Source organism: Podarcis erhardii (genome assembly GCF_964252035.2).
Source record: "Podarcis erhardii genome assembly, chromosome: 4".
Taxonomy (NCBI): Eukaryota; Metazoa; Chordata; class Lepidosauria; order Squamata; family Lacertidae; genus Podarcis; species Podarcis erhardii.
Window position 1 is genome coordinate 85,401,793 of NC_138508.1, and position 539,036 is coordinate 85,940,828.

At 43.0% G+C, this 539,036-nt stretch overlaps 6 protein-coding genes and 6 long non-coding RNA genes across 29 annotated transcripts in view; 7 read left to right on the forward strand and 5 right to left on the reverse strand.

Moving 5' to 3' along the window:
- Positions 1 to 42,833: 42,833 nt before the first annotated feature.
- Positions 42,834 to 43,872, reverse strand: LOC309339928. Its single transcript, XR_014155667.1, has 2 exons — positions 43,688 to 43,872; positions 42,834 to 43,527 (listed from the first exon to the last, which is right to left on the reverse strand). It is a non-coding gene; the product is annotated as an uncharacterized lncRNA (long non-coding RNA).
- Positions 43,873 to 43,935: 63 nt separating this feature from the next.
- On the forward strand, positions 43,936 to 69,611 carry LOC309339756 (maestro heat-like repeat-containing protein family member 6). Of its 3 annotated transcripts, none has more exons than XM_081858125.1 (16): positions 43,936 to 44,054; positions 46,106 to 46,457; positions 47,881 to 48,033; positions 50,673 to 50,827; positions 52,450 to 52,615; positions 54,201 to 54,370; positions 55,180 to 55,314; positions 55,407 to 55,521; positions 57,879 to 58,022; positions 59,738 to 59,911; positions 60,964 to 61,119; positions 63,052 to 63,144; positions 63,831 to 63,933; positions 65,136 to 65,201; positions 66,738 to 66,849; positions 69,544 to 69,611. In XM_081858125.1, exons 2-16 carry the CDS (start codon positions 46,113 to 46,115, stop codon positions 69,554 to 69,556), a joined length of 2,100 nt encoding a protein of 699 aa, XP_081714251.1. In that variant the 5' UTR covers positions 43,936 to 44,054; positions 46,106 to 46,112; the 3' UTR covers positions 69,557 to 69,611. The 3 variants fall into 3 exon arrangements, with proteins under 3 accessions (XP_081714251.1, XP_081714250.1, XP_081714252.1); XM_081858124.1 differs by having other exon boundaries at positions 43,937 to 44,054; positions 59,735 to 59,911; XM_081858126.1 differs by lacking the exon at positions 63,052 to 63,144 and having other exon boundaries at positions 43,939 to 44,054; positions 59,735 to 59,911.
- A 16,075-nt stretch (positions 69,612 to 85,686) lies between these two features.
- On the forward strand, positions 85,687 to 100,083 carry LOC309339903. The gene is made up of 6 exons (XR_014155637.1): positions 85,687 to 86,483; positions 89,179 to 89,383; positions 93,332 to 93,485; positions 96,726 to 97,157; positions 99,366 to 99,471; positions 100,071 to 100,083. It is a non-coding gene; the product is annotated as an uncharacterized lncRNA (long non-coding RNA).
- A 2-nt stretch (positions 100,084 to 100,085) lies between these two features.
- Positions 100,086 to 156,137, forward strand: TMTC4 (transmembrane O-mannosyltransferase targeting cadherins 4). 2 transcript variants are annotated; one of them, XM_081858102.1, is made up of 18 exons: positions 100,086 to 100,132; positions 106,899 to 107,114; positions 119,678 to 119,793; positions 121,748 to 121,964; positions 124,242 to 124,329; positions 129,002 to 129,099; positions 131,011 to 131,103; positions 135,428 to 135,589; positions 138,425 to 138,627; positions 141,725 to 141,896; positions 141,990 to 142,121; positions 146,222 to 146,301; positions 147,790 to 147,897; positions 147,999 to 148,140; positions 149,149 to 149,263; positions 149,396 to 149,508; positions 151,862 to 151,931; positions 152,446 to 156,137. In XM_081858102.1, exons 1-18 carry the CDS (start codon positions 100,109 to 100,111, stop codon positions 152,595 to 152,597), a joined length of 2,301 nt encoding a protein of 766 aa, XP_081714228.1. In that variant the 5' UTR covers positions 100,086 to 100,108; the 3' UTR covers positions 152,598 to 156,137. The 2 variants fall into 2 exon arrangements, with proteins under 2 accessions (XP_081714228.1, XP_081714229.1); XM_081858103.1 differs by lacking the exon at positions 100,086 to 100,132 and adding an exon at positions 103,937 to 104,085.
- On the forward strand, positions 138,634 to 140,842 carry LOC309339919. Its single transcript, XR_014155658.1, has 2 exons — positions 138,634 to 139,856; positions 140,226 to 140,842. It is a non-coding gene; the product is annotated as an uncharacterized lncRNA (long non-coding RNA).
- On the reverse strand, positions 155,162 to 157,667 carry LOC309339882. Its single transcript, XR_014155609.1, has 2 exons — positions 157,550 to 157,667; positions 155,162 to 157,420 (listed from the first exon to the last, which is right to left on the reverse strand). It is a non-coding gene; the product is annotated as an uncharacterized lncRNA (long non-coding RNA).
- A 534-nt stretch (positions 157,668 to 158,201) lies between these two features.
- On the forward strand, positions 158,202 to 209,612 carry GGACT (gamma-glutamylamine cyclotransferase). Of its 14 annotated transcripts, XR_014155565.1 has the most exons (7): positions 158,202 to 158,332; positions 175,832 to 176,331; positions 177,588 to 177,716; positions 196,447 to 196,572; positions 201,540 to 201,642; positions 202,377 to 202,533; positions 208,720 to 209,612. XR_014155565.1 is itself a non-coding variant. In XM_081858373.1 (3 exons), the coding sequence occupies exon 2, from the start codon at positions 175,849 to 175,851 to the stop codon at positions 176,320 to 176,322; it is 474 nt and encodes a 157-aa protein (XP_081714499.1). In that variant the 5' UTR covers positions 158,202 to 158,332; positions 175,832 to 175,848; the 3' UTR covers positions 176,323 to 176,331; positions 177,588 to 178,074. The 14 variants fall into 14 exon arrangements, 4 of the variants coding, with proteins under 4 accessions (XP_081714499.1, XP_081714501.1, XP_081714500.1 ...); XR_014155567.1 differs by lacking the exon at positions 196,447 to 196,572; XR_014155566.1 differs by lacking the exons at positions 201,540 to 201,642; positions 202,377 to 202,533.
- Positions 161,728 to 165,487, reverse strand: LOC309339929. The gene is made up of 3 exons (XR_014155668.1): positions 165,340 to 165,487; positions 162,562 to 164,717; positions 161,728 to 162,339 (listed from the first exon to the last, which is right to left on the reverse strand). It is a non-coding gene; the product is annotated as an uncharacterized lncRNA (long non-coding RNA).
- Positions 178,627 to 418,804, reverse strand: PCCA (propionyl-CoA carboxylase subunit alpha). Of its 2 annotated transcripts, none has more exons than XM_081858120.1 (24): positions 418,784 to 418,804; positions 392,474 to 392,557; positions 390,939 to 390,986; positions 390,771 to 390,839; positions 371,276 to 371,389; positions 368,940 to 368,993; positions 343,464 to 343,595; positions 338,021 to 338,057; positions 334,437 to 334,515; positions 326,439 to 326,541; positions 324,081 to 324,175; positions 319,305 to 319,455; positions 311,210 to 311,353; positions 309,789 to 309,863; positions 303,346 to 303,414; positions 301,649 to 301,724; positions 291,082 to 291,192; positions 284,794 to 284,896; positions 265,375 to 265,477; positions 245,823 to 245,921; positions 236,243 to 236,296; positions 196,872 to 197,012; positions 181,341 to 181,418; positions 178,627 to 178,987 (listed from the first exon to the last, which is right to left on the reverse strand). In XM_081858120.1, the coding sequence occupies exons 1-24, from the start codon at positions 418,787 to 418,789 to the stop codon at positions 178,919 to 178,921; spliced, it is 2,094 nt and encodes a 697-aa protein (XP_081714246.1). In that variant the 5' UTR covers positions 418,790 to 418,804; the 3' UTR covers positions 178,627 to 178,918. The 2 variants fall into 2 exon arrangements, with proteins under 2 accessions (XP_081714246.1, XP_081714245.1); XM_081858119.1 differs by lacking the exon at positions 418,784 to 418,804 and adding an exon at positions 402,118 to 402,281.
- Positions 418,805 to 453,818: 35,014 nt separating this feature from the next.
- On the reverse strand, positions 453,819 to 458,414 carry ZIC2 (Zic family member 2). The gene is made up of 3 exons (XM_081859952.1): positions 457,283 to 458,414; positions 454,730 to 454,893; positions 453,819 to 454,299 (listed from the first exon to the last, which is right to left on the reverse strand). The coding sequence occupies exons 1-3, from the start codon at positions 458,364 to 458,366 to the stop codon at positions 453,949 to 453,951; spliced, it is 1,599 nt and encodes a 532-aa protein (XP_081716078.1). The 5' UTR covers positions 458,367 to 458,414; the 3' UTR covers positions 453,819 to 453,948.
- Positions 458,415 to 471,763: 13,349 nt separating this feature from the next.
- ZIC5 (Zic family member 5) lies at positions 471,764 to 481,499 on the forward strand (the record flags this gene model as incomplete). Its single annotated transcript, XM_081858137.1, has 2 exons — positions 471,764 to 473,210; positions 478,029 to 481,499. 2 exons carry the CDS (start codon positions 471,764 to 471,766, stop codon positions 478,478 to 478,480), a joined length of 1,899 nt encoding a protein of 632 aa, XP_081714263.1. The 3' UTR covers positions 478,481 to 481,499.
- Positions 481,500 to 536,902: 55,403 nt separating this feature from the next.
- LOC309339889 overlaps positions 536,903 to 539,036 on the forward strand; it is a 33,386-nt gene continuing 31,252 nt past the window's right edge. Inside the window, exon 1 of the long non-coding RNA XR_014155618.1 lies at positions 536,903 to 537,841. This is a non-coding gene — a long non-coding RNA (uncharacterized lncRNA). The remainder of the gene's footprint in view (positions 537,842 to 539,036) is intronic.

Consider the following 539,036-nt stretch of genomic DNA (forward strand, 5'->3'; position numbering starts at 1 on the left):
TCGTTGTTTTCTTTTAAGTTTTTAACATCAAGGTGTAATGTACATAGATGTAAAACAAACAAGACAATTATAATAACAAAAGAAACAAGTGTGGGACAACCAGATTTTAAATCAATGACAAGTAGGTTCTATATCTATGACAGCTATAGTCCATAATGTTCTGAGGGTGAAGAATGCCCTCAGACTTTGCTGTGTGCAGAATCTTGCTTTTATTAATCTAGCTGCCATACGACAAAGAAAAGTATTAACTCTTTAAAAAGAATATTTTGAGAATTATCAAAAATAGACAGCAGTCTTCCGTTATGGCTGACCCAAGCTTTGCACCAGCTCCATCGTAAAATCAACACCTGTTGCTTTGCCGCCTTTTCTCAACTCTTGCGCAAACAAATCACCTCAGAAGGAGCTGTCCTTGGCAGAAATGGCAAGTGTGGAGGCCTGAAACTGCCACCACAGACTGTTTCTGTGAAGCCATCTGAGTTGAGAAAGCTCAATGAAAGTCGTCTTCATTGCTCCTCTTTCCCCACATCTCTTCGAAACCCTTCCCATACAGAGCAGCCCTTTTCTTTATGTTGAGACTGCATTAAAAGTGGCCTAAGCAGATTGCTTTCCCTTGTGAAGAGACCTAGAAGTCTTCAGAGCTGCAGTAAATCTCTTCACAAAAGAAGTCTGCCCCCTCCCTCGCCCCCCAATTTCATTCTAATCTTTTGCGCTTTAACATGCCTTGACAAAATTCGCTATTTCGATAAGTATTTTTTTTAAGATTTAGAGTTACCTATGTTAAACGTGTGAGACAACAGCAGCTAGAATACTATTGGCAGAGAAACGGAAAGAAAAGGAGGTTCCAATGAAGGAGGAATGGCTTTTAAAAGTAATGGACTATGTGGAAATGACAAAGCTGACAGCAAAATTAAGAAACCAAAATGATGAACTTTTTAAATAGAAGAGTGGAGGCCTTTTGTGGACTATTTGAAAAAGTATTATAATCAAAGAAAATTGCTGGCAGAATTCAAGGTAACGAGCAGCGAAATAAAAATGATGAAATAATTGTACAGTGGCACCTCGGGTTAAGACCTTAATTCATTCCGGAGGTCCGTTCTTAACCTGAAACCGTTCTTAACCTGAGGTACTCATGTTCTCATCCTGAAGCAAAGTTCTTAACCTGAGGTACTATTTCTGTTAGCTGTAAACTGTAAACTGTAAACAGTCTGTAAACTGAAGCGTCTGTAACCCGAGGTACCACTGTATTAGAGGGATTTTTGTAATAGGAGTTTGATATATAAGAATTCAAATAAAAACACTGTGGGGAAGTCAGATCTATGAAACAAGTTATGTAATTGTTTGATTTGAAGTTAACTTTTGAAACACACACACACACACACACACACACACACATATATATATAGTTAAGTCAAATAATTACATAACTTCTTTGTTTCATAGATTGGACTTCGTAGATTTGTTTCATCAATTTTGATATATATCTTTATATATATCATCTATATATCATTATATATATATATGAATGATATATATCTATATATCTATATATCATTATATATCATTATATAATGATATATATATCATTATATATATCATCTATATATCTATATATGAAAAGAAAAGCTATTCTGCCATGTTGTGGTGTTGATGTCTCCCCTGGCATTCATGCTGATAGATTGGCTCCCCAAGAAACCAGCATCACCTCTAAGTATATCAGTCATGTCATCAGTATTGACCTGGACTGGTATCTTCCCAAATTGCACAATACACTGAAGCAGATTCTTGCTTCAGATCCACACAGGTGGATTCCTCTCACAGGTATACTTCTAGTTCATTCTCTTTTGCAATATCATGGAGCACTTCCCATATACTTTTTCTTATGTTTGCAGCAACTGTTTCTCCTTTGTGACTTCAGTAACATCACTAGTCTTTCACTTCAAGTCTTGGTAGGTGCACAGTGAGTACTGTTCTGTTGTACTCTGCCGTTTGCTGGTTTTGAACAATCAGCTTCTGAACATTTGCTGTTTTCTTTCGCACTTGGAAAACCTTGCAGCAATAGTAGCACCAAGCCAATATTTCACAACTGATTTTAACAATACCACCTGGCAATGGTTGATTTTGGAATATATTTGCCAAATACAAAGCACCTGCTCTTTTATGAGCAGACACACCCTTCTTCACTATGGCTAATGCTATGTTGTCCAAATTAAACCCATTTGTGCTGTCAACAATCTTGTACTTTTGATTGTTGCAGTACACTATGCAGAATATTTCTAAGACTGAATCAAGGTCACATGTATTTGTTACTATTGTTTATGTCTTGTTTGCTGTTGCCGTTTTTCAGGAGACCAATGGATAGTACAGATTTGGCATGGCTGAGGTCCATGTGCTACCACTGTGACTCTGTCTGTAGCTAAGAAAAGCTTTTGCTTATCTTTTCCTCAACAACTGCTCTCTGGTTCTCATTCTCCTTCATCTCTGTTATGCGGCGTATCCAAGTTTCTTCTGCTGGGATGGTTCCATTAAATTCTTTGGTTATACAAAGACTGACTTTGCCACTTCTGGCATCCACGGGTCACCTCCTCGTCATCATTCCCAGAAATTGGACTTAGTACATTATTTGCATTCCTTACCTGGGTAGTGCTACTGAATTTTCTTTTCACCTACTATTAGATGCAGAAGCTGAACTACTATCTAGCATATTATCATAGCCCATAGTAAAATCTCCTGCTGCAATAATTTCCCCTTTAGTGAAAGAATTAAGTTTTTTTCAAGGTCTTTGCCATAAAGGAATATTGGTTTGATTTGGGACCATAAATAGATGCCAGAGTTAACTGTTTATCATCACATTGGCCTGAAACAAAAATAAACCTGCCTTGTGGATCTTGTTTAACATCTTGGGGGTTTTTTTGAAGAAAGAGGACCTCCAACTCTTTAACTAGTTGGAGACCCTCCACTATTATAACATCCCTCAGACTCCTCACATTTAATGTAAGCAATTTAATATCGCCTGTGGATTAATCGATTCAAAGGGAAATTTTTTGGGATAGCATCTCTGAACCAAGAGGTGTAAAGCATCTATAAGTCTCCAACTAGACTTGCACAGCAGCAAGAAACAGAACAAAAATGAGAACCATAACCCACTAACCTCCCTCCACTAACCCCCTTACCCTTTCCAAGTCCACTGCAGGAGTAACCAGAAATCAGCAGCTCTGTAGAAATACCACAAGGGGATTCCACCATCAATGGACCTGCAAATTGTGAGGAGAACAAATGCCTAGGCATGTCTTTTACAGCCATAACTGTAACATAGGCTCCAAGAGTACCATTTCTGCATCCCAACCCTGCAAGCTATAAACAGTAATACTTTGAAAAGTTAAAGGGATTAAATAAGGTATGCTAAATCTTACTGCGCCAGTAAATCAGGGAATATTGCAATAAGTAAAGAATGAAACGTATCATGCCAATCTTGAACTGTGGTGCAGCAAATGTTTTTCAGCATTTCCTGTAATAGTATGGATGTATGAATCTTGATAATGCAGATGTTTTTAGTTTCGGCGGTTTTGGTCTATTTATCCTGTGTTAGAGATTTTGTGATGGTTGCCGCTTGCCATTCATCCCAGGTACATATGTAAAGGCAGATCTTCTGCATCTTCCTCAATCAATTATTATTCTAAAGGAGAGAGAGATTCAGTAAAGATAATATTATGAAACAGTTCTGTCATGTCAGTGGCTTTATGCAGTAGACTCGTAATCTGGTGAACCGGGTTCGCGTCTCCACCCCTCCACATGCAGCTGCTGGGGGACCATGGGCTAGTCACACTTCTCTGAAGTCTCTCAGCCTCACTCACCTCACAGAGTGTTTGTTGTGGGGGAGGAAGGGAAAGGAGATTGTTAGCCGCTTTGAGACTCCTTAGGGTAGGGATAAAGCAGGATATCAAATCCAAAATCTTCTCTTCTTCTTCTTTGGGAGGAATTAGTAAACGCAATAGCTATATCTCTTGTGAGAGTGTGGAATCAACTCAAGGGCCTCTCCCGCTGTTTTTCTTCTTACTGCTGGTATCTATTAATTTTTATATTTTCAGTTCTAAGGTAGAAAACTCATCTTGCAATTTTTGAATATGCTCTGCATGGAAGCTTTCGATCCATACACTCTAGGGAGAGGGCTGGACATGTTGAGGCTTCTCCTCCACTGGAGTTAGGCTTGGTATTAGGCACCATTACACATTTCCCACTTTCCCCAGGGCCCACAAACTTTGGGGCAAAGTAAGTTTTAATATTGCACAGAGAGCAAAATTTTTAACTTAAAAGTTGTCTCTGAACCATTGCCTTTTGAAGTGCTCTGTTTGGGTGCAGAATTGAGCCATATACAATTGCAGAGGGTGATTTTTTTTTTTTTTTTTAAAAAGGCTTATGGAGATACCAGTCTCAAGCCACCGCCTCCATTGTCATGCACATGTGCCCCCCCTCCAAATTTGCTTTTCTATTGAAGTGCTATGATAACAGGACTTTTTAGTGTCTAGTGAAAGGACCTTCGTCTGCCAACAAAGCTTTTAGGTAGAGACCTTCCCAAGTTTGCATCTGCATTGAAATTGGTTTTTAGATGTTTTAATTGTTTTACCTGTGTTTGTTGTCCTGAGCTCCTTCTTGATGAAGAATGGAATATTATAATATAATATAATATAATATAATATAATATAATATAATATAATATAATTAAGTTAAGTAAAGTAATAATAATAATATTAACACTTACAGAGAGAGTGGTCCTGTATCTTATTATGCAGGGTTGGGAAAGCCTCTGTTTCTGTCATAAATTGAATCATTGTCATCTTTGAGAAATAATATGGTTGGCTGTGATGCTGAAACTAACTATAACCAGGCCTGCCATGACATTAAATTGGATCATACTTTTAAAAAATAAAATAAAATAAAAAGTTACAATCAGTTAATGAACTTCTTCTGAATGAGAAACAAGTACAGACCTTAGTAAAGAAATAGCAGGCAGCTCCTCTCCACCTAAGAAATAGAGAAGTGGAGACATATGCAGTTGGCCCTTGATGTGAAAATGGCACTGCTGTAAGTACACAAGATTATCCCTGTTTCCACCCGTGAACTACTGGAGGATATGATTTGAAAGTACTCAAGCAAAAACAGCTAAGATTAGCCTTGCTGAACCAGAGCCATGATTTCATCTCTTAAAAGAGATGTCTTTTTAGCCATCCTCATGATCCTGGACATCACATATACGAGACACAAAAGACTTAAAGCCTTTGTGCTGGGCCCAGGGGTAACCCCGTGAAACACAGTCCAGGACTGGTCCAGAATCCAAAGGTTCCGCTAGGAGTCAGTCCGACAGGGCCAAGGCAGGACATGAGGCAGGAAACCAGGCAAGGACAGGTACAGGATCTCAGGCAGGATCAAGCATACAGCGATGTTGTTCCTGCAACCTGGGGCGGGGTCCTACAGCCTTTTATCTTTGTTGGGGTAGCGGCCGATCCTGATCCCCCAGTGACTCACCTCCCTGCTTCACCCAAAGGCGAGCACTCCTCCTGTGAGTACTCAGGTCTCTCCTTCTCTCAGACCTTAGTCTCTGCAGCTCGGGAGACGTCGGTGGGTTACTAGACTCAGGGGCCCCCTCAGCCTCCCCTGACCAAACCGGTAGTGGAGCAGCTGTAAGTGATGGCCTAGCTGAAGGCAACGAGGTAATCCCTGCATCTGGAGCCAGGGTAAGCTCAGGCCCCTGACTCAGCCCAACTGGTGTTTGTTGCAGGGGAACCTGTGCAGACTGGGACTCTTCAGGATCCGGCCCCAGACTTGGTTCAGATGATGCCTGAGGCAAAGGATCCAATGCAGGCTGAGTCCCCTCTGGTTCTGGGGCCGGATCCTGAAGAGTCCCAGGCCATCACAGCCTTTTCTTTCCCAAAGTATACTGCTTTATTATTTTTTAATAAAATGCAAACTGCATAGATTTTACCTAGGAGAGTAAACAGTGGAATAGAACCAGTAGGAAGTTTTCAGTTTGGTGACCCAGTACTTGAAAGCTTCCATAAATCATAACTAGTATATTAATAATCCTGCAGCCAGGTGCCAGACACTTTCATTCCATCATATCAACTTTACCCAATTTGAACTGGCTGCAAGTTTGTTTCCAGGCTCTATTCAATTTGCTGATGTTCACCGTGAAAGCATTAGTGCAGCCCTGTGGCCATGCTGGGAAGCAGCGTTTCTTGGTGAGGTCCCTTTTTATGGTGCAGGGTGCCAGCAGATCCCCTGTCTCCAGACTGGCTAAGAAGAATATTACTCTGTGCAAAGTGAGAATTAACTTACATAATGGGTTATATACGATGTGACGCGGCAGCTAAAAAAGCCAATGCAATTCTGGGCTGCATCAATAGGAGTATAGCATCCAGATCAAGGGAAGTAATAGTGCCACTGTATTCCGCTCTGGTCAGACCTCACCTGGAGTACTGTGTCCAGTTCTGGGCACCACAGTTCAAGAAGGACACTGACAAACTGGAACGTGTCCAGAGGAGGGCAACCAAAATGGTCAAAGGCCTGGAAACGATGCCTTATGAGGAACGGCTAAGGGAGCTGGGCATGTTTAGCCTGGAGAAGAGGAGGTTAAGGGGTGATATGATAGCCATGTTCAAATATATAAAAGGATGTCACATAGAGGAGGGAGAAAGGTTGTTTTCTGCTGCTCCAGAGAAGCGGACACGGAGCAATGGATCCAAACTACAAGAAAGAAGATTCCACCTAAACATTAGGAAGAACTTCCTGACAGTAAGAGCTGTTTGACAGTGGAATTTGCTGCCAAGGAGTGTGGTGGAGTCTCCTTCTTTGGAGGTCTTTAAGCAGAGGCTTGACAACCATATGTCAGGAGTGCTCTGATGGTGTTTCCTGCTTGGCAGGGGGTTGGACTCGATGGCCCTTGTGGTCTCTTCCAACTCTATGATTCTATGATTCTATATAAAAGCTGAGTTAACAGAACACACATTGTGAACATCAGGAATTAAATGAGATGCATGCTTTATGCTTCATCAGAAACAAGGGTGTTAAGTACACTGAACGGGAATATCAAAAGGTCTAATAAAACAAAATAGCTTATGGCATAACTAGGAAGTGATAGAACAGTGGGATCTGTTTTCTCAGAAATTCAGTTTTAATCTTGTAAAATGCACAACACCAGTGCAAAACAACAACAGGTAAAGAATAAAAACACATTAAAGGATGCAACCAAAGGTAAGGTTTAAGGGAGAGGTTGTGAGACTAATATACATAACTTTCTTGAAGTCCAAGAGATTAATGTCCTTAATATTGTAAAATATTGACGGTAACACAGGCTACTTTCAACAACATAAAAATGCTTGAGAAACATGCAAATGAACCCTTTCTAGATAATAGGCTCACAATACACTTTTTCAAAAAGGGGGAGGGAGTACATTAATGTAAGTTTGTCAAAATAACAGTTTAGCTGTCCTTTTACAAATGGAAGAAAAACCGTATTTAGGGAAGCTTTTAATGTTTGATGCATTACTGTATTTTAATATTTTGCTGAAAGCCGCCCAGAGTGGCTGGGGAAGCCCAGCCAGATGGGCAGGGTATAAATAATAAATTATTATTATTATTATTTGCTAAACACTAAAAGTCTCTGCAGCTGGTCTAGGTTAAAGGAAATGGTGAGTCACAGATGGTTGTGCTGCAGGCAAAATGCTTTTCAGTAGCCAGAAGTTGATATGTATCTGCAAATGCCACTCTTTGCTTGTAGATTTTTTGAAACATTTGTTTTTATAAGACATTTTTGGCCAGAGAAAACACTTATTTTCTCAGGAGTAGGATTCCTGGGGAACTAAGTGGGTTTGTTTCCTCAAAATCCAAATCATCAACAGATGCCACTGCAATGATTATTTCATCATTTTCAGAAAATCTCCTGTTTATTTCTATAAATACTGTATTAATGACTTCAAAATATATTATTTCCACTTGTTCACTTTGGCTCACTTTTTTCACTAGGGTTTTTGTTAAAACATATTTCTGTAGCATTGCATTTCTGTTGAACTAGGACTTGCACACTCCAGTTTTTGCCACTTGCAACACTGCCTCGTTACATTGGCCTAACAATTTGGATGGGTCCAGAGTGTTCAAATGGTTTCAGTCTCAGCTCTGTAAAGCATGCAGCACCGAAAGTGATACATAACCGTTCTGTGAACCTTTGCATTTTTCACATATCAATATTTCTAAAAGCAACTTAGGATATTTTAGAAGCATATATCACAGGACATCGGAAGCATCCGTTTTGTGCCATGTCCTCCCAGAGACTCCAAAGGCACACTCCATTGCCTCCCGAGACAGACAATATCTCTCAAAGAACTTGTGCCATGAATATCTGCAAGTTCATTCTGAGTTTCCAGAGACTGATCGTTTCTATTTCTATGGGAATGTGCTTACCACATCCCCAATTTCAATCAGTTTTTCAGTTTTTTAGGGTATATACAAATTTGCAAATATACCTTATTTTTCGCTCTATAGGACGCACTTTTCCCCCCTCCAAAAATTAAGGGGAAATGTGTGTGCGTCCTATGGAGCGAATGCAGGCTCCTTGGCTTCAGCGATAGCAACGCAAAGCCTCCGAAGCGCAGAGGGAGCGCTCCCTCCACACTCCGGAGGCTTTGTGGAGCCGCCTGAAGACTTCAGAATGCAGCGCGAGTTCCCGCTGTATTCCGCAGGCTTCGGGTTCCTTTTGCTGAAGCCGGGAGAGCAAGACTCTCCTGGCTTCACCAGAGAGGGAGAGCTGCGCAGCGCCCCTTCAGCCAAGCGGGAGGAGAAATGGAAGGGGCTCCGTTTCTCCTGCCGCTTCACTGAAGGGGCACTGAGCACAGAGGGGGAGAATTTTTTTTTCCTTGTTCTCCCCCTCTAAAACAAGGTGCGTCCTATGGTCGGGTGCGTCCTATAGAGCGAAAAATACGGTAGTTCTGTGTACAAAACACCTGAGCCCTTTACTTAGTTGGCAATATGGATAGTTCTGAGCAGACTGATGCAGTGCCCACTGAAATCTGCAATTGGCAGCTGTATTTCCCACAAAAAAAGTCTGCTGCTCAAGATCAGAGCATGGAGCTGAAAAAGTTGATTCCTCCAGCTGGTTTTGCATGATATGTCTACTATAAGCGATATCGCACCAGGGACAAGAAGCAACTCTTGGCAATGGCATCCAGAACTGTCACCATATCAGAAGTTGCTGCACTGAGCCGACACTGAGACCTGTGCTCTTGACTTCAGGCTCTCAAGTTCATTTTTCATGCAAATCCCCTGGCATTTCATTGAGTGCCATGCATGTAAAACGAGTAAAAGTGTTTCTAGACACTTTGTACATAACTTTTTTTAAAAAAAAAAGCGTACCAAATAATGTAATGATCGGCTCTTCTGTTAGCCCGTTATTTTCTTCTATCCACAGGACAGATATAAGAGGAAAAGAGCTCTACATTTTCGATGCTTTCATTGCTGCTCTGAACTATAAATGGGATGGCATTTTGGAAATGCCACCCTCATCTTAGCTAGTCGAACCAATTACTGATGGAAAAGATTACCTACAAAATAGGACAAGGAGGTAAGATGGCCCAGCCATTAACCATACGTTAACTTTAAAGGCATGTAGCTATTAGGACTCTGTTTTTGTAATGACGTCAGTTCAATTATTTTTGCAGTGTGGGATATAAAAAATAACTATCTTTTACATCTCGTTTCCCCACTTGCTATCTTAAAGGGGACAGACAAGAAATGGGGAACTTCCCCCCCCCCCCATTGGCACATCTTTTCTTTTCTATTTCCCCTCCACTTCTTCTCAGGATCCTAACAAGTGCCTCAGATGTGTTAGGTTGTGAGACTATGATTGCTCCAACTTAATCAGTACCCAGCAGAGATTTGAACATGGGTTTGCCACCTAATATAATCTAATCACTACACCATATTCTTCTCCTTGTATTTTTTCCTGTTTGAGTTCATACCGTTCACATACTATCATGTTGTGGAAGCCATTGTCTCAGTCCAGCTATGCAAACCATTTTGTGCACCTCATCAAAATAATTTGTTTTGTGTCCTGAATAGTGACCACTCATGGTGTACTGCAAGCTGCTTCTGGTTTTATTTGCTTGCTCTATTTAATTTCAAAGACGCGGGTGGTGCAGTGACTTAAACCACAGAGCCTAGGGCTTGCTGATCAGAAAGTCGGCAGTTCGAATCCCCACGACGGGGTGAGCTCCCGTTGCTCGGTCCCTGCTCCTGCCAACCTAGCAGTTCGAAAGCATGAAGTGCAAGTAGATAAATAGGTACCACTCTGGTGGGAAGGTAAATGGTGTTTCTGTGCGCTGCTCTGGTTCACCAGAAGCAGATAAGTCATGCTGGCCACATGACCCAGAAGCTGTACGCCGGCTCCCTTGGCCAGTAAAGCGAGATGAGCGCCGCAAACCCAGAGTCATCCGTGACTGGATCTAACAGTCAGGGGTCCCTTTACCTTTGCCTTTAATTTTAAAGGTGATGAGCTCCAGGCCTCAGACAACTCTAGTGCACCTCCCCAAGGCTCCACACCGGATCAGCTAAATCTCAAAACTGATCTACTGCATAGGAGTCGTCACTTCTTAAATAAAGGACTCCTGGCATTCACTAGCCTAGAGTCAGCCTGGTAATCTACCCCCCAGTGAGTCCGCGGAGGATTTCAGCACATGGCTTGGAAATTTAAGCTGCATTCTCTCAGCCATTATTTCCCCAGTGCCTTCTCTTGGATAGTGTTCTTTAAGAAGCTTTAGTGCGCATCTGCTGCAAACAAGGCTTTGGGTGCCTGCATTTCAAATCTTCCAAACTTCTCACCCACGCGTCCATCTTCATTTGCCAAATTGGCGTTGACGCACTCTTCCCCTCTCACTGTGAGAAGCAGCTTTTCTCTATTGAAGCAGACCGTGACACAGAGGTGATGTCACTTGTGGCCACGGGGTGCCCACTTCTAACAATCCCAGCGATGCTGTCTCGTTGCGGTCATTAGATGTCCTGTCGCAGTTTTCTCCCTCCCCCCCCACCGCCCAATGTTGTGTACCTACTTCGTTGTTCTTGGCAGGCCACGGCACTGATTCATATGCCTCCTACCTCCTTTCCTGTACAAACACCCGGGCAAGTAGGTGCCACGCAACGTGTCAGGCTGACAGTTCTGTGGGAAACAATTATCCAAATGAATCCCAGTGAGGAGGGAAAATGGCACCGTGCCCTGCCTGCATTGCAAATTTTAAATGCACCAGGTCTCCAGTGGCTTGTTCCTTCATTATTCCATACTCGAGAATTGAGCAGCTTTCTAAATAGGAAAAAAAAAGAGACAATGTTCTTGGCCAGTGAAAAGGAAAACACTCCCCAACCCTGACCAGCTTCTAATAAGGGTGCCCAAGCAAGAACTGAACGGATTGCCCACAGAGAAACCTTTAGTTCTCTCTTCTAATATCTTATTCCCTCATTTGTTTCTTATGCTCAGTGCATCTTGGATCATTACCTGGTCCATGCTAGTCTAGCAGTTCATGAATGTGTTACTACAATAAGCTGTGTTGCTCTGCACTCGGGTACCCAGGGCTACTCAAGCAGATGGGCAATTATCAGTGGCAATCTCTATCCCTAGACAGAACATCCCTCTCTGTGCCCAGGGCTGTGTTTCAAAGGAACACTTGCCCTTTTTTTTCCATTATTGCCACAAGCAAACATTTTCTTAAACAAGCTTTTTATGAATCAGCGAACCGTTTAACTGCCAATAGAATTAGCTTGGGATTTTTTGCTATCGCAACAGCGCAGAATGAATATCAAGAACACGCTTGAGAGAAGTACAAGCTTTCTCTTGGCAGTGTTTAACAGTTTAAATAGTTTCAGCCACATGGAAACACTGGAGTAGGATGTCTAATGGAGGCAGGGATAAAGGAAGATCCAAAGAGAGACAGACAGAGGAGGCACCCCCATTCAACGGCCTAGCTTTGCTCCCAGCCTCTAGGGGCAGAGATGGACCAGCACCAAAGCTCTGCGGAACGCCTCCCTCCTCCTGAGTACCACCACCCAGCTTTGCCACTAGGCAGGAGGGGGAGATCTTTCCTCCTACCTGACAGTGTGGTGGGGAGTTTGTCCACCCACGGTAGGGGGTGGCAGCAGGGATTTTTGCCTCAGGTGCAAAAATGCTTCAGTCTGCCTCTGCAAAGAGAGAGAGAGAGTACACACACACATATCATTTCTCACCCAGCTACCAGAAACACCTTCAGTTGAGCACAGGTGAAGACATGGCTTAAACACCCCAACAGCCAGCTAAATTCATTGCCCCACATCTTACCTCCACAGAAGACACCCTGCATTCCTGATGCTGGTAGCTGACAGAGCCCTGTAAACTCACCTTGCTCATTCTCCCTCCCTCTAAAAACAAGGAGGGCCATAGCCTAACCAGCAGGGCTGTAGTTTAATCTATATGAGGTCTTTGGTTCAATCCTTACCATCCCCAGATGGTAGTGGGAAAGACGCATTTGAAACTTTGGAGAGCTGCTGCCTAGAAAAATCTAGATGGACCAGTGGTCTGATTTGGTATAAAGGAACACCTAAAATCTGCAGTCTGTCTCTTTTCACAGATACACAAATCTAGATCACATCCTCTTCAGCTGGAAGGTGGAAAAGGTATACAGCGGTACCTCGGGTTAAGTACTTAATTCGTTCTGGAGGTCCGTTCTTAACCTGAAGCACCACTTTAGCAAATGGGGCCTCCTGCTGCTGCTGCACCGCCGGAGCACGATTTCTGTTCTCATCCAGAAGCAAAGTTCTTAACCCGAGGTACTATTTCTGGGTTAGCGGTGTCTGTAACCTGAAGCATATGTAACCCGAGGTACCACTGTACACATAACAACCTTTCTGTGACCTTCCAGATAATCCCTAGCCATTCAGAAAGCATCCGCTGACTGTTTTGCCAGTGATCTTCTTAACAAAAGAAAATTGTAAGATATGGTCAGCAGAGCTGGCCAAGTTTATGTACTCCTCCTGGCTTCATTAACCTTCTGCTGTCCAAACACCCAATCTTACAACAATACTATGATCAATGATATTGAAAGCCACCAAGAGGTCCAGGAGCATCTGAAGGGTCAGTTCCATTGACCTCAGGGGGTCGATACCAACCACTTTGGAACACCCTGATGCACCGAGTACAAATGCAACATAAAACCTTATGTGAGCAAAGAGTAAGAAGGGTGCAATAAAAATCAGAGTAAGAACAACACAAGTATTTTTGCAGCAAGTTCTGAAAATCATTGAAATGGGAAATACACTTCCAAAAAAACCCAAACTCAGTGAATGGTTTGAGTTTAGCTCTAGTGTGAAGAGAAGCCAGAGCAAGGAGCACTTAACACCATTGTAATTCCATAGAAAGCAACTTAATTATTTCAAACTTAGTTTTGAGTACTTATTTGTTGAGTACTTATTTATATCCTGAAAGGAACCTCATTGTATAGGTGTTTATTTCTTGTTTGGAGAATGAACTTGAAGTTATCCACTTATCCATACACAACCCTTATAAGAAAACGGTATCTACCAGATATGTGTAATTTAAAGAAAATAATCATAAGCACTTCATTTTATATCTTTGCACAATAGCCATTTATAGTAAATTACTGCAGAGCCACAAAAACAGAACTCTTGTGACCTTTTCTTCCAGCAGATAATCTGCACTGGTAAAGCGAGGTTGCTTGTCGCAGGGATAAATAGCATATGTCACTTACCCATTTTAGGAGAACATATGCGGAAAGGGCATTCTGAAATTTCTATCATCTGTGGGGGAAATACTGCACAATTCTGTCATTGCAACACAGCTGATACGTTTGTTTGGGGTTTGTTTATTGTCTCAATTGGCTATCCTCCCATATTTAATATTTCTTCTTTTGAATATCTTGTGGTATATTTGAATTCCATAGACATCAGATTCTAGGCTCAGTGGTTTCCACCTTTCTAAGTGTTGGCAATACAGCCAGGATCCTTCTTGTGTGGTGGAACACTATGCATGCATGCATGCATGCATGCATGGAGCCCATTCTCATGCATGCATGCAAACTATATATACAAATGGTTGTGGACCCTGGACATGCTAGTGGTGAGGAGCTGGTGCCCTTCAGCATCCTTCACACAGACATTGAAAACACCTTATACTGACTCCAAACTTACAGGAACATAGCCAGTGGCCTTAGACTATTGGTCCATCTAGCTCAGAATTATCTACACTGATGGCAATGGCTCTCCAGGGTTTCAGACACGGTTTCAAGGTTTCAGGAGTCTCTTCCCAGCCCTACCTGGAGGTGCCAAGGATTGAGACTCAAACCCTTTGCATGCAAGGCAGATACTCTACCATTGAGCTACAGTTCTTCCCAAAAAGTTATTCTTTAAAAAGTTATATCAGCACGCCATCCAAATGGGCAAGCATTCATGTTACATCGGGATTTTCCGCAGTGCTGTTGTTATGCTCTGGCTGGCTCCTTGCAGATTTTTGGACAAATGTAGGTGCAGGATAAAAGCTGTAGTGACCACAGTTGACCATCCCAATCTTTGTGATGATATCTCAGAGGTGGTTTTTCTGTTCTGATTTGTGAACAGTATGGAACACCTGCAAATTCACAGCAGGTTGTTGCAAAAACAAAAGAAAAACTATAACCAGCTAAAAGGCAATAATACTGCTACTTGCTTTCTTCCATTAGAAGCCCATTCCCAGTTTCCAGATAGCACAACTGCTAATTATGTAATCTGTTTACTGAAGAATAAGAAAGGAAACTGTAAACTAGAAAATCAGATTCTAATTCTTTCCCCATCACCACCCTGAATCTATGATATCAGCAAAACAAACCTGTTGTGAATTTCAGCTCTATGCACAGACTCAGAATTACTTTACCTGTCATCCCAGGAGCATGAAAGCAGAAGACTTCACAAACACACACACACACACACACACAGAGAGAGAGAGAGAGAGAGAGAGAGAGAGCGCAAACACACAGAGCAAACACATATACAGTTGTTTATTCACAACAACAAAAAATCTGGCCGGCAGTTTTGCTATTCCTTTTTTTTTCCATATCACTCATATACATGAGACACATGCAATCATATGTTTTGCTATAATACTCAAACCATAGGCAAATGAGCATTGCCATTAACACACTTGCTGGTCTCGCTCACATTGCTAATTATTACCTGTACTGTGTGATGGTTGGGAGTTCCCTTTTTAGCGTTCTCACTCCTGAAGAGATCAAGGTGGCTTTTTGATGGATTCCCCAATACAAATGCCCCAGTTTATTTGTGTTAAACTGTCTTCCTATAGGTTCTCTCTCTGTATATAGAATCACTTCTATAGAGTCTTAGGACTCTCTCCAGGTCACAAACCCTCCTCTGTCATAGCTGTATACCTCAGACTGCACCTCTAGACCCTCCTTGAGGGTTTTTGCTTGACTGGAATGTATCCTGATAAAGAAACGGGTGTGACTGTGTGCAAAAACTAGTCTACTACACAAAAGTGCACTTTTGCCTCTGACCTACCCAGCACTGGCATATGGCCCCTGGAAAGTTTCCCAGAAGAGAATGTGGCCCTCAAACTTTAAAAGGTCCCCTACCCCTGATCTCCATAAAGATAACTAATTGTCTCTACACCAAACTAAAATTATTTAAGAGAAAGGGAGCCACAGAATTAACATCTAGGCAGGAATAGCTCACATAGTTTAGCTGTCTTTTGCCAAATGGTTATAAAATTGTATGTGAATTAGCCCTAAATGAATTAAGTGAACCAAATGGACTAAATCCTAAATGAGCCAGTCCTAAATGAGCACGTGTAATTACAACATCATCCATTACAATATCGGACTTGGTGGCCCCTTGCCAAACGGCAGAGTAGTCAAAGCAGGAGAACAAGACAAAGAAGGGTTTTCTGCATACCCATGACACTCCCCAGTTATGAAAGGGAACATTAGCTTGTGAAAAGGAAGAAGGACTCCCCAAAAAGGTTTTCTGAAAAACCTATTTGCAGGTGCAAAGACTTGTTTGCTACACAAGCATCTGCAGCGGAATACAGCCACTGCACTGCCCTCTGAACTGAGGTGGTCGTATGGGGTGCTGGGACTAGCAGAGATGAGGGCAGGGGAAGCACCAGGTTTGCAGTGGTGACAGGTACAGGTGTGCATCTACTCAGGCTTACCTCTGCAAGCATGGTACTTCACCCGCCCTTACCACCACTCTGTCCTGTGCCCCCTTAGTCCCAGTGGCCAGCAGCACTGCCACAGGGTGGTGCAGTGGTTGTGTACCACCTCATGTGTGGTGACTGGGGAAAAGGAAGCACCTGGAAGCACCTTAACATTGCAGTCCTAACCATGCCTACTTGTGAATATGTACTGTTTAAGTCAGTGGATAACATTTGCTCTATTGCTCTCCTTGTTTTAAGGGCAGGGTTGCAGTGCCTGCTATCTCATTTGTCAGTCTTGCACTTCCATAGATTGATGAGAAACAAGCTAGCAACTCTTGTCCCACAATGTTACTGCAGCCAAAAACAGAAGCAACACTTATCTAACTAATCCCTATTTCCAAATTATGAATCATTGATTCCATACTTTGTAGGTGGTTGTTGTAGCTTGGGGCTCTGCACATTAGAATTTGCAAATAGTCTTTAAACTGCTTCTTAAAATATAAAACAAGATACCTGCTGTTTGATTGCATCGTTACAGCATTGAGGGGCTCAGATTAGCTGTTAATGCTCACTAGAAAGCATGTATTGCATCTTTGAGGATACAGGGTTTCTGTCCCATTAAATTAAGGAGCGTGTTTCATACAAATTGCCTTCCCTCCTAATTCTGCTTTGGTTTTCTTGTCTATTAAGAACATTCCAAGAAGCAACTGTGTTGTAAAAACAAAAGTAAAGAACTTTAGGTCCCAGGAAGTCTTAGATTTCATGATCATTTTGCCTTAATGCATTTCATAACTGAGGTCATGTAGAAGAGAGAAACTAGAAAATAACCAAGTAGCTTAGGCTACAGTCCTGTACAGCGGTACCTCGGGTTAAGTATTTAATTCGTTCTGGAGGTCCGTTCTTAACCTGAAACTGTTCTTAACGTGAAGCTAATGGGGCCTCCCGCTGCTGCCGCTCCTCTGGAGCACGATTTCTGTTCTCATCCTGAAGCAAACTTCTTAACCCGAGGTACTATTTAACCCGAGGTACCACTTTAGCTAATGGGGCCTCCCACTGCTGCCGCTCCTCTGGAGCACGATTTCTGTTCTCATCCTGAAGCAAACTTCTTAACCCGAGGTACTATTTCTGGGTTGGCGGAGTCTGTAACCTGAAACGTATGGAACCTGAAGCGTATGTAACCCGAGGTACCACTGTACTCATGTGGAAGTAAGTCCCATTAAACTCAGTAGAGGTACCCAGAGAATCAGACTGATCTAGTTTTACTGAGTGACTTTAAGTTGCTGAGGCCTGAGGATATAAACAAGTTGTCTGACCATGTATAGTCAACCACCTGTCTGCTTGACCCTTTGCCTCCACATCCAACAAGAAGAGGAAGTCCAGGAGGTTGTAAATTCCTCCATGGAAAAGGGGGTGGTTATTAGGCCACTCATGAAGAAACTTAACCTGGATCTGAAAGATGTAAACAACTGTAGGCTGGTTGCCAGCAGCCGAGTGTTACAAACTGAGATATGAAAGCTAGGAGCTAAATAGCACCTTAAACCTAGGTTACGGGCACAACAACAGAAAGTCTAGGCACACTTTTTTTATAACAAGAATACAAAGCTGATAATGAATGAACTGCAGCTAAAATATTATGTTCATTTTTCACATGATCTAGTCTTTCCCCTGCCTACCCCCTAATACTCTTAAGAGTGTCTCTTCTCCAGTCTCCAGACTGGCTGGAAGTTGGGGAGGCAGAAAAAGGTCCTCCTTTGCTACCACACTGCAGTTTTAATCTGAAATCTTAGGCGCAGTACTGGGCCCAGAGCTCAGAAACTGCTCGTGCTGATGAAATTCCCTGTCACAAAATGCGCCTAGAACAATGGAAGTTTCAAACACTGCAGCAGTGCCCTCCTGGGCAAGGTGCTCAAGCAAGTGGTTTTGGATTGAACTCTTTTTCTAGATCCACTTCAATTACACTTCAGTCCTGATTTAGTAATGGAAACTTTCATGTTCACCCTGTGGGACCTTTCCCAAGAGACGGATAAGAAAAGTGTGATCCTGTCAGTAGTCAGGTACTTCTCAGCAAATTTCAAAACCGTTTACAGTGGTACCTCAGATTAAGAACTTAATTCGTTCTGGAGGTCCGTTCTTAACCAGAAACTGTTCTTAACCTGAGGTACCACTTTAGCTAATGGGGCCTCCTGCTGCCGCCGCGCCGCCACTGTGCAATTTCTGTTCTCATTCTGAAGTAAAGTTCTTAACCCAAGGTACTATTTCTGGGTTAGCGGAGTCTGTAACCTGAAGCGGTCTTTAACCCGAGGTACCACTGGACTGCGATATCCTTCTGGATAAGCTGTCTGAGTTGGGTGCTGAAGGTACCCATGTTACTAGTACTATTTTTCTAGAAAAAGAAGTGTCGGAACTCACCATGAACACCTCCCTCAATGGTGCCCACCTGAGAGGTGCTGGAACTGAGTTCTGGTGAGTTCCAGATGGAAAAAAGCCCTGCGTGTTACAGCGACTCTGTTCTTTCTTGGACAACCAATGATCCTCCATGCTATTCTAACATCTACATAAAAGGTGTCCTGGGATGTGGTCTGAGGTGTCACCAACATGTGGATGACCCTCAGCTCTGTCATCCCCCCCCCCCCGCTGGTAATATATTTCTTTAGTCTTCAGTGAGTGGCCAGAGATGAAGAAACATAAAAAAGTCCTTCTTTTCCTTTCACTCTGTAAACAAACTAACTCTAGATTCTCCCCAGCACCATTTCCCTCAGATTGCATAAATGAATGCAAACAGCAGCAGCCCACAGCTTTTCTCATTTTCCCAGGTTCTGGAATATCTGTATTCACTTAACAAAAGCTATGGGATGGGTTCTGGTTGAGGACAACATCATATGAATGATGCTCAGAAACCTTGGTCTCAAATAGCCTCAAACCCACAGGGAAAGCTAGCTTAAGGGTCTACCCCAAATATCATGTGCATCCAGTTAGGAAGCCCACTATACTGCATCCTTGGTATGTGACGACCCAGCCTCTGAATGGTGAGGAGTCCTGTGCCTCCTAAACTAACCTGCTGCCTGTAGGTGTAGTAGTGGAAGATGCTAGCCAGTCGTCAATGTGGAAGTAAGATTCAGCTGTCATTTTAGTTCTATATATGGACTGGGATGGTGCCATCTTGTCTTGGCCTCAGGCTGCAAAATGTCTTGGACCACCCCTGCATTGCACTGTACAACTGCAATCCTAAACACGCTAACTGAGCAATCTGAACAACATGCTGTTGCCACTGAGTCTGGCAGAGCTGGGGAGCGACTGCCAAATGTACAGTACCACCCAACCACTCATGGCAGCAGAAGTGACCTAGTAATCAAGACTGGATCGGGATTCCACTCAGTCCAACACACATAGCCAGGTAGAAGAGGGTGGTTGCATGGTGTAAGCCCCTCTTTATATAGTGCATTTAAAAAGGTAAAGGTACCCCTGCCCGTTCTGGCCAGTCTTACCAGACTCTAGGGTTGTGCGCTCATCTCACTCTATAGGCCGGGAGCCAGCGCTGTCCGCAGACACTTCTGGGTCACGTGACCAGCGTGACAAGCTGCATCTGGCAAGCCAGCGCAGCACACGGAACGCCGTTTACCTTCCCGCTGGTAAGCGGTCCCTATTTATCTACTTGCACTTAAGGGTGCTTTCGAACTGCTAGGTTGGCAGGCGCTGGGACCGAACAACGGGAGCACACTCCGCCGTGGGGATTCGAACCGCCGACCATGCGATCGGCAAGTCCTAGGCGCTGAGGTTTTACCCACAGCGCCACCCTATGCACAGGATTCCACTGTAAGGCTTACTTGGGTACCTCTCAAATCCTGGCACGGGCATTGTCTGAAGAGCCATAAACAGTGCCTTTAAGGGGATTAGAACAGGCTGTTCTGCACTGAAGATCATAATACATACACCCCAGCCCCTTTTACCTTCCTCTTTCAATTATTTCTCTCTCCCATCTGGTCTCAATTTCTTTGAGCTTAGGGAGACACACGCTTTCCTGTAATGAAACAGCAATAATTCCACAGTTATCAGTAGGAACCCAATGGACACATGTGCCAGAATAAATCACCCATGTTTGCACTGTGGATGATTTGCAGTGCGATAGTCAATCCGATATCATTTCTGAGGTCAGGGTACAGCAAAATAGCAGTTTATTCCACTTTCCTTCCTAATACTCATGTCTAGTATTGACTCATTTCCTGTAAATGGCTTCGGAGAATGCCTTCAGAAAATGTTCAGGCAGGAATGTCATAAATGAAAGTGCTTTGCTGTTGCTAAGATGTTTCTTAACAGGGTGTCTGGTCTCCTTGGCAATATAGGAATATACCTCTGTAAACAACATTAGTAACTCATCAAGAGACTTTCACCTTTGTGGGTGCCTAATGCCTATGGAGGTGGGGGAGAACAAAACTAAACTAAGCTGTCTCTAGAAAAGAGATCTCAAGATAACAAGATTTGTTTGTTTGTTTGTTTGTTTTAAACAATATACTATTTTCAAAAATGTGCCTCCCCCACCACCAACACCACCAAATTGTTTTGGAGTAGAATTTGCTATTGGAACCTCATTTCTCCCCATTACTCCTGGGATTTTCCTCTCACATTGCTTGGGATAATCTACCATCATGAACTCTGTCTGGCACAATTAGAAGCTTGGAGTTTATGTGCTTTCTATCATCAAACACAACACAGCCGCCTGCAGTTGATACTTTGCAAGATTACCATTTGGCTTAAAAGCAAAAAAGGGAAGATAAGGCATCTTTGGGGAAAGAAAGCTCCAGCGGCCATAAAGGTATTTCTCCCCCCCCCCCCCACTGCTGGTAGTTAGGACTACCTCATTTTGCGCCCTTTTTGCAACTGTCTGTCACTTTCTGTAGTTTTTGCTTACGTTTCTAACTTTCTAACTTTCTAACTTTCAACTTTCTAACTTTCTGTAGTTTTTGCTTACGTTTGCTGCAGATGCATGGTTTTGATGTTCTTGCTGTTCTTTGCCATTGCAACCATTAGATTCGTTTTCCCTATGTTGCCATTTGATCCTTATGGCTGTAATTCTGTTAAAGATGTCAGAATCCTACATCTGAAATGATGTTATGGAATGTAACAAAAAAATCTTATATATCATCTCTGTAGCCAATTGAATTAAGAGGCAATGTGGGAAAGTGAGGCTAAGAAATGAAAAGGCGAAGAAGAAAAATGGACTGAAATCCTGCAGAAGCAGGCCTTATTATTATTATTTATTAAATTTGTTATTTATGGCCTCCATCCCTTCAATCAGTAGGAGCTTATGTATGCGACCTTGAACTCCCCAGAGGAAAAGCAGGACATAACCATCAGTCAATGAATCAATCACTCAAGTAGACTCTTGATGCTTGAGATTTTTTCCCCTCAGAATTTATTCTGGATAGACATGGCTCATGAGATCATCTTCCTATAAATCATGTGGGTTATATATGAATGAAAACTTTTAAAGTATTATCCAGAAAAAAATTTGAAACTCAGGTGATTCCTGTGAGAGGCGACTGCTTACGTTTCTCCAACTGAGATCAAGGACATTTAAAAGTGAATCGCTTTTTGCTGGACCCCACCTTTCGTTTTTAGGTACACCTGAGAGTAACTCAAGAAATAGAGATATTGCACACATTATGTGGTATGAGGCAGTTGGCAGTGGCACGAGAGCTTAGTGTACTCTTTTTTCCTGGTTTACTACATACATGCTATTTTTAACATGGTGGAGATTTTATTTTTGCTCTTTCATTCAAATGCACTTGCCGATGAAAGTTATATAGCCAGTGATTCTACCACCTCAGTCTGCTACCTATGTCATTTGAACTAGGGCAGATACATGGAATATGTGGCATAACAACAAGGACAGTGTTTCTGAACAAAGCACACACTGTCTCCTTTCTTCACTGCTGAGCAACTAGAACAGCATCTTATGTAACTCGGATTGGGAGTAGGGATGTGCAAGAAAAAAAGTCATTTCATAATTGTGTTCATTTTTGCTATTTAAGACCTCGTGTGTTTTGCTCTTCAGTTGCTAAAATCACATTTGCTTCTTTCTTCATTTGTTAAATTCATGTTGGTTTTGTTACATTCATTTCCCATTTTCCCTCCTCCTGTTGTTGTTTTTTTCCTGCATCTTGTGGCACAAGCAGCAGGAGTGCTGATTTGGAGGGCTGCCATTTTATTTCCCCAGAATGCTTTGGACATCGACACTGACACATTCTATGGTGTACTGGGGGACAAATGACAGTCACTACAAAAAATAATAATAATGCTTACCTCAGAGGCTGGATCAGACCAAAGCTCCTTCTAGTCCAGCATCCTGTACTCACAGTGTCCCATCAGATATCTATGACAAGCCCACAAGCAGGACATGAGTGCCATAACATTCTCCCATTTGTGATCCCCTGTCAGGAGTTCTGAATCACATAGAACCACTGTAAAGAAGGGGATTTGCCAGGACACAGGCACCCCATTCTTCCTAGCATTACTGACTTCACATGATGAAATTTAAAACCTGAACAGGGCTTTACTCCCTAAATATTTTATGGAATTGTGCTATTATTGAAGGAGTTAAGACCAGAGAGGTCTGTTCCTAGACTCTGCTAGGTCATGCCCCCTTACCTCCATGAGGGATGACGTGAAGCTGCTTCTTTTTCCTATTCCTCACCTCTCTTCGCACCATGCAACCAACCAGAATGGACATATTTGAACTTGCTCCAATTTCAGACTGTATGTTTGAAACTATATTCTGTATTTTGCACCCAGAAGTATTCCACCTATGTTCTCCTTGCTGCTGGCATGGGACAATGCATGAATCTGGCCTTTGGATTTAGTAAGTGAAGCTTTTAAACTTACTTAACAGTGTTCATTGCTAGAGGTGTGGAGAGAGAGGGCAAGAGCATTAAGGCAGACTAAACAGATATGCAAAATGGGTTTTACAACCTATATTCCACACTATTCTACTGGTAAACTCTGAGGGTGTTTTTAATTCTGCTGGGCAGGCTGTCTCCTGCTGGAGACCCACATTTTGAATCTAGATGTCCATCCGATTCTTTTGTTAATTAGTAAAGGTAAAGTGACCCCTGACCATTAGGTCCAGTCGTGACCGACTCTGGGGTTGCGGCGCTCTGGGGTTGCGGCGCTCATCTCGCTTTGTTGGCCAAGGGAGCCGGCGTACAGCATGTGACCAGCATGACTAAGCCGCTTCTGGCGAACCAGAGCAGCTCACGGAAACGCCGTTTACCTTCCCGCCGGAGCAGTACCTATTTATCTACTTGCACATTGATGTGCTTTCAAACTTCTAGGTTGGCAGGAGCTGGGTCAGAGCAACGGGAGCTCACCCCGTTGCAGGGATTTGAACCGCCAACCTTCTGATCGGCAAGTCCTAGGCTCTGTGGTTTAACCCACAGCGCCACCCACGTCCCCTTTTGTTAATTACCCACAAGTGAATCAAATCTATTTTCCACCCTCAAACCTATGATTCTCTTTTGAGGTGTTTTCCCACTTAGCTTTTTCTCCTCCAATTTTTGTACTCATGCAGAACCACAAGGGTTACCACAAATCTGCCAATGACCCCCCCCCCATTCTCATTCTCTCTTTCTCTCTCTCTCTCTCTCTCTCTCTCTCTCTCTCTCTCTCTTAGTGGGTGGTGCAGTTTTGGATACATATGCTCAAGCGTAGGAAGACTCAAATCATCATCAGTATGTGGGTGTATAGTAATGGTTTTTCAATATATACAAGTTGCTGCTGATGTTATTACAGCTATCACCCAGCTTCTAGAATTCTGCTTTGTTTGTTTACTGCATTGGGGTGGCGGGGTTCTGTCATATATATATATATATATATATATATATATATATATATATATATGCAGGTTTTGGTGTCCTCGGGTGTCTTCCCGTGTAAAAGTTGGGGTGTCTAGGCGACGTTTCGACGAGGTCTCACTCGTCATCTTCAGGCTGGTGCTTTCGGCTTCTTGTTACTGGAACAGAGCAGGATCTCAGTGTTTGAGTTCCTATAAATACTGTAGAGGGGGTGTGGTGTATAGCCTCCAATGTTCTGGGCAGAGAGGAAGTTCCCAGGCTAGTGTGCCTTTTCTTCTTTTGTTCCTTAATTACTTGAGAGATATCTTGAGTGATTTCTTGAGTGATATCCTGAGTACCACTTAGGTGGGTCATTAGGTGTGGATTAGTTGTTAAAGTCTTTGTGTCTTGACCTCTTGAACTTTGTGAAGAGTTTTCCTGAGAAGATGGCTGTACTGTACTTAGTTGTGCTCTGGCTTGGCTTCGTGTATAGGGGCGAGCTGTGGTTTTGTGGCTTGTGTCAGCCAGATCTGTGTAGGGATTGCAGGGGGGTGCAGCATCCGGAGGTGCCACCATGGATTGGCTACTGGATGGTGTCTGTAATTCATCTGTGGAGAGGGTCTGGGTTTGGGTCTGGTGTGGTTGATTGGTGTTGGCGTAATCCTGTTTTGCTGGTATCGTAATCCTGTTTTGCTGGTATCCATTGGCAATTAACACGTTTGAGAGATTCTGTAACTCCAGAACCAAACTGTAACTCCAGAACCAAACGCCTGGCTGACAAAGACCACTTGACAACTGAGTTACAGAATCTCTCAAACGTGTTAATTGCCAATGGATACCAGCAAAACAGGATTACGAAGCTAATCCAAAAGGAAACACCCCCCAAAAACCAAGACACAGAAGAAAACAATGGCATGGCCCTCCTTCCTTATATCAAGGGCACTACAGATAAAATTAGCAAAATCCTCCATAAACACAATATCAAAACAGCCTTTTGCACCAACCAAAAAATAGCCAATATCCTCAGAAACCCCAAGGATAAAATCCAGTTGGAAAACCAAGGGATCTATGAAATACCCTGCAAAGTCTGCCCAGCCACGTACATTGGACAAACAAACAGACGAATAAATGCACGTATCGCAGAACACAAGAATGCCGTCAAAAAAGAAGAAAAAACTTCCTCTCTTTTCCAACACATGAAAGAAACAGGACACGAAATTAATTTTGCAGATTCCAAATTGCTCTTTAACACGGAACATCACCACAAGAGAATAATCATGGAAGCCATCGAGATAGAGAAACACCCTCACAACATGAACAAGCGTGACGACACATCCCGCTTGCCAGACATCTGGAAATTAGCCCTCCCCACAAAAACTGACACCAGATCCAGAGGCACACAGAACGCCAACACCAATCAACCACACCAGACCCAAACCCAGACCCTCTCCACAGATGAATTACAGACACCATCCAGTAGCCAATCCATGGTGGCACCTCCGGATGCTGCACCCCCCTGCAATCCCTACACAGATCTGGCTGACACAAGCCACAAAACCACAGCTCGCCCCTATACACGAAGCCAAGCCAGAGCATAACTAAGTACAGTACAGCCATCTTCTCAGGAAAACTCTTCACAAAGTTCAAGAGGTCAAGACACAAAGACTTTAACAACTAATCCACACCTAATGACCCACCTAAGTGGTACTCAGGATATCACTCAAGAAATCACTCAAGATATCTCTCAAGTAATTAAGGAACAAAAGAAGAAAAGGCACACTAGCCTGGGAACTTCCTCTCTGCCCAGAACATTGGAGGCTATACACCACACCCCCTCTACAGTATTTATAGGAACTCAAACACTGAGATCCTGCTCTGTTCCAGTAACAAGAAGCCGAAAGCACCAGCCTGAAGATGACGAGTGAGACCTCGTCGAAACGTCGCCTAGACACCCCAACTTTTACACGGGAAGACACCCGAGGACACCAAAACCTGCATTCCTGTACCCGTGAAAATCTACGAAAGCAAATATATATATATATATATATATATATATATATATATATATATAATCTCCTGTTAAAAACTAAGCTCCAGGCTTGGATTCCTTGTGCCGTATCACATAAATGCCAAACGCAAACAGCCTGGCTGTTTTATGAACATACTCAGTTGTAGGAGAAATAGCAGATGTTGAATGTGCTCTGCCATGGCATGAATCTCGCTCAACAATGTGCCTTTTCCTGTGAGTGACTGGTCTGGAAAATCTGTATGCTACAATTTGTTTAGTCTTTCGCTCCACGCATAATTTGGTAAGGCTGATGAAGCAGCACCATATGTTACCTGTACTGACACACAAAAAAGGAATTTCTGTAATAGGAGAAACAGGCATTTCTAAAGCATCCATGCAGGGTATCATGCACATAGTCCAGATGTGCATTTCTCAGACCCCAGTTCACACATCACATAAGCGCCTTTGGGTTCAGCAAGTATGGCCTGAGAGGTCATACTTCCCACACCCACTCACCTCATATATGTGCAGTGCAACAGGCAGCTCAGGTGAGCAGTTGGCAGCTCAGACAGACACTCTGCAGCTACGCTAATGCTACAAGTGTATGGACGCCTGCAAGTCGTATGTTTGAATATTGCAGGATGGGAGCACAAGTAAGGTCTTGCCTATTACCTGTGGACCATCTCATGTATAAACTGGGCCTCAGTCTATGCAACAGCAGAGGAAAGCATAAGCTGAATTTTATACCCCATTTAACGAAGACCTTTTTATAGGTTCATCAAAGAACTGAAATAAAGGTTAACTGCTTGTTGTGATAACCATGCCATTAATACAATTTACCTGCTGCCAGTGTCATGCATAAACTGGGACTCTGCCCATACCACTGCACAAGAAAATGTAAGCTGTCCTTTATACACTGTTAAACTAGGGCCTTTGTGTACTCATATCAAAGAAGTGCACAAAGAAGTGAAATAGAGGTTAACTGCTCATTGTGCTAATCACACCAGGGATAGAATTTAAAAAGTCAACAAAAGGGCAGGCTTGTTTGACTGACCAAGAGCTTTTTACAATAATTATTTCTGAGTGACCTTTGGTTTTTCCAATGGAGGTTTTAGAAGAAGCAGTACTCTTGAACTTCCATATTCCAGGTTGCACCAAATTCAGTTTCCATTAGTGGTGCTGACAGCATGGAACTAGCAAATAAATTCTAATACTTAAGAGATGCATATACTGGGTGGTATTCGACTAAGCTTTACTCAGAAAAGATCTATTCAAATTAGGAACCTAACATACTCATGTTCATTAATTTCACTGGGTCTGCTCTAAGTAAAACTTCATTGAATATCACCCATATGAAATATGACAGCAACAGCCGTAGTAATACTGAAAGTACCCAGCATACAACATAATCCTGAAATCACACAATATAAACAATATAACTGAAACTACAACAAATGATTTCTAAAAGCAATAACAAAATGCAACCAACACTCAAAAGTGAAACTCACCAACTTAGCATCTGCAGCTAAAGGCATCATACATTAAAACTAGCAAGTACAGTCATACCTCGGGTTGCGAACGTGATCCATGAGGGAGGCACATTCGCAACCTGCAGCACTGCGTCTGCACACCCGCGTGACGTGCTTCTGCGCATGCGCGTGACATCATTTTGCACTTCTGTGCATGTGTGAGCGCCAAAACCCGGAAGTAACCCATTCCAGTACTTCTGGGTTTGGCGTAGTCTGCAACCCAAAAACGCGCAACCCACAGCGTTCGCAACCCGAGGTATGACTGTATGACTCCGCAGGAGAAAGTGAGAAGCCATGACTTCCGGGATAGCGCGAACGGGTAATGGCGGATTCCCTCCGAGCTCTGGAGGGAATCGGCTCCGCTAAGGACGGGTCTTGCCGTGCCGGCGACACGGGGACCCTTAGAAACCGCAGGCGCTGAAGCCTGCGGACATGGAGACTCGGCGGGCACCTTAAGCGCCCTCCCCGACCCGCGAAGAGCCTTTTTAAAGGCTACGGAGGGGACCGGAGAGTGGCGTGGAGCTGAGAGTCGATCGCTGCCTTGGCGGAGCGAAGCCGCGAGCCATGACCGGAGAGCGCTATCTTTCTTCCCGAAATTTGGACTGAAAAAACAACTCGTGAGTAGAAGGAAATTTTGGCACTAAAAGTTTTATCATTGAATTTGAGTACGAGCGGGGGATGTGTTAAAAAGGAAGTCCACACTCCCCCCCCCCCACCAAAAGACTTAAAGCAAGGAGAGGAGCACTAAGTCGGAAAGACTCTGGTGTTGAAAGGAGAAAGAACACTTTCATAAATTGGTTGAAAAAGTTACTTGTGCTGGAGTGAAGAGAGGGGAACCCCAGAGGTTTTGCTTTTGGCGGACCCCCCCCCCCGAACCCGGGCAGTGCCCTGCTTGGGAACCCGAGAGAAAAAACAAGGTGTTTGACAGCTGTCAAAAGAGCTGTCAAACGGACGTCAGCTTGGAAATTGAGTTAAAACTGTGTTATAACTATATTGTTGGGACTAAAAGTGTTACATTAAATTGACTGGAAACAAACTAATTCTGAATAACAAAGTAACGAACTGTTGGAAAAGAACTATGATGGAAATCCCCCTGGAGGGAACTAAAGACATTGCAATGGCTGCGGAAGGAAAACTACTGGCAGAGATAAAAAAAATGTTTTCCCTGGTGGGAGCTCTGCAAGAGCAGAGCTTAGCCATGAGAGATCAACTGATGACCTTCAATCTTAAACTAAACAAATCTGTTGGTGGAGCTAACCGGATGGAAAAAGAATCTGCAGCTGCAGAAAAAGAGACAACTTCAGAACTGGGGGAAAAAGAAGAAAAAGAAGAAGGAGTTCAGGAGGAAGAGAGCAATCAAATATCTGTAACTTTTGGGAGGAAAAGAAGTGAAAAAGACAACCAATGGATCATAAATCTGCAAAGAGAGAGAAAGATGGAAGTCCCTGGAACAACTGAAACATTAAGCTACGAAAGAACGAATAAGTATGATGGAGACTTCTTCTTTAAGCTGCAACATGGGAGATCTGTTGATCCTGGACAAAGACTGTTTTTGTTTGAAAAATATGAGGAACTGGTGACAGAATTCCTTCGAGAAGAGAAGATCAATAAAAAGGACTATAAACAAAATTGCTGGAGAGTGATTAACGGGGGCCTAAGGGCCTCTGATGTGAGAAATCCGGGTTAAATCTGTTTTTTTTTTCTTTGGGATATTAATGTGGGAAGGGGCAAATACCGGGACAGAGGGGGAGGGGAGTGCAGAGTGGTAAAAGTCTGGGGTTTAGAATAGAAATATTATTGTTTTTTGATTTAATATAAAGAGTAAGGAATTTGTGGGAGAGAAATTAGGCCGACCTTAGAGAAACAACTTAATATGTATAATGGGATTTAAAGTAAAAATGGATAAAGGATAAATTATAAGAAAAGATATGAATAATATTTAAGAGATTTGAACAAATAACTTGCTGAGATATTTAATGAAATGGGAAGGTGGCTGGGGGGGGGTGGGGGGAAGTCACTGAAAGAGGGTAATGATTGTAAGGGTATGAAACTACAGATATTCTGTTTTGTGTTTTGTGTTTATGATATATGTTTGTGTTTGTTTAAAAAAATTTTGAAAATCCAATAAAAATATTTAAAAAAAAAAAAAGAAAGAAAGTGAGAAGCCATGGTGGCTTAAGGGTTTTTGTGACAGTCCCAGCATTTTGTGGACAGTTGGAGACTATGTAGAGTGACCCAGTCACAACTCGTTCAGACCTTTAATGGATGGAAGCATCAAAACAAGCTCGGAAGCAAGTAGGAAGCTAATGGGACAGGCCTAAGATCAGAGTTATATGTTCTGACCTGCAAGAGCCAGACAAGATTTTACAACACATTTAAAACGTTTTATTTGCAGCTGTTTAGCTGAGTCATGAGATTGGCTGAGCTACTCCAAGTACAATTAAGACACAGCGACAACAGGTGTTTCTGTTATTAATGCTCGTGCCTGCCAGAGTCTCTAGGAGTCTATGATTCAGCGGTTTCTAAATGCAAACTGCAAACTCCTGCAGTGCACTGATCTCGGACCTCAACCTACAGATAAATTGCTCATTCGGAGGGGGGGGGACAATTACCTAAGCATTAACTCCCACTGACAAAATATCAGCTAAGCAGCTTTGACTCTTAGCAAGCAATCAGCTAGACAAAGGATAGTCACTCAAAAGCCACAGTAATGTATTCCTTGGGTTTTGGTTGATTGCAATAATCCTTCAAGAGATTAGGCAACAACTATTCAGCATCCAAATATGCAAATCTCTGGTTTGCCTATTGCAGTACATAGACTTGCATTCTGTTGTGGGGCGGGTTGTTGCTCCGGAATAAGGATTATAGCAGACCTTCCAAAAAAAAGGGTTTGGTGAGAGGAAAGGAAATGAAACTTTGTAAAGTAGACCTGAACAGTGAAGTAGCCCAGGTGGGGCTTGGTAGCTTGGGAAGCAGGTGTGTGATGCCTCAGCTGGAGTAGGCTCAGGTGAGGGTGAGATGCTTCGTAAAGCTCGTAAAGCCCACATTGTATAACAGAAAGATGTCCTGGCCAGGCCTACGTCCCAGTTTTCGCCAAGATTCTGATGTCCAATTCACTTGAATACGGTACCAAACACCTGCATATTCCCCCTCATCGTTGGGCAGTGTAAACACCGTGTTTTCAGGTATGCCAAAAAATGAGGTCTCAGTGCCCTGACCCACACGACGGACGACGTTGGGTTTTCAGCGAAATCTTGACCCCGCAGGTTAGGGCGCCAAAGGCTCATTTTGTGGGACTCTGAAACGTAGGGATTTTAGCGCCAAATATCAAAGGAGGTCTTGCCCCACATTTGGAGCCGCTTTGAAGTGAATCGGGCAATGTCAAGTTTTCGGTGAAACCTTGACCCCACGAGTTAGGGCGCCGAGGGAACATTTTGCGGGGCGCTGTGAAATGTGGAGTTTTGACGAACAAACCTTGGAGGGGGCTTGTGCCGGAGTGTGGATCCGCTTTGGTGTGAATCGGATGATGTCTTTTTTGGTTAAATACAACGCGGATTAGGGCACCGAGGTGATCATTTTGTGGGGCGCTGTGAAATGTGTTGTTTTAACCGCCAAATGTTGCAGTGGGACTCATGCTGACGTTTGCAGGCGCTTTGGAGTGTATCAGATGATGTCAGAGTTAAGTGAAAACTCATCAGAGACAGTTACAGTTGCAAATGGCAACAAATATCTGTGCAAGGAAAAGAAGCAGGTTTGCTCAAGTGTGTTGCAAGTAGAAAAACTGTAATAGAGTGAGATACGTAGTTTACTTGCCCGAATTAGCAGTTTGCTGAGTGTGCCAACCCTGACCAAGCATAGTTTTAATGTAAATTTGAATCACAACAAATGTGAGGTTGCCAAAGATGGTGTTTTGTATGCACAAAATCTTGAAAATGATGGATCTGCTACACATCTAGTTCTTTTCCATTTTTTGAACAAGCATATCCAAGGAACCAGCATGCAGGAAAATGCAGTGGAAGAAGACTGTCCTGCTGCTACATATTATCATTTTTGCTTCTGACATCAACATTTGCTAATTAGTCGTATTCAGTACTTGAAAAGTCACATACCACTTTTCAGCCTGCATTAATTAATTTGCCCTGTAATATTGCAAAATCCTAAGCCCCAAACCTCTGACATTACAAAAATTGTACTAAGGAGGACAAGGGCTTATCCCGATGCATTTAGCTTCCTCAAAATCTGACAATTTAAAAATATAATAAAATAGTGTTTTGAACTTAACAAGGGCTCATATTGCCAGAAATTACTAAGGGGATAACAAAGCATTTTGGACATCTATAGAACATAACCATGGGAGGTCACAGCTTAACCCATGTAAAAGAAGAATTTCCGTCAGGGTCATTGCAACATACCACATACCTGTGACACATCCCCATTAAATGAATTTGAGGGTTAATTGCTCAGCTGCTACATTCGACGCCCAAGAGATCAATAAATATTGAGAAAGGATCAAATTTTTGATTTAGATCCATCACTTCAAAACATGTAACAGGGAAAACAATCTTTCATGTCGTGATTCAGGCGAGTTGCAAAATACTATTATTAGTGTTGTAGGGCAAACAAAATGGGTTTGGAATATCTTCCTTACAGGGAAAGTGAGAGTGGCCATAGCTCAGCAGTAGAATACATGCTATGCACACAAAGCGTTTGGGTTCGTTGGTTATTGTTTTTTCCCAGGTGGGTGAAGTGACTGTGGGAGGACATGACAGAGGTTTTACACAATTATTAATGGTATGAAGAAAGTGAATGGATAGGAGCTCTTCTCTGTCTCATCAAACTAGAGTGGAGTTGATTGGCAATATAGTCATAAATGATTTCTTTATACAACATCTAAGTTGCCTCTGAAATGCTACAGATATTTGTTGCTCAAAGCTGTAGGACATTGCAAATATACAAATGATAATGATAAAGGAAACTGCTTGCTGCTAGTGATAACCACTAGCTTAGTGGGCAAATTCATGGAGCATAAAGCTTTCAGTGACTTCTAACCGTGATGGCAATGGTCTGCCTCCACAATTGGAGATAGCAACACTTCTGAATACCAGTTGCCGGAAGGGAAGGTTTCCCACAGGAATCTTATTGATCACTGTGAGAACAATACGTTGGACTTAGATGGACTGGTCCACCAGGGCTCTCCTTGTGTACTTTAAACTCCTGGTAATCAGGCAGAATTGTGGAGGATGAGGAGAATAGCCATGATGGTACTTCCATGCTGAGAAGCAGAATGAAAATCAATTGCTCTGGGACTTTATTTTGGCAAAGCGTAGGGACAGAGTGCCATTCTATTCTGCCTGACAGGGCTAAGGCTGACGATGGTAACACTGCTTTAGTGCACAAAGAAATACTCTGTTTGGCTTTTATATAGTGGGAGGAAAATGGTATTGTTGTCACCATTACCTCTTTCAAGAATAGTCAAGAAAACGATAACGGGCCGGTGGCGCTGTGGGTTAAACCACAGAGCCTAGGACTTGCCGATCAGAAGGTCGGCGGTTCGAATCCCCGCGACGAGGTGAGCTCCCATTGTTCGGTCCCTGCTCCTGCCAACCTAGCAGTTCGAAAGCACGTCAAAGTGCAAGTAGATAAATAGTTACCGCTCTGGCAGGAAGGTAAACGGCATTTCTGTGCGCTGCTCTGGTTCGCCAGAAGTGGCTTAGTCATGCTGGCCACATGACCCGGAAGCTGTACGCCGGCTCTCTCTGCCAATAAAGCAAAATGAGCACAGCAACCCCAGAGTCGGTTATGACTGGACCTAATGGTCATGGGTCCCTTTTTATCCAAAACAGAGACAATTCAAAAAGGCGAAGATTTAGCAAGGATCCAAACAATCCGCAAGCACCTCTCATGTTCCACCTCCAAGGAGCCTCCAGAACATAAGATAAAAATGTTCTCTTTGTGATTACTGCCAGTCAACCTGAGAGTGGGGAAGCTTTCAGTAACAGGATCTTAAGGAAAAGAAAACATCTGGAGACTTCCTGAATGGTACATGGATCCCAGCTAACTGTAAATGACCATGAAGGGAAAATATCTCAGTAGCCAATATTTTTCTCTGCTGGTATCAAATGAAATTCATTTGGTATCAGCTGGAGCTTCTGTAGTGCTAATGGAAGTTATTTTCAGTTATCACATCAGCCCATAAGTATACAAAGGCAGCAATTTTGCTAGTAATCTGGAGATCAGTTGGAATGCAGGGGGTATGCTTTAGACTATTTCAGCAGTGACAAGCCTTTATTTTAAATACATGTTGTACATCATAAATAAAAAAAGAGCACAGCAAAAAGAACATTGAGCTAGGGTAAAGATTAGAGTTGGGAACATATCACAGTGTGAACATCTGAACTCCTAAACACTAGGAATGCCCAGAAAACCCAGTGCTTAATCGAGAAGAACTATGCCTGAAAGCTAATTTTATGCCACAGATGTTCCTTTTAAAACTTCAGATATGATAAATGGCACTGTTGAAATGAATGAGGGAGCAGGGGTGGAATTTTCCAGCAAGTTCTCCTAACACGGATCTGGTTACAAAAGGAATGAAATATTTTTGTTTTTTGAACAGTCCCAATGATAGGCGCAGTTGGATTGAGAAATTTTAGAGAAAAACTAGTGCTCATTTCATACTGGGCAGCAGATCCTTAACATGATTGCCTTAAAATTAAATGTGCTAATGCTTACCTGTAAAGCCCTAAATGGCTTGAGATCAAAGTACCTATAGGAACACCTCTCTCTACACCAACACGCCCATGCCTTCAAAAATATGCAGCTGGTATGTTATCTTAATTCCTATTATTATTATTATTATTATTATTATTATTATTATTATTATGCTTTTTTCTTTAAAAAACGTTTAGGGGTACTCTCATTTTCCTACTCATATTAAAATACTTCCTCTCAATGAGGCCAAACATAGATTCACAAAATGTTTAGGGGTATGCATACCCTTGCATCCCCCCAGAAAAAAGCACTGGTTATGATTATGAGATTATGATTATACCTTTCCTCTCAGGTATGATGTATGACTGGTGCTGCCACCACTGCAGTCTTTTTGGTGCCAACTTAAAGCCTATTTATATGCCAGTGTATTCTGAGCACTTTAATTGTTGGCCTGCCGGATTTGACCAAATCTGTGATGATCCGCTGGGCAAAGGATATAGGGCATAATATACAATTTGAGGATTGGGAAAGATTTTGGAAGGACGGGTTGAATTTTACGGCGTGCATTGCAATAAGGGAGAATGTTATGAAAATATTCTACAGATGGCACTTGACACCCATGAAACTTGCAAAAATGTATAAGGTAAATAACAAATGCTGGAGGTGTAAAGATGTTGAGGGCTCCTTTTACCACATGTGGTGGGAGTGTGGAAGGGTTAAGCAGTTCTGGGAGAAAGTCTATACGGAATTAAAAAAGATACTAAAATACACGTTTTTAAAGAAACCCGAAATCTTTCTATTAGGAATACTACAACAAGAGATTAAGAAAGAAGATAACAAATTGGTATATTATGCGGTAACGGCGGCAAGGGTGTTAATAGCCCAGAGGTGGAAACAGCAAGAAATTCCAACAGTGGAAGAGTGGAGATCCAAATTATCGGAATATGCAGAGCTTGATAAATTAACGGGGAAAATTAGATATAGGAAAGACCAAGTGTTTATCAAAGATTGGGGAAAGTATGTAGATTATCTGGAATGTATTAGTGAAGGTCAAATAACGCTAAAGGGTTTCAAAGATGCACTGTGAAAGAATATGGGTTATTGTTTAAAGTAAATAGAAAACAAAATTAGAAACAATGACAATATAAATGACGGAACGTGTAACCTTCTTTTTATTGCTTCGAATGATTTGCGGCCAAGCTGAAGGAAGTCCTGAAAGAAATAGCTATGTTATAGAAGTATTGTAAGAACAGTGGTTTTGTGTACTTTGTTTTTTGTGTGTTGGCGTTGGGTGTAGGTTTTCTTTGTCTATGTTTTGTTTGTGCTTTTCATCCTTTTTGTGTGTCAATAAAATAAAATAATCGGGGGAAAAAAAAAATAATTGTTGGCCTGCCACCTTTCCTATTGTTTTAGTTATTCTGGGATTTGATTAGGAACCTACTTATTTATTTTGTATTTTATTTTAGAATGACTCAGTGATTATGGCCTTTGCCTGCAACCTGTTAGAATTCCTGCTGCATGATTGCAGTCATGAGATTGTTGTCTATCACATGATGGTATATGTTTTGACTCCACAGAGTGGGAAGTTATAGAGACAGGATGTTTGTTCCGTGAAGTGGGACTGCTGTCCTTTGTTCTTTCTCTTTGCTGTCTGATGCTAGAGAGAGAGGGAGCCATGTTGCAGTGCTCTGTGTGTGTTTATACGTAAATAAAGTAGATTAGCCAAAAGTTGCTGAGGTCTGTTACGCAAGCTGCAAAGACTCTGTGGATCCCTAAGTGTGCCGGTGTCTGTCGGCATCGATCGCTGTGATGTTTGGGCTGAAGAAAGCTAATGAAGCTCCCGAACGATTGACCAGGAGGGAGAGAACATGCCAGTCGAGCATATGTCTCTGCCAGGGTCCTACTCGAGTGTAGGACAAACTCCTAACACAACCCTAGGATCTGTCAGGATTAAAGGTGGTTTTACATTAACAATAAATAAATTATAAAATAGTAAAAGTCATCATCAAGTGTTGAAAAAGTGGTCATAATTAATAGCAATTGATGAACCTAAACGTTCAGAGGGGAATACTTGTGAATAAGAGACTCTAGCCACTCAGTGGGAGGAGGTCTGTTTATGGCTTCCCAAAGGCACCTCTTTAACTACCTTTGAAAACAGGGTGCCGATAGATGAGCACTTAGTGTAGACATTACCATTCACTCTGGCTTCAGTCCCCCCCCCCCCGCAGCAAGGTATTTGAAGCCACATACACATGACATTAGCCCAAATCCATCTGTATCCTGTAGTTCCTTGAGAAATACTGCTGTTTAGTGTGTTTACTCTCAAATTGGCTTCCATCTGGTTTGAAAACATAAACCACATTCACTGTGCAGTGTTGGGTACATTTGAGAAAGTCGTTGTGCATGCACAGTTGATAGCTGTGTTTTAAAGGTGTTGGGATGGTTGCAGATGTGGGACAACAAAACAGGTAATACACATGGGGTCAATACACCCAGGGCTTTTTTTCAGCCGGAACTCAGTTCCGGCGCCTCTCAGGTGGGCGCCATTGCAATTATAAAAGAACAAGGTGAGTTCATGGTGAGTTCCAGTACCTCTTTTTCTGGAGAAATAGCACTAAATACATTAAGGTTGCCATGTGTCCAGAATTTCCCGGACATAGCCAGGACTTGGCAGTGTCTGGGTGGAAATCACTTTAATTTCCAGGAAAGTGTAGATTTTGGCAAGTATCCTTAAAAATAGCTCCAAAACTTCAATTTATTTGGGTTTTTTTGCGATTTTGTGTCCGTATCTACACTTTTTGAAATATGGCAACCCTATAAAAATGTTTAAGTGTCCGCTGTTTCTTTGCAAAAGAGGAGGATAGGGAGAGAACTAGAATAGGTGGTGGAGGCCACACAACATTTCTTCCAGCAGAGAAATAACTGCGACCGCAGGGATCCCTTCTGAACCAAAGTAATACATTTTTCAGTTTAGTTAGGTGTGATCTTTGAGAGCGGGGAGAACGGGGAGAAAACCATAACAACTTGTCTCTGTGACCTCCTCCTTATCAGCCCAACCAGGACCAGTTCACCAATGGCCACTGGTCAGAAAATGGATTGTGCTTTCTTGGTACAGGTTGTTGAGGGTTTCTGATCCAGTTGTTCAACAACAGGAAAAACAAAATGACTTTTCTCCAGCTAGCTGAGACTGCTGAAAGAAGAACGCTGACCAGGGGTGGACCTGCATAACACTCTCAGGCCTTGCAAATGTAGACAGTATTGAGGGACCATTGGTCTGACAGCTTCCAATGTTCCTGTTCCACTCAGTACATTCTCTTGACAGACATTGGTGCCTTAATTCTGTACACAAATGAGGCGAAAACATGCTAAGCAAACAGCATCACTATAGTCTCCTTGCTGTGATGAAAACCCAAACTGAGAATATTATGCATAATAGAGGGTGGTCTTGGGCATTCTAGTCAACATGTGCAGCCTCAGCCTTAAGAAACAATTTGTTGTAACTGTGACAATGCAAACAGGAAGAAGATAATGTGTGCATTCTCTAAACAGTGTTTCTATAATCTCTTTTGGAACATAACAAAGAAATGCAGGGAGTCGCACTGCATGTACTCAGAGGTTCATCTACAGACCTTCCCTCCATGCATACCCTGCCCATCATAATGACAGACATTTTGCTGCTTTAAAATAATTCCCCCATTAAGAAATCCCTGTGCTGCCTCTCTTTCTTGTTTTATTATCCTGGAATGATTCAAAGGAAGCATTAAAGTTATTTGCTGTGCTTTCTTTCCTTGCAGATGATAGCTCTAGATGGAATTATTAATAATAGTGCTTCATTATGACGGGAAAAGGGGAGGAAAGGGCAAATGAGTTGGAGTGAGCTGCTTCAACAGAAGTGATGCATCCAGGCCAAGGTAAGGTAAAAGGTAAAAGACCCCCTGGACGGTTAAGTCCAGTCAAAGTATTGCTTTACTTACCAGCATGTGGGTGCTTACAGTGGCGTATGTCATCATGCCAATGCAATGTTCCAAAACATGGCATTACAAGAGAATTTGGTCAGTGTTATGCAGGAGAACCGCTGGAACAAGATGCAAGGGTTTGTCTACGCTACATTTTTTATGGGGTGAGATGTGTTCTTGAATTCACTGCAGCGTTTCTGCAGAGCTTGCTCTTTCAGTTCAGTGGAAGAAGTTCTAGTCACATTATCTCCCCCTTTCCCACCATTTTATTGCATATTAAAATAAATGCAAAACAACGTCTGGAGTACATTTTGGGTGATGTGTTTGTTTATTCCATTGCAGTGGTCACATGTGCTACTGTGACCACCAGTACCTCCTAGGGTACTCAGTAAATTCTCAGTAAATATATCCTCAAAAATGCACAATGTACAAGAGATTGCTTGCTCTCCCTGCTCTGTTTGTACTGGCTCAGCCTCCCCAAATTGAGAATGGCACCCCTCCTTCTGTTTTGACCAGCTTCTCTCTGTGAATGAGCATGGCAGTGGCTGGTGTTAGTTGCATTTCCCGCCATCAATAGAGAGGCACAACTGCACTATTTTGTGGTCCTATTTCTTTCTTCTCTGTTAGATGTGGCAGCCATTTTTGTGACATGGCACACTCCATTGGCAACCATGTTGTTGTTGATGATGATGATGATACCCTGCCCATCTGGCAGGGTTTCCCCAGCCTTGGCACTTTTTCAAAATTGCAGATATTCCCTCTGACCTTTCACCTACAATATACACCTCATTTCGTTTATCAATTGCTTCCTATGAAACAACCTGTGATTAACAATTTAAAAATCAGTAAAATGGGTATGTGTTGCTGGAGAAACACAAAACCAAAGTCCCTTAGGAATATGGAACTAGTTGCATAGCTTTTTGGATCCTGGCCTACATTTCTTACAACATAATCCTATACTCAGGAGTAAGCCCTACCGAGTTCAATGAAAATTACTCTCTGTTAAGTGTTTATAAGATGGCTGCCAAAATGTGTTTGGGTGTGTGTGTGTGTGTGTGTGTGTGTGTGTGTGTGTGTGTGTGTGTTTGTCCCAGAAAAATTATATAATGTAACCTTTATCATGCATCTTCTAAATTTAAATTGGCTCCATACATGCTTATGAAAGGGAACAGGACTTTTTTATTTAAAAAGAAAATGTGGGGTTGCCTCCCTAGCTAATACTAATTTACTGGATGTTTAATTTTATTGCTGTTTCAATGTTCTATTGCTTCTCTTAATGCTATCAATGTGATTTACGTATTTACCGTAACATCTTTGAAGATGTTTCATTTCCCTCTGCAATTAAGCTTTTTTATTTTTTAGCTTCTACAAGTTTTTTTTTAAAAAAGATGCTAGCAAACAAAAATGTGAATCCACTTACTCATAGGTGATAAAAATTCACAGTAAAGCCATAGATGTAGCAGAGTGAGAATTACCGTAGCAGCAGGAATCAAAGATAAAAGAAGATTACAGATGATGAAATGTAGTAATTGACTAGAAATCGCTGAAAAATACCAGATGGATGTCAGTGTTCCACACAGTTCTAATATGCCTGTGTGGTTTTATTGAGCTTCACTTTTCAAATTTCCTAAGTGTAATTGTGGTTTATTGATATAGTATATGGCCCAGTTAATAGGTGACTGTAAAGAGAGATGCAGCTTAAGCCCGTCTGCGTCCAGGAATAAATACTGCCCTGCACTGCCTGGTTGAAGAGGTTCCTGTTAATGGCTGCCAGAAGATGCATTTGTTTCCTTGTACATGAACAGAAACTGCTCCATGTTGGATTTAAATTGTAGGACAAAGTGCTGCAGCAAAGATCAGGCACACAATTATGGCGCCTGCCAAAAGAGGCTTATGTAGGGTTTTTACACTAGTTTTGAGAAGAAGAGGGAAAACCCCACCAAAAGAAGGAAAACAAATTCCTTTGGAGTAACAGCTTGTCACAGTCAGCTTGGAGTCTTCACTCGCTTCCAAGGGCGGTTTTCTCTCATTTTACTTTTCAGTGGTGAGGAACCAGGCAAATGCAAGCTTATAATATGCCAGATAATATTAACGTTTGCCTGGATTTGCACTTCAGAGTGATTAAATTAAGGAAAAGAGGAGGTGCGGGAAGAGACAGTCTATTCCACAAGACTGGCATTACTATGCCAAATGATGTCTGGGTTTTAAAATGTGAAGCTGCTGTTCTAGTGGTGGTGGTGGGGAACCTCTCTTATACTGTTTTGTGTATTTTTTGTACCTGATCCACCTGCTGTTTCTGTCAAGCCACTGCTGGTGTCTTTTTTTATTACTGGAAGAACATTATTCATATTATCCTTCCTCTTTCACACAAACTCAAGCTCTGTTGTTATGAATTAACATTCACAGACACTTGGAAATCTAAGGGATCCATCTCCTTCAGCATGAACCTACCTGAATACTAGCATAATTAAGGGAGGACCTCATACCTCTCAACATTTCTCCAATGAAAATAGGGACATCCTAAATAATAATAATAATAATAATAATAATAATAATAATAATAATAATAATAATATCCCAGCCATCTGACTGAGCTGCCCCAGCCACTCTGGGCAGCTTCCAACATATACAAAAAACATAATAGAACATTAAACATTAAGAAGCTTCTGTGTACAGGGCTGCCTTCAGATGTCTTCTAAAGGTCTTTATCCACTTGGCTTGGGGGTCACATAACTCCATACCCTCCAACATTTGTTTGATGCAAATAAGGATGTCCTAAGGAAAAGCGAGACACTCCAGGATCAAATCAGAAACTGGGATGCTACTGTTCTGCCTTCACCGATGGAGATGGTATGCCTCTATGTGCCAGCTGCTGAAAACCGCTGGGTAGGGTGAGCATGCTCCTGTGCTCAGGTCCTGCTTGAAGGCTTCCCATGGACATCTGGTTGGCCACTGTAAGAACAGGATGTGGGGCTAGATGGACCACTGGCCTGATCCAGCAGTTCTGCCATTGTCACATGCTGATTTGCTGGGAGTAAATCTGCAGAGTTGTGTTCCACAAATGTTTCAGAAATGAACAAAGCAATGCTAAAACTATGCCGTAAACTGACATGTTGTTTGTGGGGTCCCACAGCGTGGTAAACATATCTCCTTTTGGAATCTCAAGACTGGGACACATCACATGCAGTGTAAATTGGGCGTTTGCTGTTAGTATTAATTACCTCTCGAGTGCACCGAATAGGAGCTCATTTGTATTCAGAACAATCCCCCTAGAATAAGCAAAGAAGAAAGATATTACAACCAGAAACACAAGAAGAAATAAAAGATCAATGAATGGCAAAAAAACTTTTTTCTCCAGCTGCCTTAAAGGATCGGCCTCAAAAATCAGCTATAGATGTGTAGCTGACATGCAACTTCTAACGCTGATAGGTGGCAGCAGGGATTTCTCTAGAGAAAACATAAAGTGCTTGATGATCATGTATTTGTCTTGTTACTTGCCTTGTAAGACAGCTAATTATTGCAGAGGTATCCAGAGTTATGGCAGGTGACAGAAATATTGAGGACACAATATTGTATAAAGAAACAGTGTATATCTAATGAATAGTATTGGGGGGGGGATTTCAGGGAGTGGGGATTTTGCCTCACACCCTGAAAACTACAAGCTATGTTGTTCTAAGTTCCAGTTGGATCATCTGTCTGGCCCATCCATCAACGCCATACTGTCATAGGTAGATATCCTCACAAAGGGTGCAACATACAAGACTGTGTTCTCCAAAGGTCTTCTTCAAGGGATCCAGTTGTGATTAACTAGAGATCAACTAAGGACAGTCATGTCATGTGTGTTCTCTGGACCCCTGCCCCAGCTCAGGTAATTATTTAAAGCAATTTTGCCAAGATACAGAAGTTCCAAACATCTCAATGACTATCTGTCAGTGTTGTTCATGCTTATGGATTCCAACAGCCCAGCCCCCCCCAGTTTTGGTCTATGTCTCTTGCCTAGCAACATGGAACTTCAAATGGTTCCACCATCATCCCAGCACAGGTAATAGGGATGTGGCAGATCAAAATGTTTTCCAGGAAGACTCCCTCTCCTTTGGCTTGACCTCCACAAATGCTAAGGCTGCTCTTGAATGCTGTTGTCTAAGTACAGGCAAATGAAAACTTCATTCCCCAGAACTGACCTTTTATCAGATTGTGAGACGGGGCCATTGTGCCCATTTTACACAGAGTCAAGTGAGGTCTGCTCCTGAACCTACACATAGCAAGAAAGTTCAATGACTCACCACTCCCTGATGGTGTGAACTACGTGTTTATCACATTTATACTTTACATTTGTAGATATTCACATCAACCACTGAGTATGAAGAGTACTGAAAGATGTTTAGAATAAACAGCTATAGCAATATATGTTTATATAAGTGAATATTGGAATAGGAGGTGACAACAACTTGTGACCTGTCAGTGATCCACACCAGTAAAGCAGTAGCACAAAAGCATGCACAATCAGAACCAGGAATTTAAGCAAATAAAAAATGAATGCAATCAATAGTTGTGCAAACTAACTAGAACCAATTCTAGTGAAGGACCGCATAAAACTAATAATCATCAGAATGAACCTGTTTTAATGGTGTTTCTTCTCATTCCCAATGCTGCAGTACCAAGGATAAGTAGATAGGACACTGTAAATAATGAAACAATATAATGTTTTGTACCTAATACAGAGCTTTGTAAGAGAGAGGAATTATACCAGGGCTTATATCACAATTGACATGTTAATAATTCGTTGCTGCCTCGTCTCTTGTTGGAATAACAAGAGTAGGAATGTCCTTTCCAGTATTTATGAAGGCTGACAGGGAAGTGCTGCTCAGAAGCTCTTGATCGGTGTTGGCAGAAATGTGCAATTTCGTTTATTTTATTTTGCTGATGGAAGTTGACAGGAATTCAAGACTGTGGTTAGCCGCACTGTCTCATGCATTGATAATCACATACATTCAAAGGGGTGCCACAAAGTTCAGGTGTCGGCTAGCTCCTTTCCATTTAGCAGCCCTGGAAACCACCTGCAGATCAAAAGGAGGAGATGCATATCTTTCCTCTGTGGCCTCTGTGCAGAGATGAGATGCTTTTTGGGATGTGGTGGCAATCTGATCAAGTGTAGAAAGAAGAGCATTGTGATGGCCAGGACCACACCAAAGGTCGCTGTTATTATGATGTGTCTCTCTATGTGCACACATGTGTGTTTTTGACCCCACCCATCACTGGGTGAACGCTTGCCAAAACCATTCTAGTTTCTTCTCTGCAGTGAAAAAAGGAATTCAGAAGAAGAATTCTAGTCCTGCTAGTATGGCATAGTAGTTAAGAGTGTTGGATTAGGACCTAGGAGACCAGGAGTCAAATTCCCAGTCAGCCATGAAGCTCGCTGGGTGTCCTTAGGTTAGTCTCTCAGCCTAAATTACCTCACAGGGTTGTTGTGGGACTAAATGAGGGAGAGAACTGTATACGCCACTTTGAGCTCTTTGGAGAAAAGGTGGGATAGAAAAGCAATAATAAAAATACTTGGACTTTTGAGTTCCTGCATCTGAAAAAGGAAAACAAAACAAAACTGCCTGAGTTGGTAGCCCTGGTGATACCCTTGACAACCACTGGAACACTGGGCGCCCTTGGTGATGTTGTTACCGTGGTAGCCACAAAAGCTCTGACGCGATAAGATCCATTGTGAGCCGGGCCCTGGTGAGCACTGATCCTTTCATTGCTACATTCCAGTGAGGCAGAAACTGCTGCAGCAGAACGGGAAATATATGACTGGTTCCAACCATGCAGGTTGTAAGTAGATGGTTCCACGTGGTCTGTTGCTTCTCTGTGCCTCCATTAACTCACCAGAGACTTGCTGGTGCCAGACATAGCCACTGGTATTTGTCTTCTGCAACCAGCATTTTTAAAAAATTTGTTCTAACTGGTCTTCAGTCCTTCCAGAGATTTTGGCTGTCAAAACATTCCAGAAGTCTTTCTTGGCTTTTGCCATTGTGAATCTCAGCATGGGTTTTCATTGCGTTTAGTTTGATGGCTAAGTAATAAGAGCGCTTGTATTTTGTGTGTGTTGGAATTTGTTTCTTTGTACGCAGGATAAATCCCAATGGATTCTGTAGGCAACTGAAAATTCATGTCAATTGGAAGTGACCCTTCAGTTATGTCCTGGTGGGAAATGATTCTTTAAAACATACCTGGGTGCAGTTAGAATAAACTTCACCTTGTCTCAATTTGAGGTTTCAAAAGCACTATGAAATAAAACCCAGGAAGAAATGAAATCTGCTTTATATTTTAACTATCTAATCACCACTCCTATAGCGCATATACACCATACAGTGGTGCCCCGCAAGATGAATGCTTCGCAAGACGAAAAACCCGCCAGACGAAAGGGTTTTCCGTTTTGGAGGCGCTTCGCAAAACGAATTTCCTATGGGCTTGCTTCGCAAGACGAAAATGACTTGCGAGTTCCTGCGGGGTTTTCCCCCCCCCTTTTTCTAAGCCGCTAAGCCGCTTATCTGCTTATCCGCTAAGCCGCTAAGCCGCTAATAGCGCTAATCCGCTAAGCCGTCAATGGGCTTGCTTCGCAAGACGAAAAAACCGCTAGACGAAGAGAATCGCGGAACAGATTCTTTTCGTCTTGCGAAGCACCACTGTACATTTAAAGCATGTCCCCCTCCCCACAAATTGTGGGAACTGGAGTTTACCCTACACAGAGAGAGCGCTATAATTCCCAACACCCTTAGCAAACTATAGTTCCCAAGATTATTGGAGGGGGAGGAATGGTTCTTCATGCATGCAGCTCCAGACACTGTAGCAAACTTGTGTCTCTGATACTGAAAACAGCAACAACCCCATAAACCGTGTTTTTCTTTTTCTTTTGGTCTGGGTTTCTTGTGTGATCTTTGATTTTTGGTTGCTCTCTGGTGATATTAACTAGATGTATGTCTTAACAGCTAAAGAATTATATTTGTGATAAATCAAAATACATACAGGGAGCTGACAGAGAGAAGAGGAAGGGGCCTCTATGAGAGGCAGGTCAGAGTGGTTTTTCTCAGGGTGGGAGACAAGGAAAGAGAAGCTCTCCCAGGTGGGAGGATTAAACTCTATGTTTAAGATAAAATGGTGACCGAGGGCTACACAGATATATTTATAATTTTTTTATTTTATGAGGATCATATGAGGATTATTATCAATGTATCTTTCTTTTTCTCTTTGGTTTTTTCTGTTTGATATATTGTTTTTTATTATTATTTTTATTAGTTTGGATTTTATGGTATATTCGGTTGAAGACCTTTAATAAAAAAAAAGAATAAGGCTGCAATCTCATACACGCTTCCCTGGGAGAATTTAAGATATGTATAAAGTTTCACTGTGACAATAGTTTGTGTGTGAAAAATGTTGGAATGAAATTATATGGCCTTAGTAGAAGTGTTATAAGGAGTTAAGCATAAATATGTATTATAGTATTAATGGAAAATAAGGTTAAAATAAGTTAAGATATTTATATGACAGAAAATAGTGAAAGATGGAAAGGAATTGCTGAAACAATTAATAGAAGTGGAATACAAAAAGGGAGGTGAGAGGAAGTCGATGAAACAAGGGAATGAAAGATAAGGCATTGAAAAGGTATGATGTATGTTTTTAAATTGTTTTTGTTCTGTTTTGTTTAGTTTAATGCGTTAATGTTGTGTGGTGTATTGTTTGTATATTGTATTGTATTGTTTTTTCTTTCTTTTGTTTTTTCTTCTTTATTCTCCTTTTCTTTTTCTTCTTGTTTGTAAGGTTTAAAAGCAATAAATATTATTTTTTAAAAAAGTTTGTGTGTGTGTGTGTGTTTTTTCTTCTAGATCAACAATGGTTGTAAAAGAAAAGATTAAAAAGACCTATGGCCCACATGTTGGGATGAGCACGGCATATGCCAGCGAACCAGACTTTACCTGTGAAGATAAGGCTACACAAACCAACTTTGATAGCCCAAGAGATGGTATGACCCAGGAAAAGGCAACAAATCCATATACAGCCCAGATGTTTGTGCCGAGCAAGAAAAAATACTGTGTGCTGAAAACAGAAACACAAATTCAAGAGAAAGTCTCTGCTGCCAAGCCAGTGTCAGAGCCTGGGGACTTTCTCGTGAAGGAAAAAGAGAAGAAAGGTCATCATGTTATCTCGCCGCCGCCGGAAAACGAAAACCTTAATCAGGTACAATCACTCTATACGAATTGGTGGATTTCTCTTTCCAAGCTATCATCTCCTTTTGCACCAAGTCTTCACACATCATTGGCCACAACAATACAACACAGACCCGCTTAAAGCACAAGTCTATGTCTGTTTACTCTGATGTAGGTCCAATGGAGTTCAGTGAGACTTACTCTCAGGTAAGCAGTTATAGGTTTGTAGCCTTTATGGCTATTCTGTCAGACCACCGCTTCTGTGTTCACATTTTTGCATCCTCCTCAGGGGTGAAGAGGCTTCCCTCTTTACACTTCCTCCTGCAGCCTCCAAACTCTCGCTCTTTCCATGCCATAAACTTTTTTATGCATGAGATTAAAACACCCAGGTGCTTTCCTCACACGATATTGATGACACACCCTCTAATGCAGACATTTGTAAAGTGAACGAGCATTGTGCCAGTGTGAGTTTTATACACATTTGTATTACAAACCAGAGCCACTTTACACCACTTTTGTGAAAAGGCTCGCTCATTTGCAAATTTAGAAGTTATATCTTTACATCTCCCTCTTGTTATGGGAGAAGACCTCTGTTTCCACACACTTGCCTTGATGGTCTAGGCCAGTGTTTCCCAACCTTGGGCCTCCAGCTGTTTTTGGACTACAACTCCCATCATCCCTAGCTAGCAAGACCAGTGGTCAGGGATTATGGGAATTGTAGTTCAAAAACAGCTGGAGGCCCAAGGTTGGGAAACACTGGTCTAGGCCAGTGTTTCCCAAACTCCAGCTGTTTTCGGACTACAATTCCCATAATCCCTGACCACTGGTCCTGCTAGCTAGGGATGATGGGAGTTATAGTCCAAAAGCAGCTGGAGACCCAAGTTTGGGAAACACTGGTCTGGGTGATAGATAGCCTGTGGCCCGCCACATGTTACTGGGCACCAAGTACCAGCAGCCTCAGCCAGGGCAGCCAATGGGCAGGGATGATGGGAGCAACATCTGGAAGGCCAGAGGTTCCCTACCCCTGACCTAAGTCTTCTTTCTGCCTGGACATCTCATATAATCTTGGAAACCTTTCAGAGTATTTTTGTCCCTGCTTTACATTTGAATAATTGTGATGTTGGAATGTATGTTAGAAATCAGCTCATTTTGTTTTTTTCTTGCCTCTCCTCCAAGGAGCTCAAGGCAGCATATGTAGCTGTGCCCCTTTTTATCCTCACAAAACCTCTGAAAGATCACTGAGTTAGGCTGAGAGATAGTGACTGGCCCACATTCAACCCAGTGAATTTCATGGCAGAGTGAGGAGTTGGTTCTGGGTCTCCCTAGTCTGACTCGAGCACTCCAACCATTAAATCCAACTTCTCCAGTTCAGCAATACTTTTAGCTTGTCTATTGTGGGTGGATACCTTTGCCGATGTATCCCCCACAACTGCCTCTTCTCTGTTTTGTTTCAGATACCTGAAAGACCTGATGCAGAGTCCACCGTGACGGGTCAGATACTTTTAGCCATTGCTAGCCTGAGGGACACAGAAAAAAATAGCATCCAGGCAGCTTCAGCTATGCTAAATTCAATCTTGAAAAAAGAGAGGAACAAACTGAGGGGAAAGGTAAAAAAAGAGAGAGATGCTTATGGGTTTCAGAAAATTGAGGTGGTTGTGCCTTGTGGGTTCTAGCAATGAATTCTAGAGACAGACAAAAGTACTGAAGCAACTAGTTGTTTGTATGCCAGCTTATTTGGTTGCCTGCTTGCATTCTTCTGATCCATGAAAGGGATCTGCTAGCCCAGTTATAGGTTTAGCCTGTCAGGTAGTTTTTTCCCAAGAGCAGTGTTGTGACAGCCACCTCAGTTCTCTCCCCCTTGCTACCTGCCCTTTAGGTGTTTTGCTGCTCCACACGTGCACTTTCCAGACAAACGAGAGCCACAGCTTCACTCACTCAGCTCCATTTTCTTGGATGTTCATTGGCTCTTTTTGCATCCCCGTTTCCTGACCTGAGAACTGCATCACAGCCAGGAATTTTTGGGGCTCCACAAGAGCAGCAGTACCTCCAGGGATGGTTTAACCATTAGGCAAACTGCACACCTGCTTAAGGCAGTGAAATGTTAGGGGTGGCAAAATTAGAAGGACGTACACGCAAACGCAAGAGGCAAGGAGAACTTCAGCTGGGTATGAGAGGCAGAGAAAATCCAGTTAGTGATCTGCCGGATCATCTCTAGCAATCAGTGGGGTGACAGATGTCACAGGCGGATTGCCCTCGCTCGCATCCACGAGCTAGTCCGGATAACTATTACTAATTGATTAATCCCTTTGGGTTTTGCTCAGTAAACTCCTTCCTCGCCTCGCCAGGGCTTGCAGATGGGTTTCAGACCGGGGAACTCCCAGCCCTCCCTGGAGAAGGCAAAGTTTGAACCTGAGATTGTCTGCAATACTGTACTGAGCTATGGTATAGAGAGGGAATTGAAAATAATAATAATATAATAATAAAATAATTTATTATTTATACCCCGCCCATCCGGCTGAGTCTCCCCAGCCAGTCTGGGCGGCTCCCAATCAGATGTTAAAAACAGTACAGCATTAAATATTAAAAACTTCCCTGAACAGGGCTGCCTTCAGATGTCTTTTAATGATAGGCTAACTGCTTATTTCCTTCACATCTGAAGGGAGGGTGTTCCACAGGGTAGGCGCCACTACCAAGAAGGCCCTCTGTCTGGTTCCCTGTAACCTCACTTCTCTCAATGAGGGAACTGCCAGAAGGCCCTCAGTGCTGGATCTCAGTGTCCGGACTGAACGATGGGGGTGGAGACGCTCCTTCAGGTCTACAGGACCGAGGCTGTTTAGGACTTTAAAGGTCATTTAAAGGTTATTCACGCTGCAAGGTGACCATGCTAAGTGATCAATGACATCAGTATTGCACCTGCTATATCCTGGCATTGCCACACTGATGAGCATAACAGGAATTAACCTTTTGTAACACTATTCAGCCCTGCCTATACCTGTCCAGTGGGCAGAGACTGGAACAGCCCTCAGTGGTCAGTGTAGTTAAAATTGAGCTGTTGGGCCAATGGTTTGATTCAGTATAAGTCAGCTTCCTTTGTTCCTATACCAAAACAAAGACAGGATGAGCTATCTGTAGTTCTCTAGAAGCAAAGCAACTGCGCTGCTGTATCTGATCAGTCTGCTTGTTAGGAACATCCATATGTAGGTCAGATTCCAGCAAATTAAATCAAACTCTGAATTGCTGGCAGGTATCTAGTTGGTTGACACTTGAACAAAATGACTGAATGCAAATACAGTAAAGTGTATACACTGTGCTATTTTTCTAGAAAAGGAGGTGCTGGAGCTCAGCCACCTTTTTCTCCCAAAAATCACCTGACAGGGATGGCACATCATACTGCTTCCATGCATTTTTTAATCAAAAGTTTTCCATGGCTGTGGCAAGCGCTGCACTTTCTAACTGCTCTGAGCAACTAGAAATGTTTTTTAAGAAGGAAAAAAGAGAGAGAAGAGGAGGAGACGTTCAGGGAAGCCCTCAGGCTACCTTGAAAGTTGTTTATCGGTGATAAATGCATTTTTAAAGCATGCAGAATATTTAAAGGATTTTGCCAAACAAATCCGCACAGAATGGAATGGACATGTCAGTCCACTCATATGCAAGGAACATGAACATTAAGAGCATTTTGTCCATCCCTAGTAAAGGATAGTGGGCCTCTCTTATCTCTGTCTAGCAAGCCCTCTCTGCTGTATATGCATGCATATATATACATATATATATCGGTGAAGCTTTCTAAGCTATGAGAGTTCATATTACTGTACGCACTTCCCCAATTCTGAATTCAACCCAATCACTATCTGTAATGCCTGTTTCAAAAACTCTCAGCTGATTCAGTCACTTCAAGTCAGCCTAGAAGCAATCATGTTTAGACATGTTCTAAACATCCAAATTATTCTCAGGTCAGAGCAGTATCTAAACAGCAAGGGTCTACTGGTTGGAGGGGCTGCATATATAACCATTGTAGTGCAGTGATGCAATTTGTTGAGTTCATTCTAACCTCTTTATGACAAGAGCACGGCCGTTTACCCAAGCTGCTATCTTTTCTGTCGCACTGCAAGCCATTTTCACCTGGACACTAAGAAGTGCTACAAACATTCATATATGAGGACCAAAAATGTAAAAGCAAATAAAATGCAAAAGCAACAGAAACTGTGAAAGAATCATCAGTGTAAACCCTTGTTTTGTTTTATCCCAGGTGCCAGAAATCATTGATATTATTTATTTCCACCTGCGAGCTATCCAGGAACCTAGTGCAAGAGAAGTTGCCATAGGGGCTGTGTGCCTCCTGGCTGAAAAACACACAGAAGAAACTGTTTCAAGCCTTCTGAAACTCTCATTGCTTTGTGACAGGTGAGGAACTGAGTTGTCGTCCATGATTCCCTGTGAAGTAAGTTAGGCTTTGACTTGCCCAAGGCCACCAGGTGAGTTTCATGGCTGAGTGGGAATTTGAACCCAAGTCTCCCAGGTTCTGCGCTCCAACTGCCATGCCACACAGGGAAATAACATTGATTCACCTGTGTGAGTTCCTCTGGTTGCCTCTGATGGAAAAATCTGTGGGCTAAACTGGCAACGATATCACTCACTCTACCTACTCAAATATTCAGAACTTATACCAGAATATTGTAGGTGACCTTTGTCACTTCTTGAACCAATGTAAATATTCTTGGTGATTCAATTACACTGAGCTAGCAAAAGGTCTGAACAGCTGTCTTGAGACAGCACCTAAAGTGTGTGACGATAGTCACCAATTATCCCAAGGTGACAGCATTCACTTCATTTTATTCCTGTGAACAATGAGTTAAAATCTAAGGGTAAACCAAGGAATATCATAAGATGCTGCCTTACAGCAAGTCAGAATATTTATCCAACTAGCTCAGTATTGTGTACACTGGGGGCAAGGAACCTTTGTCTCATGAGCAGCCATCTTGCGAGCTGTATTCCAGTGGTGTGTTGGGACAGAGCAGTTCCAGCTGGTGACATTTTGCAGTTTTTAGGCAAGTGTCTAAAAAAACAACATATCAATTATTCTCTGCATATCCATGGACAGGATAAGAAATTCCATGTAACGGACCAAGCATCCTTTTCATTCAAAACTGACTCCATAGCTCTTATTTAGAAATTATACCACACCACATGAAAAATGCATTTTTGAATTTGTTTATTGTTTATACCTGCACATGCATTTCCAAAAAAACCTAATCATACCAAAAAAACCAACCAACATTTAAAATGTGAGGAAAAGATGCTTGCTGGTTTCCCACAAGCATCTGGTGGGCCACTGTGAGAACAGTATGGAGGACTAGATGGGCCATTGGACTGATAGCCAGCAGGGCTCTCTCTTCTTACATTGTCTGTTCTGGGGGTCATTGCTAGACTCAGGTCTTTTTATTTTAGCTGGAGCTCACCAGAACTCAGTTCCGGCACCTCTCAGGTGGGCTCCATTGCCATTCTAAAAGAAGGAGGTGTTCATGGTGAGTTCCGGCACCTCTTTTTCATAACATTGGCTAGACTGATGAAAATATCAAATCCTATAAAATGCTTTTAGCCCTCTTGTAGTAAACAAACAATTATTATTTGCAGCAAACATGCTTTCAGTTCTTTTGGGCTCCTTTATCCATCTTAATTCATGTACAGTGGTACCTCGGGTTACAAACTCTGCTAACCTGGAAGTCGTACCTCAGTTTGAGAACTTTGGCCCAGGATGAGAATGGAAATTGTGCACCAGTGGCAGTGGGAGGCTCCATTAGTGAAAGCACGCCTCAGGTTAAGAATAGTTTCAGGTTAAGAAGGGACCTCTGGAACAAATTAAGTTCGTAACCCGAGGTACCACTCTATATACATATAACTCCACTTTAAACAACACTAGAAATGTAAGAGAGATTGAGATCAGCAGTGGTGTGTGTGTGTGTGTGTAGGTGTAGGTGTAGGTGTAGGTGTAGACACTGACATAAATTTGTTTGTTTTAATTTTAGGCATATCACTCAAATCTGGGAAGCCTTGGGCCAAGCTAAACAACCTGTAAGACTCCAGGTTCTTGCCAAGCTTCTCGAAGTGCTGAAAAGGAAACCTTGCCTTAGTAGCGAACGCCTGGGATCAGATGGAAAGTTCACAGACAACTCCTCCCTTCTACCTCTAGCCGTGAGAAAAATATGCTATTCCTTTACCTCCTATTGTAACAAGCTGTGCTGTGCTAGGGATCTAGAAAGATGCACAACAACTTGGAGGCCACCACCCAATAGAGCAAAGTTTGGGAACTGTTTTTGGACAACAGTACTCATCATCCGTGACCACTGGTCCTGCTAGCTAGGGATGATGGGATTTGTAGTCCAAAAAAACCCTGAAGACCCAAGTTTGGGAAACCCTGAAATAGAGAGTGCAGAAAACATGGCAGGCCCTGTTATTGGGCAGAGTGAGGTGGTTTCCTCAGGCAGCTGATCCTGGGAGTGCAGGTGGAGCAGACCATCCTGGCTATATCTTCTGAGCCCACCTCTCTTCTTTTTAGTCCTCCTGGGGCCCGCACTCTGGTGGTGAGGATGCTTTCTTGTTCTTGGCATAGACTGGTTGCCTTCCCCCCAGCACATCACCAACAGTGCCATTGGGAGAGGCCTCTTCCCTGACTGAGTGAGTGAACAAGCAAACAAGCAAGCAGAGAGGCAACCAGCCCAGGCCATGTACTCTGGAAGGAGTTGGACATGTGCATAAGTTGCTCGGCTCATGCCCTGCTGCAAACAGGTGTTAAGCACAGGAGCAAATGAAGTGTTGGAGGGTAGAACTCTGTATGTCACAAGGCCTGCCCTGTTTCACCTCCCATGCTAGCCGGCTGCCCTTCTGTGCTATGGCAGATTCTCTCTCATTCCCAGTCTTTAAGTAACGTTCAATCGAAGGGTGCCATCTAATCATTCATTTCAAGCAATAGAATGTTCTGGAACCTGAGGAACTAGGCCAAGATATGACCAGGCTCGTGCTTTCACATTTTCTGCAGTGGCTCCCCATTTGTGGAATGCTCTCCCCACGAAAGTTCAGCTGGCGCCTTTAGGCAGCAGGCGAAAATATTGCTCTTCAACCAGGCTGATTAACACCCTATAACATTTTTAATGTGCTTGAGGGAGGGCTGTTATTGGTTTGTGTGTGTGTTTTGGTTCTTGTTTTTATTATGTATTTTGCTTTTTAAGCTTGTATTTTGATGTTGTGAACTACCTACGATCTACAGAAGGGTGATATACAAATTTAATTAATTAATAGTATTCTGATGCCCCAGTGCTGGACCATCTCTATGCTTGGATATGCAATCTGGCAATATTGCTTACCTAGTTCGTAAATGGACCAGTTACAGAAGATGTCGGGCTTTATGGGGAGAGGGGACAAAACTGGGAAGGGAACAAAAAGGACATGAAAAATATTCTACCTTGCTTGTCTGCAGGTTTTGCTAGAATCTCTCATTGTAGCCATACAACAGGGGTGGCCAACGAGTCCTCAGAGGTTGTTAGACTCCAGCTCCCATCAGCCCCAGCCAATGGGGCCAATGGTGTGAGATGATGGGAGTTGTAGTCCTACAACATCTAGAAGGTGCTACCTCTGCCCATAAAGTACCCCTAACTCACAGTCTTAGGGTAAGACTGAGTGATCCGAGAACAAACATAAGGAGTGATATCTGCCTGTGGGAGAACAACCAAACTTCCTAGAATTAAGGTCTGTTGTTGTTGTTTTTTAAATTCTGTTTCAGGCAACAAAGGCCCTATGCATAATATTTAGGGATAAAAAGTGCAAAATCCCTATGAACAGCTATTACGTATCTGTGATCATCTTCCTAGTTATTCAGCTGCACTACTTGATGAACTGTACAGATTCCGAACCTGGACAGGAGGACATAATCAGAACATCAAACTACATAAGGTAACAGGCAGCTAATGGAGTACTACTAACCATGTAAATATCAGTGTCTGATAAGAACATAATTCTCTCTTCTTTGGCTTGTAAGGAAAGGCTCTGGAGGTCTTACTCTTTCCTGCACTGCAGCAGGGGAGCTATTCTCATTAAAATGTCTTAGCAGAAAAAGGCTTTCTAATCTGAAAAAGATTGTCCATTCCAAAATGGCTTTACTGAGAAATTTATTTTGCTTTATCAGTAAAGTCCCATTGGCTTTTATGTGGTTAGGATATTGCCTGCTATGCAGAGGTAAGAGTCAGTTGCTTTGCCCAATTTTGTTTCCGCTCCACCCGCGTTGTCTCTGCCTCTGACCAGTTCACTATTTCATGCCCTCATCAAAGCAAGGGAACAATGAGCAAGATTCCATGAGCATTCATGGGATTACGATGCCCGGGACCATACCTTCCCAAAATGTACACAAATATTTTCATCAAAATAAAAATTCAAAAAGAAATTTCATCATCATCATCATCATCATCATCATATAAATAATAATTAATAATAATAATATGCATGCTATGTTCCTTTCCAAACTCAGCTTGTTCTAATGAACTGAGCTGTCTACACCACTTCCTTCCTTATTGTTTCAGGTTCCAATTACAGTAATAATGCATTTCATAACCTTCAAGATGCAAGCTCATAGTAAACCAAACCACAATCATTTATAAAGGATTTAATAATGTCATCTAACAAAACTCATGAAGGGGTGTGTGTGCCATAGGGCTCTAAGTAAGGTAATTTTCCCTGTCATATGCTTTTTCTTTCCCTGAATTCAGCTGCGCCATGGATGCTTTAAAGGCCTTGGTGAAAAGGCAGAAGGCTCCTCAGGCGTGTTTTACAAGTCTAACAGGAAGCTGGGACCTTTTGGCTTCACCAGAGAACTACCTCGAAGGAGTTCTCCTTCTGGCCAGGCAAGTAGTGGAGGACCTGAATTTGAGGCTATTGTGTTCTTCAGTGTGCCTTCTGCATATTCAAAAATAAAATATTGTTTATATCCTTACAGAGCCCTTGTCAAACATCATCATGGGCTTGACTATGCGGTATTTACCAAGGTGATTCCTCTTCTCCATCATGGGGATGACCAGCAGAAGCTGACGGCAATGGCCTTTTTCACTGCAGTATGTCTATTTTCTTGCTTGAGTAGCATCTTGAGAAATATGACATTACATAGCCATTGAGTATAAGTGTGGTACTAGCAGAACACAAAACTGTAAATGTGTTTGTGTTTGCATCCCTTTTTTTGCCTTCAGACACCATGAGGAACAGGCAATGGTTAAGAGGAAACATTTCATTGCTGTACCAACAGATATAGTACTTTATATCTACTGACAAACCTCCTAGCTCTTAAATTTTTTCACCCCTCCACTACACAGCCTATGTCAACGTTGCTTGGAAGCTTTTGGCAGGCCAAGCACAAAAAGCTGCAGAGAGTATATGTGAATGTATTTCTATATATGCATGTGCTTATATTTGCATAAATGCTTATGAGCTACTTAGAGTAATAGAATTGTAGAGTTGGAAGGGACCACCGAGGGTCATCTAGTCCAACCACCTGCAACACAGGAATCTTTTGCCCAATGTGGGGTTCCAACCCATGACCTTGAGATTAAACGTCTCCATAGTTGTGAGGAATATGACTAAGGCCACTGTTGGCATGCAGCCCTTGGGAGGTTGGAGAGACCCTCAGGACAAAAAAGGCTCCCTGGCATACACTGAGTGGCAGTGGCTTGAGGTTTCAGAGAGGAGATCTCTCACAGCCTTGCCTGGAGATGCCAGGATTGAACCTTGGGCGTTTTGCATGGAAATCAGATGCTTTCTAGTCACTGAGCTAGAAGCCCTTCCCCAGTCACTTAGGAATGGAAAACAAATGTTAGGTTGGGCCCTTGTATATTCACTCAGTTCCAGCCTGTCTTTATGGCAGGGTTTCTGTACACATTCTTCTCCCCCTCTCTCTCTCTGCCACTGTGTGAGTGTCTGGAGGCGGTTGGAGGATGGATGGCGGCTAACAGATTGAGGTTGAATCCTGACAAGACAGAAGTACTGTTTTTGGGGGACAGGGGGCAGACTGGTGTGGAGGATTCCCTGGTCCTGAATGGGGTAACTGTGCCCCTGAAGGACCAGGTGCGCAGCCTGGGAGTCATTCTGGACTCACAGCTGTCCATGGAGGCACAAGTCAATTCTGTGTCCAGCGCAGCTGTTTATCAGCTCCATCTGGTACGCAGGCTGAGACCCTACCTGCCCACAGACTGTCTCACAAAGTGGTGCATGCTCTGGTTATCTCTCACTTGGACTACTGCAATGCACTCTATGTGGGGCTACCTTTGAAGGTGACCCGGAAACTACAACTAATCCAGAATGCGGCAGCTAGACTGGTGACTGGGAGTGGCCACCGAGACCATATAACACCGGTCTTGAAAGACCTACATTGGCTCCCAGTACGTTTCCGAGCACAATTCAAAGTGTTGGTGCTGACCCTTAAAGCCCTAAACGGCCTCGGTCCAGTATACTTGAAGGAGCGTCTCCACCTCCATCGTTCTGCCCAGACACTGAGGTCCAGCGCTGAGGGCCTTCTGGCGTTTCCCTTGCTATGAGAAGCCAAGTTACAGGAAACCAGGCAGAGGGCCTTCTCGGTAGTGGCACCTGCCCTGTGGAACACCCTCCCACCAGATGTCAAAGAAGAAGAAGAAGAAGAAGAAGAAGAAGAAGAAGAAGAAGAAGAAGAAGAGGAGGAGGAGGAGTTTGGATTTGATATCCTGCCTTTCACTCCCCTTCAGGAGTCTCAAAGCGGCTAACATTCTCCTTTCCCTTCCTCCCCCACAACACTCTGTGAGGTGAGTGGGGCTGAGAGACTTCAAAGAAGTGTGACTGGCCCAGGAGCGGAGACGCGAACCCGGTTCCCCAGATTACAAGACTACCGCTCTTAACCACTACACCACACTACCAAACTTTTAGAAGACATCTGAAGGCAGCCCTGTTTAGGGAAGCTTTTAATGTTTAATAGGTTATTGTATTTTAGTGTTCTGTTGAAGCCGCCCAGAGTGGCTGGGGAAACCCAGCCAGATGGGCGGGGTATAAATAATAAATTATTATTATATATTATTATAGTATAATGTAAATAATTTCTGGTGCATTGCATAAGTATGCGGTGAAAAACAACTCAAAAAGTACAGCTAACACATCCTGCCAACAGAATTTGTAGCCAGCAGATGTTAGAGATGTCTGAAACAGACCATGACTGCAACACAAAAAGCAAAGCAATACTATTCCACCCAGATCCTACCACTTTACCAATATCTTTTTCATATAAAAAAATAACAGTCTTTGGGCTTGAGAGGAAATCCTTATCCATTAACTGAAACACCGACAACAGCTGAGAGTGACTCCAGTATTTTATCATTACCTTTCGATAGCTGGCAACGTATAGGGAAAGTTCTCTGAATTTCCTGCCACATATTTACTGCTTTGTGTTGTTCAGCTTCTCTCGTCTGAATCCACCTACACGGTGCTACAAAAACATTACATCCTGGGCCTGTTGAAGAACTGGCAGGCTGATTCATGCCCAACCTACCGCTGGCTCAGTCTCCATGGAATGGGCAATGTGGCGCGTCACCTGCAAAACGTGAGTGATTTCATTTTTGTGGTATCTGAAGAAGTGTGCATGCACACGAAAGCTCATACCTAGAACTAACTTAGTTGGTCTTTAAGGTGCTACTGGAAGGAATTTTTTTATTCATTTTTTGTTGTTGCTGTTGCTTAAAGGAAACTCTAGCTGAGTGGAGTTGTTGAACTGGTGCTCTGTACTGAAGCAAAACATGCTATACTGAAACAAGAAGTTGGGCGGAGTATCTTTAAGGAACTGATCCAGGGGCAGAGCTCCAGAACCTGTGTCAGATGCCAGGGCCCAGGCATGGGAATATGTGAATAATAAGGACATGTGCAGAATACCTTTTCTCACCACTTAATAATCACAGCTAGATGTGAACGTGGCGAGACTATGACAGAAGTGGGATAAATAGATTATAGTTTCAACTGAGTGAGTGCTCAGGGGCAAGAACTATTGGGCAGTATTCAACAAATGTGTCCCATCTATGTGCCCCACTTAGGGTAATGGAGAGTCTTTCCCCCACTCCCAATTCATAACAATATGAAGGGAAAATAGGGGCCTTGAAGTTAACCTAGGACAGCAAACCAACAGATACCCTGGTCACTGGGCACAGACTTACTCCCAATGGTGAGAAGTGTATAGTAATAATTTCTAAATGTGCATCTATAGTTATAAATTAGCATATGTACATTTTATGCAAATCTGTGTCATGGAGCGATACATTTCCTGGTTATGTGGCAGTATGCGACCACCAAAACAATGCTTTGCATTACAGTAAATGAGAAATGGGGGGAGAGGGGGTTGTGAACACGGTACTTGTTCTCAGTCCAATAAATCTGGTTTGCTGGACTGAGATTATTACTTCTTAATTGGGCTTATGTCTGCATCCTTGATATGTTTCAATAGCATCAATGAATGAAACAGCTGTGGTACATAAATGGGCATCTGTTTCCTGAGTTTGGAAATGGTTAAATAATTTGTCACACTGGAGATTCCTGGTGGTAAATGCTGTAGTGGAGGGGCTAGTGAACTTGGGCCAACCATCGTCTGAGCCTAGCTTACCTCACAGGGTCTAGCCTACATCACAGGGCCTCACCCAGAGAGCTTCAGCTCACCCTGAGCTCAAGCTCTCTGGCAGAGGATGTTATCACCCCCTGCTCTGTTAAGTTTCCCTGCTACTCCTCTGCTTCTAAAGCACCAGAGAATGTGTTCAGGTTTTATGTATGAAAGCCCTGCATTGGGGGAACAGTTTCTAGGCTAGTAGGTATGACTGCCAGGTGAGGCTTAAGCCTCACACCTTTCATCTTAGGAATGGAGTGAAGCATATCTGCAGCTAGTGATATTGCTGACCAGGCTCAGATACAGTTTTGTGCAACTCTGAACATTTGGGTTCCTTTCCTTCATGGATGAGACCGAGATCCAGTGGAGGATCCCACTAGTGGAATGGAGGGGAGGCTATTTCTCCTGATTCCTTTCTTCCCGCTTAAATCATCTCTCATATTCTGGTAGGTCCCCCAACCCTCCAGAGCAGATTTTTGGGAGGGCACAAAGTTCTCCAGGGAGGAAGAGTATGGGAAGTGTTCCCCCACTCCTTTCCACTGGTGGGAGTATCATGTGTGCACAACTCTGGTCAGGGGACAACAGCAAGACTAAACTAAGGATCCCAGTCACATAATGTGAAATTGCTACTGTAGTCTAACAGTAAAAGGATTTCGGTGTCCTTTCAGAAGAAAGAGCTCTCCAACCTGCTTCTGGGTATACTTCCAAGTTTTAGCGACACTGATGAGAAGGTGATTTTGACAGCTATGGAGGTCACAAACAAGATCGTAACACTCCACAAAAACAATATAAACATGAACATATTTGTGAAGATCGTCAAACAGCTTCAGCCTTTCTTGGCGGACGTAAGTTTCAGAAGAATTGTTCATCTATGTGAGGCGGGCTTTTCCAGGTGGAAAGGGAGAAAAAGAGGAGCCAGAACTCACCATGAACGCCTCCCTTGTTCTCTTATAATGGCAATGGCGCCCACCTGAGAAGGGCCAGAACTGAGTTTTGACGAGATTAGGCTGAAAAAAAGCCCTGGATATGTCTCCTGTATGCTCTTTTCAAGTGGCAGTGGCTGCAGCCATTGAGGATGTCTTCCCCAAGTGCCCCCTCCAAAAAAACCAAAAACCCTGGAGCCGGCAGTGAACAATTATGTTTAGGATTGCAGTCTTAAACATATTTGGGTCATGGTGCATTTATTTGGGAGGGGGAGGTGCACAGATCTTAGAAAAATACCTGCAGTTCATTCTCCAGACACGGAATCAGCCCATGGTATCTAAGGCTTAAAATGTAAGCCAGGTTGTTCTTTCTCACAACTCGGATTGAAGCTGGTTTGAGGGAAATGCATCAAAAGGCAATGTTTCACAAGAAACAACAGGATAGATAGGTAAAGGTAAAGGGACCCCTGACCATTAGGTCCAGTCGTGACCGACTCTGGGGTTGCGGTGCTCATCTCACTTTATTGGCCGAGGGAGCTGGCATACAGCTTCCGGGTCATGTGGCCAGCATGACTGAGCCGCTTCTGGCGAACCAGAGCAGCACACAGAAACACTGTTTACCTTCCCGCTGGAGGTATCTACTTGTACTTTGACGTGCTTTTGAACTGCTAGGTTGGCAGGAGCAGGGACCGAGCAACGGGAGCTCACCCAGTCGCAGGGATTTGAACAGCCAACCTTCTGATCAGCAAGTCCTAGGCTCTGTGGTTTAACCCAGAGCGCCACCCGCGTCCCGTAGCAGGATAGATACAGGATAGATAACAGGGATTGTGGCTAACATTGTGCAAACACCTCTTCTGAAACCAGTGGTGAGAGTGCCCCAGATGTAGTGTAAACAGGAGTATCTATCTACAGAGCCTCAAAGTCTCTCAGGAAGGTTATCAAGTCAATTTTTTCCCTTTCTCTTTCATTCCCAGGGGAGACCCAAAATAACCTGTGCGGCAAACAGGCTGTTTCAAGACATGATTAAGAACCTGGACGTGAAAGAAAAAGCCGCTTTGCAGGACCAGGTTCTCAACAGTATTGTCACTTTGCTACTGAACCTCCAAGATCCACATCTGACTGCGGCTAAGGTAAATGATATTGTGCCTTTTTGCAAAGCCTGATAAGGATGGCCTGAGGGTGACGTCAACCAAGTTATTTCTGGTTGGCCTCTGGTTGGGATGTTGTGCATTTACTTGGCAGTGCTGGCAAAAGCAAGAGGCACCCATAACAGACCTTTCAATCAGTGCTGGGCAGCTGGAAACAACCAGTTAAATTTCTAGGCTGAGGGAAATTTAAATGGAAGCTCACAGGCCTAGGAAGCATCAGCAGTGCAGCCTGCTAAAGTGCCGGAACCCTAGAAGCTGCCCAAAGATGCCACATGATGGCACCAGTTCTGGTGAGGCCAACGGGGGGCTTCTCAGTGCACCCAGTGTCAATGGCCACAGGTGAACAGTGCAGCTCTGTAGTCCAAGGCTTGAAGGGCCTCTACTGGCAAGATGCATTGCTCATGTTTCCAAAAGCAGAAAGTTGCTTGAACAGCAGAAGAGCAATCCTCTGCTTTGCACCTATTTATCTTTGCATGGATTTGTTCTAATGATTTATTGCACTTGCTCACCGCTTTTATAATTGAAGTATCCAGAATAGTGTGCGACTTTAAAATACAAATACCGACAGTTCAGTTTTTGAGGCTGACCAATAAAATAACAAAGTCCGAATAAATGCAGTGCTAAAAATATAATTACTTTGGATCAGAAGACAAGGCAGCACCTGCATATTTTGTTGCAGTGGCAGAATACTGCTAGGGATAAAGGTGATATTTGAGAACAGGCCAGTTGAGGGCTGGATTGGTATAGTGGCTCCAAGAATGTGGAGTTGCCAGTCCTGAGTTCAAATCTCACCTTAGCCGTGACATTCTTGGGCCGCTTAAGCAAACTACAGTCTCCTAATTTCAGCCCCTATTCCCTGTCTGGAATATAATGTGATATCAATAATGTTGACCAACCTTCCAGGACTCATGATATTACAAGTGAAAGCAATGGTGGCTGGTGCCCATTTCAACCAGTGGGGTAGAAGGCAGGGAGACCAACTATAGTTGGAGCCAGAGCCAGCCCCCGAATTGGTTTTAAGAAAGAAGGTAGGCAGGTGCTGACTCAAAGCAGATTGGGGTTGGTGTTACAGTGGTCCATTCACACTAACGGCCCAGCCTCTACTGAGTGAATCATGCTTTGAAGACATAGCTCAGTCCCCGAGGAAGCAATTCCTAAAAGCTTGGGAAATAGGTGGTGTGAAGAATTCCTATGAGGAAATTATTAACTGGTAGACCTCCAAGGACCAAACTGGAAGCACAGACAGAATAGCTGCTGATATACACCTCATTCTTCTTTTTTCAGTATACTGCGCTTAAATTAATTGGATGCAGATTTTTCAAGAACAACAATTTGAAATCAACAGATATGAATTCATTAATGAATAAGGAGCAGAACATTCCGGAATTGTTAGAACCAAACTGGGGATGGGTGAAAACTTGGGCTTGTTGATGGGTTTTCCAAACTTGGGTTTCCAGCTGCTTTTGGACTACAACTCCCATCATCCCTAGCTAGCAGGAGCAGTGGTCAGGGATGGTGGGAATTGTAGTCCGAAAACAGCAGGAGACCCAAGTTTGGGAAATACTGGTTTAGAAGAAATCATGACATTCAAAAGCCATAATGATATATTAAGGTTTCTTTATACATTGGGTTTCGGTGGCTTTCATCATTATTTCATTTAGCTCTGCACTCAAGAGAGCTAGAAACTTCCTTCTCTAAATAAAAGTTCTGATCCTAATAACAATTCTTAAAAGATTCAGCAAACTACACAAAAGGGCTTAACAGGAAGCAGATTGCACACAATTTCTTTAGATGATTGAGGCAATTGCATTTGGCCCTTCTATAATTTATTTGGCTTTATTCGACTTTTTTTTCCAAATAATCTCTTTTTTTCACTAATTCTGGGGAAGGCTTCTTGTCTCTCTTGTTTTACAGAGTCGTAGAGACAGCTTAAAAGAGTGCAAAGTCTTCTTGGGATGGACTGCAAATGACAACCAGGACTCTTGGAGCATGATTTGCAAGCACCTTGTGAGGCCCTTTGTGCACACTGGGATCTTTTCAATATTATCCGTAGACTTCATATCTGTTGATTTCAAATGAACCAGTGAAAGTGTGTGTGGCAGAGTAACAGGCTTCCTTCAGGCACACTGAAGGAATGTATATGCCCCTACCATATGTATTTTGATAATCCCTGGCCAATCCTGCGGAAATGTTGCATTAGAACAGTTTCCCAAACTTGGGTCTCCGGCTGTTTTTGGACTACAACTCCCATCATCCCTGACCACTGGTCCTGCTAGCTAGGGATGATGGGAGTTGTAGTCCAACGACAGCTAGGGACCCGAGTTTGGGGAACTCTGCATTAAAATACCCCCAAAACAAGAAAACCTGATGCATGTCGTCCAACAATCACATAGCCGTTACTGGATTTTCCCCCCAAGGAAGGTGATTCCATAATTTTGGCCTCCATGCATTGGATTTTACTTGCACAGGGTGTGCTTGAATGTGCCATTCCCACGTGGATGGTCAGGGATGCTAGAGGCAGGGACAGCAGTCCATGTGATAGGCTGGATCCTGGAGGGGGAGCAGTATTGGCCAATCCGGCCACATGCCTCTACAAGTTTCACTTCTGTTTCTAAAAGATCCATTCTTAACTGGCAAATATACCCTGTCTATGCAGCCATTACGGTGTGTTTATCAAAGTGTTCATTTTCTAGGTTAAGGAACATCCAGGGAAACTACGGAACTTTCTGGACCAGGCGCAAGACTATACTCAAAGCCCACAAATGTATACAAGAAATGCAGCCACCATGTTTATAGGTATATAAACAGAATGCTTTCATCTTTATTTGCCATCCCAGTTCTGTCACAGTTCGTAAGACTATTCTGCTTAGGAGGAGAAACTTATTTGAATTCTTATCTACTGAGAAGTAAATCCCCACTCAGTTCAGTGGGGATTTACTCCCAGGAAAATGTGTATAGGATTGCAGGCTCGATTTACAGTTCTGTGCACATTTACCTAGGAAGTCCCACTCAATTTAATGTGCCTTGCTTACTTCCAAGTAAACTCATGCAGAATTTCACTGTTATCTGGGCCTGCATTCATAAGCAACTTAATAAAACACGACAGGCATGTGGTCTGTCTCTGCCTGGTGTTCATTTTTCTCCCTTTAGGTCAGTGGCTTGTCAAATGGTGTTTCCAAGAAGCCATGAAATTCATTGAAAGCTTATCAGGGGCAGAGAAGCTTCTCTGAGGAGGGAGCCTGACCATCATCCCCAATCTTCCCCTGCAATGTATACTTGTAGGGAAAGTGCTAGGAATGCAGGACGTCCTCTCATTTCAGTTGGCCAATAGCAAGCCAGACCAGCCTGGCTGATGCTCTGTGTAAACCGCTGCAAACAAACAGATGTTTTTTGACAGAAAAATCTATGCAGAAAAGGTTTCCTGAGGGTAATTCTGAAAGCTTCTCCTCTAGACTTTCCCACGAGGAAATCTTACTTTCTACCGCTGTGATGCCTAGGAATCTGTTCCTAGCCCCAGATTTTCAGTGGTGAGACCCAAACTCTGAAACTCCATACACCACAGATATGCCTGTCTAGTCTCTACATTGAATGATTATAAAGATGTTCATATTCTGCGAGGCATTCAGTGATGGCAGTTGTCCTGGGGTGTTGTGAGTGGGTGTTTAACCTATGCATGGCTTTTATCATTCTGTTCTTTTCTTAACCAGATTGATTTTTGTGTATGTGCATGTTTATATACTCTTCTGTTTCGTTTTGTTTATATTTCTGCTGTTGATTTTAATGCTATTTTTTGAGAGAGCCACCTTAAGGGATCAACTGACCTGTGTGGCAGATATTTTAAAAACCAATGAAAGCAATATAGTTTGGGCTCTATCTGCAGATAGTAGTCTGTGTTATTGAAGAAGTTGGTGGCAAATGCTACCCTTCGTCTACAGAGATATAACTGAAAGTAAAGTAAATAGCCCTTTTTATTTACACTGAGTATGGCGTATCTCTAGATTCTATCTTGGAGCACTTAGATTCCAGTCCTCTACAAAAGTCAGAAGTGGACTTCCTGAGGCAAGGTAAATATCATAATATCATCCAATAGTAAGATGTCTGCATTTTCTTGTATTGCTACTGGATTCAGCTGCTTATTGCTGTCTGCACTAATAACAGAAATAAAATATGCATACCTGTAGAGGAAACTGTATCTGTACCATTTCTGTACATCTTTCTTGCTGTTTTTGTCATTCATGAATAGAAAAATAGATAGATAGATAGATAGATAGATAGATAGATAGATAGATAGATAGATAGCAAGCACACACCTATTTCCTTGTAGGGACTAGCGAATCTCTCCTTTTTCCCAATCTTAAATTCAGTTCTCCCTATTTCCACATCGCTTTGAAAATTTTCCTTTAAAAGAACATTTTCTTATGAAAATCCATCAGCAAATTTAGTATGAATTTCTCCTAATATTCACTTTTCTGCAAAGCGCATTGTCTCCAGTAGAATGTATATTCGTAATTTCCACTAAAATGTGCATTTTGTGCATACTTCACCTTGGAATATGCATTTTTGCACACCTGGCTAGAGGGGTGCAATGCAAAATTCAGAGACATGCAGATTTCCAATGACAAGCTCTGTTTAGGTTTGCATAGTGTTTTGGAACATGCAAATTAGGTAGGTTTTCCTTTAAAGATGCAAACCTGCCTATAAATGCAAACTGAACTGGATTTTCATATCTTCCCCACCCCTGCCTCCTGGTCAAGGTCATACACTCTCTTTCATATCAGAGAGTTTGCGGGACTTGTTTAGTATATTTAGATCAGGGAGGCATACATACATTCTCCAAGGTTTTATCCTCCAAACAACCCTTTGAGACAGGTTAGATTGAGAAATAGTGATTAGTCGAAAGCTACCAAGGGGGCTTCATGGCTGAGTGGAGATTTGAACACTGCGACTCTTCCAGGGGGCTTGTCTAGCGAGCATTCATCCTGATTTGTTTTCACAGAGTGCGTACAGAGGTTATGCAATGTCTGCTGTTTACTAAGTATTCATTCTGATTTGTTTGCACAAAAGTTGAGCACCACAACAAGCGATTTGGTATCCTACACTTTCTAGCACATATTTTCCTATCACTTCCTTTTCCTGAACAAAGTTTGGCGTTGTGGGGGTGGGTGCAAGAGTGCAAAATCCACTTCAATTGTGCAACCGGAAATGACCGGTATATAATTGTATCCCACCCACAAAACAGTGACAATCTGGAAGCTTCTCCTGGCTCCTAGCCTCTAACCCTCTAATCACTACAACCCACCAGCTCTCTTGTGTCTCTTCATTCATTGCAAAATTAATTTCGCCGCTTTTCATTCCCACCTTTGTCATGAAAAGCTTTCACAGATGCACAAACAAAACAATCCCTCTCACTCGCTCATGTGTATGACATACACTGTTTAGCATTACAGTATCTCTTCTTTCTCTACTCCACGGTATGCTAAGGCATAGAATGCTTCTTTGTTAACCCAGCCATGCCCAAAGCAGCTGGTATATTTGACAGGGAGAAGAACTGGGTCATTCCCATGTCAAGTCGTTGATCTGCCCTTTCCTCTTTGTCTCAGCTTTCAGCTCTTTCCCATCAGAAGCACAGCGCCCTGTCCCGGTTGTTCCAGAACCAGAAAAAGTACGCAGGTACTGCGCAGACCTGTTCAGATGTTCCCGCTATTTCCCAAGGTACGTTTTCTTTCAGGTTGTACGGTGAAAATTAAGCGTTAATAGATTTTTAAAAAGCTACCATGATTACAGGACAAGAATGAAAACAAGAGGGCTAAATATTCCGGAGCAGTGGGGGTGAAAATAAGCTGCAGAGCATTTTTTTGCTACTAAGGATGACTGTTTACATGGTGGCGATGTCTTTTCACACATCCACCCTGTTTATATAGAAGAGCATAACATGCCTTAAGAAGAGCCCTCCTGAATTAGGCCAACATCTCGCCCAGCATCCTATTCTCAAAAGTCACATCCACACCATACATTTAATGAACATGGCGTCCCCCAAAGAATCCTGAGAACTGTCATTTGTTCAAGGTGCTGGGAATCATAGCTTTGTGAGGGGTAAACTACAGTTCCCTGTTGTCTTTGTCCATGGAGTTTTCTTGGCAGGGATACTGGAGTGGCTTGCCGGTTCCTGCTCCAGGTGGATCATGTTTGGTCAAAACTCTCCACTATGACCTGTCCATCTTGGGTGGCCCTGCACAGCAGAGCTCATAACTTCTCTGAGTTATTCAAGCCCCTTCGCCACGGCAAGGCAGTGATCCAAGAAGGGGACCATAAAGAAGGCTGATCGCCAAAGAATTGATGCTTTTGAATTATGGTGCTGGAGGAGACTCTTGAGAGTCCTGTGGACTGCAAGAAGATCAAACCTAGCCATTCTGGAGGAAACCAGCCCTGAGTGCTCACTGGAAGGACAGATCCTGAAGCTGAGGCTTCAATACTTTCGCCACCTCATGAGAAGAGAAGACTCCCTGGAAAAGACCCTGATGTTGAGAAAGATGGAGGGCACAAGGAGAAGGGAACGACAGAGGATGAGATGGTTGGACAGTGTTCTCGAGGCTACCAACATGTGTTTGACCAAGCTATGGGAGGAGGTGGAGGAAAGGGGTGCCTGGCGTGCTCTGGTCCATGGGGTCATGAAGAGTCGGACACGATTAAACGACTAAACAACAACAACAAAACTACAGTTCCCAGTATTATTTCAGGGGAGACTTGTGCTTTAGACGTTCCTCTAATGTTTGGTGTGGGTGTGACCTCAGTGGTCAAACAGATGCCTATAGGAAGTCCACAAGCAGGACCTGGGTGCAACACCACTCTTTGCCACCTGCAATTTCCACCAACTGGTATTCAGTGGCATACAGTCCCCTGGCAGCAGTGGCCTACAGACCCCTAAATGTCCCTCTGGCGCCTCCTTTCCAAAGCCCGGGAAGTTTCTGCCCAGCTTGGGGAGGGAGGCACGATGCTCTCAACAGGGTCCAAGAGTCCTCCCACCACCTTCCTAAAGCCCGCCTGGCTTTGGGAAGGAGGCAGGAGGGCTCCGGCATCCTTTCAGAGGCTTGGTGCCTCTTTCCCAAAGCCCGGGAAGCTTCTGCCCAGCTTAGGGAGGAAGGCGTGGTGCTCACACACGCGATGTCGGGAAATCGTGATGTCAAGTGTGCACCGTCCTGTCCCTCCATCCTCCTTGCAAGCTGGCGGCTCTAGCCCTAACTGTTCCCCTACGAAAAAATTAACTGCACCCTACAGTGTGGCAGTGAAGGAACTAGTAACCCATGGCTAGTAACCCATAATAGTCTCAGCCTCTGTGAATTTCTCTAATCCTCTTTCAAAGCCATTCAAGTTTGTGGCCATCCCTACCTTTGCCTTTGAATCATGGTGGGATTTTGGTTTGTTCCTGTTCTTGTTTTTTATGTCTTTTATATTGCAATTTTATGTTGTGAACCGCCCTGAGATCTACAGATGAAGGGCAGGTATACAAATTTAATAAATAATAATAATGATACCTCTTATGGTAGCAGATTCCACAATTTAACTATGTGCTGTATAAGGAAGTACTCTTCTTGGCTATCCCGAAAGGTGAGGTAGCATCTGTCCTGCAGCCAGGGGGGATGCATAAAAAAGCACACTGATCCCAAAAACCTCCCCGCCCCATGCCTTATTTCCCCCAAGATGAGAAGCAGGAACGTGGAAAAGTGACTGGCAGACCCAATTATTGTATTGCAACATATAGGAGGAGAAGAGTTCTGTGCACTCCTTTTAGTAGGAAAATAAGCAGGACTGGTCCACTAAGGTGAAGTAAGCAGGACTGATCTAAGACAAAGTATGAAAGGCTCTCAATGCCTCATCCCATCATGTTGTACCTAAGGCCATCCATACTATTTTGGTATATGTGGCAAAAAAATTCCACAAATGTCTATCCTTGCCCCCAGCAGTAAAAATATGAGATGATAAATATCTACTCCCATTTAATGACATCCCAAATCAGCACAAACTCCTCACTCTGCCTCATGGTAGACTCTTGTCAGCCCCCATCCCACATTAAATGGGGCAGACACATATAACCTCCCCTGCCCCCGTGTCAAGACTAGTAGTTTTATTTTGTTTTGTCATTATGCACTTTGGTCTCACACAGGCATGGCCAGACTTGGCCCTGCAGCTGTTTTGGGACTACAATTCTCATCATCCCTGACCACTGGTCCTGTTAGCTAGGGATGATGGGAGTTGTAATCCCAAAACAGGTGGAGGGCCAAGTTTGGCCATGCCTATCTCAGAGAATCCCACCTGGACCAATAGTTATGAGATTGAAAGGTGTGTACTGCATCACCTACTGAAATGTTAATGATGATTCCTTTTCTTGCTGACCTTTCTGCTTTACAGATCTTGTATTTGACGCCTGTATCTGAAGTTAATATCCATCTGAATAAAGAGCACTGTATGAAATTTCACAGTGAAGGCTTATTGTGGCGTTCCTCTCTGAGGTTAGGTAGTTTTTGCTGCTAGAATTGGATAGGAAAGTAGCTTTCTTAAGGAGAGGTGGATCATTTGATGTCCTTCCTTTGGCATTATCTTAATGTCAATGCAGAGCGTCTTCTAGGCAGTAATCAAAACCCTCCTTAAGATGGAAGTGTATGAAACCTCCTTCCAGCAGCTTGCTTGCTGCCCACAGCTGCCTGCACTCCCATTGATTCAAGTATCTGCTCATTCAGTTCAAAAATATGAAGCAGCCATTACTAGGAATGTTTAAGGGGCAACATAATAGGCTTAACAAAATGTGGCAGGGAGAGTGAGAGAGAGAGAGAGCTCACAACTGAGTTTTGCATGTTCATGGACCTCTGAAAGAGCTGTTATTCAAAGGGAAAATGTCATATGGTGTGCCAGATGACCATTATGCAGCATTAGCATTTTAAAATGTGACGCAGACTTGGGAGCTTTTAATTTTGAACGGAGGGATGGGTGTGCAAACGTGCCCAGAACCAGCCCTACCATTAGGCAGATGATGAAGGGGCAGGAAACAGCAGTGGGGTCTGATGTTTTATTATGTTTCTGTATATGCTGGAAACCACCCAGAGTGGCTGGGGCAACCCAGGCAAATGGGTGAAGTACAAATTATAAAATTATTGCTACTATTAATATTATAAGTGCACAGACAGAATTGTGTGTGCCATACAGACAGTCCTGCGCCCCTTAAACCAGGTATGGGGAACCTCAGGCCCAGGGCGGCTTGATGTGGCCATCCAGGTCTCTCTCTCAGGCCATTGGGACATTCTCCAGACCACACTCTCTTCCCAGCCATACCCTGCTTCAGACTTTCCTGGAATGTCTTTACCTGCCTTGAAAGTGCCCTTGAATTCTGTTAAGGCCTCTTGCTTGCCTGGATGAGGACTAGAGAGGAATGTGTAAGTGTGTGTATACACCCCATTGCAGGAGTGCCATCTAGGACAGGCCAAAGTTTCAAAAAGGCGGCCAGGCCTTCTCAATAATCTGCGGCCTGCAGCAAGCCTCATGGCCTCATGGCATGATGTCAGACATGCACCCCATGTGTGTGATGGCACATGCGTGTGTCGGGCCCCTCCAAAGTTGGGCAGAACCCAGCACCTGTGCACCACTGTGTGTACAAAAGTAACATTTATCACCATCGCTCCATCTACTTTTGCCTTTGGTCCCACTCACCACTGGCATGTGTGTGTCCCACACCACTACCACCGAAGATGTCCCACAATAAAATGCAGTCCTCATGTTGAAAAAGTTTCCTCTCCTTTGTCCTAAACAAACTGGCTGACTTCTGGTGAGGTGGAAGAAGCTCTTCCTGAAAGTAAGATCAAACAGGCAGTTCAGGTGGCTTCATCTGTGGGGCTGCAGCGCCATGTTAGCCTTCAACTCAGGCAGTAGGATATCTTAGGACTGCAGGGTGTGGGTGGGTGCGTGTGGAACTGAGATGCTTTAGCTTTATTTCCAGTGATATTTTTTTCTGATCAAAATTACAATCCGCTTCTTTCTCCCTCACCTTGCAGATTTCCAAACTCATATTTACAAAGTACTGTATGCATCTGAAATCCTGCAAAGAAGGGGGGGGTAGTAATTGCATGTAAAAACTATTAGGATGGAGCAAATTGAGCACCCCTTCCTATCTCAGCTTTCCAAGGCTTTAATTTATTTATGTATTTATTTATTTATTTTAAGAACATCATTACACATCATTACATTTTAGTATAATATGCAGTTTGCCACTCCTTACTCCATTTGAAAGCACTGGCTCTCTGGAAGAAGAAACAGTTAACTATCAAAAAGATTTCTAGACTGTCCTGGCACCTTGTTAATAAGCAGAATGAACCGCTTGCAGTATCTGTTCGGGAACAAACAAGAAAACTAAGTGAGGCTTTAGGGTCAGAGGCAGATTTGCCATTATACATCACCAAGGACAATGTGTCAAGTGGTATATTTATCTGTGAAGTGGAAAGGAAATTAACAATTGCTGGAACAATTCACCCGGCATGTGTTCTCTGGAGCAACACAAATGACTGATGTCTTGCAATAATTATGGAGCCCGATCTATTCAGAGAGGAAGTTACTAACATATTCACTTTGCTTGTTAACTGATTTGTTAGCTGTCCAGAGTGCACAAGGCAGAACAGAAAGTTTGCACTGCTGCTTCTAACATTTCCTAACAAGCTTTCCATTTGCCTCATAAATACAAAGTTGTCAAGCTGCTGTGTGTCATCTTGCAGGCAATATTATTCACAGTACTTTAATCTCCGAATGATTTTCAAAAGTAATGGTCCAGTATGCTCCACTGATCGCAGTATATATTTACAACCTACATGCAGGGGGGGAGGGGGAAACCTGGCAACCATTTGCCAGAGATGGCAATGGCATGGACGGTTACTTACTTTTCTTGACTTTGTTCCAAGAAATGTCACATTCTGCATGCAAATATTACGTGCCTTATTCTGAAGCATATTTTGCAGAACTTGCCGTTATTTGATAGGATCAGCATGGCGGGAGAAAAAAGACACAGGTAAAAGAGTGACAAGATGGTATTTATTTTGTTTGCTTGAATATCTGTCTTTAACCTACTTTACCATATGCAAAGCAACCAACAGAGTCCAATAAGGGAATGGGTGACTATGTCCATTTCAGCTTCTCTCTGTTTCTTGTTTCCCCCCCCCCCTTACTTGTTTTTGTTTTATTTAAATATTTCTATACTGCTTTTCAAAATAAATGTGTCAAGGTGGTGTACAACAATGTGAAACAATAAGGCTTCATAGAAATGCATACATCATGTAGTAGGCCAAGAATGGACAACAAAAAGTGAACAGTTCAGTTCTTAAGTTCATTTCTCCACATTTCCACATCAGTTTGCCAGTTAAAAAAAAAAGTCATAAAAACTCATCAACTTTCTCCTAATATAAACACTTTATGAGTGGAAGGACAAACTCTACTATCCTGAAACTGGGACTCCCATCTCCAAAGTGTTTCCAAGTAACCATGTTTGCTTTCTGCTACGTACAAGTACAGTGGTACCTCGGGTTAAGAACTTAATTCATTCTGGAGGTCCGTTCTTAACCTGAAACTGTTCTTAACCTGAGGTACCACTTCAGCTAATGGGGCCTCCCGCTGCCGCAGCCGCGTAATTTCTGTTCTCATCCTGAAGCCAATTTCTTAACCCAAGGTACTATTTCTGGGTTAGAGGGGTCTGTAACCTGAAGCGTCTGTAACCCCAGGTACCACTGTATAGCAGTGGATTGGGATTGCCTCTGCCAAGAGAGACCATAAACTGTAAAATAGACATGACCTCTCTATGGTATGCTTTTTGGGCTGTGTCTATCACAAACAAAAATATCATAAACCATGAAATTGTCACACAACACTTTTGAAATTTCATGTTTTAAAAAATGATGGTTTTCGATATTTTTATTTTTTTTAAAGCTTGGGTTGTTTTTGAAAAAGAATTGTCAGGATTTAACCAAAGTACGCTCCATGGAAACATGCATATTTTATGGTGTGATTTTTTAAATAAATAAAATAAATAGATAAATCACCATAGCAACAGTTTATTTAAACGTTAAATGTGAAGCAGTATTCAAAAAGCATGCTTAATGGATATGAAATGGCAAAGTAATAAACAGATTACATTTTTAGCAACCAGGGTGGCAATTTGTAGTATGCACGTGATCTGAATAGCACAGTCTTTTTGCATTAAGGCTTTGCAAATATTTATTTTAGCCACTGACAAAATTAACTTAGTCTTAGTTTCCAATGTCCACTGGCAATGTCAATTATAGCCTCTCTGCCCTCTGGCAGATATCCACTTACATTTCTCAAACATAATAATGGGTGTATGTCAGGCTTCTTTGCCTGCAGAATCTATCCTAACAAACCGCACAGCATAAACAATGTGCGGAGAGACATCAGTTGACCTTATCAAAGCAGAAGTCTGTATATAATTGAGCACATTTAACCTGGTTACCTGTTGCAGACAATGTTCAAAATGTAGCAAAGACTGTCAAATGAGAAACATGGTGTGTCTGAAAAGAAGATACAGGGGTTGTATTCATTGTGCAGCTAAGCTGAACATTATCCTTGAGCAAAAGAACATTCTTCCCCCTCTCCTCTCCACATGCCCCTAAAATCTATTCTATGGGTTTCACCAACCGTCTGAGCATAGCTGTCAAGCGTCCCTTATTTGGCGGGACAGTCCCTTATCCCAGCACCATATCCCGCTGCTGTCCCTTATTGATGAGGCTTCGTTTGGCTGCTGGCTGGGGCTTTCTGCCTTTGGCTCGGAGGGGTTTAGAAGCTAAACATACCTGTGCCCGGAAAATCCCTTATTTTGGCTGCTGATCCCTTATTTTCGAGGCTGCTGGTCCCTTATTTTCAAATCTGTAAGTTGACAGCTATGCCTCTGAGACAGTTTTGGGAAATGTGCAGGGGGAGGAGAAGGGGAAGTTCTCTTGTGCTAACACTAATACTTGCACTAGTGCAAAAAGTTTCGGTTTCCCATTTTTCCAATCACCAGTTCTCCACATTTCCACGTCAGCTTGCTGTTGTCATTTTTAAATTCCTCGTGAAGATTCATTAGCATTTTAGTACAAATTTCTCCTGAATTACACATTTTTGTGGGTAAATTCCTGCCAGTATGCACATTTTTGCAAAGCCATCCCCCCAATACAGTGGTGCCCCGCAAGACAAACGCCTCGCAAGACGGAAAACCCGCTAGACGAAAGGGTTTTCCATTTTGGAGGCACTTCGCAAAATGAATTTCCCTATGGGCTTGCTTCGCAAGACGAAAATGTCTTGCGAGTTCCTGCGGGGTTTTTTTCCCTTTCCCCCCCCCTTTTCCTAAGCCCTAAGCTGCTTATCAGCTGATCCGCTGAAAAGCCGCTTATCAGCTGATCCGCTAAAAGCCGCTAAACCGCTAATAGCGCTAATCCGCTAAGCTGTCAATGGGCTTGCTTCGCAAGACGAAAAAACCGCTATACGAAGAGCCTCACGGAACGGATTAATTTCGTCTTGCGAGGCACCACTGTATAATGCATTTCTGCATCTTATTTTCTCCAATACAGTATATGCATCTTTATGCACACTGCACTAATAGATGCATTTTTATACATATTACTTGGCCGAAGAACTGTATTACCAGAATTTGGAGAAGTGTGAATTTTGAAGAATAGCTATGTTTCGATTCATGGATTGTTTCGAAAGGTGCAAATGCGGTAAATTCTCCTTTAATGCAATCTGGATCAGATTTCTCCGTATAAGCATACATGAGTGGAAGTAAACATGCCTTGTGTTTCTTGTTATAAATACATTTGCTTTTGTCACCAGTGCTTTAAACATGCTAGCACACATTTTCCCCACGTGCAATTTAAAGTGACTGGAGCTGATGAAAGTTATAGTCCAAAACATCTGGAAGACAGCAGGTTGGTGAAACTGCTTTAAAGTATTCTTTTTTCCTTCCTTTTCCTCTTCTGAGCCTCAGCATTCCCCCCCCCCCTTTTCTCCATTGCTCTCTTTTAGTAATTGCTTTCAGGCAGAGTGTGTGCTAGGGAGAGGGAGAGAGAGCGCGCTAGGTAGCAAGGGAATTAATTAACAGGCATCTTGTATGGCTATGCCTCTGTAGCTGCTGAATGATGTGTTCGAGAGATGTTGGACAATCAATTATACTGGGAGGCTTGATGCTGAAATTTTGCCAATGCAAAAAAGATTTCCAGTATGCCTTGTGGTGTTTTGTTTATACATAATGCATTCCTTAAAAAAAAAAAAACCAATAAAACAAATCACCTTCAATATTGCTCCCTTATTTTTTTAAAAAGATAAAATATTACCACCACGACTCAGACAGGAGCACACTCTGAGGTTTGCTGCAGCATTTAGCAGGGCTTGTTTTCAAGACAGCTAATTTCATTGTAACTTAACAACTCGATATGACATAAACCATCGGTCCATTTTCAGGGTGAATGAACAGATCACCCCACTCCTTTATGCTGAATTTCAGGGCAAGTAGTAGCACACAGAACAGTCTTACTACTTTAAGTCTTACTACTACTTTGTCCTGACGTAGTTATCCCTGTTCCAAAACATGCACATGATTTTGAGATACACAGTATTCTTAATACCAGCCTGATAAACCCATCATTGCCCACAGCATAAACTCTTGTTTATTTTGTCTCGCTGTTGCCTTTGGTCAAGAGGTGCGGCAGGTTTGGAAACCCGAGAATGGTGATGGGAGTCAGATGAGTGAACAGCACACGGCTAGTCATGATGCCTTGGTTACAGATACCCCCACCTGTTGTCAATTTCTGTCTTGAGCAGCAGGTAAGACTCAATGGTCTTACAAGCCCCCTTCTAACTGGATTCAGATTTAATCATGCTTACAGTAAACCCACTAAAATTAGTGGAATTTGGAAATTTAGAACTGCAGCGTGCCCCAGAGCACATAAGTAAATTTATTTATGGCTCTTGTGAAAAACTAAGCATGAAAATAAAATGGTAGGCCTTTGTAGGCCTGATCAAGAATATTTCATTACACTCTTTGTGACAGCAGCAAAAGAGGAAAACCCGTCAGAGTCCGCAGGCAGGAACATCTGTTTTCAGTCAATAAATGACACCAAACGGATGCGGGCATGTTACAGAGGTAGAAGCTAGACTACTCTTGCCTTAAAATCAAGGTAATCACAGCATGAACCTTGGTTTCTGGGACAGGTTCTGCCTCCACAGTGCGGCCAACAAACAACTGATGTGGACTCTTAACCTGCTAAATCTCCTTTAACACTTATTAACACACTTGCAGGTGAGATGGTATGGCAGATACCTGTAACATCCCATTACAGCCCAGGCTTTGAAACTAACTACACATTGTGTGTTTTGTTAAAGCAAACTATTTCAGCAACTGTGTGTGTGTGTGTGTGTTTTCTGATGATTTCAAACTTTTGGGTTACATCACCCATTTCTTTCTGAAAAGCTAATCTGCACATTGTGTTAAAATTGCATGGCTTGTAGTTATGCCGGTAGGTTTTTTTTAAGTGTTTATTTTATGTATGTGTGTGTGTGTGGATTCCCATCAGGACCGCAGCACATAGGGAAGGAAGGTTTAACTCAACCCTCCCCAGCTGTGATTCTGACAGATCTCATTCCTCTGAACTTGACATACCAATGGGGAGACTTCCATTGGTGCCAATGGGATATTTTTTCTCTCCCCCAGTCACCGGGGTATGATTTCTATCAGGATTATGGATGGGGAGGGAAGGATTTTTTTGTTTAATAATAATAATAATAATAATAATAATAATAATAATAATAATAAATATTTCTACCCTGCCCATCTGGCTGGGTTTCCCCAGCCACTCTGGGCGGCTCCCAATAGAATTTTAAAAACACAATGAAACATCAAACATTAAAAACTTCCTTAAACAGGGTTGCCTTCAAGTGTCTTCTAAAAGTCAGATAGTTGTTTATTTCCTTGACATCTGATGGGAGGGCGTTCCACAGGGCGGGCGCCACTACCAAGAAGGCCCTCTGCCTGGCTCCCTGCAACCTTACTTCTCGCAGTGAGGGAACTGCAAGAAGGCCCTTGGAGCTGGACCTCAGTGTCTGGGCTGAACAAAGGGGTTGGAGACGCTTCTTCAGGTATACTGGGCCGAAGCTGTTTAAGGCTTTAAAGGTCAGCACCAACACTTTGAATTGTGCTCGGAAACGTACCGGGAGCCAATGTAGGTCTTTCATGACCAGTGTTATATGCATTCCAAAACCACTTAATATTTAAAAATCTCTTAAGTATACAGAAATGCAACATAATAATGCAACAGAAATGCAATGAAGTAGTATCACAAAAATGAAAACACAATGTTAAAACCATTAAAACTGTATTAGATAAACAGATAAAAACAGGAATTCAGGAATAACAGGGTCCAGTCTTACGGGTCAGGGAAAGCTTGCGTTAAATCTCCCTTCTTCATACACCTTGGAAATTGGAGAGCCCTGAATCTAGGAGTAAGTTTTTAAAATCCCCTTCCATGGCTACAATCCATGAAATTAATGTAAGGCACGGTTATGTCCTTATAAAAAATAGTGTTAACTCACAATTGATTTTATAGCCATAATGATTTGTTTTTTTATAAGCAGTCATATATAAGTATTAATTTTAATCCTATTCATTTACAGTGTAATCATGTGCATATCAACTCAGAAGTATGTCCCACTGAGCTTTCTTCTATGTAAATGTGTAAAGGATGTTAGCTTTAATAAGTTATCCATTGAACCATATTTGTCTGAGCTTCTTTTTTAAATAAACCCAAAACGAACCCTTGGTAAGTGCCTGGAACCCCAGTCAGAGATTGGGGTGGCGCACTCCAGTATCCTGAGAGATATTTTTCTTCTCCCTTATTTGATAAACGCTTTTACTGCCTGCAAAGTCACATCATGTGTAGCTGTTTGCAAATATTTTGTACATAGATGCCCAAGTTGACTGTTTATATGAATAAAAAGGGGGGATGGATCAAATAATTGTTATGGAAGTGTTTTCCTTTTAGTCATATGTAATAGAAACAGATGGTGTGGTATGAAACAAAATTTCCTTGTTTTGCTCATAAGGTTATCCTGTACTTTTTGAAATGTTGATTAGGGGGGAGTATGGGACATGGGTGGCGCTGTGGTCTAAACCACTGAGCCTCTTGGGCTTGCCGATTGGAAGGTCGGCAGTTCGAATCCCCTTGATGGAGTGAGCTTCTGTTGCTCTATCCCAGCTCCTGCCAACCTAGCAGTTTGAAAGCACGCCAGTACAAGTAGATAAATAGGTTCCTCTGTGGTGGGAAGGTAAACAGCATTTCCATGTGCTCTGGTTCCGTTGTGCCAGAAGTGGTTTAGTCATGCTGGCCACATGACCCGGAAAGCTGTCTGTGGACAAACGCTGGCTCCCTCAGCCTGAAAGCAAGATGAGCGCCACAACCCCATAGTCGCCTTTGACTGGACTTAACTATCCAGGGGTCCTTTACCTTTTTACCTAGGGGGGAGGAAATAACTGCATTTAAAGTATTTACATGAATAACAATTTAACACATGATTTTATAAAACAGTATTCTAATTTGGTACTATGAAATGCAGTATAAACTAGGTAAGATGGTCCAGTGGAATAGGGAATCACATGGTGGGGGATGAGAACAAAATACAGTTTGGGGAAAAAGCAATTTTGCTTTGCTTAATCACAGTTTTCACACCATTATCCAAAAGATAGGATCCCAAGGATCACACATCTGGTGTTCTGAACTTCAGTAATGTGGTGGTAAGTGCTGTAATCTTCCAAGAATGTGTGAAACCTAGAATTAGCACCACTGAGTTGAATATAATAACAACACTAAAAAAATTTAAAAATGTCAGTCCAGTGCATAAATCAATATCCAATTTTCTCAAACAACTTTGCACAGCTTAGCTTGCCTCTCATCACAGTGAACTTGACCACTCTGTAGAATGTGCTTCCATGTTTGTTGTTGTTTAGTTTGTTGTTGTTTGCAACTCAATATTCCCTTCTAGGAAGAGAGTGCAACAATTTACTGCACCAATATACTGCTGTGCAAGATTCCAGGGGTTCCAGTTGCTTGCCCAGAGTTGGTGTTTCGTTTTGGAATGAGGCACAGTGGAGACTGTGGTTTCTTTAGGATACAGGTGAAACTCAAAAAATTAGAATATTGTGGAAAAGTTCATTTATTTCAGTAATGCAATTTAAAAGGTGAAACTAATATATGAGATAGACTCATGACATGCAAAGCGAGATATGTCAAGCCTTTATTTGTTATAATTGTGATGTTTATGGCGTACAGCTGATGAAAACCCCAAATTAACAATCTCAGAAAATTAGAATATTAAATGAAATCAGTAAAACAAGGACTGCAAATAGAGCAATATTGGACCTCTGAGAAGTAGAAGCATGCACATGTACTCAGTACTTGGTTTGGGCCCCTTTTGCATCAATTACTCCCTCAATGTGGCGTGGCATGAATGCTATCAGCTTATGGCACTGCTGAGGCTTCAATAGCAGCCTTCAGCTCTTCTACATTGCTCAGTCTCATGTCTCTCATCTTTCTCTTGGCAATGCCCCATAGATTCTCTATGGGGTTCAGGTCAGGCGGGTTTGCTGGCCAATCAAGCACAGTAACCCCATGGGCATTGAACCAGGTTTTGGTACTTTTGGCTGTGTAGGCAGGTGACAAAGTCCTGCTGGTCCACTGTGCTTCATTAAGTCCAGGGTCAACGCAGCCATCTACCAAGAGATTTTGGAGCACTTCATGCTTCCTTCCGCAGACAAACTTTATGGGGATGCTGATTTCATTTTCCAGTCCTTGAAATTCTTATTAATCTTAACCTTGTCATACCATAAATATGCATGCCAACCAAACGCATTGTCAAAACCTTCCAAATCTAATACATCAGTGTCTTTGAGAAGCAGCCAATCTTTCAACCAGCAGAAAGCTGCTGATTCATAATACAGCCTTAAGTCTGGCAGGGCAAAGCCCCCTCTTTCTTTCGCGTCAGTTAATATCTTAAACTTAATTCTGGGCTTTTTGCCCTGCCAGACAAATTTGGAAATATCTCTCTGCCACTTCCGGAAACACTCTGTTTTGTCCACAATCTGTAATGTTTGAAATAAAAAAGCAGTCTCTGAGTTCTCACCCAGGGTCCAACAAACTCTCGGCTCATGCACAAAAATCTCACAATGAGAAGAGTTCCTGGGAACAGCAGACATCACCCTAGTCTCTCACTCTAGACTTGGTTATTTGGGGCAGACCCATGGTAGATGGTACTTGCTCATTCTGTCCACAGCTGTGTCCCATTCAGCTGCACCCTCCATACCTAGTTGTTGAGTTTCCCAGGGGGTCCAGAAGATGGGGAAACGGTCCCACCACCATCACTCACAGCTCTTCACTGTCCTTACCTCCTCCTCCAGCTGCTATTCGCTGCTGTTATTGCTTTCAGTCAGCAAACAATATGCAGTTGATTATGTCCCGCCCCCCTCACCTTGCCTTGTGTTACCTGTGCATTGACATGAATGGGATGAAATAACATAATGGCACCATAATTTTGCCATGGTGGACAGCAAGATGAATAATGTAGTTTTTGGCAGAAGATGAACTGCAGCAGAACGGAAACATATGGCAAATACACCGTGGAATGGAAAATGATGCCTTCTTGCATCACTAGTAGGATGACTTTAATTGGATTCTCAAGGTTTATGAGCAACGTTTGCTCAAGTAATACTGTACATATTGCCGATAAGTCATAGCACACTCCAAATTACCTTTTATTAAGACACATCAGGTTCAAAGCATTCTAGCAAAAAAGCTACTGAACAGAGACGAACAACATTTGCTGCTGTTTATGGGATGTTATAATTGGCCTGAGGGTTAGAAAGGAGTACTTAATAATCAAAGAGGGCCCTTATGTTTGAGGTTCAGCTCGTGAGGTTACTGGCAAGCCCATTTATAAAGTACACAAAATTTTGTAAGGAAATGCCACGCTTTGTAGTGGATAGACAGCAGACGCACATATCAACACTTCCAGCTTTAATAGCTGTACTGGAGAGAGTCATGACCTTCTCCACATCTTCTCATTAGGAAAAGGAATACTAATGCTATTGATTCACTTCCTCAACAGTGTTGTGGTTTGGCACACTGCAGCTCTCCTTCACAAAGGAGTGTGAGAAGGGAGAAAGCAATTCTTGTTCCCTGTGCAGATGTGCCTTTTCTGAACTGAGCATGTGTAATTTTCCCAAACAGATTTCGAACAAATTTGGTCTGATGGCTAGATATACCCTGCCCCTTCAAACTGCTGCCAAGTATATCCTAAACAGCCTCATTTTGTGAAGGTTTACAAAGCAAAGGAATCCTGATATGTGTAAATCTGGCAATCTAGTCAGGATTGTAGGGATATGAATACCGTATTTTTCCGGGTATAAGACTAGGGTTTTTTTACCAAAAAAAAATTGGTTTAAAATTGGGGCTCGTCTTATACACAAGTAGTGCTGAGAGGTGTTTTGGGGTCCCCAAAAATAGGGTGCGTCTTATACATGGGGGCCTCTTATGCACGGGAAAATACAGTAGATGCTAGGAGAGGATATATCTGTTAAATATCCTTCTGTATGTTCAGCAGAGTGCATCCCTTTGCAGCTTAAAAGGGAAGCTTAGGCAGGCTAGTTTTAGCTTTTTAGTTTTAAGTAATCCAGGATGCTTTAAGGCAGACTTTTCTCCCTCTTAAAATAATAATCACACAAACAGTCATGTAAGAGGTAAAGGTAACATTTGCTCATTCAGAATACTGGCTGAAGATACAGCCGCTTTGTTCAGGCAGGCTTAAAATAGCAAAGACATGCTTAAGTCTAGCTTAAGATGGTGTCTGAACAGTGGAGCTCAGACTTAGCATATGTTCTCGCATTTCTGGCTTGGTGATGAGCTGAAGAGCAAAGAGGAAGTGCCCGGTCAGGTGAGGAGGTTATAGATAGCTATAGTGGGAGTGGCTCTCAGAGTTCTCTCTAGCAAACTTACAGGAAAACTCCATGAGCTTCAGCTCCTATGGTGTGCCTATTTAGCAAATATGCATCGTTGGTTTGGCTGCATTGTAAATATCTCACAAGGATCACGCCCATAGCTGCCAACTTACAGATTTGAAAATAAGGGACCAGCAGCCTCGAAAATAAGGGACCAGCAGCCAAAATACTGTAAGGGGTTTTAGTCAACCAACTCCTTTCCCCCATAACAGTCAATCAAAGGAGCCTCCAAAACAACTTACAGATTTGCCAACTTACAGATTTGAAAATAAGGGACCAGCAGCCTCGAAAATAAGGGACCAGCAGCCAAAATACTGTAAGGGGTTTTAGTCAACCAACTCCTTTCCCCCATAACAGTCAATCGAAGGAGCCTCCAAAACAAATCCAAAAGCCCCCCCTCCCACGAGATCGCCGCCCGCCATTGTACTCAACCAGCTCCTTTCCTTTTCCCCCACCATGTGCCCCCGCTCCAGACAGACCTTTTCCCCGGCAAGGGTTAGTGGGCCGTCGATAACGTATCCATCTGATTCTGAGCACAGGTATGTTCAACTTCTGAGCCCCTCCGAGCCAAAGGCAGAAAACCCAGCCAGCAGCCAAACAAAGCCCCACAGCGCAGCAACCCAGCAAAGGGGATGCAGCAAGGAAAACCACCATCACCTCTCCGCTGGGAAGCGCTGAGCAAAGTCGAGTCCCCAGGCAATGCAGCCAGGCACAAGGCATGCAAGCTCCACTCCCCAGTCATTCTTAGACTCCTTATTGGGTGAGCAACGCAGCCAAGCAACACAGTTGGAGCCTCCCTCCTTCCTGGCCGGCAGGGAGGGAGGGAGAGGAACTGCTTCCTTTAAAACCCAGGAAATTTAAGGGACATCATCAATAAGGGACAGCAGCGGGACACAGCGCTGGGATAAGGGAGTTTCCCGCCAAATAAGGGACGGTTGACAGCTATGATCACGCCCACTTCCCCTCCCACTTCCCCAAATTGCTGTCCCTGCCAGCTCTGTCATCATCACCTAACCTCTGTGCATCTTCCCAAACTTGTACCCCTTGAAAGGTGAAAGGTGTGCACTGGGATCCACCACCTGTACATGCACACTTCTTCCACACAATTACCTGCTTTTATGTGGATGATGAAAAAGGTGAATTAGGTGTGACTTTGCTCCTTCCATGATTTCCTGATGCTGATAATGAATATTTTAATTTATTATGTACCCTTCACCCTGAGGTTCCACAATGATACGGATTTATGAAGAGAACTTTTAAAATGCACATCAAGCAGGGAGGCAAATCCCCACCCACCCCTTTCTGGCCTGTTGTCTAGACCCTTCACCTGCCACCATCAGGAATGAGTGTTTTCCCTTACATCAGCAAGAGGAATAGATGGAAGTCGCTGCAATTACTTCGTCTCCTGCTTGATGATTGTTGCATTCGAAGGTAAACGCTTATTATCTGGGTTGCTACCTGGCAGGCCCAAAAACATGCAAAGTAGCCATGTAGAACTTTGCTAGCGGATACACACTCAGTGGATTATGCCAATGGCTGTACACTCAATAGGGAACCAAATAACAGCCAATCACTCAGTGGGGAACATAATAGCAGCCACTCACAGTTTCCTAGCAAAATGCACCTGTATGATACATGAACAAACATTTAAGTTACTGAGCATTTGGCACTGTTATGACTTTAAAGCTCAAGCAGATGGCAAAGTTTTGTTCACACCTTTGCTAGAAAAAAATGTAGTCTTCCCTCCCCCCCCCCACTAATGGGGGCCCTGTCATAATATTCAGGGCTTTTGATCAAGACTTTTCAACATTACAGGTTCTGTAGCTCCACATGATCCATTTGTTATTAAATCATTTTTAACGCTTCAGTATCTTCAAATTGCACAGGGATCTCATTAGTATTGTTCTCTTTGCAGCAAAGTCCCAAATTGCCATGCAGTAGAAATCAAAATGGTCTTCTATCCAAGTATTGTCATGCAAATATTTGGTACCTTATAAAATTTTATAGTATCGTTATGCAAGTCCTTATATCTTTTCTTCTGTGACCTTTATACAACATTGGTTTCCCTTTATTAATTTCTTGGATTCAGCTAAGGAACCTGTTAAATACTCCCTCGAATTATGATTTTAAATTTTACATTGTTTGTTGCTGCTATTGCTACTATGGCATGGTTTGAGATAGACAACTAATGAGCATGAAAATTCTTCTGCAAGTAAAAATTTCAGCAGAGCACACCATCATGTATGATTTGGTAGAGTTCTTTGCACTTGAACCTGAGTATTTAAAGCATATATTATTACAGTGGTACCTCGGTTTAAGAACAGATCGGTTTAAGAACGATTTGGTTTACAAACTCCGCAAAACCAGAAATAGTGTCTTGGTTTGAGAACTTTACTTTGGTCTAAGAACGGAATCCGAACAGTGGAAGGTCACTGGCAGTGGGAGGCCTCATTAGGGAAAGCGCGCCTCTATTTAAGAACTGTTTTGGTTTAAGCAGTGGCGTAGCGTGGGGGGTGCAGGGGGGGCCGGCCGCACCGGGCGCAACATCTGGGGGGGCGCGCTTGCACTTGCAGCTCTCTGCCCCTACCTGGCTCACTCTCTCTCTCTCACTGCTGTGCGAATCTGATCCGAGCCGCCGGGTCACCGCCCACTGTGGAGGGGGGTGTGTGCCAGGCGTGTGGGTTAGGGGGCGCAAATTACTTGCCTTGCCCCAGGTGCTGACAACCCACGCTACGCTACTGGGTTTAAGAACAGACTTCCGGAATGTATTAAGTTCGTAAACTGAGGTACCACTGTATCTGCTATGGGCCATTCATATTTTCTAGATGGCCCAATTCCCAGTTCCATCCAGTCTTGCTTCTGCCATATGAATTTCCTTAAGCAAGCCATTCTCTCTTAGCCTCAGCCTTTACCTATTCCACCTGCAATATGGGAATAATTATACAGATCTACTTTGCGGGTTGTTGTAATAATATAATATAATAATATAATATAATATAATATAATATAATATAATATAATATAATATAATATAATATAATAAAATAATGCATGTGCAGCATTTCTTATAGGATATAAATCTTGTGCTATATATTATTGCTCACATGCTGTCAAGTACAGGAGCTCCCCTCTCCCTTCTGGTGGCTCAACAATAAGAATTAATGAGCATTTGGTAGATTTACAGTCCTTTTATTACAGCATTCTCTTACAAGCACGAACAGGCAACATTCCGCAAGGATATCAGTTGCCTACTCTGACTCTACCACACTTCTGCAGCAAGAAGCGCGTGAATGGAAAGTTCCTTCCCCCCTGCGTCTGCATTATTTTCTGATGCACTCGGACCTCTGAGTTCAGGGGGAGGGAGGGGGTTCTGTCCCGCTCTCGATTGATATATCGCCCAGCTGCTCCCTCCATTCTGGTTGCTTAGCTACTATCTTAGAGCTGGGTAGCTCCTCAGCTGTGCAGCTTCTATGCCTTTCACCCTGCTTCTGGAACCGTTGGAAACAGGGAGGGCAAATATTCCCCCTCCTCTTCTGTTAGGAACTGATCTTCCTGCGATTGCATTCCCCAATCTTCCGATCCAGACCAGCCCCTGACACATAATCACCAATCTGTTGATGTCAAGGGGGGGGGGGACAGGTATAAAAGGACAATTCCTGGATGCCAAGATCCAAGTTTGGGGCAAGTAGTCAGTAGTGAAAGAACCGCAGCTGCACTGCAGCTGGCTGTTCATTCCACCATTGTCAAGAAATTTACAGATGATCATACTCTTGCCCAGAGTATAGGACAGTGGAGTCATTCATGTTTTTGTGGCAGAGAGCCTGGAGCAAAGAGCACAGCACTGTCCTGGGCACAGTTACACAAATCACATCTACATTTCAAAGCCTTGTCTCTGGAGTCACCATGCCAAATGCTAACACAAAACAAGGCTATCGAAAACATGGTTTTCATATTACACTTCAGTGCTCCTCAAGGGCTCTAGCTGAGAAGCCTCTTCTATACATAACGGAAAAGGATATTTAACTTATTGGGGCTGAATGATTGTTTGTGACAAGCTCCTAGAAAAAGCAGAGACAGTGAAGTGCCATCTATTTTATGCTTGCTAGGAGTGCCCAAGATGCACAGTTTTGCATCCTATAGTGAGATGAGTGAGGGGCAGGAGTTGGTGCATGCAAAACAGACTCAAGATGTGGGAAGTTTACACTGCATCTTCCTACCAGGTTCGCAGCATCAGAGGTCTAACCAGACGTCAGCATCATGAGCTTGGGTCCATGGCGAAACAGGGGTGAGTTTTGCTTCTTCTCTTTCTCCCGGTAACACTGCAAAATGAGAAATATGCATTATAATGCAATGGTCTGAATAATTCCCCAGGACATTAAAAAAAAAAGTTCACAGAATAATATGAGTGCCACAAGACTCTTTGTTGTATATTCTGCACAGCTACTCCTCTCCAAATTGCTACAATGGTATCATGCACATAAAAGCACTTATTTCAGTGAGGTTGCACTGCTTCTAATTATTTCTTTAGTCATGTTAAAATATATTAATTAACAGCTGCCCTCTATAGCTACGATGCTTTATATAGTACAAAAGAACAGGTCCCTGCCCCCAAGGGATATTATTAGATTAAAATATTCATATGATTCTTATTAAAATGCATACCTTCCAACAATACAGAAATGAAAACGGGACATTCTTAAAACAAGGTCCATTCATTTAATCCACAATAGATGGATGAAGAAGGTTTTATAAGTAAACTGACCATTTCCTTTTCTTAAACTTAAGGAAAATGCAGTAGAATCTTTAATCCCATAAATGACTTAGAGTCAGTTACAGATAGGTAGCCGTGTTGGTCTGCCATAGTCAAAACAAAACAAATTCCTTCCAGTAGCACCTTAAAGACCAACTAAGTCAGTTCTGGGTATGAGCTTTCGTGTGCATGCACACTTCTTCAGATACACTGCAGATACACTTCAGATACACTGTGTATCTGAAGAAGTGTGCATGCACACGAAAGCTCATACCCAGAACTGACTTAGTTGGTCTTTAAGGTGCTACTGGAAGGAATTTGTTTTGTTTTGACTTAGAGTCGGTATACTTGTGCAGATTTTTATAATAGGTGGTTATTGGGATGGGCAGGTAAAGGACAAGCAGTCCACTGGTGTTCCAAAGTAGCCTCACCACATTACCCATGTGAAATGATAGTGCCTTAGAGATCATTCATATGCATATAGATGAGGAGTGAGGAAACTGCAGCTCTCCAGCTATTGCTAAACTATAGCTTCCACTATGCCTGACCATTTGCCATTCTGACTGGAACTGATGGGAATTAAATTCCAGCAACATGTGGAAGGCTACAAACTCTTCACCCTGAGAGATGCATCTGCCTCACATTCAGGGGATTTAGATACTGGCGGGTGTGGGTGGAGCCTGGTTTTTAAAAAGACATATTTCTTCCTATACAATATATGCACTGGTCTTTCGTCATGCTGTGATGGCAGTCTAAGCCATTAGAGGGCACGAGGCGCAATGACTGAGCCAAGATGTGGAAGTCAGCCCTTGCAGGAATCCACATCAGAGCCTGAATGGGTCACCTTGGGAGGAGCAGGATGGGAAGGCAAAGTGTTGCCATGAGCTGCTTACAGTGGGCTCCCCTCCCTCCCTCCCTCCCTCCCTCCCTCCCTCCCTCCCTTTCTTTCCAAATTCTTGCTCTGCCATACTCATCCTTCCACTGCAATATTAGAAGGCAACTCCATGTAGAAGATCCAACTGAATGAAGGTTCCTCCTTTGTTGCTCTCCCTCCTCAAGGAGGTGTCCCGTGGCACACTGGCAAGTCACAAAACTGCAGTGCTGCCTGTGCAGCTTGTTTCCTCGTTCATCAAATTAGTACAGGGTGTTGTGAGGCCTGGGTTGCTTGCAGGTCTTCTGACTCCGAAATCATTGAAGTTTCATTACTAAAACTGGATTTTGTTGGAGGACATTACTTTGTCTTTTATTTGCTATATAAAGAGATGTTGGTGATGGGTTCAGTATGCTCCTCCCTCCTCAGCCCCCCCCCCCCGAAAATTTTGGCATGAATTTTTTAAAATCCAGATGAATGAGACCTCCTGCTCCTACAATAAAAATAAATAAATAAACAGCAGCCAATTTGTTTTTGTTTTTGTTTTTTTAAACAGTGCCCCATGCTTGCCACCTGAAACAGCTACTTCAGTCTCTCTCATAGTAGAACCGGCCCTGCCCTTATCCAGTGTCTTGCTAAAACACTACATCCACATTGTGATGTAGGGCAGCCCCGGCTGCTTAAGTCTGTTTCTTTGATGCCACCAAGACTCACTACCACCCTGATTCCAGATTTTAATGATTCTCTGTGTTTCCTTTTTATCTCTACCTCAGACCTTAATCCACCATCTGTTCTCGTATGACACATCCAGAAAAACATGGATCAGAGCGGCATAAACAAAAGGCACAGAAAATATGCCTCTCCTGGGCAGAAAGAAATAATCTGCATAGAAGCCGTGCTTCACTTTTTTTAGTAAAATGGTGCAGAGAAGTTGTTTCAGCGCTTGAGTTCTGTGATGTGTTCTAATGGGAAAATCAATCATACGCATCTCACATATTTTAAGCGAGGGGAAATGCCAAGAACTGTGAAAGGAGCCCTACGCTTTGTTCTGTGAAAATTTAATAACTTGAGCAGCACTAACAACCTCTTTATGTAGATCACCAGATAAATATGAGCCATAGAAGAACAAGATGGTATGCATTGCCGCCTGTTAATCATTCTTCCCTAGCAATACTGCATTGATATTTAAGGAGACAAAAAGATTAATAGACTCAAACAGGTGTCTGAGGCTGAGACCAACTCTTCAGCGTTGCAGTCAAATTACTAAGGAAGCAAACTACAATTATCTATTTGTGGCAAACCGGGATCTCTATAGCACAATGAGTTCAGCAGAATTAAGTTGCATTGCATTTCTTCCAGAATCTCAGGAGACCAGTTCTAGATCAGCAGGAGCTGATGCGTTGGAAATATTGTAGAGGACTCCGGGATTTACCACCTCACAAGCTATTAAGGCCATCCTTTTCTGCTGCTAACTTGTAGCCCAAATGCATAGAGGCCAAAAGGAGAGGAAAGATGAAAATGGCTCAAGACAGTCAAGCTCAGACTCTAGTCTTCAGTTTGCCAGGTAAGTTGCTGTACAATCAAATAGACTGGAAGCATATCCAGGCCAGGCAGCTGACATATCCAGCTCCAAAGATTTAGAAAGTGAGGCCATCATCAGGTCACTGTAGCCCAGAAACCAGCCCCAAGAGATTATACACTAGTATCACAACACACAACAAGGGGTTGGAAATGCTGATTTGGAGACTGCATGAGCACAGCACTCTCTGTAGGTCCCCTTAACCTGAAAAAGGCAGGTTTATGAAAACTTAGAATTGTCTTTCTCAGACACCAATCTCCTTGTGCATAAGGCTGCATACATGTAGTACTAGTGTAACAGGTTACTTTTTGGGGGGTGGCAAGAGATCACATGAATTCACATGAGAACGGCTGGACAAAAGCCACACACAGAGTCCACGAAAACTGGGTCCAAATCTATTAATATTTATTGACTGAGCAAAGGGACACCCTTGCTTTCACATCCTGTTTGCAAGTTTCCTGGTAACGCTGTATAATTGCTGTAATTCTTGGAAATATTGTGATGCAATTTGGTACACATTTGCAGGGCACGATTCTGTGCGACACCCAACATCCTGTATTTCAGCAAACCCAATTTTAATGGACCATAAAATGCTAATAAAAGGAGAACAATTTTAAAATGGCAGCAGAACATGCAGAATGCACAAAATAAAAAACAGCAAAAAATAGAATCTATTTGCATGCACCCAGCATTAACTAAATGGAATATTGTCAAAGAGGTAGACAGGAAGATCAAACTGGCCTCCGTTTACTACCCTCCCTCTGTTTCTTTCCTTATGATTATTGGAAGCAGGTTGCATAGTACTTGACTACTTCATGCCTATTTAATTTCCCAGGGTGGGGTTGGGGGGATCATGCTAACATGATGTCTCTGTTTTGACTTGCCTACTGGTCTGAAAACAATGTGCGAAGTGCCCTACTGGCCTCAATATGTGTCATGCCCCCAAATATTGTTTATCCTTTGCTGCCTGAAATAATTACATCCTTTCTATATGAGAATAGATTAGTGAAGATACTAGGCTACATTGTCAGGAGCATAATTGGTAGGTTTCTGATACAGCCTTATTTTGACCCACAAACCCCTGCCAAGACATCAGTTGGGTAACCAAAGAAATAACAACCAAAAACCTACCCCAACAACCCTCCCACATGCTAAATTTCCTTAGTGGATCCTCTGTTTAAATGAATCTCATTAATAGAACGGTAAGGTTCTCATCTTTGCCTGTGTTAGTGAAATTCATCTTTTGAGTTCTAGAATGAAATGATGTATGTTTATTTATTGTTTGTTGCTGTTGAATTTGTAGACTTTAAAATTGCTGAAAATTGAGATATTTTTTTAAAAAAATGATTTTTATTAAATATTTGTTAAAAGCTTCCTAATGAGGAGAATGGGGCATATGTATGTGTATGTAAATCTAAGGGTGAGGGAGAAATTTGATTCAGTTTAAAGGTGGACTTACCCAACTTGCTCTTTTCGAAGTGAAAACACAGCCATTCTTCAAAATTTCCAACCTCTCCAAATTTAGAAATTCATTTTGCCATTCAAATGATATATGCAAACATGCATATGTATGGGGAAAGCATGCATTAAACTGAATATATCCATAATATACGCATATATATTGTGTTCTACTGGGTGAAATTGCTTTGCAAAAATGTGTATAATAGGTACATTTGCATACAGAAATGTGTATATCAGGAGAAATTCATGCTAAAATTATGATGAATTTTCATGAGGACTTTTTAAAGAAAATAAAATACAAGCTGATGTGGAAATATGGAGAACTCACCTCACTCTGCCAAATTATAGGTTCAGCCCTGGATGGAATAGCTGCTGCTAGGTGAGAGGTGATAAAAATGAACAGCCAAAGGCAGCTAAGTTCTCAGCAGAGTTTCTTCTGTTTGAATATAATCAGCAGGTTTCTAGTCCTTAAGGCTGCCAGGATAAATACGAGAGTCAGAATGCAATGCCACAAGGCAAAGGGGCACCTGGGTTCTAGCACTTAAGGGGTGTCGTTTCTGTGCCCTAGTTCCTTCTCCTGCCCCCATCTGAAGTAGAATAATTTAAGCAAAGTAGGTTTGATTTGCATAATTTATGATCTTGCATAATTCAGTGCAGAATCGAAGTTTTTCACTTGCAATACGCAGAGCCCTGATGATCAACCACAGTCTCAATGTGAGTTCCCATTAGGAAATGGCAACTCATTGAGGTTTCACATCAAGTTGATGGTGTGAGTTTGCCTTATGGAAATCAGTTGCCAGAATCCGACCCACTCTACCCAGTAAAAGATGGCGTCTGTGTGTCATGAGAATCAGTGCTTCTTTTCTACAAAGGCTTTGTGGTCTGGTCCTGTTTCCAGCACACTAGAAGATGAATATGGCAGGAAATCAATAACGACTGAGAGAAAATAAATTCTAAGTACTGCCAACTAACCCAGTGGAAGGCATTTATCTAGCAGGCACTTCCAAAGCAAGCAGTTTTAATGCCTGAATTTGATCACAAGGAAGCAATCCGAGTGATAATTGCAACGGGATGCATAGGTGTTGCCGCCAGCCCTCAGTGCGTAGGATAATGGGGAGGAAACTATCCCTCTTGCTACATTGCACATCAATGTACACAAAGTGTTTGCAGTACTAAAAACGTAATGGGGGGAAACTAAAGCCATATTCCTCTCCCCGTTGTCTCTGCCAATGAAATGGTTGCTCATTACAGCAGCCCACAAAGATTAAACCATTTTAAGCCATTTTAAATTTAGATCAACTTTTGGTGAGGGCAGCCAAGACTCATAGCAGGGTGTCCCTTGCTGCTCTGCATAGCATCTGGCCTGAGTGTTTCTTCCAACCAACCAGCAGCCGTTTAGAGAGGGGCTTTGTGTGTGGCGGCATTGTTTTCCTGAGACATTTGCTCTACGTCCAAAAGTATGTTTCAGCTGGGCATAGATTTGCCAGGTGTCAGGTGTAAGTCTACTGGAGGGGAACAAGAACAGGAGTGATAGCCGCTGCTTGGAGACACCTTTGGAAAAGCTGAGTAGCAGAACTTGTACTTACTAGCCCCTCTGCCTGAGCTCTTTTGGAAACCACCAGGATGTCCCTATTTTCATTGGAGAACTGCTGGAGGGTAAGGACCCCCAAACCATCTGAAGGCCATAGGGAAGGTTTTTGTTTAGTGTTTTATTATGTTTTTATATACCGTATGTTGGAAGCCGCCCAGAGTGACTGGGGCAACCCATTCAGATGGGTAGGGTATAAATAGTATACAGTGGTACCTCAGGTTAAGTACTTAATTCGTTCCAGAGGTCCGTACTTAACCTGAAACTGTTCTTAACCTGAAGCACCACTTTAGCTAATGGGGCCTCCTGCTGCTGCCGTGCCGCCGGAGCACAATTTCTGTTCTCATCCTGAAGCAAAGTTCTTAACCTGAAGCAATATTTCTGGGTTAGCGGAGTCTGTAACCCGAAGCGTATGTAACCTGAAGCGTATGTAACCCGAGGTACCACTGTATTATTATTATTATTATTATTATTACTACTACTACTACTACTACTATTAAATAGGGCATCCGTATTTTCATTGGAGGAATGTTGGAGGGTATGTAATGACTCAGGATGTCACAACCATTCACTATTGAATGGTACATGACAAGAAGACTGGCTACTTGTGTTTTGAATAAAGTGCACGGTGTTGCTTCTTAAGAACGTTTTTGTTGTGGAGGCGTTTCCATGTGTCTCAGCCAAGTCTGTCATAGTGATATATCTCAGAGGACACTTTCATATCTGCGTTCCCTGTATGGGTCTGGGACGCGCATTCCCATATTTCACTTCACTGTATGTCACTTTGTTAAGTGAGGAAGCGGACAACCTATTGGTTTTCTTTCATTCTCTGATACCCGGTGGCACATGCACACAACATATGTATTATTGTATCCTTTTGGCAGTCTCATCACAAGCATCTGCTGTGCAAGGCCAGAGACAGCGCATACCTGGGCCTCGATGTGATAACAGCATCAGATCGCTCTTGTCTTCACCTTCTGGAAAAGTTCAGCTCTCTACAACAGCTTGAGGTCCAGACATGAGGCTGAGCAGGAGAAGGTAAAGGGCACAGTAAATCTAGTCAGTGTAGCAAAAGTAAAATGAAAAATTGTGTTGGCCTGACCTCCTCCAAACCTCCGTCCATTTTCCTGGAAAGCTTCCAAGACTGCAAAACAGTTACAGGACATATGAGCCCAGTGAAGTATGTGACATGAGTTGTAAAAGCGATATTAAGCTCTTTTTGATGGGTAATTTAGCAGAGGAAAGGGAGAAACAATGGAAAAGGAGATAGAACACATTTCTAGGACTGCAATTCACAATACAGTGGTACCTTGGGTTAAGTACTTAATTCGTTCCGGAGGTCCGTTCTTAACCTGAAACTGTTCTTAACCTGAAGCACCACTTTAGCTAATGGGGCTTCCTGCTGCTGCTGCACTGCCGAAGCACGATTTCTGTTCTCATCCTGAAGCAAAGTTCTTAACCTGAGGTAATATTTCTGGATTAGCAGAGTCTGTAACCTGAAGCGTATGTAACCTGAAGAGTATGTAACCCGAGGTACCACTGCACAGCAAAGAAAGGACAGAAACAAATTGAGAGAGCTGCAGGAGTAAGAGGGGAAGAAGAATCCCAATGCAGTTCAGTATTTCATAAAAGCCACTAGTCTACTGGCAATCAGAAATATAACCCTACCATAGACACAGTGCAGAGAAGTTCCCCGCCCCCACCTGAGGGCCACATTCCCTCATGGGAAACCTTCAAGGAGCCACATGCCAGTAACGGGTGGAACCAGGGCTGTGGTGGCATCTGCACATTGGGACTGGAAGGGCAGAAAGCAGGACATCCAATGGCTGGTGGAGCCAGAGCCAATGACAGGGGGAGGCCATTCATTCTAGTTTTGCCCCATCTTCCTCCCTGCTGTGTTCTACAAGAGCAAAGCTGAGTTTAAGGAGGAGGAATTTGACAGCCGGGGGCACCCACTGGGCTGGTTGCCATTTAGAAGGCAGGCAAGTGGGAGCTGGTTGAGGGCATCATCTCATTTGCCTTTATGGGGTGCTGAATCAGAGACAAAAGCTGAAAGGAGCAATGGAAGTGACTTTTAGCTTTGTACAACAGGTTGCATTCCAGACACACAAAAGCCCAAAGTTTCCATGGACACAGACACATGTGCCACCCTCTGAATCGCAATTCAAGGTTGTGTTGCATAGAGCTGGGCCAGAGAGAACCTGTGGCCTCGGGACAGCCCTGAGGGCCAGGTAGAAGAAGAAGAGGAGTTTGGATTTGATATCCCGCTTTATCACTACCCGAAGGAGTCTCAAAGCGGCTAACATTCTCCTTTCCCTTCCTCCCCCACAACAAACACTCTGTGAGGTGAGTGGGGCTGAGAGACTTCAGAGAAGTGTGACTAGCCCAAGGTCACCCAGCAGCTGCATGTGGAGGAGCGGAGACGCGAACCCGGTTCCCCAGATTATGAGTCCACCGCTCTTAACCACTACACCACACTGGCTCTCCTAGGGGGCCACATTCAGCCCATGGGCCAGAGATTTCCCACCAGCCTCTGAGGAGCACCATGTGGCCATCTGCAATTTGCCAACAAAGGCCCAAACTAGACATGATGTTTGTTACTTTGCCCTTGCGTGGTTGATTTTTCTTTAACAAATAGTGTGTTGGGGGCAAGCTGGGTCAAGATTGTCTCATGCAAGGGAGGAAGCTTCTTCCCTTTCTCCATCTATGGTCCCGGTTGGAATCCCTCCATCACACCTGCTCTTTTATAACGCGAAGAAAGCTTCCATTGCATATTGGTAGGTTGGACCAAAACACATTTATTTGGATGCAAAGCCCAGTCACTTCAACAGAACTTGCAAGTAAGGTCAGATCCACATGCAATGGGGAAAAGGGAAAGGTCAGAATGGTGGACATGTCACATTATAACCCCAACATCCTTGCATCATTTCCTTAAGCTTGATATGAAAATCTGAGCTGCCTATTGGAGTGAAAACATATTGCACATAAAAAGTGCATGTAGGCTGAGTAAAACACAGTGTTCATATCACCTATGGAAAGAGGAGAAAAGGTTGTAAAATTATTTAGAGAAATGTGGTCGCTGAACAGTCTGCAATTTATGCCTTGTGACTTTACTGCTTAATAACACGCAACCTATTTGTCAACAGATGCGGGAGGAAACAATCTCTCTTGCTGCATTAAAATTAATTTTGAATTGTGTATATTACGAGAACATTGTGCCGTTATTAACAACACACATTTTGAATATGTAAACAGCTCTGTGTTACCATAATTATAGGAAATGATGGAACTTCGCCTAGCACTGGAATTCACTAATGGAAGACCCTGCAGAGGGTGGTTTTCTCCCCTCCTCTTTGCCTCCGAGCGTCGCAAATCATGCATAATGTATCAATGCAGGCTGCAGCTGCTAACAGCAACCTGGCTTATGAGATATTTTGAAATTGTTTTTATTACTCACAGAAGTAGCCTTTTATCTGCCCCCCACAGGAAAAAGAGAGAGAGAGAGAGAGAGAGAGAGAGAGAGAGAGAGAGATTGTTTAAAACATAATGGTAAATTAGCAAAATATTTTCTTCCTAGGTTTGACTCCTTGTACAGAAAAACAACACAGAGCCTACTAAATGCAAACAAAGGATTTGCAGTGACTTAAGCGGTCTTTACAGTAAGCATTTGAGCAGAGCATAGTAAAAAGACAAAACTGGAGCCGGAAGTAGACAGGGACGGCCCTACCATTAGGCAAAGTGAGGCAATTCCTCCTGAGCCCCTTGGCCATTCCCATCTGCTGGGAAACAGAACTGTGTGTGCCACATCAGGACTGTATGTGCATCTCATGCACCCAGTAAACCAGTCTTCTGACCTCAGGTGCATCAGAGGTTGCTGTCTCCTTTTTGGTGTTGTAATAAGATTCAACTGACAGCCCAATCAAGTTCTGTACGTGGAATTGAGTGTGTGTGCCTTGTCCTTTGCCTCAGACAGAAAAAGGTATTGGGGTGGCCCTGGAAATATTAGTAACTGTGTGGGGGATGGGAATACCATACTGTGTGTTGGGTATTGCGTGACATTGGAATGCAAAAAGGTATGTTCTGTTTGCATAGAAATTCATTATTTTGAAATTAATGCCAAAGTTCTTTGCAAGGGCCTGTGTCCAAATCCCATGGAAGCTCACTTATGTGCCTCGTTCCCTAATGTGTTCCTAGCTCACTTCTTAGAAAACAGAACACCTGCTTTTCTCAGTGAAATGGGGGAAACTGAGGGATGTTTCTGTTCTATCATTGTTGAAGAATATATCAGTGAAGCAGAACAATGAGGAATCAGAAGGTTTGCAATCTTGGACGAAAATACACTATATATTCAATTCCAGAAACGTTGCTGTATTGCATTGTTGGTGCAGAAACAACAAAAGCATATTATGGCATACCACAGGAAATCAAGAGCCGGGAAGAGAAATTGAGGATGAAAATACATTATGCGGACAGACTTGAAAATTCTTCAGGTAGTCATGGTGGTTTCACTCACAGGCTTTAATTAATGCATCTCTCCCCCTGACACAGCACAATGTATATTTTTACAGGAGTAGACTTAGCGGTGTAGGATTTGTATCATCTAATTACTGCCATTCTCTTCTTCTCAAGTAAGGAAAAGACAGCATCTCTTTGTGTACCTTCTTGCCTCCTGCAGACTGTGTCTACAACTGAGGATTTCTGCACTTACAGGTGAGACGGCTATACATGGATATACATACAAAAGGGGGTGATGCCACCCTAGTCCTGGCTGTCTATAAGCTACTGGCCCCACTTTAAGGTTTTAGTATTGATATCTAAACCCCTTCACAGCCTGAGACTCAGGTATTTATCAACATACCATACACCCCATCTCCTAGGGGCCAAGGCACTTTCGCACCAGCCCCCAATGTTTTTTTCTGAGGGATCCAGGGCCCCTCAACATTCAGAGAAGATGGCGCCTCTGCAACACACCTTGTCAAATATAATTTGTCCCCGATCTTGTGGTTAACCCAGAGGAGGTGGGGACTCTTCTTGTTGTCCCTTCTGGGGATTTGGCCCATGTGAAAGGCTTTTTCTCCTGATTCTGGAGTTCCCTTCCCCAGGAAGTATGGGCAGTGGAACTTGCCAACAAGTAAAAACAATCTTATGCTCCCATGCTTTTGAAGCAAACCAGTAGCTACTAGTGCAGATCTCACCAGCTTGGTATTGCTTGCTCATGGGAGTCATCTACTTTTGCATGTGTGAATACTAGTGAGAGCCAGTTGGTTAAAGGGTTGGACTAGGACCTGGGGGACAAGGGTTCGAACCACCACTCAGCCATGAAGCTCACTCGGTGACCTTGGGCCAGTCACTGCCTTTCCACCTAACCTACCTCACAGAGTTGTTGTGGGGATTAAATGAGAAGGGGGAGAATCATGTATGCCACCTTGAGGTCCTTGGAGAAAAAGGCAGGATAGAAACGCAATATATAAATAAAAGTAGGGCCAATAACAAAGAATTCTCAGCCCTGCCTGTAACTTGAGAGAATCGACACATACATGCTAGCACCTGCCTGGAGATGTCGTTTGTTTCGGTTAAAGCGAACACATTTTTCGCTTGCTGCTAAGGCTGCTCTTGCTACAGCAAAGCTTTGTTGCCCTTCCCTCATGTATTTGTACATGCTACTATTGTCAGGTTACAGTGACAGGGAAAGGAGAAAAAACACAGAGATGTGCACACAATAGGCAAGAATGCATTTCATGGAGAAGCTTTGTTCCACATGTTAGATTTCTGAAAGACACTTTAAAAAATACTAGGTGTGGAGAACAGCAAGCTAGCATGTATGGGGGCTGCTCCCCCCCCACCCTTGCCTTCCCCTACACATCTGCCAATGCAGGTTCAGGGATAAACACTCCTGAAGTGGAAAGGGAAGCAGCACTGTGTTCCTTCCTCCCCTCCGGCGAATGCCTGTACAAGCACCAAATTTATTTTAGTGCCTTTGGGGATGACAATTGATTCTGACAAGAGAGATGGGAGTAGAGCTGATCTTTGTGAAGAAAAGTAGTATTTGCTGCTGCCCAGTTCCTGGATATTCCTCCCTGTGGCAGTGAATCTTTTGTGTTTGTGTGGTGTTTACAGAGGCCTGTGAAGTTGCTGAGAGAAATTACTCCAGGGGGAAACTGAGCACAAGGCCATGTGTGTGGTGCTGAGACGTCTAGTCAAGATAAATTGGTGGCGAGACAGTAGGCCGTGTCTGAAGGAAACAAATATACCGTATTTTTTGCTCTATAAGACGCACCAGACCACAAGACGCACCTAGTTTTTGGAGGAGGAAAACAAGAAAAAAAATATTCTGAATCTCAGAAGCCAGAACAACAAGAGGGATCGCTGCGCAGCGAAAGCAGCAATCCCTCTTGCTGTTCTGGCTTCTGGGATAGCTGCGCAGCCTGCATTCGCTCCATAAGACGCACACACATTTCCCCTTACTTTTTAGGAGGGAAAAGGTGAGTCTTATAGTGCAAAAAATACGGTAACTGCCCCCTACCTGCAATGAAGAAGGATTATTTGAGGGAACGAATGCGCTTTGGATGTGCTTTAAAGGTGGAGTGTGTACAAAGCTTTTAGTTGCATAGCACCCGATGTCTTTCTACTTGAAATTTATTTATTTTTTACTACCCTTTCGTCGTTGTCTAATGCAGTTTCCATATTGGTTGTTGGCTGTTGTTTGGATTCTTCTTCTTTGTGCAATGCCCAGACAAGCGATAACTACGGAGCCTAATTATTCAGTAAATAAGGAACAAGCAAACAAATAAATAAATGTGGGTGGAGGCCACAGATGACAGTTTCCTCAGGTAATTGTCATCACTAAACAGAATCCTTTTATATGGGCCCTGCTTTCCTCTTGATTCTCTTAAGTCACTGTTGTCTCCCTTTTTCAAGAAAATGGCAGAATTGTTGCAGGGCCTGGTCCCTAATCCCAGGTGTGGAGGAGCCACATGGATCTCAGGCCTCAAAAGCCATGGTCTGCCTATAGGACCAAGTAAGGGTAAGTTTCTTGTGGTAGTATCTCCCACTTGCTTCTAGATTGCTTTCCTTGCCCTTCATAAAATATACAGACCATCCACCCAACAGCCATAGCCTCCTGAGCAGGGGGTCAACTTTCTATCTCTTGCTCCATATGCACTAAACACTTGGTGGAATGTCATTTGCTCTGCTCCTCTGAGCTTACATTTCCATCTATCTAAAGTATTACAACAGAGTAGTCTTAAAACCACATCTTCAGAGAGACTAATGGAATAAAAGTAACATACTATGGCAGTTTTATTACCCTTAAATATGCTTTTAGTCTTCATAGGAAACATTTCCAAAATAATGTTTGAGAGATGTAGAATGTGCTGGAATATATTTTATACACTGGGCATCTTGGGACCTCTCCAGCCCCCACTGAAGACGGTAGGAGACTTGTAGCTGTATCTAATGCAGGTTGAATCCATTCTTATTTCTGATAAATATCTTATTTATTGCTGGATGCAAGTTCGGAAGAAAACCTACATTTTTGAAAAATGATTCCAGTGTTCCATATTTCACTAAATCTTCTGATCAGTCTCTCCCCACCCCCCACCCACCCCCCGTTTTGTCTGATAGAATACAATCCCACCTAAGTTTTTTGATGGCATTCATAGATGGTTACAACTACTCAAGTTCAGGTACGTTAACTTATGCTTAAATATGTGATTTACAACAACGATCCATTGTTATACATGAATAAATTTTCTTTCGGGAAAGAGCATTGAGGTTAACTGTGGGGAAGGGAAGAGTTCAGACGGTTTAGTTTGCAGGACTAGAGATTAACCAAACACTACAAGTGGTACTAAATTAGGTTTTACACAGAGTAGACCCACTGCAGTTAATGAACATGCCTAAATTGGGGCTACATTTATTTCAATGAGTCTACTCTGAGTAATAATAATAGTAATTTGTTATTTGTACTCCACCCATCTGACTAGGTTGCCCCAGCCACTCTGGACAGCTACTTAAGAGTAAAACTTAGTTGAATATCACCCTACAAACCCATTATCTCTATTTCCCATGAACTTCTCAGGGTTGCTGTTCTATAGACCAGAGTGCTAATGGCAGAAGAGTTAGGGGAAGCAATAGTTCCACTTCAAATAAAGACATTATACTGCACTGTAGTAACTTTACTGTATTTCATTTTTAACACAGCAATGAAGGCTACTGGTTAATATGTCATGAATACCCTGCTATATCTGGATCATTGGTCTTAATGACAGCAGTGTGGAGACTGCAATGCAAAATGAATGGCCACTGAAAGGATATTTTAACTGAAATCAGCACACAGTTATTGACCCCTATGTTGCAAAGTTAGGAAGATAATTGTATTCTAGGGGCCCAGAAGAAGAAGAAAGCATTACTGCTTTGGGTTGGTTCCCTAGTTACCTTAATCTGTTTGGGTTAGGTTTTTAAAAGTGGGTGTTTTCTTTCTTATTTGACCTGTGATTAAAAGAGCATAGGGAAAGAGCCATGCAGATTAAGATTTAATAATAGAGGATCACACCATCTGAAATTTAATGACTTCCTCCAGTTTTCCAGAATAAATAAATAGATCTTGAATTTTACATTCATTTATTTGCTATGTTGCTTTTGAGCAGTTATGCCATACTCTGAAAATAATCTATGTGCGTACTAAATAAATAACTCATAGCTGAGTTACCCAAGGAAGCAAATGTTTGAGAGCACTCTGTACCAAAATAAAGCTTCAGGCTATAGTCTCCTTGCGGTATGGACTCCAATATGGGGTGGTGACCAAAGCATATTTTGTGGTGCAGAGCTCTTCAAACACTTGTCTGTTATTCAGATTATGTCTTCACCCTTATATTGAACTAGGAACTGGAAATAAGAAATTGCTGCTCCTCTGGAGGAAAAAAAAAACAAATCAGTGAAGCATAACAGAAAGTAACCACAGCTCTTTCATATTATTATTATTATTATTATTTTAGAAAGTGATTTGGGCTCTCCATGTCTCAGCCCATCTTTAAGGTCAGCTGGATTTGAATGACTCTTTAACCACTTTCTTGTCTCAAAGCTGGGTTAAAGAATAGCGATAGCAATAATCTTCCTTTTCTCTCCAACATTTAAAGTGATGGGGAATGCACAGCTTCTAAATTGTGGTAACATAGAGGTAGTGTGGTCTAAACCATAGCTGTGGTCTAAACCACTGAGCCTAGGGCTTGCCAATCAGAAGGTCGACGGTTCGAATCCCCACAATGGGGTGAGCTCCCATTGCTCGGTCCCTGCTCCTGCCAACCTAGCAGTTTGAAAGTAGATAAATAGGTACCACTCCGGCGGGAAGGTAAACAGCGTTTCCGTGCGCTGCTCTGGTTCACCAGAAGTGGCTTAGTCATGCTGGCCACATGACCTGGAAGCTGTACGCCGGCTCCCTCGGTCAGTAAAGCGAGATGAGCGCCGCAACCCCAGAGTTGTCCATGACTGGACCTTGCGGTCAGGGGTCCCTTTACCTTTACCTAGAGGTAATAGGAACAGTCGTCACCTTTTTTTCATGGCAGGCCGCTGTGTCTGCAGCTCTTTCTCAGCATTGGCATGCCATGTTAAGTCAGAAGGGAATTCGGATTTTAGATGTATGGATATATATTTGCATTTCCTTTCCTTCTCATCTTATGGTTTTACATCTCACACCTTCCCCATATATATATCTGTGGACTTAAGATAACAGTTCATGTTACCGGATAAAATGAGGTATAGTCCACTAAAGTTTATACCCTAATAAATGGGTTGTCCTTCAGGGTGCTACAGGACTATTTCTAAGTTCTGATTATGACTTATGCTTGGCATACAGTCACCAGCACTCCCTCAGGGGCCCCTTGCCAGAAGAAAATAGATAGAAATACTACCAGAAATCCTACTGATCCTGGAATCTGAAGCTACAGATTTATGTGGGCCATAAAATATGGCTGTAGGTTTTGTTTTTAAGCGATTACTCTGTTGTTTTATCTTTTTGTAAACCGCGGTGAGGTTTTCTTCTACAATCAAGCACTATATAAATTTTATTAAATAAATACATGTGCCCCTGCCCCTTGTAAATAGGGTTGCAAAGACTGTGCCTTTCTGCAACCCAGAAATATTTTCTAAGAACGTAAGAACCTAAGAGTAGTCTACTGGATCAGGTCAATGGCCTGCTTAGTCCAGCATCATGTTCTTGCAGTGGTCAGCCGCATGCCTGGGGCCGAAACCAGGGTACAAAACATGAGCACAAGAACACTCTCTCCCCTCCTATGGCTCAAGCACCTGCTGTTTGGAAGCACTGCTGCCTCCAGCTGTGGAGGTAGAGCACAGTCGTCATGTCCAGTAGACCCTGTTATCTCTCTCCTCCATTATTTTGTCCAATCATCCTCTAAAGCCATCCAGGCTTGTTGCTATCACCCCCCTCCTGAGGGAGCAAGTTCCCATAGTTTTGACTATGTGCTGCACATTAAATGTGTCCTAAACCTTCCAACATCCAGCTTCGTCCGATTTCCCATGATTTCTATAGTGCTATGGTTTTCCTAGTAGTGATGTATGGAAGTGAGAGCTGGACCATAAAGAAGGCTGATCGCCGAAGAATTGATGCTTTTGGATTATGGTGCTGGAGAAGACTCTTGAGAGTCTCATGGACTGCAAGAAGATCAAACCTATCCATTCTTAAGGAAATCAGCTCTGAGTGCTCACTGGAAGGACAGATCCTGAAGCTGAGGCTCCAATACTTTGGCCACCTCATGAGAAGAGAAGACTCCCTGGAAAAGACCCTGATGTTGGGAAAGATGGAGGGCACAAGGAGAAGGGGACGGCAGAGGACGAGATGGTTGGACGGTGTTCTCGAAGCTACCAGCATGAGTTTGACCAAGCTGCGGGAGGCAGTGGAAGACAGGAGTGCCTGGCGTGCTCTGGTCCATGGGGTCACGAAGAGTCGGACACGACTAAACAACAAATGAGAGAGGAGGAAACACTTTTCTTTAGCTGCTTACTCCATGCAGTGCATAATTTTATAAACTTCTAACATGCCGCCACTTCCTCGCCTCCCCCCCCCAAAAAAACTAAAAAGACCCAAATGCTGCAACCTTTCTTCATCGGGGAGTCGTTCCATCCACCTTGATCGCTTTCTCAACTCTTCAATATCCATTTTGACGCGAGGCGCCCAGAACTCTGTACGCAGCACTCCAAAAACGCACTATAGATTTGTACAGCGCGCGGGTCGGACAGTTCCGTGTTCAGTGCCTGCGTGGACATCTCCATCCGCCGCCTTCACACCTCCAGTTCAGACCCCGGGCAAACGAGATTCCCACGCTCAGGCTCCGCTCCCCTTCGCTTCGCCTCCCCTGCGCCCCACCCGGGTGCTCGCTGCGCTCCGCCTTGCAGACGTCAACCTCGCCTCGCCAATGAGCGAGTGCTGCTACTACAGCGGGGCTGGGAGGAGGAGGAAGTCCGGAGAGCCAATGGGCTCGGAGGGATCTTTCGGGAGCGGAGAGGCACGGCGGCTCCTCCCCCGGCCCGGCCCATCCCGCGGCCCCGCGGCTTCAGCAGGAGAGCGCGGATCAGAGTTGCGCGCTCGGGTGGGAGATGCCGCTCGGGCTCCTTCTAGCTGCAGGTAAAGCCAGGGCGGGGCGGGGAGCATGCGCGCGTGTCTGGGTCTGGAGGGGCCCCGAGGCGGGCGCAAGGGCTGGCGGCAGATGGGAAAGGGGTCCCTCTGCGTGGGAAGCGCCCCTGGGCGCTCTATGCGGCAGGGGAAGCGCCCGGTTCCGCACCCACCTCGAGAGCGCACTCCCAAGACAAAAGGAAGCACACGAGACGCAAACAAAAGGTGGCTCTCTGGCGAGGGACGGATCCCACCAAGGTCACTTTTTCAGGCACTTCCTCATAACAGCCACAACTCCCTCGCTCTTTCCTTGCTCTCTTGCTAGAGTTGTTAGGATCGCCTCCTCGCCAGCACCTCTCCCCCTCCCCCGCCACGACCCCGATCCTCTGGGGTCGTTCCAGCCCCATCTCCGTTCCGAGGAGCGCGTTACCTGCCTTTGCTACACTGTGGGTTTGGGGAAATGCAGTCCTTAAAACATCTTGCGAGGAAAAGCAGCCCTATTAAACTTGGCGGGACTGGCTTCTGAGTAGGCGCGTATCGGATCAGCTGCACGTTTCCTTTCCACAATATTGCTATTAGACAATGATGTTCTTCGCAGCACTGTGCGGAACCACTTTCGATAACAGATCCAGAGGGGGAACTGGGATCTTCACCTCGTCTTTTGTCTGCAGTCACAGTGCTTGGCTCTTTTTTAAACACACGAGTTTGGATTCTTCCTTGGGGAAAGCACAAGTTCCATGGGTTTTTATTTTAAAGAATGGCCTGTGTTTATTACGGTCTGCTGTTCAGCCTAGTTGTGAATTATTATTATTTTGAAACTCTGCCATTTAAGTGGAAACTTCTGATTGGCAGAGTCTTTACTGTGGGTCTTCCATCTTTCTTCCCAAATTGTGGAAGGGGGAGGAAAGAACATTTACATGATCGTTTTAGAGTTTTTGATGACATGCCAGAAAGTGGCACGCATTACCCCATGCCCTGCAAGAGCTACAGAACAAAGACAACAGAAACCAGCAGACAGGCTGAAGCATGCAACCCTGTGTATGCTTACTTGGGAATAAGTCACATAGAATTTGGTAGGACTTGCTTCTGAGGAAACAGCAGCCATAGGATTGCACACCTGTGTTGGGCACAGTGTCATAATTTGTTCCAACAAATTTACCACACTGATGGTGTGTGTGTTCCACTCTGGAGACCTTCAGAACTCAGCAAGGAAAGAGGGCAAGATGCACTATATACTTATGTATAAATAGGTTTCTCACCCTTGTTTTCAGAAGAGATTATACTCATTTAGTGCCGGTGGTGGTGGGGACAGGACACAAAAACAACTTCTGCAACCAGGTCCATTATAGCAATGTTGGAAACTGCTTTCTTTCTTCCTTTAAAAGAACTACAATTCTGTTTTAACAGCCTCCCCTTTCCCACAACACATCTAGCTATTTATTTTTGGGGCCAATAGGTTGGTTTAAAAGCCCAGGGAATTGGAATATTAGCATACTGGGAGGAAGGTTGCTGTTAGCTATTGTATGCCACTTCATGTATTTTTTATAGGTACTTTTGTAGGGGACATTGCTATAGTAACAAGGGCTCACTTCTGGACTGCATTAATAGCTGCGCACAACAAGTAGGTCCAGTTGGTCTTTCCAGCAAGCACTTTGTTTTTAGTGGGCATCGTTTGCAAGTCCAGTAGTGAGCAACATAAAAAAAAATTCCATGCTGGAAAACAAAATACGAAAAACAACACCACATTATGGTGCATAATGACTTCAAAGATAAAAAAGAAGAGGAAAACAAACCACTTATGTAGTATGATAAACAGGGAGGTGAGGATAGAGGGTCTAAATTCTGCACCCTAAAATTTCAAAGTTGGGGGGGGGGGATAGATCTGGTTAAACTTGTTGGTTTTGGAGATGCTAGGCCAGAGGGTAATGGAGATACAGGAAGGAAGGTGAACCTTAGAAAATATTCTTCAGTCAGGCTAAAGGCTCTTCCAGTCTTCCACTTGTCCCGTGTTGAGAAAGCACAAGTCCAAGTGATTTTCTGCTTGTTATCTGTTATAACTGTAAGATGTAGAAATCCTAACGTAACAATAGCTTCTTGCACTGTGGGCTTCCCCACTCTCAACGGCTTTGGCACACCCATTTCTCAATGAACTTGACATTGCAGGAGACTGGACATGATATGCACAGGTATCTTGTGGGTAACAGTTTCTGGATGCTGCCATTGGAAGATGCTGCCTGAGAACCATGTGGAAGTGCTTTGAACATATTTAGTTTTGCTTTGCTCATCATCTTAATTAGGGGTGGGTAGACCCATACTTCCAAATCCACTCCAAATCCACTCTAGAATAAATAGACTAATTTCCAGCATGCCTTTTGGATCCAGATATTCCATAACCTGAGTGGATATGAGCAGTCATTTGCCAAGTGGTAACATAACCACAGAATGCATTTAACGGCATGGTCCTGCCAAGCAATGATATAAAAACCACACATCCGTAGCCAGCAGGGAAGCCTTGGGGTCAGCTTTTCCCAACCTGGTTCCTCCTGGGGATGGGGCTTGAGAGTCCCTGTTCCCATTAACCCTGAGCATTGACAATCCTGGCTGAAAGTTGTAGTTCCAAACATCTGTAAGGCACCAGTTTAGGAATGGCTGCTTTGAATGCTGAAAGAAAGTTTTCTTCTTCTCCCCCTCCTCCCCAGACTACTAGTTCACCATAAATAACACCCACCCCTAGGTGTAGGCAGGCTACAAATGGTGCAGGTTTTTTTTTTTTGTAAAAAGGCTGAGCTAGCTGTTTATAAATATATACATCCTATTTCTTTCAGATTTGCAACCAGCATAATGTTGGCACTCCAAATTTTGGAAAGGTATCGTACAGAATGGCACAGGCAGACAGTAACCTGGACCATGACATACCACTACTGCCCCTTCCAGCACACTGGGCCAAAAGTGTTGTGGGACTCCTTTCCTTCATCTGCTTTGCAAACAGCTACAATGGGGACTTTGTCTTTGATGACTCCGAAGCTATAATCAACAATAAGGTTGGTGTTTTACCAGTTGGGGGCCTTACAAGATCAGGGCTTGTAAATAGCCATTCACCTAGCAATCTGTCTTGAGTAAGAATCTCCTCCAGCAAAGAGGTAGGGAAAGTTTTACTAGGGTTACTAACTGCTGGTGGCAAGCACCAGCCTCAAAAAGCTGACTCCCCTGCTGTGATATGTATACATGCACAGTCCAAAAAAGCCAAGAAGTATGCTTTTTCTTGTGATTTATGCAAATTTGGTCAATTAAAACTCATTTAGTTAATCAGCTTTTTAAAAAATGGTTGGCAGCTCTAACTTCTAGGGATTACAGGAAAGTTTGTTGTTGTTTTGGCCGCAAAACACATGTGGAGGTAGGTTAGTAAAACTCCTTGTGGAATAGTAATCTCTGTGGACCAAATAATATATATTGTGACTGTGTACACAGCAGAGTGTTGAGGCACACATAGGTCACACAGATCTGATTTTTTTCCCCTATCCACTTTTGTAGATGTTTCTTTGCACGCGAGCATTTTCAATTGAACAGTATCTCAGAGTTTCCCATACACACAGGTGGTTGGAGCTTAATGGGAAGCGCTGGGTGTTGTTTGTGCCTTTCGTTCAATTTGCACTTCCCAGCCTTCCCCATGTCCCGGAAATCTGAGGTCCATTTGGGGCATGTGCACAGGTATTTGTTTACTTGTGCACATGTTATCTTTTTTTAAAAAAAAAAAAAAAACTTGAATTATCAGACTTGCACAAAACAGCAAGTTCAAAAACAAAAAAATCCCATCTGTGACACCTCGACCCACCAGCAACCCACTGAGATACGTTCCCCCAATGGCAATAGGATAGATGCGCTCAGAAAAACTTCACCATGCATGTGAAAAAACCTTTCCCACACATTGCACTTCAGTACATCTGCATTATCTGCAGAGTGGGGAAATTCAAATTTAATTGGATGAGGACAACATCGCATGAACGATACATAAATCATGCACATATGGGATGCATCAAATCCACTTCAGACTCCTATGTGTCCGCAACCCATGTTAAAGCTTTACCCTGTGCATGTCTACTCAGAAATAAGGCCCATTGAATTAAACGAGACTTAACACCCAGGTAAGTGGGACGCGGGTGGCGCTGTGGGTTAAACCACAGAGCCTTGGGCTTGCCAATCAGAAGGTCAGCGGTTCGAATCCCCGTGACAGTGTGAGCTCCCGTTGTTTGGTCCCTGCTCCTGCCCACCTAGCAGTTCGAAAGCACGTCAAAGTGCAAGTAGATAAATAGGTACCGCTCTCGTGGGAAGGTAAACGGTGTTTCCGTGCACTGCTCTGGTTTGTCAGAAGCGGCTTAGTCATGCTGGCCACATGACCCAGAAGCTGTACACCGGCTCCCTTGGCCAATAAAGCGAGATGAGCGCCGTGTGCGAGATAACGATCTTGATAGCTTGATCGTTGAGCCGTGTACTCAGACAGCTTTACGATCTCAATCAGTCATTTGCAGCGTCCGGCACGCTTCCTTCTAGCTGCGCACGTAAGTCTGCTGTCTCTTTGGCCACGGCTCAGCAGAGTGGCTTACAGCGGTGTAAAAACAGTCTTTTTCTCCCTTGCTCCATGCAAGCATACACAGACAGATCCGTCTATTTACAGCTTTTATTCAAACATTTGTCCATCACTGCTTGCAGCCATGTTAAAACATGTCCGTCTCTCTCAAGACACACAGAGAGAACAACAAGATACAGTCTCCTCCCAGACTCCTCCCAGCTTCTAAAGCTGACGTCGGAAAGTGACGCACAGTTCAGAACACTTAACCAGTTAAGTTCTGAACTCCCACACACCCCCTTGCGTCGCTTTCTGACAAAACCTGTGTAACATCTTCAGCAACACCCTGTGAGATCAATCCCTTCCCCAATGCCTTGCGCCCTACCTTGGCGTACCTGTTGGGCATCTGTGGAATCACCTCACAACTCTCAGAATCGCACTGTGCGAAACTTACCCACGTACCTGTGGCCTGGTACCTCTCAGGTGGAATACCCTTGGTTGTGCGACTGGATCGCCTAGGCACAAACTCTGGTGTTTCCTCTGGCTCACTGTCACCAGCAGGTGTGTCCTCTGCATCACGGGTTTCCCCCTCTGACTTAAAGCGTCTTCGAATCCTCTCCATTACACTTACAGGAGAACTAGGCTCACTCTTGGGCTGTCCTCTCCTAACAACTTGTGGAGACACCCCACCCTGCTCCTGACCCTGGTCAGTGACCTGGTCGTCATCAGCAGACTCAGCCTCTTCTTCCTCCTCACCAGAACTGTCCTCTGGATCAGAGAGACATTCTGAAAGAATATCACGCCTGACAGGAGTCTTTGACTTTACATCCTCCTGACAAAAATCAGCGTGTTTACTGATCAACACCTTACTCTGATCACCTGACGGATATGCAAATCTCCATGCACGAGCATCTGGCTCATACCCACAGAAGATCATTTTCTGGACTTTGGCTCCATCTGGCCCTTGCAAAGCCTTAGGCACAGGGACAACCGCAGGAGATCCAAACTTGCGCAGAAAGTGAACCTGGGGTTTGCGGCCATTTAACAACGAGTACGGTGTGTCACCTACCAGTGAGTTGTAGACACGATTCCAGGTAAATGACACACATCGGATTCCCTCCAGCCAAAACTTTGGAGGTAACCTGGCTTCTTTCAGCATCACCTGTCCAGCCTTAACCAGAGCTTCACTTCTCAGCTCTGCCACCCCCCTCTTACTGGGTGAAGTAACTGTGTGACGTATCCCTCTTCTGTGAAAGAACTGCTGCAAAGCAGAACCAGTGTACCTAGCATTTCTGTCACTGACGATTGCTTGAACCCTGGTGGAGAATCTCAGTTCCACCCCCTCAACCCAGCTCTTGATCAGCTGTGCTGCATCCTCCCTGGATTTGAGGCCGTGGGTCCAGGTGCTCTGCGAAAAATCATCCAAAAAAGTTAGCAGAAACCTGGCCCCTCCCAGACTTGGTTCCTTGACAGGACTGGCCAAATCTATGTGAACCAGCTCAAAAGGTTTAGTGGTTACCCGTTCCACCTTTGGGTAACTGCACCCTTTCACCTTTGCTTGCTTGCAAGTGTCACAGTTAATGGCACTTCTGCAATCTCGAATCTTACAACCTGTGGAAACCTCGGGTAGAACCTGCAAGTCTTCTACAGAACCATGAATGGTTCTCCCATGCCAAACACAAGCACATGACACATGAGCGGGAATTGTAGCACGCTGGTTGGGAACTGTAGCACGCTGCGCCTGTGCTCTCTCAACCTTCCCCTCACCCCCAAGAGACGTCTTAAGAATGAAAAGATCATTCTGCCCCTTCTTAACCGTGGCAAGTAACCTCCCTCCTCTGGAGATTGTGCAGACATCATTTTCAAAACAAACTTTGAACCCCTTACTTAACAAATAAGGCACAGATAACAAACAATGATGCGCCTCCGGAACAATACAAAACTCCATCCTTTCCTGCAAAACAGAAAGGAAAACGTTAGTGACAGTTTTAATCTGGGTTCTCTGTCCATTTGCGAACATAACAGTTTGTCCGGCCGGAATTGCCGTGCAATTCCCCATCTTGACTGCAGATGTCTCTGGAACCATGTTGCGGTTAGCTGTAGAGTCGATGACAAAGCTAAGCTTGGAATTTTCCACACAACTGTTCTCAAACAAGGCCATGCAGGCAGTTGTTTGAAAAGACTCTTCCTGTTGTTTACCACGACCACCTGGCTCAGTTCCACGCCTGCCTGTCTTCCCAGGCCTGTTGCCATGGAAACCCGCCTGGTTCCCATGAGAAGTGTCCTTGCAAACATCCTGCATCGGCTCTGTGCTCCGGTGGGGGCAGCTGCCATGCAGACGTTGTATTCCAGTGGAAAAACACTGCCCGGGGCTCCTCCCAGCTGGCCTGGCCTTCCTCCTTCTGGAACGGCACCTCCCACCAGCCTGGCCCCTGCTGAAGTTGCTCTCCGCTTCAGCAACAGTGGAAAGTTTCTTAAACTTGCCTTTGGAACTCTTCGCCCCCCCGATCTGCCCAACAGTGCTCCTTGAGACTGAAGTACCGGGAACTGGGGCCGCAGCCATCTTGGGGCTCTCCATTTCTTCTCCAGGGCCCTGGCCTCCTGCTGCAGTTTCACACAAACTTCGCAGCACCTTCCAGGCAGCCCCTGGTGTCTGTACACCTTCCAAATGGGGTCTCAGTGAAGCATCAACGCATGCTCTGAGCATATTCAGCTCTTGTTGCATTCTCTGCTTGCCATCTCCAGGCACCGCAGATTCACAGCCTGCTTCAGCTGGCTCTGACTGGCTTCCTTCCCAAAGCCCAGTGACCAAGAACCAACCCCTGACTCTTCTGCTCCAGGTTGCCCAACTTGTTAAAGTGAGCTTTTCCACCGGCATATCCTGGCTCTCTGCCATTTTCTTCCCGTTCTCCCAAGGGGGCCCAAGCTTACTTACGATCAGGTACAGCTTCTCTGCCTCACCCTTCCGTGGAGAAACGACAGCAGCTGCGTCTCAGCTTTTAGCTCCAGCCAGCTCTCTGTATCTCAGCAGCAATCTTGCCTCTCGGAAGCAGGCAAAAACTCCCTCTGCTTCCCGGCATTAGGCTAGACTCAAGGAATGCAGCTTCCAACCTCCAGCTAGCTTCCGTGCCGACTTCAAAGCGTTCCTGGAGCTCACACCGACTGTTTTACGAGCGTTTACTGACCCCCCATAACCTGTGCGAGATAACGATCTTGATAGCTTGATCGTTGAGCCGTGTACTCAGACAGCTTTACGATCTCAATCAGTCATTTGCAGCGTCCGGCACGCTTCCTTCTAGCTGCGCACGTAAGTCTGCTGTCTCTTTGGCCACGGCTCAGCAGAGTGGCTTACAGCGGTGTAAAAACAGTCTTTTTCTCCCTTGCTCCATGCAAGCATACACAGACAGATCCGTCTATTTACAGCTTTTATTCAAACATTTGTCCATCACTGCTTGCAGCCATGTTAAAACATGTCCGTCTCTCTCAAGACACACAGAGAGAACAACAAGATACAGTCTCCTCCCAGACTCCTCCCAGCTTCTAAAGCTGACGTCGGAAAGTGACGCACAGTTCAGAACACTTAACCAGTTAAGTTCTGAACTCCCACACGCCGCAACCCCAGAGTCGGTCACGACTGGACCTAATGGTCCCTTTACCTTTTTAAGTGTGACAATTGTGTGTTTGTGTATTTCCTACAAAACCCATAGTGAGGTAAATTAATACAACTCTTTGTGTGTTTCTAAGACTTGTGGACTTAGGAAGTTGTACACTGTTTTAAAGCTTTAATTGATTAGCTATAATTTAGTAAAGAAGAAAAAAAAGATTAATTGTTGTTCTCCACCTTATATTTGCAAGGAAAGGACATTCTGTGAACAGTGGTCTTCTATAGGGCAGTCACTGCACTAAAGACCTCTTAGTCACATTTAACTAATCATGTGGATCTTAACCAGTCACTTGATTAATGAATTGCTACAATTGGAACAGAAGGCATATGAATAAAACAATACTTCTGAAGAAAAACAGCATATATTAGCCCAGTTTCACATCACATTAAACTGTATTATAAAACAAACTAGATTTTAATAGGAAGGAGGAGCGTGTTGCTTCACGCTGTTCAGAAGTTCTCGTGGCACTCTTGCCTGAGTCCTTGCTGCTACTGAGCCACAAACAATACAAGCCAGAGTCTGGCTTGTCATGTTGTATGAATCTGAGCTGGTGCGGTTTCTTTCCCCAAAAACAAGTGACAGGTGGTAAGCCAAGAGCAAACCTTGGTCCCTGCTTGTGGTTTGTTTGGGGAAACAAACCGCACACTTGGGTTTCAACAGCATGACAAACCAGAATCTGACTTGCTTCATTCACAATGCAACAGCAGCAGGAGGGCGAGGAGGAAAAGCGCTGCGGGAACTTTTGAGCATCATCCACCAACATTCTGCTTGATCACATTAAACAATAGTTTATTTTAATCTGTGGTTTAATGTGATGTGCAAACCAGGCTGTTAGTTCTCAGCTTATGTATAGGCATTTCCTTCTGTGTGAGGGTGAAGTGGGATGCCTCTTCAAATATGGCACAGCCAAACACAGATTTTTCCACATTCTAGCTATTAAAATAATCTCCTTAAACGAATAAATAAACCAGTGCTGGGTCACCTCTTTAGTTGATCAAAACATTTTTATTCAGTTAATTTAACTCATTAATTAACTGAACACTGTCGCTCTAAAGGGCAAGGAAGAATATTCACATAATGCATTCCCAAAATTAGCATTCTTTTTGAAATACTAGCCATGATGGTAACAGAGTACCAAGCCCTGAAAATATAACTCTGTATTTAGTCCCAATTTATATTTATGAGTAAAATCTGTCCACTAGCAAGGAAAGCATATTGATATGATGGGGGTGTGTGTGTTTTTTGGGGGGGGACTTTTTAACAAAAAAGAAAAACCAAACTTTCTGAACAAAGAGAAAACTCTTTGAAATGAGAGGAATAATTTTGTTCATCACGTTCTTATCTAAAGAAGGGAAAAGAAAGAAAAAGTGATAGCCCTGAGCTGGAGTTGAACCCAACAAATTTGTAGAGGTTTGAATCTCTGCTTGTAGAGTTTCAGAGCTCGCCAGAAAGATATTTCATAGATGTACCGTATTTTTCACTCTATAACACGCACCCGCCCATAACACACACATAGTTTTTAGAGGAGGAAAATCCGTAGGCATGCCACCCGTAGGCATTCCCTCCATAACACGCACAGACATTTCCCCTTACTTTCTAGGAGGAAAAAAGTGAGTGTTATGGTGCAAAAAATACGGTAGCTTATTGGCTAGACATCCTGCTTCATGTACATGCAATGGTAAATGTGCAATTTGGATATAGAGCAGTCTTGAGGTTGACATGCTGCACTGTGATCTCAGACACTTCACTTAATCTTCTTTTAGCAGTTACCTGAGTAACTCAATTATATTCTCGAAGCTGGGGGTGGGACTGAGAGGGAAAATCAGCTAACAAACTTCTTAATGCACTTCTAATTACCCGGAATGCTTTGGGGGGGGGGGGGGAGAACAAGCAATCATTGCCTTTTCAAAAGGAAAGATGACAGAAATCTGCCTTGTACCAGGTCAGACCAGCTGACCTGGTACAAAGCAGTTTGGAGTTGTGCAGGATTGAGCCTAGAACCTTTTGAAAGCAAAGTTTACGCTCTAACACTGAGCCACACCCCTTCCTCAATGTTAAATGTAGTCCATTTGAATAACATTCCATAGCAGCACAGGATACTCGTTTTAGTATTTCATAATATTTTTTGCTTAGCTAATACCACCTCCAAAACACCTTGATGGTTAATAAATTGAAAGCTAAACTATTATAAGGGACATAAGAGAAGCCCTGCTGGATCAGACCAAGGATCTGTCCCATCATCCTGTTTCTGGGAAGACTATAAGCAGAACATGAAGGCAACATGATGACATTCTTACATTTTTATCATATATAGAGAGATGGGCTTTAGCAAATGCTAGCCTTACTCAGAGCACGTCCGTAGAAATTAATGGACATGACTAATTTCAGTGGCTCTACACGGAAGAAGGAGGGACACGGGTGGCGCCGTGGGTTAAACCACAGAGCCTAGGACTTGCTGATCAGAAGGTCGGCGGTTCGAATCCCCGCGGCGGAGTGAGCTCCCGTTGCTCGGTCGCTGCTCCTGCCAACCTAGCAGTTTGAAAGCACGTCAAAGTGCAAGTAGATAAACAGGTACCACTCCGGCGGGAAGGTAAACGGCATTTCTGTGCGCTGCTCTGGTTCGCCAGAAGCAGCTTAGTCATGCTGGCCACATGACCCGGAAGCTGTATGCCGGCTCCCTCGGCCAATAAAGCGAGATGAGTGCCGCAACCCCAGAGTCAGTCATGACTGGACCTAATGGTCAGGGGTCTTTTTACCTTTACCTTTTACACAGAAGAAGACTCTCGGTTGTCACATTCCTCTTTAAACTATACAGCATTTCTCTCACCCATATTATAGCAACTTCTTTTGTGGAAAATGTAGGATTGGTTGGTTGCCAGCTTGCAAGGGAAGGAGCTGAGGTAGAACAAATGTTCACTTTATTCAACATCGTAACATATTTGATTCGCTTTCGCTGGGAGCTCCAACAGCTAAAACCATTTTGTAGATCTATCGATTACGGCTAAGCCAGCATTGGATACCACACTGTGATCCTTTTGTGAACTTCCTGTGCTCTTTTCTCCCCTTTATGGTTCCAATGAAAGATCCTCTTCCAGTTGGCCCCATGCCTACCCTGGCATGGAGCAGTCTGTTATTGGATTTTACTGGTGTTCAAGAATCTTCTCCAGATGCTTTCTTGCCATTGTAAGCAGCTCTGTGCTTTGCAAAAAGAAAAAAGAAATGAAAGAAAACCTGTGTACTGCAGCGATCTGCCTTCTGTGTGTTTAGGAAGGTAAACATTTGAACAAGTAAAGCTTTCGAGGTAGAATGCATCTCCATTACAAGCATTCATTAGAACAATGGTTCTTGCATAAAATGTTACACCCAGCGAAGCAAAGCTATTTAAAATCAAATGTTTTCAGAGCTGCCAGAGGAGAATGCACCTGACTTTTCAAATCAATGTATGCTGCTTAGAGTTGAGAGGGAAGCGGAATCAATATTTTCTCCCCGCCTCCCCCTTTCCTTACTACAGCCCTATAATAAAAGTCTATTTTTCAAAAGAAGCTTCCCTCATATTCCTAGCCTCCTGCGAAGGCCGTTGTGACTTGTTTGCTTTTAGTTAGGGCTGATTCACACAACTGTTCCCAGGGCATATGTTCCAACTGTTGCGATTATATATAAAAAATTGTCAGCCCAGATTGAATGAGGAGGTGATGAAGCTGTCATCTCAGTGGTTCACAGTGGACCATATGCCAATTTACTACATCACTGCAAAGGCTTCTAACAATCTGATCTGTGGCATACCCACCCAGAAGCAAGTACAGTGGCAGCTATAGTCCACGAATGGTGGCTGGGCTTGTTTTCTTGGGTCCCCCCCCCCCCAATGTAAAATCCAATTCCACTGCAACAATAAGAAGAAGGATTCAGCAAATGTATTACAGACACAGCAACTAAGAGATGTAGGCAAGCCCTAGACAACTTTCCCACAGCCTCCCACCCACTTTTGTCCTGTGCCAAACAAGCAAGCTCCATATAGTTCCATGTCGTGGGGTTGGCTTGCGAGGGTGAAAAATGGTCTGGGCTGTCACGTGTGCTGCAAAGTGTTCTACTTTTAAAGCCCTGCTTTCCTACCTCCTCTTCCTTCGGTTAGTGCTTGGGCTAAGCGGCAAAGCATCTCTTCCAGCCTCCCAGTACAGCTGTTGTGGCTCATGCACAGGCTGCAGAGAAGTACACCCCATTTTCATGGCCCTCTCCTGCACCCACCCTCCTGCTGCTCTAGAATGCCTGTTTCTGAGATGTTCTGCCCTGGGGCCGCCTCCTACCACCAGAGCAGGATTTGTCCCCTCAGGCTTACACCACTAGGGTGTAAGTCTCATTGTATACAGTGGGACTTACTTTGGAATAAACACACATAGTATTGTGCTGTCAGGAGTGGGTTCCAGCCCATGAACGCTTACACTACAATTAATGTTGTCAGTCTTTTAAGCTAATACAGGACTTCAGGAGAGTTCGCTCTTATTTAGGTACTGTGTAAAGAGGGTGGATTCAAATAGGCTGATTTGGGGACTGCATTTGCTGACTTAGCTCCATTGACATCTGTGCAGCTCAGTGGAGTGTTATTAGCCTAGGTGGTCATTGGCTCATTTGTCCAGGGCAAATCCTTCCTCCATTTCATAGAATCATAGAATTGCTGAGTTATTTAAACAAATAAAAGATGCAGTGCTAGCTGCCAAGAGGCTAGAATTTAATTTCCAAGTGTTTTTGAACCTTCTGTTTGCTTTGCTTTATTTTTTATTTGCTGAAGTTTTTTTTTTTAAGGCTGTGGATCTAAGCTGTGCAAATTATTTCTCTGTTATAATACTTGAGGCACCGTGTATGAAATTTTTTTATTATTTGCATTCTGTTTTGTGAATGTAATGAGGCTGCCTGCAGTTTTCCATCATGGCTAAAATTTCTATTAGGGAGAACACATATATTGATTTACTCCTACTCTTGCAGAGGAATTTGGTGGGAAGAAAGAACCCTTAAATCTACAATGCTGTGTACATTTACCTCTCAAGAAACCCTGTTGAACAGAGTGGGACATTCTTTTGAGCAAATATGCATAGGGTCAAGCTGTATAACTACTCAGTCCCAGGCTTTGTGAAATATAGGAAGTGTGGCCCCCAATAAATTTATTTCACTGTTTTTCTTTGTAATATTTAAGTCAGGGATGGGGAACTTGTGACCTTCCAGATGGATGTGGTTGGACTCCAGTTCCCATCAGCCCTAGGCAGCATGGCCACTGGCCAAGGATGATGTGAACTGTAGCTCAACAACATCTGAGGGGCCATATGTTCCCCACCTCTGATCTAAGGTATAAGATTTGCAATGGATTTGTGGTGGGGAATTTTTGTGTGTACACTTCCTACTGTAAGGGTGATGCTCGGGCACAACAAATGATGGATACCTAATTACCCCATGGTAGCTACTGACTAGGGACGCAGGTGGCGCTGTGGGTTAAACCACAGAGCCTAGGACTTGCTGATCAGAAGGTCGGCGGTTCGAATCCCCGCGACGGGGTGAGCTCCTGTTGCTCGTTCCCTGCTCCTGCCAACCTAGCAGTTCGAAAGCACGTCAAAGTGGATGAAATCTTGGATTGCCCGGGGTTGCCTGTACAGTGGTACCTCGGGTTAAGTACTTAATTCGTTCTGGAGGTCCGTACTTAACCTGAAACTATTCTTAACCTGAAGCACCACTTTAACTAATAGGGCCTCCTGCTGCTGCCGTGCTGCCGGAGCATGATTTCTGTTTTCATCCTGAAGCAAAGTTCTTAACCTGAAGCGTATGTAACCCAAGGTACCACTGTATTGCTTCTCCCACCAGTGTCTACAGGGGCCATTCTAGCACGGAAAGAAACGAAGTGATCACACTGGCTCTGTATAATGTGTACCACGGGAGCAGTTTTTCAGTGGCCACCATGTTGCTGCGGTGACTGGGTGCATTTACCCAAGGCCACCCAATGAAATTCGTATCCAAAACAGTATGTGGGATACTGAGATCTATATGCCTGACACCATAGTCAGCACACAGCATAGGCTCTTGTCTGCATCTGGTCTACAGATGGCCAGGATATCAGTGCAGGTGGAAGATCCCCAAGCATGTGGGCTGCGGGGTTGTGATCTGCTGAGTTAGCACATCTGAACTCAGAAAGAGCCATGCACAGATGCACTCCTGAAAACATTGTTGTGCACATTCTCAACAGCCATCTCCGTTTCTAATTTTCATCCTCAGTCTTGGCAACAAATGCAAATCATGATGGTGCATAACGATTTTTTCCCTTGTGCCCCATCAATTTTTCTTATTCATGAGTGTGCCACAATTGGGCTGACCTATAAGTTTTGATGTGTCAGAAATAAAATGAAGAATGATAGTTTAGTAGTGTTGTGTGAAAATTAAGAAAGCATCTCAGCAGGGTATTCAAATAGCAGTTGATCACTACTTGCCATCTGTAGTGTTTGCATTGTGCTTTCTGTCGTGGTTTGCTGGTGACGAGAATGGAGGATATGGAGTTGTGCAGCACACAGCCCCCTGATATTCAAGACAGAGCGCAAAGTAAAAATGGCACTGAATCAAGAACTGTAGGCTAACTTCCAGTATATGATGCATTGTAATGCTCAAGACAGCTATTCGCTCATTAAAGTTGGCTTAATGTTATGAATTCCGTTTAATAGGTTGGCTGGGTTATAATAAACATAATCCAAAACACTGGCCACTTTTTTGAGATGGAAATGGTGTGCTATAACATTTTCTCCATGGTAAGCATGGAGCATAAGAGCTTAAATGCTGCTGTGGTTTACTAGTCAGAATGATGGTTAGAACGATAAAATGGAACAATTTCCATTATCTCTATGCTTTAGAAAAGTGTTTCTCATACTTAGCCTGCCAGCTGTTTTCAGACTACAATTCCCATCATCTCTGACCACTGGCCTTGCTAGCTAGGGATGATGGGATTTGTAGTCCAAAAACAGCGGGAAGACCAAAGTTTGGGAAATGCTGCTTTAAACTGTAATCATTCTTCAAAACGACAAGAACTTCTTTAAAAATAATATCTCTGGCATGATAGAGTGGTTCTAGGAAATCCAGATTCAACCCCCACCCCTCCAGCAATGAATCTCAGTAGATGGCCTTGTGGCAGTCACCATTTCTTAGTCTTTCCTACCTCATTGGGTTGGTTTGAGGGCAAAATGAATGGGTAGGCAAGGAACCTTGTAAGTTGCTTTGAGTTCCTTAAGGGGAAATGTGGCATGCCAATGTAGTAGACAAATCTCTGGGTTTACTCAGTGCAGAACTGTTCTTGGTTTACCTCTGTTAAAGATTAAGATTTTGACAATGCTATAAACTTGTGTCGTTTCAGGACCTCAGGGCAGAAACCCCACTTGGTGAACTGTGGCATCATGACTTTTGGGGGAGCAAACTCAGTAGCAATACCAGCCATAAATCTTATCGACCGCTTACTGTATTAACTTTCAGGTGAGATGCTGTCAGGCTCCACTTAAGACATTTAAATGGGGAGGGGGGCATTAAAAGGAAGTAGAATGTACTGAGATGCTACCTTTAACATGGAGGGAAGTTTCATTTGTGCTCTTATGTGCTGCTACTCTACCCATGAAGCCAGCTTCCTGTAACCAAACTCTTATAACTGTTTAGGATCACAACATGTGTAACAGTCCCAAATCTCTCGCAAAGAAAATATCCTGCCATGCTTTTTCTTCCTGGTAGGGACAGGAGGAGTATCACATAGACGTCAAAGGTCACTTCTTGGTTACAGAGGACCATGGAGGTGCATCAAGCTAGTTCTGAACAACCAAACGTCACACATCTCGACACACCCACACGTCACCATGCATATTTTCCAATATTTTTAATGAAGGGTTTTTTTTAATTGACACAACTTTGTAGGTCCTCTGAAAATGTATAACCACTTAAGTGAAATGGGAAGTCATATGATGAGAGTGTGATGATTGAGGAAAGATACTTGCCATCACACATAATATAATAAATGATACGTTGTGCTGAAGAAGCAAACTCTAGTGAGTGGTTTTCAAACACAACACCCTTACTGCTTTGGCACACGATTTCTACTCTTCTTTCCTTTAGCATATAACTTTCTTTATGAATGAATGGCAGAATGCCCTGGAGGTGGGGAGAGAAAAAGCAGGAATCGTGGCCGGCAGAACTGCATACACTTTTTGCACAGGCCCATCTATTATTCCAGTCTCCTGTGTCAACAGATGGAAGACCAGCACAGAACAACCCAAAGCATGTGTCTCTGACAGGGAGCAGGTGTGTTGCAAAGGTGTATCCAATTCTCCTTCTCTTCCCCGCCTCCTAAAAAAATAAAAAAGCATCACGCAGACACCTTACTTTATCCCTCTCTGACTCAATCTTGCATATGAAACACAGCACTGAGCATCTGGAGTTGCTGATGGGAAAGAGTGGAAAACTGGATTTATAAATGTATTTTCTAAGGGGCACCTTAGCCAGGAAAATCTGTGTGCCATTGAAAGGAGAGTCCCTGTTTGCACTAGTGTATTCAATCTTTTCCTCCTCTCGCCCACAGTCTTCTTATTAAGGAGTACTTAATTGCTGGGAACATTGAAAGCTGCCTTATAGCGAAGACATCTTCCTACTATTCACACATTGCTCTAGCACTGGAATAAGTTCTGGAACTGCAGGTGGTATTCAACTAAGTTTTACTTGGGAGTAGACCTATTGAAATTAACATACCTAACTTCCTCATTAATTTCAGTGGGTCTGCTCTGGAGTAAAACATAGTTGAATACCACCCTGTGACCTTGAAAGCTCTGGCTCAAAACCAGCGCTCCTTTTGAGATATTGCAGAGAAGGGAAAAATGAGTGCATAAAAAAAAGGAGGAGTTGAGCAAGAGGGAAAGAAAATGAACTGAAAAGGAATGACTGAATGGAGAAGAGCACATTTAGGAGGGGAAGGGAGTTGGCTTCCTATCCTCTTCAGCAACATGTTCTTGTTGCTGGGCCCAATGTTAAGGTGCCTACCTGTGTGTGCCCCTCTTCCAGAAGCAGAGCCAAATGATGGCTTCCCAGCAGGTGCTTCACTGCCGCTTACCGGGAGAGGTGGGCAAGGCAACAGGAAAGTCAGTAGAATGCAGGTGCACCAGCAGAACCAATCCAGTGCTCTCACTGGTGTGCCCACTTTTGCCTTCCCCCTCTCTCCCGGTAAGCAGCGATGACTCCCTTGCCTTGTGGCTCCACCCCAATGGAAGAGCTGCTCCTGCTCTCTTCATAACTTGCTTCCACTGTGCATCAATAATAACTAGTTTGACACTGCTGTCTTTATGAATACATCCAGATTTATTCAGAATTTATTTTTTTAAAAGTATTTGTGCATTTTAATCTATTCACTTGTCGTAATTTCTAACATCAGTGTTTTCCCCCCCTTGTGTAGGATTAATTACCTTTTAGCTGGAGGCTTCTACCCATTGGGCTTTCATGTCGTCAATATAATACTCCATTGTGCTATCTCTGTCTTAATTGTTGATGTCTTCTCAATATTATTGGGTGGGCTGCAGTACACCAGTAAAGGAAGACGGCTAAACTTTGTCCCCAAATCATCCCTGCTCGCGGCTTTGCTGTTTGCTGTACATCCAGTTCACACTGAATGTGTAAGTACTTCACGATTTAAGTATTAAAAGCTCAAAAACCCAGAGTCCATTAACAATATTTAATCTTCCTTATCCTTTCAAATAAATGTATTATGCAGTCCATAAGTGTGGGGTGGGTGTGAATGTATACACACACACACACACACACACACAAATTGTGTACATTTGCATGTGCTTTGTATTGATGCAACCGTGCTTTTTTGTTCTTTTGGGGTTTGTTTGTTTTTTGCACATGACTAATCCTAACTTGTGCTAGGAGAAGCCAGTGCTAGGATTTCTGCTAGTGCAGTGGAACTCCCCCCCCCCCCATGTCCCTGTGCACCCTTCCTAGATCTGCTCCAGAGAGCTGGGCGAACCCTCATAGCAGCACGTGGGGGAATGAGAGGGGAGATAGTTCAATGTGGCAACTCTCTTATGTTTTGTGGGTCTGGTTTTTAGTTTTGTTTTTTAGATTCATATTTATATATCTCCTGCTCTTACATGGAGTTCCCAGTAGTCTCCCATCTCCCCCCATGTAAGCACCTGCTTAGTTTCAGTAAGGTTATAGCAGGGATTGCCAATGTGATGTCCTCCAGATTTTGCTGGACTACATCTCCCTACATCTATGACCATTGGTCATGTTGGCTGGAGTGAGAATGAATTGGAGTCCAACAACGTCTCAATTGCATCACATTGACTCCCCCTGGATTTTTGAATCTGGTCTTCAGACTACTCACTGGATACCTGTTCTTTTAATAGCTAACTTTGCTGCTACTTCATAAGTTCATGCACCTCACTTTTCACATTGTAGGTCTTTGCTAAATGAAAGTGAATTTCTGTTGAGAATTCTTAATTTTGCAGAAGCTGATAGGTTGGGTTTTTTTTTTTAACACCTGATGCATTTAATGGCAGCTATCGTGGTACAATAATATCAGAGTGTAAAAACATGCAAAATCTGGAGATGATGAAAAGCAAGTTGCTTTTGAAATAGCAACTGTATTGATTTTCCACATAAATGACATATTTTGACAAATTATTATTAGAATCTGTTTCCAGTGGAGTAGTCTAGTTTCTTTTGTGCTGGTGGATATAAATGGAAGGAATCTTAAGACTTTTCATATATAAAATGGTTGTAGAAAGACTTGTTCTTCATAGTGTTTTCACTTCTCAGCGAGTCATGGGTTTGGTTCCATAGGTGATATATTTGGCTTGGGCTAAGGAGATATCGCTCCAAAATACCCATTCACTAAACAATGGGTTGAAGCTGTAGAAACCATTTTTGTGAGGTTTTATTTTTCTTGCAAAAGCTGTTGCTTTGGAGGGCACAAAAAATTCCACAAGACCCCCTTCTTTCCAGTATTTTGCACATTCCCCTGCATCCTTGTCTACATCCACTGTCTCCTGCCCCCTCCCCTTTGTCAAGCCTCTCTTTGTCCCTATGGTGAGTGTTGGGATATGGATCTTAGTGGTCCTCAAAGGCCACTTAGGAGAGAGGAGAAGGCTCAGCTGTCCAATGGCAGTGTAGAGAGGATTTGGGCTCAGAGAGGGAATGCCGTACAGCCCAAAGGAGAATCCACTTCTTCTTTGAGCCCACTTCTTTCTACCTGCTCCCTGGAGATAAAAGGATGATAGCTATCCTTTTATCCAAAGGTGACTGTTGAAAGAGTTTTGTAGACTCTTGTTTAGACTGAGCACAGTCAGCCAGCACAGTTGACTTCATTGTTCCACCAGCAGTATCTGCAGGGACTAGCATGAAAACATTAGCCTTGAGAAGGGACCTGTGCCATTGATTGATGAAGCCGGTTTTGAACATATTTGAACAAGGATGAGGGGGATTGTTTTGACCTCCCTGGTATTTTCCTGCCAGAGTAGGGGGGTTCCGTAAGTGCCGTCTCCTATCTTACATGCCCCCATTCAAACTCACATATCTAGAATTTGCGTAGTGTTTAAACGTCTTATCCAAGGGCTCTTTATACGTGCAGGAACTCTTTATTTTGACTTCCAGCATGGAAAAGGGCTACCACTTAATGAGGATGGGTTCAACCCAGCTAAAGTTAACTGCTCTTAAAGGCTCATTGATTCCAACAAGAGCTGATGAAGCCTTTGGTTAATTCTCTCATATTGAGATCAAGGGGACTTCAACATGCTTCACTTGGGCTGTATTGTGGCCACTGTTCACAAATCCCTGGTGGCGTTGATGCAACGGTTTTTTAAAAAAGCAATTAGCCTTCCACACTACTTCACTTGAGGGGAAACTTCTATTTTGGTAATTAAATCCCTTTTCTTCTCTTTTTCAAGATCGCTGGGATTGTTGGCAGAGCAGACCTGCTGTGCGCCCTGTTCTTTTTATTGTCTTTCCTTGGCTACTGCAAGGCGTTTAGAGAAAGTAAGTACTTGAACACACACCATCGGTTTCTGAGCAGATCAGTCTGTTAGAGCACCACCAAAACAATGAAAATTAGTATCTAATTAATATATGGTGCTGAGAGATCAAAGTGCTCCCAGTTTGTGTCACCAGTTCCCCATCTCTCTAATGTTGCATGTAGGAAGTAGTGTATGAATTAAGTGCTTGCACGTATATCTGCCCATGACCTTTTCTGTAACTGGAAGAATCATTGGAATTGGAGAGGGAAAGGGTATATAGTGCACATATATGTGAAATTTATGGACTATTCACATGTGTTTTTAATTTCATTTTGTTGCCAGCCTCCTTAGGGACCTCTGTGTGGGTTGAAACACAGGACAGAATTTTAATGAATATTTTTGATGGCCTAAGTGCATGATGGCCAGCATCCTAAAAAGAGCCCTGCTGGATGAGATCAAAGAGCCATCCAGTCCAGCCGACTCTTTCCTACAGGGATGAACCAGATGCCTCAGGGGAAGCCTCCTAGCAGGATATTTTTGTTTTCCAACAGCTGATAATCAGAGTCATGTTGCTGCTGATCCTAGAGGAAGTGTGCAGCCATAATGATTATGGTCACTGTTACCCTTATACTTCATGAATTGGTCAGCTTATAAGTAAGATACATGTGTGTATAGCTCTCTATGCAAGTCCTACTTCACATAAAATACTTCTACATATATGAAGCAGCCTAAAAGAGATGTGATATATGGTTAGAAGAATTATGAATGAGAAGAAACCTTTCCAGATGATACACACTTGACTGAAAAACCACATGGAGGCTAGTAATTCATAGACTGGTACCAGGATGGAATGAGGATTGTGTCAGGATTATGGTCTGTGCTTTTTCTCTGGGGGCACTCAAGGGTATGCAGTACTGGCACCTCCCCGGCAAATGTTAAAGGTGTGGCACTTAATGTAACAACTTCATTGTGAGTACCAGCACCCTTTTTCTTAGAAAAAAGCACTGATTGCGTTCCAGGCATCGTGCCTAAAGCCAAAATCATATATAGTCAAAACAAAGTCATTTTTTCCCAGGATCCCATCCTGCCCCCTTTCCAGCCTATTTTTATTTTTTGCCATGCGTGTAAAGCTGAATGTGCACAAGTTAAATGCACATTAAGTTGTAAAATTTCCTGGTTGAAGACTAGGAGACAGTCTCAAACCTGAGCTCTCTAACACCATACAGCCCCATAGGGAAAGGCCTTTTCCTTTCTACCTGCCTCTCCTCAGTGAATACTTGTGAGGTGAGGAGAATCTCAGGCCCATGGACCTCTCCCCAGGCCAAACCTTTCTCCAGCCCTGCTCCAGGCAACTCCCCTGTGTACTTTAGCCTGAATGGAATGTGTCATTGAACTGTGATAATGCTTCCTGCCTGAATAAAGGATGGAGATATTTGTGTGGTGTATATCTAGAATCCTCTTAACTTTTGTATCGCTGGAATGTAACCTACTGTAACAAAGTCCATTGCTTTGCCTTCTTTCTCCCGTGGTTCGCAACTACCACTGGCATGTGGCCCCCAGATGTTTTCCTATAAGGCAATGTGGCCCTCAGTTTCCCCTCCCAGGGATACACTGCAACATTTTATGTCAAGTCACATTTTTGTTTATGTATGGTCACTGCTTCATCAATTCATATGATTTGTGTCAGATACTGGGTAGTGCTATGGTACAAATCAAGAGCCGTCTCTGCTCTTACACATTAACCTTTGGAATCAAAGCTGCCTATTAATTGCTAGAGGGAGAACCCAGGCTTTAGATGTAAACGTTCAGCCAAGCCTTCGACCCAAATAGACCTCAGTCCCACAATGACTTCATTGGAGCATAAAATGAATGTACAAGTTGCATGGCCTCACAGTATGAATTTAATCTATTTCTGTAAACTAGATTCTCTTATATAAAATGACAGAAACACTTGTGGGCATTTAGCTTTCTGGAACAGGAATCAAATGCTTTCCGCAAATCTTTGGCACGGATTACACTTGTGGCCATCTGGTGAGGGTGGCAGAGTGCCTTCTCACAATATGGTGCACCAGTTTAAACTCGGTTCAGGTGCCAACCAGGAATGAGTTCCATTCTCTGAAAGGAGATCGTGGTGGGAGAAAGCAGCATTGTTGTAGGGAGTGTGCTTTGTTAAGCTGATTAGCACACTTGGCATGTGTGCGACCAGAGTAATAGCTGGCACTTGTTCATTGCTTTACATTTTCGGTGCTATTGATTGAGAATCAAAAGTTAAATTGACTATTTGGATCTGTTGGACTTTATATTCTGGGGGTTTTTATAAGGTTTTTTTTAATAAGTTTGTATGATGCCCACTTTGGGGATGAGAATGAAGAATGTGCATATACAAAAAAATGTATATACAAATGTATACAATTTTCAAACCTTGAACATCAGTGTGCTTTTTTAGCATAGATCTGTATTCCCATTTAGAGCGAAGATTGATGCTGGGCCCAAGAATCTTAGAAATGAAATGTATTTACCGGTACTTTTTGCACATCACTTTCTAAAGGTTTAGGATGAGTTGAAAAGATTCCCATAGTGAACTGGTCTAGATGTTGCTTTTGCCATATGTAGTATAGGGGTCTGCATGCATTTATTATTATTTATTTTATGATTACATTTATATCTCACTTTTCCTTCAAGAAGGTCAGTGTGGCACATACACACAGCTACCCCCTTCCACATGTTATCCTCTCAACATCCCTGTGAAGTAGGTTAGGCTGGGACAGCGTGACTGGCCCAAGGTCATCCATTGAGTTTCATGGCTGAATGGGGTTTGGAAGTTGAGTTGTCCTAGTCCAGTACTTTGACTCTCATACATGTATTGAGCCTTACCACAAATCTTGTTTGGGAGCATTTATTTATACCCCGCCCTCCCCAGCCAAGGCCAGGCTCAGGGCGGCTAACAAGCAATAATAAAAATAAGTTGAATGACTACAACTTAAAAACAAAATTAAAATACAACATTAAAATATTGAAACATTAAAATATTAAAATGTAGCCTCATTGCAGGAGGAGAAAGGAAAAGAAAAAAGAAAGGGGAAGGGAATCAAATTGGCTCCAAGCCACAGGCCCTGCGGAAAGAAATCAGATCCTGCAGGGCCCTGGTCTCATGAGGCAGAGCGTTCCACCAGGCCGGAGCCAGAGTTGAAAAGGCCCTGGCTCTGGTTGAAGCCAATCTAACTTCCTTAGGGCCCGGGACCACTAGGGTGTTGCTATTTATGGACCTTGAGGCTCTCTGTGGGGCATACCGGGAGAGGCGGTCCCGTAGGTACGAGGGTCCTAGGCCGTGAAGGGCTTTAAAGGTCAAAACCAGCACCTATAATGTAAGCACTATTTTCCTTATTCAGGAAAACATACAGGTGTACAAACATACAGGTAAACAGGACAACTAGCAGATTGTGGGGAGTATGTGTTCAGACCAAGTGAATGGTGCAGGGGGAAGGTTTAAATCCCACCATCCAATGCAGTGATCCTCATCCCGTTCAGAACTCCAAGACTGCTTTGAAAATAAATGAAAAAAGAAATGAGGCCCACTCATTGATCTCCATTATTTTGTCTCGTTTGACCCTTATAAGTAACGTTAATTAATTAATTATTAATGTTCCTTTCCGACGAACCAAGAGACATTTATTTTGCACTTTAGGTGGGTATCCATATTGGAGCACAGAATGTGAAGTGAGAACAGGTCCTCTGTTTGTGACTTTGAAATCAGTAGCATTATGGAGTTGGCAAATGGAAGGGTTTTCTGAAGTCACTGTTGTGGGGGGAAGGGTGTTCGAAATAACATTTTGTGGAAAGGCTTCAGAAAATTCCCATTTGGTATTGGGAAAGCAGCCAATTTTAATCACAGTATTTTTGTTCAGAGGGATATTTTTGACTTGCTTGGTAGATCTATGTGCAAATTATTGCTTTTTAAAAAGCTTGTGCTGTACCCTTAATCTGTAGCAGAAGCCTAAAATTTGCTAACAGAATTTATTGTATATTAATGTCAGGCAGTAACTTGCTAATGGAATGAACATGTGTGTCTACATTCTATCTGTCTTACTGAAAATTTCAACCATGAAAAGCAGACCACATTTTCTCTTATCTTAAACGTTTTTAAAGTACCGTATTTTTAGGGTGCACCGGCCTATAGGGCACACCTAGTTTTTTTTGTGGGGGGAATAAAGAAAAAAAAATCCCTCCCCCCCCCCCGAACAGGATGCTATCTGCAAGCCTTGGGAGCCCGGCAGGAAGGCTTGCGGAGAGCTGCCCGAAGCCCAGGGTGCGCCCCGCTGCGCTCCCCGGGTTTCGGGCTTCAGGCTGCTGTCCGCAAGCCTTGGGAGCCCGGCGGGAAGTCGCACCTGGCTGCCAAGGCTTGCGGATAGCTTCCTGAAGCCTGGAGAGCGAGAGGGGTCGGTGCGCACCGACCCCTCTCGCTCCCCAGGCTTCAGCGAAAGCCTGCATTCACCCCATAGGACACACATACATTTCCCCTTTCATTTTTGGAGGGGGGAAAGTGTGTCCTATATGGCGAAAAATACGGTAATTGACAAAGAGCATAACCTTGAATGACAGAATTTATTCCAAAACAGCTTTCCACCTATGGCCAATGTCAATGCTTCTATATGTTATCAGTTTCTTTTCTTTATGCCCTGTTTTTAAACTGATAGGTAAAGAAGGAGCCCCATTTTCTACTGCCTGGGTCTTACTGAGTGTCCTCCTAGGAGCTCTAGCCATGCTGTGTAAAGAACAAGGAATCACAATACTGGTAAGTCTACTCTTAACAGTTAAGCATTGACGTTTCTTATCAGCCAAAAGCAGCTCACTGTTAAATAAACTCTCTTTATATGGCAAACTATGGGTCCCTTATGGTTTGTGCATCGCTTAGGCTTTCTTACAGAAAATATGTGGTAAATTCAGCAACAACAATAGTAACAATCTTTCCTCTTTTCCTGTTTTTGTTCTCTGATTTCTATTGCAAATGCTTTCAGATTTGGTGTTCGCCAAGTCTGAAGGTGTGCTGAGTGCTGATTTCACTACATGAGTTATTGTTGGTGTTACTGAAGAATGTACACCAATGGTTCCATGAATAATCTCCCAAGTCTGTCTGTATTATACTTGGTTAAGGCTTGCAAGAGCGTATTACAGCCTTGTTGCTCCCATTTCTTTCTATGAGATTGATAATTTAGGACTCTTGGTGTGAGACCCAACTCTTCACCACATGCAAGGAAGGCATAGTGTGGAAGACTTTTCATAGCAATGCTATACAACCATTCACGTAATGACAGTAGGAAGATATTGGTTACATAGAAGTCACTCAAGCTTTAGTCCAGCTCCATCAACTCCTAAAAAAACTCCTAATAAATAATAATTAATAATTTATTATTTATACCCCACCCATCTGGCTGGGTTTCCCCAGCCACTCTGGGCGGCTCCCAACAGAATATTTTAAACACAGTAAAATATCAAACATTAAAAACTTCCTTAAACAGGGCTGCCTTCAGATGTCTTCTAAAAGTCAGATAGTTGCTTATTTCCTTGACATCTGATGGGAGGGCGTTCCACAGGGCAGGCGCCACTACCAAGAAGGCCCTCATGAATGAGTTGCAGTGAACTGAAGGCTGAGGCACTGCTCCGTCCTCCTTTTCAGACAAAATAAGGAGAGATAAGTCTTCCCCTTTCATTGTAGAATAAACCACAGTTTCACTTGGGGCCACATTAAAAACTTGGGGACACTGGCTTATTTTAACCAAAGTTAGTTTAAATAAACCGAGATGTCAAAACTCTGGATTAACTTCCTGGTTTGATTCTCCGGTATTTTTGTATATTAACATTGATCTGAGCTTTGTTCCTAAGTTTTTTCCCTGCTTCTCTTGCACATGGAGGAGAAGCACACCGGGCTTGTCGCAGTTCATTCAGGATGACCTATGGTAAACCGCTTAGAGGTTTTCAGAAATTAGGCAGCTGTTTTTATTTATTTCACAAAGTGTATATATTTATTTATTTATTTCATAAAATGTATATACTGATTTTAAAACAAAAAAACTTTCATGTCAGTTATAGAAATTCTGTTTAAACAAATAAATAGTTAAATGAAGTGGATTAGGCCAGCCTTCTCCAATCTGATGCTCTCCACACATTTTGGACTACAACTTCCATCAACCCCAGCCAGCATGGCTGCTGCTGGGTTGTAGTCCAAAACAGGCTGGGAAAGGCTTGTTTTAAGTGATTGAACTGAGGCTTAAGCGATCCAGAGTAATTATTGAACTGCATGGTGTAACTCTTGTTGGTATCCATCTTTCTCAAGAGACAGTGGATTGTGCCTCTGGGGGTGAAAGGAAACTGCTGCATTAGGAAGTGACCTTCGCGGGGCACAATCCTGGGCAGTATGTATGGAGGTCCTGGGCTGCCCAGACGACAAGTCCGTCCTTTCGAGCTCACTGATACGGCCCAAAGGAAAACAGAGTAATACATTTGGCACCAGCTTGGCTGCAGGAGTTGCCAGAAGGAGGCATACAAGGTTCCATCCAACCGTCTTAGGGACTTCTTGCCGATATCCCGCAAGGCAGTGGAGATAGTGTAAATACATACCAAAATTTAAACGAGAGAAATCTCTCCTTTCTCTTTCTTAACCTTCTTTCACCTTCTCCCTGTTTTGTTTTCATCCCTGTCTTCTTAGGGTTTGAATGCTCTTTTTGACGCTGTGATGATTAACAAGCTCAATATTTTGGAAGTTCTTTTGAAGATACTGCGCAAGGACAAGTCGCTGGAGGTGATTCCATTTATATATTTAAAAGAGCTGCCGCTTTAACTTCATACAGTTAGCATTTAAGTGTTAGCGTCAATACATCTACAGCAGCATGAAAGATCAAGCTGTTCTTTGATCTAGTAAGTGAGATTATTTGGAGGTCAAATACTATGACAGAACATTGCCTTCAAAATGTGAGTGTTCATGATCTCAGCCCCAATAAGCCTCAATATTGCAGATCCTTTAACATGACTTACTGCAACTGTTCTGTGGAGCACTGCTCTGAATATCAGAGGGAATGCTACTAAAACTAGTTAATCATGTGGATCAGATGACCTCTTCTTAGAACAACAAAATTACATCCTTTAAAATTTCATTTTCCAACAGGGCAGACATAGCAACTCTTGTCTTCCAATCACAATTCTGTTTTTTGTTTTGGATTATTTTTTTAACAATGAATATACATTGTGCTTTGTGCCACCTTAAGATGAGTAGGTGGAGGAGGTGATTTGTAGATTTGCGTCCCTGTTTTGTGTGTAGGTTTTTTAAAAAAATATAATGCAAATATATATTTTTAAAAAATCGCCTTCCTGAACTTTTAAAGTCCCGGGGCTTGCTCACTTCCTTCCTGCAGCAGTAGCGTACAGAATTTCCCCAGTCCTCACCCTATGTAGTTCAGGCCTTATGGCAGGCAAGGCAGACTCGACCCTCCAGATGTTTTGGGACTACAACTCCCATCATCCCTAGCTAACAGGACCAGTGGTGAGGGATGATGGGAGTTGTAGTCCCAAAACATCTGGAGGGCCGAGTTTGCCTATGCCTGCCTTATGGGAACCTTTGTTCCAGGCTTACTTTCAGGGGTCCAAACTTGAATAAAATATTGGCCGGGGGGGGGGGGGCGCTAAGCTTACCTTAACTCCACCCCCGCATAAGAAACAGTGCATTCACATCATTCGAATGGCAATGCCCATCAATTTGGGGGCCCCCAGTCCCCTCAAATACTTTATTGGGGAAGCTGAGTTGGCTCCTATGGTCTCCTTTGTTTAGCTTCATATCTTTACTGTCTTCTGTTCTTGTAAGTCCATACTTTTCATTCCATTTTATCCTGCTTTTGACTGGCCACAAGTTGACAGACCAACACTTGCTTCTCTCTTCCTAAACCTCTTCCAGGCTACAACACGCATCTCTTTAAACCCCTTAGATTTTTCTTCCTAGTGCCCATTCTCATTAGCATCTCTCCTGTCTTCTCTCCTTTTTTCTTCCCTCCCTCCCTCCTTTTTTTGGGGGGGGGGCGGCTTAGACTTTTGGCCAAGTGACTATTCAAATTTCCTGACCTCAGCCTCCTAATGTAGCTCTTTCTCTCTAATGGCTTCTGTGAGAGCTTTCCCCAACCAAAGTGACCTCTTATTTCCCTCAGAGAAGCTAGAATCTGTTGTTGAGAGCTTTCTTCTTCCTTACATGGTGAGCCTAGAAACATGAGAGCTTTAAGGACATAGTCTACAGCTTAATATTGTCTACAATGACTGCCAGTGGCTCTTCAGGATTTCATACAATCATAGACTCATAGAATCGTAGAGTTGGAAGGGACCCCAAGGGTCATCTAGTCTAACCCCCTGCAATGTAGCCCATTAAGCTAAATGGTTTTTTATATATATATAAAAAACTTTGCTGAAAATTAAAACGTTCATTTGACATTTTACCACAGAATTTGAAACTCTAGTGTTAGCAGTCTCCTTTGATTGTTTTTGGTGTTTAGCAATTGTCAACTGTTGTGAGCTGCTGCCAAATCTCATATTACATTGCGTATCCACTGTACAAAATAAAACAGGGTGTCGGTTATTTATTTGTTAGTCGAATGCTTTAAAGTGTTGCATGTCATCTGTCAAATACAGTGGTTGTTGAGTAAGAAATGCTATGTCATGGTGGCTGTTCCATACTTTAAATAACTATTGCCATCATGATAAATTCTAAATTTTATAAATTCAGGGTGGTTAAAGCAGTGAGAGTACTCTTGTGCCTGATGTAACAAATAAAATATATACAGATTCTTTTTAGAAACTTGCTGTTTCGCATGCCTGATCAAAAGCTTTGATAATACTATGCATCTTCTTTCCCTTTGCAACCAACTCCAAACGTGCCTACTTGGAAGCAAACCCCATTGATTTCAGTGGGGCATATTTCCAAGTCAGTATGCTGAAGATTGGAGCCTATGTTTTATTGTAAATCTTTATGGTGTAGATGAACCAAAGCAAACAGCAAGTTTATTTATTAGACTTTCATGTTCTTGCAGTTCCCTGTTGTGTCTGTAATACTGCAAGGTAGGATACTAATAATATGAGGATATGCTGAAGAATTTCATATCTGTACCCTATACTAGTAACTGGCAGTGTTGCTATAACGACAGTTGCCTCACAAACTTTTATGTCGCTATCATGTGGCTCACAGTTGTTGAACTTAATTTGGGCCAGGATTCAAATGGGACCACCATTGATTCTCATATGCAGGCTTCTTCCTGCAGTTTTCCAAACATGAAAAAAATAAATATGAAGCTGAGGAGAGGCTTTGAGACCTATCAGTTTTCTTCAGAAATCCTGGATTACTTGGGCACGGAATGTTGTTTTTCTTCTTGGTGCATCTATTTCCACTGCTTGCATAAACTAACTGTCTTCTCACAATCCTGGATAGGCGCATCAAAGTCTTACATCTTAGTCCACTGGGTAAGGGCGGCAGAATGGCAACAGGGGAAAGCTGGCTTCTGAGATTGTAGCATTGGTTTTACCCTTCTTTCACAGCAAGAGGGACTCAAGATTTACTTTATCTTTAAAAACCAGGATACTTACTAAAACCCTTTGAACCAGATGGGATGGGGTCGTGGATTGGATGGAGGTACCTCTCCACCCAGCCCTCTAGCCTCTGCATGCCAAGTGACACCAGTGTCTTTTCTGGTGGCACAAAAGTTCCCATGTTCTACTCACTGAATGTGCCAGTAGGCAGAAATGTAACTGGTGGGATCCCCATTAGCAGCAGCCTCATAAAAGAGAATAGAGGGGCGGTGGCGGAATTGGGCTTGATTATTACACCAGCTCCAGGCTACTGCATCAATTTATCTCCTCCTGCTTCTACCCCATTAAGCGCCACCAGGCAGCACCTAAGTCCATGTACTGTATATCCCACCTTTCTTGCAAGGAGCTGCATGTGGTTTTCTCCACACACCCCAAAACCACTTTATGAGGTAAGTTAGACTAAGAGACTGGCCTGAGGTGGTGACCCAGTGAGCTTCAGGGCAGCATAGCTCTTTGAACTTGCGTCCAACACGCTTAACCACTACACCACACTGACTGCTGCGCCTTTTCTGCACTTCTGTGGAAAATGGAATATAAATGCAGCACAGGGCTGCTTGTACAATTTACTCCATGCTTGGCAGAGTCTTCGTTGGCAGCGTTGTATTGTCTGTATTCTGCCTCGCCTGTATAGGGATCTGATGTCTTTAATGATGATGGCTTCACTCACCATTAAATCACCATGGTACAATACAGCAACCAAACTTTTTCTACCATGTGTCTGTTACAAGCGCAGGAGCCCTTATTATTAGAATCATAGAATCATAGAGTTGGAAGAGACCACAAGGGCCATCGAGTCCAACCCCCTGCCAAGCAGGAAACACAATCAGAGCACTCCTGACATATGGTTGTCAAGCCTCTGCTTAAAGACCTCCAAAGAAGGAGACTCCACCACACTCCTTGGCAGCAAATTCCACTGTCGAACAGCTCTTACTGTCAGGAAGTTCTTCCTAATGTTTAGGTGGAATCTTCTTTATTGTAGTTTGGAACCATTGCTCCGTGTCCGCTTCTCTGGAGCAGCAGAAAACAACCTTTCTCCCTCCTCTATGTGACATCCTTTTATATATTTGAACATGACTATCATATCACCCCTTAACCTCCTCTTCTCCAGGCTAAACATGCCCAGCTCCCTTAGCCGTTCCTCATAAGGCATCGTTTCCAGGTCTTTGACCATTTTGGTTGCCCTCCTCTGGACACGTTCCAGTTTGTCAGTGTCCTTCTTGAACTGTGGTGCCCAGAACTGGACACAGTACTCCAGGTGAGGTCTGACCAGAGCAGAATACAGTGGCACTATTACTTCCCTTGATCTAGATGCTATACTCCTATTGATGCAGCCCAGAATTGCATTGAGTCAGTAGAAGGCACAGTTAGAGAAGCATTAGTACTACCTCCCATCTCCCCCACTACACATTTTCTGTTACACCCATCTGTCTAAATTTGCTGTTTTTAAAAGGAAAAAATTGTGATGACCTGAGCTTTTCCTTTTCTTCTGCTCTCTCCCTCTCTAGAGTCTAGTGGTGTTTAGAAAAGGACTTCTGTTCAGGATGACTCTTCTGTTATCTGGAGGAGCCACCATGCTGTATGTGCGCTGGCGGATTATGGGCACAGGACCACCGGCGTTTACTGAAGTGGATAACCCAGCTTCATTTGCAGACAGTATATTTGTGAGGGTAAGTGGCAAAGGCATTGCTTTTCAGTGAGCTAACTAATTAAGAACTATAAAAAAAAAAAAAGCGGAGGGGCCATGTGTCGTTTCCAGAACAAATGCTTTGTACATAGCAAGTTCTCCCATTCAGTTTCTGGCAACTCCCAAGGGTAGGCTTGCAAAAAGGCTTTTGTGGACTGCTGCCAGTCAGAGTAGACAGTACTGGACTAGATGAACCAGCAGTCTGATTGGGCATCAGGCAGCTTTGTGTGTTCATACATAGCTTACAAGAGTTGAACCATCAAAGTGGTAAAAGCGTCGTTCCTTGAGGGTGCTGAATGAATGATGCTTTTAGAATATGAATCTTTTAAATCGGGTGTGGAACCTTATTCAGTCCAATGTCTACATTGCTTATGGGCAACTTCTGACAGCCACACACCAGTTGTGGACAGAGCCGGGGGCAGAAAGGGGTAGAGGAACGAACATGACTCTTGACCTTGTACAGTGGGTTACATTCCAGCTATGCAAAAGCCAGAAGTTTACACACACACACACACCAATAATAATAATAATAATAATAATAATAATAATAATAATAATAATAATAATAATTTATTATTTATACCCCGTCCATCTGGCTGAGTTTCCCCAGCCACTCTGGGTGGCTTCCAATCAAGTGTTAAAAACAATACAGCATTAAATATTAAAAACTTCCCTAAACAGAGCTGCCTTCAGATGTCTTTTAAAGATAAGATAGCTACTTATTTCCTTCATATCTGAAGGGAGGGCGTTCCACAGGGCAGGCGCCACTACCGAGAAGGCCCTCTGCCTGGTTCCCTGTAACCTCACTTCTCGCAATGAGGGAACTGCCAGAAGACCCTTGGCGCTGGATCTCAGTGTCCGGGCTGAACGATGGGGGTGGAGACGCTCCTTCAAGTATACAGGACCGAGGCCGTTTAGGGCTTTAAAGGTCAGCACCAACACTATGAATTGTGCTCGGAAACGTACTGGGAGCCAATGCAGATCTCTCAGGACCGGTGTTATGTGGTCCCGGTGGCCACGTCCCTCTCCCTTCCAAGCACATGAAGCATTACCACAGTTCAAGGTGCTCTCATTCCAGCAAGGCAAAAGCACCCAAGGAGGGTGTCCCTCCCTCTCTGGGGTCAGAGGCAGATTTTGGGTAGTGCAAGTAGTGTGGTCACACTGGGCACACAGGCGAGGAGGGCACCTTCTCAAAACCCAGTGAGTGCTAACCTGGCTTCGGGAAGGTGTGACAGGGTCCTAGATAGTGATGTGCGGTGAAATTTTTCATAGGGGAAAAGTTAGGACCAGAGGACCAGCTTGTGAAGGTGATTGTGTGTGGTATGTCGCGACATCGTGCGTGTGAGCATCGTTCCTCCCTCCCTAAGCCAGGCAGAATCATAGAATCATAGAGTTGGAAGAGACCACAAGGGCCATCGAGTCCAACCCCCTGCCAAGCAGGAAACACCATCAGAGCACCCCTGACATATGGTTGTCAAGCCTCTGCTTAAAGACCTCCAAAGAAGGAGACTCCACCACACTCCTTGGCAGCAAATTCCACTGTCAAACAGCTCTTACTGTCAGGAAGTTCTTCCTAATGTTTAGGCGGAATCTTTTTTCTTGTAGTTTGGAACCATTGCTCCGTGTCCGCTTCTCTGGAGCAGCAGAAAACAACCTTTCTCCCTCCTCTATGTGACATACTTTTATATATTTGAACATGGCTATCATATCACCCCTTAACCTCCTCTTCTCCAGGCTAAACATGCCCAGCTCCCTTAGCCGTTCTTCATAAGGCATCGTTTCCAGGCCTTTGACCATTTTGGTTGCCCTCCTCTGGACACGTTCCAGTTTGTCAGTGTCCTTCTTGAACTGTGGTGCCCAGAACTGGACACAGTACTCCAGGTGAGGTCTGACCAGAGCAGAATACAGTGGCACTATTACTTCCCTTGATCTAGATGCAATACTCCTATTGATGCAGCCCAGAATTGCATTGGCTTTTTTAGCTGCCGCGTCACACTGTTGGCTCATGTCAAGTTTGTGGTTAACCAAGACTCCTAGATCCTTTTCACATGGCTGCACACCACTGGTCCTAGAGTCCTCCTGCCTCCTTCCCAAGCCAGACAAGTGATTACTGGGCTTCGGGAAGGAGGTAGGAGGGCTGTGGAACCCTGTCAGAGCCTCGTGCCTCTTGCCCAAAGCCCAGCTTAAGCCGGCACCACAAGGGGGGCATATTACCAAGGTCTCCCCACACCTTTTTTTTTAAAAAAATTAATGCTCACCTATGGATCAGGGGATTTTTTTTTGTTTTGGAAATGTCTAATTCAAAGTGAATGGCTCTGCTGGATCTACCTCAGTCTGGTTAGATTAATGATACAGAACTGTCTTGATCTGAGTAGCCGTAGTTTTTCAGTCACATATGTTCTCTATGCTTTGACCTCTGGAGCTGCATAAGGCAGAGCTCACTGTTAGGTGCTGAAGCAAAAGAACTTTGAGCAAAAGCCAGAAGTGGGATATTGCCAGTGGCACACACTGGATTGTAACCATACAAGCTTTCCTAGAAAGGAATATTCTTTTGGGTAGCCAAATTTGTATGGTGTGGAGCAGGGGACAGCAGAACATGCAATTACACTGAGATAACGTTAATTAACTTACATTTGATTAGGCTCGAGTCTTGGAGCCAATAAGTGTTTTATCTGATAAACAGTTTTGTTAAAGAGGAGGCTTAAATAAAAACTAGGCGATCTGAAAAAGTAGTAGTGATTTTACCCCCTTCCCCCCTTCCTAACAGCCTCTTAAAGTTCAGTATGAAGTAAATGTTTGTTTTTCCTTTGACTGACAGGCTATAAACTATAATTACTACTATTCGTTGAATGCATGGTTGCTGCTGTGTCCCTGGTGGCTGTGTTTTGATTGGTCAATGGGCTGCGTGCCCCTTATTAAATCAGTCAGTGACTGGAGAATAATTGCACTAGCAGTTCTTTGGTTCTGCCTAATTGCTCTGATGTGCCAAGCCTTGTGCTCAGAAGACAGCCAGAAGAGAAGGTAAACGACATTATTGTATTTTAAATTTCTAATTGGGTTTTCTTATTTCCAGCACTCTTCATCTTCCTCCTCTTCCTTTTTTTAAAAAATAACAACAAATCAGTGGAATCAATATACCTTGGCAAACCCAGTTCAAATAAATATTTATAGCTCCAACTTGCATTCTCTTCCCAATTTGGCTCCATCATTTTTTTACACTGACTATGGGGAGGCAAACTTGTAAAAGGGAGGTACGGATGGCTGCTTTATGTTCTTTCTGAAATGGCATTTTCAGATCCTTAACTCTGTAGGGGGTAAAAAGTAATTTGTGGTCAGAATAAAGTGTAATTGAAGTATGTTGTTTTCCTTCGCCTCTTTCCACAATGTTTCTTTTGTTAATAATAATAATAATAAAACCCTTAAGAAAAAAACTTTTAGAAAAAAAATGGTTCTGGCTGTTGATTAAAAAAATAAAATGCTGTCCCAGAGTGATTACTCTTCATCAGTAAACAGTCAGAGAGAAAATAATATGGGGTGGGCTAGGGGAACCCCTGTCGTTTTACAGAAATGAAAGTTGCTTTAAGAGGATGAAACAATATTTTTTGAGAAGATATTACAGGTGTTGTTCTGGTGTTCTTGAACCAAACATTTAATCCTTTTAATTGGCAAAAGTGCACCTTGTTCAAATTGGCCTTTTATTCCTCCACAAGGATGCTTGCTAATCTTGATCCAGCTTTTCCCTTTAAAAATAAATAAAAACAAAACCTAATAGTGCTTCTGAGTCTTAATAGCAGTTCATGTGCATTATTTCCATATTTTTACAACAGTCCTGCAAGGTAGTATTTATTCCTGCGAAATAGTGGCTTGCCTAAGGTGTGAGCTTTGAACCAGCAGTGTCACAGCTTGCACTCTTAACCCCTGTGCTGGTTGCCATCTTTTTGGTTTGCGTACAACACATAGATGTGATTACATTTTGCATTTTTGCTTCAGGAATTTTTCACTTAAGATACCTTGGATCCCCTGCCCCCTCATTTTCCTTGGCAGATCCTTAAAAGTTTCTTTTTGTTTGTATGCTAATATTTGGATGATAAGCTATCAAAATATTTTCTTCCATACATGTGTTCCTGGATGATATCCAGAATGCACAAACACAACAGTATCCTGGAATCACAGAAAGGAGACCTGACATAAACATGGATTTTTGCAGTTAATCATTTGTGCTTGTGTATAGTGGGGGGAAGGGGACGCGGGTGGCACTGTGGGTTAAACCACAGAGCCTAGGACTTGCCGATCAGAAGGTCGGCGGTTCGAATCCCCGCGATGGGGTGAGCTCCCGTTGCTCGGTCCCTGCTCCTGTCAACCTAGCAGTTTGAAAGCACGTCAAAGTGCAAGTAGATAAATAGGTACCGCTCCGGCGGGAAGGTAAACGGCATTTCCGTGCGCTGCTCTGGGTCGCCAGAAGCGGCTTAGTCATGCTGGCCACATGACCCAGAAGCTGTACGCCAGCTCCCTTGGCCAATAAAGCGAGATGAGCGGCGCAACCCCAGAGTCAGCCACGACTGGACTTTATGGTCAGGGGTCCCTTTACCTTTACCTATAGTGGGGAGAAAGCAAAGCAGATACACATGATCTGTGGTAAACCATAAAGTAGGAAGAACTCTTGTGCCCAGTGATACCAGTGGTAAAACAGTAATTATACTGTAGAGACATTTTGCTAAAAACTAGACCCTGATGCCACAAGGAAATACTTTGTGTCTGTTAGTGTTTCTCATTATACATACTAAATATCAGGAGAATCTAAAAAACAGTTATAACTTGTTGCCCTTATGACAGAAGTGGGGATTAAATCTACAGGCATGGGGGCTTCTCCAGAGTGAATTAAACTTACCAAATCACAGGTGGGCAGTTCCAGGGGGTCTTGTGCAGGACAACTTTTTAAAATGTGACATTTTAAACAAAGAAAAGGTCAATAACACTTTCATTTTCTTCCAGAAATTGACTGAAACCAGCACATCCATATTAGCTTCATAATTTTGAGGAGGGAGTGGGGGGTTGCCTCTCTTGATTACCTTAAAATAACCTTTATTAGCAGCTTCATAGCGGTTGGCTTAACGTTCTTGTGCTTGTGTCCTCCTATAGATAGACATTACAAGGCGCAAGTGTTCAGAATAGTGCCTGTGGAATGCTGAAGCACTCGAGAGGATTCCCACCCCCACCCAAGCAACACAGTGGTCTTTTGTAAAAAAAAAAAAAAAAAAAAAAAAAAAAAGGATAAATGAAGCATCTTACTTAAAAAAAATAAAATCTTCAGCTGATCTGCTTCCAACAACAACAAAATCACCCAGAGCACTTTAGTGCTTCACAGATAGCATTCTGAACAGTCTTGCTTTTTGCAAAGCCCATGGACCTAGGGAAACATATGGGCATGGGGGGAAACATAGAAATATAGTTTACACAAAGTAGAGTACAAAAACTATAGAGCAGCAGAGCAACATGAGGTCTTATGGGGGGAGTGACTGGGTGCTTTGGTGACCCTGTGGTCCAGCTCAGGGAGTGGTGAAATCACCTCAGTTCACCTCATTATTGAGCCCCAGCAAAGAGCTGCTATACACCCCTACTAAATACTCCCCTTCCCATTTAGGTAAACGCTTCAAAACCAGGGCTTCCCATGCATATTTAGAATGTTTAGATTGAGTACATTATGTTAAACTTTGGATCACCAAACTATTACATGGCAAGCACATGGACATCATTAACACAACTCCTGAATTTCTTAGTCTTTTCCAACATGACCTTTAGTGATACGAGATCTTCCACTGAGTAGTTCCTTCTCACCCTGCTTAGTAACATCAGAAATCTACAGGTTTCCCCACAGAGGAGCCCATGCAGCAGTTCCTTCTTGCAACAGCATTACCATTCCTGGGAAGATATTAGTATTTCTGATGTCGCTGAATGGAATTTAGCATGGATTCTAAAGATTCCATGCTAAAAAGACAGAATTCAAACAGATTCTTTGGAACCCCAGCTTTTTACATGCAGATACTAAGTTGTAGCATAAAAATATCATAAGAAGTCATGATTGCGTTGTTCATCCTGTAACTTACTTTCTGCCTTCCAGAATCCTGACATTGGGTTTGGGATTTCTCATCATCCCTTTCCTTCCTGCAAGTAATCTGTTCTTTCGAGTTGGATTTGTTGTTGCAGAAAGAGTAACCTACCTCCCAAGTATTGGCTATTGCATGCTGATTACATACGGATTCAGTCTATTGAGCAGACAAGCTAAAAAAAAGGTACTGACAAAAGGATCCATATAACTGACAACAGGTATACATACACACACAGCTTTAAACTGTGGTTCCTAACATGTGTTTCTTCTCTCCAAGAAATTTCTTGTTGCTGCTCTGCTGGGCCTCTTGTTGGTAAATGTGTGGCGTTGTGTTATCCGCAGTAACCAGTGGAGATCTGAAGAACAACTTTTTAGGAGTGCTTTGTCTGTGTGTCCACTGAATGCAAAAGTAAGTTTTGGAGTAATATGCATTAGCCATATGCATTGCACTCTGTAAAGGCAAATCCCTATTTTGAAGTAAAACTTTGAACAAATGTAAAGGAAATTAAAAATCTGAAAGTGTTTTCTTTTAAGTCATTCCCCACACCACCAAGTAAGTTCAAAAACTATTTTTTGTTCCTTTGTCATTTGGATCTGAAATGCAGCTACATCCCTGTGGTACATTCCTGTGTGCCTTTCCCATCCTTTAGAGCAGTGTTCCCCAACCTTGGGTCTCCAGCTGTTTTCGGACTGCAATTCCCATCATCCCTGACCACTGGTCTTGTTAGCAAGGGATGATGGGAGTTGTAGTCCAAAAACAGCTGGAGACCCAAGGTTGGGGAACACTGCTTTAGAATACTGGTCTTCAACTGGTGTGTTGGGAGCTACTACCAGGTTGCAGCCTGATGCAAGGTTGGTTGCAGCCGCAGCACTACCGCCATACAAACATAAGAAAGAAAGAGAAACAGGTCCCCAAACAATCTTTAGTTAAAGGTGGGTCCTGGGTCCGAAAAGACTGGTGAATACTAATTCAGATCAGGGGAGGAGGAAGGGGGGTGCATTCGGTGCGGGCCGCCCCGGGTGTTACCACTGAGGGAAGTGACAAAATGCCAGGCAGAACTCACCGCGGGGCCTGCAGTATGTCCGAGCCACACAGGCAGGCTGCCTCCCTACCCATAGGGTGGCTGAGTGGGAGGAAGCAGGCAGATTCAGGAGCCCCGCGGTGTGCCCTGCCCTCGCCCTGCCCCTATGGGTGGCTCGCCCCGCCCCTATGGGCGCGCTACCCCAGGTGCCTGAGCGGCTTCCTCCGCCACTGATTCAGATCCCTGATTCAAGTGCCAGGTTACCTGGTCTTAATTTAAGTGGTCATATGCTGGTTTGCAGCCCAGGTTTCCAAGCTGGGCTTATAGGAATGGCAATTGAAGAAATCAGACTGCTTTGCTTAACTCCCGAGCAAAACTATCAGTCCCAGTAAAGATGCAACCTTAAAAGTTATCCCGCGCAGAGGATTTCTTTTACTGTGGCGTTTAATGGCAGGAATGAGCATAAGAGGATCACAGACAATTCAAGATCTGTATTGTTCTTTGCATGCATAATGCTGCTCTGGAAATCAGGTCAATCCCTGCTTTTATGCATTATTAAAAGCAGTTGTGGGATATAAAAAAGTAAGCAACAGTGTATCACATTTGCCTAGCATTAAAGTTGAATTGGTTCATGAATGAGCTTGGCAATCCATATCCTTTTCTCAGTCCGTATCTGTTTCTCAGGGCTTAGCTTATGCAGAAAAGTTAAAACACCTGAACTAGAAATTTTCTAGCCTATGCTTTATTCTAAAAGGTGATGATTCATTGAATTTATGTCTCACATTTCCTACTGAAAGATAGCAAAAGGCCATTTACTGTGTTTGGTAAGCCAAAAAAAGTACACAAAATCTGAAGTTTAAGACCCAAAGCAAACAAAATGTTCAGTATCGCCAGTATTTGCAGCCAATTTTGAAAAACCTGTAGGGCACTTACAAAGAATTGGATGCTACAGATTTCCATCTCTCTTATAAACTGATTTCCCTAGGGTTCCTTAGGGAGACGGAATGGAGGAAATATAATAGTTCAATATATGGCTGTTGTGTATCGCATTTGTTTTTCAGGAGCGGTAATCTTTGTGGATCTAGGGAACACATTGTCCCTGATTGTTTTGGGAGTGGGCAGGAGCTGTTTAGCCCACTTATTCAGGAGGAATAAGGGCATGCAGACAGGAGCACTGTATTGGCTCTGTCACTGCCCATGTAGACAGAACAGCACTGCTGCAGCTCCACCCCATGGTTGAACCGTTCCTTTTTCTCACACAACAAAATGCAGCTATACCTCTTCCACACTCTGTGGTACATAGTGTTTCACACTTCCTTATTGTAGAATGCTTGTAAAAGATGTAGCTAGATCTCTGGCTTCTGTTTCCTCAATTGTGTATATGGCAGTTTCCTTTTTGTTTTAATTCGGAAAACCTAAGGTCTGTTTGGAGTTGGATGTACAGTGGTACCTCAGGTTAAGTACTTAATTTGTTCCGGAGGTCCGTTTTTAACCTAAAACAGTTCTTAACCTGAAGCACCACTTTAGCTAATGGGGCCTCCTGCTGTTGCCGGAACACAATTTCTGTTCTCATCCTCAAGCAAAGTTCTTAACCTGAGGTAATATTTCTGGGTTAGCGGAGTCTGTAACCTGAAGCATATGTAACCTGAAGCGTATATAACCCGAGGTACCACTGTGCTGTATGGTGTGCACGTAGGATTTCCTGTTTGTGGAATGATGTCCCTGGGAGATTTAGCAGGTGCCTTCATTATACACCTTTAGGCACCAAGCAAAAACATTTTTCTTCAACCAGGCCTTCAGCTTGTTACATCTGATACCCTTTCAAACATGTTGTGGGAGGAGATCAGCAGCTTATTTACTTATTGAATTTATTATTGGTTTGTTTTTGTTCTATTATTATGAGTTTTGCTTTTTAATTTTATATTTTTATGTTGTGAACTGCTCTGAGATAAACAGATGGAGGGCGGTATACAAATAAAATAAAAGTATACCCTTCTTTCACATTGTGTTTCAAGGTGCTCTTGGCAGGGAAAAGTGATTCATTAGTTGCCATCGTGTAACCAATTGCTTTGTTACACTTGTTTGGCAGTGGGAATGGTATTTGCTGGTAAGTAAAAATAGAGTGATCGGGCCTTAGCTGGTATACAGTGGTGCCCCGCAAGACGAACGCCTCGCAAGACGGAAAACCCGCTAGACGAAAGGGTTTTCCGTTTTGGAGGCGCTTCGCAAAACGAATTTCCCTATGGGCTTGCTTCACAAGACGAAATGTCTTGCGAGTTCCTGCAAGTTTCCCCCCTTTCTCCCCCCTTTTCCTAAGCTGCTAAGCCGCTTATCAGCTGATCCGCTGATAAGCCGCTTATCAGCTGATCCTCTAAAAGCCGCTAAACCGCTAACAGCGCTAATCCGCTAAGCTGTCAATGGGCTTGCTTTGCAAGACGAAAAAACCGCTATACGAAGAGCCTCACGGAACGGATTAATTTCGTCTTGCGAGGCACCACTGTACAAACATGTTGGGATGCCTGGACTAGTTGGCTCGGGATGCTGCTGCCACAACCAACAATGTATACTCCTTCCCTCTTCTGTGGCCAATATCAGCATGCTAAGCGAAGGCATAGGCACCAACACTGGTTAATACCATTAACCTATGATGCTGAAGTAGGCCTAGGTCCAGTACAAGGAGAGGCAGGTTTCTACGTCCATTTTGGGCCTGCTGTGGACTCAACTGCATGCCCCCCGCATCTAAAAGAGTTCTTCCAGAAACCTGCAGGGCTGAAATTTGCAGAGTCAGCAGAAGATCGAGTAGTTCAAATATTTTGTTCGCTGACCTACAACTTTCTGTAAATATTAGTGTTGGAAATTTAAAAAACTCATTCAACCAAAACGTATCAGAACCAATAGGCATGAATTTTCAGTTGGATAAATGTTTGGTGAACTTCAAAGTTGCTGAAGACTTGCATTTTCACTGGGATGTTTGTTCTCTGATTATTATTTTCTTCTCTCTAATTCTTGTGTCATATTCCCTTCAGCTACATTTTTTATTTTTCCTGGCAGCTGTTGATGCTATTTGAACATACCATGACTGTGTTAAAAGCCTAATGGAGTCCCTGCTATATATCCTACCTCATACTATCACTGTGTAAGGAAAGAGATAACATTGTGGGCCCATACAAACAATGTTGAGCCTAGCCCTGAACTTCAGAGGCTTGACTCAGCATCAGCTTTGGAAAAAGGGGTCAAAGCACAAATGTTGTTTTTATTTCAAGCCATCCCCTTCTTGAAGCTTGACACATCACTGTAAATTATGCATATTATTCAAAGAAGGTTGCACTTACCTTGACCTGTGGTATATATATTTATAAACAAAAGTAAGATGCTTTGTTAAACCATAAATCTATTTTCAAAATTGCAGAGATAAATGCTGCAATATTAGTATCTAAGAGTAATAAAAGTCTGGAACAATTAATACATTTCTGGCCTTTACTTTCAGGTTCATTATAATGTTGGCAAAAACCTGGCTGATAAAGGCAACCAAACAGCTGCAATCAACTATTACAGGGAAGCTGTCAGGTACGTGCTAGTTTACTGTTTAAAAGGGGAACAGGGAAGTGTCCCACAATGAATGCAAACAAACAAACTGTGAAAAAGACTCTATGAACTGAAAGTGGCGACACTATATGCACTTTTCCTTTTTTTTTTCAATTTGTTTGTTACACAAGAAAATCTTTAATAAAAACTGATTTAAAAGAGGAACAGGAAAAAATATTCAGAATATTGCATTTATTGGCCTATAAAAGAGAGCCTGGAAGACATGACATCTCAATGTACTGTTTAAAATAAATTAATTTTATTAGAATTATTCAAAAGATAATTTAATCCATGAGGGGCAGGGAATGAAAGTAGCTTAGAACACTATTGGTTAGGAAAATGTGCACAGTGTGAGTAAAAATGTTGGCGATGAAACACAGGGGGAAATTGTGAGGTGGTCCCATCCCAATCCAGATTTGGGTAGTTGCTGAAAAAGTAGAAAATACGATAATTAAATTTCAATCCAATATTTTTGTTGTTAGGAGATAGATACTAGCGTGTGCACACAGACACACTCATATATCTCGTATCCTAAATACACAGATTAAGGGGTGCAATCCGATCATAGTGGCAAGTATAACTACTGTGTATTGGAAGTCATGTGAAATTCCAGAATTATCAAGCCAAAAGAAAATTAGGTAGTACAAACCTAACAAAATTAAGTATGAGCACATGAATGAAGGCAATAAAAGGGATGACATGTGTTTGTAGAAAAATGAATAAAGGAGACCTGTATTCCTGTTGTTGTTGTTTTTAAATTTAAAGCAAGATAATGCTGCCTGGGTAAAAGCACTATCCTCTGCATGTGCTCAACATGTTCTGCAGGCAAGCACCACTGATAGCAAAGCCATCCTAGCAATGAAGCTACATTATAGTTGTTTCTTTCTGCATCACGTTCTAGAGAGGGCACCATTTCCTGTCTCTATAAGATTGGTGATGATGATTTAATATATGATTAAGGGGTAAATTTCCTATGTTTGGTCAGGTTGAGATTCAAATAATAGGTGGTCTCACAAGTTGGTGGCTATATACAGGGGGGGAGGAGTATTTGCTAAATTTGCGTGTTTGCCCTCTGACGAAGAAATGACCAGTCCATAATTTTAATGGTAGGTTTATTGTAGCTGTGAAAGACAGAATAACAACAGGAAAAGCCCCAGAAACCCAGAAGACAAAAGTCAGAGATTGGTGTGCATTATAATGAGTGAAATAAGTATTTGATCCCCTATCAACCAGCCAGATGTCAGGCTACCTGGTATCTTCACTGTATGTAACAAGCTGAGATTAGAAGAGCCAGCTGTAAGGGAGAGGTCTTACCTGTAATCCCAGCTCGTTACAGTACCTGTACAAAAGACACCTGTCGACAGAAGCAATCAATCCAGCAGATTTCATTTACTGTAGTGTAAATGAAAGAAAACGAGTCAGGCTGCCTTTTTCCAATGAGTAATTATTTCCCCCCTTTTACATGCCCAGATTGAATCCTAAATATGTGCACGCTATGAACAACCTGGGAAATATCTTGAAAGAAAGGAATGAACTCCATGAAGCTGAAGAGCTGCTGTCACTAGCTGTACAAATACAGTACGTTTTTAAATACACAATTCCAGTTGTTGTTGCAGAGCATATAAAAGGAGTGCTGTGTCCTGTCCTATATACTAAATGTATCCAACAATTCTGCCTAGGCCTGATTTTGCAGCGGCATGGATGAATCTGGGAATAGTGCAGAATAGCTTAAGGAGGTATGGAGAAGCAGAGCAAAGCTACTGGACTGCAATTAGACACCGAAAAAAATACCCAGATTGTTACTATAATTTAGGACGTTTGGTAAGTGTATTGCATTACATGTGTGCTAATGACAGCAAGGGACTAAGATAAAATGTCGCCTCGGTGGCGAACTTAAGCATACTTCCTAGATGTTAACAGTGTGGTTAAACAGCAGTACTTTGGCATGTTTCATGTAGCTTCCTAATAATATTCTGAGTGCAGTAGGTGAAGAGCACATCCTCAGCCCAGCACTCCAGCCCATAGCAGACCATCTGCTTTGCATGCAAAAGGTCCCAGGTTCAATCCCCAAGTCGGGGTGGGAGAGACTCCTGCTTGCAACCCTGAAAGCCTCTGCCGGTCAGTGTGTGCAATACTGAGCAAGATGGACCAACTCAGTATAAGGCAGTTTCCTATGTTCCTGTGTGTTGTTCTTACAGTATCAGTGGGCGAGAACTTTCACTGCAGATTGCCTTTCGTGGCTTTGACCATTATAAATTGTTTTCAAGAGCTTGTCCCCAAAATATAGCACTACTCACTATTGTTTTTTTCATATATACATGGTTGGTTTTTTGCATAAAGTAATATAAGCATGAGTGGGACAAAACAAAACAAATTCCTTCCAGTAGCACCTTAAAGACCAACTAAGTCAGTTCTTGGTATGAGCTTTCGTGTGCATGCACACTTCTTCAGATACACTGAAACAGAAGTTTCCAGACCCTTCTATATAGTGAGAAGGTGGGGAGGGGTATTACTCAGAAGGGTGGTGGGAATGGGTGATTGGCAGATAGCTGTGATGAGCCTGTTGACGACTCTTAACGACTGCAATAGGTCTTACAGGAAAAAGCAAGGGGTGAAAAGGTGAAAAATGGCTTTGTCATGTATAATGAGATAAGAATCCAAGGTCTTTGTTCAGACCAGGTTTTTCCATGGTTTTGAGTTTGGTGATAAGTTGTAATTCAGCAGCTTCTCTATGAGTGGGACTAGACAGGAGAGGAACTTGAGCATTGATCTAATTTATTCAGGACTACCGTTACTGTATTTGCTGTCATATTGTCGTCCGTGTTTCAGTATGCTGACCTCAATCGCCACATAGATGCATTGAATGCATGGAGGAATGCCACTGTTCTGAAACCACAACACAGTTTGGCTTGGAACAACATGATTATATTGCTTGATAATACAGGTACAGTAACAATTACCCAGCGACGTTTAAATAAGTGATGCATTTATGCAGTTTTTGCCCTGCTTACGGTTTTGTGGAATAAAAACTAGTGTGCTATTCAGCACCCTTTCCTCTCTTTTCTTACGTTCCTAGGTAACTTAGCACAAGCTGAAGCTGTTGGAAGAGAGGCTTTGGAGTTAATACCCAATGATCATTCTCTTATGTTTTCACTGGCAAATGTATTGGGGAAATCACAGAAATATAAGGTAGTAAAATATTTCCAATCATAACTTTTGAATGAAATAATTATCTTACTTGTTTCTCCATTGTTCATAGACTGAATAGGTTCTCAAAAAATTTACAACTCACATTAGAGACAAGCTGACGTGTTGTTCTGTAGGTACATGTGGCAAAATAGACGTGCACATTTGTAATGTGGTGGCATGTATATGTTGTCATGGCAAACTACTCGTGTATGGGGTTTGCCACCTTTTATTCAAGGTCACCTGTGTTGAATAAAATATACTGCCTTCATCTGTAGAGACACAGTAATGTTGTCAAAGAGCTGGGCATGTGGCTGGGTTTTCTGAACCTGCAGAGTTACCAGCCCTAGATTTCATGAACGTAGGAGAATAATTTCATTGATAATTCAGAGAGAAATAGGTAAAACATCAAAGAAAAGTAGCTATAGAAAAGAAAGGTTCAGTTGAACATGGATTCCCCAGTAATCTGAATTTTTTATAGGCCAAATCCTCCTTTTTCAGATATGTCCTAAGAAGTAAGATAGCCTTTAGGGCCCTGGTCTGATCAACTCCTGGGTGCTAAACTAATTTACTTGATTCATCCCTAGCTGAGGTTCTCAGTGGTCCCCACAATCACATGAGATAGGAACACATACTCTGGGTATTATTCAGCTGACTTTTACTCATTCGTGCCTATACAGAAAACACCAGGTTCCTTACCGTGAACAAGTTCATGAGTTTGGTTTAGGGAGACAGGCAAGCAAGCGTGTTTTGCAGAACAGTTCCGAAACCACATAAAAATATTTTTTATCTTATATGCAGCACATCTAAAAACCATCTCTCAAATTGATAAATATAGAAATAAACCAGGGTTTTTCCTGAAAAAAACATTTAAATTAGAACCAGCATTTGCCCTTGGATTATAAACAGACATAAGTAGCCCTGTAATTACCGTATTTTTCGCTCTATAGGACGCACTTTTTCCCCTTCAAAAATGAAGGGGAAATGTGTGTGCGTCCTGTGGAGCGAAGAAGCCATAGCCCCGTGACCCTCTCCTGGCTGGAGAGGTGACGCGCGGCTATTGCAGGAGCCTCTATAGCCGCGTGTCACTTCTCCAGCCGGGAGAGCGCGCACGGGGCTAAGGCAGCCCCCCCCCCGCGACCCTCTCCTGGCTGGAGAGGTGACGCGCGGCTATGGCAGGAGCCTCTTTAGCCGCGCGCCACCTCTGCAGCCGGGAGAGAGCGCATGGGCTAAAGAAGCCCCGCTTACTCTCTCCCAGCTGGAGAAGTGACGCGCGACTATGGCAGCAGCCTCTCCGCTGCGCTTTTCCGCTGCTCCCTGACCTGCTCTTTGGGGCTGGTGGTGGGCTTCCCCCCGCCAGCCCCAAAGAGCAGGTCGAAAGGAACCTGAAGCCTGGAGAGCGAGAGGGGTCGTTGCGCACCGACCCCTCTCGCTCTCCAGGCTTCCAAGGTAGCCGCCTGAACGCACCTTAAACGGCACCTTGATTTAGAGCGGGAAAACAAGAGGGGGAAAATTCTCCCCCTCTCTGCGCAGCACCTCCTGCCGCTTCGCTGAAGGGGCGCTGGGCAGAGAGGGGGAGAATTTTTTTTTCTTGTTCTCCCCCCTCTAAAACAAGGTGCGTCCTATGGTGCGAAAAATACGGTGCGTCCTATGGTGCGAAAAATACGGTATGTCTGCATCCACTGGATAGGAACATCTTTAAAAGTATTTTTAATCTCTTATCTGTTTAAATAATTGTTTTTCTTGAGTAATTGTAGAAATTTTGTATGCGTTGTTCAGAGTTGAATGATGTCATGCAAGAGGGATGTGTGAGCCTAGCAAAACTGAAAATGAATAATGAAAATATTTAGTGGTCTGAATCTTTGAAGCAAGTCAATTAGAAAAACAAGTGAAAAGTCTTTTGTGGAACATTTTTTCTTTCTAGAAGTATTGTCTCCAAAACAAAGCAGATAAGCCTTTAAAAATTGTTGGCTGTAATAAAAGTAGATTCATCTCATTGATTTTATTGGGATTAACTTCATTTTAACACAAATATGCAGGTTTTAAGTGGTGATTTGTGTGAGCATCCGTTTATAATGCAGTCCGCAAGTGTTTTTGTGTTCTTACTAGCACAGAAGTAATTACTGTTTAATTGACAGCAACTACCAGACAACAGCTGGATCAGGCTGTGAATTATATTGTATGTATATCCATTAGAGAGAAGTAGAAGTGTGAATGCACATGAAAAAAATATGGTGACATAATCACATTAATAGACCACAGAGCATGAGGTAATTGGTAGTGTTTGGTTGTACTTGACATTGTATGCACTACAGAAATAGCTTGTCCTGTTGATCTCTTTTTCTGAATTATTCAGGAATCTGAAGCTTTGTTCCACAAGGCAATTAAAGCCAATCCAACTGCAGCCAGTTACCATGGTAATTTGGGTAAGACATTTTACAGCTCCCCTAGTGCAAACTTTTAAAAAATCAGACACACTGCTTGTACTTCTTTTCATGTTAATTGTCTTAAAAACTACTGTTTTTAAGGCATTATTCTGCTGCCGAGATTTCTATTCTGCCTACTTGCTAAACAAATTGCCAGCTAGAGAAAGGAGTTCCAAAAATGCAAAGCTCAATGCATTGTATAATAGACCAACCAGGCAGCACACTACAGCCAGAGGTGGCTGCATGTCAGTGGTGGCAAATTGGCTCTTTTGTGCCATGCTTGCAAACCGCCATGAGCTCTCCTGATAAAAACAGCAATTTATGGCTCTAGCACAATCCACTCTTGTCATTCCCTGGCCTGCTCAGCTCCCAAACGTGTCCCCTCCAGCTGGCAACAGAGCAGGCTGCCACCATGCCGGCAGCCAACCAAATGTTTTAATGTTTTCTAAGTAATTGGCAAGATTGTCTGTCCTTCAACGATGTTGCTAACAAAAACTCCTCTTTGCTGTTTCAGCTGTGCTGTACCATCGCTGGGGAAATCTTGACTTAGCCAAGAAACACTATGAAATCTCTCTGAAGCTTGACCCCACAGCAGCTGGGACCAGGGAAAACTATAGTCTTTTAAAAAGGAAACTGGACCAACTGGGGAAAAAAGGCGATGTCTGAGGTTTCTTCTCAGGCTTTGAATGCGTACTGCATACCATTTATTGGCAACATGGCTACTAATCACCAGGGAGAGAAGCATTCAGTCATACTGTCATTTAAAAAAACACAACAATAACCCAATAATTATAGCACCAGCAACAAATACTCAAAATGTTTCTTGAAGTCTAGTGGCAGAAGTAAATTTCTTTACAAAAAATAAAAAGCAACGCTGGTTTTGAAATTTTCATTTGGAGAACCGAAAGGTTTGTATTTATGCTTTCAGCTTTTTGACCCAATTTCAAAACCTGTTGAATATTTACATTCTTATACTCTGAGCACTTGTGCTGGTAGGGGCAACTTACTCAAATAAAAAGGAGGACATATTCAAAATGCATGTAGCAGTGGAGTGTGAATGTACCACAGTACAATTATGTGGAAAAGAAATATAATTTATTTTGCCCGTGCATACATCTTACTGATGCAGGAATTCTGATGCAGCGTTGGTATGAAAGTGGCCCAGTGAATTACTGAGAGCACAAATGTTGGTTCATTAATCTTTGGAGAGGCCATGCTTCAGAAACATGGGGGAGGGTGTTTGTTCTTCTGGCAGGATTTGCGCAATACACTGCTAATATACTTGGTAAGAACAGGATAGAATGAACTATTTTCAACAAATTATGGTGAATTGAGGATTGAAGTTTAATTCAAATTGTTTTTAGATTCAGAATCTATCCTTAGTTGCTGTTGTACAGCTTAAAGGTAGTGACTTGAATGGTCAAGCATCCCAAAGTAACCGTCAAGAGTACTTTAAACTGTAAAGCCTTTCGTGTTTGGTAGTTTGCCCAGAATCTTGTAATGCTTCAGCTGGGCAGTGGTTATTACATTTTTAGATGTTTGATTAGGTTTTAATCTGCTGTCTTGTTGGTAGCAGCTTTCATTAGGGTATCAGTAGCTGAAATCCAAGTGGCATATGAAGGGTTCTTCAGTCTTCTCTGGGGATGATAGCAGACTTAATTTTTCTCTGTGGGTTAATAGTTCCTTAAAGAAGTGGCAGCCCAGTTAACATGTTCTAAAATCCTTCACATGGAACATCCCTAAGGGTGCAGCCAAGTGCAGGAAGAAATGTCTGATCTGGGCCATTGTAGCCTAAAGTAGTAAAGAGATGTGGTTGCGACGTCTTTATTGGCAAAGAAAGGATTTATGTCAACATTGCACCCTAGATGCAATGTTGAGATATCCACCTGTGTAATCTTGACAGTCCCAGATAAACTATTGTTTTCCAGCTTTAGGGATTGCCTAAAGACCACTAACAGACAGGTACAGTTCACCTAAAAATCAATGATAGCATATCAGAAAAAGATCTGTTCTTCCATACTTCAATTTATTCTTGCTGCAGATTGAATTTTCCAGGAGCAAAGTCAAAATCAAATGTTGTCCTTTTTTGTCCTGCTACGTACCGGTATATTGTGCAAGACAGATATTGCTGCATTAGAATCCTTCCCATATAGAGCATATTTCTCAGAATGGAAAGATCAGAATTGAGTTTCAAAAAAGAAAACTCTTCATACAATATATGTACCAGTTGGTGCACTTAGCTTTGGCAGCTATCTTGTTATGCATTCAGTACAACCCTTAAAAAACGGATGCTATGGACCCAATCAAGCCCTTAGAGCTGGAGACAAAGATCCAACCACTGGACAGCATGCACATCCTGAATTGATTAGGATTTGCAACTGCTCCCAATATGTTCTAAATGTATCAGTCCCTTGAATAAAATAGTTTTAACTGTTGTAATACACAGGATGCTGACAGTCTTGCTATATGGAATATTATAAAATAATGTGAATGACCCCAATAAGAACATACACAAGAAAAAAGTGTACAAACTATAAATAGAAATCATTTCCACTGGTTGTTTTATGTTTTGTTTTTTAATGATTCAGCCATTTCCTCTAACATACAGTGCTTACAGACCATTTTCTCAGATGGGATAAGATTTTAATAATAGTTCTATGTTTGAATATTGTTGATGTCTGATGTAATTAATTGTCTGATTCATTACTATTGCCTGCAGTTTACATATGATACTTATCCCTGTTGGCCTGCACTATTTGTTTGGTATGAACATAGTGAGTTAATATTTTATGTAGAGCATGAAACATTTCTTTAAATTTACTTTTTTTGTTAACAGCCTGGAAATGTTTGGATCTCCTGATTTGAAAGCATATGTAAAGTAGATCAGCATTTTCTAGACTTTTGTTGGTATAATAATACTTGAAATTAACGTGTCTCCTAGCTGTCAGCTCTGTCATGTGAATGTAACTACAAAACATTGCCTAGGCAAACTTTTTGAATAGTGTCCTAAAGGCTACTTCACATATTATGCAGAGGCAACCTTAGCTATACAACCAAGCCTAAACTTGACATGGAGCTGCAACCAACTCTGCAACCACATTCATATGTGGCATTTTTCCATGTATGCTTATGGCATATTGTGTGTATATGTATTTTTGGGAGGGCAGAATGGTGATGTGTGAAGTGATCCTACTTTTAAAAATGATAATTAAATGTCAGACAGATTGCTATAATTCAGTTTTAGAAATTTATTTTAAATTTAGAAACATTATAAAAAGGCTTTAAAAATATACAGTAATGCGGCTTTAAAAAATATACAGTAGTAAATGGCTAAGTCACACAAAGAGTAAACCCACTGTATTCAAGGTGGTTAGTTAGTTATGACTACAAATCCATTGATTTTAATGGTACTATTCTAACTTAGTCAGATACCACCCATAAGAAGAAGAAAATTTCAGTCTCTTCCTACCACCCCTGCTATACACTTAGCAAAGGCATACATGTCTCTTAACATTCAAAAGCCATGAAGGCAAAAGTGAGCTGTGTGCCGTTTTAGGCTGCTGGCCTGATATATCCAACATAGTTTGATCCTCTGCATCCCAGTTCAATTCAACTCAACTGCATGTCACCACAGTACTTAGGATTACATGTAAGGTGGCAATCCTAGACATACTTGCCTAGGAGTAAGTCCAGTGGAACTTCCTTCTGAATAAACAGATGTAGAATGGGGCTGTTTGTTTGGAAAGCTGGAACCGGATCTTTTGAAATTGTAGTGCAAATTCTGAGGTTAAAACTCTTTTGAAAATAGTGAATAAGCAGTGACTGCTGCCTACTAAATCTACTTACTAAAAAGCGGAGTGTACAGAAGATTGTTTCATTTCTGTGATACAAGGTTTGTCATAAGCATCTACACTTTTGTAAGCACAAACAAGTATGGGCTTTATACTGAAATAATTGTTTTAGCACTCAACAAAAGATTTGTAGCCAATTTGGTGATATGTCCAATGAATGTCAGCCTCTGATGTATTATAAATTTCTTCGTGGCCTATTAAACTGTATGGCTGGATAATAATAAAAAGTGAGGACTTTGAAGACAATGGTTAGCAACTGATGTTTTAGTTCTTGATAATGACATTGAATTTTAATGAATACATTCCAGTTTCTTTTATAAGACAACATTTGTAATAAAACCTCATCTGTTCTTTGGCTGTTGTGGATTTTATAAGAGTAAAAATAAAACCTGCTCAATAACAACGATAAAAGTAATGTTTCAGAAAGGGCAGTGGCAATGCATCAAATGGAAAAGGGGGAAAGCACTTTTTTTCTAAATAGCTGTGGTTGTTTTGTTGTTTAACTTTGAAACAATACAACTGGGAGCACCTGCTTTGAGCAGAGCTGGGGGGGTGGGGGCGTATGCTAAAATCTTTATCCACATGAAGTTTTGGTGCTCAAATTTGGCTTCTCCTCTGCAGCTGCTTTCCTACACCAAGTGGGGGGGGGTAATATATATTGTCCCCTCACTTAGTTTGATCCTCTCTAGCACAATACATGTTTATGGTCTGCTTTTTAGTGTAATAGCAACTCTGTATCTGGCCTGCCCTATGGCTCTTGTGATATCTACACATAAAAAAGATTGGGATAGGCCAGAGCTGACGTTAGGTAGTTCAGGTGATGAATATTTGGATAAAATAAGTTTAGGAGAAAACTTGTCAGATTGCCACTACTCAAACTGAGAGAGAATTTTTTTCACCATCTTGACAAGGATGAAAATCACTTTGGCATGAAGCTTAAATTAGCTTGTACATACAATAGTTTTTGATAAGAGATTTGAGATCTACACTTCATAAAACTTAGCTCTGATTCTCCCCCAATTCATCTTACATTAAGTACATATAGATATGGCCCAAAGGCAGCAAGGAAGGATCAAGGCCCTCTATATGTTACTATAGTTTCTAAGTGTCTGTTGAACATCCTACAGGGAGAGAGAATATCTCGAAATCTGCGGAAAGATACTATTCTCACCCCAATATCTCAAGCGTGCATTTGGTTGGTGAGAATCTTGAAGAACCTGTTGTTCCGGACTGTTGTTCTGTTTTGTTTTAAGATAGGTTGTTTTTTTGTTTTAAGATTTTGATACTGCAAAATTAGTTATAAAGTGGCAATTCCACCCTGCTCAGTCCTAGCCTTCCAACCCTCTCTTCCTAAGGCTAGCACTAACTAGAAAGCTGCGGTTTCCACCTTCTTCTTGTAATGTGAAGAAATTCAACAGGTGTAGTTAGTTGCTCAGCCCTGCATCTCCACGATGGACCGTAGTTTGGAAGTCTCCAATCCTACGAGAATTAAAGCCAGAGGGTCCCTGGTCAGAAGGAAAAGTGGCAAGTCTGTAAGAAAGTGCACAGCAGGCAGAAATCCAACACGCACAGCAGCCTTTCCAACATAGCGATTGTGGAGTTTCTGAGTAAGCATTTCTGGCACCAATGCAATAACTCCTGTGGAAAACCACTTAGAGTGAGTAGCTTAAGAGATTTTTTTTTTTTAAAGCGGTTTATATATTTTTTTTAATTCATAAAAAATCTTAACACGTAACATGCAAGCTTCACAAAAGTCAGTGAACTTACCTCCCAAGTGAGCAGACATAGGTACGGGGTGGCCACATATATTGGGTGAAACGACCGGCTCCTGCCCGCTGCCCTTCACTGAAGAAAGTTATCGAGCCGTTCGGCCTTTCCTTCGCCTGCTTTTCCCGCCGCACTGCGCAGGCGCGCGGTTGCCTAGACAACGGCGGCTTTCCTCGCCGCCTTCTTTCCTCCGGGCGTTCCTCCTTCCGCTAATTCTGTCACGTTGAAGAAACGTGACGTCAATCACCTCTTGGAAAAGGCGGGAGTAAGAGCTCGCCGAAGGCGCCCACAGAGCTGAACAGTTGAAGAGTGACAACCAACTTCCCAGCTTCCGGCTCGATTTAGCCCTAATTTCCAGCAGCCTGGTATACCTGCGCTAGATGGCGCAGTCTCAGCTCCGTTGAGTTCATTGGGACTTGTGGTGACAGCTCCTACTGTCACAAATAGGAGTGTCATAAATCAATCCTCCCTCGGCTTCGGCTCCCTTTCCTCCTCGTGAAATGTTGGGAAGATAGTGGCGTGTTGGCGCTCCAGTTTTCTAAAGGTTTAAAAAGTCAAAAGATCGTTTCCCCCCCCCCCTCACAGAATGAGCATCGACCCCGTCTTCAGCACGTGAAATGGCAACTCTAAACTAACTCTCTGTGGAGAACGCCGAGCAGCCCCGCCCACTCCCTCAGGTTCTAAAGGGCAACGGCGCACTCCGGAAGCGGCCGGAGCAAGTTTGTGCGATTGGCAAGCGCACTCTAGGACCCGGGCTCTAAACACGGCTGTTCAAACTGGCGGGTGAGCTTCTTTCTTCAAACGGCTTGCCGCCTTTTTTAAACATGCGAGCGCGAGGGAAGAAGTGGGAGACCCTTATAGGTTATTGTAAAAGGTTATTGGTTAAAAGCGAGGTCATGTGATGGTGGGCTCGGGATAGGAAAGGAAGGCGCGCGCAGTTTCTCTCTTCTCACTCTCCCCCCCCCCCCCGCCTAACTCATTTAGTCAACCGTTTTCTTTCAGGCGTTGGCTTTTAAATCGGCGCGCGCCAGCTGGGGCGCGCGGGTGGGGGGGGATCACGTGAGAGGAGGAGGAAAGCCCGATTGGTTGGCGCCTCATGGAACCTGTCGTGGGGCGAGCGTCGGATTCTCTCGAGGGTTGTAGAAGATAGAGAGTCGCTTGTTTGCCTCAACCGGCTCGCAGCTGCGCAGAACAGATCCCGTCGTTTTAGACGCGGATACACCCGCATACGTTCCGCTGCATTTAGAAGCGCCCGAGTTACGATATCGACCTGCTTTGCATGCGCAGTTTCCTGTTGAAACTGTGTTATTCGCGATGTAATTGGATGCGTGTCAAGGCCTTCTTTTTGCACGCTCATTCACTGCTGCAAGGGCGTTACGACTGACACACGTGCGTTTTTTTCCTATTCCCTATGATATTATCTTTCTGCTGCTTTAGGTACCTTGGCTTTTGACTATGAATATATAAAACCACTGAATTATTTGCAAGGGTTTTGTTTTTTTAGAGCTTTGTTTGTTTGTTTGTTTTGGGGGGGGGGGTTAAACGCGCTTCATTTTCTCCAGTGAAAGATTAAGGCAGCCTAAAGCCCGGGGGCCGGATGCAGCCCAATTGCCTTCTCAATCCGGCCCACGGACAGTCCGGGAATCAGCGTGTTTTTTACATGAGTAGAATGTGTTCTTTTATTTAAAATGTATCTCTGGGTTATTTGTGGGGCATAGGAATTTGTTCATATTTTTTTTTTCCAAAATATAGTTCGGCCCACCAGTCTGAGGGACAGTGGTGCCCACGGCTGAGAAAGATTGCTGACCCCTGGTTTAATGAGACCATGTAGTGCCTTATAGCTAGATTTTTAGCAGGTAACGTCAACTGAGCGTTGAACAGAATGTCAAACACTCCCCACCCAAAAGGGAAGGTTCCTCTCCAACCTTACACTTTAGTCAGGCCGAAAACGTAAAAGGCAGCAGGACTTGTGCTTGTTGTTGTCATTTAGTCGTGTCCGACTCTTCGTGACCCCATGGACCAGAACACGCCAGGCACTTCTGTCTTCCACTGCCTCCGACAGTTTGGTCAAACTCGTGCTGGTAGCTTCGAGAACACTGTCCAACCATCTCATCCTCTGTTGTCCCCTTCTCCTTGTGCCCTCCATCTTTCCCAACAGCAGGGTCTCTTCCAGGGAGTCTTCTCTTCTCATGAGGTGGCCAAAGTATTGGAGCCTCAGCTTCAGGATCTGTCCTTCCAGTGAGCACTCAGGGCTGATTTCCTTCAGAATGGATAGGTTTGGTCTTCTTGCAGTCCATGGGACTCTCAAGAGTCTCCTCCAGCACCATAATTCAAAAGCATCAATTCTTCAGCGGTCAGCCTTCTTTATGGTCCAGCTCTCACTTCCATACATCACTGATAGTTTGCCATAATTGCCATCGCTACACAACAAAGGGACTTGTAGTGCTACAGTGGTACCTCGGGTTAAGTACTTAATTTGTTCTGGAGGTCCGTTCTTAACCTGAAACTGTTCTTAACCTGAAGCACCACTTTAGCTAATGGGGCCTCCTGCTGCCTTCGCGCCACTGGAGCAAGATTTCTGTTCTCATCCTGAAGCAAAGTTCTTAACCCGAGGTACTATTTCTGGGTTAGTGGAGTCTGTAACCTGAAGCGTCTGTAACCTGAAGTTTCTGTAACCCGAGGTACCACTGTATATATTTTCAGGAGAAAGCTAACATAACATTGTGCAAAGTTTAATTCTAGATGTTGTTTTAAAAAGTTATTAGCCCTTACAGAGACAATGAAAAATATGGCTCAGAATCAAATGGCAAGTTGTGGGTAGGGATGCAGAGTTATTTTCTAAAATATCTTATTTTTATATTTTGACAACAAACAGGGAGAGGGGAATGTTTAGGGAGTTGTAGTGACTGAACATTTGCAGTAAGCACAATATTTATGGCTCCATCTGTCAGCATTAGTCTTGTAATACAAACTTCAAGATCAACTCAGGTAGTTGTAACATAAGCAAGCACTTTCAGCTGTGAACCTGATCGGTTTATTTCACAACAGTAACTGTTTTTTGTGTTTTGTATAACTGCCAGCTACAACTACAGTTGGAACAGAGTTTACTTGAATTTATTGTTTCAAGTTGTCTGAATTTTTTTTTTTTTCATTATTGCAATTCTTTCCCCTGGGAATCACATCCATAGATTTGTGTTTTTGATCCTAGCAGTGTTCTGATGTGCCTCTTGCTAATCCCTTAGCATTCCTTGGGGAACATCAAGGGTGTACTGCACAGAAGCCTATGCAGTACTTCAGACTTCTTGCACCCATTACTCCCTGCACTTTTGAGTTTTTTAAATACAGAATTTCTGTGAATGAATTATGTCCTTGGGATAGCCTTGCAGAGAAGGGCAATTTGTGTGTGTGTATGCTTATATGGAGTCTATATACCTATATGTCACAGGGCAGCTTGAGCATCTGGAAGCAACTTGTCAAGCAGGAATATCTGTTTCGTCCTTGGCAAATGACTGACCTAACTGCAAGATTATCTTAAAGGTGTAGGTGTGTGACATGCATAGCCATGTCGCTAGGAACATGAGAACTTGTATCATGTCCAGTCAGACTGGTCCATCTAGCTCAGTATTGCTATATACTAGTGGCAGCTGCTCTCCAGGGTTTAAGACAGGAGTTTTTCCTAGTCCTACTTTTACTACTACTACTACTACTAATAATAATAATAATAATTTATTATTTATACCCCGCCCATCTGGCTGGGCCTCCCCAGCCACTCTGGGCGGCTTCCAAAAAAATATTAAAATACTGTAATACATCAAACATTAAAAGCTTCCCTAAACAGGGCTGCCTTCAGATGTCTTCTAAAAGTCTGGTAGTTGTTGTTCTCTTTGACATCTGGTGGGCAGGCATTCCACAGGGAGGGTGCCACTACCAAGAAGGCCCTCTGCCTGGTTCCCTGTAACTTGGCTTCTCGCAGTGAGGGAACCACCAGAAGGCCCTCGGTGCTGGACCTCAGTGTCTGGGTAGAACTTGGAGATGCTGGGGATTGAAGCTGTGGCCTTCTGCTTGGCAAGCAGTTACTGTAATACTTCCATATTCTTGGATATTGAAGTATTTTTCTGGCAGCAACCCATCACATTGCTGTTGCAACTGGATATTCATAAGTGCATGTGCTCTGACACGTCTAACAAGATTACATTGGTGACTGAGAGCTTATTCAACTGTTCGGCTATATATCTTGTCCTTATTCTGTAGCTAGTCTGTTTGATTTTTCATACTTCTTTTTATGGTTGCTGGACACTGATATGCTTCACAAAGGCTGTATTTGGATGTAATGCTAACCATTGTTTAGTGTTATGACGGTGAACCACAGGCTTCTACGCACACACATACTTCCTTTTTCTTCGGTATACCCAGGAAGAACATCAGAAGTGTTCTTTTCAGATTAACCACAGCTTAGTATGTAAACTGAATCCTAAATTGTGGTTAATTTTTACATTTGAAACAAGCCTACTTCATAAACCTTGGAACCTAACCCTTGTGTAAGAAGCAATTCCCTTGTACCCCAAAGGGTGAGTGGATTAAAAAGAAAGGCTTTTATTCAGTTTGTTCTACATTTGACACTAACTATATAAAGAAGCATATAAACCTTTAATAATCTTAAATTTCTATCTCCAAGCAAGTATATGCAGTTGCTTAGTGGTATTGTGAATAAAGCTGAAATACTGTACTGCAAGGTAGCTACTGGATTATGGTGCAAAATTCAACTATACAGGAATAGATTACAGTGGTACCTTGGGTTAAGAACTTAATTTGTTCTGGAGGTCTGTTCTTAACCTGAAACTATTCTTAACCTGAAGCACTACTTTGGCTAATGGGGCCTGCCACTGTGCTGCCGCTGCACGATTTCTGTTCTCATCCTGAAGCAAAGTTCTTAACCCGGGGTAATATTTCTGGGTTAGCGGAGTCTGTAACCTGAAGCGTATGTAACCCGAGGTACCACTGTAGTATAAAACATGGTTTTGTAAAGAAATAAACTTGAACATCCACATTTAAACAAAAGTTAGTAATGAATTAATTGTTACTAACCTCTCTGTCGTGATAAGAAGTTGTGATAATAGGGAACAGTAGTTTTATAAGATGGCACTGTACCATCTTAATCCATTTGGTAGGAAAACCATGGGACAGATAATTTATTTTCTTAGGAGTTGTGGCTTGACCTGTCCCCGCATCTCACAGCAAGCAATGGATAAAAATGTGGTGGGGGTGGGAGCAAGCCGGACACATATCCCAAAGACTTGCAGTTGGCCAAACATAATGAGGAAGCCATGGAAGAAGCAGAATGTTAACTGAACATTATATTATTTATGTGAACTATGTTTCAAAGATGAAATTGGGCTAAAAACATCTTGTTAGGTCCAGACATGAAGATAAGGGAAAATATGGGAGATTCAGAATTATTAAGGTGACTAGCTAACAGAGGATGTTGGGAAGTAAAGAAATAGCCTAGAGTTGCAACCGATTTCAGCTGCCACTGGGCAAAGTCCAGTATTTGGGCTTGGTAAACACGATTATTGATGCAGTGAGCTTGTGATAGAAGAGTCCATGAAACAGAATAAGAAGCCTAAAGCATTACCTGAGTTTTGAGGATTTTTCTGTAGTTCTGAGACAGGACATAACATAGTGATGAAGAAAAATACATTATTTGTGGTGATCTTCCAGGGCTATGACTGCTGTGCCCTTTAGCAGTGAATTCATTTTGCCCAGACGAAGACACACTTGAATGAAGACTCTTTTTCCAAACAACACTATACAGTGGTACCTCGGGTTAAGTACTTAATTCGTTCCAAAGGTCCGTTCTTAACCTGAAACTGTTCTTAACCTGAAACACCACTTTAGCTAATGGGGCCTCCTGCTGCTGCCGCACCGCTGGAGCACGATTTCTGTTCTCATCCTGAAGCAAAGTTCTTAACCCGAGGTACTATTTCTGGGTTAGTGGAGTCTGTAACATGAAGCGTATGTAACCCGAGGTGCCACTGTATTTGCTTCCACAGCCATGAGTGCATGGCTTATCTGTTTAAAGCTCTGCTGAGTCCCTCTCCAACTCTTTTATCTCAGCATCTGGATGCAGATGCATCTTTTTTGAAAGAGGGAAAAAACATAGTTGCTTAAAATAAGCTCTCCTCTAGGTTAGCCACCAGCTATCAAATGCTAGTCTCAACAGAAATGTATGTCACGGCATCAGAATACTGCTGAAATGTAGACTCTAGAGAACTACAAGGAAGTTCACAGCTGATAGGTAGCCACTGAAAAGGCCTCTGTACTTGATGTTCAGACACGATGCACTGATAGTATTGAGATAATGTTCTCATTTGTAGAGTGTTTCACATTGATTTGGGAGGAAGTCCTCCAAAAAGCAGGTGCTCTAATCCAAGTTTTTTTATTTAACCCAGATTACATTATTTAAAGACCCTACTAGTGGATATAAAACCAACAGAAATCTTGTGGTGAATTGAACTTCAGAAATACCGTCCTCTTTACAATAGAACCCCTATATTCTAGTTGCATGCTAGGGAGGAACATGTATCTGTTCTAATAGATTTCACTTCTGGTTCTTGGAAGACTGGACATAGCATGGATTTTTTTGTGCAATATGGGGTCTCAGGGATAATGGAGATGTAATGAAGTTGCCTTTAGGATTTTGTACACATTTTAAATGTACCTTACTGTTATTGATATGCATGTCTTCAGAAATGATTTGACACTGTTAGCTCCTTGTGGGTTCCTTGACCTATAAGGCAAGCTAGAAATGAAGTAAATAATGATCCTGTTTCAGATTCAATGCATCAAATAAGCCATCTGATGTTGGACAGTTGCAGGGGTAGGGGTTGTTAACCAGTCTGTTAAGTACAATTTAGGCCAGTCTTATAGGTATTGCCCAGTGTTATCACCCCAGTAGTTGCAATGCTGTTTGTTTTCACAAACCAGAACTTCATCATTTTGGAGTGGACGACTGCTGAGAGGAGACTCTAACCTCTTGATTTCAAAGGGGCCGTGGCTTCCACTGGTGCCTCCCTGGCTAATGTAAGAAAGGTGTTTTGCCATAAACGGTTCTGAGGTATTTGGTGAGGTTGGAGAGAGGTCGGCCCAAGCAGGAAGCCCGTTGTCTGCCCTGTAAAGAAAATAGCAAGTTACAAAATGAAAGCATCAAAGAACCAACAGGATGCAGTCCCAGGAGTCTCTTCTGGCATGTGGGTCCTCCTTGAAAGTTAGTACTGAGTGAAGAGTGACCTTAAAACTCACTTTATTCAAACAGACTAAGCTCAGGTTTAAAGTTCAAGACATTTTGTTTTTTCACCTGTTTCCTACAGTTTTCAGAAACTTCTGAAGAATTAATGTGTAACTATATCTGGTCCCTGAGCCAACAGCCAGGACTCTTTTTTTTCTTTTTTGCCAAGGGAAAATAGGATGCTATATTGTACTGTACGAGCCTTTCAATTCTAACATGTCTGGAACCACCAGAATATTGCACATAGGATCTACATGAATTGGAACACAGTAATCTACCTTAAACCAAGGCAAACCACAGGTCCATCCAGGTCAATATTGTCCACACTGGCTGGCAGTGGTTCTTCAGGGTTTCAGACAGTATATTTCCCGTCCTGCCAGATGCCAGGAATAATACCTGGGACCTTCTGCATGCAGAGCAGATGTTCTGCCACTGAGCTACACTCATATTCAGCTCTGTGGGACAGTATAAATATACTAAACTGGAACAAAGAGAGAGAACCTACTTTTCTGAAGACACAGGGATCTGCCACCAGTGGAGTGTAGCCATTTATTTTCTCCAGTGTATGTGAGTCGCTGCCACATGTACAGGACTGTATATAGACATTCTCTTCCACATATACTGCTGGCCCTCTGCTAACTGAAAAATAAGTAAAGCGCATTCAAATTAGTGTTTTTAAAACAAAATCCTATATATATGTCGACCACAGCAAACTATGACAAGTTCTTAAAGAAATGGGAGTGCCTGATCACCTCATCTGTCTCCTGAGAAATCTCTATGTGGGACAAGAAGCTACAGTTAGAACTGGATATGGAACAACTGATTGGTTCAAAATTGGGAAAGGAGTACGGCAAGGCTGTATATTGTCTCCCTGCTTATTTAACTTATATGCAGAATTCATCATGCGAAAGGCTGGGCTGGATGAATCCCAAGCCGGAATTAAGATTGCCGGAAGAAATATCAACAACCTCAGATATGCAGATGACACAAAATTGATGGCAGAAAGTGAGGAGGAATTAAATAACCTTTTATTGAGGGTGAAAGAGGAGAGCGCAAAATATGGTTTGAAGCTCAACATCAAAAAAACGAAGATCATGGCCACTGGTCCCATCACCTCCTGGCAAATAGAAGGGGAAGAAATGGAGGCAGTGAGAGATTTTACTTTCTTGGGCTCCATGATCACTGCAGATGGTGACAGCAGCCACGAAATTAAAAGACGCCTGCTTCTTGGGAGAAAAGCAATGACAAACCTAGACAGCATCTTAAAAAGTAGAGACATCACCTTGCCAACAAAGGTCCGTATAGTAAAAGCTATGGTTTTCCCGGTAGTGATGTATTGAAGTGAAAGCTGGACCATAAAGAAGGCTGATCGCCGAAGAATTGATGCTTTTGAATTATGGTGCTGGAGGAGACTCTTGAGAGTCCCATGGACTGCAAGAAGATCAAATGTATCCATTCTTAAGGAAATCAGCCCTGAATGCTCACTGGAAGGACAGATCTTGAAGCTGAGGCTCCAATACTTTGGCCACCTCATGAAAAGACTCCCTGGAAAAGACCCTGATGTTGGGAAAGATGGAGGGCACAAGGAGAAGGGGACGACAGGGGATGAGATGGTTGGATAGTGTTCTCGAGGCTACCAGCATGAATTTGACCAAACTGCGGGAGGCAGTGGAAGACAGTAGTGCCTGGCGTGCTCTGGTCCATGGGGTCACGAAGAGTCGGACACGACTAAACGACTAAACAATGTGTGTGTGTGTGTGTGTGTGTGTGTGTGTGTGTAAGTGTAAATCCCACTTTTCATTACATTTACTTGATAATATGTGTTCGTAGGATTACACTCCCACTAGTTCTGTAAATGTAAATTTTAACAACAACCCTGTAAGGTTAGATAAGCTTTTATTATCATCTTATTGTGGCAGGTGGGGTTTCAAGGTAGTGGTTTGTTTAAAGCTGCCTAAGAGGTTGTGACAGTCTTCACACTGCGCAGTTTTGGGTACTATACCACCTCTCATATTTACGTATGTATATATATATATTTAGCCAGCCCCTCCAAAAAGAAATCACTAATAGAAATTAACGATTAAACTAGGTAGTTAAAATAAATGTACAGTCTGAAATGTACAGTTGGCCTGGCTGGGAGATCCTTGTTGTGTTTGCCAAGGGTGTTCTCAAGTCGCACAATATGCCTTTACTTTCTGTCATTTTTTGCATCCCCTTTTTAAAATATAGTCCTAAGCAAATCAGCTGTACCAACAATTGGATAGGCTGTCAGTCGTAGTTAAAAGAAATCGCTTGAAGAGATGACATACAGATTTCACTCATTTTCCCAGGATATTAAACTTTAATGACTGCACTATGAATATTTCATGACAATATCTTTTTGAATAGGTTGTTTTGTCCTGGAGGATATTGTACATTATAAAGCCTGATTTCTCTCTAGGCGAAATTGGTGAAGTGTTGGAACATCAACTTTCGATATTTGATTACAAGGAAAAGCACATTTTATTTCAGCCACTATGAAGCCTGATGTTGGGGGGTGGAGAGTTGTTTTGTTTTTTGACAGCTCATATGAAACTCAGTATTAAATACTATTCTTTATTTTTGCCACAAGGTGGCTAAATAACCTTCGAATGCTGGTGAAAGGGTTGTTTTATACAAATGACTACAGAAAATGAAGGTTTCAAGGTTAGTCTGATTTCTTTTGAAATCAGTCTGTTACTTTTGAATAGCATATGAAATATTTGCATAGCCATTAGCAAAAAAATCCAAAAAGCTGCACTGTTGTTAAGGTAAAGGTAAAGGTACCCATGACCGTTAGGTCCAGTCGTGAACGACTCTGGGGTTGTGGCGCTCATCTTGCTCCATAGGCCGAGGGAGCTGGCCTTTTCCCGTAGACAGCTTCCGGGTCATGTGGCCAGCATGACTAAGCTGCTTCTGGCGAACCAGAGCAGCGCACAGAAACGCCATTTACCTTCCCACCAGAGCGGTACCTATTTATCTACTTGCACTTTGATGTGCTTTCAAACTGCTAGATTGGCAGGAGCAGGGACCAAGCAACAGGAGCTCACCCCGTCGCGGGGATTTGAACCACCGACCTTCTGATCGGCAAGCCCTAGGCTCTGTTGTTAGGGCCACCTAAAATAGCACAAAACAGTTAGCAAGTTTTCATGTTCCCTGCACAGCTTTTCTCGAACTGGGTTGGGGATCACCAGTGGGCCTCTGAACTGCCGTCCATCCCATGGCCATGCAGTAGGTTTTTGGTTGGACGTATGTGCCAGCAGCTCCAAAAGTAATAATGATCAAGGAATAGAGAGGGAAGATGTTCTAGGAGGAAGAAGTGAATGTTAAAAGGAGGTTGGGGTGCGACAAACTGACAATCTGGGTGTGGACACAGGGTACGTGTAAAAGTGGGAAATGGGTGGCGCTGTGGTCTAAACTTGCTAATTGAAAGGTCGGCAGTTCGAATCCATGCAACAGGATGAGCTTCCATTGCTTTGTCCCAGCTGTTGCCAACCTAGCAGTTCGAAAGCATACCTGTGCAAGTAGATAAATAGGTGCTGTGGTGGGAAGATTAACAATGTTTCTATGTGCTCTGGCACTCGTCACAGTGTCCCGTTGTGCCAGAAGCGGGTTAGTCATGCTGACTGCATGAACCTGAAAGCTATCTATGGACATACGCCAGCTTCCTCTACCTGAAGCGAGATGAGTGCCGCATCCCATAGGCACCTTTGACTGGACTTAATTGTACAGGGGTCATTTACCATTTTTCCTTACGTGTAAAAGAGTGTTAGTTTTTATGATGTTATTGCACTTACCAGTTTTTTTGTTAGATCCCTTTGTTGTCTGGTATCAACAACAACAAAAATTAAAACAGATTTCACTGCAAAAAAAATGGTGTCTAGACATTCCATTGTGGCAACCTTAACCTGGGTTTAAGATGCCATTTGATGATAAGTTTCTAACACTGGTTGTAACTGCTGGAGAAAATATGGTCAGAGAGGTTCTCATCTCTATATGTGGTGAGATTGTCTGAAAGTAGTGACCTACTGTGATATGACCTGTAGGGGTGTAATAAATAAATAAACAACAGGAGGTGACATTATGCCCATTAATGATGCTCCTAAATATTTGGGATGGAAAGAACAAAAATACCCTGCATAAGCCCTAGATATGTTTCATGTTAGTTGCAGCATGGATGGAATTGATTAAAAATTGGAAAACGTTTCACATTAGGTGCCTGGTTGTAAAGGCTATGGCAAAGAACCAGGCAATGAAACTGACATTTAACATAAAGTTGGCAAAGGCGATGGGCTACTGTGCAAAGTGGAACTTGTTTGCTGTATATATGAAGGAATGCCAATCCAATTTTGCCATGCTTTTGCAACAGACTTTAACACAAGAGACAAATAAGAATAGAATCCAAGACGTAGAACAAAATAACAAAATAAGAGCACAGAATGTTTAGCAGAACCTTTGCAGATGCGAGGAACTGTTTCTGATTTCAGTCATGAAAACTCTCCCTTTAAGAAACTTATCCCTCCCCCCACAAAAAGTATAGCTTCATATGCACAGTAAAGAAATTGCTTAATGTAAATGAAGCATATCTTTTGTGGGCAGATGCTGTACTTACTATGGAGATTTTAATGTGCATTTTCATTTCCCCTCTTTATATTTTAACTTATTAACTCTGACAAGTAACCTCTTGGTTGTGAACAATTTAATTCACAATTCACTTTTTCTGATTCAAAGTGAACATGAGTGCCCTAATCCCCTAATGGGAATTAATTGCATGTTTCAGTGCTTAACTCTGATCCTCTCTCAATTCCCACTGGGACAAGTTTCTTCCTAAAGGGTCTGTGTTTGTTATTCAAAACACAATCTGAAAGATAATGATTTTTTTTTTCCCCTCCCAAAGAGGAACTGGAGCAACCCAATATTAATGTTCTTTCCTTTGTAGGAGAACAAGCTGTAGCCTCTTAACCCATTTGATGTCATGAAGGGTAAACATACAATGCTGAAAGTGGATGAAATATCAGGGCAAAACAGGGTGGCATTTTGGAAAGACAGCTCCGTGGTTTTGAGAGAAGAGCCTTGTGTTTTCGTAAAATAGTATTCATTTCTACAGCACTGAGGTGTATAAGAACCATGTTAAGTCCTGGTGGTCAAAAGGGATGTATTTTTTTAAAAGGCAGCCCTTTGACCCAGTAAGCTTAATTTTACTCTGGGAATTTTTCAGCAGTGCTTTTTGAGTGTGTAAAGGTTTTCACAGAAACACTGTCAATTTCCATAGTGTATGAGGAGCTGAGTCTGATAAATTTTCCCTGCCAACTTTATTTTACTGTGTTTTATTTCTATCTCTGTTCCTCCAGGAAGCTGAAGGCAGTATATATGGTACTCTTCTTCCCCTTGTTATCCTCCCAACAACCTGTGAAGTGGGCTAGGCTAGAGCCAGCCAGCCGGTGGCATAGCTTCATGCTCCAGCACTGGGGGGGGGCAGAGAGCAGGTGGGGGCAGGGCTGGCACATGTCCTGGGGAGCGGGGCGTGCTGCCTGCGAGGGCAGGGTTCCCAGCACAGGCGGGGGGGGGGGGGGCAGCCGCAATGGCACCCTGCTGGGATCGCGCTGCTGGGAGCGGTGCGCTCCCCCCGCACTCCTCTTCCTCCGCCAGTGGAGCCAGCGACTGGCCCAAAATTCCCTTGGAGAATTTTCTCCCTAATGGAGAATTTGAATATGCCTCCCTAGCTATAGACTAAAACTCTGATCATGAGTCCACACTGACTCTCAACTAGGGAGATGGGAATAGAACCAAGGACTGCTAGGGTCATGTTTGTAGGTGCTTCACTGGTAATTTCCAGATTGTGTGTCAAGAGAGAATGGCTTGTGAAATGCATGTGAAATGAATTGTTAAACGCTTTTGTGAGGCCTACGTACTCCCTGGTAGAGGCAGTTGCTGGGACTCTGCAGGTTCAGACCCTCCAAGTGTCCTTATTTTCCAGGGACAGTCCCAGATTTACAGAAGCCGTCCTGGTTTCAGATTTGATCCTTAGGATGTTCCTCTTTTCATAAGATAAATGTTGGAAGGTATGGAGTTATGTGACCCCAACCCAAGGAGATAAGTAATTATACAACCTTTAGAACAGTGTTTCCCAACCTTTTTTGGGCAAAGGCACACTTGTTTCATGAAAAAAATCTCGAGGCACACCACCATTAGAAAATGTTTAAAAAATTAACTCTGTGCCTATATTGACTATATATAAAGTAACTCTCTTTAATAGGCATCAAATAAACACAAAGAAAGTACCGGTATTTTATAATTACTTTATTATGAAATAGTAAGTACCGTATTTTTAGGACGCTCCGTCCCATAGGACGCACCTACTTTTTTGGGGGGGGGGGAAATAAAGGAAAAAAAAATTTCCTTTATTTCCCCCCCCAAAACCAGGTCGGGGAACAGTGGGATGGCGGTGCTGCGCCTCCCCACTGTCCCCCGAGCTTGTGGGGCTGGCCCATGTCTGCCTGGCGCGAGGGGCGCTCTGCTTCAGGGCGCCCCGCGCATCGGGCGGCAGGCTACAGTCCGCAGCATGGGGAACCCTCTGTTTCAGGGCGCCCCACGCGCCCCCCGTGCGCAAGGCTTGCCAACACAGCGCGGAGCACGGGGCGTCCTCTGAAGGGCGCCCCGTGCTCTGCGCCGCCCGCAAGCCTTGCGCTCCTGGGGGGAGATCCCCCGGGTGCGCAAGGCTGGCCAACACCAGCGCGGAGCACGGGCGTCCTCCGAAGGAACGCCGCCATCCCGCTGTCCCTCGACTTGGTTAGAAGGCTGGGGGGGGGGAGAAGCCTGCTCCTCCCCGTCGCCAGCCCCGCAAACTCGGGAGACAGCGGGAGAGGCGTAGCGCGCCCACCCGCTGTCTCCCGACATGGTTTGGAGGCTGGCGGAGGGCTTCCTCCTCCCCCAGCCCCGCAAGCTCCCAGAGCTCTGGGTCCCGTTCTGGGGGAGGGGGAAGCTCGGGCTTCCCCCGCCCCAGCCCCGCGTCTCCAGCCGGGAGACGGTCGCGCTTTAGCCCCGTGCGTGCTCTCCCAGCTGGAGAGGTGACGCGCGCCTATGGAGGCTCCTGCCATAGGCGCGCGTCACCTCTCCAGCGGGGAGAGTGTCGCGGGGGGCTGCTTTAGCCCCCTGCGTGCTCTCCCAGCTGGAGAGGTGACGCGCGCCTATGGAGGCTCCTGCCATAGGCGCGCGTCACCTCTCCAGCGGGGAGAGGGTCGCGGGGGGCTGCTTTAGCCCCGCGCGACCCTCTCCCCGCTGGAGAGGTGACGCGCGCCTATGGAGGCTCCTGCCATAGGCGCGCGTCACCTCTCCAGCGGGGAGAGGGTCGCGGGGGGCTGCTTTAGCCCCGCGCGACCCTCTCCCCGCTGGAGAGGTGACGCGCGCCTATGGAGGCTCCTGCCATAGGCGCGCGTCACCTTTCCAGCGGGGAGAGGGTCGCGGGGGGCTGCTTTAGCCCCCTGCGTGCTCTCCCAGCTGGAGAGGTGACGCGCGCCTATGGAGGCTCCTGCCATAGGCGCGCGTCACCTCTCCAGCCGGGAGAGGGTCGCGGGGGGCTGCTTTAGCCCCCTGCGTGCTCTCCCAGCTGGAGAGGTGACGCGCGCCTATGGAGGCTCCTGCCATAGGCGCACGTCACCTCTCCAGCCGGGAGAGGGTCGCGGGGGGCTGCTTTAGCCCCCTGCGTGCTCTCCCAGCTGGAGAGGTGACGCGCGCCTATGGAGGCTCCTGCCATAGGCGCGCGTCACCTCTCCAGCCGGGAGAGGGTGGCGGGGGGCTGCTTTAGCCCCGTGCGTGCTCTCCCAGCTGGAGAGGTGACGCGCGCCTATGGCAGGAGCCTCCATAGGCGCGCGTCACCTCTCCAGCTGGGAGAGCACGCACGGGGCTAAAGCAGCCCGACTCGCCCGCCTCCCACCCACGGCACACCCGGCAACCTCTCGCGGCACACTAGTGTGCCGCGGAACACCGGTTGGGAAACACTGCTTTAGAAGACATCTGAAGACAGCCCTATATAGGGATTTTTAATTTTTTTTATATATGTTGGATTATGATTATTATGAAAAAAATAGTACATCTCTATTTTCATTGGAGAAATGTTGGAGGGTATGCAGGTTTCACAAGTATATAATGCCTACTGGATCACCCCTGTCAACATGCTTGTAGACACCATCTGAGAAATCTTAAAAAGGTAAGGAAAACAGGATGTACCTTTGGAGAAGCCATCTTAATTTTTTTAGTCTTAGGTTGCTTCCAGACAGAGCTCCTTGTGCTAGCCAGGTCTTCTGTTTATAATGTTTGAATTGAATTTTAATTGACTTTGCACACTGTTGGGAGTAGTGCACTTTTTTGTTTCTACATCTATGCTGTATCCACACCAGTGCATGTGACATCATTGCTGTGGGTTGGGCCACGTGCTGCTCAGCACGTATTCACTGCTAACTCTTGTGGGAGTTACTGTTTTATGAGCCCATTCTAACTTTTTTAATTGAGCTTTTAATTACAGCTAAAATAATTTCCCAGTTTTTTATTACATAAAAGTGAGATATTTATGATGTTACAACACCATAATCAGAGCATGATAGCATTATGGTGTTATAATCATGCTTTTCCTCAACTGACTGAGGGTTGGGGACCCAAATTGGGTCATTAAGTGACACCCATCACAAATGTTATAATATGTGCTAAGTGGCGATAGGTTCACTTTCCCATAGGTCATGGCTCACATCAAAGCCACACCCTTTTAACAAGAATAGTGCTAAAGACATCTGTACCGGGGGAGGCTGAGCAACCCTTCTGTTCTTCTGAATTTTGAGGGAGTGGGCATGAGAAAAGACTGTCCAAGAAGACAGAAAAATTGCAGGGGAAATACAGGAACACAATAATTGGATGTCTTCTCGGATAGTATTTTGTGAATGCCCTGTAATTAGGGAACGAGTGGAGCATGGCCATTCCACATGAAATGACTAGACTGGAAGCACAGTCTCTTCTCTATTCTATCACCCTGGCTCTCTTAATCTTAACATTCTCTGAAAGTAAACCTCTTGAACCACAATGATGAAATGTTGCTCTGCTTTTTATTCAGAAAAATAGGCACTACATCCTCCCTTAATAAATAAATGAACTGTTATGAAAGAATAGGAAAAAATTGAATATGCCTCATAATGACCCTCTGTGTAAAGTGAGGGCCAGGTGTCCTGCTCACCTTCTGAAGATTTTCTGCATCTGGCAATTAAAGACCAAACTGCTGTGTTGGAGGGGGGGAGAGACTGTCTCTCCTAGCAGTTCATGACTGATAGCAAAATTTGGGGAAGCATCAGATGTTCTGGGCTTTAGTTGGACAGAAACATCATGAAGGGAGGGAGAAAGGTTCATCTGGGAGGCAGAATACTTTGAACAGTAGCCAAGGAATAAAATGGAAACCTTTTCATTACTTTAGTAAATTGGAGGCTCTTTTGCCCTACACTGGGAAAGCTGTTCCCAAAATAGAACATCAAACTAGTCAGCCAGGTGTATTGCAAAACACTAGCGCCACACTCATGCCAAAAGCTAGAGTCACAATCTGTGACAGAAATCTCCTGGTGAGAAACATCAAACATTTTTGGAAATGGTGTAATGCAATGAAGGCTAGGTCTTTGGCAGGATATGAGCAGTGACCATTGTGTAAGCCTTGCAGATTTGACTTTTGAGGAAGCTGAAATTCAACCTGTGCTTTAAAGCTGGAGTAAGAATTAGAGGCTTGTCTGACCAAGAGCCGAGAAAATGGCTGCCCTTGGAATGAGGCTTTTTTCAACCTCTTGCATCAGCTCCTAGCTGGGTTGGGGTAGAAAACCCCAATCCCCCTTACATGGTGAGATTGATGCCACTGACCTGAAGGTTGAAATTGACTAAAGGTTGGCCTTCCCAGAGTGTGTGTGGAGTTCTTGACACTGTCGCCCCCGAGTGTTCTGGTTGGCATTGTGGAGCCTGTTCTACTCTTTGGTATACCTTGGAAGTAAGAGCAATGAAAAATGTTTTGTGTGTTTCTCTGTCTGTCTCTTTCAGACTGTAAGTGGTCTATAAATGGAAATAATAAGAATTAAATGCACTAACCCCAATGGGGGGGAGGGTTTTTTTGGAGTAATATTTAAGTGACTCTGACTTTGTATCCTTTTCTCTACTTTCAAAAGTGGTGGTGTATTTCACACACAATCTTTTGGTGGCTTATGGATTTCCAGAGCTGGTCCAGTATTTTGCTGAATATTCCAAACTTGCACACATCCCTCCTGTGAATTTGTTTTAATATCTGTTGGACCCAAGGAGGTAGCATTGTTAAAATAACCTACCACCTTTGCATTCACAGGGATTGTAATAATTGTGTTTTAGAATTATTGATCATTTATAGACTTTATTTAAAAAATGACTTTTTATTTTTTAAAAAATAGATTGCTTCTGAGACATATTTAATACACAGATTGCAGGGCAGGTACTGTACACAATGGCTACATCATGTACATGAAGGCCTGTCATAACTTTTGATAATGAGTATGTCAACTGGAATTCATATACAGTAACCAAACCAACCACATACATGCTCACTTGCAGAAAGAGTTGGGTTGTACATACATGCTGAAAACAATGGGATCCTGAAAATGGTTGCTTAGATTAGATGGCCCTGTTCATAACGAATCTTGTGACCACATACACTATTACATGAAGGAATTAGACAGTGTGAACTGATAACTGGAGTGCTTGCTGTCGAACAACAAGCAACCGTTTCTTATTTTTGCTATGATCTTTCCTTTCTTCCTTTTGACACTTGTATTGTAAATTATAACTGGAGTTAGAAAAATAGCCAGCTTGTATTCCTTGGATTGTTTTAAAGCAACCGTATTTGCTAAATATTGCTGTAATAACAAGCTTTTAAGGAACAATGTTTACACAAAGTGCGATAATGTATCAAGGCTTATTTTTGTTTATTTCAGTTCCTTTCGTCAGAGGAATGGTTCGTGTCTTTGTCTACGGGACCCTTAAGAAAGGCCAGCCCAACTACCCGTACATGATAAATGGTGCTAATGGGACAGCCAGATTCCAGGGCAGGGGGCTCACAGTGGAGAAATACCCCCTAGTGATTGCCGGGAAATACAACGTTCCTTATTTGCTGAATATCCCCGGAACGGGACACCGTGTCACTGGAGAGATTTATGCTGTCAATGACCAGATGTTGCAATTCCTTGATGAGTTTGAAAGTTGTCCAGACATGTATCAGCGAACCCCAGTGAGAATTGAAGTTGTTGAGCAGGAAGATGAAAGTAGTCCACCTGAAGGGATGCCAGCTGTTAACAGCATCCTGGAATGCTATGTGTATAGCACCACCACTTATCAGCCAGAATGGATACATCTCCCTTACTATGACAACTATGATTCCTTTGGGAAACACGGGCTTCCATATGTACTAAGGGAAAACAGAGATTGAAACTGGAAGGTAAAAGCTGATATGGACATATTATCAAGAGGTTGAGTAAAAAATCTAGCATTTTTACAGAAAGTAAGCACTAATGTTTCAAACCATAATATAGTTGCCTTCGAGCCAATATTTTGGGGTCCAGTCAGCTTTTCAGACTAAACTTGCCTAGTCATGCAAGATGCATGGATGTCTTTAATTCTGTAGTTCTCTGTTTAAAACTTGATCAAGAGGTGGAGGGGGGAATACTGTTTTGCAAAGCAAAGATAAAATACTGCAGTATTTCTAGCAATGAACCTGGGGATAAAGAACCTCCAGCTTACAACAAGCTTTTTGCATTACTGTACAACCTTCACATAAGCAAGGAAATGGCCCTTGTAAGAGATCCATTAATCAAGCACTGTGAGACAAATGAGTTCGCTAAGGGAATTCTCTTTGCTGATGCCCTCAAAGTCCAGTCCTCTGGCTTTCAGGTGCTCTAAGTGGGCATGGAGGGCAAAAATGATGAGAGCATCAGGCTCTCATGATATGTGGCATTGTTCTGGAGTGGCATTGCTCTGGAACAACAAGTTAAAAACTTAAGAACAGCCCTGGTGGATGAGACAAAAGGCCTACTTAGGCCAGCATCCTTTTTCTCACACGGACCAGCCAGATGCCTATGTGAGACCTACAAGCAGATCAGAAAGGCCATGTACCTCTCCTGCTGCTGTTCCCAGCAAGTGATATTAGAGGCATGTTACCTCTGATCCTGCAGGCAGTATATCACTAGCATGACTACGAAATCCGTGAATTGAAATGAGTTGAGATCATAGTGCTGCTAGGAGCCAGATTTGTCAAATGGGCCTTAAGAGCTCCAGAGAAAGTTATGGTTCAGGAATTGGAAGGAACTAAGAATATTGACTCACAAAGTGAAGTCCAAGTGATGTGGAGTCCTCTGCCTCTTCATTTATTTGTCCACCTTTCTGGACATAATAGTTTCTATTCATTAAAAAAGTAAAGGGACCCCTGACCACTAGGTCCAGTCGTGACCGACTCTGGGGTTGCGGCTTTCATCTCGCTTTATTGGCCGAGGGAGCCAGTGTACAGCTTCCGGATCATGTGGCCAGCATGACTAAGCCTCTTCTGGCAAACCAGAGCAGCGCACGGAAACGCCGTTTACCTTCCCGCCGGAAGTTAGTTATCTACTTGCACTTTGACGTGCTTTCAAACTGCTAGGTTGGCAGGAGTTCTATTCATTAGGTTTTAGTATATTTACATTCTCTTCCTGCCTGTTTCAGCTCCATAAATGACCACAGACTACTGAACAGAATCAACAACCTCTTTTCATTTATAGGTCAGAATTTTGAAATATGCCAGCAGGGAAGAAGGCAGATTCTCAAGAAAACTGCAAGAAAGCAGTTTTTAAGGTTGGTTATATTCCTTAAGTACCCAATGTGACCTTGCTGTACAACTGAAGGGCAGAGCAGTTCCTGATATTAATTAGACACACAATGCTACTCCTACTATTGTATTAATTATCCTACTACTTAAGGCTGTACACATACAATTGCTCACTTATGTTCATGTCTTTGTTTCAGCTTTCTCTCTTATACAGTCCAGTCATTCTTTTGCTTTTGTTAGGCTTCCAAGTAAAAATAAGGTGATGGCAGATTGTTTTAATTGTAGAGTGATAGTGGTATAAATTTTGACAAAATTCATTTTATTAATCCTTGACTGTAAATAATGAGAAAATTTGTAATAGATATTTTTAAAATTGTGTACATTTGTATTACTTACAAAACCGCTTAGTATGATTTACTTAAAACATTTGTCATTATTATAGTAAATTAAATCTAGATGTGGGGACTTGCTGTGTAGGACACTACTACAGTCACAAGAGTTATGACAGTGCATGCACCTGGTGTGGGGTGATAAACAGGATCAGGCTAGGGTCTGTTTGTTCTCATGATGAGCTTCCAGCCCTACTTTCAGTAGGGAGCAGCTGCACTCAGGAGTTCCCAGTTGGAGGCTCCTGAGTAAAACCAATCCCCGTGGGGCTTGCATTTCACACCAGATTTAAACGGTACTGAATACAAGTGTCACTTGCCAAGGAAGAACTGGGAACTTCCTTAAGACTCCTGATTGTTGCTTTGCAGTCATATCTTTTCCTGCCCCACGCCTGAGGTCATATATAATGTCAGGATCATTGTCAGGTTTAGTTTAGCCCATGAGCTAGAGGTTCCCCATGCCTACTGGCTAATTAAAACTCACCCTTTACATGTGGAGACCCAGTTTTAGGTTAAGGTACCAAAGTTGTGACGGCTGTAAATGACACAGTTTATATGCAAAAATGCTTTTATTAATTTGTTTGACAGCAGTAGAACTGCAGAAGAGAATTACAAATCCCTTATGTACAGGTATTTATAAAAGGAGTGATATGAGATCCAGAGGCAATTTTAAGTTCAGTCTCAGCAATATGGACCCTTGCCTCTTGTTTAAGATAGTTTTAAAAAATACCATAGCATTGTTTTAGTTTACATAATTTGCTTGCTACCTTAATGTTCATTTGAATTTGTGAAGGAACATAGAAGGTGCTAGTCAATTGTGGCAACATATGAAATAAATAGTTTCATTCCAGTTCCACAAGCTCATCTCCTTCCCCGACAGTTTCACCAGCTTTGCAATGTACAGCTTTCACCTGCAGCGCAAAGGAAGGAAAAATCAATTTGATTCTGAAAACAAGGCCAAGAATCTTTTTTTAATTGCAGTTGGCTGTGCAAAGAAAATAAGTGGTAGATTTCCATTTTAAAGACCTTATACAACATGAAACAGAAATCTAAAAAGCATGTCCTGGAACATAATCAAACACATTGCCCAAGTTTTTAATTGTGCTTCATTTTATCCAAAACACTTAAGAAGTTTGTTTTTCTCTGTGTGTTTTAACATCTGGATTTTTTAAAGGTGATTTTGGTAAATATCAGACAATTTTTACACTATTTTAAAATAGCGCTGTGCTTGATGCTGGTTTTGTTTGTTGCTTTTCATTGCTGCAATTGTTTAGCATTTTTATTGTCAATCACCTTTGGTGCTTGTGCCAAAGTAAATCTACAAACTATGCAAGAGGTTTGGTTGGTCCCCCCACCCCCAACTGTAAATGTCATAACCATTTCTGTAGAAATGGGCTTTAAAATTCAAATACACACTAGGCCTGGGTGATATATTGCCCAGGACCAGTATGAGGAGCAGACTGCCACCGGGTCCGTCTGCTGGAGGGAGTAAAGAGTGCCTTCCTCCAGCGGGTGCTGCTAGAAGAGGGACTCAGGAGCAGAGGTGGTTTCACCAGCGATATACCGCTGAGTGAAGCCACCATCCAAACTCTGCCCTCATACGGCACAGAGGAAGAAACAAGCTGTATCGGTGAGGCGCTGATGCAGTTTCTTGTTCTCTCTGCTTCTTTAAACTGCTGGACTGTGCGGTTGCCCTTGCCTCAGCCAAGCAGTTAAAGGAGCACCCAGCCCCGCACTGGCTCTTGTGAGCTGGTGGCTCCATGAAACTGTGCAGCTGATGGGAGTGCAGGTGCCGTTCCCACAGCAAGCAGTTAAAGGAGCCCCAACGCTCTGCCTGCTCGCACCGGGGATGTCTCGGTTGGGGAGGGGGAACCTTCCTGATCCCCAGCTGAGCTGCGCAAACAAGCTACATTATCCCAGCCCACAAGCGCCTGGGTGAAACCACCTCAGCTCTCATGCAGCTTGTTTTTTCAGCATCACGGTATATCACCAAACCCAGGACTGGTGATATACCACGATGTTGAAAAGCTGGTATCGCCCAGCCCTAATACACACACTAGACAAAAACAAACCCAGGCCTCTTATAAATTGTCTACCAGGAACTGTTTTGTACCAAATAATGTATTTTCACAAATGTTCTGTAAACAAGAACTACTGACATTTATCTATACGTGAGTATCGCCCTGTCTGAGTATTCAGTGTCTATGCGCAATCACAGTCATGTGAGGAACAGCAGGGGCACACTGCCAAGCCCTATTCCTTCTGGCACATCCTCATCTGCCTTTTTTCATTCCTCCATGAGTTGAAGAATCAAATGCTGAAGTGGGCTGCCTCCTGTACTTAGGGAGGCTCCTTGTGTTGTTTAGAATCCTGATTACAAATAGACACTGAATGCCTCAATACGGCTTAAAAATGGGACTTGCACTGTGCCTGGTAATTTAGAAAAAGCAAAAGCAGAGATGACACCTCCTAAGTATTTTGCAATATCCTAACAACCTAAATAACCTTGTGACTACCTCCACATACCCACTGGGATGAAGCACTTTTAAAAGCTTGGCACGTGAAGGGGCAGTGAACTGTTTGTTTTAAAAAGAAGCACTGCTTGTGTGTAAAGTTTTGGCCATATGCTCTGCATTGTGGTCCTAAAGTCTATTTGTGCATGACATGTTTTGGGACTGCCTAGCTCAGGGGTCAGCAACCTTTTTCAGCTGTGGGCTGGTCCACCATCCCTCAGACCATGTGGTGGGCCGGACTATATTTTGGGGGGAAATATGAACGAATTTCTATGCCAGTTCATAACCCAGAGATGCATTTTAAATAAAAGGACACATTCTACTCATGTAAAAACACGCTGATTCCCAGACCGTCCACAGGCCGGATTGAGAAGGCGATTGGGCCACTTCTGGCCCCCGGACCTTAGGTTGCCTACCTCTGGCCTAGCTGAACAATTAGTGAAATTACAAAGGCACAGATTCTGATTTCTAGGGCCACAATCCAGCACAAGCACCCTGGACCCAAAGTGCATCTACTGTAACTCTATTGGATTGTAGCCTAGGCCAAATCGGAACAGAAAGGCTGCAGCCAAGACAAATAATTCTGAACATTTGATAAACATTTGTGAATTCAAAGTGTGTGCGTCACCACACAGTTACAGAACAGTGCAATAAGGTTCAAGATTGATGCCAATAATAAAATCTATTTTCAAAAATAAAGCTTGTGGTCAACTTGACAAGTTACTTAAAACATCTAGTAGTCTGGACATACCTTGCCAGTTTTAGCAGCAACCAAACTGTTCTGCATTTTCATAGCTTCAATCACACAGACCTCCTGACCTTCTGCAACCTGGTAAAAGCAAAAAAAGATGACATTAAAATGCTAATGTTATTATAACCTTAAAGTCAACAGGAAAATTAACACAGAAACATCTTTAAACAAAGAAAAAAAGACAATTCTTATCCCATGTGTAGATCCTTTCTTAAGTCACCTTCAGACTCTAATGCTGATATGCACCATATGATGTACTCTGGTCTGATAGAAACTTGAGTTCAGATCCTACAGATACTCAATTCTTGAAGAGGCTTTAACCATCATTTAATTCCCACTGTATAAAGAATATGGATTCTGACTCAACAAGGCTATGCATGCAGTACAGAAAACTGCAAACACAGGAAAAATGTGCATTTTTTGAGGCTGGCTAGAGAATTCACCTTCCCAAGAATCTCAGCTTACAAGTCAAAGCAAAGCAAAACAAAATACATGTTTTAGTCCTTGTAAAGAAAGGATCAGCAATTGCATGCACTTTCCAAATTGCAGCAATTTCCAAAGTAAGAGAAGTGTTCACTTGGATTACTAGTCCTCAAAGAGCCCTGTGGAATTCCTTGTCTCTTCATTATTAAGAAAAGCAGACATTTGCAGACCAGATGCAAGTCTTATGGAATCAAAATACCACCACCCAGTCTCATATTCATTCAGAGTGGCACTCTCACTTTCTGTTTCTGCCTAGTTGAACTCTTAACAAACTGTTCACATGCTCAAGGTAACCAGTGGATCCATTGTGTACCTCCATGGATTATTTTTTTAAGCCCAAAAAAGTTGATCATGTGAGATAAGCACATCCTATGCCAATTAGGCAAGCTACCTCTGTCTGATAAATACACAGCTTTACAGGAAGTTGGGAAATTATTATTATTACATTTATTACCGTATTTTGCGCCCCATAGGACGCACCGGCCCATAGGACGCACCTAGTTTTTTTGGGGGGAAATAAAGAAAAAAAAATTATTTCCCCCCAAGGTGCGGGGCTGGAAGAAGCAGGTCGGGGAACAGCGGGAAGGCGCGCTCCACCTCCCCACTGTCCCCCGAGCTGGTGGGGCTGGCAATGGGGAGAAGTGCACTGAGCCCAGGACTGGAGGCAGCTCTGTGCAGCCATCGGGAGCCGGGCGGGACTTCGCGCCCCGCTCCCGATGGCCGCGCAGAGCCGCGCTGAGCCCGGGACTGCAGGCAGCTCTGCGCAGCCATCAGGAGCCGGGCGGGACTTCGCGCCCTGCTCCCGATGACCGCGCAGAGCTGCGCTGAGCCCGAGACTGCAGGCAGCTCTGCGCAACCCTCGAAGCCGGTCTCCCGAGGGTTGCGCAGAGCTTCCTGAAGCCTGGACAGCGAGAGGGCTCGGTGCACACCGACCCCTCTCGCTCTCCAGGCTTCAGCGAAAGCCTGCATTCGCCCCATAGGACGCACACACATTTCCCCTTCATTTTTGGAGGGGAAAATGTGCGTCCTATAGGGCGAAAAATACAGTAGTTTTATCTTGCCCAAGGCAACTCAAGAGCAACTTACAACCAAAAAATCTAGCCAGTTTGCATTGCATGAAGTAGCTCTCTGTCCTTGGGTCATTTTTCCCTCAAACATCACAATTTAAGTGTGACTTTCCTTACTTCATATCTGAAGTAACATGCTTCAGAGCCCACAATGAAAGATCATTTCCACTAGAGACTATACTATTTCCAAACCAGCGATGGGAGCAGTTTGAGATTCTTCCTATACATGGTCTGAAATACTAGTTACATGAACTAATACTTTCAAGATTATACTACCCACATATGCAATTTTGTCACTGGAAACACCATATTAAATAACAAAAGTTGAACAGATCTACTGCATGCATAAGTGTATTTGTCACACAGACTTCATATCTCCCATAAAACATCTGCTAAATGTTCAAGTACTTGTTCTGTGTTGCCCCTCCAAAAGAACCTCATTTCTTTCATCCTGTCTTGACACCTACATACATTACCACCTCCATGTAATAAGCATCAATTACATCAGGAGTCAACAACCTTGTTAGGGCGAGGTCACGATTTCAAAAGAGAGAGACTGTGGTGGGCATCACATGTGTGTGGTAGCTCTCCACTCCCCATGGGGTAACACCCAGGCCCTGATTAGGTTTGAAAAAATGAGCTTCTATAGGCTAAAGAAGGCTTCTTTTAAGCCTAATCTGAGCAAGGGGATGGGACCCTGTGGGCACCAGGGAAGGTCTCTCTGTGGGCAAAGGTGCCACACTGGCAATCCATGCATTGCACTGTGTGTACATGAAATAAACTGTGCAGAGAGGAGCCACAATCCACAGCCTTCCTACGGAAAACACACACTGCAATTTTATTGAAAAGTAAGATGTAAAGTTATATAAAGGAATACAGCTTGTTTCTCAAGGCTGTTGCTCAAAAGTGCTTGTTCCACGTCAGCAAGAGAACAATAGACTGAATCACATTGCTTCTTTGTTGACCTGGAATGAACTATCCACAGCTGTTGGGACTTAACTGGGACACTGTAAGAGAGAAGTGGCCTCTTCACATATAACAGATTTCCACACACACTTCCTATATATTCACGCCTGTGACCCTTGCCACATCCCAATTCCAGCACCCTCAACCACTCAAGTCTCCTATTTTACATCCTCACTTGCTTTCCCTTATGTCTGGGCACCCTCGCAGAATACTGATGGCTGAAACTCATTCCTCAAAGCCCATTTTCTTTGTGCAGCTTTTGGCTGCACATCTTAGCCCACATCTCAAACCCCAAATAAAACTGCAGTTAATCTCATGCTGCCCCTGGCCTCCTCAAGTCAGCTATGCAGTCACGTGTGATTGGTGCACACACACCACTACCAGTTTTTTCATCGCATATACATTAAATAGGAAGCGCTACACACTTTTCGCCTCCTTGTCTTCATAGGAACCTAAGAGGAACTTGCTGGATCAGGCCAAGGACCTATCTAGTTCAGCATCCTGTTCTCACAGGACTAGGTGCCTGTGGGAAGCTGGCAAGATGAACATGAGCACAACAGCAGTCATCGCACACCTGTGATTCCCCACAACTGGTATTCAGAGGCATTATGCCTCTGACTGTGGAGGCAGAACGTAGCCATTGTGGCTAGTGGCTGTCGTCCAATAATCTATAAAAGCCACCCAAGTTGGTGGCCATCACTGTGCTGCATAAAGAAGTTCATGGCATGTTATGAGAGACAGTCCTAAATGGATAGGACAATGTTGAGTACGAAATTTGCCGTGCAAAAAGGAGAGACCATAGAATAGTCTCATTCAACATGTTGACTTAACCCAGGTACAATATGAAAGCACGTCACTGTTCCCATCTCCTATGGTAACATAGGTACTTTTTTCCTTAAGGGGATGCCACACAGCTCAGATGACAAAAACATGTCGGGATCAATCACAGGAAAGTGAATTTCTTCCATTACAAAAGGGAGCTAAGATTTGAGTACAGTGGTACCTTGGGTTAAGAACTTAATTTGTTCTGGAGCTCTGTTCTTAACCTGAAACAGTTCTTAACCTGAGATACCACTTTAGCTAATGGGGCCTCCCGCTGCTGCCGCACTGCCAGAACGCAATTTCTGTTCTCATCCTGAAGCAAAGTTCTTAACCCGAAGTACTATTTCTGGGTTAGCAGAGTCTGTAACCTGAAGCGTCTGTAACTTGAAGCTTCTGTAACCTGAGGTACCACTGTAGTTTATTTCCATCCTGAGCTACAAAACAAGAGATACGTGCAAGTACATTAGAGCGAATGTGTCGTATCAGGCTTAACACTGCACTGATACATGACTTGTGCACATAGCATTAGTGGTACTAGGTTAACTGATGAACAAGAGAAGCATTCCGGCATAAAAATTCCATTAATGTGCAAATACTGCCCTTTCACTATTTGGAGTAGGCCTACTGTTCCCAAACTTTCTCAGAAAACTGTCCGAAAGCTCAGGAGTTCCCCTAAGTTCTCCGAAAGCTTCAAAACACTGGACCAAAGGGATCTCCCTATCCATCTTACATCCTTCCCAGCCTTTGCTGTCAGAGGTCTCCCTTTGCCTCCCACTCTCAGAAATATTCCGTGCTCTAGAAGTGGGCTTTGCAAGATGAGTTTGATTTATCTCGTCATTGTTGAAGGTTTCCTAAATGAGAAAAGCCTCCAGTTGCCAAATTCTAAACCATCTATGTTAAGTGCTTCAAATCTATCAGCATGTTCTAAACTGCAAACTGTGTGCATGCTTGATGCAAACGTAATACATTTTACATATAAAGGGGGCCAACAACATAATTTTCTGGGCCTGTTAAAAAACATATACTCAACCTCCTGCTCCCACCCACAGCAACAATTTCCTAAAGATTCAACAACCCCACATTTTTAAAAAAAATTACACAGAGGGTTGTCTGATGGGTTCCTTCTATGAACCTCTAACTTCGTTCCGTATGTACCCCTTCTCTATCCAAACACGTACTCCCCAAAGGTAACTGGGAATAGTATTCTTTAGCGAAGACTTACGCAACAAACCCTTACAAGAAAACTAACTTATGCTAGTTCTCTGTCTTAGGTGAAAACTTTTATTTCCATAGATACTCGATGTTTAAATACTGTGGCATTATGTCTAATAATAGCCAATTTATTTAAAACGGCTTTAGGAGAAAGTGTCACTTAAGCACCCACATTAATAATTGTTCTTTATGTCAATCCTTAATGTATCCTCCCCCACTGTGTTGCAAAACAGCAAATCCTAAAATTAGTCGCCAATATATCTCCCTTTCCTCTTTCATTCATTCTCTTGGGCTTTGTTCAGTTTCTTTCACTGCATAATTGTGTGTATCTTTTTGCCTGCCTGTATTATTTAAGCCGGAAAATGAATATCTTCGAGATCTCTAAAATATCCTCTTTCCTCATTTAAGGATTAAGTTAGGCTTTTTAAAAAATTTCAATAACTTTTCTACACTTCTAAAGATACTGACCTGGAAAAAAGCAGAAAAATCACACTGTACAGGACAGTTTGCAGTAATCAAAAATAGTTATTATTTAAAATTCTCTTTATACTTTTAATCATGGCTTCAGTGGTGACCTCAAATGGGGGCAGGGGAAAATCAAATAAAATCCACAGAATTCTTACTCATCTGAGGCCATTGTAATTGATTTCATCGTTAAATTCTCTAAAAACACAAAACAAAATGCAGAGGTTCATTAAAACGGCTTTTCAGAAGAAAGAAAATTGAAACTGCTGGGATTAAAATTAATATGAAAATAAATAATATTTAATTTCATTGTTCATTGACTAGGAACGAAACTGCATTTCATTCCAAAAACAAAGTGTAACACACCAAGTACACAATGGCTTCCTGCATCAAAATTCTCAACATTTCCATTTGAAAATAATTTCAAAAAGAAAAACAGAAAAATAGGAAAGAAAAATAGGAATTAGAGAACAAAAATTGGAGTTGGTGGTAACCATCTGTTTAGATAACAAACTTTAGAACTTGTACAGTCTTGAAAGTTATAGGCAATGTAATAATGAATGTCATGTCAGGGCTCCTTGGCAAAATGGAGGAACTTTTAAATCTATTTTCACTATGCACAAGAAAGTAACAGGAATATTAATTGTTCGCCTGTTTATATTGAGAGGTACAATGAAGAGAGCTCCAGTCTGAGGGCAGGGCCTAAGAAGAGATCTTTGTGGGTCCAGTCCACTCCCTTAAGACTTTTGTGAATCAACTGATAAAGACTTAATGATTGTGACAGGATGTCTTCAATGTTAGGCTTACAAAACAGTCACAAGCCCTGCAAGTCTTTCTGATAAACCCAATAGGCACTGATGTATTTCTCCACTCTGTCTAATTGGTGTAAAGTTTGCAGATCTGAGTCTCATATCTTTCACCCAGCTTGCTGCGTCCTCTCCTTTGACACCGGGTCAAGGTTCACATTCGCATCCGATTATCAAAGTGGCAGTCATTAAGCAAGCAGCCTGCCTTGCACCAAAATGAGTTTGCTTGAAGGAAAAGAAAGCTCGGCCCATTTACTCAGCAGATTTTAGCATTTTAAGGAGGCCCAAATGTCACACAGTATTGCTACGTTCTGAAGAGTTTCAGACATCTCCAGCTGATGATTAATTGTGAGTGATGGGAAATAAAATCCAGTAAAGCCAGCTGCTTGCCATGGTCGGCAAAATTACTATAATGGATATAGGCTGCCAATTTTCCAGTTTTACTGGCAAGTCTTCCAAGTGTAATTAAGGGAAGTTATAAATGATATGGAAATCTATCAAGTCCCATTTATTTTCAGAGGACTTTTCCCCCAGGGACTTTTATCTTCAAGCTTATAGTTTGCTTTGTTGTGCTAATGATTTCAACCACTTCTTATTTCTGTTTAAGCCCTCAATATCCCACCATAAGAAGTTAGAACCACTTCTTTCACAAAGATTTAAAGAAACAGAAACCTCTTAAGGCCATTTGCTCCCCCCCCTCCTTTCTTTTTAAGTTGGGACCTTGTTTGCTTTGTGGAAACTCCATTTCCAAATGCTGCATCTTTCCTGCAACAACCTTGAAGAAATGGCCAAGATTTTGAGAGAAGGAGATTGATTCACCCACTCCTTAGAAAAGAAATAAAATGCCGGCCTTGTGAAAAGGGCCCTTTGATGCTAGGCATTTAGCAGAGGGTGGTGTTCCTCACTAATGTCGTTTGATTTGGAATAAAAGCATGAAAATGATGTGCAAGGGCCTAAAATTGGAGAGGTAAAGGATGAGTGCACCGTATTCCATTTCTCAATTTCATCCTTCAGAACCACAAAATGGGGGGTTATACAGTTACTGGATGAGATTTACGGTAACAGCTGTGGTCCTCCCACACAAGGGAAGACCTTCTAATGGGGTAAGGTCTGTTTTGAACAGACGGGGAGTTACAAAACAAGGTTCCCTATTAAGGATGAGCTCTAATATCCCTGGATAAAGAACACAAGAGCAATAGTCAGATTGCCTTTAAGAAACCCTAAACCCTACATTTTGTTCCTTCCAAGACACACACACACAAAAAAAACCTGGAGCTATTTTAGAAAGTGCAAACTGTTCATAAATGACAGGATGCAAATGCAAGAGAAATTTTCCCCCTACTACTCTCTAGCCACTATAAAGAATGCACAGGAAACTGTGCCAGTGGCATATGGCTTTCTACTGTGCTAAACATTCATACAAAAGACAGGTTCATCAGTCATTGGCGTATCTGGGTAAAAAAAAAATAAAAAATTAGCTCCTGATGGATGTTATTTAGAGCTTACCTGCTGCTAATACATTACCAGGGCTGGAAACCCACATGACATTGGAACGGCAGACCATGAAATACAGCACGTGCAAGAACATACCATGTTTGCCAGCTTATCCAAAATAATAAATAAGCTATTTAAACCCCGTGCCTAGCACTGGGCCCGCTGCAAGGAACCCTGGGTCAGTCCTACACAGGCCAATTAATGCACAGCATCTGCTGCACAGAAGCAGCGCACGAAGCACTTCCGAATGATTTCAGCAATTAAAAGAAAACTGTTTCCTGCCTGTTCCGACAGCAACTGTTTCAATGCAAGAGTGAGCATCAAATCATTGTGTGCAGCTGAAAAAATTAAGCCTCTTTTTATGGTGGGGGGAGGAGGAGGAAGGGGGAGCATGGAGATTTCTTACGGTATAGGATCCTTCTTTTGTTGCCCTACATTGTGTTTTTCTGCCAAATTAGACAGAAGGCTCCCAGGACTTGCAAGGCCCTCTACTGTATCACCTTCTGGTGCACTGGGGCTCCCTAAAAAGCTGGATCAATATCAGCCCTGCTGACTTGTCTGCAAAAGTGAAAACCCTTCCATTACATTTTTTTAAAGAGACCTTTATTATTTTCGAACACAGGTGCTTGAAAAGGATATATTTGAAAAACTCACAGAGATGAAGGCGAGGGAGAAGTATCACACACAACTTTATGGGGGGGGGGGAGCCAAAACAATTGGGGCAACAATTGGAAGAGACCTTGCATCGCTGAGCCAGTCAAAAGCACAGTTAGAATCTTATTTTAGCACCACCCTCTTTTTGAACTCAAAGGAAAGTGCACCGAGAGGAAAGTCCCCAATATCTATATACACTTGTACTTGGTTGTGTTGCAAGCGGTGACAATAGACTGTCAATACTCAACTACTGATAAGGCATAATTCTTGCAAAAATTAAGACAGACAAGGTCATTCCAACTGTGTCAAACAGGCCCACACGAGACATCCTGAGCTAGACAAGGAAAAGAGGGTGGGGGTTGAAGATAACACAATTTTAAAAGTCTCAACCCCATGCGTTAAGCATCGTGCATTTTATACATTTATATCCCCATCCTCCCTCCAAGCAGCTCAGCTGTTTTGTCTTACTGGTGCCCTTCAAGGTTCTCCCTATCTCTCTGACTTGTTGGCATCAGACACCTATGTAGAAAACAAAATCAAGAGGATTCAGCCGTGACTGAATTCCTTGACATTGTCCAAATCTGTGTAAAATAATTAGTGCCATTTCCCCCTTCCATCCAAATTAAATTCTGAAACAGGAGCTACAGAGTTGAAAATATAATTAGCAGCAATTAACAGTGCTTGACAGACGATTATTAAACTTTTTACGCCACACTCCTTCAAAGAATGAATTTCGGTAGAGCGCATCCTAGATTTTCTGACCCTTGATTAATCAAAGGTCAGTGACGTTCCCCTGACAGCAATAAGAACCAATCATTGTACCCCCACTTATCCAAAACACAAGTGCTCCCAGAGGTTCTAGAAATGTCTAGATGTCCCTTTACAGTGATGGACTAGCTTGACAGTCCTGTTTTAGGAATATTGCGAGTCATCACTGACTACTGAGGAATGTTGATAAGTTTTGTGGGGGTAGCAAAGACCTACTTGTATCAAACTACGCCCTTATGTATTCAGATATAAGTTATATTAAATGCTGCTACTAATAATAATAATAATAATAATTTATAATAATATTTCTTTCACCACCACACATTTCAGCTGTGGATAAAAATGCATAAATAAATGTTAACTCCAGCAAATGAAGTAGAAAAACTGTCTGAAGTCTCATTCATATATATATATGCAGGTTTTGGTGTCCTCAGGTGTCTTCCCGTGTAAAAGTTGGGGTGTCTAGGCGACGTTTCGACGAGGTCTCACTCGTCATCTTCAGGCTGGTGCTTTCGGCTTCTTGTTACTGGAACAGAGCAGGATCTCAGTGTTTGAGTTCCTATAAATACTGTAGAGGGGGTGTGGTGTATAGCCTCCAATGTTCTGGGCAGAGAGGAAGTTCCCAGGCTAGTGTGCCTTTTCTTCTTTTGTTCCTTAATTACTTAAGTAATTAAGGAACAAAAGAAGAAAAGGCACACTAGCCTGGGAACTTCCTCTCTGCCCAGAACATTGGAGGCTATACACCACACCCCCTCTACAGTATTTATAGGAACTCAAACACTGAGATCCTGCTCTGTTCCAGTAACAAGAAGCCGAAAGCACCAGCCTGAAGATGACGAGTGAGACCTCGTCGAAACGTCGCCTAGACACCCCAACTTTTACACGGGAAGACACCCGAGGACACCAAAACCTGCATTCCTGTACCCGTGAAAATCTACGAAAGCAAATATATATATATATATATATATATATATATATATATATATATATATATAATGACCCCCCCCAAATAGGTATCAAAATAGGCAGTTCCTCATTCCAATTTCTTCACATAAGCATCACTCCCCACCTTTTTTTTTCTTTTTTTTGTTGTTGTTGTTGTTGTTGTTAAGTGTCAGGGTGGCTAGGAGTTTAGGTGGTTTTGGTTTTTTTAGTTCTGCATAAAGTTAACACCAGCTGACTAGAATTTCATTTGAATTGCTAGCTCTTCCAGAGCATAAAACTACATCAGAGTAAAAGAGAAACTTCTGGGTTACTTACATGAAAATGACAAGTGCCTCTAATCAATATTTGGTGTCCATTAAATTATATCATAAAACTATGTATAAGGCTTTTTTTTTTAAGTGCAGCTTAATTAACCGTTCCATTCCTATGCCTTCCCTTGCTTTCATTGTTTTACAAAGCACTGCTAATTACCAAAGGCCACGAGAATTTATTTCAGACTTTTAAGAGCTGAACAGCCAGCAAGGCATTAAAAGAAAAAGGGAAGCGGTTACAAGCAACAAGTAGTATATTAAAAATATAAGCTTACATTTTACAAGAAATCAGTCGCCTGTGGTGTGCTTAGTGAAGTGAGGGAAAAAGAGAGGATTGTAAGGTGTTTTTCGGTTTGCTGCGTCTGAGCATTTTGAAAGACAAAACAATGGCTGGACATTATCTGTAATCTCAGCAAGACATTTTTCCTAGTCTTTTTAAATTGAGTGTTATGGAGCAGAATCTTGTTGGTCTAAAATTAAATATGTCTGAAACCATAAACCTACTATTTGACGAGTAAAGTATTTCATTTCTTCTTTGACGTAACAGAACAAATTTCCATGTCCTATTTTGTATAAGAGGCTGCTACTGCACACTGTTCAAGCTTGCTAAACACTTTATTCAAGCCTTTTCAGAATTAAAATTTATCTCTGAAATAGTGCAATTCTTATTTTGAAACCTCATGTCGTATATCACACCCTCTCGATAATACTGAAGGGTTTTCATACACGTTTAAATAAATAAGTGCACAGAGGCAGACTTTTCAAATGCAAATTAGAATTAAATAAAATAAAAACACTACATTCAAGAGTTCTTTCAAGTTCACATTATAAATTATTTTTCTAGCACATATATAAAAATACATTTGGATAATCGACTCCGTTAAAAAAGTTTTGGATTTCATTTATTTTTACAGTAGTTCTGCAAAATTACTAACACTGTGCAATTATCGATTACAGTTTGCTTACTGAAGAAAAGCAAATTTTGATCCAGAAAAACCTATCTGTATTTCCAGAAAGCCATTGAGATGCTTTATTGAAATATACAAAGAAATAAAGCAGAATTAGGTGGAAAGCAGCTAAAGAGATCCCTTCACACAATCCGCACTTCCGTTTCACTCCTGACATTTCATTCAGTGCTCCCAAGCATTCTATTTGCACATGTGCAAAGGGGCTTTTTGCCTGACCTTTAGCTTTCGCCCCTCCCTGCCGCCATGACATATTACAAAGCAGCTTTTGAAACTCGAGAATATTTTCAAAGCCACCTGCAATGAAGAGGGAAGGCCTCAAGGTTGGGGGAAGTCCAGTGCAGACACACCTTGCCATAAGCTTGGACTGAATATGGCTGTAATATTGTATCCTGCTACTCTGAAATAGTAATGAAGTTTATAAATTTATTCCGACACCACAATAGCCGCAATAGCCAGGATTCAAAGAACTAGGTATCAAGGAAGCTTTTGAATGTTTTTTTGCAAACCATATTGGAAGGGGAGATTCAAAAACTTTGAAATTCAGTGGGGTTGGGGGGGGCAGCATTGAGGTGACGCCAGAAGAGGACATCCTGTGACTCCAGGAATTGGGTCCACGCTGCTTAGCCACCCATCCTTTGCATAACTTCAGTGAAGAAGCCTATTCTCCAGTAGCTGCTCATTCATTCATTCATTTATTAAATCTTATAACGCCCTTCACCCACAGATCTCAGGGCAGTTCACAACATAAAATCACAATGCAAAAACCACAAAAAACATAGTAAAAATAAGAACAACAACAATCCAATAATCCCCCCCCTCCAACAACACATTTAAGAGGGCACTGGATGTCAATCAGCCCAAGGCCTGGTTGAAGAGGAATGTTTTCTCCTGGCACCGCAGGGTGTATAATGAAGGTACCAGCCAACATGTGACCTCTGGGTATTGTTGTACTAGAAATCCCACTAGCCACAGCCAACATAACCAATGGTCAGGGATAATGAAATTTACAATCCAGCAACATCTGGAGGACCACATGTTGCCCATCCCTGCTGTAGATAGTCCATGTGAATGTATGAATATGTTGTGAACTGCCCTAAAAAGTGGCATACAAATTCAATGAAAAAATAAAAATGAAATAAATAGATGTGTGGGTGGCAAGGGGCAGAGTCAGCAATGTTGTCTCACTCTTTGGTAATCACATAATGCCTCCTGATTCATGTGTGAAGGGAGCGAAATTTAAACGTTCTTCTGAGTGCACCCAAAGTAGCTTTATTGATCCCAATCTTTATGTGGCAGTAAATTCCACTTTTTTCAGTAAAATGTATGTAATGTCTACATGCTGTCTGTAAACTGGGTACCTAAGTTGAAATGATCTCAGTAAGACCTACCCATGTGTAATTTTGGGCAGAATTATGGTCCTTCAAATAAACAAATTTATCATGCTAGTGGCCCCCATGTATGGCCCCCAAATTTCTCAGAAATAAACTTGAAGAACCCCCTTCCCAAAAGGGCTGAGCTGTGAAGTTCATCACAATTGACCCATCTTTGGAAGCTTTTTCATTGTTGCTAAGCAAGCAATTTTTTAATGGGACTTGGAAAAATGAAGAATAACAAAAGCATATACACAGAATTTGGCAAAATAGAGAACAATTCTCACACACATTTCAGACAAACACCACAAAAGGCAATAAAAAAATGCAAGCCATCAGAAAGCAAATGCAAGCACACTATACCTCCCAACGGCCTAAAAACCTGGATGGATTCAAACAAAAATGACTACTCAACCTTTGCATCCCTACCCTGGTATCATATTATAATGGCAGTGTTTCATTATTTTACTGCATTTTTGAAAACAGAAGCCTCCTTGTAAGACACTCTATAGTAATGCGCTAACTCCCAAAATATTACCATGAAATAACATTTACCAATGGTCACAAACATAAAATTTATGGAAGAGCTACTCATTAGTTTTAGCATAACATTCAGCTGAAAACTTTTTTTGTCATTTCCCAGTAATATTGTTTCACGCCTCATTATATTATTAGCTGGTAAATACTCTAGAATATAAAAAGGGTACTTAAGTACTCCTTAGTCTGTCTGAAAAGTAGAGGGGGGGGGACACAAATTCAGGACACATTCAAACAGTGGAATAAAAAAGACTAGTATATAAGAGTTCCCATCCGTTGTTCTCCGAGGCTTTGAACAGCTACAATGAATGATCCTTGTCCTGATGGACAGCCAAAACATGTAAGCTGAATCGCGCCATCTCGCCGCTTATTCAGTCTGGATAGCTGATACAACCTCATCTCCTTTCAAAAAAACTTTTTGACACCAGTCCTGGAAAGGAAGGATTTACGCTAAACTCCCTTTCAGCGCCACAAACGTGTTTTTGCAATTAAAGCTGCCCAATTACCATTGACAAGTCCAAGTCGGCAGAACATAAGGCCTGTGCTGTTCAAATGCTCTGCCTCTCGGCGCCTCCAGCAAAAACCCACAGGCAGGGAGAAGGGGCGGCAGGGAAAGGGGAGGGAGAAGCAAGAAAGAAATCTCTCCTCATTATTTAACAACTTGTTTGGTATTGCACCGCACTTCTTTGGGAATGTTTGATTGTATGGGAAGAATGTTTTCCCCATTTCAATTTCCTGGCTGGAGGCCCATCCTCTCATGGTTTTGCTTCTTCATGTACACAAAATATACACAAGACTGATACATAAAAGGATACTTCATAGCATCCTATTTTTCCCCAATTCACTTTAATGTCAGCAGAACAAGGCATTTTGGATAAAAATGGATGGGAGATTTTGTCCTGAAAAATATCCTGCCGCCACACGCAAACACACACACACAGCGTCACTCTTTTCCATTGTACTGCACGGAGGAATGACAGAATTCACACTCCTTGTGACAAGAAGAAAATGGCAGTAAGCAGACAGTTTTCTAACCTGCCACTCAGTCGATCTGAAAATCAGGAATTGTCAGTGACCATACCTGGTCGTTGTATGTGATCGACTATGTCGTTTGATATGACACTTCTTATAAAACTCTTCCACATAGCATGAGAAAGGGCATCTAAAGATTTAAACAGGCAAAATGTTTCACAGATGACTCACTCAGCTAAGCTCATGAGTAAAAAATCCTGTCCTCCCCCCTTTCAGAAGTAGTTTTTCTAACACTTAACAATGTTCTTGGGTTTGCAATTTCAAGGTAAACATCTTCCAGTCTTGAGTGCAATTTATGTTTGCTTGTTTTTAGTAAGCTCAGCTTCGTCTTCTGTTTAAATGTAAAATATGTTTAAAATGGCATCCCAGTGGAACCTTTTCTCTTTTTTAATTTTTTTTTTAAAAAAACTACAGCAGAGAGTACATCTCAAAAAGAGGCCAAGGTAGTTTACTGGCTACATTTTTGGAGAATCGGAATTAGTTCAATGCTAAACAGCATTCATTATCTATTCATAATTTATCCCATTTTTTAATAGCTCAAAAAGAACTGTCCGTGTTTTCTAAATGCATACATAAATATGTACATATGTATGCACACAGACACAAAATAGTTTTTCTTAAAACACAGCAAAAACATGGAATATGGAAATAGAATATTAAATTAGAAAGATAATATTAAGCATGACATGCATGATGCATAGAGCATATAAAATCATCTCAGTTCATAGGTCTCATATTGATCCTTTGGATATGAAGGCATATTAAGAAACAGATCCATCATCTGCCAAGTATTATACAGACCTACCTCAATGCACCTTTCTCCAGTCTTTCTCCAGCAACTTTACTTACTCTTTCTGCCCATAGATGCAAATATTAAGGCTCCAATTTTTACTTCACTGATTACGCAAGCAGGGGTCAACTGTAATCGGTGCAACTGAGAATTAAGCAGCACACCTTCATTTTTATTTCAACTCTTTTGGTTCTGGTGCATTTCTATAAAACTGAATGAATAATTAAAGATGACCTTTCTTGTGCTAACATAAAATTATAGCATAATATTAAAGTTAAAGTCAAGAGGATGCATGTGTTTATATTATGACTAGCAGCAGCTAGCAACTGAAAGGCTTGGAGTCAGGTCAGACAGGGGGGGAAAGTGTTTATCACGATGAATGTACCGGTAATTTTTTTTTCCTTGTCAATATCTAGGACAATATGCCTTTAAAATGAATTGATCATAAAGGTTGCCTTCATCCCTGTAGTGATTTCAGCTGAGTTCCCCCACATCCAAATCAAGTTCCATGCACATTCCCTATATACAGCAGTATCCCTAAAGTAAGTTGACCTGTTTTTTCAAGAGTAACCAGAGCGTGGGAAACTTGATATATTACATTGCAGCAAGCTAAGTTTGCAAACGAGTAGCCACATGACAGGAAACCAAAACCAGCGTGGCTCCCTTACGAGTATAGATGTAGGATACTCATGTTTGTAAACATGTACTTGCCACATTCACAAGTGCACATACCGAAACATCTTCAGGCAAGACCAAAAAAGAAGTGTGCAAATTGTCCCTGATTCTCCAGTGAGGAATATTCTTAACTGGAACAGATACAAAGGGCAAGGAATGATCTTACCATGTCTCCAGGCTTTACAGAAACTGCCACCACTGCTCCAGGCATGGGCGATCTCAGGATGCTGGAGGTATCTTCCACCACTTTCTCTGGCATGTGCTTGCTGAGTTCCGCAGCAAGCTTGGTCAGGATACGTAACTTGTACTTGGGGCAGGAGAGAACAGAATGAAGATAAATGTCACAAAAGCAAATAATTTTTATTTTATTTTATTTATTAGATTTATATACCACCCTTCATCAAAAGATATCAGGGCGGTTCACAAGGTAGTATCAAACAAGTGTCAAACCGTAAATTTATTAACTAATCAAAGAGGTACAAAATATATATAGTCATTTATAGGGACATGTTTCTATCTAGCATATGCTGTATATGTGGTTTGGAAATGGACAGGACTTTCTTTTTCCTACGTATTGAAAACAATATGTGTGGAGGAAATTAACCTATTTTGTAAAAAAAAAAAAATCAGTTAAAAGCACTGATGTGCTATCTGTAAGATGAAAAATAAGGCTTACACTTCTAAAAGGAGAACACTTTGTTTAAATCCTTATGCTTTAATATTTATATTTTATTAAAGATCTTATGAAGTACAATCCAGCATTTGCTTGCAACCTAGCCTTGAATTGGCACATCGCAAACTATATTTTTACAGATGTTCACCAACTGGAAATATTTTGTAATTTCTCTACCTACCCACACCCTCCTCCCTCTACAATGCATAAGTTACTATCTAAAATAGATGTGAGATTTTAATAATACCAGTTATGTGGCTGACTTTTTGAAAGCGGCTTGGAAACAAATCTCTCCACCTGCTGCCTATCATGCTTTGAAACTATAGCGATGTAAAACGTGGGGATAAATTGATGGAATCAATTCCAAATAAATACCGCAGTAAGAGAACAAAACTCAACCAGGTAAATAGCCGCACTTGAATACATTAAACACAATGAATTATGGGTTTGATCTTTCTCTACACATGAGTGGCAACAACAACAGAAGGGCCACACAGTCCCCCTCCCCCACTTTCCAGTCCAGGCTTTTTTCTATGAAGTCCACAGGATTCTGAGAATCCAAGCTTCCATTTTAAAAAGAAGCACCGAAAAATAGCAAAAGTAGACACTATCTTGAATAAGTAACAGTCGGGGGGGGGGGAGAATCCAGTGTAATTTGCAAAGTTGTTTGTTTCTGGGTGTTTTTTGTTTGTTTGTTTGTTTTTTTGCTAATTTACCCCCAAACTACCAGCAAAACACTATTTTAAAAGTGGAGGGGGGTGATTAAAATTATTATTAGCTTTTAGAAGCTATTTTTACTCAGCATATCAACAAAAGCTTTTTCACATCAGGTTTCTTTGGTTTTGTTTTAATCAGAAAATATTGTTCATGCTCTGCAGCCACATCAGTTTTCTTTGGTTTGGCATAAGGCTTACCCAAGAGCAGAGACACTGCACTCGGAAATCCAGCAGATGGCAGCAGGTCTCTGTGAGAAATTTGTTCCTCTTTGACCATCAATGGACAAAAGAGGAACAAACATGCTCCTATCACTAGTTTAACCAGCTGTGTTGATAATAAATGTTACAGTTAGAATTGCACTTATGATAATCTAATTTGCATCCAGATCAGCCAGCAGCAGTATGTCAGCTTTTGGATCTTTTAAAATTGAACTTTCACTATTAAAGCAGAATTCTTAGCACTTTGCAGCTTATCGTGCAAATACTGTCAAATCATGTTACCAGCTTTGGTAACCTATGGCAGTGTAGTTTAAACATAGGAGCTTCAGGGAGTTTTCTACACTGATCCATCTGCTGTGGAATTCCTGCACGCTGGCGATGGTTCTGGGATGGGCTTTAGTGCACATGATCAAAGCAAATCAAACTGACTTTTTGTACATGTGTAAGTATATCAATATGTGTAACTATCATGTGCATTTTTCTGCCTGACTTTAAGATACTGCCTCTTTCAAATACTAAAGCCTAGCAGTATAAACACCTTAGAAGCTGCACAATCATCAAGTACAAGTTGCGGTTCCTGCGCTGCAGGGGGCTGGACTAAATGATCCTTGGGGTACTTTCCAACTCTATAATTCTATGATACAAGAGGGGAAAGGGGCAAACCATCTTTAAGACAACATGTCCATCTTTTCCCCAATTTACTCAATACAGAACACCGGGGTTCTGAAGAGTTTAGTTAAAAAACAACCACCAAGTTATGGTGAACAAGAAGGCAATATAAACGAAGTCAACTTAGACTGCCTTTTGTTCTTCAACTGAATGGACTGAAGTTTCATTCACTTTTTGATTGCCTAAATATTAGAATATCCAGTGTGAAGGTAAATGGGAGTTAATAATGAGAGGTCAAGTATCCTAGCCATTTTGAACACAATCAACCAGGAACTTGCCTGGAATCAGACCTACTTAAATTAAATGGTAGCTGTAGATCCATGCTCCCAATTGGTTCCTGTTCATTTCAGCGAAACTTCTACACATCTTCCTAAATCAGTGATACACTGCTTTTCTAATCTGATCAAGGCTATATATTGCATTCACAAGGAGAGAGAAAAAGTTAACACCCGGGGCTGCAAGGCTCTAGAACCAATCCAGAAAATACAGCTTCTTACAGAGAATGTAGGACAAGATACACCTAACAAACCCCATCAGCGGAAGCCCTGCACAAGGACTTTCACTTGTGCAATGGAGCTTTTCCTCCTCCCCTGCCTTTGTTCTCCCCAAATTTCCTCTGTGGGTCAGGAGACAACCCCCCCCCCAATAGCATGCAGGGGAAGGGAGGAGAGAATATTCAATCTGGCAAGGTAGTGTGGTTGTGCAGATGGAACGTTTGTAACAGTGCAATGTTGATATATACCCCACAGTATAGGCCAGGCGTATCCAAAGTCCGTTTCGGGGGCCTAATCCGGCCCCTGTGGCAGGTTATTTCCTGGGGTAAAATCTAGGGGGGGGGAGCTCAGCAACTTTGATTCCCCCCCAAAAAAGGTCAACAACTTTGGTTGCCCCTCACACATGTTCACTTCATCAAACCTGGCCCTCTTTGAAAAAAGTTTGGACACCCTTAATATAGGCTCTTTGGGGTATAAAGCAAAGCAACAATAGCTTTACACAGAAATAACATGTGAATACACTAAGCTGAGCAACCAGGTGGCTGCAAGCATGTTGGGTCTGATGTTTTATCATGTTTTTAATATTTTGTTGGGAGCTGCCCAGAGTGGCTGGGGAAACCCAGCCAGATGAGCAGAATAAATAATAAATTATGATGATGATGATGATGATCCAAAGAAATGGACAAAGCCTTTCCAACAGAGTTTACTGGTACCACATCATAATTAAGTGTCAATATGTGCTTTCCTCATATACGATTGCTGTCATTTGGAAAAGGAGATGGTCACTGCTCGAGCCTGCAGGAAAATTTATTAACACTGTTTGAACGTTGTAAAATGATCACTGACCTGCAGGGAAAGAAACATTTCGCTCACCCCCTCCACACACCAAACCAAACAACTAGTGGTTGGGCTAGTTTAAAATTAGTGCAGTGATTCCTCCTTTCCTGCCTCAAGGTAGCTTTGAAAAAAAGTTGTACACTAGGATCTCCCAAGGCAGACAGCTAGGGTGCTTCCAGATGGGAGCTTAATGTAAGCAGCAAGTTTTCTTTTCTTTTTTAAAGCTGGTTGGGTTTTCCCTGGAAAGGGTAAATGCAGATAAGGTTGTGATGGGGATATGGGTGGGGATTTTGATAGCTACAATGTTGTGTTGATGCTGCAAAAAAACTTGCATGCATGAGGACCACTGATCCTACAATAAACACCCTAGTCCCAGAAACATATTTGGGGTGTGTCCAGTACTAGTGAAAACCAAAGGGGCCTGAACTACCTAGACTGCTATCAAAATTTGGCTCAAGTAGCCCACCATATTGTTTTCCAATGGTATTTTAACTATTCCCATCTTCAGGCTCACAACAGACATTGTTCTGTAAGCTGTGGTTTATGGGTTTTTTAAAAAGGGTTATTGGGTTCCTATTATAAATGGCCCAAATGGCTACACTCTGGAATCTTTCTTTCAGCCAAAAAAAGACAACAGCCTTGTTATATGTTTGCAACTAAGGATTTTGATGTGTTTTGATGGCAAATGTTACCAGAAGAATTTCTATAACCAGTGACAGGCCAAATAGCAACATCTTTTGCATGTTTCTTTGCTCTTGTCTGTGTGTTCTGCCATCAAGACGTACAAGTGTCTGCTGGTTTTTAAAGGACATGATCCTTCAGTGAAATTACAGGGCAAATAAAAGCTTTTGCTTCTATTAAAATTCATCTGAGTCACATGGCAAGGCAGAAAAAGCTATCTGGGTATACATTCTGCTGTCAATCTAATAAACATTCTGTGCAGAGGGTCTATTTATCAAAAGATAAATTGTAGTTAAAAGTCCTTAATTAAACCTATGGGGGAATATAATTACATCAAATTGCACAGTTTCAGTATTCATAGCAAATAACTTCTACACATACTTTTGAAAATAAAATTAAATAAAAACTTGAATCTTAGGAGGAAATAAATAATGGTCCTTCTCCAGATTGACAATAGATATTCCAATTTTTTTGGCTATGTATTGTGAATGGTACAATCAGCTTCTGCTTAGATTCAGAGAGATTTATGTTTTTACAATGCCCAGGTTCAGAATCAAATTTCATGTCTTTTCAAAACAGTCAAGCTTGTGGCCCTGTGAATAGTTCAAGTTTTCCAAATTACTCTACAATCAAGAGGAGGCTCTACAGGTAGAGGTAGAATTAGCAAGTAAACTGTCCCAATTGTTGTGCAATAAAAGCGTTCTTCTCTTCATCACCCATCACAGGCCGTTCCAAGCATTCCACTTTTACTATTTTAATATTTTCCTATCTTCTAGATTCCTTTCTCTGCAGGACTCCTGCTTTGCTTGGAATGAGATGTGAGAGTCAGTAAGCCAAATGCTTTCAAATGCAGGCCTTTGTTATTGATGAGCTGTTCCCTTTCCTTTTGTATTTGTTTATTGTTCTTTAAGTCTGTTGGGGGGGGGAGAACTGAGCTATTGTAATCAAAAAGTTAAAAAAAAAAAAAAAGCAAACTTCTCCGGAAAGGTCCTTTGGGAGCACAGTTGAGAACAAATGACCCCTGTGAACATAGGATGGCGAAGTAATACAGAAAAGGGATCCCTTTTTATAAGTTCTGATGGAAGCTTCCCCCCTCCAAAAAACATTCCTTTGTAAAATAGTTTCTCAACATTGAGAAACAGCCTGACCAAGGGGTGCCTGCGAGCTGCAGAACACACACCAAGGATGTTATCATGTGGACTGGTTTGATGAGAAGCGTAAAGCACTTTGGAAGAGCAAAACAACTGAACAATGCCTGGCTCAGAAACAAAGATGACTGGAAGCTTACAAATATCACCAAATTGCCATCATTCCGTTTTTACTATAACTGGAAAGTGACAAAGCTTTACATAAATAAAATGGAGGCTTTTTTCTTTGTGAAGGTGAGTGGCTGTGTAAGGAATCACAGAGTTAGAAGGGACCCTGAGGATCATCTAGTCCAACCCCCTTGCAATGCAGGAATATGGGGAGTGAACCTGCAACCTCGCTGTTATCAGCACCACACTCTAACCAACTGAGCTATCAAAGCAATTGCAGAAGGTAAGACCAGTAAGGTCTGCCAAAAGCAGACTACCTCTCTAAACCTTAAATGAAGCACATCCTATAATATTGCAGATGCCAAATTTGCCAATCACAATCCACTTGATAAAAAAAAAATTGTATCTGAGACTCTAAGATCCCCATGGTTTTAAACAAAAATATTTTCCAGCCCAACTTTGGGTGCCAGGGACTGTACCAGAAACCTTTTGTAAGAAAACTATCTGCTCTATATCACAATTATACATTATATGCATAACACCACAGACAGTAGTTTTAGCAGCTTCCTGCTAAAACTATTGCCTATGCTTCTTGGGGTAGTTGTATTAGTCTGTTGCACTAAAAATAAGAATAATTTTAAAAAGTCAACTAGCACATTAAGACTAAGGGTTGGGATTAGGGTTAGCATAAGGCAGGCATAGGCAAACTCAGCCCTCCAGATGTTTTGGGACTACAACTCCCATCATCCCTAGCTAACAGGACCAGTGGTCAGGGATGATGGGAACTGTAGTCCCAAAACAGCTGGAAGGCTGAGTTTGCCTATGCCTGGCATAAGGGCTGAATCCAATGAAGTGATTGTACATGTGGAATGATCTGTGGCTCCCCAGTCTGTTATGGAAGGCTGGGAAAATCTTCAGAACAGATTTGGAGGTGCAAGAGGAAGAGATGAAAGGGGTCATTCTGTTGCATGAGCAGAACTTGTCCCACCTTTGCAATGGCTTTGTTGGATACAGCCCTAACGTATTTCATTGTAGCATAATCTTTCATAGGCAAGAGTCTTCTTCAAGAGATTCATGTTCCTCTTAAAGCTAAAGCAATAGAGTAGAACTTCTTAATTAGTTCCGATGCAACTGCTCCAGGCTTGCGTCTCTTTTTGAAATTCCTTTACCTGCGACCTGAGGATAACAATCAATGTATCTAGTCCATAAAATGTTGTGCACCAATGAATATGTTAGCCCACAATGTTTTTAATGTGTAACAAGATTATTTGTGTTACAACTGTTTAAGCAATGTAAGTCCAGAGATAAACTCCACCTTGATAATTTTTTAATGTTTTAAAAACAAGTTTTTTTGAGTGGTCAGTGTTTAAAGTCCCAAGTTGCATTCATCTTGCAGTATAAAGTGGAATATCTTTTGTGGATCCATAGATTTATTTATTTTTCTATTTCATAAGCTCTTTAAGTAACAACAAATGGATGACAATTGCAAGTACATTAAGGCAAGCATGAGTTTTTTTGTTTTGTTTACTAACAACATGCAAAAGAAGCATTACAAATTAGATCATTCACTTGGGCAGAAGCAAACAACATGGTGCTCTCCTGATGGCTATGCTAGCTGGGGCTGATGGGAGAGGAGTCCAAGAAAACCTGAATAGCACCATGCTAGCTACTCCTGCTCTAGGTGAAAACTGAAATTTATCCCTATGCAAAGGATCCTAATTTGCAAAGGAAAAAATTCCAATTCAAAACTTTCAGGAAAGCCATATCATTCCAAGTGACACCCATTCTTACTGGCTCAAAATACTCATAGGCATCATAAATGTATTGATTCGCTGCCACCTGGGCACTGAAATTAGTGCATTAACTCTGTAATCTTCATCATCCTTACTCAGAAGTTCCTCTAAATTCAGTGCAACTTACTAAGTGCATCTTTAATAAGGGTGCTTGCTTATGTCTAAAGTTTAAATTCTCATAGAGCATGAGATCTCTTTATACATCAAAGTTCTCCTCATATATTGGGTTAAAAACAGTCAATTGTCTCCCATCCCTCAGCATTATGGACTCTGGAAACATTTTTGGGGGGAAATTTCTGTGATCATGGCAGTTTAAGAAATGTACTGCTTAGTCAACAAATTCGAGTTTGACTTTTATAATGGAGTTCCCAGTTCCTACATTATTAGCATGTCTCTGGTAGACAAATGAGTTGTAGTGCAGTTGTGCCACAATAATCCCTGGTTTAAGTGGGAGAAACAAATCCCTTATGTAATAAAAAAAAACACCCCGTGGCAATACAAAAGGGATTCCTAAAAACTGAATATTTAATGGATGAGGGATAGAAAGGAGAATGTCACCACTTCTCTAGTACAGGTCCTAGCAACACAAACTTAATTAAAATAGCAATTAATGTTGCTCACACTTCCCACCTTTAAATCCACCATGTAATATATAACACTCTAGTGGGGAAAAACTCCCCAATAAAGATTAAAGCCTCACAAAACAGATTCCTTCCACTTTAGGTTAAGGTTGAGCAGTCAGAGTCAAAAGCATACAGAAATAAAGCTTGTAGCTGTCCTCCTTGTGTGGAGTTACAACACAGCCGGACAAGGTAAAATGAACAGATAACAGTTAGAAAGCTGACTGAATAGCAGAGCTCTGTACATCTGCAGTCACTGGAGCAGCCTGTTAGCATAATGCTTTGACAACTCCATCAGCGCAGTCTCAAGGTAGCTGTCAATCAGGATGCATCATTTAATACAACCGCACTCGGAGGATTCTCCTCCTATAAACCACATGACAGCGTAACTACAGCTCTATTTACACCGGGCGTCTACTTCTGTTTACAAGGCTCTCGTAATTAGAAAGCATGCAACAGGCAGCAATATTATTTGGATCTCCACTTTGCCAGGCTGCCATGCAAAGTGTGATCTTGCTTCACAGAGTCATGCTAAATGACAAAAGCTCTATTTTTCTTCAGCCTCTGTGCTCAGACAGCACTTCATTTGCAGCTATCTATAATTAGATTAATGGTGTAGTACAGCACAAAGCAGGCCCACTTCACATCAGATAGCATATGAATTAGGACAAACACTTATTTCAATTCCAGGCAGAGAAAGCAGTGACTGGGGTATTTAGCATACCCTTTATGGTGGAATGAGATGTTAATTGTGTACCATTTACCTCTAAACTGCTTGCTTGTTGTATAAATCACTGGGCTAATTGATGCAGAGATAGAAACGTAGCCACAGGCAAGAAATCAAGGGAATGAGAGCTGAAGATGGTGGATAAAGGATTATCCAGCAAAACTACATGGAGATGAGGTTCCTTTGAAACCTGCTCATGAGCTGAAGACTTCTTGAAAAACTACAAAAAAGTGCCACACTGATGTGTTGAGAAAGAGTTTACCGCATGGCTTAGAAGCAATATCTTTAAAGGGAGGGGTGGACTTCCACAGAGAACTAAATTAAGACATGTGTTCAATGATTTCTGGCAGAGTGGACGTGCTAGTCTGTTGTAGCAAAACCAACAAAGAGTTCTATGGCACATTAAAGGCTAATGGTTTTATTGTGGTATAAGCTTTCATGGACTATAGCCCACTTTATCAGGTGCATGAAGAAGGCTGCTGCCTACAAAAAATGGTTTGTTTTTAAGCCACCGCGGGTAGAATATTGTAGGCAAAACTGAGCTTGGCTTAGGAAATTAAAAAATAAAAATAAATGTAATAGCTAAACTTTAAAGCAATGTTCATAAAGTTAAGAAACACAAGTGTTTCCCCAAACAGAAATACAAATTCCTGTGTTAACTAGAATTAAGGATGTCCCAACATCTACAAAACTCTCAACTTGGGCAGAAACAAACCGGACTGTTAAAATACTAACAGCTCAAAGCAAAAATATTCTTTGTAAATAGGATAATGTAGTGTGGGGAGATTAAGGGGAAGCAATATGTGGGTAAAACCTCAGCGCCTAGGACTTGTCGATCGCATGGTCGGCGGTTCGAATCCCCGCGGCGGGGTGCGCTCCCGTCGCTCGGTCCCAGCGCCTGCCAACCTAGCAGTTCGAAAGCACCCCCGGGTGCAAGTAGATAAATAGGGATCGCTTACCAGCGGGAAGGTAAACGGCGTTCCGTGTGCTGCGCTGGCTCGCCAGATGCAGCTTGTCACACTGGCCACGTGACCCGGAAGTGTCTGCGGACAGCGCTGGCTCCCGGCCTATAGCGTGAGATGAGCGCACAACCCTAGAGTCTGGCAAGACTGTCCCGTACGGGCAGGGGTACCTTTACCTTTTAATACACCAGGAACTTTGGTATACCACATCTCAGAAAGGCCTATCACCTACAGATTGACAACAACCTTCCAGCAAAATGTGTTGTTTCACTAACCATTGAAGTTTCACACATTACACTTTGACTTCATGGCAGTAGACTGTCATAATGTCTGATGGGAGGGGTGTTTCCTCATATATTTTGCCTGCCCAATCTTTATGTCTGTAGTAGAACACACATAAGACTTTACAACATTAGCCAAACAAAATTTTCCTACTTCAAGACTGTAGGGGGGGGTACATGTAAAGAGGGGGGAAATACATGGAAAACTAAATGAAATGTTGAGCTTAATTGTGTGATAGCATTTGGACATCTAAAATAAATTCCTTGATTCTTTCTCCAACTTCAAATCCATATTTTGGTCTAAACAAGAGATAGGATTCGATTCATTGTTAAATGCATTATGTTAGCAGAGAAAAAACCCTCAAATAATAAAGTAACAGAAACAGCATATGTGAACCAAGTACATAATGCTATCATAGCTGCAAATGTTAACCCTTGGTCTTCAGCTGGTGCTAGCATGGCGTAGCCAGCCAGGTAAACACCTGACCTAGGTTGGGCCACACAAGTACTGTCAGCACTGCAAAGGGGAGCAGGGAACACACTATTTGTGTAAAGTGATTTAAAACCCCTGTAGCTATCAAGAAATTTCCCAAGAAATTGTCGTTTTCGGCAGGTCTGAGTTTGAAAGAGATTAAGAGTCTTTTCATTCAACTACAGTTCCAAGGATCTTTGGCTGAAACTCAGGCATAGCCATTTAAAAAGTTTGAGGTTGATATACCATGTAGCCTAAGTATGGCTGAAGAAAGAGGATGAGAAGAGCATTCCAGATCAGGCCTGAGAAACTAGTAACCTAGTACAGTGGTACCTCGGGTTAAGTACTTAATTCATTCTGGAGGTCCGTACTTAACCACTTTTGCTAATGGGGCCTCCTGCTGCTGCCGTGCCACCGGAGCACGATTTCTGTTCTCAACCTGAAGCAAAGTTCTTAACCTGAAGCACTATTTCTGGGTTAGCGGAGTATGTAACCTGAAGCATATGTAACCTGAAGCGTATGTAACCTGAAGTACCACTGTAAAGTAAATGGAGTCTGCTAGCTATGTGTCTAGGTTTACTACAACTACTACTAACAACAACAACAATAATAATTTTATTTTTTTATAGCCTGCACATCTGGCTGGGTTGTCCAAGCCACTCTGCAATCTTCTAGTTCTGCTGCCTGTGTGGGGTTGTAAAAATGAAAATGGGGGTGGGTTGTCACACATCTGACATTCAACTTAGAAAAAAAAAGCAACTGAAGATAAGGTATTAAACAAATTAACTGAACCTCATGCTGTAGACTGAGGGTAAAGCAAGGGGCCCACATCTGGAACAATGGAAAGCCACTGTTTTAAATGATGTGCCTAGAGTTGCACAATAATATTTCTGGCCCCCACTACAGGGAAGCACACTGAGCAAACAAGAGCATTGCTGTACAATACTTCAAAAGAGCAAATTCAATACTGTGGTCACAAGAATAGACTACTTCATCTGTCAGGCGTATTTTCTAACCCAAATAGCCTCCAGCATCCGATTTCAGTTAGCTTTAGAAGGGAAAAGTGAATGTGTTTTTTTAGGCAGCAACACCCTTCCTCTCAAAGGTACATTACATGGATTATGACATCATGGCGACACTGTTTTCCTCCCTTATGTCTTATGAACACAGAGATAGTGAAAAACTTGATGAAAATATTGGAAAATTCCTACACAATGTGCCTTTTGTACCACATAAAGTGCCCTGCGACATCAGATCAAGTACCCATCAACCACAGCCTCTTGTTTGCAATAGGGACCAGCCAAATATTTCAGGGAATTCCTAAAGTATGGCACACAAGCAACATCTCTCCTTTGTCTGCTCCCAAGGGATACCATCACATCTTGCAGCAGTGAATTCTACAAATAAATAATACATTCTGTCAAAGGGGTTTATCTGTGGTTGCATTTGGGCTGAATCGACTACCAATTAATTTAATTAGAATACCTTCCCTTGGTACTGAAATTTCTCCCCATCTACTTTTCCCACGCCATTCATCTATTTTTATACCTGTATCATGTTCACTTTCTTTTGTCTAAACTAAAAAGTCACAAATGATTTACTTTATTCAAATAGGATCACAAAGGCCTGAATGAACAGCTATGTCTTGACCTGATGAAGACTGACTGATGCAACTCCGAAGAGGGAGTTCCACAAACAAGATGACACCACAGAGAAGACCCTAACTCAAGTCACTGAAGGAGGGGCCACACCCATTTGCAGAACCATAAGAAGGACTTCCCATACAGATCACAAAGACCTGGTCTTTTACTTATGGAGAGCATGCTCCAACTTCTAGATCGTATTTCTAGTCTTCTCTGCACTTTTCTAGCTCTATTTTGAGTTAGGATGACCATACTGAGTGTTCCAAATATGACCCTGCCACAGATTTATACAATTTATACAAACTTTATGATACTGGTGGTTTCATTTTCTTGCACATCGAGCTAACTTCAGGATTGAAGTTGTAGGATTTTTTTTTAAAAAAAAATGTGAATAATGTAGCACTTAGTTTCACTGAATCTCATTTGCCCATCTGTTGACTATTCATTCAGTTTAGAGAAATCTTTTGGAGAGCTTTGCTCTCTGCTTCAGTTTCCACCACCTTAAATATCATCTGAAAATGTGGCCACCTCTTTGCCTCTAGGTTTCAGTAGCACTGATTCTAAAATACTTAGGAGACCTAATACAGATGCTTTTAGGGAACTGCTGTTGCTCAGCGGTATGGCACACATTTTGTATATACAGTGACCCAAATGTGATTCCCAGTATCTCCAGGTAGGACTGGGACAGACTCATGCCTGAAACTACAGCCACTCTGTATACACAAAACAGACTGGATCAAGGCTCTGATGACTTGGGATGAAGCAGGTTCCTATGTTTTCTCCATTGTGAAAAGTGCATTTGCTCCAGTGCTCTGCTTCTTATTCTGTAACTAGTTACCAAGCCATTAAAGGACTTGATTTTTTTACCCTAGTTAAGTTTCATTGTTTGTCTTTGGTGAAGGATTTAGCTGGAAGCTTTTTTTTTTGGAAACTGTAATTTGTCTGTCAGATCACCACGGTCTACCACGTTATTTGCACCCTCAAATAATTTTAAAAGGTCTAGAAGCAGCCCAATGAAGGATAGAGATATGAAGTTTATTAACAAAAGAGCACCAATGGGCATTGCTGTACATGCTGAACATGCAATTTCTTGATGCGTAGCAATAATTGTTATTGCAAGACAACAGTTTAATACCCAACTAATTTTAGTAGCTCCTCCCAGACGTATTCCACTGTCCCAGAGTCGACATGCAATAAAGAAAGCAGTCCTCCTGTGTCTACCATGACACTCAAGTGCAATGGTTGAGGTTTTGTTCACCATGCTAATAAAGAGTGGTACATAATCCACTTTTATCATTAGCAAAGCTGACGACTCCAAAGAAACATAAGCTATAGCTGCACAACCAAAGGGACTCATGAAATGGAAACAAATAGCAGCAGAAATAAACTATGTTGACTACTTGGAAATAACACCTCCCAAGTGTGCAGCTAGTTGACGCGAATGGAAATGCGTGGAGGAAAAAGAGCTGTGAAGCTGTGTAACAGCCCTGTTCCTAATCATTAATCACTTTTTTTCCCTCATGACCATTTAAACTAGCCCATTACAGCCTGCAGCAATAGGGTAACACTCCCATCACTTGCATGTCAGCGATGCTGGTGTTAACAGGAGAAAATATATGGTTTGTTCACTTAGGCTCAAGTCCCACAGCATTTGCTACCTTTAATTGAAAAAGGCAGTTAAACATGAAGTAAATCATTCCATTAGTTTAAGCTGTTTGATAACATCCAATTGATAGTGTCAATATGTTATGCTGACACAATTCATCACTTTAATCGCTCCTGGGCCTATGTATGGAGGAGAGTGGTTGTGAATGAAACACCTGGGTTTCTCTTTCTAGTTTGATAAAAGAAAATGTCAAGGAGGACAACTTTTTCATGAAATGAGCCTGCCAATGTAATTAGTAATATTAGACATTCCAACTTCTAACAGGTTTTATTCTAAATATATTAGTTAATCGGAGGGCAAATTCGGAAGGACTGACTCACGCAGGACCCTGACACAGGTTACACACACTGTGGGGTACGAGAGGGTGACCTGGAGGCTTGTACATCCTTCACTCCTCCCACACACACCCTGGGCAACGCAACCTTCCAATGCAAATTGTGCATTCCCAGCTTGTGTGAGCCACTCACCCCCTTTTCGTGATGAATTAATTGTTCAAGGAAGGCATATAGTACAGTGCATATACAAATATACCAGGGCTGTACTAAACTAGCTGTCAGATGCCAAGAATCAGAGGCGGATTTAGGGCAGTGCGACTGGTTCCACCACACTGGGCTCCAAGCCTAGGGGGCACCACAGGGCATCGCAACTATGACGTGTGAATTGAGCGGAATGGAAGGCGAGAGGCAGGATGGGCACCAAATTTTGGCCTCGCATAGGGCACCACTGGAATTTGAAACACTAAAGTCTGCCCTTGCAGTAATTCCTGGTTGGGGAAGGGTGGGACACCATACGCCTCTGGAAGAAAGACGAAGACTAGCTGCCATGGCATGCGCAAGTGAACAGATATAATGAATTTGCCTCAGATAACTCATGGCGATATGTTAATGCACCACCTCCAACAAACCTTATGTCCAAGATCATGTGAATTGGCTATGACCAGATAATACAGACTCAATTCTGCAAAAAAAAAAAAAAAAAAAAAAAAAAAAAAAAAAAACACCCCTCCAACAACAACACAAAAAATGTACTGTACAAATCACTTGGCTATGAAATATAAAATGTACTATGAGACACTGGATAAAAGTTGATAAAAGACTGTAAAACACTTTGGCAGATTTGAAATGACATTGCAAAAAATGATGCACGGGGTAGGTCAGATGAGAGTTCAGTGTGCCGAGCCTTTATGTAGCACAGGAAAATAGGCTGCACCCTGCCAATAAAGACAAAATGTACAGGCAAAAGTTGAGTCTCAGCTTGAATCTGGTTAGCACTCTCTTTAGTACTTTAGCAGCAAGATGCTTCCATTTCTAATTATCATCAAAAAAGTGAAAAATTGCTATGTACTTTTCAATATCATTGCTGCACAATGGTTTTACATGAAGCAATAGCAATAACAGCCAATTACACAGGAGTATATTAGAGAATTCAGATGTTTTGCTTGAAATGAACCAGTGAACCTGAACTCTCTTATTAAGAATAGGCAAAGCTTTCATAGTTGGATCATCAAAAATGCATATGCAACATGGGAGAAATTTCTGTTGAACTTTACATAGTTTGGCTACTGCATCTTGTTCCTTGCTTAATCTACCGTATTTTTTGCTCCATAAGATGCACCTGACCATAAGACGCACCTAGTTTTTAGAGGAGGAAAACAAGAAAAAAAAATATTCCGAATCAAATGTTGTACTGAACTATTTAATAAACTACCGGCATATCAGAATAATATTTCAACCATGTAAAGTGAACAGCAGTCAACAGTAGCATTAAGAACCATCATCACTGTCATTAACAAATGAAGAGAGACTTTAAGGTTCGAGTTCTCTTCTAGTCTTCTGTGAACCCCAAGAACTCATCAGTGCTAGAGTCAGAATTTATGAAGCTCAGTTGCTCACAATCACTGACATCACTTTCTTCGCTATCTTCATATAAGATACCATCGTTTTTCCCATCCAAAGCAAAATGCCACAAATCAAATCAAATCAAATCAAAACTTTATTAGCAAAGCCAACAGGCCACAGCTATATAAGAATTAAAAATAGAGATAAGGATAAAAGGGAGAAAAGAACAAGCAAAAGGAGGTCCGTCAGATGAACAAGTCTGTCACTCAGATGGTGGCCCTCAATTTCATAGCTCTCTCGATGTACCTCGCGACCTTCTCTGTTATCTGACTATCCGTATCAGATAAGAGGAAATACAGTGTGATGTCTGGTGAACGGCCGGGGTTGGAGAGAATGAGTGGGCAAAATGCCACATTTTTTGAATGACTGTACAACAATTTCCTCCTTCACCGAGTGCCATGATGTTTTCCCCCATTCACAAACTTGAGTGATAGTGGGCCTCTTCATTCGTCCAGTAGGTGTCAGATCATGATTACCAGCAGCCATCCATTTGTTTTACTCTTCTCGCAAAAAAGACCTTAAATGGCTTGTTGTTGGAAACATCTAGAGGTTGCAACTGACTGGTAAGACCTCCAGGAATTACAGCTAGATGAGTCTTCACTTCTTTAAAGCACTTTTTTGTAGTTTCGTTAATATGTGCTCTAAACTGGTCAAGTACTAATAAGGCATGTTTTTTTCAAAAACCCTTCAGGACCACACATTTTCAACCCATACTCGCATTCCATTTTCTTCCTTCCATCCTTTCTCATGAACATGTACAACTCCTCTTGGAATCACTTCTTTTGGAAATGTTTTCCTTTTGAAAATTAACATGGGTGGCAATTTGGTGCCATCTGCACAGCAAGACAACACAACCGTGTAATGGGTTTTCTCATGTCCGGAGGTTTTCACAGCGATAGTTTTGGCACCTTTCAGATCAACAGTCCTATTAGATGGCACATCAAAGGGACTTCATCCATATTCCCAATCTGGCCAATTTCAAACCCATTTCTCTTCCTAGCATCAATTACAAATTTATGAAAAGACAGAATCTTAGATTCATATTCTTCTGGCATTTTTTTTGTGCAATTCTAGTTTTGGTGCACATAGCAAGGCCACATCGCCTCATAAACCTGTAGCACCATGATGGTGATCCAGTAAAATAATGAATGCCTTTCTCTACAGTAACGCGTTTGGCTTCATATATTATCATTTTAGTAAAGACTGAGAAGCCATTATTCCAGTGGTTTGTGATCCATTCTTTCATGGCCACGTCCAGCTGCGGCCACTTTGCAGCATTTCTACGAAAAGTGTGCTTACTTTTATCTGCTTTTTGCAGCTGATCCTCCTGTTTCCTCCACTCTCACCATTTTTTTCCAGTTGGAGGTGGCCCAAAATGTCTCTCCGCTGCTCTGTTTCCATGCTCCTTAGCATATTTTACTACCTCTAGTTTAAAAGGTCTTTATGCTAGTCTTTTATGCTTTATCATCCTTGTATGTAGAATGTAGAATCCCTTCGCCCACACGAGCCTCGCCCCAAGGGGGCTGTGCAAGCGCCTATCCCAATGGGGCGGCCAAGCGCGGGGGCAGAGGGATTACACAGCTCCTGCTGTGCTTGCTTTACACCCGTGTAAGCGGCTCCTTTCCCGCTTTGCTACTTTAAAGTGAGCCACGGAGGAGGGACGGATGGGAACCATGGCTCCCGTCTGTCCCTCCTCCACGCAGCATTCGCTTCATAAGACGCACAGACATTTCCCCTTACTTTTTTGGAGGAAAAAAGTGCAGCGAAAAATGGAGCGAAAAATACGGTATATGTTCATATATACACAATTATTTATGAACCAAACTCAAACATTTAAATTTTTTACTTTTGGGGGAAGATTACATAAAGTTGCAAATATAAGTGCATTTGTAACAAGAGAGTTTTCAACTCTTTTCTTCCCTGCTGAGCCAGTCTCTAAATTGAAGCTCTTTCTGCCAAGCATTTCACATTAAATTATGGAGTTTTCTCAAGGGCTAAAGAAAACAGTTATTAAGAGTGTGAGCTTTGGCCGTTATTTCACAAGTGAGTTAACCTCCATCCTCAGGGCAATATTTTGCAGCTGTTGTTTGAAGTGAGTCAGATTTTTGTTTTTGTTTTCCAATTAGACTTAATTTTAGTGTATAACACAGCTACAAACACAGTGCACAGAGCGGCAACCTATTTTCAGGGAGTCATCTTCCCCTCCCTGCTCCAGGTAATTAGAAAATTACATCTGATCATCTGATATTGATTTGGTCAACCAAAACTGGAAACGTCTGGGAGGTTGGGCAATAAGGAAAAGGCTGGCATTTCAGTATTTAATTGAATATGAGATATGTTTATGTATTCTGAACCAACAAACAAAAATATAAGGCCAAGAATCAGTTCTGATTTATGCATTAATGCTTTTCTAATGCATTTACTATTTGTTTTACTGTATGGCATTTTAACATGTATTTGTCTGCATATTTTTTAATATTTTACATAAATGAAATGCTATCAATTTTCACATCCTTCACAGTTCAGCTGACTGATAAGTCTAGGAAGCAATAACAATTTGAGACCTGACATCCATCATCTTAGTGTTGAGCAGGCTAGGAGTTATTATTATATGAACACATGCTACTTGCACAGTTTAGGAGAGGATCTTTGAGCAAGTCATGACAACCCGATATATCATTATAGACTATCTGCATGCAAGGAATATTTTGCTTATTTATTTCTTACATTTATATACCACGTAATACCAGAATAATTTTAAGTGATTTACAAAAGATAACCATTCCTGCCATATCCATATAACAACACTAAAACACAATAGTACCATATAGTACACTAAAATCCTAAAAAGACAAAGCAGCACTTTAATTACATCTTAAGAGTCCTCTACTTCAAGAGAGGAGACCCACATAGGAACTGTATCTCTCAGGAGCAGCGCTGGCAATGCCACAAAATCCTATCGGATGTGGCAAATTGCTCTTATCAAGAAAGAGTAAGTTTACTCTGAGTTTTAAAAAGCTAACTTGAAACACTTTGTTTGTGGATTGAACTTGCCTCATGATATCAAATAATTCCTGACGTTTAAATAATCAGTAGCGTATAATTAAATAACTACTCAAACTCAATTAATTTATCCTCTGCTCCACTTAGTTTAAAGATGGGATCAATATTATTTACCCTACCTGACAAACCTGTCTCCAGGCTTCACACAAGATTGATTCAACACCAGCAGGTAGTTATCAATTAATGTATTTTGCAGCAGAAAATGAACACAATCAATATTCAAAAAACACATGCTTTGTAGAATAGGAATGGTTACTGAAGTGAGTACTGAGTTTCACTCAAAAATCTCTTTCTATGAAGTTCATTGACCCTTTGCATTGCAGCATTTCCGCTAGAGAGAATAGGATTACAGCGATACCTTCTGATCTATTTGCCTGCTACACATCGTTCTGGAGTGGGGAACAATCTGGTTCTGCTGGAAGTAGTCTAGTACAGTGGTACCTCGGGTTAAGAACTTAATTCGTTCTGGAGGTCCATTCTTAACCTGAAACTGTTCTTAACCTGAGGTACCACTTTAGCAAATGGGGCCTCCCGCTGATGCCGCACGATTTCTGTTCTCATCCTGAAGCAAAGTTTTTAACCCGAGATACTATTTCTGGGCTAGCGGAGTCTGTAACCTGAAGCGTCTGTAACCCGAGGTACCACTATACAGGCGGTGAAGCACAAGAAAACCCCAACACACTTGCAGCCTTTTGTCCCACCAAACATAATCACAACACAACAGGATCAGAAAGCCTATTAGTGTTTGTTTATATGCTCACAAAGTTGTTCAACTCCAAGTCCCATCAGCCTCAGCAAGAATGGGTAATGGTCAGGGATGATGGGAGTTGTAGTACAGTAACATATGGATGACCATAGATTTTCCAACTCCTAAATTTACACAAAATTTAACAATAGTATATAGAAATGTTTATAGGGTTGTATCCATGTAAAGCCAATGATCAATAGTAGAGAATTAACAAAAATGTTATCGTCAACAGTGTGCAATCCTATGTTACTGATCATTTATTGAATGGACCTGGATACTACTATATAAATGAATATTTTTATCTAGTTATGACCAAGATTTGCATAATCACACTCACTGCGAACCAAACCATAGAAAATAATTCCTCATGCTGAGGGATGGTTTTGGATCGTGTTTCCTCCAGTGTTAGAAACTCAGCTATATAAGCTAATTGCTGAATGGCACCTTAAACCAAGTTGTGGTCGCCACATCAGAAGGTCTAGGCGCTATTTGCCCCCCACTGAATTTTTTTATTAGTATTACTATATTTCATTTCTACACTACTTTATATTTTTTTATTTTTTAATAATATTTATTAATTTTTTAACAGAAAAAAGTTACAAAATAGTAACACACAAGAAAAAAAAATACAAAGATACAAAAACCAAAAATTTAACATAAAAAGAAAAAATATAAAAACTAAAAATCCCTCTTTTATAATATCTTACATTCATTTACTTATTTTCGTGACTTCCTCACACCTCCCTTTTTTGTATTCCATTTAAAAATTTATTCAGCAAATTCATAACCTCATATTTTACCCTTAATTATTTATCTTCACATATTCTAACTTCAAATTTTCATCTGATATCCTACACTACTTTATATTTTAAAGAAAAAATATCAAAGTGGTTTACAAGACATTAAAAAATCAAATAAAACAATCCGGAATAAAACCAAGTTCAAGGAAAATATTTCAAGTGGCCTTCATGTCAATATAAAGGCACTCCTACACAGACACACCAAGCACTCCTGCTTTTTTAAAAATAGGCTCCCCCACATCAGGTAAATATAAATTTGGCTCTATACCTATTCAGAGAATGGTGAGAGCTGGGTTGAGACAGCAGACAGAACCACGGGGCACAAGGCAACAGGAAGAACCTAGAGTTTGGAGGGCTTCTCCAACAAATATCAGTAAGGTAAAGGGTAAAGGGACCCCTGACCACTAGGTCCAGTCGTGGCTGACTCTGGGGTTGTGGCGCTCATCTCGCTTTATTGGCCGAGTGAGCCGGCGTACAGCTTCCGGGTCATGTGGCCAGCATGACTAAGCCGCTTCTGGCAAACCAGAGCAGCACACGGAAACGCCGTTTACCTTCCCGCCAGAGCAGTACCTATTTATCTACTTGCACTTTGAAGTGCTTTCAAACTGCTAGGTTGGCAGGAGCTGGGACCAAGCAACAGGAGCTCACTCCGTCACAGGGATTCGAACCGCCGACCTTCTGATCGGCAAGTCCTAGGCTCTGTGGTTTAACCCACAGCGCCACCCGTGTACCAAATATCAGTACTTTATTTTTATTTTTAACTTCCTATAAATGACCTAGAGTTAGGGTTAAGCAGTGGGGTGATACAATTTACCATTGACACCAAACTGTTCAGAGTGATAAGAAGAGAATGGAATTGTGAGTAGCTCAAGAAGGATCTTGCCAATCTGGGTGAATAGACGGTAAAATGGATAATGTGATTCAACTTATGTGTGAAGTGTTTTCTATGGGACATAAATGTGACTACTCTGTCTGGATCCAACCAACTGGGTTTTTAACTTTCTAAACACGATGCGGTGCCTGAAAGCATACTGAAAACTACTGGCTTACCTTTGTGTCCTCTATTATCACATGCTCACAATCCCTCAGGAAGAGGAACTCATTTATATTACAGGAAAATCAATCATTCGTCCCCCCCCCATTTTTAGATTAGATGAGATGGCCCTATTTGCTGGGCAGATCCTGTTCACCGTTCCTTAAAAAGGTAATGGTACCCCTGCGCGTACGAGCCAGTCTTGACAGACTCTAGGGTTGTGCGCTCATCTCACTCTAGAGGCCGGGAGCCAGCGCTGTCCGCAGACACTTCCGGGTCACATGGCCAGCGTGACAAAGCTGCTCTGGCGAGCCAGCGCAGCACACACGGAAACGCCGTTTACCTTCCCGCTAGTAAGCGGTCCCTATTTATCTACTTGCACTTTGACATGCTTTCGAACTGCTAGGTTGGCAGGCGCTGGGACCGAGCAGCGGGAGCGCACCCCACCGCGGGGATTCGAACCACCGACCATGCGATCGGCAAGTCCTAGGTGCTGAGGTTTTACCCACAGCACCACCCGCATCCCTTCACCGTTCCTTATAATGAGTAAAAATGTCAAGCCTCTATATGAGAAGTTCAATTGATTCTTGAAACACATTGTGAACTTGCTAATAATTTAAAGACATGGAAGGGCTCTTTAAAACAGCAGCTTCAGTTTTACAAACAAAAGCAAGCCACCTGAGACCAGAGAGGACAGGATATGAGCTACTTATAGCAACCAGCGAACAAGAATAGCAGGAAGGCTGCTTATTTTGTTGTAGCAAAGGCCTTTGAAGCAAACAATTTATTAAACATCATAATAGTCGAAACAAAATCTTTGAAGGCAGGTTATCCTTCTCTACACCACGTCCCGTTGCGAGAGAATTGCTTCCTTTTCCTTGTTGGGTTTTTTCATTTGTGACACTGACACCCAAATTATTTTCCTGAGCAACTTGTGTGAGCTGCTCCTTCTGATGTTAACAAGAATAATCGATCCAAACTCTCTCTCTCTCTCTCTCTCTCTCTCTCTGTGTGTGTGTGTGTGACAGGTTTAACTATTTCAGAAGCATAGCGACAATAGCAATTGTGCTGCTTTTCCAGCAACTGGGATATAACTGCGATAAATAAATATTGCCTTCATTGAAAAGGTAGTATCTATAACATAACAGCACAGTGAGATCATTTCAATATGACTTCATTTTTCATATTTTAATTAAAAAGTGACTATTAACACCTTTAATTTACTAGTAGTCACATTTTATTTGTTTATTCTGCTGATTAAAAACATTTCTCTCTTCTTTTCTCTTCCCACACCCCCTTGTCTCTTGCATAAAATCACCCTTCTTCACCCAGCTATCAGTATAACAATCCTCATCAATAAACTCAGAAGGAATTGCCTTGTCTTGCAGAATCCCAGCCTGGCCACATGGAACATCATACAGAATTATACCTGGGGATTGTAAGTATTTACTCATTTGTTGTATGCTTCCCTCCAATAAAGCAAGGGCAGTTGAAGAGTGCCTTGCTAGTAACACCCTCACTCAGTTATTTGCTCTCAAATACCCAAGGTCAGAGATTGTTCTGCTGTTGCCAAATATTACTCATTCCTGTCCCTCTGTTTCTCTTTTCTCTCTATAGGCTGCACTCCAGGTTCAGTGCAATGCACAACATCAATGTAGCCCGCCTGCCTGGATTGGCTCTACCCATGCCAAGGAGTTGGTTATGTTACCTTGGATGCTGGAGGAACAGAAGCTGGGTTGCTATATACAGTCATACCTTGGGATAAATACGCTTCAGGTTGAGTGCTTTCGGGTTGCACTCTGTGGCGACCCGGAAGTAACAGAGCACGTTACTTCCGGGTTTCACCGCTCATGGATGCGCAGACGGTCAAAATGACATCATGCGCATGTGTGGAAACGGCGAAACGCGACCCGTGCTGTCGCGTCTTACGTTCTGTTCAGGATGCGAACAGAGCTCCGGAACGGATCCCGTTCGCATCCCGAGGTACCATTGTATAGTCTTTGGTGTTTGTACTTCTTTCATTTCCTTTTCATGCTCAAGAGCACATACAACCCAAAGATGTGCTGACTTTAAGGCCATGTGAGCTGTCTTCTGATATGGCAGGAATGTAAGACTGTCTTGCCCATTGTATACTACATTAAATTGCAAATCATGTACCACCTCAGTCAGAAACAGCTGAAGATTCCTTGAAGGTTGTCTACTTTCAAACAGGCATTCTCTGCCACTAAGGTGGAACCATTTCCAGATTCACACATATGAAAAACATCCAACAGACCAGGAATGGGGAACCTGTGGCCCTCCAGATGTTGCGGGACTACAACTCCCATCATTCCCGATCATTGGACATGCTGGCAGGGGCTGATGGGTGTCAGAGTTCAACAACAGCTGGAGGGCCAAAATTTCCCCATCCCAGTTATAGACTCAAACAGGTGCTTCAGTTGTTTGAAGAATCTGTTTTTCATGGCTCGGGCTAATACTTCCTGGCTAGTCACCTTCCTTCTACTTGCCATTTATCTTTTAATTGCCAAACGCTGAACTCATTAAGTCCAACACCTTGTCCCTGTGCAGAAACATTCTAGTAAGAATACTTAGGATCCATCAATGTTCAATTAGTTCCACATGTTTACGTTTTGGCAGGTGAAATATCACCCAACAAATGTCTGGAGGCTTGGCTATCACCACCCCACCCCACCCCATAATGAAAATCAGCTCAACCTCCAGTTGTAGAACAGTCACAGGTTCCAACAGGAAATAAGAAAAATTATCAGTACATTGTGCACAGACCGGAGCATTACCTTGCAACACTTTTTACAGAACTAACCTCACAGAGTAGGAATTAGTGGCCTGGAATCTTCCTCTCACCCCCTGTGTTTTTACAGCTGGGCCTTGTTACATGTAATACTACTATATCCCTTAAACTGTATGAAACAAGCCAGTTGAACAAACATAAACAGATGCAATTGTGAAGTAATTTTTCCTTTAAAAAAAAGAGAGAGATCAATATTCTACACCCTTTTGGCAAATATGTATACTAGCCATACTTTCAAAGAGAAATGCCTTTTCATAGTAAAGGAATCTGTGAGGTAGCTGTCCAGCACTTTGCAACAAATTATTTCGAACCCCCATTTGGAATGAATCTCAACACATTCCAGGAACCCCATAAACAAAGACAACATGTGCAATGTTAACTTTCTCTTTTATGCTGACAGCTTTTCTTCTCCTACCCTCGGCATAATGACCTTCCTGCACAGTGTGTGTTGCCATAAAAAGAAACAGAGCCCTGTAAAATTAGAGGAACTGTTTAATATCAAACTGTTTTATCTAAGGAAGACACCAACTCCAAGGTAAACACCAAAGAAAAGGTACATGAATTAGAAGTATTTGTTTTTGCTGCTGATTCTTTGACTTTACATTGTTCAAATAAACCCGGCCAGGCTTTAGTTATACCTTACAGAGAATGTAAGAATGTTAGCCCAGAAAACATTTGACAGTATAAGGTTGGAACTGCAAGACACTTTTTGATCTTCTCCATGTTACAAAAAGGGGGAAAGCACTTCAGTACTTTTGCACAAGAACTGCAATGAGACATTAAGACAAAGCCTGAGCAGCATTGTAAACCAAAACAGAAAATGGTAGAACATAGATTATCACCAGGCAGATGGCAAAATTAATTGTGCCAGAAGAAAGGGCTGCATTTTATTAAAGGGGGGATGTGACTCAGGATTCTAACTTACATTCAGTTGACTATAATAATCTATCAGAATGAGATTGATGACACAACTGAATGTTATTGCTGTTGTCACAGGCTTGTATTAAAATGGAAATCCCCTTAGCTTACTATTTGCATCAAAATGTTTATTGAAAGAAAAGCCTTATTTAAGTTAATGAAAACAGAAACGTTATTAATTCATAGCTTGACTAATGTTGCAATGAAAGGTGGGTTAGAAATCCCATCTTCTGTATCAAATGCAGCAGCTTCCACCATAACAGCAGGTATATAACACTGTTTCAAGAAGTTAACAAACACCCACTAACTAAACACACTACAAAACACAACTGGTACTCACCTGAAGGGTAGATTTCTCTTGCACTTATTGGGTTGGCCTGTATGGTTCCACCTGGTGAATGAAGGCAAAAGTAGGCTTTTGGGACACAGCCGTCTCCCCACTCAGTTTTGTGGACTTGCCAAGCTCAAACAGTCCACAGAGTCTCAACACAATATGTAAGGAAAAAACCAACAATACAACCGACTGAAGCATTGCAGTCCAAATTAGAGTGAGGCCCCAATGACCCTATGATGGCAAGAGAAATCCACCCTGCAGGTGAGTACCATAGGGTCACTGAATTGGGACATCCCAACTGCAACTGTCAGAGGTAACACAGGAGAACCTATTGAATGACCCTCCAGCCAAATGCTGCAACAAAATATGAGAAGGCATATTATAGGAGTTAGGCGATGCTCGTGTGGCCAACAGCTGACCTCTAATATTGTTTTGAGGATCCAGAGGTCTGTCGCCATCCCCTGCCAGGTGCTGAGAAAGGACTGAAGCCCACCCCCACTTTCTGGTGTCATTGGTTCGGCTATGGAGCATTTGTTGCCCTGCTGCTGTTGTGTGTGTTGGGAGAGATAACGAGGTTTGTTCCATATTTGTTTGGGTGGTAGTTGTGGTACCTGCCTTGAGGGCCACAGTTCTGAAATGACTGGTTCTGTTGGTCTAATCTGCAGCAACACTTCTTTTCACAGTGTGTGACTAGGACCTCTTGATTCAAGTAAGAGATTCCCTGGTGTCAGGGAACTGACATCGGAGCGAGAGGTGGAGGCAAGGCTCTCAAGCAATGCAGGAGAGGGGCCCAGCAGAGGGGAAGGAAATCAGCGCAACACCAGTAGAGAAGGGAGGGAGATGGAGGATCCGGAGAGGGGTCTCCAAGACTCTTCGCCCGAAACTAGTGGGGAGAGCACGGGCACACCTCTGCCCACTCCTTCCCTGCGCAGAAGATTTCCGCGCAGGGAGAGTAGGAGGAGACTTGGCGTCAAACAGCTTCTTTGCTGGAAGAGGCTCAAGAAATGCCCACTGACGGATTCTGCCAGCGACTGAACGGCCACGGAGTGAAGGGCTGTCAGCCGAGACAAGGTTAACCAGGCAATCTAGCCAGCAGCAACGGTAACTTACGCACAAGCAACCCCTTATAACCATTACACCTGGTAAAGACAGAAGCTGTTCATGCTGCACAGATGGCAAGGGCAAATGTCTCATGTACTCATCGCACAGTGAAATCCTGGTGCCTTTCTATGGTGTTGTTTAGCTAGCCATCCCCATCCTTAGGCAGGAGAGATCTCAAAACTGGTATAGAAACGGGTGTCCTTCAAAAGATTCAGAAATGCTGCATCCAGGGTGTAGTATTTATTAACCAGGGCTAGCAGTTTCTTATATTGCATAGGGTTGGTTCATTCAGCCTGGAGTTGGTATGAATTTGCTGGAGGTCTGCGGTTCTGGGAGCACCGCTGCCCCCTTAAATGGTGCTGGAGCGGTTTCTGATGGGGCAGTATTCACCGTTAGGGAGACTACAGAGCAAGACAGCAATGGCAAAAAGTGGTCATCCAGGAGGAGTTGATGAGATGGTTGCTGCTCTGCCACAGATCCATGGCTCCATTCCCCTACATCCAGTTCAGGAATGGAAAAGGGGTCAGTCCCTGGTGAAGGTAAGGCCTGAGAGCTGCCCAGGTCCCCAGGATCAATGATAGCCAATATGAAAGGATTAAGAGAGCATAGTTTCTTCTGGCTATGTGAAGTAGGCCTATGTGGCCTACTGCACCTGTTGTATTCCATCCTGCTGGGAATCAGGCTGCTTCTAAGGAAATGGAGCCCAGGAAGGCCTCCTGTCTCAGGATGTCCTCTGTTAGTTGGAAGTCCCCCAGGGCAGGCATCATCGCAAAGGGTATGGAGCACTGGTGGATGAGACAAAGTGGGAGGGGAGCCCCCATAAATTCTTCAGAAGATACTGAAGAATGAAGACTACAGAGATGTGAGAGGCAGGGTCCTCACCCCACTCCCAAATCTGATCAGTTGTGAGGAGAGGTGCACTTGAGTCCCTGGGCTAGGCTTGCTACGCAGGAGAAGGGGCAGTGCAAATGTGGGTATGTGGAGTGACCTGCTTCAGGCGCTTTCTCTTCCACAGGGCCTTTCAAGCTACCAAGGGGCACATGGGAGGACAGGCCTTATCGAAGGCCACAAGCCAGGGGCTCAATTAGTCACAGAAGCGCTCAGACACAGTCCATATGATCACAGGTGGGCTGCGTCAATTCAAGCACCTCCTTCCTGAAGTGTCAATAGGGAGAGGGAAAGGAGAAGGAAAGAGGGAAGACTTTTAAAAGTTTGTATGTTTGAAGGTTTTTTTAAAGACTGAGTTAAGGAAGGGGAATAGAAAAGTCAGAAGGATCTGTGAAGGGTGGGAAAGGGTTAGAGGAAGGCGACCGCTAAAGAGGGAAGTGAGAGAGGGTAAAGAACAGAGTATAAAGGAAATTTTAACAAGCCCCAAACAAAGAAAAGTGGGTGCTTGTGTGACTGCTTCGTGGGAGGCAGAAGCAAAACTGAGTAGAGAGACACCTATGTCCCAAAAGTCTACTTCTGCCCTCATCCACCAGGTGGAACCATAAAACCCAACCTGGTAACCATATGATGGCAATAGGAAATTTCTGGGAAGACTTAAAGGTGTTCAAAACCTTCACTACTTGCTCCACAGAAAACTAATCTATTAAGAACATGGGGAAATCACAGGCCCAGGACAAAGGCATTAAGGGTACTTAATTTCAGCCCCAAAAGATGTGTCTTCATCATTTCTCTAGTTCAGTCACTGGTCATCTTATTTTGTGGCAGAGGATAGTCAGACATGGTGACACTTCTATTATTCGTTCACATGCCAGAAGTTCCAGATATTAATGCTGCAGACTTAGTAATTAATTAAATTATTAATTAGATTTATATCCTGCTCTTCCTCTCAAAGGAGCCAAGGGTAGCTGCATGCATGGGTCATGCATGTGACTCTTAATCTCAGGGTTGTGGCTTTGAGTCCCATGCTGGGTGAAAGATTCCTACATTGCAGGGGTTGGATAACCCCTGTGGTCCCTTCCAACTCTACAAATCTGTGAAGGCCTTTGACTTTCTGAGTGGGCTACAGAGAGGGCGAGGAAGTATTTTTCAAGCAGTCACACAATGCTGTAAAAATCATCTATGTTCTCTGTAACTCTAGCAACAGAGCTTCTAGCTCCAGCATCTATGGGAACTAAACGACAGCTTTGTGATGTCGGTAGGATTGGATTGAATCGCTTAGCTGAGTTTCTCTGAGTTGGCTAGAAACCCGAGAGAAGGGAACAAGCGTGATTATGCACAGCTGAGCAAGCACAGTGCTGAGAGCTCTAACTCTGTGATATGCTGCTCACCGCTGGTGTTCTGCAGTAAAAATGTTTACCATCTGTGTCAGTCCTGAGCTGCTATGCAGCCCTTAACTCACTATAAAATAAGAAGTTGGGGGGGGGTAGGGAAGAGGACCACTTCTAAACCAAAAATTGCTTGAAATTCAGAATTTTATACACATCACAAGAGAAAATCTCCACACCTCGCCAAACAAAACCAGTTCTGAGCTAACCCTTCCAAGTTTAATACTTCATAAATGAGAACAGAGTGTGCATGCACAGATTCACAAATATTTTGCTCCAGAGCCCTTAAAAAAAATCAAGGAGCAATAAGAGCAATTAAAGAAAGGGGGAAATGCCCTTAGCTTACTAATGAGTCCATTCTACTGTATTTAAAGCTACAGAAATTAACATACTGGTTCAATTTCCATACAAGTGTAAAATCAGGTATTTAACACTGCTGATCAACTCCTGCAGTTTTGTTGGAGTTGAAAGGTGTCGTTCTTGCGCAGCGTACAATACATTCTACCCCCCTAGGTAATTGGCTATAGAAAAGCTCTGAAACTGCAACACTAATTGTGTGACATCAGAAAATTAGTCCAGGAACCATGCCATACAGCTTTTCTATGTTTTCCTGGTTTCACGCCAACTCAAAACAAACAATACATTGGCTTTCCCACTACCTGTTTGCTCAGCTAACAAGGCTATGAGATCTGCCAAGCTAAACAGCAGCTCGGTGATCCGGTGTAAAAGTCCATCAAACCAAATTGTAGGAAATGGCACACCATTACATAGTTCAAATCTGCAGTGAGAAGCATGTGTAGCTTTTATTATAGAAGACCCTCCTTAAAAAGCACCTGTACAATTTCTGATACACTGAGTTAAACTATCCATCAACCGTGCATGGCTGCCACCAACCCTGCTAGTTTTGTGGTGCCTATGAGCCTACAATAACTCTGAAGGTGTCCAGCACTGGGCAATCTGCACATTACACAGTGGGTGCTCAGCTTTCCATTCTGTGGGTCTCAACTATGCAGGCCAGCACTACAACCTACGGTCTCCCTCTAACTCCCTCACTTCGCCTACATGCATAGAAAGGAACTTGAGTGTGATCCTTCCCTTTACGGGGTAATTTGGCTGATGAACACAGAGGTTAACAATTACAACTCAGTAGAACACATGAGGGATGCGGGTGGCACTGTGGGTTAAACCACAGAGACTAGGACTTGCCAATCAGAAGGTCGGTGGTTCGAATCCCCGCAATGGGATGAGCTCCCGTTACTCGGTCCCTGATCCTGCCAACCTAGCAGTTCAAAAGCACGTCAAAGTGCAAGTAGATAAATAGGTACTGCTCCGGCGGAAAGGTAAGCGGCGTTTCCGTGCGCTGCTCTGGTTCTGGCCACATGACCCGAAAGCTGTACGCTGGCTCTCTCGGCCAATAAAGCGAGATGAGTGCCGCAACCCCAGAGTCGGTCACGACTGGACCTAATGGTCAGGGGTCCTTTACTTAGAACACATGAGGACAAATACTACAGAGGGGGGTCATGTGTGCTGGCTGCACCCCATTTCCCCACCTGACCTTCACTCTTCTGCTGCTTTCAATTGTACCTGATCCTCCAATCTTCGAAGATTCAATTATTAGAAAACTGCAGTAAGCAAAACAAACAATTCCTGCATTGTTTTGCAGCAGTATCTCAGTGATAAAAGGGTCTTGAAGCAAATGCTGATCACTTAAACTATATTCCATAACAAACTTGCATTGCAAAGGAGGAACATTAAACTTTAGGGGATGCATTCCAGTACCCCATCCTGCTAGTGGAAGCCAACCCGAGGATTCCCTTTGGCACAATGGGAATTCCGTCCACATGTGCTCCTCACAGTTCCCCCTATTCAGTCTGGATGGTTGAGGAAACTCCCAGAAGAGATTTAGGGGGTGTAGAGAAGAGAGGAGATGGTTCCAGCCTGCAACAAAAATCCTTGTGCTGATGGAACTGTAGCCTTAGTGCTATGTTGAATACAAGCCAAGGTCTTTTGTAATCAGTTTGTTATTAGTGTTCCTTAAGAGTAAAAAGCATTTACTCTAGATGCGGATAAATATTATCTAGTCATGTTCCTGTGGAAATCTCAAGTTGCCAATACTAAGTTCCTTTGAATTCTCTCATTACGTTTTCTTCAAGACTTATGACACACTTGCTCTTCTTGTATTACTCAGCACTTGCTGTAGTGAACTAGAATCTAGGTAATGGGTTGGAAATATTAATCCCAAAATAAACTTGGCACTTCGATCCTGTTCACCCACACTGGTGAAAACAGTAGCTTTTGCCACTGAATCTACTGAGGCATTCTAACCTGGCAGGCAAGACACAAATATACACAGTTCCATGCTTCTTGTGACGGTGAAGGACTGCATTAGCTTTATTAGCTCCAAAAGGCACATACTTCTCCTTCCTACACTTCACAGCCGACAACAGGTACACTCATAGACACCCACAGAGCCTCACAATAAGCATCACTGACTGTCGTCTTCCTCCCCATTCCTGGACCCCAGCCAGAAAGGCTGGGTAAATATCTCTGGCAGGATAATGAATAGTGAGGAGAGAGGATGAAAGTTGAAAAAGCAGAGGTTATAGGGAAGACACTATATGACAACTAGTACACTCCCCCCCCCCAACAGTGTGACAATGAAGAAATTGCAGCAACCAATTGCAATGCATATGCAATGGGACACAGGTGTTACTGTGGGTTAAACCACAGAGCCTAGGACTTGCCGATCGGAAGGTTGGCGGTTCGAATCCCCGTGACGGGGTGAGCTCCCGTTGCTCTCTCCTAGCTCCTGCCAACCTAGCAGTTCAAAAGCACGTCAAACTGCAAGTAGATAAATACGTACCGCTCCGGCGGGAAGGTAAACGGTGTTTCCGTGTGCTGCTCTGGTTCGCCAGAAGTGGCTTAGTCAAGCTGTACGCTGGCTCCCTCGGCCAATAAAGCAAGATGAGCGCCCCAACCCCAGAGTCGGTCACAACTGGACCTAATGGTCAGGGGTCCCTTTATAATGCAGTGCATATGTCAAAGTGCATATGCTGTCACTGCAAATGAAACTCACCAGTGGGCACACACTTGCTCTCATAGAGAACGCACTTAGTTTTCTCAAAAGACAGACAGTTGTAGGGATTGAAAGAATACTTATAGTGCGGGTTGTGGATGTTGCCACCAGTCTTGCTTCATTCAGAAGCACAGCTTATGAGGAAGAGTGGTAAGTCCACTCTAGAGAAAACTCCAGAAGTCTTGACTGCCAATTGTACTCAGACTACAAGTACATGGACTGCACCTGAGGGAACAATGTGTGTTGTTGATAAGGTAGGACTCCTCTACCTTATTCCATGGACAAAAGGAAGGAACATACAAAAACATGCTCGGTCAGCATGGAACCTACGTTAAGTGGCACTATGGTAACGTCACAAGGAAAAGCTGGGAGATACCTGAAAAACAACAGTTACACTGAGATCTATGCTGAAGAAGTTGCTGCTGTACTCATTAAGCAAATAGCATCACAATTAGCAGAAAGTGGACATGTGACAATCACTGCTAATGCTACAGGCACACAGACCCTACTTTTACATCATGGAAAAGGGAACCTAGTGAAGCAGTCAGCAGCACAGGATGGAAAAATAAATGACACTAGTGGTATTCAAAATGCAGCAGGGTTGCAAAATTCTCCCCTTTGCTCATGCTTCAAGTGATTGCAATAAAATTAGCCCCACTTTTGGAAAGATTAAAATGTTAATATGCCATCTCCTTCTGAGAAACAATAATAGGTGACTTTGGGAACCGACCTTCTGGTGGTTCCCTCATTACGAGAAGCAAAGCTACAGGGAACCAGGCAGAGGGCCTTCTCGGTAGTGGCACCCGCCTTGTGGAACGCCCTCCCATCAGATGTCAAAGCGATAAATAACTACCTGACATTCAGAAGACATCTTAAGGCAGCCCTGTTCAGGGAAGTTTTTAATCTGTGATATTTTAGTGTATTTCTGGTTTTTATGGAAGCCGCCCAGAGTGGCTGGGGAGGCCCAGCCAGATGGGCGGGGTACAAATAATAAATTATTATTATTTTTATTATTATTGGTAAAAATAACACTTCACTGAAAAGCAACTGACAGAAGTTGGGTGTAAAATACTACCATCCGTAAATAAAGGGAATGAAAACAATCTAGACCTTGATAGTCCAAGATATGAAACGTATGAGAAAAATCTCTGCTGCAAAAAAAGGAGCTTGAGCTTCCATGTCTACCTCTAGAAGTCAAGGCAGCAAATTACTGTTTGTGGGGGACACATTCCCAAGGTGTGAGGTGGAGAACATTTGGAGATAGTAAACTAGGTCCAAAGAGATGATGATGGGCAACTACTGCTCGTAACTACAAAGAAACATCTTGCACCAAAAAAGTTGCCGGAAACAATTTGTTGCCCCTGCAAAATCATAGGTTTTAGTGTGAATGAACCATGTTCTAAATGATGACATAGCGGATTTACAATCTTGCATGCTCAATGGTTTTTGCAAGCACAGCAGTGTAAGTGCATGAACAAATATACCAGCAGTTCTTGGGGGGCGGGGGAGAGAAAAATTAGTAGTACCAGTGTATATGTACATGACTCTACACTGGTTTAATTTCAAATGATTTTTTCTTAGTAAGCTGTTGGGATTTCTATTTAGGGCCATTATGGTTTTCACAAATGCTCAGTATCCGAAAATGCACATGGATGTTGGTAAACTTTGAATAGTCAACACACAAGGAAGTCCAGAGAAAAATAAAATTAGAATAAAACTTCTGCAGTAAGGTAACAGGAAAGGCAATTATAGACTTTTCTCTGTTATACTACTACACTGAACACAGTGGAACCTACTTCTGAGTAAGCATGTATAAGATTGTGTTGTTAGGCTAATGCAAATATTAAAGAGTAGACTTTTTTGTAAGCTAATGACATAGTAAAGTGACAGTAACAATGTTCTTTTTTAATAGTCACACAGAGAACCTGTGTGCACAGAGACTAATTAAAAAAGGGGGGTCACAAAAGGGGGGGGTGGCTCCCCAAAACAACACAGACTGTGGAAACCTCACACTGGACTTCAAGCATCTGGCACTGTGTGGCTCCCCATTCTTCCTCCAGACTCTGGGTTCTTGATTTCCAAATGAGATGTAAAAGCTGCTCTCATCAGAAAAGAGATTTGGGGAGCTATGTCATCAGCTGGTGTTGGTCCACTGTGCTTCATTAAGTCCAGGGTCAACACAGCTGTCTACCAGGAGATTTTGGAGCACTTCATGCTTCCTTCTGCAGATGAGCTTTATGGGGATGTTGACTTCATTTTCCAGCAGGACTTTGGCACCTGCCCACACTGCCAAAAGTACCAAAACCTGGTTCAATGCCCATGGGATTACTGTGCTTGATTGGCCAGCAAACTCGCCTGACCTGAACCCCATTGAGAATCTATGGGGCATTACCAAGAGAAAGATGAAAGACACAAGACCGAGCAATGTAGAAGAGCTGAAGGCTGATATTGAAGCATCCTGGTCTTCCATAACAGCTCAGCAGTGCCAGAGGCTGATAGCATCCATGCCATGCCACATTGAGGCAGTAATTGAAGCAAAAGGGGCCCAAACCAAGCACTGAGTACATATGCATGCTTCTATTTCTCAGAGGTCCAATATTGCTCTATTTGCAGTCCTTGTTGTGCTGATTTCATTTAATATTCTAATTTTCTGATATTGTTAATTTGGGGTTTTCATCAGCTGTACGTCATGATCATCACAATTACAACAAATAAAGGCTTGACATATCTCACTTTACATGTCATGAGTCTCTCTCATTTATTAGTTTCACCTTTTAAGTTGAACTACTGAAATAAATGAACTTTTCCACGATATTCTAATTTTCTGAGTTTCACCTGTATGTGGGAGAGGCTGGGAGCCTGGCAGGCATCTCTTCATTTATTTTCTGAAATTATACTATCACCCAACTGGAAGATCACCTGACCCTAAGGGTCAAGGAGGCCAAGATTCCAAATTGGTGCTTGGGAAAACATGCTTGACATTTGGGATATGGATCCTATTTAATCAGTCCCTTGGCTCTACAGTTCCTTATTTCTTTAGGAAAAGCCGATAAAATACATACACAACAGAATCCACTCATGTCTGATGCTAATCTGTGCTTAACCTTCTCTACAGCTTCCACCCCCTTCCAGCTGGATTTTGACAGGTTAAGAAGTATCAGCCTGTCACAACTCTTCATTCTGAACAGTGTGTGCAGTTTTATTCCATCCCTTCTCAGAGAAGAACCAGTAATTCCATTCCTTCCTTAAATTCAGGATTGACAGTTCGAAGTGCTTAGAAAAAGAATCATCCAATATTCCTGTGCCTCTGTTTAATACTAGTCAAGGCGATCCATATAAATACTTACACCAAAATTCACTTTATATTTTGTCTTGCATTGTCTCCAAATGTGTATGTGCTTAAAAAACACCCAGAGATCACACATTCTGAACAGAGGTGTTTAAAGTATTACTAGCAATTTTTGTCTCCTCGTGTGTATCATAAAGGGACTTACCGCAAGTTATAATATAGGAACAATCACTAGAAGGGGTTAAGAATTTTGCTGAAATTTTCTCCTGCACAATGTCCTTATATACTCCAGTTCTAGGGCACTACTTGTATTCCAACTTTGTTATTACTGAATTTCTTTGTTACATCCCCATTACCGCTTCTTAGCCTTTTTTCCCTCAGATAAGCAAGAGACACAGGAAGGAACCTGTATGAATGTGCTGCTCACATTACAATTTGCTATGCTAATGTTTACTGAGCCTTGGACTGATATTCAGGAGATGGACCACACGTGCATGATATTTCCTATGCTAATCAAGACCTACCACAAAAGCTCTGCTTTGTTACTTCCTTTGGAAAAAAAACACTGGATAGCGCTGCGTGATACTCAATAAATATAACATGGCAAGGATAAACTTGGCCAAGCTGAAGAGATGAATAATCTTATTTTTAATTTACTTAACATATTTTAACTGCCTCTTGGCTCTCTATTAAAACCTCATAAATTGGCCTTTGCTAAATGCTAATGAAAGTTACCCTTTCATTGCTATGGCAAAGGAAATTCAGTATCTGCTGCTCTGTAATATTCCCCACCCTTGCGCCTGCTGCTTCATTTACTTAGAAAATAAGTGGGCAAACGTGACCATTCCTTCCCTTCAACCATAATTATGTATGGTCTGTTTCTTGAAATTTCCTTCACCATAGTACTGAACTGGTAAACTTAACTGGCATTCAGCTAATGGTCTTAGGGCCATTTCAAACACAAACAGAGGGGGAAATATGTATGCACTGCATAGTTCAGAATAATAGTCAAAATACTACTGAAATTACCTTTCCATTACTTCCGGAATGAATTATTACACCCAATTTTACTAATTTCACTGACCAGTATTCAGCAAAGAGATGGGTCTGACCTATCCTCCTTCCTATCATCATCACAGTTCAGGTGAAACGAACCACAGAGATCACATTTTTACAAATGCTAAGTTTCCAGAATAAAAAATATTCCACACTCCAACCATATGTGTAAAAGCATTTCCGAAAAAAATAGAAATAAAATGTCTCCCAAAATAAAATGGCATTTCAGATGCAATAGGAATAATTAGTGGCACTTTGCAAAAATTTAAAAAATAAAAACAGAACCAGGTATAATTTGAGGGTAGTGTGCATTTAGCAACATTGGTCTATCCTAAAAATAAGGGCTTCAATCTTAAACAATAAAAGCGGAGTAATATGAAAGTTGCATATATTTTCTACATGCCAAAATCTACTTCCTTTTACATTTGCAAACATCATATATTACTAAATTCATAAGGAGCCCCTAGGGAAACCCAAGTACAAAAGCAATCTCTGAGTAGGCCCATGCCACACAGTGGACAATGTGGTCAAACGCATTTCATATCCAGAGGGAGGAAAGGAGGGGGGAGAAGGAAGCAATGCGACTAGAACAGAGTCACAAGGCAGATGGCCAGTTTTATTAATCTGACCTTATTTGTCCAAGACCAGATCAAGATAACTGCTAAATGCACTGATGCTTCAAAATAATCCACAAACCCTACAAATCTTAGATTTGCATATTTAAGATAAATACCAGATCCATTTGGAATTTCTATCAAGGATTTTGAAGATGTCTAATAGTCTTAATGACAATTTATCCAGGGTGAACACATTGTACGGTCTTATGCACATCTTAAAGCAACTGCTCTATTGGGCTAGGAACTTTTCATTCACTATACATGGTAAGCGTACAGAACCGTGTGTCAAAAACAGTCTTTGTGTATCATCCCCCATGATCTCAGATGACGATGCAGCACAAGCTTCATCTCTTGCTAATTAAACGAATCAATTAAGAGACTATTGTTGCAACTGTGTAACTGCTGTTCTATAGTGGCAATAACAACCCCACAGGGAGGTCTTTTACTACATTAAAATGCTGTCCTCTACAACTCCATCTGATATTATTAGAAACAGTTATTTGCGTCTTGCTGTCATATTAGTAGCAGCAGCAAATTATGGAAATATGCAGACCAGAATGGTCCCAGTATGAGATCAGGTTTGGTTTTCAGCCTCCAAGGGTACAAATGCTGAAAATTCCAAAGTTCCCCAAAGTTCATTAATGGAACTGATAAATTTACCAGCACAGCAGCCATTTAGATGCTAGGTAAGGGTCACACATTTGCATACTTTCCTGCTAAGCTGATACAATTCAACTAGATAAATTATCATATTAAGTTTACCCTCCTGAGTTAAACTGATGGAGTTCAAAATTGTTTTCGATGGTTGTCATTAATCGCTGTTACATCTTAAATGCTTGCTTTGAAATCTAATTGTGGTGGTGTGCCAAGGGTCATATTAATAGCATTCTTCATGCTAAAGCTTTGTAAAAACATGTTTATTTTACTGATATCACTGAAGCTTAAAAGAATAATGAGAAATGAAGTATATTTATTATCAATAAAAACTTAATTTAAAATGTACTTTGTGAGATTTAAATTAGGTTTATCTATTTCATTTTTATTTTGTTTCATTAAGCTCCCTGGTTAAGTTTCAGAACCATATAAAGGAATATTCTTCTACAAGTCAAGCTGCAGTGGTGACAATCCTGTTTAAAAGAGGCAGGGGTATTCATTTCTCCTCCACTGTCTGGAGAGGTTCAAATTATACCACACGCCTAAGTATGGCAGAGAGCAACAGTTTTAAAACCATACAATATGTTTTTAATTCCTTCCCAACCAATCTGTCTTTGGGCAGAACTATATATGAATGTGTGAATATGTGAGCAATCATCTGATGGCTACAACTAGAGAATAGCTGCAGGGCCAACGAGGATGGGGGGAAGCTAGTACAAATTACCAGGGCCCAGTAGTCCAGAAGAGGACTAAAACTGAACAGATGCAAGTCCAAATCTCCAATCAGGCATAAGGCTCAGGGCTGATGCAAGGATAGGGGTAGAGGGCGACTATGCATGCCCAGCAGTCCAGAAGAGGACCTGACTACTATGTGTTTTACGTGATCCTTAACAAGATAAATATGTCATGATCAATGCACACACAATTCTGAACAACTTGCAAATTTGTGCTGTGAACAGAGCATTTCCAAGTATTCTCGACTCTATATGAATATTTGCTTCTGCACTTTGACAGTATTATAGTGCAAACTCGTTTTATTATGTGCAGCTGCACTTGCATGTTTTTGTAATGTGTATACAACAAAGTTGTGTTGCACATATACACTTACAAGTGTATGGTTAGTTTAGCAACAATCAATCATGTGGGTGAAGAGAAAAAGGAAAGGGGAGATTAAAATTTTCCCTGCATGCTGCTTTCCCTCTGAATCTGCCCTAAAGTTGATTTTCTTCTTGCTTAATTCCAGATGTTCCCCATCAAACAACCTTCCAGATTTCCTTGAGGAGGGCAGCAGGGGGAAAGTAGCAGGCGAGTAAAGCCTAAAGCTTTGATATTAATATTTTATTTGGTTTCAAGATTCAAAATGACATCTTAATACTAAATAATTATAATCCTGTTTAAAATACTAATGTCTTCCCACTCACCCATCCTCGATGTTTATAAATGCAATTACAAACAACTGCATTTTAAAGTTCCCACATATCAAGTTTCATCCTCTTTAACAGGTTTCTTAAGATAATCTAATATTTTCTTTCCTTGAACTTCAAACCCCACTAAAGCTGATCCTCCTCAACTCTGGCTCTGAACTTCCTCTTTCCAAAGTTGCTTTTCCACAGAAGCATCCTTCAGGATTTCGTTACATACAGTTGCATGTAATATGCAACTCTGCAGATATAATGTTTTGAGCATGTTGGTTCCAGTTTCAAAACAAACAAGCTGCATAAACAGTTGGGCTGTGTTAGGGAAGCCCAACACGCAATGAGTTTCTTCTCGTGTGTGTTTGTGTGTGTAGCATTAAATGTATCTATTTTATTCACAGAATGACAAGGTTGAATTTAGGTTGGATTTTTGTTATAATGGATATTGGTTTTATGCTGTACATAGTGTACACTGCTTAAGAGATATTTAAAACATTAATTGGTTTAGAAATGCATTATTATTATTATTATTATTATTATTATTATTATTATTATTATTATTATTATTATACTGCCCTATACCCACAGGTTTCATGGTGGTTCAAAATAACCTAGTGTTGCTATTATTTCTTAATTTATATGCTGCTGAATTGCCAAGTTGGGTTCTAAGCACTTCACAAGCATAAAACTGATTACAAAAAGTCCACATACAAACACACAGAGAGAGCAGGTATTAGTACTCACCACTGTGCCAAGGAACTGAATGCTAAGATTTCCACCTGCATCACGGGAAAGGCACTAGAAGAAACCAATGAACAGCAATTACATTATGTTCTATAAACCGAAGCAATAGTTGCCCCCATTCCAGAGTGCTAGCAAAGTTACATTTTATGAGACAAGGATACATATACACAAAGTTATTTATTTCAGAAATAGTCTGAGTTTGCATGCAATGCTAAGCCTAACCATGGCTTAACATGAACAGGTAAGTGTGACGGTATTCATGCTAAAAACTGCAGCCACTTTGCTCCTCACCTGGTCCTCCTACTGTCGTGCTAACCAGTTAAGCCACAATTTGGCTTAGTGCTGTGTCCACACCCAGGCTTGTGGCTTGCATTTCGCAGACAAACTAGGAGCAGTAAGTCATAGAACAAACCTTGGCTACAGCTCATGATATCTCTGGAGCAAAGCAAACCATAAGCTCAGGTTTGACTATAATGGGTTGCAGGACAGCAGCAAAGAGGGAAGTGGCTCTAGGTTTGGCTTAGCCTTATGTGCAAACTGACCCAGGACTCTACTTGAGCCAATACAGATTAGCGGTTAGAGTATTAAAACTGAAGAGATGCAAATCCAAATCTTCAATCAGGCATAAGGCTCAGGGCTGATGCAAGGATAGGGGCAGGGGGCAACTATGCATGCCACCCTGAACTACTTGGGGGAGGGGCAGGGGGTGCCATCTAAGAGGGGCCGAGGGCCCCCCAATTTTCAAGGACGCACGCACCAGCCCGCTCAATTGGGGGGGGGGGGACAAGCCAGCACACCTGAGCAGGGAGGTGCAGAAGCAGCAGTAATTCTGAAGATCCTCATTTACACTTCCCCTACAAGATTAACATTCTTATTAAAAAGTAGGTTCACCTCCACTTTGAAACAAAGATGAAAAATTGCTCATATTCAAAGCAAGAAGCCTGATCCTTCTGTTTTCACACAACAAACCATTAAGAGGGCAGAGACTAGCATAGAATATATTAACAGTAAATTGGACTGCAAAAGTCATGAACGGCAAATGTTCTTTGAGAAGTTTTGACATATGGTATTTTAATTGTTAGTTCCTTATTTTCCACATGGTATTTTAGTCGCACCATAACCCCGCAAGGTAGATTATGCAGAGAGATGGCAATGAGTTTCACAACTTTCCAAGGATTTGAATCTGAATTCCCCCATGCCAAATTTCAATACTTAAAACTACAGGAACATCACTTTATGCAATTAACCTGAAAAAAGCATAAAGCCTTGTAGGGAAATGTTATATAAATGTCTGCTTATGTTCACGTTTGAAGGAAAAAATTGTATGTGACCTGTGTGTTTGTCCATGTCTGAGGCCTACTATACCACTGGCCATAACTGCTTGGTGAAAAGTTCGGAGTGGAGAAAGAGACCGTCACTTTGGCAATTTATTATCTGGAACAGGCAGATTCAGTCTAATACGTCTGGGTGACAGCAGACTGGCTGGAGGCTCTACTCAGTTGGGAGTTAATTGACGGTGAGGAACACAGTTGACATTGGTCAGCTGAGCAGTTGATGAAAGGTGTGTAGACAACTCCCCAGAGAATATTAATACTCAGTGTCATATTAATACTTGTCTGGTGAAGATCGTAAGATGGAAGCTGGTGTTAGTCTGAGAGGCTGCCTCTGAAAAGTCTTAGCAGAGGAAGGTTAGACAAGTAGGGTTTTTAAGTTAGCCAAATCAAGCAGCCAGAAGTACAATCCGGAGGCAGTTTGTCCCTAGCCGCTGGACTGGGATGTGGGAGAATTTGGCTGGGGTGGAGATTTAAGGAATTTGGCCTCAGGTAAATAAAAGCCACTTAGAAGCTGCTGTCAGTGCCAGTGTCTCTTGAGTCTCCACAAACTGTCAACGAGCACCTTCAAGATCCCAGTGTAAATATCAGTATTCCCTTATAGACATAATAGCGAATCCTGACTCCACTCGGTGTCCATCTCATGCCTAAGCCTACATCACGAGCTACTAGGAGGTCCCAAAAACAATCTGTGAATTGATAGCAGTGAAAAATTTGAAAAGCACAGGTGCTTAAAGCTATTTAGACAAAGTAAGGTGGAGGAACAGGTATCCGTTACATCTGTGAAGTTCTAAACACACAGGCAAATAGAATAATTGCAAAGCTATGTATGTTATCTAAAATATTTTAAAGATCTGCAGCACAGACAATCTGCTCTGTACAAAGCAATGTTTACTGGCAGCAGGTCTTCCTTCTAGACATCCTCTATAGCAGGGGTCAGCAAACTTTTTCAGCAGGGGGCCAGTCCACTGTCCCTCAAACCTTGTGTGGGGCCCGACTATATTTTGAAAAAAGAACGAATTCCTATGCCCCACAAATAACCCAGAGATGCATTTTAAATAAAAACACACATTCTACTCATGTAAAAACACCAGGCAGGCCCCACAAATAACCCAGAGATGTATTTTAAATAAAAGGGCACATTCTGTAAAAACATGCTGATTCCTGGACAGTCTGCGGGCCGGATTTAGAAGGTGATTGGGCCAGATCTGGCCCCTGGGCCTTAGTTTGCCTATCCATGATCTATAGCAACACTTTATGAAGCAACACCTTCTTCGAAATCTCTTTTTCTCAGCTGATGGGTCATTTAGTGGCACTCCAATCTTTACAGCCACAGGAAACATTGGAGAATGTGCCAAGTCTTGACATATTTCAACTAAAATGATTAATGGAGTGGAAAATATGGGAAACAAAATTTCATACAAAAATCCTGACATTTGTGTTTATAAGGGAAACAGGAATATACACTTTTCCCCACAGACTGGGAGAAACACAATCAAGTTTTGGAAACAACAAAGGAGAACAAAGTACCAGCTGCTTACAATGAAGCAACCGTATGCCAAAACAAACAGGTACAGAATACTTGATAAGCTGTCAAAATTGAATCTATTTTTTTTAATGGAATAACCTTCTCCCACATTAAACATCTTGTCATTGATTTCACCACCACCACCCCAGGTTTTGCAAACTAGACTGACTGGGGTTTTTTTTCCTGGTTTTGCGAGCTACTTACTAGTAGGAGGCAATTTCCAGTCAGGGTTGGTTGGGAATAGGAGAAAGAAGAGGGGGGAAAGGAAGAAGATAAGGCAACAGGTCCTTGTTATTTAAAAAATGAATAAATGAGAGGTGGGGAAAAGAGAAATATAAGAAGCTAAGGAAGGAGAGAAAGAAAAACAAAGAGGAAAACGCTATGTGCTTTAGTGGAGGCAGGGACTAAACTGAAGGATGAAGGAGAGAGAAGAGACATGCAAGTCAACCAGCCACATATCCCTGCCCTGGGTGCTCGAAAGGGGTAGAACCCAATAAGCAGATGTCGCCCATGCAAACCTGAGACCCTGCATTGCAAATATGGTCCCCTGATGCACCAGTTCATACAATGCTGGCTCCATCTCCTTGCACTTTTTACTGCTTGCATACTCAGAGAGGGTGAGTGAACAAGAACAGTGTTAGAAACTGAGATATGAAATCTAGGAGCTACATGGCACCTTAAACCTTAGGTTATGGGCGCAACAGCAGAATGTCTAGGCGCACTTTTTTTAATAACAAGAATACAAAGCTGAAAAGGGATGGACTGCAGCTAAATTATTATGTTCATTTTTCACATGGTCTAGTCCTTCCCCCACCCCCCACCCCTAATATTCTTAAGAGGGTCTCTTCACCAGTCTTCCAAGAGTGGCTGGAAGTGGGGGAAGCAGAAAAAGATCCTCCTTTCCTTCCACTCTGCTGTTTTAATCTGAAATCTTAGGCAGAGTACTGCGCCCAGAGCTCGCACTAATGCGATTCCCTTTTGCAAAATGCGCCTAGAACAATGGGAGTTTCGAACACTGAACAGGAGGCAGAAACATCCTCCAAATCACCTGGAAGACCATGTCAGGACTTTAGCGCTTACTACCTGTAACTGAAGATAAATTTCAATGTATTGTGGTAAACAGTGTTTTGTGTTTTTTTGTTTTTTTGTTTGTTTGTTTTTTTAAACTACCTACCACCAACCCACCCCCTGCTTTTATTAGATGTTATTTTGTTGCTGCTGCTGTTAGTGTTGTTTGGACAATTAAAAATATTATTATTAAAAATAGAGCGAGAGAGAAAGTGCACTACTGGTTAGTTCAGTTGGTTAGAGCATGGTGCTAATAACGCCAAGGTTGCATATTTGCATATGGGCCACCTGCATATTCCTGCATTGCAGGGGGCTGAATCAGAAGTTCCTCAAGATCCCTTCCAACTCTATGAATTCCCTTCCAAGATCCCTTCCAACTCTATGATTCTATGAATAGGCAGGGACAATAAGGAGGTGTTGCAGCAGGACCAGAATGCTCTGGAGATTGACAGCAGGGCCCCTGCAGGTTGTGGCCTTTGGCAAGCGCCCAAAGAAGCCTACCCAGGAACAATGCTTTTGATTTCAGGGGCAGTTTCACATTCAGATTGCATACTTTAATTCATTCAAATGTTTTTAAGGCTCTTCTGGAGCTGAGGCCACATTGTGTGGCTTAGAAACCTTGGCATCAGATTCCGCTAATAGATTCTTGTCTGGAAAACACTGCAGTTGTTGAAAAGAATCCAGATATTTGTAACAGCTAGCACAGGCCTATTTCAACGGGATTTATGACTCCTCTAAACTTGTTGAGTGCCCTAATCAACACACATTATCTGAAATACAAAAATCAGAACACTTCAAGGTGTGAATGGAAAAGTATGATGTACTTAATGAGCATACAAGAAATGCTGATTATGGAGCAGCTGCAAAGTGCCAATTATTTGGCAGCTCTTGCTATACAAGCAGTGTTGACCTTTCCATCTTTGCTCTTGGTAAATTTTGTTTAGTATAATTTGCAACACAGCATCCGAATTTGTACAGTAGGACAGGAAGGAAGGAAGGAAGGAAGGAAGGAAGGAAGGAAGGAAGGAAGGAAGGAAGGAAGACCTATGACACTCAGGGTGAGAACCTGAGAGAGGGCAAGTTTGCTTTGGTGGTAACAGGAGGAGGAGTGTTGTAGCAGTATTACTGTCTTCCACAGGACAGCATGGGATGCACCTCTTCTAGGTAAAGGTAAAGGGACCCATGACCATTAGGTCCAGTCGTAGCCAACTCTGGGGTTGCAGCACTCATCTCGCTTTATTGGTCGAGGGAGCCGGCGTACAACTTCCGGATCATGTGGCCAGCCTGACTAAGCCGCTTCTGGCAAACCAGAGCAGCGCACGGAAATGCCGTTTACCTTCCCGCCGGAGCGGTACCTATTTATCTACTTGCACTTTGACGTGCTTTCAAACTGCTAGGTTGGCAGGAGCAGGGACCGAGCAACGGGAGCTCAGCCCGTCGCAGGGATTCAAACCGCCGACCTTCTGATTGGCAAGCCCTAGGCTCTGTGGTTTAACCCACAGCGCCACCCGCATGCCTGCACCTCTTCTACTGGGCCTTAATTTATTATCTTGTGGCCCAGCTGCACACAGTGATTTCAGATGATTCTGCTAGGATATGTCTGGATGGGCAAGTAGATACGAAGATGCTGCCCCAATTTCAAAAGGCACAGAACTGACACTGACAGCCTAAGGAAACTGAAAGCAGAAATATGTTCATTCGTAATTATATTGGAAATTTATGTTGTTTCACAACCAGAAGAGCTGCTGGCACAACTGTTATAGATGAATGATTGACCTTTATGGAGACAGGCATGAAACCATGCAACAATTATGCTAAAGAACACAATGAACATAAAATCTGATTTAGTAAACCTATACCCCAATGCAGGTTTTTCTTTAATTGATATACAAGTGAGGTTAAATGGTTAGATACAAACCCTAGTTGCAGTGCTTATTCTCATAGGTTTTCATCTGAAATTCGAACCAATTTCTTCTAGATTTAGAGAGCCTCAACAAGAAACACTTGAACATGATTCTTGACCTATGCAAGAATGAATTGTCCTAGCATTCTCTGGAGCAGCTATTTCACTAAATAGCTTTCCCCCTAGAAAATAGGTGCTGGGACACACCATGAAGTTGTTACAGTGTCACACGTTTTTACAACAAAAAAGAGGTGCCAGTACTGTATGCCGTTGAGTACCCCCTTGGGAGGGAGCACTGATGTCAATGAAGAAGACAACAGGACTGAAACTTATCTGGCAACTGGAATTATTATTCACCATACATACTGATGATAACGTTCATACCCCTGCTTTCTATTCTTTCACTGTATGTGATTCTGTATCTGCATTCACCAGAAAGGGGAAGATTAAATCCTATATGATAATACCATGGGAAGAAAATTTTCTTTTGGCATTTCTAAACTTATGAGACACCAATACTATTTTCTATACAACATTCATGCATTTGGGAGTCAGTAGGCTACATTATGGAATGCAGGTGGCACTGTAGGTTAAACCACAGAGCCTAGGACTTGCCAATCAGAAGGCCGGCGGTTCGAATCCCCGCGACGGGGTGAGCTCCTGTTGCTCGGTCCCTGCTCCTGCCAACCTAGCAGTTCGAAAGCACGTCAAAGTGCAAGTAGATAAATAGGTACCGCTCCAGCGGGAAGGTAAACGGCATTTCCGTGTGCTGCTCTGGTTCTCCAGAAGTGGCTTAGTCCTGCTGGCCACATGACCCGGAAGCTGTACACCGCTTCCCTCGGCCAATAAAGCGAGATGAGCGCCGCAACCCCAGAGTTGGCCACAACTGGACCTAATGGTCAGGGGTCCCTTTACCTTTACGCTACATCATGGTTAGAGTGCTGAACGGGGACTGATCAGACCCAGGTACAAATCTCACCTCAGTTATGAAAGCTTAGTAGCAGACCTTCAGCCAGTCACTGCCTTTCAACCCAACCTATTTCACAAGGTTTTTGTAAGGCTAAAATTGGGACCGGAGGCATGTGTGCCCCCCTGAGCTCCCTGGGAAAAGGGCGAGAAAAAACTGTAATAAATAATAAATGAAATGTCTGTCCAATGTATGGGGAGGACAAGGAGAAGAATGTTAATTAATTGTGTACACAACATACGCACCCTGGGAAAAACTTCTGGAAAAAACTATTTTCAAATCCCACTCCTCTGAAGAGTGCAGCAGCAAATTACAGAAGCGTCATTTAAAAGAGGAATAACTACATTACAGTGATGTGGGGAAATGACCCAAAGACTCAGTCAATGGGCTTTTCTACATATCATCGGAGCTGGAAAGTAGGCAGTAATAATCAGCCGGGTAATTACCTAGAATGAGGAATGGGAATACCCAGATGACAACGATATGATCATATTTTTACAGCTGAAGAGAACAATGAAAACATTATTTCGGGGCAGTCAGATGAGAGTGACAGTGACTAACAATGTTGCAAATGTTTTTGCTTCAAACAATGAGCACAATTCAGCCAAGGATTTTTTAAGTATTAACTTTGCAGAAGTGATTAACTTTGGCAAGGTTATGCCCAACATTTTTTCCAGTGCCTAAAAAAAAATGTATATTACTAAAACTGATTAGGCCCGACAGGGCAAGAACCAGCACCTGGCATCCTTGGGCAGCTGTCAGGGACCACGTGTCCCAGCAGGGCCCACAGCTGAGGTCTGCCCTGGGCCCCCATTAAAAAAGCCTGAGCAGAATTGGACAGCTGGGTCTAGCTACCATATTCCCACAATGCCCTTGATGCAACATCACTCCACAATATTATGGGAAATTAAATTGCAGCTAGTCTCAGTCACTTGCTGGTTCTTATACATGGAGCTTAGAGTGTTTGGCTTACTTGGTGGTTACAAACAAGGAGAGAGTCCAAAAACAGAAGAGGAGTCTCACCAGAGATCACTTTGTCCAGGACTCTCTCAAACTTTAGCCTGGCCCTTCCCCAAGCAGGCACAGTGCCCACGTGCAAGAACGTCCCTTAAGCTTGAAGAGAGCTCTGTCATATTCCCCGGTGGGCACGAAAGATGCCCACCCTGGCACTCCTCCTATATTCTCTGACAGCTCTTCCTCTCTACTTAGGCAAATCAGGCAAACCGTGGAGCTCATATAGCTTGCCTGGGTAGAGTAGAAGCGACGGATGGGGAATATGGAGATATGCACACAGTCCTCTCATTCTCTCGCATCCAGCTGTACTGCTGGGTGCACACACCACCACACTGAAGAGGGGAGCACAGTTTTGTCAAGTTCTATAGGGATATCTCCATGAGCAGGAAAGATCATAATAATATGCCATAACTAACACAATAAAATAAAAATAAGGGACAGCTAAGAGGTGCTTTGGACGCGGGTGGTGCTGTGGGTTAAACCACAGAGCCTAGAGCTTGCCGATCAGAAGGTCGGCGGTTCAAATCCCCGCGACGGGGTGAGCTCCCGTTGCTCGGTCCCAGCTCCTGCCAACCTAGCAGTTCAAAAGCACGTCAAAGTGCAAGTAGATAAATAGGTACCACTCTGGCGGGAAGGTAAACGGCGTTTCCGTGTGATGCTCTGGTTCGCCAGAAGCGGCTTAGTCATGCTGGCTACATGACCCGGAAGCTGTATGCCTGCTCCCTTGGCCAATAAAGCGAGATGAGCGCCGCAACCCCAGAGCCGGCCACGACTGAACCTAATGGTCAGGGGTCCCTTTACCTTTACCTTTAAGAGGTGCTTTAGCAGGGTTCCATAGCATTTGTTCTCATCAGACTATTGGTTATTTCCAACATATAAATCAGTCCTTGCTCTCCCACTATTAGAACCAGAATATTCACTAACAGGGAAGCATCTTCAGGCCGACAGGGCAATGAGAGGCATCTTAAGCTGCTTACACACTTTACCTATTAGACCAAGTTATTTTAATAAAGTGAATGTGGTAGATTGCTTCTTATGGCAATAACGCTCCTTTGCATATTTAGTGATGACAGACATACATATCAATTACATGAATTCATATAAATATGGACGATCTTAAGCCATACTGCTGCTAATAGTGTAAACTTGTGCCCTGTAACTTGGATTACCCCAACTGCCACTATTTAACATTAGGATATAACAGTGAGTCAGTTTAACATTTTATTCCCAAAGAAGTCCTCCCTCCTCCAGGACAAGGATTCTCCGATGACACCAGTAATTGTAGACCCTATCTGAAAACAAGCTGAGGAGATCTCACCCATCACTATGGTGGGTAGCAAAGGCCTAACAATAACAATCCATCTTTCTTAATTATTGCTTAATGAAGCATTAATTAGGTGGGCAGAACATGTACTGAGTCTGAAGAGAGCGTGGGTGTGAGTCAGTCCTCTGGGGAAATATAGCTGCTTCCTAAAAGGTGAATCATAAGTCTACCATCATAAGAATCTCAGGATTTCAATTTATAAATTACCAGAACTTCAAAAATTATCCAAAAAGATTTAACCATCAGACAAAATGTGACATGGTGCATGGAAATACTCCTCCTACGTGCATATGGATCTCAGCAAATACAAACTAAATAGCAACAGTGCAAGATTCCCCACACTGCCTTCAATGCAAGTTAAGAATGTGCAAATATATTCTGGAATGCAGCCAAATTTCCAGATTTATAAAAGGTATTTTAAAAGCAGTAGCAGAAGAATGTTTACCTGTATAGTCCTCTGAACACCATTTACATTGACAGACAGCAGGGCCGAAGCCAAGTTCCACTCCCCAGTCACACTAAGTTTTATCCCGTCGACGTCCACCTGTTGTGACACCAAAGAAAACTGTTACGATAAAGCCAGACAAGAAACAGATCTCAAGTTCATTACTGCATACAAAGGAGCAACCATATTAAAACAGATGGCTCCCAAGCAACCTGTCATGTTTACTGCTCCTGCCACAAAAGACAAGGTCTAACAACAGAGTCTTCTTGGCATCTCTGGGGAAGAGGTGAAGGACCTGTGAACAGCTGCCTGTGGAGGGCTGTAAGTAATTTTCACGAAGTAGCAAACGCCCATCCAACTTTTAAACCGTATCTGGACATGCTACATTTACAGTAATTAGACAAGCAACGCGTATGAATTCTACTGACACTTGGCAACCCACATGAGAGGCCTTGCATATAATATGCTCTCCAAGGACCAAACAAGAACTTTTTTTCTACATTTTAATGAAGGCCTTTCACATGGTTTTCTTAAAATAAGCCAGTACTTATCTCAGCATCCATTCAAACTTTTATATTTCTGTTGTGTTCCTCCTTTAGTAACTACTTACCTGCAGAATCATATACGTTCCTATGAAAAGACTCACAAAGCTATTTCTTTAATAACATGTAAAGAAATAACTTTTATACATAAAGCAAACTCCCTGCAAAAAAACTGGAAGACTGTCAGTGCCCCATTCTCCCCTCACCCACCCAAGAAACTCATATTTTTAACTACTGGAAATACAAAAAATATAGGATCACAGAATTAAAATATCACAGCAATTGAAATTATGATTTGTGTTTGAACAAGCTGTTATTTTATACAGCACGGGGTACAAGTGTTAAACTTCAGCAATATTTCCTTTCACTATAAATTCAAAGAAAATGGAAAATCCATTTAGCTTTCTAAGATTCAACTCAAAAACTCAAAAAGACTCTTTTTCTTCTTTTTTTACCAGGATCCATCCACTTCATCCCCCAGCCTGTATGATCTGGAAATACTTATTTTAAAAAATTCAGATTAAGAAAAGCACATACTGGACATAACTAACGAAATAAAAATTTGCCAACTTCAATGCTGCAGCTCCATAAGCAGTTCACGGCAGGAACATGGGTGCCAACTGGGAACTATCATTCATGAAGAAAGACAGCATCTCAATTTATCATTAAATACATTGTAAGATATAGTATGGGGTATTACTTAAGGCAGAAATACTTTCAATACTTTCCCCTTGTATACCAACTTTTCCAACTATGGAAATTTAGTAGGCATAGCACCTATCCTTAAATTCAGAATGATAAAAATGAAATCAGTGAAGTTCATCTCCTCCTAATGATAGGGGGGATCCTCCCTAAAAGTTAAGCACCTCCCATCTCTTATCACATACTTGAAAAATGCTATGCTAGGCCTGATCCGCTTTCTACAATCTCCTCCAAATGTGAAATAATCATTAAAAATTGGGGGGGGGTGTTCAACAATGATAAACCCGGATTAAGCACTTTGGACCATTTACTTAATGTTACCAATGAAGCCTCAATAACTGGGTCCAAAGCTTTAGATCTTATCAGATACTTATTAGTGGACCGTCAATGGCCTACTAGAATGTAACCTGCTCATCCACAGTGTTTCCTCTCTTTTTTTTTTATTCATCCAACGAACAATGGTGGTTGTTTTCTGTATAGACTGCATCATAATCAGATAGACAGATATGATTCATAAAACTTAAGAGCTCACCTGAATACGCCAATACCTCTTCCTTCCTTGCAGGCCTATGCGGGACAAAGGGGCATCCAGGTACACTTGCCCTAGGTCCCGGAGGGCTAAGTTGGTGAGGCGGCCCCACCAGCGACAGACTGATTTTTTAATTTTATTTTTCAGTTTATAACTTTATTCTAACAAGACTCCCACCCTGGGCCTCATACAAGATCTGCATGGGCCAGCTTCTTTCTCAGTGTTCCTGATTCTGTTGGCATAGATGCACTGAGTTTGCTACTTGAGAATGTGATCTTAAATACTAAATATAAATACGAAGACACCTGGGTGGCTTTAAAAGAGTATCAGAGAAATTCTTGGAGGAATAGGCTATCAATGGCCACTAGCCACAATGGCTATGTTCTACCTCCACGGTCAGAGGCATCATGCCTCTGAATACCAGTTGTATGTGGTTGTCCTCATGTCCTGCCTTCCCACAGACATCTGGCTGGCCATAGGATGCTGGACTACTAAGCCACTGACCTGCTTCTGCAGGCTCTTCTTATGAAATTTGTTTGATGCAGTAATTGAATTAGGCATTCCAGCCTAATTCATAAAACCAAAATCTTCCTTTTAAGAAAAAGAGTCTGGAAACCAAGCCTTATGAGGAACAGTTGAAGGAGCTGGGTATGTTTAGGCTGGAAAAGAGGAGATATGATAGCCATCTTCAAATATCTCAAGGGCTGTCGCTTGGAAGACGGGACCAGCCTGTTTTCTCCTGCTCTGGAGGGTAGGACACAAACCAATGACTTCAAGTAACAAGAAAGAAGGTTCCGACTAAACATCAGGAAAACTTTCTGACAGCTGTTCGACAGTGGAACAGACTCCCTCAGGAAGTAGTGGACTCTCCTTCCTTGGAGGTTTCTAAGCAGAGGTTGTATGGCTATCTGTCATACATGCTTTAGCTAAGATTCCTTCATTGCAGGGGATTGGACTAGATGACCCTCAAGGTCTCTTCCAACTCTACAATTCTATGATTCTAAAATGGCCCACGGTCCAGCCAGGTGACCCAATCCAGTTCCAGTTCTATGTATGTATGTATGTATGTACGTATGTATGCATGCATGCATGCATTTGGTGTGCCCTTCTCAATGTAACGCTGACTACAGTATGCCTGACATCAATTTGCATTACTGGAGAAGTATAAATGGTGCATTAGAGGTTGGGAAAGAGAAAAAGTCTGAAGCAGTAGCATGCTGGGTTACACTAGAATAGAATGGCAAAGGCAATAAAAAGGAAGAAAGGACTGCAAGTTGAGCCTGCCAAGCTGGAAATGATAAAAGTTTATATGAAGGGAATATTGATATCAAACCTAGCTACAATGGCAAAATGCATTATTTGCTTTCATTTGTTGACAGAAAAATGGTACCACTTTCACGAAAAAAGGTCACGCATTTCTCTCTTGCAGATAAATGTAAGGTCAGTTTTAAATAGCTTGAAAGCGATTATTGGTACAACCTCAAAAGGAAGTTCAAGTACCTGGGGTTTCAGTCTCATTAAAAGATCATTCTTTTTCTCTCTTTTTTTTGAAAACTTTCCTTTTGTTCATATTTGCACTTACTTCTAAAAAAAGACTCCAAGAGTGAGACCCAGTCCATGAATTACATATCCTGAGGTAAGCTCGGTTACCTATTTATAGATCTTGCCCTTTTCTACCAAACTAGATCAAGTGCTTTATTCAGTACATGACTGCAGGAAAGAAACTCATTTGCTCCAAGTGTCATCAAGGCAGCCTTTTACCTGCCATGAATGAAACCAGAAGATGTTTTGAATTGCTAGACTTCTGCTTCAAATGCGCTTTTTTCATATGCATAACACTATACGCCGTACCAGCATCGCTTTCAATTTTTTGAAAGCTTTTTGCAAGTACAGAAAAGGCAGCCAATAACTATGATAGTATACATAAAGCAGACGTTCACATTATCATCACTGCAGTTTCTTTACGTTACAGAGATGCATGCAAAGATCTGCAGTGGTTCTGCACAACTCAAATATTTCCTAATGTTAGAAAGGGGAAATAATATCGTCTGTTCAGCAGAACTGAAATCAAAACATGAATATTTCACCTTCAAACATTCAAAGTGCACATTCAAAGTCAAAAAATGTAGATGGTCTTGTTCATCCATTCGAAGAAGACCCCTGAAGTAGTCAGCTTGCTTACTCTGTGATGGTTTTGTTGGTCCAAATAAAGCTAATACCTACTGTTACTTTTGGATTCAGCTGGATAGTCTCTTATTTAGCTGAATCAAAATTGTAGCTGTTATTTGGATTCCAATCAGCTGCAAATGTATTAGAGATTTAGAACAGCACATCAATGCCAACAAGACTACTTTGTCTGAGAATTAAGTTGGCCATCTTGATTTTAAGACAAGTGATACAATTCTTCCCGTGCTCTTCTTGCTGACTGTTTAAAATGTTCATGTTATGGGGTGGTGTTTCTACCTGCCATTTAAGGCACCATTGCTCACATGGACCCACGGCCTGTTGCACCTCAGCTTCTGAAGATGAGCTCTCCTGCTGCACAGATGATCCCCTGGCCATCTTGTCTGAGGGTCCCAAGAATTCCCAGGTCTAGTTGGGTCCTGGACTCTGCTAAGTAGTGGGGGCTTAGCCACCTACTGATAAGGAATCCTCTGGCTGAGCCATGACAATTACCCTCTCTCCCTGCAGACCCAATGTCCTCCTTTCTGAATGTTTGGGAGCCTTCTGAAACACTATGGGAGGTGGTGAGGGGGGAGTGGAAACTGGCAAATGTTACCTCTCCCCCTTCTTCTGGCAGGAGTGTCCCATCATCTCCATGGAACTCTGCTCCAGCAATTCTCCCACCAACACGAGGGAAGTCTGGATCCAAACTGATGCATGCTATTCTGCAGGGTTTATTAAGGGTGTCAAAGTTCATGATGACTATTGTCTTGTTAGTGAAAGAATTTTGAATATTTTTGGCTGACTATTTTTTAACGTCTTTAAACAGGTGCCAACAGCAATTTCATAGTAAGCAATGTCATCATAGGCATATCATCAACGTGGTCCCAATTAGGAAATTGTATTTGCTTAATGGGAAAGGAAGTAGGTAATCCTACTCTGGTGCCAAACACTTCCAGGGTGTACACACCTTTTCCTCTGCATTTACGTAAGTAGGAAAACTCAATGTTCCAAAGAGCTTATGAAAATATTTCCACATTAGTTCTTTATCTGCTACTAATATAATTAAATCTATTGAAGGTTAAACACATCAAAGTACCTAGCATGAATCAATGTGGGGAAAAATATTTTATAAAAAACTATTCATTGCTGACTGGTTTTATCTGATATGAAAGGGCAAAACATCAATGGCAAATAACTAAAATCTAGTTAATCTTTCATTGTTGAAGACATGAAAGAAGCTGACTAAGGGTCATCTATTCATTACAAAACATTCCACACACAATGTATTACTAAAAAAAAGAGAGAAGAGGGGAGGATAGGCAAGAGGGAGAGAGGGAGACAGAGAAAGAGATATGCTTTACACAGGGAAAGAAGGTTCTGCATCAAGGTGCTAAAACAAAGTGAATGCTACTTTTATGAACTGTGAAATAGTCTTTTTACTGCCAAAGTAAGCATCAAGCTGAACTGGCACAAGGGTATCTCATGTGGCTCAGTCTTTAGTATGTACTAGATGCCAGGGCAAAACGGTTTTTAAGAAGACTCAGGCAAAATGCTTCAAACATGGCACAAGGCTAGCTACAAACCTGATGCGCAGGAGTCTGTCATGGATCTGATGACACAGTCTAGCGCTGTGAAAAGTACTGAACCCACAGGTGGGGAACCTGTGGCTTTCCAGAAGCTGCTGAACTCCAACTCCTATTAGTCCCAGCCGGGATGGTGGGAGTTGTATTCTAACAACATCTGAAGAGCAACAGGTTTCATATTCCTGCTCTCACCCATTAAGATCTAAGGAGAAGTGTGCTGCTTGCTCCCTGCTTCAGTTAGAATTTTCCATTGCAAACAGCAAGTCTTTCCCAGTAGTAGTGCCTGGCTGTGAAATGTTCACTCCAACTATGGCTATAAAGAGCCCAGATCAGACCTTTAGAATAAATAAAACACGCATGTGTACAGATAGATTAAAAAATAGTCATGTGACATATATAAGAGGAATTTCAGGTTTGATCTGTTTCCTGCAATGTAGGTGTTCTGATTGACAAGTCGATTGTATTGTGACTTCTGAACTTTCTTCCTGTATATCCTGTTGTTCCTTCCCGTAAACTATTCTTGGTTACCATTTCATAGGGAGAAGACAGAATAAATAAGGATTCAGCTGACAGCTTGGAAACTCAGCAGTAGCTACTTGTTCCCATGGCGTATGTTTAAGGGATAGCCACTCTGGCATCCAAAAGCAGGTATCACAGTCTGTACCGTCTCTTAGAGAAAGAAAAAGGATCTGAGTTTCTGGAGTGTTTGCAAGAAGGTTTAGGCAAGATGCTGAATCATCCCGTGCTAAGTCATTCCTGTTTCTGCCCATGGCCGTATACAAAGGTGAAGATTTTTACTTAAAAATAAAAGCATGCATAGGACTATAGCCTCAATATAGTTTACGCAAGAAACAACTGGCAGATCAGTCCTTAACTTGGAACTGACAGAACTCCAGAACTCTGAAATTCAGAAAATCATCATGGCATCAACTAGGAATTTCAGGTAATAAATTGCAGATGCTTGATTGCAAATTGGAACTTGTGGTTTGGGACTATTATACGGGTCAAATATTAAAAGTGATAATGAGAAGGTTCACAAAATACACTACTAAAATTAAGTGACAAAGAAATAAGTTAATACTATTGTATTCATGTCTTGTTCATATTCATTTCAAAAAGCTTTGATATAGGAAGTAGGGAGGTGATGGGTCAATTTTTCATGCCTCTACCCAGAGTTTTTGGAACATAATCCCTGAAACAATTGTAGGAAAGATTGTTTGGATAGTGCAGAAAGAAATGATACAGTCTGTTCCACGTATTTAAAATTCTACAAATCCTACAAATTAAATGGGAAAAGTAGACAAGTAACAAAAGTAATTTCTGCTCCCAACACGGGCACTGGCAGTGACTCGTTAAGAGGTCTAAATAATGATTAAAGTTGATGAGTAGCTGAAGAGAAGAGGGGGACAGCCCATGAGTCCAAGGAGGTTTTATTCTGATTTTTCTCAGACAACAGCACCTACCCACTCTCCCTCCCACACTCACTGCCAGAAGTCAAAAACTTCACTAGATTTTAGAAGCCTTTATATATCCCGAGAAGCTCTTTGGATCTCAGTCATATTCATACTTATATACCACTCATTTACCCAAGTAACTGACGGTGGCAAATGTAGCACTTCCAGACAATCCCTATCACAGAGCAATTCTCTGATATAAAGTGTAGCAATCATTTTGTAGGATCCCATTTCCAGAACTTCAAAATAAGCACATCTGATTTATTTCCATGTTTCTAGGCTGGTGCCGTCTCACTTTTGCAAAAATCTCAGTTCCTTTCAGTGCATCACGTGGAAGCACAAAAATAAGACTACTGTTCTGGCAACAGATCCCAGGAATTGCTCACTTGCATTTCTTTGGTTTTGCTACTTTACATTTTCTAAACCATATGTCACAGCTCTAAACTGAATGCTGCTTTTTGCTTTTAGATTAATGTTTCCAGATGTAGCTAGTTACTAAATGAGAAGTGTTCCTCTGCTTTTAATGTACTTTCAGTCTGAATTTTCCCCCCTCCAGCAAGGAGACCTGCAACCAAACAGAGTCAATAGGCACAATGCATTTAATTCCAGTAAGTATACAAAAAGCATTATGCAAACAAAATGAAGAATACGAACACAGGACACTCCAGTTCAAATGTCTGCCATACTCTTGGTGACATTGGTCAACGTGATTCTTAAGCCTCCATTGGTAAAATGGAAATTACAGGAAACTTTACAGGGTTACCACAAGAAAAAGAAGTTGAATCATTCCTAACAAACAGTGCTGAAATATGTTTTAAGAGCCCATTAGGCAAATTTTAGTGCTACTATTTCAGTAGAACTATTAAGAAGGTCTATGGATAATGACAGATAACACAAATCATGCCCATCTCCTGGATTTTGTATGACCCTTAAATAGGTGTCATTTTAATCCTGAAGCTACTCCCTACACCTCGTATAACACTTATTCTCTATTTCTTTTCATCTGACCCAGAAAAAATTACTCCTTATACTTATGCTAATCCTCCACTTACCACCTACTCTATTATTTGTCTCTTTTGCTTTCTTCTTCTCTACATTAATTCCTGACACTTCTTTTGATCTAGCCTATTAGTTACTTTTTTGCTATCAATTCATCCCGATAAAGAATTGCCAGCTATAATGTTATATTTCATGTTTCAGAGCAATATTTTATTGACTCACTACTCTCTCCCTACCTGCTTCTGGATAATGATGAATATTCAGGGTATATCACAGGGTGAAACCATCTACAAACTATATCCTGTTTTTGTTTTGTTTCTACATTGATATAGCTGAAGCTCTCTTAAAATACCTCATTTGGTAGGTAATACTTCTCATTTAATATTTCTCCAAAACAGCAAATGCAATCACACTGGCTGCTGACAACTCATTATTATTTTCTTTGTAATAGTAATGCTCTCTGGTAAGTCAAGGGTATGCTATTTTCACTACATATTTCTTCTTTTTAAATGGAAAACTGTACTGAACTGCTGGTGATTTGTAGAAAAAAGTGAAACATTTATTTTGCTCACGAAGAACTGGTCAAGTTTCTCATTGCCAAATGACATTTGAGACCAATATACATCAAGGGCGGACAACTCTTGTAGTTCTAGAAGTTATTCTATTGTTCTAACAATAGTCTGAGAGCTAAAAGAACATTTCTGCCACACAACCAAATTGCTCATGGATTGTTAGACTCTGTAATAGACATGTTGCCCATCACATTTAAGGACTTTACATACAAAATCCAGAGAGAAATAACATTGAAAGCAATTTATTTGACCACACCTTAAAGAAAACTCTGCCACATATGCTGGGGCCAGATGAAATTGCTTTGAGCGCTAGATCTGATTGGCAATGCTCACTTGCAATTTTCACTAAGGTTGACTAAGATGCAGAAGACAATAGGTGCAGCACAAATTTGGTACAGTATATACTGCTCTTAAAAAGTGAATACATAAAACTTTTACTCAGGTGAGAGTACGTGCTTATATCAGCAATACCAGGTTTCTGGGTTCAGACCCCCTTCTTAAACTCCACAGTTATCACAGACTGACTTTAACATGCATAGTATAGCTAGGCTGCATACATTCACTTGTTTCACAGAAAATCAAGTTTTACTGTGCAATCAGCAGCGAACATACAAAGCTATCATGAAAAAACTCACAACTGCTATTTGCTGAATAACTATATATAAAGGTAAAGGGTCCCCTGACCATTAGGTCCAGTCATGACCGACTCTCGGGTTGCATGCTCATCTCGCTCTATAGGCTGAGGGAGCCAGCGTTTGTCCACAGACAGCTTCCGGGTCGTGTGGCCAGCATGACTAAGCCGCTTCTGGCGAACCAGAGCAACGCACGGAAACACCGTTTACCTTCCCACCAGAGTGGTACCTATTTATCTACTTGCACTCTGATGTGCTTTCGAACTGCTAGGTGGGCAGGAGCAGGGACCGAGCAACGGGAACTCACCCCGTCGCGGGGAATCGAACCGCCGACCTTCTGATCGGCAAGTCCTAGGCTCTGTGGTTTAACCCACAGCGCCACCCGCGTCCCTTAACTATATATAGGGAAGCTGTAATACTGCAATAATTAATTCACATAAATCACTATACAGTTTGCCCCGTTTTCATCAATATGCCTTCTTAAGCTTCTGTACAGCTAAGAAACTTGGCCACTCTGTATGTGACATACAGCTGGGCAGAACATAATAAAAAAATCAAATAAGGATACATCTTTTACATGATTAATCAGAGTAAATAGGTTAGTTTGTAACAAGGCAAAAAGGCATCCCAATTACAGCCTGGAAGAAAGCTCCCTAGCTTTAAAAGAAATATAAATAAAATACAAAAAAAAAACCCAATGGTATAAGTTTGGGGTATCTGACCTGTGGGACATATTTAGCCCTTCAAGACATTTTTGTGACCTATTCAAGACTCCACCCCCTTGGCAATTTGGCAGTGGCAAGTTTAACTTTTTACCAATACTATTCAATGCTGCTTCCTCACTGTGGGGGCACTTTCACAGTGCTTGGCAATAACTTCGGGGGGGGGGGAGGACGGACACATACAGGATTGGGACAGAGACCGCTGCTTGTGCCCACCCACCAGATCATCTTTATCATTGGGGTAGGGCCGCAATGTTGAAGCCTCTCTGCCCACCCCGGCCCCAAGATCAGAGTACAGAGCACTCCCTTGCACCAGGTGATGATTTGTGCGTGGGAAGAGTGAGAAACTGTATCCTAGTACCAGGATAGCTGTCCCTTCCCTTGTTCATTATCTGCAACCCGTGTGTGTGTGTGTGTGTGTGTGTGTGCGCGCGTGCAGGGGGCAGGGGGCAGGCATCTGGGTTTATGTGTGTGTTTCTTCGGGTGTGTAGCTGCTGTCTGTTCTGTGTGTATGTGCTTACATCAGCAATACCAGGTTTCTGGGTTCAGACCCCCTTCCTAAACTCCACAGTGATCACAGACTGACTTTAACATACATAGTATGGCATGAGTAAGATGGAAAGACTTGCCCCACCCAGAATTAAAATACTATGCTAAGTTCAATTTCCTTTCCCCAGTGATTCCAGCCCGGTGTGGTCTTTACTTTTTGGAAAACACATTAACCAAAGGCTGCATTAGAGAAGACAATGGTGCTAATGAATGTATGTGCAGATTTTCAGAGAACTGCTTGTCCTAAAGCTGTGGAAGCAGCAGAACTCCTCGAGGAATGAATTGTAATGTCTTTTGGTGGGAAATGACCCTGGTACTAATAAGCCAAACTAATCCAATCACTCATCCAATTAATCACTGTGGAAGTGGAAACCCTGGAACTCCAAGAAAGCTGGCCATCAGATATGCAATCAGTGGCTATTAGGCATGATGGTTATGTTCTCTCTCCACTGTCAGAAGCACTATGCCTCTAAACGCCGGTTGCTAGGAATCAGAAGCAAAAAGTGTGCTGTTGCACTCAGCTCCTGTTTACAGGCTTCACATGGGCAACCTGTTGGCTATTGTGAGGACAGGACGCTGGTCTAGTTGGGCCGTTGGCATAATCTAGCAGTGCTCTTCTTCTGCTCTTAACAAGATTCAAGTTTGTTTTCTTCTCCAAAACAGAAAACTGACAACTCTTTTAACATCCACAAAGCGCCATTCTTTCTCCTTGGATGAGGCAGAAAGAAGGCAAGACCAACTCTTCAGTCCTAAAGAACCAGTTAACCTTTCAAATTGATGCATCGTTCTTGTTTTATTTAAAACGTTTCTCAGAAGAATCCAGGGCTGTGTACAAAAACATGAATAAAATTATTAGAGAGATGCTTGAAAATTACTGGTTGCTGGGGGGAAACAATGGGGGTGTCTTCATTGTGTTCCTGGAAACATCTGGCTGACAAGGTCATGTTGAAGATTAGATGCGCCATTAATCGGATCCAGTAGAGCTCTTCCAAGGGCTCTCCTTATGCTCCTTTATATTTACCAAGTGAAGGCGGTTGCTGACCATTTCCTGTTCTCTCACATTAGCTATATGTGTTAGCAAGGTTGAAGAATGCTTCTGCTAAAGGAAGGCTTCTTTTAAAACAAAGTGTGGACATGTGACTGTATTTTAGCTTTGCAGTTCTTTGTGTGAACCATAAGGTGTTCTACTCATGAAGCGGATATTATTTTAAGAGAATGAGCTTTGATGTCCCAAAGAAAAGTGATGTTTCTAGTATTGAAAAAGACTAAAAAGAGAATTTCAGAAATGCTCCTGTAAAATCATTTCACTTTATTTTACATTGTGCCTAATGAAAAACAAGGAGGGACAGTGTCATACCAAAAATTAGATTATATTATGGAATACCAGATTTTCTGTAATTTTCAGGATTTTTCTTCTTCTTACGTTTAGTACCCAGAAGCATCAGACTTCAATTACAGTGGTACCATGTGGTACGCTTCAGGTTACATACGCTTCAGGTTACAGACTCCACTAACCCAGAAATAGTACCTCAGGTTAAGAACTTTGCTTCAGGATGAAAACACAAATCGTGCTCCGGCAGCGCAGCGGCAGCAGGAGGCCCCATTAGCTAAAGTGGTGCTTCAGGTTAAGAACAGTTTCAGGTTAAGAACGGACCTCCAGAACGAATTAAGTACTTAAGCCGAGGTACCACTGTAGTGGCAAAACGGGCGAGCTTCTGCTGGGAAACTAAGGGATAAAAATGGACACAAATCTTGATACACATCCTGACATTCAAGCCAAACTATGCTATGGTACTAGACCAGAAAAACTTTAAATGCAAATCTTCTACACTTGCACGGAGCAACTGAGGAACCACAAGGGACAGGGAATCTGACCCTTCCCCCATGTTTGCACCTGCCCAGCTGAGGTCAGAAGACATTGGGAGATAGTCCACGGAAGTTGAGAGGTGGGAAGTTTCAGTACCTCCAGGCCATGGACCCTCTTCTCCTTTCCTTTACATTCCACCCCACCTCACCTTCCTTTGCCCATGAACAAGGTAGATCGATGTTCAACAACATCAGTCTGCCACCATCACATACATTTTGGATCTTAAAAGCTCCACCAACACAAAACTTAGAACTATGAGAAAGGGGGCTATAGATCATAGTGTGAGAGCACATGCTTAGTATTCAGAAGGTCCCAGGAACAATCCTCAGTGACTTCTACGTGACAGGGTGGGAAAGACTTCTGCTAGAAGCTCTAGAGATCTGCAGCTATAGTATTAGATTAGATCGGACTAGGCGCAAGGTAGTTTCAAATGTTCATATTGCCTACTGGGTAGAGATCTCACCTTTAATGAATAGAGATACTAAAATTACATTTAAAAATACTGCTTCTTCAAGTTTTATAAGCCCTAAAATCTGCACTGTTTAATCTTTCTTCTCATCCAGATACTGTAAGAAGACTTGTCTTTCTAGTAAATGAGCTTATTGTATGAGGGACATGTAAGCTTACCCGCACAGTCTAGAGTAGCAAGATCTTCCACTCTTACAAACAGTCAAATACGGATACAAAATGAATTCTTCTGAACAAAGCTATGTTTCCTTAATAACAACAGTTGTATAAACATAAGGTCTTCTCTGTTAAAGGGAAACAGACATCAAAAAGCAGTAAAACATGGAACCCTAAACCCTTCTTTCTTTGAAGAAATGTGTTTGAAGCGAGGTGTTTCTAGTTATGGGTGAGTGAAATGAGAATTCAGCTGCAACAAACGGACATCCAGCCCCTATGAAGGACTAATTAGATCCATCTGAGAAGCTGTGTCTATACTGCTTTACACATTTCAAAAAGGGAAGCTCTGGTCTAGTCTTTTGAAAAGACTACATCAAAACAGTTAGTCACATCTAGCCACTACAGCGGCGTTATTTTCTTTTCTTTTTTCTTATAGAGCATTAAGAGCCATATTAAAGCCATGTTAATAAGCCTGTCTTACCCTGAGAAAGGCAATGAAATTTGGAGCGAAGAAAGCAAGCCTGGGCAGCATTGCTCCTAGAAATCTCCCCACTAAGCCTGAATTTCAGAGGTGCTGATGCAAAAGGAAGTAATCCAGCACATCGCATGTGCTCAAATCAAATAAATCAGCTAAAAATGAAGTAGCAGCAACCAGGAAACACAGAGCTAACTACTATTTCTGTTGATTCATGTCTAGCCTCTCCATACAGCACTCAACATGCTGATAAAGATAACTACTGCTGCTATGCCAGCAAAAGGAGCTCACAGTTATCTTGTCGGTCTTAAAAATAAATGGTCTCAATCCACCTCATACGCCTATGTGCTGCTCCCATTAATTTCAGCAAAGCTTGTGCAGAATGTTTTCTAAATGGATTGTGCCTAGAGCATTCATTTTGTATCCCAGCCTCCACTCACCGCTGCCCCCAGCCACACCCCGGAAACTGCGATTCTTTCTATTCATCAGACAGCGGCCCAGTTCACAAGTCATGGTAAACAATAGTTAGTGGATTTTCGGTAAACCTGTTGATCTTGGCCACTTTGTTCCTCCCTGCTAGTGTGCCAAAGAAACAAACTATGCGCCTAGAGCCAGTGTGGTGTAGTGGTTAAGAGCGGTAGTCTCGTAATCTGGGGAACCGGGTTCGATTCCCTGCTCCTCCACATGCAGCTGCTGGGTGACCTTGGGCCAGTCACACTTCTCTGAAGTCTCTCAGCCTCACTCACCTCACAGAGTGTTTGTTGTGGGGGAGGAAGGGAAAGGAGAATGTTAGCCGCTTTGAGACTCCTTAAAGGGAGTGAAAGGCGGGATATCAAATCCAAACTCTTCTTCTTCTTCTTCTTCTAGTCTGGCATTACATCCAAAGTGGGGACTCTGACTTCTTTTATTCAAACCAACCACGATCATTAAACCAAAAACAAACCTAGGTTACAGAACATAGCTTGTTTGGAGTGGAACAAATCAAATCACAATCCTTGGTTCAAACACAAATGTTTCTCCTTTACATGATGTGCGAACAGGACCTTAATGTCACTTTGCATAATAGGTACCTGCATTATTCCCTGTTCTCCACTGTCAGATGGTGTTCAAGGACTGCACGCAGAAGAGGAAAGAAGAAACCACTGTAGCAGCATGCTATGGGGTTATTATAAATCATATTGTAGTCAGAAGCAAGCACAAAACATTCCTTTTTTGACCAGCAGACATGTTTTGAGAAAGTACTGTGGGCACCAGTCACAAAATGGCTGCTATAGGAGTGTGGAATAACACAAAATTAGAGAAAGCATGGTAGCCATTGCTGCCCTCTGCCATCTCACTTCCAGACAACCAAGGGAAGTCAACTACATATGTCTTGCTGATCCCGATTATGGAGATCACACAATACTGATTTCTCTCTCTCTCTCTCTCTCTCTCTCTCTCACACACACACACACACACACACACTGACGCTGTTGCTGTTCAGTAACTTGAAAGCAGATCCCTGTACCACAAAAAAACACACAATGTGGCCACACATACTCACTCACTTGCACTCACATGTAGTTTCAAAGCTATGAACAGAAGGCCAGCATGAGTGGATCCAGCAAGAAAGAAATGGGTTCATTTGTATAATTGGTCTTTTGACCAAATTCCCAAGTTAGCTGAAACATTGGTATGGCTGAAAATGAAGGGGGGGGGGTGATTTCTAAAACCTGACCCAAACATGTTCCCCATGCAGTCTTGTCCCATTATGATTTATCACTCATTTGTTGCTGAATGTCTAAAGCCTCAACTGAAAAGCACTGAGTTAGGGATAACTTCAGCTCTACATGCAATGTTTGATGTATCAGGTGCGCAATGGCCATTATCTGTCTATGCTGATGTCATCATGCATGATGAAAAGGCATGTTTCATTTGAAAGGTGACTTTAATTTGTGGAAATGTATTTTGAATGTTATTTTATCTGCCATTAATATAAAAGTGTACACATCCAAATTTCAAGCTACGTTAGCGTATCTCTGAGAAACATTGAGCGATTGAAATACGCAGGACCTCTTACAGGGCAGGTAAACAATTTTACAGCCAGAAGGAGCAGGAAAAGACCTCATGTGGAAACAGTTAAAAATATATATTTGAGGTGTGAGGATCCAAAGAAAATAAAGTGGGGTGGTTAATTTATTCAAGGTCTGAATGAATAAGGAAGATTTTGCTTGACACATAAAAGATAACAGCAAAGGTGTCAGGGTTAATCTTCCTTGGGGAGCTCCATAGTTGGGAATGAACCATAGAAGAATGTTCTGCCATCACTATCTGCCTGCTCTGTGCTGGCAATACACCTGGAGAAGGGCTTTCATCTCAGCTACGTTCCTTACATAAGTGGCCAGTCTTTTGGGTATGCTGAAGCTAGACTCTTTGGGGTGGGCAATCACTGCCACTCTCCAGATGTTGCTGGACTACAACTCCTATCAGCAAAAACTCAAGGGCCACAGGTTATCCACTCTTTCTTTAAGGCAATGATCCCATACTATCCCAGGCTTAAAAGGTCTAAGAGAGGGAAGCAAGTCTCTAATTGCTTTATCCAAAACATTCGTAACTATGAAAACCTCTGTCATGCCCCACTAATTTACCTTCCCTCCACCAAACCTTAAAATCCCTAATGCTTCATCCTTTTACTGTAGACATTGTGCCCCGGTCCTTTCATGGTTCTAATTTCCATTTCCTGCATCTTTTCTAGCTCTACAGTATTCTTTTACGAGATGGGGCAACCAGAACTGTATGCCGTATTCCAAATATAGCATTCCTGTGCAATGCCAATCATCTGTTGTATAATATATAGCAGCTTCCTACACCAAATGCCTCTCCTCCACCACATTTTTGTGTGCCTCCATTCAGGTACGCAGGAAAGATTGAGGCGGCGGCAATACTGGCAAGGATTCTCAAGGATAGCGGCTGCTGAAAATACAAAGCTTTGCATACAGACAGGGTTGGCTCCACCTATAGCCTTAGCTTTCTACACAGCTCAGTGGAATCTGCTTCTTGCATCCATGTGTCTCCTTAATGTGAACAGGGAGACCAACATCAAAGAGGTTAGGTTTCCATTCATTTTTAAAAGGACAGCAGGAGAGTAGGGGGAGGGGACCAAGAATATGGCTGGAATGTATACTGGTCAAAAAAGGTCATCACCCCAACACAAGAGGACATAAGATTCCAAAACAAAATGGTAAGCATGAAAGATGAGAAGGGACAGGAAGTTGATTAAATAGAAAATATTCCACAACACTATAAATATTTATGCAAAGCAAATTCTGCAAAGCACTGAGTATTGCTGGAGCCATGAGCACACTTATGTAAATAGGGAAAATACAGGTGCCAAGTAAGGAAGAGGTGTTCAGCTTAATTACAAAACTATTTCAAGACATCATTAACAACTTTTAAGTGTTCTTTAAAATATACAGAGAATTGTTAACATGCATGTCAAGAAAGCCCATGGAATTATTTTCTAATGTTTATTAGTGTTTATTTTTCAAGTTTATTTTGTAAAAGCAAGCTTTTGTGGAAGTGAACTCATTGGAGAACTCGTTCTTAATTCCATTTCAGAACACATCTGGTGTGTTTGCCAGCTTTGAGAAAGACAACGGCTCCAGTTTAAAAGAAGTAGCCTGAGTTAAGAATACTTGACATTCAAGTGGCTGGAAACAGGATGTGTGGAGCTAGCCATCTCTAACCCTTTATCACCAAGACATTAAATATCAGGAGGATACCAAAACAAGCATGCTTTCCAGTTTCCCAATTCAGACATTCACAGCAGAGAGAGAAGTAAACCAAGTAAATACTGAGAAAGAGAAAAGGATGCATCTGTGGAAATATAGCACAATTATCTTTTACTCCTTTATTCCTCGCTGAACATTCCTCCTCTTGGTGGCAGGAAAATTACAGAGTGGTGAATTAGATAGATTCAACATTTTACGATACTGGGCTACTGTATGTAGATTCGCCATGGTTTATACTTCTATATTCTTCTAGCCTCTACCTATTAGCTTTACAATAAATTTAACACTATTTAGCTCCACAAAAGCATTCCACTATGGAGAAATATGGTCACTGCTAAGATCTTTATTGTACTGTTATTCTTTCAAGGTGTCTAGACAACATGAGTTCCATTGTTCTCGGCAAGGTTCTCTCCACAAACATTAGCGTGGGTAAAAAAACCCAACCACTTGCAGCTTAGAAGCAACAAGGTGGAGCACCTCCCCATATGGAACAGTTAAGTGCCCTTCCATGTCAAGAGGAATAATAATAATAATAATAATAATAATAATAATAATAATAATAATTTATTTATTTATTTATTTATTTATTTATTTATTTATTTATACATACATACATACCCCGCCCATCTGTCTGGGTTTCCCCAGCCATTTTGGGCGGCTTCCAACAAAACACTAAAATGCAATAACCTATTAAACATTAAAAGTTTCCCTAAACAGGGCTGCCTTCAGATGTCTTGTAAAAGTTTGGTAGTTATTTTTCTCTTTAACATCTGGTGGGAAGGCGTTCCACAGGGCGGGTGCCACTACCAAGAAGGCCCTCTGCCTGGTTCCCTGTAACTTGGCTTATCGTAGCGAGGGAACTGCCAGAAGGCCCTCGGCACTGGACCTCAGTGTCCAGGCAGAACGATGGAGGTGGAGACGCTCCTTTAGGTATACTGGACTGAGGCCGTTTAGGGCTTTAAAGGTCAGCACCAACACTAGGGGATTTACAGCCAAGTCCTTTTGTAATTTCTCTCTTCTTCTTTTGTATATTGAAACCAGTACAATACTGTACATGGCCAAGAGAAGAAAAGAGAAGGGGAGGGGAGACCAAATGGGACTGCTGCAGACACTACAAGGAAAAGGAGAGAAGGAAGAAGGCAACTTGCCTCGCCCCAAACTTCTTGCTTAAACCTAATCGATTGCATGCTGGGAAGGACTGATCTGAAGGCATGAAGAGTCTAGTGTCTTAAAAAAAAAAATCAGCAAAGATTAGGCCCTGCCTCTTGGACCAGAGGAAGGCCCTCCTGAAACCATGACCTGGTACACACATAATGCGAAAACAATCCATGACTTAGCATGAAGGTGCAAATGTGCAGCTTCCCAGAGAGATCACATTCACTTTCCTCAGCCTCCCATCCTACTGCAATGCTGCAGCAAGCAAAGCCATGGTTTGGTTCAGCATTATGTTCAAACTGGGCTCATGATTTATCTTTCTCCACACAAAACTGGTAGCCAAGGTTTGTTCTATGTCTTGCTGCTCATGGTCTTTCTGGGGGAGATAAGCTATGAGCCTGGGTTCAGATGTAACGATGAGCCAAAATATGGCTTAGCTTACAGCAACGTAGCAGCAGGAAGACTGGCGTAGAAGCAAAGTGATCAAAATCTTGACTCTAGGAACCCACAAATTTGCTTGTTTATGCTAGTTTGGCTTAGTGTTGCATTCAAAATGGGCTTTTATCACAACATACAGTATGAAAGAACAGCATAAAATCTGACCTGCCCTTACATAAAATAGCTAGTTAGAATAGAAAGGTCACCCAAACGGGCTGTGAAAATTCATCAGCAGGAAGTTTCAGTTCTCAGACATTTCCAGGCAAAAAACACAAAAACACACACTTTCTCCATTGTGCCATATTGTAGCCTTAAGCATGTTGAATAATATGCAGTGTTAGCACACAGCTCAGAGACTGACCACTTGTGCATCTTTCTTGGAGTGCATACTTACCTTGTTTTCATGACGTCAGTTTCAAAATCTTCTAAAAAAAAATGCTACTGCAGTGTTACCAAATCTAACACCAGCCTTACATCAGGTATGTGCCTTTAGCCACTGGTCTCCACCAAACACCAAGGATTCCAGTGTTTGAAACAAAATAACTTGGTGTATGGGCTGCTTTTATTATGTAGCAATAATTCAGTAATAATTTTTAGACAGTTCTGATAGTAATTTCCCGTTTTTATTACCATCATATTGCTAAGAATCATCTTATCATCATTATGAAGTGTGTGCAAATAAATAAGGATTTCAGCTTCTAGTTTTGGGGCGAAAGTCAATACCACATAACAATAAAATCTTGACTGCTTGTGAAAAGAGAACAATGGCTTACCAAGAATGTAGACCCTTGACATGAAGCTATAACTGAGTGAGTTGTTTCCCCCAGCTGGATTGATAGCTCCCAGTTGTTAGCATCAGGTGGAACAACAGAAACCCTAAAGAAACAGAAAGATGAATAAGAGTACTTTAAACATCCTCAACCCATGTTTCATCACTGGCTCTCTCCATGGTTTTTATCACAAGATTTAAAAAAATAAATAACTACAACTTGGATCATATACTATATGCATATAATTTTTTCAGATGCCTTAGTTTATTTGTTCCGCCTCTCTCACAAGGCAGCTTACAACACCTAGCAAAACAATATTGTAAAAATATCCCATAGACACAAAACAACCCAAAAATTTTTGCAGCCGACTTCCAAACATGTTATTTTCCTGAGGCAGACGGGTCTCTGCACTCTACGCATGGCTTCCTGGCAATATAGCTTGCATTGAGTAACAGCCTTTTACAAATGTTAGAACCATGACATTTCAGGTGACAACTTTGAAGGGAGTCATGTAGCTGAAGTATGGTGAAAATCTGATTTATAGCCACATGTAACCTTAGCTGCAAGAACATCATAAGGAAAGGCATAAGTGACAGAGCACATGCTTTGCATCCACAATAATACTAGATCACCAGTTTAAAGTATTGCAGGTAGCAAGATCTCTGCTCAGATCTTGAAGATGTTTTAACAGTCAAGGAAGGATATTATTTAAAAAACCAGCCCTTCTTTATTAATCACTGATGCCATCACGAGAAGACTTAACTGACAGCATAAAAAGACAAATGAAGCTCTCAGTGAAAGTTTAAGAATCATCATATGAAAGATGATTTTGTGCTGACCTGCTGTAGATACTTTAGGTATGTTTTAATCTTGTTAGCTGTTGAGCATACCCATGGAAAGGGATCTAATAAATAAACACGCTAAGTAATTACAAAAATATTGAGTATTAGTTCCTACTTGTAGACTTCCCATAGACCTTTGGCTGGCCACTGTGAAAACAGAATGCTGGACTAAATGGGCCTTTGGCCTGATCCAGCAATGCTGATATTTTAGCATTAAGATGTGTTTAAAAAAACAATCTTAAACTGACTGAGGATTTGTATGAAAACACTAGTTTTAAGATAAAGTAGAATTCCAATTTTACCAGGTAAGGAGGTGGGAAATCACTTTCAAAGGCCTTTGTTTCTTGTGTATTTATTTGTTGCAGGTTTGTAACATATCCAGCCCCACTAACTATATCCGATGGAGGAAATAGCTTCGAGAGTAAATGAAACTGCAGACTTCAGGGGACAGAATCGAACTCTGAATAAATTCTTAGAGCACACAACACCAAGTAAGATGAAGCCGACAAGTGAGGTGCAGCCCACAATACAAATCAGGAATATCACAAGCTGTCAAAGAGAAAGTTTTAGACAGTTGCTGGTCTCCCAATGCAACCTTTACACATTTCAAGAACTCCCTGTAGAAATGCACAGACTAAGCAGTTTGTCCTTTCACACTGTCCTTAAGGTGCATTCTGCCGTGATGTTCCAGACATTTGACAACAATAGTTAGGCTGTGCCAGCTGCTTACTGCGCTAATCATAATTTCACATTGTTACCCTGTGCTCTCTCCCATCCTTTTCATTTGGCTACCTGTTCATTACCATAATTGGGCCACTTTTCTCCTTGAGTTCTTCCCCTGTGATTGTATGCCCCTGTTATCACTCAACATATGCTTAGTGATTTGATTATGACAGAAGCCTATTGGTTTCCTGCTCTCGACATATACTTCAAATAATCCTAGAGAGTACACTACTATTCTTAATTACTTTTGTAGAAAAAAGGAAGAAAGTTATTCTCAGGATTCTTAGGTAACAAGCAAAAAATGGTATCAGGATAAACCTGCCCACAACTATCTCACACGAGTTAAATGGCAGGTTGAGCACCTTAAGAGTGATATCTTACCAAGACCAGAATGGACCAGAACGATCCGTTTGTGATCTCCTCTGAAATACCAAATCATATGTACAAAAGGCCATTCTAAAATTAAAGCATGTAGAATCTACCTTTTGGGGAATACAGCAGTTAAGATAGAGCCTATAGCTCAGTGGTACATTTCAAGCTCTGTGTGTAGGCATTTCCAGGTTCAAGTCACGTGATCTCCAGCTTATGTCAGGTGGCAGGAATGAGTCTTTGGAGGGCCGCTACTCGTCAGAGCAGGTAATACTGGGTGAGAAGGGGTCATTTGTGAAGACTCCTGTGTCCTTTTGAAGATTCCCCAATGTTTATCACAGCAAGCTTATGAAAAAAGTGTGTGTATTTGACCAACAGAGAGAGTAGAATGCATTTTAAGAGCCATGGCAGTGTTGCCTAGTCAATAACATATTTATTTACTTTTTGACTGTGTTCTCTTCCGTTGCATGAATTCTGATGCAAATTAATAATACTGAGATGGAGGGAAGGACCAGCAATTGTGAGTTTCTACAATCCATCGATCAAATATTTATTATTATTTCACAAAGACTGGGTTCTTTAGCACTATTAGATTATGAGACAACAAAATAATGCTTTTCTTCACCCTCAACCACCTTTTGTTTAAACAGCGAAAGCTTGAAGGAATGTCTACTCAGACCAAAGTTTATGCAACTTTCTTCACTTCTACTCTTGTTTACTAGCACACTGAAATAGCATCTGCTCAAAGAGTCTTTTGTGCAACTTAGTGCTGACATCAACAGATTAATCTGCATCCTTATTTTTTATGAAGAACAGTTCACTAGGTATACATTTTGTATTGGGTCTGCCACCAACCTCTTGTATTTCCAGTGCTTTGTGTGTTTTTACAATTCTAGCATTAGTTTATGACAGTTGCATTTTTCATTTTCTTATTACCAGAGTTCTGGTTCACTACGCTTACCACAATATGTGCAGTATTAGCAGAACAACCTTTCCACTGTTGGAAAAAGACACATCCCCAGACATAGCTACTACGTCATATGACTGATGTTAAATGATTCATATAACAACTTGCCAAATCATTGTGAACTGTTAATCAGGCAACAGAGCTGAGCAACAAGGAGCAACAACATGGACATACCAAGCAAATGAGTCAGCTGCCCATTCAAAGCATTTGCAACTCTTGCTCACCTAGATAGAGCTACCATGGTAGCATCAGAATCCACGTTTCCCTGATAGCTTCTGGGGTTGGTTTAGTTTGGAGAAGCCATATACATATGATCTCATTTAAAATCATCACTAATTTTCTGATTACTGATTCATTTTCATTGTCAATAGAACTTTCACAAATGATTCCTGAATGATTTTTGGGTAGATGCAGGCCGGTCTTCTCACCTGCTTACCATTTATGCCTATCACTAACAGAACCCCCTAAAAATTTTGATAGCTAGCACAACACTGCTAAAGAAAGAAAATATGCAAAGTCTAATTGTTGGGTGTTGGTTTTTTTTTTTTACTTATTTGCATCCTCTTTTTAAAAATATTTTCTTTCAAAGTGGATTCCGAAATCAGAAGAATAACTACAATTAAAACTAAAATATCATAAATATCACACACAACAACGTAAAAAAAATCCCTGTCAACTACTTACAGGGTTTTAAGCCAGAACCCAGTGCCCTGTGTAACAGGTGACAAGTCAGACTATTATAATAGTGGTGGGGAGGAAGAATTGAGAGTCTTCAATTTTAGGACAAATAGTTTGACAGAATCTGGGCTTAAAGTGGAAAAGTTGGTCTGATGGTGCACTCATTCCCCTTGTGAGACAAAAAGAGACAGCTGCAATTATAGCATGAAATGGAAAATGGTAGAAAGGTGTTAGCTATGAACAAAGGAGTTGTAAAACATTTTCCAATACTACTGCTATTAGAAGAAAAGGTCATCCTGACAGTGAGATAACGCCCATTTTCTGAAACACTAAGTTCATCACTTAAAATCCAGAAGTGGAGCAAACGTCACGTGTAGACACAGCTTTAGGTGCAAACTGAGCAAGACACCACTGGGATTTATCAAAGGCAGGGGAAAACCATGCAAAATATTAGCTGGAATAGGCATAGCTTGGAACTTATATGCACAAAGAACTACAATATGCTGCTACTTCCATTCTTGCTTCCCTGCCAAATGGTTTGGTTGTTTCTGTATAAAGCATCAGCGTTCACAGCTTGTATTTTCCTTGCTGCAATGGATTCTCAGCTAGAGAACCTGCAGAACATCAGAAAAACAGGATGCCTAAAAAAGAGATGGACATCACCCGTAGTTAAACTAAACTATATAAAAACCAAAAGCAGCAATGTAAAGTTTCATTCATATAATCTAGAATAAATAGCTGCTCTACTCAGGCTTAGATTGTCAGCGGCCAATCAGCATGTAGGGGCTCAATATCCAGTTTGCTACAAAGGGGTCTCCCCCCACCTCTATTTGCAACTGCTGCAGATGATGTAATGGGATATGAATTAATGTCACAAAAGGTTATGAAAATAAAAGTATAGATTTATTTAATAAAATTCAAACTATCAGGTGTATGGAGCTTAAGGTGGGGGAATCTACATTAAAGTGCAATTTGTCTTCAGACTCTCAGGTAAGAATCTGAGCAACCCCAACATTGCAAAACTATGTTACATGACACACCGCAAATACATGCGGCTATTTTTTCCTGTTGCACAATTATGTATTTCAGCAGCTAAATAAAAGTGATATATTGACTTAAAACAATATTAATGGTCAAAGAATAATTAAGAAATCCTTCATCATAACTTTCTCAGCGGGAGGCCTATAAACGATCAAGAATAATGTGCTGTATTCTTTAGGCACTGAGGTCAATTCCTGCATACAAATCTTTACAGCAGAAGTGGGGGGAAGAAAAAAACCCTTCAGAAAGTGGGCCATTCATCTGAACCAAGTTCAGAGAATTTCCAGCACTGTGAAAAGATATGTTATGCAAGCACATAGATGTATTCAGTGGGGGTAGGCTGAACCAGCTACATGGAGACTACAAAGAAGCCCTCCCATGGCTCATGAATAAGTCGAGGAAATGATCAGAAAAAAATAGAGAGATGTTTAGACAGATGGCCCACTTAAAATGCCTGGGACAGGGCATAAGCAATTTTAATGAAACTTTAGATCTAGCATAGAAATTGTGGTTTTCTTCCAAAAGGAAGGAGGGGTGGGGTGGGGAGGGGGAGGAAATCAAGAAAGGCAAATAGAAATTTAACAGTTCACACAACAGTCCATTTTATGGCATAAAAAGACAAAGCATTTTCCAGCATTGTTTGTTGAATGAGTTCATATAAAGAAGGATCCTTCATCGTGCCTTCGGTTATCAAGAGGAATATAAAAGCATGCAATAGATAGATTAAAGGAATTTTAAACAGAAGCCGACTGCCAAACAAAACAAAAATCGTAGCTTTTACTACTCCAGTGCTTTCAACATTTTCCAGCATAAAGATTCTCAACAGCACACACAAAAAAAGATAAAAGCAGGGCTTTCATATTTTTGAGAACTAAAATATGGAAAATATTCTACTCACTTATTTATCATATATAAATACATGCAGGCACACCCAATATGCTCCTCACTCTTACAGAAAATACACTAAGTATATCTGTACATTAAAAAAGAAAATTAGATTGCAACGTATTTAATTGACTAAACCATGGGGCACACCACCCAAGGTTTGCTACCTCAGATTACCTTTACAAAGCCACTACTCAACAGTATTTGCAGAATGAGTTTTTAAAGATGCTTTTATATAAAACTATCTAAATTTCTGCCCGTATAAAAGACAGTCTTTGATTTTTTGATGCAGAAGTCAATGGAACAGTAGCTATCCCACACCAACAGCTATTCATGGAGGACAGGGGGCTGATTTCTCACTGTTTTTTCTCTCTCTCTAAACCTAAATGCAAGAAAGCCAAACCCTCCTCAGGATAGTAAGGGACACTAAAACTGGAAGAACATGGCCAAATAACAACTGTCCAGAAATTGACTTAATAATACAGAATGGTGCACACTTTTGTAGGAAATGCAAATTCCTTCACACCGAACATTCACGTGACATAAACGAATCTGCATTTACCACAAGAAGTGTGCACCTTTGGTTCTATTCAGATTTCAAGTCAAAATATTTTTTTTAAAAAGTCCAAATCTGTGTCAGTGCCCATTTGAGGTTGGTTTGCAAGCAACCATTTGTGCTAACCATGGTTTGCAGCAACTAGATTTACAACCACTAATAAACAGTTACGGCCATTGCTCTATGGAGAAATATGCCATTATTTACGTAATGACCATGTCAATACAGTGGTACTTTGGTTGTCGAACTTAATCCATTCCAGGAGTCCTTTCGACTCCTGGAATCATTCGAAAACCAAGGCGCAGCTTCCGATTGGCTGCAGGAGCTTCCTGCACTCAATCGGAAGCCGTGTCAGATGTTCGGCTTCTGAAAAATCTTCACAAAGAGGAACACTCACTTCCGGGTTTGCAGCGTTTGGGAGTCAAGCCGTTCAACAACCAAGGTACCACTGTACATAAATGGTTGTATTCAGACTTATGCTCAGAAGAGCAGGAAAAAACAAAGGGGGTGGATTTTGCCAATTCCTCCTTTTCCCTGTAGCTGCCAGGAAACTCCCTTCGGAGGGATGCAGAGCCATGAGAAGTGGTACAGGGGTCTGCTCCAGAAGGCGGTCTCTGCTGCATCTCAGTTGCTTACATAAACGGAAAGAACTATTCCATTCACAGAAGTGACAGTCAGGGTCCAACCTGTGTACTTCACAAAGGAATTAAGTTTTGGAAAAGACAGTCCTTGTTTCAAGAAGCTTTCAGGCTAGATTTTAAAAAGAAATAGAAGGACAAAAGGAAGGTGGGGTGGGGTGGGGAACAGGAAATTATTGATATTAATGGAGAATATGAACAATGACTTGCTTACTTCAGCCAAGTCTATCTGAATTTACAAAGATGTAAAAAACCTATGCCTTGGGTCATAAGTGAAAGCCTATACAGTCTTAAAAATAAGCATGTTTGAAACCATTTTCCTTTTTTCCCATTTGCACAAAGTTAGGCAAAATATTCTTCTTCTTTTTTCAGGATAAGGTAAGCACTGTAAGGCTTTCTGTTCTACTGGAATAAGTTTCAGTAGTTCATACCAAAGATATACTGAAATCTTTCATATTATACGCTGAATTTCAAAGTGCTTTGGATCAAATCCTCAGCCTACACACAACTGCATCATTAAACTCAACTGGCTGCACCCAGTGATAAAGCTCTGGCGGCACAAGGGTTTTTCCATATGAGCAACAGAACTTCCTGCCCAGTCCCTTCCAGCTTCCTGCACAATCAAGTTTTGGAGGGTTGAGGGACCCTCTGGAACAGATATCTGTACCAAGATTTCTTGGTACAGAGAAGAGGAAACAAAAGTCCCATTTCACCAGCAGAAGCCCACTGGTGTATCATTAGATACAATCAAATTAGTACAGTGGTACCTCGGGTTCCAGACGCTTCAGGTTCCAGATGCTTCAGGTTACAGACTCCGCTAACCCAGAAATAGTACCTCGGGTTAAGAACTTTGTTTCAGGATAAGGACAGAAATCGTGCAGCAGCGGCATGGCAGCAGCAGCAGCGATAGGCCCCATTAGCTAAAGTGCTCTTCAGGTTAAGAACAGTTTCAGGTTAAGAACAGACCTCCAGAACAAATTAAGTTCTTAACCCGAGGTACCACTGTATTATAAATTTATATAAATTATACATTATTAAATCAGGACTATCGTAAATGTAGGCATTTTGTATAACAAAATCTCAGCATCAATTGTATTACAGTGGTACCTCGGGTTAAGAACTTATTTCGTTCCGGGGGTCCGTTCTTAACCTGAAACTGTTCTTAACCTGAAGCACCACTTTAGCTAATGGGGCCTCCCACTGCTGCCACGCCGCCGGAGCACGATTTCTGTTCTCATCCTGAAGCAAAGTTCTTAACCCGAGGTACTATTTCTGGCTTAGCGGAGTCTGTAACCTGAAGCGTATGCAACCCGAGGTACCACTGTATTATATTTAAAACATATATAGTGCCCACAAGTAACACTGGTTGCACACAAGCACGTTTAACTGATATAGAGTGCCACAGGGCTTAAATCAGGCATTCCCTACTCCCTAAACCAGGCAAAATCCATTTCGGGGGCCTAATCCGGCCTGCTGGTTGGTTTTATCCGGCCCCTATTTTTATCCCTTATTACCTGGGATGATGAAGAAGAAGAGTTTGGATTTGATATCCCTAAGGAGTCTCAAAGCGGCTAACAATCTCCTTTCCCTTCCTCCCCCACATCAAACACTCTGTGAGGTGAGTGAGGCTGAGAGACTTCAGAGAAGTGTGACTAGCCCAAGGTCACCCAGCAGCTGCATGTGGAGGCGCAGGGAATCGAACCCGGTTCTCACCAGATTACCAGTCCATTGCTCTTAACCACTACAGCACACTGGCTCTCACACTGGGACACACTGGGATAAAACCCATAAAAACCTCAACAACTTCAATCCTAAAAGCAGCTCAACAACTTTGCTCAGCCCTCACAGCCCTTCAGTTCATCAAATCTGTCCCTCTTTGAAAAAAGTTTGAACACCACTGTCCTAAGCCATATAGGTGAGATGAAGGAAGCACATGCAATTCTCAAGTAGGAAGTTCCAGTTCTGTAGCACTGACTGCTATTTCGCTCCAAGTTCTCCGGCATTGTTTGAAGCTCTATCTACTTCCCTGTACTCTGCCTCGTTTACCTAAAATTTCCTTGGCCACCAATGCTCAGGACTGGACAGAGAAGGGGAAGACTTTTCCCTCAAACTGCTTTCTGAGGGAACCTGAATTTCCTTCAGGAGAAGAGCAGCAACAGCGACAATCTTTTTTCACAAGATGGCATGTTGCCCTGCATTATGCAGTCAGGAGGAGGAATTAAGTGTATTCTAGGGCCAACCCTCAGCTAATGGAGAGTGACGATGGGAGAGTTCTATGGGTGTTCCCTCCACAGGCATGTTGATGGGGAGTGTATGTTACTCCAAGGTAGAAGTTTGGAAATTACTGCTTTAGACAAAAGAGCAATTTTCAAAATCTTCTAATAGAGCAAATATTAATGAACTGCATAAGTGAACATTCATGTGAAATAAAGGCGGGGGGCATTCATCTTTTTTTCAGATAAAGAAAAGCTTTGCACTGGGGTTAATTGTTTGTAACAAATCTACATCCCATCAAGTCACTCTGAGTAATTGGGGAGGCTGCTGGAGCCCTGTCTTCTCTCACAGTAGATTATATTCTCAGAGGGGAAAATTGGTAGTTTTTTGGTTGTTGTGTTTTTTTTTAAAAAAATGAACACCCCAATACAACATTAGCTATACTCAGCATGTGTAATTAGACCCATTTAAGTCCCTCCAAAAGAGCCCAGGCTTGCACTGATGAATGACTTCCTCAATGGCAGTCCGGGATCAAGTTAGTATTTTAAATTAATTGCTAAGGATTTATTAATATTATGAAACTGCTTTAAATTTGATTTTAATTGTTTTGTTATTATTTAATTTCGCGAACCACCCTGAGGGTCCGTTTTGGCTTTGTGCTGGGACAAGAAATATATATATAAAATGGCTGACAGAAATAAACATTACTTTTTATAAAATAGACAAGAAACCAATGAGCAGGAGAAAAAGCAGGATGCCAGAGATTGATTAATAAGAGGCATTGTGGTGCAGAGGACATTTTCAATGCATCTGGATGAGGCTAAAATGTGATTTAAAGACTATGGATCAAAAAGTCAGGACTGCATCCCCTTCAAACACACACAAGCTTAGCTTGGACATACACAACTAAAGAAGACGAAAAGAAACAAGGGCTACCCCTACCATTACCTTAATGAGGGGGGACTGGATCACAAATTAAACCCCATTTTATCACACTTAGCCATGCCATACTATCAGATGCATGCCCAGTAGTATCAGTTCTAGAAAGAGAGCTTCTGAAATGATTTTGAGATGCATTCTCAACAAGGAAAACGAAGGAACACCAACAAGATCAGCACATCCCAAACTGGATGCAAGTTCTTGCTAAAAACTCAGCACTCCATTCTGGCATTCTCAAATTTATCTCCCCCCCTCCACTCCCCTTCCCTTATGTGACTTGTCTTTCTTTTCATTGGTAAGCTTGGGTCTTACTTTCATACGCGGAAAGTACCTGCCACGTACAAAACTGTAACTGAGCTGAACTGCTTCAGGAGACAGTTTCCGTGTGAAAAGCAGTATATGTGACCACAGGCACCTGCAGAAAGTAACTGGCAGAACAACAGCTGACTTGAGATCATCCTTGACAGAAAGAATCTCTGTGTGTAAGCATTTACAGACAAACACACATAAAGATGGGTGCTTGCTTAGTTCTGTATTTAGCTTTATGCTTAAAGCTGAAATTAAGTTTGCAAAGTCTCCAAGCGATAGGTAATAACACCGGGATGATCTGCCTCGGTTTGTTTGTTTTTAAGGGGTATGCATGGATTTAGTCATGTGCCTCTTTAATTAATATGGACGACTGTCCTGAACATGTTTTACCTAAAGGTCTCTTTCTATATTGGCGTATCACCTTTTAGACCAATAGCTTGTTCAGTTAGATAAAAATGTAGTATGCTCTCGGGAGGAGTTCTCAGGAGGATAGGAGGACCAATAAATTAACTGTTACCATATGTTTGACTCTTTTGGGCCAAATTCAGTCATAAACCCTTGCCAAACCACATTTTGGCAGAGAATCGCCTAAAGTAGCTTTCACTCTAACGTAAATAAGGAGCAAATGAAAGAGAGCTTGGAAATTAACAGAAGAAACGGCTTTTAAAGCCTATTATTGACAGAATAGCGTGTAGAAAATTATTTAAACAAAGCCAGTAAATGCATTCGGCTGTATCAATAAAGCAACTGGATCATCGAAAGACAATTATTCTCTTAAATTAATACAGAAAAAGAGCAAGTATTTAAAGCAAACTAGCACTGCAATATCAGATATGTTACAAGTTCAAAATTTGTGAATGACACTATAGTTTTCTTGCATTGTAGCAACATTATTTTACCCCGATTAGCAAAAAAGAAATATTATAGTCTTGCCTGCAAGACATAAAGCAGTAACTTTAACATTTTTACACAAAAAGACCATTTTGAAATATGTATTTTTAAGGGAAACTAGGGGTGATTGTGGTAAAGTGGAAGGAAGAAGTTGAACATCTGTGAATTATAAAACTTATTTTTACAAATATAATAAATGTGAACGGATGACATTTTTACATATAAGGTATCCACTAATGAGCTGATGTATAATATTTTTTGTTTCAGATTTCCAAGCTACATACTCAACAGTAGTCTGCACTGATGGCTATGTGGCTCATCTAAACAAATTTAGGCTACATTTCTATACACATTTACTTGTGAGTAAGTCCACTAGTGGTGCTTGCGTATGAGCAGACATGTATAGGATTGCACTGTTAATTTTAAACACGAAATGTAAAATACACTATCTAGAAATTGTTGTTTATTTTACAGGAAGAATATTATTCATGTCGATGATTTCTGGTTTTGCTGATGAATCTCTTCACCTTCTGACATTTTAAAAGGTAACATTTTTGAAAAGTCGTGGTACTGAAATTACATTAGTTTGCAAAACATACCCACCGTTTAAAGTATTTAAGAGGGTTAAACAAAAATGCAAACGCTTAATGCAACATTAAGCATGTGAAATAAAAACTAGATTGCTTAGGAAGCATGCTATGCTGTTACCCTAGTGACAAGTTAAAAAAATAAAGGAAAGGAAAAAGACTGCAAGCTGAATGGCTGTATGATATGAAATTAAAATGTTTCACATTGAACAATCCAAAATGAATTGGGAAAGGTTAGAGCAGAGGAGGGAGAAATCAATTCTCCAATGGCAATGGTGAATAGAAAAGAAGTATGAATAGGATTTGCCAGTGGGGTGCAACAGCTGCCAAATATCCTGCAGCCAAAGAACTACAATAATACTGATGAAGTGTGCAAGAGCTTTAGGAATCCTTGCAGGGAGCAGAGGAGTACTCTAACAATAATGTCCCATCCAGCTCCTGCAGCAGAATCAAAGGAAAGATTCATCTTCAGAATTGCAAACCCCCCACCTACAAATATGCATATGAAAACTCGTATACAAAACTCACTTCCTTAGCAACCAGGCTCCAAAATGCCACAGAACTAGTTCCATGAGCCAAAGGACTCTTAAGACTTCCCTTTCTGTCAAACCAGATGCCACATTTTTGAAAGCTTCAAAAAATAATAACTGAAAGCTTCAAAAACACTTTACAGTATGACATCACATGGGGTCAACTGTCCAGACCAAACAAAAGGTGTGTTTTTTTAAAAAAAAAATCCTTTACCCATGCTTCAGTCCTCGGGCAAGGAAAGTATCCTGGCCAAATGAAGCAAACATACTAGAGATCTGAAAACAATATGTGCACCTAGAGATTATGAGGAGCCAACTATTTCTCTCAACCCAACACAAAATGGCCTGCTTAGGCGACAGCATGTGATGAGATAACTGGTCCTTATCTCTGATGTGTTTCAAGGTTCAAGAGGCTCTGCAGTAAAAAATGCTCAACCACTGAACATGTGAACAGCTGAGTAAATGCTCAGCTAGTGGCAGTCTGCTGTATTCTCATTATTATATTTTTTTGCTGTAGTTTGGTTGACGTTTTAGTTAATTAACATTTTATTGTATGGTTTTATAGAGTGATAAGATGCAAGCCATCAGTGGAACTGATGAAGAATGGAACATTTAGCCATACTCGTGGCAAAGACTAGAGTTCAATACTCACCTTTCTGTCATCCCTTTCTGTCATATTGTAAACATCGCAGTTAGTGATAGCACCATAGAAGACATTCATTGCATTATACAATTATACAATCAAAGCAATGTGTTTATAGAGTTTTCAGTTTAACAGTGGCAAAAAATTCAGCAAGATAAATCTTAAGCCACAGAGACAAGAGTTGTAGAGGTGCCAGGCCCAAACCCTAGGACCCCTTAAATTAGAGAATGGGAAATTGTGTTCCTTCAGATGTTGTTAGACTACAACTCCTGTCTTCCCTAACTATTTCTCATGATGGCTCCAAATAATGGAAGCAGAAATCCAACATCATAATAGTCACTGGTTGCCCACCCCTGGATTAAACCGTACCTTTGTAACATGCAAAGAAGGGGAACTACCAGGTACAGCTTGAGAGCCTAGTGTCCTGTGCATTTTCTCTAACTTGAATAAAAATTTACAGACCTCTGCTTTGAATACACTAATTATCAAATGCAACACAAAGCTTATTAACTAAAGTAGTGGAAAAGTGTAAGTGGGAAATCTTTGACTAACATCTCACTTCATCCATAAACCAAACAGAATACCATAGGTGAGTCACACTTTTGACCTTCCTGAGAAATATCTGGTTCCTTTGGACAGTCCTACCCCTTCTAGCTTCTAATATTTGATCTGGTTGAGAAATAAAATGGCATATCCTTGTTTAGGAACAGTTCAAAGGGTTAAGGGCAGAACAACTCTAGGTTTGTACTGGCCAATGCACATTTGGTGTCTTGGGTGGAATGAGCAGATCAGAAATGATAGCTGCTTGCAACCATATCCTTAGAGACAGGGGCAGAGGAAAGGGGGTGCGGTGGGTGTGGGTCGCCCTGGGTATCGCCACTGAGGGGGGTGACAAAATGCCGGGCGGCACTCACCACGGGGGCCTGCAGTGCGCCCAAGCCATATGTCTCTCCTGGGAGTGACGCGGTGGCTTGAGTGCGCACATGCTGCGCGCTGCCCCAAATGGTCCACCCACTGCTTCCCCCTCAGCTGTAGGGCAGCTGAGTGGGAGGAGGTAGGCAGACTCCTCGGATGTCCCACAGAGCGTCCTGCCCCGGCTGGCCTCACCCCGTGGGCGGCTGGCCCCACCCCTGGGTGCAGGGCACGTGCGCCGCCCCAGGTGCCCGATCGGCTCGCTCCACCACTGCTTAGAGATGCAGGCAGGTTGGCCAATAGAGATAGAGACTAAGAACAGGCTTGCATGATATTTCAATAAACGTAACAGCCTATACTCTTATGTCTCCACCACAGCCACCCAACCACACAGGAATGTTACGAAAGAATTACTGTGATGGCGTGAAGTCTTTGTACATAAATCCTAATATATTATTATTAAATGACACTTCCTGAATTTTGCATCATTTGTTCTGTTAGCCTGTTTTTATTCTATTAAAATTACATTCCAAAAATTTGTGTCCCTTCCCATTCTCTTTGCCTCAATAAATATATATTATAATCACCATTCACTTAAAGTTAATTTGAAACCGTATCACAACTGTTCACATAATGGTAATGATGAATCTAAAAATATTCAGATAAACTATTGTGAAAGTGTTATGGGCGCAGAAATGCAAATGCTCATGGGGATAACAATATAACTGTGGCTATTTCAAATACATTATGTATTTACATTTAATATTTTTCATTTCAGTGATCTCTGTTTGAAGTGCTGAATACAATTTACAATCTTTAAAAAATATATTCTGAAGATACTTTAAGAGAGGCACCTATTGGGTCCATTTTACAATTCAAAAATAAATAAATCCAACATTACAAAAGCATGCCAGAGGGGTGTGGGAGCAGAGAACACATACGAGACCTCTCAATGGCAAGTTCCTTTGTCTTTAAAAGGAGAAAGGTTTAAAATGTCCTCGTTTTAAACACAGAGCCAATTTTTCCTCAAGCATGCTACATCAGGTAATACAGGCATGCAGCAAACCGTGGATTTTTCCAAGCTATGAATGATGGGAGGCCAAAACCAATAGAGAAATTAGGAAAATAAGCTTTGCAGCCAACACAAGCAACACATAGGAAGTGCTGTAGGCAATCGGCTTTGGAAGTGTAAACATTACATTAGTAGACCCAAGAGAGGACCACACCTGGAGCACTTGCTCTCCTATTCCCCCGTCCAAACTGCTAATGAAAATAAAGACTCCCATTAGTTGAACATCACTTTTAGTTTGAGAGATCTTGGCTACGCTAAACAAGCTAGATTCTCTCAAGCCAAACTATGTTCACTGGAAACTGTATAATAATCTGACATCATGATAACCGCAGGATTGTTGTTTTATCGCCTAATGTAAAAATTACTTGAAGCAATGGGTGGCACCCACTTGACAATAAACCAACCTATTGAAAAAATACAGTAAATGCTACGTATAATGGTTCAAAACAGTGCAAAATATATTCACAGCTACTTCCTGTAAGAAATCTGTGCCCCTGTTATCCAAGAAGCCTATCATCACATTGACCCACGTGATATCAAGCATTTAGATAATTACTTATTAAACAGAAATCTGCTGCGATTTTTCCTAAGAAAAAGAATGCTTGAAAAGCTAGCTTTAAAACTGATCAAATAAAAATATATATATTTTTAAAAAGTTCTGAACTGAATTAATAGGAAGCAAAAATACACACTTCTCTTGCTATAATTGCAACAGAGCCACTTTTACATACTGTCCTCACCCCAATCAACTGCACATCCAGCATGGTCCTCCGCTGACACTTCCCAGCTCCACCACTGATGTGGCCAAGGGGTGGAGGTAGTAAAAGAATGTGAGGTAGCAGAGAAGTAGTTAAAAACAAGAAAGGGACAATCGCCCCTATGGCTACCACCCATTCAAATGAGTCACCCAAATCACAGTGCACAATGCCCCACAAGCCAATAACGATCAGGTAGAGCAAAAGTCAGCAGCAATTATAAAACCTGCTGTTGTTTTTAACTCCATTTATTTTTCTGAGAAAATCAATTGTGTATTGTTTTTGTTGATAAATCAGCTTCACTGGCCAAGACAAATTCTGCAATTGGGTTATTGTTACAGTTCCCCAAGGTTTACACACACACAAATGGTTATAAAAGCAATACACATTACAAATCATTAATAAGGACAGAAGAAGACCCTGCCTGATCAGAATGTGGTCCATGAAGTACAGCATCCTGTTCTCACAATGGCTAATTAGATGCTTAGGAGAAGCCCACTAGCAGGACCCGAGTGCACTTTCCAGCAACTGGTTTTCTGAAGCCAACTCCTCTGACGTATAGAGATTTCTGTGCAAAGCAGACTTACAGTAACTAATGCTAACTATGCCCTTTAGTCCTCCATTGGTTAGACAAACAGACACCTTCTCCAATGCAGAATCAGATATGTAACATGGTACAAGCACATGTTAAGGGTTGATGAAGTATACTGTCACAGGTTTTTCTTTTCTTTTTCTGCAAAAAGTTGCAGCCATTTATCTGCAATTTATTTTTTACTGCAGTCAGTATTTATTAAGAACCCTTTTAGTAAAAAAACAGGAAAACGTTATTAGTTGTCATAATCACTGAGGACAGACCGAAAGGTAAATGGGTTTAAATTGCAGAGAGATAGGTTTAGGTTCATTATCAACAAGATTTTCTGACATAAGAGGAGGCAGACAATGGAATATAATCACAAAAAAGGGGGTCAGAGATCTCCATCACCGGATTTTTCCCCCCTGTTGTGCATGCAACACAAACAACTTGAATGTAAGTGGATTTTCTTCCTGACAGATGAGTCCAAATGATAGGCCTAGCAATCCTAAGGTTTTGTCTGCTAGTCTGCTTTCATTAGGAAATGTTATAGCTATTATCAACAAAGCAAACTGAGAGCATAGCTTGCTCAAAAAAAAGTAAACAAATCGTTCAAAATTCACTATATTGGAAAAGCTTGATATTTGGCCTGGACACAAACAAGAACTGCCAGTTCTCCAATACTTATCGCACTTGACTCAAGACAAAAGTTGTGAAGCACAACTAAGAGAGCAAGGTGAAGAAGGTAAGCGTATCTGACACAATATCGACTTAAGCAAACCCTTTCATGATGTCCAACAGAGGTGGCTAATACTCCTATAGCTAGAGAGGTCATGCTTTCTTCACACAGGAAATAATAACTGAAATAAGATAAGGGAGGCTATATTTTCCTATATGCCTAGAGAGTTTGCATTACAAAACACTGTGCATTTATTATATAGCAATACTTGTATTTTGGAATTTGGGTGAGGCTCCCCCCCCTTAATAAGCTATTCTGTTAAATCACAAGTGCTGTGTTTGAATTAGGGATGCTGTTATTTTAAAAACAAAAACAAAGCTGCTTTGTTTAACAAGCCAGCTTCATGACCGACGGTTAATGGAATCAGATTTGGTTTTAAACCAGGGTCTTTGGTTCAAATGTAAAACCAGGCCAGGTTTCTACAAAAATGAAACTAAGCTCTGCCATGCTAGATAAGGAGACAGGAGGGGAGGCGTGTGAGCCCAACACTTTACTCACATTCATTCAGACTTCTCCATAAACTATGGCTTAGCATTATATGTCAGTATGACCTATGGCATGGTCACTAACCGTTTTTTCCATGAATAAAGGGAATTTTCAGGTGAATTTTTCATTTCCCACTAACCAAAGGGATCTTTTCACAAGCACAACTCACCATGTCACTATGATTAGGGTTGAAAGTTAATTTACACACCTTCAAGGTTTTGCACACATCTAGTAAAATCTCAAAACTTTTTTCTTTGAAAAGCAGGCTCACATTTCATCATCACAAACGTCCCTGAAATTTTGCATTTCAGCAGCAGATTGTCAGAGATGACTGCTGTCTGGGAAGCACAAGCTTGTTGGACAAGTGGAACTAGTTGCATGATCTTTTGTATCCTGGTCTACGTCTATGCTACCTTTAACGCCAAAATCATTTCAAGCAGGAAATGGTCACCCATTTAAAATAATTTGGTAACTAATTTGGTATCAACCTAACAATGAATCAATCTATGCAAGAAATACATTTTTTGGACACTACTATAAAAATACAGGATGGGCGCATAGACACCACCTTATACCGTAAACCAACTGACCGACAAACATATCTACATGCCTCTAGCTACCATCCCAAACATACCAAACAGTCCATTGTATATAGCCAGGCACTACGTTACAGCCGCATCTGTTCCAATTCTACAGACAGAGACTCTCACCTAAGAGATCTACAGCAAACCTTTTTAGAACTAAAATACCCAGCAGATGACGTTAGACAACAGATAACAGAGCCAGACTGATACCCAGAGAGAACTTGCTGCAAGACAGACCCAAAAAAGAAAATAACAGAACACCTCTAGTCATCACATACAGCTCCCAAGTTAAAACAGTACAACGCATCATCAGAGATCTACAACCTCTCCTGGACAATGACAGTTCTCTTTCTCAAGCTCTGGGAGGAAGACCTTTCATTGCCTACAGACAGCCACCCAATCTTAAACAATTCCTAACCCACAATAATACTACACCCAGACTTAACACGGACACTGGCACCAGAGCCTGCAATAAACCCAGATGCCAACTTTGCTGCCACATACACCCGGACAACACCATTACTGGCCCCAACAACATCACACATACCATCTCGGGACTATTTAATTGCTCATCGTCTAACATTGTGTATGCCATCAAATGCCAACAGTGTCCTTCAGCTCTCTATATTGGACAAACAGGCCAAACCTTACGCCAACGGACATAAATCTGACATCAGGAATCACAAGACAGAGAAACCAGTAGGAGAACACTTCAATCTCCCAGGACATTCTATACAAGATCTCAAAGTAGCTGTTCTATTACAAAGGAATTTCAGAAATAGACTGGAAAGAGAAGCTGCTGAATTGCAACTTATTACCAAACTTAAAACCATGGAGAGACCTGGTCTGAACAAAGACATTGGATTCCTATCTCATTATACATGACAAAGCCATTTTTCACCTTCTCAACCCTTGCTTTTTCCTGTAAGACCTATTGCAGTCGTTAAGAGTCGTCAACAGGCTCATCACAGCTATCTGCCAATCACCCATTCCCACCACCCTTCTGAGTAATACCCCTCCCCACCTTCTCACTATATAGAAGGGTCTGGTGACTTCTGTTTCAGTGTATCTGAAGAAGTGTGCATGCACACGAAAGCTCATACCAAGAACTAACTTAGTTGGTCTTTAAGGTGCTACTGGAAGAAAAAAACTTTTTTATTTTGCTTTGGTGGTACAGGGTTAGGTACACTTTTTATTTTTAAAAAGGAAAGAAAAAAGTCTTATTGCATCAGTAGAATTCGGGGGGGTCATGAAATATTGCAATTTCTGATCAATTCCTCTGTCTATGCAAAAGCACCATTAATAAATGTAAATCTGAAGAAGTGTGCATGCACACAAAAGCTTATACCCAGAACAAACTTAGTTGGTCTCTAAGGCGCTACTGGACAATTATTTTTTTATTTATTTCGACTGCGTCAGACCAACACAGCTACCTACCTGAACCATTAATAAAGTGAGTCAGTATACATGGCTTTCTACAAACAAACTTACCTTGGAGTTCCCAGAAATCTCTGTGATCTAAGTCGTTCAAGCACATACAAAGATGCCGCTGTTACGAGTAGCTCCCTTTTTTCAGAGTCCTTCAACGTGTGTCCTAAGATTTCAAAATCAATTTTCAAAACTGTAATATGCATCAGAACCATTTTTACAAGATTTCATACCCTGCCCTTCAGTTCAGCAAGAATTCTCAGGGCAGCTTAAAAAATGGATAAAACATAAATTACGACAAAGAAAAAAAGGTGTAAAAACCAGTAGCAATCAGATTTAAATGTTTTAGAAGCCTAAAAAAAGAGAGAGAGATTTGCCTGACACTTGGCATTCCTCCCTGAGGAGAGAATTCCAAATGTTGGGTTCTACCACTAAGAGGTCTATGTCCATGGTGATTACCCACCTCACCTCAGAAGGCAGGAGAACTTAAGATGTGCATCTAAGTAGGTCTTCATCTGTCAAGCAGGTTTGATTAGGAGTAGGCAGTCTTTTAGATATCTGGGTCTCCAGCTTACCTTACTCTCACGCCCCACTTAGAAATTTCCCCCATTAGCCCAGTGGACATTCCCAGCAGAAACACCATCTACATTTGATCCAAATTCAGAAGGACTCTGCAACAAAGCATCTTCAGCACCAAATTCCAGCACTTTACTAATGAACCAATCCTTTACCTTTACCTTTAATGAACCAATACCAACAATAAATGTCAAGCACATTCCTACAATGGAAGAACTGGATTGCAACTACAGCATTGCAAAGCATACTGCGACTCATTTCTGCAGCTGATAATAAATTTGGGTGGGTATCTAAACCTCTTGAAGCAGCAAAGGTTTCAGTTCTTTACTTGATAAAGCAAAGACTTGATAAAGCAAAGACAGTTCCTAGTAGGAAGCCACATGTCTCAGGGCCTAATCACAGGATTGTCGGAAATGTAAAGAGGCATCTGTGCTGTTACGGAGCTTCTGGGTGTTATTCAGAGAGAAGTATGAGCCAGGTCGTAAGCAGCATCCAAATTGCTCTTGTGTTGCTTTTGCCATGGTTACCCAGGGCATCCGCCCTTGAGCAAACTTACTCTGGGTGCTGTAACATACTAAAGCATGGTACAAGAAATAAAAGAAGCAATGAAAATGGCATTAAAATCCATACAACATATAGCTTAAAGGTAAAGGTAAAGGGACCCCTGACCATTAGGTCTAGTCGTGGCCGACTCTGGGGTTGCGGCGCTCATCTCGTTTTTCATCTCATCTGGCGAACCAGAGCAGCACCCGGAAACGCCGTTTACCTTCCCGCCGGAGCGGTACCTATTTCTCTACTTGCACTTTGACGTGCTTTTGAACTGCTAGGTTGGCCGGAGCAGGGACTGAGCAACGGGAGCTCACCCCGTCACGGGGATTCGAACCGCCAACTTTCTGATCGGCAAGTCCTAGGCTCTGTGGTTTAACCCACAGTGCCACCCGCGTCCCAACATCTAGCTTAACCCATTACAATTCCTACAACAGGTAGAAAAGTCATAAAGTGGCCCAACAGGACTCTCAGCTATTTTCAAGTGGTCCATGGAGAAGAAAGTGTGAAACCCACTGGTAAGAAAAATTTGTTTGCTGCCTGTGAGATCTTGGCCTCTTCTCCTGCCTAGAAGATACATGAAAGAGGACTATAGGAGGGAGTAAAGGAATCTGGTGAGCATGATTCTGCCACCTGAGCATCCCTGCTTGAGAAAAATGCTCACCAAGAGCTCCCCTTTAGAGCTATGGCAGCTGCTCGCCGCAAAATGTCCTGGGCTTTGAAGATACAGATGTGTACATGGAAGACCCTGCATGAAATACCCTCTGTGTAAACTGTGGGGAGGGGGTTTCATTAATAGCTAATAGAACACTTGTTTCATAATATACTATTATCTTTTTGGATCCTCTTCCAAACCAAAAGGTTGCAATCATATTTTGTTTGAATGGAGAGGAGTAAAGTAGAAACATTCTAACCTTCACCTATTTAAAGTTTGGGATCTTACTAGTTACTGAATTTGCAGTACTTTATTATATAGAAGCCTATCGAAAATCCGTCACTGCAGCATGCAAAGCAAAAGAAATAATGCCTTTCTTAAAAAGCTGCTTTGTGTTGATGAAAGCTGACACATGAGGAACATATACACTTGAAAATTAGCCTGAACATGTGTCAAGTACTCCACTCCAAGTAAAAATTTAATTAAAAGTTGCCAGCTGAGGTTAATAGGAAAGCTGTCAAGATATTTCATAGAATTAAAAGAAGTTGTAAAAAAAAATATGTTTATTTTATTGATCCTTGAATTTTAAAAAATCTTGGGGGCTTTTTCTAACACATGGGTACTTTGCGTTATACAAGCCTATTAGTAAAAGCATCATAATAAGACACCATATTTTTGAACATAAAAGGAATGGTTGATCTCAATGAGAAACAAGGCACAGTAGAAATGTATTCCTGAAACTGACAGCTCCATTTATACAAATGGGTACAGGATTTCACACACCCAGAACTGGGAGGATGCAGTACCCTGCTACTCGCCCCCCCACCTCCGTCCTCCCTATTTTCCTATTTCATTGGGCAGTATTTGCTAATATTTGAAGGTTTTCCACTCCAATTTCATGGGTCCATTATCAGGTGGCTTTTCTCTACTTGACCTCACTTTATACTGAATCACATGCAGAAAATACCATGAGGAGTAGAATTACACATACTTTTATAGTGATTTCCACAAGTCTAATGGCACTAAATATTACTGTAGTAATCACAGAAATCACGACATTCTTTCACCACCAGTTTACACCAGTTATATGTATATTTTTGCCTGAAGACAAATACAGTGATAAAATGTACATATACAGGTAGGACCTTTATCTTTAATTAATGCAATGTACTCAACAGCACCTAGGTGTTATTCAGTACTTAGTAAATATTATATAAATCAGTTTTGAGAGAGGAACTCTCTTTAAAGTTTATACACCTTTTGGGCTTATGCTATAGTGCAATGGAAGGTTTTCCGAAAGATGTTATGCAGCCATACATAATGTAGACTTCAAAACTATAAACCCAATAACCTAAAAAACAACACCCGTGATTCAAAATTAGTGGCTTCTAAGTCATAATTTTGGAAGCTTCTTCCATTTCATTAAAAGTACTACAAAATTGGGTCACCCAATACCTTCAATTTACTAAACTAATTGCTACCAAATGTGTTGATACAAAGAGCAGAATGAGTAAACTGGTAATTAGTACTCTACAAATTCATGAGGGGAACATTATTGGGTTAAGAATAGGACCCTATCTCATGGGAGAAAATAGAAACGATATATTTAGGAAGTTAAGAGAAGATCATCATAATTTGTTGTTCTACAAAATGTTATGATCTGCTATTTATGATGCCATAGGCTGTAGCCTTCACCATGAGAGGGATAGTTGAGGAAACCAGCTAACATAGCCCCATCTGTAGTACTCACTTTTGCCTAACAAGTGGAAGTACCGTATTTTTCGCTCTATAAGACGCACCAGACCACAAGATGTGCCCAGTTTTTGGAGGAGGAAAACAAGGAAAGAAATATTCTGAATCTCAAAAGCCAGAACAGCAAGAAGGATCGCTGCGCAGTGAAAGCAGCAATCCCTCTTGCTGTTCTGGCTGCTGGGATAGCTGCGCAGCCTGCATTCGCTCCATAAGACACACACACATTTCCCCTTACTTTTTAGGAGGGAAAAAGTGGGTCTTATAGAGCAAAAAATATGGTATTTATTTTCTGGCTGTCTCAACTAAATAGCCCTATAACCTCTGAAACTTTGGCTGTGCACATGCTCCCATTTCCTCTTCATCCAGTGTGCTTTCACTGGATCTGGGCCTTATTCGGGTTGAGGTGGCCATCTGTCATGGATGCTTTAGTTGAGATTCCTGTATTGTTGGGGGTTAGGGCTAGATGGCCATGAGGATCCCTTCCTACTCTATAATTCTATGATTCTACGAGACAGATCCAGATTATAACAGCTCAGGTTGAGCAGCCCAGAGTCATCCAGGGTTGTCAAGGGATGAACTGTTAGGTACGAGAAGGAAGAAGGCAGAGAAACTGCAAAGAAGAAACCACTTGTAAAGAAAAAGCACCACACAGGATCAGACCCTCCTGATAAACAGGAAGTTCTGATGCTGCGCCCACCCCCTCCCAACCCTATGTTAAAACAGAGTTTTAAAAACCCTTAACACACACACACCCTAAATTACTTTGGGGGAGCATCTGTGTCATGGGGACAAAGGAGGCCCAGATCAGCCTAATCTGGGGGTAACAATTTGGGACCACAGGGTGGAACGGCAATCCATGCACAGCCCCATTACTTACTGAACCAGTTAACTCACTGTACTGTGGGTAGTATGGTAAAGAAGCTGGGAATGGGAGAAAAGAGGAAGGCATCAGATATAGGTTGAAGCAGTAACAAATTGAGATTTTACTAAGGGTTTTGAAAACCAGCAATTTAACCCTTGTTGTGATTTTTCCAGAAGAAATTGGGAACTGCAGGTCTGGAAGGGCTAAATTACAACTCCGAGGATTCTTTGCTTTAAATGTATGGTATGTACGTAGCCCTGGTCTAGGCTTTCCCTACATTAGCTATGATCACAATTTCAGCTCATTATAACTCATTTTTAATTTTTAATTTTATTTATTTAACAAAATTTATATACCGCTTTATTGTAATAAAACCTCAACACGTTAGCAATGCAGCATCCAATCTTCTTGTTTTTGGCTTTCGTCCTTCTTATCTGAGTCTTCTCAGTCCTGACTTCTTCGGATTTCTAGCTTTTCCCTCTCTCTTGAGTTTCCCAACTTGCCAACACTAACATTGCTCTTGCCCACTTTACTTAGATACACGACTGCTCCCTTGTCCACAGTTGTTAGTCAATCAGAATATTGGTAGTTTGTTTTAAGTTTCTAGTTCCCATAATTTTCTCCCTCACCCTCTTTTAAGTTTCATTTCCCTGAGCTGCCCTTCTGAACTTCCTGTGACCTCTTAAACACCATGGCAAAAACAGCCTTTAAACATAAAGCAGCCATTTAAAAGCTAAGAACAAAATGGTTGAACAGATGCATTCCTTCACAACACATAACTTGGTATAAAGCTTCGGTTACACAGCCCAAGCTGTGCAGCACTCACACATTGCCAAAATATAGAAAATGCATCACCAAAACACAGTATACAAATGGGGGGGGGGACCTGCAAACGCGTTTAGAGGAAAATGTAGAAATAATTGCTATCATTTACAGTAAATAGAATTACAATACATCCCACCATATTGGGGAAGACTGTGACCTGTCTGCTGTACAGGTGCTGTTTATGGGCCACTTCAAGACCTCTACTCTCCCTTCTTATGGTTCATTATTGTTAAACCAGACTAAACAGCCCCTCAAACAGAGGAAGACTTCAATAGAGGACTGCTCTCTTTCTGACATCCCTTCAAATAGAGGACTATAAAGTAGGCTACATGGTCACCCTAACAGTTAATCACTATTTAAGAAGAGGAAAATATATTCTCCACCTCAACAGCTGAACTGTGAAACAAATATTCACTTTTACTATTTAGTTATCACTACAGTAACAAAAGTGAAGCATATATGGGAATCTTATAAAATCTCTCCTTGCTTACAAGATTTAACATCTTTTGGAACCCAGCCAGGGTAAATTCTCTCTTTCAGAAGACCTTTTCTTACTTGTCTTTATTCTTCTAACTCTTAGTCAAAGTCTCTCCAAAAGCCATGTCCCGAGTCCACTTTCGATCAATATTATACTAATTAAATGTTTTATTAGTGTAAATGAAATAAATTAGGAGTGCTCTTCCAGCTCTTGGTAAATCCTTGGGACTGAGTAAGTTCCCAACTTGCCATCATGCAGACTTCCAATGAGAAATAGATTCCTGGAACACAATGTAGCCAATGCTTTCACAGAATGCCAGCATTTATTAACAGCATGCCAGACTTTACTAGCTGAGGATGGGCTTCGGAACTCTCTTAAATCAACAGATCTTGCTATGGAAAAAAAAGTTTCACTTCAAAGCAACATCGACTGGGTTCCAAAAACCCAACTTGAATTTTAGTCTCCCTGGAAGTTGAAGGAAACTATTGCTTTAATTTTCAAATACACTATTATTTTTAAAAGTAAAATTAGGGAGACCAAAAAGCCAAGTTGAAAGAATAATTAGAAAACAATTTCAGAGGAAATTTTCACACATGACCCCACCCCCAGCCATCCTTGCTCCCAGCCAAATGCTTAACATTTCCATTAAGGACCAACCTTTAAAGCCATCAGGATACACGTCTGGAAGAAATTTTGTGTTGATGTCTCCCTGGACAAAGCGTGGATGGATGATCACTTCCCGTAGTAATGCAATATTGTGGGCCACACCTGGAAGCACAGTAATATTTAGACATCTTAGATTATTAATGAATGCTGAAATAACAAAGGGTATCTGGAATAGAATGGGCATGCTCTGCAGAGATATTTAGAGTGCTGGTGTTTGGAATAGGTGGCCAACTCAGAGCACCCTAACAGTAATGAAAGATCCAGATGCAAAATGTATGGATAAATGTTATTTTACAGTATTGTACTGTCATTTAGCTTGGAACTTACAGTTGCACACAAAAAATATTCAAGTGGTGCACATAGCCAAGTTAAATCTGCCTATGCTTTTTCTGCAACAGCAAACAATATCACTAGACAGAATTCTACAGGTCAGGTCAGAACAGAAAAGGATATTTAGGCTTACTGTTCCTCTACTTGAGGACTATGAACAGTCTTTCTGTGTTCACTGTGGGCTGAAACATTTCTAAGCCATTTTCTCCTATATTGTGATATTATTGTTATTGTTATTTTATGCTGTTCTTCCTCCTAAAACACTGAGACACAGCCTATATATCTTACTGATATAGCTTAAGAACCAATTCTTAAACAATGAACACTTCAAAACTTGTTATATTGTAAGATGCTGGGGATATGATTCAGCTAAGTCAGTCTATGAACCACCTGTTAACTTTGAAACTCACATTCCCATGTCAACTGCAGTAAAATATTTGTAACTGGACTCTGCAGTCAAGATAACTTTTAATACCATTGAATCAAACATAATCCACATTCAGGGTAACAAAAATTCCCAGACAAACATGTAAGATTAAGGAAGTAATATATAGATATTCAACTTGTAAATACAAAAAGCCACAGATGAAAATACTGCAATACATATTTGTTTCCTGAGTGCAAATTCAGCAGTTATGCACATAATGCCACACGTTCCCAGACTTGAGTAAATGCTAAAAAACACAATCCACTTTTTTATTTCTTGACCAAACTGCTGCAAGATCCCTGGTGATATGATAGCTGATGACTAATGACAGGGATCTCTTTTTTCTATTGATTGCCCCAAGAACTAAAATCAAATATTATTTTTATTAATGCCAAACTATGTGGAGAGAAATCGGAAGCGCCTGCAATCCATAGGACCTAGTATCATAAATATGTAAATAAGCACTTTAACATGCAATTTTCCCTTTCCGTAAGAGCTCATAAATCTATCTTCAGCTATTTCTAACACCAAATTTGGGAGGCTTAAGCAAACCTACTCCACCAAACGACTTGAAAGCCGTGGTGCTCTAGCCTCAATCACAACGTTCCTAAGACTTCAGAAATTTCAAAGTATGATTTGCAGTTTAGCTTGACCTCAGTGAAAGTTCACAAGGTATCCCCCATCTGTGTGAATAACTATGAGGCTACAGAAATCTGGACCCCTATAGGAGTTTACTCTTGGCTACCTGCTGCTTCCAAAACACCAGCCAGACATTAACCCCACATTCTCACAGGATCAAACAGAGGCCAGTCTCCATGCGCATTGAACTATATATTACATCCATCGTGCAATGATATTTCCTTCTGTACCACATTTGGTAATCCAAGCAGCCGAGACCAAAGCCACAAAAACTAGAAACATAATGAAATCTGTAACTTCTGTACTGTTCATTCACAATGCCAAAAAACGGGGGACGGACGGACAGAAAATAAGAATGATGTTGCAGATTTGTTCTGTGTCCCAAGAAGTGGTAAGATTTGCCTGGGTAACGGGGACGATGGACACAAAAGCTTGGATTTGCATGGTAAACATTCCCTTCCTTTTTTTATTCCACACAGTATAATAAGGTCGGACTCTCTCTCTCTCTCTCTCTCTCTCTCTCTCTCTCATTTATTCAATTTATTAGTCATTTGACAGTCTCCAAGCACTTACAAGTTTTAAAATCATGAAGCATGGCACAAATTCAGTACAAAAGAACAATGCATCACAACAAGAGGCACACAATAACCTATAAAACAACCCTAACAAAATAGCAAAAAAACCCACACTCAATCCGACCAATTCCCAAGAGAATAGATTAGTTGGAGAAGGAGTGTTGGTGAGGGGATCAGGTAGATACCATCTTTCAAAAATTTAATACGCATTTTCCTGCTGGCTGTTCTGTGGCCATGGCTGGTAACCACTAATACAAGATTTGAGTAGGGCGTCCCTACTTCCCTAGTCCCAATCACTTCTAATGCACTAGACCAGAGCACCCCAACTTTTCATACCAAGTGGGCTGCAAGAATACTTCAACACTGAACCCGCAGGCAGCACCCTGTTTTGTCACACTGCCTTCCCAAAACCAGCTAAGCAAGGCACTGGGCTTGGGGAAGGATGCCTGAGGCTCTGGCACCTCCTTCTCAAAGCTGGAAAAACACTAACTAGGCTTTGGGACGGAGGTGGGAGGATTTAAGGACCCTGTCAGAGCCCTCACACCTTCTTCCCAAGGCCCAGCACCTCACCCAGCTTGAGGAAGGCAGCACAAGGGTTATTGGGGGGGGCATCAAATGTTGCAGAGGGCTGCCCAAAAAAGGCCTCAAGGGCCACATACTGGCCGATCCTGCACCAGACCGTGTAACAATGAAGGCTGTTGGCCCGAACTGCCAGTACAAACTACCAAAACATTTTATCTCCTATCTCCAAAACAGAACTGAAGCAACAATTTATTAACAACTTTAAATAATGGGGGAAAGAGGGGGAGGAATGAAGAGATTTGCCCATATGTCCTTTATCACCGGAGTCTTTATATTTATCATGGAATCATACACATTGTAAAAAATTATACATAAATGGTATGAATGTGGTGATCTACAAGTCATAGAATTTAATTAGTAAAATTCAGAATAAGCTGACTGTTGTACCTCATCATTCATGGGAAACATTCTTCAGTGTAAATATTTACTGACACTAAACATATTCTGTGTTGATTAGCCCTTTTTACAATATTAAGCTTCTGTCAACTTGACATTCACAAAACACAAATCTGCATTTATCCATGTAAACTTAATTGGTGTCCTACATGTCTCTCCATAGATAAACAATTCAATATATTTAACTTGCTGAGAATTTTAATTGTGTTAAGTGGAATGGAAAGAACTTTATTTGCATAGTTATTAGTTGCAAAAGCATTAAATTCATTTTTATGAGAGATTTAAATTGCATAATGATAATTGAGCTTTGCTGCTTTGAAAGACTATCTTAGAAATGCACTGTACATGTTGGCATTTAATAGGTATTCCATTTTATTCAAATAGTACTAAAGGGAAAAAGACAAGAGAATTAAGATCTGTTGCATTCAGCCTCTTGAAAATCATTATGAAAAATAAGTGGAGGAAAAACAACATTCAGTGCCAACAATGTAAATCCATGTTCGCTGCAAAAATGTCGTGCTTGAATCAATGTGCCAGTTGTCAAATACAAACATACAGCCCATATCGCTTGGACCTATATGAAATAAGCTTATGGAAGATGCATTTGATTTTGTAATTATATTCAGGTTGACATCCTTTTAAAATTTCAATACAACTTATACTTAACTCTCAAGGCTGCAACAGTAAAGGTTAAGGGAAAGGTTAAGGTTAAGGTAAATGGACCCCTGACTATTAGGTCCAGTCGTGGCTGACTCTGGGGTTGCGGTGCTCATCTCGCTTTATTAGCCGGGGGAGCCGGCGTACAGCTTCCAGGTCATGTGGCCAGCATGACTAAGCCGCTTCTGGGGAACCAGAGCAGAGCACGGAAACGCCGTTTACCTTCCCGCCGGAGCGCTACCTATTTATCTACTTGCACTTTGACATACTTTTGAACTGCTAGGTTGGCAGGAGCAGGGACCAAGCAACGGGAGCTCACACCATCACGGGGATTCAAACCGCTGACCTTCTGATCAGCAAGCCCTAGGCTCTGTGGTTTAACCCACAGTGCCACTCGAGTCCCTGGCTTCCACAGTACTATGTGCTAAAGATTTCCTCCATCCCACAAAATTCTATGGCTTTTTGCAACAGTTCCTTAGCATGCAGTGTTAAGGCAGTGCTTGAACAGGCAGGAGAGGAATCAGCCCTTGGGGGGGGGGGGGATTTGCATTGGGGCATCAGCAATGAGAGAAGGATTAACCCTTCCAACACACGGTGCTCCCCTTCCCCCTCCACAAGCCAAGGTGCTGCTCTTGATAATAGTTGCTTTTAGTGCTAGCACATGCACAAGTAGTCAGAAACAGATTAACCAGGGGTCAGCAAACTTTTTCAGCAGGGGGCCAGTCCACTGTCCCTCAGACCTTGTGGGGGGCCGGACTATATTTTGGGGGAGGAAAAGAACAAATTCCTATGCCCCACAAATAACCCAGAGATGCATTTTAAATAAAAGAATACATTCTACTCATGTAAAAACATGCTGATTCGCAGACCATCCGCGGGCCAGATTTAGAAGGCGATTGGGCTGGATCCGGCCCCCAGGCCTTAGTTTGCCAACCCATGGATTAACGCATTCAGCATCTACAGTGGCCCTTAACAATTATAAAGAGATGTACCGCAATGGAAAAGTTTATTAGGTACATGGAAGAGCTTGTGGAACTCCCCCACCATCATTCTCCCTGTCTTTGCTGCAGCTCTTAATGTTCCCATTGTGCTCTCTAGAAACTTTTTTCTTTTTAAGGTTATTGGAGAATTTGTTTCCTGAAAAAGTTGGAAGCCTTGCTGCACAAGTAGGGTTCACCACTGAGCCCTCTAGATCAAAAGCTAACTCAGCTAGTACAAATAAAATGATGGTACCTCTGCGTATACATCAAAATACATATGTATCAATATGGCTAACAAAATTGCTTTTTCAGGTACAGAAGCTGGACGTGCAGTGCAGTCCTAAGAATGTTTATTACAAGTAACCCCAGTTTTCAATACAGCAGCTTATGCTCCAGTAAGTGTATTTATGATTTCTGCCTTGTGGAGCTAAGAGGGCTTTGGCTGGCTACAACCCACTGCCAGGAAGAGTTTAGACTATTTCATAAACAAGAAGCATGAAATTTGTGCAGAGGCAAGAAGCAAAGTACTCAAAATAAATTCTTCTTCAATTCCTTTTCCTGGCATTTCCCCCCAGACTATTTTCTTATACTTTCCACACTGTTCCCACTACCACAGCTACACTTTATTTCTATTTAATCTACTCTGGGTCAGGTTCAGCCTTATTTCATATCTCCTTTTCTTTCTCCCTACTGTTAACCTCTCCTGCCCCCAAAGCTTCTGTTCTTTGAAATTTCTGTTTTTGTCTTCTCTTGTTCTTTTCTTCACTGTGCCCTGTAGTAATAATTCCTGATCTGCACCCCAATTGTTTTCAGCGCAGCTTCCATTCTATGATTTGCAACCAACGAAAGAAAGCTTGCTTTGATTTACCCCGGGTCTGTATTCCAACGGATTTAATGAAGATATATGTCTGTGCAGAGCAGGGGTCATGGGTGTGGAAACTATGAACATGCCCTACCCCTTTTAAAACACCCAAGTATAAATGGCCTGAAATTGAGGCTACATTCCCAGCAACAAGTGCAATACCATGGGACTATATGCTTTGGAAAGGCACTCAAGGTCAATTGTAACTTGTCATGTTCTTACTACAGGCTGTTACCAAATTGTGTCTACAGTGGTATCTGTCACAGAATTTACTTTCCTTTCCTCCCCCCACCCCCGTCTATTAACTATCCTGGTACAAATATTCTCGAGGTTTCCTTACATATGCGCTTCATCATCTCAGAAGGGCAGGCTTCTGTTTTCAATTATTTTATCTCAAATGCTGTATGTGCATAATTGCATCAGTGTACCTATGTGCCACAGTAACTATGTGCATGTGTGCCACAGTATATTTGATGGGAGTTTGCTGAAAGGAGAGGTGTGTGGAGCATTGAACAAGAACCACCGCCAGGGTCTGAGTTCTTGAAATAGCTTCCATTCATTTTTATTATTATTATTATTTGAAATTAAGAGATTAACTTGCATAATGGTCCTCAACCCTTGGCCTAATTCTATGCAGGGGAGGGAAAATCCTGAATAATGGATACTTAACTTATCAGTCAAAGAGTCCCATACCTGAAAAGTCTTAACTGCAATGCAGACATCAATTAGATCTAAGTCAACTGGCTAACTCTAACAAGTGTACATAAAACAGCTACTTGCTTTTGAAAGTTTAAGGGAAAGCCATACACTTTAGAAACCAAACATGAAGATGGCAAAGTCAGCCATCTTACGAAAATCTTAAAAGCTAGACTTGTATTCTGGCATAGATTAAGTACAAATAATAGTATTTGTACTTAACAATATAAAATGCTCTTCATTTTCTGGAATACTGGCATTTGTTATGACATTAAACCAGACTTGGATAAAGCCAAGATGGGCCATTTGGGGGGTAAATTATAATTATAATTATTTATTACATTCGTTTACTGCCCTGCATTCGCAGATCGCAGGGCGGTTCACAACTTAAAATTACAAGATAAATACAAGATAAATTACAGTAAATCAAGTCTGGTTTTCCCCCATGTTCCTGTCAGACATTCTAAACTGTATCCTGGGGAATTTGAATATCTGGCAGGAGAAACATGACTCGATACTCAGCCATGATGGGGTGGGGCGGGAGATCAGTGATCTTTTCTACAAGGGCTACAAATATATTTGGGAGGATTTCATTACACTGATGTCATTCATCGAGAGCAGGTATGAGCTACTATGGACTTTTGAGTCTTTACAGTAACAGCAGCAAACACAAGTCCCCCAGCAGCACAAAACCTAGGCCAGACACTGGTTGCACAATTATCACCATATTAGCAGGGTTCTAGTGTGTCACTAGCCAAGGGATTAGCTAAGGAAAACCTGACTCTAGTTGGCGCACCTCCCAGAATTCCTTGCCCAGAAATCCAGAATTTTCCACAGGAGCATTTTTGGTTTTCAACATTTGACACTTCTATGTTATACGCCAAAGAAAGGAAGGGTGGAGATTCTGTCTTTGATGCATAATGATACAATGATCTCAGACTGTATGTTCGTTCCATCCACATTTTTTCCTGAACAAGAACAAAGTCTATTATGTCCCATATCAGTGAGGATTTTAAAGAAAAAAATCACAACTCATTTATGGATGAAGTAAAGATTACAGGACACATTAAGCCCTACTCATCACTCTTGTTGCTGTGTGTGAAATCTTCTACAAATTCAGTAAAGTGTCATGTTCAGAATAAAGCATGCAAAACGGTAACATTCATGCTGACTAAGCACAATTGTGCTATTTTGTTCATCTGAATAACTTATCTTCAGTAAAGGGTATCCGTTTCTGTTGCCAATTAAGAAAACTACACAGGCTTGAACACTTTGAAGATTCTTAATTACCCTAAATAAAACATAGGCAATGTAAAACAAACTTGTCCTCTGAATTTGAAGGCAATAATGCATCTGAATACCAGTTGCTGGAAGTCACAGGCAGGGAGAGTGCTCCTGTGCTCGAATCCTGCTTGCTGGTTTCCCCACAGGCATCTGGGTGGCCACTGTGAGAACAGAATGCTGTACTACATGGGCCACTGGCCTGATCCAGCAGGCTCTTTTCATGTTAATTCATGATGCATTCCTTCCACACAGGCTACATCGATTCAAGAATGCAAACCCTTTCCCCCATGCACTTGGTTCTCCTTGACTATTAAAATATTTTGGTTATTTGATCCAGAATGGACATGTGCTATAAAATATCAACAAATTCAAAGATTTGCACTTTTTTAATTAAAAAAAAATCACAGGTATTGCATCTAAGTCATGTGCAAAGTAGGCCCACTGAAATAAATGGATAGGCTAGTCATGCCAAACACCATTTATTTCAATGAATAGCATTCAACATTAGTCCAACTCAGAGCAGACCCACTGAAGTTACTGGACGTAACTTAGATTCATTAACTTTAATGGGTCTACTCTGAATGGGCCTTAGCTGATTAAAACCCAATGGATCTGTTGTGAATGTGACATAGTTGGATACTACCCATAGTAAAATATATTTTGAAAAAAAGCAGATCCTATTCTTATCCTGAATATTTTTGCTTTACTTTTTGCTCTAAGCAAGTTGCTTCTTTTTAGTCAAATTTAGAAGGGACGCAGGTGGCGCTGTGGGCCTAGGACTTGCCGATCAGAAGGTCGGCAGTTCGAATCCCCACAACGGGGTGAGCTCCCGTTGCTCTGTCCCTGCTCCTGACAACCTAGCAGTTCGAAAGCACATCAAAGTACAAGTACATAAATAGGTACCACTCCGTTTCCTTGCGCTGCTCTGGTTTGCCAGAAGTGGCTTAGTCATGCTGGCCACATGACCCGGAAGCTGTACGCCGGCTCCCTCAGCCAATAAAGCAAGATGAGCGCCGCAACCCCAGTCGGCCACGACTGGACCTAATGGTCAGGGGTCCCTTTACCCTTTAGTCAAATTTAGCAAACTACAATGTACAGCATTCTCCCTTTCATCCAACATTATAGCCTTTAACCTCTTATGTTTAAAATAATATCACTGGCACGGTATGCTCTGTAACACAAATTTATCAGCATTTCAAAAATTTTGTGATCTTTAACAGTCTTTGGGCTGTTGCAGAATTCAGGATTCCAATCAAGCCAATCAGAGTTAGAAAAATTGGAAATATGTTTTGCAAACTGGAACCGTCAACAGAACATGTAGCTTTACTTTGGTTCAGTTTTGTTTAAAACGAACAAATCACTCTTTAAAATTTTCACGCAATATAAACATACAATCCTATTTTAGAGTTTATACTCCCAATGGAATATTCTTCAATTAGGAAAATCCTTAAGGCACTTTTGGGAACACAAGTTAGATCCCAGGCTCCAAACGTGGTCTGATATGTGCACTGAGTTCCAAGCAACCATGGGCTTCCCTTTCACTCCAACATCAGACACAAACCTGCAGTTGACACCAACATTTTAGTGATTTAGGAACTCAACATGTGCCAAAAAACCTTAGCTCCCATGTGCATGAGGGTCAGGGCAAGTATGTTTTATATTAGCACTAAAAATAAAGCCAGATATTATTTTGGCTATTCTTGTGCCTTTGGCCAAATGCTGCATTCTGATTGTGTATGGAACTGAGAATCTTTGGGATTCAGATGACAACTGTCCAACTGAGCCGCATTTTTACAGCAGACAAAAAAAAAAAATGCTGTACACCTAAGTAAGAACCACGTTAGAAAAACAATAAAAGGTAAGAAGTACAAATTCGGCAGGATTTTTCAGCAGTTGGATGGATTTCATTAAAGACAGAAAGAGACTTGTTGAAGCTCTCAGGTTACTGGTCTCTTCTTTCTGCGAAAAGGTCACATAAGCAGTGGAGAAGTGGGAAAGGGGAGCGGGCTTTCTATATTTCTTTCTTTTAATGCACTGATTTATTGGAGTTTAGCAATGGGGGTTATGTGGAAAGACATCAAGCAACTGGAAATCCTGCAGTGTTGGATTTACACGGTTATCTCTAATGGAGAAAAGTAAACCTCAGAAGGAGACAACTTGCTTTGAGAAATGAGGAAAATGACACTACTCCACCGAAATCCTGTTTCCAAATATTATCACATCACCGTCTTTACCGACTGGTAGACATACACATAAAAAGAATTGGGAGAAGGAAGGAATATACATTATTTGCATGTGACTGCAAATGTCATGTTATACCCTGGCCTGCATTCCATAAACATTTTTTATCGGAAAGTACACCTTCCAAACTTACAGGTTACTGCTACAATGCCAACTTTGAAGCAATAGCTCTTTCCACATGTGACCATTTCCTAGTGGCAGTTTGATAACATCAACATCAAAAATAAATCGAAGCTGAAGGAAAAGACAAGCTAATAAAAATAGTAGGCGAGGGGAAACTTTTCATATTGCTTACAATACAGCAAAGGCTACATGCAGCTGCTCAAACAGGACAGAATGAGGAACAGAACTCTGGGAGCTAAGAAACTGTGGGCCAGATATAGGGAACTGCCAGATATAGGGAAATAGGAGGTCTAATTACTTTCATTTTTATTTAGCAAAACATATATATCATTTAATTGTGCTAAAACCTCTATACAGCTTAACATAAACATTTAAATTATTTAAAACTTTAAAAAATAAGTAAAATTGACAATAGAAAGATTCAAACACATCCACACCCGCATGTCTGAATAAGCTTACCTGGATAAAATGTTTGGAGCAGGCATTGAAAAGAGTCAACTTTCTGGCACTGGTATAATCTAGTGTAGCTATTTTACATATACAGTTATTTATCTGATAAGAAAACTGTGTCACTTTGTGTAGCATTAAAATTTTAAGAATGCAAAATAGTAAAATGCATAAATTAAAGCAGCCTGATGTGCCGCAAAACAAACAAACCTAATATATATTTTTTAATTTAACACAAGTTTCCTTGAATTTGTCAAACTAACATTTCAAAAGCTTTTCCATAGACAATTTCATTAGAATCCCATATTATTGAATTTACCTCTAATAACATAACTATCCAAGGCCTCTTCCATTCTTCGCAAAGCTTCAGCTCTGTTGGATCCATAGGTGATCAGCTAAAGCACACAAACACAAAATAATATATAAAAATGATATATAAAAATTTAGGACCATCAAAATATTATTTGGTGGTAGAGGTTTTTAGGTCTCAATTTGATGTTTATAATTTTCAGTTTTTAATGCGATTTTAAAATGCTTTTAACATTTTTATTGTTTTATCTCTTGTTGGCCATCCTAGGCACCTTTGGGAGGAAGGCCAAGATATAAATTTAGCAAATAAATATTTTGAGACTATCCAATGCGTTCTTTAAAGGTAAGCAAGATGCCGCAAAATCACCATGTCCACCATGTGTTTAGTTACCTTCATGCCAAATGGTCACTATGGCACGTGCCTTTGAGTTATGCCTATTTCGCACTTTTGATGCGAGCGACATTGAGATCATTTATTGGTGAAAAACTGAGCCTGACAGTGGCGGTCTACAAACTCCAGTGTTTCTCCTGCACAGCAAACCTCAGTTGGGACTCCTTGGTTTATCAGGGAGTTCAGCCAATGAAACCAGTAGGGAGTTGACTTGAACACAGGTGGTGAAGTGTATACAACCAAACAAAAGTAGGAACCCATTTGTGTGAAATCGTCCTTTAGCATTTTTTTTAAAAAACTGTCCAGCAAAGCCCTTCTAGGTAGTAACAAGATTTCAACAAGACCCTACAACCCTTGGATATTATAACCCAAGTAATTATAATTGGTTCAGACCTTGATGCCAATACTGGTACAGTTCCTCTTCTAGTCTTAGTTCCTGCAATTGGTTTCAGCTGATGTGGCCTATGGATATGGGCTTTAAGGGCTTCAGCCTGCCACCAGTATTCTTAACCCCTGCCCAAACTAAGACTCCTAGCTGTATATTGTGCTCAAATAGGCTTAGTTTGGTCAGACTGAGTATACACTTCCAGAGTTAACACTAAATACATTACTTCTGGTAAATGAGCCACCATAGCTGCTAGAGGGCTGTAAACCTGTGTCCCAGGCTTTTTTACTCATCCACCCATGTGAAACCAATGTGAATTGTTTGTCAGATGTGAAATTTTATTCAGCACTCCTACTACACTACAAAAACCAGGAAACATGGGGATCAGGAAACCATGGTTAATTTGTTTCTGTTTTAATTGTGGCTCAAAGCAATGGGAAAAGCAATGGGGAAAAAAACACTGGCGAAAGTTTTGTTTATATCTTGCCTTATTAAACTGAGAAATGATCCCCTGGACACAGCCATTTTTTTCTCTGGATTTCACAGTATGACAAAGAATTTAAGAATTTCCATCTTTTAACTGTTTAAGGGGGTAGATACACTTTCATTTTTGGATGTTTACCTTGATTAGAAAAAATGTTTTTTGTTATTAAAACCACTTTTACTACTGAAATCCCTGAAGCTATTTTAACCCAAACATCTGTCACATATTTTTGGCTGAAACAGTATAATGTCACCAAACAAACCAAAAGAAGAGAAAAACCCACTGAACATCATGGACACTACTCCCATGTCAACAGGCATATGACTGCATTGAAGAATCATCCTTTTACCTTTACTATGAAACCAGTCTACTCTGCAATACTGTCCCGTTCATTTTTTTGAGAAGCTATAATTTCTTTTTTTAACTAGGGAAAAGTAGTTAACTCACTTTTGAAATCATAGGATCATAATAAATGCTGATTTCACTTCCTTGCTGTATGCCGCTATCAACACGTACCTACAAAAGAGTGAGACAAAAGAATATTACCACAGGCAAAAGAAGAGCCAGTGTCAAGCGTCGGCATAGTACGGCAATAGCTCAGGGCCCACAGACTGGCAGAGGGCCCGCTGCTGACTTCAGACGATGGCCCAGTTTCCTGTTTCACAATGGGAGAGGTGTCCAGTTGCAGCAAAGAGTATGCACACAAATTCACACTCTGCTGTCTCCTCTAAGCACACTCCCACTAAGATATGAGAGATTGCCTCAAAAGCCCCTGTGACAATTGCTGAGCCTCTAGGGCAAACATCTTGTTTCTTGTTGGGACTTGGGAGAAAGGGGCACAATAATGTACTCCTTGGAATACAAGTTAATTACTGCAAAGCTCCTTCTTGGCATCTCTTAAATTGGGAAATGGATGCCTGCCCCCAGAGGTCCATGTAATCATACATCTCCTAGTTTGGAAGAATCCTTCATGCTCCAAGAAGCAAAAGGGAGGGCTTGGCCTCCAAACATCATGATGGCCCCAAAATATCTCTTCCAAGAGGAAAATGAAGTGTGTTTCAGAGAACTCAGAGACAGCAAGGTCACATTTCTGCTGGGAGGAACTTCTGGAAAAAGCAACGCTATAACTCTCCTGCGGATTTTTAATCCTCAATGGGGCTAAAAGGAGTACAAAACAGTTTCTGTTGTGTCCTTCCCAATGAGTGGGTAAAATGGAAACTTAACACGGATGTAATAAGTGTGTGTGTTTATAAATAAAGTGATTGGAGGAAGAGTATAGAATGTAAGAGTGTAAAAGTGAGAGTCAAGGAGACAGAGCTCTGATGAGGGGAGAGAGCTGTATAAGGCAGATTCAACAAGTAAAGAAGAAGTGAGGGGGGGAATGTTCCACAAAAACCCACAGTCATGGGCAAGTTATCTTTGTTAGCAGTCCATCAGTCAACATTATTTCAGTTTACAAACCTTCCTAGAAGTATTTATATGCTGACACTCTTCTTTCTCTTCAAAGTCCAACTTTAAAAATAAGACATTTACAGAGGACTGGGTTTTGCAATTCTCAGATCTAGAATTTTCGTTGTCCAATTTAACTAGTGCCCCACCAAAATGCCCATGTAACTTATATATTGCATCAAAACTTTACGTAAATGCATCATCTGGGCCTCACCCCAGAAGGGCTGCTGCAGAAACTTTAAAGTTCTGCTTATCAGCTCTATAGAAATACCAATACTCTAGCTTTCATGTCTGCAACACTTTCTTTTTCTTCCTCACTCTCATCTGTAGCATATTTTTCTTCTGATGATAGCATTCCCCTGAGGATTTAATGTTTACACAGCTTTTTCCATGGCTTTGCTTTATAAGGATACAGCTGCAATTAAAGTTCTGATTCTGCAACTCTTGTGGAGGGAGGAGGGAAAAAACACACACAGAGAGACAAGATATGTCTTTGAAGAACCTGATAGCTGTTAGTCAGCCAACAAAATTCAGTATTACTGTTGATCTTTGTTTTCTTCTCTTGGTTTGATTTCTGCAAGAGTGGCACTGAGGTTATCCATAGAAAAGTTTCAAAATGACTAATTCCTGAATAAATATTTGTTAAGATTGTTGCTTTTGAAATCTGGATAGCACGCTACTCACAACACCAACAGGATAATTCAAGACCATTCTGGTAATCTTAAAAAGAAACACCAAATGAAACTTGCTGGAGTGGAAGAGGTTTAATATGAAATACTCTGCTTGGGTTTGGCAGGGAGGGGGAAATGGGGCTTAGAAACTCCCTACAATCTTCACCTGGGGGAAGAAACCCTTGTAATAAAACAGCAGCTCATCTGTCTGCAGCAAGGCAGAAAGAGGTCAACCCAACGGCTGTTAGGCTTTTAGATTTTAATTTAGGCAATTATCAAGGGGCCAGATGTAGAACCTCTTGTCTACAGTATCCACATGAGGTCACACTGATGACTTTATTATCCAAATGACATGTCCTAATAGGCTTTATTCTCTGCAATGAAAACTGCATCACATTTTTTTCCTGGTAGAAAAAAAAAAGATAAACAGTGCCTTTATCATAGTAAGAGTACATCTTCATTAATGCAGGCCGCATAACTGTAATGGCAGTTGTCAAGCACTTTCAACAGAAAAATCTCAAAATATCTCAAAGATACTCAGTAATCAGCATGATGGTTTTAGCTATCCCTATGCCATGGAGGAAAAGAAAAACAGGAAGTATTGAAAGGTCATGAGCATCGTTGTAGAGAAGGAAACTGATTATGTGAGATGTTTTGTATCATCGTCAATTTAAAAAAAATTATCACCTAAATAGAAACCTAACCAAAACAAGCTAAGGTTGGAAAAAGTTCAGCCTTCCATCACCAGCAATGTAATGTTTGCAATCATCAACCTTCTCTCCCCCAAATATCCACAATAGGAACTATCAGAAACAGGTCAAGAAACTGCAGAGAGAAGAAGGCATAATTCCACAAGAAATACAGAATTAACTTCTCATTATATTTAAGACTCAAAAGACTTGCAGCAAAGTAGTGGCCACAGTTCGGTGTCTACATGGGTTTGGGGCTCCAAAAATGCAAAATTATTGTTCAGGCTTAACATATCAGAACTTATTCATAAACATGAATACATTATTCATAAACAAGATTGTCAGTTACGTTCTTCAGAAACACCAAATATGGCATATCATGTTCGTACATTCACAATCTTTTTAGGTTCCCATGCTATCTATGCTGTCTACTATTCTAACACAAGTTACAAACTAGTACAACGTACTTTTAGTCATTTAGTTGTTCTTTATATACAGAAAACAAGATAAAATTTCTGGTGACATCTCTCCCCAACCTTGAAAAAAAATTAAAAACGTCTCAATTCTTCTGACCCAAAACAGCAGTAGCTTCTTTTCTTTAGCCACAAGATGTGGAAATAAATGGTTAGAGAGGGTCAAAACTGACAATAACTAAAAAGAAATAATAAGCCAGTTAACAATCTGACTGCGCACAGCCTCCATGCACAACTGTGTTACCTAATTCTCAGTGTAGAATATTCCTCTTATGTAGCTCAAGCCAATACTGAATTCATTCTGTCCCATATGGATGCCTAGGTTTCTGTTCAATATAGGAACTGTCCACAATTAGGGGGATGATAGAAATCTAGAGCATTCTGCTTAAAATCATATTGGGGAAACAAATGCACATTTATGATGGAGCAAGGTGACAGTTATATCAGCACACCACCAGAAAGTGATCAATTGTGTCCAAATTGCAGGCATACATGTTCACTGTAGTATGCTCTATTCACAAAAAATAGCTCCTTTTGTTGCACTTGTAAATCTGGCTATTTTGAGTTCTAAAAGCAGCCACTGCCTATGAGGTTATTCAGTTAGAATGATAAAAGGAATGTGTGTTTCTGTATGCTTTGGGGCAAGGAACTTAAAACACAAATGCATTAAGATCAACAATACGACTAAAATAAAAGCAGATGGGCTGGCCTCTCCACAGCTACAGTATGAGGTGTGAGGCAAGGTAGGAATATACATAATGGAGATGGTTACAACACCACCACAGAAATGGATAGGTGAGTTTTGCATCATGCACACACAAGCAAAGACACCACACCAGGACTCAAGTTCTTTGTTTCATGCCAGATATGTAGGAATGAAATGCTGATAGTCAAATTGTAAGCCAAAACTATTTCAACTAATTTGCCCCTCTTTAACCTTCCCCATTCTTATTACTTCATGTGTGCCAAGGCTGAGCTCCAGCAGTAAACAAGCTACTTTAGACCCTCCTTAAGTAAAAGTATCTAGAAGCACAAGGTATGACAGCTATCATTTATAGGAATGGCCAATAATGGAATTCAGCGTTAAGGCATAATGTAGTGTCTTATTCCATGCCTTCCTTTCATCAAGCACTGTCTACCTCAGCATTTCTCAAACTTGGGTCTCCAGGTGTTTTCGAACTACAATGCCCATCATCCCTGACCACTGGTCCTGCTAGCTAGGGATGATGGGAGTTGTAGTCCAAAAACAGTCGGAGACCCAAGTTTGGGAAACACTAGTCTACACCTTCAATTTAAAGCATAAACAAACATCCCATGTCAAAGATAGTCAATGCTCCTATGCCAAAGGTAAACTCGCAGAGCAATACAAAACCTTACTCCGAGAAGCTGGGCTTACAATAAAATATTGCCACATGGAGCGCGTGCTCAGTGTTACAGTCATTCAGTCCTCCTCACTACTCCTTTCTTATTCCCTCCCACCAGTCTTGCCATCCCTGCCCACAATAAACAATCAGCACTCCATAGCTGTAGGGCATACTCGGTTCAAGTTGGGAAGTTTTGGGGACTCCATCCCCAACTCAGGGCTTGTATTTTATTTTATTTCAATTATTATTCTTCTGCAACACTTGAGGTTCCCGCAGACCAGCTGATACCTCCTCTTGTGTGTGGATGGTGTCGTTTTGGTCACATAAAGATCCACACTTACTTCTGAACATTAAAAATAAGAGTGAATTATCGTGTATTAGAAAGAAAATGCTATGGCTTTTGCCATATAATTCAACTTTCTGAATCAAATAGCTTCCCACAGTTGTCAGATTAATGTCTTCATTTCGAAAGTTCTCTTTCAGCATAAAAAAAGACAAGCAAATAGTTTGCGGGGGGGGGGGGAGAGATCGCTGCTCTGTTTTTAACAAAATGGTGGCAATACACAGAAAGAGAAAGGAAAGGCCCAGCCACGCTGTATGAGATCCTCAAAACCATTACTCTTAGGCTTCCAGGATAATTAAAATTTCTTCCCTCAGTACCACGATGGGCCACGTGAATCTATCAGGCATCTCCCACCCTTCATTTTCAATTCACCTCTCCCCCTAAGCACAAATCCCAACCCGCCATGTCTACCTGACAAGTGACAGCCCAATCTGATTAAATGCTTGCAAAGGAGAGGACTCATGGGCCTCCATGACAGGCCAAAAGTGATCACCATGGAGATACATAATTACAGCTGTCAACGCATCTACTGTCCTGCTGGCATCAATTTGATTGCTCCCAGCAATAATGATAGACAAAGCTTAGTATGCACTCTCTTGCACCCAATCACTTTGTCTATTCCGTGGTCCATTTAGCTGACATGCAACATTCGCACAAGCAAATAACAGCAGTAAGCAGAACATTTAAGGCATTTTAATTGTTTTTTTTTTCTTTCTCTGGATGGCTCACAAGTGCAAATGTTATTACATAAAACTCCTGCTGCAGCATTAATTGAAGAAAGATTTGGTGGGACAAAGACTGTAGGGGGTACAGTTTGTCCATTATCACTTGTACTTTCAACAGGTCTCATGTTTAGAAAATTGCAAATTGCAAAAACTTGCAAGGGCAAAATATTTGACATCCTGTTAGCTATTACAACATGGTGAAAAACCTCAACCTGCCCCCAGAGTAATTACTGAAAATTATTTCTTAGTTCATTTGGGTTTCATTAAATATGCTTAAGATACATTCCCTCTGTAATAGCTGGGGGTTTTTTTTATCTTCCATTCAACATCACATAGTGCCTGCTAAACCTTGACAATTTGTATTTCTCCTTTTAAGCTTTGAACACAGCATGGAGCCTTAAAGCCCAAGAAAGGGTCAGGTCCTCTCTAGGAAGCATATGGGCAAAAACAATTTAAGAAGTGAAATAAATCCTATATCCAATAACATCACCAAATTTAGGATCCGGGCTGTAATCTTATGCCATTTTTTCCATGCAAGTAATCATGGTAAATCATCATATTCACAGATGGTATGGGCTTGTCATTTCACAAAGCCGACACCATGCCATATATACACACTTATTACTTTGACTACCTTGATTATACAGAACAGAAGAGATGCCCTTGTCTTTTTTGTGCTGGTTGTTAAACAACCACTCTAAACAGACAGTCTACAACACTGAAATGTGTAATAATCACTTTTCATCAACTGTAGTAAATTGCGTTTGGTCTCTAAAGCTTGAAAGCTAAACAAATAGGACCACTCCTCTTTGGGGCATTTAGCACTTTGCAGGGACAGGCAATTGAACATTTTATTTTGCAGCTTGATCTTCTAGTTATAGTTACTGCTGCTCTAAAAACCAGGATTATAGGACAGATATCGCAAAAGTATAAATAATGGGTTGGTAGAATAGCTCCCTTTTTAAAAGCCAAATCCTATTTCTTTTTGACTGTATCGTATTTCTAATTACTACAAGCTAACAGAATCTAACTCCGTCTCCCTTAGTTAATAAACGATTTTAAGGTGGCTTGTTTTAAGCAGCACTGAACATGAACGACTTCTAGTGAATTCAATGAGATCTGTGGTTTCTTAGTGCCTGTGAAAATGAGAAACAAGGAAACATAAGAATTACTTACATTGGGCACATGCAGCGGCTCTTTGTACTGAGACAATCTACCAATAGATGGCAGACCAAAAGATTTGTAGGGATCCTAAAATGAAATTCAAACACAGGGAGGTATTAACTTTGTAAGACAAAGCACAGGAAACAAGGTTAAGTCACTGGGAAGCCAACGGTTTCCTCCACTTTAATTTTCAACCAACTATATTTTGTTTTCAAAATGACTTATTTTGGGGGGATATGAATTTGCTTCTTCCATTCAAGTCATGGAAGGTTTGTTAAAGCTAAAAACCTTCCTGCTGTGCCTTTATTAAGCCAAGGGCAATCTTTCTAAGAGAAGGCACAATAGTAGGGGCACAGACAGAGAACAAAAACACATAACACAAAAAGAAAATCCAAAAAAAAACACAGACGAGCATTCAAGCTTCAATGTTTTCAGGATCACAACCCAAATAATTCACTAACACTTAATATATTTAAGGAACAACATAGTGCATAAATGCATGATTCTGCGGTGGTCAGTGTAAGAGTTGGAAAGTTTCTGTCCACCATTACCGTGTTAAATTCTCTGTTCAAAATCCCAGCTTGTCTTTATTTGATGAACCCACAGAGACTGGACACAGAATCAATTAATGGCAGTACCAAAACCACTAGTAATATTAAGATCACCTTGTGTTATTTTAATATTAATATTTTTAACCGCTTTGTAAACAAGTTGTACTTTGGGATTCACACAAGGTAATGTGTAGTGAACGTTAAGAAAAAGAATCAACCACCCCCACCCCTAAATGCCAGGGAGGGACATACAACACTGTTCAAACAAGGGAAAGGCTGTAAAGAAATGAATGAAAACACACACACATTATAGAAAGTGAAGATAACTGCCCTAAGCATTCACATTCATATTAGGAAACTAAAGTTGAGAATATTTCAGGCAAAGTCTTGGTTTCAAATCTCAGCAGATCGGTGTGCAAAAGTTTGGTTGGTTAGTTCTAAATAAAGAGGATCGTTTTTGTGTGGGGTTTTTTTAAAAAGTAATTGGAAGCCACTATACTATCTAGTCATACTGAACATGTGGGGCAGCCACTTGACCTTTCCAGAGGATCCACTTGAAAAATAGCAAAGCTAGCACGAGTTCATAAGAAAGCTCATGTTGAAATATCTCGTGTTGAAATATTGTATGAAACTGCTAAAACATGGCATGACTGCAGAATACTCTTCTTCCAAATGTGGTATATAATTCCCGCCCCCGCCCCCAATCTTTGCATAAAGAAAGCAAAAAAAGAAAAAAAGAAATGCTACTCAAAAACCTTAAATCAATTACGTCACATGAAACGGATCAAGCTGAAAGACACAGTCTTGGGTGGTTTGCTACACTTGGCACTAACAGCTTCTTACACAGCCGTTCACCCTCCCAGACGTTAACAGTTATTTTACCTCAGCATATACTCGACATTCAACCGCCCAGCCGTTGATAGGAATATCAGCCTGTTTGTGCCTCAGAGGGTAACCCTTGGCAACACGGATCATTTCTTGGACTAGGTCCAGACCGGTAATGCATTCTGTGATGGGATGTTCAACCTGCAAGGTCAAGAACTGTCAGTCAGTACATAACAAAACAACTAAATTCTCCCCACCACCCAATAAAACAAAAAATACTGAAAACTCAATAACGGCCATTCTTCTTGTCATATAGCTACTCAGGAGAGCAAGCCCTGCATTCAAGATGTATTGCAAAAATCAGACAGGAGCAATACAGCTAAGCTAAGCAAAACAAAAATGCAGGCAATGGGGGAAATTTTCATATATAGATATATAGATTTTTTTTAAAAAAACAACACCACCTTGATATTTAATGATGAAGACTGAAGTTGTTTTTGAAGCATTTAGAGATGGGACTTTTGAAGTTGGTCTCTTTTTAAAAATAATAATCTAGAAACACACAAAGTATTTTGACTGAAAGCTCAAAGTAGCTGGCTGATAATCAACCCATTCTGCTACACTTAACATGGCATGTACAGGAGCAGCCTACAATCTTCCATAGAACCAGACTAGCCTAAGTCTCACCCACACGCCTGCTTTCACTAACCTGTCCTGACAAGCAACCAGATTAGCGTAATCTTACATCAGTGCAGTGTAGCAGAAATGAGCAGATGGATCCTTCAGGTTTTTTTTTTCCCCCTCCAGACTTAGCTGTGTAGTGCTTAGCATACACAATAGCTGAGCTGGACCAGTAGAATCACTGTGTGCTCTCAGCAAATAGCTGCTAACGGCTCAGGATGATGCTGTCATGGGAATACCCCTCATTCACAGTGAAACCAAGCAGGAGAGCAAGTACACAAGTCGCTCTTGTTGTTAAGACGGATTTACGTACATGTGTATTTAACTTACCAAATGTAACTTAATCGGCATGGAAGAGTTATAAAACAGCCACATGCAAAGGGAGCAAGTTAAGTAACTCGGTAGCCAAATTCTATAAAATTAATAAGTGCACTTGGCACATTGGTTTGAGAGTGAGAGAGAGAGATGGATGAACTGATCTGCCATTTTTAGTGTAAAATGCTTTTTTGTAGCTCAAGTCATGTATCTTTAAGACACCCTATTTTACAAGTGTTTCTCTATCCAGAGATGTCATACCACATGTATTTTGTGACACAGGAAAAGGTCACTGAACAAACTAGGTATTTCCCCTTCAAGTACATTAATTGAAGGAGAACATTTTGTCTATTGTAATATCCTTGCAGTGGGTCTTGCAAAAAAAAAAAAAAAAGATAGTAAAATAAACAGATGGCACCCATAATTAGTCCTCTGTGCATTTTGAGTTTGTTTACAGCACCATATTTTAAGACAGCCTGACAACTTTAATGACATCACTGAAATAAGTACCTTATGTTTTTTTAAAAAAGAAGAGATGTTGGACTGATACGGGAATTTGAATGTGCAGCTTAGGAAGCTACCACTGGGATTCTTAAAACTTTTGGCAAACACGTGATACTCCTCAGGTATGTCAAACGTAATGGTACTTGAAGAGACTCCCAAAAGAATTCTGTACCTTCCCTGCCGATAGTGTTCAACTGACGCCATTCATGTTCTATTAAAACTTCACAAATTATCAACATTTTGGTGCAGATATAGTTTATTTTCTCAGGTTTTTTAAAAAGTGTCTTTGAGATAACTACATCCTCAAAACCATGTTTTGGAAAATAACTGTATTCTTTGTAAAGGCATTTTAACTGTTTAATTTTATCTTCCTTTTCCCTTGAATCATCATCCCAATGTGAAATGAAACAGACCCATTGTAAAGTTTCATTGTTAATGATCAAACTAGGATGGAACTTCTCCGGAAAGCAAAGTATGTGTGTAGTTTATTCTCAAAACACTTACAAACATTTATTTAATCAATTCTTCAAAAGACATCTTTGTCTCTATAAACATTATTGTCTATTGCGTCAATATACTTCCTTTGTACAAAGCTGGGGGGGGCAGGGGAGAGGAGACAGGGAATGGGAAAAAGTTGGGCATATTCATTTCGCTGAAACTATTTAAGCACTCTTGTTGTTCTACAAGAACGTAATCAAATTTATATATTTATTTTATGTGTTTTTCTTTTACATCTCTACTTGAAAAACAAGTATACGCAGAAATGACAGGCAGAAGACCAGGCCCCGTCAAAAGGATGCTGGCTGAGAAAGTTAGTAGCCTTCGCAGATTAGCAGTCATTGGGCAACAGCAGCAACATCAAAAGAGAAGCAGTTAGTTTGAGAAGGTACTGCTATATTCAACGGGATGTTGGAAGTAGTTTGGAGTCCTTTAAGACAGACTAACTGTCAGACGCGGGTGGCGCTGTGGGTTAAACCACAGAGCCTAGGACTTGCCGATCAGAAGGTCGGCGGTTCGAATCCCCGCGACGGGGTGAGCTCCCGTTGCTTAGTCCCTGCTCCTGCCAACCTAGCAGTTCGAAAGCACGTCAAAGTACAAGTAAATAAATAGGTACCGCTCCGGTGGGAAGGTAAACGGCGTTTCCGTGCGCTGCTCTGGTTCGCCAGAAGCGGCTTAGTCATGCTGGCCACATGACCCGGAAGCTGTACACCAGCTCCCTCAGCCAATAAAGCGAGATGAGCGCCACAACCCCAGAGTCGGCCATGACTGGACCTAATGGTCAGGGGTCCCTTTACCTTTTTAACTGTCAGAAAACCACAGCTACTTAGAAGACACTCAAAAATATCTGAAAGTGTGACTGATGTGAGGCCTGCTCAAGGAAACTCTGTACATTATGGAGATAAAGCCTACCTAAAACATAACATTAATCCAACAAGAAACTCAAGTGGAAAGGGGCAAATTGCAGTTAGATGCTCTACCTCGACTGCTGAGGTCTTCTCAGTACTTTATTTCTAGAAAAAAAGGTGCTGTTACTCACCATGAAGTTGTTACAGTAATTGCCACACTTTTAAACAAAAACCTAGAGGTGCTGGTACTGCGTACCATTTAGTACCCCACACACACACACACACACACACACACACAAGCTTTTAATGGACACCTTTGGTGGTCCCACATGCCCCTGTGTTAAGCTGGTCGTTACTAGAGACTGAGCCTTTAATGTTGCAGGTACTGTTCTGTGGAACTCCATGCCAACAGATGTTTAGGAAGAACTATCCCTGCTATTTTGTCGGCATAATCTAAAAACTCTATTATCCAGACAAGCCTTTCAAACTTCAGGTTCTTTGCCAACTAGTTCCTATTGATGTGTCCAGTTTTTATTATAATACTGACAGAACACCTTTACTGGAGAAAATTACTGAACTTCAACCTACTTCAGCTAGGATTCACATTTACGTAGTAAAGATATAGACACACAGACTTTTAACAGAAAATGAAAAATGGAACTCCTGACTTTGCACATATCAAGTGTTCTCAAAACGTGTTCTCCGTGCAGTACCAGTATGACCCTCCTTCTTTAGTAAATGACAAAACAACTGCATGCAATCTAATTATATATCATATAGGAGGAGCAGGCAATTTTCAAGATCCTTTTCAATCTGGGGTTAGACATAGTTTGGGCACAAAAACGGCTTTGGTTGAGGTTTATGATTACCTCTGTTGGGCAAGACACAGAGGGAGTGCATCACTGCTAATTCTCCTTGATTTCTCAGCAGTTTCTGATAATATTGACCATGGTATTGTTCTAGAGCGACTGTCTAAGTTGGGGTTGGATGGCTTAGTGCTGTGGTGGTTCCAGTCATACTTGGGTGGTTTTTTTTCAGAGAGTGGTACTTGGGAAATGTAGTTTGGCCATGTAGAGCCTTCAATGTGGGATTCCACAGGATACGATTTCATCCCCCATGCTGTTCAACATCTACATGAAACCACTGAATGGGGTTGTCCAGGGCTTTGGAGTACATTGTCAACAGTATTCTGATGAAACACATGCTCCACTTCTCATTTACATCTACACTGGATGGGCTAGAGCAGGCATCCCCAAACCTGGCCCTCCAGATGTTTTGGGACTACAACTCCCACCATCCCTGACCAACTGGACCTGTTAGCTAGGGATGATGGGAGTTGTAGTCCCAAAACACCTGCAGGGCCAAGTTTGGGGGTGCCTGGGCTAGAGCAATGTTTTGTCTTGGTAATGGGTGCTTGATTAGAACCAGTAATCTGAACCTTAATGCAGACAAGACTAAAGAACTGTTAGTGGGTGGTTCTCTAGACCAGATTGATGGGATATGGCTGGCACTGGATCAGGTTACACACCCTCTGAAAGAGCAGGTATGTAGCTAGGTGGTACTGCTAGATCTAATACTGTTGCTTGAAGCTCAAGTGACCTCGGTTTGCTTTGAATGCTTTCTATCAGCTTCAACTGATGATTCAGGTGCACCCCATCTGTGTCTAGCTTCTGTTGTCTATGTTCTGATAACCTCTGGGTTGGATTACTGCAATGTGCTATACATAGGACAACCTTTGAAGTTGGTACAGAAATCGCAGCTGTTACGGAATTTAGCAGCCAGACTGATGACCAGGACAGGACAGCCCAAACATATAACAACACTTCTGGCATGACTGCACTGGCCACCAATCAGTGTCTGAGCTCAGTTCAAAGTGCGGGTTTTGACCTATAAAGCCTAATGTAGTTCAAGACCGCAAGAGCTCAAGGACCACCTCTCCCCACATGAACCAGCCCAGACCCTGTAATCATCATCTGAGGCCCTTCTCCAAGCGCCTCCTTCATGGAAGATTCAGAGGGTGGGTACATGAGAACAGGCTTTTTAGTGGTGGTTCCCCATTTGCTAGGAGGGTGCAGCCTTTTTTCAAGCATCAGGCAAATACTTTCCTTTTTACCTGGGCTTCTGACCACTAATTTAAAGGGTTTTCAAGTACTTGTTGACTCTTAGTGGAGCAGAATCTGCAGGACCTATCTTTTATTTGTATAGATGGGGGGGGGAGGTGTTAGGTTTTTGCTGACTGTATTTATTTTAACTGGTTTTAGTATTTCTATTGTGTCTGCAAGTTGCTTTAAGTCATTTCCATGAGCAAAGCAACTAATAAATAACAATAGTGTTGAAGATGGTTGAGAGTTTGAGATTTCCCTTTAATTTTACCAGCAGCAGGCAGCATTAACAATTCTACGTTGCCTTTTCTACCATTTATTTCTGGCACGTTTTCCCTTATTTCAGTTTCATCACTTTTTTCCCTATCCCCCCACTAAGTGGCTGTCTGGCTGAGTAACAATGTTTGGACTTCAGGCTGTGTGTATAACTTCGACATCCTTCTTTCCATTCTCCATTCTCCTCCTCTTTCCTTCCTTCCTTGGCTATTTGTGATTTGAAGGTGGAGCCAGAAACACAAACACACAGCCTGGTATAACACAGCCACCATATCACTCTCTTGTGTTTCCCAACTGGGTTATTTTATTTTCTGTCCCCTAAAACAGTCAGAATGTGGAAGCTAATGCCATAAGAGCACGTTGCTGTGATTTTTTGGTAGGAAAATACCACAGCATTCTAATCAGCTAGTTAGGCTCTACAGTGGTACCTCAGGTTACATACGCTTCAGGTTACAGACTCCACTAACCCAGAAATATTACCACAGGTTAAGAACTTTGCTTCAGGATGAGAACAAAAATTGTGCTCCGGCGACGTGGCGGCAGCAGGAAGCCCCATTAGCTAAAATGGTGCTTCAGGTTAAGAACAGTTTCAGGTTAAGAACAGACCTCCGGAACAAATTAGGTACTTAACCCGAGGTACCATGTATCTCAATCCCTTTGGCTAGCCATTTAAGCCCCAAGAAGCCAGAGACAGCATCTCACTCTGTACCTTCAATCCTTATAGGAACAGAGAAAGTTTTAGAAAGACTGGTTAAATGATGTTAGCTTTGTGCATATGTGGGAGCACTTAGTGCACTTTAGAGAAAAAGATCTGAAATACAGTATTTGAACATTTATAATAGTGGCGAATCAGGTTGAATACAATGGTGTACACAGGACACACAAACTTGCAACGCAAAGTATGAAATTGTGCTTGGATCTATTGCGATTGTCAGGGAACTGCCATCTGGGTTAGCGGAGTCTGTAACCTGAAGCATATATAACCTGAAGCGTATGTAACCCGAGGTACCACTGTACTGCAATATCCCTGTCTTACATACAGAGCTCAGTGCAGAGCAGCAGCAAAACAGATCAGGGAAGAGCAAAGTGTCCGAGAGCTCCTCTTCAGGTCTTGGCTTAGCGCATTGTGCAAATCAACCAGAGTCCTCTGATATATTCAGCTCAGTGTCTTGCTTACAATTTGTGTTTTTCATGTGCAATCACCAAGGGTGCTGCAAAAACTTTCCAGATGGAGAAACCCTGTCGTTGGAAACTTTAGAAAGCCTGTTTAAACACTATTCAGTCAGATCTGTTCTTTCCAACTTTATCGGAAATGCACTAAGCTTTAATTAAAATGTTTGTTAGGTGCATTTCTCTAATTCCTCTATCTTGGCTGTGTATTGTCTCTAATTAGTGTTTCAGTTTGAAGCTGTGAGTAGTAATTTTATTGGCCTCATCTACAGTTTTCCCAATTGATCTGTCACTTTTCCCCAACCCTCAAACTTTGATGCCTATTAGCAGACTTGTAACTAGCCATCTAAGCTTTTCTCCCTTTTTAATTAAGAGCCAAACTTAGTAATTCTCATAAAGCTTTTTCCCCCCAAATTTAACTCTAGAGCCAGGAGAATCTGCAGATGTGTTTGTGTTTACAGTCAATTTTTAAGTGACATGCTGCTGCTGCCTTCTCTAACATCCATGTTCTGGGGAGCTTGAGATTGCTAGACAGCTCGTTCATTCGCTGCTTTTGCACTATACCTGGAAATATCTGCATCCACCAAACTGAGTTTTGAAAGGCTGCATTTGACCGCATTTAGAGGCTTCTTTCTAAAACCTACTTTAGACTAACTTAAAGTTTTTTATTTAATGTCAGCTCAGCTCATGGCACTCTTCAGAGGACAATATTTTATTCTATGCGTCTATCCATTGTTCATTTGCTACCTTGATTACATTGCTTTCATGATCACAAAATGTTAAGACCATTTAGCTGCGGGGGGCGGGGGGGAGATGAGAAATTCCAAAGGCACAACACAAAAAGGTCTTCCACAGGAGCCATACTCTGCCTGGCACAAAGGAATGAATGAGCAACTGTGAGCCAGCATCTGCATCCATGTCCCCAGTCTTGCATTCTGCTCTCTTATCACAAGAGCTGATACTATCTTGTTGTAAGAATTACAGCGGAACCTCAGGTTTCAAACGTGATCTGTGCGGGAGGCACGTTCGCAACCTGCAGCACCGCATCTCTGCACGCATGGGTTGCGGGTCACAATTCAGCGCTTCTGCACATGCGCGAGCACCGAAACCCGGAAGCAACCTGCTCTGGTCCTTCTTGGTTCAGCGCGGTGCGCAACCTGAATTCGCAAAACCTGAAGCGTCTGTAACCCGAAGTACCACTGTATTTTGACTGTTTTCCACAAGCAATGCAGAGTTCTATACTGCCATATTGTTTCTACATTATGCAGATATTTGGAGGCAATGGAAATTATTTCCATGGGTAAATTTGCTAGTGTATGATACCTCCAACCATCACTTCAGTCACTGTAACTTCTTACATAACATTTCTGCTGCAACACCACTCCGGTCCACATTTTACGTGTTCAAAGAGTTTTAAGATTTTAGCTAAATGTATCCCTTGCCAAGGCATGCCAAGGTCAAACTACATGCCTTGTTTCCCTATAAACAGTATGATGATTGGCAAACACGAGCGCACATTCACCAGATCAAGTAAACTTCTCTGTTCAAGGTCTAACTCAAAATCACCACTGTCCAGCACAACATATCACAACCACAAACTCAAGGGAGGAAATCAGCACTGGGAATAAAATGTTATCTTAGTGTTGCTCTGCTATGGTTTTGAAGAAACTTGAAAAGTTTTTAGCATAAAAATACAATTTTCCATCCACCCATATTCTAAAAATTGTGTACCTCCTCTCCTTCTCACACCCCCAGTACCTGAAGTCTAGTGTTCATTTCCAAGAAGAAGAAATTCTTTTTTGAGTCTATAAGGAATTCCACTGTTCCAGCAGATGAGTATTTTACAGCTTTTGCAAGAGCCACTGCTTGTTCTCCCATAGCTCTGCGTGTCTCAGGATCCAGGAAAGTGCTACACGAGTAGAGAGAAAATGTGTTGGAGGGGTTAAATTCAGCAAAAGGAATTTTTGATAATTTAAGACACCCAAATATCAGGAGGAAATGTAATGTGAAGTAATTGCCACCCAAAGCAAACCATTAAACACTGGTAACTACATGCTTGGGAATTATGTTTTTAAAAAACCCTGACTTTTAATAATCAACTAACAAAATTAATGCTAAAATTAAACATTCTAAGTTCACATATTTTAAAATATGTGTCCAAGTGGGTAAAGAAATTTAAACATTAGCTGATCACAGCTGTCCCTTATTTTGAAATATCGAAAGAATACCCCTTATGTAAGCCACCTTCACATTTCTCAAGGTCTTTTAGAAAATAGGGAACACTTCTACCAATCATGAAAATATAAGGTTTTTTGGTCTACATCACCAATATGCATGGTTGCAGCCCTGACACTGACTATATCTACTTTAATTTATATAAATAACAATGGTAAATTTTGGTTCACAGGGGTCTCCCATTCAAGAACTAATCAGATTCATACTTGCTTAACTTCACAGATATAATTCACTGGGCCTGATACAGAGAGGCCCAAAAAGTTCCCAAACTTAAGATCAAAGAATGTGATGCTGTATAGGAGAAATATGGACTTCTACATGAGTACTTCATTTCTATTATTATTTCTATTATTATTATTATTATTATTATTATTATTATTATTATTATTTCTTCCTCATCCTTTATTTTAAAGGCAGGTTACAACAGTATAAAAGTACAGTATTAAAATAATTTACAACCAGAAGAACAGAACATCAAAAGCGTGCACCTTCAGCATACAATAAAAGCTATACAATGGTGGTGTTAAGACATGTTTACAGGGGAATTCCACCGTTTAGGGGCTGCCACAGAGAAAGCCCTCTCTCAGATTGCCATTCCCACATTCCACATGCTGCCCAGAGGGGGGCTGTCCGCTGCATCTCTACAATTCACTGCTCTGGCCTTGTCTCCTTCCTGTCAGTGTCCACTGGGGACAGTTAATTCTGCCATTTCTCTGCATTTGGTGTGATTTGAACAGCTGAGAATTTCAGGTGCTCAGAGGAGATACGCGCAGAGCATTCCCTTGAGGCCAGGCAGCAATTATTCTTTCACACTCTAAATGCCAACTTTTTGGATAGAAGAGGGGCTTGCTTCCAGTTCTATTTCAGACAAAGAGCTCCAGTCCCTGATTTGCCAGCAAGGACAGTTGCCAGGGTCCTCAAGTTTTGTGTGTGTGTGGAGAAGCAATACCATTACAAGAATTCAACTTTTTAATGCAATTCTACACCATCTCCAAATTGCAGTGGTGTTATCTATTTGTTCACAACATGTGTGTTTTCTCAGAGAACTGAGGCAATAGACAGAGGGCTGGATGGATAGATGACTGAAAACCTTGAAATGAGAACCTTGCCGTTCCAAACTGAACTGTGTTAACGTTTCAACTTTAGCCTGTTACTCTGAATATGACATACAATGACAGTAACAGCTTGCATCTTAAATTATTCTCTCAACTTTACCCTAAAGCTGAAAGTTTTAATTTTCTGTTTTTCTTACTTTGATTCATCTGTTCCACACAGCAGGGCTCTCTTCCCTCCACTTCGTGGACACAGCTGTTTCTTCTGCCCTCGAGTGCAGTTGTCGAACCCTCTTGGGATTCCCTCTTAAGACTGTTCCCCCAACCAGCAAGTTTCCTCACTACAGGGTACTAAATATATCATCTTCCAGAGGCTTGCCAATTCAGAAAAATATATATATTCTAGCAGTGCTTCTTCGTACTGTTTTGGTATTTCAACTGTAAAAGTTTATATTACCTTTTACTACTTTTACCTATCAAAGCATGGCATAGGTTGCTCCCACCTTCACTCTGTGAAGTGATCCAAGCACACAAGAGCATGCAGAATTTTGAAAAAGTAAAATATGGTGAAAATTGTAATTTGAAAAACCAAAACCTGTCTCCATTCTCATCTCCAAGAAGCAAAAGAAGCCTCAACATAGTACTGAAAAACAAGTATTTTATCAAATATTTAGAATGCTACAAAAATAAATAAATCACCCAGTGTATTTCTGTTGGTGTCATTTTTTGGGCACAAAATGAAGGTTTTCCTATCAAGCCAACATCTCTCACTTTTTCCCCTTCATCTATTCTCATCCAGTCCACTTTGAAGCAAACACCACAAGTATTTTATTATACTTCTTATATTAGAGTGGTAAATCAAAGAAATGTAATAATCTCAATGGCAAGGGAGCCAGAGAATAAGAAGAGAGCTGTGCAACAGAAGGCATTTCCTGTGCTTAAAATGTAATGAAAATCTGTGATTATTAAGCTCCTACAAGGAGCTGGGTGCTGTACAGGAATAATGATAAATAAAACCAGCGTGCCAATTCACCATCTAAGAAAATAAGACACACTAGGGAAGGTGGAAGGAGAATGAGTGGAGGAAGACAGCAGTGGGATAAGGAAGCGGAACACATTTTAAGAGGATCTGCAGTTTTCACAATACCTTTGTCCCACTGAAGCCTTCGCTAATCAAAAACAAAAAAACTTTTATAGTAAACTTGTTAGGCTCTCATGACTGTGGCTTGTGGTGACATATGGAATGGACCTCTAATCCACAAACCTCCTTCTCTATCACTACACAGAGGCACATGCAATAAGGGTCAGCCAATTTTGCCATTCATCAGCTCCTCCTTGTGTGATGTTTGAGGTTGCTGGAAAATAAAGTTTAGGGCTGAGCATAATAAACTTTTTGCTTCTCTGGATCCAAGCAGTACAAAATTATGCTTGAACTAGGACACAAAGTGCTCTCTAAGAAAGGGGGGGGTCTCCTTGAACGTCCAGTTCACTGTCTGCTTGAAATCTGAATTCTCATATATTTCTAGGCAATTAGCAAATCTGAACCGGCAATTTTATTTATTTACAAAATACAGAATGTGTGTAAAGCTATGGCACAGATATTATGTACTGTTATCGGCTAGGAGTCATTCTGTACATACTATTAACTTTCTTCTAATTTTCTGAAGGCGGTCCAACATTTCAAAATTTGAAATGCCACACCATAATCCTTTTAATCTGAATGAAACAGATTTCAGAAATCCATGACCCTCACAGCAAAGAACTTTGCATGGAACAAAGAATCATTCCAAATTAATATTGCAACAAATTAGAAATTACTGTTTAATAGTCTCTGTGGTGAGAAATAGGAAAGAATCTCACACTAGTAGTTAATACACTGATATTCTTTTCCCTTCTACTTCTGCAGTAAGCAATATTTAAAAAAAAATAAAAACCAATGCTGCATAAAGTTGGCAGAAAAAGTGTAAGTGTTCTTGGATAACACTGATTATCTTGATCCATTTCAATCTAGGTCGAGGCCTGGTTTTGCAGGTGAAGTGGTCTTGGTAGCCCTGATGGATGACCGATATCGGAAGGAACAGGTGAATGCAACCGTGCTAGTATGACTCAATCTCACAGTGACTTTTGATGCCAGTGACCATTGTATCCTCTTGGATTGCCTGTGTGGGATGTGTACTGGATACTCCCAATAGTCTCCAATACAGTAGTCAAGTTCACAGAGAAACTTTGGGAAGAGTCCCCTTCAAATCGCTGGCAACTGTGCTATGGGGTTCCACAGGCCACTATTTTGTCTCTAACGCTTTTTAACATCTATATGAAGTAGACTGATGACACAGTAGACTGATGACACACAGCTCTACTTCATCTGAGCCAGGAGAGACTGTGCAAGCTCTGAATCAGTGTCTAAATGCAGTGGTGGACTGGATGAGAGCCAATAAAATGAGTTTGAATCTTGGAAAGACGGAGGCTCTGTAGGCAGGTGGTTCCTGTGTATAGAAGATAGACCAGTTGCCTGTTCTAGTGCGGCTACACTCCCTCTAAAGGAGCAGGCTACTACTAGATACATCTTTGTAATTAGAAGACAGCCTTTGATCAGCTTTGATTGGTATGCCAAGCATGGGAATGCTTTGCCACTGTAGTCCATGCACTGGCAACTTCAAGATTGGATTACTGCAACACACTATCTGAGATGGCCCTTTGGGCTGGTATGGAAGCTCCAGCTGATGCAGAATGTCACTGCTAGACTGCTGAGTGGGGCAGAAAGCCAACAACATGTGACACCTCTGTTGAAACATTTGCACTGGCTGCCCATATCCAAGTTTTTGTGTCAGTATACAAAGCCTGGACAACTTAGGTCCAAGATACCTTAAGCTGTCCTTTTATCACAGCCTGATCACCAAGATCACCTGAAGGAGCATTGCTATGTGTCCTGCATCTTACAGAGGCCTGATTGACCTACACAAGAGGTCAGACAATTAGTGTCACTGGTCCATGTTGTGCAAGACTCTTCCAGCAGAGATTCACAGGCATTCTCACTTTTTACATCCAGGCATCTCTTGAAGACTTTTTTATGCTGACATTTCATACTGTTATCTGAGTAGCTAGTCATTTTAATAATTGCTTTGTACTCCTGTAAATTTGTTGTTGTTGTTCTATACCGCCCTGATGTTTTGCTACAGGGTGGTGTATAAATACTTCTGTGAATTAAATAAAATAATTTATGCTCCTAAGGAGCGTGCACACTTACCTTGGAGCTTCTTCAATAACTTTCTGATTTCTCCTCTGAATAGAACACTCTCTTTCATTCAGCCACAATGCGTTGCCATGTTTATCAGCCAATACCTAGTAGAAGGTCACTGTTAATAAATAAATGCATTGCTTTTCTCTCTCCATCCCAATGCCACCAATGGGAATAATTCAATGGAAACAATCAATGGAAGTAATTCATTGCATTCATAAAATTATAGAAAAGATGTTTTAAACAAAAGATCAGTAATAAACACAGAGCTTCTCACACTCTGTTCCATTGTTGCGTTCCAGGAAGAAATCTGTACAAGCCTTGGGCTCCTCAGAAACCACATAGCAAATTAATCAGGGCACACTGCATTTGTCATAACACACTGAGTGTGTTTGCACATAATACTACACGGTGAGGCTACGTGCACAAGCTTCTGTGAGCCAGAGTATAGTGTTAGGCACACCATCCTCATGACCAGGAAAAGGAATAAGTCAGAATTCAATTTCACTTTAGCAGATACAACTGACTAGAGTTTACATGTTATACCACAATTGCTGGTTGTACAAGCCAAAAATAGACTAAAAGCCCAAATGAATCCTGCTTTATTCTTCCTCCCAGCAACGCAGGAAAAGATGAGGGTGGGGCAAGGGGACATGAAAGGCACTGTGCTTTGTGCAGGCTCCTTTCAGCTCATGCACATTGCACTAAACTATTATTTAGTATTCATTGAAAATGCTGTCATTGTGTTGCTCATCCGTGATCTGTCTACTGAAAGATTGCAGTGTTTCTCAAACTTGGGTCCCCAGATCTTTTTGGACTACAACTCCCATCATCCCTAGCTAGCATCCCTAGCTAGCAGGGCCAGTGGTAAGGGATGATGGGAGTTGTGGTTCAACATTGGCCGGAGACCCAAGTTTGAGAAACACTAGACTAGAGATTTCAACCAGGTAGTCAAAGGAAATGCGGCATAGCCCAGTTCACTCGTTTTCTCTAAATGAGGAGGAAAATTGGAGAGGATGAAAACAACATTCTAGGGCTCATACTGAACTTAAGAGTTATTTCCCAAATATAAAGATTGAAAAGGGCCCCTATTGTTGCTGGATCATGTTCACAGCACACAGAACACTAAACAAAACAAAATATTAGGAGTTTCTAAGGATTTGGGGGGGGGATGAATCTGGTTTGGAAATATTTTTAAATCCACATTGAAGATAAAGCAGTAAATACCATATAAATCCAGTTATTCTGGTATCCTAATTTACTTTTTAGCAATTCTGGCCAAAGAAATAAAAACATATTTAAAAAAAGGTGTGCTAACATTACAACCTTGTTCCACTTGGGGCATCCTATGACTACTAACAAGAAAAAGTTATGCAAGATTCACATCTCTAGTAAAATTATAGCTACATCCAGCATTTTCACCCTAAAAAGGTTGCTGAACATATATATTTAAAAAGCCAAAATTAGCCAGGCAACCCACTTTCCTTTCAACAGAATATCCCACTGCACAAGCCGATTGCACTTCCACTTGTGAGGAAAGAAGTCACCTATTTATTCTTTCTCAGACATAAAGACACACACATGCCATGCTCTGAGAGGTCCTTCAACCCTATATAGTCAAGTTATCAGGGGAGAGGGGCTGCTAAAACACACATCCGTAACCCCTCCAAATAAAACTAGCCAATCAATGAAAACAATTTTAGTTCAGAAAAGGGTCAGAAAAATGAAAATTCTATTTTTCCCATTCCTATGAATGTATTTAGCTTTTTCTCATGTTTTATAGAACACTGTTTTATAACTGGACAAATTGTTCCATGGACACCTGTTACTGAAGGAAAGACCCACTAGCTGTGTGTTGCCCAGTTCTTTGGATTCTGGGCATAGCAGCAGAACACAGTAATATCCCAGTTCTAATAACGTTTGGGTTATGTCTTACAATGGTAGTATTTGTCAGCGCTGAGTGGGTTCACCTATTTGTTTCTAATCTATTTTAAGCTGCCAATATATACTACAGGGTGGGTTTTTTGTTATTTGAAATTATTGAACTACTGTCAAATTATATTCCAAGCATCAAAACAAAATTCATATGACAGAAATTGTACAGACTCTGTATTTTAGACTGGGGAAAAACAGAACTTTTAGGAGACTGGCACATATTATAGATTTCTCGTCAGAGAAGATTAATTCATTACTGACCACAGATTAAGTTTCACATATTGAGGCTTGTAGAGACAAAACCAAATGATGGTTCTTCAGCTAAATCTTTGTCTCTTATCATACAAAATCATGTCAACTGAATTAGTAAGAGAGAAAAATACAAGAGGAAACACAAATTTCAAATCACCTTAATTCAAAGGAGGTACAAACCTGAATTTCTATGTGACGTGGATTATCAATAAACTTTTCTATTAACAATCGATCATCACCAAAACTTGAAGCAGCTTCTTGGGATGAAAATCTAAAACCTTCCCTTTAATGCAAACAAATGGAACACTTATAAATACAAAAACAAATTTATTCGTTTTATTGTTAGTCAAATGCTTAGTCTGCATGAGGAGCACTGCATGTCCAGCAGGTTTTCAAAGGTAGTCTTCTGTATTGTCCAACAAGTACCCACCCCACCCAAAATCAGGGAAAACATAGCAGTAGCCTCTGACACAGAATTTGAAGCTGCACATGAAATATTTACAGGAAAAATGATCAGCACTATCTTCTGTATCTCTCCCTGTGCAATACCAATTACAAAAATCAGTTTGTGTGTCTGAAGGGAAGTGGGTAATTAGCTTTTCTCCTTGCCCTTATGTTGTGAAGAAAGTTTCTGACATATTGTACCAAGGTTACCAATGGTTATTGTACAGTTTGTTTTAGGATCTGTATCCTATCAAATATGGCGCCACTGAGCATGCACGGCAACTAACAACATAACATAATAAAGATTCTCCTCCCTGAAAGAGAGGGGAGTGGTTGTGGGCGGGAGCCCGAAGACCGCTCCTAGCAGGGGGCGTTGCCCCCTGCCCCCAGCTCACCTGGCTGGCGCTCACGCCCCCCCCCCGGTGGCCGTCCAACCAGGTGCCATGAGGGGGGGCGGGTCCAGCAGCCTTTATGCTGCAGCGCCAGCCTCTCCCCGGCCTCATTTCTCTTCGTCGTCCTGTGCGAGCCTTGCTATGGACCTTAGGTTGGTCGCCCCGGTTGCCCGGGGGGGGCTGGTAGGAGTTTTTCCATTTGGCATTAGGCTTTTTGGTTTTTTCGCCTACCTCGTAGCAATCGTCACAACTTTTTGTGGTATTGGTGGGTAGGTTAGGCACATTATTTCCATTGAATAATGTGTTGTGGTGTGTCGAAGTGCTAGGTGTGGCCATCGCCTATGCCTTCAATTTCTAAGGGTATTCCATTAAAGGAATCTGGCGGTCGTGTATTCCGTCCGAAGCCTGCTTGGCGGGAGGCCATGGCACGACCCTCGGTGACATCAGGGGTGAGCCTATAGTTGGATTAGCATCAACAGGTGATGAACCCCTGGTGAATAAACCCACTTGTTTCGCGATCCAATGCCTAAGCCAATACCTTTTCATTGCTGTAATCAATAAAGTTGTGGCCTTTTCTAGCCCATTAACCTTATATCACGTGTCCCTGTGTCTTCATTTCACTTCGCGGGGGTCAGGTCCTCGAACCACAAATACCAGTTTAAAAACAAAAACGGGTGCAGGAAAAGAAAACAGGTCCAGCAGACTGGAGGATGGGGGAAAGGAATCTATGCCAGCTTACGAAATCAACATTTCCTGACCTTCCCTCAAAGGGCAGTTAAAAGAAGTGTGTTTTTTAACTTGCTACTAAAAATAAAACCAATAGTAAGTACCACAGTGGAGGTACCACTACAGAGAAGGCTGTGCTCCTTGTGTTGGTCTGGCCTCTCACAAAGATAAAACTCCGAGAAGGCATACAGTTGGAGACACTCTCTAAAATAATATCTTTCATTCTTTCATTCAGCCATGCTTACCCAACCTGTAAGATCTCCAGACAGATATAATGTGAGTATAGTGTTGGAATGTACACACATTCAATTAAATGCTTGTAAAATGACATGTCATGATCAATATCCCAAATAATGACTAACAGTACAATTTGGTCTTATGTTTGCACCATCTTATTCAAATTTTGTACCTATATGTGTATATCTGGAGGTCTTAGAAGTTCAACAGGCATACCTGGTAGGCATACCTAGTGTTCTATTAGATAAGACCAAAGGTCCATCTACTCTAGAGTCCTGTTCTAGGCACATGCAGCCACATGCTTCCCTGAAGCAAAAATGAAGGGTATAAGGGTCTCGTTTCCTCTGCCTTTGAAGGTGGTATTCAGAAGTATCTATGGAGAGCCCATTTAGCTATCATGCCCAATAGCCATTGTTCACTCTTCCTTACAAAATTCACTTTTGAAGTAATTTAAACTAGTGGCTATCACCACATCCTGTGACAATCAATTCCATTAAATTAATTGCATTGTGTGAAGATGTACTTTGTCCATTCTGAATCTTCTGCACATCCATTTTCTTCCAAAACCTGACAAATTTCATAACCTTTCCTCAGAGGGAAGGCACACCAACCCCTTGATCAAATTGCACTCTCTTTTGCACCTTTTTCAGCTCTGCGCCTTTTTTCTTTTTCTTTTCTTTTTTTGAGGCCAGGAAACTAGAACTGTTTTCCAAATGTGCCCGTAACATAAATTTGCCTAAGCCTGTTGTCTTTTCAATCTGTTTTCAAATCAACCCTAGGACAGAACTGACCTTCTTCACTGCCATCGCACCAAGTTGGTGTTGCATAGCTTGTCCACAATGCCCAAATCTCTTTCTGGTCATAGCAAGTTCAGACCTATCTGAATTTGCTGGAGTAGAGATGTGATCTGATTTTGCTCCAACATGTTTATACTAACCTTATACTACCACTCCAGGGTACCTCAAAGATCACCTGAACCATTATATCTCAGTTTGATTGTCAAAGGTCGTTCCCAGAGTCCTGGAGGCTCATTTAACAAGAAACCATTATTGTTTTAAATCACGATCTCTGGTTTGTATGGAAAGACAATTCAGCATTAGAGGAAAGTAAAACTAAACTCTTTGCTAAAGTCCTTTTCCCAGCTGTGTAGGAAAAGGGGAGCAAGATACAAGCCCAAAGCATCATTTGGGCTCATTCTAGTTCATGCACATAGCAGTAACTCATGGTTTAGTGTCGCAGGCAACATCCTGTGACAAAAAGTTTTTTGGAAAGCTACCAATATCTATAACAAGTGTTTTTTAGAAAAGAAAATATGTAATAAAAGCAACATTTCAGATGACTTTTTTATTTTAAAATTTATCAGCATGTTAGAGGCAATTCTTGTACTTTAGTTTATTTTCAATTTAGGAACATCTGAGGCAATCACCCAATTATCTGTTACTTAATTGTTAAAACTCTTTATCATACCTATTTACAAACATTTGGCATCATTAGATCCAGTGCTACTTAAACTGTGAGAATGAAAGTGGTTTAATTCTTTGGCTTTCTTCTATATAAGCATTTTGTTAGATAACATGTATAAGTGACTTTAGTTAATTGATGCATGAGTTAATTAAAACTATTGATTACAGTGCTTTGTTTGTTGTTTTGTTAAAATCAATATGCTTAATTATATAATCCATAAATCTTTGAAGCCTAGATGTATGCGCTTAACCAAAACTAAGTCTTAATACTTATTTTCAGTTCTGTTTGTCTCCATTTGCCTCTTTAAACTTGGCCTGCACTTGTCAAGGGAAGGGAGGGAATACAGCTTGCAACAGCCCCACAGTGATTTTTCCATCATTCTATGTCCTCAGAAAGTCTTAATCTGGCCCAACTCTGCTTTTGGGGTGGAGGGAGGGGTGCAAGCACAAATAGAATAACCAGATGACTCCATCTGCCTTGCTGAGCACGGGATGCTTCGGTAAGCTAAGGCAAGGGCAGTTATGGCTGCTCAATGGGATCAAGATGTTTAACATTTCCATTAAGGCACTAGTCTACAAGTAGTGTGGCATGACCCATATAGGGGTTGCAACAGCTGCATTACACCTTCCTCATTGCTTACGTTTTAAGAAATGAAAATATGAGAGAACAGAAGCCAAAAAGTGGTTTTTTTTGGGGGGGGGAGAAGAAGAGAGGAAGAAAGACAGAGATGTGCACGTATGTTAAGGGAAAAAAAATGGATCCTATTGTTGCCTGTCGGTGCTAAAGTTAGGCCTATAATTTGAAAAGGTTAAGAGACAACTGCACCATGCCCTTGGGAAGCAAAAAAGAATGGATGGCTGAAAAATGATCTACAAATATTTTCCATTTTGGCACAGCACTACAACAAGTAAGAATAGTAGCATTGAGAAAGTAGCTTGCCTTATGCCTACTCTGACACCTTACGGCAGTTTTCCTCAAAAGGTTTAAATGAATGTGATTAACCCTCTGAAAAATAGAAATATGTGCAACTAAATGCTCGTGTTCTTGCCTACGTTACAGTACCATGTTTGTATAATGGTGAAAACTGATTTATGTTAGATCCATGTGGCTACCAAGTAAATTAATTTATGAATCACACTGATCTTGAGAGGAAACTGATAGGCATCTTATCTAAAGCCAGGCAAAAATAAAAATGGTAATTTAAAAAAAAACCAGGATGAAGAAACACCCTTTTCTTAAGAACCCCAGCACCAATGTCTGAGACCAACACACAGGCATGAAGACATTGGGGACAGGGACTGCGAATGTGCCCCAGCCCCTCTGCGTAAACCACCCAATATGGCAACTCTTCAAGCATAAACTGTGTTAAGGGGCAGTGTTAATCCAAAACAGATTTTGTTTAGCCCCACCTCAAAATCCCTGTTTGGGGGCTTTCTGCTACTTGCTACTGCCAGTGGTAAGTTTTTCCACTCCCTTGGGCAAAGCCGGGCTCTCCGTCAGAACACAGCTCGCCATCACAAATCCCACACCTTTATTGAAAATATTTTTACTTCAGCTTTTTTGAAGTCCAACATGGCTTACATTACAACATACAGTGGTACCTCTGGTTACGAACTTAATTCGTTCTGGAGGTCCATTCTTAACCTGAAACCATTCTTGACCTGAGGTACCACTTTAGCTAATGGGGCCTCCCACTGCAGCCATGCTGCTGGCACGCGATTTCTGTTCTCATTCTAAGGTAAAGTTCTTAACCCGAGGTACTACTTCCAGGTTAGCGGAGTCTGTAACCCAAAGTGTTTGTAACCCGAATACCACTGTAATTAAAAAGGTAACAAGGCAAGCAGATAAAGCACAACACACACACACTTAAGCTTCTGCACACCATCGAAAACTATGAATATGTAGTCCTGAGGTAGCATTGGGGTGGAAGGTTCACAGGCTATGAAGGACTTGCTCACAAATTTATTGACAGCTGCTTGGATTATTATAAACTAGGAAGTGGAAGGGGCAACAGAATATAAAATGGAAGAATGGTATAAAGAGGTGTGAGATATAGCTAGTAATGCTAAATTAACATGCGTCATTAAGGTAAGACGGGGAATATGCAGGAGAAATGATTTTGAGGAGATATGGAAGGTGTTTGCAGAATTTGTACTGTTAAAACGGAAAGGGGTCAAACCATTACAAGAGGTAGGTGCTGAAATTTTGGGAGGCTGGATTAGTTACAATGGAATGGTCTCGGTGGTGGGGTACACATTTTTATTCTTATTTATTTATGATTATTACTTTGTCAAAATAAAATTATTTTTTAAAAAAAAAACCTGTGAATACGTAAAATGAGGAGATCCCACTAAATTATTTAGGAACCAATTTAAAAGTGGCTCCCTTTTTCCTTCTTGAGATGCCAAATTGCTCTGTCCTACTATGCTGTGTGGTCTGCCGAGTGAGGAAATGATGCTAATGCAAAGCCACTAAAGCACCAGTGAGATGAACATCTGGCACAAAACAGAGATAAACAGTGAATAGGAACTCCGGGGCTTTCTACAAACAAGGCAAACATCCCTAGCTGTTGATCTTGGGCGTGTCTGAGCCTTTCAGTCAATGAAAATTAGCATGTGTAATTAAAATTTGTTGACCCTGGTTTACAGTAGTCTTTATTTGGAGAATTCCCAATCCACTGTCCCCTTCCCCCAGCATTTTAAAGTCACTTAATAACTTTGGTCATGTAAAAGTACTACCGGTATGTTACATTCATATCAACACCTAGTGAGCTTCAAGGCTGATTGGGAATTTGAACTCTCATCTCCCAGGTCACAGTCCAGCACTTAAAACCAAGAACAAAGTGTCAATGTGGTGAAGTGGTTAATCTCAGTCTCAGGGGTTGGTGAAACAAACAAGCAAACCACAGTTCAGGTTCATACAACACAACAAGCTACACTATGGTTTGTTTCAGCTGCATTGACACTGTACAGGGGAAGAAGCCACAACAAATTTGAGGTAAATTCACAATAAAACATGGCTTAAGGTTTATTGTGGCATGCAAGCAAGCCCATAGGATGAAGGATTAGCCTTTTCTAGCCTTTTGAAGTTCTTGGGGAACCTGCTAAACAATGGGTAACTAAAGTACAGTGGTACCTCAGGTTACATATGCTTCAGGTTACAGACTCCGCTAACCCAGAAATAGTGCTTCAGGTTAAGAACTTTGCTTCAGGATGAGAACAGAAATCATGCTCCAGCGGCGCGGAGGCAGTGGGAGGCCCCATTAGCTAAAGTGGTGCTTCAGGTTAAGAACAGTTTCAGGTTAAGAACAGACCTCCGGAACGAATTAAGTACTTAACCAGAGGTACCACTGTATTTAAATATTGCCCTGCTGACTTACCCCATGAATGTTAAAGCCATGCTTGCAAGCCAGACAGCAACTCCAACAGCAAGCATGGGCATGCAAACATGTGCACGGAACTTTTTAAAGTATTGTTTACCCTGATGTGCTATATAAGAAACTTTGCAGACTAATCTTGTTTTGGGGGTCGTGAAGCTTTGGGAAGGACAGGACTCAGAAGCACCACTGAGCATCTGGATCACATCATACCTATTTACTGATTTACAGCATTCACAACCACTAGATGTGATTGTCACTATTTATATGTCTCTCCCTCTCTCTTAAAAAAATGTTAAATACACTTTTTTACATTGAAGCTGCAAAAGGCTAAGGGTTGTATATCCAACACTGAACAAGAAGCACCCTTACATTTTCCCACCCCGACCTGGCCACAGTGATCCATGTGATGGTCACCTCCAGGCTTGGCTACTGTAGTTTGCTCTACGCGGGGCTGCCCTTGAAGCTGCCCCAGAAACTCCAGAGGGTGCAGAATGCAGCAGTGAGGCTCCTCACGGGGTCTCTGCCATGGGAGCATATTCACCCAGTGCTTTTCCAGCTGCACTGGCTCCCGGTGGAGTACAGGGTCAGATTTAAGGTGCTGCTTTTGACCTTTAAAGCCTTTCACGGCCTAGGACCCTTGTACCTACGGGACTGCCTCTCCCGGTATGCCCCACGGAGAACCTCAAGGTCCATAAAAAGCAACACCCTAGTGGTCCCGGGCCCTAAGGAAGTTGGTTTAGCTTCAACCAGAGCCAGGGCCTTTTCAACACTGGCTCCGGCCTGGTGCAACACTCTGCCTCATGAGACCAGGGCCCTGCAGGATCTGATTTCTTTCCGCAGGGCCTGTAAGACAGAGTTGTTCCACCTGGCCTTTGGCTTGGAGCCAATTTGATTCCCTAACCCCTCTTTCTTTTTCCTTTTTCCTCCTGTGATGAGGCTGCATTTTAATATTTTAATGTTTCAATACTTTAATTGTTGTATTTTAATCTTGTTTTTAAGTTGTATTCATTCAACTTGTTTTTATTATTGCTTGTTAGCCGCCCTGAGTCCAGCCTTGGCTGGGGAGAGCGGGGTATAAATAAATATTATTATTATTATTATTATTATTATTAATTATTATTATTATCATCCTGCCCACACAACCAAACTTCCCATTCCTTTCCCCGCATACCCTCCCCCAAATCTGCTACAGAGTGGCCCCCAAGCCTCTGGAGCAGATTTTCAGGGTATGAATGGGACAGTGGGAGAGAGGAGAGAGAACATGCTTCAAATATTAGCAATCAAAAATCAGACAAATCACTGGGCTCTTTTTTTTTTTCTTATAAGACATTATTTTAATTCAACTTACATTCAAAACAAATATGTGTATAACCCCAATGTTTAAAAAAACTGCTAAGACATGCCAGGGGACAAGAGCAGAAACTGTTGCATTTCAATCTGCTGTTTGATATCTGTTTGACTGTCAGCTCACAGTGGTTTAATGGGGTTTTGGAAACAGCAGTATTCATCAAAACTAGATTTTGGACAGCATCTCACCTGGTCTCTTCATCATCCCACGCAATTCTCATGCCTTTCCCACCACCGCCTGCTGAAGCCTTGATCATGACGGGGTAGCCTAGCAGCGGGGAACAATTAGAAAGGAGCTCAGACTTTGATCAGTAAGTCATACAGACATGACAACTGACCACATGTCCAATAACAGGGAATAAAACAATAGGTTTATTAAAAAGCTTAGTTGGGAAGGGTACTGCCAGTACACTATCATTAACGGTAACTAGCTTCTGAATTTGATTAAATTAATAAAAGTGGATATAAACAACAAATCAAAGCTACAATGGTAATACTGCACATTCTTTAAAGTATGGATATGTCGCCTTCCAGTCAAAAAGTCCTAAAGAAAGCTATATTTTGGGGGGAATATTTTTTTTTCACAATCTCAAAAAAATATATATATATATATAATGAACAGCTGAACATGACAGGGGCAACTAGCCAAGAAAAGAATCAGTAGCACTGTTTCAACTAACTTAATCCAAAAGCCACACCTTTGCTCCTCATCAAAAAGCAATTGGTAAACTAGTCAGGCAGGCCTCCTTGGGAACGATGTTCCATAGCTATACCTAGGAAAGTCTTGTCCCAGATCCCCAAGATCCAAAGCCCAGATGGTGAAAAGACAGATCAAAGAGACTTCAGTTGCTCAGTAGATCACACAGAAGACCTCAGAGCCGGCTTTGGCAGGACTGTCCCCTCTGCTTCAACCACAGAGCTGACCAGCAGCAGCAGTGTGGGAAGGATCTTGTAGGCTTAGGTTTTGATAATGTTTTAGTGTGGTTTCATTTTTTAAATTATTTTTTTACTTGTAAACCACCTTGGAATGCTTTGTAATCCTAAAAAGGTGGTAGGAAGACAGCATAACAATACTACTAATAATTATTTACGATTATTGTTTTTAAAAAGGAGGAAGAGGAGAAGGAAGCTTCGTACTGTAAAGGAGGCTTTAAAAATGCTGTGGTTCCAGTGACATTTTAGGGCCTTAGAGACTGAGTCCAGAACTTAGAACTGGAGCCCCAAAATGAACTGGAATTCAAAGGAAGAGGGAGGTACTTCAGGCTTGAAGGATCCATTTTATTTTTTTATTAAACTCTCAAGATCCAGCAACCAGAACCAGGTACAAAAAATATACACTTAAAATGCTATTTGCATAGGAATTTGTCTTGAGTACCTGAACTTCCACACACGAAATTAACTCTTGGCTACCCTCTCCCCAGCTATCTTAATTTTCAGCATCATAACTTGTGTGCATGAGTGGGGGGGGGGCAGTCATTTGGTCACTGCCATTTTTCATACAACAGGGAGTCATAAATCCTTGTGATCCACCGCAACCACCCAGAAACTCATCTACCTTCTTCCCCCTCCTGCGATAAGACTCTAGAGGTAATGTCCTACAGCACAACCCTAACCATATCTACTCATAAGTCCTACTTGAATTCAGTGGTGCTTAGTCCCATGCATGGATGTAGTGGGGGGGGGCAGCTACCCGCCCCCCAAGTAAATACATAAAAATGCTTAACTAACTGACCGACTGCATCACAGATAGCTCAATTCTGCCCCTCACAACATAAATCCTGGCTAGACCCATGCTCCCATGTCAGTTCGTTACGATTACAACCCTATATACCTATTATCAATGGTCATTTTCCCCATGTTGTATGGCAATTAAATATATGGAATGTCTCTCTCCTTCTTTGAAAGTTTCTAAACAGAGGTAAGATAGCCATCTGTCAAGGATTCTTAAGCTGTGATGATTCCTGCATACCAGGGGGTTGGAACAGAGGAATCTTGGGGTCCCTTGTAACTATGATTCTATGAAGAGGCACACCTTGGAGGCTGGAGGCAAGAAGACTGATGATTTCCTTTCTGCTGCTTTAAGTCTCCTCCGAAGGAGAGATGGGGGAGCCATCTTTGAACCTAGCCTGCTGAGAATACCTTGCATCTCTCAATTGTTTTTAAGCTGTGGCTTCTTGGAGTACAGCAAGACTAATACCTGTGATGGTATTATTGTTTTGCCTGTTATAAAGTACAGAAGTAAATCAAATTTCTGTTTTTAAGGGTTGCTTCCAGCTAACTCGTCGAAATTAATGGACCCAAGTTTGCCATGTCTATTAATTTCAACGGGCTTAGTCTGAGTATGTCTAACTTTTGATACAACCCTGTCTAGATTATTAAACTGTAATGTTGAATTTATCCTATGTTTATTAAATTGTTGGTTTTCTCTTATTTGCCTTTACTGATATAATTTTTAACATTTTTTAAAACTTATGTATTTTGATGATGCTAAAGTTGCTTGTGAGCTGCTTCAGGAAAAGTGGAATATAAATGAAATTAACAAAAGGTAACTTGGGTGACTTTCAAGCTCTTGCCCTTTATCAGAATGCAACCCTCAGAAATGGCTTTTTCTAGACACAAAATGGAGAAAGGTACAACTTGCTGCATATGAAAAAGGGAAGCAGTCCACTATATTCAATGCACTCTCACATTATTTCCTTCTCCAAAAAGCACTGGCTTGATTTGCACCTCTTACATGGTTGGCTAGATGAAATGCAACCATATAAGGGCTGCAGCAATTTCAGGCCATTATATTGGGTCTTATAGTAGCAGACTAAGGCGACGGGGTACAATGGCATAGGGTGTTGTAGTTCTTTGCTAGAATGGTTTGGATTATTTGCTATTTGAAACAAGCCTTCACATGACAGTCACTTGTTTGAATCGGACCTATATTACACTCCGAAATACATTCTTTTAAATACTGACCATTCATCCTTAACCACACAAGGCTCAAACAAGCTTCTAAACTGAAAGATCAGTTTCACCCAGCCTCCCTGGTCTACTTTCCAGCACACTGTCCACCACACAAAACACTGGCCAAGAGTAAGACAAAGTTTGATTAGGTTCATACTCTGCAGGCCACCTTACAATTTCACAAAATAAAATGTGCGTAAGTTATGAAATTTCCCAAATTATAGGCTATAATCCAAAGAACTATTTCAGGAACTCCAAAGTGAAATATTTCACACCTCTTGAACAGCTGCACCTATAACTGCACCATTTTTAAAATGTCCTGGTTTCAAAAGTGGTTTCTCAAATAAGATTGGAAGGGGCATAATATGAGGCAGAGGGGTCTTCTACTGTTTGGGGAGTGAAACATCGTATGGTTCATTGGTTGCTGGTCAAAGCCTAATTTACAAAAACAAACAGCATAAACACAATTCTATCAGTCTCCTGATAAAAGATTAGCCATGTCTTTGCACCTTATGCACAAAGTTACTCTTTCCCCTTCATATAAACTCACAAAATGCTACCCTTCATTTAATCAGATTTATGATTACGAAAGCTTGCATCCTGTCTGCAATTTAAGCCTCTAAAATGCTGCCTATATCACAAAAATATTAAGAATTAAAGAGACCATTAATGCTCAGATTCTTCCAGTCCTGAAGGCAACTGAGAATTTTAAAACTTTAATCATTTTTTTTCCACAGGGACTACTTATTACACAGTTAATTCAGTCAACAGCATCTTCTGAAAGGCATACAAATCTCACCATAGCCAATTTAAGAACTTACCAATTTCCCTTGCAATTCTGACAGCTTCATCTGCATCCTGTAAAAGCAGGAAATTAGACCCAACATTAATCCCATCAGCTACTGCACTGTGTCTCTAGGGCAGTCGTATATTGCACTACTGTCTCCTCCGATTCATTTAATGTTTGATTTTACAACCTTCTGACCCGCTTCATTCAGAGGAATGCAAAATTAATACCATAAGTGGAATGTAAATTTTACCTCATCGCTGCATAATACTCAGGCTCTAAGTAGCGAAGAATCAGCTGACAGGAAAAGTCAGCAGGACTACAGAAGGATTTCTCAAGTTGCCAGAATTTAAATTATAGAATTTAGATGGTTCCACAGAGAAGTCAATATCATAGCATTGTAACATATCATCTGTCAGCTTATTCCTGTCTTTTCAGGTACACGTGTGTCATGTTTTCCTGGATACAGTCAGCAGGGGGAGTTGATTCTCTATTGTTTGGCTAAGCTTCACAGTCAAACACAAGTCTTCTAAAAATTCACTGAAATATTCAAATAAAGCACAGTATACACAGGTGTTTGCTGAGTTCCCACCCTTTTTTTAAATTTCAGAAGCGGAAATTTTTAACATATATTAGACTCCAGAAGAGCACTTCAAACACACAATCACTTCATTACAGAGGCCAATAAATTTTGTATTTTTAAGTGATAGAAACTTATTTTTTCTGGTAACTTTAACATTACAATTATTCAAACACTGGATTTGACACATGGATGGCGAGTATTTTGTATCAATACAAACAGTGTGCATGGCCTAAATAATGATATCAGCGATAACAGCGATATCTCTTTATGATATAGTGGTATATAAATGTGTACACAAAAATGGAGTAAGCAAAAGCATCTTATGCTGTTGGGATGGCACATTACTTTGAAATCACCCACTGGTTAATTTGTTGAATAGACACACAACATATTTTTTCACGTGGAACTTCCTAATCCCCGACATTTCCAGTTTAGAAAAATAAGAATCACATAGCAAGGCTAGAAAAAGCCGCTGATTCAGACCTCAGAGATATGCTACCTACCACAGTAATGTGTGCGCTTGTGTATGTATAAACACACACACACACACACACACACACACACACTTTGGGATATGCAATGTTATCTTCTTTTAAGCAGCCAGGTAAGGAATAAATGAAAAACATCCTCGGTTACAGTTCAGTTTCTCAGCAGCAAGTGAAGAAAAGACATTCAGAAAATGAATGGCATATATTTGGTAAACTTTCCCATCACCCAAATAATGTCTTTCCATTATGCATTACTATATGACATGTTTAGCATTGGAAGTTGTTACAGGAATTCCAAGTCCATTCAAATTTGCTAATATTTGCACTCCTCTGTAACATACATTTAAAAGGTTTAAGTAGATTGTATGTCTGGAAACCCCCAGCTGCTGTGTGAGGCTGAATCCATGGGGGCTAACCTCTGAACATTAAAATGAAAACTGATATTTTAAAGCATTCAAAGCCTTCCCCCCCCCACCTTTTTCTTTTTCTAAAGAAAAATACTAGACAAGAGCTCCCTCTCCCCAAAAAGGGAAAAGAAATTGCTTTGGAGGGTTCGTACCTGGCTCATTTTTTGCCAAACAATAAAACAAAAATCTTCATAGTACCTACTAAGAGCCCAATGAAGAATAAGGAAGCTGGTACAGGAAGTTGTCAGAAAATTTAATTTCCTTTCATTAGCTAGTCTGCTCCACAAATCGGTGCTTGTTAAGTTCAAAGCGGCCCTGAAAGCAACATCAGTTTTAAGTCTTTTTTTTTTTTTTTTACTTCAAGCAGGCACATCTGTTAATGAGATTTTCCAAACAATTGTTTTTAAGCCAAAGATAAGTCCACATACCAAAAAAAGGGGAATAAAATTAACGTTTAGTGTTTTATTACACCTTGTTGTTTTCCACAACCCTGCAACCTCCACACGCTCCACGTTTTAGCTTAGAGGGATAAAAAAAATGTATGAAAAGGGTCATTTAAGAATGTTAGTGGTTTCCACACATTGAGTCAGAAGGTTCTTTGTTCCTGTCTGTGACAGTTATGTGAGAATACTTCCCCTTAATAGTCTCTCTGTCAGGAAGTGTTAAACCTGCCAAATGCAGACAATTAGAGCCTCTTGAATAAAATGCAAGAAGAGTGATGACTGATGAAGTGCCTCGATTAGAGCCAAGGAGGAAACTTTTACATTTCTTTTCTCTTGCAAATTCAGGCACATATTTGCTAAACAGAATTTTAAAATAAAAGTAACAAAAGCAGGTCATTTCCCCACCCCACCCCATTTAGTTACCTGCAAACAAGTGGGTAACTGGTACATGCTACAGGCCCATAAGAAGGCAATCTGCAAATTATCCCAGGACAACTGACACAACTATGTTAGATGCAACCCCTCCTTCCCCACCTCCCAAGTCACAATACTTTTAAAGAACATAGGACCTACAATTTTGCTGCCTTCAAAAACATCAAAGCAAAGGGGGAACTACTAAGCAAACCCTTTTACTGTACAGTGGTACCTCGGGTTAAGAACTTAATTCGTAATGGGGCCTCCTGCTGCCGCTATGCCGCTGGAGCACGATTTCTGTTCTCATCCTGAAGCAAAGTTCTTAACCCAAGGTACTATTTCTGGGTTAGCGGAGTCTGTAACCTGAAGCGTCTGTAACCCGAGGTACCACTGTATTTAGGCCATACACACTTTTGTAGAATAGTAACAAATACTATAACTCTCCTTGTCCAAAAGCACATGTCACCAAGCGGTACCACTGCCTACTTTGACCATAAGAAGTCTTCTTAGGATGCTGTTTCAATGACTAGCCACACTCCACCAGGGTGAGAAAGCAGCACAGGTAGAAAGAGCATAACATTTTCTTTTGCACGAAGGAGCATCTCCACACCCATCGTTCTGCCCAGACACTGAGGTCCAGCGCCGAGGGCCTTCTGGTGGTTCCCTCATTGCAAGAAGCAAAGCTACAGGGAACCAGGCAGAGGGCCTTCTCGGTAGTGGCACCCGCCCTGTGGAACGCCCTCCCATCAGATGTCAAAGAGATAAACAACTACCTGACATTCAGAAGACATCTTAAGGCAGCCCTGTTCAGGGAAGTTTTTAATGTGTGACATCTTAGTGTATTTTTGGTCTTTGTGGAAGCCGCCCAGAGTGGCTGGGGAAACCCAGCCAGATGGATGGGGTACAAATAATAAATTATTATTATTATTACTTGTGAGTACGTCCCATTGAAGTCAGTGGGGCTTACTTCTCAGTAAGTATGTGCAGGACTGTGCTGTAAGTCACCAATTTTGTTTATTTTAGTTCCAAGTTATTAGTATATTCATTAAAACAGAATATGTGTATATTGGGGAGGTAGCAATAAAAAAAACTTTGCATTTCCCCCAGTATATTTCTGACCCTTAAAAGTTTTCAAGCACCTACTCAGAATGCTAAAACAATTAAGCATAAACCTTCCATAAAATATTCAACTTCTGTGGGATTCAAGATGCAGACTCAAAGACTTGCATTCCACTAGTGGAATGATCAACTTCCCATGCCCCCCCACTCCTCAAATACTGCCCCCATGTAGTTAAGTATATGCTGTTTAAGAAACTTCACATTCAAAGACTGGTTTGATATGCAGCATAGATAACTGTGGTTCCAGGAAAAAGAAGCCCAAAGTTGTGTGGCTCTTTGGATCCTAGCCCAAGTATGTATTCACTGACATTTCAATAATTTGGTAAACCAAATCTGGTACTCATGCGTGAAAAGTACAAATAACTAGCATATTACTCTTAAAACCAAACATTGTTCTGATTTTGTAAAATTAAAAAATTATATTATATTTGAGCATGTGTCTATGATCCCAAAAACCATTAAGGCTTTGCTTGCAACAGTTTAAACCACATATTTACTGCATTCTTCAAAGCAGCTCTGGACCATATCCAACAATTGACCTCATTTTATTCTCACAATTCTATAAAGGTGGGTTAAGCTGAGAGACGGTGACAGACCCAAGGCCAGAAAAATCACACCTACATATCTTAGGAACAGGTCACATTCCCCAACATACCCAAAGGCATTTTGAGTCAAGACATTGGGGAACGAGACACATATTGTCATCAGAACATGGCAAACCAATATTGCACCAAATAAAAGGAAAGGTGCTCATGATCTATTTGATTATCTCCCAAGAAATATAAAAAGCCTCTTCAGCAGCAGTGGTCTATTCATTACTGCAATGATATACTTGAAAATAGTACAGATAGCCTTGGAATCATTTTTTTTCCTTTGCCAAAATCCAGCTCCTGAGAAGGAAACGGTAGACGGCTTTCAGTTTGGAGCAACTTTATGGTGAAGAGGATATTATTACACAAGCCTGGGCAATACGTTTTGATTCCTGGATCAACGCACAGGCAGTCCATCTGAGCAGGCCCGTGCAGAGTGGTGGGCAGCCGTGTACACTTGCCCCAAGCTCAGAGGACTAAGCTGGCTGAGGGAAGGGTGTGGCGCCAGGGACCAGCTGCTTTTTAGTTTGAGTTTATAACTTTATTCTAACAAGACTCCTGTGCCAGGCCTGCGTATGAGTCTTCCAACAACCCACCACATTTTAGCCAAGCAAGAAACAGATCCAAAGGCAGTGAGACTCAGATAGGGAAGGGCAAGGAGAAGTTTTAACTCCTCTAGTCCGGCCTAGTGGTGTTCTGACTGCCTCTGTTACTTTCTCTTATATTAGGGAATGGCGGCCATTTACATGAAGGAGAAACAAACCACTACACTTAGGGACACAGAGTTGAGGCAAAGGCAAAAACTGCCCGTCATTGACTGAGTGACTTAACAACACATCAGGGTGCTATAAGAATGCTATAAGTACGTTTCCAAGCACAATTCAAAGTGTTGGTGCTGACCTTTAAAGCCCTAAACGGCCTCGGTCCAGTATACCTGAAGGAGCGTCTCCACCTCCAACATTCTGCACGGACACTGAGGTCCAGCACCGAGGGCCTTCTGGAGGTTCCCTCACTGTGAGAAGCCAAGTTACAGGGAAGCAGGCAGAGGGCCTTCTCGGTAGTGGCACCCGCCTTGTGGAACACCCTCCTACCAGATGTCAAAGAGAAAAATATCTACCAAACTTTTAGAAGACATCTAAAGGAAGCCCTGTTTAGGGAAGCTTTTAATGTTTAATACATTATTGTATTTAAGTGTTTTGTTGGAAGCCGCCCAGAGTGGCTGGAGAAACCCAACCAGATGGGTGGGGTATAAATAAATCATTCTTCTTCTTCTTCTTCTTCTTATTATTATTATTATGAACCGAAATGGCACTGCACACCCAGCAATCACTGCACAAACCCCAAGGGTGATATTGATGGTGATTTTGCTATTTTATAATAAGCCTCAGAAAGCATACTTTTAAAATGAAAAACATGTTTGAAATGTTTCTTACCTTGACCACCCCATCAAAACCAGGTATAGTGTTGACCTTTGCATTCTTGGCTAAGAGTTTGCTTTCTATCTTGTCCCCCATTGCTTGAATAGCATGCATGTCTGGTCCAATGAAAGCAACACCTTCTGATGCCTGAAGAGAGAAGAAAAGGAAAGGGTTTTTTACTCATATATATATATATATATATATATATATATATATATATATATATGCTTTCGTAGATTTTCACGGGTACAGGAATGCAGGTTTTGGTGTCCTCGGGTGTCTTCCCGTGTAAAAGTTGGGGTGTCTAGGCGACGTTTCGACGAGGTCTCACTCGTCATCTTCAGGCTGGTGCTTTCGGCTTCTTGTTACTGGAACCTCTGTTCCAGTAACAAGAAGCCGAAAGCACCAGCCTGAAGATGACGAGTGAGACCTCGTCGAAACGTCGCCTAGACACCCCAACTTTTACACGGGAAGACACCCGAGGACACCAAAACCTGCATATATATATATATATATACTATGCTGAGATTTTGTTTAGGGAAAACCCTAAATTTATGTAAGCAACCTAGCTTGAGTCAGTACATTAAAATGTGTATGAGCTTGTTAAGCCTATATGGAACACAGGCACAAAGCTCCTATAATTACTGTTTGCATAAATCAAAGCCAGACCAAAGAAAAATAGCGGAGAGCCATAAAGTATTCCAGCCTGAACATTTGCAAGATCCCCTGTGTAAGAAAAAACAGTTAACTCATGAGTCAAGGAGCCACAAGTGGCTTACAAAGATATGTTCAATAATGTATACTAACTTCAGGATTTCATTCTGCATTCTTTAAAACATAAGCCTCACACAAAACGGAAATGAATTTACTCTTTGTAAGTGTTCACGACGCACAGGATGGACATTTAAAATATTTAGGTACTGCATGTGTAATAAAAGCCATAAATGGATATTATCTTTGTAGGCTAGGCAATCACAGTAACATACTTATACAGACTGCACTTCAGAACAGTGAGATATTCTTTATGTACAGATTAACCCAGTATTATAAACTATCATTTCTCATAACACTCTTTCATTGTATTTGTTTTTAGTCTCTCTCAAACACACACTTTTCTCTTTTTCCAGAGAACGTGAGTTTGTGCTTGAAAAGCACTGCTATTATATATATATATTCAAGACCTTATGAGTTGGATAGTTTGTGTGAGATAATGTCAGTCAGGCTCTTTTATCAATTGTGCAGCTTTTTAAAAAACAAAAATCAGCTGACTAGTTTTGTTTTAAAAAACAAAAATCAGCTGACTAGTTAGACAGTAAAATCACTGACCACATTAACAACATCCTGTTTATTGATCTGTTCTGTCCCAGACAGAACATCCACAGGCAAGCATATGAAAGCTGCCAGGAGTCACAACATTCATGACTTTTGGGCATTTCACAAATTCATGCATATTCCTTGGTCTTAACTCATTGTATCCCTTAACTTGATTACTCAGGGCTGAATGTGTGAAATGAAATGCTGAGAAGCACTGCATCTGAAGTTATATAAGGTCCACTCAAATGATAGCTCATTCTCACACATCTAAAACAAGGTTCTAGAGTATGGTCTAAAAGTGCATGAGACCACAAACTCATCGAAGCTAAGCAGGCCTGGGTATGGTCAGTTTCTGAACTGGGAGCCACCTGGGAGCCACCTGGATTCCATGATGAAAGAAAAGTGGGATATGCTTGATACTGAAGCCTTCCATCCAGCAATGAATGTGAATGTTCATACAAAACTTTAGCCCCCCTTCCATGATGGTGGGGGTAGGGCAGGCAAAACATACATGAAATGGATTTCTTATATGGGATGCTGAACTAGCCACAGGTAAGGAACTTGTGAAAAAACTCTGATGTTGGGTAAGATTGATGGCACAAGGAGAAGGGGACAACAGAGGTTGAGATGGTGTTATAGAAGCGACCAACATGAATCTGACGAAACTCCGGGAGGCAGTGTTAGACAGGAGTGCCTGGCGTGCTCTGGTCCATGGGGTCACAAAGAGTCAGACATGAGTAATCGACTAAACAACAAAGGAACTTGTAGAAGAATGATGAAAATATGTAAGGTGCACACAAAACCCCAATCCAGAAATGGGGATCTTTTCAAATGGTAGCGATGGAGACAAGAGAGAATCCTGTCAAGAGAAGGATTGAACTCTCTGCTCATCTGCTGGTAAGCGGAGATTTCAATCCTGTTGTCTGCGGCTTTGCCAGCAGGTTTTCCTATGTGGCCCCTCCTGCCCACCTGTCAAAGTTGGCCTGAAGGGTAGGGGGGATGATAAAGATATAACCCACATGGTCAAAAAGTATGCCACCCCTGGTTTGGAATCCACCTTATACTGTAACAATACCAAATTTTGTGTGACTTTAATAATTACATATTCTTCCCCTGTTTAACACGGTGTCAATTCCTCCACCACCCTCAGTTGTCTCTTTGTGTGTCTTTATATTGTAAACCCCTTTTGGTAGAGATCTATCAAAACCGTAATCCTACATACAGTGGTGCCCCGCAAGACGAACGCCTCGCAAGACGGAAAACCCGCTAGACGAAAGGGTTTTCCGTTTTGGAGGCGCTTAGCAAAACGAATTTCCCTATGGGCTTCCTTCGCAAGACGAAAGCCCATAGGGAAATCTCCGGGACAGCAGGGAAGCGCAGCGCGTCTTCCCCACTGTCCTCGGACCTCCTCCAGAGGCTGGTGGTGGGGCGGAGAGACCTCCTCCCGCCGCCAGCGTTCGGAAGGCTCCTCCGAAGGCTGGCGGTGGGGTGGAGAGACCTCCTCCCGCCGCCAGCCTTGGGATGGCTGCTCCGAAGGCTGGCGGTGGGGCGGAGAGACCTTCTCCCCACGCCAGCCTTCGGATGGCTGTCCTGAAGACTTGCGGTGGGAGGAGAGTTTTCCTTCCCACCGCCAACTCTCAGAATGCTGTTCTGAATGTTGGCGTGGGGAGGAAAAACCCTCCTCCCACCGCAAGCCCCGGGAACAGAGGAGAAACACTGCGAGCCTTCCCCTCTGTTCCCGTACCTGTCCTGAAGGCTTGCGGTGGGGAGAAAAGCCCTTCTCTGCACCGCCAGCCTGGCAAGCGGTCTCCATAGGAACACATTAATTGATTTCAAGGCATTCCTATGGGAAACCGTGCTTCGCAAGACGAAAAACTCGCAAGAAGAAAAAACTTGCGGAACGAATTAATTTCGTCATGCGAGGCACCACTGTACAGTGAAAGTATATGTTTCCAATCCTTCTAGCTTTCTGCACCAGCATGTACGCCAAGGCAAGTTTCTGGGAAATGTTTTAGGACAGGTATGCAAATGTGATTTCCTGGGCCTGGTACACTGGGTGTCGATTGGGCCCTCTGGACCCCTCGCCGCCCAATCTGTTAACAAGACCTGCTACATATAGCAACTTAACCTAGCCTACCTCAGAGGGCTGCTGCAAATATAAACACAGGTGAGGAAAGGAAAACATACACAACTTTGAGCTCCTTTGTGGAAAAGCAAGATACAAATATATGCCACACAGCAGACAGTTCAACTATGAAATACACTCCCACAGGAGGCAATGACGACCACCAACTTGGATGGTTATAAAAGAGAATTAGGAAAAAAAATCTTGGAGGATAAGGCTCTCAACAGCTGCTAACCACTATAGCTATGTTGTGTCTCCAAAGTTGGAGGCAATATGCGTCTGAATACAGCGGAACCTTGGTTCTCGAATATAATCCGTTCCGGGAGTCCGTTTGACTTCCGAAACGTTCAAAAACCAAGCGCCCCGGAAACAATAGCCAACAACCACATCGGACATTTGAGTTCCAAAAAACGTTTGAAGACTGGAATACTTACTTCCAGGTTTTCAGTGTTTGGGAGCCGAAATGTTTGAGTACCAAGGCATCTGAGAACCAAGGTTCCACTGTACTAGTTGCTTGGAACCAAAAGAGGGGAAGATGCTACCTCCAAGGGCTGTTGTGTAGATATAAAGGAAAGGGGAATGCAATATACATAGCTTTGAGCTCGTGGATACAAATCTACAACAGCAACAAATATGTGCAGCTTCATAACTCTCAGCAAACATACATACGCAGACATTTTGCCAACCTGTAGTCTTTCCTCCCCTGCATTCTAAAACTGCTGTTATAACATTTTGCAAATAGTGATTTTAAAACAAATAAGATGCCAAGTGACTGGATAAACATAGAAAATAAAGGTGACATTAAACACACACAGAGAGAAAACTATCTATTTGTAAAACTGTTTAGGCAAAAAAGGAGGGAGGAATTACCACAATTGCCAGCCAATCAACACTGTGTACAGACAGATAAGAAAGCTTCCATACCCAAAGAGGGGTGGGAACCAGGTTTGCCTCACTAGTAGAAAAGAATATGCTTAAATATACATCTATGGTGAAGGACGTCTGGTGGCGCTGTGGGTTAAACCACCGAGCCTAGGACTTGCCGATCAGAAGATCGGCGGTTCAAATCCCCGTAACGGGGTGAGCTCCCGTTGTTCGGTCCCTGCTCCTGCCAACCTAGCAGTTCGAAATCACGTCAAAGTGCAAGTAGATAAATAGGTACCGCTCCAGCGGGAAGGTAAACGGTGTTTCCATGCGCTGCTCTGGTTCTCCAGAAGCAGCTTAGTCATGCTGGCCACATGACCTGTACACCGGCTCCCGAAGCCAATAAAGCGAGATGAGCGCCGCAACCCCAGAGTCGGCCACAACTAGACCTAATGGTTAGGGTTATACATCTAGGGCAACTTCACCTATGAATACCACAAAACTGAAGCAGGAGCAGTGGTACTGCCTATTTGTTTTAAATTTTTGAACGCCACCTTGTAAGAAGTTAACTGAAAAGGTAGAGTACAGCAAATATATAAAATAAACAAGCAAACAAGTAAAAGATCCCAGCTTCAAGCCTTGGTGGCTGCAGAGAGGGCTGGGGAGGAATACTGTCTGGAACTCTGGAGAGGTTCCTGGGTTACGAGAGACAGCAGGTAAATATTTTGCAGTGTAAAAAAATACCACTGTGCAGTTTTCCAGACTGCGGAATATACAAGCAGCCACAAAGGATATGAAACATGAAACAAAAAGAGAGATTAAAAAATACAGTACGTTGCATGCGTCATTCTGAGCACTGTTCTTTCCCAGGACAGATTTAAAAATGCAAGACATGAGTCCTTTCTAAATTAGTATGGAAAAACTACAGACCTCAGAAGTACTCGTTAAGTAATAGGTTTCTTAGTGGTTTAGGTAGAAACAAAGTGAAACATGTAAAGAATTTTCTATAGATGTTTTCCATATACCATTTCTTACAGTTCCTGGCACTGAAATCAGTCAAAGCTTTTACATGATAAAAGAAATCCGTGGAACTAATCCTAGAAACCTCTTTCTGTTTTCTGTGCATAACACCTCCAGGCGACAGAGGAGACAAAATGCTTCATTTGCATCCTTAAACATTAGAAACTGAGAATGAACCTTTTCAGCTGTAAATGTTATTGCATCTACATTTCCAGAAAGAGGGGGGTTGAGAGAGAGAAAGGTTAAACAGTCCACTCAGGTTTATGTTAACTCATCTCTTTTTAGGGCCACTGATCAGTAGAAAGAGACAAGAATGCAGAGGCTTAACAGCTCTGATCTCCTTCTTCATAATGTTCCATTGTATTCAATAAATGGATACAGCTCCTGATTACAGGAACAAAAAGAAGAAATCAGGTATGCACCAAGGAAATGGGAAATATTAACCAATGCCATCTTCCAGTTTTTTCTCCTTCTAGTCTTGAGCAGTCAAGTTTCATTTATGTGGATGAAAAACTAAGGCAAGGTTAGATCAGACTTGTTTTACAATATTCACGGTGGTAGATAATATTGTCTGATATTACAATACTTGTACAAAAAAATTGTACGTTCCATAAAACTTCAGGGGACTTGGATCCTGACTGCAAAGATAGCAGCAGGTACAAATGCACACAAAGCAGCTTCTACATCAGTAACTACTGGGGTAACATTTGGTTAATGACTTTGTCCTGCTATGCTGTTTGTCATTGGAATTCCATTATGAATGGCTAAAGCCAGATACTCTACATTCAGTTTTCATTTTGTGACAATATAGCAACCTCAAGTGATTCAGTTCTGAGGTCCAGCTCAGATCATTACTTTCTGCTGCAATGGTGGTGCCCATGACATAGGCCTTCCTGAACATTTTTGTTGGTACATCTCAAGAAAAAGGCTATAATTAATCCAAATACAATTCTTTTCTGCAGAGCAACTGGCTTTTCCCATTTCATAAGAAGCTATTCTTCTACTGAGAGCTAAGCGCAAGGCGGGGACCAAAGGTTGACAAACTACCCCAGAAGGAGCACCACATGCCCCCCAGAGGTACTACCCATCCCATAATACCCCATAAACCCGTCAGCATGCAACAGCGGCCACACCCTGAGAATGGATTTGACTGGCTGGCTAAACCAGAAGGTGGCAGCTGATGGGTCTCAAAGCCTTGCCCTGCATGTGAAGACAGGCTCTGGCGGATTGAGCGAACAAGACCAAAAGTGGGTCCAATTGTCAAGAAGGTGGTTTCTGCATGTGTTGTAGAGGGAAGTGAGGGGCAGATGGGGCTCGTCCACCAAGGAAGGTAGCCCACCTAAGAGGTGAAAAACTTGGATCTGAAACCTCTGCTACCTTGCAGGATATATTCAGGAGGAGAAAAGGCTAAGGAGTAAACCCTACACAAATTTGGAGTAGAGTCCGTAAGAGGGTTGGATGGCGTCTTGTACACCTCCTTTTGGCAACTCCTGCAGTCAAGCTAGTGCCAAATGTATTGCTCTGCTTTCTTTTGGACCACATCTGCAAGGCCAAGAAAGAGGTCTTGTCATCTGGGCAGCCCAATACCTCCATACACACTGCCCAGGCTTGCGCCCTGGGCAAGTCACTTTGGTACTACTAATGCAGCAGTTTGACTTCACCCCCAGAGGTGCACTCCATAGTCTCTTGAGATAGACAGATACCAACAATTCTTCCATTGAACAAGTACATTATCTTAAAAACGTAGCAACCCCCAGTTTTTAATTGGGGAAGGAGAGAGAGAACAACTCCAACAGTCCAATGAAAGCATCCCAGTCAAGTTGACCATTGCATCTTCAGGAAAAAGCTGCACTGTGAGTCACAGGCAAAAATGGCTTCCATCACACTTAGCCTAGGAATACACAAATACTCATATGGATGTAAAATGCATGACACACCGAGGTGGCAAACCAGTGTCAGTACCTAGGCAACCTTACTCTAAGGAAGAACCCCTTTCCTCAGAGTGAGGGGCAGAGATTAGTAGCAAAATCAATGTTGCATTAAGTAGGTGGGTGAGGAGAGGAGAGGAGAGGAGAGAACAAGGAGTGACAGAGGGCAACCCTTAGTCATCTCATACGAAAAGTAAAAGCAGTGGGTAGAGTGGCAGTGAGGCAGACAGCACCTAATCGGCTGGTCTGGGAGCTAAATTGTGTGAAGTAGAAGGCACCCAACTCAAGGACAACCAAGAGAAAATAATTAGAAAGAAAGAAAAATGAGCTTGTAAGAACACAGCCCAGTGAATACTTCATTAGCTCAAGCATCAGAAGATGACATGTCAACCTTGAGAAAAGCCCTGGCAAAGATATATGGAGACTGCCCTGCAATCTCCTCTTCAGAAGCTTCGCCCATATGCTTCAGATGAAAAATTGCAAATAAATCTTTGTCAACTTGCTGTTAAGCTTTTATCAAAAGTGTAATGGGAGGTACAGGAAGAAAACTTTTCTGGTGACTCTGGGACGTGGTCCCCTAGCTCTATGAAGTAGAACTTTCATTTGAAATATGATTTACTATTTTGCTCAGTGATATTTTGGAAGTGATTACTTCCAATGAGCTCCTTGGCAGAAAATAAATGCAATTGATTAATTCAGTAGTAGTAGTAGTAGTAATAATAATAATAATAATAATAATAATAATAATAATAATAATAAATACTTTGGGGCATAAACAGTACAAGAAGCTACTAATAAGGGCAATCATTAATAAAATGTCAGAAGAAGAAGAGAAAAATGACAAGGTTTTAAAGACAATGAACCTCTGGTAAGTGAAAAAGACACGGGTGAACAGCTGGTCAGTAGTTCAACTAACAGGTCAAGGAAACCTAGGAGAAAAAACATGTACACAGGCACTCTTGATGGATGCCATGTTCAATCAACTGGCATTCCCTGGTGCATCACTTGCATCTTTCTGCAGGAGGGAATCACAGGCGCTTTCTCACATTGGTCACTGTCCAGAAAAGGCATCTCTAGAGCAGCAACACCACTTGAACACTTGAGATTCTCTCCCAAAGTTCACAGACAGGTGACTGGAGCCTGAGCAGAGGTCCTCTTGTGGCTCAGGAATTGGCTTCTGAATACCAGTTGCTAGAAACCACAGGAGGGGAGAGAGTGCTCTTGTGCTCAAATCCTGCTTGCTTGGTTTGCCACAGGCCTCTGGTTGGCCACTGTGAGAACAGGATGCTGGACTAGATGGGCCACTGGCCTGATCCAGCAGGGCTCTTAGAATGGATGTTTTCACAAAAATGGTTATTTCCACAATATAGAACCACCAAATTATAGGGCTGGGAGGCACCTTTAAGATCATTCCGTTCAACCCATGCTCAGGGCATGATCTGCAATGAATGATGAAGCTACAGCATTTCTACTTAAATACCTCCTATGACCTGTTTGCTCCATCATCAAACAATTCTTACCATTGGCACATCTGTCCTAATGTTTAGCTGAAACCTTCTTCCTTGAGATTTCTACACACTGGCTTTGCCTTCTGGAGCAATAAAGTACAAGCCTATTCCATATGACACCCCTTCTGCAATTTGAGTATCACTTGTTTGTCTCTCCTTTAATACTCTCTTTTCCAAGCTAAACGCACCCCTGTTATTCATGGGACATGATTTTTCAGACCTTTCACCATCCTGGTTGCCACTGCCTGAATACATATCCCGTTGCTTTCCTTAAAATGTGGATTGCGGGGGGGGGGGGGGAGGTTAGTGACATTAGACTGCTGGCTCACGTTCAGCTCACAATCAGCTAAGACAAATATATCCTATTCTCATGTGCTTCTGCCAAACATGGTCTTCCACATTTGTGTCCTTTGGTTAAAAAAAGGTAAAGGACCCCTGACAGTTAAGTCCAATCACAAACGACTCTGGGGTTGCGGCGCTCATCTCGCTTTACTGGCTGAGGGAGCCAGTGTTTGTCCACAGACAGTTCTTCCGGGTCATGTGGCCAGCATGTCTAAGCCACTTCTGGCAAAACCAGAGCGGCACATGGAAATGCTGTTTACGAATAGCTAAATGCAGGATTTTGCACATTTATCTCAATTGAATTTTGTCTTGTAGTTTCAATACTGCCAAGTCAGTATTTCCAACAAGTCAAGTTCACTTTCAATTCTCATTCTGTCTTTCATAGTGTAAGCTACTCCTTGCAGCTTCATCTGCACATCTGATAAGCACCCCCTCTCCTCTATCCAAGACATTTATAAAGATGCTGAACAGTAGAGGGCGCAAGACCGTCTTGTGGCACTTCATTGGGGACCTCCCTCAAGGTTAATGGGCACTCATTGGATAAAGTTGCTCAATCAGCTGTGGATCTACATATTACATATGCAAAACTGCTCATAATTGAAAAGGGTTTCTTTTAAATTTCCAGCGCACGTAAAACCAGAAATATCTCTGACAAACACTGGCAAAAGATTGTTTAAAATGCACTGTGGTTTGTTTGTTTTTCAATGGAGGGGGTGGGGAGAAAGTCTTGTGCTGCTTGTATCATAGAAATAGATTTTTAAACTATAAATCCCCTTTCAAATAACACACATTTCCCACATTTTATACAGAATTCATCTTTTAAGAACAGGGGGGAAATGTTGTGACATTAGTAGATAATCACACTTAAATGTCTTTTTGCAGAAGAGGAAGCACTCTCAGAAGCTTCTGGCAACTCATTAGAAATAAATGGAGCAAACACACTACAGGAAACCAAATACAAATCTGTTTTCAAGGGAATCTTGAGCTTTTGCAGTAGAACTGTTTGAACTTCCATCCTGTTAATTGTGGAGACTACTTAAGAAATTCTGTGTCAGCAATCAGGGCCAAGAGTGGACGCATAACTATAGTAGTCCACTTTCAAAATTCTTGAAAACCCATTTAAGAATATCAGTAGGGGGTAAATTAAAGCCATATGCATTAAGAAGCTAATAATTTGAAAAATGTACAGAAGCAATGAACCTTGAAGTTTATCAAGCACTGAAATGACTATTAAGAAGTGTTTTGTCTAGCTCTAAGTAACAAAATAAAGCCAAAATGATGCCAGTCTGAAGATGAACAGTCATAACCAACAGTCTAAATTTCAACACTAGAATTTGAGATTTAGCATGTAAGCCTCAGTAAAATCTACAATTCACTAGTTGCCAAGAACATTTGTTTGCTTCAGTTCATATCAGGAATTATCATTTACTAATGCAGGTATTGCGTGCACTATTATCAAAGCTCAGCTCTTTACAAAGCACAATAACTAAACATATTCTGTGAGATGCCACTAAATTAATAGCAAAAGTTGACTGCATATCACAACAAGTTAATTCATAATTTTACCTCAGTTTATGTTTAGAGTTTTCAACCTTGGTCCTATGAATGTTTACTTGGCAGCAGGTCCTGCTTTATTCAATTGAATTACACCCTTGTCTGCCAACATTGTAGGTAACTGCCTCTAACAGTTTTCTGCTTCACTGCTGCTTATATACATTCCCATCTCACCAAAAAGTACACCACCACAGATTAAGAATACTAAAAATAAAGGAATATAAAATAAAGACACCAGCGTGGTGGTAAATAACTCCAGGTAAACATTTAACTTCTTATGTCAGGCAAGGCGAATGGCAGGAGAAGGAAAGAGAGAGGAAGGTAGGAATATCCAAACCAACTTCATGCGTTGTACCATGTTAAGTTTCAAAGAAATTATTTTCTGCTCTTCAAATCAGAGCAACGTAACATTTGTAAATCTATTGCTTGGTGGATTTTGCCTCAATATACAGATGGATCCTAATATACATGTGTGACTTGTATATTACTTGTTCTTTTCAAAAATAAGTCACGGTCGCTGACTTGTTTTTAAAAAGAAGGGGGGACTGAACCAAGATATAGTTCTCACCGAAGAAGTAAAGCAGTGTCTGGGCTGCATCACTCCAGACCACCAGTGAGGGGGGCTCACATCACAATGCTGTTCCATACAGGGAAAGGGGGGGGGCTTGACATAACAAACAAGAATGCAAAGGAGAAGGCTAACTAAGGATTCGATGTCTCCATGTAACAGTTTGTTTTTTCAAATACAGTGGTATCTTGGGTTACATACGCATCAGGTTACATACGCTTCAGGTTACAGACTCCGCAAACCCGGAAATAGTACCTCGGGTTAAGAACTTTGCTTCAGGATGAGAACAGAAATCGTGCGGCGGCGGCACAGCGGCAGCAGGAGGCCCCATTAGCTAAAGTGGTGCTTCAGGTTAAAATCAGTTTCAAGTTAAGAACAGACCTCCAGAACAAATTAAGTACTTAACCCGAGGTACCACTGTATGTAGGAGGTTTTTGTTTGGAGAATCATTCAGTCATATGAGCTGCAGTCTGAAGTGGTATTGGCCAGACATACATTTACAAAGTTCATGACAGCTAGGCAAAAACAGAAGACAACATATCTATTAACAGCTGTTAGCTATGGTTCACGTTTTACGGCTTGGTCCTTTGAGTGAGGAAGACATGCCTCCCTTCTGAGGCCACCATCTTCATGCCCAAGCTTGTGAACTTCTGAAAGCATGTGGGTGGCCAGTGGCCGAAAGCAGAGTACTACCACAGTAAAGGAACCTGTTCTGAACAACATTTTGTTTGCAAATTTAAAATATGTTGCACACCTGCAGCTGCAGCCACAAGCGATGGTGAAAGATTATAAAGAACTAAATTTCCTCATGAGTGTAAAAAGTTAACATTATTATGTCTTAAAACTCAATACCCTTTTCTAAGAGAAAGTCTTGAGTTTTTTTGTGCTTCAAGTTTAACAATTTCAAAGCAAACACAATGGGAAAAGAGGCCGTAACTGAGTAGTAGAGTGTGTACTTTATATTCAAAAGGCCCCAAGATTCAATCCCGCCTCTTTTCGTAGGGCTGGGAAAGATCCCTGTCTGAAATCCTGGTGAACCACTTCCAGTCACTAAAGACAATACTGAGTTTCCTATGTTCCTATTTTAAAAACCATCCAATTTATTTTGGCATCAATTCACATGTGAAAGGTCAAATATGATTCTCACATGCCGTTTGATACCCATGAATTACCTTGTGCTCAGGATCCACTTCTAATTACAGTGGTACCTCGGCTTAAGTACTTAATTCGTTCCGGAGGTCCATTCTTAACCTGAAACTGTTCTTAACCTGAAGCACCACTTTAGCTAATGGGGCCTCCTGCTGCTGCCACGCCGCCGGAGCACGATTTCTGTTCTCATCCTGAAGCAAAGTTCTTAACCCGAGGTACTATTTTTGGGTTAGCGGAGTCTGTAACCTGAAGCCTATGTAACCTGAAGCCTATGTAACCTGAGGTACCACTGTATGGCACTCAGAATTCAACAAGGCATCTACTTGTTCCTAGCAGAAGATGGTCTAGATCATGGTTCTGAAGACAGACCAATTCGAAGTCTGAGAGTGGCAAGATTAACCACATGAATAGCAGGAGGATGAATGGAGAAGGTCCCCCCCCCCCCGGCTCAGTCTCAGGCATCTCCAGTTAAAACAGATCAGCTAGCAAAGACCTCTGTCTTGAGACCTTGGTGATCTGCTGCCAGGAGGATAAATATCAACTTCTGAAACAACACTTTATACCAGACTTTCTAACTGCTAATTTATGTGCTTGAAATGGTTAAAACACTGGTTTTGCAACTGGTAGATCCAAGTTCAAATTCCTGTCTTGCCAGGAAGTTTAGTTCCTAAATGTCATATGAGGAATGTGTAGCTGCCAGTAACAAAGTTAATACTAAGTGTTCTCGTTCCTGTTCCCATTCATTTCAGAAGAGGATTTGCGACTTTCAGTAAAGCAGGTAAAGTAACCACTTGGATTCAAACTAAACTGAACTCAGCCTTAGGCAGAAGCAACACTCTGTACAACTTGAAAGCTAAAATATTTCTTACCCCACCCCAAAAAAAATGGGTCAAAAAAATTAGCCTGCCTTACTTTGTATATTATCTATTATTGGGAATAAGCCAGCAAATTAGTACCTATGTCAAATGCTGTAATTTATGCAATGAAAACAATCATGATCATAATTTTTAATTAGATTAACACACACACAAATCAGTTTGTTTAAAGTATGTCACCTTGTTTTTTAGCTGAAAAGGTCCCAGCTTACAATGATCAGTAGTAAGATAGCCCCTGGTAACTTACAATCTTAAAAACATGACAGAAGAAGAAAGGAGTGAGGAGGGATGAGGAAAAAAGTAAGTTCATGCACCAGTTCTTAAAGTGAGGGTTCATTTAACAACCACCTGAAATGAAACAATTCATTGCTGTCACCTCACTGACCTTTTTGATGTATATATTTTGCCCAAAGAGGAGGCTCAATCTCCTTGCCATACATTTGCCATACAAAGTTGCCATACATTTTTGGTGCCTAACTTCAAGATGTGGAAGTATCCCTGCTTGGCTCTCTTTAAACTTAAATCTTGTTTTCCTCTTTGAATATTTTACATTTCAGACTATATACTATATAGTGGTACCTCGGGTTACATACGCTTCAGGTTACATACGCTTCAGGTTACAGACTCCGCTAACCCAGAAATAGTGCTTCAGGCTAAGAACTTTGCTTCAGGATGGGAACAGAAATCGTGCTCCGGCGGCGCGGCGGCAACAGGAGGCCCCATTAGCTAAAGTGGTGCTTCAGGTTAAGAACAGTTTCAGTTTAAAAACGGACCTCTGGAACAAATTAAGTACTTAACCCGAGGTACCACTGTAGTAGCAATAGCCTGGATCCTGTTTTTTGGAAGAAAGGAAACTTAACTGGCTTACATTAATATCTGAACTGAGGAGAAAGGCATGTCTATATTAGAATGATGGTAGTTTTATACACACATACACTTTCTCTGTTGTTCAGCTTGACAGCAGCCCTTATCAGACAAAACTGTGTGAATGTTTGCCACAGATGGCAATGTCTATATAGAGATTGGCAACTGACATGCTCAGAGCACCATTACTACACCATGTTGCCCCTCTAGTCCTGCCATTTGTCTCCTACATTGCGTGCATCCCTTCAAATTAAGAATGCTGCAACAAGCTGGTGCGCATCGCAAAGAATGGGAAACATGAGTCCCAAGGCAGGAATTCACAGGATCTCAAAGCTTTATAATTTGATCCCAGAGCACTGCAAAACCCATCAAGTCCTTTGTTTCCTCAGTCCTCATAACAATCAGACTTTGCTTAATAGTTGGGGAGGTGTATGAGAGAGAGAGAAAGAGAAAGAGAGAGAGCGAAACCAAGGAGCCTGGTGCACAGGGCATTGTTCTCTTGCTTTGTCTCAAATATGCTGTAGTTTCACATTGAGAGAAGGCCTGGCAGGAGAGAGGAATTTAGGGAGGATGACAGTAAAGGTAGCAACAAAAGGAGTTTTAAAATACGACAGCCTACCTGTGATAATTTTTATAGGCATTATCTTTTTATTTTCGTATGGCTCCACGCACTGCTAATCAGTGATCTACTGGAAACTTCAGAACCTACTGAAAAGCCTGGCAGGATATTTGGCTTTCAATTCTTCTACTCTGTTTATTCCCAATACAAGTATGTTCAACAGCCTTAGAAAGAGCCCTTGAACAAGAGCAGTCACTTAGCAATGAAATGTAAATTACTGACATGGGCTAAAACTTGGACTTGTCACTGCTAATGAGCACATTAAAAAAAAAGGGAAAGTGCACACTAGATTACTATAACCTTTTCACTTAACCCTGTGTGTACTGAAAGCCACAATTCAGCACCATATCAAAGAGCCTGCATAATAGAAGCGCTACACAGCAGCTTTTCGTCAAGCTCAAGGTTAACCTAAAAAGCATAAGAGAACTGTTGGGTACTGATTAAAGTGGAGGTTCAGATCCAATGACACTTCTCATGTAAACCACATAATTAAGTTTTAAGAGAGCTTCTATTTAAGACCAGCCATGCTAGGTCATGTCAACTGCCCATCTAACTCAGCGCACTATCTTTCAATAAAGGATAGACAACACCCTTTTTTACATGCAAGCAAGGAATTTTACTAGTAAGGAATAATGGAAATATCCAGCCGTTCCTCTAATCTGTTTTATGGCCATATGGCCACATCTTCTTGATTTTATGACATTTATATTAATGAATACATTGTACTCGTGTTTCTGTCACTAATCTCCATTAACTAATAATTCCATATCTTATGTTTAACTATTTTTTTCTATAGAAATGTCTACATTTTAAAAAGCCAAAACAGGTAAAATATAACAGAGGAGTTATTAAGATGGCTGAGCAACTCAACAGCATTTAATAGCAGCACCAGATTATCACCTGGCTGTATAAACTATGACTATTACACCTAGGAATGCTTCTCGGAACCTGAAATAACATTTGCCCAATGTTTACGGCATTGTCCAGTTTATAGTATGTTCTGTGCTTATTTCCATATACCTTTTTTTTTTTTTTTAGTTTAGAATTTCTATTCAAAGGTCACAATGAACAAAGCTAACAATTTAAGAGCCCTCCTCCATGCTACAAAGAAAAATACTTCAGAAAATATTCAGACGTTTCAAAACAACTGATGACACAGCATTTACTTCATGGGCAGCTATGCTTTCTCAACTCAAAGATCACGGGCTTTAAAAATTTTATACTTTGGATTGAGCCACATATTTTCTTGAAAGTGACATACACTACAGTGCTGGAAAGAAGAAGAAGGAGGAGGAGGAGGAGGAGGAGGAGGAGGAGGAGGAGGAGGAGGAGGAGGAGGGTTTGGATTTGATATCCCGCCTTTCACTCCGTTTAAGGAGTCTCAAAGCGGCTAACATTCTCCTTTCCCTTCCTCCCCCACAACAAACACTCTGTGAGGTGAGTGAGGCTGAGAGACTTCAGAGAAGTGTGACTAGCCCATGGTCCCCCAGCAGCTGCATGTGGAGGGGTGGAGACACGAACCCGGTTCAACAGATTACGAGACTACTGCTCTTAACCACTACACCACACTGGCTCTCTAAAGAAAGAAAGAGAAGGAATGAGTACAGTGGTGCCCCGCAAGACGAACGCCTCGCAAGATGGAAAGCCCGCTAGACGAAAGGGTTTTCCGTTTTGGAGGCGCTTCGCAAAACGAATTTCCCTATGGGCTTGCTTCGCAAGACGAAAATGTCTTGCAAGGTCCTGCGGGTTTTTTTCCCTCCCCCCCCTTTTCCCAAGCCCTAAGCCGCTTACCAGCTGATCTGCTAAAAGCCGCTAAACCGCTAATAGCGCTAATCCACTAAGCTGTCAATGGGCTTGCTTCGCAAGACAAAAAAACCGCTATACGAAGAGCCTCACGGAACGGATTAATTTCATCTTGCGAGGCACCACTGTACTAAGAATTCAGATAGCCCAGGGGTTCCCAAACAGTGGTCTATGGACCACCAGTGGTATGTGAGCTTCATTTAGGTAGCCTGCAGCATGTCCACATTAAATATTCATATTCATTTTTAAAATACAATTAAAAACAGAGATGTCCCCTGAAAACAGCATCATTTTGATATTTTGGTACTGGGGGGGGGGGGAGACTCTGTCTCAGATAAGCAGAGAAGGAGAGCTAACACAGTGATACTTTCAGTAGTTTGTGAATGACTAGTCATGATGGCTCCCATTGGTAGCCAAAGCACTGTAGCTCCCAGAAACAGCCACATGAAATTTTCACAAGGCCTCTGAAAGCCATGTGAGCGTTGAAGGCTACTGATTAGAAGCTGAGCAGATTTGAGGGTGAAAATAACCCAAAAGTAGCCCAGAGGCATAGGGGCAAGACTACAAGCCCACATGAGGTAAAAATATGGGATTTTTAAAAGTCAGTTTTAAAAAGTGTCAACTGTCAAGGGCTCTCTACAGCCCACTGAAAATGTTGGGTGGGGATATATGGCTCACGGGTTATGATGTACAAAAGAGGCAATATTCCTGAAGAGAAAGGGAAAATAAATACATATCACCTCCCCATCTTTTGTTCAGCCCAAGGACACATAGGCCTTTTTCAGTGCTCCTGTGTACCAAGGAACCAAAGCACATTTCCAGTTAGAAAGCAAACAAACAAAAGGAAAGTATTTCAATTTTGTCCTCTGAGATAACTGGATAAACCGAGACAACTGGATGAACCTCATTGGATATATCAACATAGTCTTCAGTCACTTATTTAGGTATAAACTTTAATTTACAAAGCTTCAATGGAGTGGAAAGTATTTTTGGGCGAGGGGCAGCCAGCTCAGCTGTACTGACATTTTCCACCCTGCAATAGTTCAATATTTAAAAATTGATCAGAACATTAGTAGTTACTAAAATTAGTATGCTTAATTGGCAACTGTTTCCAGCATGTGTTGTTCTATGAATCATTTAATAATGAAAAAGTGACATGTTTATGTGTGTATCATTCACATGAACTTACCCTCTCTGTGTTAAACTAAGCTTTGCTTTCAACTCTACAATGCTCATCTATTGAGATCAATTTGTAAAGAACATTCTGAATTATTTATTTCTGCTCCCTCCTCTTGGATCTAGCAATACACCTTCTAAACCACATGCATAAGACAAAGTTGTGAATCATAAAAGCCACATAAGGTTCAGGATTATAATGAAAAAGAGCAAGGAAAATCCAGCTATGTGATATATAACCATTCTTTACAGTTATTTCAATCAGAAGTGAAGAAGCAACACGCATGAACTTCACCATTTAAAAATATAAGACCTTATCTACTTTGCCAATGTACAGTTTAAAAGGCACATGAGTTCCCATTTGTGCCCTCTGCATCTGTTCCAAATTAGGTTTCAATTAGATACACAAAACAGGGAAACAAACAAGTTTGTGCGTTCTTGACATACAATTTACACATTTGGCCCCCACAGAAAAGTGATTTGCATGCAAGAAATTCATCTTACATAGTCCTAATACTTAAAGCTAAAAAGTAAACACATGAAAGCTGTCATTTTTTCCTACAGAAATTAAAAATCTTACTAACATATAATGTTACTTGACACAATATTCACCTTACGACATACAAATGAATATCCAAGAATAAAACTAATCCCGTCTGCATTACAATAAATTTGGCCATGGATATTGTCACCAATCTTGTAATCCAAACCCCGAAAACCCACCAGATTGCTAGGAAGTGAGCCCAGAGTGGAATAATGATTGCAAAATTGCCAAGTTTGGCAGCCAAACCGCAACATAATAGCTTCACGACAACATGAACAAATGCTTTTGTTTCATTGTTTTATATTTAGGGAAACTGCCAGCTAATGCCAGCTCTGGGACAGCCTAGTGGGAAAACCATTTGCTTGGGAGTAAAATCTATCTTCTGTTAAAGATCAAAGCATTCAACTTCACACCTCCTTTTTTCCATTAAGAAAGGAGATTCACTTTTTTATTCTAATTTACTTATTTGGGCTTGGAAGCTTTTTGTATGTCGCTGAAGATATTTTTTGTAGTAAGTGACTAGTAAGTCAAACAAGTTGTTGTTTTTTGTATGTCGCTGAAGATATTTTTTGTAGTAAGTGACTAGTAAGTCAAACAAGTTGTTGTTGTTGTTGTTGTTGTTGTCAGAAAATTCTTTCAAATGGCAAACTCTGCTAAAAGGCAACTGGATGTATCCTTTCCAAATTCCCACTAACTTTAGAAAGAAACAAAGCTCAGCATCATGCAACGACAGACCCATTAGAATTAGATTATCATTTGGTTAAGTTGCACCCTACATAAATAACTTTTCTTATTTCAAAACAAAACAAATTCCTTCCAGTAGCACCTTAAAGACCAACTAAGTCAGTTCTTGGTATGAGCTTTCGTGTGCATGCACACTTCTTCAGATACTACTGGAAGGAATTTGTTTTGTTTTGACTATGGCAGACCAACACGGCTACCTATCTGTAACTTTTCTTATTTCATTAGCAAGCAGAATTTTCTTTTTAAATGAAAAACTGACATTAGTGATGAGTTAATAAGGGCTGAACTAACAAAGACAGGTAAGCAAACCAGTACACAACTTCTGCACATTACCTTCCAGAGTCCTGAACAGATAGGTGAATCCAACCAAGTGCACCCTGAGAAATTGTCACTCTTTCTTCAAATATGTTCATTATATCTGTTTTGCCAACATAAGTCCCAAGAAAGAAATCTATTTTGAAATTATGTTTTGAAGCAGCAAAACCTGACTATATCTGGCCTCCAGCCTATGAAACGGTCCCCTCGAGGGAAACTCGCCTGGTGTCTTTTGTGGAATCTTTTCAGCAACAGAAAGAAAAAAATATTCTTTCTTCCCAGGCTTTGTTTTGTACATTTTAGCAGTGGCACAGTTTTTAGAGGTTTAGAGTTAACTTCTTCCTCTTGACAACAGCTTTTAATACTGTTTATTGGGGTTTTCATTTTTGTTAATTTGCATGGGGATGTTCCTTTTTTCATATGCATAATGGAAGAGTAGGCTATTGGCATTCTCATGCAATTGCACTTAGGGATTTTTAATTGAGTTTCCTATTTTGTATGCTGTAAGACACAGAAACTTTGGTGCAGGTGATACAAAATTCAATAAGTAACAATATCAACAACGAACCAACAACGAATCCAAAATATGGTCCATTTTCAAATGCAGCAAACTAGCAGAGAAGTAAAAACACAGCCTATTATCAAGTAACTTTAGCTTGCCTGGAGCACATTTTCAAACAATAAATGTGATCTGGAGCATGATTTACCAACACATTAAATACAAGAATATGTGCTGACGTGTTACTTCCTCATTTTTCTGCAGCATTTTCACTGCTACTTTTAAATAGCAATTTCAGTCTCTCAGCCATTTCACGTTATGAAACACAGATCCAAAGGCCCTATGCTGGACTGATCACATGACAAAATTAGCCTTCCTAAGAGGTACACTGGACCTCTACTCACGTAAGCAGCACAGCATGGTCATTTGCTGGACTAGAATACTGTCTACTCTCTGCTCTCCCAACCTCAAATATTACTGTGGCAGGTGAAGCCTTCAGACTAAAGCAGCTGCTCATGTGCAGCAAAATTATCTTTAAGCCACCTGGATGGTCCAATATTAGGCATCTGTAAGGCAATTCAAGCTCTCTTAATGATTTGCAAGTTCTCTATAATGTATCAGGCACCAAGTTGTGCCAATTTAAACAGCACTTTACCACTGATATCTAAGGTAACCAGGGGTTTTTATTCCTTAATATTCTGCCTCTGACACAGTGCTCCCTCCTGTATTTTGGGGGCACATGCACACCAGAAGTGTAAGCAAAGGGTGGTAGAGACAGTGAATTTATGTTTCCAGATAGTCTGCCTTAGGTCATCCATGTTCTAGTAACCTCCAGGTTAGGCTACTCTAATGCACTACACATGGGAATGTTTTTGAAGACTGGAAATTGCAGTCAGTAAAATCAGTAGTTAGGATGCAATGATAGTATGCATACTGCACTGGCTTCCAATCCATTTCTGGGCCCAACACAAAGTGCTGGTTTTCATTATTAAAGCCCTTCACATCTTACAATCCAGAAACTTAAAAGAACACCCAGCTCCATCCGTACCCACCCATAAATTAACATATTCATTGGAAGTCATACTTCTTGAAAACTGGAAAATTAATAGATTTAGACTGGCATGCATTAATATTCCAGAAAGATTCTCATTTACCATCTGAGGTGAGGTGGTTGGCTAGCCAGTTATGGAATGGTCTCCTCAAAGAGGTTCATTGGATGCCTACTTTATTGTTGTACTGACACATTTATTTCAATAGCTGTATAGCCTGCCTTTTCACCAGAAGGTGAGCTAACATCGTAAAACATGAATTCAACCATAAAACATTTTTTAACATGTTATCCACATTGTGAACACAGGACAGCATAATAGTGATTAAACACCCTATATGCCAGAATCCTGAGCAAATAATCAGATTGGACCTCAACACTATAGTAGTGTGGGGGACAGCTGGGGTTCACCTAGGAGAGATTTCACTCAGGATGGATCTCCATAAACAGGTACTTGGTACTTGGGTCCAAATTTACTCAGCTGTTAGCACCCGTCTGTCTCAAAAGACAAACATGCCTTTATATATTAGGCAAATACTTTATTTTCTCCAGTTTTCAAAATAAATTTCACTTCTGCTGACTGCTTTTATTATTCAGAGGCTTTTAGATTACTGTATGTATTTACAGTTTAATTTTTTTAATTCCTTTTTTGCAAGACACACTGGGAATATAATTCAATAGCAATATAAACATACCTACAACAATAAATTTTGCAACCCCAGTCATCTTTGACTGGACTTAATCATCCAGGAGTCCTTTACCTTTACCTTTTTATTATTCATAATTTGCAAAGTACTATTGCGTGGACTTTCAAAAGACTATGAAGTGAGGCCACAACAGAGTGTTGTGGTCCTCTTCAGTGAGGGATAGGAGGGGTAAGCAGCTTGTCTGCCATCTGGAATTCCCCCCTCAACTTTCACAGCCATCTTGCTGAAAGAAATGGGCAGGATAACTTGGAAATTAGAGCAAAACCACAAACTGGAGTTGGAGGTAACCTTTGTAAAGAGATGGAAAGAACACCCCCAAGATGAAGTCACATCAAGGCAGGCTCAGAGGAAAGAAATAGAAGTGGAGCATGGGAGATAAATATTGAGATTAGTGGAACAGGAAAACAGGAGGGAAATACTGGAACCTAGGACAGGAGAGGGAAGTGGCAAGAAAACTGTAAGATCAAGGGAACAGAAAGGTTTTGAAAAGAAAGCAAAAACAGTACAATACTACAGGACAGGACAAAAGATAATAAAGACACACAAATGTTTTGGGGATTTTTTAGGCTGGAAAATCTACATCTAGTGTCATACCCTTCACCAGCTGTGCCCTGAAAAGCCTGAAGTCAACAGGTAACAGCTCAGTACAGCTAATCATACATGCTAACACATAAGCTGGGTCTAACCATACATTTTTTTTAAGCTACCTTTGCACAACATTTTTAAAAAATCTATTTTACAGCCTTTCCACACAATAGATGTGCAGTTCTCTCTTTCTCTCTTGCACAGGATTCAGATAGGCTGGTGCCGCTGTTGTAAAGATACTGCATTTTCCCAGTTACCAGAAACACAGCATTTTGTCACTAGGAAATGAACAATTATTCTCCCAGCAAGTACAAGCAGAGCTACTGCAAAATGCCTCTGCACTGAATGTCACATGACACAGCACAAGAGTCACTCTCTCTCTCTCTCTCTCTCTCTGTGTGTGTGTGTGTGTGTGTCTGTATGTGTGTGTGTGTGTGTGTGTGTGTGAAAAACACATGCCTAAGAGAGTGCCACAACACAGAAAGAAATAACCATACTCAGTACACGGCACCTCCCATTTCAACATGACAGGCATGTTAAAATGACACTGATCTTTTTAAAATTTATCATTTATAATATATACACCCCTATAGAACCTAATAGGGGCATGGGTGGCGCTGTGGGTTAAACCACAGAGCCTAGGACTTGCCGATCAGAAGGTCAGCGGTTCGAATCCCCGCATTGGGGTGAGCTCCCATTGCTCGGTCCCTGCTCCGGCCAACCTAGCAGTTCAAAAGCACATCAAAGTGCAAGTAGATAAATAGGTACCGCTCCGGCGGGAAGGTAAACGGCGTTTCCATGTGCTGCTCTGGTTCGCCAGAAGCGGCTTAGTCATGCTGGCCACATGACCCAGAAGCTGTACGCTGGCTCCCTTGGCCAATAAAGCGAGATGAGCGCCGCAACCCCAAAGTCGGCCACGACTGGACCTAATGGTCAGGGGTACCTTTACCTTTATAGAAGCTAATGAAATTCTACTTGATTTTCTACTCATGCTTCACACACTGGCAATGACCTGCATGCCGAGAGGTGCAGCTCCAAGTCATCCAGGCCCGCAGGGATTCTGCCCCCTCACCATCTTTATCACGGCCTCTCCCTTCTTCCTGGTGGACTCAACTAGCCACCCCACTTGCTCCTCCTCTGCCACCATGCCAGCCAAAGTGCAGCTGAAGAACCTGGAGCAGCTGCTTTTAGCCGAACCGCTGAAGTTAGAGAGGCCTGAGTGTGGCGGTACTGCTGGAACGCCTGCTCAGCCTCTACACCAAGTGCAGTCACGACTCACCACTCCAGAGGGCCAGGCTGATCTCAGGCTTCCTCAAGTGGAAATGGACCTCTTGATCATCAAGAGTGACATGGGCAAGTTCCCCATCAACGGCACTTGGGCAGCCTACCCAGAGTCAGCAGTCAACATATCACTGGCGGTAGGCCTGAGAGCCCCACCGTCTCCACCATGGACTGCAACCAGTGCAGCATCTGGCTGTGCTGGTTTAACAACAGACACGATGTGTATTTTATGTGCATTTGAATGAACTGAATTAGAGTAAAAAATTATGAGTCACGGGGGCATGGAGGGTGTGTGCATGAACTTACCAGTGCTTAGCTTATTTTGTTGTTGTTGCTATTCCGTTATCTCTTAGAGACAAGGGTAAGCGACTGTAAACTACAGAAGGCATGTGGGCTTCACGACAAGAGGTTCTGAATTACACTCCCAAATAATAGTGCTGCAAATGCTTTATTTAGTTACAAACAAATATGCTTTCCTTGTTAGAACAACTGACTAGTAGGCACACTTGTACAAGAAAAGCATGAATTGCGAAACTGGAAACCTGATTTAAAATCAATGCTTCCAAAATGGGCTATGTGTCTTTTCATTTCTATACAGTGGTACCTCGGGTTAAGTACTTAATTCGTTCCGGAGGTGAGTTCTTAACCTGAAACTGTTCTTAACCTGAAGCACCACTTTAGCTAATGGGACCTCCTGCTGCCACTGCGCTGCCAGAGCACGATTTCTGTTCTCATCCTGAAGCAAAGTTCCTAACCTGAAGCACTATTTCTGGGTTAGCGGAGTCTGTAACCTGAAGCATATGTAACCTGAGGTACCACGGTACAAGTATCTTCCAGCCCTTTCCACGTTACAACATCTCCACACATCAGTTACCAGCTGGAATTCAAATAGTTCCTCCATGCAAGCAGAAAACTCTTCTGCATATGGAGTGAGGGGTAGTAATTTTCACTTACTCTTATTATATATTTATATCCCACTTTTTTCCCCTGACAGGACTCCACTTGTCAACTGTAGTCCTTAGTAGATCATCAAATCCCACTACAAGACCTTCTTTCAAGTGCAGTTGAGGGAAGAGGTGATAGATGAGAAGGCGCTACAGTAAGAAGGGAAACCAAAAAAAGGCCTATTGGATCTCAGCATAATTAGTGAGACCAGTGGGATTTGGATAATTTGATCTACTTGCAGACATTATTCATCTTTGGTAATCTGCAGGTATTACAGTGTGATTTAATACAATACATGCCACAACGATGATGATTTTTTTAAAAAACGGCTTCCTAAAAGGATTGCCTGCTGAAAAATTAAGTCATTTACGGCTCTTAAGTAATCTATCAATGTGTACAATATTCAATGTGTACAAAGTACAAGATTCATTTAATATTTGTGGGTTGCTTCTGAACAAAATTCTTCAAGGCAGATGGGAATAACTGAAAATCACAATTAATACACAGGCAAGTGATAAAATTTAAGACACAACAGAAGCCAGAAGCCCATAGAGGGTATTACCATGGGGCTCTTTAAGGGAAGCACTCTTTTCACTTTTTCAAATAGGAAACAAAGTGAATAAATAAATGTCATTCACTGATGTCTATATTTCATAGCTTACATTTCAGAACAGTTGCCTTACAGAAATATGCAGTACCCACAAGGGACAAAGTGGCTTCAAATAAACAAACAAGACCAGCCCATGAGTACTGAATGAAAAGGTTAAAAGGATTAACTGATGCATGTTTCCATTGGTTTTTATTGTTAGAGAGTATGCTACAAATGTTTCATCCCAAATGTCAAGTTATCCAAGCACAGTTTCAGATACACCGCAAGGAAAAAAAATCTAAGCTTCTCTCTATCAAATAAGGAAAATGGAAGGCAGAGATGTTAGCCTACAAAGGATCAGGGTCTTCAAGATGGGGAAAGGGAGTTTTCATTGATGGCTTTAATTTTAATCTGTGATTAAAACTTTAATACATTAACCACACTGATTAATAATTTCAAAGGCTGCAGCAATATACAGCAATACACCACATCATGCTCAAAGAGAAGCATCATTTAAAAACTTACCAGACGGCCAGAAAAATCTTTGTTTTCAGATAGGAATCCATATCCTGGATGGACCTTTTAAAAATAAAAGCCAAGAGTAGGTTTCATTGCTCTAGACAACCAAAAGCTTGATGCTGACAGCATCTCATCAGTAATTACAATTTAAAGCAGCAAGTTTACTTGTACTTTGTACTAGATGAGTAGATACAGCAGAAAACACCCCTTATGGCAGTCATTTTGTTGGAACCAGTTTTGCTAGTGAGGAAATAAAGTTTTTGAGCTAGAATAAGCTTTCCGTCCATTCTCCATCATATGACAAACTCTGTGGAAATCAATAGTAAAGGTAAAGGTACCCCTGCCCGTACGGGCCAGTCTTGACAGACTCTAGGGTTGTGCGCTCATCTCACTCTAGAGGCCGGGAGCCAGCACTGTCCGCAGACACTTCCGGGTCACGTGGCCAGCGTGACAAGCTGCATCTGGCGAGCCAGCGCAGCACACGGAACGCCGTTTACCTTCCCGCTAGTAAGCGGTCCCTATTTATCTACTTGCACCCGGGGATGCTTTCGAACTGCCAGGTTGGCAGGCGCTGGGACCGAGCGACGGGAGCGCACCCCGCCGCAGGGATTCAAACCGCCGACCTTTCGATCGGCAAGTCCTAGGCGCTGAGGCTTTTACCCACAGTGCCACCCGCGTCCCCTGTGGAAATCAATAGCTTACTCTAAACAGCAGCATAAGCCACTTCATGCACTCCTCAACTCTCAGTCTTAATTTAAATGTACAGCATATTTGTCTTTAAACAAGACAAAGAAAAAATAATGGTTTATCAATTCAGGGTTCCCTATGTTCACAATCACATATAAACTAGATCACTGGTGGCTGCAATGTTACCGGGCGAGTATCATATGCTCCCAGGCCACAATTTTCTGGCATGCTAACATTTCACATGCAAGTGCTAAAAACATGGTATCTATGCACCACCTTCCAAAGTATCTAACAGTCGTTAACCTGGGTGAGAAACACAGATACGGTCATTTTGACTTATTTTCATTTCTATTCCCACCAGATGATTCTAGAAGCTCTTCCTTATTACATTTCTCTCTGTGTAAGCACCTCTCTCCATACCCTTTCACATTTCTCTAACCTTCCAAGCTCTTCTCTCAAAAACATTTTTCTGGCCTTCAAGTTAACCACAGTGCCAGTATTCAATGTTAGCAGCTCTGCTACAAATCCCACTTCAAACAGAATATAGTATTTTTTTACAAAAATAACAACCAGTAGACCACAAATGAGTTGTAAAAACAATTTTTACAAAATGCCTCAGTATCAAAATAATGCAACCACATGGTACATAGAGTAATTACAGAACACAGTAAAGTGGGAAAACCTTCAGTTTCATAATTTGTAATCTTACGTAAATTCGTAGCTAAGGAAATCTAGGTGGCAGGCTAAAGATGAAAGCCTGAACTATTTCTATCTCTATTAAATCTTCTTAACTAACAATGTAAACATCTGCAGTGTCTGTTAGCTAATTAATGTTGTTTGCCATTTTTCTCCTCCCTCCCCCTTTCCAAATGCACCATACTGAAACATTCATTTCAAAAGAAATGATAATGCTAATTGAGACACTCCAGGGTAATTGCTGGTGTTGTCCGACTCCCATCCAGCGAATTTTATTTAAAGATGCTTTCGCATTCAGCAGTTCTGAAGACCACATTTGCATTCACTGATGCAACAAGGAAAAAATATTATTGTCATCATTTTTTTAAAATGCCAACCATTCTTGTTAAACTTTGACTCTTTGACCTTATTGAAGGATAGAGGGGCAGAGGGAAGAGAAGAAAACAGGCTGCACACCTAGTCAATCATGTTTTGTCAGCAACATGAAACACTGAAAAATAATTACTCAGTGCACCATTTATCATATTCGCCATGTGGATAAAATTCTCACACAGGCCAAATAATAAAATAAAACTAAGCAAGATTACTGCTGTCTTATAAAAAAAAGACATCCAGAAAAAGAGGCTATGGCACAGAAAGGGTTAGTGCTCTAAACTAATTGGGATTCCCACCCCCACCCCCAGCAAATTTGGAAATGAACTGAAGCTGCTCCCTGGTGTGAAAGCTGAATCCAGCAGCCACCTGCAGGATCAGCAACCGGCACTGCCAGATGCTACAAAAGCCTTTGATTTCCAGTAGCGATTTCGGCCACATTTAACTCATGTGACATGAACTAAACTGGAATAGCATATTCAATCATTCTCCCCCTCGCTTCTTTTTTTTATCTTTAAATACAAACTCTAGCTTCTCTGCTTTCTATATATGAAACAGCTGCAGAGGAGAGACTCATTCAGACTCACAGCTTGGGCCCGGGTTTTTTTAATGGCTTCCATGATAGCATCCATGTTGAGGTAGCTTTTACTAGTGGGAGCTGGGCCAACACAGACTGCTTCATCCGCCATTTTCACATGGACCTGGAAAGACAAAATGTCCACATTTTAACACATATGCGCCAGCAAATACATTTACTACCACCTCCTTTAGCTATTGTTTTAGGAAATGAAAAAGATAATTCACATCGTGCAGACAGGTATGCTCAAATATATCGCACACAGTATAAACACAGACACACACACACACACACACAAAACAAAAGAGAAAAGGGAGGGGAAGGAGGATATATACTGTATAATGAACACAAGGGCTCGTTGGTACATTCAAGGGCTCGTGAAGTTAAATTTCATTTTATGCCAAGTGTGGTTTGGCTTTTGACAAATAATACAAAGAAATGCAAACCTGAATGTGGCTACGCTGATAATCTATATGTAAATTCAAAGCCTAAAACTACTTTGTTAAATGTAACCAGGGTAGCTTAATATCGTACTACTTAACAACAAACATTCACGGCCAGTTCCATCTAAGCAGGCTCCCCAGGAAGTTGGTGATAATTAGACTGAATTGAATGAAGGGATGCAGTGAGTGTCCCTGCACAGCATCAGGTCAGCACCATGAACAAATTAAAGCCTATGACTAAAGAGTTCAATATCACTACACGTGAACCAGAAAATCTTGAGAATTATTTAAGCAGGCTTAGATTCCCTAATTCATTCTTATCTTATTCACAGGAACAATTGTCAAACAGATGTTCTGTAAAAGGTGGGGGCTACAGCTAATGGCCAAAAAAAGTTTGCCTACAATTTAGAATTATTTTTGGAGAGTACATGTTCTAGAGGAAGTATCTCAAAGAGTTAGACTTTGGCATAGTTTAAGGATACTTAGCTAATCTTTTAAAGGGACAAAAAATATTGCTCAGGAAGCATCTGCCATTTTTAATAATTAGCAATGAAAAGGGGGCTGGTATTCTATTTATTTTATTAAATGCATAGTATTTAATAATATTTATATGGTTATATACAATCAGGCATCTGCATCATAGCTATAGCAGTTCTCTGAGACAGACTAGAGGAACAAACTACTAATGAAGAAGTTAAGATGACATTTAACAGCATGTTCTTTTGATGTGACTAAAAATAATTGTGAGTCTCAGGTAGAAATAGGATCAATTCTCAAAGATCAAGAAGGTATTTAAGAGGGGGCCAGAAGACTTAAATACTTCTGAAGTAATATGCTCAGACCTTTAAAATTAGGAAGAAATATAGCCAGAGAATTTAGATGGTAGAATGCAATACATCTATCCATTCTGATTTTAGATATGTATTAAGCACACTCAAAATACTGTGCATATGAAACAATTCTAAAACCCTAACACATTAAAGTACATCAATTTTAGTCAGAATAGACGCATTTCCCATGCCCACTGATTTCAATGAACTGACCCCATGGCTTAGTTGGAAAATTATCATGTATACCAAACTACTCTCATTAAATCCAAATACACTAAAGAACAGTGTTCAAGAGGCCTCGTTTCAGATGCCACAATAGAATCTATTGTGCTTCCAGAGTTTAGGGAAAAAAGGATGTACAAGTCAATCTCCAAACCTCAGGTGCAGAACGTTGTCCTGAACATGCATACCAAGATTAATTACAATGTTGCAGTTTTAATTGGAGATACATGGAACATGAAACGTGCCACAAGGTGATATTTCCTGACTCCCCTGAAAATGAGTGACAGCTAAGCAGGTATGTGCTTTGAGGGTATCTACTGTAAGCCTGCAGCTTACACACATTTAAGTTAAATGCATTCAGCTTTACATGCTGGTTAAAATAAATAAGTAAATAAATTTTAAAAGAGGGCAGAATGCAGGTGGGTGTCTGGAGGAAAAGGACTTTGGCAATTCCACTCACCACTGTACCCAGTGTTCTGACTTTACACAATTGGGCTTTAGGTGGAATCCCTGGAATGTAACCCCCATGTAAGTTGCAGGCTTACTGTAAATATTATGATTATTTTACACCCAGAGGCATACCTAAATTCAAATGACGTTTCTATAATTTTCCTCTCATCTGGAATTCAAAAGGTGCCGCAATGTCATTTTAACTAAGACGCTCCTGAAGTTGCATTCATAGTTTCTAAACCAATTCAATCTCTCTCTCTCTCTCTCTCTCTCTCTCTCACACACACACACACACACACACACACCACCACCACTAGTTAGCTAATTGTAGAAGTAGTATTTGGGGAATTTGGGTAATACGTACATGGTTTTAAGCAAAACATAGGCAGCCCAAAAAGGTATACTATTTTCACTTCCTCAATTAAACAAAGATAACATGAACTAGTTCTATAAACTAGTCCTACTGAAGATGTTGTCATCAAAAAAGCCAATGTACAAATGTAGAAGCAAACTAAGCAGTAATAGATTCCTGCAAGCACTATCAACATTAAGTCAACTTTGCTATAACTCTGCTATATCAGTCTACGACACCGCAGATGTCTGTTTGCTTCCATGACTGTTTTTCAGCTAATTTCCTGAATACTTAAGAGAGGTTCACTTATCAACTTGAAAGTGCGGTGAAGTTTTTTTCTGGTGTGTTTTACAGCTCTTTCCCACCTCCACTAACCCAACTGTTCACATCAGCCCGGCTTCATTAGCATCAGATTCAATTCTGTTTCTATACACACCAGGGGGCGTTGATGGGTGGTAATGTTTTTGCCCTGTACAAAAGTGTTCACACCTTGGCTAGAAAGGAACCAACTGAAGCTTCTGGTTTGAGAAATAATGCATCAAACAGCAGGGTTGTATTAACAAAGTACAGGATACTTATGCATCTTGGATAACATTGTGAAAACAGAGATAAAAAATGGAGCACTGAAAACACAGTGAGTGCACAGTAAGCAGGAGTGTGAACATAAGTCTTGGACTCCCCACCAAACTCTCTCTCATCAACAGTTTCAGAGTAGCATTCTTCCCATCTACTCCATTTGTATGAACATCTTTGGCCAGTTTGTTCCTTCCATACATCAGACAAAAAGCAGAATAGCATTTATACCAAATATTTTCATTTATTATTTTATTTATGTTAACATTCCATCATTCTATACAATGAAGGAAAATTACAACGTAACACTGAAATATGGACAAAATCAGATACCAATAATAAGAACAATAAGTTGTTGTTGTTTAGTTGTTTAGTCGTGTCCCACTCTTCGTGACCCCATGGACCAGAGCACGCCAAAAGCAGCAGAAAAACACAAACAGCAAAAGCACAAACCACTCAAATGGATTTCATTTTTTAAAAAGCCCGCTGAATAAAACTGACTTCCAGGGCACACTTAAAAGTGGGCAATGAAGGGGCAAGACACCCTAGACTGTAAGTCATTCTATAATCTGAGTGCCGTAATTTAAAGAGAAGCTGTCTCATTTCCATCAACTGAATTTCTCTAGGTGGAGGTACAGCAAGAAGCTGAGTGACATGCAAGCAAGTTCATGTGGGAAGAAGCAATTCCTGGAATATTCCAGCTTTAAATCATTTTGGGACTGAAAGTCCAAAACCAGCACCTTGAATTGAACCCAGGAACAAACTGGCAGCGAGCAGAGCTGGTACAAAACTGGCACAATATGACCTGTCTTAGTAAACTCAGACAACAGCTGGGGCCATAGCATTCTGAATCAACTGAAGTTTCCAGAACATCTTCCAAGGAAGTCCCACATTGAGCTCATTACAGTAAGCCAATCTAGAAATGACTGGTTCTACTACTCCCAAGAAAAATGCAATTAGTGTACTAAATGAAGTTGGTTGAAAGAACTCCTGGTCACATGTATATCAAGAATCAGCCTGGATAGCTCAGTTGGTTAGAGAGTGGTGCTGATAACGCCAAGGTTGCAGGTTCAATCCCTGTATGGGACAGGGGCATATTCCTGCACTGCAGGAGACTAGACAAAATGATCCTTTATACTTTATAATTCTATGATTCTAAGTCTCCCAAACTGTGAACCTGTTGCTTCAAAAGGAGTACCACCTCTCCACCCAAGGGTAATCTTCACTTCCAAGATTATTATGTTTTACTTCATTCACCAACACTGATTCCAAAACAGCTACCTGCTGCCTTTCTGGGTTTCGATGAAGGGAACGAGAGACAGAGTTTGGTAACATATGCCAAAATATCCAGATAACCTCACTCAGCAGTTAAAGAGCATATAGGTGAAGAGCAGACTCTTCAGAATCCCATCAGTCAAAGGTCACACATTAGGAAACTCCAGCACCACCTTCTAGGAGCTGCTCTCCACTGATCAGAGCCACTGTAAGCAGTCACTCAACCATCCATCCCCAACAAGTTGGCCAGAAGCACCCCATGGCTGATTGTTTCAATTGGAATCTACAAAGATGTACTCTGCACTCCCTCCGCTAGCACAAAGTGACCAAGGGAGGCTCAGGCTCATAGTCAGATCAGAAACCAAGCTGGAATGGAACCAAGTAATGAGTTTAATTTTAAAAACCCACGCTTGGAAAAGGAAAGTGAAAAGAATAAGGCACTTTTTCCCTTTTGGCACACTTTCCAAATCAAAACAGAAGCCAAGGCCAATCTAGTGGTGTGTGCTGCAGTTCACATGTAGCTCCCTTGAAATGGTCTTCCCTCTAGTCTACTGAGCAGGCAGCATTTTGGTGCTGTAAGGTAGCCAGTGAACTTTAATTAGATTTATGCATTGCTTCCTAAAGCAAAGGAAATCCCAAAGTAGCTTGTAGAAAAGATAGAATACTAAAATACAACTCAGTACCACAGATCCACTGAGACAATATCAAAATACGAAAGAGTCACTTGGTGGTGGTTGGCACCTGTCTCTTAATCACAAAAATATCCACCCTCATCCAACACAGCAAAGAGCAACAGCAAATAAACCCAGAAAGTCAGACCATTAAGGCTGCCCTAATGGGTGGGAAGGACGCGGGTGGCGCTGTGGGTTAAACCACAGAGCCTAGGACTTGCCGATCAGAAGGTCGGTGGTTCGAATCCCCGCAGTGGGGTGAGCTCCCATTGCTCGGTCCCTGCTCCTGCCAACCTAGCAGTTCGAAAGCACGTCAAAGTGCTTCCGGCGGGAAGGTAAACAGCGTTTCCATGTGCTGCTCTGGTTCGCCAGAAGCGGATTGGTCCTACTGGCCACATGACCCGGAAGCTGCATGCCGGCTCCCTTGGCCAATAAAGCGAGATGAGTGCCGCAACCCCAGAGTCAGTCACGACTGGACCTAATGGTCAGGGGTCCCTTTACCTTTTAATGTGTGGGAAAACATGATACTCGCAAGTCCATGAGTATCATAGTGCCCAGAAAGGCCACAAAACCATGCAAATCATATGTTGGTCATAGCATAAGGAAACCAGGACAACCACTGCCACTCAGGACTATCAATTCAGGTCAGCATCAACATGTTTACAGAACTGGGTGTGCCTTTTTATTACCCCTGCATTCACATGCATACTTCTACTTACCTTCTTGCTGCAGAAGAAATAAAATCTGATCAGCTGCATTCTTCGCCCTCACAGAGCCACCCACCTGCACTGTTTTCATATAGCCCTCTCTATAACTGTAAACAGCTGAAGACGCTTTCCATTCTGCAGTTACCACTAACTTAAATGCAAATGCCTAATTAAAAGTAAACACACAACACAGCTCACAAATCCCTCAAGAGTGCCTAAGATCACCCACTGTCCCAGTTATGCAGAGTACGTCAACCTTTTATATCTTGAGGTCTTAAGGAACTGATCCCTCCAATAAAAACCCCTCACCCTCCAAAAATCAAGTGCATCAGTGCTTTATGAATTATACAGTCAGCCTGTTTTGAACATTAGCTGGGATTTTAAGAATTTACACAAAGAAACCTCATCAAACTAGTAATCCTCTGGGTTTTCCCCCCAGCTCAAATCAATATTACAGAGCAAGGAATGATGTTGCAGTGTAAAGTGGATTCACTCAATTGACCCAAACAGCATAATACGTCTCAGCAAGACAAACCACAATTAGCTTGTCCCATAAAATGAGGGTAATGAGTAAATCCTTTGTAATGTTGCTTCTCACTCCTTCACATACAAAGGCATAACGAAGTCCTGAATTAAAAATCAATTGAATGCAAATTATCTTTGAATCCACTGTTTCAGCTGTTAACCAAGGAAGGAGGTATGATTGCCAAACCTTGCAGAGGCAGACAAATCAAAATCAAAATATATTTAGGCGTAAAGTGCACAGCACTGTAGAAGTTTGAAATCAAAATAACTAGACCAGGGTGGTCCAAGGCATGGCCCTTCCAGCTTTGGGAATGAGGTGGGAGGACTCTAGGACACCTGCCAGAGCCTTGTGCCTCCTTTCCAAAACCCATTACCTTACCAACTTTGGGAAGGCAGCACAAAGTCTGGGGAGGCGGGCGGTGCTCAAATTTTGGCCTTGCTTTCCCCCTCCCCACTTTAACATGTGACAAGACAGTTTGTGGCCCTTGGCTTCCATGTCAGAGTACTCTTGCGGCCCACTTGGCATGAAAAGCTAGGCCACTGTGACCTAAACAAATATGTCAGCTGAGAGAGTGGCAGCATTGGGTTTAAGGTGTGCCCATAGCTGAAGTGGCATGTAGCCTGTTGCCCAATCCTAACAGCTATGTTCTACCCTCTACTATCAGAAACAGTGTGCCACAGAATACCAGTTGATGGGATTCTCAGAGTGTTAAGAGTGTGAATGCGTACAGGACATATAGGCTTCCCATACGCCACTGTGAGTACAGGATGCTGAACTAGATAGGTCTTTGGCCTGATCCTGTAGGGTCCTACTTATACTCATGTTTTGACATTATGAACCTCAGCAGGAGACAGACAAAAAAAGACTGGATCAAGAAGTATCCCAAAAGCTGCAAACCTGTTACTTCAGAGGAAGTAGGACTTGACCAAGAACTGGCTAAACACCATTTCCCTGAACCAGAGAACCATCTACATGCAGGAGCTCCATGTTACCAGGATTAAGCTTCACTTTATTGCTCTCATCCAGTCTATTACTGAATCCAGGCACAAGTTCAGTACTTCTGCATCTTCCCCTGCCAAGTGTTTCTATCCTTATTATGTTCTCTTTAATTTCAATGTCAGATGTGTGTCCCTTTTAAACTTAACTGTAGCCAATAGAAACCAGTAAGTACACATATATAATATTTTTAGTCATCTTTTTAAGTTTGTCCTTTTTTATTAAATATAAACACAAATGAAAACAACAAATGTATCCACTGTATCTTAATTTGTTAACAACACCAGAAGATGTCAGGAAATACCTGTTGGTAGAAGCATTAAGATATCCATATTTCCTGAACTGGATCTGCCAAGGAGTCCTGGAAGTAGTTGTATTGGTATAAATGATAAGGTCCCAACATACTGTATAAAAATGTTCTGGGTCTTCTAAGCCTTTAGAAACCTTTATATTATGGGTCACCTTTGGTTGTCTTTTCTGCAGTTGCCAGGCTCCCATATATTTAGAAGTGAGAGCCACAGGGTCATCTTTGACATGATTTATTTGGACTGATGAAACCTGTGTGCTGGCTAATAAAAATGGCATTTTCACTGCAGTTTCGTATATGATGTGCAGAGTTATGCCCCCTTAGCAAGTGTGCAGAGGCATACCATCTACAAAGCAAACAATTTACTCTAGTTCATTCTCTTTTTGTTCAGGGCATGTTCATACAAGTAGTTTCCTTCAAGGGCGAGTAGTCCTATAGTTCTTGGACGGTGCTCATGTGCGTAAAAATGTGACCCCAAAAAAATCATGAATACTGTACATCCAAGAAGCATTTACTGCAATCACAGAAACACTTTTTCAGCCACTGCACTGGCAGAAATTGCTGCCATCCAAGTCAGGCTGCCCCATTCACATGCTGTTACCCATGCAAGCATAAGCATGCTTATGGGACTGCACATGTCTTCCTTGTGGAAACCTCATTTCCCAGAAAACAAGCCCTCCAAAAAGCATAAAATCTGAGGGGGAGACTTACAAAGGTATGAACACAGAAAGGTATGTGTGTGTGTTATAGATATGAACATATTTTTAGTACCGCACACATGATGGTTCTAGCTAAATCCTCTTTCCTGTTAGCAATTAATTTTTTTCCCTGCCTGCTAAATAAAGTCATATTCCCTGCTGGTGGCAAATGATTGGTTTACCTACAACTCCAGGGGGTTTAGCTATCAGTCCCTTTAAGAAGCTTTGACAGTTTAACCTGCTGGGCTCACAGCACCCATGGGAGGGCCTTACTTGCAGTTTTACTTTCTGATGCTGCTGACCACTAATACTGACTCCATAGATAATGGATTTCAATAACAACCTCCTACAGGTTAACACTTTTGAGTAGCATCCATGATACTGCTTTAATTAAGTTAATACATGAAGGTCGCAGTTTGGTAGGAAGTTTTTAATAAATTTGGCAGCGCTTACAATAATAAAAAAAATGTGTGGCTCATCTGTACAGTAACTCCAAGATAAGTTTACCTACAGATATAATCCGATCTGCTTGTGGATTTATGGAATGCTTCAATTCCTTTTAAAAAGTAAACTATTACTTCTGCTTCCTAGAAATATGCACATTTCTAACAGAAAGTTTCGTGACAGATATGAAATGTATGATTCTGCCATGCTGGGTGCAGAATGGGTTTACCTGGTGCACAAAATAGACCACCTTCCACCACAGAGGGGAAGAAAAAAAATTTTCCTGCAAGGTGCATGAGATTAATGCTTCAACTTGACTTCAGATGCCAAGTGTTTAATATTAAAGAGCTTTGCAGAAACGCAAGAACAGAACCCAAACTACTACTTTCTATTTTAAATAACTAATTCATGTATTTGAAAGGCAGCCATTTGTTACGTTTAGTTAGCAGACTTGATTTTAAAGCAAGCCTCAAATTGTCACATTTTTCCTTGGACGGTGTACTTTCAGAGAATGTACGTACTAAAAAAATTACATTCCTTTTGGCTGAGTACTTTACCTGCAAAGATACACTCAGAAATAGGGAAGGTATTTTTTCCTTACAATCTTAAACCTTGATAGGCAGTACAGAGGGTAGTAAGAAACCAGCATGGGAGCTATTTAATATACTTCTTGATTAACTCGTTGCCTGTCCACTTCTCCCACAGACATGTACTAACATGTCATAATCGTCATAATTCCCATCATCCCCACAGCTAGCACACAAGCTCCTTGATTAGTACACAACTCCCAGACGAGCTACTGCTAATGCTAAATAACTCCCTTCAGTCTCCTGCTACTATACCTCAGGCTCCCAATTAAACATAATGTCGCTGATTAGCCATATTAGTCCAGACAAATTTCTGCCAAGGATTCTACTCTACCGGTACTTATTTTCAGCAAAGCCTCCACTCCCACCACCCTCCCAAAAAAAGGGGGGGGGAGACCATGGAAGGTAACAGTAAGAAAAGAAAAAACCACAATAAGGTGGTTTATTTAAAATCAAAGTCAGTATAAGGATTTGACATTGATACTAAATAATGATAACATGACATTGGGAGAAATAAAGCTCTCTTCTTCTTAAAAACAATTTTCAATTTCTGTTCAGATCGTCACATTTATTTATAAATTTGCTGTTGATAAAGCCTCATCAACTAAAAACACTAAGTTTAATTGCTATTAGTTGGTTTAGCACACCAAACCAGTGCAGATATAAAACAATTGGACCCAAACACATGTACTCACTTTTCCAGTGATTCATCTCATGCAAAAAAAACCTCCAAGTCAAATAATCTGATTATTGTGCTTCCTTGGTGTGTGTGTGTGTAAATATATATTGGTGGGTGGGTGTGTAAATATATATATATAGAGAGAGGGGGGGGGAGTAAGTCCCACTGAACTATCTGGTCCTTATTTCCAAGCAGACATATAAAGAATTACACTGTAAACCATTTTAGGGCAATGCTGATTCAGCAACCACTTAACATGTTCTCTCTGTTTACTACATTGACCATACAGACTTCTTAACCTTCTTTATAAAAAACATTAAGTAACAAGGTTTTTTGACAACATGACAAAGTCCAACCACTAAGCATTGTTTTAATTAGTTACATTATAATTACCAATTTATTTTATTATTTTATTAAATTTGTCCATCACTTTACCTTGCCCAGGGCAACCCAAAGCAACTTAAAACCAAACAAATAAATCCTACAGATATACATTAAAACCATGGGGGTGGGGGACACATTAAAAACATCCCACCAACTTCTAAAAAGCTACAGATTGTTAAAAGACCAAAAGGCCTGGTTATAGAGGAAATGTTTTTTCCTGGCACCTAAACATATATGTAGTGAAAGTACCAGGCAAGCCTCCCTAGGGAGAGCATTTCTCAAGAAGGCAGCCACCACAGAAAATGCCCATTCTCGTGTTGCCACCCTCCAGACCTCTTGCAGAGTAGGCACATCTCATCTCAGATGATGAGAGCAAGGTCCAGGTTGGCTCATATGGAGAGGGATGGTCCTTGAGGTATTGCGGTACTGAGCCTTTTAAGGCTTTATATAGGTCAAAACCAGCACTTTGAATTGAGCCTGGAAGCTAACTGGCAGCCAGTGCAGTCAAGCCAGGACTAGCACTATATGCTCAAACTATCTTGCCCCTGTTAGCAACCTGGCCACTGAATTCTGCACTAGCTGAAGTTTCCAAACATCTTCAGAGACGGTGTCATATATAATGTGTTGCAGTCATCTACCCAAGTGGTTACCAGAGCCTGGACAACAGAAGTCAGGCTATTCCTAGCCAGATAGGGGCACGGCTGAAGCTGATGTAAGACACTCCAAACCACTGAAACTACATGAGCATCAGGAGTCAGCAATGGATCCAAAAGGACCCCCAAGATGTGTACCCACTCCATCAGATGGGGACAACCTCCAATCCATCCATCCAGTCTAGGTAATCACTCACTAACCAATGCTCAATTCTCTACATTCAAGAACTTATCACACTGAAACTTCTATAACCACTAACCAGAGCTATAAACAAAGTAGGATTTAGTCATTTTATATTAAAAAAATGGGGGGGGGGCTCCTTGCACATCCCTTGCTGTCTAGGCAAGATAAACAATAGTTTTCTAAAATAAGGGCATCTATATCATTCTGTCTACTATATTAGCAAACTCAGATCACAAGTGTCCATGGGACCAAGGCAAAAAGGAAGCCTCTAAGAAACAAGAAGTGGGTATCAGTATTATTCACAAGAGCTGTGAGGTCTCCAGAAGTACAGAAAAGAAAAGTTATTTAAACCAAAGGGGGCAAAACCCAATTACAAACCAAAAAAACCACAACAGTGAGGACTGCCAGTGAGGGGGGAAAACGGAGGATCTTACCTGCTTGAGGAAGCCTAAACTAGAGCACTCATATAAGGAGGCAAGGGTACACCACAAGGTTTTATTTGCCATTCCCACTTGCATTCCCACTTACACCTTGAAGTAAGAACAATGTTAGATAACCCAATTAAAGTTAGCTATGTAAGCAGGGTTGCCTGGTGGACACAATTTTTCCACCATAATGCTTCAGGGGAAGGTATTCTATTCCCCTTCTCCTGAAAACAGCATGAACCAAATATGGAGACCCAACTTGTAACACACACATTTATCTAAAATCATAAATATGCCACATATGCAACCAGTATGCAATTTTTGAGTCTTAGAATGTGTTTGTAATTTGATAGTTCTAACAGTTTAGCTAAATACAAATGTCAGAAAGTAGCTAATGATGCATGGTCTCACTATTTACTGAGTAAATGTGCATAGCAAAGCTAACCTTAGAGTCTATCTATTAATGGCAAATGAGTAGAAGAGAAAAATTAGAAAACACAATGGTTTTTTTAAAAAGATGAAATTTTGATAAGCTCTTCCCCGAGGTCCTCTCACCTTTGTCTACACTGATGCATTCCCATCTTAATTTACCTGATCATTAGCTTCCAGTTTGTTCAGCTGGAAACCAAAAACAAACACTAATTACTTTGACATCACAAAGTCAGAGCTGTCCTCACCATCTCCCCAGACAGCAGGGATAAATTATAAAGGGTAGCCATGATAATATCTTGATAAATGATGAGTCACATCACCTCTTTTGTCAATCATCCATGAGGGCTCACACATGATACCACTCAATCTCATTACTGTATCCTAGGGCTAGGAAGACAATACACACCAGGAGTCATATTTCAAACAGCAGGCCACCATGATAAGATGCAACTCAGTAGATGGTTGATAAATTCCCATTGGCTTTTTGTTTTAACATAACTGTCAAATACTTCTGCTGCTAAGTACTATGCAGACACGAAAGGCGAAAGTGCACGCTTAAAGCTACTGATTATTCCTTGGGAAAATATGCACGTAATATTCTTCTTTTAAAAAGAAAAAGAAAAGTACAAAAGCATCACTTCGAATTACAACAAAGCTTACTTTTTTATATAAAAATACAATTCTGAAAGGCAAGCATCAAGACTTAGTGCTGTCATAGCTAGAGATCTCCTTCCTGAACATCCAGAAAATAAAAACTCAGGACAGACACAAACTGAACAGTTTCCATACTTTCTGCCTTTGAAGAACCATTTCCACTTAACTCATCTACCAAGGAACCCCACACAGGTTATGGGGCATGGACAGTTTGTTTGCGACACTGGTGAGGCCCATTGGGCTTCACCAGAGCTTTTGACTTGCCCACATGGACTAAGAATGTGACTTAGAACATACTGGATACTTTACAGCGCCTGTACATTATAGGGGATGATTAATAGAGGTGGGCAAGTTGTCTTTTATGAATGCCTACCCATTATTAGTCATCTTTCCATTGAGGAACCCCTGACAAGGTTCCCTGGAGAACAGTTGGAAAGCCACTGACCTTGACCTAGATCGTTAGGTATCTATTTTTAAAAGGAAGAGAACAGCCAGAGGCCATGTTGTTGCATAATTACACTCCTTATTTATTCCCCAAGTCACAATTTAAAAAGTAGAACCCATACAGAGTGTATCCCTTAGCTTCTTTGAGCCAAGAATGTGTTATGCCTTAATGCAAACACACCCATCTTTTAATTCGTCATCAAAATGACCCGTAACCAAGCCGTTGCATAAAATATTCTCACTGAACCCACAGTCTAAGCAGGGATGGCTAATCTTTTTTGTCTGAGAGGCATTTTCACAGTGGGCCAACCATCAACAATTGACAGATCTGATGATCAAGAAAGGGGTAAATCGCATCAGGTCATTGGGCTAGTGATGTGTCATATGTACCCTTTTCTCACAAACATACCCCCCCCCCAAAAAAAACTGGTGGGAATTAAGAAAAAATTGCTTCTTCCGTTGCCATTTCTGGTACATTTCTGCAAACCCAGCAGACACACCGATGGTAACAGGTTACCAGGTAGATAGTACTGCTGAAGCATTTTCTGACACCACACTGTACAGATGCATTCTAGGCAAGGTGAATTTCATTGCTAGATGTTCAAGACCTGACATAGCTGTAAGCACTAACCTGCTTAGCAGACATGCCAACAATCCTACTGTTCAGGATTGGAAAGCGCATAGCCCACTTTTTGAAGGGGACTTTGCACTACAGACTGAGGTTCACAAGTCAGAAGACTGGAGGTCTTGAAATCTTTGCAGATGCTAGTTTCAGAAGTGACACCACAGATGGTACCAGCACTTCTGGAGTGTGCTACATGTACAACCATTGTCTGTTTGACTGGCTGTGCAAAAAGCAGACGACAGTAAGCCTAAATTCCTGTGAGGCAGAACTCAATGCCCTGTCATTTTCACTCATGGATTGTGAATGGTTGATGCAACTGTTTCAGGACATCAAGGTTTCTGTGAAATGTCCTATACAGGTGTATCAAGACAATAGATCCTGTTTGGCTTTGCTGAACTCAGAGAGTTGCAAGCAAAGTACCAAATACTTGCAGATTAAGTTACATTGTGCAAGAGAGTGTATTCAGAAAGGACTCATTCAGGTGTCCTACATGCCAGGAAACAAAATTCCTGCAAAATTCTGTTGTCTAAGGTTGTTAACAGAGAATAACTTAAGGTTTATGTATGGAGGTTGCAATTGGGTTGAACCACAGATACTACAGGTTGCACGGAAAGGGGGAGGATATTAGGATATAGTTCCTTCCATTCTACCTTAAAAGAGTACAGGCATGACTGTTGTGTGTCACATGCCTGTTTACTCCCAGCACAGTCTGCTGGGAACTTCCGTTTATATATTACTTTTGCTTTGCTGCTGTTTTTGCTGGAGTCAAAGGGAAGCAGGCATGTTTTCCTTTGTTCCTGAATTATGCTGAATAAAATGCTGTAAATACTGCTTACACATGGCTCTGTCCGCCTCTTCCGTTGTGAGAATATTTATTCACTCTGCTGATAGAGCGTGCCGAGTCTCTAAACGTATCTGAGGCTCGTGTCGCTGTTTGATGCTGTTCCAAGGGAGACTGGTGATCGCCCAGCTGCCGGCCGGTGGCTGGAGCCAGCTGGGGGCCTGTCTAATGCCGTCTCCCCAGCAGTATCCCAACAGTACACTCTCTTCAAAATATCCTAATATATTATGTAAGAAGTTAGTGGCAACCTTCACTGCTTCCTGAACTGTTTGCTCTGATATCCTTCTACAATAGTGAAACACGTTACCCATCAAAAATGAAAAGTATGGTAATCATTTCCAACATTGACATTACACAACAAGGGTCGCAACACTAATAACAGGCAAAATATACACACTCATTTCGTGAGCCCACCTCAATACAGTCTATCCCTTTTAAAAAGAGAAGTAGTTGGAATTTCATTTCTAGCTCCTGACATAGACAAATATTAAGTCTTTAAGATATTTTTCTACCACTTCAGCAAAAAATCCCACAGTAACGGAATTTTTTAAAACGTAAGGAAAGTTAATCATAAATAAAAGCAGCAAGGTCTTTAAAGCCATATAAAAATCAAACAACTTGGCAACAATTTTATCTAAAAGACTGATAAAATATATCCTCCTTTGCCTGGAGCCACAAGAACAACAAAGTAGGCACTAGGTGGACCTCTCTGGGAAGAGCATTCCATATCTGGGGCACCACCACTAAAGGCTTCTCCATGTTAGCTGTGTGGTTTCAAAGTCGCACTCCATGGCAAATTGTAAATCAAGTATCTAACAAAACCTAGAAATTAAAAGTTAAATCCAAGGTGTCTCAGATGGCAGAGATTAAAATCAGAATAACTTAGGTAGCGTTAGAGAGCAAAATACCCTGTCTGATAATATTGTCTTATGCAGAAGTCAATGCAAGCTAGTTCCTTAACTTTCCCTAAGGACACCAGTGAGCAAAAAGAAACAGAACCTGAATAAGCCCAAAGTGTTGTATTATCTAGTGATCATTTTAATAGCTATAAACCTCTAGTCTATGACAGCTGGTCACACTATTTAGGACAAATTAATGATATGAGTTACAGCTAGAATAAGAGCTTATCAAGGAATATATATTTGTGTTACAAAAGGAATTACTATGGCTGTTTAAATAAAAATATTGTGAAGAAGAAGAGTATTTTTATAGAAAAATATTTTATATTAAAATATAATGAAGAGGTAAAGTGGGGCTTGCCATCATATTGATATGATAATTTCAGATATATAAATAATATTTATTTTCTCTTTCCCCTGACATAAATAAAAACTGGACACATGAAGATGAAAAAAGGCCTCCGTTTCAGAGAAATTTGTAAATAAGATTGCATGCCTCAGTCTAGTCCAGACAGTACATTCTGCTTCCACTTCAACATTCTAGCTCTTGCCAGAGCTCGTTGTCAAAACATTAGCTATTTAAGCTTCCCTTTTTAAAACTGCACCAGAAGCCAACAAATAGGACTTGGAAGGAACTAAAAGAGTTTCCACCAGCAGCTGCTATGAAGGACAAGTTGATAAGCATGAATAATCTAAAACACTGCTAAACTGAAGAAAACCAAAGTTGATTTTATTTATACATTTTTCCTTCAAGGAGGATAATGGTATACATGGAGCTTGTCCCGTTTTATCTTCACAACAATCCTCTGTGGTAGAATTAGGCCGAGAGATGGTGAGTGACCCACTGTCCTCTAGTGAGCTTTATGGCAAAGCAGAGATTTAAAGTCTGGGGACACACATATGGAGGAAATAGATGGAAAAGCATATTAAGACCACTCTGTTGGTGCTGACTTCACATCTTATTTATCTGTCCAAGATGTGCTCAAGAAACATGAAAGGCATCAACTAGGTAGCTCATCTGACAAATACGGGAGAAGAGGTCATAGAGGTGGTAGAATATGAGAAGACTGCATCTACAGAGACAGCACCTCACATCTCAACACTGAGAAATCATCTTCATAAGCCAATAAGAGTAATATTGAATTTCCCTTCATAAGGCAATCATAAGCAATAAAAGAGAAGTTATTTTCAAAAAAGATTGAATTCTGTTCACACTGACGGCCAGTGCACAATAAAAGGTCCAAAAAGTTATATGCCAGTTCAGGAATTAAAGGAAAAATACATGGCCAAGACCACCTGCTTTGAGAAGCCTGAAATTAATGACACAGCTTTATATTTCCAATGAGAACATGGTAACAGAACAACCTGATCCTTCAAGAACTGTAAATCAGGCTGGTCCATGTGAACCATTAATTCATTGACACAATGGGCTGAAATGAAGACCACTAGAAGAATGACTTTGTATAACAGCCAATGGAGATCAGAGACTCAAAAAGTTTTTTCTCCATCAGGGAAGCAAACACAATAAACATCTCATTGGGGACTATACAGCAAGTGATGAGGTATCATATTTGCCAATCCTCAAAGAAACTTAACAAACCTTGGCCATGTGTTTAGAGAGGAAAGAGCTGAACCACACTTAGTCAAAACCTGGCTTAGCTCAATGCAGTGTGGCAATAAAAAAAACCAGGGAGGAGCAAAGATCTGTGAGCTGCTCTCCTGGATCCTGGGCTTGGAAATAAACAAAGGTAATAAATTGAATGGACTGAACAGGAGTCAAATAGGGTTTCTCCAAATCAACCATAACATCCAAGGAATGCTGCTATGCTACTATGAATGGGTGAGGAAGATAGATGGTGTGCTCCTATTATCCCAGGACCTATTGGGGGTCTACAGGGGACTGTTTTTATTTTAAACAACAAAGAACCTATGAAGACGCAGGAACAATATAGAGGGTACTACCCTACTTAAAATCAAACTCACTGGGATGATGTCTGAACGACACAACTGTCATTTCCACTTAATAAACACAAGCTTCTATACACCATTAATTCTGGGTGATCACTCCTAATTTTTCCTAAGCAAACACTCACATCAAATTACACAATTACTCTCCCACCCCCACTCCCAAAATAAAAGGAGAGCGGGGAAGGAATAATCACATCTGATTATGCTTCTATCTGCATTTGACGACAACTGGTTTCATGTGTATTTAAAACACATATTTTCAATTCTGCACTGGATTTCTATTGAGTTACGCAACTACTCCCAGATATGGAGAAGACCTATTCTATCTATTCTGCTGCTCACCATTTACACAATACTCCATACACGTGTTTATTTTCCAGCCAAAGTTAAAAACCTTAAGTCCCACAGATTTCAATGAGAAAAGGCTAAACAATCTTACTGTGTGATGGGGATAATTGTTTCATCAAGATGACATAATTTGCAATCCTAAACGTATTTGGATTTTTAAAAATTCTGTAGTACCTGAAGTCCTCACTAAGATGACCTACGAGGCTAAAGTCAACCTTCACTGAAGTAAACACTAATAATCTTTTACTCAACCAAAATTCCTGTAATTACTTTCCCATGGGATTTTCAAGTCATTTATAGTTTATTACATTTTAAGGATACGGAGTCCCTGCTGTGTTAAAAATGCCAAATAAAATTATCCCTCATTCACTGCTTTATGCTATGACTTCTTTTCTTCCCATCCAATTAGTGTTACCCTGTTCTTTATGTATCATAAAAAATTTAACTACACGTATGTAAAACTTAAAAGAAATGCTAGAGGTCTATTGTACATAGTAATACTACCAATACCATACTCATGGCAGAGGAAGAACTTTCATCCCAAAGACACTGTTTTTAATGGAACGCAAAACTTCAGACTGAAGTGCCTACCCTTCCACAGTCTACAAAAAAAGCAGAAAATGCATTGCCTACATTGAATTATTCAAGCATGACAACTTGCAATCTTTTCTGATGAAGAGCACTATACAAATACTTTACGAAGCTTTAAATACTTTTATTTTTATAGTCAAATTAACCTTCAGTTGCAGAATAGCAAAAAAAAAAAAAAAAGAATTTGAACCATTGCTAATGAAGACATTAACATTCCTTAACGACTTCTTCTCACACTTAACATTTTTATCCATCTCTCCTCTTTCACATATATTATCTCAGCAATTCTTATAACAATGCTATAAGGTAAAGGTAAAGGTACCCCTGCCCGTACGGGCCAGTCTTGACAGACTCTAGGGTTGTGCACTCATCTCACTCTAGAGGCCGGGAGCCAGCGCTGTCCGCAGACACTTCCGGGTCACGTGGCAGCGTGACAAGATGCATCTGGTGAGCCAGCGCAGCACACGGAACGCCGTTTACCTTCCCGCTGGTAAGCGGTCCCTATTTATCTACTTGCACCCGGGGGTGCTTTCGAACTGCTAGGTTGGCAGGCGCTGGGACCGGACGACGGGAGTGCACCCCGCCGCGGGGATTCAAACCCCCGACCATGCGATCGGCAAGTCCTAGGCACTGAGGTTTTACCCACAGCGCCACCCGCATTGACCTATGCGTTGACCTATTACGTTGACCTATGTTATAAGGTAGGTCAACGTAATATTTTTGCAGATGGAGAACGAAGCTGAGAGAGCTTTCCCCCCAGGCACCCAAATAAAGTTATGATGGAAACAAGACATCCAACAACAACTTACAGCTTACAGCCAATACACCACCCCTCTTTTCAAGTTATTAGTTTATAAAAGGAACACAGCATATTGTGCATGTGCTTAGGATGCACTGTGATCAGGGACACTTGATGATAGGAACAGCCAATGTGGTGCCTTCCAGATGTCACTGGACTGCAGGAGGAGTGGGGAATTGGATACAGGCAGTAGGCTGGATTCTTACCCACCTCCCAAGTATCTGCCGGGCCAATTATGACAGGTGGATGGGACCAGGGGTTGGAGGTTGCCCACCGATGAACTACAGTTCCCACTACTCCTGACTACTGGCCACAATGCCTGGGACTGCTATTTGATTTTATTAAAAAGTGCCACCAAGTTACATTTTGGGTGTCACTTAGTGACACGTTATTAAACTGTACCCTAATATAATGGTGGAAACCTTTTTACTTTGGTGTTTGCATTTGAGGAGCTAGCAATGGAAATCCAGCAAAATAATTTGCATGACAAGTACTTACCGCACTGGAATCAACATCACTGTGTATAGCAACCGTTTTAATACCCATCTTCTTGCATGTTTTAATTACCTAGACACGGGAGGAGGAAATAGACAAAGCTGTTTTAAAACTAAACAGATAACTAAAGTCATAAAATAAAATAATTGCAATTTTGGAAGTTATACTTACTCTACAGGCAATTTCTCCTCTGTTGGCAATAAGAAGCTTCTCAAATGTCTGAAGGAGGGAGAAAAGATACAGCTAAGTCCTATGACTATATCAGCATTTGCACATTCTGTACATTTAGCTTCACTTGAGGAAATGAAGCACTTAACAATGGAGTTGCTAATCAAATTAAAATGGCTTTTATTTGATTTGCTGCTGCTTCACCTACATTCAAATTGCCTAGGCATATGTAACAGGACAAATCTCTTACCTGTTACTTAGGAGTAGGTTATGTGCTCATGCGTCCCCTTCCAGCAGCCTCTCCTACCTTAACCTTAGTTAATAAATACACTGGCACCAACATTTAACTTATTTATCTTAAAACCCCAATTAGCAATGTCCATGGTTAATGTTGTTGAAGATGCATCATTTTGCAACAATCGAAGTTACAATCCCATACACATTTACCTGGAGTAAGGCTTGTTGCACTCAAGGGGGTTTACCTCTGAGTAGACATGTCTAGGATTGCACTGTAAAACTGTCATAGGGAATTCACCGCTGGTAGGAAGAACGTGCACATGATCCCATTATCTTCTTTTGAGCTCTTAAATACTATCAAGGTTTCAGCCTCATTATGCATGCACTGGTTCCCAGCTAGCAGTAAAACAGTGGCACTACAGTCCAGCCAGTTTTGCTACATTTTTCTTTGCTGAAAGTTATATTGGTGCACTTTGCTGCCTCTTTATTTGTGTATACACAATCAAGCTGTAAAAGAATAAGGCTGAAGTCACACTACTTAACACAAGCAACCGAAGCACCTGACTTCTGAATTGTGTTCACTTTTAAGCTTTTTTCTTTTCCTGCAGAAATATGTTATGGATTCCTCAAGAAGTTCACTCCAAGTAATTCAGTATATGCAAATAATTTTGATATATTGGAATTAAGCTGTGTGTAAAACTGGCAACCTTTTGGAGGGAATGACGGGCCCTGTCAGGCCTCCTCCTGCCATGTGGCCTACAGAATATTGAGGGGGCCCAGCCGCCTCATTGAAAATTGGGGGGGGGCTCAGCACCCAAAGCCCCACAGAGATGGCACCCCTGTGCAATGGCAAATCACAATGACGGCAAGCACAGATCACAAATCAACTCCTAACTATTATTTATGATCCTGACTCACTGACACCAAACAAATTATGGCTAGAGAGAACCTGGTGAGTTTCAGGCACATGTTCAAAATAAGCCATCGTGTTGATAATGTTCACTGAAAGGCATCAGTTCACAGTCTGCAGCCATAAAAAGGTTTTGAATTTTAGGCTCTTTAAATAGGTGGAGATACTGACTCAGTAAAATACTAGGTAATCCCACTGTACAAGCTATCATTTTGGGGGGTGGGGGAGGGAAGCAGACAGCTTGCCAGTAGCAAACACAAAAGACAGCTTAGTCCCAAGATGACAGTGGAGAAAAAGCACAAAATAGTATCATCCACAACTACCGGTATATTGTCGAATCAAGCATGCTCAAGCTTTGCCACAGGTGATACTAAGGACTTTCAATACTTACCTTTTCATTTGGATCATACGATGTTGAGTGCAACCCACGAGAAGTGATAAGGTACCATCTCCATTTTGAAAGTTGTGCAATACACTATAAAATAAGAAAGACAACAAGTATAGGTGATTAAGACATTTAAAGCAAATTACCAGCATAATACAACAATGAAAGAAAACAACAACATGGCATCCATTTGGGTTTTCAGCAATTCCCACTGCAGCTTCCCATACCAAATCCCATGCCATTCCAGAGGTTTCTCAAGCCATCAGTAGTAGTTTTCCAGGGGGACACAGGGGCTGCAGGAGTGGGATAGCTCCATTCCATTCATGGAAATCCAGATCTAAGCCATAGTGGCCACTGACATGTAAGCATCCTGACCGCTACTAGGCACATTTAGCAGTAGCAAACTAGGTCTGGCAAAAGTGAAAAAAATGAGAGAGAAGCCTGAAATACAAATGATATATACTCTGCTTTCCTTTGGACCACATCAGAGAGGTTGAGGAGGAGAAGGGGTCTTTATCATCAGGGCGGCCCAGGAGCTCTATACACACTGCCCAGGGAGGTCACTTCAGTGCCACAGACAGATGCCAACAGTTGCGGTTCCAATAAGGCTTTCGAAACAGTATTAGCAATGCAGCAAGCATCTTTATTATGGTGTTCCTTGTCAAGTACAGTGGTACCTCAGTTTAAGAACTTAATCCATTCCGGAAGTCCATTCTAAAACCAAAACTGTTCTTAAACTGAGGCGTGCTTTCCCTAATGAGGCCTCCCGCCACCGGTGCCCTTCCACCATTCGGATTCCATTCTTAGACCAAAGTAAAGTTCTCAAACCAAGACACTATTTCCGGTTTTGCAGAGTTTGTAAACCAAATCGTTCCTAACCCAAACTGTTCTTAAACCAAGGTACCACAGTACTCTTTAACCTATGTTCTGTGCTGCGTTTATCAATTCAAGGTTCTAAATTTCTTGCTGTGCAAGCAGTCAGGGAAACCATCCTTCTAGATCAGGGATAGCCAATGTGATGCCTTTCAGATGTTGTGGACGACATCTGTAATTCCTGACCAATGACATGCTGGCTGGGGCTGATGGCAGCCCTAGTCCACAACATCTGGAGGGCAACACATCTAGTGGGATGGTTTCCCTAGATAACTACCGAACGTCACTTCTAACAGTTCTGCCACTTTAAGACCAAGAAACAAGACAAATTAAAGGCCGGCATTTTTGTCACTTAGCCACGAAGAACAATGGGTAAAGATAAAATGGCACACACAGAGAGAACCCTATTAGGCATTCCCCTTGCACTCTTTCCGAACTCCAATGTTTCACCTACTCTAAAATTCTTCAGAGAAAATATAAAACCATTTCTCACCAGGCCTGTGAGGAAGCTTGCATACCCTTCCCAGAGAAAAGGTTACAATGCATTTACCACATGATTAAATAGTAAGACCAAAGGATGGTTTACACAAACAGGTAAAAAAAGTGTTATCCTTTGAAAGACACAGGAGAGCAGAAAGAATGAAAGGAAATAAGCTTCTTTGATGGCAGAAGTTAAAGCACAAGCCACTGTAGGGAAGTCTTTCTTCCACTAGATATGAGGGTAGCAGCACAAGACACAGAGGCTGTATAAATTCCTATTTTAATTTGGTTAAAGAAAAAGGCAGACAAAAAGTTTATTATTCAGGTTGAAAACTACTATGATAAACCACCAATTATTTTCACCATTCCAAGACCATGTCTAAAGATTAGCCAGTTGTTCCATTTATATCATCTTAATCTGATCATATTTTTATTGTGATTAATAATACCTTATATATTTGGGTTTATACCAGTTCTCTAATTTGTTAAGATCATTTTATACATTCATATAACAGAGTATCAGCCAGGCAACATTCAGACAGAGAGCGTGTGACTTTAACACAAAAGCAATTATTCAAGCCAACACTGAAAAAACAGTGCAACTAATGTGAATGAACAACATGCCTCAGGATAAACTATTTTTTAAGCAGGGGTGAGAAACCTATAGCCCTTCAGTTGTTGGACTCTGCTCCCATCAGTTCCAAGCAGCAGCCACGATCAGGAATTATGCAGACTGTAGTCTATAGCTACATAGAGGGCCCTAGGTTCCCCATCAGTTTTAAAGAATGAAATGCTAACCAACTAAACAGAAAATGTTTAATTTTAAAACCATTATAGTCCTGGCTGTAAGTACCGCTATTCAAATTTGCATTATGCAGACTCTTGCTGCATTCTTGCCAGTGTTAGAAATTAGCTAGGCGCCAGGCATATTTTGCTACTGGTACAAGATCCAATTGCGAGCACATAGAGATCTTTGGTTGCCAGGTTGGCGACTGACGTTTCCATCTGGTTGGTCCCTCCAGCTTTCTTAGGCAGGTAAACAGAAGGTAAGCTTTTTGTTGCATTTATATCCCACCTTTTTGTCCAAGAAATACATGGTTCATACCCCTCTTCAGGTAACCTACCTCACAGGGTTGTTGTAAGGATTAAGAGGCTGGGATTGGCTCAAGGTCATTCAGGGAGCTTCATGACTGAGCAGGGATTTGAACTCTGATCTTCAGGTCCTAGTCTAACACTCTAACACTACACCACAATGACTTCCTAGTGTATTTCTATTTGGGGCAGCTATATCAATTAAGTAGATAAATAATATGGAGAAAGCAAGATGTCACTTAGAGTGACTGTTTAGACCAGCAAGACTTGCCATCGGGTATACCAGGGTTCAGGACACTGGGCCCTACTATTTGTCTTGTTCTGTCTGCTCCTTCCATTTTATCCTAACAAACCTGTAAGGTAGTTTAGGCTGAGAGATAGTGACTGGCCAAAGGTAACCCAGTGAGCTTCATGGCCAGGTGGGGGTATGAACCCAGCCTCATGCCCCCATTTACACTATACAGTACATTAAAAGCTGCATCATGCCACTTTAAACAGTCACTGCTTCCCCCAAAGAATCCTGGGAACTTTAATTTAAGGCTGCTGGGAGCTGTTAGGAATCTCCTATTCCCCGCAGAGAGCTTCAATTCCCAGAGTTGTTTAACAGGAATCTACCTTCTTCCCAGGAAACTCTGATCCAGATCTGACTCCATTCTTGCATTCAGACTGAATGGAACTGGAAAAGAGGAAATTAAATAGCAGAGCCAAAGTGGTACACAGATTGTCTCAAACCCAACCAGCTGCTGTAGAGAAACTTTTTAAAGGTGTATGTCATAGCAGCCTCAGTGTTGAACAAATATTTCTGCTCCTGTAACATCTGCAGTCCTGGGGAATCGTAATGAATGGATATTGGCAACCAAATGCAGAGATTTATGAAGATAATATTGGTATAACAATGACCTTCTGGCCTTACAACCAGGAAAGGAAAAGTACCAAATCTACAGTTAAGTTTACATTGATATCAGAAGTCACATGTTTCATTTTTAAGTAGTTTTACTTTGCTTGCTTGCTTTTTTTTTTCTCCAGGAAAAAATATATATAATTGACTCCAGAGATGTTTTTCACCCATGGCAACCTCCCTTTCTAAATATAAAAATATATATATTCAAGAATCAGAAGAGAAGTGCAACCTTAATACATGTGGGACTTGATACAAGCTGCTTGGCTTATAATAGGTGTGTCTAACCTGTGGCTCTCCAGATGTTATTGTACTCCAACTCCCATTATCCCCAGCCAGGACTGCCAACGGTCAAGGATGAAGAGACTTGCAGTACAAAAACATTTAGGCAGCCACAGATTAGCAATCCCTAGTTTATAAAATTTAAAAGTATTTCATTCTCAAATTACGGCAGTTGTTTATATTAGCAGGCACATACATCTGTGCAGAATCTGGGTCAAATTTAAAAGCTTAATATTTGGCAATTTGAGCAGCTTTTTCTTCCAGAAAGTATGGATGTCTGTGCAAGAATCTTGTTAACATTCTAATAACCCTGCACAGACTTCTCTGGACTGTAGTATAAACAGCTCAAATTACCAAAGCAATTCTCAAAATCTTCTCAGCCAGTTTCCCATGTTGGTTCTCTTGTCTTCCCCTTGATTTTTTTATGTATATATTATTAAAATAATTTATATACCAGGTCTTATTTCAAGAAGAAATACCAAGGCAGTATCTATTCTATCAATGTAAGAAACTAAAGAATAATGATAGATTTGTACATTAATTTTCACTACAGTCTTCAAATTTCCAAAAAATACAAGTACACATATGAACCATTCATTTCCAACACAGAAAGCAACCTCACAGCATGTTATCAGAAATCTCCTGGCACATATGACTGTATTCTCACGGGGATAATGCATTTTTAAGCTTGATATGTTCAAGACACTAGCAAACCTACCATCAGTCAAGTTGTAATTGTTACCTAAATGGATAATACAGATAAGCCCAACAGTTGATGAGCCATCTCAATAAATGTTCTCTCATTTCTTACAAATATTCTTATTGCAAATATCCAGATAACATGCTTTACAACTTCTTCTTGTGAATGTGACATCCCATGCCAGCCTTGGCTCGATTTAGTTTTTATGTGTGTCAAGAAATTCCAGTTTGTTATTTGGTTTACATAGGGGAAATTAAACAAAAATACTTTTTAAAAATCTTCTAAAGCAGTGGTGCTTGCAACAAAATGTTGCAATGTGGAGTGTTCCTATTCACTGCTCTAGTCAGTCAACCTTGCCTTCCTCCGTGAATTTCAGTGTTAGAAACTCGGATATATAAGCTAATTGCCAAATGGCACCTTAAACCTAGGTTGCTGTCACCTCAACAGACTGTCTGGTCATATTTTTTTCCAGTGGATTACTACTACTACTATTGCTATTGCTGTTATTAATTTCTTTTCTATACCACTTTATATTTTAATGGGAAAAAATTTAAAGCAGTTTACAACACATTAAAACATCCAATGAAACAGCGAAGGTGGATGAGGGTCTGGATCAAAGCTTTCCAAACTTCTCATGTTGGTGACACCCTTTTTAGGCATGCATCATTTCATGACAGTAATTCAGTTTTACAAGTAAATCAGAGGTTAAACTAACCCCTTTCCAGTCCTGGGAGGAGCACAGGGAGCATTTGTGTGACATACCTACACACTGCAGCCAACACATTAATGTGTCGCGACGCACAGTTTGGAAAGCTCTGGTCTGGACCCTTGAAATGTGAGCAATTTTGCATCCTACTTCCCAGTGTTAGGAAAGAAAAACTATCTGCCACTTGGCTCATGGAACCTTGATTATGAGCGCAAAAACAGAAGGTTGGGTCGCCATTTTGTTCTTTTTACAAAGATGAGCCATGCTTTGGTAGGGGAAGCGGCAGTTTGCTCCACAGCAGCGATCCTACTTTGGAGATGGGCAGGGAGGCATTTCTCCTCCTGCGCCCTCAGCTCCAGCCTGATGGACTTGCGCTACAGTGGAGGAAGTATTTATCCTCCCGTGCCCTCAATGCCAGTGGCGGAAATTTTATTCCTGAGTCTCAGTCGCCATACATGGTGACAAGACTTCTCAAAGTGCTTGCATTCTGACAATCCCCAGTTGCAAAATGCGCCTGGCACCTGGCTAATTTCTCATGCTGCTACTTCATAACTGGAGTTGGTTCATTGGCCTCATTCCACTGAGATTTAAGCATTCAACCTGAACTCCCTGCCCTTGGCAGAAAAGAAGAAAAATTGGCCATCGCAGCGGAGCCATACCTAGGCCCAAAGTCTTATCAAAGCCAGTTAGCGTTAGCGCTAACCCCAGAAGGGATGCACCACCCTGAAAAGTAATCCTCTCACGAATTTTGCTGCCACACTGGTGGCATAGCAGCAGAAAACTTTGCTGCACACCAGTCAGATGGTGATGTCAGGCACCAAGCCAGTGACAGGACATCTGCATTTGGTTGCAAGTGGACCATTTGCAGTCACAAAACTGACCTGGTACCTGGGGAATTTCAAACACTGTCCATTATACTCCATTCCTCCTCTCCCCCAGTTTTGCATTCCACCACCTTCACACTACAACAGTCAACCACCATTACATACTTGCTAAGCACACTCTGTATTTACTGGGCTCTTAGAAAGGGGACAAATTGAGGAGAGGTTCCCTAAGATTGTTTTGTATTTCTGCAGAATATCTGTACTTATGCAAACCTGCCAAAACCTCTCTATTGTGAATGGATGGTGCCATATTAGCTAGCTAAGTGTGGCCCACTCACATGAACATAAAAAATGGAGATTACTTATTTCTTGCCCAGGAATCCAATCTGCATCACACATTATAATATTGACAAACAGCTGTATTTTTCCAAACTTAACATGTCTATGAATTCATCAACTGCAGAAAACACAGTTTGCAACCAGCACCAAATTTAGTGTGGTGTGGGTGGTTCCCCTGCACAGGGAAGTGAGCTGAGGGCGTACAAAATAATAGTAGTCGTAGTGATAATAGTAGTAGTAGTAGTAATAGTAATATAAAACCTATATTTATATGGGTAGCTACTCAAAGTTAGGCCCTGGTCAGATGGGCGATTGAGTTGTTGCAACTATGACAGAAGGCAAAGGGGGTATCTGGGGGAGCGCCAAATTTTGTCCTTGCTCAGGGAGCCATATTACCCAAGTCCGCCCCTGTTGCTTTTCACAAGTAAAAGTGGCTAACTACCAGGGAGACTTGGTACATGACTTGTTCCTTAACTAAATGATCAGAGCATACTGAACCTGTTTTCTTGTCAATCCACAGGCACATACAATGACACCATTATGCTACACAATGTAGTTAGGATTTGGGGACAGGAACTGTCATTTTGCCATAAACACTGCACAGTAATATTCTTCCTTGTAAAGATTAGACCAGCTTACAGAGGCTCTAGATAGTCTCCCAATCACATCTTCAACAATACAAAATCACTGGGTGCTCCCAGACCACTCACTAGGCTAGTGATAGGAACATAATACTGCCTCTCAGCAGCTCCTAACTTGGCAAGTACAGTACATGAGACCAACATGAGTGAGCATTATCAGAACTCATTAAGGGAGTGTCCAAAGTAGGGGCAGGTCAGCAAATCAGACTGAGAAAGGAGAACTGAGGATCTCCCAAGATGCTGCAGTGGAAAATACACAGGCAAAGGTATGTTTTCCACACAGCAAAAATAACTGCAACAGTGGAACCCATTAGACCAGGGTTTACCAAACTTGGGGTTTTTTTTACTACAATTCCCATCATCCCTGACCACTGGTTCTACTAGCTAGGAATAATGGGAGTTGTAGTCCAAAAACAGCTGGAGACCCGAGTTTGATAAACCCTGCATTAGACCCTGAAAAAGGTGCAAGGTATGGGACTCAATATGGGCTTATACCCCCCATGACTGTTTTGGACTAAAACAAAATTCAATCACAGATATTGCAGCTTCTTGACCAGCTTGGCCCCTACAGGTATGGTGTGGCAGCACAAACCTGTAAGAACAGGACTGGGCTAAGCAGGCCTATCACATCCCTGTAATTTTATACATTACCTTTTCATAGTTACTAGCCTTATCTTGCTTGCAACTACCAAACTGCTACAGGTTAAATGGGTGGTTAATGCTCACTGTGTTTTATATTGTACAGTCAGTGTTGTATTGGCCTCTGATAAGCCTCTAACTGAGCATTTAGAGCTAGTTATGTTAGGTGACAGTGGTAGTTTAATTCAGATTTATGCAAAGCAGGCAATTTGAGATTTATGGGGATAAATGCACCCTTTCAACTGCTTCAATGTGAACTTTAATTTTTAACTCTAACCGAAATTAAACATTTACCTAACTAACCTGTAATTTAAGGTTTAATTTTAACAGAAGACAGGCTTCCAAAACACTTCATAAGCATGTTAGCTTTTGTGGCAGACCTTCTTTAGACTATTTAAGGCAAGCAAGTTAACAGACTCAATTACAAGGCATGTCACACCTGTGTTTGGAGGAGAGAGACAAAGAGGACTGCCCTTTCTATTAGAACAGTCAGATAGTCATTGTTTTTTAACTCTCCATAGCAACTTGGATATTTTAAAAATCTAATTACCATGCTAAGTTATGAAGTACTTAGTCAACAAAAACATATATATCTCAGCCATACTGAAATGGCAATGGTGGCAAACTAGTTGCAGTATTGTCCACATATCCATGTGACATCATCACATCACTGCATAAGCTTACTAGCAAAAGAAGTAATGGCCATCTCATTCTCCTCCTCCAGATCAGACACTGCATTAAAGATTGAGGGTTGTTATTACTCTTTAAAGAACAGCTGAAAACTGTATATACCACACATATTATAGTATACATGAATACAGACAAATTATTGTTAAGAGAAATTCTGTGTATACAAGTACAAAGATGTGAATAATTTTTCAATGATTGGCCCTCAGTATTATTCCTGCACCTGCTTTATAATTCTCATTAAAATGTATTTGGATAGTACTGTTAGAATGGGACATACAAACACTTGTAGAAAGCATGAAAACTCAAAGTATGATGTAACACCTGAACTGAAGAAGTGTCATGCCAGAATAAACTTTCAGTGTATGGATGAACAATATGGGGTTTTGTGCTCTCTCTATAAAAAGCAATTACAGGGATACTAAATTATGAATATCCTGTCTTTTTTTTTTTTTAAGTCCACCTTCCGTAGGATGGTGCAACAAGTGCCTCTGGATCCTTCACTCTTGAATTTTCTCTGAGCAAACAAAAAGTCATTTAGGGCAAGCATGATGCTATGGTACTTAGTTCATTTCAATATCACTTTCCACTTATGTTAGTCAAAAATTCCTTAGGATAGGGCTTCAATACAACACAGGTCTTTGTTGATTATATGGACTTCAGAGTAGCCAAAGATGCAAGTGATTATGACAAATTCAAAATCCAGGTCAAAAACTGCAGTGTCTGCCTACCTGACTGCCCTATGTGCTGTGCCCTTCACTACCTCTGCACACACAGTTAGCCAGAGAAAAAGAGAAATTAGTATATTGGCCTTCAAGGGTGTGATGCCCAACATTCGAACCCACAATAACTTTTGGAACCATATTATAACATTCCTCAGTCTAAGCATTAGTTCATATGCTCTTAAACATATGCAGTCAAGCCATAAGGTAAGGCAAACATCCTCTCGGAGGAAGGTGACACCATTCACAAGGACGCCTATGCTACTCCACGCGCTGCCTCTTGCACAGGATTGTCTCCGCGTTTGACACGCATCACCACACAGGAGCATCACAAAGGACCCTCTTTCGACGTGCTCTTAGCGAAGGAGCTTCCCAAACGCGGGTAGGTGGCGAGGAGACGACGTCCAGCGCCTTCGCTTGCAAACCCCTTTACCCGCAGGCGCCGCGCATTTCAAGCCCATAGGTGCGCAGCTGCAACATGACAAGGCAGGCGTGACACGCGCACTTGCGCGGCGCCCGCAACCTCCATGCTGACGAGAGAGACACGCTTGCAAACCCGGAGGGAGAGCTGCGCCGTTGCACTTAGCCCTCCGCGGGCGCGCAAACGTCCCCGGCCCAGTTCGTGGGCGCTTCAGCCGGCGCATGCCGGGACGCCGGGGCAGGGGGAGCCCTCCTCGGGCAGGGACGCTGGAGCCGGTTCGAGGGGACGAACGCCTCGCCCGTCCCTCCCACCGCCCACCTGAGGGGGTCCCGCTCGGGCGCCTCACCGCTCGCGCCCCCAACAGCCGCTCAAGAGCTCCGCGCTGCTGCTGTTGCCGCTGCTGCCAAGCGCCCACCCGGCGCAGAGAGGCCGCCGCCGCCGCCATCATCGTCGGCTCAGCCTCGGGAGCTCTACCTCAAGCGGCCTACGGGCCGCCCTTTCACCTCGGCGCGTCTCGACCAATCAGGAGCCGCTCCGGCGAGCGAAAAGACACACGCCTCCTCCCGTCCTGCCTCGGCTCGCGCGCCTCTCCTCCAATGAGGCGGGGCGACCGCTTCCCAGCGGAGAGGGAGGGGAGGGGTGCGCGGCGGCGGCGGGGGGCGGGGCCCGCGCCGCAGACAGAACGCGAATAAGCGCAGTAGCTGGAGAGGAGGAGAACTCGTTTGGACGCAGCAGCAGCTGCAGCACCTGTATACTTGGGTGGTCAGAACCGCGCAATCTGCTTTCTCGCGCTTCGCCAACGCACCCCCACCACCTCAAGCCATGGGCGTAGCCAGGATATTTGTTGAGGGGGACTGGCCTTTTGTTGGCGGGGGAGCAGAACCTCAGCTAGCTATGTATTTTTATTGATTTGTATTGATTTGCTACACCCACGAGGGCGCAGCTGCCTCCCCCTAAATCAAGTATATAAATAAAAATGCTTAACTAAAAGTGGAGATTGTTTTGACAGGTTTTTCTGAGCACCTGGGGTCAAACGAAAGTTAATTTAAAGCAGCTGTTGTTGACGCATTTCATTCCGAATCTGCTAGGCAGAGCCAGACAAAGGATGATGACAGGAGGGTGTCCGTCCTGCCTACCCCCCCACCCCCATAAATTCTGGCTATGCCCATGACTCCAGTCCTTATTTGCCACCCCGGCTATACCATAGTCAACGATCACAGAGCCTTACATCCAATTGCAGAGAAACCTGCCTGCAGTTCTCAACCAGAGTAGCTCACTTCTTGTTTTTTTATGGTATCATGGCATCAGGAGTGCTATCCCATAATTCCTATAATGCAGAGAGGTTCAAATAGCAGGAAGCATTGAAGGAGTTTGGACTAGATGACCTTATGATTCTAATGACCCTATGCCCAATACAGTGGTACCTCGGGTTATGAACTTAATTCGTTCCGGAGGTCTGTTCTTAACCTGAAACTGTTCTTAACCTGAAGCACCACTTTAGCTAATGGGGCCTCCCGCTGCCGCCGCGCCGCCAGAGCATGATTTCTGTTCTCATCCTGAAGCAAATTTCTTAACCCGAGGTACTATTTCTGGGTTAGCGGAGTCTGTAACCTGAAGCGTATGTAACCCGAGGTACCACTGTACATTTAGGGTGAATATCTGAAGTCTAGATTACTCACACCTGCTCCAGCGTTTCCACAAATGACCTACTAAAGCTTATTAAAAAGTAAGTACATTACAAATATGCCCTTTTGGGTAGCTTACAGCCATAGACGTTGTTCCCTGCATCCTCCAAACATCTAACAATGAAAGAGAACACCTCTTGTCCGGTATGATTCCAGTTCAGATAAGGTTTTTCCTTCCCAGCCAACATGCATTGGCAGCCAAGATTGCTCTGAAATCCCCCAGAAATTAAAGATTAACCCTGCAGGACAATCACCTCACTTGCAATGTGAACAGAGGGGGAAAGTCATAGGGCAGTTCTCAGCCAGAATACTAAAAGGTGGCAGTGTAGGTTTTCCTTACCAGCTTTCTGTTTGCTTCAAAAGTTCACTGGAACAGTGGCTATACAGTCAGTGACAGTGTTCAGCATTCATACATGGAAGACAGAAAGGAGAAGGCCTATATGTTCCTCTCCCCACCCTTCTTTTCCACCACACAACAAGACATCTAGACTGGACTACCTAGTCCTTGTCAATACTGCTGGCTGGTCTCATAGGGCTCTGCCTATATAGGTAATGGATGGTATTCAACTGTATTTTATTCACTGCAGACCCACTGAAATTAATGGACCTAACTTAGTCATGTTCATTCATTTTAGTGTGTCTACTCTAAGTAAAACCTAGTTCACCACCACATAATGCGCATAATGGAAGTGCTCAGCAGAGGATGGCCCTCTGGCTCTGGCATTTGTGACCCTAATCCATAAATAGAGAAGCATATTATTATCTGAATTAGTTGCTGGTTGGTAAAACCAGCCATTGCATAACCTAGAGGCAGCCAGTCCATGGGTACCTTAACCCTGTCAATATATTATTTATTTAGGTTTCTAGCAACACAAATCTCATTCATCCTCAGAGCAACCCTGCATGGTAGGTGTCTAAGAACTAAATTTACATGCAAGACTATGGCTCAGCTACAACTGAGACATTATTGCAAATAAATTCTACTGGAGAGTGTTCACTCTGACCAACATATCTGGCTGATGTAATAGTGACATGACTTGTTGATAGATACCTCACCAATCCTTATTTTACAGATACTTGATTTTCTTCCTGTATTTTCCAGCTTTGCTTCCTCTTTCTTGGCTTCCATTATATCAGTGATGGCACCAGAAAAAAATATTTGGGGGGAAAGAAAGGACAACATGCATTTCAGTAGGGTGGGGTGGGGGAAGGAGGCCAAACCATCTTTAGTCTCAAAGTAAAACTTGCGTGGAAAAGAATGTCAAACTGTTTATGCATCCTTAAAATTACAAAACCTGCAATGCAAAATGAAATTATTTGATTGTGATTCACACACCTTTTGGCCTCTTTATCTGGCAATGCATTCAGTGGCTACCCTATTAAAAACCAATGGTGATAATAATAATAAACCACAAGGAAAAGCTAGATCTTCTATTAGAGAACTTGTGGATAAAAAAAAACTCAGAATATTTCACATGTTTGCTGTTGATGGAATTTCACCACCTGCCAGACTAGTTTTTTAACTGTCATGCCTTCATCTGAATATCTGTGTACTAAATGGGAAAGCAGTGGGTCAACTACTAAGGAGAAATAACAAAGAAAATAATTTATGTCTGCACAAGCTCTGATCTTTAATTTACAGTGAAAGCAAAGTGCTTTTTCCATAGTAAATAGGTTTCAGACTCGCTCACTCCTTAAAGGTTAATGCCTGCCATGCAAACAGCATTCAAGCGGTAAGCCACTTTCTCAGCACGTGGTATCCTGAGCTGATGTTGTGTCAATATTTTTAAAAGGGCAAACAGACTGTCCCTGTGTAACTATAGGCCAGCTCGCCTGCTATCAGGGAAATCAAGGACAAACCAATAGGAAGGTGGATGAAAGACTGAAGGGGGGGGGGGAGAATCTAAAAGAAGAATGTTCTTGATTTCATTCACCTTTCAGATGTGACTAATGAGGACAATTGGGTCAAAGTGGCACGCTCTGAGCTATCATTCAGCCAACAGAAATTCTATATTAATACAGATTTGTGTCTTCCTATGCTTGTTCTTAGCCAAACCACACCACCCATGCACAAGACAGAAGTACCAGCAGACTTGCGGTAACCCCAAGGTATGTACATGTACAAAAGGGGGTGGGGACTTAGGAAAAGAACCCCCCCCCCAAACAGTCTCATAATAGCTTGATGGCACAGAATATTGAGATACTGGAGTAGGGGGAAACCATACAACCTGACCAAGGGAATAGAATAGAGTGACTGAAATAGAGAAACACTGATGTATTTTTATTTTATTTATCTAAGTTGTAGACAGCCCTTCATATAGTGATTCCAGGGCATTTTCTAATAAATTACAAAATTTACAATCAAATGAAATATACATTTTTTTAAAAAAATATAACACAGCAGCACAAGAAAATATAAAAATCAGCACTAATCACCCATTTATCCTGAATGTCAGAGATAATATTTTAAATGTTCTCACTTGGTGGTGGAACTGATCTCATCAGTTTCTACCATCCATACCTTCATGGGAAGGCAGTTAGGGGCCCACAACAATAAAGGAAACTTTTATCTCGGTTGCCTCACTGCACATTATGCCAGTCCCACCAGTAGGAGGACAAAGAAGGCCCCCTCTATGGACCACAGGGTCTACAGTGATTAATGTGGAAGAAGGTGCTTTGACAAGGAACTGGGTCCCAGACTGTAGGCAGCTTTAAAAGTTCATAGTAGCTACTAGACCCAGTAACACATGGGCAGCCAGCGCAATTTCTGCAAAATATGTTATATATGACTTCATGCAGGTGCTCCAAGAATGCTATCTTGCAGCAGCATTCTACACTATTCAATACTATAATCCTTAAAGACGGCCTCGCCTGTATGAACCCTGCAAACATCATCTGAGGCGTTTATTCGCGTGCCTTCTGCTCAGAAGGTCCAGAGGGCAGCAGTACGATAACGGGCCTTTTCTGCGGTGGCTCCCCACTTGTGGAATGCTCTCCCCAAGAAGCCTTGTCTAACGCCTTTGTTGCATATCTTTAGGCACCATACAAATACTCCTACACCTTTGGCTAACCCTGATGTTGGGAAAGATTGAGGGCACAAGGAGAAGGGGACGACAGAGGACGAGATGGTTGGACGGTGTTCTCGAAGCTACCAGCATGAGTCTGACCAAACTGCGGGAGGCAGTGGAAGACAGGAGTGCCTGGCGTGCTCTGGTCCAGAGTCGGACACGACTAAACAACAACAACAATGGCCTATTGAACTGTGAGTGTGTGGGAGGGTAAGTTTGTTACTATGGTATGTTTGTGTTTTTATATTGTAAACTGCCCTGTGATCCTTTAAAGCAATTGCTAGCCATTCACTTCATTTTGCTGGGGGTGGGGGATGATTTGGTCCCCAGATATGTTCTGAAGGCACATGAAGTGAAGGTATGGCTACAGCCTGGGAAATGTATATGTACTACCTTAAGTTCTATCATGGAGGAAAGGGGGGATATAAATGTAGTATACTGTATTATACATTAATAATAATAATAATAATAATAAATAAAATAAATAAATAATAAATTTATTATTTTATACCCCGCCCATCTGGCTGGGTTTCCCAAGCCACTCTGGGCGGCTTCCAACAAAATATAAAAATGCAATTTGCCCTAATTTGCCCTAATTTTGCATTCTGCATACCACAACAACCTTAAGATCTCTTTGTAATTTGTGGACACACTCGGAATTCCTTAAAATGGAAATTCAGAGAAAGAAAAAAGCTTTGCGCAGTGGCAGTATCATGGCCAATGAGGTTAATCCGAGGCACGACTATTGCTAAAATAAAAATAAAAATAAATAAAAATGGAAATTTAGGGCATTTGAAAATGTCAAATGGTTTTCCTTGGTATAGTTGGTTTAAAATAAATACAGCTTTATCTCACACACAGAGAGACCAAAATCCCTACTATAAATGAGTTTCAACTGTAGGCAATCATTTCCCACAAAGTCACAAATGTTCTCTCTAAACTGCAGTTCCACTTGGCTTGAGCAGATGCATTTGAAAAAGGCCATATGGCTAGCCCTGGATGTTAAATAGTTTACAGGGCTCTTGGCATAATGGGAAATATTATCATGTGCTGAGAGTTGTTTAAGGGCCAGGTTATGGCTTGCTAGAAGAAGACTGGGCAGCAAAATGAACATTTCCCCCCTGCTATGTGGAACACATCCTGCTTAGAGCTTTGTCACCATTAGTGTGTACCAGGGAAAAGCTACCTCTACTATTCTCCAATATACCTATAAATTCCAGGGTTAGTCTAAAATGGATCTTAAGAGGGGCAAAGGCCACAATATGGTCTACGTTCTAGGTATTTCTGTGAAGTGGACAGCTTAAAGTACTAAGAAGTTTAAAGGATTGGCGATCATCCATATTCAACACCGAGGTTATAATTATGGTAAAACGTAATAGGAATTTGATTAACACATGCAATGCACCTTCATCTCTGCCTATGTGTATGCATATTTATGCTAGGTTTGTGGGTAAATGCAGTCAGATGGGAGTGCTTGACATGATGGCTTAGAGGTCTGAAAAACCTAAAAGTCTAATTCGCTGCCTAAATTTCAAGGGCCAGCTACAGATATTTTTGTGGTCCATTTTTATTTCACGTGGCTGAAAATTACGTTTTTTCTCAATTTCATGAGTATTTAAAAAAAAACCCACAAAAACCAATAATGTCCCAACTGCAGGAGCCTGTGCCTGTAAGGGTAACTCAAGCCAAAGGAAATATTTATCCTCCAAAGGCAACTCGTACTGTAATTCATTCACGTCAAAACCAATCAGCTGATAAAGAATCCCACACATATTCTGCCTCCAACCTTTCCACTTCCTGCTAAACATTGATATAGCCTAACTGTTGGCAGAGAAGAAAGAATAGCATCCGAATGATACATCTTTGCCCCCTTTGTACAGGGTTATTACATTACACAACAAAATCCTTAGGCGTTGACGTCAGTCCTTCCCATGTATATAAGACACAGAGGCACAATGGCATTATTGCTGTGTTTTCATTTGCTCCGCAGAAGGGTTTCTGTTTGCAGGCCCCATTTCATACATAGGCAACCACCTGCAGGGAGACATCAAAGGAAGCACCCCACTGCAGCCACGGGAAACTGACTAGGATTACAGAGACAGAGAAAGAAGGCTGCAAGCAGAATGTCTGCAACCAGCTGGATGGGAGAGTAAAGAGCTTGATGCAGACGGAAACTGCCTGACCCAAGTCATGTTTCCTTCCTTGCAAAGGAACAGAGACACTTTACGCATGGAAGGAGTTCATTAAGGCTGGAGGGACGAGGAGGAAAAGATATTACACCCCAGCCTTCCCATACAACTATAGACTGTACAGTCTTGTAGGGCACAATCCGGTTCCCAGTTACGGGGCCCTAAATGCCATTAAAATCAATAGGATTTAAGGAAGCTTGCAGCCAAAGGAAATAATGTTGTGTTATATGGCATGATTAGGGCAGTGTCAAGGGAGCATTTGCCATCTCAAAAGCAGCAAGGGTTTTGCTTGTATAATATCATCAACATTCACCAGGATTTTAACATGTTTGTTTGCGTTTACATTTAGGGAAGGTGTATACTGTTTTACTGGGTGAATGTAGTACACAGCCTTTAAAATATTTAAAAATGAAAGACAGAAAAATTGTACCTGAAATGATGAGACATTTCTATAGACATAAGATACATATTTGCTTACTCTAACTGCTTTTTCTTTCATCTAAAGGTCTTGAATAATCTAGCTTCTAAATATTTGTCAGTTAATACAATAAATCTGAAATGAACACAAAATGGTGGTAGCATAGTGAGGGGAAAGTTTGTTACATGCTATCAGTGAAGACACAGACACTATCCAATAGGTTTCCGCATCACTTGAAGAGCCACAGTCCACACAGTTTTTATGAATGAAATGTAGCTCCAGCCATGGGCCAAAGTATTTGCTTTATTGCTTTGGAAAGGCAGCCATTCTGAAACAGAACCATTGTTCCGAGAGAAGACATCGAGAACACCTGCAGCAACAGACTGCATATTCTAAAGCTTGTGTACCTGGAAAGACATGGTGACTTCTATGGGCTTTAGAAACTATGAGCAGAGTTGTATTGCATTCCATGTCTCTGAACATGGTAAATCTTGCGTCAGCTCACAGTGCCACAGGTCATGGGTTGCACTGATTTCCCAGTCAATGTGCTCAGTTCTAAACATTTATTTGCTTGCTCAACAAATGCTAAGGTCATGCTCTAATAGGAATGTTTATACTCTGGAGCCAAGAGAACAAGTAAATAAGCAATCTTCCCTGTGGGATAACGTAGCAAAAAAGTTGCAAAATTTACCATGCACTGCTTTGCAAGGGCCTATGCTGAACTACTGAACCTGGTAGAAGCCCATGTTGTTTGAGCATGGAAAATCAATGTGCATTGTTCTAGCAACATGGCACCCTCCAAATGTCATTGCGCTCCAGCTCCCATCAGCTCCACCCAGCATCGCTGATAGGGATGATGGGACTTGTAGTTCATCATCTGGAGGACACAATGTTGGCTACCCCTGTTCTACGTGGTCTGTTCTTGCCACATTAGAGCCATCAAAACATTGATGAAACTAACTAGAAGTAAAAGAAAATATTTTATTGTCAATTTTAACATTGTTTAGATTGGAAGTTGCTTTGAGCATTCATTTTAATGGAAGGCAGAATGTAAATGCTTTTATGGAAGCAGGCAAAATGTACATCATACTTGCTACCCAAACAGGACAAAAATATTTAGAGCAAAGAATCCAAACAATCAATTAAATTATATCTATTTACATATCTTGTTTCCCAAAGTCAGCCTAACCAGATAAAAATATGGAAAACAAGTTTTTAAAGAATAAGTAGACTGTCACTAGACAGATAATAGTATACCTGGAAAAAATGCTGGGCATGTAGGCTTAGTGATCGTTACTTAATTTGTTTAAGCAGAAAAAGCCTATTTCTACAGCGGAATACAAATTAGGGTAATTATGTTGTGATGGAGCACTGCATGTTTAAGATGAAAGGCTTTCTTTACAAAAGCTCCTTCATCACTTCAGTAGACGAATATAAAATCCCACTTAAACAACATGGTATTTTCCATATTTCCATCTCATCAAAAAGCTTGTTAATCTGTCGGTTTTTAATTGTATGGTAAAGTAAGGGGGTTTTCTTCCTTAAAAAGACCCTTCATCATTTAAACAATTAACACAGATGCAAATGTGTACATGAGTATAGGCAGGAATTGACATTTTAAAGTGTCAGTTGTGTAATGTGTAATAAAATGCAGAAAGCTCTTTATATTGCATTACATCAAAGAGCTTTGGACCACAATCTAGAGGGCTGCAAGCCAAAGGCGTGGGGCAGCTGGGGGGGGGGTGGAGTGGAGAGAGCGTCACTACTGGAGTTGGACATGCAGATGCACAAGCTATATGCACGCTTTGCTGCAAATAAAAGACTTCTACTTAAGAAAAATATTATTTAGATATTACTTGGCTTTCTGCATGCCAAAGCTTTTGCACTACTACTACTACTACTCTGTGTGCTTTTGCCTTCAGGTTTGCAGCTACAGACCCCATCCAGTTATTTCCCTTAGTGTAGTTTATACCTAAAAGCCTCTGTGCCAAGCTGCCATAGAAATAGGCATCCATTTTCAGTGGGGCTCACTCAGGGGCTTCAGTGAGACCCATACTGAAATTGAAGTGCCCCATTACTTGTGATAGATGGTGTCTATTACCGCAATTCATTAGAAATTCTGTACTATTAGAATCATCCCCATGTAGAAAACGTTAACCTGCAAGAATGCATTCTACACACATCTATTTCTTACAACAGTCCTGTAAGGTAGTCGGTGTTATGAATTACCCTAATGGGTGGAGCTGAGAGGGACTGGCTTGACTGAGGCCACCCACAAAGCTTCTGGCTCAGCTGAGATTTGAACATTGAAATAAGCTGCTGCTCTAAGGCAGGTCTCAACAACATTGCATCAGCTCTGATGTGCAGGAGTGGGCATATGAAGCTGTCTTGCACAGAGTCAGACCACTGGTCCATCTGGGAACTTCTTCATGCAAAGCAGATGTTCTACCACACAGCTACGGCCCTTCTCAGCATGTTCATATGTCCTTCGTATGCATAAGCATAGTGACAAACACAAAGGAATCCCACAGCTTCCTAAATTGGATGTTTTCTGTTTGGAAACAAATAACATGGAAAGTGCTCCTGCACTCATGGAACAGTTCCAAAGACCTCTATGGAACATCAGCATGTTCCATAACATTGTGGTAGCTATTTTTGTTTGAATCTGAACTGCTATAATTGCAATTTTGCACTGAGAGCCCCCTGAAATTATGACAGCAGCTTCCAGCCAACATTAATGTTGAGCTTGGACTCTCTTCTGAAAGTAAGTTTTGTACTATGGGGTCATCTGGATTTGAAATTCCTGAGCCACAAATGGCAAGCTTAATTGCTTCGGAGCATACCTGGGCTATAGGTTCCTGGGCTACCATCCAAAAAAAGAAATGTGACACTGGAAGTGTGTGAAGGGTCCTGGGAAAGAGCAGGTGCTTGCCCAAATAGGCTGCCCTGCACTCACTGATTCTGTTCAGACATGAATGAGGAACCATGTGGGTTCCTGAAGCAAAGATTGCAGCCACAGTGCTCCTTCCCCAGCCCTGCTGCTGCTCTGCTACCTGGGGCTAAGCTATGGGTTGGCTTAGCATAATGTCTGAACTCCGAATCATAGTTTGTCTCACTACAAACAAAACCACAAGCTGTAAACCAAGAACAACCTTGGTTACAGATTTTGCTTTGTCTGGAGCAAGACAAACCATTAGACTGGGTTTAGACTAAGGTTACCAGATTTTTTTCAATGAATCTGGGGACCCTTTTCAACTTTAGTTGGAATGGATGGATTTTGTCAGGGGACTGATTTGTAAATCCAGGGACTGTCCCCGGGAAACAGGGATGTCTGGTAACCTTAGTTTAGACATTATCCTAAGCCAAACCATAACCTAGCCCTTGGTAACACGGCAGGACTGTGGGAAGAGCACTGCAGCCATGCTATTTGTTTGGAAACTAGCTCATTCACACTAAACCACAATTTGGCTTGGTATGACATCCAAAGTAGGCTGCTGAATAAAGCCAATAATGATCAGGTGATTAGAGGGTAGACTAAGACCAGAGAGACCCAAGGTCAAATTCTTCAGTGAGTGACCTTGGGCTAGTCTCTCAGCCTAACCTATCTGTCAGGGTTGTTGTTCAGGTGCAACTCAGGTTGCACTGTAGGCTCACATAACTGTACAGGAAGGATAGACAGGAATCTCCAACTTTCCTAGACTGTCCTCCTTGTGTTGTCCTATTGATCTTCTTTCAATGTTAGGCTCATTCTTTAGGGTTCCTGATCTCTCCCCCCCCCCTTTTTTTTTTAAATTATAAGAAGGACCTGATCTTATTTTCCTACTTTGTTCCTTCATCTGTACCTTGGGAGAGAGGAGACATATTTTTGTGCCCCTCCCGTTGAAGACAAAGACCATGCATGGCTCTTAATCTCTCCCCCTTATATAGAACGAGGATTTTTTCCCATCAAGCATATATTTCCTTTAACAAACTAAGCTTTCTTATTTTCCAAACTCAGAGTCTCAGTGTGATTGTATGCAGGGTAAAATGTGTGATTCAGTGTTCAGTTAAATTTCCAAGTTGCATGTTAACTCCAAACTCCACAAGTTGTTAGGATAAAATAGACAGAAGAATCATCTACTCCTCTCTGAGCTCCTTGGGGTTAAAAAGTGAGATAGATAGATAGATAGATAGATAGATAGATAGATAGATAGATAGATAGATGATAGAATTCCTTCTCAGCCTAGTGGTCCATCAAAGGCCAGTACAGCCTAAACTGCCAAGTATGCCTTAACTCAGGCATCCAGCTGTTTTGGGACTACAATTCCCATCATCCCTAGCTAACAGGACCGATGGTCAGGGATGATGGGAACTGTAGTCCCAAAACAGCTGGAGGGCCTAGTTTGGAGATGCCTGCCTTAACTGTAAGAATAAGATGAAGTGAAGCAGTATAGCCAAGTCCCACAAGTGGAAATGTCTGGGCATGTCCAGATTAATTTAATGAGCCTATATGTTAAGTTAAACCTATTCATGTTGGATTCTAAACTAAATAAATAAATAAGTGCTGCATTAAACTGTCAGTTAATTTGAAAGGCAAGAAAATCAATTTCCTGGAATAACCAGGCTGTATTTAAGCAAATAAGTTCAGAATTGTAAATTATTTTCCTCTCGCTAGATAATTTTTAAATCAATATTTGAAGTTTAAGGGCAAAATTGTTTTTAATAAGGATTATTTTAAATGAGGGAAATTTAAAAGGAAAGCAATTTAATTGCCAAGGAACCAGATCAAAGCACATATTTGAAACTGGCATATTTATAACAAATTATCAAGGTGGATGCAGTTTAATAAAAAGTAAATATGAAAATGGTTTCGGCTTCCCCTCACCTACCCACCTAGAGAGATGAAAAGACTCTTTTTGCTACATATTCCCCCTCTACACCAAGAAAAAGAAACAGGGTGGTTAGGCTGGGCATATGTACCCTGAAAGGGACAGAGACAAGAGAGCAGTTTTCTTTCTAATATGCTTCTAGACATGTGGTGGCTACGCTGCTCCACAAAACATCCAGCCAAATCCTTCGATTGCAGCCTAAAACTACCCAAAAGCACTACTGAAACACGTTTTCAACAGGCTCCAAACCACACCCACCAAATAACAATCATAGACATAAAAATATCAATAACTTCATCAAAATGCACTTGAAAACATTCCCAGTCCCACAAAAAACAAACAAAAAAAACCCAGCCAAGTGTTGGGTCTCTTCTTTTCTTTTAACCCAGAGCAAGTTCACACATGCATGTATTTAGCTCGATTATTCCATACTATTCTATATGCTTGCAACTGAATGAGGCTCAAACCCCACGATAAACTTAGCTGCACTCTATGCATTGTATCTGTGCTCTCTTTTTCTAACTTATTTCAGGTGTCAACAGTATGTGGGGAATTACAGTGGTACCTCAGGTTACATACGCTTCAGGTTACGTACGCTTCAGGTTACAGACTCCGCTAACCCAGAAATAGTACCTCGAGTTAAGAACTTTGCTTCAGGATGAGAACAGAAATCGTGCAGTGGCAGCGCGGCAGCAGCGGGAGGCCCCATTAGCTAAAGGGGTGCTTCAGGTTAAGAACAGTTTCAGGTTAAGAACGGACCTCCAGAACAAATTAAGTATGTAACCAGAGGTACCACTGTAAATATATGGACCCAAATGTGTGGCTGAGTGGGGATTTAAACCCTAGTCTCACAGGTCCTGGTATAACCACTTCACCACATAGAGTCACTAACAGGTTGATCCTGTGCAAGTCTGACTGAGTACAATGGGAGTTGCTCCCAGCTACATGTGCATCGTATTTGAAAGGTTGCAAAATGTGTTTTAAACAAATATTTGGGGGAAAGTTGATTGGTGCAACGGAGCTTCCACTTTGGGATGATTTGTTCATTACAGAAGATGACATAAACACAAAGGCTGCAATCCTGAGCATAGTTAGGCTGCTTCAATCCCTTTTTAAAAAAAAAAAAATCTCAGGCCTCAAAACAAGAATTTGCTAGAATCTGACAACATACACATAAAACCAGTGAAAAGCAATATAAGCAATTAAAGTGTCAGATGAAAGACACACACAAAAAGGACATTCAAAGGGTGACAGGATATACAGTGTTTATATGCAAATGCTAGCAGCCTAGAGCCAAGAAGGGTGGATTAGAATGCCTAGTATTAAAAGAGAATGTAGATATAAACATATCAGACACCTGCTGGAACAATGGAAATCAATAGGATACTGTCAGGTCTGCATACAAAAACCTTCAAAAAAGATGGAGTAGGATGAACTAAAGAGACTGTAGTACTATATATCAAAGAAGATCTGAAAATCAAATGTTAGGAAATAAGCAATCATACCAAAGAAAATCTGGGAGGGGTGGAAGCTGAAAAGGCGTGTGTTGTTCAGTAACAATGCTGCTAAGTGGTAGAAGTGAGGTGGCGCATTTGTTTTGGATCCTGCAAATGCCATGTTTGAACACTTTTTAGATCAGTGGTGGCCAACCTTTTTGGGAAGTGTGCCACTATTTAAATTCAAAGGGTGGCAAAGAGCTGCTTGCTCCAGTGCACATGGCCATACATAGGCAGGCAACCATGCCTTAGGGCAGTGTTTCCCAACCTTGTGCCTCCAGCTGTTTTTGAACTACAACTCCCATCATCCCTGACTAGCAAGACCAGTGGCAAGGGATGATGGGAATTGTAGTCCAAAAACAGCTGGAGGCACAAGGTTGGGAAACACTGCCTTAGGGGAATGGTTTGAAGTCTAGTTAACTGAGACAGAGTGGTCCAAAGTGCAGAACTGGAGAAGCAGGCAAGAGTGTAGACCCGGCTTATTGGCTATACACCTTAATCAGGTAAAGGTAAAGGGACCCCTGACCATTAGGTCCATTCGTGGCTGACTCTGGAGTTGCGGTGCTCATCACGCTTTATTGGCCGAGGGAGCCGGCATACAGCTTCCGGGTCATGTGGCCAGCATGACTAAGCCGCTTCTGGCAAACTAGAGCAGCACACGGAAACGCTGTTTACCTTCCTCCGGAGCAGTACCTATTTATCTACTTGCACTTTGACGTGCTTTCGAACTGCTAGGTTGGCAGGAGCTGGGACTGAACAACGGGAGCTCACCCTGTCGCGGGGATTCGAACTGCCAACCTTCTGATCGGCAAGTCCTAGGCTCTGTGGTTTAACCCACAGGGCCACCCGCGTCTCACCTTAATCAGAGTCAGTACCAAAAGCTTCTGTTGCCCGTGCCAGTTGCAGCATCCAGACCAGGGTTTACCAAACTTGGGTCTCCATCTGTTTTTTGACTACAACTCCCCCCCCCCCGACATCACCCCTGACCACTGGTCCTGCTAGCTAGGGGTTATGGGAGTTGAAGAAGGAGGAGGAGGAGAAGGAGAAGGAGAAGAAGAGTTTGGATTTGATATCCCACTTTATCACTACCCTAAACAGTCTCAAAACGGCCAACAATATCCTTTCCCTTCCTCCTCCACAACAAACACTCTATGAGGTGAGTGAGGCTCAGAGAGAAGTGTGACTAGCCCAAGGTCACCCAGCAGCTGCATGTGGAGTCCAAAAACAGATGGAGAGCCAAGTTTGGGAAACCCTGAACTAGACTATCAGATACAGATAGGTAGCCGTGTTGGTCTGCCATAGTCAAAACAAAACAAATTCCTTCCAGTAGCACCTTAAAGACCAACTAAGTCAGTTCTTGGTATGAGCTTTCGTGTGCATGCACACTTCTTCAGATACATGTGTGTATCTGAAGAAGTGTGCATGCACACGAAAGCTCATACCAAGAACTGACTTAGTTGGTCTTTAAGGTGCTACTGGTAGGAATTTGTTTTGATTAGACTATCAGAGCGACAGAGAAGTAGAAATGTTGTGGAAAGTGTTACTGCCAGTAGAACTTAACTGCCATGTATAATGAAAAGGTTAATTTGAAACTGATCTTGTTGTCAGAAAAATGCATTTGCAATTGCTAAACAGACATTCTATGCAGCCAAGTGGAAACTCACTAAAAAGGAGGAAAATGGCAGAGAAAGTTTTTCCAAGTAGGGATGTGTAAAGGAAGAAGGAAGAACTAGTAAGTGGCCCACTGTAGATCCTTAAAAGAAATGGTGGAGTTGCCTTCCAATACACTGTTAGGGGCTCCAACTGGGATCTGTAAAGCTGGCCAGGAAACCTAGTATGAACCCACTTGCTACAGATTTGCATGGAGGTGGAGGAACCATTAAGATAGAAGTGAAGTAAGAGCTGCAATAGAGCAAGTCTTCTTGCTCTTCTCTTACGGCATAAGAACCAGCACAGCATTAGAGTGCCAAACAAGGGCCTGAAAGAGCAGGGTTCAAATCCCCACTCAGACATGAAGTTCACAGTGTGACCCTGAGCCAGTCATTGTCTCTCAGTAACCTACCTCACAGGGATGTTATGGATGAAGGAGCACCACCTGGGAGGAAAGGGTGACATAAATGTAATGATTGATTGATTGATTGATTGATTGATTGATTGATAAATAAAATAATAATAATAATAATAATAATAATAATAATAATAATAATAATAATAATAATTTTTTTAAAAAAAAAAACATGGAGCCCTCATGGGAAGCACTGGGTGCTTCATAGAGGCAGACACATTCTCAGGGTTGGCTCCACACTCTAAGCAGCGAATAGACATCAACATCACTTCCTATGGAAAATAGGTCTTTTAGTTGACATAGCTGTATCTTGGGAAGATGCATGAAGGAATGACCGACCCACAGCAATTGCTTCTGCCATGTAAGTATGAAGTAGAAAACAGATTGCAGAGAGGTGTAACTAGAGTCAACAGGCCAAGCTGCCCCAGAATCCTCTGCAGTGAACAGGGAATGTATAGCTGATCAGCAGACATTTGCAGACCATTCAGAGGACAGCATGAAAGAAGGTTTCCTGGTAGTGAGAAGTAATGAAAGTGGTAAGGGCAAAAAAGTAGGAAGGATATAAGAATTATGAAAGGGGTACTGGAGAGTGCGAAGAGTACACCTCAAAGTGTAACTATAATATACTTACGTGCCAATTGTATCAAAACCACAAATAAATTATATTGATTCTTATGACTACTATATCAGGGCTGTAGGTTAGGAATAACTAAAAACCAAAAAAAAAGCAAGGAAATGTAAAGTTGACCAATTCCTGATTCAATCACTGTATTTGCTTGCTGGGAAAAGGGTGTGGGAAGGAGGGAGAGAGAGTAAATATGTGAACAATTATGGGTGATATAGCATCTGATATTATTATTACTGTTTTTATACTTCTAAAACATATTTTCATAGCCCAGTTATCATAATAAAGCCTTATAAAATGACACATTTTCAAATTCAAAACAATAAAAGCATTTAATATTTCAACAGCTTAAACTGTCTTTGCAATATTCAGTAGACAAATTCCAGTTAATTTTGAAAATATTACTCAAAGCATTTAGCTATATGTAATTATTGCTTTACTTTACCAGAAATTGTGCTGGGAGGCAAATATAAACCCACCTCTCTGCTTTGGGGGTTGGTTTGTTTTGTGTTTTTTAAGTATGAAAGTTGAATCAGAATTATGGGAGTCTGCAATTCTAAAAATAAAAGGAATATACAACATGAATAAAGTTGCTTACCAGCATTGAATGAGGTACTCCATCTATATTCACATCACTTGACAGGAAATCCCATCCATAGCCGTGAGACTAATTATTTTGGAACCTAAGGGAAATGTAGCCTAAATAAGAGAGTGATCTGCAGTTAAGGATCAGTGAGCCAGCTAATGGTCGGTTAGTCAGGAGAGAACAACTCTAGAATGTTAATAAAACATGTCTCAAACCCAGTACCTTAGGGACCAGACTGAAACACTGTGTGAGATGAATGAAATGAAAGGTACCTGTTATAGGTGGCAGAATTATGATGCAGGCATATTAAGAAGCCTGGTGATGAAAGCATACCAATAAAAGTTAAATTCTCCATAGGTGATTATACTTTTAACACCAAATTTTCAGGCACATTAGCCAAGTCAAACTCAGAATCATTCGCTACCTCCCCTTCCCTCTTTCCCTCAATGAAAATTCTCTTGTAAGACCACCACCCCCCATCACAAGTGCATCAGTGCTAAGCATAGTTAATACTATCTTCCCAGGGTTTGTATACGCACTTCATACGTTGGCTTGAAATTCTGGCTATAAGGGTTTCACTGATTAGTAGTGACCATGGTCGCTATTATAATGCCAAGCTTAACCATGTCTCTGTGTGTATTCCTCCTGGTGGTTAAATATAAACAACTACCACGCAGATAGCTACCTCTAGCCCTGCAAAATGAAGTTATTTGTTGAGCATCCACATCTCATAGGCCTCAACGTTTTGCCAGGGGACAAGCAACTGAAAAGGTTAGCCTTTTGAAAGCTGGGCACAACAATAATACCCAATGACAAAAGTAAGAATAAAAATACAGCATGGCAGGACAAAAGCATCATACATACATATTCTCCCCCAATCCCTTTAATTTCAACCTGTATGAAACACATTTTCCTATGATTCCTTCTGACATTTACCTACTCTAAATAATATGGGACTTTTAAGCTAATAGCAAAATGGGCGTAGCTGAGGGGCATGTGCCCCCCCAAATCAAGTAAATAAATAGAAATACTTAACTAACTGACCAATTGTATCACAGATATATTGGTTCTGCCCCCCCAACATAAAGCTTGCCCCCCCCTAAAATAAATCCTGACTACACCCATGAATAGCAATTAATGTCTGCAGTTTCCTCAAAGATGCTCCATCTGTATTCTATCAGATGGAGCATTAAGGAAATGTTATATGGGCCACAAACCAATCCCCAACTTATCCAAGTAGGGTTGGGAAGGACTTCTATCAGAACCCTGGGCAGTCACTGCCAGTTAATGATAACAGCATTGGGATGGATGAACCAATGGTCTGATTTGGTATAGCTTTCTGATCTCATATAGCTACAGTGCCCTGTCTTCTCTGAGTCTTAAATGGCACTGCTCTTCTTATTGTCGTAAGACTTGCATAACCATAGGAACCATTTCCCCACTTCTCATTTCCCCACTTCTGTAAAACCTACAAGCATAAACCATCCTGGAATCATAAATGCACAAAAGGAGTCTTCTTTGTTCAACTGTTGGCATAAAAGATGTCTGTCTGCCCTTCCTGTCATTGCTTGTAAGTGTTTGCCATTTTTTGTATTTTACCTAGTGCTTCAGTAATTGCAAACATAAGGGTTACAGCTTTTGACTGGCAGATTAATCAGCCACAGTGGTACCTCAGGTTAGGAACTTAATTCGTTCTGGAGGTCTGTTCTTAACCTGAAACTGTTCTTAACCTGAGGTACCACTTTAGCTAATGGGGCCTCCCGCTGCCGCCGCCCCGCGACCCCGCGATTTCTGTTCTCATCCTGAAGCAAAGTTCTTAACCCGAGGTACTATTTCTGGGTTAGCAGAGTCTGTAACCTGAAGCGTCTGCAACCTGAAGTGTCTGTAACCCGAGGTACCACTGTACAACTGTAGTTGATTAATCAATTATAATTAATCAGTTGCATTGTTAGATGCCCCTCCCCTTAGCTGCGTAGGCCCATGGCTCAATTTATAGCTTGATTAATTAGTAAAAATCACATTAATTGTGTAATATTATTTAATTAATTATAAGCTCTTCTTAATAATAACGCTCCAGCAAATGTATCTGAACTTGTGCTATCCCCTGTCTAGTGCACCTCTGGGAACATACCCTTTCAAATCGCACTCAACTCCAAGCATCTTGTATAGCAGGATGTTGCCATTTTCCAGCTCAAACCAAATAAACCTGCTTCCCTCTGTGGTGCCACTTGAGTTTTATGTTCTTACAGGCGTATATAGCTACTTGTCTAAATTAGTATTCTCGCCGTTTTAGAGAACTGGCACTCTAGCAAAAGGTTACGGCTCTGAAATATAGGGATGGAACTAAGGCGTCCTCCTTTCATTTTCCTATTCCAACCATAGCCGACTCTTGTCTAAACAGTCTCAAGTTCACATTGGAGCACTCTTGTCTCTGTCCACTCAGCCACAGATGCTCTTTAAACTGGGTCATGACCTGACTCCTTCCTGACCTCCATTGTACTACAGGGGAAAACAGACCTCCAATGTAGTTCACCGGTCCTGAGTCAAAGATGTTAAGGCATACACTGGACTGCCTCCACCCCTTCCCTATCAAGGAAGAGTGGGGCACCAATCAACTGGTATTGATTGGCCTCCCTAGCCCCCAGCTATGCATCTCTTTTCATAGGTGCATTGCTAATTGCACATATACTCTTAATAGCACCATAGAGAATGTCTGCTATATACTCCTAGACCTGATTGGGGGGGGGTTGCACTATTGTCTGCAATGCAGACTTGCAATTCAACTCCCAAATGCCTGCCCCCTTCACAATGCTCCAGGAGTTCCACGAGTTACAATTAAATCAAAATCATATTCTTTATAACAGAAATATTACACTAACAGGGTGTGATGTTCTGCTGTCTTGGTTCATGCATTTCAAATTTTAGTAGGATTTTTACAAAGCCACATGGCATCTCTGAAGTATTCCAATCTCTTACTCAGCTTTAAAAAATTAAAAACTAATCAAGCTAGTCAAATCCCTCTGCGGGATACTAAAGCAGCATTATGAATCTGCCAAAGGAAAAAAAATATACAGTACTTACTCTACCATATACGTTTTCAAATCTCACTCAGATTATAGTATGTGTATAAATAAAAAGACCAAACCAAAAATATCCTGTTTGTTCTTTCTCGAATTTCAGGTCAATTTTATACCATGTTTTCTTCATTCACACACAACAACCCATTAACATGTTTCCCACTTCAGCAAGCACCAGAACAAAATGCTCTATAAGTGAACTGAAACTTTAAAAAGACTGCTGGACATTTGCAAACATCAGTGTCGCTGATCTATATTTGTGAAGAACTGAAAAATATTAAACACTAATGAATAGAAATATTTTCTAGTGGGTGCAGGTGGTCAAAGTTCATCAGGTAAGCATGTTTTACATTGCATTGCACACCAGATGGTAGCCTTATCGATTTTCATGTCTGCTGGTACACAATCTGGTGAAAAAAAACAAATGTATTGCAACAGGTAAGAAATATGAGACAGCAGCCTCCTGCTATGGTCCTCACACTTCCCTTAAACTTCTTGTGTTACAGAGGATGAGAGATTACTATTATCATTTTTTCAGAAAAACAAGGGCTCTGGGGATTGATGACATCTTTCACCAACATCTGTGGAACTGTGGTGGTTCTGAAATAAAAGGCATACAATGAAGTGAGCTCTAGTCCACAAAACCTTATGTTGTAATAAAATTGGTTAGTCTACATTGGTACCACAAGATTCTTCTTTGTTTTTGGTGCATCAGATTAACACAGCTACCTCTCTGAAAAATGCTGTGTTATGGTGATTATCTGTGGCATAAAGGTGTTTCCTAGAAAACTGGGTTTTGGTCCATTTAAAAGTCACACAATTAGAGAAAAGGGAGGTCCTTCTGCCCAGAGCTTGTGATCAGAAGTACCTTTTCAGATGATGGTATGGTTGTGGAAGGGAAATTCTCAGCAAGTTTTTTTAAAAACCTGTTTGGAGGTATACTTGGGGCTCCTTGGAGCTAAAAGATGATATAAAAATAAACATCAATATTCAATATTAAGTATAAAACAAAAAAAAATGATGTTAATAAAACAGTAGGGCAAGGAATGCAAATGAATCCTTTACACTCTGATATTCCTTGCCATTTTTCAAGGGTAATTTCAGCAGTGGGATTTCAAGCAGCCCCTGTTAGTTAAGTATCTGTAGCATTCTGCTTGCAATATAGGCAGCAGTCTAGACATTAATATTCAGCTTATACCACAAGCCTGCTTTATTCTCTCTGAAAGTTTGACCTTATGGCCATCAGGCTTTTTATCCTTTAGTGTGTAGCCAAGCAGGCTGTTCCAAACAGGTGAAAGAGCTGCTAGAAACTTAATAGATCTCTATTCCCCAATCTGCTCCAGAAATGATGTTCCAAAGAAGTGAAAGAAATGACCCTGGAGAATGTAGAAACACAGCGTTCTGGGATGCCTACAGGCAGAATCAAGAAGGGTCAGCCAAGACATATGTCCATACACTCTTGAATAACAATTAGGAAAGGGAATCAGAAACCAATGTGCTGTGCTCTGCCTTATAAGTTTAAACAGAGCAAATACCTTATTAAATATTTGTGCCGTATAATGAAAATGGGGGGAGTGACGTTTGCTCCATAAAAACCCAGAGTGTGTTTTTCCCATCCATCCACCTCAAAACTGCAATCTTGCACTCCAGGTAATGCCGGGATCGAGGGCAACCATAACTGAATCTATTTTGAAGAGTGTTAAAAGCTGTTGCAAGTGGAATGACTGCTCTGTACCTTATGCAGAGTAGAAATGAATGAGTTTCAAAAGTTTTACTGCAAAATATCTTAGGCTAGTTACAAAATAAAACATTGCAAAAATGCAAAGTAATACATTGCAATTTAACAAACTAGCAATGTGGCCCAGTCTTCTTTTTAGTCCTTATTATGGTCCAAAAACTCTCCTCTCTCTGGTCTCAGAGAGAGAGATCCTATCCAAGCATCTTGCTTGCTCAGGATCACTAAGCTGAGCTTCTACCGCCGCTGGCTGTAAGGACTAACTAAAACGCTGAGTTCTCAAGTTTCACCTTCTTGCTGTGAGAGATCCCTTGGGTTTCCCCTGCAATCATTGATTAGCCTAAAGACTGAAACAGAAACACCAAGCCTTTTATTGCCGCATTTACTAAAGACAAACCTCTCTTGCCTAATTCAAACCTCTCTGCATAGCATTTTAACTTAAATGCGTAATTTATTTTATGCATATTAAACATATGTCTCTAAGAGAGGGGATGTTCTTTAGCACAGGATCTCCCAAGTCAAATGGCTGAAGTAGGGATGTACTATTTAATTAACAAAGCAAAGAGAAAAGCAGGGGCAGCCTTACCATTAGACATACAGCAGAAGCTCTAGGGCAGGAAAAGCCAACATGATGCCCTCCATATTTTGCTGGACTACAACCATTATCCATGATCATTGGACATGCTGGCTGGGACTGATGGGAGTTGGAGTCCAGCAACATCTGGAGGATACCACCATGGCTAACTTTGCTGCACAGCAAGAGCTGTATAGGCGCCTGGCTGTTCCACTACATTGCAATAAAGATACTTTCAATGCTTGTTGTGCACCTCCTACACCAGCCTGCTGCTCTCAGGGCACTATCCCATCACCAAATTCAACTGCCAGTCCAGTCAGTTTCTGTACTTTGGTAGAGCTGTGGGAGGGGAGAACACCATCTTGTACTTTGTCTCAGGCAGCAAAATGTCATGGGTTGGCCCTGGACAGAAGGCAAAGATTTCAGTATGTTGGCCAATGCATACTGCCATCCAAACACAGGGACTGATGTTACGCACCCCCATTCTTTTCTAAAGAAGGATTTGAGCCATGAGCAAGCACAGCAGGCCATCTCCATAAGGATGTAAGAAGATCCTGTTGGCCTATCTAGTCCAGCATCCTGTTCTCATGGTAGCCAACCAGATGCCTATGTGAAACCCAAATGCAATGTGTGAAGCTGTGCGAAAGGGTTGAGTACTGAAAGGGTGAAGTGGATCACTGCTATCACTGCTATCACTTCCATAACCACTGATCCACAAGTGAGCATACGTTCTATAGAACTATACTTACATAGTTACTTAAATTAATATAAATGATTACATTATATTTTAAAAGTAAAAACAGAGCTATTGGAATTTTGCTGTTGCTTAACTAGATTATGGGTGTTCATTTTGTATTATGGGTGTCCATTTTGTTTGCCCTGCTCCAAAGCAGACAGATTTTTTTAGGGATGGCTGGGAGTGTCACATCAGGATTGAACTTTATGTGTCACCAAACACCCTCAATTATATATGAGCAGCATGAGAATTTTTGCTTTCTCAATTGTTACTGTAGATACAACTGGAAAGCATTACATTTCTCTGACAGCACTGAGGATACAGAATTCAATAAATAGTGACATCTTTGCTGTTTCAGAATGGACTGAATTTATTTCCAGATTTTAGATACAGTAATGTGCTTCAGATGTTCCAGCCACTTCACAAACATTAACAAACTAATGCCGTGTAAGATAGGCTATATTATAGGTAGAGGTAGAATCCAAGAGGCAATGGTTTGACTAAAAAGGTTGTAATCCCAGAATTACCCACATGGGACAAAGCCCCACTGAATTCAAGGATTTCCTTCTTCTGAATAAGTATGTACAGAAACCAGGGACTTCTTAAAACACTCTTAGCCTGCAAGCTATACCAGTTTCCTATGTATTATTTTCAGTCCACACATCAGACCATTGCTTTTGTTAAAACCATTACATATTTTTATAGTTATACACTGGAGAGGGCAGCTACATTATTATTATTATTATTATTATTATTATTATTATTATTATTATTTCATTTATCTGCATCTACAATTATTTAACTATAATTTTAACATTTTCAACTTTGACTCCCTTCCCCCTCTTTCTGCGGTTCTGTACATTTCTTTTTGTCCTTTCCTGCATACTCCAAATTGTCTTAACTTATTCTTTTAATAAAATTTTCTTGGTCTATATACATTCACTACTTTAATAACTGCAGGATAGACAGTCATTATAATATACAGTCGCCATACTCTAATCAAATGGATGCTTCTTCACCTTTTCCAGGGCAAAGTAAAGAATAAACCAAATAACCTAACTAGATACTGAGGAAGAATTCATCCTGATAGACGTGACAGCAGGTCAAGGCCTTCACCCCCTCTGGCCAGTATTCACTTCACCTCAGACAAAGGGGGTTCTTTACCTATAATTCTGTGCAATACCACACTAGTTCTCATTCTCTATGGGCACTAGAAAAATACCACACAACTCTCATAGCCTTTTCCCTGCTCTGTGTTTAATTGCCTCTTCACAGAAACAGCAAAGGCCTCACCCACCTCATAACTTCCATGAGGCAGCAAGGCCTGAAGTATCCCCTTCGCCTTTCCTCCCTGCATCCCTGCCCAGCTGCTTCTGGCTGAGATGCTCTTACCATTGCCAGGACAACTTTGGGGTTTGCTGGGCTGTGGAAGCCGAAGAGGCTCAGCAGTGGCTGGTCTTGTGGCTTTCCCCTGACGTTTGGCTTCTTGGTCAGGACGGCGATCCTTTATCACCCACAGTTATTGCAGATTTGGAGACCCATTGACTCTTCAGCTCAGTTGCCTTGCCAGGGATATATTTCAGGGCCTCACAGTGTGTAGGAAATCCACAGTGAACATGACTGATAAGATAACGCTTCCGCAGTTCTGGTACCTAAAGCCTTCCCCCTCCCTTTATCTGAGAGACACAAATTGCACTGTCATCATCAGGACCCACAGGAAAGGAGGCCTGTGGAAAACCCCATTAAAACGTTTTTAACAACTTCCCCACCAACAGCATCAATCAGAGGCGAGGCCAGTCCCCAAAACAGATTCACTCGCCATCTCCGTGGCACAGCTGGGCAACAGACTTCACACCGCTTCACTCCAGAAACTGGATTTATCAAATAGTCTAGGCACCGGCCTATGGGCCTTTTAGGGGCCCCACAACAACAGATCAAAATAATATTGATTTGATTTTGAAAGAAAATTACAAAAACTTATTAGGAGATAACTTGCGAGCCTCCCCCCACTCCCCAAGATTTAAACTGCCATGGGGCTTCCACAAGGTTGAATTCGGCACTGCTGACTGTCACAAATATCTACACCCATTGTTCCCAACTTGGGGCACATGCCTCACAGGAGACATTTTGATTTTTAAGGGGGGCAATTTGGAAGCTTGTTTAGACCAAGTCAAAGACCTTTTAGGCTTCCTCCATGTGAATAGGAGTTCACTTTTTGAATAATAATTATATGTCACTATTTTAGAGATGCTTAGGTGGGGCATAGCCAAAAAAAGTTGGGAACCACTATCTACATGCTTCAAGGTTCCTCTCAGAACACATCCCAAGATCTATATTTTACAGCCAAAAACTTTTCAATGCAAATACATTTGCTCCGTTCCCTTGAATAGGGATCGCTACCTGAAGGAATTCCATAGTGTGTTTCTTAAAACTACAAAATGGATGGGCGAGACCTAGGGTTTATTCTAAGCTTGCACACATATGTAACCCATGCTGTCAGCGTTACAGTGGTATCTCGGGTTACATACGCTTCAGGTTACAGACTCCGCTAACCCAGAAATAGTGCTTCAGGTTAAGAACTTTGCTTCAGGATGAGAACAGAAATCGGGCTCTGGCGGCACAGCTGCAGCAGGAGGCCCCATTAGCTAAAGTGGTGCTTCAGGTTAAGAACAGTTTCAGGTTAAAAACAGACCTCTGGAACGAATTAAGTACTTAACCCGAGGTACCACTGTATTAGGAGCAGGAGAATACATTGCAAAACAAACAAAGGGCATATTGACTGAGCCCCTCTTCCTCACTAATGCCACATGCTTAGTAGCCTGTGCCTCTAGGAAAATTCCAGAAGTCAGTCTGGAAGAGGGCCTTCTTCACAGGAGTTTGGAGGAGGCTTGGATGTTTGTTTTAAGTCTGCTTTCAATAACTGAAGTTTTTTCCAAGGTTCCTGATCTACCGCCCGATATTGTTACAAAATTTTAATAACCAAGAGGAAAGAGAACAGGAGGAGAGACAGAAATGGCAAGTCAGGGCCTTTGAAAACACCTTGGACAGTAGGCCCATCCTCACAGTCAGTTTCTTTTTATAAAATGGCTCTCACAAAGCTACAAAGGCTTATCTAGGAGAGGGCCGAACTCAAGGGCTAGGCCCTAAAATGAAACCATTATTTTCCTAGATCTCCATAGGCAACACTGTTACAGGACTCAGCAGCACCGTCTTCTGCATGTCTGCTCAGAAAGTAGTCTCTTGAGTTCCACAGAGCTTATTTCCAGGTTAAAGACTGTGGCCTTGATAACACTGGGGACTCATTAACTACCTCATCATGAAATATTCTGTTTGCCATCGAAGGCCAGTAATGACCTTCTGCCATCTGCAAGCAAGAAACCGGTCAGTCTCCAAGCAGGACAGTAAATGGACAGAAATCTAACAATAATGACCACATTCAGAAGCCAGTGGGAGAACATTTCAGTCTCCCAGGATATTCCGCTGATGATCTCAGAGACATTGTCCTTCAATAAAAAAAAGGCTTCAGATAGGAGCTCCAGAGTGAAACGGCTGAAGCAGAATTCATTTTTGAATTACTGTATTTGCAGAGTTTCCAATGGGGTACACATGTACTAGGCCCCAAGCAAGCAGACTAGGCCCCCAGACTCTGAGCTTTCATTTAAAAAAAAAAATGAAGGTAAATCGAGCATTTCTAAAGAAAATTAGAAAACAAAACATGGAAGCACAGTTCCAAGATGGCAGATACGGAGAAGCTGCTGTTGCTAAGGATGCTTAATCAGTGTTGCTAAGCAATCAGAGGAAGGAATGCTGACCACCCCTCGGAAGGGAGGCCTCTTAGAGAAGCAGGAAGAAACCAGAGAATCTTGTTGCTGCTAGCATGATGCTGGATGGAGGAGAGTCTGCCTTGCGGTATGTTTGCTTAAGCACTTTCCACCTTATTTCATTCACTCCCCAAATGTGCTGCTTGGTATGCTTTACTTGGAAGTAACTTCCTTGAAATGAATGGTGTGCTTCCTTCCTACTGAGAAAAAATGGTGACATTTCAATGACCTGTTCGCACCGCCGCCGCCCCGCTCCAATCTTCCATGTCCCACCCCCCTCACTACTTATTTGCTTGTCATCACCAGGCTGTTATTTATTAATATACAGTAAAGCAAAAATATAAAATGCAAAATGAATAAACAAATACAGCCAAAAAAATTAAAAAGCACCTTACTACTGCAACAAGATACCATAAGTGCCCCATAAGCCAACTTTAAAGCAGTGATGCTTTTTTATTCAACAAAGAGAGCAAAATGTTGTGCGTTTGTGTTTTGCTAAGGGTTGTGAAACCGCACACTCTTAGAGTAGTTATCACCTGTGTTGTATAATTATATTTTGCTGCCCCCGCTCCACAAAATTTCAAAGCTGTGTATGTTGCCTTCCCATTCCCGCTTTTTATCTTCACAACAGCCCAGTGATGTAGACTAGGCTGATCATTGGTATTTCTGATGCCAAAGTTGTAAATGTGCACATACTTAGTGTTTTGTTTGTTTGCTTGTTTGCTTGTTCATCAGAGTTGACAGACTTGGGGGGGGGGTATTTTGTAGTAAATTTGACTATGAAACATTGCAGTAAAAGCAAGGTGGAGCTGCTTTTCTGGCTTTGTGCATGTCTATTTTTCTTCTCGTGATTTGTGATATAGTAGATTTGTATCCTGCCTTTCCATTCAGGAGCTCAAAATTGTGCATCTTAAATGCCCCTCCCCCTTTTATATTTGCAACAGCCCTGTGAGGTAGGCTAGGTTAACTTTATTTAACCACCAGAAACAAGTATGAAAATTGCGCCTGATTCCTAGGTTCAGCCTTTCCGGAGGTAAAGCTAGATCTTGCCAATAGATTGTGGGTGGGTCTATGTAGGGGGCTCAATCCATTATCAATACACTGGGCCCAGGAAATCCTGTTGGCATTGCTGATTGATTAATTCAGATTTAATCAGAGTTTTGGAATCTTTCCAAGCAGAATTGAGCAGTTGGTCCATAGGTAGAACTGTCTCTGTACCAGGTGTATGTAGCTCTGTTCAGGTGTCCAATATCTGTGGGCACCAAACACATGAAGGGGTTAATGAAAACCTGTGTTCAACGTCAGTCTAAATGTGGCCATGTGTTCACACGCATAGGGCTTCTTCCGTGAGAATGGGAATCCTGCTCAATCAGGGTTTCCATCCCCATGGAGGAAAGCTTATACATGTGCATGCATCTCTCTACAAACTGATACTGAACATACAGTGATTGGGGAACATGCTTGATATATGCATTGGCAGCTGAGAATGGGATTGGCCCATGTATTCTTCCCAGCCTCTTCACGTATTTCTTATTGTCAGGGAATCAAATGCCTGTGTGAATAAGTACATATACATATATATCAAGAGTCGAGAACCATTCTCCACATCCTACCCCACCCCAACCGCCACCTCAGATGTTGCTGATCTACAACTTGGCCTGGGGTGATAGGCTTCATAGGTATCTGCCAAGTGAGAATAATGTTTCATGGATCTGATGAAGTCGCACAAATGTTCTTGCTATAATAAATCAGTCTGCTAGTCTCTTCGCCACAAGAAGTGTTGTTTTTGCAGCAGCAGACTCACATAGCTACCCCTTTGGTGATATTATACTTCATTCTACACAGGTATTTAGCCAGCAAGCTTAATCCTTCCACAGGTATTGGTTCAAATACAATATTTTAGCACATGCATAGCTGGGTGTACTGGACGCCAATTCTCTGAAAAAGAATGTTTTTATTACTGTTGTTAGTATCATTGGCTTCGCAGAGAGACTATACAACAGCGTCTTTGTGGAACACTCAGCAGAGATATTTACTCTTCTAAGGGCTGTTTCCTGTGTGGGAGTTCTCCCAGTGCCTTAGAAAACATAATCCGGGTAAACAAAAATTAAAGAAAATTGAAGTATGAGGACTCCTTAATATTACTAAGCCCTGGAGGTTGAACATAAACATTGGAACAATGATACTACTATTATTTGCTTGTTTACCTTTTCTTGTTTTCCCCCCTTTTCTTTTTTTGTCAAATCAAGGCCAACTTTCCCAGTCATTGAAACAAAATCAACTTGCAAGTGGAAAATGGGAAGTTCCCATGGGAACTAACAACCAGCCTGATCTACAAACCAGTCATACTATGTAATAGAGTACAAACCAGTGTAATATTGCTTAAGTCAATGGGACTAATGATCTGATTCCAGGATCTGCTGTGCAGGCCCAGTAGTGCATAGAATAAGGCATATGGGGTGGAAGCTGAAGCCATAAACCAGGCATGGGGAAACTTGGGTCCTCCAGATGTTGCTGAACTACAATTCCCATCAGCCCCGGCAAGCATGGCCAGTAACCAGGGATAATGGGAGCTGTAGTTCAGCAACATTTGGAGGGCCAAGGGGAAGGGTTAGAATTCCCCCCTCCCAGACTAGGTGGTGGGATAGACCTCTGTCTGAAGCCCTGGAGATCCCTTGCCAGAGCAAGCAGTAGCCTAGTTGGCATATACACTATACCTTTAAAGCACATTGGAAACACATTATTTCTCTGCTTCTTAAAAGTTACCATTCCCAGCAACCCTTTACAAATTACAGTACCGAGGAGGGAAATGAGCATAGAATGTATTTTAAAGTATAGTCCATATGCAGCCTTAGATGGACAAATACTTGCTTAAGGCAGCTTCCTTTGTTGTGCCATAGGCACAATGCAGCAAAAGCCAGTGGCTGTTCCTGTCTCTGACAGCCATATAAGAATCTTTATTTTGTTTGTTTGTTTATCAGATTTCTATACTGCCCTTCATCATAAGACCTCAGGGCGGTTCACATAATAAAATACAGGATAAAAACAAGTGAATAAGCAAAACAAGAAGTATGCATATTAGAGCCTGGGTGACCTTTTCTGCACAACTATTCAAGGTGCAGAAGCCCTGTATTGTTTTTTATCTGACCACCAATCAAGCAGGTCTGGCCCTACCATTAGACAGAATGAGGCAGCTGCTGGAGATGCAGCCATTCCCCACAGCTACTTTCCGTCAGCCATTTCCATCTTCTTGATGATGCCAGTCCAATCAGATTCTTTATGTTCAATGGAGTGGAGGCCACCAACTTATCCATTACTCACACAGGAAAATACCTTGAGCCAGTCCTGACATTAAGTCATTGTTCTGCATTGGTTTGAGTACACCAGGAGGTGTTGAGACTTCTTCCCCACCCTCCTCCATTATTTAGCATCCAGGAGGTCCAAACCCAATAACAGCCTTGCTAGATCACTCTTAAGGCCCATCTGGTCCAGCATTTGGTATCCAGCAGCAGCCGCCCAGGTGTCACTGGCAGCTTAGAAGCAGGGTGTGAAAGTAGTGTCCCTCCCCTGTGCTTGGCCATCACCTCAGCATTTGGCGATACTCTTATTCCTACAGTACCGCAGCATAGTTTAGTGAGACAGTTTTCCAGAAAAGGAAGCACAGAAATCATTGTGATGCTCAAAGACAAAAAGCATGTGAAGAATTCAAGTGACAGTTCCTAGTGAATGCGTTCTCTGAGTGGGGATCCTTCTGTAGCCAAAATGGAAGCATCACATCCAAAAGCAGGGGGATACACAGATTTGTGTGATATTTGCATGTAATTTATGCATATGATGCAAATTTAAGACTATTCTATAAATTTAATTAGAAATACAGTACTTTACACCATACTGGGGAAGACTTGAGATCAAAGTAATCTGTGTGCCTGCTTATTCTCCTGTCCAGGTACTTACTGTTTAGATGGGCAACTTCAAGGCCCCCATTCTTGCTTCTGGTGATGGCTCTTTATGTATAAACCAGACATAAAATAGCCCTTCAAATAGAGGAATGAGGAATGTCCTCTGTAAATCAGGACATGTGGCCACCCTACGGAAAAGGTGCTCATCAGCAGGATTGGGGACAAGGTTTGCAGAAGTACAACAGATATTTGGAGGGGGGAAGCCTAAAGAGAAGGGAACCCAAAATACCCCCATGAGGAGGACTCAGCATGCTGTGTAGCCACATAATGATGAGTGCCTATTGAGGAAGGGGAATGAAACTGAGTAGCTTGGAATTGGCAGAGCTGTTTGGAATAGGGAGAGCTGACTGGAACCCTGAACAAAATCACTCTATGCTGCAATATTTTCTCACATGTCCCTCTTGGAGGTTAAGAATCTCCACGGTGCATCTGGGCACTCCCAAGTTTAAACTTTGGATCCATTTGTTTCACAAGTGATATTTCCCCTTTTTCCTAAAAACCTTGTCAGTCCTAGCAGCAAAGAACATTGAAGCTGGTATGACCAGTTAGTCATGTGGACTTGAGTATAGCTATTGGGTTTAGGTCTGGTGGGACAGAATGTAGCTGCAAAGCCACATGCTCCAAAACAATGCCAGTGACTTGGAACCATTGGAACCATTCTGAATTACGTAGCTTGAGTTCTGCATCAACTATGATTTGTAAATAGCATTCGTCTTTCTGGGGTTGATTCCTCAGGCTGCTCTGATCTTAAGGCAGTGGGACCAATGGAGAGTTAACATAAAATGCAGGAGGTACTCGGGGAGGGTTGTGGCTCTGTTTAAGGGTTTCCCACAGGCATTAATCTGAAAACAGAATTATCTGCTCACATTTGGTCTGATATAGCAGCCTGTTATTAAGTTCTTATCTATCTATCTACAGTATCTATCTATCTATCTATCTATCTATCTATCATCTATCTATCATCTATCTATCATCTATCTATCTATCTCTATGGTATTTATAACACACCTTTCACCAAATGATTACAGTCTGACTTAGGCTGCACACACACCGTACCTTTAAAGCACATTCACCCACCAAGAGTCCTGGGAGCTATCATTTACTCTTAAAGGCAGTGGCGTAGCGTGGGGGGTGCAGGGGGGGCCGGCCGCACCGGGCGCAACATCTGGGGTTAGGGCAAATCCACGGGTTAGGGGGCGCAAATCCACGGGTTAGGGGGCGCAAATTACTTGCCTTGCCCCGGGTGCTGACAACCCACGCTACGCCACTGCTTAAAGGTAAAGGTAAAGAGACCCCTGACCATTAGGTCCAGTTGCGGACGACCCTGGGGTTGTAGCGCTCATCTCGCTTTATTGGCCTAGGGAGCCGGCGTACAGCTTCCGGGTCATGTGGCCAGCATGACTAAGCTGCTTCTGGCGAACAAGAGCAGCGCACGGATGCCGTTTAACTTCCTGCTGGAGCGGTACCTATTTATCTACTTGCACTTTGATGTGCTAGGTTGGCAGGAGCAGGGACCGAGCAATGGGAGCTCACCCCGTCGCGGGGATTCGAACTGCCGACCTTCTGATTGGCAAGCCCTAGGCTCTGTGGTTTAACCCACAGCACCACCCGTGTCCCCTATCGTTTACTCTTACAGAGCTACAATCCCTAATACCCTTAACAAACTACAGTTCTCAGGATTCTTTTGGGGAACCCAATTTATAGTGTGTACCCAGCCATAAGGTGATTCCTACTTATTGAAGGGGATGTCACATGAGTGAACTCTCCCCTTCTCACAGACATGCCCTATTAATGTTAGTAGTAGTAGTTCAATGTGTTTTTAAGGAACATGGATGTGAAGTTACAAGAATATATGAGAAGCTGGATATATATCCCTGCTATCTATTGGTTAATTCATTAATGTTTACCTACAGCTTAAACAATATAATCCAAAGAAAAGGAAATGGACAGGAAAACAAAATAACTAGGGTTGTCAATGGATGTTTTATTGATTGTTTCCTTCGTGTACTGCAATTTTATGCAAGTGTCTACTCAGAATTATGTGCACATTGTGTACTCCTAGGAAAGTAGATACAGGATGGCATCCTTAGGGAACAACCCTCCAGCAAAATCTGCTGGGATGAGTAGGTTAGGATCTAGTGGATCTCCAGCTGATCCAGTAGGTTAACTTCCTCCTCCTCAGCTCAACCCGAGCTACAGTAGCATATCTCCACCAAGCCCAGTTGGTGTAAAATGGTGTAAACCCTGAAAAAGGGATGATCAAGGGGACATTCCTGTTTGTGGTTGGGGCAGGATCAGTGACGGGAGACAGACTGGATCCTAACCTGGTATAAATTAAGCCAGCAAAAAAGGATGGTGTAACTCAAACACTATTTCAGTGGCTTGTTTTCCCTCTGCCAGGCTTAGCCTGGCTCAGAAGCCCCACTCCTGAACAGAGTTTGGATCTGGTGTGACTTTACACCAGCTTAACAACACTGGCTTGCTTCTTGCACATAAAATTGCTCCTGTTATAGATTATCAGTTAATGAATACATAAATGCTGATTTGCACAATACCAAAACCTCAACACATATATGCCTTTCTGAGACAGTTGTGTAAGGCAACTCACAATGTAATTCAACAAAAGCTGCCAATCACTGCTTTTGTGGAAATGTGCCTCTATTACAATAACACCCCATAATTAGGAAAAATAAACCTGCACCCTTAATCCCCAGTCCCACTAATTGAACCTTCTCCGTCGGTGAAGTCAATTGTCTCTCTCCACTAAATGAGCAAATTATTTGAAAATATAATCTGAAATTGGCTTTTTTAAACTGAGCACACGATGAGAGTGTGCATTTCTGAAGACAAATGGAACTGTGCCTCGCACAGTCAAGGTGCATACATGCTGGTTGGTGGCAGGAACGATGCAACCTGGGAGGAACTAGGGATATCCTTTCCTAAGGGCACAAAAGGGCACTATGTGTGCCAAACTACCATGGGGTGGGGGCAAGGTAAAAAATAATTATTTTGGCTGTACTTCCATGCCACCCCACATCCCATGACCATGGGGGGGGGGGACCTAAGACTCTAGCACCTGTAGAGCCCAGAGCCCAGAAAGTGATCACAGGGTGAGTGGCTGCTCGTTCTATATCCTTTCCGATGCTTGTGAATAAAGTCTTTCCTGGCTTATTGGCGTCTTTCCAAGGTAAGGCGCAAAGAACACGCTTTCCCCTAAGAAGGCCAACGGCAAATCCCAAACCTGGGAGGCAGCGAGCTTTCTGCAACTGCCCTTAACTCCGCGCCCGCGCATACTCGCGCGCTGCTCCAGCTATGCTTCTAAACTGGTTGTGCTGATTAAAAATAATAATAATAATTTGCTGCTTACAAGAGAATAAACGAACAAAAAATGTGTTCTAGACGCAACGCGCTTATTTCACGTCCCCGCGTCCGTAGAAGGTTTGAATTTCAGCGGAGCAGTTTTAAATACGGCGGGGAGGGGCATTTAGACCCCTTTAAGTTCGAAGGGCGGAAATATTCCTGATCCGAAGTGGGTCTGGATTGCTCCCAAACTGCTTAGGATCGGAGTGCCGGGCTTTAAAAATGTATTAGTACAGAACTACCCCAAGCTTTTCAACTGCTCGGTCCACAAGCCAGTTAAACCTGAATCTTTAAATTAGAGCCCACTGTCACCCGGTCTCCTAAGCACGTTCAGGCTTGAGGCAAGACTTGCGGACTTAAATTGCCCGTGTCCACGTGTCCGTTAATATGATATTTATTTTTGGCAAGCTAACATGTATTCCTTCGAAATAAGATTCTTTTTAAATTAATGTGGCGAACCTTCCGCGTAAAGGTGCTTGGAATCGGGTTGTAAACTGACAATCCCTCCAAACCTAGGTATTAAACCAGTTCAAGTTGTGGCGGGAGCGTTCTCACGACACACCATTCACTTTTCCCCGTTAGCTTCTAGGACTGGAAGAATGGGTTTATTTGTAAGTGTAACCACTTCCCATTCCAATCGTCGTTCAAGATTCTTTCGAACAAAATGGTTTTTAGATCGACGTGCAGCTTGGAAACGACTCCGGAGTCACCTTCTTTGGAAAATCAGCGGCGCGCTTTCACACGTGCAGCTGAATGCGGTTTCTTGCTTCAGGGGGTCCTAATGAGGGCGCGAATAAAATGCCCATTGTCCCGGATGCGCATTCCATTTTCAAATATTTCTTTCCCCCACCCTGGCCTCGCGGACAGGATTCACACGCGTGTACAAAAAAAGAACGCGAGACAGTGGGTCAAAGACGCTTCGGGGCGTCACGTGTGAAAAGGCCCTTTAGTATTCCGGGCATGCGCCCCCACTAACTTGCCTTGACAAGGCAACAAAGCCTTTTAAAAAGCAGCCATGCAAGTTCCCTTTGCAACTTGCCGCAAGAGGCTTCTGCAGGCGAAGAAAAACCCAGCGGCTAAAACGGAGAGAGGGAGGGGGTGCATTTCCTAATCAAAACAGCTTTTCCTTTAGCTAATTAAGCCCCCTCCTCCCTCCAGATAGGGTGGGGGGCTACACGGAGTCGCCTCTCTCTCCTCCCCTCGCCAAAGTCTTCCTTCAACGGGACACCACTTGAACTTGAGACTCCATTGTTTCGGGGGATCCTGAATGTTTTTAATTAAACACAGCTCTCCCCCTTTTCTGCTCAGAAAATATCCCCATAATAGGTTTGGTTCTCTCTCCCTCTCTCTTCTTCTTGTTCTTTTTTTTTGAGTTGTCCTGGCAGCTGGCGCTTGTTGGCTGTTGTGTTTGAGCAACGGACTGTTCAAGAGCGGCCCGAGAAATAGCTCCACGCAGCCTTAATAGACCTGTCGGGACAATGAAGGCACCTTGGAAAGGAAACAAGCCGAGCGCAGGGCGGCCGAGGGAGCCGTGGCCAAAGGCGCGGCAGGGGAAAGAGGAGAGGCGGGCTGGGAGGGGAGAGGGGACGTCCTTCGCCATCCTCCGAGATGGAGCGACCCGCGCACAGCCTCCCAAGCCCAGAAACTTGGGGAGGAAGTTTCTTTGTTTTCCAGGGGGAACTGACTTCCAAGGAAGGCGGCAGCTCTCCAGCGCGCTTCCTCGGCAAAGGAGTCCCCTGGAAAAAGCCCTGCCAAGTCAAGTGAAGCTTTGGATCCTGGCCCCACGCCTTGGAGCACTTCGATCCCAAGCAGAAAGTGCCAAAACTCAATGAGCCTTTCCAGCTCTCCGTGGCGTGCTGCATTTATTACAAAATAAGCTTTCCACTTCCACAGATGCGATAAACTTAATGGGGCTGACTTCTGAATAGACATATAGACACAGAGATCTGTTTGGGTGCAACCTGGGGGCGTTTTATTGGGAGTAAGCCTTACTGAACGCTATAGAACTTGCGTCCTAGTAAAAATGTATAGGGCTGCGGGGTGAAAAGGGGGACACCTTCTCTGAAAATAAGTTCCAAGTCGTGTAACTTCCTAGGTAATAAATTTAAACGCCGGGTCTTAATTTCAGTGAGGATGTTTCCCAAATGAGGTACAAAAAGCATAAATGGCACTATCGTCCTAATAATTCATGTTATTGATAGTATTAATCGCGAAAAACACCATACAATATCATAAACTTTATTTCCAACTAGAGAAGAAAATCGTACAAGATCCGGAAAAAAGTGACCTTTCCTGGCCATGTAGGATCGAGGCGCGGGTCGCATTTGATAAACCAATATAGGGGCGGTTTTCACAAGTGACTATGAGATGCGCGCCTTCACTTGTGAATGTTGTTAATGGGGACAAACGAAAGCGGGAGGTGACCGTGGTTCCTGTTGTTTTTTAACCTGAATCTTAACTTCTGGAGAATATAAGTTTTAGAAATAAATTGAAGGCAGGAGAGGAAAGCGGGCCGGAAGTGCGGCACCAGAAGTGCAAATATTTGCGTGCGCTGCTTGCTTCCCCAGTTAAATCGAAAAGCCTCCGACGCAGCGCTGGAATCCGGTTTCTGAAGGCGCCGCTCATTTTACGCAGTTAAATCTATCCCGGGTTTGGTCTTGCTTGAGTTCCGTTCTCTGTGCTTTCCCTTGGAAAAGATGATGTCCAAATTCCATGCCTCGAATATCGCTTTGCCTTTTCCACCCATTCCACCCCTACACACACACACACACACACACACACACGTACATACGTGGGTATCCAACACTAACAAACGGATTCGAACTCGCCACAAAGGTCCCATGTAGCACCGCTATCTCTGCCGGGTTGTTTTTTTTTGACGGGGAGGGTACTATACCTAGATTTCCACAGGATTCTCTCCCGAGCAACACGCGATCCTAACTGCGTTTAGCTAGAAGCCGCCGCGCCCTTGGAGTCAGTAAGAGGACAATGGTTTAGGATCGGAATGGAAAGCGCGGCCAAGAGGCCGCCGCTTGAATGAATTAGATCAACAGTCCAGGGACCCTTGGAGAGACCTCAGAGCTACCGAGAGAAGGCTAATTTATTGCCTGGGTTGCCTCACTCCCGGTGGCCACATCCCCTTTTGGCTGGAGTCAGGTCAGTTGCACAAAATTTTAAAAGGAAAAGAAACGTCTCTCTGTAGGTGGGGCGGAACGCTAGAAGAATATTTCTGCCAGGAAACCTCCGTCAATAATTTAAAAAAAAAAAAAAATGATGGAAGGATACTGGCCAACTTAACCAGACTCTGAGCCGTCCAAACCGCAGCCAGTGGAAACCGTTTCTGCCTCTCATCGAAGCATTATTAGTACCAGCTCCGGCTTTTCGCGTTTGCCCTCAACACAATCCACATGGCAAGATGTCTTACTGATGTCAAGCGACTTGCTTCCTTTTATTTTTTGAGTCGAGACGTGTGTTTAGCAGACATAGCCAATGCTAGTCCTGCTCAGAGTAGACCCATTGCAGTTAATAAACCCAATTCAGTGGGTCAACTCTGAGTGGAACTTAGTGGATGATGATGATGATGATGATGATAGTGTGCCGCCCATCTGACTGGGCTGCCCCAGCTACTTCCAACATATATAAAAATGTAACAAAACATCAAATACTTCTGCCTTCAAATGTCTTCTAAAGGTTGTATAGTTACTTATCTCCTTGACATCTGATGGGAGGGCGTTTCTATAACCCATAAGAAGGGTCTTTTCGTGTGGAATGGTGCTGTAAATTACTTAAGTACATTTCTCCACCGTCGCTCCGGATCTAGACTTTACAGCGTATGATCACTGAATTCAACTAAAAGAGTCCTGGCGCGATCTCATTACAGGTACTGGGAAGCAAGGCCCTCTGTCTACAAGAAGGCTTGCTCGTGGGAAAGTTTGCACAGGGTTGTTTCACCTAAAAGGGCTTCACTTGACCAAGCCCTGCTCCAGGTGGGCCTTTCTCTGCTGGTGTGAGACTGCGACCTCCTAGATGCTTACTTCGAAGTGCTTCACGGAATGCATCACACAACCCGGATAGCATTGCAGCTTGTGGGCTAAACGGATGATGCCAAGTCCTCTTGTGAATGCTTGTTGGGCCTGCTGAGGGCAGTGGGTCTCTCTCTGTCTAAGATCTTTCTTCTTGCTCGGAAGTGGTCTGTTTCACCATTACTTTGAGTGGTCTCGACTTCCAAGCAGGCGTGCTTTAAAGTCTCGCCTCTCCGCTCCAGTCCTAAACGGGATCATTTGCAGCTTGATCTCAGATGAGCTTCAGTTCACCTCCGCGTTGATGATTCGGGTGGCATTATCTGGCCTGAGAAGGCGGGCTGAAAAATAAAATATAACAATCGGCAGGAGTTGATGTTTCGCAGGGCAAAAGCCGACGAGCTGCGGCGTTCGTACTATTTCGAAGTGGCACGCTTACCTGGAAGTAAACGCCACTGAAAGAAATGGGGACATACCTCCAGATAAAAACCACTAGAATATGGGGTCTATCTATACTCCCATGTGAAGGATGGAGGGCCATACCATAGGCAGAAAGTAAGCACATTGCCACAGGGGTCTGAAATCTATGTACTTGCAAGCCACCGCTATTAGTTTCAGCGACGATCGCTTCCAAACGAGGCGTTTAGGCGTGAGTAAACCAGCTCCCCTGACTTGGAAGCGTATTTACTTTCTCGTTGAGTTCAGGGTATCGCTTTTCCTCCCGAAGTATGATGAATGCACTTTGTCTAAAGTTTCTTGACGCCTCTTTAACGTGTGCCAGACGTCGAGGTCGTAATTTTTACCACGTGCCCACTTTTTGATCCTGAGTCAATTCGACTATCCACTTCCAAGGATAAGCATCTGGAGCAAGTGGAGTGTAACGTCGATTTCAACCGCACAGAGCCTCGATCCTGAGTCAAAGCCGGGAGGGAGGAAAGAGACACAGCAGGGCGAACTATAATAAGCCTTAACCCTGCACTGACCTGCTTTTAAAACGTGGGAAAGCGGCGCTCGGGTCAAATAAACGGTGATTCTATGTTGCCTAGAAAGGGACATCTCTCGTCTTGTCTCTACGGTTGCAGCCCTAAGCACACTTACAGCGCCATCCTATACAAGTCTACTCAGAAGTAAGTCCCATTGAATGAAATGGGCCTTGTCCTTACTTTTGTTTTTTTAGTTCTCTATCCCTTTTTCTTGCGGGGATGTAAGGGAAGTCTGTAGACAGTATTGTACCTCGTTGGTCAGAGGTACATTTCTAGCCTTCCGGTATTTTAGACAATGAGTGAAAAGGAATAACTGATAAGGACTAGATACGTGTTTGCAATTTTATATAGTTTCACTGTGTGTTGTTAATTCTTGGCACAATTAAGTAAGCATCTTCGACTTCCTGTATTTCCGTTCTGGCAACTCCGCTCTGGTTCATGTCTTCAGGCCTCCTTGGCAACACAAAATGCTAGAAGCCAGACGAGATACAGTCCCTTTAAAAAGAGGGCTTACTAGCAGGTAAACACATTTAGTTGCTTGGAAATGGATTGCCTGGAAATCTAACTTTGTATTTAAGGACGTCAAACCTGCCAGAATAACCACGAATTCTTAAGGCGGACCCACCTGTCATAAATAGAAATCCACGCCTCGCTATGTTTTTTTGGGGGAGGTTTAGGGAGAATTCGAAACCGTTCCAAAAGGCAGACTGGTCTGGGAGTCTTCATATACCCCAAATATACGCACTTGATAGTAGAATTCTCAACAACGAATAAGACAGGGAAAGAGTCCTTAGAAGCTGGTCTTTGGAATGAAAAAAATTAGTTCAATTTTTCCAAATACGGATCGCAGGAGTCTACAGTCAGCCATTTATAGCAACTCCGGGTATCCAGTTTACAAGACCATAAACCCTCCCCAGCATTTATCTAGAGAAATAAAAACCCTGGAATGGTGTTTTAAAATTAAGTTGTATTCAGCTCGCTCCAGTTCCCAGTTCGGTGACTGCTCTGCTCCCCAGAACTCAAATATTTGAAACCTCTTTCTAAGGGAATTTATCTCCTCCTCCCCACCCCACCCTTCTCGCCTTCCTCTTCAACTTGAAGGGGCAGAAAAGGTTAATAAGTTAAAGAACTGTTCTGTTCCGGATTACTTAAGTATCATGCTTCTATAAAGCTATGATCGAATAAGAATGGGTGGAAAGGGGAATGAAGCACTTCAGGGCATATGAAATCAGGGTGGGGTTGCGACGGAGGAACCCGCGTGGATTCATATTTTTATTGAAACCAGAACTCCTGGTTTCTCCTGAAATTGTGGGACAGTTACTTTGCCTCCCTGGTAAAAGTGATGTGTTAGTGTTTTGATACCGCAAAACTTTGAGGGATTAAGAGCTGAAGGTGTGGTCAACACCTTGGATATTCCTCAACAGACCTTGATATTCCAAAAGGTTTGATCCACTGAGGACCTGAAGGGGTTTCACCTATGGAATAGGCTCTGGCACCAGCAAGGAACAAAACATCTCACCTGCTGAGACCTCTCTATTGAAAAGTCCTGTAGGGGCCTTCTAGAGATGCATTCTTGTTCCTTATTTCTGTAATGAGCCCGACTTAAAATAACATACTTTCTTCCTTTCGTTCTTCATTTTTCTGCGGCCTGCCTCCCAGTTTCCCTGTTTTTTTATTACATTGGGCACCGCCCGGACACAGCTTCCCGCTGAAATCTGCTGTTGAGCGAGTGAGCAACCCTGTTGCCCTCTCTCGCAAGGACATAAACTCTACAAACGTGCTTCACTTGCCCTGGATCGAACCTGTTGTGCCAGTTGTTTTATGGTATATATCCTAAGCTGTTTCATTCCATCAAACACTTTGTGCATTTTATAGCCTAATGTATATACTCTCTCTCTGCGTGTGTGTCTCCTTTCACAGTTCACACGCTGTATTCTATTTAATTGTACAGGATTCTTTCTCTCTCTGTCTCTCTCACACACTTCCCTGAACATTTCTCCCCCGCCCCCGTTTTTTAAAAAAGATCTCCCTCGCCCTCCCCCATGCCTGACTTCAGTTTCCAGGGAGTCGGCTTGGGAGAAGAGATGCCAGACTAAACAGTCTCTGATTTTGCCGCCGCCATCATAGTCGGTCATTTTGCCGCCATCATAGCTGGTTATTTCAATTTTGTTTACTGGAGACGCCCCAAAAGTGCCGGGTTAATTTTTGTTTAATGGCTGGAGATGAGGGGGGCACGAAGCGCCAGCTTCGTTGGGTTAGGTTCCGTGTTTGTTTGGGGTGTTGTGCTCCCTCCCTCTCTCCCCCCCACTACCCCCACTCCTTTCAAGGTCTAGTATGAGTGGACACGTCCCCGCCGCCTCAAATCCGTCGCGCTTCCTCGCTGCGCCTTTGATCCCGGAGGAGAAGGAAGCGCGCGCGGTGGAGGAATGTGCGGCGGCGGCGGCGGCGGCTCGGCCTGAACTTGGCGCTAGCCGTGCCTCGCAGCTGCAGGCTTGGGAAACGGGTTGCGCGGTGGGGAGAGAGAGAGAGAGAGAGAGAGAGAAGGAAGAGCGGCGGTGTCAGGCGGAGGTATTCCGTCTAATAACTCCAGCCGTAAACTCTCCCCGTTTAAATTACTTCCATCATAAATCAGTGCGCAAATGGCGAGCGAGCGTAAAGACTTGGGGCTGGAGACCTGCTGAGAACCACGTGGGTGTGGAGTTTCTCTCTCTCTGTGTGTGTTTGTGTGTGTGTGTGTGTGTGTGTGTGTGTGTTGTGTGTTTTCTGCTCCCAGACGGCTCCCCCCTCCCTCTCCCAGCCATCGCCTTTCTCGAGGATTCCGGATTAACAAAGAAGTTGTTGGAAATGGGTTTGGAGCGAGAATGGTGCGTCGCTGCACGAGGTTAGGCGAGAGCAGCTGGGAGAATGGGAAAGTCCTGGCTCGCCTCCCCGCTCGCTCCCATCTATGCCAGGCAGAAATGGGCAGAGGGAGAAAAAGGCAGGCGAGGACTTACTTTCGTTTTCTTCTACCCCCCGACCCCCAGTGGTGCACTATGGGAATTTTAGACCCGGGACAATGGTTTTATTACTCCCCACCCACCCACCCCCGTTGTTTTTAATGATGGCCGTGTGAATTGCCACACTTACTCCAATACGTGGTAAGCGCGCTCTGCTGCATCGAGGAGCCCTAAGTGGGGCCTCTGAACATCCGTCCATCAAATTCTGCCCCATGGTACCACCCTTCCTCTCCACCCTCCACAGAGCAACCCTGCAACCTAAACGCGTAAAGAGCTCCGTTGACCAGAGGCAAGGAAACGGAATCGCTGGCGGCTGGGAGAGTGGCAATGCGTACTTGGAAGGAAGGTGTCTTGGGACAGTTTAGCTGCTGCAACCCCAGAAGTTAATCACGTGCCAGTGGGGGCTTCTCCCTTAAGTAAAGTGGTTTTTTCCGTCGCTGCAATGGGCGCTGTGAATACTTTGAGGATCCAGAGCTAGCCTAGACGCGTGTAGATGGAAGTGAGTGTAGCGGCTAAATCAATTAAGCTGGCAGTCTACTAAATGTTTATTTAGGAGTAAATCTGGATTAGTTGAATGGGATTGAAGATGGTAGCTTTACAAGAGCATGTTTACTGAGGAGGAAGTGCCACTCTAGTCGATGGGGTTTTCCCCCCAGGGGACAATGCACATGATTACAGCCTTAATACAGTGTCTGGAGCTGAAGGATCGGGTTGTCCAGAGGCTGCGAGTCCAGTCGCACTTACCTTAAAGAAAGTTCTGTTCACGGGCCTTAATTTCGAGTAGACCCATTTAAGTTCAGATGTAGACAGACTTCTAGGGAAAGCTGCGATCTCGTGCTTCCTTTATCTGGGGAATAAGCCGCCCTGAGCAAGTGAGATCTCCTGCCGTAAATAACAGACGCGGAAGTCCACACTAGAAGTAAAGCCTATTGCTTGCAGCGCAGTTTATGAGTAAGCGGGCTTCCCTTTTCTTTCTTTGGATCGGGGCAAGCAAGCTGCTTATCACCACTGCGGGCTTGTGTACCTGAACCCGAAGCGGGCTTACTCCGAAGTAAACAACGGAAGTAAGCCGTGAAGCCTCCCATTGGTACTCCTTTCCTCTCTGACTGCAATTTGGGCCTAAAAGTCGAAATGTGGAAGGCATCTATTGTCCAAGGAAAGGTTTGTTGTTTCGTAGAATCATAGAACGGTAGAGTTGGAAGGGCTCCCTAGGGTCATCTAGTCCAACCTCCTGACTCTTTTGCCCAACGTGGGACTCGAACCCTCGACCCTATTTATTTGTTTTCAGAAGAGGGCGGGGCCTGGAAGGACGCCTGTTTCCTTGGTGCTCGTCCGCTCCTGGCCCGGAGTAGTAGCAAGTCAGGCCGATCCTCTTTGGCAGGAGGCGTCGCCACGCGGCCAGCAGGCAGTCTCGCCTGGGCAAGACGCGCGTAAAATATCGCCGAGAGGAGGAGAAGGAGAACGAAGTGGGGGAAAGTCAAGGCTAATTAAATTCTGCAAACGGCTCTCATTAGTATGCATGACACACCGGCTTTCACGTTGATCTTTCTGGGCGGATCAATACCCCCGCAGCATAAATGGGGGGGGGTGTCGCCTGGGGGTGACCTTTCCCTCTCGCCCTCCTGTCGCCCAGCTGGCCCCAGTGCCACTCCCTCTGGGATCCTCATCTCCCCACCACCGCCACAACCCCGCTTCAGCCCCACGACTTCTCGGGTGGAGAAGGGAACGGGCAACAAAATCAAGCGAGAGAGGAAGGAGCTGCAAAGGAAGAACAGCTCTGAGCAGGTGTCATCCTTGCCAGAGCGCCCACAAACCACCCCGCACGCAGCAGCCATCTGGCGCGCCCAGATCCCGAGCACGTGCGCTCCGAAGGGGCGAATTCCCTTGGGATCTGAAAGGGAACCGCCTAGGCCCACAAGACAAGCCACCTCCCCAAGGCCCTTGCTTCTCTTGCCAGGGTGCCCTGGGTGCTGCTGGAAACCCCCATTTCCCACAGGGCAGGTGGAGGGGACCCTGGAGTTTTGCACCCCAGGACAAGATGTCTGGGTTGGAGGGAGGCGGCCTTTCCCCAAGAGCCGGCAGGAGAAAGCGGAGGAGATGCCTTGTGGGAAGAGGAGCCATGGAGAGAGAGAATTATGTTGCTGAATTATCCTAGCCGAGTTGGCGGTTGTTCTTTGGATGACCTCATAAGCCAGTCGTTCCTCACAGGGTTGTTGGGGGGGGGCACTCCTACTGTACGCTGTCCTGACTTACTTGGAGGGAGGGTAGCATCTTGTATACGTACCGAAACAGCTTACTCTGAACACGGCTTTGAGCTGCCTCGACTCCTGTTCCCTCCCATCTATCGGCGTTTTGCTGCCTTGGAACACCCAGCTCCATTTAATTATGGAGTTTATAATTATAGACCATTTTGCAAGACGTCGTCGAAGCGGGGACAGCGCCAACCTCAATGTCTTGGCTTATAGGAGGTCGCGTGTTTAGGATCGGGTTGGTAATGGACCCCGGTGTCTTACCATGGGTGGCGGATTGAAATTCGACTCCCTGATCAAACACTGCACATTTTAAATATGCCCACCGCACCCTGGTAACCGAAAGACACCTCCCCTAATCTTCAACCCAGGAAACTATATATTTTATTGATATATTTATAGGGAGATATTTCTTATCTCACTGTAGACGAATGAACAGATCACCCTATATAGTTTATAAAATTATTATTTACTTATCTCCTGTGTGCTCATGTGTGTGCATGAGACCGATTCCTTGTCGCTTCTGAGAGCCATAAATTGTCGTTGCTACCAATGCTACCAATGCACTCAGTCGGTGATGGAGAAAGGTCTCGCCAGTCATAGGTTTTCTGCGTGGAGTAGGGGTGGCAGAGAGAATCGGAGGCGGCCCGGTTCCCAGGCAGGAGCACCTCCAAAGGAAGTAAACGGGGCCAAGGCGTTTTGTTTTGGCTTTTCCTCTCTAGACTTGTGAGGCCTTTGAAGTGACTCTCTCTCTCTCTCTCTCTCTCTCTCTCTCTCTCTCTCACACACACACACACACACACACACACACACTCTCACACACACACACCCACACCCACACAACCACACACACACCCCTGTCTTCCTTCTCCAGCCCTTTCCTGCTGTGGGCGGGGGAAACCGACCCTGTCTTTTGGGATATAGCCTTCGGCTTGCGTATGAAGCGTTAAAAGCATATTTACTGAGAAGCAAATGCTATTATTTTAAAGAAGACCGACTCCCAAGTGCGCCCTAGAATCGAAACGGAGCAAGTTGCTCCACTGTCTTCCCTCTCCCCCATCCCACTGGCCCTCCATATCCCACTGGCCCAGCCTTGCAAAGCCAATGTCCCCTCTCCCCTGCCCACCCTATATGTTGCATCTTCCGTTTGTGCAGCACCTTGGCTAAGCTCCCTCCCTCCCTCCATACCTGGCGGGGGGGGGGGTGTCTGTTCCTTTGCAACCCACTTGCTAAAAAGCCCCTCTGGTTTCCAGGGGAGTTTTCTTTCCAGTTAAGTCTCAGGTTGCAGGCTGAAGTATACTTTTAATGAAGCGGAGTTTTTGGAAATCCCTTGGCAAGTATCTTCCAGTTCAGCCTCCTCTCCGAACGTCTTGCGCGCAAGCCCTTGCGAGTCTTTCCAGAGGGGCTTGCGGAGGAGAACGTCCTGGAGGGTTCGCTCTCTGGAGCAATGCCTGGGCAGCGCGATTCGAGGCGCGTCTCCTCGGAAGCAAGTCCCGCTGGGAAAAGTGGCTGGAGCGGGTTTTCGTGCCTTGACGTTGTAGTAGGAAGGAAAGCACTTTTCCTCCATCCTATGCACCCTATCTCCTTCAGTGTTTAATAGCAGTGGGATTTGCTCGCAGGTAGGCGTGCCGAGGATTGCAAAGGAAGCCTTAAGAGAGAAGCTGCGTTAAAGCTGTTCGCCGACGTCCACTTACTTGGGAATCGACCCCTTTCAGTGCTGAGGATAGGGTTGCTGTCTACTCTGGCTGACCTTGACCTCCATTTATCCTTCGCCTCTCCGTGGCTGGGCAGGGGGCAACCTCCGTCCCGAGCATCAGCGGGGAACCGACCATTAAGTAAGGTGTCCCCAGCGGGGCCCCGTCCATACAAAGCTAAGCACTTTCAAGTCCCATTGGTAACAGTGAGGCGCGTGTTGCAAAGTGTCCCGATTTTCGGCTGGATCGTGCCCAACTTCCAGAGGGAAAGCTTCTGTGTCGGCAGCGCAGCTGAGCAGGACAGCCCAGGAACGCCCAATCGAGCAGTCACAAACAGCATTTGCCCTCCAAAAAGCAAGAGGAGGTTTTCTTCGACTGGCTTGAAAGGAGAGAGGTCGAGGGTGCTTCTTTGGTGGAACTCGGTCCCACCGAAATCCACCTTCCCAAGTCAGTGTACTCAATAGCAGAAATGGATTTCCCGCAACTGATAAATTCTCCTTCCGCCTTATTGAAAAGGAGGCTGGCTTGGACCCCCTTCGACGAGTTTGTCTTTAAGATTTTCGAAGCCTGCCACCCTCTACACACTTGCTGGTGAGGGAACGGTCCCCGATGGACACAAAGACACTCCCTCCCGAGGAAACGCACGCGGGATTGCGCTGGAAGAGAAAATGTTAAACCAGATTGTTTCAGATCGGCCCATTTAAAACTGGGATTCCGCAAATCGGTTTAAGTTATCACTGTACTGTGCCTGCTCGCCAGTTCAGGTCTGGCAGGGCGGGTAAAGTCCTCTGTCCTTCGTACCTTCCTGGGAAGTTCACACACACAAACCACACACCCCTCACTGTTTTTAATCGAGCTACCTTTCCACTCACAGTTCTTTGGGGCTGCTGTGGTTTAGCAACCGGTTGCCACTGCATCGGTAACGCGCGCGCCGGTTCTTCAGGTTCCCTTTTACAGATGAGAGCGCAAAGTGCCACTACTAGTCCCCATTCAACTACTTAAGTTGGTATTGCATACTTACAACTTACGTAGTTTGACACTGCTGCATATTTACTCCTAGCACGCAAGAGCACATCGTACTAGTTATAGCACTGCTCGGTAATAGAACACGGCGGCGGCTAGTCTAGTTAAATGTTGTTGCAATCATCACAAATCATAATTAGGAAACATAAACGAAACCAAAGGCGGAGGAAATCTTTGCAGAATCAAAGCTGAAGGACAGACTCAAATCTGAGCGATTGGGGAGAGCTGGAACAGAAGGGGAAAAGGGAAAATGTAATAATAACAACAACAATAATAATAATAATAATAATAATAATAATAATAATAAAAATAATAGCGTATTCTAGTTTTTTAGTCATTTCTGGATATGCATATCCGTTTGACGACTCTGGGTCTGCAATTTTTGCAAGGATTTAGCCCTGATCTCTACCGATGTATACGCGAAAGTAAGTCTCGTTGAATCCAAGGAGACAATTTCGCGAGAGTCTGAAGGGATGAGCAACTTTCGGGGTTTCCAGCCGGACACGGTGGAGTGGGGGCTGCCTCTCTCCCTCCACCAGCTTTTTTACGCAGCTGCTTTGTATTATTTATAGTGCGTTCTATTACATACATCCTAGACGTATGTTCTCTCATGCATTATACAGGAGAGATGAGTATTGGAGCCCACTTTCGTCTGATTCATACGGGCGTTCGCCATGTATCTGCATCTGTAAACCTCCATCTCCTGGGCAGGTCTCTATTTCGCCTCGCCATCCGTTTCTAAAGCTGCCTGGGTTCCCTCCCCGTCCAAGATGCCGAGTCTTTGTGGGTGCTGGCTGGCAAGACTAGGGCGATGGTGGCAGCCAAGGCCAGCTCAAGTTCAAGTTCAAGGCTAGCCTAGGGGAAGGGGTGGGGGTGGGGAGAGAAGAGTCCCTCTCCCTGCCCTGCCCAGGGGCCTGAAAGGCAGAGAAGGCTGCTGATGTCAGGCAGGGACCCGGACCACTTGGTGGAGAGCGCAGTGCCCGGGCGCGCCCGAGGCTTCTCTGTTTTTTCAACCCAGCATTGCCTGCAGGTGTGGGTGGGTGCCGCGGTGGGACCCGAGGGACATCGGGGAGGCTGGGGAACGGGCGAGGACCACAAAGCTGCGGCGTGTCATTTGTTGGTGTGGGCTGGCCGTGATGGACGGCGCTTGCTTCCTCTGGGGAAAGGAGAGCCGAGGAACCTACAAGCCTACGGCCAGCAGCACCGCCGTCTCTCGCCCGAGCCTCTTCCGGAGGGATCGAAGGGATCTTTCTCGCTGACCCTTCAGCCGGGGATCCAGGAGTCCCCCTTCCTCCAGGTTCTGGGAGACACAAAAAACCAGGAACAAAGCCGTGGTCAGAAACAGAAAAGGAGAGCGCAGAGACGTCCCCACTCTTTCCCCTGCGTTCAACTTTAAATCAGACTTAATCTGGTGGAGGCCATTGAATGGCGGGAGGGAGCGGGCGCTGAACAACGGATTCCTCTCTCTCTCTCTCTCTCTCACACACACACACACACACACACACAGAGAGAGCCAATTTCAATCCAACGCTCTTTGGGGCCTCTCTTGCCATTCTTCCGACCGTGCCCTGCTGTAGTTTCCCAGCCAGCGAGATCTCTCTCTCGCAGGGATCAGCGCCATATGCTAATTCCTTTAATAAAATTGGGTTGGGTTTCTCTCTCTCTCTCTCTGGCCTAATATTATTAAGGGAGGAAAATGAGATTTTAACAGCCATTTGATTACTTCGGGGCTTTTACATTATGCAGCGGAGAATGACTGACTGACTGAATGAATGACTACGAAGGAAGAGACCGCTCCAAGTTGGGGAGTAAAGGAAGCGTGCCAGGTTGTGTTTTTTGGACCGCAGCAAAAAAAAGATTTTTTTTTAAAATGCTCCCTCAAGGGCATCCTCTTCCAGGCCCAAGCGCGAATCTATCATCCCTGTTCCCCCCGCACCAAACATCAGGCGAAAAGCTTGCTCCAAAAATGAATTTTTACTCGGAAATAGGTCCTACTGTGCTTAGCGGGACTTGCTCTCGAGGAGGTGGGCCTAGGACTACAGTCCAAGGCTCTTCTCTTCCCTGCCAAAGAGGGATAGTGTTGCTAACATAAATTCCAAACAGGGTGGGGGGTTTGGATGGAATGCAATGAAAACAAGCGACTGGGCTGGAGAGGCAAATGTATCGTTTGAGCGGTTTTTGGCTGGCGCTGCAGAGTTTTGTGAGAGGAGTGCCAGGAGCACACTTGCACGGGGCTTGGAAAAAGGGGGGAAGGATGCGTGCCTCTTTTGGGTGCCCAGGTGGCTGGCACTGGATTTTGGGCAAATGCCAGGCTTTCGAAGGTTTTTTTGAAGGCTTCACAGTTCAATTCCACGTCCTGGTTACTAGAAAGTGGCTCATAAAATCAAAGCATGTCCAAAGCACTGATTCTGGGTTGAAGTCAAGAGGATAGCGGAGAATCTACAATCTTGCAGACAAGCAAAAGTTAATTTAGGTCATCATTCTTAATTATATACCTATTTACTCATGTAGAATGTTATTTTAAATTATACACACATACACAAACAAACAAACACACACGCACACTGGTAAATTTGGGGTGGGGAGAATAATTTTGTTAAAGCCATATCCAGCAAATTACACAGCCCCTAAACTTTTTGTTTTCTTAGCCATTGCATCTTTAACACATACTGTCACACCAAAGTCATGGTTGTACTGTTCCCCAGCACTACAAAGTAAAGGGGGGGGGATACTGCTTTTTTTAAAGCCTATCTGATTCATCTCTTTTTTCCTCATCTTTGGTGGAGGGGAAAAAATATATATTAGTACAGATAAATGTGCAAAATAAAAAGCATAAGAACTATTCTAAACAAGGGAAGAAGTGTTTCCAACTTTTAAAGAATCCAGATTTTTATGGAGAAGGATTTGGGATCTACTCCTAGATTTAAAAACAAATAAATTGTAAAGCATGTGAACAGCTTTTAAAAAATAAATTTAACATAAGTACCAAAAAATCCAGATTAAAAATGGGACCTTTCATAAAAGTAAAAAAGGAGATAAGGGCAAACTACAAGCAAGAAAGGTTTTGACAGTCTATGAGGGTATAAAATTGACTTGAAATATAGGAGACTGGCAGAACTTGGAAGACTTTTGATTTTCACAGGGAAAAAGGTGAAACACATGCTTAATTCTTCCACTGAAATGGCCCTTAAAACTACTAATCTTTGACTAGATCCAGCCCTAGAGTTGCAAAACCCTGTGTAGTTAAATTCCACACATATTTACCCAGTAATGTCTTCAATTAAATTTACTCCAAGGTAAAAATGCACAGGAGTGCAGCCTAGGAGTATCATTCTTGGTATGATATTGGCTTTGCAAACCCAGTATATTAAGACAGGACGTAGATTTGTTTTAAATACTTAGTTAAACTGATAAAACTTAGTTTTTGTATAAGTTGTGCCCTCATGTGATTTTAATCACATATCTAAAACATTTTGCAGAGTATAGCGAATTTGGCCTTTCTTAAGGCACACTCTAATCAACATAAGAAAACCTTTGACATACCAAGAAAGAAAGGAAAGGAAAGAAAGTGGGAGGGGAATGTCAGTCACTGCAGTTTCAACACATTTTATTATATTTCTGTATGCATTACTCTCAAAAAAAAAAAAAAACATATCACAAGAAATGATGAAACCACATGAACCTTCAAATAAAAAAATTCTGAAACAGTTTATGCTCACAATTGTACATATTTATAGTTAAGAAACATTCTTTATAAATACTGTTTCCTCTGTAGCAAGTTAATACCATAATTTAATTACAAATGGATAAATATGGCAACAGCTATTTACACAAGGAAGGGTGTTATTACGGAAAAAAATCCCTAACGGCACTACGTTTATTTCCCCCTCCCCACAAACTTCCAAACAGGAACTAACAAATAGAACTTGCAAAATGCACTAAAACATCACATGTAAATCCAGCTAACAGAAAATACATTCACAAGCATTGGAAGAGGAGGAGGAATCAATCTGGGTTTGTTTCGAAGAAGCATGGAGACTTTGGCACGTGTGTTTTTTTGTTTGTTTGTTTTAAAATCTTTCCAGTCTATAGCTGAATGAAGTTTACAATCAAAGTTGCCTCTTTTTTTTAAAAAAAGGAACACAATATTCAATACCACAATTACAAAAGAAACCATTTTGTTTCCACTTTACTTCCCCCCCTTTCCCTTTAAAAATGGGTGAATTTAAAAAAGAGAGAAGGAAAGAGAAAGAGAAGGTGGGGGGAGCTAACAAGAGAGAGAGGACAGGAGGCAGAGAGAGAGAGAGAGAGAGAGAGAGCGCATCACTTCTGGGAGAGAGAGAGAGAGGGCGGGAGGGAAGAACCAAATCCATAGTTCACAAAGTGGACCAATTTCTATACACCGAGAAAACTTTATGATTACCACCTCCTTGGCGGAAGGAGCGAAGACTCCTCTATGTACACAGAGAGTCCGAGGGGGATGGAGGCGGTGGTTGGGGGCCGGCTGGTCCCAGGACCGACGGGTCCTCCCTCCTTGTGTCTGATCTTTTGTTCCCAAGGCGCTGGAGGCAGGAGGGGCGGCAGGGGTCCCCCCTCGCCGGCAGAACTGAATGTCCGCAAGGCTCAGGAGGCAGCGGGTGTCCCGTGGCGGGTAGAACCGCTTGGGCTGCTTTTAATCCTTCCTTTTCTTTCTTTCTTTCTTTCTTTCTTTCTTTCTTTCTTTCTTTCTTTCTTTCAAAAGATTTTATTTTCTCTCTCTCTTTCTCTCCCTTCTGCTGCTTCAAGATGTCCCAGTCCAAACAAAAGGGGGCGGCGGGGTGGAGAAAGAGAGAGAGGGAAGGCGGAGAGCGACTTCGACGGCGGCTTCCTTCCTTCCTTCCTGCTTTCCTTCCTTCATTTTCGAGGCATCTGGCTGGGGCGGCGGCGGCGGCGGCAGGGCCAGGAGGCCTCTTCAGACGTACCACTCGTTGAAGTTGGACGTGAGGCCGCCGTGGCTGGCGCTGGATCCGCCGCTGCCCGCTCCTCCGCCGCCGCCGCTGCCTCCTCCGCCGCCGCCCGAGCTCCCGCCGCCGCCGCCTCCTCCTCCCGCTCCGCCGTTGCTGCTCCGGTGCACCGCCGAGACTGCGGCCGCAGCGGCGGCGGCAGCAGCAGCAGCCGCGGCGGCCGCTGCAGAGGACAGGTTGCTGGCGGCTGTGCTTTGGGTCTCTGCGCTGGGGGACACCAAGCCCGGCGGAGTGGACGACTCGTAGCCGGAGCTGGCCGCGGGCGACGACTCGGAGCCTTGCGGGGAGGATTCGTGGACCTGCCAGGCCAACAGCGAGAAAGCAAACTAAGCAACTGGCGTTGAAAGGACACAGAAAAGGCTCCCAGATCTCTCCCACCCTTTTCCGTTCCTTCAAGGCGCTCCATAGGCTCAGCACCGCCGCCGACCCTTCCCCAGTGCTGAAATCCTACATTTAGTAAGGTTGCATAAATCCCCCCGAGTTAGTAACAGATCAGGAAGCTGGGTAGGAGCCCAAAAGGTCCCTCTCTTCCGGCTATGCACAACATTTTCTTTGGAATTTGGTTTGAAGCAGGTTTATTGGGAAACCACTCCGGTTTGAGCGGGACTTGCTTCCCAATAACTCCGCAGCCTGGGGCTACAGGAGCAGTGAAACCCTCCCCCGCCGTCCTGTGTGTAGCCCCGTCCTCGGCACCCCCTTCCCAGGCCCTGTCGCGCTTCTCCGGCTTACCTTCATGTGTTTCCGCAGGGAGCTGGGGTGGGTGTAGGATTTGTCGCACATCTTGCAGAGATAGGGCTTGTCCGAAGTGTGGACGTGCATGTGCTTCTTTCGGTCGCTGCTGTTGGCGAAGCGTCGGTCGCAGCCCTCGAATTCGCACTGGAACGGCTTCTCGCCTGCAAAGGAGGAGAAGGGGGAAAGGCCAATTCGGCGTAAGCGCGTGCGAACGAGTCGCCCGGCTGGCTTCTGTTCCAATCCACTTAGCAGCTAAAAAGCGATCTTTTACCAAGAACTATAAAACAAACATTTAGTGGCTGTGAGATCTTGGAAGAAACTTGAACATCCTCGGGGGTTTTTTTGGTCAGCTAAAGGAAAGCGACCTCCTTTTCGTATGTGCCTCTTTTCATTGGCATCTGATCTTTAAATGTTCGTCTGAGAATTCCGCAGGAGCTCAGTCGAATTTAGGATGTGAGGGAAATGAGTTGGGTGAGTTGTGCAGGGGATTATGCAGCTTCGGAAAGAAATACCGGGCCAGGGTCCCAGCTAATACAAGGAAAATGGGGGAATTCAAGAAAGTCCTCAGGTCTGTGGTCATTGTTTTTAAAAGCGCGATTCCCCAAGGAACCCAATAAAGAGATTTGCGCGTCTCTTTCGGGATGCGTATTTCTTTTGTTTTCATTCCAACTGGTGTTGCATTTAAAAGCCAGGCCAAGGAGCCTTTCCCAGTTAGTGCATTTAAAAACAGCCACCGGACCAGAACCAACCCCCACCCCCTGTTTAAACCGCGTCAAGCCGCAAACGACTCCAGATCTGAGCAGGCTGCTGCAGTATTTTTCTCCTCTTTCATGCAAGGACATTGGAAGTCAGTTCTCAAAATATCCGCTGGGGATGATGGGGGGCGAAGAGGGCGAGAGAAACCGAAGCAAAAAACACATGCACAACCCTCCCTTGGAATTTTCCTAGAACTTCTTCGCCCCTTCGCCAGATTTCCGAGCAATTTGTAGGTGTGAGAACTCAAACACAGCCACCGCCGGATCCTTCCCCCGCCCTTGAAACCGGAGGTGGGAGAGACGCGCAATTTAACGCGAAATTCCATTAGCACCTAAATTGTTCCTTAAAGACATCCGCTCAGAGCCGCCCCCCCCCCCCGCAAAACGCGGCCATCTCCATGCAAATCAACGTCTCGGATTTGCTAAACCTTGTTAAAGCCCGTCTCGCACCTAAACCCGTTCTTAGCACTTCAGCAACACAACCAGAAAGGCTCACAGAGTTTTGCTCCTTTCTCTCAGTCAACACTGATGCCCGGAAATTGCTCAAATATTTGCTGGTCTTCTTTTTCCCCCGGGGCGGGGTAGGGTGCGGACCCCAAAAATAAAAATAAAAATAAAAATAAAAATGCTCCAGTAGAAATCTGGCCGGCTGAAGTAGAATTATCTAGGAGCCTGGGAAACGCAGTTGTTTGATTCCACTACCTGGACTCACACGATTTCTATCGCCCAGAAACGCGGCCTCCTTTCTCACCCATTAGTTCTCATTTTGGGGTGGCAGCGTTAGGAAGGGGGGGGGGAATCCTACCCCCGGAAGTTTATCAACCTTAAATCCTCTGTTGTTTATTACATGTTGCTTTAACAAAAATAATAAACTAGTGGAAAACTGCCTTCCGGCGCCCCAAGTCAGACTTTCAAAACACTTTTGCAAATGAGAAAATTTTATGGTCCCGCCTCACTCCATTTCAATTTAATGGAAAGCAGTCCCTGAAAAGCGCGGTGAAATGACCAGGGGGGCGGAGAAAGGAAAAGAGCTCCCCCCTCCCTCTTAAGGGTAGTTTTTCTAGAATATAGGTCTAAAATACAAAATGTAAAATTCAGCTCTGTTTTAGATTCCTACCATCACATTTATAAAACGGCACAACTATGCCTTTTTAAACTACCCACTTATTTACCCATTTTCTGGAAACGCGGCGTTCATTGCAGGAGCACCTCAGACCTGAATATATTTGGAAATGAAGCCGGTGGATTTCAAAGGAAGAGATTTCCTAGTCAGCTGCTCAGCTTTACAGATTTCCTTAAAAGTAGACTATACCGACAGGAACAACACTCGCTTCTCTTCAGGATTAACCTGTAAGGTCCCTTCGTATATTTCCAGTTATCTGCTCGGGCGGTTTTTGCTTCTTTGAAGGGAGCCGTCCCACTCTGAAGGAGAGACTCCCTTGGCAACTGACTGATGCCAGTGTATCTTACTTTCCCCTAAGTATCTGATCCCACTGCATCTCCCCTAAGTATCCCAAGGAGCCCGGCCCAGTTCAGGCAGCCTTAAGAGAAGGCAGCCATTTGGAAGCAATTTTATTTTACTTCTTACGTGTTTATTTTTTACGATCAAATAAAGCATCACTTCCTTTAAAGGGTTTGGACAAAATTAAACACCTTTCCGAGTAAGCAGATTCATGTGCGGCAGCATGCACGGGGAGGTTTGTGTCGCAATGCCCCCTTCCCTTCCCCACAGTCTCACACCCACCAACCACCCTTTCCGACCCGGCAAAGAGCGTGAAATCCCTCGTGGACTGACCTGTGTGCGTCCTTTTGTGGATCTTGAGGTTCTCGGAGCGCGCGAAGACCTTCCCGCAGCCGGGGAAGGGGCACGGGAAGGGCTTCTCGCCCGTGTGCACGCGGATGTGGTTGACCAGCTTGTACTTGGCCTTGAAGGGCTTCCCTTCGCGGGGACACTCCTCCCAGAAGCAGATGTGATTGCTCTGCTCGGGCCCGCCGACGTGCTCCACGGAGACGTGAGTGACCAGCTCGTGCATGGTGCTGAAAGTTTTGTTGCAGCTCTTCTTGGGGCTGCTCAGCTGCTCGGGGTCGATCCACTTGCAGATGAGCTCCTGCTTGATGCACTGCTGGCGCATGTAGCGGAAGAAGGCCCCCGGGTGGTGGTGGTGGTGGTGGTGGTGCGGGTGGGCATGGTGCGGGTGGGCATGGTGCGGGTGGTGCGCGTGGTGCGCCGCCATGTTCATGCCCATGTTCATGTTCATGGGCCCGTACTGGCCGTGCAGCTGCGCCGCCGAGTAAGGGTCCGCGCGCGGGCTGGACACCTGGCGGTACTGGTCCGAGCGGCCGAAGACTTCTCCGGGCAAGCCCAGGCGCATCTGCCCGTTGAGCACGTTGGGCGAGCCCGGCGCGCCGTGCTGCTCGCCGATGCCCGGGAACAGCAGGTGGCTCTGCGCCTCGGCGTGCGGGTGGTGCAGGCTGCCCGTGGCCGCCGCCGCCGCCGCCGCGGCCCCGAAGAGCCCGTGCTGGCCGCCGCCGGCCGCCGCGTCGCCGAAGCCCCGGCTCCGAAACAAGAAGTCCCGGGGGGAGTTGAAGGGCGGCGCGGAGTAGGAGCCCACATGCGCCGCGTGCGGGTAAGCGGGCGCCTGCGAGCTGAAGGCCGAGCCCTGGCCCGGAGACAGCTCGTGCGCCGCCGCCGCCGCCGCCGCCGCGTTGAGCTTGAAGGCGCCCAGGTGCGCCGCCGCCGCCGCCGCCGCCGAGTCCACGAAGCTGTTCTGCAGGCTCAGCTCGCGCTCCTGCATCTCGGCCGCCGACGGAGGAGGAGGGTGCCGGGCGAAGGAGCCCACGCCCAGCGCCGGGAACTGCGGCCCCGCATCCAGAAGCATGCCGCCCAGGAGCCCCCGGCGAGGGTCCGAGCGACCGGCGGCTCTCTGTCTTCTGCTGCTGCTGCTGCTGCGCGAGCGGGAGAAAGAGCCGCGCGCCGACGACGAGAGTTCAGGCGCAGGCGGCCAGCCGAAGGGTATTAAAGCAGCTGAGGCGAGGGCGGGCGGGCAGCTCTGAGGGAAGAAGGCACAGAGAGGGGAGCGGGCGGAGGGGAGGGAGAGAGAGAGGGAGCCGGGGAGGGAGGGAAGAGGAGAGGGGCGGTGGGGGGGGGGAGGGAGGGACGCAGAGGGGACTCGCCTTTCCCTGAGAAGGAGGGGCAGAAATGGGGGGGAAAAGAGCTACCCACAACAACAACAACAACAACAGTACCACACACACAAGCCCTCTGGCGAAGAGATGTCACACCGCCACAGCCACACCGACAGCCTCTCTCTCTCACAAACAGGCGAGGAGATATATAGGCACACTCCCTCGCGCGCGCGCGCGCTCACGCACACGCCGGGGCGCGCGCGAGTGGCCGGCTCTCCGCTCGCGCGCTCCGCACACTCTCCGCTCAGAAAACAAACACACGGTTCTCCGCTGCGCTGCTACCCCGCCCCGGTGCCCCCCGCCCCGCCTCCTCTGAAATGTTCGGGTTCCCCCCCCTCTAACCACCCCTTGTTGTTGTTTTTAATATATATATATATATAACACATATGTGTGCGTATATAGATATATTATTCCCGTTCTTCTTCTTCTTCTCCTCCGCTGCCGCTGCCGCCACCTCCTCCGCCTCCCGCTCTGCCCGCCATTCGGTTCCGCCTCACGGGCTCCAAAGTTGCCGCCGCCGCCGCCGCCGCTGTTCTCCTCACGAGAGGGAGGAATCGGGCGCCTCTTCCCTCGCCACAACCTCGCTCGCTTTAAGTTGGGGAGGAGGAGGAGGAGGAGGAGGAGGGGACGAGATTGAGGGGGGGGGAGAGGAGGGGAGGGGGAGAGATGCGGATTTGTAAAAGAAGAAAAAGAGAGAGAGAGCGAGAGAGGCAGCCCAGAACAATAACACAGGCGGAGGGGCGGAGGGGGGAGTGGAGCGCCCCAGGTCCGTCCCTCAGCCCGGGCGCGGGTTCCACTCAGGCACCGCCGCCAGCGCCAGCCATGGAGATGCTCCAGCCGTGAGCTGCGGTCCTTCCTCCTCCTCCTCCTCCTCTTTTTTGGCGGGGGGGGGGCGGGTCGGTCCTCCTCCCTGGGCGCTGGCCGGCTTCTCCCTCTGCTCGCCTCTCGCCTCCGTCTGCTGGTTGCGGTGGGCGCCGCTGCTGTGGCTGCTTTTTATCCCCCCCTCCTCGCCACCCCCTTCTTCTCCTTCTCCTCCTCCTCCTCCTCCTCCTCCCAGCCTCTCCCGCTAGTTCCTAGGCTGGACTGGCAGCTCCTCTCCCACCGCCCCCTTTAACAGCAGCCAGGCCGATCTCCTGGCGCCGTCTCATTGGTCGGCCCGGCCCCATCAATCCAAGCCTTCCCCCCAAGGCGGGCTAATAGCCACTCGCGCGTCCCCTGGTCCGACCCGCCTCCCCTCCGCTCCCCCTCCCCTCCGCTCCCGCCCCGGGCAGAGGCGAGAGAGGGGCAGGCTCGGATCATAGGGCAGCCAGAGGGTGGGTTGGGGGAGGGGGGCGCGGGGGGGAGGGGGGCGGGATCGGTTCCCAACGAGATCCAGTTTACCTCTCGGGTGCGTTTCTCGCGGGGAAACCGGACCAAAAGGACCCTTTGGGGTGGCGAAAGAGCGAGAGAGAGAGAGCAAGGCATGTTTTTGTTTTGTTTTGTTTTGTTTTTTAAGAGAGAGATTGGGCGAGGGGGTGTCAAAGGAGAGGGAAACCACAGCAGATGAGAATATCTGGGATGGAGAATATCTGCGTGTGCGTTTTGTGAAAGATTCCGAGCGAAGGTGCCATTCAGATCCGCTAAAAACCGACGGGAGTTTCCCTCCCATCGATTCCAACAGGAAATGGACTTCGCTGGGAGGCTGCTGACACGGGTGTAAATAGAGATGTCTCGGAGTAGTGTAAAAGAAAAGAGCGGGTTAGTGGGCGGTTGTCAGGAGGGGGCATGGGAGCGAGCTGCATAGCGGGGAAGGGGTGTTGAAAAAAGCAGCAACCCGTGATTGCAACCTTTTGCCGCTGCGTTTGTGTGTGTTTGTAACTAATCACATCGCAAAGCCTCACGAATGGAAATTTGCAAACTAGATTCTAAGATTGCTAACTGAAAATACACATTACACACTCCTGCCAGTACAGATCTGTTTCCTGAATGAGCTTGTTTAGATTAAAAAAAAAATTAAAAACCACCCAAACCTGCAATCCAAAGCAAATTTGCTGAGGAAATAAAAAGGGCAGTATCCAGAAATATTTCCCCTTCTTTTCAGGAAAAATAACGGCGGCCTTTCTTCTTCCCATTTAGGAATACAAATAATCTCTGTGGTCTTATGAGAATGGAAACTAGAAAAGGAAATGGGGTTGCTCCTGGGTTGGGGGTGTGTTTTATCCCCCCCCCCTTAGGCCATATTAGCATAAGACAAAACCTTTTTACGCTTTCTGCTGTATTCTTTTGCACCTGCACAGGCCCATTTTCAAACCGATTTTGCGTCCTTGTAGGGGGAAGGAAGGAAGGGAGGAGATACAGGTACAGAGAGCTATTTAGATGTACCACGCACATACATAATGCGCACATATAAATAGTACATCATCCATGATTTCCTTCCTTGATTAAATTACATTTTTATTTTGGCACGAAGATGCATTTTAGTCCATTGAAAATGCTGCAAGAACGGACTTGTTCTTTCTAGCTTCCTAGTATAGCTTTAGGCGTGGATCTAGGCGCTGAAAGAGCCGGGTTTTCGCTGTTCTCAGGACGAGCGTCAGCCTTGCACACCTCACGGCTGCGTGGCTCTTCCTTCCTCCAAATCGCAAATTGTCTCCATCCCTTCCTTGTCCGCAGCCCTCGGCCAGCTCCCTCAGTGCCCCTTGCCAGCTTGCAGGATTGAGGTGGGGGGGCGCTTCTCCCCCCCCCCCCCTTCTATGGACCCAACCAGCCTGCGTTTCTCTCGGCCTGACTTTCCAGCACACCCACCCACCTACCTATTTCTCTCCAGGGTTTGAGCGCTGGCAAAGAGAAGCAGAGCTAAAAAGGTCCCCCGCACCTTCCGACATCCAGAGACCTTGGAGGAGCAAGATAAACACCACGGAGCCTTGCGCGCAGTTCCTTTAGGCCCTGGTCTAAGGCGCGTCCGCCTCTAGGTAAATCCCATCGGCTTTATAGTGGAACACTTTCAAGGAACTGTGACAAGGCTCCTAGAATATTTTTCGACAGAAGGGGGAAATCTCTCTCTCTCTCTCTCTCTCTCTCTCTCACACACACACACACACACACACACACACAATCCATGGCTAAAACAGTTTTTGAATGTAGCCTCAAGTCTCATTCACACATCCACCCACCCACACGTTTCTTTCTCTCTCCTTTCCTTTCTCTCAGATCCCTCCCCCGCTGTCTAACGGCCTCGGCGGCTTGTTCAGGACACTTTTGGGAGGTAAATTCGTAAATTCCGGCCGGAGTCCCCCGCAGGCTGGACGCCGCTTTTCTTTCAAACTTTCCCATTTCTCCCCTCCCGGTAGGAAACAGAGGAGCTGATCCAAGTTCAAAGCTAGATCGCCGTCCTTCCACCCCCTCCCCAGAAGTGCTTTATTTCTCTCCAAACAGCCAAAAAAAAAAAGCCTCCTTTTCTCTCCCCCCCCCCCAACCAATGTCACGGGGGTGAGAAGGAAAGGAAGGGAGTGGGGGGAGAAGAGGAGCCAAGAAAGAAACCTGCCGTCCCTTTCATGGGCCATTGGCCGGAGTACAGCCTTTAAAGCTCATTCTTTGCGAGGGAAGAAAGCGGCCAGCAGTCAAAATCCCTTCGGGAAGTGGGTTAGCAAGGCGAAGGGAAGGAGAGAAGGGATCGGATTCCTCCTCAGCCAGAGTAGCTTTCTTGGGGGCCCCGGCCTACAGCCTGCTAGATACGTGACCGGTCTGTCACCATCGCCACCAGCTCTTGGGGAAACATGGCCCCCCCTGTCTGTAAGTTTCCTTCCACGCTTTTGCCTTTTTCTTTTTGCTTTCTCCAAGCCTGGAACGAAGGAAAGGCAGCTTCGCTCAGTGTCGCTCGCTGTCTTCGTTATTTTGCAATGATCTGCCGCTTCTGAGCTCCCGCCCCCCTGCAAATGGCATCTGGGGGTGTGTGGTGGGGAACTCCACGGTATCCGTTTATCTCTAGTGCTGCGCCTTTGCTGGGTCTCCTTGATGGAGCTTATTTAGCTGTGGCTTGGCTTTCCTTTGACCCGAGGACAGGGCTATCTCTGTGTAGGTGACTGTATAAGAATTATATTTGCAAAGGAAAGCTTGCTTCCACACAAATCCCATTGACTTCAGCTCCCCCAGCTCCCCCACCCAAAATGCGTCTAGAATCCAGCCTCCCCGTGTAGCCCGATCCTATGCACGTTTACTTCGGAGGTCCCACTGTGCTCAATCAAATTTACTGGCAAAATTATGCACCTCTGATTCAGCCTGAGTCGAAAATACTTTCGTGCGAAGTCAATGGGATTTACTCCCAAGCAAACAGGCAGAAGCCAACCAAGCGCAATGAGTTCTGAAACTGCATGCACCCTGACTTAGGAGTTAATATGCAAGTGATTTAGCATCTTACTCCCAAGTAAGTATGCGTAGGGTCAGATTGTTCCATCCCTTGATTTCAAGCTGTGAATGGTTTTTCACCCCTATTGAAATCAACCTTTGGCTGGATCTGATCCAATAAGGTTGTTAGGCTTCTGTGCTTTCTTTACTTCTTACTGAAATCAGTTAGATTTGTTTCCTAGCAAATATGGTGCCGGCTTCTGGTGGTGTTGCTGCTGTTGTTGTTAAATTGTACAAGACAGAAATGTGTGCAGAAGAGGGGTCTGATTTCTCCTGTAAAATCCAAATCCTGATTTGAGAAATCCTGTCGAGGCCCAGCCTCCTATGCTTCACCAGAAAAGACTGGGAGGTGGACAAGCTCCCTTCGGTGGCTCCTCACTTGCCCACGATTGTTGTCTGTATCACAGACACTCGTAAATTCAACAGGCTCATCAACAGGATATTAAGTTGCAGGTCACCTTTGATATCCCCTCCCTCAGCCACTTCTAGGCCATTCGACCTCTGACCTCTGAAGACGGCATGTGCTGCTGGAGCGGGAAGAGCAGGGGGCAGAGAGCCTCCTTCTGTAAAAGGACATGTTGGAATAAGTTTTCTTTTTTCTTTTCTTTTTTTGTAAACGCTTTGTCAGGTTTTAGTCTACAAGAAGCCAAATATACAAGCAAAGTGGGAAGTCAATGAAAGTCTCAGCCAAAGTTGTAACTTTTAAATGCCCGAGTTTTTTTGGTTTTGGTTTTTGTTTTTTTTTAAAAAAGCCCAGGCTCACTACAACGCCTAGGGTGTCCACAGAGAAATACAGCGAAATGCCCTCCCACTATTAAAATTTATTACAGTATTCTCCGCCTTGGCCGGCGGTTTCAGTGTTATGCAGCAGCGGTGGTTTTTGGGGAGAGAGGAGTCTCAAGGAAGATAAGGCCTGCTTTGCGTTGGTTTTGCTAAGACCCGCATAATCCGCACGACAAACCTCTCTGCCTGGTGCGTGTGTGTTTTAACCGCGGGCCACGATCCCAGCAAAAGGAACCATTCATTTCAATGGGAGAGAGTTGAATCAGTGCTGAACTCCGCCTTTGAAATAGAAGACGTGTGGAATGAATGCTCCATTTTTGCAAAATCGAGGTTAGGGAGTTCTTTGTTTTTTGGTTGCTTGTTTTTGTTTGCTTGTCTTTTGCTAGTTTTTGATTTATTATTTTATTTTTATTTTTTAAAGGACGCTTCACTGAGGACTTTGCTCCATTTACCTTGCCCTATCCTTTTTCGGCTCCTCTCCCTTTCAATGGGAGGCTGCCGCTGCGGGTTAGGGGAAGCAGGGCAAGTTGTCCGTAAGTAAAGCGCTCTCCTTTCCCGCTCTCGAGCGAATATGTAATACACTTTCTGCTGTCATTCATAAATAACGGGGCCATATGGGAACCATATTGCTTATACAAGGCCAGCCGTCAAAGTGTCACCGTTTGATTTATCGGAACAGCTTCTTCCAATCGTTGACCGTGGGTGAAAAAATAGAGGGAACCGGAAGGATGCGCCTATATAGGCTTATAGATACACATGTGTATCCGCACACACGTATTGAATTTCTGCCTCGTTTTCCCTCCTAAAAGTAGATGTGCACACTACGCATTATTTTAAAAGGGGGGAGGGAGGAATTATGGGATAGCGAGACTATCAGAAATAGCATTATCAACTCATCAATGGCCCTCCTGTACCCCCTTGAGCGTGACAGCTTTGTTTCGGTTCTCTAAGGCTGCAGTACTTTAGACACTTGCCGATGATGAGCAAGACCCACTGAATAGAGGGGGAATTATTTCTCAGTAAACGTGAAGGAGTAGATCAAGCAGTTGTTGCTCTATGATCGCATCAGCTTTATAAATCACTTTTTTAAGAAAAAGTGATTAAAAGCTGATCAATATGGCGCAGTTCCTTCCAGTAGCTGAGAATGATGGCACTGCAGTTTGGCTGCTAATTTTGGAAGATGCAGTTTAAGGAATCTCAGCTTTTAGTCTCCCACTTTATCTCCCTTTACCTGAGAGTAAGCCCCGTTGAACTCCATTCCGCCCGTCGTGAGTAGAGGCTGTGTAGGACTGTTAACTGGGTAAGTCCACCATGCCAGTGCAACTTACTTCCAGGCAAACGTGCATAGGAGTTGTGCTGCCCGAGGATCTTCTAAAATAGTTTCCAAACCCAGCAAGCTTCCAAGCACATTTACACAGAATTAAATTCCATCGGGTTCAGTGGAAGTTATTATATGTTTACAAACGTTTGCAGTCTCAGTGTTGTAATTTCCCCAGCCAAAGGAAAAATCGTTATTAATCAAATAACATAGAAACAGAAAACCACTAAAGTACTCGGGACCTGCAGGAAGGGCCAAAAGTCCATAGTCCAGCCTCCAACATCTCGCCATGACAGGGCTCCGAAAGACTCCCTATCTGAAACCCTGGAGAGCACCTGCTGGTTCGTGTTTTAGGCAATATCGAGTTACATGAACCGATTATCTGACCCTGTGTAAGGCAACTTCTTCTGTTTAAGTTGGTGTGCTTGTGATTTCTTTAAAAGCCTTCGCATTTCTATACTCCATAAAATGTCCTCAGATCTCTGGTTCCACGTCAGCATTCGGAGGCAATGTTGGGGGACAAAAGGAAAGGAGCGGGATGACGTTCCCCACGGGTAAATCATCCAGATGGTTGATATCTGTCATAGGACATTTTATATATACATATACCAACCATCAGAAATACTTATTATATGCCCTCCTTTATGTCATCCCACTTCCCAAGTATGTAAGGAAGATCACAAGCCTATGCATGTTTACTTGGAAGTCTCGCGGTTTTAAATGGGGCTTACTTCTAAGTAAGTGCATGCAGGATTGCAGCCTTGATCTTGAAACCTGGCTGCGTATACCCGCCAGACTAAAGCAGGACATTCCCCACAACATACATGGGTCATTTTAGTATGCAGTCCTACACCCACTTACCTGGGAGTAAGCCCCATTGAACGGAATAGCACGTCCTTCTGGGCAGAGTTGTGGACATGTATAGGCTTGCACTCTTGTTGGTGATGTTGCTTTGTTTTTATTTAACAAAATTCACACACCGCTTGGTTGTAACAGGACCCCTAAGCGGTTTCCAAAAAATAAAAAGGAACATTAAAATTGTCGATAAAAGACATGAGTTAGAGTCATTTGTTTGGTGTGGATCTATGCACTGGCGAAGGAAGAGGAGTGCCACTGGATCTGTGGAGCCCCTCTTTAGCAAGGCAGAACAAGTCACCTCTGGCACTGAAACAACCAGCTATGTTTTGCCAGGCTAGGCACAAATATGCAATGGTAAGAGGCACAGACAGCAATTGTGTATGTGTGGAGGGGGTGAAGGGTTGTGTGGGTGTTGTAAGCGAACCCCTTAATATGTCACAGGGAGAGAGTGTTCATTGAAAGGAAACCACTCTCCCCCACCCTTTAAAAATGATTTGTTTCCAAGGTAGTTTAAACGATCTAGGAATTAAACAACATATTTGGGCAGTTTTGCTTCCGTGCGCCAGTAAATTTTCATATGGAAAAACGCATTCCCTTGGCAAGTTGCTTATCACCCACTTTCCCGTGGAAATCACTTCTGAGAAAAACCCACTGGCGTCTCAGGCTGCGCCCTCGAGACCCCACTTCTGAGCAAGGCCGAAGGGCCCGCGGGCCCTATAGGAAGCCTTGAACTAGTCCCTTGACGAGGCAAGAGCCCTACTGAAGAAGGAAGACTTTTAACCCGTTCCTGCCTCCTCTCCAATGGTGCGCTCTCCTCCACCTCCTCCTGCTGCCCTTCTCCAGAGCGCTTTGTGCAAGTGTTTGGGCCTGTCGCCGAAAGCCAGCTTGGCAGCCACCAGGCACACCTGACAGGTCGGGTCATGTTAAGTGGCAGAGGTGGAGAGAGGGAGAGAGGGAGAGGGAGGGGGGGGGACACAGAAGAACCGAACAACCAGAGTGGTTAGACAAGCCACGAAGAGCCCGTGACTCAGCTCCCTGAGTGTATTACTGGTTTCATTTAGGGATGTTGGGTAGCTGGTTGGGGCGAGGGGTGTCCAGCTTTTCCTTTACGCGCAGCGCCATCAAGGACGGGGCGAGGGTGGTGGTGGCGGCGGATAAGAGGAGAGAGGATCCAAGCGCAGCCGGCAGACTCCGAGGGTGCTGGCGGGGGAGGAAAATGGGTGGCCCTCCTCCCCTCCAGCTACCCTCGACGAGACCTGCCTTTCCTAAACAAAGCTGTGCTGGCTTCCATGAACGCTACATCTAAGTAAGTACAACGCAGAGCTGACCCCCAAGGCGCGCGTCCCGAGGAGAATCCGCGCCTTCGCCAGAACAGCTTAGCAGGTTTGCGCGGAAGTTAAGTCCAAAGCTATACAACAGGACTTACTCCCGTGCAAGTGTGCGCGCAGGATTTTTCAAGAGTGTGTGTGTCTGTTTGTTTTGTCTGCCTGAAGAATCCCGTGCCTCTACTGCCTGCACGGCTGTTTTTTCCTTTTTTTTTTTTTAAAAAAAAGATCTTCTTGAGAAGAGCTGTTAATTGCTCTCTCGTTTTAATTGTTCCCCAGAAGGCATTTTCCCTCTTCTGGAATATCGTCCCCCCCTCCCGCTAAATATCAATAACATGTGTGCACTAAAGACAACTACTTGCAAATGGGCTTCGTGATCATTAGCATATATTTGCATAATGCCGCCGTCAAACAAATGCCGTAAGCAGCAAGCAAACCAAAACACGAACTCTGGAGAGCTGATTTGCTAAACGTGCCGTGGACTGAAATTAATAAAGAAATAAAAGAAAAGAAAAGAAAAGAAAAGAAAAGAAAAGAAAAGAAAAGAAAAGAAAAGAAAAGAAAAGAAAAGAGGGGAAGTAAAGAAGCGGGGGAGGAAGGGGGGACAGCAAAAAAACGTGAGGAGGAGAAGAGATTCCAGATTTAATAGATTGACGGTTTAGAATCCAATAGTTAGTTTGTTCGCTTACTTGGAATACATTTCGGAATTACGGTGCACATCTCTGCCTTGACCAGGAAGAGACTTACAGCAATCTTAAAATCCCTGGCAACTCCAGGAAGGGCCAGGAGAGACCCCTGTCTGAAATCCTGGAGAGCCTGCCAGTCAGTGTAGGCAATACTGAGATAGATAGACCAATGGCCTGGCTCGGTATAAGGCCGTGTCCCTTATTCAGAGGCTAGAATGGTCCACAGTGCCCTTTCTATCTGTATGGAACATTTGCGGCACCACCCAGCCAGCGCGAATTGCTCATAAGCCCCATTGGCTTCAATGGGAAGATTGCTGAACAAAGTGCTTAAGTTTTGCTGGACCGTGCCTCTTGTTTGTAACGTGCACGGTTTCTCCCGTGCGTGCCCTCGCAGTGCAGCTGACAGTATGCAAATTTAATGCAAGAAACAGCATGCTTCTTCAGAAGTTGCCTTATCGCAAAGATAACCCTTTCACTGATAGCAGCTGGGGAAAATCATAGGTTTGAATTAATCTGCCTGCAAGTCCACTACAACTTTCACGATATAACCCACGATTAAAAAGCCTTATTCGCTACCTGCCATCCATGTTTGTCTGTCCGCCCAGCCATCTCTCCGCTGTTTATAGTCCCCACAAACATGGGAATTGATCAGCGACATATATTTGAATTAAGACGCACTAAATCGATGACAGATCCATATCACGCTGCGTTTAACAAGAGTTGTACACGGAGGCCAGGACATAACTTCCAAACTATTATTCAGGTTTGGAACTCCCCCTCCCCGCGCCCCGTTTAAACCATTACATATCGGAAATTCAAGAATAACTCAATATATTTTTCATACTTAAAAAAACAATAAATTCCTGTTTCGAAAGAAGCTTTCATTTCATTCGAAAACTATCTATCAGGCAACCCAGCCCCCTCTTTTTTAAAAGACCCCCATACTGTAGCCTTCCCCCTCAAAAAAAATCAAAATTGATGAGCAATCAAGCTTCAAAATGAATTTGGAAACACGTTGATGCCCTGCGGAGCCGGCTTTGGGGGCAAAATAATAATAATAGTGAGTTGCATCACACCGGTATGCTTATGTGTGTGTCTTTTAACTTTGTACGGTGTCTGTAAAGCTGCAATCCTAAACACACTAGGGAATAAGACCCATTGGAGGCAGTGGGTCTTACTTCAGAGAAAACAGGCGCGAGGTTGCACGAGGCGAAAAGAGGACGTGAAGCTCGTAGGTTAATAGTTGGGTTGCAAGATCTCTTTATGGAAACCCCTGAAATGAATGTATCAAACGCCTGGCCGCCTGCGCGATGCGCTAACTCGGCGACCTAAGGGCTAGTTGGAGAGCTGTTGGCGATTTTCACGTGGTCCCTAACAGAAAGATTTTCTCCCTCTCTCATATTCTCCATCTCTCTCTCTTTTAACTTAAAAATGGGGAATGCGTCTGACTGCATGTACTCCGAGGGCTGAAATTGGCTCACCTCGTCTCCGCCTGTTTCAAATTAGGCGCAGAACTACTGGAAAGACGCGTTGCCAAAAAGTCAGCCTTTACCATGCAGTGCGGCGTGTTGAACCAAGTGCTAGCGCCGCCCCAAGAGCTTTTCGGTGCTATTTCAGGCGCTGCTACTTTGCATTATGGAAATACTACTGCCTATTTCTGTTCCAGGACTTGCTCCCGCTGCGGCGACTAAGTTTTGTTCAGCTTTGCCGGTCGCGAAAAGAAGGAAGGCGACGTCCCTCCTCCTTTATTTTCAGAGCTGAAAGCTCAGTCCCACCCACACCCCGCTTTTCTGGCGCATTTGATTTTTTTTTTAAGGAAATGTGCAGCTGTTTGCCGCTCCATTCGTAAATTCAGTTAATTTGTAATAGGTCTCCCAAGTTTTCAACAGAATCCACACATCTATTTAAATTAATGGACTTGTACCAAATGAGGAGGGGTGGGGAAAACGCACGGATTCGGATCGGGGCGCCAACCTCTACCCCTGCTCCGGTTCGATCCGCAAGCGTACATTTTTCTCAGTATCCTACAGATCCCACCAGCATCCTCGCAGGAAACGTCAACGCGAAATTTCCTCCGAGGACTGTACACCTGTTCCTCAAATAAGTCCCAGCAGCTCAAAGGCAGGCTTTCCTCCCAGAGCGCTGGCGTGCAGAAGCGTCCACGGGGATTTAGGGTTTTCCTGTGTAAACAGGACGGAAAGTTCAGGAAAACGGTGGAGGCGGGAGTGTTGGAAGGAGAGAGAAGAATCGTACAAAAGTAAGGATGGCGCATCCTGACGATTCATTCTATCAGCCACGTTTTTAAAAAGAGCACGAACTGACTGATCTATTTTTAGGCTTCATTGAGATGGAGAAGCGGATCTGACGTCTCCTGCGAGACTCAGCCGTTTGAGATGAACCCCCACCCCCCACCCCGCCCTCAAAACTAATTCTTTTTACACCAGCTTATGGGAGCAGTTATTTCCATTACTTAGGGAAATGAATCGTTGTAGTTCTTTCCACACAGTCACGAAGAAACTCTCATGAAGCATTTGTTGCGTATCTTGACTACCGCAGTCGTGTCTCGGCGTTTAAGGCAACAGCTTATGTTCACATCTATTCTGAAGCCAGTAATAATTGTAACTGCACCAAAATATCTCCTTCCAATTGAGGCTTCGGTCCTAAGCGCATGTGCTGGAGAGGAAGAGTCAATGAAAGCAACGGGACTTTCATATGCGCTTGTATATGAATTACACAGCTCCCCATCCACTTGTTGAGTTTGTATTTATTTGTGCGATTTACATCCATACAATTCATTTAGGGCGCATTTATTTTAGGGCGTTTAGGACGCTCGCCTTGCATACTGAGTCTACCTATAGTTACAAAGAAGCTTACAGTCTGGTGGGTGTCATCGCAGCCCTAGGCTCCAAATCCTAAAAATAGACACATAGAATCATAGCGTTGGAAGGAACCCCAGGGTCATCTAGCCCAACCCTCGGCAACACAGGAATGTCAACTCCATTATACATGGCAGATGGCCATCCAACCTCTGCTTCAAACCCTCCCAAGTGCCTTATGTCGTTCTCACCAAGGTGTAAAGTATGTCATTACCAATTATCATGGGTTGTTGTACCAAGGATCCTTTTTCACACGAGCAAATGCCCTCCCGGTGTGTTTTTAAGTTCGGGCACAAACACTCTTTAAAACTTGCAGCTGATGTGCCCGCAAGAACATTATGCCGACTCGCAGTAGGCAGTGGAAGGAAGCCTTGTTTCGCAAAGCGGTTTCAGGCTGGGCAAAAAGTTGCGGCAGCTCCTCACTGAACAGCTCATATCAGGGTCGTGAGTTCGATTCCCACGCTGGGCGAAAGATTCCTGCGTTTCAGGGGGGTTGGACTAGACGACCCTGGGGGTCCCTTCCAACTCTACAATTCTATCCCAGGTAACTGGGAAGCAGCACCTCTCCTTTGCGCGCCTGGAGCGAGATCCGGGCTGCCTTCCCTGGCAGTTTCCAAGCAAGCGTGCCGCCGCGTGTTTCCCCCTGGCACGCCGCTCGCTTGGCACTCCCTCTGCGGCTGGGCGCTAACTTTTCCCCCTTCTTCCTTCCTTTCAGCAAGTGCAACTTTTTTGGGGGGGGGGAGGGAGAAACGCGCGCGAGAGCGAGGAAAGGGGCGTCGGGGGGTGGGGTGGGGAGAGCGAGCGAGAGCGCGAAAGCAGACAAGAGCGCGAGGGCGGTTCCCCGCTGAGCGCCCGGCCTGAATGGGAGCCAATCGCGCTGGCCTGGCCTCTGCCAATCACCGGCCTCCCTCCAATCCCACCCGCGCACATTTCCAAACTCTGGTTCCCAACCGCGCCGCTCAAATGTGCCGAGCGCTCTGCCAATCGCTGGAGGCCAGAGCGGGGAGAGGATGGCAGCAGCAGCCGAGTTGGGAAACGGAGCAGACAAAAGAAGTTAAAGAGCCGCTTAATCGCTCCATGTTTGGCAAGGCGGCGGCGCTGGCCACGGCGGCAGCAACAGCCTCGGCGGCGGCGGCGGCGGCAGCAGGCAGGGGGAGGAAGGCCACCGCCCCCTCGGGGCCGGCCCAGGCGACCCCCTCGCGCCTGGATGGGCCCCGGGGCTGCGGCGCCATGGAGCCCGCGCTGAGTTGCAAGAGGAGCCCCAGCCTGCGCTTGGCCGACCTGGCCGCACTGCATGGCGGCGGCGGCGGCGTCGGCGTCGGAGGCAGCAGCGCCACCAGCGGCGGCGGCTTCCAGCCCTTGCACCCGGGGGACCTGGGCTCCTCGGACCCGGCTGCCGCGGCCCCCTTCGGGCCGGAGCACGTGGCGTCGGGGGCGCTCAAGTTGAGCCCGGCCGGCGCCGAGGCCGCCTTCGCCTCGTCGTCGCAGGCGGGCGCCAACGGCGCGGCCGGCAGCCCCTCGTACGCGGCGCCGCGGCGGGCCGAGCGGCCTCTGCAGCAACACCCGGCCAGCTCGCCCATGTTCATCTCCTCGGCGGGCACCTACGGCGCCGGCGGCGAGCAGCCTCACGCCGCCGCCTTCCCGGGGCTGCACGACCACCCGGCCGGCCCGGCCGGAGGCCACCACCCGCTCAACGGGCAGATGCGGCTGGGGCTGGCCGTGGCTGCAGCTGCCGCGGCGGCGGCCGAGTTTTACGGGCGCGTGGAGCCCTTCCGCCCGTCGTCCGTGGCGGCCGCCGCCGCCGCCGCCGCCTCCGAAGCGTCCTACGGCGCCGCGCCGCAAGGCTACCCGGTCAACTTGGCGGCGGCCGTCCTGCAACAGGCGCCAGCGCCTCCCGCACATGCGCACCACGCGCCTCCACACCATCACCACCCGGCGGGCGCCTCCTCCTCCGCCGCCGCCGCCGCCGCCTTCCTGCGCTACATGCGGCAGCCCATCAAGCAAGAGCTGATCTGCAAGTGGATCGAGGCCGAGGCGGCCGCGCCGCCCTGCTCGCAGACCTACAGCACCATGCACGAGCTGGTCAATCACGTCACGGTGGAGCACGTCGGCGGGCCCGAGCAGAGCAGCCACGTGTGCTTCTGGGAGGAGTGTCCCCGCGAAGGGAAGCCCTTCAAGGCCAAGTACAAGCTCATCAACCACATCCGCGTGCACACGGGCGAGAAGCCCTTCCCGTGCCCCTTCCCCGGCTGCGGGAAGGTCTTCGCGCGCTCCGAGAACCTCAAGATCCACAAAAGGACGCACACAGGTGGGTGGCACCTTTCTCTGGCCGCCTCTCTCCGGCGCGCGGTTCTGGCTTCTTTTCTCTACCCCCTCCTCCCTCCTTCCTCTATCTCCTACGTACCCTCAGACGTGTGACGTTTGTCATGAATAAGTAATTTCACCAGCTCTTTGGGGCTGCAGCGGGAGAGTGAGTCTTCCTTGATATGTCTGCGTTGTCTCTGTATGCGTGGTTTGGGAATGGCTCGCGGGTCTTCTGCGTTGTGCCCGCTGCGGTTTTGGTGAGAGCGAGGAAGGCTTCCCGGCGCCACAGAATTCCTCGGCAGGCAAACTAAGAGCGCTGTGGATAGCTAGGAGCTCCCACGAAAGTGGGAAGAACGGAGGAGTCCCACGAAGGCCTGCGGTGTGCCCAGCAGGAGTGCCAGTTTGGCCCCGCGACCGTGGGTGCCCGGGGCTGTGGCCGCTATGCAGCGTACATGGTCCTGGCGACGAAATTTGTGGGTGCCAGGCCAGGTCCCTTCATGGTGAATTTTGTGGGTCCTCGGGCACCAGGGGCCCAGGGAGCCGGCACCTATGGTGTCCAGTACTCCTCTTAGATAGTGGAAAGAAAGGGCAAACCCCAAACTTTATTCTGGTCAATTCACTTTTCAAAAAGTTTCTCCTATGCTTTTATTTGTTTGGGTTTTCTTTTCTTTTTTATATATGAAGGAGAGAGTCAGGGGATTTGATCATGTTGCCTCTCAAGAGGGGGTACTTTTCAAATGAGACCACCAATATTTTTCTTTCCCTGGGGGGAGTTTTTCTCCCTTAGTTGTTTTTGGGGAAGTGATAGGCAAGGGCTTTTAAAAGATATGTTGTTGGTTTAAAGGTGTGTTTCGATGGAGGGAGCGCTGCTATAGCGATTCGGAATAGTGCTTTTGAGAACAAATGGGAAGGGAAGGCGACGCGGGTGTGCCTTTGTGCGTGTCTCCGCCAGACTAGCCATTTCAATGAAGTTCCGTTTATGGCGCTGTATCTTTTACAGCTTGGTTTTGATTTGCCCCTGGCCTTTTGGCTTCACTTAAAAGGCGGTTGGGATTTATAGTTGCGTGTAGACAGATATTATCCACCGGAGGCTGCTTATAGGGAAGGGGGGGCAAAGGCCGGAGGGGGCTCCACCTAATTGTTTTCATGATTTATTGTGTGTTGTTGCAAAAAAAAAAAGAAGAAAAAAGAGGAAAAGGAAAGGGGGGTGGCGAGGCGGACAAGGTGCAACGCGCTGCTCAAAATCCCATGCAAATAGCCCCTGGCGGCAAAAGCTATCGATTTTTAGATGGTGAATCCGCAGGGTTGAGCCCATCTGTGCGAGCCCTGAGCACCCCCCTCCCACGCAGCCCCATGGAGCGGGGAGTGGGGGGGGGGTGGATCTGTCCTGCAAGCGAAGAGGAGCGCGGTGCTTTTAGGCCTTGGAGGCCGAGTCTGCTCCGGAAGGGCCTTGCAGCCTCTCCTAAAGATGCTTGCAACTTGCAAGGGCTGGTTCGCCTGCAGTGGTCGTAGGGCAGCTTCTCCCGCACGGGGGAAACCCTGCTGGTGCTCTGGGAGGAGGGGCAGGAAGAAAGCCTCGCGAGGGCTTTCCAGCTCGTCCTTCCATTCACACAGCTCCTTTTCCAGCTGGAGAACTCCGATGTTCGGCTCATCTCGCCCTCGCCCGCTTGAGCCTGCCCACACAGTGCCCTTGCTACTGCCGATGGGAAGAAGATCCGAGCCTGGTTCCTTTGGGCCGAGGCTCCTGCAGGTGGGGGAATAGCTGGAGCCCCGCCGCCCCTCCTGACCCGGTGCCCGCCGGTCGGGTAGGGTTGGGTGGGGATCCGAAGCTTGCCCGATCCCCACCGCCTGTTGCAGACAAAAGATCCACGACTGAAGATCCGGAGGGGCCGAGGAGCGCCGCAGAAAGCTGCTCGGTGTTTTTCCTGCAACAGTATTGCAGGGGCACACGGTTGCAAAACGCTTCTGCACGGTTTGCAAGATCCGGTGCTGGCAGGGAACTCTTTCCACGGCCACGTGCTGGCACGGAAGCCCTGGCCAGGGAGCTCGAGTTGACTGTAGCATAAGCAGCTCTATTGCCCGTTAACAGCTCCACTTTCTCCTCTTGCGGGCGAGGGCAAAACGACTCCCCGGAAGCCGAGGAGAGCGGCTTCAGGCGCCCTTTCCCCTTCTCTCCAGGAGGTTCCTCCTGCCCAACCGAGGGGTCCCTGATTCCCAGGCCCGGGAGTCAAAATGCTCCACCTCCCGCTTCATTTGGCGCAGCCAAACGGGAGTTTAAGATTGTCCGGAGCAACCTCGACATTTCTGTGCGTAATTTTGCAATCTCGCGCCCTTCTGGTTTCTCCTCGCTCTCCTACAGGCTTCTCCCCTAAGACCAGAATAGGTTCGTGTTAACGTAAGAAATTTCAGTTTCAAGATCAAGGATCGTATGTTTGGGTTTAAGCAGCAAATGAGTTTTCCTCTCCCCCCCCTTTTTTTTTTTTTTTTGTTCTGTTTGGTTGAGAACGAGTTGAGCTCCCAATGGTGGGGGGGGGAGGGGGAAATCGCCCTGCGCTTGGCTTTCGTGTGGTTGGTTTTGTTTTTTAAAGATAGCCGGCGGCTTGTCTCTTGATCGATGCCGCAAGTTGTTGCCTCCCTGAGCCCTGAACCGCTCGCGCGGTTTGTGGAAACGGGCCGCCGACCTCGCTTCGAATTAGGCGGTGAAGTTTCCTTTCTCGGCGCGCAAAAGGGAGCGAGCAGCCTTTTCCTCAGCGAGAACGGTTGCTTTTCGACTGCGCATCTCTCGGCTTAAAACCGAGATAATCTGCAAATGGTTAAACTCTGACGTGAACCTTTCGTCAGAGACAAGACCAAAATAAACATCAGGATGGCATGGGCATCTCGCTTTGGGATGTATGAGCATAGCAACCAGGGCATCCCTTGAAAGTCGGTCCTCTTCCCAAAACCTAGTGCTGCTGGCCTTAATTAAATATATATATTAAAAAATAGAGTCGACCGAAGTTAAAAGCAGACAAATCTGATTAGTGATTGCTGAAACAGGTTCTAGACAGACAAACGCACATGCAAACCCAATTATGCCATATTTTGAAGAGCAAGAAATAAGACACATTTTCTGGCTTCTAAATTTAACTATGGACACCTATGGCCACTATCATTTTTAAAAAGAGAATGTGTCCTGGAAAAAAAGGACATATAGTAACCCTAAAATGCTTTCCTTAAATAAATAGCAAAACACCAACCTTCTGTCTCAGGATATTTCAGCTGAAAGGACAACACTAGGCTATGTTGACCAGAATGATCCGAAACACAGTTACTTGGAAGTAACTGAGCTCAGTGGCCTTACTTGCTGCCAAGTGAATAGGCTTGGCACTGAGGTTTGGATCTTTTACCTTCTTCATGTAGAATCTTTATCCCATTTTATAGCAACGACATTTCGTTGGAAATACTTTTGAGACTTCTGAAAGGCTGTATAATTTCTCTTCAATTGCCACATACCACCAGGAGACATTTTCTGGTTGAAATAATGCATTTGTGATTGAAGTAGAATTGGTAAGTTGGGATCTGCCTGTATTTACACAGGAAAAGGAATGCCATAAATTAAACCTTCTGCCTTTCCCAAAAAGGAGTAGATAGATGCTGTTTTCACCAGTAAAACAACAAAGGTCGCAATCCTACATGTGCTTACCTGGAAGCCAAGTGGAACTATGTAGTATTTCTGAGTAAACATGCTCAAGATTGAGTTGGATGAAAATACTGAATTACCTTGTTGACTAGGAAACGTGTATTAATATTGGGGTGCAATCCTGATGTCTTATTTGGGTGTCTATAAATAAAATTCATATTTTAGCATATTTTTGCCTCCATGTATGGATGGGATTAATTTTTTTAAAAAATCCCTTTTTGAAATAAAGTAACGCTAAACCCATGTCCACTTGTGGCAGCAGAAATTATTCTGCCTTTTTGCTTCCAGAACCTTGGAAAATAATTGTAGAATTGCATTACACCTTGGAGCCAGTGGGATATGCCAGAAGTAAAGGCCCTGAGGGTGGCTTTCACAATCACCCTCAAGGTGCACATTAAACCTATTTAAACAGATTCACCATCTTATTTCGAAGCATAAACTAGTCCTAGGCAAAGAGATCTTGGCCAGTTCGCTGCTCATGGAGTGGGTAGCTTTCTCAATAATGAGCAAGCTGTAAAAAGCTAAGAATGTCAGAGAAGGGAGGGGAAGAGAGGGTGCCCCTCTTTGAGAGCCTGATCTGTTGACAATGGTTTAAAAAAAAGGAAAAGAGGGAGAGCAATGTGTTTAAACAGGTGCTACTTTTATTTTAGAAAAAGGAGAATCTCCTCTTGCAAACCACAAGGGAAGGGATTAGGACAATATGGGTTTGTCTGGAAATAAAGCCATATCCGTGTATGGACGTGTAAGCCCCTACTTTAATCCATCATTTAAATTTTTCATTTGCAAGAGAAATATGGGCATGGAATAAGGAGAGACATTCCCATTGTCCTGGATATGTTTATCTGAATGTCATGATCACAGTTTAGAAAATATTCTTTAACATTGTGGACTACATTTTTGAGCAAATGTAAACCTGCTCACTCTCTCTGTGTAATAATAATAATAATGATTGAAAAGTTAAGCTATTGGAGGGATGGTAAAGACTGGAGTCAGTTTTATCTGCTGAGTCTTTGTTTTGCAATCCTCTCTAGTCTCTGTCTCCCCTGTTCCTGTGTTTGGTTTGACATGTAAATTCAAAGTTTTGGGATTTCTTTCTTTCCTTTCACAAAGAGGTCCATTATGGATGTTTTTCTCTTTCAGGAGAGAAGCCTTTTAAATGTGAATTTGATGGCTGCGACAGGAAGTTTGCCAATAGCAGTGACAGAAAGAAACACTCTCATGTCCACACCAGTGACAAGCCATATTTCTGCAAAGTCAGAGGCTGTGACAAGTCTTACACACATCCGAGCTCCTTGCGCAAGCACATGAAGATCCATTGCAAATCCCCGCCGCCTTCTCCTACCCCAGGATCTCATGGCTACCAACCCACGGGGACACCACTGGGTGCCCCTCTGTCCCCTCTCCAGGACTCTGGCAGGGGCCGCCCTGTCAACCTTTCTCCTCAGGTCACCAATCTCAATGAATGGTATGTGTGCCAGGCCACTGGGGCCCCGAACCACCTCCATACGCCATCCAGTAATGCCACATCTTCTGAGGAGGAAGAGAACGAGGAAGAAATTTATAGGAACTCTGAGACAAGAACTATTCATTAGAACTGGGAGGGAGGCAGAACTTTGAAGATGGCACGATCATGCCATCTTGGTTAATTTGGGCTATTTATTCAGTATTATGAAACCCTATGGTGTTTGTAACATGTAACTAATTTAATTAAGACATTGGACTTGTGTGTCTCTCTCTTTTTTAATTAAAAAGAATAATCTTTTTTAAAAAAGCAAACCACCAAGCCGGACTGTAACAGTAATCCATTGTGCATCTTCCCTACCCTACCCTATGTTTATGGAAGACGTCAGAGGAGTTCACCTTTGTGTTGCTTGATCTTCAGTGTGCACTGCCAGGTTGACAATTCGGTGTGATAGTTTTCCCAAAATAAAAGCAGGAGGAATGTGGCTTATGAATGTAACTGGGAAGCTAATGGGCTTTCTCTGTGCCAGGAGTGGATTCCTTAAGCTTCTCCACCTATTTTTGAAAAGGCACGTTCTTCCATCTAGGCCTCTATCCCACAGCCATCACCTGTGAAACTGCCAACTGGTTTCTTGCATCCAAGTACTGTATATGTACGTGTACGATAATGTATAGGTACAGTTCACTGCCTCTGAAATCTTAAGTCCTCAAAATCTCAAAACGGAATGCTGAAACGTAGACCTTGGGTTGCAGTTTGCATCGCACTAAAACCAATGTTGAAATTCACCACCACAAGATTCAAGGTGGCACCTTTATAGAGCAGTGCTAAATTTGCTTATATGGAAGATCAGTCCATTGTTTTAAATGGAACTCGCTTCCAAGTAAATATGCTGGGTGGGTGGGAGGGAGAGCAGTCACAATCCTAGTTGTGTAGGATTTCACAAACGCTATTGAGCAAGGGGGGTTGGGTTTTGTTTCATTTTATTTCTTTAGCCATCTGATCCTAAACATGCTTACTTGGAAGAAAGTTGCACTGAAGGGGCTTACTTCCAATAAGAATACTTAAGAACAGTACTGTTAGGCAGTACCTTATACACACTGGTGTGACTGTAAGTCCCATTGAATTCAATAGGACTTACTTCTGAGTAGACCTCCACATGATTGCACTGTTAATGTCTCAATTATTTTAATTTTCCTTTCCTTTTTTTTTTAAATGTCTTTCTAAGCTCTAACCCTGAAAGGGGAGGGAATTAAATCAGTTGCTAGGATTATTGTTGTTTAACACATTCAACGAATTGTGCTCTAAAGACATTTGTCCCACTGGTTTCAGTGTTACTCATTAGTACGTGTCTTAGCAGGACTGCTTAATGGTTTTTCCTTGTCATAGGAGTGTCGCTAAATGAGATCCATCTTTATATGCGATATAGCAGAGGCCATGAGTCTAAACACGCTTCCTTGCAAGCCAGTCACATTGAATCAGAGTAAATTGGATTTATGAGTAAGCATATTTGGGAATGAAGCCCAGCCTATAGTGTTAGGTCAAAAGTGCTGTGAACTTCACAGCTGTTACTATGTCAAAGTCTCCCTGTTGAAAGAGTTATGATGCTAAGAGTGACACATGACTTTCTGGAAGATACTTTATTTTACTGATCCAGCTTAACACCCTTGCATGCACAAAAGGTTTCATAAATTACTTCTATCTCTATTTTTTTCAGCATCTGCGATCCTGTTTCTTATGCGGTGTGCCATTGACCAAAGTGCACTGGGGAAAGCAAACTGTCATAAATGTAAAAATGGAGGGAGGGGGATGCTGCGTAGATTGCCTTTGGCCTAGCTGCCAAGCTATTATAGAGTGAGGTCATGGAATGCTGACAATTTCTGATGCAGTTGGTACGACATATTTCACGTGTAAAATGCTGGTTCATCATAAACACCCTACAGATAATCTAAAGAGCACTAATTTATCCTCTGAGACCACTGAATAAGTAACCAGTCACCAACCCATTACCAGGGCTTGTAGAAATGTGTGGGGATTTTTTGTGTGTCTTGTGTGCTGTGATACATAGTCTTGTCATTGTTATAACTTGTATGTGGAAGTGATCTATTTTGTACAGCGGAATTAATTTATTTTTTTATTTTTAGATATCAACTTCTTTCTTATTTCTTTTTAAAGAGTACAGAGCACACCAAAGAAGAATATTATTAATTTTGGTGATAGGTTGTCTATGATTCTGTGGTTGTTTTTCTGGGGGGCGGGGGAAAGTCCTTATATTTTTCAAGTTACTTGAATGAACAATGTAATGTGAAAACAGGTCCTTCCTGCATGTCTCCTGTGCAGTGTGTTGGTGATTCAATATAGTTTATAGAGATATTTGTTTCTTAGTACAGTGCATGGTGCTGTCCATCTGGAAGCCTTTAAATGTCCTGATCATATTGTTACATGAACAGAAAAAGGACATTCATTTTAATATCTATATCTATAAATATATAAATGAGAACTTGAATACAAACCACTTCTTAAAATTGTTTATTTGAATTGCATTCCTTTTCTCCTTCAAAACCCATTTGAATAATAAGGAAAAACTATCATGAAGTAAGACATGGACTTTTAAAGGATAATTTATGTTTTGGTGAGCTTTTTTAGAAAATTTCCTGAATTAAAAAAAATGTTTAATTTATACACTTTGCTCCCCTCCTACCAAATAGATTGCACTATCCATTACTACACCTTCATGTTTTGTTTAATGTGAAATTAATGCCTTCACGGAAATACATTTACTGGGAAGTAAGTATTTGGTTTCAATAGACTAACTTCCATGTAAATGGGATTTTCATTTTGGGGTACCAGGAGCAACATACTGTTTGTCTGCTGTGCCACTGCTTTTCCTCATATTTTTAAAACATGCAATACCTCCTTCATATCTGTAAACCTGGTCATAAGAAAGCAAGAATGGTTAAAGTAAAATTTTAAAAAAAAATCTTATTTTTTACTTGTGCTTTATTGTTGGGGGACAAATTATGATAACAGAGTGGCTTACAGAGTACTCAGTTAGGAATTCAGTGATTGCCCCATCCTTAAAAGAAAAATAATTGTAAGGGAAATCATTAAGTTCAGAACAACCTTCTCACTTATTTTATCAGTGTGCTTATACATTGCCATGAGAAATTTGTTACAAATGGTTTGGCTCATCCAAATCATGTTTAGTGGAAGTTGGTCTTACTTGTAAGCAGTCTAAAGAAAACTACCAGAATCTGAAGGCCAATCTCATTGATAAATTAAAGGACATGGTTAAACCACATACATGAGGGTGTGGCAAAGTTCATTCATGTGAATTGATACATTTGTATATGGATTTAAACAGTGCTATTGTTCTAGAAAAAATGGTGCTGGGACTTGCCATGAACCCTTGTTCTCTTAGAATGAAAATGGCGTCCACCTAAGAGGTGCAGGAAGTTGGGGGGGAAAGCTTTGGATTTTAATAGGGATCATAACAGTTTGCGTGGATGGAGAACAGGCTTGTCTTAAATATTGACACACAATAGAAGAGGGAAGTTAGTATTACTGAGGTGTCTCTTAAGCACTGTGGACACTTTGTCAATGTGGCCTACGTACTTACCTTAAATCTTAACGTTCAAACAGTGGACAGTGTGCCACTCTCAACAAAAGTGCTATTAAAACCAATTGGAAATAGTGCTGATGAAATCAAAGTAATGTAGATGGGACAAGATAGCATGTGGGAGCTGCAAAATGCTAGACAAGGACTGAACAGGAATGAAGTTCTGCTGAACCTTAATACAACTATCCTTTAAGTTTGTATCTTAACCATGTCCACATTACTGTTCACGTGTTGAGTTCCTCAATACGATTTCCCACAGCCAACGTGGTTGATTTTGGCCTCAGGTGGCGAAGGTGCAACCGGTTGCAAAGAGTTGCTTAGACTCCATGAAGAATGAGGACCTTTCGGATTGGGGAAAGGGTGGACTAACGGAGTTTCTGGTGAAAAGAAGGGCAGCACACAAAGCCCACCCCGCACCCTACTCCAAGGCATGAATCATTCATGGGAAATATATCAGAGATAAAAGATATCTGACAATGAGGAGCCTAAAACAAGTTTTCCCCTTCTTGTTTTCTGCCTTCCAACGCCCCATCTCTCCCTCTCCCCTCGGTCTATAGAGCTGAAATTGACCACTGCACGTCTTGCGCCACTTCAAAGTAATTTGCGCCAGAACGGAAGGCTCGGCGCTTGGGCAATCTTCATGGTGCGTTAAGATTTCTATGGCAATTGGCAAGCAAGACTTTTCCCATCTGAATATGGCTCAAAGAAAAGGCACTTATTGACACGAAGTTGGCCATCTTCAAAGACTTCATCTCTTCTAAGCAGGGGGAAAATGTGCTCTCACACAAACAAGGCTTTAAATCAGCCGTGATCCACTTTTGTCTTAGTTACCGGTGGGGGTGGAAGAGGGAGGGAAGCATCGCGCTCGAAGGTTATGATCTCCGGAGTCTGAATTCATTTTGAGTTGATTTGTTTTGGGCTTTTTTTTTTTTAACCCCCAGCTCATTCTTCATCTTCTTGCCAAATTTTATTTTTAAAGTAGCAACGACCGACAAACCACGCCCATAGGAGGAAAAAAGTTATTGGAGCTGGAGTAAATTGGCGGTTTTGGATTTCACCCACGCTGACTTGAGCGCGTTTATTTACTTAAGCTCCATTGATCTCGCTTACTTCCAAGTAACGCCCCAACTCGGCTAAGCTCTTTTACTTGAAATGAATCCCATTGACTTCTATGGGATTTGTGATTTCTCAATATGGCTATAAGGCAGGCGAATAAAGATGCGCACGTGTAGACTTGTGCCATTCAGATGAAGGGTTTCTTGACACGAGCTGGTTGCTTGCTTGATTACTTGCACATGTGAAGGGGGCCATGAAAAGATACAGCGTGAGAGAAAGAGCCGTCGCGTCTTACAAGCACCTTCAAGGCAGAGTTTGTCAGTGAAGCCGACTGATATTTAGCTGCCCAGCTTCACACGTTCATTTTTACCGCAGGGTAACTGCAGCAACGACAGCCTTGCACGTGTGAACACTCTGTCGCAGTTTTACCACCACATGAATTTCCTACCTACCGACATGCAATGTTTTTAAACCGAGTGTGTTCTTTCGGATGCAGAAAAACTCATCCTTCAGGAAGCAGCCCTGAATTTAGGTAACCTTTTCCACGTCCACATCAGAGACACTTTACGCACCTAGGTATTAGGGAGGACAGGTTCACAACGCTATTTCTCCATACTTGTTGACTTACCGCTGAATGTCTGAAGGGACTCCACGGCAAATAATTGTGATGTAGGTAATCTGAAACCTCTACCTGTGGGTTTGTTTCCTTTTAAGAATTATTTACTCTGAATGCCTGCCTCAGGGGTCGGTCGGAGGAGGTACACCAGCATCGGCTGGTCGATCCCTCGGTGATTTGCAGTATTTGGGCGAAGGCTTTTAACTCCCGATTGCTCAACAACAGCAACAACAAAAAGACTTTTCCTACCTGAACGTAGGCTGCGGAAATGAAGGAACCAGGAGGGGGCTTTTGTGTGAAAGAACCGTGAGCTGAGATCTTGGGACCGAAAACAAATCCCTGGGCTCAGAATATGCTCACTTTCCTTATAGTCTGTGACTCTGCATTGGTAGATCTTGGGGGGGGGGGGGAGGAGGGAGCAAAGTAGATCTGACAAACCTGAACTCTGCCCATCCCTGGGCTTACATCACAGTGTCTCGCTGTTGTTCAGGCGATGAACTCAAAAGAAAAGAGGTGACACACACGCTACAGAAGAAGGGAAGAACAATAGACTTGGAGTGTACAGACAGTTAGAGGTGTACATTTGACTGAAAAATGGGACGAGGGTTGATATTTTGAACTGTATATGTGCGAGGGAATCCCCAAGAGCAAACGAGGGCACAATGCACTAGCTCATGCACGAAATAACAGGGAGTCCCTCTGCCACGTGTACGGTGTTCACACGTGTCTACCCAGGCATGGCATTTCAGCGATCGAATATAGGGTGAGTTTTCTCTGCGCTTCTGGGTGTCTCCTGGCCAGGCACTGGCCTGCATTGACCACGATGTCCTGGTCATTAAATATAAAAGATGTGCAGCGTGCACACAACCTTAGAAGGAACAAAGGCTATTGCAAACAAGCAGGAATAACGTGTGTGTGTGTGTTAAAGAGGAGACAGGGAAAACACTTTCTCTCTCTGCGCTCCTACCTCCACCCAGTGGTTTAGTTAGATCAGGGTTTCCCAAACTTGGGTCTCCGGCTGTTTTGGGACTACAACTCCCATCATCCCTTACCACCGGGTCCTGCTAGCTAGGGAAGAAGCGAAATGTAGTCCAAAACAGCTGGAGACCCAAGTTTGGGAAACCCTGAATTAGATCATTGTAGACTCTGGTTTAATGGTGGTGGTGGAGGTGGATTTTGAGATGGCGGTGCCTATTACTTTAATAAGCCAGCACTGTTGCGTTGGTGGACCATCTATCCATTCTCTTGAGTGGGGCCCCGAACATCTGCCCCTAAATCCGGCTCTTGACGGTACCACACTGAATCTACTCCATTGCAATTCGAAACAAATCTGCCAGTAGGTATGTTCAGAATTACAGTCACACTTAAGGGACTTGGATGGAGAAAAGGATTCAGAGATGGGGCAATATAGACCTGTTGCCCGGGATGAGAGGTGTGCGTGATGGCTCCTGCACTTTAATGTTGCCGTCGTGCCTGCGCGCTCGCTTGCTCCCGTTTCGGTGTGTCTATGCTGCAAGCACAGAGCGGCGGATCTCCAGCTTGCTGGACCGACGCAGCTGTGCAAATTTGCGCGTGTCGTCCGTCCATCCATCCATTCTAGGCACACGGAGGTGACACAGATTGGCGCAGAGTGCCCCTGTCTGTCTGGAAACCTGTGTATATTCTTCTGCAACACCCAAGGCGCTTTAAAAATGTGTTGGGGAGTGGGGTGGGTAGGTTATTGGGTTGTTATTTTTAATTTTTGTTATATATTTTGTGTTTTTATACAGTGGTACCTCAGGTTAAGTACTTAATTCGTTCCGGAGGTCCGTACTTAACCTGAAACTGTTCTTAACCTGAAGCACCACTTTAGCTAATGGGGCCTCCTGCTGCTGCTGCTGCTGCTGCCGCGCCGCCGGAGCAAGATTTCTGTTCTCATTCTGAAGCAAAGTTCTTAACCTGAAGCACTATTTCTGGGTTAGAGGAGTCTGTAACCTGAAGCGTATGTAACCTGAAGCGTACCACTGTATTGTGATTTTATGTGGTAACAACCTCCCTGACACCTGCGGGTATAGGGCTGTATACTTACCGTACTTACTTACTTACTCATCCATCCTGCTCGGGGCCCTGATTCTTCTCCCCCACTTACACACACACACACACACACACACACACACACACACATACACACACACACACCCTGCAATAGGGCTCCAGCAGCCTCTGCGTCTCCCTCGGCCAGAGCAGCGATTCCCCTGCTGATGCTTCCCCGCTGTGGACCCCCAGGCGACTCTCGGCTGTGCGCACCGCGATCCTTTCCGCGCGCGAAGTACCCTCCTCCTTCTCCTCTGCCCGCGTCGCCTCCACCTCCGTCTCGGGTGCCGGAGCCTCTGGCGGCCGGGGGAAGTTCAAAGGCAGGCTCGTCCGGCGTGGAAAGCGCTTGCCGCGCTCCGACGAAGCGCCGATTCGCGACACCCCATTAAGATACAGTTGCGCTGACCTCGCGTTTCATGGCCTGTTAGCTACGTCAATTGGCGCTTCGTCACAAGCTCGCCGAGGGGGCGCGCCCAGAGCGAAGGGGGGGCTCCTTCCCAAACTTATATATCTGGGATATATATGTCGGGGGGGGGGGTAATCATCAAGAAAAATAAGAGGACCCGTCGATCTCCAGTGCGCCTTCTCCTACCCTTTTGGATACCCCCTAAAACACCCCTTCCTCTCCCAAATAAAATAGAATAACGAAAATAAGAGAGGATCCCCTGCCACTTTCCAAAACACCCCTCTTCCCTGATCTCTCTCCGCGCCCACCCCCCGCCCCACCGTTTCCCACCCCCCACCCCACTCCACCAACCTTGGCACTTTTATTGGCGAGCGATTGTCCTTTGTTTATTTAAAGCCAAGGCGGCGTGAATGGTGCAAAATAAACATGATGAAAAATAACCAAACAGATGATTCCGCTTGGCGAGGAGGGGAAGGGGGGAAGGAAAGGGGGGAAAGCCGGACTTCATAAAACACACACAACACACACACACACACGGAGCAGGAGGAGGAGGAGGCGGCCGGGCGCAGCGCTCAAGGAGAAAAAGCCTTTGAAGTGGGCCTTATTATGGCCGGCATACTTGGGGGTTGCCCTAACGACGCGGCTGAAAGGAAAGCGCTCGCCTTTGTCCGCGATTTGTTCTCCTTTGCTGGGTTGCCCGCTGAAATGACGGGCGCGGGGGCTGCCTCCGAGGTGCAGCCCGCAAAGCACCAACTTCCAACTCAGACTTGCAGGCGCCGCTCTCCTGAGGACAGAAAGGGAGGCGGGAAGGGGGGAGGGAATCGGAGGAGGAGAGCAGGAGAGCACCCCTCCCCTCAAGCTGCTTCTCTCTTTTGGGGTGGAGCAGGCCACGGAAACCCAGAAGATCGCAGGGCAGTCCCCCACCCCACCCCGCGGCCACAAATTCATAACACCAACGTCGCTCTGCTGGATGAGAGAGGGAGGGTCATTCTGCGCTCAAAGGGTTGGCTCTGTCACTGAATGTGTGTGTTTCCCACTTCTAGGAAGCTCACCAGCCAGGTGAATGCTCCGGCGTCTGATCCCTATCAGCTGACCCTCAGAGGTATATTGTCACTAATTACGAATCGCTATTAATAATGGTCATGCTCATCTGTGTCCTCATCTTAGGGCCACAGGGCTATGGGACCCTGCTTGGCACTTCCCATACTCATTTGGTTGACCATTTTGAGAACAAGATGCTGGGCTAGGTGGACCTTTGGCCCAACCCAGCAAAGTTGTTCTCTCTTCCACTTACAGTCCCTAGTAGCTGAGTACACCCTTCTCCATCTCTTCTGCATATGGACACTTTCCACTTACTTATGTTTTATCGTGCAAGCTGAAACACTCTCCATGCCCTCAGATAAATTCCACAGATACTCTCTTGTATCACATCCTCCAAACCCTTCCTTCCTTCCTTCCTTCCTTCCTTCCTTCCTTCCTTCCTTCTGTCTTATGATGAAGTCGGCACCTTCTGCCTTGGCAAGTCTTTCCACTATACTGTTCAATATATATCCAGATGCAACCTTTGCCAGACTAAGCTTTTAGTATTGCCAACCTATCAGTTCAAAAGCATACCAGTGCAAGTAGATAAATAGGTACCACTGCGGCGGGAAGGTAAATGACATTTCTGTGCACTCTGGCACTCATCACAGTGTCACGTTGCAGCAGAAGCAGTTTAGTCAAGCTGGCCACATGACCCAGAAAGCTGTTTATGGACAAACGCCGGCTCCTTCGGCCTGAAAAGCAAGATGAGCACCGCACCCCATAGTTACCTTTGACTGGATTTAACCAATCCATGGGTCCTTTACCTTTACCCTTTTACCTACCTGTTCCATAAATACTAAAGTACTGAAAAGTGTTCTAGAATATAGAAGTGTTCTAGAATATATAACCTAATCTGCATGCACACACACATAATCAACACTTCTGGGCATATTATTCATTTGCTAATAATGGGGACAGTGAACTGAGTTTGTGGCACTAGATTGATTGATTTACTTATTTACTTCTGAAGTAAATAACTTGTGGATTAGTCACCTTAGAGGCAAACCTATTCAGAGACACCTATTCCTGTCCCCTTTCTTTGTATAGCCAGGCATCTAGTCACTTCTATTATACACATACAGAAACATTCATATTCTCTCTCATCACACATCCAGCTCATTCTCTGTTACCACATACTCTCACTGGAGCAGTTAGGTGATTTTGGATGCTGGACTTCTTGTGGGGGGAGGGCAGTGCATTACTTCACTGTCTTCAACCTGTGACAAGCCAATGCTGCTGCCTTTGGGGTCCTTCTGCTCATTCAGCTGAGTGCACTTTTGCCCCAAATTCCCACCCAGATGGATCCTGCCATCCTTCATGAGACATTTTGCATCAGCACGGCACATGAGAGCCGCAGTCCAAAACATCTGGGAGGAGGATCCTAGTTGGTGAAGGCTGATTTGTGCATCTTCACAACCGCTGGATGTAGAGTAGGCCACCAAGCAGCAGACAAGGAGACATGGAGCCTTCTCACACAAACACCCGCTTGCTCCAAGCCCATGTGATCTCAGGCGCAGGGTTCACCCCTTGTGGGCTGCAGCTTGATGTCTGCTTGTCTACCGGAAATACCCACCCACAAATGCATGGGGGTTCACATCAGGGCAAATAACATTCAGTGAAACGGCAGTTTCTGATGCTCAACAGCCCAGAGAGGAGTATGATTGTGAGACCTGAAAGACCTACATTGGCTCCCAGTATGTTTCCAAACACAATTCAAAGTGTTGGTTCTGACCTTTAAAGCCCTAAATGGCCTTGGCCCTGTATACCTGAAGGAGCATCTCCAGCCCCATCCTTCAGTCTGGACACTTAGATCCAGCTCCAAGGGCCTTCTGTGGGTTCTCTCACTGCAAGAAGTTACAGGGATTCAGGTGGAGGGCTTTCTCAGCAGTGGTGCCCACCCTGTGAAACACCCTCCCATCAGATGTCCAGGAGTTGAGTAACTAAACTTTATAACCTTTAGAAGACATCTGAAGGCAACCCTATATAGGGAAGACTTTTAATGTTTGATGTTTTATTGTGGTTTTTATTTATGCTGGAAGCCACTCAGAGTGGCTAGGGCAACCCAGTCAGTTGGGCAGGGTACAAAAACAACAACAACAACAACAACAACAACAACAACAACATCTCCTGCCACACAAGCAGAGTCGTCTGACTTCTGCACTTGTCGTGGTCACAAAAGAAGATTGCAGCCTTGTAGATTGTTGATCAAGGATATTCTCCTTGTCAGTCAGGTTTTGCTAGCCAGAGGCTACATTCGTGAAGATTATGTGACATTGAAATAATGGCTAGAGACATGGGCGTAGCCAGGATTTATGTTTGGGGGGCAGGCTTTATGTTAGGGGAGGCAGAACCTCCCTTACTTAAGTATTTTTTATTGATTTACTTGATTTAGGGGGGCAGCTGCTGCCCCTACCCCCATGGCTTGAGATGGCGGTTCTGGGAGGGGGCAAGGAAAGATGCAGGAGGGCAAAATGCCTTTAGGGGCCCTGAAGCGCCCCTTGCCCCCCACCCTCCAGCGTCTCCCGCATGAACCACCCATTTTGAGAAATCCCTAGGAACACCCCGCCTCTCCTATGCTGCCTTCCTTGTTTGCTTTGCCGGCTGCGCCTGCTGCCCGCGTCTTGACATGCGCCCCTGTTCCACAAGAGTTATAAGCCTCTCTCCCCGCAGCAGGCTCTGCCTCCTGTTCCCCCGCCAGACAAGGCACCTCGGGGGCTGCCGTCGCCTCAAAAGGCCGCTCTCTCTGGTCGTGGGCACCGTGGAAGAAGAATGGGCTCTCGGAGAAAGGAGCACCAGTTGGGCCTTCGCGCAGCGCCAGAGCCTTATAAAGACTGACTGACACCCGGCAGGAAAGTTCGTCTCCGTCTCTCCAACTTTTTTTTCCCTTGCAAGAGGCGCTTAATGAAGGCTGCTCTCGCCGTCCTTTGTCTTCGCTCCCTGGTTCTCTCGGCAAAGCAGGCGCTCTCCCCACAGTCGTAAAAGGGGGACAGGCATGGGGAGAAAGAAAGCGGGCGCAGCAGAAGTGTCACTTAGCATCTTCAAGCGGGACCTTCCAGGCGAAGTAAATATAGCGATCAAACGCCATTTAAGCGACGGATACGGGTGGGAGGGAAGGAAGGAAGGGGGGAGTTTGTGGGAAGGGGCCCTCAAGGACGCAGCCACAAGCCCAATACACACACACACACACACGGCTGAGTGTTTGCACTTTCTGGAGAGCCTTGTGTTGTGCAAACAACAGGCACGCGGGCTTCGTTTGGAGTCCAGGAAATTAAGAAGGCGCACTCCTTACGCAGCCAGCCACCAATGGATGCGCACTTCCTCGCCTCGGATGGAAGCCTTTTTGCCCAGATGTGCTGTGTGTTTGTGTGTGTGCGCGCTAGCTAAACACACACACACACACACACGTAGAAGTTCTGCCCAGGTGTAGGCTAGGCAGGTGGTCTCCATAAACTTGTTATTGTGTGAACGCGCCGAAGGTAGTAAAAATGGTGTCTCAAGTGTGAATAGTAGCTAGCTAGGAAAGTGGGGTGGAGGGGTGGTGGCGCTTGAAGGACGGATCGATACCACTCAGAGACAATAAAAGTGCTTAAGTAACGGAGGTTCTTCCTCCCCACACAACATAAAGCCTGTCCCCCTTACATAAATCCTGGCTAAGCCCATGAATGGAGCTTTCGCCATAATGGCTGTTCAGAGCGCTTTCCGGAAGTAAGGGGTTTCAGAAAAGGAAGAAAGTCCAACAAAATTAAGATGCAAATCTAGTGGTCGCAGTGCCGGATTTATATATAAGCTAAACAAGCTATAGCTTAGGGCCCCACTCTCTTGGGGGTCCCCCCAAAATTACGAGTCATTATAAATTGTGTTTCTAAAGGAACTTTTGTTATTGCCAAATGCCAATGTGTTTGCATTATTAAGTTTGTTATGAATAAAAAAAAATAAGTTAGAGCTTAATAATTATTTCACTATTAATATACTTCTTAATTGTATTTCAGTTCAACAGTTACTTTGATAAAATACATATTTTGTTATGTGCAAATGGCTTTAGATACCTATTAGGTTCATAAATTACCATACAGCATAAATTCAACACAAAAACCAGCGACAATTTGTTGTTGACAAAGGACAGCTGGACATATAAAGGGCCCCATTACCTTCAGTAGCTTAGGGCCTCATCAAACCTAGATCTGGCCCTGAGTGGTAGTACTAGCTGTAGTAGCAGCAGCAGCTGCAGTAATCATAACAGCAGTAGCAGCAATAACACTTAACACATATGAGGTGTCATTCAAGGAGGTTCAACACACTATCCTGTTCCTACACTCCTATTGTAAAATAAGGTAGGGGGTTAGCTGTCCACCTCCCCTCTAAGACAGGAATAAATCATGGTGAGAAGTATATCAAGGTATAAGGTAGGCCAATATTCTTGCCCTCCTCTTGAAATGGTGCACTGACAGGTTTCAGCCAGAGACATGCACACATTACATAGGGGTAAGTGTCCACCAATGCAGTTGGATTCTGAATATGCAGGAGGAATGACTAGATGAATTAGCTGCTCCAAGTTTAATTACAGTGTGTATAAGGGTGGGTTCCAAAAGAGTTTGAGGCTTGGTGGAGTTGGTAAAGTAGGTAAAGTAGGTAAAGACCCACAGAAGGGTTCTTGAGGTATTAGTCACTGCACAGTTAAAAGAGGAGGTGAACTGTTATCTGCTCTTTATATCTGGGAGCTGACTGGTTTATATTTAAGACTGAGAAGTTTAAAAAAATCCAGTTCAAAAATATGTTTATTTCATAAAAATAAGCACTGCAGGTATAGGAAGACAATTTTAAGATGAATGATGTTACCATGTGAAATGTATTTGTTGGAGTGTTGGACTCCATGAGCTGGGAGACCAGGGTTCGAATTCCCACTAAGCCAGGAAGCTCATTGGGTGACCTTGGGCCAGTCACTGCCTCTCAACCCAACCTATCTCACAGGGTTGCTGTGGGGATTAAATGAAGAGGGGGAGAATTGCATGCCACCATGAGCTCCTTGGAGAAAATGGCGAGATAGAAATGCAATAAATAAATAAGCAAATAAAGCCAATTGCATTTAATCTAATGAAATTTCCTTTGCATAAACTGATTTTTATCACACCATTATCCTGAGCGCATTTACTTGGAAGCAAGGTCACAGAAGAGCCAGGAAACCAAGGCTGAAATACTATGGGCACTTAGCACACAAGCCAGTTTCATTGAACCCAGTGAGACTTACTTCCCAGTACGTTTGTGTTGAAATTCTGGATTGCAGTTTAGGATCCCGTCAGCTCAAACTTGCCAAACTCACAACCATGTTTGGTATCAAGGCATTGACACAAATGTCTAAGCGTAATCTCAAAAGGATGTATTTCATGAAAGGCAGGCCGATCCTTAAGTACTCACTTATTGCCTCTTAAGGGGGCCTGAGACAATGCCTCAATGGATGCATAAACTACCGCAAATAAGGGCCAGTGGGTTCCCTGGGATTTAGCTCTGAGCAAATATGGTGTTGGATAAGGCTTAGGCTCTGATCCTAAGCATAGCTGTGAACATTTACCTTTTCTTGAGAGGAATCCTATTCGGAATTAGGGAATTTCAATTAAAAAAAGGAAAAAGTTGACAGCTATGATCCTAAGTCAATTTACCAGAGTGAGCTGAATAAAATATTGGGGGGGGGGAGGTAAGTCCCGCCCACATAATCGATCACATCATGCGGTGCACACACACCCTTTAAATAGCAATGCCCATCGACTTGGGGGGGTGTCCCCTAAAATATTTTATTGGGGGTTTGAAGACCCTCAGCATCTATGATTTGGCTCCTATGCGTGAGCCCTACTGAATTCAATGGGACTTACTTCTAAGTAGCCATAGTTAGGATTGCAGCCCAAGTTTATCAAGTATCACTGATCTGGGGGCGGGGAAAAGAGAAGGAACGCTGACGTTTTAAAGACCCTTAACTAGGGAGTTAATCTCCCAGTGAACACAGTGGGGCTTACTTCCAAGTAAACATGCCTAGGCTTGCTCTGCAATTGTCCCATTGAAAGCAATGTGGCTGCTGAGGAGAAGAGAAACCCGCTTGACTTTGTCTAGAGGGGAAAGAAAAAAGGCGCGGGATCCCGGTGGCCCATGTTAAAAAAAAAAAAAAAAGGTCCGAGGAGCGCAAGGGAGGGGGGCGGGTCAGCAGAGGGCAAAGGGCAGGGTTTGATCACTCCTCGGGGTAAGTACTAGAGGATGAAAGGCACATGTCAATCAGCGCTCTCCGTGAACTAAACAAATACAAACAGATGATGGTAAATCTCGAGGACTTTCCTTTCTTCCTCTCTGACTCTCCTTTTCGCCCCCACAAAGGAGAGAGATATTGATTGTCAAGAGAAAGGGCACGGCAGGGTCTTTCTGTCTCTCCCAGGGCCTCGGATTCGCAGGGCAGAGAAAGGAGGAGGAGGAGGGGGGTGTGCCTGGACGTAGGAATGGAGATGCGGGAAGGCAGAGCCCCGGCCTGGGCTTGTTGCAGCAGCTGCTGCCAGTGGCGTAGCGTGGGTTGTCAGCACCCGGGGCAAGGCAAGTAATTTGCACCCCCTAACCCGTGGATTTGCGCCCCCTAACCCTAACCCCCAGATGTTGCGCCCGGTGCGGCCGGCCACCCCTGCACCCCCCCCACGCTACGCCACTGGCTGCTGCTGCTGTGTAGAGAAAGCCCGGGTTCTCTCTCTCAGGAAGGGCTCCCCCAATTTGCTTAAGGAGTAGACAGGAGAAGATTTCCGTTCCCCAAGTAACTTTGGCCACAAGCACGCGCACACGCACGAAAGAAAGAAAGAAAGAAAGAGTGCGCTAATTTCCAGACAGTGCCCTCCGGGGAAGTTTGTAGGAGAAACTGGCTCTCGGTGACTTTATCCGGCTGCAAAACTTTTGTGTGCTGCAAAGCTAGATTCGCTGTGAGCCTCTCTCCTCCCTCTTGGAAGACTGTCCCAGCAAAGAGGGGGTCCTCCCTCTCTGCCTTCCCCAGGCACTCTGCCAAAGTCTCAGGCCATCATCACCCTTCCTTCTGGAGATGGTGAGGAGCAGATCGGATGGCGTTTGGTGGGTGGGTTGGGAGAGAGGGAAGGAGGGCTGGCCGCCGCGTTGCAAACCTTAGCAGCAATTTTCAGGAGGGTTCTCCAGAGGAGACAGGGGAGCAGAGCTCGTGGGAATGCGGCGGGGATGCGGAGTGAGTGACCGGGGTTGCGCCGGCACAGGGATGGGAGGGAGCTGGGCAAAGTTCCTCAACCCCACCTCCACCCCCGACACCATTCCTGGGGCTGGGAAAAGGTCTGCCTTGGATTAATCCTGGTACGGTCTAGAACAGCTGACCCGAAAGCCCTGATTCTAGACCTGGTTTGGGACGGGAAGTCGCTTTGCACACGATCAGAGGCACCCAGGCCAGCCTAGTTTCGTCACAGGCTGCCGAGCTGACTCGTGCTATTGGCAATAGGTTCCGGGGCTGAGCTCGATCTAGCTCAAGCCAAGGCCTTGTTGGGGAAAAGGTTTGCGATGTTTTATAGGGCTCCTCCAACGCGCTGCTTTCTTGCTGAGACTCTGACTCTGCAAATCCCCAAAGGAGCTTGGGGCAGTGGCGTAGCGTGGGGGGTGCAGGGGGGGCGGCCGCACCGGGCGCAACATCTGGGGGTTAGGGTTAGGGGGCGCAAATCCACGGGTTAGGGGGCGCAAATTACTTGCCTTGCCCCGGGTGCTGACAACCCACGCTACGCCACTGGCTTGGGGAGTCCATCCAAAGCTGAGTTGGAGTTACTTATCCCAGAGGGATGTCGGCGTGAGGAAGAGGGTCGCGTGAACCCGGGACCCAGCGGGGCAGGCGGTGAACTGGCAGCCCGTTCCCTGACTTAAGACGGACAATGGGGGATATTCACGTCTTAATCGAGTCTTTGAAGCTGTGGGGGAGGGGTGGGAGGAATGGAAACAAAGGAAAAACTAGGCCTAGGGGCTGTTTTGCACCGACCCCGCCGTTTTTTCTATTCACACGAACAAGCACAGACACGTGTCCTTCCTCCCCCGCCTCCAGCTGAATTTAGAGGAAAGTTGCCCAAAAAATATGGGAGAAAGAAATAAGGCTGGTTTGTTCTCGCACTGTAAATTCCAGTATCCCTCAACCCACGCGCGTATGTAACATCTCGTGTATATACAGGTATCATTCCCTCTGTCTACTTTCTGCAGAAATAAGATAGGGAAAACTCGTGACAAACAAGCCACGCCCCTTCTAAAGGACGTAGATGTTTTTGCCTAACTTCATCCAGTTGCTCGGAAGGGAGCCGAACTGGTGTCGTAAAGAGCAGGAGCTACTGACCTAGGCGGTTAAGGATATGCAAAGCGCTATACTACTAGTAGTCTTAAAAATCGTCGCCCCTCCCCCTCGCTATTTGAAAAGCTAAGAAATTGGATAGACTCCAGGGAAAAAGAGGGCGAGCATTACTACTGTTAATTTTTTTAAGAGATAAATAAAACGCAATAGGGATTTTGTAATCTCAGCTTTAATTGATTGCAAGTCGCTTTGGACAAGATAAAGCGACTAACAAATTTAACATATAATAATTATAAAAATACCCCTTCCTCCAAAAAAGGACACGATTAACAAGAGCCATTTACATCTGCCAGGTTTTCTTCCAGGTACAGCTGTCACCTGTGTAGTTTTTGGAAGAGGGCAGGAGAAGGAGGCAAAGAGGAAAAGGTGGAGCAGGAAAAAAATAAAAGAGAATTGCTGGGTCGAAACCGAGGAGGAATGTAAGGCGCGCAGAGATAAGAACTATTACCCAGTCCCCAAGGCATCCGTTCAGATTTGGATGCCAGCGCCCTGGCCTTCCTTTCCAAGCCAGGGTGCTAGGAGGGGTGGCGGTGTCTGCATTAAGTGGTCCTCTAGCGCGCAAAGTGTGGCAGTGCTTGAAGAGCGCCATCGACAGCCAACCCATCAGGGAACCGAGCCAGCCTTCTTGTGTGGCTGCACCAGGGATGGGCAAGGGCTGTGCGCGCCAGCTGGGAGGCAAATTCCGTGGAAACTACGGAGACTTACCTTCCGTTCGCCTTAGGAGGAGAGAGAGAGAAAACCCGTAACCGGAAGAGGAGAACTTGAGCCAGGCAGTCAATCGCACGTGCCTCGATTCGCTTCCCCTTATTAGCTCTCAAAAACACAGAACAACTCTTTAGGCCTCTCGTCTCCCCGCCTGGACAGAAAGTAGACAGCTGCGCTTTTGTTGCGAAGACAGACACACACACCCCGTTTGTGGACTGGATAAGACATGTACTACTCTTAAGTAAGTCTCCTTAGACCTTCTTTCTGAGTAAAAGTGCTCAGGGTGAGAGGAAAGATCGCCAGTTACAAATTGCCCCTAAAACTCTACTCCTAGTAGTACTTCCGGTAACTAATAGGAAATTAAAATAAAAAAATTCCTTCCAGTAGCACCTTAAAGACCAACTGAGTTAGTTCTAGGTATGAGCTTTCGTGTGCATGCACACTTCTTCAGATATCTGAAGAAGTGTGCATGCACACGAAAGCTCATACCTAGAACTAACTCAGTTGGTCTTTAAGGTGCTACTGGAAGGAATTTTTTTATTTTGTTTTGACCATGGCAGACCAACACGGCTACCTATCTGTAATAGGAAAGTAATTAGTGGTGCTACAAGTGCTTTCTAGTAGTACTAATGATAGTTCTGTTACTCCTACTACTGTACTACACTATGGTGGTGGTTATGGAAAGTGTTTAGGTTTTTAACAAAGATGGAAAGAGATTGTAAGCTGTTAAATCAAGATGAAAGGGGGGGATTGCTAGGAGCACTGTTGCGCCAAGGTGATTTCTCGCCCCGGTTCCAGTGTGTGCTTTGGGTAGGAGGGGACACTGAGGAAGCCCTGCGGAAGCCCTGAGGAAGCGAACGAGAACGCGAACCAACCCGGCAGCTCGTTTCAACTGGGTCAAGGTGTCGGTGCGCGCGTTTTGGCGGATGTTCCGGGCGCGCACTACCCTGCCGGAGCAGAGCCCCGCCCTTGATTTGACGCCCCGGTGTGGCTGCGGGTCACATCTGCTGCCTCGCGTGAATCCGATCTCACTCGGGTGTATGCGCGCGGTGTTTGCTATATTGCTCTTCAGTCCTCCTCCAAAATCTGACCCGACAGACACGCCTTCAGAGAGCGCTCCCCTGGCACGAGCGTGCAACCGGAGTGACTCTGGAGCGATCGATATTAAAAAGAGGGGCGTGTGGCAGCCGTAGGGGGAGAGGGAAACGGGCAGAAAATTCTTGGAGTTTAAACCCTCTGTGTCTCTTTGTGTGTGTGTCACACATACACACACAGCTGGAAGGGGGAGAAGGAACATGCAAGAGAAAGTTCTTGACCGAGAGAAAGTTCAGGTACCATTAATACGAAATTGATTTAAAAATAAAATAAAATACAGCAGACCTGGCTACCAGGTAATCTTTTTATTAGTTCGGCTTTTGCCAATGACTTTGTGTAATCAGGATTTCCAGTTTGTAAAGGCTTCAGCGGGCAGAAATTGCTCCAGAGGAATTGTTGAAGACTGCGCTTGGCTTTTCTCCATTTGAAAGCAGCCCAAGGCTGGGCGCGGTTTGAAATGGGGCACCTCCTTCGAAGAGGGGGTCCCATCCGGAAGGGCGAGCGCCTCCTTGTAGCCAGATCCGCGCTGGTCGTAGCGAAACAGTCCAGCTGAGCGCAGCTGGAAGTTAAGTCCAGTCCAGTCCCTTTTCCCCTACTCGGAAGTATTTCTCGGGGGCAGGTCCTGGAGACGAACCTGGAGCCCCCAGGGGGGACTTGTCTCTAGAAACCTTCCTTGGCTTCTTGGGAGAGTCACTGGTTTAAACCCAAGAAGCCCTTCGCTGTGCCACTGAGCGGAGGAAGGCGAGAGTTTGCTTCTCGCTCTCTGGGATCAGACAGACAGGTCACTCGGAACTGGATGGGGGGGGGGGCTATTGAGAGCGGGGAAAATACCTGGAGAAAGTTGTACTCGATGCGCAGGCAGTGTTTCACTTTCCAGTTTCACTTATTCCCATCGGATTTTTAGATGCACCAATTTGGACCTCATCGGGCCCCATCCCTGGGAACATTTTTTCTGCGCAACACCTGAAAAACATAAGGGAAGGCACTTAAGAAGGAGAAATTAAGCGTTTAGGTGCGTAGGCGCAAAGAAAGAGTCCCCCCCCTTCCAAATTTGAGACGACCCAAACAAACTCTTCTTTTATGCCATCTGCTTATGGGATAAATATTCAGGGAAGTAGCTGGCGTGGTGCGCGCATCCTGTCTGGAGCGAGCACGCGCACGCCAGTTGAACTCGGAACCATCTCAAACGCAACTCAAGGATCTTCTACACACCTTTCTGTTGCAAACTGGCCTGGATTCCGTGTCTTGTGACACTTTAAAGTGCAACAGAGATGGATCATCCGGGTCTGGCGCATGTTTGCTCAAGAAAAAAAATAATCCTGCTGGTTTCACTGGGACTTGCTCCCAACCACTTAAGTCAGATGGGGTTCACTTGAATAAAAATTTGGGAGGGTGGATTGGTAAGCCCCGCCCCGCCTAATCGATCACAAGATGTTGAGTACGCGCAGCATCTGAGTGGCAAGGCATCAACTTGGGGGGGGGGTCTCAAATATTTTTTTGGGGGGGGTTGGAAGGGATCTCGGTCCCTAGGAGTTGGCTATTGTGCAGGGTTTTCTTTGCCTCCTTAGTTCGTGGAGCAGAGGAGAAGCCAGTCTTCCTGTCATCACCATCATGATTTGTTTGATGACTAGGGTGGCACAATCAAAACACCTTGGGGAGTCACCCCCCCCCTTTGAAAACCGACGAGACTCGCTTCCAGTGGCAACACGGTGCCCCTTCATTGACCACCCATATCCCTGTGAAAGCGGAGACCCTTCTCAGCTCCCTCTCCCACCCAGCTCAAGTTGTGTGGATGCGTGGCTGGGGTGTAAAGTATTAATTTTGGGATGCCTTGGGGTCTCGTTTAGGGTCAGCCTTGTGTAAGTCTGAGACACGGGTCGCTGTCTGCGTTTAGGAGCTAATTCTGTTTAATAACGCAACACTGGTGGGAAGGAAAGAATTTCTGGTTGTTCCTTAAAGAAATGCTGTGAAATAGTGCGCTTTCCAGTTCGTTTCCTGCTCGGGGCATCTAATGTGTTCTTCCCCACAACCGAGTTATCCGGGAGTAGCATTTAATGGGTTCATTGCGCTCCCACGTTCCGTTGAAAGGCGCGAACCAAGACGTTCCGTGTCCAAGTGCGGCGCATTGAGCGTTTGGCTACCGATCGGTTTTAATAGGAGGATAATGTAAACCGGTAACAACCACAGAGTCTGGAATCTGGCTGCGGGGAAAGCAACCGAGCAAAACCATTGGTCTACTTGTGTAAAAATGGCATTCACCTGTTCTATTTAAAGCCAGGATATATGAGTGTCATCTCATGCGATTGGCCACGTTTTTTGGTGGGTGGATCGTGGACGGGGATAAAATAACCTATTTAAAATTACACGTATTTAAATAAAAAAAAAACCTCTCCCTCTTCAGAGAACGTTTCCTATATATATTTATGTTCGAACTGAAGGGAGTTCTTCACGTTTCCTGGCCCCAAGAAGAAAAAGCCAGAATTTTAAGCGCGGGGAAAACAAAGAAATCTATTTAGGTGATGTCATGATAGTCCGCACCGAGTTTATGAAACCGTTTACATAAATGCTTGATGGGGAAACGCGGGATCTTGTTAACAAGTCTGTACCGTTTGGTGGGTAATACATAGGATATTTCAGAGGAGGCAAATCTAGACCCTTAAAATCGGTGGCATTTTCTGCTGCAGCTTGCCCCGTTCACTTATTTCCCCCTCTCCACTAGCGAGAGGCATCAAAACGGAGCGAGACCAGCTTGGCAGGATCTGTCCTAAGCCGAGTCACGTGTCTCTCGGGCTTCCAAATAAACAGAGGGAGATCAAAAGTCGCGCACATGCTGAACAAGAATTTGGGGAAAGTAGGAGGGAGGAGGGAGAACATTCCTCCCCCCTTTTTTTCGCCTTTTTTCTTTTTAAACGCGCTTTCAAAACAACAACCCGTTAAAATGAGCTGGGGGGCGGAGAGAGAAGAGGCGAGGTTGAAAGCGGTATGGAGAACTTCGTGGGAATGACATGACCTCTTCTGAAATTCCCCCCCTCGCCACGCCAAAATGAATCTGAAAACGCTGCTTCTTCGATCCTAAGCGCCTTTACTTGGTAGCCATTTCTCTCCCGGTGCTCTTAAGGGATCCCAGTGAGGGGGAACATAAAAATAGAGATAATTAAAAAAATAATTTCTGGCCCTTCCCCAAAGGGTAAGGATTCAAACGGTACGAAAAACAACAAGGAAGAGACGGATATTTCAAAATAATAATACCAGAAATATGGAATAAAGGATAGGATCCTAAGCACCTCGCTTTGCTTACCTACCAGTCCCTGAACCTCGTGCGCTCTCGTGCCAAGGAAGGGCGCCTGAGGAGTCGGGAGCGCAAAGAGAATAAACGAGACAAGGGAGGTCGCTTCATTTTACGTCTCCATCTCTTTAGGAGGAAGCGACTCTCCCCTCCCCCCAAATAAACTCCCTGGAACAAAATAATAAAGTGAGGGCAGGGAGCGAGAAGGTCCCACTATCCTTATGAAAAGTGCTCCCCGAGGAACAAAGTTCTGGTTGGAAAAATATAAAGATGCGCAAAGCGGCGCTGGCGCAGAACGACCCACATACTGTATGGACTTGGGCGGGGATGCGATTGTGGTTTTGGGGGCTTCCCCTCATTCTGCTACAGCTTCCCACTGCAAAACCGCGAGGCAAATCTAGGTGAGGCGCCCTGTCTCTGGGCTGGTGTGTTTCTCCCGTCCTTCCTCTCTCTTTCTTCCCCCTCCCCCGTAACTGGGACGGTGCCCCGGGATAACCTGTTGCATCTCCTTCATCTTCCCAAACTCTTGAGCCCGGGACAGATTTACAAGCCGGCCGTTCTATCCTCTGGGTAATTTAGTCCCTAAAGAATCTTCTTCCTCTTCCATCGCCTCCCCCGCCCCCCCCACTTTCTCTTTTTAGGCCCCCCCTCCCCCACCAGTTCTTGCCCTTTGATAGAGGGAAGGAGGGGGCGAAACAAATGTAAACGAAAGACGGTGGCGAATCGGCTCCAACCCCGCGCTAAGGGTATCAGGTTTCTTATAGAGATCCCCACATCGAGCTACAATTCCCATAGCAAACTACAGTTCCCAGGATTCTTTGCGGGGAAGCCATGACGGTTGAAGTGGTGTCAGAGTGCTTTCAACGTATGGAGTGGGTGGGACCGAAGTCCCTGCTTTCAAAGGCTTCTTGACAGTCTTCTTCTCCTTCTCCCAGTGGCGTAGCGTGGGGGGTGCAGGGGGGGGGGGGCCGGCCGCACCGGGCGCAACATCTGGGGGTTAGGGTTAGGGGGCGCAAATCCACGGGTTAGGGGGTGCAAATTACTTGCCTTGCCCCGGGTGCTGACAACCACGCTACGCCACTGCCTTCTCCTCCTATTATTATCATCATCGTTATTATTATTAGCATTTGTATTAGCGTTAGCATCATTACCTTCCAGAAGGGTACCCGTGTTACTCGCCTGCAACGAAAGCAACAGTCCTGTTGCATCTTAAAGCCTAAGAAATTTATTACGCCATGCACTTCCGTGGACTTGCATCTCAAGAAGTGTACCATGAAAAAAACGGGTCAGTCTTTGAGGCTGATGCCATCAGGCTTGTTATTGTTGTTATTAATACATTTGTTTTGTAATTCCATCAGCGCACAAGGGGCGGGGGGGACATTCTCCTCCAAATTAAACGCACCGAAGTCCCATTCATTTCCGTGGGGAGAATTTAAGCACCTTGTTCCTTCTCTAGCTGGAATCAATGGCGCTTAAATTGGCTTCCTTGGCCTGGGTCCTTTTTTAAAGAGGTGAGGGAAGTAAAACGTGGGAAGCTGAAATGCATCCCGCAGATTCGTCGGCGTTTAGGCGTCTAGCATTCACTACTGTATTTGGCATTCTCCAGCTTCTGCATCCGGCAGATTCGTCGGTATTCTTAAGCAGCTCAACGTTTGCCCAGCTTTACACTGTTCTACGCGGTATCTTGGATTTAAGCCGCTCGTTTTAATCTTTGAAATGGAACGAAACTGGTTTAAAGGCGGGGTATTCAAAGCTACTTGGAGCAGATTTCTTTTACTCTTTTAAAAATGCATATTAAAAAGGGACTGTTTACCTGACAAGACAATGTTACTTTTTTTGATGGTGCAACGCTTTTGCCAAAAAGACCGGGGATCTATGCCCATGACGCGCGCGCGAAGGCGCAAGCGCGTGCTTGCAGGCACTCGAGACCCCCCACTTTCTATATCGCTTTTGCGCCTTGTGTAAACAAATTGCGGCTCAAATTCTAAAGGCGGCGTTAATGGGCTGGATCCAGCTCATTGACCCTTTGCTAACAAATTGGTTTTTAACTGGGATTGGGGTAAAATGCACGGATTTCCCTGCCCCTCCCTCGCGGTGCTTTCAACTATCTCTCCCCCCCTTCTTACCACGTCTCTCCAAATACCTTAATATGCACTCGGTCCTTAACTAAAAGGTTTCAATAGTGAGAGAGGATGCATAACGATTCAGTCTCATTACAAATCAAGAGACTTGGCTTAACGTTGAAAAAACAAACAAACAGAAAGACACCTTCACCTCACCCACAGATATCCTGGCATTTCCCAAATCTACAGTGCATTAGGTATATTAAAGACACCTTTTCTTAACTAGTAAAATAATTAGATCTATGAAGTTAATTGTAGATCAGCTATATAAAGTCTGGTTCTATTTCCAATGTATTTTCTTGTTCTTAACACACTGCTCACCCCTCACTATTCTCTGTCTAGTTCTCTAATGTATAATCTAGACAGCTGTATCTCAACGTACATATATAAACATATGCTATTTAATTAAGATACAGTGGTACCTCGGGTTACATACGCTTCAGGTTACAGACTCCGCTAACCCAGAAATAGTGCTTCAGGTTAAGAACTTTGCTTCAGGATGAGAACAGAAATCGTGCTGCGGTGGCGCGGCAGCAGCAGGAGGCCCCATTAGCTAAAGTGGTGCTTCAGGTTAAGAACAGTTTCAGGTTAAGAACGGACCTCTGGAACGAATTAAGTACTTAACCTGAGGTACCACTGTATATTATTGGTACCACTTGTCTTGTTTGACAGAGGATTTTAGAACCATTTAAGAGAGTTTCTTTCTCATTCTCTTGCTCTGAATAAACCCTTAGCATTCACTGAACTTGTTCAGAGAGCTTCTCCCAGTAATCTTTAACAATGGCTCTGTGAGGTAGGCCAGTATTCTTTGCCTCATATTATTGAATGGGGGGGGGGTTAACTAACAGTGGCATACCTAAGACCACCCAATGAGTCTGAGCACAGATTTGAAGTGGTGACTCTCCAAGCTTATAGTGTGTACTATATAAGCTTATGGTTTATAGCTCATGCTACCCATACTAAGAAAAGGTTTAGATTAAGTGCTTGAATTGGGGGGGGGGGAGGTAGGGGCCTTAATGAAATCAACAAGCGCCATCCTCTCTCCCCACAATTTTAGCCATATTATGTCCCTGCTGGTAGCTTTCAAAAACAGTAGCTAAGGGAGCTAGCAGAGAAGGGGGCTGTTTCCCTTTTAGTCCCACTGTAATTAAAGCACTAGTCCTCCTCCTTTTCCCCAAATACGCTGCTGAGACCCCCATTTTCTTTTGGATGTTCCATTCCACCTTTGTTTTCATTTTTTTAAATCTTCGTTTGGTGAGACAGAAGCCTAGAAAGTTTGTGCTATGAGGTTTCCTGGCTGAACGTTCAGCATCTAACCTGCATCTCAGCAGCTGCTTAACATTTCCTTGCCTTGTTATTAAATGCGAAAGGCATGGAAATGGCAGAGGAAAACAAATTAAAAGCCATCTTTTGCTCTCCACCAAGGGACAGTGTCTAATTAAGGAATATTGGAATCCCACAAAAGAAAAAAGAAAAATTGCAGACTCTCCACGGTGAAATAAAAGTTCCCTTTTAAAAATCAGGAACGAAAACAATAACAACCGAGCCAGGGCCAGACCTAAAGGGCTGCTCTTTAAAGTCTCTAGTCTTTAAAAACAAAAACATAAGGAGAATTTCTTTCTTTCTTTCTTTCTTTCTTTGGAAAGCCTTTTGCATCCCTGGAGGGCTACTGTTTATTTTATGGGACTAAGGAGCATGAACCTAAAGCAAGTATTGTGAATGTGTGTGTTGCGGAGGGGGGTGGCTGAGCCAGACTAGAAACCCAGACGGTGTTTTCTGCTGTACTGCAAATGCCAGCATAATTTTGAGAGTGGGAGGGGAAAGGCCATTTTATTTTGTTTCTCTCTCTCCATTCCGCCATAAAAAGCCTCTTCTCCTCTCCCCTGTGGGCATAGTTACAGGTGGGGGAGAGGCAGAGAACCAAAAGGACATCCCAGGCTCTGGCCCTTTTGATTACAGAGGAAGAAACAGAAACAGGCTTGCTGCAGAACTAGGTCCAGTTGTTCTCTTAAGAAGTCAGAGCTTGCTCCTAGTTTCCAGGATGCTGCCCAGTGAACGAATTGCATTAGGAATATTGAGAAGGAAAGGAAAGATGAGGTCATCTGGAAACTGGTGTCCATTGAGGACGTGATTAGGAAAAATACGCTGAGATTGATTATGCCTGCTCTGCCCTTTCAAACTCAAATGCTTGCAAGTAAATTGGAAAAGCATAATTCAATATTGCTAAGAACTTAGGTGAGATACTGATTTGGTAGTTTTATTGCATAAAGGTCGTGGGATTCTGTGGCAGATAAGCCACCATTTATGCTGTCCGGGGCTGAAGGGATGGCAGTCATATTTTTCTTGGCCTCAAAGGAGGAGGCAACATCAGCTATGCCAGTTTAAAAGCACTGGTGACTATGTTAGGTTGATTAACTTCAGTGGGCCTGCTGTGAGTAAAACTTAGTTGAATCCAAAGAGATTGAAGAGGAGCGTAGGGGCAACATTTATTCACAGCCATAAATGTTGTGCTCATGGCAAGAGAACAGGTGTGATGGCTCAGGTCCATCCCTGGCATCTCTAGGTATGGCTGGGAGAGAATCTGGCCTGAAATCCTGCAGACGTGTTGCCAGTCAGCAGTGGTGTAGCGTGGGTTGCTAGTGCCCGGGGTGGGCAAGCTGCCAATACTGCTAGAGCGACCCCTCCACCAGAGCCAAGCAGGGCTGTGCTGTGCAAATATTAACTTGGCAGACTGACAGGGCCCTTGATGGGTGAATCCCCCTGGCATCCGCAGAGAGGAGCACTGTGCTGTGCTGGGGATGCCCCTTGCCCACCTCCCTTAATCTGCACCTGCTCACTGTGAGCCTGGGCTGCTCCCGCCGCTGTCTGGGGAGTGCAGTGTGCTGAGTGAGGGAGCGCTGGCTGGGTGGCCATTCAGCGAGAGTCCCGGCCTTGGCATGGCCCAGCCTGGGGACCAAAGGGTGGCCCAGCCTCAGGAATGTGACCTTGGAATTGCATAGAATTGTAGAGTTGGAAGGGGTCCTGAGGATCATCTAGTCCAACCCTCTGCAATGCAGGAATATGCAGCTGCCCCATATGGGGATCAAACCTGCAACCTTGGCATTATCAGCACCATGCTTTAACCAACTGAGCTATCCAGGCAGATATAAAGCAGCTTCTTGGGTTCCTTTCAATGGACTCGGACTTCCCAGGAGCACAGTATCTCTGGCTTTGGGCCTCCCTCTGCCTTCCTGCTCCTTTCTCTTGCTCTCTTTTTATCAGCCAATCACTGAAGACTGTGGCCTATGTTTTTTAATGCAGTTCCTGCTCTCAAAGCAAGGAGCCTCTTTCATTCCTGTTTACTCTGGTCAGTGCTCAAATCTCTCTGGACAAGGCAGGCACCATTATTGTGTCAGATACATTTGTTATTTCTTATGTCCTGCAGAGGCTGTGGAGAAATCTAAAAAATGATCTGTTTTCAGAGTGAATCCCAGCTTTTCTTTAATTGCCACTCCAGGCATCGAGTGACTTGGCACTTTGAATCCTCTAAAACCCAAAGCATCCTCCTTTCCTTTCCTCAACCCCCTCAACCCACCCCTGCCAAAAAGCCTTGATAGAGGTTTATATTATGATGATCCTTCTGAAACAGGCGCATTTAGAGGAAACAGAAAAAAAGATGTGGTTTATCCGAAAAATGGAAGGCAGAAAGGACCTTTACAAACCTGACATTTAAAATGCCATTTTTACCAAAATGCATCACTTCTGAGTGATGTAAACACAATATAATAGTGGAAGACTATCTCTCTAAAATGGGAACATGTGGATCATTTTGCAAATGCAGACACCGTTCTCAAGCTGTTCTCATGCATGATAGATTGCATAAGAATACATGTCTGGAGGCTCTCAGTCCAAAGTTTGCATCAGGCTCAAGTTCACTTAGGCTATAGACATTTTTAAAAAAATCATTTGAATGGTGGGGCTCCTTCACAAAGATGCCACCCATCACTCCCTGTGCAAATAATTTTCTCTCTGGGGTCCTGCTCTGTGCAAAATATATACGTATAGCGAACATAACGCTGGTTAGTTGGAAATTTCACACCATATTCACCTTTCGTAGAACTGTAGAGTTGAAAGGGACCATGAGGGTCATCTAAGTTCAACCCCCTTAAATGCAAGAATCTTTTGCCCAATGTGGGGTTAAAATCTACAACACTGAGATTATGAGTCTCATGCTCTACCGACTGAGCTATCCCACAGTTTTAATTCAGCCCAGTTTGTTAAAAGCTGGTTGATCTATCTGTCTGTCTGCCTATCATTATTATCATCATCTATCTTTATAACAGCACATGGATTTTTAATTGCATAAATGTGCAAGCATTGCCTTTAAAGGTAAAGGGACCCCTGACTATTAGGTCCAGTCATGGCCGACTCTGGGGTTGCGGCGCTCATCTTGCTTTATTGGCCGAGGGAGCTGGCGTACAGCTTCCGGGTCATGTGGCCAGCATGACTAAGCTGCTTCTGGTGAACCAGAGCAGTGCACGGAAATGCCGTTTACCTACCCGCCGGAGCGGTATCTATTTATCTACTTGTACTTTGACGTGCTTTCGAACTGCTAGGTTGGCAGGAGCAGGGACCGAACAACAGGAGCTCACCCCGTCGTCGCGGGATTCGAACTGCCAACCTTCTGATCAGCAAGTCCTAGGCTCTGTGGTTTAACCCACAGTGCCACCCGCGTCCCTAAGCATTGCCTTAATCCCACCCTATTCCCAATGTTGCATAGCCCACCTTAAGTAATAGGGGGAGAGCAAGATTGATAGCTGATCCAGCATTCACCTGAATGGTAGTGGAATGTGGGGTAGAGCCATCTGGACTCTTTCTTTCAGGCATCAAAATATTTTGAATCATCTCTGGGTTAACCCAAAGACTCATTGACTTTCCAGGGCTGTTTTGAAGGATCTGGGAACAGCAGGTGGTGAGAATGCTGTTGTCCTCATGACCTGCTTCTGAGCTTCCTGGTAGTCCACCATGAGAACAGAGTGCTGTATTAGATGGACCTTTGGCCAGCAGGACTCTTCTTATGTTTTATTATTTCTGAGAGAACCTCTGAGTGTCTGTGAAGGCACTGGAACATTGAGATGTGTTAGGTATGCACTAAGCATGATGACGATAGTGCATAAATCTCAGAGCATGGTCTGAGGGTGCGTGGCATTGTTACCTTGCTGAAGTTAAGCGGGTTTAAATCTGGTCAATGTCTGGATGGAGGACCACTGGCTGCTACTTTGACTTCCACGATGGAAGAAAATCAGGCAATAAATGCTGTTTAAAGTTTGAGAGAGCCCCAGAAGCTCTCTCACTATTAAGAGTCATTTTGGTTGACTAATAAAAGTATTTCCCCGTTATAGTTTTTTTTCCTTATAAGTTTTCTTATGGATCAACATGTCTGCCTTTGTTTTCTTTCTGCATTTCCCATGTCTCTAATTTAAATGCAATACCAGCATTGTCTACAGTGTACATTTGATTTTAAAACTTACCGTACTCCTTTAAGTTTTGAAGTTTATCCCCCCCCCCCATTAACTGCGGGACACAGGTGGCGCTGTGGGTTAAACCACAGAGCCTAGGGCTTGCCGATCAGAAGGTCGACGGTTTGAATCCCCGCGATGGGGTGAGCGCCCGTTGCTCGGTCCCTGCTCCTGCCAACCTAGCAATTTGGAAGCACCTCAAAGTGCAAGTAGATAAATAGGTACCGCTCCGGCGGGAAGGTAAACGGTGTTTCCGTGCCCTGCTCTGGTTTGCCAGAAGCGGCTTAGTCATGCTGTCCACATGACCCGGAAGCTGTACACCGGTTCCCTTGGCCAATAAAGTGAGATGAGCGCCACAACCCCAGAGTTGTCGCGACTGGACTTAACAGGCAGCGTCCCTTTACCTTTACCCTTAACTGCAGTCTTACTTGTGCATGAATAGCAAAAGAGAAGCTCAGAGGCGCGTTCAGCACAGCATCTTTTCAGGGGCAGACTTTGGTATTATGGTGCCCTGAGCGAGGACAAAATGTGGTACCCCCCCCCTTAAATATTTCTTATTTTTGCACCAGTTCCTTTTGGTACTGTTGCTTTGTTATGGCTCTTCTTGTGGGTGACTGTATAAATATAGGTTTCATTGTTGTTGTTGTTGTTTTGCGCCCCCTCAGCTCTGCGCCCTGTGCAGGATAACCACCTGAAACACCCTAAATCTGTCACTGCATGCATTGCTTGCAAACTCTCTAAGTGTCACTATTTTCCAGGATTTATAGAAGCTGTCCTGGTTTCTGCTTTGATCCCAGAATGTCCCGCTTTTCCTTAGGATGTCCCTATTTTCATTGGAGAAATGTTGGAGGTTATGGAGTTATCCAACCCGCAAGCCATCTGAAGGCAGCCCTGTATAGGGAAGGTTTTAAATGTATAATGTTTTATTATGTTTTTATATATTTTGGAAGCTGCCCAGAGTGGCTCGGGCAGCCCAGCCAGATGGGCAGGGTATTCTTATTCTTATTATTGAATAGGACATTTCATTGGATAAATGTTGGAGGGTATGTGCTTGTGAGACATTCCTGGTTGAGCTCTCATGCCCTACAGTGGGTTTCCTGGTGGTGTACTTGACAACGTTGGGAAACAAAATACTTCACTGCATTTTCTTAACATAGGACCTCCTGGCAGAAGGAGTCAGCAGGAATAGTTGCACTGCAGTCATAGCAGTGGTAATGGCGATAGCGGCAAGAACAAGCCTGCATTCTTCTGTTCTTCTTACACTGCGATAAAAAACAACAACCAAAGAGAATTGCCAGATTCCACTAAGCTTTGCCTCATAACCTTTTACGTGAAACATTCCCCATCTCAAACACCAGATGGGTCAAATGTGATCCAAATATCCTCGGGATCAGATTCATTAGAGATGCGGAACCGTGGCTGCAGTTCCAACAAGAAGATACATTAAAGAGAATGAACTGTGGCTATTTTGTCAGCATCCATCAATATTATCCCCATGGCTGAGCCCAAGAGATGATTCCTCCCTGGAATGCCACTGAAAAGGTCCAGCAAAGGCCCAGCAAGCCTTGCAGGGAAACATCGCTTTAAGAGCAGATGCACAACTGTTGTCCCTCAATCGGCTGGGCCTGGAGAGTTGGCTTTATTGCTCTGCTGTTCAGCAAAGCGAGTAAATCCCTAGTTCAGGGCATCTTCTCTTCACCTCTCCCCTACACCCCCCCCTTCTTCCTCACACACAATAACTTAATTGCCGCAAGAGAAGTAAATGTTTTTACAATGGAAGCTTCTTTGATCTGGCTAGAAAAAGGGAGGGGGAAATAAAAAGAGAGGTTTCTCCTTCCCCTTAAAAAATAAAAATAAAGGAGACTTCAAACAACCGTTGTAAAGCTCAAAGCAAAGAAATGGTTGGCAAGGCAGAGTTTTTAACTAACTAACTAACTAACTAACTAACTAACTAACTAACACACACACACGGGGAAAGGAGTGAGGGAAGACATTATAGAAGCTGGCTTTTCCTAGCAACACATACAGACATACACACTGCTTAGCCCTCCCGGGCTACGTACGGTTTTACCGAAATAAACGCTGTCTGTAATCGGTACAAGTCTATGTGGTTGTACCAAGGCAACGTGAGAGTCGCGTCTTGCTTCCAGCCTCATGTCCAGACAGACAAATTATTGCCTCCAGACCTTGGGGTATTCTTAGCAAAGGCTCTTTGGGAGGAATATAGTATTTGCGATCCAGAGGCCCGAGGTCTGTTCCTCATTGCTTTGAAGTCTTGCTTGGCTGGGAGACATGGCTTTGTGGCCAAATCTCTCTCTCTCCCTGCCCCCACTTCATTAGTACGGAGCTCTAGTAATTTCCTGAGACTGAGAACGGGGCTGGAGAATGGGAAGGGCCTAATAATTCATTAATAATAATGACTCATTATCTTAACATTCTACTGTATGCACCATTGACAGATTACCACTAACAGTTAAAGGAGGGATCGAGGAGACCACTTGGTTGTGTGGGGCAGTAGCTGAATGGGTGGGGGAAGGAATATAAATCATCACCTTCATCTTCATCACCATTTGTGCATTCTATTTCTTGCCAAATCCTGGTTGTGCTTAAGGCAGGGGTGATTAATGGCCACCCCATTCCAAGTCTTCCAGGAACCACATTTCAATTGTCAGCATGGTCCCCAAAGGGGATGTGGCCAAAAAAGTAGGGCCCTCCCTTAGGGCCTTAATCTGGTTTGATTGGCACTTCTTGAATCCAGTTGAACATAACTGTTGGAGAGGCAACCAAAGTCATGTGGCAAGGGCTTGCCTCATAGAGCTGTGAGGGCATACAGAGTGCCTCCCCTGACTTGTATCATGACTCTGCCACCTGAAATGACAACTTTTGAATGAAATCTAGGTGGGAAGTCTGCATGTCCTTTCATTGTGTCTTGTGGGGCTTTAGCACCACGCTTCCACCCGATTCTCAGATTGCTAAATTTGCACACTTGTCAACCACTCTCTTGTACTGTCTGCTTCTCCAGTTCTAATGAAATGTCAGCAAGTTCCTTCCTTATTGTTGCCATATATAGGACACTGTGGAATGGCAATAGTGAATGGTAGGGGAGAACATCCTTGAGAATCTACAAGTTCTGAAAGAGATCAAGGTGTATATGTGATGTCATGGTGGGTGCATCCAGATGGCCTGTTTATCAAACAATGTTCACAAATCCTTTGCTGGGAGAGTAGCCAACATTAGCTACTTGATGAGTGTCCACTCTGTGGGGGAGGTTGGATGGCAGTTCCTTCAGAGCGAGAGTTGTCCCACACTTTTAAGTGAATTTACCCATCACTTTCCTTCCTGCAAACAGCCTGATCTTTGAGGGAAGCTGGTTTGCTACATAAGACCTCTAAATCGGCTTTAACTGCACAACCCAAATTTGCCAGTTTGTGACTAAATCCTATCCCCAAAATACCAATAGCCTGGAAGTATCCTGGCAGGCAAATGCATCAAATTGTTTTACAAGGAGTTACTAGAGCTTCTATGTCATGCAAAATGATTCCACGGCATGGAGAATCTACTGCTGGAATAAATGTTACATCTTCTGAAGGAAATGTAGTTTACTTCCTCTGCTTATCTCTATATTCCTTCATGATTTTCACCTTGTGCCTTCTCAGTTTAATCATGATACAGGTGCTGTGTGTACTTTTAGATGCTTGCTGAAGAGAGGTGATATGTGCATTTAGAGAAATCATATGTTACAGTTTTGTTGGTATGGTACCACTTCAAGGTTTTCTGCCCTTAAAAAGCTAGCACAGCAAGGTGAATGATGGGAGCCCATCTGAATGCTGGATTTGGATTGATCTGTAGTCTCTGTGGGTTAAACCACAGAGCCTAGGACTTGCTGAATCCCCACAACGGGGTGAGCTCCCGTTGCTCAGTCCCTGCTCCTGCCAACCTAGCAGTTCGAAAGCATGTCAAAGTGCAAGTAGATAAATAGGTACCACTCCGGTGGGAAGGTAAACGGCGTTTCCATGCGCTGCTCTGGTTCACCAGAAGTGGCTTAGTCATGCTGGTCACATGACCCGGAAGCTGTACGCCGGCTCCCTCGGCCAATAAAGCGAGATGAGCGCCGCAGCCCCAGAGTCGGTCACAACTGGACCTAATGGTCAAGGGTCCCTTTACCTTTACTTACTGGATAGCATTGGTCCATTTGTGTTCTTTCAGCCTAACCTGCCTCACAGGGTTGTTATGAAGATATATAAATAATAAGTTAATAATCACTCCATCAATTATAACAGAAAAAATGCTAGAAACATGATTAGCAGTAGGTGAATAGGTTGGCTGGATAAGGAGGTGAAAACGTGCCTGGAGCAAAGGGTTTGCAGAAATTGGAGAGAATATTTTTTTAGGAAGACCAGCATGTGGTCGTAGAAAAAAAATGAATAACCTGAAGCCCTCAATGCCCAGATTTGAATTTTTATATGAGTTTTAACTTCTGAGTGAACTATTAAATCTTTAAGTAGAGTCCATTCTGAAGGAAATCAGCCTTGAGTGCTCACTGGAAGGACAGATCGTGAAGCTGAGACTCCAATACTTTGGCCACCTCATGAGAAGAGAAGACTCCCTGGAAAAGACCTGATGTTGGGAAAGAGAAGGAGAGGAGAAGGGGACGACAGAAGACGAGATGGTTGGACAGTGTTCTTGAAGCTACTAACATGAGTTTGACCAAGCTGTGGGAGGCAGTGGAAGACAGGAGTGCCTGACGTGCTCTGGTCCATGGGGTCACAAACAGCTGGACACGACTAAACGACTAAACAACAACATAAGTAGATTCCAGCTTTTGCTGAGTGTGTACTTTCAGTGCTCACATTCTGGTGATTGGGATTTCAAGAATAGCATTAAAAAACAAAAACAAATAATTTTCAGTCTCAAAACATCAACATCTCTCTGCTCTTGAACATCAGTTATCCCCCAGAAGCTTCTAAAATATTATTCTTCCTGATCAGGAAGGCAGGGATGCCAATGCTTTTTCAGTGACATCTGCTGTGTTCTCTGTTTTCAAAGTAGCAGTGAAACAAATTTAAGGGAGAAATTCTTGCTCAAATTCCAAGTTGGCAAAACATGCTGAATTTTGACTATGTTCAATGTTTTATTTTTGTCAGTTAATGTAAACCTCATACTGGGCTGGGGGAGGGAAAGGAATTTATTTTTCATGTAGAATCATAGAATCATAGCATTGTAGAGTTGGAAGGGACCATAAGGGTCATCTAATCCAACCCCCTGCAATGCAGAAATCTCAATGAAAGCATCCATAACAGCTGGCCATTCAACCTCTGCTTAAAACAATCATTCTTAGCATGGCTTAATTCTTTTTATTACAGTGTGATTGACTTCCAAATGTGTATGTTATGTACACATACTTTTATCCAGGAGTAGGTCCCATTGAACTCAATAGGACTTAGTTCTGAGTAGACCTTCATGGGATCATACTGTTAGGCTACCATCCTGTAGTATGCATGCTTACTTGGGAGTAAGACTCACCAACTTCCTTCTGGCTACACATACAGACATCTCTCTATGGATTATAGAGATTCTGTATTAAATGTATATAATGTTATGAGTTTGTGGGTGTCAGGCTCCCCTAAATTCCTGGATCCAGTAGGTGTTAAAATTTAATCATGGCTTGGGGAGTTAAACTGGATGCCAGGCTTGTAATCCCTGGACCCAGCTTCCTATGTCCTATGCTTGGGAGATGGGTCATTAACAGAACAAAGGCTTTGGGCCAGATGACAAATGAGTGGAGCCCCTCTCTTCACTGGGAGTTACTTAGAAGAAGGGTCCGAGAGGTCAGATATGGAAGTGGGGGTGCAGGACAATCTAAAGCAAGAGGAAGAAGCTCTTCAGGCTGTGAGATATTTAAAATGCAGTCAAACCAACAATTCATGTTTTGCTAGATAGGCACATGGTAGGAGCTCATGTTCCCTCAGAAAACGGGGTGAGGGGGGTGGGAATAATCTCACTGAGGTTCAAAATTTGCAAATGAAGTGTACTAATTGTTTAGCCTAGCTTTTTCATTGATGTAGGCCTCCTACCTACCCAAAGCGCATGGAGATGCGTTAGCATTCGAATACGCAGCCTGAAGCCGGTTACTCCAAGAAGTTGCTTCCTACACAGCTCTCTCTGCAATGTCCGATTGTTGCACAAGGAGACGCGTAGGCTCACTGTGGAAGTTTGTCAAGCTGCTATCGGGGCTTTAATTGGCATACACTGTGGTTACGGCTGAGTTTTATCAGTCAGTTTTATAGGAGACGCTGCTACGCGCGATTCTTTTAGCAAATGCCATAAATTCCCTTAGAGAAAGGATGGGATAGAAACAAGATGTCTATAAATGCACGAGAGCCATTAGATCTTAAGACTGAATTGTGTCAAAACATTCCAGGAGCCAAATAGTCAGTGCCAAACTTTCACTAGGTGTAAAATGAGGAGGTAAAAAAACAACAACCAAGGCATTACTTTGATCCACACGACCCTTTTAATATTTTCCTAACAGAGTTCCTTCATAGAATCATAGAACTGTAGAGTTGGAAGGGATCCTGGGAATCATCTAATACAGTACAGGAATCTTTTGCCTAATGGGGAGTGCAGGCTAGCGGATATTTGCAGTGCTCTCTCAAGAGTGACTGATGATAGTGCGCCATTCAGTTTGCCAGTTTGTTAGGGACTGCAGGGAAAGATCTGCCATAAAAGCTGAAAAACATCTCCATGTATGCGACAACGGCTGCAAGAGTTCTAATAGCACAAGGATGGAAGACTGAAGAAACCCGAACTAAAGAATCATGGCAAGAAAAACTGATGGACTATGCAGAACTGGCAAAATTGACATATAAGCTACGGGACAAGGATAACTGTGACTTTAAAGATGAATGGGAACCCTTTACAAAGTATTTGAAGATGCAGCAAAGCGAACTGGACTCCTTGGCTGACTTTGAATAAACATTCACAAACTTTTCTATTGATGATAATCAGCTAAATAGTTTGAGGATCTATACAACTGTGTAACATGCAGAAAACAGCATTCTTAGAGAAATCAAAGACTGGAACTGAGGGAAGCTGGAGCTGGGGGCGGGTGGGTTTTGTGTGGGAGGGTGGGGAGGGAGGAAAAATGGGGGTGGGAAATAAGGATGATATGTTTCTGGATAATATAAAATAAAAAAATTCCTTCCAGTAGCACCTTAAAGACCAACTAAGTTAGTTCTAGGTATGAGCTTTCGTGTGCATGCACACTTCTTCAGATACACACTTATATACACATATATTCTGGATAATATGTTTTGTTTTAATTTTGAATTTTAAAAGTTTGAATTTTTTTTTTGCCAGTATGCTCTTTCAGCCAACTGTCAACATTCTTGTCCAAAGATGGTGGCTGCTCCCCCCCCTTGTTTTCTTTTTAACATTATATTCTTGGGGTGGGGATGGAGCAATAGCAGAGGGTCCCAAAAAGTAACGTGGAATCCATCTTTTGTTTTCTGCAATAATTTCCAATGGGGATGACCACAACAGCAATCCTGGAAAGGAAAGTGGCTCAGACCACCTGACCTCTTGGTTAGCAACCTTGCCCAAGGCTGCACTACTGCACTGCTGTTTCTCTGGAAGGCTGGCTGGCTGGCTTTGGGTTCTGCTGCGCTACGTATCATTTCAGCTGGCAGAGAATGCAGCCGGGACGTTCCAGAGCAGAGAAGATGCTGCACTATAAAGCAGGGGTTGGCAAGTCTTACCGGGCATGGGCTGGATCACTCCCATGGAGACCCTCCGTGGGCCGGACTGGCGCAGTGCAATGCCGGAAATCGCTTCTGCGCATGCCCAGGCGCCAGAAATCGTGCCTGTGCAGAAGCGATTTTCGGTGTCTGGGCATGCGCAGAAGCAATTTCCGGAGCCATGGAAGAGAGTCCCTGCGCCGCACTGTGGGGACTCGCTGAGCAGATGGCTCAGTTCAGGGCTGGCTCATGGGCATAGCTGTCAACTTAAAGATTTGAAAATAAGGGACCAGCAGCCTCGAAAATAAGGGATCAGCAGCCAAAATAGTGGATTTTAGTCAACCAGCAGCCAAACGAAGCCTCAAGCGGTGGTTCCCACAGCACAGCAACCCAGCAAAGCGGATGCAGCCACCGTCACCTCTCCACTGGGAAGTGCTGAGCAAAGGCGAGTCCCCAGGCAACGCGCCCGATTTGATCGGCACAAGGCATGCAAGCTCCACCCCCCCAGTCGTTCTTAGACTCCTTATTGGGTGAGCAACACAGCCAAGCAACACAGTTGGAGCCTCCCTCCTCCCTGGCCGGCAGGGAGAGGAGCTGCTTCCTTTGAAACCCAGGAAATTTAAGGGACATCATCAATAAGGGACAGCAGCGGGATGTGGCGCTGGGATAAGGGACAGTCCCGCCAAATAAGGGATGGTTGACAGCTATGCTCATGGGCCAGTTAAGTGACCCTCATGGACCGCTTCCGGCCCATGGGCCCTAGGTTGCCGACCTCTGCTCTAACAGCAGCCTCTCAACTGCATGGACTGCCGGGGCAAAATGGGGATAGAACGCTGACACCCTCTCTTCTTTATTACTTCATACGCTGCTTCATCAGCACCTCACAGCTACCAGGAACAACGTTGAACTTACCCTTTTCTTGAATCTCCTTGAACTGAGTCAAGAATTTGTAAGAACCTAGTTAAATCTGATATTGCAAGTTCACTTTATTTTAGGTAGTTTGTAAGTTTTCATGGCACTTTGTAAGCAATTGTCTCTTTCTCACATATTTGATAAACGGTGTAGAATTATTTTTGAACAACTGTGTGAACATTTGTTGCGACCTCTGCTATAAAGCATCTGTCGGGCTGGCAGTGGCTGCCCAAGGACTCTTAATGGCAGGAGGCTGCCTGGTGTCAAAATGCAGAAACGTCAACAGAAACCCCAAAGCAGCTATTTCAGGTGCTTTCACTCAGCACCCAGTGGGCTGGTGCATGAAGAAGAGAGACTCGTGGGAAGCCCCTAAACAGCACTTGAAAGTGCATTTTCCTCTTCCTCAAAGAGCCTTTCAGAACTATGTCAGGGAGCTAACAAGAGAAAAGGGCCCTTTGATTCCTCCCCAGCCCCTCCTCCTCCCGTCTAAAACAAAGCACTGAAACTTTTGGTTCAAATATAATGAGGGGAGATGAATCGAAAGGGAAAGTGGGCCATAGCTTCCAACCTGGCTGCCTTAGCCATACATTTCACAGCCTCCCATCTAAACCTGGGTTTGAGGGCAGCTATATGAAACCACACTGAGTATATCAAGCCTAGTGGATACAACGTGAGCCGTTGTTGTTGTTCTTATTCAGAGACAGTGTTTGTCATGGGCATTGGATGAAGAACGGATTAAAACTGGGGAATTCAGGTGTGTCACTTTCCTTACAGTTTAGCCATAAGATGAACCAAAAAAGATATTGGAAGAGGACTCAAGCCATAGCAATATTAGGACTGGATGTTATTAAGGAATATGTCCAGCATGATGCACACAGCTTCCTATGGAGATGCGAGAGTGTGCAAGGATTGAATTGTGCTTCGCCTGTGGCTGCGGCATCCAATGCCCTATGCCCCCAACAAAGTATATCTCTGCTATTTGGCTCTAGGCTACAGGGAAGGCCATGCACAGAGGAACATCAGAGGATGCAACTGCATACCTGGGAGAAAGGCTGGGAATTCATAGTGCTAAGAAATAAACCAAGCCGTGCTTTTTGTGCATGGGAGAAAGGACAATTCTTCCCAAAAGGGATGGAGAATCTCAGGCCAATCATGAACCTAGCCAGGATTTTTTTTTTTTTTTGAGGGGGGGATGCAGAATAGATGGGATTGGTCAGTTAGTTAAGTATTTCTATTGTTTTACTTGATCTGGGGGTGGGGCAGCTGATCACCTGGGGATTGCTACGCTGCTGCTCATGATCCAATAGGATCTTCTGTAATGTTACAGGGATTGGGGGGAAAGGAAGTCTCAGGTCACAACATTGCTGTGTGAAGCCTGTTGGAAAGTTGTATCCAGCTTCCTCTGTGGTTTTTGCGGAGCAGCTACCAGATGGCATACTGCTTGCTTTGCCCCCCCCCCCCTTAAAGTGCTGCCACATGGGCACTTACAATGCTTCTGCATTCAGGCCGGCTTAGTTTGCACATCGCATGCCTCCATGCATGCACACATCTACACTCAAAACTTAAATTAGTCAGTGGGTCTTCTCTGTATTCCTAGTTGGGTTTAGAGCGGGGCAGAAAAGCAGCCCATTTGGGAATCATATCCCCCCCCAACCCGGTTTTGCAAGTTAATCTCTTTCATTTCCCATGCACTGTGGGGAGAACGGCTAGCATTTGCTGTTGCCCCCACCTCCCCAAGTTTCAGAAATAATTAAGAAAAATGCACCATCAGCTCTTGTCTGATCTTAGATCCCCTGCAGTTTCCGACTTGTCAGTCTGACTTGTGAACCAGCCTTGAAGCATTAGCAGTTGTTCAAAAGAAATACCTTTAAACATAAATAAATTGTGGCTCGAGCTATATGTGTGGGAAACCACATATTCTGCATCTGGTAACGATTTTTATTTTTTTGGACCAGATGTTAGAAAGGCAACTTCACGATGATGTTGTGCCAAGAGCAGTAGCACAGGAAACGTGCAGCATGGGCTTTAAGCATCATTTGTATTGTAAATGCAACCCAGTTGGGTGATGTAGCCACAAATGCATTGGCTGGCCTCCGTTAAGGCATCTGTCTGCTATGGTGTCAAGAGAAAAGGGAAACAAATTGGATGGAGGAAATAAGAAATTAAGGAGAAGCAAAGAAGCAAAGAAGAAAGCAATTGCTAAATTGCTAAAAAAAAGAAAACAAGCAAAAAACAACAACCAATATGAAGTTGGAGAAGGGTTGCCAAGGGGATATGGGGAGGTTTCTGTAGTCACTACAGAAGAGTGAGATTTAGATGCAGCAACATTGCATTCTCTCAGAATGGATTCCAGGTAAAACGAAGTACAGTGGTGCTGTTACGTAATACAGTGGTACCTCGGGTCACAATCACCTCAGGTTACAAACACTTCAGGTTACAGACTCCGCTAACCTGGAAGTAGTACCTTGGGTTAAGAATGTTACCTCAGGATGAGAACAGAAATTGCGCAGCGGCAGCAGTGGGAGGCCCCATTAGCTAAAGTGGTACTTCAGGTTAAGAACAGACTTCCGGAATGAATGAAGTTCGTAACCAGTGGTACCACTGTATTAGATAGCAACAACAACATTTCTTATAACATTACATTTACATTTATTACCACCTTTATATTCCAAGGATCTCAAGGTGCTGTACATGGTTCTCCTCCCCATTTCATTCTCACAACAACTCTGTGGGGTAGGTTAGGCTAAGAAATGGTGACTGGCCCAAGCTTCATGGCTGAGTCTCCCAGGTCCCAGTCCAACATTCGTAACCATTGTGCTCTTAACCATATACTCCACCCATCTGATTGGGTTACCCTAGCCACTCTGGGTGGCTTCCAACAAAATGTGTGTGTGGGGGGGGGGGAACCCTTATCAAATATCAAAGGCTTCTCAAAACAGGGCTGCCTTCAGATGCCTATGAAACGTCATATAGTTGTTTAACTCTTCGACATCTGACGGGAGGGTGTTCCACAGGGTGGGTGCCACTACCAAGAAGTCCCTCTACCTGGTTCCCTGTAATTTCACTTCTCGCAATGAGGGAACTGCCAGAAAGCCCTTGGAGTTGGATTTCAGTGTCTGGGCTGAATGATGGGGGTGGAGATACTCCTTCAGGTATACAGGGCCAGAAGGAGCAATGGACTTAATGGGTTTATGAGAATGCTCCTGTTTAGAAGGAATGTATATTACTTCAGAAGGTAGTGAAGTATCCCTGCTACATTTGAGAGCCCTCCTAATCACTCTTGTTGAGTGGGGCCATGCTCCTCTGCTCCAAAGTGACCTCTGCTCTGGGGGTGAAGTCAAACCACTGGATTAGATGCACCAAAGTGACACCCCCAGGGCACAAACCTAGGCAGTGTGTATGGAGATAACAAGACCTCCCTCTCTGCCTCACTGATGTGGTTCAAAGGAAATACCTTTGGCACCAGTTTAGCTACAGGAGTTGCTGGAAGGAGGCACCATTCAACCATCTTAGGGACTCCACTCTGGATTTGTGTAGGGTTTACTCCTTAGCCTTGTCTTCTCCCAAATATATCCTGCAAGGCAGCGGAGGTTTAGGATCAGAGAGTTTTCCTTCTCCTAGATGGGCTATGTTCCCAGGTTGACAAGCCCAATCTGCACCTCACTTCCTTCTACAGCTTGTGCAGAAACCTTCTTCTTGACTGTTGGGTCTCATCTGCTCAATCTGCCAGAGCCTGTCTTTGTATGCAGGGGGAAGTCCCTAACTCATGGAGGGTTTAAGATCCATCAACTACCCTCACCTGGTTTAGCTAGCTAGTCGAAACTGTTTCCTGGGGGTGGCCGCTGTTGCATGCTGACAGCTTCTAGGAGCCACAGGTGAGAGCAGAGTGCAGAGTGGGGACCAAAGATGGACAAAGAAGGAGCACGACAAGTGGTCTTGTCTTGACAAGTGGTCAAGCACTGTGGTCTAAGCCACTGAGCCTCTTGGCCTTGCTGATTGGAAGGTTGGCGGTTCAAATTCGTGCGGCGGAGTGAGCTCCCGTTGCTTTGTCCCAGCTTCTGCCAACCTAGCAGTTCGAAAGCACACCAGTGTAAGTAGATAAATAGGTACTGCTGCGTTGGGAAGGTAAACAGTGTTTCTGTGCACTTTCATTTCCGTCATAGTTTTCCGTTGCACCAGAAGCAGTTTAGTCATGCTGGACACATGACCCCGGAAGGTGTTTGTGGGAAAATACTGGCTCCCTTGGCCTGAAGCAAGATGAGCGCCGCAACCCAATAGTTGCCTTTGACTGGACTTAAACATCCAGGGGTCCTTTACCTTTTACTACCCCTCCCCTAACACCCCTTCCATTCTACACTATACATAACAAGATCCCTCCGTTTATCACATATTTTAACTTCTATGTTACAGTGCTAGATTCCATTGATTTCTTTCTTTTTTCATCTACTTTTCTCTTGTTGAGATTAGCTCTTATTGAGGTAGTAACCGGGATTTTCTTCAGCTATGTTAACTTCCTTGAGGTTTAAATAGAAATGTAATTCTGAGATATTTCTGCCTGACTGAGAAAATCGGCGCTTAGCAATTGGCAAATCCTGTTCTGCTCCTGCTGAATAAATTGGAGCTTGAGGTTGCAACCTGTTGTCTGAGGTTTTTAAGAGTACCCTTGATCCTTTTGCTATATGCAGGCTTTGGAGCACTCCCATCAGGGTACATGCTGAGTGCACAGTCATCCATTATGTTCCCCCGATCTATTTCCTGTACATTGACATATCAATGAATACCTCAAATGGGAACCAAAGTACATATTAAAATTTCACCGAAGGGCTGCTAAAATAAAAATTAAAAAACCATGTTTTTAAAAAGGCAGATAAAAATGGGTAACAAGCAAGTTATTTTGCACTTTGGTCCTGCGGTTATATTCATAGTAGTGCTGGCTACCAATCTGGGTAACACAAAATTGTACAAAAGAGACATTGGCACAAATAGTAAAATGTCATATGCATACACTGCCCCAGGTACAGAACATTAAGACTGTATTCCTACGGATAAAAGTGTTCTCTGGCTCTTTAAAGATCTTCTCACCTGACAAGGCAATAAATGCAATGTATTTTATCCACAATTATATTGAAAATAAGGCTAACTAACCTAAAAGTGAAAGGTAAAATGCCTGTGATAGTCTTTCCAGGCAACTCTGCTGAGATGTACAGAGAAGGCAGTTGTGATACAGGTGTAATTTGTAAAGGCGTTCCTCCTTCTTTTGCAGCACTCAAACCACAATAAACTAACACTCAAAGAAATGCAATTCTTTCCCCATTTTCATATGTCAGATGCAATTTGACATTGGGGCCAGAGATTGTGGTAGAGCACATATTCTGCATGCAGGAAGTCACTAATTCTAGAGTCCATCAAAGGAGGACTGAATGACTTCACCCTTCCTGTGGCCTGCAGACCACATTGGCACACCAGACCACTTATGGAGATGCTATGACCACCCATCTTACACCTGATTACCAGGCATGGGACAAGCTAAGGCAGGGCCCCAGAGGAACAATTGGGCGCTTAAAATGGCTTCCTAATTGTTCCTTTGCTGGAGCAAGGCAGGCTCCAAACCACCCATCAGATGATGCCAACTGCTTAAAACCTCCCGAAACCGCAAATAGGAGCCACACAACAACCAGGGTTCATAATTAATCATTACTATGTTAGATCTCAGTTGGAATATATCTTAGGAAATAGTGCAGGAGTCGGCATTTTATAGAGCGCACCTGGATTATGAGGGGGGAAAGGCATCTTTAAACTCAAAACGAATTCCTCAAAAGAAAAGGAACGTTAATGTGTTGGCTGCGAGTTAATTGCAAAAGGTTCTGCTGAAAAGGTTTCTTTATGAGCTTGTGGTTTTTGCTTGGGGTGACAGGAGTCTGTAAACACCAGGAACTCTAGGATTTTGGCAGGTTACCGCTTCTCTCCTACTTGCATATAACACAGTGATCAGCGTTTTAAGGTCACCCAAGCTTCAGTCTGGATCTTCACAGGTACCATATAAGCAGAGCATCCTTTTTAAATTGGTTGTGAATTTCTCAACTCTTAAACAACCGGGGGCTGCCCCAATACAGATTACTTCTTTCTCCTATCAGAAATGGTAACACCGGGTTCCATGTGACAGAAAGGTTCACGGATTTGTTTGTGACCTTTGTATGGCTACCCAGTAACATTGTTCCCAGGGTGGATCACAAGCACAAAACCATAAAAAGCAATATTAAAATACTAAAATATTGAATCCAAGAAAACCCAACAGATTATCAGCAGAAAAGATTAAAATTGTGGCGCTCATCTTGATTTATTGGCTGAGGGAAACGGCGTACAGCTACTGGGTCATGTGGCCAGCATGACTAAGCCGCTTCTGGCGAACCAGAGCAGCGCACGAAAACGCCGTTTACCTTCCCACCTATTATCTACTTGCACTTTGACGTGCTTTCGAACTGCTAGGTTGGCAGGAGCAGAGATCAAGCAACGGGAGCTCACCCCGTCGCGGGGATTCGAACCGCCAACTTCTGATCAGCAAGTCCTAGGCTCTGTGGTTTAACCCACAGCGCCACCCGCATCCCTTGAATGGCAATGCCCACCAACTGTTTGGGTGGGTGTGTGGCCCCCTTAAATGTTTTATTGGGGGCTCTGAAGGGATGCCAGCCCCTAGGAGTTGGATCCTATGCTAACAACGCTCCCCCACATGCCCCTTAAATATGTTCTGGGTTCTCCCCAAAACCTCTGGAGCAGATTGAAGGGTGGGGGCGGCCCATAGGGAGAGGAGAGGGATGGGATGTTCCACTGTACAGTCAAAAGCGCTTTCACTAGCAGCGCTGTTCAGTTGGATACCCACTTTCGGTCTCCGCAGCCTTGGTCCCAGATATCCTTTTCAAAAGATATACATTCTTGTAGTTTCGCGTGTCTGTGTGTGTATTTAAAGCATTACTAGCACCAGCTGGTTTTGAAAGAATGCAGGAACCGGCTCCTGATTGTTTTGCAGCAAGGTTCTGATTTCTAAAGAGCAGGATGGGGCAAATTTGATTGAGAGTCTCCACCACAAACCTCCCCTGTTCCTGAAAGCAGTGCTAGAAATATCAGTTTTCAGCAAAAAATGGTAGCCGCCAGCAGGAACCTCAGCAATGCAGATTTTGATCACAAATACAATTCCAAATACAATTCACAGTTTGTCCAGGGTGAAAAGTGCCACTCGCTACTGGCCTCTGCTCTGAAGAAAATGAACTTGACATGCACTTTTCAGCTCAAGCCAACTTACTACGGAAGCACTCAGCACAGTTTTGCTGTGGTCAAAATAAAAGCCTGACAGATATATATAGAAAATAAAAACTCAGAATTACAATTTCACCAAGATAAATAAATATGTTGATGATTTTATCGCATGATTGAGTTTTATATTGAGTTTAGACTGAAACTGGCTGAACATTAACACTTGAATATGTCCAAGATAATCAAGTTTTTCTAGCTTGGCAAAGTGGAAGTAGACAGAAAATAACGGCAATCTAAACCATTAGGTGAACATAATTGCTGAATTTGAGAGAGGCTTTAAAAATTCATGCCACTGCAGCTGATGTTGGTAGGATGATTGGTAGGTTGAGTCATTCATATCCAGGCAGACCAAAAGAAGGACTCTGATTCCATACTAGGGTGATTTCTTTGGTAATATCAGAGGTATTGCCTTGTCAATTGGAACATTACAGTTCAGTGGTACCTTGGGTTACAGACTCTCCAGGTTACAGACGCTTCAGGTTACAGACTCCGCTAACCCAGAAATAGTACCTCCAGTTAAGAACTTTGCTTCAGGATGAGAACAGAAATTGTGCTTCGGCAGCGCGACAGCAGCAGGAGGTCCCATTAGCTAAAGTGGTGACCTCTGGTTAAGAACAGTTTCGGGTTAGGACCGGACCTCCAGAACGAATTAAGGTCAATCCCCACTAGTCCACAGTCTTGTACTGTACAAATTCCCAGATGATGAATCGGAAAATGACAAGGTTGCAATAAGTTTCTGCAGCTTCCTTTACAAATGTGTATACTTTGTCCAAAACCAGCAGAAAGGATTGGAGGGGGTCTTATGAGGAAGTGTAATCTGTGGTCTCATCCCTAAACAACATTTTTCTTCTGATAAAAACAGGTCTGGAACAAATGCATTTGTATACAAACAGCTACCCTAACCTTTTCCTCTCTTCATTTGCAGCTAAAAGCATATTCTGATATTTTTACTGGTGCCTGACTGTCAATATTTTAAAGTGACCAGTTGATAAAGCTATAGATACCATGGAATTAACTGTGAGAAATTGCAGTCAAATATAACTAGCAATCTTAGGGCTAGTTAATGCATGAAGGGGTTAAGACCATAGACTCAGTTAGGTCATGCCTCCTCACCTCCTTTTGTTCATTCTCTTCCACCACGTGAAGCTAACCAGACAACAAATCTGGGCTTGGCTGATTCAAGCCCAAACTGCGTGCTCAGAAATGTTTTTCTGTACAGTCACACCTCGTGTTGCGTTCGGTTCATGTTGCGTCTTTCAGCTTGTGAACACGGCAAACCTGGTAGTTTATACTTCTGGGTTTTGCTGCACGTGCAGAAGCGTTCTGCGTGCTTCGCACATGCACATGCGCAGAAGCGTTCTGCACACTTTGCACATGCGCAGAAGCGCTCTAGCACGCTCCACGCTTGCGCAGAAGCACCGCTCTAGTTGTGGACTTTTCAGGGTGTAAACAGCACCCCGGAACAGATCGTGTCCACAACTAGAGGTACCACTGTATTTTTTAATCCAATGATTTTCTACCTGTGTTCTTCTTGCTGCTGCGTGGAATAACACACGAATCTTACCTTCAGAGTTTGTAAGTATAGCATTTAAACATACTAACAGTGTGGTCTGTTCATTGTGAGAGGGGTAGAGAGGGGAAGCACTGTAAGCAGATTAAACGAGATATTTAAAGAGTCTAGAACAGTGTTTCCCAACCTTGGGCCTCCAGCTGTTTTTGAACTACAATTCCCATCATCCCTGACCACTGGTCTTGCTAGCTAGGGATGGTGGGAGTTGTAGTCCAAAAACAGCTGGAGGCCCAAGGTTGGGAAACACTGGTCTAGAAAGCTACAGTATATTCCTCATGCTTCACTGTGCTGAATAATTCTGTGATTTTAATACTCTGCTGGGAGCTCTTTACAGTCTTATAAAAGGTAAAAATAACACTTACACAGTACAGTGGTACCTCGGGTTAAGTACTTAATTCATTCTGGAGGTCCGTTCTTAACCTGAAACTATTCTTAACCTGAAGCACCACTTTAGCTAATGGGGCCTCCTGCTGCTGCTGCGCCGCCGGAGCACGATTTCTGTTCTCATCCTGAAGCAAAGTTCTTAACCTGAGGTACTATTTCTGGCTTAGCGGAGTCTGTAACCTGAAGCGTATGTAACCTGAAGCATATGTAACTCGAGGTACCACTATACTCTCTTCCTGTCAGGGCAAAAAGGGAAGTGATCTCACAGAGTTCTCTCTAGTAGGATTACAGGAGAGCTCTGTGAGTCCCAGCCCCTTCATGCGCCCATCTGGCAAAACATTAATTGTTGGTTTGACTGCATCAAACATCCCACACAATCAACCATACCATACTGGCTCATATTTTGCACTGAGGATTTCCAGATGATTAGATTAGGGCTGGGCCTGTCCTGTAAAGAACCTTAACTTGGTTGATTTATCTTTGCTTTGTCATGTGCTACAAGCATTTTTGCCTAAACTTAAGTAAGGAAAATTACAACTTGGTTGCCCATCATATTAAGTCAAAAGAGACCAAGCCTGACAAATGGAACATGAAGGAAATCTCAATTTAGAGATTGGGGGGGGGGAGTTTAGAACATATGAGTATTAAGATCATCAACAGGTGCCCTTCTGGGTCTCGCAATTTCACATTTAACCGGGGTTGTGGTTTGTTTTCAATCGAGAGGAATTGCACAAGGAAATGAAGAAAGCCTTTACATAATTTAGATTCTAGCAGATGCCAACCAGCAGATAGGTGGATAGCAGGCACTGACGTATCCCAATAAAGATAGAAATAGAAATGGTTGTATAGAGGATTTAGCTCATTTACTTCTCTTCCCACTAGATGCCAGTTCCAGAAATAAATTACCATGTTTGTGTTACGGTGTAGTGGGTGGTCGATACAGCATACAGTGCATCTTTTTTGTTGTTGTTTGGTAATCTGATGAGTGAGTATATATATCTTACCTAGTTGCACACGCCGTGTGTGTGTGTGTGTGTGTGTGTGTGTGTGTGTGTGTGTGTGTGTGTGTTTTGCTTAGCTCAGCTCCTGGTGCTGTTGGGCTGGAGACTGTCTATCTACTAACCTGCCCAAGTGCCCAGCGCTCCACTCTAGGAGACTTGTCGCTGGAGAGAGACATTATTGTTGTACTGTAACGAGTCTGATTAACATGCTCCCCACACTTTCCTTTAGTTTTCCGGGCTCCTAGCAACAGCACACAAAAGCGGCGGGATTGTTCTCTGGCTCTGCAGGGACACGGGGCGATCCTTTGATCTGCCACCATTACACTCAAGACAGATACACGCAGATAGACACAGAGGCTGCTGGCACATCAGCCAGAAAGAGAGAGGCAATCCATCAGTATCTGGTTGATCACTGGAATAATCCCCAGAAAACACAGCCGTGGCCTGTCTAGGTGTGAGCTAGCAAACTCCCCGCTCTACCCTCTGATGTAATTGAGGTAGGGGACACCTCTTGCATGTGCTTTCTTCTTGGAGCCTCGCCACCTCTTCTAGTCACAGCCATTTACTCCTTCTTCTTTGGTGATCATTCGTAGCTGAGTAAGATTGTCTTCCATAAACACTGTTTTAACAATGACTCCGTATGTGACTGCGGAGGCCAATTCTGGATCCACACATCCTTCCGCAGTGGGGACATTGGTTTCCGGGTGGGAGTTGATCACAGTGTGGATTTGCCAAGTGTGCCTTCCTCTTAGCACGTTTCTCCCTTGCGTCCTGAGTTTGAGCGTCTTCAAAGCCCATGACACCTTTGGTAAAGGCTGTTCTCCAATTGGAGCACTTGCAGGCAAGTGTTTCCCAACTGTGTTTATACTACATTATTAAAAATTTGCCTTGAGACAGTCTTTAAACCTCTTTCCATTTTTAAGTTCGGAATAGACCAGTCCAACGAAGCTGATGTTGAAGAATCATTGCTTTGACACTGTTGATCTTTGCTTCTTCCAGTACACTGGTATTAGTTCGCCTGTCTTCCCAAGTGATGTGTAAAAATTTTCAGAGACACCATTGATGGAATCTTTCGAGGAGTTGTAGATGGTGTTTATAAGTGTTCTACCCCTCTGGCCATGCCCTTTTCTAAAAATGGAGTGGGAGCAGTATTATGCAACAAACCTCTGAGCAGCTGCCCAAGTGGCTTTCTCTTCCTGCGGAGAAACTGCAGCCTATCTGATGCAGCATAAAAGAGAACAGGGTTTCTTCCTCCCGCAGAGAGGAACCTGCCTTATTCCCAAGGATGTTTACACACAATTAAAGCCGCATTGGATACTGTCGGAATGTGAATGGAAGGTAGTAAAGGATATATTCGTTAGATATTATCCTTCCTTACTCATGTTTGTGAATGGAGCAGAGCACACCCTTTTGCAGCAAAATAGGAAACTGTTCATTAGCTGGTTTCAGCCTTTTGATGAAACAATCCAGGAAGCCTTGGTGCAGCTTGGATTCTTCCTGGTATTTTCTCCTTTTATTTCCCCTCTAAAACAATAACCACACAAAAACAGTCTTCTTAGAATAAAAATATAGAGTTAACTCAAGTAGCAATCTGAAGACAGGCTTAGGTTGCAGTTACACAGGTAGGTGTAGAAGTGAAGTCTGAGCGAAGTCTCAGACTTAGAACATGGGCCTACATCTCTGTAGAGATGCAGTACGTGACGCAGAATAGGAGAGCAAGAGGCAGCCTTTTCTCTGAGTCATGCCCATCTACCTGGCCACACCCAGGGGGGAGTGGCTTCCACAGGTTTGACAGGAAGTCCTCCCTGTTGGAGTCACATTCTCCTGAGTGGCCATTCTAGCAAACAGGAAATGTTGGACTGCTCTTTCTGAATATCCCACAGATACACAGACTTTCACCCAAAGAATTCTGGGCACTGTAATCAGCCCCTCATTAAGTTACAGTACCTCTCTCCATCTTCCTTGTCCAGCTAGATGCCAGTAGCAGGGCAGATCCTCTTGCCAGAGCTCTGAATTACTTGTCTGCAGAGGACTTTTAAAATGAGGCTGGGGGCTGCAGTTTGAGCAACCACAGTCTACTTTGGCCATCTACTTTGACCCATGCTCTCCAGCAAAGATCCTTGGCATCACCTACGACTTTATCCTTTTAACTGGAGAGGATCAAACCCGAAACTTTCTATCTGAAAAAGAGATTCTCAGCCACAGACACAATGGTCCCTCCCTTTAAACGGCAAGGTTTCTGCCTAGGCCCAAGTCCCAATATCTCTCTTTCTAGAAATTAAGAACTGTTCCCAGCTCCCTTGATAGCATTCACACCTCTAAAGCTTAAATTGGTTTTATTTCTGTACTACTACTACCAATCTTGTCCTTCTCGCTGAAGATCACCACTCAGCAATGATCTTTCATCGCAGGAGGAGCATTTTCTCCTTTCTCCCTTTGGGAAGCTGTCTTCAACAGCAAGAGAGTTTCAGAGAGGGGCTATAAGTGCCGGCTCAACCATGAGGCAAAGTGAGGCGACCGCCTTGGGCGGCAGCACCACAGAGGCAACAAATCCCGATGTAGATATTTATCCCTCCTTTCTCCCGATGTAGCTCTTCATGCACCCCTTCTTCCCTGGTGAGAAGGGGGGCACCATTTTGTGGTTTGCTTCAGGTGCCAACAAGTCTTGGGCCAGCCCTGGGGACTACTAAGTTGCAGTGCCCATTTCAGACAAGTTGACCCACATTTTCCTTAAAGCAGGTTTAGGGTTGCCAAAATGGAATGATTTGTTGCCACTTTGGGGCCAGCCAGCTTGAAAGTTGTATTTTTTTCAATAGGGCTTTTTGGTTCCTGAAATTCCATCTGATGGTGCAGATAAAATATGACAGATAGAATTCTACAGGATGTGTTGCTAACTGTGTGAAAACAGTCCAGATCTGAGGATCCCCAGGCATGCTCCTCCAGGTGGGTGGAGATGTCAGGTGCTATCCTGGCACCTGGGCATCTTCACCTGGTTGCAAGTGGCCTGGCAAATTTCGACCACTGTTTGGTTGCACCCACCTATGCTCCTTATAAGGCAAACTTCCCCCTCCTCCTTGCTCCATCTTTTTAATAGGTACAGTTTGAGAAGCTTGTGTAAGTTTGTATAACCTTGAAACAGCTAACAACCTTCCCGTTTTATTTCTCTGCTGGCAATGCAACCAAAAATGTAATTTTTCTTACTGTGTAAATAAAACAAATTATATTCATTTAATACTTGCATTTATTGGTTCTTGCTAATTTATCCAGGTGTTGGTGCTTGGGCGTAGCCAGGATTTCTGTTGGGGGGGTGGGGACGGACAGAACCTCAGTTAAGTATTTTTCTTGATTTACTTCGTCTGGAGGGGAGCAGTTGTCCTGCATAGGAGAGTTGAGATGGGTAGTACCCTAGCACACCACCATGGAACACAGTTGCCCCCAGAATTAAGGTGCCAGAGGGATGCTTTGGAGAACGATTTAACTTTCTTGTTTGGTCGCTGCTTATTTAAGAGAGGATAGCAGAAGCGTCTCGATGCCCAACAAATCAGCCTTCCGCCGGTTCCAGCCTCATCAATCGCAAATTATTCGGTCTTTTCCTGCCATTTAATCGGTCGTTTGCTGATATTAGCCAAGGAACGCCGCTTAGGCTGAACGAAGGAGGCACACACCAGGCGCGACTGATCCGGCGCGAAGCACTTTCAAAACTCCACCGAGTTGATTCGGAGTCTGAGTACAAGGGATAAGGGTAGTTCCCAGTGAAATCGACGGCGCGCGCCTTTGCTGGATCGTGCCCAGTAATGCGAGAGGAAGCAAGAAAGGTTTCCAAATGCAAAGGCTTCCCCAGCCCTGCCTAAATTCTCAGATTGATTTGCAAACTAAAGGGCACGCACGGGTCTTGATATGAATTCTATGAGGTGTGTGGAAATAGGAGGACGGTGTGTGTGTGTGGGGGGGTTCTGCTGCTTTATTTTATTTTACTGTTTTACAGCCTTCTCGGTAGTGGCGCCCGCCCTGTGGAACGCCCTCCCACCAGGTGTCAAAGAGAACAACTACCAGACTTTTAGAAGACATCTGAAGGCAGCTCTGTTTAGAGAAGCCTTAAATGTTTGATGTATTACAGTATTTTAATATTTTCTTGGAAGCCGCCCAAAGTGGCTGGGGAAGCCCAGCCAAATGGGCGGGGTATGCATAATAAATTATTATTATTATTATTATTATTATTATTATTATTATTATTATTCTGAGCATAGGTGCCATGGGGTGATGGTGTGGCTGCGGGGAGCGTCTTGTCTTGTCGAGCTACAGAGGCGGTGTGGTTGAGTGCCGGGGGGCATTTTGGCTTGCAAATTATCACGGAGTCCTGAAACTGGAAATTAAAATCCGGCTCCGTCCTTAAACGCGCTTACTTACAAGGCCCTGCCATGAAAAACAGGGGGCAGCTTGCGATTGGAAGCGTTTTCCAGAAATCAGAATCATAGGATTGTCGAGTGGGAAGGGACCACAAGGGTCATCTAGTCCAGCCCCGTGCGATGCAGGAATCCTGTCCGCAGTCATCCCAGCGGGGGCTCGAACCAACAACTTTCTAGTGGGGAAAGTCCCCCAGTCCCTTGGAGGCGCTTCTAAAGCGCTGCTGCTGGTGGTGTGTCAGTCTGAGATTGGGACGCAGATTTTTCTGCTGAGGCTGCACTGGCGACTAGGAGGATGAGGATATTAAGCTATTTGGTTTAATCGGCCTGTAAAGTGCAAAAGGGGGCATTCTGACGCCTCGTTGATTTCAACGAGTCCAATGTGCTATGTTGGCTAGGCGCTGGAAATATTAAGCTCGCCACTCCAAGTACGCTTACTCGGAAGTAAAGCCGCACGTACTTCCGTGGGGCTGCCCCCTAGGTGCGCAGCGGGATCGCAGGCTTCAAAGGTCTTAAACGTTGGCAGATCTTCAGGAACTCGTTTCTGCCGGCTTCCTTTGAGTGAGTTGCAATGGGGGGAAACAAAGCCTTGCACTTTTTCAAACCCCGGCTTGCCAAATCGAGGAAGGCAGAAAAGTTCAAATCCTAAAGGATGACTCAGTGGGGAGTAGCAAGGCTTGGTGGCCGTTGTCTGAAGCCGCCCAGAGCGGCTGGGGAAACCCAGCCAGATGGGCGGAGTATAAAAAATATTATTTATTATTATTAAAATGGACAGCCTCGTTCAGCTCGCGCTTTCTTGATTTAGTGCGCAGGTCCTTTAATGTAAGAGGAGATTAAGGCGATGGGAAGGAACCAGAGCAAGCAACAGAAGAAACAGGGGAATAGGTTTGTTTTCTATTAAATAAACCTCAGAAACATTTCAAACACGAACACAATGCATTGTAATCCCTGCCCTTTCTAATCCCCTTTGTTGTTTCCCTCTAAAAAGCTGGTCGTTGCAAAAACTCTATAATTAAGAAACAAGTTTGCTTTCCCCTCCTCCTCCTCTCTCCCCGTCCCTTTTTCCTTTTGTGCTGTGTCATTTAGATTCTATACCTGCGGACAGGGGGGAACTGTTTTATGACTGCTTTATTAGCTGTTCAGGAAGCCTCTGCTGAAAACGGGACTAAAAATGATTGGGGATATGATAAAATAGAACAAAACAACCCGTCTCACTCGCGTTCGAACAGCTTTTAATGTGAAAATATTAGGCGAAATTCAGTCTCGGGGTTTCCTCCTGAGCAAAACTCCTATATCCGTGTTTGCGTGAGCACCCTTACTTTCAAGGGCAATTACTAGTTCCTACACACGTGCGCGCATGGTCTCCTGTCGCTTTAACCACCCTGCAATTGTCTGCATGCAAACAGAAGCTGAGGCTGATCTGCTTTCCTGGACTCTGGGAGTTGAGGACCACAACTCGCATCATTCCTGACCATTATCCGGGCTGGCTGAGGCTCAACAGCAAGGTACAGGTTGAGGAAGAGATGGGGAAAAATTAACCTACTGATTCTTCTACTAAAGGTGTGAAGCTCTAGAGAAAGGCTGTAACCCTCACGCCCCCTCTCTCTCCCCATTTCCAAATTACTCTGGACTACCCTGAAGAGACCTACTTAGAGAGAATTCCCATTAAAATGGATAGGACCTGCTAATCCAAGCGCAGATGGGAAAGCAGAACTTTTTGGAACAACGCTTCCCTGGCGGCTCCATGCCATTTCAGATCGCCTAAAAATTTACCCAACTTTTCATTGGTTTAAAACGTCTCTCTAGACAAACTATGCGACGTGAGAAACGCGTTGTCCGTTTTGGCATCTTCCGAAAAAGAAAAGAAACGGCAGCGACTGTAGGTCCCCCCCCCCCCATCCCAGATTCAACGAGCCTTGCGCGCGTCTCGCGCCTAACCCAACTCTCCATGCTCATTAGTGGTCATCCGTTATTTATTTATTTGCATTTTAATGATAAATCCTGCTGCTTAATCCTATAATCTGTTTTGTTTCACCAATTGGATTCGTAGCAATAAGTAGAACGGAAAAGGGGGGGGCGAAACGATTTAAAACAGACACACTAAAGTCTTTGAAACCTTCTTTCTGTGCGGGGAAAAAACGGAAAGGACTGAGAAGGAAGTTGAAAAGTATGAACAACGCACAACTCCATCCAAATACACTCCGAAAGTTGAGGGCGCGATGCAGCCGAAGTTATGCACGTTCCGTTCCCGTTAATTTCAACAGGACAGTAAAGCTTTCAGCACCTTCAGTGCACCTTCTCTGCGAAATCAGAGACTATATAAATTTGGCTAGAACCTCTGCTTTCTTCCTGTCGCCTTTAATGATTCTCTGGAGTTCTTTTTTTTAAATCCCATTATTATTTTTTTGCAAACCAAAACCTGGTAGGGAACGCAGGTTTTAGAAACCTTCTCCGCACCCAGAAATTCTAACCATTCCACGTAAAAGGCTATATTTTAACTCCACGGTCCCTGTCCCATATTTAGCCGCCTTCTGGGAAGAGCATTCCTTCCATATGCAAGAAAAACAGGGTTTCACGCCTTCCCTCCCCCTATAAATGCACCCATTGCTCGCTGTTGAAGTAAAGACGGAATGTCCCAGGACAGTCCTCAACCTTGCAAAAACCCTTGCAAAAATTCCACCATTGCTCATATGCCACCTTTTGCTCCTGCAGTTAAACGAGGGGTGTCCCCAGTTGTCATTAAGTTCTCCAAAAAACAATGAAGACATGATGTGGTGTTTTGTTTTTTTGCGGGGGAGGGGGAGGAAATAACCCCACCAGGCAAGGGATTAGGAGAATACCACAATCAGTATCTCCAGGGTACAATTCAGAATAATGAAGAAGAGAAAGGAAGACAAGGAGGGGAGAGGAGGGGAAAAAAAATCAATTTTCATTTCCTGTTCCCTGGGGGGGTGCCTAACCTCCTCACAGTCTGCGATGGGAGGGAGGCTGAGAGAGGCTGCAAAGCGGATCACCTATATCAGTCTTTGCTAACCTGGTGCCCTCCACATGCTTTGGACTACACCTCTCATCAGCACATCCTGGTGGGGAGGAGGGGCTGTTGGGAGTTATAAAACATATGGAGGGTGCTAGGTTGGCGAAGGCTGACCTATCTTAGAAGTAATATGCATTGATAATTCGATGGCAGTTAATTCTAAGAAACTAAACAGGTACAGAATCGCCTTCCTAGGAGAAGGAGAAGAAGAAGAAGAAGAAGAAGAAGAGGAGGAGGAGGAGGAGGAGTTTGGATTTGATATCCTGCTTTATCACTACCCGAAGGAGTCTCAAAGTGGCTAACATTCTCCTTTCCCTTCCTCCCCCACAACAAACACTCTGTGAGGTGAGTGGGGCTGAGAGAATTCAGAGAAGTGTGACTGGCCCAAGGTCACCCAGCAGCTGCATGTGGAGGAGCGGAGACGCGAACCCAGTTCACCAGATTACGAGTCTACCTCTCCTAACCACTACACCACACTGGCTCTCTAGAAATTATTCCTAGAATAATTTACCCCCTCCCCTGAGTCAATACTAAACGAATAAGGCGGGACAGGGGGGAAACAGTCCAGGGAAGATCAGAAAACTGGTTACACCTCTGCTGCAGGAATATGTCCAAGTGATTTTGAACTTGGCAGGCTCAATGATTACGGAGGGTAAGCAGGTAGTGTTTTTGTGGCACAGTGACATCCAAACCATATTTCACCAGACATCACCTTATTTCCATATTAACAGAATTCTGGATTCCAAGGGCCCTTTTCATTCATGGGCCTGGGTTCTGATACCAAACATCTCATATATATATAACCCCCGAAGTGCTGTAAAACTAATTTAAGGTGATGGTGTTAAGAATCAAAACCCTAAGATTTTGGGACCAGGCAGTCTGAAGGACTGCATGCATTAATGTGTGATTGCCCCAGAACCAGATGCCCTGCCTTCTGGTCCAACACTGAGAGTCAGTGACTATCGGGGACAGGGCCTTTTCTGCAGGGGCCCTGCATCTCTGAAGGAACTCCAGACACCTCCAGCCCATTTGGTTTCTGTATTATTTAATAGCTGTTTAATTTGCTGTGTTATTTTTATCAGTTGAAATAGTTGCTGCTGCTGTTTTAAATGCTGTTTTTGTTACTTTTGTGCAATCTTATCTCAGGTCACATCCGCATCAAACATTTGAAGCACAAGGATGCTTTAGCTGGGATTCATGCACTGCAGGGGGTTGGACTAGATGACCCTTGGGTCCCTTCCAGATCTACAATTTGCTCTTTTACCACTTTTCAGTACCCATGATTGTTCGTTTGTTAAAGGTGCTGGGAATTGTAGGTCTGTAAGATTGGTACTATGAACAAAGTATTATTATTATTGTTGTCATTAAAAAAAGAAACTTACAAACCACTGCAAACAAAAATAACACATCCACGTGATGCTGATGCAAAAACTATGCACACACTAAGCAAAAGAATGAGATATCATTCTCTCTCCCCCCACTCCCTACTTCTCTCTCCCACCAACCACCAATGTAGAAAGGACTCTATGAATTGAAAACAAGAGTCAGATGTACCTTTGTTATCCATGATGAAAATCTTTCAATGAAAACATTTTTTTTAAAGAATCAACTTACAAAAAACAATTCCCAGAATTCTTTGGGGGACGCAATGATTGTTAAAGTGTGCTTTAAATGTGTGTTGAGGATGTGGGAACATTGTTTTACTGCCTATTGTAAACCACCTTTGGGGGGGTAATTTATCCCGAAAGGCAGGTTTTCAAATCCATTAAATAAACAAATAATTTCCAAGCCATGGTTTGTAAACTAGTCCTCAGTGAGGTGGAAAATCACAAGTCGAGGCTGTATCACTTCAGTCTGTACCACATGGCTGAGAACAAGGACAGGGATCCCATTCAGTCCACACATAAAACTGTGTTGAGCCTGTTACCGCTTCTCATGAATTCCCAAAATCTTAAAAATTAGGATGACAAAGCAACTGTTTTTATTAGACATGAAGAAAACACATGATCAAGAAGTAAGTTTTTTGAATAGCCTAAATAGCAGGAAGAAACCACTAACCAAGGACCCCTCTAGTAATGTTGGACTCTTGCAGCTGAGTATGCACTCTGCTTCCATTAAAATAAGTACTGTAAATGAAAAATACTTTTTTCAGGGGGGTTCCTGCACACTGCAGATCCTCTGTACCAAGAAAGAAGCCCATTACTGTAGAGATGAAGAAGAGCACGTGACATTACCTTTGTAATTGGAGCGACGTGGGAAACTTGGGTAAACGCGAGAAACGCGTTAAGCCAGTAAAATTTTCATGTGAACCTGGGTTGGCCCATCCACACATTCCACCACTGCAAACTTACATGATTTGCTGTCCTTCAGTCGACGAAGGAACAGCAGCCAATCCCAACCCTCTCTGAATCTGGACTGGAGGAATCTACTCAAAAACACCTGGGTGCCAAATGGGGCGCATCACTTGCCCAGGGAAGGGAGGGAAGGAGGCGACACCCCGGGACTGGACCGGGTCTGTATAAACATTTTTCCCCCGGCTGGTGCGGAGCTCGCTCTCCTCGCCTCAAAATAACCTTCGGCAAAGTTTGTAAGGACTCATTGAGGCCTTGGCGCGCTTTTGGGCCCTTTCGCCCGGTAGGCGCCTTGCTGCGCCTGAGTCGACGACGCCACCTCCTTTTCTCCCCTGAAGGCGCGGACGCCTTTGAGAAGACACGGCCAAAACAACAAGAACAACAACGCCAGAGCAAAGCGGGCAGGCAGGAATTAACTGCCTAGCTCGCTAACTTAGCAAGCCAGTCAGTCCATGGTTGCGGTGGAGGAGCCCAAATTATCATGGCCACAAAACCCGATTATTATAATAATAATAAACTCTGCAACCCAGACAAAACATTTATCTCCTCGCCGCTCTGCCACAAGGACCCGCGTGGTCAGGATTCATGGCGACCCTCCGGTTCTGTGGAGAATTGCCTTTCCTCATGCGTGTGTGAGAGAAAAAGAGAAGGAAAGGTGGAACCGCATTTCGGACACTTTAATAAGGCTAGTTAAACTCTGGCAAGGGCTTGCAGCGCCATCTTGGATCGCAACTGCTCAGAAAGCAAGACCTACAGATCCCTGGACTCAATCGAGCTCAGCTTCCTCCCGTTAGTTCTTAATCTTGCTCCGGAGTTGGAGAGGCTCCTTGGCTCCTCGCCTTGCTAACCGAGCTTGGCTTCACGAGAGTGCAGGTTTGTGTGCGCGCGAGGGCGCATTTTGGTCCCCGGGGCTTTTTGGTTTTGCGGCCTGTCGGGAAAAACCCCCCCAAACAAGGGTTTAGGCAGGACGCAGGAGCGGCCTCACAAACTAGTGGGAGACATGGCCCTGGTCCAGGGGTTCCCAAACTTGGGGCGCCAGCTGATTTCGGACTACAATTCCCATCATCCCTGACCATTGGTCTTGCTAAGCTAGGGATGATGGGAGTTGTAGTCCAAAAGCAGCTGGAGACCCAAATTTGGGAAACCATGCCTAGTCGGTGCCTTTATGGGTTTTTTTTTTTTCAAATCGTTCGTTAGGATCATCCAGATCAGCCCCCCTTCTTCATTTTCCTTTCCCCAGCCTTCTTTTTTTCTGGCACCGGGGCTGCCTGGCTCTCCTCTACTCTGTTTCCTCCTTGCTAGTAGACCAACGCTGGTGCAGCTTATTCTACAAGAGGTTACTCAAAAGGACGTCCCTTCCACTTCAGTGGGACTTGCCCCCAAGCATTCATAAGATCGAGACTTTTAAAAACAGCCGGTTTTTAAAGCAGGGGGAGGAAAGGCGATGTGGCCGACGTCCTTTGGAAGGCTACACCATCATCCTTCGTTAAAGCCCCACCTCTTAAGCTAAATGTCTCTAGGGATTGGTCACTCAGAGCTGAAGGCGCTCTGTCCATGCCCAGGAACATTCAACTGCAGATAACTAAGAACAGGTTCATGGTGCTCACATTCAGCGTTGTTTCCCTAACACGTGTGCGTGTGTGTGCTTTTAGGGCGGGGGAGCCACTTTAAATTTAATCAGTCGACAGGCTCAATGACTCCTCCCCCCGCAAGTGTTTTCTATTTACCCGTTTAAGCAAACAGAGCAGCTTTCCCGGAGCGCCCGTCTTAAGCGCAGCTTGTAGGTCATGAAAAGGTTGGGGCCCGGTTTGCAACTCCGCATTCTGCTAATTTCTTAAGGAACACTCTTTGCGGGGCCCCCGCACAAAAGGCGATGATTTAATGAGGAGGAGAAACAAACTGGCTGATTGTTGGCGCTCGCAACTTCCCCCTGGCAGCCACAAGCTGATCTCTGCGCCTTCAATGCGGCTCGCCTTCGGGAGGAGAGGCCGGCCTGAATAGAGGACAAAGGCGGCTTGTTCTGTTTATTTACCCTCCCTACAAGCTGGGTTAACCTCTCCCAAACAGC

Excerpts from the sequence above, each read along its gene's own strand:
- LOC309339756 (XM_081858124.1), top strand. The coding sequence starts at position 46,113 with ATGGTTGTAAAAGAAAAGATTAAAAAGACCTATGGCCCACATGTTGGG. Across the intron at positions 54,371-55,179 it reads AGAACATCAAACTACATAAG|CTGCGCCATGGATGCTTTAA; the intron begins GTAACAGGCAGC and ends CCCTGAATTCAG. Across the intron at positions 63,145-63,830 it reads GCATGATTTGCAAGCACCTT|GTTAAGGAACATCCAGGGAA; the intron begins GTGAGGCCCTTT and ends TTCATTTTCTAG.
- TMTC4 (XM_081858102.1), top strand. The coding sequence starts at position 100,109 with ATGGTTACAACTACTCAAGTTCAG. Across the intron at positions 129,100-131,010 it reads AACAAGGAATCACAATACTG|GGTTTGAATGCTCTTTTTGA; the intron begins GTAAGTCTACTC and ends CTGTCTTCTTAG. Across the intron at positions 131,104-135,427 it reads GCAAGGACAAGTCGCTGGAG|AGTCTAGTGGTGTTTAGAAA; the intron begins GTGATTCCATTT and ends CTCCCTCTCTAG.
- GGACT (XM_081858373.1), top strand. The coding sequence starts at position 175,849 with ATGGTTCGTGTCTTTGTCTACGGGACCCTTAAGAAAGGCCAGCCCAAC.
- PCCA (XM_081858119.1), bottom strand. The coding sequence starts at position 402,219 with ATGATGGCGGCGGCGGCGGCCTCTCTGCGCCGGGTGGGCGCTTGGCAG. Across the intron at positions 334,516-338,020 it reads CAGAATTGCAAGGGAAATTG|GCTACCCCGTCATGATCAAG; the intron begins GTAAGTTCTTAA and ends CCCCGCTGCTAG. Across the intron at positions 324,176-326,438 it reads CACGTCACATAGAAATTCAG|GTATTGGCTGATAAACATGG; the intron begins GTTTGTACCTCC and ends ACCTTCTACTAG.
- ZIC2 (XM_081859952.1), bottom strand. The coding sequence starts at position 458,366 with ATGCTTCTGGATGCGGGGCCGCAGTTCCCGGCGCTGGGCGTGGGCTCC. Across the intron at positions 454,894-457,282 it reads CCACAAAAGGACGCACACAG|GCGAGAAGCCGTTCCAGTGC; the intron begins GTCAGTCCACGA and ends CCTCCTTTGCAG. Across the intron at positions 454,300-454,729 it reads CCCTGCGGAAACACATGAAG|GTCCACGAATCCTCCCCGCA; the intron begins GTAAGCCGGAGA and ends TTGGCCTGGCAG.